This window comes from Pocillopora damicornis, chromosome 2 (genome assembly GCF_964200805.1).
Source record: "Pocillopora damicornis chromosome 2, jaPocDami1.2, whole genome shotgun sequence".
NCBI classification, from domain to species: Eukaryota; Metazoa; Cnidaria; class Anthozoa; order Scleractinia; family Pocilloporidae; genus Pocillopora; species Pocillopora damicornis.
The window spans coordinates 26,187,457-26,717,456 of record NC_142671.1 but is presented as its reverse complement, the minus strand read 5'-3'; the positions used below and the strand labels follow the sequence as shown (position 1 = coordinate 26,717,456).

Here is a 530,000-nt window from a genome sequence, read left to right as displayed (position 1 = left end):
TAAGTGGTGTTTTTCTTTATCCTCATCACTTGTCTGCTTGATTTTGTATTAATGTTGTAAGGAGAAATTCTGTCTTGGTCACTCATGGGAGTTAAAGGGTTAAGTATAACCACCTTTTACGGGCACTTTGTCTCTTTCCCTTGATTCTTTTCAGCACTTTTGCCAGTTTTCTGGAACAAAATAATTAATACTACATTAATAACTCAATCATAAACCACCAAACAACAAATAATGATAACAAAGGTGGAATGAATTACCTTTTGCTTTCTTGTGAGATGCGCAGAGACTTGATATCATTATCTGATAAATTCTGAAAGTTTAAGGTTAGTAACAAAATCAATGTCCACAACTTACATAAATTTACATAAGACACTTTTAGCATGAGCTTGAAATATATATTGTACAGTAGAACCCTGGAGTGCTACCTTGAAATCAGTAAACTAAAAAAAAAATGCCATTTCCCCTGGAATTGACCCCATGTTTTCTGCCATTTGCTACCAGCTGACTCAAATTCCATTAATTTGAATCATTCATTGACTCAAACTAATTTTACTTTCCTTTGCCTCAAATTTCTCCTATAAAGGCTCAAGTGTCTGAACATAGCTGATTGACAAATTACGATGGTTAACCCCAATTGATACAAACATGCCAACAGTTATGAAAGCTTGTTACATTCAGCTAAACTTCCTAAACTACACTTTCCTATCAATAAGCTCTTATGAAACTAACTAAATGTAAAAAAAAAATTGACAGCGATTGTGCAAGAATGGTAAAAACCTGATTTCTTGAAAACCAATCCCGATAACTAGAACTCCCACTGACTGGAACCATTCTTCATTTCCCTTCAAAACCTAAGTTACCATGGCTTTGCAGCATGTTACAAGTTACCCTCTTTTCCTATAGCACATTTTATGATTTGTAATTATCGGTTACATTTATTTGTTATCTTTCCTTATATATTATTTTTACAGGTTTGTTAGTCAAGAAGCAGGAAAATCAACCCTACCATAAATTGTATTCCATTTATCTTTTTGAAAGAGAAAGGCTGAACACAGTCATGAAGATTCTCCTGTAAGGGTAGTAAGTAAAAGCTATAAGTATACCAGTTGTAATGTTTACTAAGTATGATTCATTCCATAATCCAAGAAACATAATTATTATTTTTCTGGTCCATAAAATAACAAGGTGAGTAAACCATTGTCAGCATGTCCCAAGAAATATCCCTTCACAAACTGCTCTAACAGATGTGGTAGGGTAATTTGGGAATTGTCAAGTTTGATAGAAGTAAAAAGTCATCGAAATATTACAGTCCAGTGCATTTACAACTGCAGTTACATGTATTGTCAAATAGCCTGCAAGGAATTATGTTCTAACAAAAAGAAACATGATAGCAATTATTTACAAGAAGGTTGTCACGGTAAGTTAATAATTCATTAAAATTTTTAAGAGCGCTTTTAATCTCAAAGGTGGAAAAGAATTAACTTAATTAATCTCCTCTGACAAAATTTTCCAATTATGGTGACAAGAATAATTAGAATAATAATCATTATACATGACTTGTACAATATCGTTATTGTGAAACAGCTCTATCTTAAGGATTCCAACCGTCTCACACATTCACAGTTTCTCTACATGTAAAATGCGTTATTCCACCATATGATCACAATCACTTGTAAGTCATCTTTGGTCAAATGAATTCCATGCTTACATCACACAAAGAATGCTACAACAGAATCTTTAATGTCAACAAAACATGTTGATGACCATTGAAAATATTATTTTTACAATCATTTAAGTCATTAAAAGCATATAAGACAAAGGTTTCAAGAAAGGCCAGTAGTAACGTAATTAAAATATATAAAATAATTTTACAAGAAAGTAATTTTCAGTATTAATATCATGCCGCTTCTTAAATTCTTTAAATTAAGTATTGATTTTGCTGTGTAGTACGAAAAACTTCTGAAATTCCCACAACAGTATTTTTAGAAAATTTTGGTATATTAAACAGCGATATTCAGTGGTTATTCTAAAACTCTCAAATGTGCTGAAGCTGGTTTTTTTGGTGCATGTAAGTGAAAGATGAAATGGGTTTTGTACATAAATTTGTGTTGCAAATCAAGCACAGTCTTGATTTCCACATTAGTCATTTCGAATCAAATACTCTTAGAGCCGTAATAAATATTTCAAAACGTAACATATCCTTTCGTTAATGTAGGCATTTAAAAACAAGTCGAACCAGTTGTCTACAAAAAATTCAAATCAAAGGTTCGGCTAAATGCCTTCTTTTTTTTCCTTCAGAACTAATGCTATTAAAAATATTACTAGTAAATGCCTGAAGGGCTGATAATTAGATCGGTCATCAAATAGTAAAGTTGCTACGAAAACACAGCTGTATTGCATGGCCTATTAATGTTAAAATTGAGTATTCTAACAAAAACCTTGCGTGAGCTCCATCTGTGAGCAGACAAGAATCCTCAACCATGTAAAAAATACCTCCGTTGTCATCCCTTCCCGTGCCATAGTCTAAATTCAGTGTAGGTAGGCTGTCCGTAACATTCGTAATGCAGTTACGTGGTAGTATTGATCCGAGACTTCAGCTACGCGAAAAGCATTTGTGCCCTTTCGAAATGACCTGCGCTTTAATTCTATGTGTTCTGAATTACCCCTGAGGAAAAGTTAATTTAAAGTACGATGGATGTCTTATTACGTTCCGGATCTCATCTGATTTCGTAAGACACGACTCGATTTTCATTTGATTTCGTAAGATAGTTACGTACCAGGCAAGTTGAAAACCAAGTACGTGCTCTCGCACGGAACATTATTCACACAGATGTGGTTAAACGACAACTATCTTTGGAGGTCGTCAAAGCGGACCAGCAGACATTAGCGGACCATTATCCTTGGTATTCGTGCAGTGAATCCGCAACACAAGCGAATGATTTCACCGTGGTTTACCCGACTGATGAGTGGCTAAACGATTTCAGCGGACTTAACCTCCAATATAGCAGCCATTTTCGATGGAAATAATTCATTCAAAGATCGATATTGGAGACCACAATAGCTAGAACAAGCTTGTAGGCCAACATCATGCTTATAACTAGTCGTTTATGATACCAAACCGTATGCACTTGAAATTATAGGCAGGCTAAATTAATACACACCTCTCTCAGCCACATGAGCATTCGCTCCAAATCCCAGTCGTAGATGCAGGCTTCCGATAAGCTCGACATCTTTCTGTCGGCGTTTAACCATGCGAGAAGGTTATATTTCGTTCGCAACGAACTACAACAAGGCAAAGACACTTCTCACGGCTTCCGGGTGCACACTTGATCACGTGTCGAGAATTAGATCGTGACGTATAAATTATTCTATTGTTCCAAAAATTCTTTAAATTTCCGTTTCCTCTTCAAACTTCATTTTCTCTGTAGGTGTTTCAGCGAGTATTTCCTCATAAAATTTCAAGAGAAAGTTTCCTTTGGTTTCTTAAAGATTTCGAAAAATATTCAAGGGATGTAATTTGTGTGATTTCCTACAGAATGGACTAAATTGGATTAGGCATTTGCCCATGCAATATACTTGACTACTAACAATTTCATTTAATTTACCTCCCTTGTAGTTTTTGAAAGAACACTTTTTCAGAGTATAAACTGATTGCGCTTTAAGTTATCATCACCAGTTATCTTTTATGGCTATATTTTTAAAAATGACTCACCATTCTTAAATTGTCCTGATCCTGCTCGGTCGACGTACAAGTGAGAGATGAAGAGGCGAAAGTTATATTCGAACACGTCTCAAGGTCTCGATTAATTCGTCCAAAAGAAATTGAAAACCCCTTCAATCCCGTCCCCTTTTTTGCATCGACATCGCAAACGAAACACTCCACTCTAACTTAAGCGCGAAAAAGGACGATAAAAATATTGATCCTCGCTGTCATTCTGGAATTGCCTTACGATAGACAGTGGCTAGGAAATGGCGTAGATAAATGTCTTTGAAAAAAAAAGACGCATACCACCATTCAAAATGATCGCCGCAGGGAAATGGCTCTTTAAGTGCAGATTCATTTATTGCTGATTTTCATTGACGTTTCTTTTTAACGGTTATGAACAGGAAAACAAACATTCATAATTAAAAAAAAAAGTTTGACAACATTTGCAACTTTGAAAGGTCTTGTAGCGGTGTGTACAGGAGTGTACTTGGTCAAATTAATGAAGGTCGCCTAATTTCTGAGAGGAAACTATCCCATGGCAACTACTGATAGCAGAAAAATCAAAACAGAGAGTTTTGCGTGATTTCGATAAAACAATTTACGTAACCAAATAATCAATATTGAAAACGATTACAGTAGTGACCCACTCGACGGTCTATTTTAGAAGACCTGTTACGTTTTTTACTAATAATTATTTTGTTTAAGCGGAAAAGTTAATTCTCAGAATATTCTTTCAGTAGAGTGCTCTTAACTCATCAGGAGTTGAATTTTGCCCGAAAAAGGACATCTCTATTTTCAAAACATATCTAGAATAGCCAATTTAGTGACCTGGCGCCGTTTAACATCAGTTAACTGTGTGTCACCTAAACAGGTCGATTAACTCAATCATCCCGATGCATGCATATTTTCGAGGTTCGTCTAAGCTTAATCGTCACAGCACTACCACAAAGCGATTTGGTCAATGATATTGTGGGGTTTTCTGATCTTTTGCTGGATTTTTCGAGCTTCCTCAGACTTGTTTCACTGAAAATGGATAGAATTATACATTATCTCTTGACAGTCTTCTTAAAGTCCTTTACAACTTTACAAATTGTCCTAAATTTTACCACCTACAAAATTAAATTCTTTCAAAGCCGGTATTCATAAAAAAAGAATACAGTTGACTGTATAACTAAATTATTTTGCTAAAGCGTATGAGAGTTTGAACGGAATACAACAGAATGCTGTCTCTGAATGAAGAAGACTATTTTCTTAGGCACCACAATCTTAGTGTTTTGACCCAGACTCCTACGATTGAGGTGATAGTTTCCATGGCAATACGGAATGTCGACACTTATTACCTGTAGCTAGGCTTTTAGGTTACTCACAATCTGAAGTAAAGATACTTTGCTCATCTTTTGCGGGAACTGATTTGAACAAGGGGTTGATTTATTGAATTAGACAAGGTAATCCCTAAGGTCAGCGGAATAAAACGAAACTTCTGGATTAATGATTAAAGGGGGTAAGTTTCTAAAGAAACTATACCGCTGCGTCGGTGGGAGAGTAACAGGTAATTTAGTGTTAACAACTGAGTTTAAAACGTAAATTGCCCACCGTAAAGAGTTTAAATGATAAAGTTTCGAGCGTTAGTCCTTCGTCAATCGCTCTGACGAAGGGCTAACGCTCGAAATGTCGGCCTTTACACTCTTTCCGGTGGCCAATAAACGTTTTCAACTCAGTTGTTGACACTAAATTACCTGTGAAACTTCTAGATTGTCCGGTAATATTCTTCATAACTGTAGTTATTTTGGAAGAAATAAATCGCCTATGCGCCTGTGGCCCATAAAAGGAAACGAAAAAACGCCCCTAGAAAATATATTGAAGCGAACCGGGCAGATACCGAAAATGAAAATTGCAACATCATAGTATGATGTAATGCAAGCTTGGGAGTCACTGAAGTCAAAACAAATTAATACAAAATATTTTGTATTGTCACAAAGAAACAAGAAGCCAAAGCTGACAATATCTTCTACATTCTTTGAACAGTTCCTGAGAGTCAGCAGATTCACTGAATCGAATAGTAGAGACAATCTCTCTCTACATTCATCGGCGCGAAGTGGATCGACAGACCTGTTCTCGAAGGCAGCGATGAGATCTTCCGGTAAATGTTCGGCTGGTTCCCACGTATTTTCACTAGGGGAGTAATTCTGCTAATGGATGAAATATTCTATATTTCTTCCTTTAACTCGTTTTGCAACAACACGCTCTACTTCGGAAACGCCCATTACAGTTGGCTTTACCTTCGGACGATATTTTGAATTAGAGGCACGATCGCAAACATTATTCAGTAACGTTGCGTAAAAGCCTGGTTGATGTCTCGCACGCTTCGACATGTTAACTCGAAGGTATTAATTGTCAACTGTCCTTTTCATATGTTTTTATTTATCAAAACGGATCCAAGTGTGAATAATTAACCAACTATTCCCTCAGGCGCGAAGCTGTTTCAGGTGGTCGCTTATTTGTTTGTTTTTCTCTCGATGTTTTTGTAACCCTTAGTTCTTCTTTTCTTTTCAGGAAAAAGAAAGACTAATTTCTGGAGTAAAAGTGTGCGTTTCAAGTTAAAACAAATGACTTATGCATCGCACTGCTAAGTTCACGTTAAACAATTCACTTAGTCATGGGTAAATCGCTGATTGAGCACCGCTATTTCTATTCCCTTGCCGCAGCCTTTCAAACTCGAAAAGAATGGCAGGTTCTAAACAACCGGGTCGACATGAAACAATTTCGATAATTCAGATGAAGTTTTGACCAACGGGAGTTTGTTAGTCGTCTATTGAGTCAAATAAAAATATAGTCGAATCTGCAAACGTTTTGTGAACAGTGCGGCCGGCCTTTAATTAGTGTGCTATTGTTAATTCTATCGCACCTTGGGACTGACATCACGCACCAAACCGTTTGATTGACAGCAGCTGAAATCTGCAGTGCGACTCAATAATTCCCAAAGCTAAATTTGTTGACCAATCACAGCTGATAAGTTCTAGACATGCAAATTGATATTCCGCTCGTTGATAAACTGGGCACTGTAAGTACATGTCGCAAAAGACAATAGCATTCTGCGCGATGGAAATTTTAGCGCTACAATTAAATTACGCATAATTTGGAAGTGTTCTTAACAAATTCAAGAGCAAGTGTTTGCAATGTAGTTAGATCAATCCGACCATCAAATTTGAAGTATGGTATGTGTGTTTAACTATGTTTTAGTATGACATGAGAGTAGAAGACTGCCTAAAGGCTCTTAGCCGTAATGTTGGTCAAATGCTTCAGGGAAGGAAGATTAATACCGTCACTCTCTAACGCCAACATCCTCGAAGAAATTTAGAACATCACTTTGGAGAAGGAAGATAAGAACGACAAGAGTTTTACCTGATCATTTGATCATCTCATTTGGCTGAAATGTGCAAGGAAGGGGATTGTTTGGGTCTTACAATTCAGTCTTCTTGCGGTTGTAAGGGTCAAACAATTTAGAAATAATCAAATCTTTAGCTATCCTCTTAGCTAAATTGCAATCAAATGTCATCGATAGAGGAGTAGTGATTTCAGTTTAAATGGGAAATAACTCACGACAGATATCAAAGTCTATACGCGCATAAAATCAAGAATTGATTTGCCAATATATAGCTGTTCTCTTAAGCAGTGTTCTCTGGAAGTTAAGAAAATGTGCATTATGCTAAAATCGGGTGCTTTATTTACCTTCGCTTTTATCGTCGTTTTCCGTGGGTAATCGTTCAAATCTTTTCCTCTTACGAGAGATCCTCCAAGAAAGAAAGCAGCAAAGTATTATTTTCCATCCACCCATTCCTATCGCTAAGATGAGAGGATTAGGCAATAGCTTTCCTGTGGCCTTTATGTGTGTGGGGACCATTATGCGGAAATCTGGTACGAGATTTAGACAAAGATAACACACAATGGTTTGATTGTTCGCACCCCAAAGACAAATTTTCAGCCGCATTTTGATTACAAACGTTCATTGAAGTTAATCTAAAAATGCTTCTTGTAATCTACATGTAGTTCAGGGAGTGGAATAGATTAAAATATAGTTGTCAGTTGTCGTCTGACTATCATATAATACAGTAATCGTTTATACTCACCAGAGCAAAAGTTTCTGAACACCTACCCAAAAGTATGTGAATATCTCTGCAAAACGCCACAGCAGAAATGAAATTGAAAACGGAAATAAGTCCCAAGCTCCTCTACCAGGTCTACGCGCCCATCTTCCTTGCGAGAGTGTGCCAAATATGCGTACAGCCTTCCGTGCAGATGATTCCACCAAAGACCGCGCTTCTGATCTTTTCTCCAGTGGCATTCACTTCTTATTGCAGATTCCTTCTATCCAGACCGCCACAGCAGAAATGAAATTGAAAACGGAACTAAACCCCAAACTCTTCTACTAGGTCTAAGCGGCCATCTGCCCTGTGAGAGTGTGCCAAATATGTGTACAGCCTCCCATGCAGATGATTCCACCCAAGATGCTTCTGATCTTTTTTTCAATGACATTCTCATCGCAGATTCCTTCTTTCCAGACCGTATTTCCTATTTCTTATTTTCCACTTACAACATAATCAGCATTTTTTTTTTCCAAAGGAACTTTACCAGAGTCATAACTTGCTTGATCGCTAAGATTGATCATATTCAAGGTCGGTCTACTGTTGCAGCAATACTACGTTGGTCGTCGTCTAGAGGACTGGGCACACCCCAGAAGTAAAGATTGGATCGCTCCTTGCTCCCACTCCCACAGGCAACAAAATGTCAGAACATATTAAATATGCAGTTGTGTTTTATCGGAGCAAAAAAATTATAGTTTTGACATGTTTTGTGTTTCATACTTGAAAAGCATACTTTACAAAATCTAGCATAATTTTCAAAACCGAGCATGATTTTAAGCATGATTTGGAAAAAATCAGGCAATACTAGTACCATAATACACTACTTTTACTACCACAATCTATTAGGGCCTGGTTATGCGTAGCCTGATGATTGGATCCAGTCAAAAGGTTTCGTTTTTAAGTACAACAAAACTTTTATCTCTTGTAATTTTTACCTGTGGGTGGTAGGGAGGAAGGGGAGGGGGGAGGGGTGGAAGGGTTCTGAAACACTCTTAAACCGAGCCACTAAATGCAGCATAATGCAAAATCAGGAGCATAATTTTAAGTACAATCAGGGGGGAGGAGCTGACTCCATTGTTTCCTGGTATAAGCCACCATCGAAACATTACAACCAGTGTAACGTCACGTAGCACGTAGGAGAAGCCAGTAGTAGCGAACAAAAACAGCTTAAACTCTATTTCAATTTAGACTAGCATTTGCACTTTATTGAGAGATAACTGAGAAGCCATGTACACAATAACATTACGATAACGTTAGTGTGTATGAACTTTAGCTGCTGCAGTAAGTCTGTGTTCTGTATTTCCTTGGTGGACTGGGACAGAACCTTGGTGGGATATGCCTTGGAAATGGCTCCACGGAGGTGCGTCCACCCTAAGCATTTGTGGAGGGTCGCATGATCGCATTCGCCGCCATTCCTCCCTTGTGCTGGTGGCGCGTCGTACCTCTTTTAAGAAACGAAGAAACCCTTTTAGTCGCCCTTTTATGTTTGGTGAAATATTCTTTAGGTATATTATGCCACAAGAAGCTCCTTGGGATGATATCCCTCCTCAATCACTTCTACAATTCAAATTCCTAAATGGGATCGTGAAGCTCATTTTATGAATACCGCTACAATACCGTTCACAATGTCTCTTCAATGCCATCACTAACATGAAAAATTGTAAGCTGTACACAGAGATGATAAATGATGAGGAATTCGTTTTATTTTATTAGATAAAGGACAGAACTTTTCCAGGAAAAACAAAGTTCATTTGAAAATATTCACAAAATCTACTGAAGCTAAAATTGCAGACCTGATATGGCGACGAAATTCCCTTGCTAGAGGATTCAACTTTCTCCCTTTAACGCGACAGTGAAAGTACACAAAACGTACAAAACACATTAATTGCTTATTAACCTTTGCGAAGCAAAGATCATACTCATCATTGGAAGAACTATCCACCGTGCAAACTGATGCCGTCTCGGTGGATCGATCTTCCTATGACGGCAATATGTCCATTACCTGAGAACAAAATGGAAGCTTACTTTACCTTTCTTGAAAAAAGGCAGATTTTGATCTTAGGGTGACAGTGGGTGATACACAAATTCGTTTCTTTCATTAAATGAAGCGATTACCGGCTACAAGAAGAGTAAAGTTCACTAAAAAAAAATTAACATGATCTAAAGAAAGTGAAATTCCAGACCTGAGATGGCGGACGTAATTCTCCTGCTAGAGGATTTACCTCGCTCCCTTGGACATCACTGTAAACGAGAAGAAGACGAAGAGCATGTTTCAATGAAATATGACTTTCTAATTAATAATTTTGAAATATGGAATTATTCTTGACACCACTCTCAGCTACATTTTTACCTTTCACCCTAAAGCTCAACCACCGTCTCTTTCAGAAAATTATCGGAATAACACTTATTTCCCACCAAGCATTCGCAAGTTCAGCTTTAGTTTTAACTACTCAACATTATATTATCCAGTTATCCAACATAATCAATGAAGAGACAAAACATTTACCTTGTGGACATAAAATCTCTCACCTTTTATCGCTGGTATGCGCAGTGTGAGTCTGGGTCGGACAGTCATACTAGTTCTCCCATGTAAGGCAGTGTTCACACTTGGTGCCCGGGCACCGTGCCCGGGTTCTATTCTACGCCGGGCACCAATGTGAACACGCCTTTTTTTCTGGTACCCACGCCAGAATTCGGGCACGGTGCCGGTGCCCGAGTACAAGGTCTCGACCTTGTACTCGGGCACTAAACTGAGCACTGAGTCCTTGTGTGAACACATTTTTCGTTGGTGCCCTGGTACTTTACCCACAAACCACTTGTTTTCGTACCCACAATTCCTTGTCCCACTCGAGATTTCAAAATGGCTGTTCATTGAATGTGAACATATCTTCAGACTGGGTACCGTGTGTCTGAACACAGCACCATTTCGTGCCGGTGCCCGGGTACTAGTGCCCGGGCACCAAGTGTGAACACTGCCTAAGAAAAAAAGCCTTTTTAGTGGCTATCGCACCGCTAAGGTCGATGGTGATTTGATTTGGTTTTTCCCTTTTCGAAAACCCTGATAGCGCTGAATTTAGATTTATATTTTTAATTTCGTTGCTTACATAGTCATTTTCGATTACATCTTTCCGAAAAACGGTTTATGATTTCGTTAACAGCAAAAAAACACTGCCACACTATGACGAAAGGCATTGTCGCAGATTGCGAGAAAGGTTTGAATGTGTCTGTTGTTTGACGTCACAGGGACTAATCAATAAAACGTAAATAATGTTACGCGCGCGGTTTCTACTCGCCAAGAAGGAATAACGATGATCGGTGAAATTAGATGACTTTTCCTTCCTAAAACTCATCGTTGTTCCTTCTTGGAACAAGAAACTCTTTTCGTTTCCAATTACAGATAATTTTGACTACAACGGCAAAAAACTCGAAATTTTACATTAGCGCCAAAATAATGTTTAGGACCAACATTGAGAACTGTGCAATTGCGTGTGGTTCTGACCAAAAATAAAATCGCGCTTTGAATTTTGCTAAACGTATACTGTAAATAGAGAGACTTTTAAGGTTTCACGATTACTGTCGCTGATCACGACTTTCGCAAGAAGTACTGTCTCCTAAAGGAGCCGTTAATCAGTTCTTTAAGGTTTCTGTGATTCCATCCGCCAAAGCCGTAAAGGGTATGGCCTTGGCGTTGCATGGCGTAGGTCACATGTACATGGTGGATGTACCTGTCAAAACAATGGATAGTGAAATACCCTTCTCAAATAAGCGTATACGACGATGTTGAAACCTCTAGGTCTTTGATTTCGATCAATTCTCTTCTCCTAACATGATAATTTGAAACAAAATTATGACGACGAAGAAAAAATTAATATACAACAGGAATTTTATCAGATAGGTTGACATCATATTACATCTTCAGCCGCTCAAACTCCACCAACCCCCTCCCCTCCCCTCCCCCAATCTCTGACCCAGAGACATTTCAAGAAGAACAACTAAAAGCCATAGATATCTTTTTCGAAGTTAACGATGTCTCCGTTTCGTCGCCAACTGCCTATGGAAAATCTTTTATATAACAAGCAGCGCCAGTGATTAATCGCCTCTCTTCTCTAGAAGAAACAGGTCACTTTATTTATTGTGCAGCCCGTTAAAGCTCTCACAGGAGACCAGGTGCAATATCTTAATGTATTTGTCCACCTTCAATTTTCGGTCTCTTTGCGAACGGTGCTGCGAAGCTAAATTAAAGCTTGTTGTTTCTTACAGCGAGTCTTGCGACTGAGAAAAGAGTCGCCCTTTCTCCACGCTTGAATAAGCGTAAATATCTCTTAAAGAAATCTGTAGAAACCTTGAGATTCTGCGGAAAATGATTCAACTTTTTTCGACGACCGTGACACTGTTTACAAATGCAAGCAGAAACCGAGTGGACGTTGAAATCTAGTTTCGTAAGCGCGATGCTCTTGGAAAATTGTCTTCTTCTTACTCTATACCAAAAATCGCTCATAATCTTTTGCTATATCCTTAAAGCAAAGTATACATTTGAACTCGGACGCTGAATTGCAAATTTACCCGAAATTCACTTCAATGTTGTTGTTTATCTCGATAACCTTCACGCTATCACGTACCATTTCACCAAAAAAAATACTATCAAGTGACGTCACGGAACACGATTAGTGTCAGGTTTGCGTAGACGTTTCCTTGCTTCCGCTTCACCTTAGGGGGAGGGTACGGTTGCACGTCGGCTATGTGACTGGCAGCTGGGGTGGAAGATCCTTTCCGGATCAATATTTGTTTCTGGGCAACCGAGCTCGATGTCGATTTGTCGGATCACTCACGGTTTCTGGGAAACCACTCGATAAACGATTTTCAACGAGACTCGTTAGATCAATGAAGCGAGCAAATGAAGCTACCAAAATGCAACGCAATCGGAGTGCGCACACCGCCTTCTATTTGATATGCATTTGGACCTTACAAGGAAGTCTCGTTGATTTATCTATTTATATTTTCGAATTTGTCAGATGTTCTAAAAAAAATGAGAGGTCGGGGAAACATGTGCAGCATCTCGAGGTATTTTTAATTTTCAATTTAGTTCATTGTTCCATACATGTTATTGTAACGCTTCAGCCATTTTTAAATACTCCGTTCCCAAGCAGCAAACCACCACCGCCGCCATTTTGTCCGTCATTTCTGGCAATGAATCCAATTAGTGAGAAGGAGTCAAAAATACCTTCTGAAAATAGAAATGCGCAACCAATGGCAAGGAAAGGAACAAAGGAACAATGAGGATGGGACACAGTCCGTTGCTAAGGTCTCCGATAATTCCATTACTGTTGTCTCCAAAAATTCGATTGATTACAAATTCGTACTCTTTCTTTGTCACAGTTCGTTCATGCCTTTTGTTCTGTGCGCATAACTTTCATCAATATTCTGTTACTCTTTCCTGCATAATTGCCTTTTGTTTATGTCCCTTGTATTAGTCTTTTCCGCGGATTTTATTCATTCGGATCAACCGTTTAACTATTCGAACCGTCTAACTGTTTCTACCGTCTCTCTCGATCGCTTTACGCCGCTTTACGTTGCTTTACGTCGCTTTGCATCGTCTTTAATTTGGCAGTTGACCCAGATCTCGTGCGACGTTTGTAAGTGTCTTTTGTTTTCCTTTATTTTTGTTTTCTCGTTTGTTAATTTCTTTACCTTGCAATTGAATTGTGACAACTATAACGTGTAATCCATTTCTTGCAACCGGTTACGTATTTATTACTGAACTTCGTTTCGTTTAGCCATTTTGGAGGTGAAGTTGGACGTGTAACGAGCATTTGTGGCTACAACACTGATGTACAACCCTATCAATTGGAGCTTCCTTAACAAAGACAAATATATGTTGTAAAAAGCTAGAAAAAGCCGTTGGCCATCGAGCAGTGGTCAAGTTATTCTGTAGGACCACCTCAAAAGCTATGAAGGCCAACCTCAAAGCTAGCCTGAAGCATTCGCCGGACCAAGTCGTTCTCTATGTCGGCTCCAATAACCTTAAATATAAAAGGTGTTGCAAGATGCTGAATCGATCATAGACAAATCGAAAATTCATCCGACGCCACCTCCGCTATATCGAGGCTTACTTCCACAAGGTATGAATTCAATAGAGCGGTGAAAGATGCCAATAAACATCTAAAGAGCTAGTGCCGTCAGAAAGGATGGAAACTTATCCAGCATCTAAAGATCACAGAGAATGGCCTTATCAAGGGAGGACTGCATCTTAGTTATAAAGGTAATCAAAACATTTTTAACAACTTTAACGCGCTCTCCGCAGATTTCCTGCGTGCTCAGTGTATTAAATCCAAAAGTGAATCCCGTATACTGAATGAAAGTGGTAGAGAGGGTCCAACATAGGTTTGGCAGGATGCAGGATGAGGCTTAAAATCGAGGTGGGATGTGGAATACGAGATACTTTAAAGGCGAGATGCAGGATAAAGATAGGAAGGCGAGACCGGGACATACTCCGATTCGAATGCGGGATAGGGGTTACGACCGGTATAGGCGAGCTCATAAAAAGTATTTCTTTGATTTAGAAACGGGCTTTATTAATGCTCCCGTATAAATCGAGGTTGACATGCCTAAATGATTCAGTAGTACGTCCAGTTTTCTCTGTATTAGCTACAAACGTTTACACGAAACACCATGGTATATTCAGTTTTCTCGCCCTCGCAATTTTCTCTCACGAATACGTCTGAGTGATCATTTGTTTCTGTACGATATTATCGGTTTTTTGAGGATTTCTCCTGGCAATGGTCGTTGCTGTACTAAATGCCACTTGCTCATAAGGATTTTTTGTAAGGTTTGGAGATTTGGAACTGTTGGATAGTATTGTCGGTCAGCGCAGGAAAGGGCTTGAACTTTATTACAAATGAAATATTTCTATTATCAAAATACGATGGAACTACAATTGATAGGATTTTCCTACGATAAGAAAAGCGCAAATGTAGTCATGTGGAAAGACAAGGAGTATGAGTACATCTCAAGCGCGTGAAATAAACAACAATAAGGAGCTCACCATTCTTTGCTTGCGAAATGTCAGCTGAAAGGATTGTTGAACAATCGTGTTCGGTGTGGGAACAGGCCCTCTAATCAGCATTATTTATAAATGAATTCATTAAAATAATAATAATAATAATATTAATAACAACAACAAAATTTATTTAGCGCCATTTCCATGTAGCCCAATGGCGCTCAACAATCAAAAAGAGAAATAGAAAAGTAAATCTAACCTGCTTATGATGAACAAATATGTAAATACATGGTATCCAGTCGTTTCTTACCCATGGATCTTTCGTACCCAGACGATTTTGCACCCAGGCTTAGACGTTTCGTACGTACTTTCGATTAGTTCGTGCCCAACTCTCTGGTCGATTTGTACCCAACAAATTATGACACAAAATGTTTAAAACAAACAAATAAATTTATTTCATTTATCCTAGTAATTGCTAAAAAGCTAATTTCTATTTACAAAAACATTGAAAAGTTATCTTTTAGTTAATACTCTAGAAAAATCGTAAACTAGTTGACCCATCCTAATATATTGCCTACTACCACGCAGCGCCTACGACTAAACGTACTTATTCTACATAGGAAGTAGAACGTGGGAACAGGCCCTCTAACCAGCATTATTTATAACTGAAATAATAATAATAACAATAATAATAATAATAATGACAATAATAATAATTGCAAAATTTATGTAGTGCCATTTTCATTTAGCCCAATGGCGCTTTACAATAAGTAAAGAAATAGAAAACCAAATCTAACCTGCTTATGATGAACAAGTATGTGAATACATGATTTAAGAATATCTCATGAAGCACTATTAAAAACATATGAACCTCTTGCGAGGGCCATATCTATTGCTCAGAAAAATAAAATAACATAAAATAATGCACAAAAAATGGTCTATTCAGGAAAACTCGCTAGGCACTAGGGTGAATAATTTCTAATTTTAAATACAGCGATTATCTATACCTTTTAGCAAGTTAAAAGTGGGGGCATATAAATCTCCAACGAAACAGAGTTACGCTTAGTCTTTCGAGTCCCAATGAAGCCCAAAATCCTTGAAATTACAAGGTTTCAATGATGCGAGAGGTCTGAGAACTAATTTCACCTACTGGCTTAGCCTCTTGATTGAAATTTACATTGACGTGTCGGGTTGGACAGCTGTTTTGTGGTAATGGGGTTAGCATCGTAGCAATCGTAATGTAGGCAGAATCTTTTTGTTAAGTCTCTTGGGTTTTTACGAAAGAAAAGTTGAAGCTCTTAACTCGGAGAATGGGCTATTTTTGGTAGAAAAATCAGCATCTTTCCAAAGTGCCGGAGGGTTGTTCACGTCTCTGATCTTGGAAATCTTGTACTGCGCCGGTTGACTCTTGACTTGGGAAGCATTTTCAAGTAAAGATTTCATGCCGTTAGGGGTTTAGCTGGTGATGGGAAGGGTCTTAATGAAGCGGGGACGGCATTACGAGGATGAAGACCTCGAAGAAAAAAGAATATCGAGTGAGTTCCCTCCAGTTTGCAGTGTTTGTGGCCGAAGGCGAAGTCTGGGAACATATACGGACACTTCGTGAGCCAAACGAGGCGAGTCATCTAATATTTGATAGATCTTAAATTTATTCGTACAAACATTCTAATTCTTATGATAAAGCACAAGAGCTTATGTGTTGTTTCAAACTGCCCCCCTCCTACCTGGTACGACTCATGTGCATTTGACTGTCGTTCGTGCCAAGGGAGTAAGGAATAAAAAAACCTTACCCTCCCAGGGTGGTTAATTTAAAGCGGAGGTGTCAAGCAAGTGTTTCTATAGGGAGTACAAGTGTCTTATTTTTAAGGTCAAGGAGTTGAATGGTATTGAGTTCGCTCTTGTGAAAGAATGAAACATTCTTAAAGATGGGTAAGGAACATGTTGCCATGATCTTAATAGTTATCACTGGCTTTACAGAAGTTTAAAGACGACATTTAATAGCGGTGATACAAGTAGATTTGCTTTCACACTGCAGTGATGCACTCTGTATAAGAGTCATCTGTATTGCTATGAAAGGTGACCATTTTTGATGTAAAGCCATACACTGTACCTTCTTTTTTCGTCACCAATTAAACAATTTTTAAAGTTTTTTTAAATAGTCAAATCAATTGCTTCTTAATGAGTAGAAAGTAATTGTCGGAAACAAAATAATAGCATAGATATCAAATAGCGATTGTGAAATGTTTGTCTGGAAATTTTGTTATTCTTATGTCTGGAAGATTCGTATCTAGCCAATCAGCGTTCTTTTTAACTAAGGTGTCCCGCAAAGATAAGGAACAATTGTCTGTGATTTATTTAGCTTTCAGTCGAAGTAATCTTTCATATCAGTCGAGTCGAGGAGTTGTGACAGTTGTGAAAACCTAGCGAGAATAGAAGAGGAGAAGAATAAAAATCTAGTGAAGACGAGACAGTGTGGGCTATCCTTACTAATTCCCCACATAATATATGTTCCCTGATCTTACCTTCTACAAAACAAATAGGTCCACACTGCTTTCGTGTGTCTTGAACAATAATAATAATAATAATAATAGTTAACATTTCTAGAGCACCAAAATTATGAAAATATTCTAAAGCACCTTACAAAATATTCTATAGAAATATTAAAAGAATTAAATGATAAAATATGAAAAATATGAAAGATATTAAAATGTTAAAACTATTAAAAATATTAAAACAACTGAAAAATGGCTACACTGACTGTTTTGAATTTCAAGCAGCAGTTTGTTCCACAGAAGTGGCCTGGAACGGGCAAAGATGCAATCAACAAAGGTCTTGAAATTAGTTCTTGGGATCTTAAGAAGGCCAGGAACGTAGGTGATGACCAGAAATGGAGTGTGGCTGCAGATGTTCTTCTCAGTGAAGATGTGATAAGGCGAACGAAATGTGATCAAACTTTGGAATCCTAAATATTAATTGAGCAGCATTGTTAACCACCTTCTGGATACGATCTGTCTGGTACTTGGGATGCCAAAGAGAAGAGACTTACAGTAGTCCAAATGTGAAGTCACAAATGCATCAATAAGAGTCTTTGTGGACTCAGGACTAAGGAATTTCCTAATTTAGCATATAAGATGAAATTGTGACAAGATGAAACTGCATGGTTACAGTTATTCTGTGCCATAGGTCTGCTTTGAAGGTATGCTGAATGGATGTTGATGGTTGCATCAGCATGCTTAAGTTGACTGGTTTTCAAAGAAGTTGTTTGATAGCCTGTTTAACAATTAGACATTGTGTTCTGAGTTTTGTAAGTAATTAAACCTTTTTAGCCATGTGGTCACATGGTTTGAAAAGGGTAAACGAGAATCAAAAATGACTGCTCAAGTATGTGCTTCAGATGACATCTTATAGATGAAACTGCCTCTTCTATTGCTGAAACTTTCATTGTCACAGGTACATCAGGGCTTTAAAGACTGTGGTATAAGAAATCAGCAACAAAGGAAATATAGTTTGTAATAAAGATTACAAACACCTCAAGCTGGAAAGACAAACTTTTGAGTGAATGATCTTTCAAGGTCACAACATGCAATATTCCAAAGACAACAAATGCTCTGTGAACATAGAGTCATAACATCCCTGGAGAGCCTACCTCAAATTTTACTTGAATCCATGTCTGGAATTTTTATTTTCAAGACAAACTTACAGCATTTTCCCTCTCTTTCTTCACCCTTTTGGAAGACTTAAACAGGCTTTTTTGCCCAGCCTTTCAGCATTTTCTGTTGTGGCCAGAACCACAGCTACTTAATACCACCTTGAATTTGGCACTTTGATCTTGAAAATTCCAGTGGAATTATTCAATTATTGATTTCAAGGCTGAGGCATGTGTGTTGCTGATGGCGTCTGTGATTGGTTTAGGTATAAAGCTACTTCCGGTCTGAGGGGGGCAAAAGTGTGGACTTATCTTTGTTGTTGGATTAACTTTGGCAGAATTCTTAGCTGGATAAATTTTTGATAAATTTAGTGGATTTATCAGGCACAAAATATGCACACAATATCACATTGCAGCTAGTAAGCTGAATTGCAGAAAATTTAAAGTAATTTTGGAAAAAATTTAACATTATGCATGGTCCTTAAAAACTACTATACATGGTAAAATTTGCATTATAAAATCTATGTTTATTAGTATCAAATTTACTACTTAAGACTTAGTTTATGTAAAACTGATATTTACTCATTGAAAATCGTTTATGACTAGTTAAAACTAGGAATTGTCTTTTCCATACACAGATGGTATAAAAGAACATTAATTTTATATCTGTCAATTCTTGTGAGCAGTCTTTGGAAGGTTTGAGTTTTCTATGTTCTGTACTTTAGTTGGGGCTTGAGTGGTAGCTTTAACCCTGGCATTTAAAGCAGACACATGAAGGCTCTCCCAAAGGGGAATGTAAAGAATAAAAAGGATCACTAGGCAAAGATATGTATGAACTTGTAAGAGTGGCAGAAGGGATTGCCACTTTCAGATGAGTTCATGGTATTAACTAAATGTCTTCATGATCTACCATTTGCTCCTTAATAGCCTCAAGTCTCCAAGTAGGGAGATTGGTTGGGTGCATTAATTTCTCATCTGCATGTTTGGCCTGAATTAGAATTGCTTTGCTTGCTGGTTAACTTGAACCTTCTTTGCCTTTGTGTCTTTCCAGTCTCCCAGAGTAACCATGCTGTAGTTTATTTCCTCTCCTAGAAGTCTATTCTGAATAAACCTGCAATTAATGATTATAAAAGCTAATTATAATAGTTATTAGGAGAGTACAGACTAAATTACGAATAAAATTATTTAGAATTACAACATGCTTTAAAATCTACAAGTGTACAAACTAGTGAAAATTGAAATGTTTGAGTGAAAATATGGTGGTCTTTGATGATATCTTGGGCAGCTAACAGTTCCATGATAAAATTGTAACACTGCAGAAACCACAGCACAGGGAATCACTTTCACATCAGGACATTTATGCTTTGGGCACTGAACCCAAACCAGAGAATTGATGCATTTATTTCAGTTCTGTGTAACTTAACATTACGAGGGTGGGGTGCAACAATTGGGGCAATTGACCTGGGGCAAGCAGTTATCCCTTTATCAGTCAACATTCTTGTTGCCAGTCAAACCAGGAGTTCTTGTCAGGGGGACAAAATCTGTGTTTCTTTGCTGAATCTCCAGCTTGGATAGTGTGGTGTAAGATGGCTATCAAGTTCTTTTTAATGGTGTAAACAGCTACATTTATCTCACTATCGGATGGATTTGAGGTTGACAGAAAGTTGTGTAATGGTTAGACCATGGTATCTCTGAATCTTCTTTACTTTTTTGTCTGAGGTGGCCACACCCTCCAACTGGCTTTTTCATGTGAAAAACACTTGCCTCAAGGAAATTGTAGGGCATTAAATATACAGAACAAGCAGAAAGCAACAAAATTATTGAATTGAATTACTAACTAATTTATTGTAGAGCAAACATTGCCAAACAATAAATCAACAACTATGTACCTACTGTCTTATACACATAGTCAAACAGAAATTGTACAACAAAATTGAAATATTTTTCAGAGAACTGTTCAGAACAATTGAAGTTGTCCACATGTTAAATAATAGAGATAGTTGAGGAAAATGGGCTTAGATATACTAGCTTATATCCTTTTCTTTAAAAATCCCTTTCTTCATCTGAGCTTTATGATCAATAGTCTGATAAAGCCAGGTTGAATCTAGACTCAGAGACTGGTCGATCAATGTCAGATTCAAAGAAAGATGACCTTATTGATGTATCGGATGTTGTATAATCATAGTAATAATGATAATAATAGTAATGATAATTGTTATTTGTACTAATTGACCAAAAGCACCTATCAAAGTTGCTAATGCACATGTAAATTACATTATAAGTTTAATATTTGTTAATTCAGGAACAAATCTGAGGTGTTTGAAAGCTAAAAGGAATGACTAAATGAAAATGTCTTAACTTTACTCTTAAGGAAACTTAAGCATGCTACAGTTCTTATTTGGTCTGGTAAGTTGTTCCAGGGTGAGGGAGCAATGACTGAAAAAGTGCAATTTTCATAGGAGTCAAGATTATCCTCAGAGACCTAACAATTCCTTGTTGGTAGGGTGGAGTGGAGTGTCCAAGGCATATTATTAATTAAGGAGTCTGCATCAACAACTTTATTCACAGGGGGTGTTTCTCTAGTTTGCCTTTCTTTTCTTTCTATAATGGTTTAGGACTTTTTACTGGTCATCTCAGAGGACAATCAATACCTCAAGAGGAAAGTCTCGGCAAGTTAGTTGTCAGGTTGATTGTAACTTGCTAGAAATCTATCTCATGAGCTCCCTTTCAAGACATGTGCCTCAGGTAAAACTATACATAGATATACATATAGGAAGTCTGTGATCTGATTTTGCTGTTGTACAGTGCTTGATACGTAGAAGTAGAGTGCAATATGTATGAGATAGGGGAAAAAACAGAGACTATACTTTCGTCCCTACTAGCCTGTTTTGTGATTACTCACTCATCAGGGGATTTTATTGTGAAGAATATTCATAACCATCATTTATATAATTTACAAACTTGCATAAAGGCATGGCGGGAAATTTCAATGCTTTATTCAATTGTTACACAGTAATTTTTTGTTTCTGTGGTGGTTAATGAGGACACGTGTTGATTACGTTTATTGAGTGATGATAAATCAGGTTGGCTTCCGTTGTTGTAGGGTGATCTTGATGAAAGGATGTGCCATAAAATAAAGTGGTCAATGTTATTTTCTTTAAGGGTCCAGATATGTTTGCTGAGTTCAGTAGAGTTTCTGTGTTTTGTGTGTTGGAATGATGTGGTGTGGTTTCTGTATCTAGTCTTGAAGTCGTTTTCTGTAAGTCGGATGTATGTTTCAGTGGTGCTGTTGTCCTTATGTGTGATGGTGGCTCGGTAGATTAGTTATGACTGGAGGCAGTTTCTGTTAAGTGGGCATGTGTTCTTCTGTTGGCAGCTGCAAGTTTTGGTGTCTTTTGTGTTGGTGTTATTTGCGGTGTCATTGAGGGGTTTGGATGAATTTAAAATGTGTTTGATGTGGTTGTTGATGGTCTGCTTAGTGTTATTCATGCAGTTGTAGCAGATTTTGATTGTGTTACTATTGAAGATTCTTTTAAGTTTGTGGTCTTTCGGGAAGTGCTTGTCTTCTATGGCAAGGAATCTGTGTCTGATATTGGTGCTGACATTTTTGCTGAATTGGGGTTTGTACCAGAGTATGTTGTTCCGTTGACTGTCTTTTCGTTTGTTAGTTATGGGTGGTTCATAATTTAGAGTGGACTGGTATCTGCATTTGTCAAGTGCTTTTTTATATGGAGCCGCTCCTCCATATCATAAAGCACTTGATGAATGCTTTTTGATATGGAGGGGCGGCTCCATATTAATAAGCACTCGAAGAATGCAGATACTGGTACACTCTACACTACAAACCACCCACAACTAACAACCAAAAAGCAGACAACAGAACAACATACTCTGGTACGACCCCCATTCAGCAAAATTTTCAGCACCAATATTGGACACCAATTCTTTGCGTAGACAAGCATTTCCTGAAAGACCACAAACTTCAAAGAATCTTTAATCGTAACACAATCAAAATCAGTTACAGCTGCATGAATAACACTTAACAGATCATCGACAACCACAAAAAATGCATTGTAAATTCATCCAAACACATCAATGACACCATAGATAGCACCAACACAAAAGACAGCTAAACTTGCAGCTGCCAACAGAAGATCACATGTCCACTTAATGGAAACTGCCTCCATTCATCACCAATCTCCCAAGCCACTGTCGCACGTGAGGACAACACCACCACTGAGACATACATCAGACTTACAGAAAACGACTTCAAGACTAGATACAGAAACCACACCGCATTGTTCCAACACACAAAACACAGAAACTCTACCGAACTCATTAAACATATCTGGACCCTTCAAGGAAATAACATTGACCACTTTATTTCATGGCACATCCTTTCACGAAGATCACCCTACAACAGTGCAAGTAAAAGATGCAACCTCTGCTTCAAAGAAATATTACTTATCTTCCACCAACCTGAATTATCACCACTCAAGAAACGTAATGAAGTTGTCTACTGTGTAACAAATTTACCATGACGCCTATTTGCAGATTTGAATAATAGGCATGGATATGCATATTATATATATGTTCCTTGTAGTTTACTTTTGCATTTATGGAAATAACAGAAATTTAGGGGATGAAAAGATGGCAAAAAAAGGAGATTATACACTATAACATCTGGGCTTCATAACACATTTTAGAGGTGACCTAAATAGTTGAAGCAAAGTATGCCTCCTTAAAGAAAATGTTTGAATTTGGAAGCAAAATGTTTATTACATGAGGGCTTAAGGCTGTTCATAGCATTACACAACTGTGTGGCATTGCATACTAGCAGCCGTTTCTTAAAATAGGAGAAACCTTGTCCCTGCAGGGCTGGGGAGATGTGTTGAACTTCTTAGTGTTTGTCAGCATGAGAGTGGCAAATTTTTGCGAATGGTGCTACTCATGTCATCCATGTACAATTATATCATTGCCCATTACAAATAAGAAAGAAAAAAATTGATAAAGCTAAAATTACAGTAGAAAAAAATCAAAATACAGTCTGGAATATCTATACAAAGACAAGTCTAACCCCTTGGTATGACTTTATCTTCATTGCAAACATGTAAATATCAAGATATCAAGACCACTAAAAAGAATTCTTTGGTCGAATAAAAAAAGTTCAAAGTTCGATTTAAAATCTATTTACATAGCCCTGACAGTGTTTTTCTCTAGGCATACGTGTCTAATTTTCATTGAATTTGTTTATCATTACTACAACTGTGTCATTCTATTAAATCTCAAATGGGCATATGCATTACTGACAATGTATGGCACACAGCATCTAGTTCTCTTTGTTCACTTTTACACAGTTTTTTTCACTTGTTTACTTTGATTTACTGACCTTCATAGATTGCTGTCTAAATTGCATATGAAGCGAATTTTTGTTTCCTTTTTCTGGCTGATAGTTGTATTTAAAGTTTGAATTTATTGGTCTCAGTTCCTGGTGACTCAGTGACCATTTTTTACGCATAAAATGTGGTACTTTATACACTGTGGTACATACAAATTTAAAATACAAAATACTTAGAACACTAAAGAATTGTTCAAATGAAGAGCCAGGAGGCTAAATAGCCACTAAGTTTGGATTGGGATTTTGTGACTGGGCAATATGTATTGGTCAGCATACGGGGTAAAATGCTCAGAAAAGCAGGCTTTGTTTTTGATTAAAACTTTTTCATTTCTGTTTGGGTGGGTGTTGGCACTTCTGGTTTCAGAGTGGGACTTTCAGTGATGACTTCGATGTTCCCTTATCGAGATTCTCTATTGTTTTGTCAAGGTCAGTTTTTATTTTCTTTGCAATTGTCTGTTCTCCAGAGTTATTGCACACTCATGGTTTACATAAATTTTTTGGGAGCATATCTGGTGTTGTATCCATGAATACTGCTTGCATATTGAAATTGATTTTGGAGTAGATCCACTTAAGCAGGCTTTTCTGTCATAGATGCAAAAACTTTAAAGCATTGTGTTGATACAAATTATTTACTGCACAACTCTTGCATCTCCAGCGTCTGAACAAGTTATGTGAAATACCATCTTTCTTTTGTTGTATTGTGAACCACTAATTACCTGGGGAATAACTGAGTTGATAAAGGATTATGTCAAGTGGGAAGACAGTGTTTAAAGGAAAAAAATGCAATTTGCAGATCCTGAAAGGTTTCTCTCAAAAACTAACAGAACTATCTATGAAGGTCTTTTATAAGTGAATAGTAATTAAAATAAAATATTCTGATAGATGTGGTCTTTTGGCTGAGTTGACTGAATTTGTGAGGAAGCTGAATCGGTGATTTACCACATTGGTTTACATCAGTAGCATTCTTATGAACCTTCAATAAAATTTCCCCTAAAAGAAGCTTGGAAAATTTGACTTCAGATGATTTGAGGTCATTGAAGCTATGTTTCTATGCATCATGACTGCCTAACTGCTGGAAAAATTGCCACCTCCCATGAGGGGTATATTCAGTGCCTAATTAAGAAGCATCCATTGGCACATGTAGATTTATTGAATTTTGGACCAAAAACCATTATTGAAATTTGAAGTTTTTCCGATAGGAGCTGGCAAAGAAGTACACATTGCTTGCACAAAATGCTTTCAAGTTGGAGTCCAATGTTTTATTAACAGTTACAAATGTAAAAACAATGATAAAAATGCCTTTAATTTGTTCATTCATTAATCTTCTCTAAGTTTGGACCATAACACTTGATGACAATTCTTTTGTTAAATTTTCCCTACATTGTGATTTTGAAGATATCTCTTCCTTGCCCATTTTTTGATGTATGGAGCCATGACTATGCATGATTGTATTAGTATATCAATAGAATCACCTTCATAAAATTGTGAAGATCCTCATCACTATTCAAAGCTGATGTAATGCTTGCCAATCAAGCAAAATATTTTCAACTATAAGGGGTTATTTGAAATGTGCAGTAGTACATCATCATAGAATAATGTACTTTTGTTCTATGTCACTATCCAGTTTTTGTTTGACTGTGGACAGTTTCTGCTGATGGGGGTCCAAAATTGGACTTTACTTGAGTTTGCTCTTGGCTTTAATCTTGATTAAAGTTACAGCGCGTCACAATGCTTGTGTGATCAGACTGTTGTTAGGATACTGATATTTGCACAATAACCAACAACCAAATTCTCAAGTATCTGTGAGTGCATGGGAAAACATTTTCTGCTTTCCCCAAAGTTCATTAACATAGTGTGAAACATTTATTTAGACCATTTAGGTACTTTGTATGGCTGGGCTATTTGTGCTATTCATGCTGGTTGGAATATTTGAGCCAAATAGGTCATTTGTTACTTCAAATAGGTCATTTGTTACTTCTGAATTACTGGATGCTAATTTACATCACTTGACTCCCTTTTACCTGTTTGATCATTTGTGCAAATAGCTCCATTATGTTGATTGGGTCATTTGCTCCAGTTTATCTCTTAAGCAAATGTATCATTTACGTCTGCCAGAGTTTGAGGCATTTTAGAAGTGGGTATAATTAAACTGTTTGAGAATATCCACGATTGCATGGCTATTGATAGTTAGGTATGTTTATGATTGCCTCATTTGTCTGATCACATGTACCAGGAGACAAAAATTAGTAAATACCTTGCAATAACCAAAAAAATGTATTATTGTCCTTAATACCTGGACATGCGTCTAACAATAAACAACCAATGACAATGAGTTAATACAAATTGTTGGGATATGACCAAAGCATGCAGTATGATAAGGTAATTTTAGGACGAGAAAGTCAGATGTATTCATACTTCTTTCATTAAACAACCTCAATGGACCCCTTAAATTTAAGGACCTGTAATCTGAAATGTGCAATTAAACATTGGACGATAGAAGGGGTATCCTACACTCGCTGACTTGTCAGACCCACAAAGTGAAAACTTAAGATTTCAACCCTTTGAGCCCAATAGTGTACACCTACTGATAATGGACTGATATTTTGAAGAGAAAGTCGAAGCTAATCACTCATTGGGCTTAAATTATACTGAAACAGTCAATCATCGAGGAGCAAGGTCTTACCCTATATCTATGTGCAAAGTTTAAGACCAGGGTACCAAATGAGAAGTTCCCAAAAGTAGAAAAGAATATCTTTAAAAAATGCAATTTAACATCAAATGGAACAGCTACAATGACTTTCTCGTTACCATTTGGAGTTTTAAGATCATAGTACAGATCAGCCACAACACAAATGCTTTCAATCCTTGACACTGGCATAAATGCTCCGACACATTCAACTTTGAATGATGGCAAACATACTTGAATGAGCAAAACCACAATAAAACCCTGAGTGTGGGTGGACTTTATGTCAATGAACACAAGCCAGCAGGTACGGGAAGTCTATAGTTTCACCACTTGGGGATCAAATGGTAACAGTGTGCTGAAAGAAATACTGTATGATTCCTGTGTATAAAGAAGGAAACATTTTATTCTACATTCTAAATAAGATTGTTCTCACTGGTTACACTCCAAAAAAAGTTCATAGAGATGATTACTTAGGAAAACAGCAGAGTATTACTCTCCATCCAGCCATTTCCTAGCTATAAGTTTACGTGATGAAATGAGGCTTTTTTTGGGTGTGGCAGACCATTATGCGGAAATCTAGTACGAGATTTAGACAGAGATAACACACAATGGTTTGATTGTCCTCTCTCAGACGACAATGGCCAATGATTAAACTTTGCAGACGCATTTTGATTTCAAACTTTCAATGAAGTTAATTTAAAAAATACTTATTATAATATACATGTAGCTCAGGGAGTGGAATAGATTAGAATATAATTCTAAGTTATCGTCTGATAATCATATAATGCAAGAATTGTTTGTGCTCCCCAGAGCAAAAGTTTCTGAGCACCTACCCAAAAGTTTGTGAACATCAAAGCAAAGTTTTGAAAAGGCCACAGCAGAAATGAAATTAAAAACGGAAATAAGCCCCAAGCTCTTCTATGTGTCTAGCCTCCCGTGCAGATAATTCCACGCAAGATGCTTCTGATCTTTTCTCCAGTACCGTTCACTTCTTATTGCATATTTCCCGTATTTCTTATTTTTCATTTTTCCACTTTTTACAGTATAATCAGCATGTAATTTTTTTTGAAGGGAAGTTTACCAGAGTTATAACTTGCCTGAGCTCTAAGACTGATCATTTTCAAGGTCGGTCTATTGGTCAGTCTATTTTCAATTTTTCAATGTCACGGAGGAAGAAAATTACCTCAATACTGCGTCGTTAGTCAACTAAAGGACTGGGCATACCCCGGAAGTTGGATTGGATCGGTCCTAGATCCCGTTTTCATAGGCATAATTTCAAAACCAGGCACAATTTTAAGCATAATTTGCAGTGCTGGTACCATAATATGCTACTTTTACTGACACAATCTATTAGGGCCTGAATATGCGTAGCCAGAAGAATGGGCTCCTGGCATAGCCTGATAATGGGGTCCGACGGCTTATACCAGGATAACCAGAGTGGTTCTTTCCTTTTAACAGCAAGCCTTTTATCTCTTGTAAATTTTATATGTCATTGGTAGGGAGCCACTAAATGGAGCATAATGCAAAATCCTGAGCATAATTGTGAGCACAATCAGGAGGAAGGGATTGACTCCATTGTTTCCTGATGTAAGCCGCCGTCAAAACATTACTTACAGTGTGACGTCACGTAGCATCATAACAAGAGCTTCGCCTGGCTTGCTCAGTTTAGCAAGAGGACGCCATTAGTAGCGAATAAAGACAACTTAGACAGTACTTACATTTAGACTGGCATTTGCACTGTACTGAGAGATAAGAAGCCATGTATACAATAATATTCACTAGACCGTTATTGTGTATGACCTTTAGCTGCTGCGATAAGTCTGCGTTCTGTACTTACTTGGTGGAATGGGATAGAACCTTGGTGGGATATGCCTTGGCTAGAAATGACTCCACGGAGGTGCGTCCACCCTAAGCAATTGTGGAGGAACGTATGATCGTATTCGCTACCTCCCTTGTGCTGATAGCTTGTCGTATCTCTTATTACACAAGAAACTAACTAAGATATGATCCCTTCCTAAAAATTCCTAAATGGGATCGTGTAGCTCATTTCATGAAGACCCCTCGATACCATTCACAAGAGCGGTTCTTAAATAAGGTGGTTGATAGAAGAACTCGATTTCTTTCATTATTTGATTAGGACCTCGCCAATCTCATCTCAAATATTGAAAATTGTAATCTGTAGGCAGAGATGATAAATAATGTGGGAATTCGTTTTCTTTTATTAAATAAAGGACAGAACTTCTTAAGTAAAACAAAGTTCCCTTTAAAATATACACACGATCTACTAAAACTGAAATTGCAGACCTGAGATGGCGACGAAATTCTCTTGCCAGAGGATTCAACTTGCTTCATTTGACGCCAAAGTGAAAGTACACAAAAAGTACACAACAGAGTTGCAAAGCAAAGATCATAGTCGACATTGGAAGAACCATCCACCGAGCAAGCTCATGCCTTCTCGGTGGATTGTTCCTCCTATGACGGCAATATGTCCATTACCTGAGAACAAAATGGAACCTTACTCAAACCTTTCTAGAAAAGAAGGCAAATTTTAATCTCAGGGTGACAGTGGTTGATAAACGAATTCCTTTCTTTCATAACGTTAAGCGATCGCCGGCTACAAGAAAAACGACGTTCATTTAAAAAAAATGATCTACTGGAAGTGAAATTCCAGAACTGAGATGGCGGACAAAATTCTCTTGCTGGAGGGTTTACCTTGGGAAGAAGACGAAGAGTATGTTTCAATGAAATATGACTTTCTGATCAAGAATTTTGAAATAAGGGATTATTCTTGAGACCACTCTTCACTGTGTTCTTACTTTTCACCCTAAAGCTTAATCACTGTCTGGCATCCAGATTTAATTTTCAGAAAATTATCAGAATAACACTTATTTCCCACCAAGCATTCGTCACAAGTTCTGCTTCAGTTTTAACTACTCAACATTACAATCTCCAGCTATCCAACATAATAAACGTGATTTACTTACTCTTTACTTGTAACTCGGGATAAGAGATAATGTTTGTTTCCCTTCTCACTTGGTGTGCATAGTCAGTTTATTGTACTCTTTCAGCCGTCCTTCTGCTACACTTCGCATTTCCTCATTCCTGAATCATCTACGTGGAACGTGAAAACAAACGTATAGGGTTTTGTCTGATGCCAAACATAGTCTCCCAATGTAGAGAATGGATCCCGACCAGTACTTCAGAAAGAACCGGAGGTTTGAAAAAACCAAAATGTTGAGAATGAATAACCCCAACAACCGGGATGATAAAGATTCTGACAGTCTTGCTCATTCAAGGTGTCGAGGGTCATACACATGGACAATTTGTGTGAAAATAGTCACCTGTGAAAAGTTCGAAACAAGAATTTTCTTCCAATGTCAGTAAAAGATCCAGTGCGCGAGAAAAAATGAGCCAACCACGTCAAAGAACTTTAACTGACCTTCACATTGAAAATCGACGTGGAGATTTCCTCGTAATTTTGTTTTTTGATTTACGGAGCTGTTTTTAGTTGTTTTAAACTTTCTTTCGTGCAAATTTGTTACCACTTTGTTAAGAATTTTTTAAAAAATCTGAGTTTTTATTTTATTCAAATGTTGTGGTTATTTTAACAAGTTCAATATATATATTTTTTACGGAGTTTGGAATCTGGCCTCTTTTTTGTTGACGAATTTTTAAAAATGATCCCTTCAATCTTTTTCGGGAAGCGATGCGAAATACGGTACGACGACACGAAATACAAGCTGACCTTTAGATAGCTTACCCGCTGGCCTATTCCGAGAATCCGAACAAGGCAGTGCGATTTGCGAAAATTTCAGTTCAGCGTCGAACGCAATGCCGTATTACCCTGGCGTTACTACACTATGTGTTTGTTCCGGAAAACGATGCGCCACTTTTTCAACCGCGAAAAGGTCACACTAGCCTTCTCATGTAAGGAAAAAAAGCGTTTTTAGTGGCTATCACATTGCAAGGGTTGATAGTGAGTTTGATGTGCTTTTTCGCTTTTCTAAAACCCTGATAACGCTAAACTAAGATTTACCTTTGAAACTCCGTTACTTAAAAGATCATTTTCCATTACATCTTTCCCATAGACGGTTTATGATTTCATTAACATGCAGCAAAAAAGACTGCCACACTGTGACGGAAGGCATAAACGCAAATTGTGAGAAAGGTTTGAATGTGTCTGTTAATTGACGTCACAGAGACTAATCAATTAAACGTAATTGATGTTGCGCGCGCGGTTTTCTACTCGTCAATCGGTGAAATTAGATGACTTGTCCTTACTAAAGCTGCTTCTGAGGTCACTCAAAAAAACTTAACACATCATAGGACAATGAACAATGACTCCTGAGCGGTCAACGATCAAATGACTACGCTGATGAAACGTTTGGTGATCAAAATAACAATGCTTTTTATCAAAATGTTTTTAATTATCAGTAAAGTAGCTTAAATTTCTCTTTTCCGTTAATGAATGGTAAAGGCGTTAGGTCATAAAGCAATTACAACTGTTCGTATTCTTCAGTTATGGCTGGCTTGTCTAAAAACCCAAAAGAAAATTTACCTGAAGGTGCGAGAACTCGTCAAAACCCTCTAAAACTGAGCGAATGATAAAAGAAGGCTTTGCGATTCACTGATTAGAGGTTTTTCAGAAATCCTCTTATTCAATATCATCAGGCCTCTTTTCATGGTTGTATTTGTCGACCTCTCAGAATCACTAAAATCAGTAACTAAATATCAATGTACCCATTTCTACTTCGTCGTCTTTAAGGATGTTAATTCTTGATGCCATAGTGTTTGACGCAAGCCATTCGCACAAGACGAAAAGTATGTAAGGTAATGCTCAATTAAACTTGTCTCCTCTTAAAAAACTGTAAAAAACTGCAAAAAACTGCAAAGGGATTTACCACATATTAATCCGTATACAAGGTATTTCATGATTTCTCCAAACGTTCATATCTCACCTATTTTTCTTCGAGGTGTTTATTTCCGTTACTTTCATTTCTGTTGCTTTCGTCTGATATATGTCTTGTTCCCATGGTGTTTGCGTGTTCGAAAATTTCATCATGGGATTACATGACTCACTTTTAATGTGTCCACAGCTGTCACTTATCGTTTGCGACGACAGCGAATTTAAGCTCGTTAGTCGTCTTAGTGTGTTGCCGAACGGTTGTTTCTGGACCTGTACACAATTCAATTGATCAGTTAATAATAATGATAACAATGATAATAGAGATGATGATGACGATAATGCTGATGACAATAATGTTTATGAGAGACATAATGGCCATTACAATGTTAGCTTACCAGTGCTTTTATCGAAAAGGGATCTGGTAAAAATGATTACAAAGGACCCTACAAAACGTTCTTAAAAATGTTACAACAGAGTTGCACTTATTCAAAGGTCCGAGCAGACTGTGAACAGCTTTCGATCCGTGAAAGTAAGACACTCTTTTCTTAGTCTCGCGCAGCCTTAATCATTACCAGCGCGTATAAGATTGCGTGAGTGAGGCTATTTAAATAATGAATTTGGTACCGATCAAGAGTGCAGACTTTTTTCTTAGATGTCTATATCGATACTATGGCGTCATTTAGCAAACTTGTTCGTCACCTGACCTATTTGACCAAATACAGGGTTGCCTCACCCTGTATAGATAGGAGTTCCCAGGCAGATGAGCACATACAGGACAATCTTCAGACAAAGGAAACTGGATTATGGACTATAGAATCGAAAATGGCTGTAATTCATTTGCCTCGAACAAGACTCACAAACATGATAAAGGACTCCTATGAAAACCATGATAAGGCTCTAATAAGACTGAACTTATGCACTTAATGCAACAGAAGAACCAGTCATACAGGTCTTTAACTCAGTGAGAGTCCCCGTTCTCTTGTCAGCTGGAAAAAGCCCAGCCCATTTAGAATCAACAGTTTTCGCGTAGGCTCTCGGGATGCAATTACTCTTTGAATCACGGTTATTTTCTAAGTGATGCTCGCTCCCACCACCTTTTACGTAACTTGGTGGAAGTCCACAATGAATTCAAAACTTGTTATGGAAATATGGTAAATTGCGTCTGTGTTTACATTCAATGAAAAGAAATTGAAGCTGATTTACATAAACATTCGGACAGACTCAGTTATGTCACGTTTTTCTATAAAAGGCAATTATGCTTGCAACATAAACAAAATATTTGAAGTTTATCCCTTTAAACGGCAGAATCGCCTATTCATTGAATTCACCTACTGAGTAAATGTTCGCAAAACGAAACATTACGCAGTTTATTTCCTCATCAGACCTTGAGATGAAGTGTTATGCCAAATTTTAATCGAATCGGTGGGCGAAATTTACCGCAACTCTTAAGAGGTCAAAAATTCAAGCTGTCTCAGAGGATTTCTTTCACTTGCCTATTAGCCAAAACACTAGATAGATAAACACCTCTCCACCTGACTCAGGTAATGGCTCCCGCTCATTTTTGTCGCAACATCAGTTTCCGTCACTTGCATGTTTTCAGGATTACCCTTATCACCGGGACCAATAATTCCGCGAATAGTTTATTTGAAATGCAACTTTGCTCAGCCAATAAATCATATAGTGACTTAAGGAGTTTCTTTCGATTAAAAAAATATTAATAATTTTCTGACACCTAAAAGGCCGTTCTGCAGTTTCAGACGATAAAACACCGGCTAGTAATTAAAAGCAAAAAAATGAGCCAACCTTCACTCCTAAAAACTAAACGTTGAAGTGTTCCTCGCAGGTTCAGAGCAGTCCTTGTCAAACATATGTCAATTGAAGGAAATCCGTTTTTTTTTCTTTTAATCTGAAGTTCATTGTTAAGGAGGATGTTCTATTTTATTTGTTCTACACCATGACACGTTAGCAATTTGGCACCGTGCACGGAATACATTTTTCAGTTCTTTCGCTTTGTGGGAGTAAAATTTGAATGCCTCTCACCAACAAACTTTGTAGCTATTCATTCAATAAGCTAGTTAAAACGCCTCTACGAAGGTTCAATTTTAAAAAACGGCCTTGACGAGGACAAAGGGAGTGCATAATGGCTCTCATAACAACAAAATATATAGAAACGTAATTAGCTCTTCAGACGCGAACGTGGAATGAATTTTAATCCTCACTAAAAATATTGCTTTCATAACTAAATGATTAGAAATTCAAACTAAGTTTCGTTTTTAAGAAGAACTTCGAACCCGAAAAGACTTTAACATCCTCTGCGGTTCAAGACTCCTTCCGGGCTCTAAGGTAAGTAAATTTTGTTCTGTTGGAGTACAATTCAATGCTGAAGTTGGAGAGACGGTAGATTTCTCTGGACGATTATTAACCAACCAGTCTATGTTCATTCATGACTTCTGTGAGAGATCTTCATCAAAGATGCTGTTTTCACAGGTACTCTTTTGTTTTCGTTATATTTCAATGCTAATGTGTTTTTGGGAAAGATTTAGGGAATTATTATTATCCGACTTATCGTAAAAAAAGGTAAAATCGTTGACAAGGGAAATTAAGAGGTACATGTATACTCCATTTATGATTCCAAAACTATTTGTAGATCTTGTGTTAATTTTTGCATGAGAAGTCATTACCCACGGCGTCCGCAATAAAAACATCGAGTGGATTAACAACTGTTAGAGACAGCTTTCCTTTTTCAATTTAAAAGTGGAACGTCTGCAACACGTTAAACATCTTCCGTTCTTAGTTTTCTTTCAATTTCCTCGTGTTTCAGTGTAGCTTTGCGGTTCTAGCGGTGAAGTGATCGATTGCACCGAATACACATGATCGCAGTAACTCACGCTATATTCTGCTAGTAACAGTCAAGAGCTGGATGTGCCTATATCATTCGGGCATTATTTCATAGCTTCTGTAGTAAACTTTTACGTGGTTTCGTCAATTGTTCTCCGGTTCCCCTTTGACAAGTGATAGAGGGTTATAGTACACTCTTCTCGTCCCGCTTCACCCATAGTATAATCTGTATGGCCAAAATTCAATCGAGGGTTCCTCGTTCCGGTACTTTTGCATACTACTCTAGTTGAGAATCTTTTGCCTTAAAAATGAAAGATTTCTGACACACGTCAACGGTAAATAAACATTACCAACATGATCAAATTGATATTTAATATGCACCAATGACCAAGCTCTTTCGGATAAAAGGACTGGATATTGTTCTCGTTAGTTATTTGCAGTTAAAACGTGCGAAACCGAAAAAAAGAATGCAAAAAGGTGAAGGCTAATACCCAGTTTCCTTTGTTTTAATGCACAAATTAATTATCCAACAGATAAGAATCGAGTGATTGAGCGAGGGAGTGAATGTTAGGTCCATACATAAACTTCATAGTAAGTCATACCATGAGATTATCAAAAGCTCCTTGAGGCTACTTTGTGTTATGTCTTTAATATTCAATTAACAGATGAGTACGTGAACCGTTTGCCATCCCCTCCCATGACGCATGACGAACCTTGAATGACCATTTGATTGTCATCTTTAAAAGCATGCAATCTGTGCCCAAGAAAGTAAGAAAGAAAAGAACTCCAAAGTCTTAAAATTTACCTTGATAACAGTCCCAACAGCTGAGATGGAGATTTTTGTGGCACCGCGTAAATGATTTCAACCAGTCTTGTCTTCAAGATGATTTTCGCGAAGTGTTTGACTCCCATTTGGCTCTATATTGCACGTTTTGCGGCTGATTTACCATCTTCTGAGTCTTTACAATATTCATTAAGCCTATCAGATTTAACCTGTTTTGAGGTGTTACGTATCTCGTTGGATTTTACCTTTCTTTGTTACGCTATTACCTTGTGAGCTATTTCGCTCCTGGTCTGGATGGCTGCGTGAATCTTATTAGCAAAATATTAAATTTTATTACTTTCGTGGGCACAAACTGGATTTTCAGCAACAATTTTGTGTCTCTAGTTGATTTTAAGACTTGAGGCCCTTTACTTTCCTGTTTAGTATTCTTTTTGCATGTTTAAAGAAGGAAAAACCAACTATTTCGATTTTCATTTCAGCGTTCGGCTGCGACGGATGCAATTTTGATTTATGTCGATAACTTCATGTACTCACGCAAACATTCCCAACTTTGTCCCACCTGCCTCCAGATATATGATCAGAAGACGGTAGCACAACTTTGGTAACAGAAACAAACCTAGTGGGGGAGGCAGGGGATAACGGGTTTAATCAAAGTTGTTATGCATAAATTAATTGTCTGACAGATAAAACTGAAATCGGGTGAGTGAGTAGGTAAGCAAGAGAGTGAGCAAATTTTAGGTTCATACGTTAACCTCACAGTATGACTACGTCACACCATGAGGTTAAGTGATAATTGTATAAGTTACGAAGCATTGAGCATAGCTTGAATTTATCAATGTCACCTACGACTGAGACTGTGGCAATTAACATGTAATAAAGAAAAACAGTATGTTATAATTTCTCACATTGACTCCACGAAATTTTTGCTACACTGAGTAAAGAACCAAAAATCGGCAACCGGATCGAGCCAGTTGGTGGCGAGTGCGGTTTCATGACTAACAGGATTAAACAAAGGAATCTACCAAGTCTAAATCAAAATTTAAAGGACCGTACGTATAAAAGATGTGTAAAAACAAAGGGGGAGAACAGAGCTTAATCATTATCGTAAGGAACCTTAATAGTATGATTAAAACGACAATAAAGTCAAACAGTGACAGTTAATTATATTATAATACAGATCAACTTGGGTTCTCTATGGCTGAGAGATCTGCTCAATTTGATCACCTCAGAGGATCCGGATTTGCGGAGATACACAGCACGCTTCTTTTCCCAACAAAGTGTTTGTTTTAGATCAGTTCCAATTCCATTTCTCCCTCGCTATCCTCATTCCTCCTAGGAAAAATAGACTGCAACGGCGAGTAGAGGTGTCTTTAAAAAGGTCTTTTTTTGTTACACAAGGTAACCTTCGGGGTGGAAGAGTAGAAGACCACAGAATGATGTTTACTTGGCATTTGTACTTAATGCAATCATATATTCAAGCAGTACTCTACATATATATAACTTATTACATGACATCTTTAACACTTTACATGAGTTATAAGTAAGAGAAGTCAGGGAGCTTTTTGCATTTTATGAAACGATTCCGCAGCAGATCCCGCGAGAAAATTGTTTGAGACAAGATATGAGCTTGGGTGAACCCTCTCTCTTAAAATTATAAATTTCTATGAGCTAAGGTGGTTGTTAATGGTAGTATAGTGCAGTTTAGATTCTGTTTCAAGTGGGCGATTCATTCCATGGATTCCGTATATTTTTATTTAAAACCATTTTAGGATAATTTGGTGTGTCGTCTTGTACCTTTAATCACAACTTTGTATTTGAAGGGTACCTTGAACTCAAAAATCGCGAGGAATTATTACCCAAGTGGAAACTCGATTGAAATGCTTCTTGGTAGGCCACAAACGAGAGCTGTTCTTGATATACAGCTGTAAATATCACCTGATTTTTACCCAACCTCTTGAAAGGTGCTTATAACATTGATCTACTTCAGCTTTATGTGTTTCTCTGGGGAACTTGAATGATGAAAGAATTACTGATATAGATAAGAAGTGGGGGCATCAAGAACACGAAAAATTACAAATATTTATTGATTTTTCCTAGTGCATCCATTTTGAAGTGTGTTACGTCATTATTCGTACCCAACCTCGTTCTCAGGGTTCTCTCTCTTCCTCCCTCAAGAAAGTCGACGACAGAGGAAGAGAGAGGACCCTGGGAGCGAGGTTGTTTTGAAATATTTCATCAGGTGCTGTGTTTTTCACTTTGTTAACTTTTGTCTGTGTTTCAAATTGATTTTGATTCTTAAATTCACACGATATGTCCGAATGTTTAGCTGCGACTTGTAACAGTTACAGATGTTTCCTCAACGTAAATGTCAAATTATGTTAGTCGACAGTCCAGTCCAGTGGAACTTGAGTATTCAAAACCACCCGGTGTTAATTCACAGAGCCGTAATGAGGGATATGATAATTAATCGCAACAAGTGATGCTCTTGTGAAAATGGCAGAAAACGTCTCGGACATTCAATCCTAAAGAGTGCAGGGCGTCTAACCAAGGGGCGCAGCCGTTTCGATGTGAGCCAACTGAAACACCCAAATGTGCGAAAATCTTTTATCCTGGAGGTGCGCAACAGATTCGAGGCTCTTGTGGAACTAGACGGAAGGGAGGATATTAACGATGAAGGGGTGAACAAGAACTGGGAGAAAGTTGTTACTGCCTACAATGATAGCAGCAAGACATGTCTAGGCTGTAGGCAGCAGAGGCCAAAAGAATGGATGTCGTCTGATACCTGGAAAGCAATTGAAAGTAGACGGATATTAAAGAAGAAAGTTATGGACTCGAAATCCCAACGGCTTAAAGAAAGACATCAAGAGATGTATTGGGCAGCGAACAAAGAGGTGAAATGCCGAAAAAGAGCAGATAAACGGAAGTACATAGAGAACCTTGCATCCCAGGCGGAGGAGGCAGCTGCGCGCAATGAGCAAGGAACAGTATATAAGGTCACCAAGATCATAACAGGTAAATGCCATACAACCAACGAGCTTGTAAAGGACAAGAACGGTATCTTATTAACATCAAAGGGAGAGCAGTAACGGCGCTGGACGGAGCACTTTAGAGAGCTTTTAAACATACCACCACCAACAGTAGTGCCAAACATCCAGGAAGCCGCAACCGACCTTGACATCAGCACAGACATTCCAACTAGAAGGGAAATCATCCAAGCCATTAATTCCCTGAAGAATGGAAAAGCTCCTGGCCATGATAATCTAAATGCCGAGCTGTTTAAAGCAGATCCTGAGCTTGCTGCAACCATTCTGACCCCCTTGTTTACAAAGATCTGGGAGCTGGAAGAAATTCCGACAGATTGGAGCAGAGGAGTGATAATCAAGATACCAAAGAAAGGGTCTCTAAGTGATTGTAACAACTGGCGAGGAATTACCTTTTTGTCTGTGCCGAGTAAAATCTTTTGCAAGATCATTATACAGCGCATCATCCAAGCTGTTGATGACCTCCTGCGGAACGAGCAATCTAGATTTCGCAAGGGGCGTGGATGTACGGATAATATTCTCACACTGCGGAACATACTTGAGCAATGTACTGAGTGGAACAAGGAGTTGTATATAAATTTCATCGACTATGAGAAAGCGTTTGACAGCATTCACAGGGACAGTCTTTGGCAGATTCTGAGAGCATATGGCATTCCACAACGCATTATTAATATCATCAAATGCTTCTACTCAAATTTCACATATTGCATCGGTCAGGGAGATCTAAGTTTTGAAGTTAAAACCGGTGTACGGCAGGGATGTGTCATGTCGTCCATGCTATTCAATATTGCTATCGACTGGGTCCTTTGTCGAACAATGGAAGATCAGCGAAGAGGCATAAGATGGACCCCTTTTACTATACTCGAAGACCTCGACTTCGCAGATGATTTAGCCTTATTGTCCCACACACGACAGCACATTCAGGAAAAGACAGACCGGCTCAGCATGTTCAGCAACCAGGTCGGCTTGAGAATTAGCTTGAAGAAGACGGAGGCCATGTGCATTAATGTCCCTTCCCCAACAAAGATTAGGGTAAGAGGACAGGACATTCCCTACACCAACAAATTCACATACCTCGGAAGTGTGCTCTGCCAAGATGAGGGTACTAGTGTAGATATACAAAGCAGATTAAACAAAGTAAGAAATGCCTTTATGAGCTTAAGATCAGTGTGGAGGTCAGCAAGCTACAGCACAAAGGCGAAGCTTAGAATCTATCAGAGCTGCGTATTGTCAACTCTCCTTTACGGCTCGGAATGCTGGCGAATGACAACAACAACAACAACTTTATTTTTTCACCCCAAAATATACAAGAAAGAAAAATTTATAATAATAGTACAGACAATGATAGGGACGCTGGCTGCCCGAAATAACCTAAGAGTTAAAAATGCCAGGCAGTCAGTCAGACAGAACAAGACCTCTCAAAACTAGCATCCTTTCACACAGCTAACCTCAGGAAGATTCTGAGAATCTTCTGGCCTCAGAAAATATCAAACGACCAGCTACTGAGGCAAACCAAGCAGGAGGATATTCGTACACTTGTCAACAGGAGAAGATGGAGGTGGATCAGTCATGTGATGCCGAAGGCCAGTAACAACATAGCAAGGATTGCAATGCACTGGACACCTGAAGGCAAACGAAGCAGAGGGCGCCCGAAAACAACTTGGCGCAGGACAGTAGAGAAGAGACTAAGGGGGCTCAATTACAGCTGGAGCACCATTGAAAAACTGGCTAAAGATACACAGGGTTGGAAGGATTTCGTTGCTGCCCTATGTGCCACACAGGCATGATGGGTAGTAAGTAAGTAAGTAAGTAAGTCAACAACCCTCCACTCCACATAATAAACAGAAATCTTGCGATTTATCTCTGATGAGTTGCTTGACATGCTTAAAAGTCCGCCCTTTCTAACCAGGCAACATTGCAAGAAACTTATCGACCATTTTGTTAGCACCTGGAAAGATTGAAATGGGGGAGAAAATGACAATAAAAGAAAAAATTAAAAAAGTAGTGGAGCTTACTAAGACGAATGCCACTCACTGAAGATTTTAATGAAATTTGTTCCTTATTTTTCACACAGGGAAGGGGAAGCATAGGAAGATACAGGAGTCTATCTAAACACCGAAGTCAACCTTTAAGGACGCCTTAGGTTTTTCCTGAAGGCACCGAAATAGGAGCATTCGTCCTGTGAATAACGTCACGCCTATGGCGAATAACACCACATGCACATTTTATGCAATAAATATCCACGTATTTTTTTGTTTACCGCATCTTGAAAATCTTGTCGACCTTTTTCGTCGGAAATTAGATGTTTTCATTTGCAGAATCACCATAGCTGCGATTTTTAATTACAGTTTAAACGCATATTGCGAGATACCCGGACCAAGTTACAAAAAACAGAAATGATTGGTTCACAAAATATTGCTCAACGACCACCGCCAAAAATGTCTCTCTAAATTAAATGTTAGCTCTACAAGTTTTCGCACAAACCAATTTCTAACTGCATTCGTGGTCGCCTTTGCTGTAAAACGGATTTACTAAGACTTCTTATGCGTGATTCAATGCGAACCCTGTGTTTGAGTCCGCAGTCCCCTTTGAGATCGTGTTTACCCTTTTTGGAAACTGGCCTTAAGGAGTCACCCACGAGACAGGCAAGAACAAACCGAGAAAGCACTGGCGACAGAAAAAGCCTTCCGCTCTCCCTAGTTTCCGCTCTGTCATACCTACGTTCATACAAAAGTTAATATCTTCTTCAAAAAACATTCCTGCCTTTTTGGGGTTGACTGGGTCAGTAGTTCACCATGAAACTCACATTGGAGTTTTTATTCCCATCCTTTAACACATGTAAGACGATTTTAATCTCCATGGCACCGACTTCAGCGGATTTTTAGGCTTATGAACATGACCAAAACCTAAGCTAAATAGGTATGCAAACTTTTCTTTGGTAAAATTTACAGCCAAGAAAACTTCTTCACCTAAGATATATCACACCTTAAGTAAGCTTGAATGTTTACACATATTTAAGTCACTTTATCTGATCAGAACAACACTGAGATTTTAATGACCTCCATAAATCGTTATACCATCTCGTCCAAGCTGGTATGCATGATAGCGTCTCGGGATGATTATTTATGATCATGTGTTAAAGGCATGTGCTTAGACTGGAATTATATCATCGACCAAATAATTATGGAATCACGTTTTCAAACTTAACCAATACTCGAATATAAATTAGCGACTGCGGGCAGAATGAATTGTTTATGTCCGTTGCATTGGTAACGCAAAACAACATGACCATATAAGGTGTTTTTGCACTTTTGTTTGCCCATATTTCTCACATAACCCTAAATGAAAACGGTTTTAGCAAAAATTATTTCTAGTTTGTGTGTAAATTTTTTATTGATAAGGTACTTAATTGGAGGATTTTAAGGAGAAAACTCAGGCTGGTATTAAAAACATAACCTGCAAGGTTATACCCATGAACCGATTTGCACCAGGTTCAAGATAAACAAACAACTACCGAGGTGGACAGACAAAATCCTCTTCGTAAAGTTAAAAAAAAAAACTCGGGAGGGGTAGTGCACCACCCCCCACCCCCCCTTGTACGTCCAAGTGTTAAGTCACAACCAATGGCCCATGCTCATCCCCATGGCTACTCGTTTACCCGAACCGTCGCTCGTATCTCGATCCGACGAAAAGGAAACGAGGATTCTACAAACGACATATCACCCAGGCATGCTTCTTGAGGTTAGAGACCAAGAGTTCAACTGGGTTCGATGACCAGGTGCAATAACGTTCCCAGAGGTCACGGGTTGAAAGAGTGTAGCAAAGCAAGGGCCCTACCCCCCGTTTCACGCACGTACTAGTTTTATTAAAATTCACGGGTCACGTATTTAGAAGGGAATACTTCAAATCTCTCTTCTTGTGTTTAAGGTTTTAGGGAAATCTTGATGCCGTTTACGAAATGATATACGGGTCAAGTATATTTCAGGTCACGTATATTTCGTGCACCTCTCTGGTTCATAAATTCACGAATCACGCTCACCCTTCTGTAAGATTTACGCTTCACTTAGTAATATTGGCTCTAAATCATCACTCGTCAAATATTTTTTTTAACGGAGACTGGTAGTTTTCATTATTAACAAAGCCTATCGTAATTCATTCAATTTAAGGGGGCAATACTGGAATACCTGCGGTTTTGTTCTTTCAGTGATAATATTAGCGGCAAGTTTTTAAACATAGCGCTGTGAAAACCTCACAAACTGCTAAGAAAAAATTCCTAAAAAATCTATTTAACAGGTGCTCAAAAATTGAAAACATTAACCGATCAAGATTTGCGCATAGATGCACACAGCGTTAACAGAAAAAAAAACGAACGTTATGATTCATCGTTCGTGTCATAATGCCAGTGAAGTCACAACCCATTGTCTATCATAGTGTAATTCTTGTTAGAATATTAATTGTCAATATTTGTCATGATCGAGATCATGAGTCACGAACAAAAACGGCACGCGCTGCTAAGTGTAACACGTTGTTAGGGTGTGGTGATTATTCATTTGTCGGCAAAACTACGATAATCCGCTAACAAATCTTAACGAAATATCACGAGAAGGTGTTGAAAAAATTTGTATTGTGTAATCTTATCGGGTTCTTTCAGGAAGATTTTAAAACTGTGACGATGGTCTTTTACAAGGACCCGGACCACAAAAAACCTTAAATATTCTAAAAAGACCTAAGAAAGACTTATTAAGTTTCAGGACTTTCGGACGGGACACAACAGAGACGGGAGCTAATTATAAAACTGTTGACGGCCAAAATGCGGTTCACCAGGGTTAACGAATATAGTGTATAGTATGCCGGTTTTTAGACAACATGGTCAAGAACCAGAAATAATATAGAGTATGAGAACGGACACGCTTTCAACTGCATGGATATTTTGCACTGGAACGCAACCTATCCAAAATAAAGAGCAATACTATTATTTTCCATGCACTTTTGTCCTGGAGGGAGGGGAGGAAGGAGCTTATTATGAACCTGAAGGTTTTAGACGGTAGGGTTTTTGAGGGGTAAACAAGGTAGAAGCCCACTCAGTCGGAGCTTATCCCGATTTCCATGTTGCATGAAGCGACTAAGAGTATAACCACTCCCCCCGGGATGGGATGCTAGTCCATTGCAAGCTTACCCCTCAGGATTTCATCACACCTCCGTGACAATTCGCTGTTATCCGTTTATAGTCTTGGGTGGAGATAGACACACTGAGAGAGTAAAGTGTCTCCCAAAAACACGACTGACAGAGTGACCCGGCGCGGCTAAGTCTTGAACTTGGATCCTTTCGAACTTGGTGTCCAGTGCACTGATCTTCAGGCCATTGCTTCTTCTACGGTTTAAAGGGTGGGGGTAGGGGGTAATTTAGGCGTGTACGTTAATTTTAGGAAATGGCCTTCCAAAGATCCTGTAGTTTTACCTTACAAAGATTTTAAGAAGACAATTTTGTTAAAAATTTCCTCGGAATATGAAAGTCCTGAAATATTGCCCAGTTGCTGGTTAAAATGTAAAAAAGTCTTCAAAGCTGACGAAAGTGCTTCAAAACTCCAACGCAGCTAGCAAAGACTGGGCATGAAGAGAGCAGTTGCATTTTATTTCTTTTTGAAAAAATCTCTATCATTTAAACTATTTAATGAATAAATTTCCTCATAAGAACAAAATAAAATATTCATCAGATTTCACACAATGCCAAACACATAAGTCTGCTAAAAATAATTTTGAAATATATTGACTGAAAAACATTGTCATGTTAGTTTTCGGCTATGATACACTTCTAAGTCTCAGTTTTGTCGACAGCACTTATCTCGCCCACACAAAGGCACTTGAGTTTAGCAAAGTCATTGAAAAATCTTCCTATCGTGCCCAACCAATCGTGCTTCATATCGGGCCAACCCAGATGAAGGGTATTGGAATGGCAGTTGACGCACAGGCGATGTTGTGACCAGAGTTCATTCAAGGAAAGAAGGAATTAAGCATTCCTTCCTTCCTTTTTTTCTAGTAGCACAATTAACTTCTTACCATTTCAAGTCCTTAGCCGTGAGAGACGCAGCGAGTTATTTGGTTATTGAAAACATCACGTTCGAAGTGTGACTGTTTCCATGTTAACAAAGATGTTAGCGGAAGAAACCGCCCACGTTGGTACTTCAATGAAATCAGCGTCCTATATTTATTCCGTGGATCACTCGAGAAATTCAATTTACTGCATCAATGCACAGATTTCGCAAACTCATGAGAAAATCATTGTTGCATTACATTCAAAGTTTTCTAAAGTCTATCACATGTAATGGAAAAAAGCAACAATTATAGGTACTTACAAGAAGCGTTGATCATCTTGGGATCAAAGGCGCGTTAATAGCTATATTTTCTTCTCCATAACTAAAGTTTTCTTTTTTAATGATGACCATTGAGTAATTACTATGATCAATATAAATTAAAAAAATCAAAGACTTCACAGCGGCATAGAAAGACCAGAAAACATGCCAATCAACAGCTGAAAAGATGAAACATAAAAACATTTATTTACGCGGCACATTTATCTCCTAAAAAAATAACTTCGGTGAAATGTTAGACTGATATCATCCATTTCGGGTCGAGCCCGGGATTAATGCGTTAAGAATGTGTTCAAGTGACTAAGTGACAGTGTTAATACATGATTTTAATGAGTCACAAGTTGAGATCAATTATCTTCTTAATGAGATAGTTTTAAAAGTTAACTTTGGGAATGAATCTTGACAAAAGCTTGATTTACACTGTTCTGATTGAACCGATTTCTTCGGAATCCTGATTTTCAAAGGCCCATCAATTTTGATAGCAATCCGCTCTATTACAACTGTAGCATGGACATGCTTTATATTGACTAAAGAGACAGATCCAGAAGCTACGCATTAAAGAAATAATGCAACCTTCAAAGGGCAATGAATCCTCCAATGCTTTATAATTGTGGCTGCGTATTAAGTTTAGTTAATTCACTCAGGAATAGGTTGTTATTATCAAAAAAAAAGCAATTAATTTTCAATCTAGAAAAAGTGTGCGCTGTTTCAGTTTCGTATTTAATTAGTTTCCATGGTGTTTATCCCAAACATAGCCACAAAGAAGGAAAAAATAGCTACACCCTACTTGAATTCAAGTTCTAAAGCCAACATGTTCGCCGGTAATTGTTTGTTATGTAGATATGATTGGCATTTTCCAGACCCTGAAGAACCTCACGATTAACGCAAACCGCAGCCCTGTTGCACAGTAAATAATAGAAAAACGCTATATTGATGAATCATGACACGTGATCCTAAATTGCTATAAAAGAACACACTGAAATTGTTTCAATCATTGGATAACAGCAGAGGTGACTATTGCAGAGGAAATTGGAAAGCAGTTCCTTTTTTTTATAAACACTAGCCATAAAGTTCCTTAACCATGAATACATGCAGGCTTTTAATTTTGGTAGGTACATCCAACAGTTTATAATCTCTTGATATTGACACCTTAAAGCAAAATTTCAGCGAAGTAGTTTGTTTGAACAGGAAACCACGATGATATCCTAAGCTTACAAATTGTCAGTTTTATGCTCTGTCTGTAACCCTGATTTTGCAGTGAATGAATCAAATCAAATCACCTGCGATGTACCAGGCCCCCCCTATCTTGTGCTAAAATCTCATTTTTTGCGTTACCTTTAAATTCGTTTCGCTTCCAAAGAGATGGGGCTGGCGTCAAACTTATACAAAATACTTTGAATCATAACAATAACCTTTATAAGGAAAGGAAATAAATGACCGAAGTGATTTGACGTCATCTTTCAATTTCCTCTTTCTTGTGTTCGAATAGAAATCGCACCTGACTAGTGTTAAAATCAGCTTTCGTCTGCCACGTACTTGTGTTCAAGAAAAACGCGTTAGAATTTTTTTACGTTTAAATAAATCGAACGAAATTTGAATGGACTTACAAATATATATGCAGTGGCTGTTAGGTAATTAGCTTCCTCTGAATCTTCTAAGCCCATAGATAGAAGTTTATATATGATCTTTGATCGCTTAACCTTCTTGTTCACAGGCAGCAATCTGTGTTATATTCCTGGTGTTATTTGTTCAAGGAAAGAATGAAAACGAAGTCAGTGAGTCAGATGTGGAATTGCAAGGTGTGTAGTAATTACATTGTAGGTGTGTAGTAATTACATTGTAGGTGTGTAGTAATTACATTAATAAAAATGTCTGTGGTAATCACATATAAACTTTAACGGCCGAACTGAAGGCTTTTTTTTTTGTTCAAAATAAAAAAAAGATAAAAACCAAAGCAAAACAATGACGGAACTAGAAACAAAATTAAAACAAACAAACAAATAAGGGCCCTTTTAGACTCTGCTGCTTTAAAATGAAATAAGGCCCAGCGTGGTAATTTTGTGTAGAGTTGCTTCTCACCGACAAACATTGTTCGAGTTATCGAGGGTAAAATTATGTGGAAAATCACCTGACAGGAAGCGCAATTTCAAAGATTTGAGTCGCGTTGAGGGGTTGAATTGTCGGTCGACAGTACACAACTGCACGCAGTTGAACGTTGAATAAAACAACGCGACAATAAGACTTGCCTTCAATAAATATCTCTACATATCGACTCCATACCCTAGAAATGTCTTTGAAAACAATGCACGCTGCTAAAACTGGGAGTACATCAAGTCCGTCAAGGCTTACTGGTAAACTTCTCGGGAAAAATAAGTTAACAAACGCGTAATATAGTTTTTTTTTTCTCTGATACTTCAGCTTAATTTTGTTCTAGCGATCCTGTTCTCTTTCTAAGTTGCTAAGGACCTCTTCTTCTTAAAGTTAAGTTTGGACCGCTTTCGTAAAAAACGCTCTAAAATTACGAGATATGTCGTTTTCATTTACTTCTGAAACCTTAACCTCTGTTTCGACTTCATTTGTTGACCAAATATATCGAAGCAGCTCAGCAAAAATGAGTTGAGAAGTAAAAAGTGTTCAAATTATAATTCGAAAAAAAGTGGTCTAATCGTTGTACTTTAAGATGTTCACAGGATTGATATCGCCAGGATATAAAAATAATTAGAACCTGTTCTGTCCTGCTTGCTATACCTGTACTATTGTTTTTTCATATCATCGATGTGATAAAAGGGAACCCTTCATTTAAACAGATTCAAAGCAAGTTGAAAGCGAACCTTAGGCCCTTTTATCCCTGACTGAACCTATGTATTTATAGAATTGCTTGTATTTTCCAGGCCATAATCTCCGAGAAAAGAGGAGCTATAGGTTTTACTCAAGACTCTGTCTACGCACTTATTGTAAGTAATCGCTCTGACAAAGGGCTAACGCTCGAAACGTCAGCTTTTTTACTCTTTACGGTGGCCAATTTACGTTTTCAACTCAGTTGTTAACACTGAATTACTCACTTACTGTAAGCAGCTTATTCTGTTTTTATCAGAAAGATTTTGCCAAAAATTACGATCAAACTTAGTAGCACTCTGTGCACTGTGATTGGTAGTTGTCGTTGATCAATCATGGAGAAATCGTTTTCTTTGCTTTGTTCAGCGTGACGCGCAGTCCTAAAAATGTTTAGAAGATTTATCCGAATATAAGAGGTGAAAGATCTGTTAACGAGGAATAGAAGGAGGACCGGTTCCTTGCGAAGAGAAAAAATACGTCAATAGGGACATAAAATTCAGAGAGTCAAGCGAACGAGGGAATTTTTATTTGCCTTTCTGGTATTAAATGAAATATGTATTTCCCGTGTGTCTTAAATCAGATCACAGTCGAAAAATCGTGGTAACAACATCAATGACACACAAGTTGCTAGGTGTACCACCTTCTTTTCTCTTACCATGTTTTGATGGAAAAAAAAAAAAAAACGCCAAAGTTGCATCAAACGGCTCAACATCTGACCAAGGGAGGCTTAAGACATAGGTTACTCATTGAACATTATCTAAAGCAATTGTCTGTGTTATTTTTTTCATCAGTGAAGAAGAAGAAGTGGCTACTCAAACGTGTACTAAAAGAAGTTGATTGCTTGGATAATAAAAAATGCCGATTTTATCAAAAGAAGCTTTTTGGTAAGTATCATGTTTAGTTACTAACCCTTATCAATTCCAGACCTACAACAAAATGCTGTCAAAGTAAATAGTATAGATAGGGACAGCACTTTTCCATATAAAATCTCCTCCCCTCCCCCCCCCCTCCTCAGTGTGATAAAAAATGACTGGTTTCTAATGATTCTCTCGTTAACTACACTGAGACATTTCTACACCGATTACTCTGCCCTTGTTAGGGGAGCGTTTAGTAATGTTTTTTTTTGTTTACCCTCTCAATAATACAAGTATAACGGTTAGTACTTTGTTCAAAACAAGGACGCACTGTTAACAGAGTTGTACCATTTGTCATATCTATAACAGGAGAGATATTCAAGCCACCCACTCCTGCTCCACCTATGAGTCCCACCCCGTCGCCTTCCTCCAGTCCTGTGATGTCCGTAACCCCTTCAAGTTCACAAGTTGTATCCTCGATGCCGGTCGTATCGCCCACACCATCCTCCAGCAGTGTAATGGTTTCACAGACTGTTTAGCCAATCAGCCCTTAGTCTCCGCGGCAGCCTTTCTACAGGATGTCACGTAACTCTACAAGAAGTCACGCAACGTATCTTACCCCCTTCCCCCTTAGCGTAGGAAAGAGTTGTGTAACATCCTGAAATATTGCTACGAAGAAGAATCGTCAATATCGAGTGTCCGTAACGTAGTTCTGGATCAATTTCCATGGCATTTTTTTATAACAAACACACCAAGTGGATAAAGAAGTGTCAGTTCCCGTAGCAAATCTTGTCTATTTTACGTTTGTGCAAAGGTATTTGTCCTGAACTATGCCACTGAGGGAAAGGCGTTATGTGGGGCTTCTTGTGAAATATCTGTTAAGAGATATTTAGGCTTTATCAAAATAAAAACAATATAGAAAATCCACACCATCCAAAACAATACCATATTTGTAATATTACAGGTATTAAACTTTATATTACATATGAAATTTTCAGTTAACTTTGAGACAGAAATGCATGTATATACAACATGGTTGCTACAGCCATGCATGTAGGTTTATGAAATTCCCTGACAAATGTAAAATTCCCCGGACAATATAGAAAAATTATTTCTTTGGTGGAAACCTAACACCTGCATCTCGGTAATTTTCATGAAACAATATTTCAACAATCCAGCACATTTGTTGTTTCCTTTTTCTAAATTACAATTCAATCTGGAATTTGATTGATAAAGGAAGAACCATTAAGTGGATGTACTACAGTATGTACCACTAGAACCAAACTATGTTATTGTTTATTGAAACCCACTTTAGTTTATTTATATTTCATGTCCATAAAAACCTACTAAAGTACTTGAATTGACAAAAAAATCCAATTTTTGCTTATTTCTCTTAAAAACAAATTTTCCTTGACTTAGAGTGAAATTTCCTGACTTTTCCCTGACCCGGAATCTTTTTTTCTGACCATTTCCTGACTTGTGGAAAGATAAAGTAAAATCCGTGCATGAGCCAAGTTGCTCATCCAGCCGGAGCTTCTCCTTAACATGAAGCGACCAGAAGAAAAACCAAGGTCAACCCTCAAACGGAGCACAACATTCGATGACAGCGGGCTCTCGTTTGACAATAACTGATTTAGTTTGTTTAATAATGTTTTCTTCGGGCAACAACAGCGCAATGAAACGAAACATCATTTTTTTAAATACTACAAACTAAGTATGGTGCGGTGATAAGAAATCGGAAATTCGACAACAATGTTCGCATGATAAACAGAGAGACTGAAAGCATCGTCAAAAATACAAAATGGCGGTTGGCGACTGATTAAGCGGTAAATCAAGACTACCCTATGCACTTTTTACCTGCGGTTCGCATCACGATAAATAGCAGTTGCATCGAAAATAAAAGATAGATTTAAGAACAGCCTATGATTTTTTGACCCCGGAAAAATTCATTCACTGACTTAAACTTTAAGGCAAAGTTGAAAAACATAACTCAATCAAATGTGTCATTTCAACTGTCCTGTTACTTCCGTGCCCAAAATTTCGCCTCTAGCACTCCGTGATGACCACCATCTTGAGTACATGCGAAAACCAGTACCTATTCACTAATTTCCAATGGAATTATTTGTACATACGGCGTGTAATAACGACTAAACAGCGAACATTTCGAGTTGGGTATAAAAATCTTCGATACCCGAAATGGTCGCCATGTTGTGACGTCAAGTAGATAATTATTAACTCTGATATCCCGGACTGACTGAGATGGACAGTTGACCGGACAAAATCCTCTTCTTAGAATTAAAAATTTTTTTAAAGATTTGCGCAATGTTACCTCGACGGTTTCTTACGGGTTAAAGCTGAGGGTCGAACTTATTTTATACGACTTGTTGACAGATTTACATCTGAAACAAACAAATTTAGCTCTCGTGCAACCCGACCCTTATCAACAACTAATTGAGGGCTAAAGTTTTCACTATACAGTGCACAGTAAGCATTTCCTATCCGAGAGCCTGAGACATTCAATACAGAGTATTAATGCCGCCGGACAAGCCTTCATCTGCATGAATATTTTGCACTGAAACACAGTTGCTCCCAAATAACATAATGAGCAATGGCATGAGGAACTTAAGGGTTTTTAGACGGGAGGCGGTTGAAAAGAAGGGAGGAATGCAGGTAATTAAGGCGTCTGCGTTAGTTAGGAAAAGGCCTTGCAAACTGTAATTTTAGCCTAAAAAGCATACCGGAAGACAGTTTTCTTGGAAATGCGCTCGAATTGTGAAATATTGCCCCGTCATGGAAAAATGCGAAACATCTCCGTGGTCGAAAATAATGCTTCAAACTTCAGCGCAGTCCGGGAATGCCTGGCCGCAGACCACGCAAATTGACACCGCTCCCGATCGGTAACTGTTACCTTGAAAACAATAAAAGAAAACTTGCTGACTGACAAAGATACCGTTCATCTCCTTTCAAACTAAATCGATCAGCTAGAAATGAAGTAACATACTTACGACTGTGGGTATCATGATAGGTGTGATTTTCAATGAAGAGCAAAACTGCGCTAAATTTCTTTTAGAAAAAGTCTTCACCTTTTAAACTATTTGACGAACAAATTTGCCATCTAAGAATTAAGTATGATATTCATCAGATGTTTTGATGCAACCACACAATACTAAGCAAATAACTGGGACTAAAATAATGTTGTAAATATTTTGACCTAATCACATTGCAAAATAGTTTTTGGTAAAACTTATCAAGAAGTGCAATAATACACCTTTAAGTCAAATTTTTGTTGACGACGCTTATCTCACTCACGCGAAATTACGTGAGTTGTGTAAAATCCCTAAAAACCTACTTATCACGCATGCCTCGTTAGCTTTCAGGCCAACCTAAATGAAGGATATTGGAGATATTGGAATGGCAGTTGACGAACGGACGATGTTTTGAACGGCTTTGACTTGGGAGTTGATATTCTAGTGGCAAAACAAAACAGAGAAAACCATTCTTTCCTTTCTCTCTCTTGTAACATGGTTCAATTTTTACCGTTTCAAGGTCTTAACTTTGAGAAGTGCAAAGAATTATTTTGTTATGAAAACGTCACGTTCAAAGTTTAGAGTTCAAGGATCTTAGGCGGAAGAAACCGCCTACGTAAGTGCCTCAATGAAATCAGCGTCTTATATTTACTCTGTGGGTTTATCAAGAAATTCACTACTACTGCATCAGTGCACAGCCTTCGCAAACTCATAGGAAAATCATTATTGTAGAATATTCAAAATTTTCTCTATCACAAGAAATAAACTAGTGCAAAAATTCAAGGATCCTTACAAGTAACGTTGATCATCTTGGGACCAAGGGCACGCTAATAGCTATGTTTTCTTCTCAATAACAAAAGTTTTTAACGGCACAACGACATTAACTCGACTAATTTCTGTGATCAATACAAATAAAACGATTTTTCTCTACAGCGGCATAAAAAAATATTCCAGACAACAGGTAAAAAAGGCAAAAAGAAAATATTTCTTTGAGCATCACATTTATCTCCTTAAAACTTTAAAATTTAATAAGATCGCTATAAAACTTCACTTTGCGAATGGCTCTCCACAAAAGTTTGATTTACACTGTTTTGATTTACTTACTTCCGCAGAATCTCGATATTCAAAGGCACATTCCGCTCTATTACAACAGCTTGGACATGCGTTATATTGGCTAAAGAGACAGATCGAGAAGTTACGCGTCAAAGAAATTATGCAACATTAAAACGTCAACGAATCCTCCAAAAAGTAAATGTAATTGTCGTGGTTAATGTTTCTTAAATGAGGCTTTAGAAGTTTATCTTTTTCGCTTAATGATTAGCCTTAACGGTTTCCTTCGTGGACTGTCATACCCTTGCGAAGTTCCTGATGAAATCAGTTTCCATGGTGTTTTTCCCAAAACAGTTGCAAAGAAGGGAAAACATTCTACACCCTACTTGAATTCAAGTTCTAAAGCCAACATGTTCGCCGGTAATTATTTGTTTTGTAGATATGATTGGCATTTTCCAGACCCTGAAGAACTTCACGATTAACGCAAACCGCAGCCCTGTTGTACAGTAAATAATAGAAAAACGCTATATTGATGAATCATGACACGTGATCCTAAATCGCTATAAAAGAACACACTGGAATTTTTTCAATCATTGGATAACAGCAGAGGTGGCCATTGTTGAAATTGGAAAGCAGATCCTTTTTCTATATACACCAGCCATAAAGCTCTTTAACCATGAATACCCTCAGGCTTCTTATTTTGGTAAGTACATTTTAATCAGTTAATTAAGTTCCAGTGGAGTATTTTGTACGTCGTAAGGACATTTGTCTATATTTCCAAGTTATCAATACTGCAAATTGCAAAACCCAATTTTAAAGATAAAAAACTTTAAGGAAAACATTTTTATTTTGATCGTAAATTATTTGCACAGGAAACTACAATAATATTAAGAGCTATTTTTGTGCAATATCCTTACATATGATGGTTTTTTACCGATTCTGGCAGAATGTCTGTCAAATGTGAATCTTTTCAATTGTCTAATTCGCTCACAAGCTCTGTTTAGCTTATTTTACAAAGCATCGCTTATTGGACGGAAAAATGAGAGGACTGAGGCTGCAATTCTTTTAATTGGATTGCCGTCCTACGCTTGTGAAAAATTTTCCACATCCTTCGGCGTAGTTGTCATTGATTTCGGAGTGAAGGAATACGATTACCTGCGATGCATTGAACCAGTATGAGGACTCTTGCGCCAGTATTGCGCTCAAATATCACGTTTTTTTATTTACAAGTTCTTGCCTTCAGAAAGCTGGGAATGGCAACAAACTTCAACAAAATACTTTGATCAACTTCAATTAACTCTGATTAATTAAGCAATAAAGGAGATAAAGAAAGTGACTGAATGACAAAAGTGGTTTTACGTTCTTATTCAAGATCCGCTTTCTAGTGTGTGAATAGATATTGCACTTGGCTATGGTTAAAGTCGTCTTTCATTTCGCGCTAATGTTAATGATGTCCAAGAAAAACACATCTAAATTCATTTACTAGAATACCCCACTTTACGGCCTTACTCATAGATGTGATAGCTGGTAGCTGACAGGTTATCCGCACTTGTGTCCATAATTAGAAGTTTATGGCCTTAATTCTTCTTGTTTACAGGCAGCATTCTGTGTCATATTCCTGATATTACTTGTTCAAGGAGAAAGTGAAAACGAAGTCAGTGAAATAGACATGGAATTGCAAGGTGCTTGATAATTATTTCTCTCTCACACATATTTCAAAGTGACTTTAAAAAGAACCTTTATTACAGACCGTATCTGTGTGTTCGTCTATAAATTCTTTTTATTTTCCAGGCCATAATCTTAGAGAGAAGAGGAGCGTCGGGTGGTGGGGAAGGAGGAGCCGCCGCCATTACCGCCCCTCTTACCGCCGCAGTTACCATTACCGTTATGGTTACTGCGCACGCTATTGGGGTAAGTAGCTTATTCTGTTTATATTAAAATAAATCAGCTAAAAAAATTTCTTTTACAGTGAACGCGTTATGCACTCTGGTGGTAAATTGCGATGTAACCTCGTGCCCAGATCCTGCCGTTTAAGTAACCGAAATGCCTTTTCAGACTTTGGGGCATATTTTCGCCAAACCTAAGGATCCTGTCACGAAAGAACAACGAACCGACGCCATTTCTTCTATTCCTTGCAATGACTGTGACAACGAATACATTGGACAGACCAAACATCACTTTGGTACACGTTTAAAAGAGCACCAAAAAGCGGTTTTCCTTTGCAAAAAAGAAAATTCAGCTTTATCGGAGCTACATGCCTAACTAACCATACAATTGGGTGGGATAATTCTAAAATTATCACCACTAATCGGCGTTGCCACTCGCGCCTTTGTTTGGAGGCTTGGCATATTAACTCCGCCCACGCTCCTTTAAATCGTGACGATGGCGGATGCTTCCTGACGCCTATTTACACCTCGTCAGAAAAAATTAGTGATCATATAAAAGAACCTCTTGTTGCAGCGTTTAGATCACCCCTGATGAAGGCACTAGACAGGAGTGTCGAAACATTGGGTCTATGAATTGTAACTTCTTCGGTTACATTCATTAAATCTGCAAACCAGAGTAGCATCAAACTATGTCTGCAACTAACTGTGTTTTTCTTAAACAGGAAAAAGGAAGTATTCCATACTCAAATCTGTACTGAAAGAAGTAGACTGCTTGAATAATACAAATTGCCAAGAAAGTCAAGTCAAAATCTTTGGTAAGTATCACGTGAAGTTACTAACCCTGATTAGAGCTAGACCAACAACAAAATGCTGACAAAGTAAGTAATCCATGCCAGAAACGGAGGTGAGACACTATTTCCAAAGAAATGCCTGATAGAGAAAGCATTTCTACATAAACAAATGACGCAATTGCCAAGTAAACCGAAGCATAATCAGATCTTGAGTTTAGGTTGCTACTGATTAAACCTTTCACTCCCAAGATATCATTATTTATTCTCCCTACTGTTTGCCATGTCATTCTCATTATGTTTGTTTAGAGAATTTGGTAGTTGATGAACTAATCATGCCCTCATTGATATGTTTTTCTTTATTGTCATCACTTTTCTGTTGAATATTGTATTAATATTATAAGGAGAAATTCAGTTTCGGTCACACTGGATAGTAAGAAGTTGGGGGGAAGAGGTTGAAGGAATTTGTTTGTGTCACAATAAAATTTACCTGATTTCCCCCCCCCCCCCCCCATTTCATACCAATTATTCTGATCTTGTTTGGAGGAAGTCCACAGTTCTCTAGATCGAAGTTGTTCGTACCACCCTCTTTATTGTATAAGTAAAACGGTTAGTTCTTTGTTTAAAGCAAGGACGCGCTATAAACAGAGTTGTACCATTTATCATATCACTTACAGGAGAGATTTTCAAGCCACCCACTCCAGCCCCACCCATGAGTCCTATTCCGTCGCCTTCCTCCAGTCCGGTGATGACCGTATCACCTTCAAGTTCACAAGTTGTATCGTCGATGCCGGCCGTATCACCTTCAAGTTCACAAGTTGTATCTTCGATGCCGGCCGTATCACCCACACCATCCTCCAGCAGTGTAATGGTTTCACAGACTGTTTAGCTAGTCAGCGCTTAGTCTCCGCAGCAACCATTCTAAAGGATGTCACGTAACCCTACGGGAAGTCACCCAACGTATCTTACCCCCCTCCCCCTCAGCGTAGTAAAAGAGTTGTGTAACATCCTGAAATATTGCTACGAAGAAGAATCGTTATTATCGAGTGTCCGTAATGTAGTTCCGCATTAGTTTCCATGGTATTTTTTTTCATAACAAACACACCAAGTGGATAAAGAGCCGGTGTTTTCCAAAGAGCAAAGACTTGACATAATTGAATTATGAATGTTTTTTTAATTTTTAATTTTTTCACAAATTTGGATTATATCGGACCAATTAACGCTCAGACTCACATGTAAACTTAAACCTCCACCATGGTACAAGGGAGGTGGTTGGAACTTCCAAACACTTAGCGTTCCGTTTTGTTGCAACATTTTGAAAAGTTGCGATGTTAATATTATGGAATACATACGCAAATGGCGCTGCTGGGACCAGTGACGTCATTCAACAGAGCGGATTTTTCAAGATTTTTCACTTTTCCACTGTAATTTTTGGAAGAGTAGCTTTCGAACTTGACAGAAAAATGTAAAATAAGACAAAAAAATAAATAACAGTTTTACTGTACTTTTCATATTAACTTTAAAGCTTTAAATTCTTTCGTAGCTTATATCCACCAATAAACCACACATCACTTGTCATTTAATATCTCTTACTCCTTTTCGTCAATTTATTTGAACTTCAGCTCTTGGCTTTTATACTTCTACGAAGTGTTCCAGTAGCAAACCTTGTCTATTTTTGGTTAGTGCAAGGGTATTTGTCCTGAACTATGCCACTGAGGGAAAGACGTTATGCGGGGCTTCCTGTGAAATATCTGTTAAGAGATATTTAGGCTATATTAAAATAAAACAATATAAAAAATCCACACCATCCAAAACAATAACATATTTATAATATTGTAATACTACACTTTATATTACATATGACATGTTCAGTTAACTATGAGACAGAAATGCATGTATATACAACATGGTTGCTACAGCCGTGATGTAGGTTTATGAAATTCCTGACCATTTTACAATTTCCCAAATTGGCTCAATGATGACCTCGAACCAACCCCACAGCCATCCTCTCCACCCATTTATTTATGCTTTCAGTAAGTAAGTTACATGCAGGGCAGATGAATTGATAGTTCCTTGACACAATATAGAAAAATGATTTTTTTGGTGGAAACCAAACAAATATATCTTGTTAATTTTCATGAAACAATATTTCAACAATCCAGCACATTTGTTGTTTCCTTTTTCTAAATTACAATTCAATCTGGAATTTGATTGATAAAGGAAGAGCCATTAAGTGGATATACTACAATATGTACTACTAGAACCAAACTATATTATTGTTTATTGAAACCCATTTAGTTTATTTACATTTCATGTCCATAAAAACTTACTAAAGTACTTGAATTGGTAAAAAATCCAATTTTTGCTTATTTCTCTTAAAAACAAATTTTCCTTGACGTAGAGTGGAATTCCCTGACTTTTCCCTGACCTTGAAAAACTCTTTTTTCTGACCATTTCCTGACTTGTGGAAAGATAAAGTAAAATCCGTGCATGAGCCAAGTTGCCCATCCAGCCGGAGCTTATCCTTGACATGAAGCGACCAGACGCAAAACCAAGTTCAACCCTCAAACGGAGCATAATATTCGACGACGGCGGGCTCTCGTTTAACAAATAACTAGTTTGGTTTGTTTGATAATGTTTTCTTCGGGCAATAACAGCACAATGAAACGAAACATCATTGTTTTAAATACTACAAACTAAGTATGGTACGGTGATAAGAAATCGGAAATTAGACAAAAATGTTCGGATGATAAACAGAGAGATTGAAAGCATCGTCAAAAACCCAAAATGGCGGTTGGCGACTGATTAAGCTGTAAATCAAGACCACCCTATGCACTTTTTTCTTGCGGTTCGCATCACGATAATTAGCACGTGCTTCGAAAAAAAAAATAGATTGAAGTACAGGTCCATTATTTTTTTGATTCAGGAAAAATTTTATTCACTGACTAAAACTTTAGGACAAAGTTGAAAAACATAACTCAATCAAATGGGTCATTTCAACTGTCCTGTTACTTCTGTGCCCAAAATTTCGCCTCTATCACCATCGACCACCATCTTGAGTACACGCGAAGATCAGTATTCATTCATTAATTTCCGGTGGAATTTTTTGTACAAACGGCATGTAATAACAAATTAACAGCGAACATTTCGGATTGGGTATAAAAATCAAACCAAAAATCGATACCCGAAATGGTCGCTATGTTGTGAAGTCATACAGTTATTAAATCTGATAACTATCTTGGATTGACTGAGGTGGACAGTTGACCAGACAAAATTCTCTTACCAGAATTAAAAAACTTTTAAAAGATTTGCGCAATGATACCTCAACGGTTTCTTACGGGTTAAAACTGAGTGTCGAACTTATTTTATACGACTTGTTGACAGATTTACATCTGAAACAAGCAAATTTAGCTCTCGTGCAACCCGACCCTTATCAACAACTAATTGAGGGCTAAAGTTTTCACTATACAGTGCACAGTAAGCATTTCCTATCCGAGAGCCTGAGACATTCAATACAGAGTATTAATGCCGCCGGACAAGCCTTCATCTGCATGAATATTTTGCACTGAAACACAGTTGCTCCCAAATAACATAATGAGCAATGGCATGAGGAACTTAAGGGTTTTTAGACGGGAGGCGGTTGAAAAGAAGGGAGGAATGCAGGTAATTAAGGCGTCTGCGTTAGTTAGGAAAAGGCCTTGCAAACTGTAATTTTAGCCTACAAAGCATACCGGAAGACGGTTTTCTTGGAAATGCGCTCGAATTGTGAAATATTGCCCCGTCATGGAAAAATGCGAAACATCTCCGTGGTCGAAAATAATGCTTCAAACTTCAGCGCAGTCCGGGAATGCCTGGCCGCAGACCACGCAAATTGACACCGCTCCCGATCGGTAACTGTTACCTTGAAAACAATAAAAGAAAACTTGCTGACTGACAAAGATACCGTTCATCTCCTTTCAAACTAAATCGATCAGCTAGAAATGAAGTAACATACTTACGACTGTGGGTATCACGATAGGTGTGATTTTCAATGAAGAGCAAAACTGCGCTAAATTTCTTTTAGAAAAAGTCTTCACCTTTTAAACTATTTGACGAACAAATTTGCCATCTAAGAATTAAGTATGATATTCATCAGATGTTTTGATGCAACCACACAATACTAAGCAAATAACTGGGACTAAAATAATGTTGTAAATATTTTGACCTAATCACATTGCAAAATAGTTTTTGGTAAAACTTATCAAGAAGTGCAATAATACACCTTTAAGTCAAATTTTTGTTGACGACGCTTATCTCACTCACGCGAAATTACGTGAGTTGTGTAAAATCCCTAAAAACCTACTTATCACGCATGCCTCGTTAGCTTTCAGGCCAACCTAAATGAAGGATATTGGAGATATTGGAATGGCAGTTGACGAACGGACGATGTTTTGAACGGCTTTGACTTGGGAGTTGATATTCTAGTGGCAAAACAAAACAGAGAAAACCATTCTTTCCTTTCTCTCTCTTGTAACATGGTTCAATTTTTACCGTTTCAAGGTCTTAACTTTGAGAAGTGCAAAGAATTATTTTGTTATGAAAACGTCACGTTCAAAGTTTAGAGTTCAAGGATCTTAGGCGGAAGAAACCGCCTACGTAAGTGCCTCAATGAAATCAGCGTCTTATATTTACTCTGTGGGTTTATCAAGAAATTCACTACTACTGCATCAGTGCACAGCCTTCGCAAACTCATAGGAAAATCATTATTGTAGAATATTCAAAATTTTCTCTATCACAAGAAATAAACTAGTGCAAAAATTCAAGGATCCTTACAAGTAATGTTGATCATCTTGGGATCAAGGGCACGCTAATAGCTATGTTTTCTTCTCAATAACAAAAGTTTTTAACGGCACAACGACATTAACTCGAATAATTTCTGTGATCAATACAAATAAAACGATTTTTACTCTACAGCGGCATAAAAAAATATTCCAGACAACAGGTAAAAAAGGCAAAAAGAAAATATTTCTTTGAGCATCACATTTATCTCCTTAAAACTTTAAAATTTAATAAGATCGCTATAAAATTTCACTTTGCGAATGGCTCTCCACAAAAGTTTGATTTACACTGTTTTGATTAACTTACTTCCGCAGAATCTCGATATTCAAAGGCACATTCCGCTCTATTACACCAGCTTGGACATGCGTTATATTGGCTAAAGAGACAGATCGAGAAGTTACGCGTCAAAGAAATTATGCAACATTAAAACGTCAACGAATCCTCCAAAAAGTAAATGTAATTGTCGTGGTTAATGTTTCTTAAATGAGGCTTTAGAAGTTTATCTTTTTCGCTTAATGATTAGCCTTAACGGTTTCCTTCGTGGACTGTCATACCCTTGCGAAGTTCCTGATGAAATCAGTTTCCATGGTGTTTTTCCCAAAACAGTTTCAAAGAAGGGAAAACATTCTACACCCTACTTGAATTCAAGTTCTAAAGCCAACATGTTCGCCGGTAATTATTTGTTTTGTAGATATGATTGGCATTTTCCAGACCCTGAAGAACTTCACGATTAACGCAAACCGCAGCCCTGTTGCACAGTAAATAAAAGAAAAACGCTATATTGATGAATCATGACACGTGATCCTAAATCGCTATAAAAGAACACACTGGAATTTTTTCAATCATTGGATAACAGCAGAGGTGGCCATTGTTGAAATTGAAAAGCAGATCCTTTTTCTATATACACCAGCCATAAAGCTCTTTAACCATGAATACCCTCAGGCTTCTTATTTTGGTAAGTACATTTTAATCAGTTAATTAAGTTCCAGTGGAGTATTTTGTACGTCGTAAGGATATTTGTCTATATTTCCAAGTTATCATTACTGCAAATTGCAAAACCCAATTTTAAAGATAAAAAACTTTAAGGAAAACATTTTTATTTTGATCGTAAATTATTTGCACAGGAAACTACAATAATATTAAGAGCTATTTTTGTGCAATTAACCTTACATATGATGGTTTTTTACCGATTCTGGCAGAATGTCTGTCAAATGTGAATCTTTTCAATTGTCTAATTCGCTCACAAGCTCTGTTTAGCTTATTTTACAAAGCATCGCTTATTGGACGGAAAAATGAGAGGACTGAGGCTACAATTCTTTTAATTGGATTGCCGTCCTACGCTTGTGGAAAATTTTCCACATCCTTCGGCGTAGTTGTCATTGATTTCAGAGTGAAGGAATACGATTACCTGCGATGCATTGAACCAGTATGAGGACTCTTACGCCAGTATTGCGCTCAAATATCACGTTTTTTTATTTACAAGTTCTTGCCTTCAGAAAGCTGGGAATGGCAACAAACTTCAACAAAATACTTTGATCAACTTCAATTAACTCTGATTAATTAAGCAATAAAGGCGATAAAGAAAGTGACTGAATGACAAAAGTGGTTTTAAGTTCTTATTCAAGATCCGCTTTCTAGTGTGTGAATAGATATTGCACTTGGCTATGGTTAAAGTCGTCTTTCATTTCGCGCTAATGTTAATGATGTCCAAGAAAAACACATCTAAATTCATTTACTAGAATACCCCACTTTACGGCCTTACTCATAGATGTGATAGCTGGTAGCTGACAGGTTATCCGCACTTGTGTCCATAATTAGAAGTTTATGGCCTTTGTTCTTCTTGTTTACAGGCAGCATTCTGTGTCATATTCCTGATATTACTTGTTCAAGGAGAAAGTGAAAACGAAGTCAGTGAGATAGACATGGAATTGCAAGGTGCTTGATAATTATTTCTCTCTCACACATATTTCAAAGTGACTTTAAAAAGAACCTTTATTACAGACCGTATCTGTGTGTTCGTCTATAAATTCTTTTTATTTTCCAGGCCATAATCTTAGAGAGAAGAGGAGCGTCGGGTGGTGGGGAAGGAGGAGCCGCCGCCATTACCGCCCCTCTTACCGCCGTCGTTACCATTACCGTTATGGTTACTGCGCACGCTATTGGGGTAAGTAGCTTATTCTGTTTATATTAAAATAAATCAGCTAAAAAAATTTCTTTTACAGTGAACGTGTTATGCACTCTGGTGGTAAATTGCGATGTAACCTCGTGCCCAGATCCTGCCGTTTAAGTAACCGAAATGCCTTTTCAGACTTTGGGGCATATTTTCGCCAAACCTAAGGATCCTGTCACGAAAGAACAACGAACCGACGCCATTTCTTCTATTCCTTGCAATGACTGTGACAACGAATACATTGGACAGACCAAACATCACTTTGGTACACGTTTAAAAGAGCACCAAAAAGCGGTTTTCCTTTGCAAAAAGGAAAATTCAGCTTTATCGGAGCTACATGCCTAACTAACCATACAATTGGGTGGGATAATTCTAAAATTATCACCACTAATCGGCGTTATCACTAGCGCCTTTGTTTGGAGGCTTGGCATATTAACTCCGCCCACGCTCCTTTAAATCGTGACGATGGCGGTTTGCTTCCTGACGCCTATTTACACCTCGTCAGAAAAAATTAGTGATCATATAAAAGGACCTCTTGTTGCAGCGTTTAGATCACCCCTGATGAAAGCACTAGACAGGAGTGTCGAAACATAGGGTCTATGAATTGTAACTTCTTCGGTTACATTCATTAAGTCTGCAAACCAGAGTAGCATCAAACTATGTCTGCAACTAACTGTGTTTTTCTTAAACAGGAAAAAGGAAGTATTCCATACTCAAATCTGTACTGAAAGAAGTAGACTGCTTGAATAATACAAATTGCCAAGAAAGTCAAGTGAAAATCTTTGGTAAGTATCATGTGAAGTTTCTAACCCTGATTAGAGCTAGACCAACAACAAAATGCTGACAAAGTAAGTAATCCATGCCAGAAACGGAGGGAAGACACTATTTCCAAAGAAATGCCTGATAGAGAAAGCATTTCTACATAAACAAATGACGCAATTGCCAAGTAAGCCGAAGTATAATCAGATCTTGAGTTTAGGTTGCTACTGATTAAACCTTTCACTCCCAAGATATCATTGTTTATTCTCCTTAATGTCTGCCATGTCATTCTCATTATGTTTGTTTAGAGAATTTGGTAGTTGATGAACTAATCATGCCCTCATTGATATGTTTTTCTTTATTGTCATCACTTTTCTGCTGAATATTGTATTAATATTATAAGGAGAAATTTAGTTTCGATCACACTGGATGGTAAGAAGTTGGGGGGGGGGGGGGAGAGGTTGAAGGAATTTGTTTGTGTCACAATAAAATTTACCTGATTCCCCCCCCCCATTTCATACCAATTATTCTGATCTTGTTTGGAGGAAGTCCACAGTTCTCTAGATCGAAGTTGTTCGTACCACCCTCTTTATTGTATAAGTAAAACGGTTAGTTCTTTTTTTAAAGCAAGGACGCACTATAAACAGAGTTGTACCATTTATCATATCACTTACAGGAGAGATTTTCAAGCCACCCACTCCAGCCCCACCCATGAGTCCTATTCCGTCGCCTTCCTCCAGTCCGGTGATGACCGTATTGCCTTCAAGTTCACAAGTTGTATCGTCGATGCCGGCCGTATCACCTTCAAGTTCACAAGTTGTATCTTCTATGCCGGCCGTATCACCCACACCATCCTCCAGCAGTGTAATGGTTTCACAGACTGTTTAGCCAGTCAGCGCTTAGTCTCCGCAGCAACCATTCTACAGGATGTCACGTAACTCTACGGGAAGTCACCCAGCGTATCTTACCCCCGTCCCCCTCAGCGTAGTAAAAGAGTTGTGTAACATCCTGAAATATTGCTACGAAGAAGAATCGTTATTATCGAGTGTCCGTAACGTAGTTCCGCATTAGTTTCCATGGCATTTTTTTTCATAACAAACACACCAAGTGGATAAAGAGCCGGTGTTTTCCAAAGAGCAAAGACTTGACATAATTGAATTATGAATGTTTTTTTAATTTTTAATTTTTTCACAAATTTGGATTATATCGGACCAATTAACGCTCAGACTCACATGTAAACTTAAACCTCCACCATGGTACAAGGGAGGTGGTTGGAACTTCCAAACACTTAGCGTTCCGTTTTGTTGCAACATTTTGAAAAGTTGCGATGTTAATATTATGGAATACATACGCAAATGGCGCTGCTGGGGACCAGTGACGTCATTCAACAGAGCGGATTTTTCAAGATTTTTCACTTTTCCACTGTAATTTTTGGAAGAGTAGCTTTCGAACTTGACAGAAAAATGTAAAATAAGACAAAAAAATAAATAACAGTTTTACTGTACTTTTCATATTAACTTTAAAGCTTTAAATTCTTTCGTAGCTTATATCCACCAATAAACCACACATCACTTGTCATTTAATATCTCTTACTCCTTTTCGTCAATTTATTTGAACTTCAGCTCTTGGCTTTTATACTTCTACGAAGTGTTCCAGTAGCAAACCTTGTCTATTTTTGGTTAGTGCAAGGGTATTTGTCCTGAACTATGCCACTGAGGGAAAGACGTTATGCGGGGCTTCCTGTGAAATATCTGTTAAGAGATATTTAGGCTATATTAAAATAAAACAATATAAAAAATCCACACCATCCAAAACAATAACATATTTATAATATTGTAATACTACACTTTATATTACATATGACATGTTCAGTTAACTATGAGACAGAAATGCATGTATATACAACATGGTTGCTACAGCCGTGATGTAGGTTTATGAAATTCCTGACCATTTTACAATTTCCCAAATTGGCTCAATGATGACCTCGAACCAACCCCACAGCCATCCTCTCCACCCATTTATTTATGCTTTCAGTAAGTAAGTTACATGCAGGGCAGATGAATTGATAGTTCCTTGACACAATATAGAAAAATGATTTTTTTGGTGGAAACCAAACAAATATATCTTGTTAATTTTCATGAAACAATATTTCAACAATCCAGCACATTTGTTGTTTCCTTTTTCTAAATTACAATTCAATCTGGAATTTGATTGATAAAGGAAGAGCCATTAAGTGGATATACTACAATATGTACTACTAGAACCAAACTATATTATTGTTTATTGAAACCCATTTAGTTTATTTACATTTCATGTCCATAAAAACTTACTAAAGTACTTGAATTGGTAAAAAATCCAATTTTTGCTTATTTCTCTTAAAAACAAATTTTCCTTGACGTAGAGTGGAATTCCCTGACTTTTCCCTGACCTTGAAAAACTCTTTTTTCTGACCATTTCCTGACTTGTGGAAAGATAAAGTAAAATCCGTGCATGAGCCAAGTTGCCCATCCAGCCGGAGCTTATCCTTGACATGAAGCGACCAGACGCAAAACCAAGTTCAACCCTCAAACGGAGCATAATATTCGACGACAGCGGGCTCTCGTTTAACAAATAACTAGTTTGGTTTGTTTGATAATGTTTTCTTCGGGCAATAACAGCACAATGAAACGAAACATCATTGTTTTAAATACTACAAACTAAGTATGGTACGGTGATAAGAAATCGGAAATTAGACAAAAATGTTCGGATGATAAACAGAGAGATTGAAAGCATCGTCAAAAACCCAAAATGGCGGTTGGCGACTGATTAAGCTGTAAATCAAGACCACCCTATGCACTTTTTTCTTGCGGTTCGCATCACGATAATTAGCACGTGCTTCGAAAAAAAAAATAGATTGAAGTACAGGTCCATTATTTTTTTGATTCAGGAAAAATTTTATTCACTGACTAAAACTTTAGGACAAAGTTGAAAAACATAACTCAATCAAATGGGTCATTTCAACTGTCCTGTTACTTCTGTGCCCAAAATTTCGCCTCTATCACCATCGACCACCATCTTGAGTACACGCGAAGATCAGTATTCATTCATTAATTTCCGGTGGAATTTTTTGTACAAACGGCATGTAATAACAAATTAACAGCGAACATTTCGGATTGGGTATAAAAATCTTCGATACCCGAAATGGTCGCTATGTTGTGAAGTCATACAGTTATTAAATCTGATAACTATCTTGGATTGACTGAGGTGGACAGTTGACCAGACAAAATTCTCTTACCAGAATTAAAAAACTTTTAAAAGATTTGCGCAATGATACCTCAACGGTTTCTTACGGGTTAAAACTGAGTGTCGAACTTATTTTATACGACTTGTTGACAGATTTACATCTGAAACAAACAAATTTAGCTCTCGTGCAACCCGACCCTTATCAACAACTAATTGAGGGCTAAAGTTTTCACTATACAGTGCACAGTAAGCATTTCCTATCCGAGAGCCTGAGACATTCAATACAGAGTATTAATGCCGCCGGACAAGCCTTCATCTGCATGAATATTTTGCACTGAAACACAGTTGCTCCCAAATAACATAATGAGCAATGGCATGAGGAACTTAAGGGTTTTTAGACGGGAGGCGGTTGAAAAGAAGGGAGGAATGCAGGTAATTAAGGCGTCTGCGTTAGTTAGGAAAAGGCCTTGCAAACTGTAATTTTAGCCTAAAAAGCATACCGGAAGACAGTTTTCTTGGAAATGCGCTCGAATTGTGAAATATTGCCCTGTCATGGAAAAATGCGAAACATCTCCGTGGTCGAAAATAATGCTTCAAACTTCAGCGCAGTCCGGGAATGCCTGGCCGCAGACCACGCAAATTGACACCGCTCCCGATCGGTAACTGTTACCTTGAAAACAATAAAAGAAAACTTGCTGACTGACAAAGATACCGTTCATCTCCTTTCAAACTAAATCGATCAGCTAGAAATGAAGTAACATACTTACGACTGTGGGTATCATGAAAGGTGTGATTTTCAATGAAGAGCAAAACTGCGCTAAATTTCTCTTAGAAAAAGTCTTCACCTTTTAAACTATTTGACGAACAAATTTGCCATCTAAGAATTAAGTATGATATTCATCAGATGTTTTGATGCAACCACACAATACTAAGCAAATAACTGGGACTAAAATAATGTTGTAAATATTTTGACCTAATCACATTGCAAAATAGTTTTTGGTAAAACTTATCAAGAAGTGCAATAATACACCTTTAAGTCAAATTTTTGTTGACGACGCTTATCTCACCCACGCGAAATTACGTGAGTTGTGTAAAATCCCTAAAAACCTACTTATCACGCATGCCTCGTTAGCTTTCAGGCCAACCTAAATGAAGGATATTGGAGATATTGGAATGGCAGTTGACGAACGGACGATGTTTTGAACGGCTTTGACTTGGGAGTTGATATTCTAGTGGCAAAACAAAACAGAGAAAACCATTCTTTCCTTTCTCTCTCTTGTAACATGGTTCAATTTTTACCGTTTCAAGGTCTTAACTTTGAGAAGTGCAAAGAATTATTTTGTTATGAAAACGTCACGTTCAAAGTTTCGTGTTCAAGGATCTTAGGCGGAAGAAACCGCCTACGTAAGTGCCTCAATGAAATCAGCGTCTTATATTTACCCTGTGGGTTTATCAAGAAATTCACTACTACTGCATCAGTGCACAGCCTTCGCAAACTTATAGGAAAATCATTATTGTAGAATATTCAAAATTTTCTCTATCACAAGAAATAAACTAGTGCAAAAATTCAAGGATCCTTACAAGTAACGTTGATCATCTTGGGACCAAGGGCACGCTAATACCTATGTTTTCTTCTCAATAACAAAAGTTTTTAACGGCACAACGACATTAACTCGAATAATTTCTGTGATCAATACAAATAAAACGATTTTTACTCTACAGCGGCATAAAAAAATATTCCAGACAACAGGTAAAAAAGGCAAAAAGAAAATATTTCTTTGAGCATCACATTTATCTCCTTAAAACTTTAAAATTTAATAAGATCGCTATAAAATTTCACTTTGCGAATGGCTCTCGACAAAAGTTTGATTTACACTGTTTTGATTAACTTACTTCCGCAGAATCTCGATATTCAAAGGCACATTCCGCTCTATTACACCAGCTTGGACATGCGTTATAATGGCTAAAGAGACAGATCGAGAAGTTACGCGTCAAAGAAACTATGCAACATTAAAACGTCAACGAATCCTCCAAAAAGTAACTGTAATTGTCGTGGTTAATGTTTCTTAAATGAGGCTTTAGAAGTTTATCTTTTTCGCTTAATGATTAGCCTTAACGGTTTCCTTCGTGGACTGTCATACCTTTGCGAAGTTCCTGATGAAATCAGTTTCCATGGTGTTTTTCCCAAAACAATTGCAAAGAAGGGAAAACATTCTACACCCTACTTGAATTCAAGTTCTAAAGCCAACATGTTCGCCGGTAATTATTTGTTTTGTAGATATGATTGGCATTTTCCAGACCCTGAAGAACTTCACGATTAACGCAAACCGCAGCCCTGTTGTACAGTAAATAATAGAAAAACGCTATATTGATGAATCATGACCTGAATCGCCTATAAAAGAACACACTGAAATTGTTTCAATCATTGGATAACAGCAGAGGTGGCCATTGTTGAAATTGGAAAGCAGATCCTTTTTCTATATACACCAGCCATAAAGCTCTTTAACCATGAATACCCTCAGGCTTCTTATTTTGGTAAGTACATTTTAATCAGTTAATTAAGTTCCAGTGGAGTATTTTGTACGTCAGTAAAGACATTTGTCTATGTTTCCAAGTTATGATCACTGGAAATTGCAAAACCCAATTTTAAAGATAAAAAACTTTAAAGAAAACATTTTTATTTTGATCGTAAATTATTTGCACAGGAAACTACAATAATATTAAGAGCTATTTTTCTGCAACATCCTTATATATGATGGTTTTTTACTGATTCTGGCAGAATGTCCGTCAAATATGAACCTTTTCAATTGTCTAATTCGCTCACAAGCTCTGTTTAGCTTATTTTACAAAGCATCGCTTATTGGACGGAAAAATGAGAGGATTGAGGCTACAATTCTTTTAACTAGATTATAGTCCTACGCTTGTGAAAAATTTTCCACATCCTTCGGCGTAGTTGTCATTGATTTCGGAGTGAAGGAATACGATTACCTGCGATGCATTGAACCAGTATGAGGACTCTTGCGCCAGTATTGCGCTCAAATATCACGTTTTTTTATTTACAAGTTCTTGCCTTCAGAAAGCTGGGAATGGCAACAAACTTCAACAAAATACTTTGATCAACTTCAATTAACTCTGATTAATTAAGCAATAAAGGAGATAAAGAAAGTGACCGAATGACAAAAGTGATTTTACGTTCTTATTCAAGATCCGCTTTCTAGTGTGTGAGTAGATATTGCACTTGGCTACGGTTAAAGTCGTCTTTCATTTCGCGTCAATATTAATGTTGTCCAAGAAAAACACATCTGAATTCATTTACTAGAATAACCCACTTTGCGGCCATACTCATAGATGTGATAGCTGGTCGCTGACAGGTTATCCGCACTTGTGTCCATAATTAGAAGTTTATGGCCTTTATTCTTCTTGTTTACAGGCAGCATTCTGTGTCATATTCCTGATATTACTTGTTCAAGGAGAAAGTGAAAACGAAGTCAGTGAGATAGACATGGAATTGCAAGGTGCTTGATAATTATTTCTCTCTCACACAAATTCAAATTGAGTTGAAAACGAACCTATATCACTGACTGTATCTATGTGTTCGTCTATCAATTCTTTTTATTTTCCAGGCCATAATCTTAGAGAGAAGAGGAGCGTCGGGTGGTGGGGAAGGAGGAGCCGCCGCCATTACCGCCCCTCTTACCGCCGCAGTTACCATTACCGTTATGGTTACTGTGCACGCTATTGGGGTAAGTAGCGTATTCTGTTTGTATTAAAATAAATCAGCTAAAAAATTTCTTTTACAGTGAACGCGTTATGCACTCTGGTGGTAAATTGCGATGTAACCTCGTGCCCAGATCCCGCCGTTTAAGTAACCGAAATGCCTTTTCAGACTTTGGGGCATATTTTCGCCAAACCTAAGGATCCTGTCACGAAAGAACAACGAACCGACGCCATTTCTTCTATTCCTTGCAATGACTGTGACAACGAATACATTGGACAGACCAAACATCACTTTGGTACACGTTTAAAAGAGCACCAAAAAGCGGTTTTCCTTTGCAAAAAGGAAAATTCAGCTTTATCGGAGCTACATGCCTAACTAACCATACAATTGGGTGGGATAATTCTAAAATTATCACCACTAATCGGCGTTACCACTAGCGCCTTTGTTTGGAGGCTTGGCATATTAACTCCGCCCACGCTCCTTTAAATCGTGACGATGGCGGTTTGCTTCCTGACGCCTATTTACACCTCGTCAGAAAAAAGGCGGCTAATTAGTGATCATATAAAAGGACCTCTTCACCCCTGATGAAGACACTAGACAGGAGTGTCGAAACGTTGGGTCTATGAATTGTAACTTCTTCGGTTATTTTCATTAAATTTGCAAACCAGAGTAGCATCAAACTATATCTGCAACTAACTGTGTTTTTCTTAAACAGGAAAAAGGAAGTATTACATACTCAAATCTGTACTGAAAGAAGTAGACTGCTTGAATAATACAAATTGCCAAGAAAGTCAAGTCAAAATCTTTGGTAAGTATCATGTGAAGTTACTAACCCTGATTAGAGCTAGACCAACAACAAAATGCTGAAAAAGTAAGTAATCCATGCCAGAAACGGAGGGGAGACACTATTTCCAGAGAAATGCCTGATAGAGAAAGCATTTCTACATTCTAAACAAATGACGCCATTGCCAAGTAAGCCGAAGTATAATCAGATCTTGAGTTTAGGTTGCTACTGATTAAACCTTTCACTCCCAAGATATCATTGTTTATTCTCCTTAATGTCTGCCATGTCATTCTCATTATGTTTGTTTAGAGAATTTGGTAGTTGATGAACTAATCATGCCTTCCATGATATGTTTTTCTTTATTCTCATCACTTGTCTGCTGAATATTGTATTAATATTACAAGGAGAAATTCAGTTTCGGTCACACTGGATGGTAAGAAATTTTTTGGGGGGGGGGGGGAGAGGTTGAAGGAATTTGTTTGTGTCACAATAAAATTTACCTGATTCCCCCCCCCCCTCCCCATAAGGCTCTGTAGTATTCTAATGATTGCCCCTTCATTAGCCGTCAATTTTCTATAGTCCTTCCTTTAATCTCTGATGGAGGCGACTGATCCTTCTCTCAGTTCCCCCTAAAAACCATACGATCCCCCCTTCGAAAAAAAAACAAACAAACGATCCTACAGGCGATAAATGATGGTTTTTGTCCCTGATTATTCGATCCTATACTAAACTGATACATTTTCATACCAATTATTCTAATCTTGTTCGGAGGAAGTCTGCAGATCTCTAGGTCGAAGTTGTTCTTATCACCCTCTTTATTGTATAAGTAAAACGGTTGGTTCTTTGTTTAAGCAAGGACGCGCTATAAACAGAGGTGTACCATTTATCATATCACTTACAGGAGAGATTTTCAAGCCACCCACTCCAGCCCCACCCATGAGTCCAATTCCGTCGCCTTCCTCCAGTCAGGTGATGACCGTATCGCCTTCAAGTTCACAAGTTGTATCGTCGATGCCGGCCGTATCACCCACACCATCCTCCAGCAGTGTAATGGTTTCACAGACTGTTTAGCCAGTCAGCGCTTAGTCTCCGCAGCAGCCTTTCTACAGGATGTCACGTAACTCTACAAGAAGTCACCCAACGTATCTTACCCCCTTCCCCCTTAGCGTAGAAAAGAGTTGTGTAACATCCTGAAATATTGCTACGAAGAAGAATCGTTATTATCGAGTGTCCGTAACGTAGTTCCGCATGAGTTTCCATAGCATTTTTTTATAACAAACACACCAAGTGGATAAAGAGCCGGTATTTTCCAAAGAGCAAAGACTTGACATAATTGAATAATGAATATTTTTTAATTTTTAATTTTTTCACAAATTTGGATTATATTGGACCAATTAACGCTCAGACTCACATGTAAACTTATACCTCCACCATGGTACAAGGGAGGTGGTTGGAACTTCCAAACACTTAGCGTTCCGTTTTGTTGCAACATTTTGAAAAGTTACGATGTAATATTATGGAATACATACGCAAATGGCGCTGCTGGGAGCCAGTGACGTCATTCAACATAGCGGATTTTTCAAGATTTTTCACTTTTCCACTGTAATCTTTGGAAGAGTAGCTTTCGAACTTGACAGGAAAATGTAAAATAAGACAAAAAAAATAAATAACAGTTTTACTGTACTTTTCTTATCAACTTTAAAGCTTTGAATTCTTTCGTAACTCATATCCACCAATAAGCCACACATCATTTGTCATTTTATTATCTCTTATTCCTTTTCGCCAATTATTTGAACTTCAGCTCTTGGCTTTCATACTCCCACAAAGTGTTCCAGAAGCAAACCTTGTCTATTTTACGTTAGTGCAAAGGTATTTGTCCCGAACTATGCCATTGAAGGAGAGGTGTTATGTGGGGCTTCCTGTGAAATATCTGTTAAGAGATATTTAAGCTATATTAAAATGAAACAATATAAAAAATCCACACCATCCAAAATAATAACAAATTTATAATATTGTAATATTACACTAACTACGAGACAGAAATGCATGTAGATACAACATGGTTGCTACAGCCGTGATGTAGGTTTTTGAAATTCCCTGACAAATGTAAAATTTTCCTAACCAATTTTGCAATTTCCCAAATTGGCTCAATGATGACCCCAAACCAACCCCACAGCCATCTTCGTAAGTCACATGCAGGGCAGATGAATTGATAGTTCCTTGACACAATATAGAAAAATGATTTTTTGGTGGAAACCAAACAAATTTATCTTGTTAATTTTCATGAAACAATATTTCAACAATCCAGCATATTTGTTGTTTCCTTTTTCTAAATTACAATTCAATCTGGAATTTGATTGATAAGGGAAGGACCATTAAGTGGATATACTACAGTATGTACCACTAGAACCAAATTATATTATTGTTTATTGAAACCCACTTTAGTTTATTTACATTTCATGTCCATAAAAACCTACTAAAGTACTTGAATTGGTAAAAAAAAATCCAATTTTTGCTTAGTTCTCTTAAAAAGAAATTTTCCTTGACTTAGAGAAAAAATTCCCTGACTTTTCCCCGACCTTGGAGAACCCTTTTTTCTGACCATTTCCTGACTTGTAGAAAGATAAAGTAAAATCCGTGTATGAGCCAAGTTGCCCATCCAGCCGGAGCTTATCCTTGACATGAAGCGACCAGACGCAAAACCAAGGTCAACCCTCAAACGGAGCATAATATTCGATGACAGCGGGCTCTCATTTGACAAATAACTAGTTTGGTTTGTTTAATAATGTTTTCTTCGGGCAATAACAGCACAATGAAACGAAACATCATTTTTTTAAATACTTACAAACAAAGTATGGTGCGGTGATAAGAAATCGGAAATTAGACAACAATGTTCGAATGCTAAACAGAGACATTGAAAGCATCGTCAAAAACCCAAAATGGCGGTTGGCGACTGATTAAGCAGTAAATCAAGACCACCCTATGCACTTTTTACCTTCGGTTCGCATCACGATAAATAGCAGTTGCATCGAAAAAAAAAAAGATAGATTTAGGAACAGCTCCATGATTTTTTTGATTCCGGAAAAATTCATTCACTGACTTAAACTTTAAGGCAAAGTTGAAAAACATAACTCAATCAAATGGGTCATTTCAACTGTCCTGTTACTTCCGTGCCCAAAATTTCGCCTCTATCACCATCGATCACCATCTTGAGTACGCGCAAAGATCAGTATCCATTCACTAATTTCCGATGGAATTATTTGTACATACGACGTGTAACAACTAATAAACAGTGAACATTTCGAGTTGGATACAAAAATCTTCGATACCCGTAATGGTCGCCATGTTGTGAAGTCATACAGTTATTAAATCTGATAACTATCTTGAATTGACTGAGATGGACAGTTGACCAGACAAAATTCTCTTACCAGAATTAAAAAACTTTTAAAAGATTTGCGTAATAATACCTCAACAGTTTCTTACGGGTTAAAACTGAGTGTCGAAGTTATTTTATACTTGTTGACAGATTTACATCTGAAACAAACAAAATTAGCTCTCGTGCAACCCGACCCTTATCAACAACTAATCGAGGGCCAAAATTTTCACTACACAGCGCACAGTAAGCATATCCTATCCGAGAGCCTGAGACATTCAATACAGAGTATTAATGCCGGCGGACAGGATTTCATCTGCATGAATATTTTGCACTGAAACACAGTTGCTCCCAAATAACATAATGAGCAATGGCATGAGGAACTTGAAGGTTTTTAGACGGGAGGCGGTTTAAAGGGAGGGAGGAATGCAGGTAATTAAGGCGTCTGCGTTAGTTAGGAAAAGGCCTTGCAAACATCCTGTAATTTTAGCCTAAAAAGCATACCGGAAGATGATTTTCTTGGAAGTGTACTCGAATTGTGAAATATTGCCCCGTCATGGAAAATGCGAAATATCTCCAAGGTCGAAAATAATACTTCAAACTTCAGGGCAGTCCGGGAATGCCTGGCCGCAGACCACGCAAATTGACACCGCTCCCGATCGGCGACTGCTACCATGAAAACAACAATAGAAAACTTACTGACCAACAAAGATACCGTTCATCTCCTTTCAAAATAAATCGATCAGCTGGAAATGAAGTAACATACTTACGACTGTGGGTATCATGATAGGTGTGATTTTCAATGAAGAGCAAAACTGCGCTAAATTTCTTTTAGGAAAAGTATTCACCTCTTATACTATTTGACGAACAAATTTCCCAAGTAAGAATTAAGTATGATATTCATCAGATGTTTTGATGCAACCACACAATACTAAGCAAATAACTGGGACTAAAATGATGTTGTAAATATTTTGACAGAATCACATTGCCAAATAGTTTTTGGCAAAACTTGTCAAGAAGTGTAATAATACACCTTTAAGTCAAATTTTTGTTGACAGCGCTTATCTCGCCCGCGCGAAATTACGTGAGTTGTGTAAAATGCCTAAAAACCTACTTATCATGTATGCCTCGTTAGCTTTCAGGCCAACCTAAATGAAGGGTATTGGAATAGCAGTTGACGAACAGACGATGTTTTGACCGGCTTTGACTTGGGAGTTGATATTCTCGTGGCAAAACAAAAAAGATAAAACCATTCTTTCCTTTCTCTCTCTTGTAACATGGTTCAATTTTTACCGTTTCAAGGTCTTGCAAAGAGTTATTTTGTTATTGAAAACGTCACGTTCAAAGTTTGGTGTTCAAGGATCTTGGGCGGAGGAAACCGCCTACGTAAGAGCCTCAATGAAATCAGCGTCTCATATTTGCTCTATAGGTTTATCAAGAAATTCATGTTACTACATCAGTGCACAGACTTCGCAAACTTATAAGAAAATCATTATTGCATAATATTCAAAATTTTCTCCGTCACAAGAAATAAACTAATGCAAAAATTCAAGGATCCTTACAATTAACGTTGATCATCTTGGGATCAAGGGCACGCTAATAGCTATGTTTTCTTCTCCATAACAAAAGTTTTTATGGCACTACGACATTAACTCGAATAATTTCTGTGATCAATACAAATAAAAACGATTTTATTTTCACAGCGGCATAAAAAACATGCCAGACAACAAGTGAAAAAGACTAATAGAAAAACATTTCTTTAAGCAGCACATTTATCTCCTTAAAACTTTAAAATTTAATAAGATGGCTTTAAAAATTTCACTTTGGGAATGGCTCTCTACAAAAGTTTGATTTAAACTGTTTCGATTGACTTACTTCCGCAGAATCTTGATATTCAAAGGCACATCAATTTTAAGAGCAATCCGCTCTATTACACCAGATTGGACAAGCGTTACATATGCTAAAAAGACAGATCGAGAAGTTACGCGTTAAAGAAATTATGCAACATTATAACGTCAATGAATCCTCCAAAAAATTAAATGCAATTGTCGTGGTTGATATTTTATAAATGAAGTTTCATAAGATTATCTTTTTCCCTTAATGATTAGCCTTAACGGTTTCCTTCGTGGGGTGTCATAGCTTTGCAAAGTTCCTAATGAAATTAGTTTCCATGGTGTTTTTCCCAAAACAGTCACAAAGAAGGAAAAAATAGCTACACCCTACTTGAATTCAAGTTGTGAAGCCAACATGTTCGCCGGTAACTATTTGTTTCCTAAATATGATTGGCATTTTCCAGACCCTGAAGAACTTCACGATTAACGCAAACCGCAGCCCTGTTGCACAGTAAATAAAAGAAAAACGCTATATTGATGAATCATGACACGTGATCCTAAATCGCCTATAAAAGAACACACTGAAATTGTTTCAATCATTGGATAACAGCAGAGGTGACCATTGTTGAAGAAATTGGAAAGCAGATCTATTTCCATATACACCAGCCATAAAGCTCTTTAACCATGAATACCCTCAGGCTTCTTATTTTGGTAAGTACGTTTTAATCAGTTAAGTTCCAGTAGAGTATTTTGTACGTCGGTAAGGACATTTGTCTATATTTCCAAGTTATCATCACTGGAAAACCCAAACCCAAATTTAAGATAAAGAACTTTAAAGACATCATTTATATTTTGATCGTTAATTATTTGCACAGGAAACTAGAATAATATTAGGAGCTAAGAAATTGTCATTTTTGTGCAATATCCTTACATATGATGGTTTTTTACCGATTCTGGCAAAATGTCTGTCAAATATGAATCTATTCAATTGTCTAATTCGCTCACAAGCTCTGTTTAGCTTATTTTACAAAGCATCGCTTATTGGACGGAAAAATGAGAGGACTGAGGCTACAATTCTTTTAATTAGATTATCGTCCCACGCTTGTGAAGAATTTTCCACATCCTTCGGCGTAGTTGTCATTGATTTCGGAGTGAAGGAATACGATTACCTGCGATGCATTGAACCAGTATGAGGACTCTTGCGCCAGTATTGCGCTCAAATATCACGCTTTTTTATTTACAAGTTCTTGCCTTCAGAAAGCTGGGAATGGCAACAAACTTCAACAAAATACTTTGATCAACTTCAATTAACTCTGATTAATTAAGCAATAAAGGAGATAAAGAAAGTGATTGAATGCCATAGTGATTTTACGTTCTTATTCAAGATCCGCTTTCTAGTGTGTGAATAGATATTGCACTTGGCTATGGTTAAAGTCGTCTTTCATTTCGCGCTAATATTAATGATGTCCAAGAAACACACATCTGAATTCATTTACTAGAATACCCCACTTTGTGGCCATATTCATTGATGTGATAGCTGGTAGCTGACAGGTTATCCGCACTTGTGTCCATAATTAGAAGTTTATGGCCTTTTTTCTTCCTGTTTACAGGCAGCATTCTGTGTCATATTCCTGATATTACTTGTTCAAGGAGAGAATGAAAACGAAGTCAGTGAGGCAGACATGGAATTGCAAGGTGCTTGATAATTTAGTTCAAGTCTTAAAACAGAGTAAGCATCATCTCTCGCATGCATGCGTTGGAGCCAGTTTTCATGGCCAAACGTAGCGACGCAAACCATCGAAAATAAATTTGGAAGGCAAAAAAATTCATTCCATAATTCAGAAAACGAAACTAATTACTTCTTAAACTGAAATTTTTATCGGATTAATATCGGATATAAGAATGATGAGAACCTGTTTTTTCCCGCTTCACCAACCCACAGTACAAATCTTTGTGGAAGAAAAAACAGTTCTTATGACACCAAGACAGCATTATTTATTTCTCTCTCACACAAATTCAAAGTGACTTTAAAAAAAACCTTTATTACAGACCGTATCTGTGTGTTCGTCTATAAATTCTTTTTATTTTCCAGGCCATAATCTTAGAGAAAAGAGGAGCTTCAGGTCGTGGGGAAGGAGGAGCCGCCGCCATTACCGCCCTTCTTACCGCCGCCGTTACCATTACCGTTATGGTTACTGCGCACGCTATTGGGGTAAGTAGCTTATTCTGTTTTTATCAAAATAAATTAGCTAAAAAATTTCTTTTAAAGTTAATGCATTATACGTTATGCACTCTGATGGTAATTGGCGATGTAACCTCGTGCCCAGCGTTTAAGTAACTGAAATGCTGGGACCGGCCCTCCCAACGCTTGGCCGTAGAAGGTCTGGTTATGAGACTATTGCCGGTGATCAATCAGAGAACAGACGCAAGGAGAGGTCATGAAAAAGCTCGTCTTTTTTATTATTTCGTTCAGCGTTACGCACAGTGTTGAAAATATTTGCAATAGTTTTATAAATGTAAGAGCTGAAGGATCTGTTTCCGAAGGAAGAAAAAATGGGCGAGTTCCTAGCTACAAGAAAAGTACGTTGCAAGGCACATAAAAAATCTCAGAGAGTCAAGCGACCGAGGGGAATTTCCTTTTCTTGTTTAATATCAAGTATAAATTGGCCGTGTGTCTTAAATTTTTAACATAAAAGTCGCCAAATCGTGGTACATGTAATAAAACAATAGATATTATGTTCGAGCTGCTGGGCAAGGCTTAAAATGACTCTGAGAAGAGCCAAAAACATATTTAAGCCCACGAACGTATACTGTACTATTACTAATATCATCAGTAAAATAGCAATAGAAAAAAATGAAGAATCACGAGAGTGTGCGAGCTTTCAGCTCAGCAAAACTTTCATTTTAGCCCACAAAATTCGCCATAATGCACGACAAAGGGATAATAATAACATCACTGACATACAAACCGCAAGCAAGTGCGCTAATTTTTTTTATTCCTATCACGTCTTGCGGAAAATAATGAAATAATGAGAAAAAATGTAGCAACTGACCAAAAAAAGGGTACTTTTTTAAAGCAACTAACTGTGTTTTTCTTAAACAGGAAATAGGAAGTATTCCATACTCAAATCTGTACTGAAAGAAGTAGACTGCTTGAATAATACAAATTGCCAAAAAAGTCAAGTAAAAATCTTTGGTAAGTATCATGTGAAGTTACTAACCCTGATTAGAGCTAGACCAACAACAAAATGCTGACAAAGTAAGTAATCCATGCCAGAAACGTAGTAGAGACTCTGTTTCCAGAGAAATGCCTGATAGAGAAAGCATTTCTACATAAACAAATGACGCAATTGCCAAGTAAGCCGAAGCATAATCAGATCTTGAGTTTAGGTTGCTACTGATTAAACCTTTCACTCCCAAGATATCATTGTTTATTCTCCTTAATGTCTGCCATGTCATTCTCATTATGTTTGTTTAGCGAATTTGGTAGTTGATGAACTAATCATGCCTTCCATGATATGTTTTTCTTTATTCTCATCACTTGTCTGCTGAATATTGTATTAATATTATAAGGAGAAATTCAGTTTTGGTCACACTGGATGGTAAGAAGTAAGGGGCGGGGGGGAGAGGGGTTCTGTCGAAGGATTTTGTTTGTGTCACTAATGATTTGTTTGTGTCACTAATGATTTGTTTGTGTCACTAATGATTTGTTTGTGTCACTAATGATTTGTTTGTGTCACTAATGATTTGTTTGTGTCACTAATGATTTGTTTGTGTCACTAATGATTTGTTTGTGTCACTAATGATTTGTTTGTGTCACTAATTGATTATTAGACGTCAATTTTCTATAGTCCTTCCTTTAATCTCTGATGGAGACGACTGATCCTTCTCTCAGTTCCCCCTAAAAACCATACGATCCCCCCTTCGAAAAAAAACAAACAAACGGTCCTACAGGCGATAAATGATGGTTTTTGTCCCTGATTATTCGATAAACCGATACATTTTCATACCAATTATTCTGATCTTGTTCGGAGGAAGTCTGCAGATCTCTAGGTCGAAGTTGTTCTTATCACCCTCTTTATTGTATAAGTAAAACGGTTAGTACTTTGTTCAAAGCAAGGACGCGCTATAAACAGAGGTGTACCATTTATCATATCTATAACAGGAGAGATTTTCAAGCCACCCACTCCTGCCCCACCCATGAGTCCAATTCCGTCGCCTTCCTCCAGTCCGGTGATGACCGTATCACCTTCAAGTTCACAAGTTGTATCTTCGATGCCGGCCGTATCGCCTTCAAGTTCACAAGTTGTATCTTCGATGCCGGCCGTATCACCCACACCATCCTCCAGTAGTGTAATAGCTTCACAGTCTATTTGGACAATCAACATTTAGTCTCCGCAGCAGCCGCTCTACGGGATGCCACGTAACTCTACGGGTTGTCACGCAACGTCCTCCCTCAGCCCAGCAAGAGAGTTGCGTGACATCCTGAATCGAGTGTCTTCAGTTATTTTGCTTTTTTTGGAATTTCGCTAGTGGTCAGCTCAATTTTTATTACTCGAAAAAAAAAATTGACTTACACATAGGAGACAGAACTTAAAATTAAACTTTGAACCTTAGGAAAGTCGACTTTTTACTCTAATTTAAATGTGATAAATTCACTTTTAATTTAATGTGACTAGTTCGTTTGATGGTATGGGTGAGTTGATATATTGAACATTTAATAAATCAATTTTGTCTACAAAAACCCTATCTCTATTATCATGAACTATTGTCCCATTTTCGTCCCATTGCAGTCGTTTTTGTTCTTACTCATTACTAGGAGGTTCTCGCATTTACAAAGTTTGTCAAATGACAGATGAAGAAAGTACAAATGACATAAGCGAGACATCTTCTCAGGGGCTTCTCGGACGCCGTCATTTAAATAATTTCCTAATGGCAAAAGGTAGCGAGGTCTCAAGCTGTATTATACTAAGGTAAAACCTGTTATATTCAAATTACTTTTAGCCAAATTTTTCTTTCCTTGTGGGCGTTATGGTTTTGTGATGACACAGTGCAATTAGCTACCAAAAAGAAACGATTTGTCTTTTCACGATACCTTTGACGGATATTTCCGGTATAACCCTCACCTTCGTGTGCTCAACCCAGTCTCCCAGCTCACGAACAAATATTTCCAGCCGAAACCGAAGCTAATTTTGAGAAAACTTCGTGAGAGAACTTTTTGATCTGCTAGTCTCGGAAGGTTATAGAATAATCGCAACGCATTTTAAGTTTGGACATTTATACATAGCTCCTCTCTTGAATCAATCTAAACTTACTGCGACCCAAATTTCGTAAAGCAGGAAAACCGACGTCAAAACTCACTAGCGACTACCTATTTGAAAGAAAAATAATAATGAACAAAGATCACTGACCTCTGAGAAAAACCCAGCTACATCAAACAGCGACGCATAACTCAACTCCATCGCCCAAAGCCAGCAATAAAGAGGTTTTTAGTTGACTGTCGAAAGTAAACCAGGAATGCTTTAGTTTTTCTTGACTTTGCTTTGAATTGGTCCAGAAAATTTGCGCTTCTTTCTCAACCAAATGGATTCAAAACCAAACGCTAAGTGGACGCCCGCGTTTTCCCGCGCTTTATGCGGTTTCATTGTTTGTACTTTGAGTTTCAAATGGCTTCTTGTAATATTTTCCTTTGTCCTGATTGGTTGGTGTTATTACCATGGGTTTTTTTTTTTGCGTTTTTGTTTGCGACACTCAATCGACATCCTCGTGCTCTCCAAAATGTTCGAAGCATAACTGATGGTGACATTTTAAATGATAGGGGACTTAACTGTAGAGCTGTGTCGGTGAGGGGTATAACGAGATAATTTGGTTTTCATCGAGTGAGTTGATAATGTAAATTGGCCACCGTAAAAACTTTCTAAAACTGACAATTCGAACGTCAGCTCTTCGTCAGACCGAATGCTATCATTAGTGACTGTACATTTTCAGACAGACGATTCATTTATCTTTATGACCACGATGAAAAATAATCACACGTTTGTAGCAAGTCTGCGTTGGTTTTACGTCACTTTGCTCTGTGATTGGTCCAGAAAACTCGAGCCATCCTCTCAACCAATAAGTTATAAGATGTAGAGAAAAGCCAATCAGATGCAAAACTAAACTAGTCATGACTAATGAATATAGGGGTAAGTTTCTAAAGAAACTGTGGTGCTGCGTCAGTGGGGGAGTAGAACAGGTAATTTAGCGTTAACAACTGAGTTAAAAACGTAAATTGGCCACCGTAAAGAGTAAAAAGGCTGACGTTTCGAGCGTTAGCTCTTCGTCAGCCCTGACGAAGGGCTAACACTCGAAACGTCAGCTTTTTTACTCTTTACGGTGGCCAATTTACGTTTTCAACTCAGTTGTTAACTCTAAATTACCAGTCATGAGTAGGTCGCCCGCGTTTTCCCGCGCTTCAAGCAGTTTGCTTGTTTTCAACGGAGTTCTCACTGCTAATGATAATGTGAACCTTAAGTTTTAGTCTGATTAGTCACTGTGATTACTTTGAATTAAGTTTCTTCGACACTGAATTGAAAACCACTCTACAAATCAACACAACGCGAGACATGATAATACAACACGTTTCAACCGCTTTCGTGTTGATAGGAGGTACAAGGATTTAACGTCCACACTTTTGATTGTTTCTTTGCTATTTATCTACAAATCCACCAAAATACATCTTTTGACATATCAGCCTAAAAATGTGGATTGCTAGCAACCCTTTTTTGAAGCGAACATGGTTTTGACAATAATAAATCGCACTATTTTTATCAGCACCCCAACACAAGAACTGCGTAGCACATTTCCTTTTCTACCTAAAAACTTATTTACAACGTCAATGAATGAATAAATAAATAAATAAATAAATAAATAGATTACTTAAAATAAAAACCTCATTCCAAAAAATACCGCTTAAAATATTCCTTTTCTTGATATTCTCAAACCAATTCAGTTTTTTTTGTAAAATAAATTAATTCTTTCTTTGTGAACTTGAATCGGAACCAACCAGTCTTGTAAAGTTCAAATGCCCGGGGTGGTTGCCCGGGAGAGATATGAAAACATCGAATGATCGACGCATCTATCTTGTCGTTGGTAACGATCCACAGTTACTGCATTTCTCCATTTCTTTCATTTTTGCCGCCAACATTTTTGTGGCAAGTCTTTGGTGCGCAAGCGCTTCACTGTTGTCATGGAGCTGTCAATCAAAACAAGAATGGAACACGGGTCCTGTTATTACGTAAACTCGACTGAATACCTTGCTTGTACTATACAGCAAAGAAGAATTATGCAATTTTACAATTTAACAGTGAGGCGTTATTTACAAGAACTTCACACTCGCACACAATTTTTTGAAAGGTTAATTTACTTTCTGGAATCTCAAAATACGGTTTAAGTCATGATTTCACATCTACTTTTTATTTAAAAAATATAATTTCTGAAGCATACTTCAGCAAGTTAGCCTGCACTTTTGCAGATTTTTTTATCAAGTTTTATTTACTGGGAAAAAAACCAACAACTGTTCCCTGACAAAATGAACTCCCATCTGGCGTAAACAAGGTTTTCAACATACATACCATGCTCAAAAGCGTTTCTACAATTTCATCTTTGTACGTGTTGACCTGACAGATAATCTCCTCCTGGTCATATTTGACCCCTTCTTCCTGTTTCGTCAATGTCCTTGTTTTCCCGCCGAGGCCAGTCTTCTTTCTCCAACTAGATCTCTTCATTAATTCATAGATAAGTGAAGAATTCTTGGCAAGTTGTTGTTCAAATGCAACACGATACGCATCAGCAGCGAGGAGGGCTTCTTCCTCCCTTCGCTGCACAAGTTCAAGCTAGGGAAGACAAAACAAAAAGAAAATTACCACCATTACAGTTCTGTTTTTTCAGTAATGTTACAACGTATTGAACTTTGACGGTAGAACAATTCAATCATGAGACACCCGGTTACACTTCTTTACATCTTCTCGTTTGATACTGATGTACCGCTAGCACGAAAAATACTCATCTCTTGAGAAGTGCATACTCAGTCACACCAGTAGAGGAAGTACAAATTACTCAGAACTTGATTACCTCATGTTTGAGTTTCGCTATGTCCCTTTTAGCGTCCACTGCAGCCCTGGCACATGCACACGGCTCTTGCTTTTTTCCTCTACACTGACATGCACCCAGAGTTGCAAGCTGAAAAGAAAACAAACAAAAAAAAGAAAATCTACACTTGGAAGAAGCTGTGTTACTAGCCCTCTTAGGTCACATGGCCTTTACTGGTAAGGTAAAATCCATGAGAAAATAGCTTCAAATTGAAGTGACATTGGTGTACTCTTGGATACACTGTGCAGAATATAATAACAATACACATTGACTGTACTAAAAACCAATGATTCTGTGTGTTACGATAACAGCACCAATCAATACACACAAAGAATTTCCTACTAACAAACCATTATCGTGAAATATGTTAAGGAGTCGTTAAGAATAATTATCGTGTGTGCACGAAAGGTAAGCGTTATCAATTCGCAGTTGAGTGTAACTGAGAGTAAGTTTTGTTTTGTTTCTTAAATAACGTTTGATCGTATAAATGAGCACCATGAGGAAACACTGTGATTCTAGGATGGCCAGGTGTTAAAAAAAGCGATTGGTTTGGAAATGATCCATTATTATCCTCAAAATCTGTCTTACAAAACATTACCTCAACAATCAGATCTCCAGTGGACAAGATTTCTTCCCTCTCGGGAGTACTCAAGTCATATTTGATCCTGTCTCTGACTTCCAAGGCCGCTGCTAGCTCATCACGATCCCGCATAAGTGCTGAGAAAAAAAAAACATCTACTACAAACCAAAAACTAGACATAGAAGTTTTTCTTTTCACTCATCCCCTGGAAAAAATTTTCACATTCAAAATATTCCAGTCAGTCTATTCAACTTCCTGACATCAATCCCCATACCACATCCAATAAGCAAACTAAAGGCCAGTTCTAAATGCTACCGGCAACACTAGGATTTGGTGACCAACCAATAAAATACCCATTGTGCACAATGCTAGAACAAAAATTTTTTTTTCCATTCATAGAGGTTAACTCAAAGTGTAATCACTATGTTACAATAAGTCATATTTTCTAATACCATTGAAGTAGTCTAATGACAATTAATTAATAAAGAAATGCAATATTTTAACTTCCAGTTATTAACAGCAGCTCCCCAGCTTAATTACATACTAGGTAGCCTGAAAACAGGCCCTCATAAATAATGCTGCAGGATGTGCATGTCTCTACCCACAGAAAGATTTCAGGCAAAGTTTGCCAGGGGTCTGACGTAAATTGTTAGTGAAGTCCTCTGGCCACCTCTCATTGTTCAAGGTCTCAGACTTTCCAGCAGGTCTAGATATAATAATGAGGGCAAATTGGCAGGCTACAACATAATGCTCCGGAGAAATTACTGTCAACCATAAAATTTACATTCATTGCCTATTTCAAGGAAACTCATGGCCAGAAGAATTTGCCCTCAACATCAACACTCAAGGCACCATCATTGCAAATGACATTTCCCTCCACTTACTCATTTTCTCAATGGCAACCTTCCTCAATTCTTCTGACCTTGTCTGAAGGGCAACCATCAGAGCAGCATTTTCTGTAGCAACCCTATCAAACCTCTCAGCCCATGTTTGTTCATTATCAAGCAAGTAACTCTGTTTCAGCTCAAGCTCCCACTGAAGAAAATTCACCTCCTAGATCACATTTTCAAAAAATAAATATGTTGGAAAAAAATAGAGACTGAAATGATACACCAAGCAACCTTAAATGATTATGCCTTCTGTGCATTGACTTAGACACTGGTGAATAGTATGCACAAATGATTTCGGATAAACTGATGTATATGCATCAAATTATTCTGTTATTTCTTCTGAAAGTTGGGGAGAATATGACCTGTGCCTTAGAATAAAAGACCTGGAATAAAACCTTCATATTTTTTCCATTACTAGTCAGAGTATCCTTTTATCTATTATTTGTCAAAACTCAGATGATAGTAATACACAATTTTGATCATGAAATTATCTCCCCCTTGAAAAATTCTCTTGAAGTTGGAAAAATGGTCTTTCAGAGCTTTCATTACCATACCAAGTCTCAATAATTCATAATTTAACACTAATTTCTTTCTGGCTGCAGGATGCACATAATGTTACATAAATAGTTTCAAATTTCTGGCCCCTATAACATAGTGCCACCAGTAAAAGCAATGTTCCCTTAACCTTTTAACTCCCAGAAGTGATTGACATGTAACTTCTCCCTGCCTGTAATATCTATACATTACCCAGCAAACAGGTAATGAGAAATTGTCACCTTGATCTTACACCAAATTTCCGGAACTATTTTACAAGGAAATATATAGCAGCTGGAGTGTAGAATTAACAATTAGATTTTGGAAGTTGAGTGTTAACAGATTTCCTTAAGCCTCTAAATCTTCAGTCAAATACTCAAATCCAGTTGACTTACGAGAAAGTTACACACTGAAGAACCACCAATTCTAATCAAGAAATGCAATTAACATTATGCAGTGGTTGACAAAGTTACAGAAGATTACTATTGAAATCTCACCCAAAAATTTAATTAATCACCCTATTTCTGCAAATTTACCTGCTCAAGTTTCTTACTTGCTTCCAATGCCTTCCTTGAACACTGTTTTTGATGTGCTTGTTCCAGACGTGACAGACTTTGGATAATTTTAACAGCCCCGTATTTGCTTTGTAGCTGCTGCTGACATACTTCTAAATCCAAAGTCAAATTTTCAATTTCCTGGAAATTCAAAGCAACAAGTTTTTGTTCACTACAATTGAAGTAAGGTAAGCTGAGGGCTTGAGACTCCAACAAATTCCTCACCTACCATGGATGAAGATATGTTGGATGTGGGCAATGCCATATGTTTGATCCCTAAAATATTTTTGGTCAGCCCTTCAATCCCCTGAAGTGACTAGCATCTAATTTCTCCTCACAATATCATCCCTGAATCAAGTATCAAGGTCACAAGAATAAAAGGAAATCATCACCAACTAAAGCAGGTCCTGATTGTTTCACAAATTCTCCTTGTCAGTACCTTAAAAATGTATGGGGAACAGTATGGAGAATATGCTTATTGATTTTAGGATGTAAAGGTTTAAAAGACCAATGGTCTTAATGCACCATGTGGCGGAATATGTCCCAGCTAACTGAGGTATAACTGCTGATATTATATATGTCCCAGCTAACTGAGGTATAACTGCTGATATTATCTAATTCCCAAACCTCTTGTTTGAGCATAGTTAATCAAGGGGACTCGATTAAGTATGGTTTGAGATGATGAAAGGGTCCATTTAAAATTATCTTAATTAAAGATGGATTTAGCAGTGCAATTGGTTATTGTTACAAAAGAAAAGTCAAACCCAATTGTTTATAAAAGTTTGACAGGGCTCTGAAAAGTCAAACTCCCATAAACTGAAAGTTTCTGATGGTACGCTGTTTACAAACTCTTCTTCCCTTATTGTATTTGATGGATAATAAACATAATAGTCACCATTCGGCTAAAAACATTTGCCAGCATACATGTATATGTCCTTAGACATTATCTCTTCCTTGAAGCCCAGAGATTTTGCTGCATAAGATTCGCTCACACAAAACTGTTCACTTCATAGGACAGATCATACCCACGGACAGATATCTGAGCATATTTTTGCTCCAAATTGAGGCTATTGTTTATCTTAAATTATCCAATACCCACTCACTTGTTTGGCTTTCAAAAGTTTGCACTGAAGGGCACGATACTCATCATCTTCAACAACTGATCTCCTTTCTGTTTCAAACCATACAAAAAAATTATGTCAGAAATCAAATTAATAGTAAAAATATGTGTACTTTACTTGGTAGTTAATAATGGAAGAAGTATATTGAAGAAATGTAAAATGGTTTCCATGTTTACATAGCCTGGAGGGGAGGTTGGGAGAACATGAGATAAGCTGGAAACCACGACACGAAGCGGAGTGGTTTCCAGCTTATCAAGTGTTCTCCCAACCTCCCGCGTGTTCACATCAGGCTATGTAAACATGGAAACCATTTTACATTTCTTTTATAAAATAACTAATGAAAGAGGAACGAAAACCATGTTTACATACACTCATGTAAAATGGTTTTATAGCCAATCAGAGTGCGCGTACTATTTGAATTATTTTATAAGTTGTGGTTCAACTTTATCCTAGGTTCAAATTTTCTTTTCTTTTGCTTTTGGGTATTGTAATGTATAATAATGAGTTTGAAACAAAGGAAAATAAAATTTGAACCAAGGATAAAATTGAACCACAACATATACATCTTGTAGTATGTTTCCCAACTAAACAGATGGTTGCAGACCTAAAGGCATTTTTGAATCAGCTGCAGACATGTCATTTACCTTTTGCACCAGTAAATTATTAACAAGTAGCCACATGATTTCTTGTGTAATTTAGTGTAGATTAGCACTTGTAAATTTTTCAAAGACTACAAATTCCACTCACCCAACAGGCTTGTGCAATTCTGCTGTCTTTGTAAAATTTACTCATGTTTATTAACATCAAATTGCACCTGAATTCAAGTTGTTACCTATACAAAAACCCAGGATACTACAGATGAGAGCTGTCTAGATGACTCTTTAAGATATTAATTTAAGACTGCAGTGACCCTGACCAGCAAACTGTCCCTTGACCCTTTCATTCCCAAGATCTCATTAGTAATTCTCCCTACTGTCTGCCATACAATTCATATAATTTCACAAGGGGGTTGGAGAATTTTGATATTGGGTCACTAATTTTTTACAATCCCCAGACATTCCAACCCCTTTTGAGGGAAAATAGGGAGTATATTTTAGCACCAAAGCCTCTAGAGGGGTCTGGGGGCAATTACCTCCCCAGGAACTCTTTCAAATTTAGTTTCTCTCCAGTGGCATTTCCTGCATTTTGACATCATTTTTGTGGTATTCTATATGGTCTTTATTCTTATCACAGATATATTTGAACTTTTCTTTGCTGTTGTTAATCCATCTTTTCAGAATCAAAAAGGGAATTTTTTTTTACAATGGCCTCTGTGAAAGATCATGAATAATTGTAAACTTGCTTTCCACAAGGAATAAACACATTCAGTGGGAAGCTACAAAAAGATCCCAAAAAATACATATAATATAAGCAATTTTTTCTTTGTCGTCAGGATTTTATGATAAATCAGGGAAACCTGATAAAAAAATAAGGAGAGCGGGAGGCAACGCATCAAATTGGGAGGGTTGGAATGTCTAAATCCCCTAATTAACATTTTTCTTATTCTCATCACTTTTGTGATTGATATTGTATTGACAATTGCGAGGAGAAATTCTGTCTTGGTCGCTCTTGAGAGTTAAAGAGTTAAAACGGAATCTGTTACCCTCAACTAACCAGCCGGAACATTTACCTGTTACAAATACAATTACGCACTGATTCATTTTTAGAAAGTTTTTGCTCTGAAGATTTTACCATTTGAATGGTATCATACACACGTAAGATTGATCGACCACATCGATTACCTTCCACAATTGTTCACTCTTTGAAACACCAACAGAAACAATCACACACCCAAAACAAAATGTACTGTAAACAATGACCGGTACACGTGTGAAAAAAACATTCTTTCGAAGTGAACCCTACATTTTGAAACTGACAATATTCTGAAATCCAGGTTAATAAAAATTTTAATTTCAGAGGGCGATTTAACTTTACGGGACAACGTTCTATACGCAAATGAGCGCCAATGTAATTATAGATTTCTCTTCAACAATAATATCAATTTAAGAGTACGTATTATTGTAAACATCATAATAAACAACAAACCTCTTGCCGAATTTATCCGCCTCAGTCCACAAGCCTTTCCTTTACAACCCTTATCAACGTCATTAGGTGCACTTTCGCTGTTTGTTCTGTTCCTTAGCTTGAGAGAAAAACTTCTTTTCGGCAAGTTTTTCAAACTCCATTTAGAGATCCGGCTTAACCCACCCTTAATTTCTTTTAACTGCTCTACACTCTCCTGTAAACTGGTTCTCCATGTAAACGGCTTGGATCGGTGCTGGTATTTTTCTAGAGTTTCTTCGGACTGTGTCGTATCTTCTGTATCAGCCTGAAACAAGTCAAGTACCTCTAATTCGTTGCTAATTGAATCGTTCTCGCATCGTGGCAACCCGCCCGGTTTCAAGCCGAATCCTAGTCCCAAATCAACGGAGCAAAGAGACGAAGAATCATCAGATGAGAATGATCTTCGGCTTTCATTAAACTCACTTTCATGAGTTAGCACCGAAGACATGAAGACGACGAAGAAATGGATAATTCCTACCCCGAATGAACAGGAATTAAATACCTAATGACTTGTCATAAAGTTCACTGTTTTTTTGCTCAAGTGTTTTCATGTGCTTTGAAACCACGCCGTTTTACTTAGCAACCACGCCTAACCACGCCAGGTAAGATAATTTTACGATGGAATGGACTACCGGCACGGTGGAGGAACTGTGGGTTGTGTGTGGGTTTATATGCAGTAAAAGGAGCTACGCTAATAAAATATATTAAAGTTCACACGGCAACCAGGTGGACAATCAGACATAGTTTGAAGCTACACTGGTTTGCAGATTTAATGAATGTAACCGAAGAAGCTACGCTATTGGCGGGAATATGGTGACGAGAAAACAAGAATAAATTAGTTGAATGAAAAGCCCTCGTTGATACCGTCGGGATTAAGAGTGAATTTATTGAAAGATAAATTTTTGTTCAAGTGATTTGTGGCTTTCCGAACTGCCTAGATGTAGGGAAAGGCCGCAAACTGCCATATGCTGTTTAGAATGATTAGGGACTTTGATCTCCCAACTAGTTTATTCTTGTTTTCTCGTCACCATATTCCCACCAATAGCGAAGCTCCACTTTCTGCATATATAGACCCACACACAACCCACAATTCCTCCAATCACTCTGACGAAGGGCTAACACTCGAAACGTCAGCCTTTAAACTCTTTACGGTGGCTAATTTGCGTTTTCAATTCTCTTGTTAACACTAAATTTCCTGTGATACTCTCCCACCGACGTAGCACCACAGTTTCTTCAGAAACTCTCCCCCTTTACGAGGGGGCATTGGGGCCTATTAGAAGCCGCAAAACCGTAGAAAAAGATAACCCAAAACCGAAAAAAAATTCGATCAAAACCGAAAATCGCATGCAAAACTGTCTAAACCGATACATTTCATATCCCATCGATCCGATACAGTGGTGACAAGTGGAGCATACAGAGTAAATTACACTAATTTCATTACACGATTAATGGATGCCATGGACTTGGCATTGGTATCTTCTAGTATCTGCTTAAATTAACAGCTGCTCTCTCTAGGACCTCGAGCGTGGTCTCTGCGGACTCAGCAGCTGGTAATGGAGCCTAGTTAACTTAAGGGAATTCGCGCAAAAGTCCTCTGTAGGATTGCAATTTTGCAGTCGCAAAAAGCTGTAGCTCTAGAAAGTTTCATCGAAAATCCCAAATCTAACATTTCCATTTGCGAACTAAGACCTGAAAGTTTGGAAATTCTATTGGAATGTTGAATCAATCAGTCACCTGTGGCCTGTAACTTGGTCATCAACTTCGAGGTGGCGTTGATAAAGAAACTCTGGCAATTTTCCGTGCTCAGCCGTACCCTCCCCCCCACCTTGGGGGAGGAGGTGGGTAAGGCTTTCACCTAGGGATCTCTGCGATTTTTTAATCGGTTTGTCACACATTCCTCACGATAACATTTGCGTTTAGCGGCTATTCCAGATCTGTGGAGGCGCGTAATTGCCGCTCAGATCGAAGAGAAACTGGAACTCAAATAGGTCAAATAGGAAAAACCGAAAACCCGTTAGTATTTTTCGCGAAAACCGAAAACCAAATGCTAATAAGAAGCGGAAAATCCGCAAACTGTAATGAACTCCAAAACCGAAAAACCGGAGTTTTTTTGGCACAAAAACCGAAAAACCGATCTAAAACATGGCCAAAACCGCAAAATCGAAAATCCCCATGCCCCCCTCCTTTACCGGCTCGATGGTTTCCGAATTTCCTTGATCGGTGACGTAACTCCCAGCGACGGAAGTTCCAATTTTTTTCTGATATCACAAACAATTAGCTTATTTTTAGGCGTACGTACGCGTGATGATTTTATTAATATAATTAAAACTGCAGTATGTGTTTCTTCTATCTATATTCAAATGACACCAATTTGCATATGGATGAAGATCACATTTATAACCCAGAGATGAATTTTGTGAGCTACGATTCAATTGAAGGGGGTTGTCATGCGACCTTATTCATATTCCCGAGCCTCGAGTAGAAAAGTTATTCGGGGATGAATTTTCTGAGAAACGATTATAGACATTGCATTGTTCCTATCATATCTGTCACGTCTGATGAAAATTATATTATGCTGACTCTGTCAAAAAGTAAGCAACGTCATTCAAGCTTAAATTTTCTTCGTTTCCGTTCAGTATTCTAGTGACCAATCATGGGTCATCCTGTATGACAGTTCCACGTGACTATTCACTCTTGGGATATTTAAACCGGATAGCTTTTCACCAAACGATTCTGTCAACTGATAGAAGCAGCATATGCGGTGTATATACCGGCCGCTAAAACAAATCGATCTGAGGGTCAACGGACAGTAAAACTGGCAAATACTGCAACAAAAGTCCTGATGAATTCCTTGAACTCTATAAAACAGTATTACAGACGTGTACGAGGAACGACGATCTTGTTCTACTCTTTTCTCGTCTTAGCAGGTTGGTATAATTTCCGTTTAAACAAATAAAATGGCGATGGACTATCTTCATCGTCTCCCCGAGGAATTTATTGACTCTTAACTCCTTTACGGCACTGTCACTTTTATATATCTCCCAATTTACAATTTTAGACCAGCAGGCGAGCATATACGCACAATGAGCCTCCGAAAAATTTGTATTGTATGTTTACAGTGCACAATATAGGTGAAATATAAGGATATTTATGGAAATAACTTAAAAAGCTGAGCTAGGTTTTAATGAAAACTAAGTTACCTCGCTAATATGTTTGTCTGTTTGAATCCTGTGAATTTTGGGTTAGGCTGATTAGCGGCCATCTGAACTTCTGAATGAAACCCCAAACGGTCACGAGCATGTTCGTTATGTCATCTATAGTTTAGTTTCAGTTTCAAGTATTTCTGATTATATCCCGCTCTGTTATATATAACACACTTTTGATTTTGATAATGGACTTGTAAAGTTTTTTTCCGCTGAATAGTTAATTTAGTTTCCGATAGCGTATCAGCTTAGATAATATCCTATAATACCTTGTCTAATTCTTCACAATGATATTCAATTGACACTGACATAAAGCCGTTTTTCTTTACTTCATTCATTCAATCATTGTCCATGTTCTTTCATTATAATACAGTTAATTTTTTCCCGTTGAAGAGCGCACGGCCCGAAAAAGTAAACTCTATCAAGGCAATGATCAGATTTCCCTGAGAAATGAGATAAACACGACGTGATGATTTAAAATGCAAATCTACTAAGCAATCAGGCCACTTAACCGAGTCAGGAACGACACATCGTACTGCAACAGCACATTTTTTGAGGAAGAAATAATCAACTGAACCCGAGCTAAAAATTGCCTCCTACTAAGCAAAATAATATTTCATAGTGATGTATTAAATACTCTAACTCTTAAGGCAGCTGTAGAAAGGCAGAGTCTATTTATTTACAGCGCAAACATGATAATTGGATCTTTGATTTGACAATTGTCTTAAGCACTTTTATTGTTATTCTTTCACCTGTGAGACATTAATTACATTGTAGTTCATAAATGAATGTAATTTTCATTAATGCAAAGAAATAATTTCGAGATATCAGGTAGTGAAATTTGATAGAAAAAGCATTGATATCTCTGTTGTTCGATAAGCAATAATTGCTAAGAACAAACACGGAGTGCATCGATTCACGTTAAAGCTGTCTTCCGATAAATGTATGCAAAGCACTTTCTAGACCAAACAAAAGATATTGTCAAAAATGAACAACGGGTGACATCGGTATTGATGACACAACACCTCTACATAGCATCAGAAATACGCAATTTTGCGTACTTTCTCCGACAGCAAATCATGGTCGAAGGGAAAAACCCTTAAAATCAAATTATGAGTGTGGCAAACAGACCATGGATAAAACCACGCATTTTACAATTATAAGTTAGAGCACGTATTGATCAATGACAGATATGGCGAATATAATTTGAAGAGCATGTCAGAGTTTATTCCTTCTTGGCGCACTGCTGAGCGTTTTCAGTGGTATTTGTTTTGATGCGCTTGTGTTAGAGTGTGACCGTCCTTTTTATTGTTAAGTCATTGTGACGGAGTAATTTGTGGTTACACCTTGCTGAAACGGCTGTTGACAGGGTTACCTTGCTTAATTTTGAAAATATTCGAGGTTTGCTTCTATTCGACTGTTGCAGAAAAACTTGTTATTCGTTATCCGTGAATTTCTGAACCCCGCGATCAGTGAAGATCTCAGATCTTCACTGATTTCACTGAAAATTTTTACAGTCATCAAAGCTTTCAAAGACTTGTTTGTTTATATGGATGCATATCTTAAATTAAGAGTTTAACCTATAAGTTGGCAATGAAAAAGAGGTCATGTTTATCTGTCGCTTAACCGTATGGCGTCTGTTGTGTATAATGACCTCAGTGCCGTTAACTAATTTTTCGCAGTGTTTGGAAATCTATTTCTAGCGTTACTTAAATCAAGAAGAAATTTCATTAGACGATGAGAGCGCTTCCACTAGCGTTATACACCAAAGGATATAAACTCCCTGGAGATGAGAATGCTGAAACCGAAAAAGGACGTAAATTTTTGAAGGAAGAATATTATTACACGAGCTGGAAATAAAATTTAAAAAAGGAAAATTTCTCAAGATATGCGAATTGCGTGACGAAGAATCCATTCAAACGTTTGGTCTATTTATTCTCAACAACTGTCTTCTTGATATTGTTTTGATATTGTTTTGATATTGTTTTGATATTGTAAGATGTAATTCTAGTTGTCTTGGTCACTCATGGGAGTTAAAAGGGTTGATTCCACTCTCATTGGCCATGGTGCTTCGGCAAATCACAATTTCTCATCTCGACTTTTCAATGTGTTTATCTTAGCAGGCAGCACTACTCTGGAGGGAAAGAAATTTACCTGTCCCAAAAAAACCGAAACATTTGAGTGTGACGCTGCAAAAAGGGTTCCAGTAGAATTTAACAGAGGAACATCATACAAGATAAACGACCTGAAGAGTCCAAGCGATGAAAAAGAATCAGAAATTTATTGCAGAAAAAATATATGTTCTGTGAAGAAAAATAAACTCTATGGAAGAGTTCAAATTTTGGAGAAAAATGCCACGAGAATGACCTTTCAGATGATGAACTTGAATGATTCTTTGCGTTTTTCATGCGATGTACACACCGCACCTGAATATCAGGTCACTGAGTTTCATACCAAGGACTTCACAACTGTCGAATGTAAGTTTAATGATCAAACGATGATCTAATCTAGAAGCAAAGAATTTGAAGAGGCCGCCAAACCTTTTTTTTTTTACTTTCTGCCCTCCCCTCCCTTAAGACTTCCCATATTTTTTCGAAACTATATCTTCCATTGCTGACGTCGATCCTTTCTTCTAAGAGTGTGCGTTGTGTGAATGTGTGGAAAGAAGGGGGAGATGGGGGGGGGGGAGGGGGGGAGTTGCACAAAGAATCTCTTTATCGGTTCTATGAGGCGCCAACGGATAAACTGCGAGAATAGGAAGAAATGTAACACCAAGAAGATATTTGCTATTTCGGGAAGTTTATGATATCCTTAAAATAAGAAACTTAACTACAATATAACTTTATTCAGTTTACACGCTAATTAATAACTGACGTCATCTACATCATTTTACTAAATATTTATGTATTTTTATTGATGTTCAGGCGTTCGCAGTTGCATTGGCCACAGAGTTGACTTATCTTGTTCGAGCTTTCAACAATTTCTTCAAACTCCACATGGCTTGGGAGCGTTCTTGAAAAAAGCTGATGGATCTGAAGATATCACTTTCTGCAATGAAAAAGGGAACTGCACCTGTATGGACGGGTGTAGAGAGTACAAGGGCAGATTGGAACCGGGATATAAATCAGTAAACATGCGAACCGTCAAGATGGAAGACGCTGAGCTAGATTTTATGTTCTATTTTGAACGCGACGATCCACGAAAACAAAAGCTCAGAGAATGTGTTTTCAAAATCGATCCTGTGGTTTGTCCAGGTAAGACAGCTTCTTGATTTCGTTCATTTGCGATAATGTTGACTTGTCACGACTTTGCAAAAACTTTCTATAACATAGGTTGTAATATTTTGTAAAAAAATCCAACAGCAAGGGCTTGATTTTAATTTTCGTGTCTTTCCTTTATTTCGCTATAGATATTTATGCTCCAGTATTAAACTTGATAGGAAATGCGTTCTGTTGCTCGTAATTAAACGCTGTAATGATAAAGGCTGGGCGATATTGAGGTAGTTCCGTTTTTCCACACTTCGCGACGGATATTACCCCTGTGACTTGATATGAAATGTGATGTGTTGTTTGGTTGTGCTGTGATGATGAAACTGAGCGATGATTGAATACTTTCCTCAATTCCAATAAATGTTAAACACTGAAATATCGAAAAATAGCAAATATGCTGCAAATGAGAAGATTGATTTTGTTATTGAAACATTTTTCTGTCACAGGTAAACCAACCAGAACCCTAGAAGTAATCACAGGAAGGCCTTTACAAGAAAACGAAAGCAACAGGACAAAGCACCCGTCTACCATCTCGCATAATGTCACGCCAGGAACGTTAGAAGTGAAAAGAGGGCTTTTATTTCTGTGCTTGATATTGGCAATTTTTACTTTTCCTGGATAGTAGGTTAGGAGAATGAATGAACCAGATTGATTTCGACTCAGTCTACCGTTGTATATATCCTATCTAAGGTTCCATTGAACTGAGACACAGGATGTGGTTAACGAATACTCACAACAGATCAAAGGGTCCACGAAGGAGCCCCTACGTCATTAGGACAATGGGGTTCTTGTGTTGACCAAGATGCTCTAATAAGATGGAACTACTGTCCTAATGAGTATTTCATGTTGTTTCGTGTCATTATCTTGTGCAGTTTCTTCGCTCTTGAACCATTACTGACTTGTAGCAAGCCAACTTGGGAATATATATAACGGCGGCGTAATTTCTTCCAGTCGGTATATTATATACAGTAAGATTTTACGCCAGTAACTAACGGCGTAATTTCTTCCAGTCGGTAAATTATATACTGTAAGATTTTACTCCGTTAGTTAACTGCTTAAAATCTTACATATATATACACCGACGCACATAGTGGCGTAAAATCTTACAGTTTATAGACTGTGTTAGTCACATATTAAGCCGTTATCTAACTACCGAAGCCAAGTTAATAAATTTTGTGTTTTTTGTTATTTTCTGTTCAAAGCATGAGCTTCCCTGTATAGATTTTAGTTTAGTATATTTAGCAGTAAACTGTTCTTGTCTACCACTAATCAATTGTTGTGATATTTTTCTTTACTTTAAGCGATCAACATCAAAGTCAACGTAATGTAATAGCATATCCTTGTCAGCACCATATTATAGCAGCTTTGGGACATTCAAGCTTAAGTAAGACACATTCATTTATGCAGAGAAGCCCCGTGAACTGTTTGCGACTTAATTAGGTTCCGTCGGCTACATGTACCAGTAACCGTTTGCGTTGCCGTTACAACTTTAAATGCGTTCAACTGAGATCAGTTTTTAAAAACATCTAGCACAATTTGTTGGATGGTTGAGTTATCTAAGACGCACTAACAAAACCAGTTCTGCGTTTGCACGGCTAATATATCCTTTTTAATTTTGTCCAGATATACGTGACATTTTGCGGCTCTTACTTGATTTAGTTGATGTAAAACAATAGAGAACAAAAAGACAAAAGAACGAGGAAACAATGGAAAAATTGGTTACGGAGACTGATGTTCTGTGTCTTCTACGCAGAAGACACCTCCAAATAAATATAGGGGGCCCATTTCCACATAATAACCAGCGTAAAATTTATTCGAAATGAGTCATTTCTGAGTGAGTTTATTGGGGTTTTCATTACAGAACGAAAGACTCATTCTGGACGACCTTTTCTACCTGTACAATGTAAACGCGGCACGGCTCTCATGTTTGTGTGAATCCTCTGTAGGAGCGAGGGAAGCATTGAAAAAGACAGAAAAGGACATAAAGACTTGTTTTTACAGGCTAATTGTTGCCACTCTCACACGGATAAGACTTAAGCACCTTTTATACTTTTATAGCGATCGTTTTCGAAATTCCAGGCGCGCACCTTCGCCCTCCTATGTAAAGGGGTTCCCTGGGGGTGCTAATACGTGCAGCACACTTGACATTTAGTAAGGACAAATTCTGATGTGATTTTGGCGTGTGCATAATTACGCGTCCCCCATACGGCGGAAAGCCAACAAAGTGTTCAGACATTACTTCAGAAAACTCCGCCTCTGTCTGAATTTTTGGTAGCCTATTGACCAATTCCCAATCGAGACTTAACTCTGACGTCAAGCGTAATTTTGCTCACGGTGGTAAGGGCTTCTTCATATGAGCCCGGTTGACCGGGCTAGCCCGGTTACCGAGATCTCGCCTCACTCCTATTTCCTTTGTAAAAATTTCGATGTGTTCATATGAGAAGGCGGGCCAGCCCGGTTACCGAGATCTCGGTTGTAGAAACCGAGATCTCGGTAACCGGGATGAAATATTTTCCCATATGAACACTCCAGCCCGGTTACCGGGATGAAAATTTTTCAACTACGCATGCCTTGTTAGGACGCTGACTAAACGGAACGCAGCTCACGCGACCTACAACGCGTGCAAACATGGCGGATGGCGAAGTGTCTTCCACCTTGACTTCGAAGAGATTCCGTTGGGAAACAGACACGGTAAGGCAGTTGATCGACTGTTTACTTGAATACAAATCAAAAATGGCCTATAGAAACCTTGATTTCGACGCCGATAAACAAATTCAGTACCAAGAACTGCGAGTGGACATGGCGAAGCTTCATGAGGACGATGAATCTATATTTGGTCCTGTGGCTGCTTTCAAGTTACCGGATGATTTCAAAACCCGTTCAAAGGAAGAGCAGGCCAAAGCAAAGCATCGTGTAAAAGAGTCAAAAGATATGATAACGAAAGGACAGAAGAGAGTGATGGAAAAGGTGAAGGAAATCAGACAGAGTTTCTCTAAAGCTGTAGTTTCTGGAAGTAGGAGTGGCAGTGGAAAACTTGTTTACGAATTTTACGACAAACTGATAACATTGTGGGGTGGTTCTGCCGGAACAGAGCCCCTTTTTTATGGTGTAGGAGGAGATGATTTTCTGGAAGACAATGAAGTTGTCCAATGTCACAATCCAGAAGATGACAGCTTAAGTTTGGATTTGGAAACTGCAGGTACTTCAGCTGGTTCAAGTGATGTAGGCCCTGGAGATGATGGGGGTAGTGCAAGTGGCAATGTGGCACCTGGTAACAAACGCAAAGCTAACTGTGTACCAAAGCTAATCGACAACAAAAGAAAGCATTTGGAAAAAAAGCTTTCTGCTGCCCAGAGGGATGGGTTGCTTATTAAAGAAGCTAAGGAAGATGCCCAATTTCGAAAGGACCTTGCTGAGGCAATGCGGGAGTCTACAGCAAGTTTTTCTCATAGTATTGAAAGTGTTAGTAAAGCTATGACTGATCTAGGTGCAGGAGTTTGTCGATCAATCGAGATGCTATCACAAGCATTGCAACAGCCTTATGCAGTACGTGCACCTGTAAATCAGAATTTGTTCTATCAAAACCCAATGCAAGTTGCACCTCAGGCTGCTGAGGGTGTTTATGCCCAGCTGTTTAGCCAACATGGTAGCCAGCAAGATCCAGGAAGCAGTGGAAGCTTTTATTATCGACCATAGAGTTATGACATTATGACATTGTCTAATAGATCTATATTGTATATAGATATACAAACACAACTTGATGCTATGGAAATAACTGACAGAGTTTTCTATTCTATGGGCAAATAAGTTGACCTGCCAATTTCCATTTTTCTGCCAACATTTGCATTTTGTTGATATTTAATTCAATTTTAATACTCAGAGAAGGCCCTGCCTTGTTTTGATTTAATCTGTTATCAGTGGGGAATTTTTGATAATTATTTTTAAAAGTATTTTTTATTCATTGTTTTTCAAATGTAAACAGCCTTGTTTGGCATAATTTGGCCCACAGAAAATGTTTCAAACAGCATTCTAGTGTATCCAACAAAATTTCAGACTTCCTCAGTACGTGTTGTTGTTAAAGTTTTCATACTGAGTTTGACAAATTCAGGCCATAATCCACAGTTGGATTGCTCACTATAGTATTCATAGTTGCCTGATTGCACAAATCTGAGGATGTTTCAGAAAAGGATTTCTTATTACATCTCTACTTGGTTATTTTCCCAACTATATTTTTTCTACTGGTACTGAGTGCTGTTTAAGACAAACATTTTAAGTTAAAATTTTTCTTTGTAATTAACTGAAACCAATACACTAGTTCAAAAAATGGAAATTTATCATTACAATTAAATTTGAAAAGTGCCACCTACAGTACCTACACTGTAATATGAATCGGTTTTGGCCGATCATATAGGGGCTGGTCAATGAACACTACCAACATTCAAGTGGCCTTAGTTTGTGTTCAAGAATATCAGGTTGTTGTTATATGCTAGGATCTTTCATGTCTTGACAATGTTCAGCTAGCAAATTAAGGGGGAGACCTTTAACTACAAAATGGTAGCTATGGATGACTTCTAACCATCATATCTTGGGCTCCCTTAGTATCCTTGCTTCAGTTTTTGGCCATATTTGTTCTGTTAGAGGTTGCCTTCAGTTTTGGTAGTCATGACCATATTTGGCAAGTCATGTGACCAGAACACAAAAACCGTATAAACTCACACAGCTTACATCCTTCTCCAATGGAACAAAAGCCAACAGGTAGAGTGCATTCAAATGCAAAATTTGTAGAATGGATTTGCTAAAATTCGCATTACTGAAAAAGCTATGACGTCATGAAGTTTTTGTGATGTCATAGCTTCTTCAATAACATACATTTTAACAAATCCATTCTACAAATTTTGCACCTGAATGCACTCTACCCGTTGGCTTTTGTTTCATTGGGGAAAGATGTAAGCTGTGTGAGTTTATACGGTTTTTGTGTTATTGTTACATGACTTACCAAATATGATCATGACTACCGAAAGTGAAGGCGACCTCCAATAGAACAAATATGGCCAAAAACTAAATCAAGGATACTAAGGGAGCTCAAGATATGACAGTTAGAAGTCATCCATAGCATGCATTTTGTATTTAAGGGTCTCCCCCCTTAAGTTAATTAAACTAAGTACAGCAATACATGTAAATAGGGTAAAGTTTAAGTACTACGTTAAAGATTCTTCAGTACTAATTGTGAGTGTTGTCCTCACAACACTCCCTTCTCCCACATCACAAGAGTAAATTGGATCAGGAGTGTTTTTAAACTGATCTTCATTTTCCTTCATAAGTTGAATTTGCGAGTCAACCAAGTCCTGATCAACATACATGTTATGCTTCTCACAATAATTATGTAATACAAAACATGCATAAATAATTGTTGGTATTGCCTCAAGTTTGAAGTCCACTTTTGTAGTGAGTATGGACCATCTTGCTTTAAGCCGGCCAAAAGCACATTCAATTTGGTTCCTGGCAGAACGCAGCATGTTGTTGAAAACAACTTGTTCATTACTGGTACATGAATCATACTCTTTCATGCAGAAAGGAAGCAATGGATAAGCTGGATCACCAATGAGGTAATTAGGTATTTTGACACCACCTGGAATTGGAGTCTGAAATGTACAGGGCAATTTATTACTTCTTAATTTGGCACTGATGGAAGAATTGGCAAAAACCTTTGCATCGTGGACACTTCCAGGCCACTTACATTCAACATCCATGAAGGAGCCTTTATAGTCACACACAGCCTGCACACTTAATGAAAAAAACTGCTTATAGCAGGAAAAATCTTGTGAGTTCTCTGATGGGCACTGAATTGGAATGTGTGTCCCATCAATGCAACCAAAAGCTTGTGTCATGCCAAATTTGGCTTCAAATTCTGCTACCTTCTCCCTCATGCTTTCTTCATCTTCAGGAAGATGGAGATATTTCGGGCCAAGATAGTTTGAAATAGCTTGACAAACCTCATTTACAACAGCTGATGCAGTGTTGAGTGCTATTCCAAAACTATTGGCTGTCATTCTCAGGGAACCAGTGTCTTTTAAAAAATACAATGCAACTGCAACCTTTTTTTCTGCACTCAATGCCCTGTGGTTAGGTGACTTTGGGTTTGGTGAAATGTATGGCCTTAGCTCCGATACCAGGTTCACAAAAGCAGCCCTTGACATCCGAAAGTTCTCTTTCCAACATTCTTCAGGTGCTACTCCCGTCCAGATGTTTTTCCACCACAAGTCAGTTCGACCGGGTTTATGCCAACAACTTCGTTTTTTTCTGTACAAATCTCTCTGCTTCAGCTGCTTTACATTTCGGAAGAAATAACTTTTCTTCCGCAACAAGCCGATCCGGATTGCATCAATCTGCCTGGTTTGATGTATTTTCCATAGCAAAAGGACCCTGTGAAGTTGTAGCACTAGAGCTACGAGCGTTGATAACGCTACGATGGGAGCGAACGATATAACTGTTGAACGTGGCGCCATCTTTGTTTACTTTCTTGAATTTCGCGCTCAAACTCGTTCCCAGGGCCTCAGTCCACGTTTCGCGCCCTTTTCGACTCTTTTTCATCCCGGTAACCGGGCTGAAATTTCCCATATGAACAGACGACAAAATTCGTCCCGGTAACCTAAAGTAGCCTACTTACCGAAGCCAGATTGTATGAATTTTCCAGACATCTTGAGCACTATCCGTGATACACGCTTGCTAATTCCCCTATCAGCTTTTGGAATCGACTAAACCCTACCTTTACCATGGCCGGACATTTCTTTTGGCACCCAACATCTGCTATTGGAACTACGATTCCACCCAACGCCGAGATTTGATCTGTGAGTGGGGAGTCGTAAAATCATCGATATCTTTTGGCGTCTCGAAGATGCCGGCACGCGACAAAACAAGATCAACTTCATTTTCTGGATCTGAAAACTTGCAACTCCACAAGTGACATGAAATGTCTTTTTAACAATCACGCAAGGGAACGACTTGGTCTTCTCGATAACTAAACCCACAAGTTCCACCAGCGAACGATATAACTAAATAGCAAATCTCCATGTTAGCATGTAAGATGAGACGCTTATAAAACAGATCAGTTAGCTAAATCAGTATGTAGCTTGTCAATCAAATTGACCACTGTAACCATACTTTGATTTCAGCCGGCAAAGGAATCATTGATGGATCCGGACATTTTAGTTTTCTGAATGCAGTAATTCCTGAAATGTTTTTCTAGATGTCATGCAAAGAGGAAAAAAACCCATCTTGGTATTTCGGAGGTTGATTTATCTTCGAATTTCTGTGTCACGCTTGTCACGCAACTGATATAATAAGTTAGAGAAGATATATAAACTGGAACTCAAATCTGGCTAGAATGTGGTAGAGTATAATTAACGTGATCATCGAAACAGCTAATAAAATCATAAATAAACAAGATAAGAGTGTTTTGTTATATTTTTGAACAAGTTGTAGTGATTTATGCCAGTTAACGGTGGCGACAAGTAGGCGCATCATGTACATTTCATAGTCGCTATCAAGTAAATTTTGCCGGACCTTGAGTTCGTCTCAAAATAGAACAACAAAAATACACAAGGAAATTTTTACAGTAACTTTATAACCATCCTTTGGTCTTTTGGAAGCTTGAAGCTCAGTAGATTGTGTCATATCGGTCATTGTTAAAACTGTCTTTGTTTTGATGCTACTTTTCGACATAGGAAAAGTATGTCGGACAAAAATATTCACCAAAAAATAAATATTTCCTTGGCAGCTTCAATAACGACAAGGGATTAAGTTTAGATGATAAAACAAAGGATCATGTTCACAGAAATACCGTAGGTCAAGTACATTCGATACATGAGGTCACACAACTCGGGTAATATTCACGGTGATAATTTGCATATTGGAGCGGTCGATCGAAAAAAATTATTTCTTGAAAACTAAAATATGTTTTACAAAAAAACTACAGCACAGTTATTAGAACATATTGGGCTACAAAATATAAAAGTAGGAGGGAAAACAAATTTGGGTGACTTGCCGCTGTTTGTTTGATGCATGCTGACATTAGCTCTTAAGATATTCCTTGTTCGGATTTGAATGCATGCTTGAATGACTGAAAATATGAAAGAGATCGATGGAACGCAAACAAGGGTCGTTTCGCTCTGTTTGCCATAATATGACCGTGAGATCGGCTACGTGATAATATTCAAGAGCTGATGCAATATTGTAATATCAAAATACATCGCAATTTTTTGCGGTAACCCATTTTTTGCGGAAAATCCCTTTAACTAGATAGTAAACTTCACTGACGTTCTAGCCATTGCGATCTTTAGCTAGGACCGGGCATCTTCGAGACGATGAAATTATTATGAAACAAAATCTGTACCCTCTATTGACAAAGGTCGAAAGGCCCTTTTCGGCGAAGAAAAAATGGAAGAATCCATGTCCCTCTTCTCTTAAATTCAAATGTATTCTAGCTATTGATTTTCAGTTTGGCCTCAATTTGCTGAGGTCAAAAAGAAAAACTGTTTACTTTAAGTCGACTAGAATGTTACGGAATACATGTAGTTCGAAATCACGCCGTCAAAGTGAAAGAGAATTAATTAGGGAAAAAGCCCTTTTAAAGTCCCAAGCTTTTTCCTGTTTCGATTGTATTCAAGCTACAATCGAATTATTCCTAGCGTTGAAAGGAGTACCACAAGTAGAAGATGCACAGATTCCGCCTTATACTATCACAGAGGGCATTCGTACTTCAAGCATTCTTCGTCTTTTCTTGTGGTAGGTTTTGAGATTTTCTTTGTCACTTTGGAATTCATTTGATCACCAAGAAGTTAAGCCAAAATCAGCTGACTTAGCCTGTGTCGTCACTGTGTATAAAGGGAACCGCTTCTGGATAGAAGTCTGCTGAAACACCCCTCTAAATAACGTGACCATCAGCGATCGTTGCTCGTTTTAAACTTAAGCCGAAAGGACATGTCATGATAAGAGTGAACCTTGTCATCCGAATATAAGTGAGGAAGGGTATAAAGTTAGACGCGCTTGCCCTTGGCTAATTAATTAATTAATACGCAACAAACTTGTTTAGTCTGACCTAAACGACCTACAAATATCTCATAGGAATACCAACCTCGTGACATTGTTCGTCTACATTATCTTTCTCTACGGGAAGGTTCCTTTAGAGAATGGAAAAGTGAATAGATTTTTTTTCCAGAACTCAGTTGCTATCTTCCCTGCATTGAAAAGTTTGTAAGGAAAGTTAGTTTGCAGTTACTATACGAGGTATGAAATGCAACTAATGATCGAAAGTCACGGGTATTAAAGAAAAAGGTGATCAACAAACAAATTATAGCAGTCTTGAAATATTTGTTAAAATGTATGCGTCGAAACTATCCAAACGTTAATTCTTTTTTAAAAACTGCTGGTTTTATTGTGGAATTAGTCTAATAGAGAAGAAGGTAGAAATTTGAGCTTGATAGTTTTGGGGATACTTATTGCCAACGAGACAAGCGAGCGAAAACGCGAGCCTGTCAAGGCGGCAGGATATGGAGCCGCGCGTAGTTTAATTTTTCCTGTTGAAGAGCGCACGGCCCAAAAAAGTAAATATATCAAGGCAATGATCAGATTTCCTTGAGAAATGAGATAAACACGACGTGATGATTTAAAATGCAAATCTATAAAGCAATCAGTCCACTTAATCGAGTCAGGAACGACACGACGTTCTGCAACAGCACATTTTTTGAGGAAGAAGGAATCAACTTAACCTGAACTAAAAATTGCCTCAGACTAAACAAAAGAATACTTCCTAGTGATTTATTAAATACTTTACCTCTAAAGGTAACTGCAGAAAGGCGGAGTCTATTTATTAATTTGCAGTGCAAACACGATAACTGGATCTTTGATTTGATAATTATCTTAAGCACTTTTATTGTTATTCTTTCACCTGTGAGACGTTAATTACATTGTAGTTCGTAAATAAATGTAATTTTCTGGGGCATAATGAGAATTAGAGGGAGCGTGCAAAGAAATCATTTCAAAATATTTTTTCGTGAAATTTGATAGAAAAAGCATTTTTTTTTCTTTAAAGTGCCTACGACACGAATTTTTTTTTGTACTGGTTGATAGCGGTATTTAAAATTAGAAATAATCGACCTTAGCGCCCGGCGAGTTCTCCTTTTCCACTTTTTTTGTGCATTGAAAGTACGATTTGGCGGCCAAAAAGTGTCCCCATAAAGCGCGCGTGATTGTTCAACATTCTTTTCGGCTGGTATTTCGCAAGCGAAGAATGGTGAGCTCCCTATTGTTGTTTCTTTCACGCACTAGAGATGTACTTATATTCCTTGTCTTTCCACATGACTACATTTGCGCTTGTCTAATCGTATGAAAATCGAACCAGTTGTAGTTTTCATCGTATTTTAATAACAGAACTACATCATTTGTAATAAAGTTCAAGCCCTTTCCTGAGCTGACCGATATCCTGTTGCGTGAACAGTGCGAAACCTCTGGCGGATGCTGGCATAAACACAAGCTTGAAGCGGCCGTGTATTCTCCTAACCTAGGTTTCCGAAAATCCATCTCACGAGCCATCAATTCTCCCAACTCTTAAGAAAGTAAAAGTAGCAACAGTAACAATGTCATTGTGCTAACGGCACCGCAATGAAAAAAATAAAGAAACACAAGTTTTATTGAATTAGATGATAGCGAATTCATGTGCCGTGTGAAAGTCGATGCATTTGAAATATTCATTTACCCATTGGGCGAAATGGGTCATATGGCAACGCTGCACTTAAACTGAAGAATTTTTTCTCTATTAAAATCCCTCTTTGAGATTAACTCGAATCAGATTACTATGAATTCACTCGTTTTCCGTTTGACCGGCTCGACAACGATAGCCTCTGCCTTTGCACTCTCCGGGGAAAAGAGCAACTTGCAGTGAAACTGCTCGATGACTTCTCGGCGAAAAATCATCGTGCCTCGTGATACAACTGATTCTTTCGTCAAAAGTTCGCTTTTGGTTTACTATGGGAATTACTCGACAGCAACGAAACTCTAGAGCACCGTGCAAGGGGAACCTTCGCCGCACTTAGTGCGAAAGAATGAAATGGTATGGCAACGGAAACGAACACACTACCCATTCTTAAAATAGATTTCGCCATAGAAACAAAACACAAACGCAACAAACTAAATATTCAGTAAAGGGATTTTTTTATCCTTTTCTTGACCTGAAAACCACAGGCAAGAAACCGCCTTTGTCAGTCTTCGTCGAAATCTTCGTTTGATGCACGCGGTTCTCCTTCGTAGGGCTGAACCGTGCTCGCAACTTCCAATTTATTCTTTGCTACCTGAGTTCGATATATCAAAACTCTCGGTAAAACTTGCTGAAGGTAGCCATACATCGCTATCGGTCATAATTTCAAGAGTATTTCAACGCTGATTGATACAAAATTAAAAGAATGTGAGAGATTTGTAAGTTTTCACAGTTTTCTACGTCATCACCCACCAATTCGTTACCAGTCCACGAGACACTTTTAAGACAAAATGAAAGCACTTGAGGAATCGGTGTAATAAGTGAATTCGAATTCCGTTTCCTTCCCGGCGGGAAAAAAAGAGAAACGAAAATGGAAGTCCAATTCTGTTTTCTTACTGCAAAGAGAAACGAAAATGAAATTTGAGTTTCATTTTCCTATACAATTGCAGGAGCCCATTACTTGGAGCGTTCAACTCCCACAATGCAATGGGCCTATGTCACGGCGTTTTCACAGAACGATTTATTTTAGACTATCTTTTCGCGGAAAATAGGCTACTCGAGCTCACTTGGGTAATACGATCCATGAAACGCGAAGAAAAAGAAATGGCGGCCTTATCCGGGGACGTCTTCATATCTAAACTACGCAAATTCCGTCTTTCTTTTGCTGCATTCCAGTATTCCAATCCTTCCTTTCCTTATATATCCCAGTATCCTTTGCAAATTTTTCTCACTTGCGAACTGAATTCGCAGGAGTGCGGATCATCGTTGTATTTTTATTTGTATTTATTTATTTTTATTTTCGCGTGTATCAAAGGTCATCCGTCTTCTGATTCTGGCCCCTCTAAAGAAAATTTCATGAAAAGAGTCCAAATTCAAGACGATGAAGAGGCGAAATGTCAGCGATGATGGAGAGCGCGGAAACAAGAAATTGCGTCAGTAAGCTGTGTGCGAGTTGCTTCATCTCAAGAATCTTTATCCACACAGTCCGTAAAGGAAATTTTGCGACGCAGGATTGAACAGAAGTGGGTGCAACAAAATGAAGAGCGTTTTTCTAGATCGCAAGATAATGCTAGTCTTTCGAATTGGGCTTCGATCTTGTTAAATCTTGGTTATTTTTGTGAAGTGCGGTCGATAATTGCCGCATGCGGCAAAATTCACAGTGCCTATTGTCGCTTTGATCATTGAACGGTCAAGAGTCAGGTTCATCTTCACTAGAACTTTCCTCGGAACTGCTGCTTCCCGAGGTTTTTTCAAAATATTTACACCGCAAGCGTCTCAAGCTCACTGTTATTCCTAATATAAGACGAAGTCAATGCTGCGCACCTCTATTTTGACCGATGTTTAACCGGAATAACAGTGACGGCAAAGCAACCTTAAAACGGCAGAGAACGCCGGAAACCACAATGGACACAAAAGATGTGACTAGATTCTATTGATTTAAGGTGTAAAATGTTCATATTTCGAAATATTTATCGTTTTAAATCGACCATATTTCGTTCGCCATGCTATTCCTTATAACATGTTCAAATTCTCAACGGTTCCTCCCGTAAGTTAACACCGAGTCACACAACATGTGACGCTTTCATGAACTAATCGTTTGCTTTTTATCGAGACGTGAGTTTGGGACGCCTTTGTTCACACGACCTCTCTCTGCTGTTTTTCATTCATCGGATCACTGATCTGCGTGATCTAAAGACGAATCATTGGATCACCGATCCAAAGCGTTCCTTTGGGCGAAGGATCAGAAATTAATCATTTTGCCCAGCGGTGTTCAATTACAAATTAGTAACAATCTTTGTAATGTTAAATCGACCGGCCACTGATCGCAGGCATTCAGGGTTCCCAAGTATCCATATCATAATCAATACTTACTTCTGTCCATCGTTTGAGTTTACTATGAAAAAATTTGCTGCTAATGATTATTGCTAATTAGAAAAATTGTGCGCGCTAAAAGACCGTGCAGTTAGACGAGCCATTCAGGGAAGAGCTCAATAACCCACGTGCATACATAAGTCTTAAAATAGCGCGCTTTTTGGAATTCTCTGAGAGCTCGTCTAAAATTCCGTTCCTTTCCTGCACCGTGATCTGTGTGATCTTGGATCACAAATCCTAATCCGGATCCTCCCAAAGGAACGCACCCCTAGTTCGCGGTAAATTCAAGCTAAAAACAGACTTGTCTGTGAAAACGCCCTGACAAAAATACAGGGCAGTTGAAGGCTCCAAGTGATGGGCTCCTGACAATTGAAAATTGGTTGGCACCAAGGTATACGGACTGTACACGGATTGTGAGTGTCAGTTTTACTGCCATTGGCCGAAAACGAAAAACGATTTGTAATCCGAAAAAATACAAAACGGAAATGGAAGTCCAATTTCGTTGTTTTGCAGCAAAGAAAAGCGAAAATAAAATTTGTGTTTCATTTTCATATGCAATTGAAAATCGGTTGGCACTAAGGTAAACGGATTACTAAGGTACACGGATTCTAAATATTTACCCAAAACAGACTTTCGTGTCATAGGCACTTTAAATAAGGACCAAAAATTGAATGATTGTTCGGTAAGCAATAATTGCTCAGAACAAACACAGAGTGCATCAATTTACATTACAGCTGTCTTCTGATAAATGAGTGGAAAGCACTCTCTATACCAAACAAAAGATATTGTCATAAATGAACAAAGGGTGACATCGCTATTGACGACATAACACTTTTATATAGCACCAGAAATAGTAGTTTACGTAATTTCCCCGAAAGCAAATCATGATCGAAGGGAAAACTACCCAAAATCAAAATATATCGGTAAGTGTAGCAGTACAGACCAGGGATACAGGAGTTAAAACTGGAAGTTAGAGCACTTATTGATCGATGATAGATATGGCGAATGGAATTTGTAGAACATTTCAAAGTTTATTCCTTCTCGTCGCACTGCTGAGCGTTTTTAGTGGTATGTGTTTTGATACGCTTGTGTTAGAGTGTGACCGTCCTTTCTATTGTAAAGTCAAAGTAGCCAGCCAAACCGCTCTTTGCGACGGAGTAAACGGCGGTTGACAGGGTTGCCTTGCTTGATTTTGGGAATATTCAAGGTTTGCTTCTATTCGACTGTTGCAGAAAAACTTGTTCTTCGTGATTCGTGAATTTCTGAGCCCCGCGATCAGTGAAGATCTTGAATGAAACGTTAGGAATATCTTGAGGTTAATTTCGACGGAAGAGCCGATGAGTCGAGAAATTTTTAGTCATCAAGCCTTTCAAAGACTTGAAAAAGCCTCCAACATTTGTTTGTTCATATGGATGAATACCTTAAATTAAGAGATTAATTTGATAGGTGCGTGACGTCTCATGAAAACCAATAATACGCTGGCAATGACAAAGAGGTTATGTTTATCTGTCGATCGCTTAACCATATGGCGTCTGTTGTGTGTGAGGGCCTCAGTGCCTGTTCACTGATTTTTCACAGCGCAGTGTTTTGATGTCAATTTCTAGCGTTACTTAAATTAAGAAGAAGTTTCATTAGGCGATGAGAACGCTTCTACAAGCGTTATATACTGAAGGATATAAACTCCCTGGAGATGAGAATGCTGAAACCAAAAAGGCACGTAAACTGTTGAGGGGAAAAATGATTACACGAGCTGGAAATAAAATTGGCAAAAGCAAAATTCTTAATACATGCGAAATGCGTGACGAAGAATCCATTTTTCAAACGTTTGGTCGATTCATTCTCAACAACTGTCTGCTTGGTATTGTTTTGATATTGTAAGGAGAAATTCTGCCTTAATCACTCATGGAGTTCGTCATGGTGCTTCGTTAAATCACACAAATAATTTCTCATCGCGATTGTCAATCTGTTTATCTTAGCAGGCAGCAGCACTACTCTAGAGGGAAAGAAATATACCTGTCCCGAAAAAACCGAAACGTTTGAGTGTGACGCTGCAAAAAGGGTTCCAGAAGAATTTAACAGAGGAACATCATACAAGATAAACGACCTGAAGAATCCAAGCGATGAAAAAGCATCAGAAATTTATTGCCGCAAAGAAAGATGTATTGTGCAGAAAAATAAACTGTATGGAAGAGTTCAAGTCTTAGAGAAAAACGCCACGAGAATGACCTTTCGGATGCTGAACTTAGATGATTCTTTGCGTTTTTCATGCGATGTACACACCGCACCTGAATATCAGGTCACTGAGTTTCATACCAAGGACTTCACAGCTGTCGAATGTAAGTTGAATTATCCTCAGTCGAGAAACGATGATGTAATCTTGAAGCAGGTAATTTGAAGAGGCCGCCAACCCTTTTATTTTTACTTTCTGCCCTCCCATCCCTTAAGACTTCCCCTATTTTCTTGGAACTATATCTTCCATTGCTGACGCCCACCCTTTCTTCTTCGAGTGTGTGTTGTGTGGATGGAAGGGGGAAGGGGAGGGGGAGGGGGGAGGGGAGTTGTAAAGAATCTCTTTATCGGTTCTATGAGGCGCCAATGGATATACTGCGAGAACAGGTAGAACTGTAACACCAAGAAGATATTTTCTATTTCGGGAAGTTTATGATATCCTTAAAATAAGAAACTTAGCTACAATATAACTTTATTCAGTTTACACGCTAATTAATAACTGACATCATCTGCATCATTTTACTAAATATTTACGTATTTTTATTGATGTTCAGGCGTTCGCAGTTGCATTGGTCACAGGGCTAACTTATCTTGTTCGAGTTTTCAACAATTTCTTCAAACTCCACATGGCTTGGGAGCGTTCTTGAAAAAAGCTGATGGATCTAAAGATATCACTTTCTGCAATGAAAAAGGGAACTGCACCTGTATGGACGGGTGTAGAGAGTACAAGGGCAGATTGGAACCGGGATATAAAACAGTAAACATGCGAACCGTCAAGATGGAAGACGCTGAGATAGATTTTATGTTCTATTTTGAACACAACGATCCCCGAAAACAAACGCCCGAAAAATGTATTTTCAAAATCGATCCTGTGGTTTGTCCTGGTAAGACAGCTTCTTGATTTCGTTCATTTGTGATAATGTTGACTTGTCACGACTGTGCAAAAAAGTTCTATAACATAGGTTGTAATTTCTTGTAAACAAATCCAACAGCAAGGGCTTGATTTTAATTTTCGTGTCTTCCCTTTATTTCGCTATAGACTCCACTTTGATAGGAAATGCGTTCTGTTGCTCGTAATTAAACGCTGTAATGATAAAGGCTGGGCGATATTGAGGTAGTTTTAGGAATTCCAATAACTGAAAAAAAAAACTGAAATATTGAATAACGGGAAAGTATACGACCATTGTGTCATATATGGCGACACATTGCTGATGAAGAGCTTGATGAATCTAATTTAACATTTTTCTGCCACAGGCACACCAACCGGAACTCCAGAAAAGTCTTCAGGAGAAACTGAAAGCAAAGAAAATGCACATAACGTCAGGCCAGGTATCATAAAGGGGACAACAAATTTTTCATTTCTGGGATTGATCTTGGCAGTTTTAATTTTGGATAATACATTTGAAAGGTGAATTTACCGCACTGTTTCGACTCATCTGACTCTCGGACGGAGGCCACACTTCGCAAGGGAAATTACCCTAGTAACTTGATAGGAAATGTGATATGTTGTTTGGTTGCGCTGTGATGATGAAACTGGGCGATGATTGAATACTTTCCTCAATTCAAATAACTGTTAGACCCTGAAATATCGAATAATAGCAAAATATGCTGCAAATGAGAAGATTTATTTTGTAACGAAACATTTTTCTGCCACAGGTAAACCAACCAGAAGCCCAGACGAAATCACAGGAAGGCCTTTACAAGAAAATGAAAGCAAAAGAACAAAACAGCCATCTACCATCTCGAATAACGTCACGCCAAAAACCATAGAAGTGAAAAGAGGGCTCTTATTTCTGTGCTTTATAATGGCAACTTTTATTTTTCCTAGATAGCAGATTGTTTAAGACTCAGTCGACCTTTGGACATATCTGATCTAAGGTTCTGCTCAACTGAGACACAGGATGTGGTTAACGAATACCCACAACATATCAAAGGGTCCATGAAGGAGCCTCTCCATCATCAGGACAACGGGGTTCTTGTGTTGATCAAGATGCTCTAATAAGATGGACCTACTGTCCTAATGAGTATTTCATGTTGTTTCGTGTCACAATCTTGTGCAGCTTCTTCGCTCACGAGCCATTTCTGACTTGTGGCAAGCCAAGTAAATAAATTTTGTTGAGCATTATTATTTTCTGTTAAAAGCATGAGCCTCTCTGTATAGATTTTAGTAGAGTATATTTAGCAGTAAAGTGTTCTTGTTTATCAATAGTCAAGTATTGTGATATATTTCTTTACTTCAAGCGACCAACATCAAAGTCAACGTAAGGTAACAAAACTTAGAATAAAGTCATCATTTTTTAGCATAGCATATCCTAGTCAAGTAATCGTTTGCGTGGCTGCAAGTTTAAATGCGTTCAACTGAGATCAGTTTTTAAAAATATCCAGCACAATCTATTCGATACTTGAGTTATCTAAGACGCGCTAGCAAAACCAGTTTGCATGGCCAATATGTCAGGGTCGTAACAAGGTATTTTTTTTCTTAACTGATCCTGTATTTTTGCCCCAAATTTTGATCCCTGATCACAAAAACGTTGAGAATTTTAATCCCTGATCACAAAAACATTGGGAATTTTGATCCCTGATCCCAAAAACGTTCACAATTTTGATCCCTGATTCCACAAAAACACTGCTGATCCCGATCCCAAGTGTTGTGATCCCAGATCCTGGGGCTGTGATCCCTGATCTCATATACCTTGTTACGGCCCTGAATATGTCCTTTTCAATCTTGTCCAAATATTCGTAACATTTTGCAGCTCTTACTTGATGTAGAAAACATCATTGACGTAAAACAATAGAGAACAAAGAGACAAAAGACCGAGGAAAACAAATGGAAACAATAGGTTACTGAGGCTGATGTTGTGTGTCTTCTACACCAAGAAGGGGCCCATTTTCCGAAGATGCTATTTTTAGACAGACCAAAATTTGAGACAGAGATTCCAAACAATTCGCTCAAGATATTCCTTGTTCAGCTATGAAATGCCTCAATGACTGAAAATATATAAGAGATAGATGGAACACAAACAAGGGTCGTTTTGTTCTGATCGGCACAGTATGACCGTGAGATAACTACGTGATAAAATTCTAGGGCTGATGCAATATTGTAATACCAAAATACATCGCGATTTGGTATGGTCTCGTCTTTTGAGGTAAACCATTTCCTGCGGAAAACTCCTTCAATTGGATAGGAATAATCCTGTTCTGCGCAGAAGTAATGTTGGCAAACAAGTTAAGTGGTGCTTATTGTTTCCAAATAGTTACAGCCATTATCAAGCAATGATAATTAATTCAAACAACAAAGCATGTTTATCATGACTCGTAAAACCAAGAGATACCGAAAGCCTGCAGTTCAAGCGCTATTTGAAAAAAAATTATCGTCTCTCACTATTGGTTTATTCGAACAACAAACCATAAGTATTGTAACTAATGAAACTGAAAGAGAAGCAGAAAAGGCTGCAATGAAAGCTTTAATTGAGAGACGTTCAATTTCGCTTTTAGAGTAAACATTTTACCCATTGCGATCATTAGTTATTTTGCTTTTACTTAGGGAAGTAGATTTACGACACGAATGAGTAATAGGAAGTTTCCTTACAGTATTAACGGTATGTAACGCAATACACCACATACAACCAAGGGTCGTTTCGCTCTGTTCACCACAGTATGATCGTGAGATAACTACGTGATAATATTCTAGGGCTGATGCAATATTGCCATCAAAATACATCGTGATTTGATATGGTCCTGTTTTCGGCGGTAAATAATTTCCTGCGGAAAATCCCTTCAATTAGATGGGAAGAATCCTGTTCTGCGCAGAAGTAATGTTGGCAAACAAGTTAAGTGGTGCTTATTACTTCCAAATAGTTATAGCTATTATCAAGCAATTATAGTTTATTCAAACAACAAAGCATGTTTATCATGACTCGTAAAACCAAGAGATACCGAAAGCCTGCAATCCAAGCGCTATTTGAAAACATTCATTTTGTCTCGGTATTAGTTTATTCGAACAACAAAGCATAAGTATTGTGACTAATGAAACTGAAAGAGAAGCAGAAAAGGCTGCAATGAAAGCTCTAATTAAGAAACGTTCAATTTCGCTTTTCGAGTAAACATTTTAGCCCGTGCGATTTTTACTGAGGACGGAGCATCTTCGAGACAATGAAATTATTATGAAACAAAATCAGTGGTCCCAATTTACGAAAAAAAGCCCCTATTCGACGAACAAAGAATGACAGAATCCATGGCCCTCTTACCCAAGGTCCAAATGTATTCTAGCTATTGATTTTCACTGAGTGTGGCCGCAATTTTCTGAGGTCAGTTGACACTGAAGAAAATAAAGTTACTCATAGTCGACTAGAGTGTCATGGAAAAGTTAAAAATCCCGCAGTCGAAAGTGAAAGACTTAGATTAGGGAAAAAACCCTCACATTTCTAAGTCCAAAGGTTTTTTTCATGAATAACTGTTTCACGCCATTTGAAGCTTACAATCGACTTATTCCTAGCGTTGAAAGGAGTACCACAAATCTCAGTAGAAGATGCACAGATTCCGCCAAATGCTATCACAGAAAGCATTCATACTTCAAGCATTCTTTGTCTTTTGTTGTGGTAGGTTTTGAGATTTTCTTTGTCATTTCGGAATTCATTTGATCAGTAAGAAGTTAAGCCGAACTCAGCTGACTTAGCCAGTGTCGTAACTGTAGATAAGGGGAACTGCTTCTGGAAAGAAGTTTGGTGAAACGTTCCTCTAAATAACGTGACCATTAACGATCGTTGCTCGTTTTAAACTGGAGCCAAAAGGACATTTTATGATAATAGTGAACCTTGTGATCCTAATGCAAGTGGGGGATGGTATATATATGGTTAGAAGCGCTCGCACATGGCTAATTGATGATTTCATACGCAACAAGCTTGTCAGTATAGTCCGACCTAAATGTCTTATCTTTTTCTGCGTTATCAGAATTCTGAAAAGGTTCTTTTGGAGAATGGAAGGTAAACAGATTTTTTTCCCCAGATTCAGGTGCTACCTTCCCTGTGTTGAAAAGTTTGCAAAGAAAGCTAGTTTGCAATTGCTATATGAGGTGTGAATGCAACTAGTGATCGAAAGTCATGCACGGGCATTCGAATATCAGTGATTAACAAACAAATTATAGCGGCAAATATTTGTTAAAATTTAAGCGTCGAAACCATCCAAACATCAACTCTTTTTTTAAAACTGCTGGTTTAATTTTGGGATTGAATTAGTCTAGATAGAGAAGAATGGAGAAATTTGAGCTCGAGTCTTAAATGAACTTAAAGGCCATTTTCCTATTTTGAGTCACCTGAGAGCGAAATATTTCCTCATGCTGATGACAGGCCATTATCTTATCAGCCATAACCTTTACTTTACCCGACCAAAAATTAGTTATTATCATTCACAGAGGAATCCTTTCTGTCAGTATATTCAGAGTGTCTTGAATTCTTTGGCTTAAGTTTCCCGTTTCTAATTCACCTTAGTGACCGAGCTACGTATTTGCAAAGTGCTCTTAAGATTTTGGATTGGAAATGTTTTTATTTATTATCAGAAGGGGACCTTATCCTTCTCTCACCTGATTTCCGAGTGTTACTAATTGCGCATGTATGTAAATTTCAGAAAAAGAACCTGTTTTGGCAAAAGATTTCGTTTTATCCACCGCTGAATTTTTATTGACAACGTATTCTTACCATGTATTGGCGACCAAAAAAAGATGCAGCGAGGCGCAACGATTTCACTTCGCTTCGGACCATTTTAATTAACTTGAAAACAGATTATAAAGAGTCCACGTCCATGTTGCCCAGTGTCTGAAATATGAAGTAACGGTTCGTATCGTGGGTGTATAAAAATAAACTGTATGATTACTGAAAATGGGAGAAAGTTAGGCGCAAAATTACTCGAATGTGTTAAACCCCATCAAAGAAATTTCAAAAAACGTCTTAGCGTTTAAGCTTAATGAGAGAAGAAGCCTTTTTCAAACGGACAGTTCGGGGCGTAATAATTGACACGTGCGCTTCCCGTTAGAATTTCGTTGCGCTAGTGATGTAATCTAGAAGACTGTTGTAATAAGTCATTACAATGTGGTGCCTCAAATATCATAAAGCGCTCATGAGGCAATGTGTTATAAGCTGCTCGTGTATCAAAACTATTTAGGCAATAAGAAAGAAAGCAGTAAGAGAAATGATATTGTTAAAGTTTTTTTGTGTCGTTGGCCTATAGGATGTTTACAATGCCAACAGCACGAGGAGCTATGCAAAGATCGAACAGTCACCTAAACTGTACATTGGAAATCAGTTGATAACAGTTGATCGTTTCAAAAACCTTCCTAACGCGAGCGCAATAGGGTGATTCCCTCATTGCTTATTTACAAACGGGACCACAGTATGATGAAACGGTCTCAAAATAAACATGATGTAATGAAGTCTATAAGTCTGCTCTGCTAACGCAAGTAAAACCTCATTGCCGAGTTTACACAACCGATTAACAGAGTTAAGACCATGGCTGTTCGAAGGCTACGATCTTCCGACCATATTTGCAAGTTGTTTTCCCTTTTTGGAGTATGCAGCATGTTTGTGTCATATCCTTCGTTAGGAGGTATGTCAATAAGTAATCTGTTACATTTTTAACGTGATCTCTACCGCGACGTTGATATACTAGAATGCTGGATTACCGCGATTGCAGATATTTACGTTCCTCGAGAGTTTAAACATTTTTCATGCTCTTCTTAGCAGAGAGGCGTAAGTGTATTGATGTATTCATTTTTCTCATAGTGAAATTTCAAACCATCAGATTCACCTCAGTAGGACTGTACAAACTATTGAGAGTTAGCCCTATACCATAGGATATCGATCTCGTTTCCGACTCAAAACTTAAAGTATTTGCCCACAATATTTGCTCCCTAAGAGTTTACCATATGGAAACTTGATTGTGGGTCGACGCGAAGTGTATTCGCTTTGTGAGAGTGATATCCTGGAAATAATCTCGCGAAACTGATGGAACTAAACGCAAAAAAACTCTCTTGTGGACGGCCTTTGATTTTCAATTACGTGTTAGATACGTCTTAAAAATCAAAATATTGATAGCCATTTGTCATTTGTCATCTTTTGTTTTGGTATTCAAAGGGGAAAAACCTCTTGATAAAGAGTTGATAACACCAACCACCTGGGTTCACAAGGGCAAAGACATCTGATCAGTATTGTTCTGAGCAATGATGACATCTATATCGAGTCTCTTTCTTTTACAAGTGGACGCATTTATCGAATACTTTTAGTAATCTAGAGATCGGAATTTAAATTTAAAAAGTTATGTACGTTCATAGCTATTTTTCCATAAACCATGGGGATGCGAAATCAAAAGCTTATAACGCACCAATAAGCTCCCCTAGCTTCTCTTATTAAGACTTGATCTGTAACTTCCAGATCCTCAAGTCTGTGATATTTGTAATAAGCTCCTTAGTCTAACATCCTTCCCCCTTCTCTTGCTTCCACCTCCCCCGATCAAAATCGGTCAAGTTTGAGTTTCTTTTGGCTCGATAACGTCACATTACAAAATATCGACATTTCGTAAAGGCCGCGTTCATTTTCATTTTCAATATCGTGGGAATTTAACCATAAAGATGTATATTGCTACGTCATTCATAACCTTTGGGTGACTGTGCTAAAGGAAAATAATAACTAGAATTTTTGCCTTCATGAACTTTCTTTAATGAGGCCTTTCCTCTCTAAAAAGCCTTTGTCTTCCCTATGCCTCCGGTCTCTCGAAACTCTGATGATCAATAAGTCTTCTCCTTTTGAGTGTAGGCATAATAAAATGCTAATGATTTGTGTTAATTCTTTTCTATCAAACGAAGTCGAGTTGAAATTTGTTTGGGGGACCAAGACATAATTTAGCATCTGGAGGGGAGGGGAGGGGAGGGGAGGGGGGGTCGGAGGATTATGGGGGGATCACGTGGTTTTCAGGGGGAACTGATCGAGAATCAGTCGTCGCTAACCGAGAGGATAAATGGGAGGCCATAGAAAATTGACTGTCAATGACTGGGAATCATAAGATTACTACAGAACCTTGAAGCGATCAGGTAAATTTAATTGTGACACAGCCAAATTCTCCGACCTCCTCCCCTCCCCCCCCCCCCCCCCCCGATGAAATTTTAAAAAAATGGTGGGGCCTTAATCGTGGAACTACACCCGCCACTCAAGATAAACGTTGCTTTTTTTTGTTCCTTTTTTTAGGTGCCGTGGGTACCGAAATTCGAACAGAATGCATAAACGACGAGATCCGGCTTAGCAACCCTCAACTTGCTAGTCTTATCCAGGAAAACTCTTACAAAGAGCTGATCTGGACTGTTGACGATCCAGAAGAGCAAGGGCAGGACAAACAAAAGCTCGTTTATTGTAACGAATATCCTAAATGCCACAAGTATAACATCACTGGGAGATATAAGAACAGAATTGAGACAACCGCTGCCGTGCGGGGTGTGCTTTACATCAAACAGAAGAAGTTCAACGATAAACTCACGTACACATGCCGCGTGATACAGAAAGGAAACAAGCCTCCGTGTGATTACACGATCACAGTCAGATCTTCAGCAAATTGTGAGTAAATCAACGAATCATGTGAACCATCCATTTTTAAAATCTTAAAAAACATAGTTAGACATGAGCCATGCATGCATAATCTGAAAGTAGGCAATTTAACTCGGTTTTTAAGCACTTTTTTTTCATATTGCTCTCACGAGGCCACTGCCGCGGGAAAAGGCCCCATTTCCGACGTGTAAGAGAAGCGTTAACAAAATCAGCCTTAGCTTAGGGCGCAGCTGAGATGTTCAATGGGTAGAGGGTGATGTGGGGGTCACAGTTACGAATTCCTCCGCCGCTGGGCACTTAACGGGAAATGGCTTGTATCTGAATGGGCGGGCTTGTGTTCTGGCAAAGGGGGTACTGTAACATAGTTGTGCCATGTAGGAAATTGGGCGTTTTCTTGAACCGTAATCATAAGACTCAAGAGATAATAAAGGGATTTTCTTGTAAGATTCGTAAGTTATTGTGTACTCTTGGCTTAACCGAAAAAATAACTCAGAAAGGGTATGGGGAAGTCATGAGCTCGCTAGGACACCCCTGCCACACCGCGTCTTTGATAAGTTTCCTTTGGGGTGAATCATTTATTCAAGTTAGTTTGGAGGATTGCCTTAACTGCAAAGTTGATTTGCTTTTCTTTCAAAATTTCTCCGCCAAATGTAGACGGGGAAGTTACCTTCAGGTTCACGTTAAGGATTTATAGTATTATAAGCTAATCTTTCTTTGGTTTTTCCCTCTCAAGGCTTGTCCACGACTGTTGGGAAAAGAATCGACCTGAGCCGTGCGATTCATGAAAAATGTTCAGGGAAAGACGTGGAAGACATAACATGGTACAGGATCCTTCAGGGTGGTGGAAAGGAAAAAATTGCGCACTGCAGTCCATCCAGGGTTTCGTGCTTGCTCATCAATTGCACAAGATCGTGCCCGGAGTATCTAAGAAGGCTGAAGACAAATGGATTATCAGTCATCTTGACAAATGTTACGCCTAATGACCGTGGTTTGAAATTCCAGTGCGAATTACATCCAGGAATCCACGGGACACGTCAAGCTTATACCATTAAGATCAAAGAGGTCGCTGTACCCCGAGAAGGTTAGTGCGTGAGACTTACGCGATTTCGAGGGTGAGTTGTAGGGGTTTTGAGGGTGGGAGAGGCGCCATGTAAGGTTGGTATGTATGCTCGCGCATGCTCAATGTCATTAGGGGCCTTGCTCACAATAAATGTTGTCGGCCTACAGGTGGTGACATGTTCCAACTATCTCCTTCTTTTCCTTTGCGAGTGTTGTATTAATGAAAGCTTGGAGATGATTAAATTGTTCCATGAACACTAATAACAGCAAGAAACTAAAATATAAAATAGCAAGAGAATATACGACCATTGTGATAGATCACCACACATTGTAAATGAGGAGCTTGATATTTTCTGTTTAAACACTTTTTTGCTACAGGTACACCAACCAGAACCCCAGAAGTAATCACAGGAGGGTCTTTACAAGAAGATGAAAGCAACAGGACAAAACACCGACCCACCATCCCGCCTAACGTCACGCCAGTAACCTTAAAATTGACAAAAACACTTTTATTTCTGTGCTTAATGTCGGAAATTTTTACTTTCCCTGGATAGTATATGTATGGAAGGTGAATATACCGCAACATTTTCGACTTGAAACTGTTGGATAGATCTGATCAAAGGTTCCGTCTTATCAAGGCACCAGGTGTGGTTAAGGAATACTCGCTACAGATTGAAGGGTCCACAAACGAACCTTTCAACCTGGGAAGTGGAGTTCTTTTGATCACCAAGATGTTATTATATGATGGAACTGTTGTCCAACAAGTATTTCATTTTGTTTCGTGTCGCAATTCTACGAATACAAATCTTATGCAGCTTCTTCGCTCACGAACAATTATTCACGAACAATTACTTGCCTGTCGCCAGCCATATAAAGAAGAATTTTGGATATTCAATCCGAAATAATTCTTGCCAGAAGAGCGCTATATTCTTCTTTTTGAGTATTAAGACAAAATCGACTGAGGTTTCGAGTAATGAAGGGACAAAAAGAGGCCCCGTAGGCAGTCTTTATCAGTTTCTTTTGACTAGAACATACCGTCAACTTTTGCGTGACCTGCAGGTTTTTAATAATAAAAATATAAACATTTCTTTATGAATTGAAGTGTTTTCCGCCTTTCAAGGCAAGTATTTGTATCAGACTGACACTTTCCGCAGACCAGCCTATCGTCTCGGCTATTTAAATAAGATCAATCAGTCTATGTCTGATGTAATGATGAATAGGGACAGAGTTACGTTTAACAGAATAATCAAGGACACTGGCGGCTCTCAGAGATAGGGGCCATGACCTCATACTCCTCAGAGTTAAAACCGAACGGTTTAAACGGGGTTTTTTAACTATACGACTTTTCAGTTTTATTTCTCAACCTATTTTTCTTTCGTTGGTCTTAAATGGATTTAACTACGCAGTTGGCTCTTAGTTTTTAGTCTCATGATTATTAATAAAGATGTAAAGTCACACGTATGTTGTGTCTCATTCTTCAATAAAAACATTGTTATCACCATTATCAATTTTTTCAATGTCTAAAGCTCGCTGGAATAACCAGTTTGCATTTGCATTGCAAATCAATTTACTTCTTTTAGTTTTGTTAAACTCCGCGAAGCTTTTTTGCAAGACACGCTCTCAAACGGCAAACTAGAATTAAAAACAAAGTGATTCACATCAATTCTCTCAAGATAATTATTGTTCAGAAATCAATGCTTTAACAACTAACAGAATAGAAAGGATACATGGATCACAAACGAGTATCATATCATCTTAGCTTTTTTTTTTCGCGATGTTAACGTCTTTATCCGCAGTTCATATATATAACTTTCATATATTGACATTCGTTTATTCCCCACCTCACGGGTTTATTTGGTAAAGCGCTGCACTGGCATCGCAGAGGTCATGGGTTCAAACCCCGTACAGGCCCAAATTTTTCTTCAGGCCTTATTTTCACTACTGTTCAAATAGTGTTCATTACTGCGATGTTCGCTTTTATAGTTACGTCTTTATCCGCAATTCAAATATATGACTTTCATATATTCACAACATGATTTCTCGTGCAATTTGGTGTGAATGAGCAAGAGTGCAATTTGTAGTCTTTGAAAACCTTACAAGGGCTTGTTTACACTGCATTGCACGAGAAATCATGTTGTTACTTGCTGATAATTTACATGAAAAACGCATCACAAAAAGTCAAGACGGACGAAATATTAGCAAAGCGCACGCGTAATCTGTAATTTGCACTCGTCTTAAATGAAAAATGCACTCCTTTTTAGCCAATCAGACGCGCGTAATTTTTTTCATGTATGCTATTACTAATAGAGTTGTTATCAAGCTGTGACGTATAGTTTATTCAAACCTCAAAGCACGTTTATTGTGATTCGTGCAACTAAAAGATACCGAAAGCCTGAGCTGCAATCCAAGCGCTATCTTAAAACATTTATTCACGCTCAATATCAGTTTATTCAAACAACAAAGCATGTTTATTATGACTCATGAAACTGAAAGAGAAGCAGAGAGGCTGCAATCAAAGTTTTATTTGAAAAACTCCCAATGTCGCTTTTAGAGTTAACATTATAGCCATTGCGATCTTTAGGACCTGGCATCTTCGAGCTAGCTAGCTCGAGCACGCCGCTCTAGCGCGCGCTGTGAAGCGGAACTTTGCCGCCCGCTGTTGTTTGAAATTGAACAGCAGAAATACGAATAAAGGTACAAACAGTTTTCAAAATGGCGTCTGAAAATGCCATTTTGAACGCCACTGAGGCTCTGCGTCCACTACGTAATGAAGTCGGTAATTTCTTTTTGTTTGAAGATGAAGTGAAAACAGCTCTCACTTCAATTTTTGAAAAACACTGTGTGGGCCAAAGCTCTTTGAAACGAGCTAAGATGTCACGAATTCCAGCCTAAGCACTCCTCGAAGGAGAAGTAAAGATGTGGCTAAACATGCTCCATAGGGGCCTCAGTCCAAAAAATGAAGGCCCGAAGCGCTTGGACCGTAGAGTTCAAACGGGCGATGGCCTCGGAAATTTTTTCCTTAATTTTTCAGAATGTAAAAAAAGCCCGTTCCGCTTATGGTGTTTCGTACAAAGAAGAAAAACACACAGATGTAATCTACTATCACCGAGAGAACAGACTTATTCGAGATTTGCCAAGTTATCTGAGCTAAGCAGTGATTCAGTCCGAGAATTCCTAATGAAGAAGAGTAAAGGAACAAGTAAAGGAACTTCAAAAGTTTCCATAAGTTCTGAAATGCCTTTCGCCATCACATCTATCAAGAGGACACAACAAGTAGTGGTGAAAGCCCACTACAAATTCACTAATGAATTTGGCTACACCTTTTCGTAAGCATATAAGTAATGAGAGCGAGACTGAATGGAGTATATTTCAGGCTGTTTGTAATTATAAGTTGTCCTAACATTATGCACTCGGCTGATTTGAAGTTTCTTGCCTTGCCTTAATTGTACTCCATTCCGCGCAGTTATCAATGAATCCTATTAAATACCATAGACATACTTTATCAATATTGGAAACAATGTTGGGATGCCTTTCAGTTTGATTTGTTTTGTTGGGACAAATTTTAATCAAAACCACACAACAGAGGGGAGATCAAAGTGTAATTTATTCTAACACTATCTTAAAGGTCCTACCTACTGCTAATACAATATCATAATATAATCTCAAGTCAACAGTGGTTTTGAGTCAGACTATATACAAATTTAGCATTAATTACAAAAGCTGTGGAGCAATCTTTCCATCCTTAACACTATGCTCAATAAGTTTTATGATTGGGTCTTCACAAAAACAGCACTTAGCATCCTCAGGACATGCTTTTAACAGACCACAATAGTAATAAGATGGATCACTGAATACCCTCTCTGGGATGTAGGCTACATTTTTGCATGCAGCTTCTGGCTGCTGAAAACCTTGCTGAGGCAGCCAAATCAGCATCACATATTCATGTCTAAATATTTCAACCCATCTGTTTTGATATGTTGTATTTTCACTTAATTTTTCAGAAAAATATGCTTTGCTTCTCGCCCTTCCATTGTTACTATTCCCAACCCCTGCCCATACTTTTCAAGCATTTGACGACAATGAGTGGGGACAATGTGACCCAATGTCCAGACAGTAGGATTTACAGAACTTGGCAAGAACAATGAATTTACTTTAAAATACTTATAGCAAGCAATAGAAAGCTGATCAATCTGGTCTAATGTTTTCTCAAATCTATTAAAGAGAGAAACACAGTCTCTCAGCCTCACACCTAAATAAGCTAAAGCAAGAACTGTTTGATGTTCTTTCCCGAAGTCACTTTCACAGCTTAGCCACTTGATTAATCTCATGACAAGTTATGACAAAAACAACAGGAATCTGTTCCAGTAAATCTATAATGAAAATCAGCTCCAGACCCTTGAGTTTCATTGAACCATTGTTTTGTCCTGTTTGCAAGGCATCTGGTCTTTACTTCTGTTTGTAAAGCTGTAATTACTCGTGCAAAAGGGGCTATCAGGTGGTACCTCAGAAAACTCTTTACAATCAGCTGGTAGCTTAGATTTTCTTATAGCTTTTGTCAAAACTGCCTTAAAAAAGTACTGCCAAGCATTGTTCTTCAGATGAAGGGGTTCCACATGAGTTTTATCAATATAAGAACCTAATAGAGGCAAAAATTCCTGTCTACTATTTTGTTTGGCAATGAAATCATTGATTTTAGATCTCTTTATCTTCTCAGAAATTTTTTCAAGTGCTACTCTCTTTTTAAATGCTCAACCTTGTTGACAACATTTACTCTTTGCCAGTAATTCTATGGCTTCCACTTGTTTGACCTGTCAGTTCCAAATGTACCCTTCACATCCCTAGGGTGAGAAATACTTAGCACTAATAGTCAATTCACCTGCCAACATGGCAAGCATCTTCATGTCATTTGGCAATTCCTCCAGCTTAAACCTAAATTTAATGCCTTCAAATTCATACTCGGCTCTTTCTAACTCTGCAATTTTCAGTAATAATGACCTCACATATTTCTTTGTAACAGGAGAGCTTTCATCACAGTTGGCACTAAAAATTAGAAAGTTATCATAACTTAATGCCACCCTTCTTCCAACATTGAGGAAACTGACCAAAAAAGAACATATGCTCTCATTCTTGCCAAATGGGCATCAGTCACCACCAAAAGCAATTTGAAAAGTGCCTGTTGATTCTGTAAAGCCTTTCAAGCTTTCTTTTATATTCTTAGATAGACAAAATTTGGCAAGCATTGGAAGGTATTGTCTTAAGTCTCTATATGCACCATTCACTGAGTTTTCAGTTTTTAAGCCCTCTAGATAGTCTGGGTCAATTTCATGAACAGTTCCAATATCAATCTTTTTTAACTGTTCCACAAGGTTACTATAAGCGAAAAGCTTTGGTACCTTACAGCCTTTACAAATTGAAATGCTTGTTCTTTTCCCTGGTTTACTTTCATTTGATTTCATTGAAAGCACCAGTCTAACACTTTTGTACTTTCTTTTACCCTTTACACCACTTGCATAATATGTTGCAATACTTCGTACAATGTTGTCATCTGACTTTTCAAATTTTAAAACATTTTTCTTATACTCTTTAGAAACTACTCTATTAGTCAACTGCTTGTTCCCTGTCACATAATTTGTGAGAGTATCCAATTTGCATCTTTTCTGCAAAGTGTAGAACAATCCCTCTAAAGTGGCTGGAGAATGTTCATTTGTGCTTCCATGAATTCTGGCGGCAGTTTCAATGGTCTCGTGCCTCCTTTTTCTTGCAATTCTTGGACCCAGTGTTGATCGTCCATCAACAAGTGCAGTAGGGCTTCTTGTTTGTGCCTGAGATACCTGTCCCTGTGTCTAAAAATATAATTCAATTAAATTAGACACTGGGTAGTAACACATTTATTAAAATAAGAAGTGGTTGGGTGAGACCAAAATTGTAAACAAAATAGATCTGAACACAACAATTTTATCTCACCATATCTTACATTTGATATTTTGATGTTTATTTTGACAATTTAGAGACACCGTCATTTAAGACAGTCTTCTGACTGACCAGATGAACATAGGCACATACTCAGGTTTCTTGCCCTGGCACTGGCTGTCATTCTGGTACTGGCTCTGTGTTGAGTGGCCAGTCCACCAAAATTTAACTTGCAAAAATATTTTTTCTTTTTGCAATCTATCCACATCTCCCTGAAGCCTAGCAATATATGGAATTTGACATTCGCAGCCTGTGCCAGGCATTGAGATTCCACTTACTGAAAAACTCGCCATTCTTAAAACTCTTACTACTGGTATGTATGTAGATAGAGTCTCAAACAAAAAATGACAGTAAAAGAGAGAGAGAGTCTTTGCTCTTGAACGAGTTGAAATGTCTTTACCAACTTATATCTTGCATTTGATATTTTAATGTTTACAATTTAGAGACACTGTCATTTATGACAGTCCTCTGACTAACCAGATGAACACAGGCACACACTCAGGTTTCTTGTTCAGGCACTGGCATAGAAGCCTGGCACTGGCTGTCATGCTGGTACTGGCTCTGTGTTAAGTGGCCAGTCCACCAAAATTGAACTTGTAGAAATATTTTTTCTTCTCACAAAATTGAGTATTTTTCATTAATGCTTTTATCAAAAATTGGCATAAAATTTCATTCATCTACTAACTAATGAAAACCTACAGTCAGAAGTTGTGCACAGCAGTTTTTTGCTGCACACTTGCCAGTGCTGGTAAAACAACCACAATAAGGAATCAAGAGTATACTCACAGGAATATTTTCCAACTCATGTGTTATGTCCTTGCATCATTCCCTTACTGTGGCCAACTGAAAGCATTAATTAAACATGTGATTTCTTATGCACTGATTGGTTAATTTTTAAAGTTCATTTAAAGTTCAGACAGATAAAAAGCTGGTGGGGGGGGGGGGAATTAACGAATGTTTGTGTAGGGAGGTACAGCAGGGATGCACAAACCATTACCCTGTTTATAATTAAAATCATTATTATTATTATTTTGAATTTCCTACCTTGTCAAAATTGAAATACAAGCCTCCCTGTACTCACACTTCCACCACTCGCCTAAAATACTCTGATACAAAATTCTCTAATATTCAAAATATAAGACATTTTCAAAGCACTAATACTAATTTACGTTAAAATAACAAATTAAATATGTTATCTCACCTTTTCCTGGGCTCGTTGGACCTTTTTGATGAGTAGCACAATCACCATGTCCATAGGGGGTTGACTGCAAACTTTCAATGATTTCTTCTGTTTTACATTTTCATTGAAGTCAAATCTTTGCTTACAGGTAAAGTTGTTCTTATTGATTATTGTAAAAGCAAAAAATCAGAAAACCACATTACTGTCTTCGAGAAAATACCCGTGAAAGATGAAAAATCGAGCCAATTTTGGTTGTAACGCGTAACACAATCTCAGTGATAAAATTTTTGAAATACATTTTTTAGTGAAAAGAAAGCTCGTTTGAGCAAACAAATTACACCTAATGATAACACACAATAAACACTACATTTGAGCAAAACTTTGACATTTCAAGTTTATTAAAACGCATAGAAAAGATTCATCATTCTTACGTATCCTTTGTGTAACGCTGGGTTTCAGAATTTGGAAGTACACCAAGTTGTTGTCCGTAGATTGACTGAACTGGAATCCTGTGGGAACAAAAACACATTAACCAAATGCTCATACTTGGTGTTCTAAAATAGCGAAAAATCAGTCTAAAGGATTGGCTATAAACGGAGAAATATTAGTGTAAAACAGTCGCTACGGTTCTCTAAAACCTGATTACGCAATAATATTTTTCATCAACTTACCTTCTCCTTCGCCACTATAGTTCAAACACGGCAAAGTCGGGTTTCGAAATCGATTACACTTTAATGCTCATAAGTTTCTCTTGTCATTTCCAAGTTTTCGGGTCCATATCTTCAGAAACGGCCAAAATATTCACTTTTGACCAAGTCGCTACGCTTTTTACCATGTTGACGCCATATTGAGAACGGAGTCTCTCCACAAATGCCACCAAAAGCGCTGTGAAATCTGCTGTTTGCTCTGCCATTTTCGCCTTCATCTTTTCATCTCCGTGTCGAAAAGAGCTTGGTAACCTTTCCTTGTTTTGGGGGTTTCTGCGACGTTATCAAGGGTAGCGGGGTCTTCAAGCTCAATAATTTTTCTGAGATTTAGCAATCTGTAAAATATCGCTTCAGGTGCGTTTGACAAGAGGTATGGTTAACGAAAGGAAGAAAAGCTTGCGAGGATCAAAGAGTGGAGGACGAAAAGTAGGAAAAGAATAGGCTAAGGAATCTAAAATATAATGGAAAGAATCGCAAAAAGAGAGCTGAATTTCCAAGAGAAAATCGCTTATGTGATCTTCAAGTTGTAAAAAGAGGCAGAAAGTCACTTTTTAGAGTGCCAGTTGATCTCACTCAGGAGATACTAGCCTCCATGTAATACAAAATGTTATTATTTCTACTTTTTACTGTGTCAGTGAACTCGAAATTGATCATTTGTGAAAAAGACCACACCCACAAGGGATTATGGGTAAATACAAATTTGAATCAAATGTGACAAAAATAAAATAGTTTGAAATAAATCAGTTGTAATAGTAGATGTAAGTTTAAAACAAACCTAAAGAAGTGATTTTGTCCCAAACTAGCAATTTTCACATTTTCCATACATGTTACAGAAGTGGGTATGGTGATTGTGCTACTCATCTTTGTACTCTGCCAATGGCTTGCGATTTTCATTAACAGCTTTCTCTCTTGCAACCTTCCGATCTTTCATGTATTGAGCCACGTTAAAGCGCGCGTTCTTTTTCGGCGGCATCCTAAATATTTACTCATTAAAAACTAAGAAAAGAATGCAAAATTAGGAAAACAAAAATCATAGAGTTCTAGTCAAGGCTTTGAAGTTTCTCTTCGTAACAAAATTGCTCGGATAAGAAGAAATATTTAAGACTATCCGGGCCAAAAATACTATAGAACGACAAACGAACCTTGCCTTCCCTTTTACTATTTCCTCCTCTGTCTCTTTTTAAGCGAACATTGAAGAAAGTATTGCATGTTTGGTATCAAAATGACGGGAAAACGTTTTACTTTCAGAACATTTGAGTTTTGGCGCCTTTGGACTAACCCAAGGACCGCTCGGAGGCATTTTTCGACAGGCATTTAACTTAGTTCCAGTCTTCTCTAAGAAACACACGGTCACAGACGCCATATTTGTGGACAATGATTGTTCCGCTTTATAGTGCGCGCCAGCCCGGCTCTAGATGATGGGATTTCATATCAAACTCATCCCATAGAAAACTGAACATTTGCTTAAATTGGTCCCAAGCCACCGTATTACTCACCTGACATGCGCAGAGCAATTAAATAAGCAAAGAGCGCCAATGTTAAAAATGGCGGCTAACAGAGTGAAGCGGGGGCATAAGACTCCGAAGAGATTTATTGACGAATTCGCAGAAGCTAAGACCAAGCAATGCAAGAAAATAAAAACTACGGATAAGAATATTTATCCTGTTGAGATAATATAGGTCGACAAAGCGAGAAAACATGGCAAAATTCATTTCAAAGGGTACTGCGAGAAATTTGACGAATGGAGGCCTTGCGATGAACATAATTTGCCCGTGATGCGATTGGAACCGATGTCAAAACCAATCGATGATTCCTTCAGCGATCGCCAGCAAACTTTTTATGAACGCGTTTACAGGGAGATCAAGCGAAAGTTGTACTCCGGGCGCAGAGAGGATTCAAAAGTTCGTATTGAAATTCAAGTCGATGACGATGTTTTCTATAAAAGTCTTGGGAGGATTTCATCCAAAAAATATCAGAGGAATAAACTCATATATGAAATTCTTTCAAATGAAACTCTGGATTGTTATATCGGCACAAAGTGGAATGAGCGGATCATGAATGAAAACGGCGATTTTGCTTATGTTGTACCAGGGACTGTGAGATTTTGGTTGACAAAAAGAAACCCCATAGTGGAATTTAAATTAATTGGCGATAAATACGTGAGATCTGAAATCGAAGACGGGCATCGAGTCGTTTTTACATTTGTCCGTGGAGATGGCAACAGATGTGGATACAAAAATATGGTCCATCATTAATATATTTGATTTAGCACGTGTTTGTTGATTTTGATAGTTGATGTCAAAGAATTATTTTACTTGCATGTGAATTACCTTCATAAAATGTAAACATGTGGTTATAAATGACCCATATATTTCAGTCTGTGATTCTGTTGTAATCAATGCAGTAACATTTTTGAAAAAGACTCCTTGAATACTGTATACAAGAAACATTTCACAGGCATAGCAAATTATTCTACACAACTTCTACTAACAGTTTTTGGGTAATACACTCCTTTAATACATTGATATATTATATTATTACTGATTGATTAAATCACATCTTGGCTTCCATTTACCATCTATTTTAACAAGATGTGCACAGAAAGTGGGAGCATCGCATTTGCTGCATTTTGCAGTACATGTTTTGATGGTATGGCCAGAAGTTGAACAGTTTCCACAGTTGTAGCTTTCCTTCACCCTTTCCAAACCAGCAGCTTCCAAAAGCTGTATTCTGTGTTTTTTCAAGAAAAGTTGCTTTAGAGCAGAAACCCCTCTATGATTAGATGATCGAAAGTAGTCCTTTGATACAGTGTTGTTGTACTTCTCCATACCTTGCTGAGTGTAATAAGCTAAATTTTGGTATAGCTTTAAAAATTCAGGTACATGAACATACAAAGAATGCATATATGGTGTTACATCTTTTGCTTGGTAAAGGTCTAGGAATTTTTGAAACCATTTTTTGATTTTGTCCTTGAGGCTAGAGATAGCATCATCTGTAGTGTAATTAAGTTTAAGATCACCTATAATATCTATGAAATTACCCCAAAGGGCTTGCAGCTTGTCCACATTATGAAACTCTGGTAATAGTAAGTGAAAATTAATATGTTGGAAAAGCAAGAGTTTTTCAGGTCTAGTAAGGTCTCTGTACTCCAACTTCTTGCTGTCCCTATTAATTTTCCATTCAAAATTAATTCCAAGTTCTTTTACAAATTTCTCATACCCAGCCATATGTCTATACTTATTTCGACAAAACCCATTTGAAAAAGTAGATACCTTGTCAATGGCATCTTTCCTGCGAAGTTCCCTGATCAGAAGTTCAATTAAATTATCAGATATTCTCAAAAATAAATGTAGTGTATCAATTATTACATGGTCAATAGGAATAAAATCAAATAATGGATTGGTTTTACAATTATATTGCTTAGATTTTGCATACTTACCTATTTCTTGTAAATCTCTTACCCCAAGAGATTTGTCAGTTATAGACCACTTTTAACTGATGTCAAACCTTTCATTTCCTGGGCACTTACACCAAACACAAGAGAAATTTTGATTAGCAGCCCCTGAACCACAAACACAGGCTAGAAACTTCCAGTCTCCTCCCAAAAAATACTCAATGCTATACTTATGACTATTTACAGTAATTTCTTTTAAATTTGACATTTCATTATTTAGATCAGCAAGGCTTTCTTTAAGATTGTCATAGTTCTCTGTTGTCTTAATTATTGCTAGAACATAGTTCCCTTTTTCATTCATTGCTGCATCCTTTTCATTCAAAATTGTGTATGTGACATTTTCAAGTTTAAAGCCTTTTCCCAATGTTGGTACCATCACCACTGAGCTTTACTTTAATAGTAGTAACCTTGTCCAATACTCCATTTTTCTGCAGCCTTTTTATCTGTTCCTCAAGACTCCCCCTGAAAGAAATCTGTACTCCCTCTGCCTCCTCTGGTGTACTTCTCAGATTCCAATTGGCATTTAGTTTATCTAGGTGTTTGCATATTTATATTTTGTGGGCATGTCTTTACACTTCATGGCCAACTCATGCCAAGCTTCATTAGATATATTCAATTTTTCCTTCAAGTAAACCCACATATTGATGTCATCAATATCATTGTCAGTCAGTTCTCTTGGCTCTGTTTCCAATAGTTGTAACTCTCCCTCTTCTACGTACCAATGAAATAGTTTCATATTGTTGAGTGTCATTATTAAATACCTCAACCTTGGTGGCAATAAAATTGTAGAGGCCTAAAAATGACAGTGCTGAGTGGCAGTCTTCTTTAAATCCTCGCCTTAATCTTGCCTGATGTTGTTTGGTATAATCAGTGAAACGTTTGCTTTTGTTTGGACCCCTTTGTCCCTTTTTTTGCATTCTTGCTGCTTTTTTCGCTAATCTTTTGAATTTTTGTTTGTATTGTTCTTTTCTGTTTTCCGAATCCCTAATAACATCTTCAAACTCCTGCTCAATTTTTAATCTCTTTGCCTGCTCTGCGGCTAAATCCAGTTCAGCTTTCCTTTTCTGCCCACGAAGCTGTTGGTTTTCCTCAATCAATGAGTTGTTTTCAAGCTCATGATAGAAAATTTTGAAGGAGTGGTTTTTTGCCTTCCACGCATCAATAAGCTTCTTTATACTTTTCCCCCCACTTTTTGACGCTTTCTTGAACGCTGAATGGAGGAGAGAAATCTTTTTCCTGAAGACGTTGAGAATTCTGGAATTTATAACAACTCCGCGAATCTCAGATTCCCTCAATATTTTTTCCACGATTCCCACAATCACAGAATCAGCACTTTCGTCGTTAGGCTCTTGATCAGACTTCTTCGACAGGGAATATATGAGATAGCTGATAAAAAAAAAATCAGTTCGGTGAAAAAAAAATGAAAAAAATTAAAAAGAAAAAAGAAACAGGTTGGAATACACTTCGATAAACGCAATTTTTACTTACTTGTTTATTTCGTAAGTAAACCAAGGCAGTTTTTCCCCTTTTGGACCATTTGTTTCTTCGCCGAAATCGTTTTGTGCATCTACCGCCACCGCGAGAAGAGCCAGCGAAGAAAAAATCACCAGTGCGTAAACTTCGAGTCCCATTTCCCGAACCCAAACAATATCCAAACCTCATGTATTATACATCAAATTGCGCCAAATTTATTGTTTTTTTCGTATTTCGCGGTAATGACCAGTTTTAGGCATGCGCTTTAGATTTATAGTCCCAGACTCCATGGCCACTGCTTGCATGTGGCGTGAACCCCTCTTCGACATATCTGAATCGCTAACCATAAGTCTCAAAAACCCGAACGAAATATTTTAATGATTTCCTTCAAATACAGTGGTATAGAAAGCTTATGTACGTTAGTTTTAGAAACTGAAGGTAAGAAAGATAGCAATTCAAATGAAATACACGAAAAAGAGGAAAATGTTCGAAAAGTAGCGTGTTTTTGACTGACCTCAGACTGCGTGACATGTCACGAAAATCTACAGAGGCAGATGTTAAACGTAAGTTTGATATGCGGCATGAAACAAAATCTGCAATCCCAATTTACGAAAAAGTAAAGGCTCCATTCAGCGGACAAAGACTGACAGAATCCATGGCTCCTTTCCCTAAACGAGTCCAGATGTATTCCAGCTATGGATTTTCAGTTTGGCCGAAATCTGCTGAGGTCAGCTAACACTAAAGAAAAACAGGAATAGTTCCAGATCCTGCAATCGAAAATGAAGGGAGACTTACATTAGAAAACAGCCTCCTCCGGTCCTTAATCCAAAGTTTTGTTGATAAATATACAGAGATTCCAACCCCATGTGATGGAAAATAGGGAGTAATTATTAGTGCCAAAGGCGCGAGCTTCTAGGGGGGTCAGGGGGCATGCCCCCGGGAAATTTTGCAAATTTAGGTTCTCTCAAGTGCCATTTCCTGAATTTTGACATCATTCCGGCCTGAGTTATAACATACCATAATGCTCTTCACGAAGAAAGTAAGTATAATATGAGTGTTTCACAGTGACAGATCGCCAAAAATTCTAAAGATTAGCAATTTTCCCCTAGTTTTCAGAATTTTATGATAAATCGGGAGAATTTGGTAAAAATCGGGAGAGCGGGAGGCAAGACATCAAATCGGGAGACTCCTGATCAAATCGGGAGGGTTGGAATCTCTGAATATATCTTGTATATAATTCACGCCGTTTGAAGCTTACGATGGGTTTATTTTTAATGTTGAAAGGAGAGATGCACCGATTCCGCCATCCGCTATCACAGAAAGCATTCATACTCCAAGTACTTTTGGTCTTTTCTCATGGTAGGTTCCGTATTTTCGTTATTTTGGAACACAGCTGGCGCAGTGTCGTATCTGCACACAGAAGGGATGGCTTCTGAAGAGAAGTTTTGGGCAACACACTTCTAAAAAACATCACCATGCACTAACGAACGGTAATCGTTTTAAAATGTAGTGAAAAATTATGAACGCAAATTTCACGATAAGAGTGAGCCATGTTTACCTCAAACAAGTTGGGAAGGTATAAATTTAGTCGCGTTCGTACTTTGCCAGTTGATGATTTCATACGTAACTAGCTTGCTTTGCCGGCTGTGACTCTGTTTAATTGAATTCTGCGGGAAACGAAAATTCAAAAATTCAAAACATTTTAAAGCGCCCGTGAATCAAAACTAGTCAGGCGAAAAGAATTAAATCAGTCAGAGAATGACCTAAATGTTCTATCTCATTAGCCCATTGGATGTTTATAGTGCCAACTGGACGACGAGCTATGCAAAGATTAACAGTCACTAGTTAAAAGCCGCGATGAAAATCAGTTGATTACCACCGATAGTAATTGTCGATCGTTTAAAAAGTCTGTTTGAATCTCTCATGGGTGATTCCCCGTTTGTTTACAGATATTACTTCATCATAATTAAAGAGTCTCGATGACGTAATGATGTCTATAAATATGCTCTCACCTCCATACTAACGTGAACAAAACCATTGCGAAGCGATCAAGATTATTGAACACACCTTTGGCCATGGCTGTTGCCGCTCTTAGGTTACAATCTTTCAATCTTGTTTGCAAGTGTTTATATCTTTTTGGAGTATGTACCATGTTTGCTTCATTTCCTTTGGTTGGGGGTAAGTGAATTAGTGATTTGTTACATTTTTAATATGATCTTGACCGCAGACACACTGGCCGTCATGAATTTATTACGATTAAATCAGCAATTCACAAGTACAAAATGTTTCAGAGTTAGGAAAGGGTCGTTTACACTGTTATATTGCCAGATTATAGCAATTGCAGATGTTTACGGTCTCCAAAGAGTTTAAACATTTTTCGTATTTGTCTTACTAAAGATACGTAACTGTGTTCATTCTTTTATCACTTTGTGATATTCCAAACCACCAGATTTTCCTCAATAGAATTGTACCAAACACGTAAAATCCTGAAATTAAGTTAGTCCTGTGCAATAGGGTAATGATTTTATTTCCAACGTGAAACTTTCTCATACTATGGGAGTCCGAGCGTAGAGTCATGCAAACCGTATATCTTGCCAGAGAACCGTTATCCCGGGTAAGAAATGAACATGTGAAATTAACTGATGGCGCTAAACAAAACCTGTATATTGCCTTATTTTTTGAAATACGTATTTGATACCACTCAATCAGTGATATCCACTTATCATCATTTTTCATGTTTTGTTTAGTATTGAAACTGAAGGGAAAAAACCCTTTTGATGATTAGGCACTGATAACATCAACTTTTACCAGAGGGGTAGTGACATTTGATCAGCATAACAGGAACATGAAAGCTTCCATTTTGGGTCTCTCTCTTCCAAATGGATGCTTGTCTCAAATGCTTTTGATATCTAAATATTAGAAGTAAAAAATTGAAGAGTATTTGATATTCTCAGCTACAATCCAAAGACACACGTCTAGTCTACAAACCATGGATTAATTATTCAGTGAACTATACGAAAGCGCTCCAGGGGAAAGTTTAGAGCCTCTTGTGTTTGATGACCCTACCCCTGTCTGGAAGCTTTGGTAAGTAACCAGCCTCTCTTAGCGGGGAGAGCATGACAAAATGGAACTTATTATCTCTAAAATGTTTAATTTCGTTCAACCGAAGTCGGGCTTAAGTTTAAGTCGTATGAACTACTATAACTGTCACTCATGATTAACATTGCCTTTCATGTTTTTTCTCTCCAGGTGCTGTGGGTACCGACATTCGAACAGAATGCACGAACGACAAGATCCGGCTTAGCCACCCTCAACTTGCTGATCCTATCCAGGAAAAGTCTTACAAAGAGCTGATCTGGACTGTTGACGATCCAGAAAAGCAAGGCCAGGACAAACAAAAGCTCGTGTATTGTAACGAGTATTTTAAATGCCACAAGTATAACATCACTGGGAGATATCAGCAGAGAATTGAGACAACAGCTGCCGTGCGGGGTGTGCTTTACATCAAACAGAAGAAGTTCAACGATAAACTCACGTACACATGCCGCGTGATACAGAAAGGAAACAAGCCTCCGTGTGATTACACGATCACAGTCAGTTCTTCAGCAAATTGTGAGTGAATAAAGCTTAACACGTGAATTGGCTCTGTTTTCCCTTTCTCAAGGCTTGCAGTTGCTTTAGCGAGTTGGGGGGAGGGGGGTGGGGTGGTTTGTGCACCTTACGGAAAGTGGCTTGTACCTCTGCTCCTCATTTGTAAATCAGCAGGCACGTGTTCCGGCAAAAGGAGTGTATATTATTGTTTAAAGCTCATGCCATGTAGATTCTACGAATGTGCGCTTTTCGGCACATCTGAATTGAAGGACATGTTATTTTGCACTGTTGACTTACCGAAAAAAAGTGGGGGAAGTCGCAGGCTCACCAGGACCGCCTGCCACACCCCTATTGACATAACGTCTTCGAAAAGCTTTATTATTTTTTCGTGAATAAATTAACTACAATAGTTTAAAACATGGCTTAACTGCAGAGATTGATTTACTTTGAAATCTCTATTCAAATTTTTTCGACACAGTGCTTACGGGAAGCTACCCTAGTCCCTACATTATTCCTTGAACTCCCAAGATCTGACAGTCAATTCTCCCCTCCAGCTGCTTCATATTTCCCTTTAAATTAGTTTGCCTGGATAATGTATGGATGTGGCAGGGAGAAGTTAGATGTTAATCACTGGGAGTTAAAGGGTTTACAGGCAAGATTTACAGTGCTATAGTCTAATCTGTCTGCCTTTTCCCTCCCAAGGCTTGTCCACGACTGTTGGTAAAAGCATCGACCTGAGCCGTCCGATTCATGGAAAATTTTCAAAGAATGACATGGAAGACATATCATGGTACAGGATTCTTCAGGATGGCGGAAAGGAAAAAATTGCGCACTGCAGTCCATCCAGGGTTTTGTGCACATTGATCAATTGCACAAGATCTTGCCCAGAATATTTAACAAGGTTAAAGACAGACGGACTGTCAGTCATCCTGACAAAAGTCACGCCCAATGACCGCGGATTAAGATTTCAATGTGAGTTACATCCCATCGGAATCCAACGGGCACCTCGAGTTTACATCATTCGGGTGAGAGATGTCGCCTTACCCCGACCAGGTTAGTTCATAGACTCTTAATTTCAAGATAAGGGCAGAGGGGCGTCACACGAATGTCAGCCTGGTATTTGGAGCATACCAGGTTGTTTTCTGATTACGATTTATCATTTTTTTTCACCCCGAGACCCCCCTCCTTCTAAACTGCTCCCCTTCATTGTGTTAACGGTGTGTTAAATTGTCAGGGTGACCTATTAGGCCACTTTAAAGGAAGTGATTAGAATTTTTTGAGTCTAAATGAAATGCAGCTGTCCCTTTTCCCCTCTAATGTAATTCACAAACGCGCAGATAGTTGAGGTTAGCCTAGAAGAAACATCTGTTTTTTGCTCCATCGCACAAATTTTCCGGCACTCATCGAGCTTTAACATTTCCCTTTGTTTAGCTGTCGACGGATCAACTTCACCCTCCATTAAGACAGCACAGCCCACCCGAGCCAACGCTCGATCTTACACTATGAACAACAGTTGGCAAGCACCTGTATTAAACGTCTCTGTTATTTGGGTGATCATACAGTTCATGATCTCAGTTTGCTCCATACCATAGAAACAGCAGGAGAAACCACAAGCTTGTTCAGTGGAAACTTTACTACAGATCCTTGACTGCGAATAATAGCATCCAAATATCTTGGGCTATCATTGCATAAGACAAAAGATTGTCATTAAATCTCTTGCCTGAGAAAGGAACATTCACCCACAAAGAGAAGATAAGACTGTGCAAAAACACAAAATGTATATTTATTAAGAGAAATTTGCTCAAAGTTTTAAATATAACGCTTCCACTTTTTAAAATATTGTGCGATAATATATAAAATAAGCCTCTAAAAATTCCAAAAATATTTTTAAAAATGTTCAATTGTTCGCTATTTAATTGGCGTAAGCCTTCTTAATTCAATGAAATACAAGCATTATGGCAAATTATTTACGTATCTGTAAAGCTTACTCAAGCTGACTAATCGTCAGCTTTGATAAACAGCAATTCGTATTTGTGACTGTTGAATTGTCTAAGTCTCTGTAAAAATCTCACCTGTAGAATCATGATCGAAATGGATAAATGATTCTTAGCTTACAGCACTGATCGAATCAGGACAAAGAAAGAGCAAACCAATTGTATAAAGTTCTGTCACCTTGATAATACGCTCCCAATCTACAAGAGGATGGTTCGTCATCTCTTTTTCATAACGGATATCTAAATGTGAAGTTTTAATCTTTACTTTAAACTCACTTTAGACAAACGTTTGTAAAAACAGCTGTTAATATAAGGTTGAATTGATACTGTGAGCTTACCTTACAAATAAAATGTCCAAGATTACATATAGCAGTGGCCAACTGTTTCTCAATGTTTGTTTGTTTGTTTGTCTTTTCGCCTTGTTTATGAATGCACCAACTTCATTAGGCCAAAACTGCCCAAAGAAAAATTTTTTGATCCCTTAGCTAAACATTGGCTCTGACAAGTTCGGACGACGTGTTTCGCCCCACCAGACTTTTTCAGAGATTACCAAGCTTCAAAAGGTTTATCGTCTTGTTTTTGTTAATCAAGTTTTTGGACACACAAACTTCCATTAACTACCAGCCGGAGAACTGATTACATTTCTTACAGATATTCCATTACGGCAATTTTATTAGAAATTATCTACACCTCTTACCAGAAATTTCAGTCAAAAGACAAAGTCCAATCTTTCTCGTTTTTCAGTTGCATTAAGGAGTTGGCAAATGTTTTCCTTACTGATTTTCAAGAGTAAATGGACATTTGGCGGTGTTAATATTCGACATGGTTTGTTTTCTGAGACAAAAAAAGGGTTTGTGATCTGACACCAAGCTACAATATAATCTCTTAGATCTTCCCAATTGTCCCAGTAATTCTCAAGCGATTGGGACGTTAGAGCGCTTTTCGAATGAGCGTCGTAAAACTAAAACCAAGGTTACCTACAGCGCGGGAAAACGCAGGTCACCAAGTGCTTTTAATCTTGCATTTGATTGGTTGAGAGAGGTGCGAGTTTTCTGGACCAATCACAGCGTAGTAAAGCAAAGCCAATTTGTTTTCGAATTACTTTGATATTCAAATGAAAACTGTTCGAATGTAGGAAGCACGGCCAAACGAGTTTATGTGTAAGACCGGTTTCCATTCCATAGCTCAGATCGTTCGTAATATCTCCTGAACTAACGTGATCGAGAGGATGATATCGAAACCAACTTTTGAGGAATTGGACTCTTTAGACGATAAAACAGAGAAGTAATGAAGCCACACAACTTTGATTTACCGTTGTGAAAGTTTAAAGCCGATGAAGTTAGTCTTGTGTTGTTATATCAAAGTTTAAAAATATATTAAAACTAAAAGTTATGAAATTAAACAACGAAATTAAAATATTCTCCATCTGGTTGTAAAAAACAAATGCCAGCCTAGCTTGGATCGTTCAATAATTTGTACCCTTTTGAATGTAGATATTCGTCATCTGGTATGGATCCCTCTGTTTTAGTTCAAATATTCCATTCTTGTGTAATGCTGTAAAGTGACGGAAACAAAGTCAACAAAGGAAAGTAACGAATCAGTCAGCTTGCTAGTTATGAAGTAACAGTGCTTCCCAGGCTAATGTCCAATATGCTTGCAGCCAAGCGCCGTTGCAACAGTTCAAAAATAGCCTCCATTTGGTGTGAATGTATGCTCAGATATTCGTCTTGGGACACTAATTGTTCTGAGAAGCGAACAACTTTTCAAGAATGAAGAGGAAAACTAGGAGTTTCGAGAAACAGACACCATCCAATGAAAAACACTTTACGATAATGAAGGCTAATGTATTAGAACAGCTTTTATATATTTTTTGCAAAGCGTGGAATAACACGTTTTCCAATTCACAAAGAGACTTTTATCGCATCAGACACAAGTGTAAATGTTAGGATATCTGGTGAAGAATATCACCATACGTACCCACTTTGAACTTAAACATATTCGGTCACGTGATGCGTTTACACCAATTGACCGTCAACTAGCGATTGAACTCTAGGGAGACCTCTTAAGAAAATAAAGCTGTAAGCTTAGATTCCGATGATTATTTACTAACCGAGTAGATGGTAGAAAACTTTAGCTGCACTTTTTCGCTCTGTTAATTGTGGAGGACATAAATTCCTGAACACAACTTGCCCGTCACTGAGTCGCATGGCTCCGTTTACCATCCTACAAGAAGGGAAAAAAAAATGATCATACAACGTACTAGAAAAAGACTAAATACATCTGCAACAGTGAACAATTTTTTCGAATAACAGGCAAAAAACTGGTCGATTTTGTTGAGTTTTGACTCTATTCTTTCCCCCTTCGAATGTAGGAAAATGGTAAAACTAAAAAGGTGTGACGAATCAAGTCTGTTAACATTTCACCGTCACTACCGACAGACCCGACGACTAACAATCGGGCAGCCGTCGGCATATCACGAGATCATTTCGGATGGTACCATTCTCAATGGCTTTTACCTTCACGAGGAAAGGGAGAAGCGAAGCATATAATCAATCTTGTGGAAAAGCAGTTTTCTCGACTCTTGCAGATTACAAAAAAAACATTTCCATGTGTTTTCGTAAATTTTGCATAACAACAGTTTTTCCTTAAAAGTTACCTTATACACTTTTTCGTGGGACACTGGCGCGCGGCTGACCAAAATTGATTGGAATGCGCATGCCTTTCGTTTGATCACTATGTTGAATAAGCATTGCTGCTCCATACTTTCAATATATTCAACATACCTCAAAGTATCACTCGTCTGCTCCTCGAGGGACTGCGTGACTTCAGATTGCTCCATAAGAGTTGGAAGATCTCCTGCTCGTTAATATCAATTGAAAGCACTACGATGAAATTATTTTCTAAATAATGAAAATAATTGAACAAAGCATGTTCTTGTTCTTACCGATATCTTCCATGTATTCATCGAAATCGGAAGGTTCGTGAATAGGGGACAACAGTCCAGTCATGGAAGAGCGAAGTAAAGAAGACGGCCTGAAAACACGGAAAGTGAATAAAAATGGCAATAGTAGTAGGTAATTTTCTTGCTGAAAAGTAACATTTTCCGTCATTTAAAGATGAAGCCTACTGGATTGTACCTTCGCAGTGGTGCAGTTGGTTCCATTTCTGGTGGCTCCATGTCTTGATCGGCACTAATTGGAAATTCCCCGACTTTTACTTTGCCATCTAAAGCATTTAAAAAAAAATTAAAAGTTAAACTTTCCGTCTATTTGAACGCGTCAGAAAGCGCGTAATCGACATGTCAGTTTATGCAAAGGAAAGGAAGATAACCATACGAATTCTCTGACAAAGTTTGTTTTGTGATATTTTACCTGTATCTGGGGTAAACCCAATGGTGCTAGCTTCAGAGCGCTCAAGCAATCCAGATTGTTCAGCATTGGGATCATCTCTGAGGATCTCTTTTTCAGCTGGGGTTTCCATGTCTCTTGGAACCTAACGCAGAAAAATCGATACACTTTGAGTGCAACGTGAAGTGGAACGCAAATACACAAACAAAACCTGTAGCTTCATGAAGAACTCTGTATTTGTCCAATAAAGCCTTACAATTCGTTGGAGGGATAATATTCTTAAATAACTGAATCGCTTGAAATTAAAACGCATAGTGAAGGAGGACAAAACGAAAAAAAAAACAAAACAAAACAAAACAAAACAAAACAGGAAAAAAAGAAAGAAGGACTGAAGATTTTTGCGTTCATAACAAACTCTGCTATTTCCTAAAAAGCCCTTCAACTCCACAAAGTGATAAAAATTGTTAAAAATTGCATTGGATCTTTTTATCAAACACCAAACGAGTAAGGGATGCGCTTTAGTTTTTGATATAAAACAATTAATAATTTTTGACGCTCGTTATCACCTTTATCAGTTCAGGCACCTACCTGAAAGCTTTCAGCAACGGAAGGCAGCAGGCTGTCCCACTCCGAGACATCAGACTCGCTTGAACGATACTCTTCAGGGTTAGTGGCAGCATTCCTTCTCCATAAGTCAATAAAGGGTTCACCCATCATGGCTGGAAGTTAAAACCGAAAAACAAGCACATTTCCCCGGCTTCTATTGCACTAAGCGAGTAAGGGCATTGCCACGCACCCACGCGGAATATTACTCCATCGAATTCGGACTTAACTATCCGTAATCAAGCGCGGACATTATCACGCCGCTGCGAGATAAATAAGCACGGCAAGAAGAATTGAAAACTTAACCAACGTTACTGTTACTGCTTATTCCAGTCTATGGTGTGAAGCGAAAAAGGTGTGAAGTGAAAAAAGGTTTGAGGAGACCAGGAGGGCACTGTGAACTCCCTCACCTAACATGGTGCCGTTTAATCACATATTGCTTAGGGTTAACCCCTTATTCTCCCTCCCTCCCCTCCCTCCTCTTCTTCCCCCCCTCCCCCCCAGGACTTCCTCCTTACTGGCAATGTGTCAAGTCACAAGGCCTGGCTCACAATTAAAACAAAATGTTCACTTTAAGAAACTATCAATCGTTGCCTTTCGTAGGATAAGTGTTTCTACGAATACACGTCAAACATTTCTCATGCCCTTAGCACAGTTAGAGAGAAAGGAGAAGAGAGATGTAGTTGTATTACGAATACAACTATCAGAGGGTCTCACTTGGTTATGACAGTGTGGCTAAGAGTTGAAATTTTGGCAATTTTACGGCAAACGGTGTAACCAAAATGACACACAAGATAGGAAATTTTTACATTTCATTTTTTTTTTATTACTCACAGATACAATTCGTCAATTTTCACGCCTAACACCTAAATTTTTTGTCCGTTTTACGGCTAAAGTTTAAGCCTATTGAAAACCTGTTGTCGCTATTCGAGTTTTAGCTCATCAACTGACCTTCTGTAGCCGGTGCCATGAATAGATCCTTTGCAGAAACCAATGGATGCTCCACAAGTTCCTGAAATAAGATAAGTGAATAGCTCAAATTATTAAAACTGTATATTCTGGAAGGTTGTAATACCCTGTCCCTCCCGGTGGGGCTGTTGGAACTATTCAGATCTTTAACACAACAGCAGTAACATGCTATGTCAATACCCTTAACTACGCCCCTGATTTATTGAGTCAGAAAGGACACAGGATTTAATTGCTGCAAGTGTTAAGCGAAATAAAAACGTTTGCATTACTCCGGCTGGCGGGCACAAAATTCACGTGAAGACGGCGAGGAGAGGAAGGCAAAGGGGCAAAGGACAAAGGAGGGAGGGGGGGGGGGAAAGGAGGCAATTTGAGCTCTTTAAAGTTTTAGCCTAAAATTTCAGGGGCTGAAAAAATTTCGAAAGCTCTGTCCCCCTTCAGGCTACTGGTATTAGGAACTAGACTATTGGTGATTGTAGAAAAATTGTAGTTATAATAAAAATAGTAAAGAGTTCTTGTTTAAAAAAGGGTATTAAGTAACCAAAACTTTGCCGATAGACAATGAACTAATTGTTCATTAAACCAATAAAGATTATTTCTCACTCGTGCACACACGGTTTCTCTTCCACCTGTTTCCACATTATGCCTGATCACATCTTGGTCAATCTGTGTGCTTCGGTCCACAACCAGTCGCCTTCTCTTCCTGGGTGGGGAGGGAGTTGCAGTCTCGATGGGGACCCCAGGGGTAACTAATCCCCTGGCAACAAGATCCTGATAAGAAATTCCTCGTGGTTAGAATTGTGACCTTGTTTCTCAGACATAGTCTAAGTTTCCATTAATAACACACATAATTTTTAAGGTTCTGTGTTACTGCAGTGTTTACACTGAGAACTTATTCAACAGAACCAGGTAGGTCGAGGTCATATATATTCGAAGCCCTCCGATTTTCCTGCTTCAACTAAAATTAACTAGTTCTGACAATCTAAGGAAAACAAGTAAGAACTCTTTCCAACAAAACTCATTGAAAGACTGTGACTGTCATGATCTCTCATGTCTGTCTAACAAGTTTGACGAAAAAAAATTACATTTTTCGCCATAAGTTTCCAACAAGTGAGTTAGCGAACCAGATTTTATGACAATGGGATCTTCAGTACATCGAAGATTTGATGTTTTTTTTTTCGTCCACAGTTGAGAGAAATGGGAAACCCATGATATTCCAGTAGAAAACTTCTACATCATTGCAATGACGCGTACCTTGTCATGCTCTGGTATAGTCGTGGGAGCCAGCTCCAGCCCAGCTTCAGATGCTGTTGAGAAAAAAGGAATTCTCATGAGGCTGTTGTCGTGAGGTGAGATAACTTTTGTAATGTGTTAATTACCTTGGTGTGATCAACAACACATAATCAGCTGCTTATAATTGAAACCATCACAGTCTCAACAAATGATGATCATTCCCTCCTTCACCCGTTTACTCCCAGAAGTGATTAACACTTAACTTCTCCCTAAAATACCCATACATTATCCAGCAAAAAGGTATGAAGAATACTCAAACTTATCTGCTAGGAATTTATCTTGATTTAACACCAATTTTTCGTAACTGATTTACAACGAAATGTGCAGCAGCTAGAGTGGAGAATTAACGATCAGCGCCCAGTTGTTCGAAGGCCGATTAGCGCTAACCCGGGGTTAAGTTTTAATCTGGGTTACTTTATTCCCTTCTTCAATTCTTTTTAGAACATCCAGGCATCAAATTGTAGGCAAAAATAAATATGCTGAATATGCCTTTAAAGCTCTCAAATCTGAGGTCAGATTTCACGCTAACCCTGGGTCATCTTAACCTAGCTTTGAACAACTTGGCACAGATCTTACGAGTTAAAGGATTAACAGCCTCTTCTGATGTTTTGCCGCAAACCAAGAAACCAAGTTCGTTTACTTGAACTTGAGACTCATTGGTAAACTTTCGAGGAAAACAAAAAGTAACACAAAGGAAAATTCTCTTCAAAGTTTTTTCAAAATTCCAAGGCACTTTTGAAAACCAATTTCGTAAGGTCTCAAAAAATAAACAGAAATGAAACGGAAAAACAAGTTAAGCACCAAAGAATATTTTTCCTGGTATTTACAGTCTACTTATAAGAACACTGTTCTTGGAAAATGACACTAAGAGCCTTCACTGCTGGAAAGGTCTAACATCGTTCTGGACGCTTTCCAAATCGATTAACTATGTCAATGAACACTACTAAAGCAGTTGTGAAAAAAAGACTGGAAAAAAAAATCAGGCCCGTACAGGAATTGAACCCATGACCTCTTCGATATCAGTACAGTGTTCTACCAACTAAGCTAATAAGCCAACAGGGAGCTAGTTTTTATATATGTTGGTTCGTAATAAACCCATGAAGTGATGAATCAATGACTGTGAATATATATGAAAACCATTATTGTGAACCCACACCGGCCTGAATTTTTTCAGGCCTATATTTTATTTTAAGTCGTGTTCATCGCTGTGAACATAGCTTTCCTATTCATTTCTTAAACCGCAGCTCACATATATGATTTTAATAATATATAGATTTAGGCAAGCCTAAAAGCAGAGCTCGCTTTTTTTTTCCCCGCACGTCTCTTCAAAACTAAAGCTCCTACTATGGATAAAGTGCGTGGTATTATTAATTCATTCGCAACTTCTCCGTGTCCATGTAGAGGACTGATTATAAGATAGTGCCCGTGGTACAGTTGGCCGCGCATGCTAAAAGTAGCACCTTGTACAGTCGGTCGTACGGTCGTACATCCAAATTTTTTCGGCTTGATGGTTACTACTATTTTGTATAATTATGGGGCTACGCTCTGCGAGCTCCGCTATGATCGCAGTCAGCAATGTCAATTTTGACTTAGTACCTCAATATTCACAATTGAGCCTCAGCTTCTTGTCTATTCCAGAAAACCATTTTGTTGATGAAAAGCACTATACTTACCTTCAAGTCTTGGTACTAATTTTCCTGTCTCTTGATTAACAATAAGCACCTCGGTTGCAGACGGTTCATCATCTAACAGATCCCCTGTAAGGGCAGGGGAGTGGGGAGGGGAGCGGGGAGGGGAGAGGGGAGGGGGTGTTGTAGATCTGATAGAAGAGAAACAAAGAGTAAAACACTTACCAGTAACAAGGTTAAATAATTAATGAATAATATTTTGTGGTCGCATATTGTTGTTCAAACTCTTCTCGAATGAAATCTAACTACTTGTTGTACTCATATGTTGATTATTAAGTCATGCAACGGCATTAAATTTGGAATGGACCTGCATCTCATCATTGTTTTGAAAAAACAAGGCACACCTCACGTGGTCATGCATTCTAAGGCCACTTGAAAACCTGAACTTTGCACGATCAGCGTGGAATGTTTCTTTAAATTTGTTCGTAAACTGACGTCAGAGTCACTAAAGCAAGAGAGTTTTCCGTATAAAGCTATACTGTCTCTCCCCTCAGCACTGGTAAGCTGCAATTTTTTACCCTGGAAAGTTCCCTGACAAGTCACCCATGCCCACGTCTATTTCTATATAGAAAAAAAGTACCGTACCACAGTCTTTTCAAAGGCTTAGGTGCAGCCTTTCGATTTGGAGTCTAGTGCAGTAACCATAAGAGTACCTGGTTCCCAGTGGGTACTATAAAAGACCTTCTTAGAAGGAGTCCGCCATTTAAACTCCATTATGATTAAAATGGTAAAAAAAGGAAGAAAATCAGATAAAAAAACCATGGCATAGGAAAAGATGCATGGAGAAACTACCCACTGTTGGTCACTTACTTCTCCCTTGGTTGCTGATCTTTCGACTGTTCATCTTTTGGCTGCAGGGAACGCTCTTTTCTTTCGCTCTTCTTTTCAAGTTCTTTGGGAGTTTGCCGCGACAGGGGTGCCTCCGAAGTGTAAATGTCTGGCAAAGATGCTTCTCCTGTTATGTCGATTTCGTCTGGAATCTGTTTCAATGAAATGTAGGAGAGCTTTGTGCCATGCACTGCAGATAGGGTAAAGTAGCGCGTATACTCGAGCTAGCTGGCGTTACTGGTGCATGGCCTACATGAGGGTGTCACACCCAGCGATCAAGTCTTGTTGTAAGCACTGTTCCACGTGCTCACAACGGGACGTTGAGTGTGTTTCCTTCTAATAAGCCGAGAGTTGTGAGTGGGAGTCAACCGAAGCGTAATAGCAAAATTGTTGAATCAAGCGAATAAATCGTGAGTTTATAAGGAAGCGTGGTACAGCTTTTTCACGTTTTCGACACTGTACTTGCGAAGGAAATTGACCTTTTTGTTACCAAAACCAAACACTGAAATTCTTCGCAAGTCCACTTGTTACAAAACCGTATCTCTGGAATTCTCTTGACAATCATACGCGCGCAATCTCAAGCAAAAGCTTATTTAAAAATTTTCTTGAACGCAGAACTTCATGCGAATAGATTAGCTAACAGATATGTTAAGTATTTTTTTAAAAAAAATAGGTTAGATCTTTTGGAATTTTAATTAGTTGTTAAGCTTTTTATTCACTCGTAAACTATGTTTTAACTTTTAAATACACGACCACATCAGCTCCGCTGTTTTTTTTAAATAAAAAAAGACCACAATTCATACAATTTTTGTCTTTGAAATGTAAGCAAAATAAAATAAATTATTCAAAAGCCTGAAGAATAATATACTTACTTTAATCGGTTCGTCTATCCGCATCCGAATATGGTCAACCTCCGCTATTTTAATGTTGCCTTCCCTGGCTTCAATCGGGCTTCGTTCATTATCTGATCCCGATGGAGGCCTCCACTCTGGGTGCCACACAGGGCTTCCGTATTGCATCGGAGTTCCGGGTATACTAGGAGGACTGAAGCGTCCCACTGGTAAGGGAGGTGATACTGAAGGCATTAGATGTCCGTCTCCATTTACAACAAAGTAACCTTCCTGTGAAAAGCACATTTACAATAGAACGTGGCACAAATGAATAGATTACACTTATAACCGCTTGGGTTTAAAAACGGATTTGTCCTCGAAAAAGGGGGAATTAATCGCGCAAGATTTTGTGTGCCACGTTGGGAATTAAATTTGTGATTTGCAATGTACAAATATAGACTCTGCAAGGAAGCTCAGTTTGCCTTTAATAAGAAACAAGTTTGAAGCAACTCTAGTAATCCTTTCCGATTTCTGTTATATTCAAGATGTTGGTTATAAACTAAGATCGGTATGCATATTCTCCAAAATGCTCTCTTTACAATCCCTGAGGCACTGACAAGAAGAATTTGTATAACAAACAACATGATCATGAGCTTCTTTAGCTGATCATCATTTCATTTAATCTCCTGACCTGAATGTTTGATTCAGGGGTGATGATTTAGGGAGGAATTACATGCCAGTCACTCTGAGGGCTTACAGAGTCAAGTAGTGCTTACCAATCCTATCAGTGCTACAGAATGTACGTCCAGATCCACGCGGAATGATTCACTTGTGAAATCCAAATCGTCTGTGATAACCTCCTCCCTGGTGATAGATCATACATACAGTATGTTTTTTTTTCCATTAATTTTGGAGAGGATTTTATAACATGTACTTCTGCTTCAACCCTAATCTAGTGTCACTTAATTGTTGCAAATGAGACCAGTTAAAATTGCAATAACAGTACGGGAAAGTCTGTTAGAACATATTTTAGAGAAATCAGCAATGAAGTTAGAGACAACAAGAAAACCAGGTGAGGAATTTGATGTTTAGTTTCATTTTTCACATTTTTCCTCTCCTAAAAAGCTCCACTTAATATTTATAGGGCACAATTGAGTATTTGGGGTGTAATGCAACATGTATAATTTTAACTGAAATAAATCTCATTTGACCTGCAAATGAAATTCCAATCAAGCAATAAGTTTAAAACAATTCAGGCTTTGACAGGATTCAAACCCTTTCCTTCCAGATACTAGCTGGGCACTACTACTGTCTGAGAAAGTAAGAGTACAAACAAGATAGAAGCTTTGTTATCGAGTTTTGTATGTCCTCGATTTGCATCAGCTTTCATTGAGAGCATTAAAGTCTCTTATTATAATGAGCAATTTATGCAAAAAAAAATTAGTTGTTACACAGGTCTTTTGAAGACTATCTTAAGTGGATTTATCATCTCTGTTTTTTTCCTGCTTAGAGTTTTAGAACTATACCAGAAGCTTTAAAAATCATCGTATTACCAGCACCTTCCTATAACCTGCACCAATGACTACTTGTGGTAAATTAACAGATTACCCATGGGTGATCAGCCAGAAAATACAGTAGTACCGTGAATAAATTTCAAATTTTGCTGAGTTTGCTAAGTAGTTCATCTGTTACCTTAACATTGGATTAATCATATCAATTTCACTGGTTCTCAAAACCAAGGCATTCCTTAACGTCTTCCACATCTGTGCCACTTCAGCTGAAAAAATAATAATCACACGAGAGTATCCTGAATCATGAAAAGTTCCCAAAAGTGTTCTAATGAAATTTATCCTTTATATACCCTCTAATTTGAGATGTTTGATGCACTTATAATTTAATTTTCTCTTGGAGCTATTAATTTTCTTTTATTAAGATTGTGTAGTATCAGAAAATATCTATATCAATCCTAAAGACCATGATCATAGCAACTCAGATGGCTGTGGGGTAAGGTGGGTGGGGTTTCAAGTGTTACTAGTTTAAAAGGAATATAAACTTAACATAAGGAGAATTTGGGAATCACCTAGCATTTCATATAGCACCTGAAATTTCATGATTGGTTGATCTTCCAGGGTATAACAGCTTCCTTGGGATATAAGCATGCTTTCCAAAGAAAATCAGTTGGTAGGGAAATGTGAAATGTTGAGTAAAAAAAGGTCAGTTGGAATAAACATTTTTGCATGAGGATAGTTTTCACAAAATTTCTCAAAGTTAATGATATAAAACACGAACAAAAATTCACACTGTTGGTAAGTTTTGAGCTTGGTAAAGAAATAGAAAAAAATGTCTTTTTTTGTCTTGTCCTATGCTTGTGACAAGACGAAAAAAGCATCTTTTCTAGTTTCTAGTCTTCTGATGTTGATCTCTATTTCATGGGAATCCTTTCCTTTGTTTAAATAAACTGTAATGGCTTTATATAGTAGTTACCAATCACATAAGCATAATCTTTGACTGTCATCAAGTTTTTTTGAGGTGGGGAGAATGGTGTAGGGTTGGAATTGAATGGTTGAGAGGTGAAAATGAATATGTGAAGTGTGAATTTTGCAGAAAGGTAAGCATGGTTCATGAATTCATGAACCAGCGTGAGGTGCAACTGGCCTCCTAAAGTACATTGACCTGTGAAATGCTTCCTCTCAATTTATTAAAACCTTGAGATTTCCCAGAAACCTAACATAGAAGAAAAATGATTTGAAGGAGTCCCTTTTAAATTTGTGATGCTTGAAATGCTGTTTAAGATATTTATACCTGAATCATGAATTTTCTAAAATTTGTACGTAAAACAGGATCAGGATTTAGTGTGTAAAAAAAATGTAAACACACATACTTACTCCAGACAACTTTGGTCTGTTCTCTATAGATCCGCACTACCCCTATCATCAAATGAGATGACAATCGAAGAGCAAATGGAACCACAGGACTCATAATATCATGACTAGAGAAAAAAATAAATAAGTGAATAACATTGAGCAAGAAGGGTTTGGACATCTACAAAATAATTTCAAATCATTACAAAACTTTTTTTTTTTTAATTTTCAGGTTGACCTTAGCAAGGAGATTAATTTTGGGGTGACATTAATGTAGATACAAATATAGCAAAGTACCAATCAACAGGCCAACACTGTTAGTGGTAAAAAAGGATGGTTTTACAATTCCTGGTAACTAGCATGTGCAGAAGTTCTTCTGTGGTAAATTTTGTCTGTAAGTGAAAGCCCTAGATTGCAAATTAACCCTTTAACCCCTAAGAGTGACTGGCATCTAACTTCTCCTTACAATATGACCCCAGTGTCACAAATTAAGGTTGTGAGAATAAAGGAAATGATCACCAACTAAACAAGCTCTTGATTAATAAACAAATTCTCCTTGTCTACACTTATGGAAATGTATTGAGAACAGTAAGGAGAATATAAATACTGATGATGGAGTGTAAGGGGTGAATTGTATATACCCATGTCTTAATGTACTACCCACTATGCTTTGATTAGTATGAAAATTACCCAAGACCTGATTTTTATGTTTCATTTGTCTTATGATTGGGAAAATTGTTGTTTAGCATTCATATATTAAAGAAAGAAGCTCATGGATATAATCAAATTAGTTTTTATTCCAAACAAACTAGTATGAATAACAAGTTTAACTGAACAAGCGGACACTGAGGACGTACCAAGCTCTTGTTATATTGACTCTTCGAAACTCTCGATTAGCCATTCCTTTTTTAGATTCGCCATAAGTAGCAGCCAACCTTTCATGAAAGAAAAGAAAAATTTCATTCTGGAACCAACTTAGTTTTAATTCAATATTGTTTATTCTTAAAAGCTGCAACTTTGAAACGTTTTCAATACTTCATCAAAGAACCATTTTCGTTTCAATGCAAAGACATCGTATTACAGTAAAAAAAAAATAACCTTACCAAATCAATCCAAGTTTTCCTTTACGCGTTAAAATATCAACTGAATAGAACATCGTTTGTCCTGAAGACAAAGTCAAGATAATCGAGAGCGTCAATTGTAGGGTTTAAAGTACTTTCCAAAAGATGTCTGTAAATATTGTTCATATAAAAAGACACGACATCTTTTTCGGGTCTACATAGGCTTAAATCACTTCAAGCTTTAGCGATGAGGGGTCATTGAAAGCAGTTCAAGTGAGTGTTATCTCAACAAAATGTTAAGCACTTACAGAACAGTTTTATGTGGTATACTTGGACGGCGAGTCAAAGGTAAAGCGGATCAACACAACTCCATTTACTTTGCTTTTGCGATTTTCCATCCCGTTTATACCAGACTATGGTTTAGTGCTATTCCCCCAAACAAAAAGTTAAAAAAATCTTGTTTCAGACACCTAAATACTAATAAAATAGACAAAATTTACATTGAAACGACGAGAATTTAAAATGGAACAAGCAATCGCAGAACATGGTTCAATCAGATCAGGAAATTATTTAGCATCTTCACCGATAATCGACGTAGAAGTCGGCACATCTTTGTTTTATTTGACACTGATGGATACTTACCTCTCTCATCTCAAGCTGTTTTGTGCTAAAACGATCTCCTGTTTTAACCAAACCCGATTGTTCACAAAGTTATCGTGTTTGATCGGTAATTGACGCCACGCACTACGAAACTGTGCCGTTCATTCATCTCTAATTCGACCAATCAGAACACTTGATATAATAGCAATCGCACGTACACTTCGCGAAGGAAGTGAATGAACTGTTGCTGCGGAAGAGAGGGAATTTGTCGAAGTAAGAACAAACCCAGCCACAAATATTTGATCTACCTCTCCGTTATCTTTATTTTGTCAGAAGTTAAACAAGTTTCTTCGTTACATTGCTTTTCAGGTCTGTGTCCCGTGTTTTAGTTCACGTTTAAAATTTATGTAGCTCATTTTAAAATAGTTGATATCTTCAGAAGCTTGACCTAAGCGATTGAAAATTCGAATGGAAACTCGAAAGCGACCGCAAGTACACCATTGACCAAACAGAGACATCTCATATGTTGAGCCTCGTTACCATGCATGTCGCGCGCAAGTTATTCTTTTACCTTACGTCACAAAGGAAAGTTTCCACAGAAAGCAGATTGCAGTGCTTCAGGAAATTGTCTTAGCCTTAAGATAGTTTAAATCAAAAAGGAATATAAGTTTCAACGGGAGGAAGAGCAGGAAGAGCAGGTGAGTAAATCCTCCGCAACGTAAATGTAACGTAATTGTCTTAGCCTTAAGATAGTTTAAATTAAAAAGGAATATAAGTTTCAGCGACAAAAAGAACAGGTGAGTACCTCCTCCGTAACGTAATTGTTTTTGTTTTGAGCCAGTTTAATATCTATAACACAATTTTAAACGCCAATTTTGAGAAAGCTTATTTACGCCACTTTTCCTACAGTTCGCTCAATCTCTCTTTCCAGTTTCGGTAGAGTGTCAGGGTTGTGTCTAACTCGCCTCTTTTTGGTTCCCATCATCTACAATGCGGTGTTTTGCAACACCGCGCGTGAAAAGGAAGTTAAGATATTTGAGAAGCAAAACTAAAACTCTGGATTCTTTTCTTACCTTTGTCAGATTTATGCTTAACGTTAATTAATTCAGCGCTTCGTCGTAATATTTATTTTTATCTCTGTATTTTTTCTTTCTATACTAATTGTCTCTAGATGTGATCCGGCTCATTTCGGTTCAAAAAATCGATTTCCTTCAAACTTTGCCCATGAATCTGTCTTAGTCTTAAAGTAGTCGAAACCACCTTAGTTTTTCAGAATTTTGCAAAATACATTTTTATCCGAGTGAAAATCGCTTCACCCTCATAGATCCATTTTTGACGGCCGCAATCATCAAAAATGGCACAAACTCTGGTTTGAGAAGTTCTTATTTTTGCATCTCATATTGAGATCAATCCTTTAGGAGAACAAAGAAAATAAGTTGGCTCTTTTAACGTTTGTTTACATTGAAAACGATTTTTCAGTTGGACACCTAATTTGTCGCTGCCGCATGTGACCGTTAAGACGCAACTTTTAATCTCGGCTCAGTTCAAAAGTCCAACTTCATTCAGACGAACTAAAATAAGGTAGAGGAGTACAGAAATATGAAAATTTGTTTTGGTTTCGACCAACTTCTGACACAGCCGGCGAACATATGCACATTTTCGAAAATTCCACTTAACACTGAACAAAAAAGCGGACTTATTCAGATGCATACTTTTCGTCGCCAATTTATGGTTGACCCTTGAATTGAGCTCTACAAAGGTATTATGATCGATGATAAGTAAGTCACTGAAGAAGAAAGGGGGTAAATTTTTAAAGAAACTGTGTTGCTGCTTCGGTGGTAGAGTGTAACAAGGTAATTAGGTATTATCAACGGAGTTGATAACGTGAATTTGAAGAGTTTCAAAGCTGACGTTTCTAGCGCTGGCCCTTCGCTGGAGCAAATGGAGAAATTGTAGATTGTGTAATTGTTTGTTTGCAGAAAATTGAGCCATGGTATTGGTTTGAACATGTTCACGAGAAAAATTAGAATAAATTAGAATAAATTTGATACCGTGGGGTGCCGATTTGAAAGATAAAGTTTTGTTCTAGAGTTTTGTGGCTTCCCGAAATGCCTAGACGTAGGAAAAGGCCGCAAAACTGCCATATGCTGCTAAAAATGACTAGGGGATTTAAAGTGTTTAGCGACTTGTTTGGATGCGTGCTTGTCGGACAGGCAAGGATTCTTCTCCCCATGTGCAAAGGAATGCACAAGCAATGATAGAACAACGTGAACAAATAAAATAGCGCGGAAACTATAAATCACCTTCACTTTTCCCTTCTTTTATTGTTATCAGTTTATTGTTAAATGCTACCCAGAGTTACAATGATTAACATGTTTCCATTTTTTTGGGAAGTGTGTGGCACGGTCGGTTTTGTTGCCAAGCTACCTTATCGCCTATCAAAAGAAAAAGAGAGAAAGGATATTAGCCGGAGCTCGCTTCTAGATATCTGTTAAGAAACACCATTTCACCATTTGCGGTAAATTTTAAAGAGATGTCGAAGGACAATCTCCTTTACAGCCATTCATGATTTGGTTCCGGCATGCTATGTCTTTGAGAAGTTTTCCCTTGGCATCCCTTTGATGGCGGAATAGGAGACAAAAGAACACTAATTATTCTTTAGGAAGGCTGCTTACCCTAAACAAAAGGAACTACTCATAAGTGAGTCCCTGATTAAGAAGGACTTTCACTGGGAAATTTGTGAAGAGTGCACCTCGCTAGTGCTGTATGGTGATGAGTTGAAAAAAGTGTTCACGATGACTCGGCAAGGACTCTAAGTATGGATTTAAGGAAAGTTCTACTTCAAAAGTTTTCCTTCAAGTGTCGTTGATAAGTTTCTTATACTGGAAGAAAGGGTAAACGAATTACTTCCCACTGAAATGTTACTGTAAATAAATACGGCCTATGCTTTTTCTCTTATACGTGTGTTCGCTTTCTCTTTCTCTTAAATGTCTTCATATAGTCCGTATATTTTGAGCGCTTTGTTTAGCCAGAGGCAAGAAGCATTTTTAATACGCATTTGTTGGAAAGTCTCTCATTATTTGACTTTTCCTCGCTTACAGAGTCCTTGAAGGCTTGAAGCAAAATGTGCTCGTTAGGAAGTCAGTAACTTTGATGCCATTAAATAAATTGCATATCATAATGATGGAAGCCTGCCTTACAGAAGCAAAGAGAGGCTGCTCTACAAAGTACTCGAAGCCAGGCAGTTGAAAGCTACCACGTTAGCATGAAAATTTGGTCAGTTTGAGGAGCAAACAAACCTTTAATTAACAAGCACCGCAGGAAACAGGGCACTCCCTGAACATCGCTTCGGGGTTTTTATGACATTCGTAATGGGCTGCCCACTGCGAACATTGAGTGGGGTTTCTATCCTGACAATAATGTACTAGAAAAGGAATATAGATAAATAATGAAATAAGTAAATAAAAAAAAGACAACAGAACATTATTTCGGTCAGTATTCTCTTTCAAATTACTTAGACTTGCCTCACTTGAAATTTAACTAGAGTCGAGGAATACATAAAAAAAAAAACAACGAAGAGAAGAGATCAGATAAAAAAAGAAAAATGGATAGGTAGCTAGGTAAAGAGATGAATTTTTAATAAATAAACAACTGGTGATGTAACGATTATCATAATTCCAGTGAACTGAATTTTCTCCCGTATTTGATTTTGACGGACAGGATACTTAAAAAATGAAAGCATTAAATTATATATTATGATAATAATAATAATAACAATAATAATAATATAATAATAATAATAATATCATAATAATAATATAATAATAATAATAATAATGTAATAATAATAATAATAAGTAAAATGAGTAATAACGGGGATGATGACAGCATAACGATGATTATAACAAGATGAGTTGACCGTCATTCTTACTGTCACAAATGAACCTGTGAGTTCTTCATTTTCCCACTAACAGTTAAAAGTTGAACGTAACTACAAGCTTCTCACCGCATAAAAGCAAGCATGCTAAATTATCGCCCGTTTCGTACTTACCGCATATGCCACAGGACTTGGGGCAATTCCTCAACGTTGAATATGGGTTAGTATGACAATCGCCAACCCGTTTCAAATCGTCACAATAATAAAGATTGTCTCTACATGGACGAGTAGGATTATGGTCGGACATTATTTTCCCTACAAACAAACATTATGAACCTTTATTATAAGCCTACCAAAGAACAGTGCACCGACTTACTCTCGACTACCTTGGGGGAAGTTGAACCACAAAATGAAATTAAAATCACCCACTTGCGGCAGAGGAACAGAGGAGGATGTAAATTATGGTCCAGGGCAGAAAAGGAACATATCGTTAAGGCTGTTTAGCTGAACGTCAATGTGTTTGCATAGGCAAGTACATGATTGAGCTCTGCAATATTACCACAAAATAAAAATAAGAGAGGGGACATATCGTTATGGCCGTTTAAGTGAACGTCAATTGAAAATGTAAAGTGGATAAAAATGAAAATCAATGATTGTTGCTGATCAATTTGTTTGCATTGGCAAGTATACGATTGAGCTCTGCAATATTAATACAAAATAAAAAAAGAGAGGGGACATATCGTCATGGTCGTTTACGTAAATGTCATTTAAAAACGTATAGTGGATAAAAATGAAAATCTATGATTGCTGATAGTCAATGTGTTTGCATTGGCAAGTACACGATTGAGCTCTGCAACTTTAAAGAATTTTGAAGGTAGAAGCCTGTTGCCATAAGAAAATTTATTTAACCAACAATAGCACCCTCGAAAATACGGTAGTAAAATGACCACAATAAATTGATTTCATCACAGATCTCTGCATGAGATTGATAAACAAAAGGACAAAAGCAAATACTACAATTTCAAACCCTCAAAAGGGCCTTCATCTGTTCATTAGGAAAGTAGTGTGTATTTTTCATTCCTCTGGGGAATCTTGTTTCAAGAGTTAGCAAGATTAAGAATCATACCTGCATCACCTGACAAGATAAAAGAGAAAATAAAATAAAACTAAATTATGAGGACTCACAGAAAAATGGAAAATACGTCAGTTCTAATGATTCTTTTATGTTTGTCCTTGTATTCATGTCTCTTCGTGTCTCTTCGTGTATCTTCGTGTATTCGTGTATCTACGAACAAGCGAGAGTGCAATGATGACCAAATCTTCTGCCTACATGAGGAACACTTCATACTCAAAATTTTTCGAAGTTCTAACACAAAAGACGCGGATGTTTTCTTCTGATGAGTTTCAAGTCATCTTGAATTAATTTTTCTTTCATTTCTTTTTCCTCAAGGGTTTGCGATAAAATAACAATAATACAGTGATGAAAGCTAAGGATATTCAGGAAACTTGATAAATTGTAGAAAAGAAAAAAAACATATGTACAAAAACAGGATTCCTCGGCATAAGCGTTGTGAACAAAGCGTATGTGCAAAACATCGTTTTCGTGTTTTTCTGCGTGCGTATCTCTCTACTTACAATATTGGATGCTGCAGATGTACATTAGCACAAAAAAGAGTACCCCAAACTTCACAGACATGGCTGGAAAATTACGCTGCATGAAAAGAAAAAAGAAATAAATATCCTTTACAATTCACAATCTTTCGTTGAAACATGCACTACAGGAGTGAGATGAAAAAAGATCCGTCTGAGATAAATATTACCTTGTAGGAGAAACCTTTGGGTTGTCTTCACAGGGGGCTCAAGATGCCTTTTTATCTTCGGTGAGAATATTGCTTTTATAGCGTTAAACATCCATTGCATATGCAACAGGGGCGGAAAAATGAAATAATCAGAGTGCATTCCACAACCTTTATGCTGATTATAGTCGAGTGTCTTATGCTGTTTATTGAGGCGTTTCACACGAGAGTCCAATATTTCTTACATTTCATTTTAGGGAGATTTCTACCGTGTGAGAAACAATTTCACATAGATAGCTATTAACTGAAGTAAACTGTAGCACTAAATTTCTTTCCATGTACGTAATACAGCTCTGGACATAAAGTTAAAAGAGAGTTTTTTTTAGGTGGAAGTTTAGACACGAAAAAATGTTGGTTGCACGGACGAGTGCTAATGTTTGGGTGGAAGGTTATGCTGAGTTTACTGAGTCGTTATCAAACAAGTTTGTAATTAGGCTAAATTGAGGTAGTGCGGCAAAGTAGCCTTTTGTTATTGCAAGGCGGGGAACTGATTGAGTTCTCAAAAGAGCCTTCTGATTCGCTAAGAGTTGTGAAAAAGCATAGCCTTCCTTGCTGTTGCTTGAGCATAAAATCAACCAGTCTGTAATTAAGAACTCCTTATTACAAAAGCAACATAAGAGCGTTGGAAAGCCATGCTTTATTTTGCAGAGTGATCTTACTCATATTAAAGCAGCGGAAAACTTACATTTGCTGAGATAATAACAGAAAGTTCACAACAGAACTTTCATAGCGTAAAACCGGAAACCTTTACAAGTTAGTAGTGGACACACCTGCATTTATTAGCGGTAACAACTAACTGCTCTCTTAGGCCGATAAAGTTATGGCGATAAGTGATGACCCGATAATTGTCAGTAGGCATAGCTTTCCAACCTAATGACCCGTGCATGTCACCAACCTTTCTTCCTATCTTTATTTCCATTCAAAAGACTCTCTCTTAATTTCATTTCTAAAACAAGTGACAAAAACATTCATTGCTACAGGTTATAGAAGTTTAGTTTCCTGCTGAAATCTTCAGTAACAATTCACCCCTCTCGATGCAGATAACACGTAAAGGGTCGGTATCTTTAGAAATAGGGACCTTCTTGTTTGAGACATTTTAACAAACATCATGAAGTACTCTGTAAGATATAATGGCCTCTTGAGCAACCTAAATGGGTCGCGGAATGCTGAATATCTTAAAATTGACAAATGGAAAATTACTATGGCACTCAGCCGTTGAACACATGATGATTACAATGATGTGTTTTTGTAGTTAGTAGTGCACACATTTGTATTTATAAGTTTATTATTAGGCTATTTTTAATTTCAGAAGTAACTATCTATCTTGCGGCAACAACTGACTGCTCTGTTAGGACAAAATTACGGCGATAAGTGATGACCCGATAATTGTTGGTAGGCATAGCTTTCCAACATAATCACCCGTGCATGTCATCAACCTCTCTCTCTTAATTTCATTTCTTCAACAAGAGACAAAAACGTTCATTGCTACAGTTTATATCAGTTGAATTAGTTTCTTACAGAAATCTTCAGTAACAATTCACCCTTCTTGATGTAAATAGCGTAAAGGGCCGGTATCTTTAGAAATAGGGACCATCTTGTTTGTGACACTTGAACAAACATCATGAAGCGCTCTTTAAGATATAATGACCTCTTGAGCAACCTGAATGGGTCACGGAATGCCGAATATCTTAAATTGACAAGGCGACCCTTTGACTTGCGGATTTGCATGACTCGAACCAAGGGTATGGATCACGCTGAGGAATTTGTTCAAGGTCATGGTCTTGGCAACTATCGGAAGGAAACATCGATGTTTTATGCATACGACTTCACGACGATTTTGAACATCGATTGCTGTTTTTACAAGTAGAAGATTCATACTTTGACGCTTGGATTCGCTCATTAATGTATACAATTTTGGACAAGCAAAAAGCGTTTTTTCTCGATCGGCACAACCGAGACATTATGCAAAATTAATTCAAGTATTTCTATTTTCCCTTGTCTGCTGGTTCTTCTTATCTTTTGTTAATTTACTTCTAATTTTCTTTCTTGTAAGTGGAGCAGGCGTTAGGTTTTCTAAATTTGCTGAATTCACAGAGAAGATTACCAAGATGAACTTCAAACAGATAGTTTTCAAGTTGATGGATGATACCCCCCTCTAAGCATAGAACTATAGCTTTTATCCTTTAGCACTGCTATGTAGGAATCAATTCAAAATTTCTCTTATGTCGGAATTTCATAACCTCACTAACAAGGATGTATTTCATAGTTTACTCTAGATGGCAACAAGCTCTTCACTAAAACTGGCAGAGTTTGATTCTATCCTTGCTTTGGCCCTCGATATCACAGAGCTAACAACGTCATAGATGTACACCTGAATTTGCTTAAGTGGACCCAGAAACAGTTCATAATATGTTCTCCTTCACGGACCTTTCGTGTTCATCAAGTCTTCTTGTGGTGATGTTTCCCCCCAAAGTACTTTCAAGTGCCTCAAGCCACTGATTGTTAGTAATTTTCGACGAATAAAGACTAACGCAGGATTAACAATTTTTCTTCCCAAAATACTTTGAAAAACATGGTTGTCATGGGATGCAACGTGACCGTTTCTATGGAAACTATGACACATTGATCAATTGTCCCAGAAACTGTGGCGTACGTGGTAAGTATGTAAACTGCTTCAATTAACAACACGTGCTGATATGCAATTTTTATCGTTTTATTAGTAGTATTATTTATCTATCGTGTGAAATTTCTGATTTTAAATGAGCGGTTATTCAGCATAAATATCGCAAAGAGGGTGTTGCAGTTGTAGTAATCGTGGTTAATTGTGATCATTTAGAGCGCTCGTCGATTGAGTGTCTTAAAACCAAAACCGAAGTAGTTACAACAGCCAATTTGAAGGAAGAAAATTACCTTAAGGGGCCAATGAGAACTCAAAGTAAAACCAACCGAAAGCGCGGGAAAACGCGAATTACTAAGTCGTAATTGGTTCTAGTTTTGCATCTGATTGGTCGAGAGAATTGCGTGAGTTTTCTGGACCAATCACGCAGTCAAGTAAAGCCGAAACAAACAATCCTGGATTTTTATCGACCCTCTGCTCAACTGAAAACTGCTCCAACAGACTACTTGAAAGTTACTAACTGAACAACGATCGTTAGTTAACGCTAGTTGAATGAAGAACGTTCGTTGATACCGTGGGGACAAAGAGTGCCGATTTGAAAGATAAAGTTCTGTTCTAGAGTTTTGTGGCTTCCCAAAATGCCTAGACGTAGGAAAAGGCCGCAAACTGCCATATGCTGCTAAAAATGATTAGGGAAATTAAAGTGTTTAGCGACTTGTTTGGATGCGTGCTTGTCGAACATGGATTCTTCTCCTTATGTGCAAATGAATGAACAAGCAATGATAGAACAACGGGAACTATAAATCACCTTCAGTTTTCCCTTCTTTTATTGTTACCAGTTTATTGTTAAATGCTACCCAGGGTTACAATGATTAACATGTTTCCATTTTTTTTTGGGAAGTCTGTGGCACGGTCGGTTGTGCTGCCAAGCTACCTTATCGCCTATCAAAAGAAAAAGAGAGAAAGGATATTAGCCGGAGCTCGCTTTTAGATATCTGTTAAGAAACACCATTTCACCATTTGCGGTAAATTTTAAAGAGATGTCGAACGACAATCTCCTTCACAGCCATTCATTATTTGGTTCCGTCATGCTATGTCCTTTAAAAGTTTCCTTAAGCAACCCTTTGATGGCGGAATAGGAGGCAAAAGAATAATTGTTATTCCTTAGGAAGGCCGCTTATCCAAAACATTAGGAACTACGTATACTCATAAGTGAGTCCTTGATTAAGAAGGACTTTCACAGGGAAATTTGTGAAGAGTGCACCTCGCTAAAACAGTATGGTGTTGAGTTGAAAAAGGTGTTCACGATGACTTGGCAAGGACTCTAAGTATGGATTTCAGGAAAGTTGTACTTCAAAAGTTTTCCTTCAAGTGTCGTTGATAAGTTTCTTATACAAGAAGAAAGGGTGGACGAATAACTTGCTACTGAAATGTTCCTGCGAAACAGTTTTATTGTAAACACAGCCTATGCTTTTTCCTTAATACGCGTGTTCTCTTTCTCTTGAATGTCTTCATATAATCCATATCTTTTGAGCGCTTTGTTTAGCCAGAGGCAAGAAGCATTTTTAATACGCATTTGTTGGAAAGTCTCTCATTATTTGACTTCTCCTTGCCTTGAAGGCTTGAAGCAAAATGCGCTCGTTAGAAAGTCAGTAATTTTGATGCCATTAAATAAATTGCATATCATAATGAAAGAAGCCTGCCTTACAGAAGCAAAGAGAGGCTGCTCTACAAAGTACTCGAAGCCAGGCAATTGAAAGCTACCACGTTAGCATGAAAATTTGGTCAGTTTGAGGAGCAAACAAACCTTTAATTAACAAGCACCGCAGGAAACAGGGCACTCCCTGAACATCGCTTCGGGGTTTTTATGACATTCGTAATGGGCTGCCCACTGTGAACATTGAGTGGGGTTTCTATCCAGACAATAATGTACTAGAAAAGGAATATAGATGAATAATGAAATAAGTAAATAAAAAAAAGACAACAGAACATTATTTCGGTCAGTATTCTCTTTCAAATTACTTAGACTTGCCTCACTTGAAATTTAACTAGAGTCAAGGAATACATAAAAAAAAAACAACGAAGAGAAGAGATCAGATAAAAAAAGAAAAATGGACAGGTAGCTAGGTAAAGAGATGAATTTTTAATAAATAAACAACTGGTGATGTAACGATTATCATTTTCTCCCGTATTTGATTTTGACGGACAGGATACTTAAAAAATGAAAGCATTAAATTATATATTATGATAATAATAATAATAATAATAATATAATAATAATAATAATGTAATAATAATACTAATAATAAGTAAAATGAGTAATAACGAGGATGATGACAGCATAACGATGATTATAACAAGATGAGTTGACCGTCATCCTTACTGTCACAAATGAACCTGTGAGTTCTTCTCTTTCCCGCTAACAGTTAAGGTTGAACGTAACTACAAGCTGCTCACCGCATAAAAGCAAGCATGCTAAATTATCGCCCGTTTCGTACTTACCGCATATGCCACAGGACTTGGGGCAATTCTTCAAAGTTGAATATGGGTTAGTACGACAATCGCCTCGCCGTTTCAAATCGTCACAATAATTGAGATAGTCTCTACATGGACGAGTAGGATTATGGTCGGACATTATTTTCCCTACAAACAAACATTATGAACCTTTATTATAAGCCTACCAAAGAACAGTGCACCGAGTTACTCTCAACTACCTTGGGGGAAGTTGAACCACAAAATGAAAATAAAATCACCCACTAGCGGCAGAGGAACAGAGGAGGATGTAAATTATGGTCCAGGGCAGAAAAGGAACATATCGTTAAGGCCGTTTAAGTGAACGTCAATGTGTTTGCATAGGCAAGTACATGATTGAGCTCTGCAATATTACCACAAAATAAAAATAAGAGAGGGGACATATCGTTATGGCCGTTTAAGTGAACGTCAATTGAAAATGTAAAGTGGATAAAAATGAAAATCAATGATTGTTGCTGATCAATTTGTTTGCATTGGCAAGTATACGATTGAGCTCTGCAATATTAATACAAAATAAAAAAAGAGAGGGGACATATCGTCATGGTCGTTTACGTAAATGTCATTTAAAAACGTATAGTGGATAAAAATGAAAATCTATGATTGCTGATAGTCAATGTGTTTGCATTGGCAAGTACACGATTGAGCTCTGCAACTTTAAAGAATTTTGAAGGTAGAAGCCTGTTGCCATAAGAAAATTTATTTAACCAACAATAGCACCCTCGAAAATACGGTAGTAAAATGACCACAATAAATTGATTTCATCACAGATCTCTGCATGAGATTGATAAATAAAAAGACAAAAGCAAATACTACAATTTCAAACCCTCAAAAGGGCCTTCATCTGTTCATTAGGAAAGTAGGAGTGTCTTTTTCATTCCTCTGGGGAATCTAGTTTCAAGAGTTAGCAAGATTAAGAATCATACCTGCATCACCTGACAAGATAAAAGAGAAAATAAAATAAAACTAAATTAAAATTATAAGGACTCACAGAAAAATGGAAAATACGTCAGTTCTAATGATTCTTTTATGTTTATCCTTGTATTCATGTCTCTTCGTGTATCTTCGTGTATGCGTGCATTCGTGTATTCGTGTATCTACGAACGAACGAGAGTGCAATGATGACCAAATCTTCTGCCTACATGAGGAACACTTCATACTCAAAATTTTTCGAAGTTCTAACACAAAAGACGCGGATGTTTTCTTCTGATGAGTTTCAAGTCATCTTGAATTAATTTTTCTTTCATTTTTTTTTCATCAAGGGTTTGCGATTAAATAGCAGTAATGCAATGATGAAAGCTAAGGATATTCAGGAAACTTGATAAATTGTAGAAAAGAAAAAAAACATATGTACAAAAACAGGATTCCTCGGCATAAACGTTGTGAACAAATCGTATGTGCAAAACTTCGTTTTCGTGTTTTTCTGCGTGCGTATCTCTCTACTTACAATATTGGATGCTGCAGATGTACATTAGCACAAAAAAGAGTACCCCAAACTTCACAGACATGGCTGGAAAATTACGCTGCATGAAAAGAAAAAAGAAATAAATATCCTTTACAATTCACAATCTTTCGTTGAAACATGTACTACAGGAGTGAGATGAAAAAAGACCCGTCTGAGACAAATATTACCTTGTAGGAGAAACCTTTGGGTTGTCTTCACAGGGGGCTCAAGATGCCTTTTTATCTTCGGTGAGAATATTGCTTTTATAGCGTTAAACATCCATTGCATATGCAACAGGGGCGGAAAAATGAAATAATCAGAGTGCATTCCACAACCTTTATGCTCATTATAGTCGAGTGCCTTATACTGTTTATTGAGGCGTTTCACACGAGAGTCCAATATTTCTTACATTTCATTTTAGGGAGATTTCTACCGTGTGAGAAACAATTTCACATAGATAGCTATTAACTGAAGTAAACTGTAGCACTAAATTTCTTTCCATGTACGTAATACAGCTCTGGACATAAAGTTAAAAGAGAGTTTTTTTTAGGTGGAAGTTTAGACACGAAAAAATGTTGGTTGCACGGACGAGTGCTAATGTTTGGGTGGAAGGTTATGCTGAGTTTACTGAGTCGTTATCAAACAAGTTTGTAATTAGGCTAAATTGAGGTAGTGCGGCAAAGTAGCCTTTTGTTATTGCAAGGCGGGTAACTGATTGAGTTCTCAAAAGAGCCTTCTGATTCGCTAAGAGTTGTGAAAAAGCATAGCCTTCCTTGCTGTTGCTTGAGCATAAAATCAGCCTGTCTGTAATTAAGAACTCTTTATTACAAAAGCAACATAAGAGCGTTGGAAAGCCATGCTTTATTTTGCAGAGTGATCTTACTCATATTAAAGCAGCGGAAAACTTACATTTGCTGAGATAATAACAGAAAGTTCACAACAGAACTTTCATAGCGTAAAACCGGAAACCTTTACAAGTTAGTAGTGGACACACCTGCATTTATTAGCGGTAACAACTAACTGCTCTCTTAGGCCGATAAAGTTATGGCGATAAGTGATGACCCGATAATTGTCAGGAGGCATAGCTTTTCAACCTAATGACCCGTGCATGTCACCAACCTTTCTTCCTATCTTTATTTCCATTCAAAAGACTCTCTCTTAATTTCATTTCTAAAACAAGTGACAAAAACGTTCATTGCTACAGTTTATAGAAGTTTAGTTTCCTGCTGAAATCTTCAGTAACAATTCACCCTTCTCGATGCAGATAACACGTTAAGGGTCGGTATCTTTAGAAATAGGGACCTTCTTGTTTGAGACATTTTAACAAACATCATGAAGTACTCTGTAAGATATAATGGCCTCTTGAGCAACCTAAATGGGTCGCGGAATGCTGAATATCTTAAAATTGACAAATGGAAAATTACTATGGCACTCAGCCGTTGAACACATGATGATTACAATGATGTGTTTTTGTAGTTAGTAGTACACACATTTGTATTTATTAGTTTATTATTAGGCTATTTTTAATTTCACAAGTAACTATCTACCTTGCGGTAACAACTGACTGCTCTGTTAGGACAAAATTACGGCGATAAGTGATGACCCGATAATTGTTGGTAGGCATAGCTTTCCAACATAATCACCCGTGCATGTCAACAACCTCTCTCTCTTAATTTCATTTCTTCAACAAGAGACAAAAACGTTCATTGCTACAGTTTATATCAGTTGAATTAGTTTCTTACAGAAATCTTCAGTAACAATTCACCCTTCTTGATGTAAATAGCGTAAAGGGCCGGTATCTTTAGAAATAGGGACCATCTTGTTTGTGACACTTGAACAAACATCATGAAGCGCTCTTTAAGATATAATGACCTCTTGAGCAACCTGAATGGGTCACGGAATGCCGAATATCTTAAATTGACAAGGCGACCCTTTGACTTGCGGATTTGCATGACTCGAACCAAGGGAATGGATCACGCTGAGGAATTTGTTCAAGGTCATGGTCTTGGCAACTATCGGAAGGAAACATCGATGTTTTATGCATAAGACTTCACGACGATTTTGAACATCGATTGCTGTTTTTACAAGTAGAAGATTCATACTTTGACGCTTGGATTCGCTTATTAGTGTATACAATTTTGGACAAGCAAAAAGCGTTTTTTCTCGATCGGCACAACCGAGACATTATGCAAAATTAATTCAAGTATTTCTATTTTCCCTTGTCTGCTGGTTCTTCTTATCTTTTGTTAATTTACTTCTAATTTTCTTTCTTGTAAGTGGAGCAGGCGTTAGGTTTTCTAAATTTGCTGAATTCACAGAGAAGATTACCACGATGAACTTCAAACTGAGATAGTTTCCAAGTTGATGGATGATACCCCCCCTCTTAGCATAGAACTATAGCTTTTATCCTTTAGCACTGCTATGTAGGAATCAATTCAAAATTTCTCTTATGTCGGAATTTCATAACCTCACTTACAAGGATGTATTTCATAGTTTACTGTAGATGGCAACAAGCCCATCACCAAAACTGGCAGAGTTTGATTCTATCCTTGCTTTGGCCCTCGATATCACAGAGCTAACAACGTCATAGATGTACACCTGAATTTGCTTAAGTGAACCCAAAAACAATTTCTAATATGTTCTCCTTTACGGACCTTTCGTGTTCATCAAGTCTTCTTATTGTGATATTTCCCCCCAAAAGTACTTTCAAGTGCCTCAACCCACTGATTGTTAGTAATTTTCGACAAATAAAGACTAACGTAGAATTACCAATTTTTCTTCCCCAAATACTTTGAAAAACATGGTTGTCATGGCATACAACGTGACCGTTGCTATGGAAACTATGACACATTGATCAATTGTCCCAGAAACTGTGGCGTACGTGGTAAGTATGTAAACTGCTTCAATTAACAATACGTGCTGATATGCACTGAGAGAGTAACCTTAAGTTTATTTGAACTTAAGAATCCCTGTTGGCAGCTGAGGAAAGCCAACAAAGTAGATTCTGGCCGTGGGAATGATGCAAAATTGTCCCACCCAAGTCATTCCTCAGGGAGCAGTCCTTCTTTATCACCTGTGGTGGGAATGGAGGATCTATCTCCTTCACCGCAAACATGTTTTATATCATTACATAACACGTTCCTTCACTGGGAGAGAGAGCAGGTCGAGATGCGAATGCAAACAACTGCTACAAAGGGGACGGTCATTCTTGCATTCCTCAAGTTAGGCAATCAGAAAATATTATAGGTAGCGTGAGAGGGCGCTCTGATTGGCTTATGCTAGATGCGAGCTTCGTTTAAGGCCAACATACTTTTTCTTCTTCTTCATACAATTTTTATCATTATTATTAGTAATATTATTTATCTATCGTGTGAAATTTCTGATTTTCAATGAGCGGTTACTCAGCATAAATATCGCAAAGAGGGTGTTGCAGTTGTAGTAATCGTGGTTAATTGTGATCATGTAGAGCGCTCGTCGGTTGAGTGTCGTAAAACCAAAACCGAAGTAATTACAACAGCCAATCAAAAGAAAGAAAATTACTAAGGGGCCAATGAGAACTCAAAGTAAAACCAACCAAACGCGCGGGAACACGCGAATTACCAAGTCATCATCGGTTTTAGTTTTGAATCTGATTGGTCGAGAGAGTTGCGTGAGTTTTCTGGACCAATTACGCAGTCAAGTAAAGCCGAAACAAACCAATCCTGGATTTTTATCGACCCTCTGCTCAACTGAAAATTGCTCTAACAGATTATTTGACAGTTACTAACTGAATAACGATCGTTCGCTCAACCTCGTGCAATTATAGTGATTTTTTAGTATTTTGCATATCATATTGATCATCACTATTAGAATTCATAGGGGTACCAAGATAGGAAAAAGAAAAAAAGAAAAAAATTTATTTTACCCTCCCCCCCCCAAAAAAAAGGCAATTTGTATTTAACTTCTATCCCGATTTCATGGTAAGCGGTTATAAAAAGTATCTTTGAACTTGAACTGCTTACGAACACTGCCAACAGCCAAAAACTCAACTAAATCTTCCTTAAGGTGATTTAGTTCCTCAGAAAAAAAAAGTCATTGGTTTGTGTTCCGTTGAAATACAAGGGCGGGAAAAAGCCTCTTCGTTTTTGCCTTAGCTGATGCGAGCATCACAACTGAACAAATTTGGTAGACTTTACAATTAGCAACAATAATAAAAGTACATCTGTCTTCTCTTTGGAAAATAGCTATATTTATTCAACTGGAGAGTTCCGTCTGAAGCTTATGTAGATGAAATTGAATAATAAATGAACTGTATATGTGTTTATGAGGGTAAAGTGTTGTAACTCATTGGTGATATGCAGGTTTTCTGCAATACTTGTCCCTCAAGTAGAGCAGTTGCTTCTGACACATTATAGGAGACATTTTCGGATGCATTAACGGGATGAAAATTAATATTATAGCTACAGAGAAATCATTTTTACAGGAGCGAAATGATGACCCCTTTCATGACCCAAATTGAGTGTATTTACATGAGCAGTGTTAACTAGAAGAAAATTTTTACTGATGCTTCGTCAGGACCCGACAATTCGACAATTCTCTGAAAACTCATCCTTTCTTTATTCTATATTTTTGAATGGAATCGATCAAAAATAATTAAAAATAGCGTTGATGTAGGTAGTCGATTCCTGAATATATTTTACTTTCTTTTCTTATCATCAAAACAATCACATTTATAAATTTGATGACAAGGAGACTTTACATCCGTTAGATTATATTCTGCCCGTCAATTCACGAAGGGTGAATGTTTCCTATTTGTATCCCAAGAAAAATCTTCAGGGATTTAAAAGGGATAAGTTTTTTCCGGCCCGAGAAACGGAACACCGATTTAAACAGTTTGGTTGTAAGACATGTAACAAGTTATTGGTCTGTATTTATCCCATTATGCAAATCAACAAAATCAACCTTAAGTCCGGCGATTATTGAACTTAATTTTAGACGCCTAGACTGCTTTTATTTATTCCGGACTTGAAAATGTAATTCGCCAATATTCAATATCCTGTAGAGAGATTAGAGTTATGCTTCAAAAACGTATATTCTGAAATCTATCTTTGCAGAAACTGGGAATACTAGGTTGACCTAAGGAACTCTCACTGAAAAACTGGCTCATGCACTCAAGTGTCTGCCTCTCATTTCCTCTGTAATAGAATTTACCTGGCGAATGGAGGAAGAAAATTGCGTAGAGGCATATGAAAAATTGATGAAATTGTTGACGATACTACCATACACCTGTTGTAAGGAAGTCTGTGGAAAGTTTTTCCTCCACCAATCAGATTCCTGTCACGGTAACCAGCCAATAAGATTGTGTTGTCATGTTACGGTTGAACGCACCCAGTCGCGCCAATTAACAACAAAAATGGCCGTCGGATCTTGTGCACAGCCGTGAAACAGTCTCTCTTCTTTCTCTATTTTCGAAAGCTGGTTTTCCTCAGCGCCTTGAAAAATCAGTCCGATGGATAGTTAGAAATACGTTATGTCTGGTGGTGGCTCAAAAAACCCTTCCACTCGTCTTTTACCTCCGATAAAAAATCCTCTTTTTAATCCGAATGAAGATCCAGAAGAAGTTAGGGTTACATCCGTGGTGAGTTGTTTGTGTCATTTTCGGTGTATTTCTATGTTCACGGCCTGCTGACCATAAGTGTATCTGTCTTGCAGAATAGTCATCCAGAGCGATCTCGTCCCGGGAGAAGGTTGGGTGGTTTGGGGAATCTTTTCAGTTCACGACATCGAAACTCTGGCTCTCCGAGCAAGGCGCGCGAAGAGATCGAAGGATGTCGCGAGGATGCTAACGAAAACTTGAAAACGCTTTCTCCAAGTAGCAGTAGGCCTGTCTCGAAGGAGTCAGAAAGATTAAATAAGGGAAAGACTATAGCAGTAGAGGCAACAAAATCGGACACGGGGTCAGGGAATGTGAAAACGGTGAACTCAAGGGTGCCTAATTCATCACGCTTCGCCCGTAACCTCAGCAACCCAACGGAAGCTGTTAATGACACTAACTCCGATTCTAATTTGCCACTTGATAACGAAAAACATATACCTGTTTCATCTTCAAAGCAGAATTCAAAGTCTGAGATTACCGAAAAGAGGAGACCTGCACTTCTGCATAGAGACAAAGAAAAGCGATTACTGGTGAATCAACATTGCAATGATGACTGCAAGATTAAGTCAGCGAATTCTCGTCATGAAAGACTTCATGCAACTTCCTCTTCGGACACTGAAGTGGTCTCTCGTCGTGAGATCCGTTCACGAAGAGAGGAGAAAAAGCCTGAAAGGATAAAATATCATGATGCCTTGTCGCTAAGGTAAATGAAATTATGTTTTGGTTGTGTTGTATATGATATGATGTCATGCGTGCATCGCGATATTACACGCATTAGAGCACCATGAACAGTAAATTTCACCAGCTTCATTAGTCACAGAGTAGCAGGTCTGAAATATTCGTTTGACGCGTGTTATAAACCCGAAAAACCGAATCTTTCGACACTTTCTATCTCGAACATCTTGTTTTTGTGATCATGTGGGTGGTCTGGAAAACAATACGAGAAATTAAAAAAGTTTTGAGTGACATAACAATTTCCCCACTTCCATTGCATGCAAAGCTGTTGGTAATTGGGATTTTCCAATTTCCCATTTTTTTCTCCAGTATGAAGTGCATTGTAGTTGTACAGTTTATGGCTGTAAAGTTTAGGTAAACTATGTTTCTAAGCTTCACTATTTTGTGCTCCTGACTGAAACATGAATCTGACCCGTTGTGAGTGGTATAATAAGAAAGAAAACTGTGGTCTTACATTACTACTTTTGTTATGTAGTTACTGGCAGTGTGGCGTATATTATTGATATAAGTATTAATTTAAAATCTTCTGTGGAAACTAAATATGCTAAACTTGCTGAATTCAATTGAATTCTGTCAAACAAATGACACAGAAGAATCATCAGGAATACCCAAATTTAGGTTACTTGATTTAGAATGCTTAGTAACTATTTATTTCTTAAGTTTTGTGACATTTAAGAACACCAAATGTAGGTGGTGAAGTTGTACCATTAGCTACACAGTCGGTTTCTCTCTTCAGAGAACTATTTTTCATGGGTCAGGATATATTACTGACCCCTTGATAAGATTACCAGGTCCCTCTAAAGGAAAAGAAGAGTTGTCTAACTTGAAAAATACATGTGTGAGGAGAGTGGGCAATAAATTATTAATCAATTTCTTTTATCTAGAATGTTTTAACCTCTTTACTTCAAAAATGTCACTCTGGTAAGGCCTGAGATGGAGGTGTTCAATCCAATGGTTTAATTTCATACTGTATATTTATCTTTATTTTACCTGTCTGCTTGATCATAGCAGTTTCCCAATATTGTCTGAATAACTTACTTGTTTGTCAATGTAGGGATGAAGGGTTAAAATTTGAGTATAATTGTATCAATTCCAAAACAAGCACTTTCTCTGAATAGGAATAGTAAAATTCTGAGGCTGTTGACAGACGATGGCGATAATTTCAAATTTCTTTCCTCTGGCTGTACTCCAAAAACACTGCCTTAAATCATGTTTCTTAAACCATAGATTTTTTTAAAATTACAACTACTTGATCACAAACTATTAACAAGATATTGTCCATTAATGATGTACTTTATAGAGGGAACTATTCAAGATGTGAGGTAATTTTCTGTGTGCATAATTGGGAGATACTTCCAAGACTTAGATCAAAACAGGATGTACTTAAGTGATGATTTGTTTTTTTTTTTTCTTTTTTTTTTTTTTCTTCTTTCAGGAATGACATGAGGACAGCCTTGGCAACTGGAGACTATCAAACTCTTCTAGAATTTTTGACAACAACGTTTGATTCTTTCTCTGAGATGAATGAAGTCTTCAAGGTGCGATTTAATGAAGCTAGTGAACTTTGATGTTATGTCCGCTTCAAAGTGGTTACACATTGTGCAATTATAATATCTAAACATATCCTGTTTTGTTTATTTTTCATTGAAGCGAAAAGATGAGTATAACTCTGAAGAATTCTCTGAAAGTGGTATTGATCACGACTTTGTCAGGATAGCATATGAAATTGTTCTTACCCTGGTAATTTATGAATATTTATTTGATCTAAATAATTATATTTTTGCGTGAATTTCATTCTTTTTAATTTTTTTAGAAGTAGGTACAATTTCAGACAAGAAAATGTGGTGGATTTTGTTCAAAACACAACTGTACTTGTACTGTGTACTTTTTAAAATCACATATATTTTTACATTTTAGCCTCAAGAGGTGCACAAGAATGTTCTCAAGTCTGTGGTGAACAGCCTGTTACAAGAAATCAAAAGGTAACACATGCATAGTTTTTTGTTATAATGGAGTAGTGTTAAGGATTTTGGGGTAGCCAATTTGGAGAGAGGTTTAGTGTAGTGGGATCCACACTCCCAGACATGATCAGCTGGAACACCTCTCCAAACAACTTTTGTAATGTTCTTCACCTGCCTTCCCTTCCAATGTTGTTAATTGCCAATGTGTTCATGCCATCTTGCAGATCAACATTGAGTGGGGTGGGGTGGGGTGGGGGAGGGAGGCAGGAATCGAGAATCCCAATATATGTGTCAGGGAATGTGGGTTTACATGTAATTATACCCAGCCTTGCCTTAGAAAATGTTAGAAGTTTAGACTATGGGTATTGTGCCCAGTGACAAACCAGTTACTTTTAGTTTGAGGAGGGGATGAAAATTTATAAGAAACAAACCCTTTTAGGTTGTTTGGCTGCTAATTGATTCTGCTACAAGGTGCAAAGAAAGTCTGTTTTACAGCTTGCCCTTTGGATGAGCTGTACCTTACATCTACTAGCCTGAAAGTAATTTGTACTGGCCTGAAAAAATTTTTTCACAAGCAGAAAAAAAAGAGCTGTTTTGCTCTCGGTGCTGCCACAGTATAATTTTTTCTAAGTCCACCATTTGCAACATGTGAATGATTAATATGCATTTTAGACATTTTAGAATTTAGAAACACATTTTTTTTGGCAGAAAAAACAGGGTTGAAACTTTGAAACCAAAGTTCTCAAGGGACACACTAAACGACAATGTGGACTATATGAAAAGCTGCTTGCGAGAGCACTTCATTCTCCAATTTGCTGCCCAAAAAATTTTCCTGCCAGAGAGTATCTCTTAGCAGCTGACAGGAGAGATATTTAAACTATTAAAGGGAATGAAAATGTGATAGCTTTCATCAGTTTGCTTCTCATTCAAAAGTAGTGCATTCAGAAGATCATTTTTCTGAAGAAGGTTTGTTTGAGAGTCAGTTTTCCAAGTCAAGTTTCAGTGAACAAATTATGCAAACAAAAATTATGCAAATTTGTGGTTCATCATGTTACAAGTAACCAAAGGTTTTTTACGTTTCAAAAGCACGAAAATGTTAATTTCATTTCTAGCAACTTTTTGTCTAAAAGATTAACAGGTAAAAACAATATGATGTGGTCTATACATTTTAATCAAAAAACACCTGAGGTATTGCTGTTTAGAATTTACCATATTGAATTGCACGTGACCAATATTTGCTAAAACCATAATAAATTTCTCACTGGAGTTCAGGATCAAAACCTTTTGTTTACGTTCCTCACAAATGATTATGAAGCAAAATTTAGACAAATAGCTTTCTCTGGATTAGTAAGAATTATTAACATTTACCTCCCAATTTTTTTTCAATATCTGCTTTTACTTTATGAATGGGATCTCAATATGTCTCGTCTGACATGTAATGCTATACTTTGTCTTGTTATGCAGATTTCACCTTGTCGGAGCGACTTTCGGTCTGCATGAATTTATTAGAATTTAAAATATTTTTCTATCAGTACCGTATTTACCCGTGTATAATGCGCGCCTGTGTATAATACGCACCCTTATTTTTGACCTCTTTTTTCCGAAAAAAAAGATTTCATGACAAATACCAAGAATAAAAACTTCCATTTTTTCACTTAATTAACAAGAGCTGGGAATTCATCAATAATATGTTTACAACAATTTCTAACTAGTTGCTACTACAAACATCGAACGCACCGAGCACCTATTTACAAGCTTTTCTATTCAGTAACAGTCAAACGTTTTATAAATGTTGTAACTTGAAGTCCTTACTAATATACCTAAATTCACAACTTGAATTATTATCATAACAGCCGTTCATAAACATTATTTCTACTCACAGTACTGCTGGTAGCTTGAATATAATTACTGCATTGCAATTGCGTGATTTAAGTAAAATGTTCAGTGTCTTTAAACCGACTCACAGTCCGATTCGAATAGGTTTTCGATGACTGAATCCTCAAGTTCATCAGTGATCTCAGTTGAATTGTAAACCAATTCATCTTGTGATCCATTCGAATTGTTTGTGATCCCACACTTCAGAGAGAGGCAGCGATCATTTCTGATGGAATGCCTTCCTACGCTTGTGAAATATACGAACAGATCAGTTCCTCCGAAGCCTTTTTTTGTCGTCCAGTAAGTTCGTGAATTCCATCAGCCATCCACTCCTTTTGGACTCCATCTCTAAATGGTTTGTTCAAAGATACATCGAGCGACTGGAGAAGGGAAGTTCGCGTTTGAAGGAAGTGTTCACAGTATCTGTCATGTGAGCTTCAAATGAGTCGTAAACAAGCAAGCTCTTTCTCCTCCCCAGGCCACCGATCCGTGCACTTTTACTTTCTTTGTTGCGTTTTTAACGTATGCAAATTAGGACGTGCTTGACAAACAATCGAATCCGTGTATAATACGCACCGCGATTTTGATGCTTGTTTTTATGGAAAAAAAAGTGCGCATTATACACGGGTAAATACGGTACTTCAGATCTGTAATTTTAATCCTCCAAAAAATGTTCACTTGCCTTTTGGGCAAGTTAAGCACAGAATTCACTAGCCTGATTGCAAAATCCACTAGCCCTGGGCTATCGGACACAACTTTCTTTGCATGCTGTGCTGATACATGTATTTATTAACTTGAATGTACATGCAATATTTTCTTTTTTGTTCTTGTAAACATTCCCTGGTGAAAAACCTCACAGGATCTTTGAGGATCTTCAAGGATTGACAAAGACCTGCCAAAGATCCTTAAGGACAAGGATCTTTAAAAGATCTTTAAAGGATCTGTAAAAGATCCTCAAAGATCTTTGTAAGCAAAAATGTTTGTTAAGATCCTCAAGGATTTGATAAAGATCCTCAAAGGATATTACAAAGATCCTCATAAGGATCCTCGCAAAGTTCTTTTCAAGGATCCTTCAAGATCCTCAAGGATTTAGCAAGGATCTTTCAAAGACCCTCAAAAGATCCTTTCAAGGATCCTTCAAGATCTTTATAAGGATCCTTAAGGATTTAATCAGGATCTTGCAAGGATCCTAGTCAAGATCTTTGCAGGATCTTTTTGAGGATCTTTCAAGATCCTCAAGGATTTAATGAGGATCTTTTAAAGACCTTCCAAAGATCCTTTCAAGGATCCTATTAAGATCTTTGCAAGGATCCTTAAGGATTTGATCAGGATCTTACAAGGATCCTACTCAAGATCTTTGCAAGATCTTTTCAAGGATCCTTCAAGATCCTCAAGGATTTAATGAGGATCTTTTAAAGACCTACAAAAGATCCTTTCAAGGATCCTGTAACGATCTTTGCCAGGATCCTTAGGAATTTGATCAGGATCTTACAAGGATCCTTAAGTCAAGATCTTTGCAGGATCTTTTCAAGGATCCTTCAGGATCCTCAAGGATTTAATGAGGATCTTTTAAAGACCTTCAAAAGAACCTTTTAGGGATCCTGCTAAGATCTTTGCTAAGATCCTTAAGAATTTGATTAGGAGTTACAAGGATCCTAGTCAAGATCTTAGCATGATCTGTTCTACAATCCTTCAAGATCCTCAAGGAATTGAAAAGGATCTTCCAAATATCTTTAAAAGATTCATTTCATGATTTTGTACAGCTCTTTGTAAGGATCCTTTTTGAATTTGATGTGGATCTCAAAGGCAACTTTGTCAAGATCTCTACCACATCTCTGCATTATGAATTAGGTTCCTTTGAAATCCTCAAGTAATTTCAAACATAACAAAATTGTAAATTGAGGGCTCACTGTTTTATAATTTAAACACAACAAGGAATTTTCGCAGAAAATTATTGTGCAATGAGTGTAATGAAGGTTACCGCATAGGAACGCCTTGCTCGAGGCTTTCGGGAAACTTTGTGACTACTTACATGACACAAAATAGGGTTTTGCATTATGGGATAGGAATTTATACGCGCCGAGATTTTTAACGGTCGCATAAAAACATAAGAAGCTCGTTGTTACGGCAAATATCATCGACAATGGTCGGAACTAAAGGGAAAATGTACACAGAAATAAAAGTAAAGGAAAGGCGTTTTCTGGAGTTCAGAAACAAGCGAAAAGAGAGACAGAAACAACCGAAATCGTCAATCGAACTCCAAGCAGGTCTCGCGATTGCTCTGACTCTGGGGCTGAATGAAAAGAATTCATTGGTACTTCTGGAAAGAAAATGAAGATGCCATCCTCGCCTAATGATTCTTACTCTGAGCTCTTGGAGAGTGAGGATGCAAATGATGTGTTATAGGGACAAGGATACAGGCTTATCGATCTAGAGAGATTATCCTCGACGCTCACTGAAGGACATGTTTCTGAAGAAGGTGTGAATTTACTTGGTTCTGTGTAACCAACTTAAAAAGCTCTTTTAGAGGTTGTCATATGAATTCCCGAAAACACTTATTTTGTACCTCAGGATGTATTAGTTCAATTAATCTGAAGTTTTCAGGGCTGTATCCTCTTACTGAGTTGAGTTGGATAAGCTGACAGTTTCTCTTTAAGCTGAATTTTAAGTAAGATATTGTGGAATAACTCACCTAATAATCTCGGTGAACTTTGAACGGGCACTGTGCCCATAATATAAACGACTCCAAAAGTTCCTCAGCTCATCCAAAAGAACGACCCTAGTACTTTGTTTTGACACTAAAAACACTCGATTTCATGCAATCTTTGTGCAGTTATCTTTTCTCAAGTATACCTAGGTTTTTCACACCATGTGGTGGACAAATTGATCTGATGTCAAATAACAAATTAGTTTAGGGCAACATATTAGTTATATTCAGTATGTGTGATTCCTAAGCTTTCCTTTGGTTTATAGGTTAATATGGTTCAGAAATATAGTCATTGAAGTACTCTTGTTTGCCTTTTTTTCATGTTTACCCCCTCTGTAAGAGTAGTCTGAGTCTGGTCATAGTCTAGTCCTAGACAAGTTTAACACATATATTTTGGTCTTCTTATCTTTGAGCTGGACTGTTGCTAGATTTTTTGGAAAATGAAAATCTTAGTACTAACCTAAAGTCTGAACAGAAATAGTGTAGAAGTAGTCCTACTAGAAGAGGATGGGTAATTCTCGTTTAGCAATAAAAAAAAGTTTTATCTTCATTTTTTTATGTTTGGTTCAATTTTTCTTTTTAACTTAGTATGAGGATTTAAGTATGCTTATTTTCTTGTCAAAATTTCGAAGGTTCTATAACATTCTTGCTAAGATCTTCAAAAGATCTTTCAATTTATTGCCAAGATCTTTAAGGGTCTTTTATTTTCTTTCCAAGATCTTTAAGGATCTTCAAAATTTTCAAAAAGATCCTTGAAGATCTTGGCAAGAAAATGAGAGATCCTCAAAGATCTTAACAAGAATTTGGAAGATCCTCAAAGAATTTTCAAAGATCTTTAAAGGATCTTCAAAGTTCATGTAAAGATCTTTGAAGATCCAGACAAGATCTTCAAGGATCTTGACAGGAAAATGAAAGATCCTTAAAGATCTTGTCAAGAAAGTCAAAGATCCTCAAAGATCTTGGCAAGAAAATGAAAGATCCTTGAGGATCTTGGCAAGAAAATGAAAGATCCTTGAAGATCTTGGCAAGAAAATGAAAGATCCTTGAAGATCTTGGCAAGAAAATGAAAGATCCTTGAGGATCTTGGCAAGAAAATGAAAGATCCTTGAGGATCTTGGCAAGAAAATGAAAGATCCTTGAAGATCTTGGCAAGAAAATGAAAGATCCTTGAAGATCTTGGCAAGAAAATGAAAGATCCTTGAGGATCTTGGCAAGAAAATGAAAGATCCTTGAAGATCTTGGCAAGAAAATGAAAGATCCTTGAAGATCTTGGCAAGAAAATGAAAGATCCTTGAAGATCTTGGCAAGAAAATGAAGGATCCTTGAAGATCTTCACAAGAATTTTGAAGATCCTCATGAAGATCCTCAAGAGGATCCTCAAAGGTCCTCATGAAGATCTTGTAAGATCCTTAAAGATCCTTGAAAGATTTTCACCAGGGTTGGGCATTTCCAAAATTTTTCATTCTCCCTCTAAGAATGTTATGTTGAGTCACTAGCTGCACTCTTTGCAATTTGTTGAATAACAAAACACCATGTTGTCTGGATCATTTTGTGTTACTCTTGTCGTAGTGAACATTATTCTTATAAGGGTGCAGTAACTGCAGCTGCCATGGTTGGCTCAATATAATGTAAAACCTTTTAATTTGCTTTTGATAGGCAAAAAACAAAGGATGATCTTAGGGCATTCACAATCCTTCTGCAGGTAATTCATGAACTGTTTTTGCAATACACACAAGAGTACATTTTTTTCATTTTCAGAAATATGAAAGTAAACACAAGTCGAGGTTACAAGCATTTTTTTTTTATTATTGGCTGCCTAAAAAATATTACACTAGAATGCCTTGTGATAATACAATAAATTGAACTTGGACTGTAGACTGGGTTCAATGTAATACCCCCTACCCATGTAGCCTCACAGTTTCTTAAAAAAGGTAACCCCTTAATGAATAATTCACTCTCAGGTTTTCATGTTACCATGTTCCCAACAATAGCACTGTCACAGTGTGGTTCTATTTCTTTGTAAGTAAACCATACTCAACCCACAATTCCTCTAATAATTCTGGAAAAGGGCTTACACTTGAAATGCCACACTTTCTTTAGAAACTTACCCCCCTAATATTAACTGTCTCTAGTAACTGTCTGCTTAATTTCAGAATCCTCAGTTTGACAAGTCATCAACATATGTAATCTTTGCTTATCTTCTGCGGCAAGTGTCATCTCTCACAGATGGAGAGCATCAGTACCTTGTTCACTGGTTCAGAAGGTGATTAAATTTATGTCATGAGAATAATGCATAGATTGTGTCAGTCTTTGATCCTAAGGGAGGGTGGGAAAGTGTTGTGGGTTCTGTGATATGCAAAATTTTTAAAGAATACCACAAAGAAATGAAAGCATTGTCATGGGAGTGAGGAAGTGACAGGCTCTAAGATGTTACTCTCTTGCAGAGGATTGTAAAATAAAAAAAAAAAAAACAGCAACAGAAACAAAAACAAAAAACCAATAACCAAAAAAATGAAACAACACTTGCATGCTGTCCTCAGTATTAAGACAATTACATGTATTTTGATTTGCTCTCTGTTATGAAAAGCTAGGAATACAGGACATTTCACACAAAAGACTTTTTGCACAAGTCTTTTAGCACAAGTTTGGAACGTTTGCACAATTCTTAGTGGTCATTTCGCGCAACAATTATAAGTGAGAAACATCAATATAAAAGGTATACTAATTGATACTGATAAGACATCTCACCTTCACATGTCACTTTCAATAAGATCCAACGGCGAGAACGTAGACATTTATTTACGTAATAACTTCAACCAGATTGAAACGCTTGTGAACACGATTACTTGAAGAAAGGAACAAATTTTTCTCTCTATGAAAATGTAAAGAACTCCCTATTTGAACGATTACTTCTTTTACTTTTCCTTTGTTAAACGAAAAACCTTTTAGTTTTGAAAGTACATCATCCACTACAAACAAACGAACATGACGACCCAACGCTAAGGACGCCATGTTGATTTCGAAAGTAATTGTCACCAATCCTCCCTCCTCTGAAGTCAAAGTAAAAACCTGCAAACTGTATCACTTTTTATTTAAAAGGAGAAAAGACCTATTTACAAAATTTCTGTGTAAATATATAAAATTCAAGTTCACGGCCATGTTACCCGACGAATCATGCAAATTTTAACTCGCTACTTGGTCAAGACTCATAGAAATTTAGCCCTTTCCTGCATTCATTTAAGTTATAGTACATCTAAATTTCTTTGTTTGTTTTGATCTTAAGCTTGTATGATTACTTATCGAACGGCTAGCGTATAATCTTTGAATTACTTTGAATTCTTAAAACTTTCGTGAAATCATTTGTTTACATCACGGTCGCTATGACGCTTATCAATCAATACTGAACTCTCCATCGCCTAGGTAATTGTTATTAGAATAATTTGAAAGGTTAGTATTTGATAGATGTATTAAACTTCTCGATCTTTAAAATGATTACAGATCGAACTTGTCTTTCTACAAGATCACTAGTCACTACCTACACTGACACGTTCAAGTTGTCAAATCACAACACTTGCACGTGCCGACATTCGATGTGAATCACTCTCTGACTATCAAGTTATTAACTGTTTTTGCTGTACGTATTACCAGTATGCCTAATTTTCATTATATAACGAAGATATAAGAAGCAAGTTTTCAATAGCTTTATTTGAAACTCTTACAGATCGATATAACATGCTATTTGAAGGCGATCGAACAAGGAGGGAAGACTGGTGACAATACTTTCGAAATCAATATGGTGTCCTTAGTGTGGGTCGTCATGTTTGCATGTTAACTTTGTAGTGGACGATACTGTCAAAACTAAAAGGTTTTTCGTTCGACAAAGAAAACGTTACAGAAGTAGTCGTTCGAATAGGGAATTCTTTACATTTTCATGGAGAGAGAGATTTGTACCTTTCCTTTCTTCAAGAAAGAATAGTGATCGTGTTGATCTAGTTGAAGTTATTATGTAAATAAATGTCTACGTTCTCGTCGTTGGATCATGTGAAGGTGACATGTCTCATCAGTATCAATCGGTATACCTTTTATATTGATGTTTCTCACTTATGATTATTGTGCGAAATGACCACTAAGAATTGTGCGAATGGTCCAAAACTTGTGCAAAAAGACTTGTGCGAAAAGTCTTTTGTGCGAAATGACCGGTTACCAAAGCTAGCTATTTTTTCTTCTTCTTAGAGTACATGTATATATGCAATGTACTTACTGTTAGTTAACAGAAGTGTATTCTCTTTGACCTTTTCTAGATTACCTGTTAATTCCTTTAAGGCCATTGTAACAAGAGTAGAGCAGGTAATTTCTATTTGTATACAGGTAACATCTGAAAAGGTTTTGGTGTATATTCTTAAAATGAATTACAGTTCATGTTTTACAAAACTTGAGTACAGAAAGGATAAAGATACTTTTAAGCTCTAAGTGAATAAGCTCATTTACTTGCTACAGTAAAAACAGGAAAATAGAGCAGTCTTTGTGTTGTGGTCTCTCAAAGTAAAGTGGTTTTAACAAGTGCACCTCATAAATTTTTATAAACGCTGTGTGATGGACTATGGGCTTATCCATTTAAACATTAATGTTCAGTAGTTGCTTCATTGTACATGCCCTGGTCAAGGTTTCTATGGTGTTTACATAATATGGCTGTTTGGCCTGTTCTTAACATCTTCCTGCCATAAAAAGCATTACAATCCATACAAAGATATTTTCTAGGTGATAAATTAAATTTATTAAAATGTTACATTTTAATTAAAACTTTGTATCTACTTACAATTTAGTTTCACTATCGACAGGAGTAAACCAAATCAATATCTACTGTAAATGCTTTTTTTTAAACTGGTTTTAGGGAAACATTCTGTAACCAAGTAATAAGTTCTTAGAAGCCAGCAGTCACTTATTTCAACTTGTTCATTCAAGTTCTCTCAACAAGTTTTGTCTCTCTGTAAAGTTTATCAGTGTTCGTCTCATTCCAACCAAAACCAATGAGCTACCGCCTGATGAAAAATGCACCTGGTGGATTCCTTCTGCTGTTAAAGTTCTAGCACTTTTGAGTATGGTTGAGTTCATTTTCTTGATGAATAATTTTATGTTAATCTCCTTATGAATAATTTAAAGTTAATTTTCCTCATGAATAATTTTGAGCATTAAATATTCATCGCCTACTCTAAGTACCATAACATAACATGGTAGAGAATTTGGAATTAAAAAAAAAAAAAATTAAGTTTCATGATCTAAATAGCCTTTTGTGAATTTCTGTGGAAAGCTATACTATAGATGCTATATTTAAACTGACCTTTTTATTCCTGACCATTGTAATGTGTTATTGTTTAGTATTTAGTTATATCAGGCTGGCATAAACTTGAGTCTTGTTATTTATAGCTGATAAAGTTCTCACTCAGTAATGTCATAAATTCTGAACTGAGCAAGATTGATACAACATATATTTGAACATGGGTTTATTTTCAAGTATTAAGTAAGCTTCATTATGGCACAGCTGTGAGAATAAAAGATAGAGTGAAATTCCAATGAAGGATGCAAGATTTGCCTCCTCAAAACTCAAACACATACTCAGAACTCAAATATTTAAATATATGATAGAACATTTGAAAACAATAACATTGGGTTTAAAAAAAAAAAAAAACAGTGACTGAGTACATCACAATAAACTATTCTTCACCTTCTGTCCATTGAGGCATTGTGCATTGAACCTTTGATTTTAATCTCTTTGTGGATTATGTAATTTTTAAATTTTGTTGTTGTTATTGCTGTTATCAGATGCCTCTAACTGGCTGTTCACTCCTCCTGTTGTCAACCACAGTTTTTTCTACAATCACTCACTAGATCATATTGATCTGATGGCTGAGTATTATTCGTGGCAGAATCCCACAGCTAATCCTGGGTTAGTATAAGTTCAATATTGATTTCAGTTCAAGTTCAAATTTGTTACTTGTAAGTAACTTATAGACTGCACTATTCCCTACCCACAAAATAGCGTTGTAGCTAATTGAGGCAAGAGGGAAAAGGGAATTTTAAAGTCTTACAATTACAAGCTATCAGGCTGAAGCTACTTAAGAGTACATATGCATGGAATATTACTATTACATGCATGTGCAATGTTAAAGTTTTAATAGAGAAATTACATACAAATACCAAATGGTAAAATTTGAAAAAAAAATTGGAAATAAGTTAATTAGACATTTCAGTTTACAAATTTCGTAAATAGAGAAAAAAATTAAGCAATTTTGGGTCAAAGTTGGTGGTGATCAGGAAAGTTTGTAATAACTACTGAACTTATATATGGTATATGATGTGGAGATCTTTGTAGCTCAGTTGATATCGGAGTGAATCATAAAATCAGAACCACTTATAACTAGTTCCTCTTCCCAAGTGGCTACTCAGATTTTCTCTGTTCTATACTTGTCACAAATGATGGTAATACTGACTTCATTTTCCTTTTTGGTTTTAGAAAATTCTCCTTCTGCCAGTACCCTTTCATTCTTAGCCTGGCAGCCAAACGTTATATTATGCAGAAGGACTCAGAGTCACAAATGCTTGTCATGGCAAGGGTAAGAACAACCTTTTGACATGCAGATGAATCTGTGATCATTTAAATAAACAAATATATGTTTCATTGTTGCATTTATTTTTCGCTTGCAAATGAAACTGTTCAAAAACGGTGTACAAATCGTATGTAGCCAAAGTTTACATATTTGTCTTGATGGGTTGGAGATATGAACTCCTCACCTTCTTCTTAGGGATACACACAGGGGTTGTGAGTCTCTCTTAGGGTGTTCTATATTAGGGTTTGAAGGCCTTTTTTCATCTAAATAGGTTCAGGAGGTTTTTAGGGACATTCTTGATCAAGTTTGACTATGAATATACAACTTGAATTAAATTTTTTAGCAAAATACTTACTTAAGAGGTGCCTATCTTCCCAGTATTTCTCTACGGGTGCCAGGGTTTGTACAGTTATTGTTTTCAGGTCTGATACAGACCTTTTGTGACTGTTAAACTATGAAACTGCCGATTTTTCTGTATTTTTTAGTTTGCCAACGCACCTTCTTCTGAAAGATTCTTCCTACAATGAATAATACTGACGAATGTTGCACTTTTCCATCTTAAAAAAAACATATTTTCCCACGCTTCAAGAGCTCTCATATGACTTTGACCATCTAGACTGTGATGTGTAAGGGTATGTAGAAGTCTTTCTCATGTGATTTATTACTTGTCTTCTTTTACTTACCAACAGAAAAGTCTTGTGGCCAAAGTTCAGAGAAGAGAAATGCCAGACATGGGAATGCTGTTCCTCAACATCAAAGTTCGTCGCTCGAACTTGATTTCTGATTCGCTGAATGAGGTAGAATTTTCCAACACAACAAGTAAATCTAGGGAATTAATTTAATTCAGCTAACAACTATTTTTTTGTACTAAGTGATTGCACATGTAGATAGAAACATGTACTTTTATTTGTTGACTGTTCTGCGTATAGAATTGTTTCTGCGTTAACACTTACCAATCATTACAATGTTTTTCCCAATGTCTTAGATTTCCAGAAAGCAAAGAGACTTGAAAAAGAAGCTAAAAGTCACATTTGCAGGAGAGCCAGGGCTGGATATGGGTGGGCTAACAAAAGAGTGGTTCCTTCTGCTCATTAGAAGGATCTTCAGACCAGAATATGGTAACGATATCTGCGTTTCTCTTCTTCTTTCGTCTCTCGATTTGTTCATTCCCAGTTCTCTATAGTTTGAATTCTCTCGCTTGTGATTCCCCGCCACTTGTTTTTTTCGCACCCAAATCTCTGACACTTAGAAGTTCCACAGCTAACTATTCCTTTCCATGTTATTTTAATCATTAAAGAACCAATCAGACTGCTCCAATCCAGTCCTTTCTTGCTTGCAATTTTTGTGTTCATTCTCTTGTGTCTTATTTTACGGTGCCTCTATTAAAATACGAACTCTGGGGTTCGAGCTAAGCTTGTAATTCTTTTTTATGCTTCCTTAAATAACCATCGCAACGGACACATAATACTAGATACAAAAGAAATGAATCGAAAGACTGTACTGCAATCTCTACTCAGGACATGCCCTTTCAAGCCCTCTGTGATGACATACTTATTTCCCGAGAGGTTCGCAACTTGTTTGATCCACCTCCAACTTTATTCAGTAGCTCGTTCATTTACGTTACAGAGAAGCGTACCAAAGAATGTATGGAATTAAATATAAAAAGCAACAGTGAGCGACACTGAACAGACCAGTACCTATCAGTGAAGTGCCCCTTTGTTGCAATTCTTTCTGCCTTCAATCACTCTATTATCTATTTCATTGCTATAGGTATGTTTACTTATAATGAAAAGTCAAGAACCTACTGGTTTAGTAAAACATGTGTGGACAATGATTCTGAATTCAACTTGGTCGGTGTTGTATCCTTTTTAAGACTAATTCCTGTAAGGTTTAATAATGAACTGGTATTTTCTTAATATATTTGGTGAAGTTTACATGCATGTGTTTCAGTAAAGAACCAGACTGTTTTTGTGGTTTGCATTCTTGACATTAATTGTTGCAATAGCTGATGGGATTAGCGGTGTATAACAGCATTATTCTGGACATAAGATTTCCTCCTTGTTGTTACAAGAAGCTGCTGAGTCCAGCTGTAGTTCCGTTTCACAATCCTAACGCCACAGTTGGTATCGCTTCATTAGGACTTCAGGATCTTATGGAAACAATGCCAGTAAGTTATAAAATAAAAACGTTGCATCGTGTAAACTTTATTTAGTAACTGGAAGTTTGCTCTCTTTAGTTAAGGGCTTTTGCAAGTGCGATGTCCAGGATTTTCGGTTGATTTTTGCGTCGCGAAAATTTCTGTTTAACATGTACGGAACTAGTATTTGACGACACTCAATCGAAGTTGCCATATCGTCTTTATTTTGTAGGATCTTGGTCGAGGCTTGAAGGAACTTCTGGAATATGAAGGTGACGTGGAAGAAGATCTTTGTCAAACATTCCAGGTTAGTTGAGACACTATCGATCAGGATAACAGGTTCTGGAGTTACATAGAGAGAACAAAGCGGTGATACACAATTGCGATAGGCACATAAAGGGGGAGAGATGCTTTAAGAAAAGAAACTGTTTGCTTAAAGACGATGAGGCAAAATCGTCTAAGGGGATAGCAAATCAAGGGAATTCATTCTAAAGCTTGTAAATGATGAAATGCCAATGCAAAAGTTAATAAATAATGATATGGACAATTAAACGAGATCTACGAGAAACACCTACATGTAAGAAATGAGTAGAAAGTCGAATAAAATGTTAAAAAGAAAATCACTTTGAGGATCAATAGACGTGACAGATTCTCTTCTTACTTGTCTCCTTCAACATACTTATGAGCCCTTGGTTGTAATCGTCTTCAGCTTTCTTTGGTTAGACTTTTGACGATGGCTGCTTCATTTGCAGATTTCTTACACTATATTTGGTGAAGTTATCACCCATAACCTCAAGCCAAAAGGTGACAAAATCCCCGTTACTAAAGAAAACAGACAAGGTACATGTATAAACCGTACGTAGTATGTTAACTGTAATTCTTATTTCATCGACCAACCAGGGGCCTCTCTTGCCTCAGCACAGAGGGGTTTCTTCAACAATGTCAAATTACCTTGTGTCGCATAGCAGTAATTAAAATTGTATTCCTCATTGATGACCAAAAGTACTATGCGTTTGATCAATCAAAGTCGCGCGCAAGTTGGTGTGTTCGAAAGTGTATCTGAGCAAGGTTTCAGAATTCCAATATATTGGGCATTTCGTGTGTATAAAAATGGAACATTTTTTGCACGGAGGTCATGCTGTAGGTTGAAGTAAAAGGCTATTGACGTCCGCGCAGTGTGTTAATACAGTCGAAAAGCTGATATCAGTGTACGTTCATCCCAACTCGAATAGGGTGTAGTGCATGTTAAAGCTTACAGTGAAAACGTCTTTCTTTTTTTCAGAATACGTGAATCTTTACGTGGATTATCTGTTAAACAAGTCCATCTACCAACAGTTTGCCTCCTTCTATCATGGTTTCCACAGTGTCTGTGCTTCAAACGCCCTCATTGTTAGTATATCAATTGTTCGTTTCCTCTTACATTTGTTCCACTGTGCAGCTTTTTAGTCAGATGAAGTACTCAAATGTGTAAACTGTCTGCGCTCTGTGACCAAAAAAAACCAAAAAAAACAGGCAAACCAGGTCCAATGGTTTGATCTCGCCTTATTCAGAATATTAAACATGGTGACGATTTCGGTAAGCAGGTTTTCAAGCCTGAAGGTTAAGTTATGAAGTTTCGTTAACTCAAAATCACTTTTAGTTGATAACATGGTAGTTTTCTTTGAAACTAACTTGTTCCAATGGAGATTCAACATAAACTGACGCGCATGTATTTTGCGGCTGTGATCTTAGATGTTACGTTCAGAGGAAGTGGAGATGTTAGTCTGTGGAAACCCTGAACTTGACATGGATGCTCTAAGAAAAGTAACTGTCTATGATGGCTACACCAAGAATGATTCCGTCGTTAGGTATGTAAAGGACAACTGACACAATTCATTCGTCAGCTGACGTTTCGAGCGTTAGCCCTTCGCCAATCGCAGTGACGAAGGGCTAACGTACGAAACGTCACCTTTTAAACTCTTAACGGTGGCTAATTTACGTTATCAACGCATTTGATAAAAGTAAATTACCCTGTTATACTCTCCCATCGACGCAGCACCACAGTTTTTTAAGAGACTTACCCCCTTATTTATTTGTAGTAGAGATGATGTCTGGCAGGCAGACAGATAGACAGCTTAAATACAGACAGAGTAACAAATTTAGACCAAGGCAGTCATCAGGCAAAAGGATGGTTAACTCTTAGATCTAGAGGTTGCCAAATCTTCTGCGACAGTCTGTCTCATTCCCTTCAATCTTTAGGTATTTCTGGGACGTAGTTCTGTCCTTTTCTTTGGAGCTGAAGAAAAAACTGCTGCTATTTGCAACCGGAAGTGACCGTGTACCGATCGGTGGGATGGGCGAAATGGAATTCAAGATAATCCGTATGGAAGTAGCCCACAGCACCAGCATGTGAGTCAATCTACACTGAAACATCAGTTGCGAACTAAGTTCGAAAGAGCGCATTCGACTTTTGTTGAAAAACCGGAATAAACGCAACGGTTTCTCAGAGTAGAGGAAATATCAGAATGAGCCGATGACAACTCAATTTAATACTTGTGTGGGAACTCCCTGAAGCGAAAGAAAAACGGAAATGAAATAGCTTTAATCTTGCATCCAGTTGGCTTAGAGCATAGAACGTGTTTTAAAGACCAATCGTGAGCGTATAAAGCAACCCGATGCATTCCAGGATCACAGGCAAATAAGAACTACATGAAAATTTCGTCTGCAGTACTAGACTTCAAGCGTCGCATATCTTTCAAAGAAAAAACAAATAGTGACTGATTTACGCGTATCTAACGATTACATTTGATTCTTTCTTTTTAGGTTGCCAATGTCTCACACCTGCTTCAACCAGCTTATTCTTCCTCCATATAAGAACCGAAAGATCCTGAAGCAAAAACTCACTATTGCTATTTCTAATGCAGAGGGCTTCGGAATCGAGTAGTGATCACAATGGAAGGACTTTGTGAACGTCTCATTCTTCACTTACCATCAGTAGTTATCCAATCCCGCAAAGCCGGACTTGGGCGGGAACAGCTCACGAGACACACAGCGATCTTGTCACCCTTATAGGAATGCATGGACATTTTAACAGTGTAAAACGTGTCAGAAGAATATTCTTTTTCTAATTCCAACTTCAATCAGCGGGACTAATCTTAATGTAACACACTAAGAGTTATGTATTGATTTGTTTACTTTAGTTCAAAATTTCCGATTGCTCTGATATTTCCCTTCTTAAAAAAGGAGGACCCAACCGTTTGGTTTGACTGACAATTTCATGCTTTTGCTGTGATCGGTAAGGAAGGAAACGTTTTCAATGAATTGGTTTTAGTGGATCATCGCGCAACATCAGAGTCGATTAAAACATCAGTATTTGACGATTCTATAATCGAAAATCGCCGGTTCAAGTGTACAGTCTCGGCCAAAATAGTGATCTGACCTCATTTGCAGAGTTGTGGCGTCTTCCAAAGGTTGTGATATTTGGTAATTGTTTTGCATTGACTTCTTCAAACGCGTTAATGATTAATTTTTCCTAAGACTTAATTGTTAAGTAATTTGTTTTTAAAAGTGTACAGGTATGACAGTTGTAAACAGTGTATATACCTAGTCTTCATATTGAGATAACGTTTTATCAAAAGGACGATTTGTTTCAATGAGTGAATAGATGTTTTGAATAGTACTTTCTGTTGACAAGGGCTCTTGGTATTCTGGTCACTTTCTTTTAGGAAGTGAAGTAAAACATTTCAAGCGTATTTGATCCTAAATCATTTCCCGAAAATTCATTTGGAAAGGAAACAATAAAGAGTGCTTGCTTGTTAAATTGTGACCGTGGTGAGTAAAAAGCAGAATGTCTCAGTTACGAATGCTATCTGCTTTCGAAGATGACGTGACTCTTGAAACATGCCTATGAGCAATTCTCACTCTCCCGCAATAATGTTGTTAATATCTGCAAAAGATTGGTGTGTAGCTCAGGGAGAAGTTACAGTTAGTCACTTCTTGGAATTAAAAGTTAATTCTTTACAAACCATTAGCGACCATGCTCTTTGCGTCGCGCCTTTCATGGCTGTTGACGATCAAGCCTTTCCTTGCAAGTGGGTTTACCTTATTAACAGTACGTAAAGTTTGCGTTTTGCACATTTCGAATAGCTGAGGCGTTCTTGGGCTTGAATATGGGTACATGTTGTTCATTGATCGGCAGGAGGTCGTGGTTTCAGCGCTGTTTGCATATTGAACGAGGAATTCGAATATTGCCAGGATAGGAGCCGACTAATTCTGCCAAACAAACTTCAAGTCGTCGCCAGTAAGTGCGCATGTGTTCCAGTTCTTCCGTTCATCGCTCAATGCTGTGCACCGAATGTGAGAGCAGTATTGGCAACAAATTAGCTTTAATCGTCTTCATTGTGGAAGATAACACGATTTTCCATCAATGCTACGCGAAAATTACAACTGAATTGCTAGGAAAGTCGAGGAGGGAAGTGCGTGTTCTGCGTGATTTAGTACATTTTCGCAAAGAATTTTCAGAATTTTGTACAGCGCACAAAGTTCACACACGGTTTCAAGGAGCCAATGCGATCAGACCTCTGAAGATGGGAACTTCCCACCAACAGCATACGTTTATGAATTTGCCATTGGGTGGAACAACATCAGCAACTTAGCCAGACGCGGACTATATCATAAAGGGCGGTCACTGTCGTACAAGTCCACACGTAAAGCAATTTAATCATTTCAAACGATTCCATTTTTTAAAATATATTTTGCGTGAAATCGACCGTAATTAATTTGTTCTACACATTTACTCAAGTGAACTAAGTAACTATTTACATGAAACCTTGAAACCTTCATCACTAAAACAAGAAAAAGCTACAAAGGTTTTCTTCTCTTGCTGAATTAAAGCAAAAAAAGGGCAAGAATGTACGAACTAGCGGGCGGTAAACAAGATATGAGGTCACTTTCTACGATTTCCTACACTGTTAGTAGAAGGAACCCTTCCAGCGAACCATATGCTCTGAATTATTGGTTTTGACTTAACCAATAGAATCACCCAGCCCACGGCTCTGGAATCTAGTTCTCAGTCGTCTTGTCACAAGCGTGGGACAAAAAAAAAAATTTTGAGTCCCCATGAGGATCGAACCTCAGACCTTCGGATTCCGCACTCCGATGCTAGTCAGAAATGTCTTGCTTTCACAGAAATCTGAAAAAGGAATCTGGAAAGGCATTCTGTAAAGGAATTCTCCGATAAGAGCTTATTTGCTACCGTAGGGAGAAAAATCAACTTCATTTATTACCCTTACTCGCTTACTTTGTACTCCAGTTTTCACTGCTACCTTAGCAAATGCAACTTACTGCTCCATAGTGCTCTACGGATTTAAATCTTAACTTTTTCACTGCTACGAAGCGAAAAGCTCGTCGCCTTTCTTGTTCTTAAAAAAAATAAATGTAACTAGTTTAACTTAAAACCTGGTTAGCTATTTTGTGCCATTCAGTTGCAATGTGTCCGAGACTTCTCTTTAATGGAGTAGAGCTTAGATAGAGAGAAGGAGAAGAAAAGGCAAGATAATGCTAAAAAAACGTACAAAAAATCTGAGATGCTAGTTTTTCTAGTTATTTCAACCCAGCTCCAGGGTTTACATAGAATCTCTTGTGCAGTTATTTAACTTCGTAAAGCCTCCAGTCGAGCCTTCATGTCCTCCATTTCACCTTCATCATCTGATGGAACCATCGCTGCTGCCCCTTCCTGTTCTCCCTAACAGAATGGGAAAGAATTTTAAAAATAATCATGTCATTCTAATCATGTTGTTGTCTTCAAGAAGGAAAAAACAATTTCGCTACCACATGCAGTGTGTGCCCTGACTGTCAGTTATATTCTATTTATTCAAATGAGAACAAAAAAACTGTTAGCAGTCATAATAAGCCATGTAGTTAAAAAAAACAAGTCAAACTGAGGCTACACATGCATGATTACATGTTGTAATTAAAAGGAAACTTGATCAAAGAAAGAAAAGAAAACATAAAGCAGTTTCATCACAGTACAACACCATGTGGAAAGAATTGGATAAATACCAGCTAATCCTTGAAAGAGGAAATAAACCAGTTTGTTTGGCATTCCCATAAGTTATGTAATGGTACAAATATGATAGGATTGACTTTAATCAGTGATGCCCAAAGGAACTTTTCATATCACAATACTTACTGGTAGTGTATCTGAGACATGCCCAGCTTGGCCAAGGGTACCTAAACAACAAAACAATAACTGATTAAAATACTTCACACTTGTGCTGTTTGAAAGAAAGAAAAACCCTTACTACAGTAATACACACTCACAATTACATGTATGTTGAATTGATCACTAAAATTGGCTTGTTAGTAACCAACAGAGATTAAGTGATTCAATAACAGAACTGGCAATTACTTTGTAACAAATGAAACGACAACCTAACCATAATCAACTCAACGATTAAAAAAAGAGCAATCACAGTGTAGTAGAATTCAGGGTTCATGAATGATAATCCTCCTGGTTCTAAGTGAATCAATCAGCATTGACCATATTTCTTCCACTCAAATTCAGCAGCTCAGTGAATCTTTCTTTTTTTATTTTTTTCATGCTCTAAGTTCTCCACAGTACATGTCCTTTTTGCATTATAAAACTATAAATTAAAATACAAAAGCAAAATATATGACCTTTTGTTACTTCAAAGAGAATTTTATCAACTTCTTCCTGAGCAGCCTCCTCCAGATCATCATCTTCTAATACTTCAAATGTGTCTTCTAACATCTCTTCAATTATACCAGCCTGCATGGAAATAGGTTTAATGTAATTGAAAACACATGTTAACCCTTTAAGTCCTACTAGTGACCTAGACAGAATTTCTCCTTACAATATCAATACAATATCTACCAGATAAGTGATGAGAAAAAAAATATCAATTTGGGGATAATTAATTGATCCAATACTAAATTCTCTGAACTAACATTATGAGAATTGTATGGTTGACAGTGAGGAGAATTACAAATTTGATCTAGGCCTAAAAGGGTTAACAGTTACCACACTGTCAACTCTAAGTTTATAATATAGCATAATGTAAATCTAGAAGAAATGCAATGGTATGAACAGCATCTAGAGCAATGCATACCTGAAACCACATACTTTAGAATGTGATTGGGAACTGACAAATTCTAGTCAAATTAAAATCATAAATCTAATGAAAGAAACTATTCTGTTACAGTACCGTTCGAAGATAAGCGAACCACCTAACGCGTTGTCAACGCGTGGGCTCGAAGAAGTCAACGCGTTAGTGCTCTTTCGCTAACGCTTTAGCTAACGCGTTGATCATCGACCCGTATCGCCTTTGTTATTCACTTTGCCACCTCCAACCTTCTTTCTTTTGCATCCACTGTTGACCAACTCAAAGGACGGCCTTCATCCGCAACTGAAAACCATTTTGAATTTACGGAACTTTGGCGCGTGTTGACAAAATTGTCGGCGCGTGCTGACAAAAGAAAAATATTTGTATGCGTGAAGGGGCATCTGTGATACTTCGTAGAGGTGTAAAATAAATAAGGCTAGGGTCTGAAGTATTTCGAAGCAGTGCACTGATTTATGGCAACCAAAACTACGACAATGATTTCATCACGCGAAGCAGGGACAGGCACTGCGGTGACACGAATTCCGAATAAGCGGCGGTACGTAAACAAAGGATTGATCGATAGGAATAAATTTGGATCTGAATATTTCGAAGTTGTTCGCAAATTTCGCAAGCCATTTTTAACACGGCTAGAATTTCACGGCTAAAATAGCAAATAGATGAATCGATCAGAATGAAACTGTATACAACTATTTTTGAAGTTGATTGCCAAAGTACCGACAAGTACCGGGATGAAGATTTAGATATATGAAAATTCACATATTTGCACTGCGGTGGAAAGATGAAATTAGAAGATCCTCGCAGCTAAGAACACTACTGAAACTAGTAGTTGTAAGTAGGACCTGAAAACAATTTCAGGCCCGCACGGGATTTGAACCCATGACCTCTGCGATACCGGTGCAGCGCTCTACCAATTGAGCTAACAAGCCAACTGGGAGCTGGTCAATGAATTGGGTACAAATAAACATCCTAGTGAATGAAGATTTAGATATATGAAAATTCACATATTTGCACTGCGGTGGAAAGATGAAATTAGAAGACCAGCTCCCAGTTGGCTTGTTAGCTCAATTGGTAGAGCGCTGCACCGGTATCGCAGAGGTCATGGGTTCAAATCCCGTACGGGCCTGAAATTGTTTTCAGGTCCTACTTACAACTACTAGTTTCAGTAGTGTTCTTAGCTGCGAGGATCTTCTAAGTACCGGGCTGTTTAACGAATTTCGAGACAAGCGGTGACACGTAAACACAAGTAATAATTCATGGGATGCGAGTATTTCGAGGTTGTTCGCTAATTTACCTGGCTAGAATTTCATCGCTAGCGACAGCTGTCGATATGTTTGTCAAATTGAAAAGTCATGCGGCACATAAACACAGGATCAATCGAAAAGGATAAATTTGGATCCGAGAATTCGAAGTTGTTCGCAAACTTAATACGGCTAGAATTTCATTTATTTGGTAGCACAAGCGCCGCGACTTGTGATGAATATCGAGACATGCGGCACGTAAACATAAAATCGATCGACCAAAAAAAAAAAAAAAAAAAAAAAACAGTTTGGGATACAGGTGAAAGAGAATTTCGAAAGTATTCACAAATTACAGGTTGTAAAATGAAATCGTTTGACTCTTAGTTCGGTTTTTTTTTTTTTTCATCAGGAACAGATCTTTGGATAACGCTTGTTATCGGGAATACACAGACACCGTGGAGATGCTAAGGCGAATGTGACAAAAAAGTCGGCTTTGTTTGGGCCTCTTGTTATGCAAAATGGTTTTAAAGTGTGATCTACTAATGAGCTTCACTAAACGCGTTTGCGTTTGCGTGGACACGCAAACGCAAACGCGTTAAGTTCAAAACGCCAACGCGTTGGCTCTGCGTGGGGAACGCGTTGAGTGGTTCGCTTATCTTCGAACGGTACTGTATGTCTCTATAAATAAAAACCTTCCCTCAAGTTCAAAACAGCTTGAAGTTTGTAAGCATGCACCAATAAATGATATACTGTTAATGTGCATTGCTCTCAGTTTGCTTGCACAGCTTCTTTGTCTTCTTCTGCGCATACCTTCATCATTTCTTTAGACATTTCATTCATTGTGGCCTGTATCTCTGGCACTTTCACCAGTTGCTGCATATGTTTCATCACCTCACTACTCTTTTCTAGGGAACCAGCCATTCGCAATGTAGCTGAGAAAAATGAGTACAAGTAGTGAAATTATTTTTTAATATATGATAAGTATTCTGTAAGTCACTAATCATAATATATTCTCTTGTTATTCAAAAAAGCTCGTGATAAGGGACCAGCCATTCAAAGTGTAGCTGAGAAAAATGAGAAGTATGGTGTCTTCCATTATAGAACCAAATACAACAGAGCTGAAATTTTACCAGTATATAAAATTCTACCACAATGATTGAAATTAATACTTGGTGCAAATTTCAAGTCAGTTTGGGATATAAGTTTGGTAATTTAATTTTTTCACATACTAATAAATACAAGATTACATTCATGGAACTTGTTTTTGTACAAAAGCAAAAGAATGTCAATTCTTGCAAGAATGACACAGAAAAAGATCATCACTCATTTTTCAGTGATGCTTCCCTCTGAAATCTGAAATACAATTCATGTACATGTACATCTGGAACTGTTTTATTTTAGTTACCTTCCTCATACTCACAAAAAAAATTCACAAATACAACCACCCTTGCAAAAAAGAAAAACTAATTCAATCTACAGAGGAGATGAAATTTAGTCAATGTTGATACACCTTTTTCTTTGTACTAGAAATAAAAAACTCAATTTACTTCCTTACAGAAAATTTATAGTCTCAGTACCCTGGAGAACTGCTACATATAGCTAACCCTGGAAAGTTGACAAAGGTTTTGCTCACACTCAGGGTATTAAAATGACTCACCCAACTGGTTCTTCATGCTCATCTCTACAGAGTTCAACTGTGCTTTAGAGGAATATATTTTGTTGACAGCTTTTCTAGATCTTATAATTTCTTTGGCCAATATTGTACAAACATCCTTGTGCCCTTTCTTTGCAGCGTCATTGAGAGACCTTTTAGCTTTTTCTTCCTCTCTTTGAATGGCTGCAAAAACAATAATGCATCATGTTTTCAAAAACAATTTCCAATGGTTAAATTTAGTGGTGAATTGCTAGGAATACCTCATTGACATTTTTTGCATATCAAATTTAAAAAAAGATCAAGCTTGCACTAACCTCTGATTTGTCTGTCAAGAGCACGACCTTCTTTCCTCAAGCCTCTGCACCATTCTTGTACCTGTACATTGTAAAAAGACTAAGTTACACTGTGTATTGACACTGATTTTTGAGCCAGTCACTTCAAGGTTTATTCAATTTTTTTCTGCCTTGTTTTGGTAGCTGATAACAAATGTTAAATTTTAAAAATTATTAATACCAAATGTTGTTCTGCTCCAAGTCTCCAAGGTTAGCAGATATGCAAAGAACTCTGCATTTCAGGATGAGTATCTGCAAGATGTGTGTGGTGTTTGAAGGACTCCTGCCCCAACCTTATTAACTTACCAACAATTTTGCAAGATAAGAATTGATTTTGATTTTTCACTGTTGCTGAATTGTTGAACAGACACAACTGCCTAAAGTACACATTCATCATATTGTCATATGTCTGTAATGGCCATTTAGAGGGTTAGAGGGTTAAGGATTTCAGTCTTCTTTTGCAAAGACTTCTCATGAATTTGGATTACTTTAAAGCTTGTTACTGAGATATGTAAATCATTCTGTCCAATTAATGAAAATTATAAAAGTTGAGAGTTGATAGTTTGGTCATTCTGACCTCAAAGTATCTTCCCTCCTGTTCTTGAATGCAACCATGGAAGCTACATGTACGAATAGAATTAGACATGCATTCAGCTATATTTACTTTATTTACAGGATTACACCAGTTTAGAGGATTTTCATAAACCCTAACAAGTACAGGGCTTGTCAGGTAGGAAGCCATCACTGTTGTTTCAGGCAAAAGCATGGACCTCATGTTAGAAAATATTTACTACTCGCTTTAAATGCTTCAATTTGCTTTGCATCCTATTTTCTTTGCATAGTATTCATTATCTTTGTCTGAATCAAAAGAAAATAAAAATCACACTTGATTAAAAAATTTCAAAATTCAAAGTAGATAACAATTTGCATGAACTACTGCCTAAACACTGCATACCTTCTGAGTACTACATGTCAAGTGAGAGATCACTAATAAAAGATAACAGTGATGTGTAATTGGATGTAGTGTACATGTACTGTAGGTTAATATTAGTGAATACACCTGTAAGTGTAAAGATCATTTTTCAATCAGTAGCAAGTGAATATGTAATATTTTGATACAAATTATCCTGGATCAATTGCAGAACTACCAATCACTTAAATCCTTTCATTCCCAGGAGTGACCTGGAACTAATCTCTCTGTCCAATGGTTTTATCAATACACTATCTAGCAGGCAGGTAATGAGAATAAGGGTAAATGTCAACAAGGGAATTCATTTGATCCAACACCAAGTTCTTAGAAGCAACAATTTATGGGAATTCTATTATAGACAGTAAGGAGAATTACTCTTGAGATCTTGAGAGTGAAAGGGTTAACACTCTAACCCCTAAGAGTAACTAGCATCTAATTTCTTGTTACAATATCACCTATAACTTACAGGTCATGAACATAAAGGAATTGATCACCATTTAAAGAAGCTCTTGATTGTTAAACAAATTCTCCTTGTGAGCACCAAGTCATGGTTGGCAGAGAGATGTATAAAGAACAGTAAGGAGAATATGCATAATGAAGTTAAACTGTAAAGGCCTGAGAAACTTCAATGTATCAGTGCTAGAAACTACCACAAACAGGTGTATGTATATGTATCATTTCTTGTATGAAGGATCTTGGTATCAAAAAAGACATTAATAAGAAAATTCAATACCTCTGGTATAAATATTGTTGACAAAGTAAGAAGTCCTATCTGTTCTCAATCATAATTAGTAATCTACAACACTTGAGCTACATTGAGGGCCGTCATCATAGAGTGGTCACAGTCAGTTACTTATAATTATCTCGTAGTTTAGTTTGCAAATCACATATCTTCAAAAGCCTCGTATAAATTAACATTGGAGTTTGAATTATGTCCCATAAGTAACGTTCCGTAAAGTTGACGATCGCAAAGAAGCTCCGTTGCTTTCACTGGTGTAAAAATCGAAGTTGTCAGTTTCATTTTGAAAACTCAACATGCACTGTACTGCATGCATTATAAGCGAGTATCTTATCGTCTGCAACGGGCTTGGAGCGTGGCGATACAAGTGTTCATTCAGATATTTCATCTCCCTCTAATACTTTGTGATCGAAAAGAAAAAGCACATATGGATTTTACTTGCCAATATTAAGCTGAAGTAAATAACAAGTAGCATATCACATTTAATGTGATGTTCCTCAGTAGCTCTAGCATAAAAGGATCGTAAACGTACGTAAAACTCCATATAAGCTAACAAACCTGTTCTTTTGGTGCTTTCTGCGGGGTTTGTCCAAACAATCCCATCGTAGTTTTCAGCAAAATAAGAAGAAATGTTTAGAAATGGAACGAGTATCGTTCATTTCCCCGTAGTTTCCTAAAATAGCAATTTTTGGACTCGTGACGTCACGGCTGTAGTCGATTGCGGTTCGGAAGGAAACGAAGCGTGCAGCGAGCAATTATCGACAGAATTAGTGGCATTGCCAAGTGGCACGACATGGCGGCTGCTTCGATCTTCAAAGATGTTCCTGGAGTTCCTACAGATCATGTTTTCTGTGTCAATCAGATGTACAAAGATGACCAGAATCCCAATAAAGTCAACATGGGAATTGGAGGTAAAATCTTACTTTAAAAATTAGACGAGGCATATGAGCAGATCCTGTTCAAAGTTATTAATATTCATTAACGGTCTGCTAATTGTAAGTTAGTTCGATATGGTGTCTTGGGTTTATTAATTTTGCTTCTCTGCTGATTTATTAAGCTTATCGCGACAAAGATGGAAATCCAATGGTACTACCAGTGGTTTTGAATGTTGAGAAGCGACTCGCTGAGGAAATCGCATCGAAAATTCTAAATCATGAGTACTTATCAATCGATGGTCTAAAGTCCTTTTGTGATGCGGCTAGCAGACTGCTTTTGGGAAATGACAGCCCTGCGCTGGCAGAGAATAGGGTAGGTTTGATACACTTAGCATAAATTATCTCCTCTCTTTATGCCATGGGAACTAGGGCTTATAAAATGATGAAGATCAGCTCTATTACGTAATTGGCGGCCATCGCCTCGTCTGTCTGTTTGTTTGTTTGTTTTTTTATAGCGGGCGCGGGGGGCCTAAGCAAAATTTGTCAGTAGGGAGGTCCAATATCAGCATTGCGGGCATGTAAGATCTTTTGGGTTGTTTTAGTGCTACCAACTGAAAGTTTTTTTGTTCACACAAAGTGTAGGTTTAGAGGAGTACTAAAATTATCAAACCCTTGAGACAGGACAACACTTTAATATAGTTAACCCTTTCACCCCCAAGATCTCATTTGTAATTCTCATTACTGTCTGTTATATAATTCTTGTGATGTTAGTTTGGAGAATTTGGTATTGGATCAACTAATAATCCCCTAATTAATATTTTTCTTTATTCTCATCACTTGTCTGCTTGATATTGTAAGGAGAAATTCTGTCTTGATCACTCATGGGACTTGAAGGGTTAAGACAGCTTATGCCTGGGAAACTATTGTTGTCACAAAACTTTCCATGAAATATGGATTATCTTTCTGTGAGTTAAGCACTGATCATGAGGTATGGATGATCATTTTTAAATATTGTCGATAGAAGGTGTGGCAGTGTCTTTGGAGTGGGTGGTAGGGTGAGAAAGAAATGAAAAGTTGGGGTGCTGGCAGTGAATACCATGTCGTGATTTTGTACGATGTCATTGTGAAATAAGAGAATGTGTTATTAAGATTGACATCTTTGAAGGTGTGTTGCCTAGATATGTTTCTCATTAAGCACTACTGACAACAAAAGTAGGTTTATATTACAAGAAAAAAGAAATCAATTGAGACAAAAGATAAAAGTGAACTGGTCTTCAGTCAGAATAATTGTGAAAATGAGAGAGGGTTTGTTGTTCTAATGAAATCAGTTAACAACAATCAAGTGTTTCATAATGTTTCAACAAGCCAGATTGGTCAACTGAAAAGCTCAGGCTGGTGATTGAGACATGCCTGATATGACAACATGAATGATGTATAAACCCTGCAAAGCATCTTAATGAATTACACCACTAAAGCTTAGTAAATGCAATTTAATATCAATCGTAAGCAAAATTTTAGAAAGGTTTATGCATCAAATCTTGACATGTAACAAGAACAAGTGCTAGTCTACCCTGAAAAAATTGAATTTAACATATACTACTTCTCTTCAGCCATACAATTCAGTCATGCCTTCTTTTCCCTCTAGTTAGTTGCCAATTACATTTTTTTTGGAGCCACTAGAGACTATTAATAATAATAATAATAATAATAATAATAATAAAGGCTTTATTACAGTGTATCCATAGAATGGCTCTTCACCCGAATAAACTAAGTTAATCTACACTAAAACACTAACTAATTCATGATGATAATATACAATTAATAATTATAATACAAAGCATTTGGAATTAAGACTGAAGCAAATTATGATAGAAAAGATTTCAAAAAAGGAAAGGCGTGTTTTGAAAATGATTTGCTGTCCACACACAATTTTGTCCCTGAAGGCAGCGTATTGAAGATCCAGGCAGCAGTGTCCTAAAAAGTATTACTACTAAGTCCTTATGCTCTCAGTTAATCCAGTTCAGCTGGGGTGTTGACCTTGGGATTTTAGAGAAATCTGAGAAAACAGTACTGTAAGGAATAGGCATAACAGGTTTGATGAATTTATTTTGTTGGCAATACTAAGTTTTATTTAATATAAACTTCATGAAAAACAAAGAAAAGAATGAACTGACCTCAATAAACTCAACTTATTGATCACCAGATGCCCAGGTTGCCTTTCAAGATTGTTGCATGCACTTTTTCTTTTTTCCCCAATAACCTTTTTGCCAACATCTGTATACGTGTAATATCTCACACCAATGCTTCAGTGCTAGCACTATTCTCTCTTGTTTGTATCCTTGTGCTGGAAGAACTTTTTTGTCTTGAAATGTTATATTCATCTCTTTGGACAGGTTTGTTCAGCTCAGGCGATCTCTGGCACAGGAAGTCTTCGTCTTGGGATGGAGTTCTTGAAGAAATTCTACCATTCAGAAGTTATCTTTGTCTCCAATCCTACATGGGGTGAGACTTTCTTTTTATTAATAATTTTTAAATGTGATTTTTATGTTTGTGCTGATGATGTTTCGTGTTGGCAACAGTAGTGTAGAGGTGACCACTAAATGGAGTTGAAAATTATAGTGATTAAGGAAAACAAGTTCAGGACATTGACAAACGACCACTTAATACAGGGTAACTGCTTAATAAGATGCTGCTTAATACAGGTTCAACTGTAATGTACTTTTTCCATGGGAACAGTATTGCAAAGGCTTCACTAATAAACACCCACCTACTTTGTTATGGAGAGTAACTTTTACTGCTGGAAATTATAGGAACATTGATAGACAAAAGTACTTAACAACAATCACCTGCTCTACGTTGGAGGGGATGTTTAACTCCTGGAAAGTAAAAACGTATGCAGTGTGTATCAACCAGATTGAGAATCTTTATTCAATCTAGGAAGATAACAATTGGCCATGATAGAAAGTAAATTTCTCCTTTTAAAGGGTTCAAGTGAAAATTAATGTATGAAAAAACAAAACAAAACAAAACATGATACATTTTTTGTTATATTTTCCAAAAAGGCCTCTTCTAGTGTTTCTGCGTAACCACTGATTATCAGGCTGGGACAATCTGAAAAATTGCATGGCTTCTGGGAACAAGAATAAGCCATTTACAGCCCTCTAAAGCAAACAAAGCACACTCTTATGTCCTTCCTTGATAGTGGAGACCTTTATGGAAAGACTTTTAAAGAGAAGGTCTACTTGGCCACAGATATTGCAAAAAGTGTCATGGCTATTACGCTGGAAGCACATCCAAACATTCATGATCATCACTCCATCTCCATATTGGAAGCCCAAGTGAAGCCCTTTTATCTCTAATTTAAGTTACACTGTAGGTTTTTCTTTGATAAGAAATATCACTTTTAGTGCAGTGAAATTCTGATGTCTACTACAATTGTGTTTGTCTTTCACATGTTTGTAGGAAACCACAAGAAGATGCTTTTAGCCACTGGTTACAAGGCTGAAAACATCAAGGATTATCGTTACTTTGATAAAGCAACTAAAGGTTTGGATTTCCAGGGCATGTGGGAAGATTTAGAGGTGAAAATGCAACATAATAATTTTTGTGCTATAGAAACTAAAGTTATTGATAGAGCATTTTTTTTTTATCTTAAGAGGGAAGAGGTTGGGGTCCTAGATGATAAAATGCTTTGAGAAAAGTAAAGAGCAAAGAGCAGACTAGTGTGAACAAAGTTGAAAGTTAAGTATTAGGGACAGAGTTGCATGGAAAGGTCTGTTCAGACCTATCTGGCAATTCTCTGGGTTACTGAAACGACTTTGAACAAAAATTATGTTTAATGATTATGGGTTTTCAATGCCTTACATCTTTGAACCCTTCCATGTGAATAGAAATCGCTAATCAGTGCATTTTTAGCTACAGTGCAAATGTAAAGTATGTATTAGGAACTGTGCAAAACTACTTGCGCATCTGAACATCAATTCTGTCGGAAAGAAAGACGTACTCTACTATAAATGAACTTAGATGGAAGAAGATGGCTAAGAATTAAGTACAATGAACTTCAAAAACTTATCCTCTATTTTGCTACCATTGTTTTTTCCAGAATGCTCCAGATAATTCAATAATCCTGCTTCATGCCTGTGCACACAATCCAACTGGAGTAGATCCCGACCAGGAACAGTGGCAAAGGATTGCTGAGATAATGAAGGTATTCTAAACTACTTATTCACATATTAATCAGGTGTCCCAAATAGTTTAAAACTAGTCATTACACATTCATATCAAATACATGCCTATGTAATTGATATGAATATTTGATGCTTAAGCTGTTCGGTGTGTTGTGCTTCTGTCAGGGAATGTGGATGGTACAGCTGGTCAAGAGAGCTTGTGCCTTGTTATCCTATCAGTTAGCTCCCCTTGGGTACTTGGTACAACCCACCCCCCCCCCCCCCCCTTAAAAAGAGTATTTCAAAATTTTGAATCAATGCTTTGAAGATGCTTATTCTTATGTTACTTCATAATTTAATAGTTACTTAATGGTGCATTTGGTTTTTTTTTTTAACTTTTTTCCAGAGAAAAAAGCTGTTTCCCTTGTTTGACATAGCTTACCAAGGATTTGTGTCAGGTGACCCAGATGAGGATGCTTGGGCTGTACGCTACTTTGTTAGTCAAGGATTTGAAATGGTCATAGGACAATCATTTGCCAAGAACTTTGGATTATACAGTAAGTACTTGTGGCAGGTGGTCGACTGTGTTTTAGAAAAAGGACTGATAGTGTACTGAAGCTGGGCATGTATTTGTGAAAACAAAAAGATACAAAGTTAATCGATACCTCCTCCTTTCCGTTGCTTTGTAATTTCACAGTGCCAGGTATCAATGCAGGGATACTCTGATGTGTGGCTTTTAGGCAATAGCCTGGTTTACCCCATCTTGGGCAACACGGTTGTGGAATGAATTTTAAAGCTATCTTTGCAATAATGAGTACCACTTTAGCAGTAGTGAAAACAAGACCTGAAAAAAATTCAGGCCTGTATGGGATTTGAACCTATGACCTCTGGGATACTGGTGCAGTGCTCCACCAACTGAACTAACAAGCCAACTGGGAGCTGGTCATTATGTTGGTTGGTAAGAAACCCATGACGAATAGTGACTGTAAATATATGAAATCATGTATGTGAACTGTTGTTCACAGCAGCAGCCAGCTGAAAATTGTTCATTGGCATATGCTTCCCTATGAAATGTGAATAGGGGAAAACATGAATAATGAAATGGCCTTACATGTATGACCCAGGGCTTAAAGGGGTTTTTTGAAGATAGACATAGGTTTATGTAATTACCTTAGAAACAGCTTTTGATGGAAGCTAAAAGAAAGATTACTATTTAAACACTGAAAATATAAATTTTAACTAAAGTATTTGTTCAAAGCTGCTAATTTTTCTTTGCAGATGAGAGGGCAGGTCATACATGTGTGGTGACAACAGATAATGAAACAGCTGAACGTATCCGTAGCCAGCTCAAGGCAATCATCCGCCCAATGTGGTCAAATCCACCCAATCATGGTGCACGTATTGTAGCAACCATACTGAACAACCCAGCCCACGCTGCCGAATGGTAAGAACGATCTGTTAGCTGAGAGCCAAAATTTCATCACTGTGAGTGTTAATTCATTTTTTCTCACGTGGATCAATTTTCTCGTTACTTACATTGACCAGGAGGAAGGGGAAGATTTTCCGAAGGTCTGGCACTAATTAGCAGTGCCAGATTCCTTCCAGTTTTGCCAGAAATCTCTGGTGATTTACTAAAAGGACATTTCTTATTTCAGATATGTTAGTTAATTTGATATTTTGTAACTTTTAGGCGTGAAACTTTAAGGACGATGGCTGGGCGTATTTTAGAGTGCCGAAAACTCCTTTACAACAAGCTGAAAGAACGTGGAACACCAGGAACGTGGAACCATATTGTGGACCAGAAGGGAATGTTTGGATTTACAGGATTGAATGGTGAGTGGTTTTATTATATGATTGCATGGTTTGCATAAATGGAGACTTCTGCAAACCTTTGGTTAAGGTTATGAGTTAAGTGTCCCATTACTATTGGAACCTGTCCCACTTTTTCTTGTTTTTTTTCTTTTGTTGTTGTTGTTGTTGTTGTTTTTTTCCGCATGAAAGGAGTAGGGTGCTCTAACTGGAAGTCTGTAGTTCTAAAAGTCTAAAAGTCTACCTAAGCCGTGGCGCATACAGTCTGGAACACCGTGACCAGTCCATCGCAAGGTTACTCCTCAGCTTTCTCTCAGGCTTCCCAGACAATCCACTGGTCCCATTTGTATTCCTGGGTGGAAAAAGGCACTGTGAGAGGAAATTGTATTGCCCAAGAACACAACACGGTGGCCAATTTACATTAACAACTACATGTAGTTGATAAAACCAAATTATATATTGAAAGAACTTAAAGGGAGAACTTCCTTAGTTAAGACAATTTGATAAGTACAATTTATCAAGGGGGTTGTCAGGGGCTATATTCTGGGAAGTCTTTTTTTTTTGGCAGTTTTGTTTACAGGTTTTCTTTGCTGGTGTCTTCAGCGAACAGTTTTTCGTAGCTCTTCTTTAGGTTTGCTATCTAAGTCAATCAAGAAATGGTGTACTCGAACCTTCATGAACATCATCGCAATTTAAAATGTCATTGAAAAGAGTTTTCAAAAATTTTTATTATTGTTCCTGTGAAGGTACAAGAATTTCCTTTGTTATTCGTGATTGCATTCTTCATGATGCAGCAATTCACCATTTTGACATCAAGGAAGATGTCTGGCAACGTTTAAGGGGAGTTAAAAAGGTTTCATGGCACACCAGGAAGTCCTTGCAAATCTAGTTTATCTACTGCGAGACAATTTTCAGGGGGGTTTAACTGAAGTACCAGTAGAAACAAGCGTGATTTCAAATGATCATGTTGTGTTTCTCTGCAGTAAAACAAGTGGAATTCTTAGCCAAGTCTTACCACATCTACCTGCTGAACAGCGGACGGGTAAACATTTGTGGGATCACTCACCATAATGTCGACTACATCGCTGAGGCGATTCATGAAGCTGTCACCACAGTTACCGACTGATCAAGTCTATAGCTTTTGGTTGCTGGTTATTTTTGTTGTTGTGAAAGCTAATCTGTGTGAAATCTGCGTGCGTGCTGACACATCATTCACGTCAGTGTGAAATCGCCCAAGAGGTATTCGTGTGAATGGATAAAGCTGACAGTCATCTCATAATTTAACGATTTGTATTTACAAGGGACAACGTTTGTCAATCAGACAAACTGAAATGCGGTGTGATCACTTATATTTTAATCGTCAGGTCAATTGTGGCTGATTTTATTTACAAAGGAGGGTCTCATTTGTATTAAAATTTCCCTACTGGGTGAAATATCAATAAACCTTTCACCTTCAATACAAAGTTGTCATAGCCATTGTCAGGGCGGAGCCTGTAAGCCGTTCAGTGATGTGATGCAGGATAAGTGTTGTGATAATTCTTGACTTCAAAAAACCCACTTATTTTAAGGGTGCAAAAAAGACAGGGTGAATGACATGGGAAGGGAAAGTGCGTTGCCTCCATGAGAGCTCTTCTTGTGCAAATACAAATGTTTTGAGTAATATGAATTTTCCAATTTGTTCAGGCAATTTCTTGCGCGACACTTCGTTAATTACCATTACTCTTGCTCGCTCAATTTTAATTTTACCAGCTCATGGGCATAAATGTTACCTATTAGTTCAATAGAAGTAATATTCAATAATTATCTTATCCTCACTTCGTGTTTGCTACAATAAAAACATATCGCGTTTAACTGAAAAATGCTCATGAAATAACATTGCTGTGAGCACATTGCTCTCATAAGAATCTTTTTACGCCCTGGAATATGGGTCCTCATGTTGAAATAAAAAGACGTACATATCAGTAGATTTGCAGGTTCCTCGTGAATCCTTTCGTAGTGCTTTGTTCTCTGTCAACAACATCTCTTTACACATTTTAGGGCACTCCCAGTCTCTTGTTGGCGAGACATGCCTTTAAGTTGGCTCATGAATAATACCGTAAAAAAAAGTCCAACGCAGCCAGCTAGACAATCAAATTGGTGAAACCGGCATTTTACCCTCATCATATAAACAAATTTTAAAATGTAGTAGTTGTAATTACCATAGTTGGCCTAGATTGGTTGTGAGCGCTCCAATCAAGCATGTTAAACGTACCCGAACAAAGATAAAATCACAGAAATTACAACGAAAACCTTAGTTGATGTTAGCAAGGCAGTAGCGTTACATAAATCGTAGTCGCAGCAAGTGATATCACAGTTTTCGGCTTGGCCAATGTACTTGCAAGCCACTGTGTTACAAAAATCTGCTACAAAACATCCTCGCTCATAAACATCAAACCTTTTTCCACGGATGTCGAATGTTGACCTTGTCTTGGCGCAAACATCTAACCATGGCTCACAAACGTATTTTGTTCGACTTGCATCACATTGAGTCCAGTTCGAGGAAGAATAACATGTATAACATGTCAAAGATAAACCTAAAATAATAATTTTAAAAAACTCAGTGAGCAATTTGATCCTCAAAATATGAAAACGTCGAGACCTAGAAAATATTTCCAAGACAAAAAACAGAAAAGGAAAAGCCTATGAAGAGAATTCCGACATGGATTCTTCAAATATCATAGTATATATCTCCTCTCGAACGTAGGGTTAGATTCTCATTACCTGATCAAGGTAAATCTATACTGACCAGTAAGGTGAATACACATATCTCGCTCATTTAGTGAAGTTATGAAAACGGCCACCTGCCTTCGTTGTGACAGTTTTTAGAGTATTCAGGTTAATATGGAAAGTTTAAAACTAACATGCAAATTTGGCTGAAGCGTTAACAAATTTTTATTCCATCGCATCTATGGATCAATATACGAAAAGTGGAATTGACTTTAATATCCCTATGTTATCTTGAATTTTTGAAAGATGAGATCCTGTAGGAGACAGTGAGTAAGGTGATATCTGGTGCTGGTGTGAAAATAACGGTCGTGAGCCTGGATAATCTGCATCAGTATCACCCTCAGTTTTGCATCCGAGATATAAACTTGTTCCGTCATTATGATTAAAGAGTATCGACCTCAGCAAAGGTCTTCCACATGGGCATCATTACTATTTAGCTGTTGAAATCATACCTTAAGCCATATCGATTAACTGACCAAGACGTATTATAAAAGGACAGTTATTAAGTTCCTTTCAAGCTATTGTTTCGACAACATGCTGTTAATCTCTGTGGTAGACTCTTCAATCCCCACGGTATCTTCATTAAACATGTATTTATGGGTTTTAACAAGCCTTGACTCCAGTGTTAAGTGGCATGAGAAACACAAAGTGAAGCTATCATTTAACTGTTCCGTCAAGTCGGTAGAGATTGTTCTAGGCCGATGAAGAAAAAAAACAGTCCTTCGATGTAGATTAATTAAGTGACGAAGGCTTACACTTTACCTTGTGCATTTGGAGAATTAAAAAAAGGTAATATGGTGCAACCTTCATGGTCGCGACCATCTAGGTTTTTGTATTGAAATGCGGAGCTGTTATAACCTTGAAATTCTATTCACAGTGCGAGAGTTACATGTCCGTCCTTTACATATTTATAGGGTAAGTCTTTCATTCTCGATCTTTATTCTATTACTTACCAACTTGTACTGTCGCCGAAAAGAAAACATATTTAACCAGGTCATGCATGTTAACTTGTGAGTAGAAATTTCTTCTTCTTTCTTTCACGGTGAATGTTGAAACCGTTTTGACAACGCCTAACACTGCGAGGTCTCCTGACCCATCAATCCTTGCGCAGTATTTTCGGAAGAAAGTCGTCGTTGCTCGTAGCAGATAATCGTACCCGGAGAATTTCCGACGAATGCTATTGGATAAGCAGACTCTTGAACATGTTTGTCGGAGGAGTTTATTATACTCTAACGCAATTAGCCACCAATTGCATAGACAAGAAACAAGGAGTGGGAAATCACCACAAGCACTTTAAAAACATAATGAAAACATTAAATAAAAAGGGAAGAAATATTCTTCGCATTATGGGATTAAATAGCTCAGTGCAGTAACATGAATGATGAAACTAATCCCGAGTTCTAATTGGCCACCTAAGCGAGCAAGATGAACTATCTTGGAACACAAGTAACACAACACCAAATAAAATTTAAGTTGACCAGAATATTCGTTATAGAGTGCTGTGTTATGTGTCAGACTAGTAAATAAACAAGGAGGAATTCGACTTTTAAATTTTTAATGTGACTTAAACAGAAGAGTATTGTTACCTAACAATCATCAATAACCCCTTACTGACGTTTTATACAAATGAGTTTATCTGTTGTTTTGTTAAACTTAATTATTCGCCCACGGGGAAACTTTTAATAGAAGCGGCAGATGATAAGTTTCTTCCCATGCAACAGCCATCTTCATTTGCCATCAAGCCTTTTTTATGAATGAATTTCGAATGCATTATGGATAAATTTTAGAAAAAATTTTTTAAAATTTATTGTAACATTATTTTTCGTTCTTGTCAACTAAACTCCAAACGGTCGTTAATGCAAATAATAATCAAGGTGGGTGCATAGTTATTGTATTTGTGTTGTTAGATCAAAACAAATTTAACACTTTTATATTTGACATCCCTCTTCAACCGTTAGTATAAAGCTATGGTCCGTAACAGCGCAAGTTAACAGTACATCGGTAAGTAACCGTAGAAAATCAACTTTTTCTTGCGACGTCATGATTTGTAAGTTTTTGCATTAAACATTAAACAAAAGTAGGAACCTAAATTAAAATTATAACTTACTCACAGTATTAACTTACATTTCAAAATCAGCAAAAGAATTCGATCGTAACTGAACGAACTTATGTATGGTGACATAACACTTAACTCTTTCCAAACTACTTTGCCTTCGTTTACAAGAGTTAACGTCTTTTTTTATTATTATTCCCGTCTCTTGGGTCTTTTGTAAGAATGCAGACTGAAAGTTCATTCTAAAACTCGTCATTTAATCAGAATTATCCTTGATGTTTTCCAAAAATACTCGCCCTCCTCTAGAACGTCTTTGAATGGCAGTAGCGTACAGGCGCTATATTACTATTAGTTTGCGATGTTATCTTATGTATATATATATTTGAAAATTTTAATCAAGGATTTATTTAGTTTATGGTTTCGTTTCTCTTAGTTCTAACAGAAGAAATTGGCCATCAGCTTAAAACTGCCATGTCCTCAAAGTATCGGAATTATTTATGGAACGAGAATGCTTATGTGCTTCTTACACTTTTGTACATGGTAAGATTTAGTTATATCTATTTTCGTGAGGAATTAAGCGATGGCCTTACCTCATTATACAAAATGAAATTCAATTTGGATTCTCTGAATCCAAAACTGTTAAGTCACCGGCAGCTTTCTCTGCCCTAAATAAAAGTTTAAGTCAATTATATCCCGAATTTGACTAGATTACTCGAGTATTAGAGGGGTTTCGGCGCAAAAGTTTATCAGACTATGCTTATGTTATATGTTATAAATATTTTATTATCATCGACAAGGTCAAATCACCCTCGTTGCTCTGAAGTCAGCATGTGACCTCTGTAGTTTAGTGTTAACAGTAAGTACTTATTTTCATGATGCTTGCCGTCAACAATCTGGGAATGTTAAGGGTTATATCTTGATAGGAGGTATTTTGGAAAGTCTCTAGAACGGTATGTTTCACAGTATGTGGAAATGACCCGTCAGGGCTTTAAGCATTGCCTTCTTCAAAACGGCAGGTATATAATTCTAATGTTACGCAAGGTTAGAAGGTATCTCAACGATAGAATGTCTTTTATGGTCTTTTGCAGTTCATCGAAAGTGGAAGTGCTTTTCAATTTACTGGTAACTTTCTAACTGTATACAAAATATTAAATATCCATAATGAGTAATCTTTCATGGGAGAGGAAACGGCATTTAAGGCAAAAGCTTAAGGCGAAGGAAAAAGATGAGAGGAATTCATGGTCTCTAAATAAAGGGCGTTATGTCATCTTTAAACAATAAACTGAACTTGCAACAGGTGCTCAATGACTGATTTTTGCCAATCATCTTTAAGAGCACTGAAACAAGGCTGACGTCAAGGAAAAACGTTTTCTTTGTCTCGTTCAAAGGGGTTTATATTTTATAAAATAATTGCGAGACTTTTGAAATTAAATCAAGAGTAGATCTCCATTAAGTTTAGGAGGAGCTGTTAACAACCCCCAAAAATGGAACAAACCTTTAACCACTTAAGCGCCACGAGGCTGTTGATCATATCAGCCAAATCAATTTCCAATGGAGAGTATCTCGATGCCATTATGGGTCAAAGAAGATCGCACGAATAATTGCGATGAGATTATCAGTAACAAACTCGCTTGCAGCTGATCTGCCGGCCCTTGTTTATTTAGCGGGGAGCCCACAAAAACTGGTTGAGAGTTTGAACATTTCAGTCCAAGAAATGGTTGGAAATTTCGAAAGACTTCTCAACACAGTGTTAAATTGCGATCAATATTCTTGGGTGTTATCGAAAAAAAGGTTGGTATTACCATGGAATTCTAGTTTGCTGCCGAATCCTTGAAGTGACAAAAATTCGTCGTCCTCAACACAGAAGCATAGAGCATTCCAAGTGAAATCAATTTTATTATGATAAAAATAGAAAATACTCTTATCGATCTAATCTGGTGATATAAAGGCTTTGAAACATATTAATACAGCTCTGTTTATTCTCCGTTTGTCTGAGTTTCCTGAGGTTTGTTCCTAAGGTATAACTTATGTGTTAAATCTCATTCAAAGATTTTGACATTATTTATCGTCAAACTGAACATGCGCAGCCAGGAATGTCTGATTGTTTCATCCATTTTAATGAAATTTGTTTTCAGAAAACTGTAACTCTGCATTGGGAATGGAAAACTTTGAAATCCCTTCAGAATCTCTTCAAGCCTCCAGATCAACGGCGCACTGGGAATACTATAACGCCAGAATCAACGATTCAGTAACTGGCTGGTGTGTCGGTAAAGTTAGCGATCAGGAATGGCTTCAGATTCAGTTTAATGGCAATCATTACATCACTGCTGTGGCGAATCAAGGCACCCACAGAGGCTTTGTGATTGAATTCACTTTGGCTTTCAGCAGAGGACTGGATTGGTTCGACTACCACGAGAACGGCACTATCAAGGTCAGAGTCAAATCCTACTGTTAACGATCCGGTAATTAACAAAGCCTTTGTTAGCTCATTTAAAAGCAAAGGCAACAGCTTAAAGGTCATCAGGAGCCACAAGAGATCAACAGTCCAATCGGATATATGTTTTGGGTATCATTCTTTAGTGGGATTCTACGTGAGGTCCTTTTAAGTTACTTTTAGGACAGAAGCCGTACCGTTATCTCTTTCATGTTGTAAAATGAATGACTTCATTTTGCTTTGCAATTCTGTATTCTCGACAGAAATTTATCCGCAATAATACAGCTGACAGAAGGGAAATTGTGATGAATAATCTCTCCTCTCCAGTTATTGCAAATATGATTCGAATTTACCCCAAGCGGTCTATTGATGACACTTGTTTACGCCTCGAAATATATGGATGCCAAGGTAAGTAAGAAAAGCCAACCATGAAGAAATGATTAGAAGAAAGCGACATCAAACGAGCTAAAAAAAATTATCTATGAGAGGGAAAAAGCATTCCGATTAAGTTGTTCTTTTCGTGTTATAGGTTCTTTGTAATGTAAGTTTTTCTGTATCATTTTGAGATTAAGAAGAAAACTTAATCGTGTTTTGGGGGAAAACAATGTAGGATAGGTAAAAAAAAAAGTTTTAAGAATATTAGATGACGAGGAGTCCCTATTTAGCGGCACAGTCCGTCGCACCAGTAAATAAATTGGCGGAAAAAAAAAAAAAAGAAGTTAGCGCACCGTGCAGAATCCTGGTAGCGAGATGCACGAAATGTGTGTACTCCCAGAGCTTCTCACTTATTTTTTTTTCCTCCCACTACAAAAGTTCGCCGAAAAAGAGGGACTACCCGTAGTCCAACATTTTTTAAACTTATGTCTTACGTCTATCAAGGAACTTACGACACGTCTATCAAGTGATGTCACAAAAATACATCGAACAGTGCTCACACCACAACACAATAGCTAGTCATTGAAAGGTCGTTAAAGAATAATGTGGGTGGTTAGAAATCTTGCTTGGATACGATGAAGTCCGTTTCGTTGCAGCTTGTTTTAACCCATTTGGCATCGCGGATGACGCAATTCCTGATAAATCTATGACGTCATCGTCAAACCTTGGAGCTGGTTTTGAGGCATTTCATGGCCGACTGAACCGCGCGTCAGGTAATGGTTCCTGGTGTAAGGGAAAGCTTGATATATCGTCATATCTCCAGATTGATCTCGGAAACAGGTTTCAGGTCAGCATGATAGCCGTGCAAGGAAATCGTCTTTACGAGTGGGTAACTGTTTTGAAGAAAAAAATAAACTGCAGGTAAGTGAGTTTATTCTTTATTGCTTTTCTGTCAGTTAAACCGCTCTACCTCATGATTTTTGATGGTTCGCGCATTTAACATACCTACTTCTTTGGTACGGCGACATTTAAGGAGCGTTTGGTCCAGTCATGTTCCGTAATTTGGCGAGATGCAGTCAAGCCAAATTAAACATGGATACATCAAACAAGCCTGATATACCGCCAAAGCATACAAACTTGGACCCGTATCTGGTGATGTTCTTAGCGCGGCAGTTACGTTTAAAAAATCTGTCAGGTATTCTAGAGGGTGGCCCGCGGGGAGAATAGGACTAGTCAATAAATGGTGCCGTGACACGAATGCGTGACACTACGAGTTTCCTTCCTGTACAGCGAGCAACGCGATGAATCGTGTATATACAAAAATTATCTGCAACACTACCGAGGGCATTTTAAAAACTAGAAAAATTCGGCAAATTTTACTGCAAGTCTTATCTCTAGGGAACCAGCACATAAATAGTGTAGTTGTCTTCAACTGCATGCGTTCAGCCGTTTAAAGCCAGTTGAAGGAACTCTCGAAAACAGAGGTGAAGTTTACATTTATGTTGACATTTTCAACCGTTCCTGTATAAAAAGACCACTCGGAGTTTCATTACTCTTCAATGAATTCAATGAAATGGTGGCGTTGAGCACATTGCGATGAGTTAGTTAGATGGGTGTAGTGCTTTCTCTAGTAATGTGAAGTATCTTTCTCTACACTAAAGCAGTTCTGAAGAAATGAAAGGGGAGCAAAATCTCACCGCCGCCAACGGAACGTCAGCTAGCGTAGCTTTAGTGAATAACACAAGTGAAAACAGTTCAACTACTATTGCACCAAACGTTACCACGATCAACAGCTCTTCATCGAACCTCACAAGTGGAAATATGTCATCTGTTAAAACAGAAAATGTTACATCCGTTAACAGTCAAGGAAATGTTACTCTCAACTCTTCTGGACATGTATGTTTTAAAAAAAGGATAATTCGTTCTAAAGCCTTTGTAAAATCGTTTACTCTTCAGTACAGTGACAATGGTGAACTTTGGAAGACTTACCACGAAGGAGGGAATGTCAAGGTATGTGTGCTAATAACATGTCGAGTCCTTGGAACTCACCCAATCACACTGCAGCTTTGTGAGAAGCTGCTTGTATAAATCAAGCTCCTGAAACCTTTGTGGTCGATTAGAATCTGTTAAATGGGAGCATAAAGCAGATTATCTCAAATTAACTAGTGGTATTTTTGGTTGAAAAAAAGTTTGTCGTCGAACACTTTCGCCCAAACAAGCATTCAAATGAATTTTATTTTCATCCATTTTGTAGATATTTGAAGCCAATAATGATGCCAATACAACGGTAACACTTAAAATAACAAGTCTCTTAATCACTCGCTACATTCGAATAGAGCCTACAAGTTGGAAGAAAGAGGCCTGTATGCGTGTGGAGGTCTACGGTTGCAAAGGTATAGTAAACTAACTCCACTCTCCCTTTGGGAGTGACCAGAAGCTCTGAGAGTTAAATTTTTCATCCCCGATGAGTAGTTCCAAATGGTAGCCCTGGTTTCCATGAAAAATCACGTGGGAGTGCTGTATGTGCTGTACATTTCATGTCTTTCAAAAGGCGAGATTGCATCTCTGAGATTTTTACGATTTCTACTCACGATTTTGCCTCCTCGCTTTTTGTATTAATACCGTTCTTACAATTAGAATATTATATCAGACGTCTGTGACACACAAACGTAATATTTTGTCCGTGTTACTGCACGGATAATGATGGAGTCAAACTTAGCAGCATGAATTTTCCACAAATCATGAGCAAAATCAATCCTTTGATTTTTGTCCTTGATATCATTGCGTCCAACCTTGAGGAAGTCAGCCTAAGCTTTGTGCAACTGGCTCAAATATCTCTGCTTTTTGTTTTCTCTCTATATAGAATGCACAGGCGACCTGGGTGCCGGTTCAGGCGTAATCCCTAACAAGGCTATGACCGCCTCCACCAACTTGGGTCCAGGCTATCAAGCCTGGCTGGCACGGTTGTATAATCCACACGGAGCCTGGTGCTCAGCAACGAATGATGGAGATCAGTATCTTCAGATCCAGTTTCCACAGGTTCGCATGGTTCGTCAACTGGGAACGCAGGGTTCTGTTGTTAAGAGAGGTTGGGTGGCAAGATACTCGGTTAATTACAGCCAAAATGGAGAGGAATGGAAAGAGTATACGAATCTCAAAACAGTCGAGGTAAGCCATGATGTCATAAAACTATGGTTTGGAAAATAAAAATGAAAGACGCATGTAAGTATGAACACATCAACAACGGTTATAAACACATCAACAGCCTTTGAGCCCATAAAGAGTGATTCCCTTTTATCAGTAGTGAAATTTAAGGTCGCAAAAACTGATTGAATTCCCTCTCTGAGGAGCTCCAACCAAAGTATAGAACTTTGCTTCCTCTTCTCAAAGGCTCTTTTTTTCATAGATATTTGATGGAAACGTGAATGAACACGAAGTTGTGATAAAAAACTTTGTACATCCTTTTGTTGCCAAGTTTGTCCGCATCCGACCTGTAGCGTGGCATAATGCTATCTGCCTGAGGATAGAACTCTACGGCTGCCCAGGTAACGTTTCTTACATAAAATCATGGCTAGGGGAATCATAATCCCTTTGGAGGAGGCTGGCTGTCCATTTTATCTCAATTTTGTATTTTCTGAAGTAACTAGGAGCCTGGTTACCACCTCTCTAAGATGGAATGCAAGTATTTGAAAGGTTACCCAGCATTTTGCCAGGTTTCCTTAGCCATTCTGTGGTGCCAGCGCGTGTTTCTGAATAGGGTTTTGTTCTGTTGATCTTGTCCAAGAGCTCAACATCATGATCTTGGCTGGGCCTCGAACTTCGTTTTTTTGATCTTTTTGATCTGTTGTCCATCGCTAAGTGTTTGCCCCTGCAACTCTCATAACCACAGCACTATAACAGACTAAATTGGCCCGGATTTAGTCTTAAGCACAAATACGGGCGCAAACCAACATACACAGTTTCATAGAGCTTTTATTAAGTGTATAGTGATAGAGCTTGTCCAATTGTGATTATGTCTTCTTGAAGATTAAAAATAAAGGCGAAACATGTAACAGAAAGCACGGTGAAACAGAATAGTTACCTTTATTTACACAGAGGAGGGGGAAGTGATCGAAAAAACACCCGCAAAAGCTTTTTGAAAGGGATTTGTGTTGATAGAGGGTAATTTGAAAGTACATTCATTCTACCGGCTCTATCTTGTCTTAATCATCATAAGACTTAGGATCTTTCGATGACTTTCCCTCGTAGCTTGTGACAATCCTTTAGGTATGGAAGCACATGAAATTTGGGACGGAGACGTAACAGCAAATAGCTACAAAAGTCTTTATGAACCATACCGAGCTCGGCTTAATGGCGCCAGCGGATGGCAGGTCCAAAGCGATCGTTCTAACTCTCCTTTCATTCAAGTAAAGTTCGGGAGTGGTGACTTCACGCTTACAGGGGTGGCGACACAAGCCGTGCACAGCAATCTAGTCAAGTCCTATACCCTCTCGTACAGTTACGACGGCATAGATTGGGTGGATTATCGAGAAGATGGAAGAGTTAAGGTATTTTAACGTCCCACTTTCATAAAATTAAAATTTGGCGAGTTCAGAAGGGAAGGAGGGGATAATGGTCAATTGATGCATGTACATGCCGTTACTGTCTTTCAGTCAAGTATTACATCGTTCAGAATCATTGATATTTTTGCTGGCATATAGATGAAAAATATTTTTGGAAAATACAAGTTTACATTTGTAGAATATCAAATACTTTCGCCCTTAGAATATATTTTTTTGAACAGATCTTTGAGGGAAACAACCCCTCCACCAAGACTGTAAAGCACGAATTACTTAGGGACGTCATCCCTCTGTACATCAGATTGAATGTGAAGGATTCAACGTCTGCATACGCTGGACTTAGATTAGAACTTTATGGCTGCAAACGTAAGTACATAATTATTCCTGTAATTTGTTCTGCAGTGGCTCTCAGCCCTGGAATTCGAAGTACGAGACAGCAGATCAACTGATTGATCCACACTTGAACTATTCCAAAGACTGGTGGTGATCGCGGTTATTTCTAAGAGCAAGTCATCTTTCCTCGGTCTTTTTAGTTTAATTGGCATAGATGAACGGTATCTTGTAACAGTTTGAGAACTGAACTCCAGCATGGGTGTTCACCTTTCTTTAGTGGGCTCTCAAATTCATTAGGAATAAAACTATCACCTTAAGACTCTCTCGAGTTTTATTAAGGAGCGCCCGCCAGCGTTATAATGTAGCCACAGTTTACCAAGCACTTCTCTTTGATTTAGTTGGAAATGAATGAGTAGAGGGTAGTGAGAGAAAGGCAAGAACTTTATTATTTCTACCCTTCTTCCTTTCGCCCATAAAATCTACTTTTCTTCCCAATATCCGTCATGTAGGGATTCCAATATAAAGACCAGGTATGTTGCGATTAGGTCGTCGCGTTCCGAGCGGCGCTCGCCAAAAAAATTGCTTAGGGAAGCAGTCGGTTTCAATCATGTCGAGCGAGCATGGGAATCAACTCCGGGATTTGGTTGCGCATTATATAATTACAGTGTGAAACTGTTGTAAATACTTGTGAGAAATTTTTATTGTTTTCGTTCTGTGTAAAGCACCTATATGTATTTTAACAGGTTGACAGGAAGAATGGGTTTTATAGATATCAAGAAACAATTGCTGGAAAATGATAGGGACGTATTGTGGAGGCGTTCAATTATGTTCATTTAAGAAAAAGTTGAGTTAATTCGTTTTACAGGTTACGTTGTTGTCAATAACAACGATGCTATTGGTCGTCCAACATCTCAATCTGGAAATCTGACAGACACCTCTGCGCTTGCAATCGATGGCAACAGAACTAATTACGCGGCCAGTTCCTGTTCATTTACCGGCGAAACCGAGATACCCTGGTGGCAAGTCGATCTGCGGTCAACGAAGACCGTAACAGGAGTATATATAGTAAACCCTGGCGACAAAAACTACCGAGAGGTCACAGAACTATCAATTAGAGTCGGCTTTATACAGAACAGAGGAGGAATTGGAAACCCGACGTGTGGTGGACAGTCCCATTTTTTCTCAAGAGGCGAATCCAGATTGGTTTCCTGTGTGCCGGAAGTGGAGGGCAGATTTGTAACCATATTTGCCCTGCAAGTCAATTCATCGCTTAGCCTATGTGAGGTGGAAGTTGAAATAAGCGATATAGGTTTGATTGTCAGTTCTTTATCTGGATTAATTACATCGTAATTGATAAAATTTAACCATATCAATGCTGAAGGAAACCGATCGTCTGCTGGTGACAGCAGACGCTGCTCGAGGGCAAAGGTTGCTATGTTGTTACTCGTGAAAAATTCCTTGAGTAATTCACCTCAGACTGTCTTAGTGTTAGTCAGTGTAGGAACGAGATTAAACACAGATAACGTAACAAAACCGTTGCATGATACCTACGTGAATTGCTACGACCTTAGAAAGAGTTGTCATTTCCCATTAATTTCAGATTCAAATAACTTTTACTCCGTTCCTATTCAATGTGGAAGATCAAGTGATTGCAAAGCAAAAGCTCAAGGAAGGATGCATTTGTATTATTTAAACGATTTTTTGATAAACATTGACAACCAACAATATTAGACAAAACAGCTTTGACTTTATCCACGCCTCCTCTTTCTTCGTATACTTTGTATAACTAAAAAGCACAAATCGGCATTATTGTGGCTGTCATAGTTTGCAAACTCTTGTCTTTTCCAAACACTGTGTCCCCGTAAAATGCCAATGATAGTTTATTTCCTTCTTTTGTGCATTAGTCAGTCAAGAAGGTCTGGGAATGTTCTCGGATCGTATCCCGGATGATCGCATCACTGCCTCGTCTTGGCTCAGCGCCAAACATCTACCACATTATGGGAGACTGGACAGGAACATAGGCCACGGAGCGTGGTGTAGTGCACGGAGCGACGCTCAGCCTTATTTGGAAATTGACGTGGAAATCGAACACATAATCACTGGTATTATTATCCAGGGTAAACATCGGCTGTCCTCCGATAAGCTCGGATTTGCTTGGGTTACCGAGTTCTTTCTGTCTTTTACCGCCAACCGGGAAAACTGGACTTTTGTTACCGATGTGAAAACCAGCCAACCTATTGTGAGTAAAATCAGCCGAACGGAAATGTCTTATTTAAAGCTAATTTTGTTTCAGGATTTACAGCCTGGCAAGGCTTAGACAGCGCGTCTGCTTTTCCTTAATAACAGAAAAAATATGCCGCAATCAGCTCATAGCCCGCGAGCAGGCCCTCATCATCAACCCTGCAAGACACTCGTTTCTCCTTCCTCGGGAAGATTTGAGTCGAATCAGTGAGTGCTTCGACGGGGGTCTGGCACTAATATCAGTGCTGGACTTCAAGACCTCATACTTTCCACGGCCGAGGAAACGCTGGTGCCGAATGCGTAATAAAAGGGGCCTGTTCATATGCTTGTAATGTTCAAAAAGCAATCGTTACTTCGCAGTCATCACTTAATATAAAGAGGTTACTACCTAACTCTTATCACAGTCTTTTAAGTCTCTCAGTTGTTGGTCTTAATGTTGAGGTCTCTTCGTATAGTCACTGATTTCATTTCTCAAATACAGGAACTTAAACAAGAGAGGATTGTTGAAACCACCTTTTCGTAATTTTCCTTTAAGGCGTAGCATCTATTGAACAAAATTGGTTTTTATCATAAAGAATAATACTTTCTTCTTTTGCTAACAGTAATAATAATAATTGGACTAAGCGCACTCTGAACGATTGACGAAGATTTTAATGGTCGCTTACTATTCGCTGTTGATTTCTTGTTTCAGAGATTTCTCGGAAATGATGAAGTTAATTGGAGAAAAAAAATCAGACTGCTCGGGTTTACCGGCCGCTTTATTCGCTTTCACCCTGAGAAGTGGATTAACTTGCCTTGTCTTCGGGTGGAGCTCTTGGGAACTAAAGGTGTGTGCTTCTACTGGGATATACAGTCAAGTACACTGTTGAATCCAGCGGCCCGAAATACAAACTTATTAAGCTGACTATGTGTTTCGATCATTAGATCAGATTACTGTAAATTTGTTTGCTGAGATCATGAACCCATCTACTTCACCTTAATCATTTGCTCATTATAATTGTGGTTTGTCCTTCAGATATAGCTAATGTTCAGATAGTGGGGCAAAAAGTCGACATAAAATGAATTTAAGCAAAACTTCTCCAAATCAATACACATGTCACTGTTAATCATGTTTTTTTTTAATCATAGTTTGTTCCGCTCCCTTGGGAATGGAATCAAGACTAATACGAAACTCGGCCATTCGTCATTCCAGTTATTATTCATATTACTATGGCTATCAAGCAAGGCTCAGAAATAGTTATTATTGGTTACCACAAAATGCGGATGAATTCGCCTTCCTTAAGATTGATTTTGGGGCTTACAAACAGCGTTTTACCGCATTGGCCATACAATCTGGGGGTGGTGGCTTTGTGACCAAATTCAAATTATCCTACAGTGTGGAGGGCTGGTCGTGGAGGAACTGGATTGAAGACGCTCGCGAACAAGTGAGTAACCTGACATAAACGTTCTCATCTTCTTTGTTTCTAAAAAGGAAGTTTTTTTTGTTGATGAATCTCATTTTGGTTCCCTTTTCCCATAAGCCACTTTTTGGAAGCCATGGAAGCAGATGTGCCTCCATGACCTCGATCCAAATATTTTCCCGTTAGGCCGCCCACTTAGTCTGTAAGTGCATGTTATTCTTGATAGAAGTTATATTGGATATTGCTCGCCATCCCAAAATCGCAATGCGAAAAGGCTCCTTGATCTGTTAGTAATTAAGGTTCTCCTTGAGATTATTGATATTTGTCATCCTTCTCTTTTCATTGCCTTCTCAGATTTTTTATGGAACTAAAAACAGAAGAAGCATCAGGAGATTTTTTTTGCCGTATTCTGTAGAAGCACGCTACTTACTAATTAGCCTTCTAGCTTATGTCGGAAGTAGGGATACTCGTATTGAGGTCTATGGATGTAAAGGTTTGTGAAAGACAATCTATCTGTCATGATATGAAGGCCAGGGATGATCTGAAGGATATAGCGACCAAAAACCTTGTTATTTTGGTATTTCTACTGTTGCGTTACATTCCATTGAGAATTTCGTGGTATAAAGTTATTGAGACCATAAATTCAGTTAAAAAAGGAGACGGATTTTGAAAACTATTAAAAATGAAACAATTTAATATTTGAAATTGGAATCGTAAATGGGCCAAGTTCATATCACTTACACTACGTCTTGGTCTTACTAAGTCCCTTAGAGAAAAACTTTTCTAACAATCCTCATCAGTCGTATGTCCCCAGGTTTAGTTCCTAAAATTACCGCTGAATATATAGTGAAACTCTGATACGGGGTTGATCTTGAACTAACTTGAATAAATACTGGCAGAAAGATGCTTGATGTGTGACCATGAGATGATATAATGTGAGCGCTAAAGAGGCTACCTAGATCAGACTTGTGAATGAATGCACACTTGTGAATGAATGCACAGCGCATAAAACCATATCCGACAAAAATAAGTTCAAGACCGGATTTATCGATACTTAGAATTTCAAACTGCAACAGTAGACATCACTCAGTGTCTCTCTGGAATAATACTCACATATGGTTAATTTTAAAATATCAAGTTGCCTTCATCTGCAAGCACTCGTCCCCTGTTTCTGTAACATACAGCGACCAGGAGTATGTTTACTCTTCTCGGTCAGGTGTCTCTTACCGTTGTTTGTTACCCATTTCCACTCCTGAGTGGAGAGGGAGGTTGAAATAGGAAATTTCCGCGCCTCAGAACAAATCCCACACTCTAAAAAGTTATTTTATCGGTGACTTGTGCAAAGTTGTATGATTATGTCGTCTCTTGCCAGGGGATTATTCTGCCCTTACGGTGGGAGTTAAGCGCATCGACAAAATTGCCAATTCTTCTATGACCGCCTCAAGCTGGAAACCTGGTTACTACCCTTATGCAGCGAGGTTGTACGGGTCGATTGGAAGTGGTTCTTGGTGTGCGGCTGCTGCCAAAAAAGATGAATATCTGCAGGTGGATCTAGGAACACAATACAACTTGGTCAAAATAGGGCTGCAAGGTGACGCTGCATCGGGCTCAGGAGTAAAACGGTTCTACATTGCTTACTCCGGAAATGGAGGAAAGTGGACTGATTACATGATACATGGAGTGGCAAAGGTAGGAAGAGGGGGAGGGGGGGCTGGGGGAGGAGGAGGTGTAGTCAAGTAAAAAGTAAACTTCACTCGAGAAATTTCAATTTTATTCATGTTGTTTTTTTGCGTCTGAACTTGTTGAAGACCAACACTAGATCTATCAATGTCTTCTAAGTATGAATACATTGGAATCAGTTTGCAAATAGTATATGCTGGACAAATCACAAATTTTCTTGAGATAAAAGCATGGTCTTCCTGATCCTATTGTAAAACAACTCAATAGACAAAAGAAGACAAAAAAATATGATCATATGAAAAACGAATGAAGTTGGTGCCGTCTTGCAATCAGCACTTAATGAATGCCTTGCAAACCTTTGATTGCTTCTATTATAGTGACTTTTAAATTCGTAAACTTATCTCTGGTTCGATTTGTTTAATTGTTAGTAATAGAAGGCCTTCCCGATCATTTTCTTGACTTTCAGCAATTTGAAAGTGTCAGTGGTGACTCATTACTCCGAACCGTTTTTGAACGAACTTTTATCGCGAAGATGATCAGGATTATCGTAAACAGCTGGAACAATTGGCCGTGTTTGAGAATGGAGCTGTATCACACGGGTAAAACAATGAGATCTTCTTTTGTTCAAAAGGCGTCACTATATTGATAACCTAGTAACAATCAAAACATACACTTTTGGTTTTTTTCTGTGTAGGTTGTAAAAACGACTTGAGCTTCAGTCTTAAAGAAGCTAAAAATGGAGGATACACAGCATCAAGTTTTCTTGGACCTGGGTTTGAGCCATGGCGTGCAAGCATTCTCATTTCAAGCAAACAACATGGCTGGTGCGCAGAAAACAGTTCAGCCTCAGAGTATTTGCAAATTGATCTGGGAATTCTTCATCAAGTCACTGGAGTTTTGACCAGAGGAATCGTTGCAGGGGTTTTAGAGAAGGAAGCCTGGGTGGAACAATACACGATTCAATACAGCATACTAGGAGATCACTGGATTGATCACAAGGAGGAAGACGTCGTCAAGGTGAAGTTTTCAAAGCAATAATTCAAATTTGGTTCGTTTTTCGTATGTACTTCTCTCAAAAATCTTAGGTGCAAGTGCTATGGCATACAACAACATATGAAGTCTCGGAGTGATCATAGTAGATGATACCTTTGAATAAAAACAATGGAAAGCTGAACGCTTTATCACTTAGCATCAGTAGGCATATTCTCCATACTTTTCTCTATGCATTTCCTAAGGTGCTGACAAGGAGAATTTGATTATTGATCCAGAGCTTCTTCAGGGGGTGATCATTTCCTTTATTTTTGTGATTTTAATGTTTAATTTAGGGGGGGATATTATAAAGATAAATCAGATCGTAGTAATTCTTAGAAGTTAATCATAAAATGTTAATGGTTTAAAGATAGATGGAAAAAAGTTTTAGGAGGACCTTACAATATTTTTTTGATATCTTATGAGGATTTAGGCGAATTTTAAAAATATTTATTAGAAGTATCATATCGAAGGACAATGAAATTAGCCCAGAACCAACGGAAGAGGATCTCAATGGTGCAGAATCTCTGACGGTTGACCGTTGAATCTACATGTGTTAAGTGCTGGTCACCGATTTCAGTTTTGACTTATGAATAGATACTGCTCAGTGACCCATTTATTAGAAACGCTGCTTAGTTTATCAAATACAGCCACTCTTAAATACACCTTTACAATATCATTTTCCAAAACGAGAAGTGTTAAAGAGGAAAATCATCCCTAATCTTTAGCAGTAAATCTGAACAGAAGAACCTCCAACGGAATATTGACTATTGCATCATTCATTTCTCTTTTTTCTCTTGGTCATTAAACTATGGACGCTAAATTTTATTTAGTGCCTAATGAAAAGACGATGATCTTTTTTTTCGTGTAGTTGCTGAGCATGGTCCTACTCTGTAAGCGACATGGGGTTTTTTTTAACATTTTTTTTTTTTGCTTGCACAACAGACATATGATGCAAATGCAGATGCAGTTTTTCCAAAGAGCCAGGTCACCAGTTTCCACGCCCGTTTTGTTCGAGTGATTCCTGAACAGTGGCATTTTAGACCATGCATGAAGTTGGAACTCAAAGGCTGCGAAGGTGATTTTTTTTACATTTTCTATTGATCCTTTTGTGTGACGCGGACTGTGGAACACATCGTCAGAGTCAATCGAGGAGTTGATTATCAGTCTATTTCGTTTGAACGGATTGGTCAGTTTTTTTTCTTGATGGTATTGGCTGTGAGACTTGGCTGTGATTGTTAGTTAAATCGTTCTTATCATTGCGTAGTTTATGTTAAGTATGTTGACAATATTTGTCGACCTTTTTTGAGAAGTTTAGCTTCCTTAGCGCCTGCCTTGAAAGCAGGTCATGCCGTAGGTTTGACACACCCAGTCCCATCCAATAGTAAGTTGATGTTTCTAACTTCACGTTTTCTCGTCTCGAGTTTGTATTCTGTTAGTCTTACGTTGAGGTTTCCAGTCAGGGTGATTCAGGTTGTTTATCAGTGGATCCTTTCATCACTTTCCTTTAAATATTAACCACGCTGTATTTGTCTTACAACGTCATTGGATCTTTTGCAAATACGAATTCCTCCTCGCCTTTTGATAAACTTTTTTCATTTAGAGTGTTCATCCCCATTGGGAATGGAGCATGGTGAGATCAACAGCAACCGAATAAAAACATCAACTCCTATCTCAAGATCTACTAATTCTCGACTACGCCACGGATATGAGTTTTTGGCTAGTTTCTCCTGGGACCCATTTATTCAAGTTGACTTAGGGCTGGAAAATAAACGACTGACGGCCTTTGCTATGCAAGGAAGGGATAACACTTACAATACTTGGGCCGTCTACGTGAAATATGCAATCGGGGATGGGTCAGAATGGCTTAATTATACAGAAAATGGAGAGAAAAAGGTACGATTTACTTAACGTTGTATTATATCATGAATTCATTGCGGCCAAAAAGTTTTTTCCTTCTGCACATTTGCTCAAGTGTTATAGTATTGCAGCATCAATAGATGTCCATGGGTGAGACTTGCTGCTACAATGACTAATGTTTTATTAGTACACCGTACCAAGAAACTTTACACTGCTTTGTACGTTAACAATTTCCAGAAAAAAAAAGCTTTAAAAAGGACAGTTGCACTCTGTTGGTTCTATTGTTAGTATCAAAAAGACTAGAATAAATGATAAGACGTGGGAAGACCACCTTGAGTCCACGATTAGCGACCAAGACTGTATGCGAAGTCTCCTTAATGTTTCGACTTAGCTTTTATATGTTAATTCTTTCCCAGTTTTATTTTTTAGCACTGAAGTTCTTCTAACACTTCTGATTCTACTCCACTTATCGTTTAGCGCCTTACTAACGCAAATGCTTGACAGGTCAGCTGACATCGGTCAATTTGAAGAGGAATTGAAAAAAGGGTAAAGTTTAGGAAGAGACTCTTGCTACAGGATAATCCTTGCAATTAGTGACAAGAGCTTTTCATGATTAAATATATATATATATATATATATATATATATATATATATATATATATATCTGGCATGGCTTAGATGATACCACACGTGTGGGATCACTTGGGGTGGCTATATAGCCTTACCTCCATCCTAGCATCAGCACTGCACTGATGAGGCCCAGAAGGCCGAAACAGTACTGTCTGCAGTTAGTTATATATATATATATATATATGTAAATGAATTTGGGGGTAGAGTCTACCTTGGCATAAAGTGCTCAATGCTGTGGTAGCAGAGCTAAGTATACATAAGTTAAAGAATTAAAGAGGACGCATCGATTCTATGTGACTCTGAGTTTCGCGCCTAAGCGCTCGTCAGACCGAACTTGCTTGAAAAGGTGACATGATTTGAAGAAGAAGAATGAAGAAGAAGTATGCGGTCTGAATGTCACTCTCCACATCAGAAGTCACTACATCGTGAGAGAAATAGTTAACACTTTGTTATTTGAAGGCAGGGAGGTTCCCTATTGATGGAATGGGTAAATTGATTATGGGGGAGATTTACGTTAGAGCTTCTGTTAACCCAGGATAAATTGCACGTCAATGAGTGGATTTTTTTATTTGACAGATATTTGAAAGAGACCAACACATGGACATGATAAGCAAACATTTCTTCAAACGTGCCTTTACGACTCGTTTCATTCGTGTTATGTTACTTACATGGTCTTTTGATGCGGGCGTTAGAATTGAACTGTACGGCTGTCCAGGTATGTACAGCTCAAAATACTGAGGGAGGGAGGGGGCGAATAAACACATGCATAGAGTCTAACAATGAAGGGGAGGGGGGTGGTTTACAGATCACCAACGTGCTCATTGAGTGGTTCCTTCAATTCTTAACGTCTTTTTACATTTATTATTTTTATTTCTCATTTTCATTCTTACGGTTGCTAAAGAGCTCTAATATACATAAAAATCATATAACGAAGACCAGTTCATATATGCAAATCAATAGTAAATGAAACGATACCATTTCTACCATAATTTGTAGGAGTGAGTACCATTGTCTGTTTTTTTAACACAAATTGTAATTGTTACAAGAGCTGATTTTGTTCGAAAGAAAGAAATAAAAGAAATAATACAGTTTACTTTGGAGAGGAGACTGATAAGTCAGAGTCTTAGTTTTACACCAGGAGGACTGTCAGAAAGTATTACTCATCTTGATCACGACTTCCACTCTTCTTCTCAATAGCGTGTTTCCTTTTCTTTTCTCGAGTATCTCAAAAAAGTAGAGGGAAAATACTCTTCTCTTGCGTTTATCAATGCGAAAATTGAATTTCTTAAGTAAAACTTTACGGCTTTGGTCTCTCTGAGCACCTGGAATATTTTTCGAGAAAACTACCGAGCCAATAACGTAATGGTATGCTTTCCTTCAGTGTGCGAAAATCCCCTTGGCATTGAAGGTGGTCTTCACAACATTACTGTATCCTCCGTCCGTGGAGTTGGGTACGAACCTTGGCGGGGACGACTTAACTCTGCAGGGATCTGGCGCCCTTACACCAATCAAATATACGAATTCCTTCAAGTGCGCTTTGATCAAGTGATGACCGTAATAGGTATTGCCACTCAGGGTGATAGTGGCCCGTGTGGAAGAGTTAGGAGATTCTGGTTGTACCATAGTTTGGACGGAATGCGATTTGAATTATACAACGATCCTATAATGGGCAATGTAAGTAGAACAGGTCTGTTTGTTCAATAACAATTTTAATCTTCACCATCCTTTCCCTTTTCCAGAAAAAAGAGAAACTGGGTATGGTATCAGGAGGTTTTGCCCAATTGCGAATTTGTTATCGTACTACCTTTGCGAGTTCCATGACAGGACGGATAATGCGTGCACTGTAAGTACCTCCCGTTGTCCCATACGAAGCCTTAGAAAAGTTTTCTAAGGCTTTGTATGGGACGACGGGAGGTACTTACAGTTGCACGCGTTTTCCGTCCTGTCATGAACCCTGAAGTTAACAAGCACAAATTATATTTTTTCGATTAACATGCAACTGTTTGTTCTTTAAAGTAATTCTTAAAATTTGCTTCGAGCATAGGAATAAAACATTGTCTAACCAGTTCGTTTAAGACCGGAGTAATTTAGTGGCCTTACATTACTCGTGTAGGAGTCTTGCGTCAGTTAACACGCTTAGGAATTTCTATGTCAGCCAAACTTTTGTTCATCGAAATAAGTTTGGGCTTAAGGTGGAGGCGAACTCGCAAAGGTGTAGGGGCGAGCTTGCATTGGGGTGAAGCCCCATTCAACTTTTAACGTTACCTCTCTTCCCCGTAGACTTCGTTCCCAGTCTCACTGGGTTTTCAAGCCCGGCAAATGTTTATGGGAGGAATGACTTAATCTCCGGTTCAGTGTAAATGGAACTCTTTATTCACATCAGTGTGGATAGTAAGCACTTTCAGATCGTGATCCGAAAAGTTATACATGTAGTTCTGAAACCTTGGGCTGGCAAGAGAAGCGTCCTCTTCAAATTTCTATAGAAGATGAGTAGGTCACCAGGATTAATTGTCGAGGTCGGCTCCTGCTCCAAAATTTGGTTAAAAAAGCATTGTTAAATTATGTTATGCATAAGTTTTAAGTCACCGGAAAGTTATAATTCCATTGGCTAAACTTTTATGGACGGGATTTCTTCCTTGCTGAAAATCTGTACTTTAAGGACCTTACTAGGTTTTCGCGGGTTTATCTTTTTTAAAAGTGATAGAGAATATTTTCAAAATCTTTGAGCGGGGCTCATTTCATGTTTTATTTTTGTAGAAATGCCTCTACGGAGCAGATTCCAGATTTAATAATAGCCAGAAAAGATAGATACTTTCGGGAAATTTCCTTTTTCTCGATGTTGTTTTTAAAAGGCGGCAATAATTTTTTTTCAAGAAAAAGAAACAGAAAAGTCTTGCACTCACACGATAGAAGCAAAACGCTCTTTCAACACTTCTTACCAAAAATTCATAAATGGCAAGATGAGAAAAACAAATTTCCTGAAACAGAAAAATGGCACTCCAGGAAAGTGGTTAAGAGAGAAAAAATAAATTTCATGCCGTCAACATTGGGATGTGAATTAATAAGGTATTTGTATAGTGTGAGAGAAATCCTGCAAAAAACCTTTTGTTAGTCAGTTTGACATTTATTTTTGTCGAAAATTCTTTCATAAAACAGAACAAAAGAAAATCAGTCCCGGTGCGCTGGCATGCAAATCCAAAGTATTTCTCTCAGTTTCCATGATTTTGAAATTCATTCGTCTTGAAGGCATAGCTGGGATTTTATTTTATATTTTTATTTCTATATTTTGATTTTAGTTACTGACCCAAATTTTATGAATTATATAATTCTCGTCAATGTTTGTTTAAATCTTCCTCTACGTGTTTATCAGCGATGAACCATAATGGTTGAGCTTTCTAAAGGATCGCTCAATGAGTAACCTGATTCAATAGTGTTCTCTTTAGTATTTAGTTAATGGTAACGAACGGAACACCCATTTATTCTTGCTAATAAAAACAGCAAAATTAAGCCAAACACACCTGCTAAGCTCTATCGATTTCACGTTGTTTTGTAGCAAGGAGTGCTCTAAACGTGATTTCCTTGCAGTGAAATAATGCGGTATACGTTTCTTGGTTTGCTAAAAGTAGGATAATTTCAGAAATACAAATTCTTATTCAAATTATGAATACGGCTTCGCCACGGAAACGGAAATAGAGCTATGTGGCTCAAAGCAAATAAAAATCAATTTCCTACTTTGTTGTTTTAGAAACCCATGATAAATATAACGTGAGAACGCTAATTTAAACTTTTGACTTTAACTTTATGAACAAATTACATTGTTTGTCCAACGTGATTGCCTTACTTCCTGACAGTTTTCTTCTTGGGAGTACCTCTCGCGCGTTACAAAGATATATATTCACAAGTGTTCATAAGAAAGCTTTTTCAAAAATGACCCCTATGTTTTCTTTGTTCATCAATAATGAAACAAACGAGATCAACTTGTCAACTGAAAAGCCAAATTTAGGAAATTTGGCCAATGAGACAAAAATGGCAAAGGCTTTAAAAACGCTAACTTTGTCCACATTGATCGCTGTCTCAGTTTTTGGCAACTGTCTCGTTGTTGCATCCGTATACAAGAACGTTAACAAACGAATGCGCGTTGTTGGTAACTACCTGGTGGTGAACCTAAGCATTGCAGACATGTTGCTGGCAATTTTCAGCTTGTCGCGTATGTTAACTCTCGTTCATGTTGGCTACGAGTGGCTAGTCGGCGGATTATTGGGTTTGTTCCTCTGCAAAGCGCAACACTTTTTTATCATCCAGTTACTGTTTGTTTCTACGATGAACTTCATGGCAATTGCTGTCGATCGATTTGTTGCTGTTTTCTTCCCGTTCTCGCTGATTTTGAAAGGGAAATTGTTTTATTTTATCGTCGGGGCCACGTGGATCATTCCTAGCACTCTGTTCGCGTTTTACTGGAAAATGATGGACATGGAAGTGCGTGGTGGTACGACAGTTTGCTTTGCGAATGTGCTGAAAATCTTTCCAACTGTAAAACACTTTTATGAGTTTAAGGTCGCAGAAAGTGTGATTGTTACTGGTGTTACTCTTACAATAACAGTCAGTCTGTACATCGCCATTGGAGCGAAGTTATTACTCAGACGGCTTCCAGGAAATGAGCAAGAAGCAGACACGCGTCGTAGGGAAGCAGTTGCACGAAAAGTTTTCCGAATGATGTTCATCGTGGTATTGGTGTATTGCCTGTGTTGGAGTCCGCAGTGGATTATATCAATCATTTGTAATTTGGTCGAACGCCAGAGGCCGATCTGTAATAATCCGAATGCAAATTTTGTGAAACTTGTTGTCGCTTATTCAAACAGTGCAATCACGCCGTTTATCTATCCCATATTCTCTGGAAACTTTCGCACAAGCTTCCGACAAATCTTGACGGGCGGTTTTTGCTGGAAACGTGGAAGGGTTGCCCCTGAGGATCAGAAACGCAATTCCTCACGCAAAAAGCACTATAAAGCAGAGCCAGATGATGAAGTACAAAGCCACAGACCAGAAGTGTTTCTTTTGCAAGACCAGGCTCAGTGTAAACTTGTGCAAAAGAAAATTATTTCTTCAGAGACAGGAACAATGTGAACGAGGTGTCTTTTTTTAATCAAATCATTATTGCGATAGCCTCTCGCTCACGCTTTTATATTTCCGACCAAAATATTTTCTTTTGATTTTGTGATCACGCATTGTAACCCAGTAAGCATTGAGAAGCAATAGGATATTTCTATTGATCCCTAAGTTAAGACTGACTGGTTTGCTATTAAAACTTGTAGAGAGTCAGGTCCAAGAACTCAACATAAAAAAATTTCTGTTTTCTTCATCAGTCACTTTTTAGTTTTGTAAAACAAATTTGCTAGCATACGATTCCTTATGCTGTCAAGTTTGACTGAAGTTTCTACTAAGATGTCCCTTTCTTGAGACTTTTTTATTATGAAAGCATATGAGTTATTAATTTACTTTGTTGCAAAAAGGGGAAACTATTGTAAATGCTTATAAGAAGAAGGTGAAAAACTAAAATAGTCTTCATTAAATATCAACACCACGCGCGTGTTAACGAGAAATGTACTTGAAGGAAAAATAACATCATTCCTAAACGGTGCTTGTAAGAAGGAAATTTGTCACAATATGCAGTCCATTGCTTTACCCTTCTTTTGACGAGAGGATTCTATCGTCATTACATCGCAGCCCCGGCTACAAACACTGACAATTATCAAAGGCTTAGTTCAATATGTAAACTTTGTCTCTACAGGCCACTAGAATTCGCCCATCTGGCGTCGTTGCTATTCCTGTTGGATATGCTAAGCAAGAGGCACTTTTACCTGTGAAGCGACCGTCTATAGAAAATTGCTGAACTCGATTATTGTTACAGTCACATACGAAGAGATTTTCGGAATGGTCCAGATGAATTCCTAAAGGCCAGTTGAATTGTCCGTCTTGGTCTCCTTGTTTCCCAATCTTGCTTAAGAATGTTCCTGACTGATCGAAAACTTTGATGCAATTATTTCCTCCATCACACACCAGAAACCTGTCTTTATAAGAAATGCAGCTGGTTGGTTTGTCTAGTTTTTCTGGGCCCTCGTTTCCAAATATTTTCATAGTCTCACCTTCGAGTGACATTATCTGTACCCTGTGATTAGATTCCTCGGTTACAACAACCCGGAGTTCTTCATCCAAGTAAACATCAGACGTCTTAGCAAACTCTCCTTTCGCTCTTCCATATTTTCCAAAGCTTTTTACACATTTTCCTGTGCAAACATCTGTTTGCTGAATCCTATGATTTGATGAATCTGCAACCAAAATGTCGTTATCACTTACGAATGCCAAACCATGCGGGTGGTGAAATTTTCCAGCAATTTCGCCTTGGCCTCCAATTTTTCTTAAAAATTTTCCCTTTTTATCAAATAAGAAAATGCAGTGTCCGCTGATGTCCGTAATGGCCATCTCTTCTTTCGTGTTCACTGCAATTCTGAAGGGTCTTTGCAGCTCTTCTCCGTTAGAAAGCTTCAGGTCCAACTCGCCAACCACAACAATCTCACGTGGTACTGCCAAAACAGTGAAAGGAGAAGTCTGAAGTTTATTGCCACTAATTTTCACTTCAATGTTGTAGGCACCAGGTACTTTGGGCGTAAAAATCAATACTAGTTTGCCACTCTCTCCGTCGCAAACCATCACGTCAGTGACATCTTCCGTGGGTTCTACGGTTATTTCGATTTCTTCCTTAGGATCCATGCGGGTGCCATAACCTCCAACCTTGGGGGACAATAAGAATTCTGCTTTAACACCAGCTTGGAGAGTTTGATCCAGTCCCTCCAAGTTAAACTGATCAGGATCCATTCCCTCCAAAAAAACTATACCTAGTTTTAGATCCTCCATAGACGACGGGACAAATTTGATGAAGGAGGTATCGTGATGAATTGGAAATTCAATTTCACGAAGTTCAATAAATTTTTGTCGTAAGTTATCTTTATTCTCCATGACATCTGAGCTCGAGCTTCTTTGTGACAAATTATCTGCAAATTCAACAGCTTGATCCATTTGTTTCACCAGAGACTCGGTTGCAGCCTTTGACGAGTTAATGCTCTCGAGTCTCGTCACGCGTGTGGTCTCGAGAGAGGCGATAGCCTCTTTCTCGCGTTCTCGAATTTGTGCGATCATATGTTCGGCTGCTTGATTAACTTTCGCTTTCGCGCTTGCGACGTTTCTTTCCAGGTTTAACTCTGTTTCTTCAATTTGTCGAAGAACTTTCTTCAAATCGGTTCTCCTTTCTCTGACGAGTGCTGCGTTAGCCGTGATGTTTCCTTTCTCGTTTTCAGCCACGTTGTCGATTAAATCAACTTTGTGGTTTTGGTGATCCGTGAGGATGCAAATATGGCAGACGCTCGATTGACACTGAAGGCAGAAAAATATTTTGATCTGTTTCTCGTGGAATTTTTTTGAGCAAAAGTGCTGTTGCTTCAACAATGCCTCGTAATCTTGATCTTGAAAGTCCTTAACTGGCATGACTTTGTGTCCACCGAAGTCGGTGCTCATCACTTCATGAGCGTTCAAACAGTCCAAGCACATGAATCGAATACAGTCAAAGCAGTAATGGACGTTAGACTGGCTGGTCTTCTTACAGTTACCACAAGTAATACTTGTGCCACTCTCTCGAACAGCGAGGAGACTTAGTAAGCTGTTGTGAAAGAAACTTGCAGGTAAATTGTGGAAGCGATTTCCTTCTGGCAGTTCGATTTCTGCCTGACACTCAGGACATCGAAATTTTCCATTTCTTTGGCTCTTTGTGGCATGTTTTTGTAAACAATCACAGCAAAATGTGTGAAAACAGGATATGATTTTCGGTGTCTTGTAGGTTTCGAGACAAATGGAGCAAGTAACTTGTTCAGTAAGGTTTCTAAAGAACGACTCCATTGTAAGACGCGTACGTTTGGAAACGCTCTCTCAAAGAAATATTGTCAGAGATTCCGCGAAAAACAGGAAGTTTCCCATCTCTCGGCGTGATTGGCTGGTGGCGAATCGCGTGACGCGAGCAAGCTATTCTTCTACCAATAATCGGTGGCGTTTTGACGTCATGACTGCTTTTATTTTTTTAGTAGAAAATCTGTCTCTTTTGTGCTTTGTCAGAAATTAGAATATTCTTTCATGTCAGCCACGTGGTGTAGTTACCACGTGGTGTAGTCAGGGGTCGGTGATGATTGAATCTGTCTGGCACTTATGTCACTTCCTTAGACTAAACAAAGTCTATTAAGAGCGGTCCAAGGCGTTTCACATCGGAAAAAATGTTTTGCCTCAAACTCTGCCCATTAACCTGTCTTTTGTAGTAAGGAAATAAAACCACATTAGTTTCTGGAAAAACGTTAAAGAAAAAATTTGAGAGCTCTCAATAATCAAAGCTCCTAAAGACCCTTTTGTGACCCCAAAAGTCAACAAACTCGCTTCTCATAACACACGACATGCAACAAGAAATCGTTTATGTTCCTAAATTGTGCGATATATAAGGGGTTTTTCAATTTTGACATGTGCTTATTGTGAGGTTCGCCACAATTTATTTTAAAAATACCCGTCAGACAGATTTCTGAAATTGGTCAGAAGTACTCTTTCTTGGGTGATATTTCTCAAGTCCAGACCTGACCGTTGAAAACTCCGGTTGATTTCTTCTAAAAAGACTTTCGAAAGAATAGAAATATAAAAACATCGTGCACTTAATTTCCCTCGCCTTATGTTTGCTTCATTTGTCGCGGCGTAACATGCCAGCCACGTGGTGTAGTCAGGGGTCGGCTGACGATTGAATCAAGCATTAAGGCATGATTATCAATTTACTTCTATTAAATATTTTATTGATTATTTGAAGCATTCTTTGCACCACTGACATGAATCCACTCAACCTTTTTTTAGCAACCGTTGGCAGTGGCAATTAAGAAAGTGCTCACAGAATTCACTTCCTAATGTCTCTTGCAACTTTGACCACTTCTGTATCTCCGCTTTCATAGAAGCTTTCCGCAGTAAATATAACAGCAGCAAGTTATTACCCGCATAATGCAAGGACTTGATCCGTTTCCAAGCACGCACACAGATCCGACATACTGCAACCACTTTCAGCTTCATTGACTGATTCTTTATTTTCCTGGATTAAACGCAAAATTATCGTATCATAAGCATGTGCATCATAATTCTAGCAACAAGTACGATTTACTCCAGATGTAATGCGAAGGGAAAGCAGGGCCATGTTTTCTGAAAAGCTAACTAAGCGAAGAACGACATGTGCTAAAATAATTTTGACCACTGCGTTTTGCTATTATCGGTCTCATAAAAAAGGCGATAATACCCGATCTGTAGCCCCTAACCACGATAAAATAAATGAGAAAAAAATTATATCTGAGGGCTTAAGCGTGGTAGGAAACTCAGGTAAGAACTTGACTTAACTCCTTTTGAAGTTTTATTTTTCTTTGTTGCTGTTTCTATTTAGTCTATTTTCTCGGGCTGTTTGCCTTTCCATCTCTCGCTGCTCTTCGCTAGAATTTGGCCTTATTACCTTCGCCCTTTCTTGTTCGGTTTCATGTTCCGGTGCCTCTGCCTATTTTGTTCAAGTTGTTTGTTGCTCTCTTTCGCGTTGCTCGTGACTCGTGCTCTATTACTTCTTTTTCTCTGTGTCTTTACCACCTATGTTCACGTTCACTCAATCACACTTTTCAAAAACTTGAATAAAGAATAATTTCTTCCCCTTGAAATAGCTTTTCTACCAACGTTGTTGCTTTGCAACATCATAAGAGATCGCAAATTGCTGAGAAATAATGTTTTCAACGACAACTCAATAAGAGTGATTTCTCGCCAAAAATGCGGGTTGCAAATCCTCTGATAGCACGCGTGATGCCCTCGTGTTGTGCCTATGACTGCAATGGGACACTACATTCGAGTATGCGCGCTATAACAGTTTTCTCACGTGTGTAATAGCGCAAGCGCATACGATTGCATTCCTTTATCCTTCTCCCTTATGGGTTTCCTTTCTACACATGTTATGTCAAGATTTGTGCTCTCATTTCAGCTGTTCCCGCATGCCAAAATTAACACCTTTGTATGGACGATCGGTTATACGTTCAGTCGATAAACGAAATTTTCTCGGCTCGATTGGTTATCAATACAAGCTACACATGGATTTATAATTTAAAAAGCTGATCTATTTTGCAGGGTATTTAAAGTTTTTATTTACTATATTTATTTATTACACAGACACAGTTGGGTGAATAAGCCGCATGGCCTTTGGCCGTGCGTCAGCTAAAAGTACCATCAACCAAATTCAACTCGAACCCAGAATCTCGTCGGCTTTTTGCAAGTGTTGCACCCGCGTTGTGCTGAAGAATAGCAATGCTTTGGTGGCGCGCCAGAAATTCGATTGGCTGTGAATGATAAAGTAGCACCTTGTACTTACGGTCACACACCAAACTAAATTTTCTGGCTTGATGGCTTACTATTTATTCTTATAAGCATGAGGCTACGCTGCATGCACTTCGGGCACTGCGAGCTCTGCTATTTAGATATTAAAAGCGTATTATTGCAATGGAAAGGCAGTATTCAAACGCTATCTTTACTAACTTCCAACAGGAATTACGTGGTAATGAGAATAACGACGAAACTAAATTTGTGAAGTTACGCTACGTTGTAAAGGCCCAACACGTTCGCGTCAGACCGACATCTTTTTATAAACACAAATGCTTGAGGATTGAGTTATACGGATGCTCTGCTAACGGTGAGTGGGTTATTTATTTTGAAGTTATTTACTTTTCAAGACACACATAAATTCAAGTAAATCAAACGTCCTGGCTAATCCGCCAGAAATTCTGGTTTCATGACAAGCGGACTCTTCGCTCGTTAATCTCGAAGATTAATATGCCGCGAAATAGAAGCAAATTGTATATTTACTTCGAAGCGAGATTAAAGCTTACTGCCGTTTAAGTTTCTGTTCCACTTTGCATCTCGCCAAGTTGCTTTGAAATTTCTCTGGCACCATTTGTATTTCTGGATGCAGAGAAGCACTACGGGAATAGAGTGTCTGACTCATGGTAAACGCAATGATTCTGACCAGCTCTTCAAATCCGCTTTCCATCATGCTGACCAGTGAGGAACTACGTCTCCTGAAAGTCTGTAAAAAGGGCCTCACATTTCGTTGAAATGTCGTTTACAACAAGAATTGCATTTGCCGAGAAACCTGACATATGCAGTTTTAGTCAGTCTCCCAGGACCATGGTTTTCCAATTCCAACTGGCATTACCTCCTAGGAATTATAAGGGTTCCGATCGGGCGTTATGTATGCTCTCTAGTCTGTTTTTGATTTTTCTTTTCTATTGGTTTCAAGTCCTATTGTCGGTCTCTTTACGATTTTTTCAATGCGATTCTTAATCCGTGTTTTATCAGAACTAGACGGTGATAAGTCCATTGGGGTCGAGGCTGGAAAGGTAGCAGATCAATCCTTGACCGCATCAAGCACTCTAAACAAGTATTACCGACCTGAATTTGGCAGATTGAACACTTTAATTCAAGGAGGTTCCTGGTGCGCTAGAGAAACAAATACGAGCGAATATTTGCAGGTGGACCTAAAGGAGATACATAAGATCAGTAATATCATACTGCAGGGAAAGTACACAGGCTCTGCGCAAGGAAATGGATGGGTTACCAAGTTTTCAGTCACGTACAGTAACGATGGCATTGTGTGGAGCCGACACAGCGAGGGTGGAGTACAAGTAGGCGTCTTTTCTTAAGATGCGAACTTCCTCAGCTGCTCTTTTCAATTATATTTTAATTTATGATAAACTTTTAACGTACTTAATTCTCAGTAATTAATAGGCGAATCACTAATTATTTGATGTGGGAAGGCACTGCACAAAGGTCTCCTTTACCTAAACAGATGAAGCCTGTGTGCATCGGCTAGTTTTGAAAGCAAAGCATGATATATACATGATCATTATTTTACATATTAAACACACGAAAATTTCGCGCGTTAAGCATTAATCTCCAAGCCCCGTTGGGCGAGAAGCCCCAAGAAATACGGAGGATGAGCAAAACTTCGCATAATAATTATTATTTCTCGAACCATCGAATAAGGGATTTATTCCTCCATTATTATTTTATTTTTGAGCATTTTGCCTTCTAGTTTTCGAAACAAATCCTGACGACCTTATCTGAACATTGAATCGATTTAATAAACCGTGCGTGGAAGACGAAAACAACACGAACGAAACCATTTAAGTGTCCTTTGCGATCAGCCAAACAAATTTGATGCATGCGTTAAAAGAAATCGTTGCTTTAAAAATCAAACCTGTAAAACGGAAATAGATAAAATTTGTATTGTTCAGTGCTGTCATATTGTGTTCCTCCACTCTCCGTTCGTAGTTTTTCCTTGTTCTACAGAGTAATATCATCACATATCATGCGCGTTCCTTGCTTTAACATGCGTATAACTATGGAATAAGACAGCCATTAACAAAGTAATTAAGATTGTCTTAAAGGAGGGTCAGATTGGTCAAAATAGCAAACTTTATCAAAGAGCAAATTTTTTCTCCCTTGTTTTGCTATCACGAACTCAGCCCATTATTAAATCTTCCTCATTCGTTGAATATTGATTTTAAGCTTTTGATAACAGGTATTTTTGGGAAATAACCTGAATAACATGACGAGGAATCATGAAATAGTGCCATCGCTGTACGCTCGTTTTGTCCGGCTGCATGCAGTGGAATGGCATCAGCTGATTTGTATGCGAGTTGAGTTCATAGGATGCAAAGGTACGTTTTCAACTACTTTTCGTAACCATTGAATTGCGAAAAAGTTCATGTCAACACTAAGAGCACGAAGAATAGAGGCACAAGTTCAAGTGATATTAAATGTGGTTTGAAAATCTTACTATCAGTTTTTTTTGAGTGCGTCACGTCACCTCGAGGGCATAATTTGGTTAACCCTAAGTGCTGATCGTGGATTTTCGGTGTTTATGTAGTATATAAATGAGGAATTTTGGCTGTCTGTCGAGGACGCCTGCCAAGTGGGCGATTGAACATTTTGGCTGATCAAGTAGCTATAATAATTGATAATGTATATTTCTCGAAGATTTTTGTGGCGTAAGCTTTGCCTAAACTTGGCAACGCAGATGACGAAAGCAATGAGAAAAATAAAGACTACCCGGTAGCCTTGTGATTTGAGTGCCAGGAATGTAGGTCAAGAGGTTCCGGCTCGGGCCGTTGTCAGGTCACTGTGTTGAGATTTTTGAACAGGTTAGGTGACTTTCACAGTGCCTCTCTACATCCACGTACATTGAAAATTTTAATTGGTTGTTTATTTTCTTTCTTGTACGAAAAGAGTCATCTCTGACCTTTTATTACCGTAGCTTGAGCGCAGAAAGAATTAATAAACAAATAAACTGATAATTTTCAACGGATGCCTTATAAAATCGTTTTGATCGTCATAATTGAAGTTGATACATGACTTTACGCAGTCTAAGGAATCATGTCATCGTTAATTTTAACAGCGTGTGCAAAGCCTCTTGGTATGGAAAATCGCCAGTTGACGCAGATATCCGGGTCCTCCAACCCAAAGCGTTGGCATTATATCAGACTCAATAATGATCTACCGTGGTATCCCCTTACCAGCGACAATCGAATATTTATCCAAGTTGTTGTAAGTCCCTATGGCAAAACTGTTACGGCTTTGGCCATCCAGGGACACAGCTACTGGGTCACTTCCTTTACACTGGGAACAAGTGAGGATGGCTCAGAGTGGCACGATTATTATGTCGATGGAAACGTTGTGGTAAGAGTTTAAAAGGGTCGGAGACTGATCGTAACGATTCATTGGCAAACGTCGTCTAATCATTTAGCATTCAATTTGACTGCTTTTCATGGATAATACAAACATTACTTAATTTTAATTCATACCATTTATATTTCAAAAACTGTTGGGACGAGAAAAGAGAAATTATTGACGCAAGAAAAGCTTACGGAGTTTAAAGCACTAGTTTTACATGTAATAGTGTAGTTTGATCGTCCGGGTGAGTGTAGTCCTGAGAAGGACTGTTGTCGGTAGTGGTGACTGACGTTACGATAACCTGAGCGGAAGTCATCATCAGAGTCAAGTGTTAATTTGTTGTCTTTCGAATGTTCTCGACTGACAACAATTCACTTGACTCTGATGATGACTTCCGCCCAGGTTGTTGAAACGTTAGTCACCACTACCCGGACAATCAAACTACACTATTACATGTTACCCCCGGGTTCAAACCATTCACTGTAATAGTTTTACAGTTTGCAGCGATAAGTTTCTGCAGATTATCAACCAATACTGATACTTAGTCGAACTTACGGTATTTGCGTATGAAGTAGCTCTGAATCTCAACTCAATAGTTTTTGTTTAAGACGAACAGACCAAATGGCTGTGTTAGCCGAGTTATGAGTTTGAGTTTAACATCATTCTTCAAAAGTTGCCTTGGTCGAACATGCGATAACGACCTTTCTTTGTTATTTGACTCATTTACTCTGGAGTTATGATATGTCGACTAAGATTAGAACGCATGCAATAATGAAATGAATGCAAACCAACACTCGTGAGAAAAATATAGTTGGGAGCTTAAGCACAAAGGTTTCTGAGACGCCATCAGTTTGTGGAAGTTAAAAGTTCTCATTGCCAGAACGGTCCTCAGCTACGTTTATTGTTGCCTGTTTACAAACTCGCTGTTTGGTCCTAACAATTTTTGAATTTGCGGGGCAGCCAACTATATATCCTCCGAAACTAATATTCCGTTGAGTATTCAAGTTAATGGATCCCACTGAACAAAATTTTTTTTATATCACATAATCTCTAAATGTTTCTTCTTTCCTTTACCGTGGCAGGTTTTTCTAGGTTGCACAACTCGTTTTCAAACTTTGCGCCGGCCACTGCCTAAGAAAATTACATCACGCTATATCAGGCTCTACCCTCAAACTTGGGATCATACACCACATATCAGTGTGGAGTTCTATGGATGTAATGGTAAAATAAGAATTTATTTACAAACGCGCACAAAAAACTGTCTTATTTTTAGTTGCTGCAAACAAATAACTCTTACGCAAACCATTTTGGTTGCCGTTTAATTGTGAAACAATAATTCGCTGTGCAGAGAGTGGTTAAACGCTCTCCTTATCGTCAAAGAAGCTCGATATTGCAATATTCACTAATTAGCTGCAAACTTCTAGAGTGTGCCGAACCACTGGGAATGGCCAGCGGTCTCATACCAGACTCCGACATTCAAGCTTCGTCATTCAAAGTGGGCGGAGAACCCTGGCGCGCTCGTTTAGGGTCTGGTTCGGGTTGGATTCCATCATCTGTGGCATCTTCAGAATACATTGTGGTAGATCTTGGAGAGTCAAAAGCCATAACATACATCGAGATGGAAGGAGATTCTCTCAAGAACCATTGGCTGAAATATTTTTTCTTGGACTACAGGATGAGCACTCGAGACCCGTGGACAATTTATGAACCTCGTGGAATAAGTGGGGTAAATATCTCGCCTTGATAGTAGGAGGTTTTTGATATCATGTTTCTAGGATCTGTTATGTTAAAGCCAGCTGATAAACAAACATCTTTTTGTTCGTTTGTATTTTTTTTAATATCCAATATCTGTTCGGTGTCATTTGTCGTTTCAAGTCGTTGTTGTCGTTGTTGTTTTTTAAACTTGTTCACTTTGTAACATAAGTACCTCCATTTCAAACACTATGGTTCCACCATATCATGCTATTTGTCATCTGTGCTGCATTCATTTGACCACCAAATTTCATAATTACAATGCACATTTAGAGATGAAGATCACCTGATTATCAGTCCGTTATAATTGGTGGTAGGGTATCGCAATATTTTCTATTTTCACAATTTTGCCTCAATTATTACATATCATTGGTCAACGTGCTTCCAGGTCCGCAGCACAACCTCAAAATGAAATGGCTATTAATTTCGTGTCACCGGTTTTTTAAAACTTAATCTTTTCGTATTGTGCAACGGCTGCTACATGTTATCTTAAAGGGTAAACAAATTAAACCTATCAAGGTCTTTGCTTTACTTGTAAATTAGCTTGAAAGATCGTCTTCTGCGCTGTCAGATTTAGGAAGCACGTTCGGCATCTTGGCTCAATTAATGCTTGTCTTTCATGCAGAAAATATTGGGTGTAGAGATGAAAAACATGGTGGTGACTATTAAAACAGAACAGAAACTAGAAGCAAGATTTATAAAGATCCGCGTTGAGAATTGGCATTTAGGGGCCAATTTAAAACTTGAATTTTATGGCTGCGACAAAGGTAATACTTATCTAGTAGACTATACATCACAATCGGGTAACTTAGTGTTAATAACTGAGTTGAAAACGTAAATTAGCCACTGTAAAGGGTAAAAAAGCTGACGTTTCGAGCGTTAGCCCTTCGTTAGAGCGATTGGCGAAGGGCTAACGCTCGAAACGTCAGCTTTTTTATCCTTTACGGTGGCTAATTTACGTTTTCAACTCAGTTGTTAACACTAAATTACCTGCCATACTCTCCCACCGACGCAGCACCACAGTTTCTTTAGAAACTTATCCCTTTATACATCACAATCGATAGCCACTATGACAAAGTGCGCAACGTGCGATAAACTGTTGATATTTGCTCTGAAATTCACTCCTCACAAGATTACTGAAAACTGATGTTCACTCCAATCACTTTGCTCTTTAGTCTTTTTGTTTTAGGAGATTTCCTTTACGAGATGCATGAATTTGCAATTCCAAAAGGTGGTGATGGGCCTTAAGTATTACATAAAAAATGTATGAGTTGATATATGATCTGTGCACAGCAATAAGAGATGGTGGCCAACCAATTTCAAATACACAACTTTTTTGACGTAGCTTTTCATCACTATTTAGCAAAGACAATAATTTTCTTTCAGTATGTTCCGACGAAATCGGAATCGGAACTTGGGCAATAAAGGACCCTGCTTTCACCGCCTCTAGTTACCTGTCCTCACGCAGATACCCATGGATGGCACGCCTCGATGGTAAAGGGGCCTGGTGCCCAAGTGAAAACGACACTCAGCCTTTCTTACAAGTTAGTCAATTATCTTACTGCTAGTGCAGAATGGGTCAAAACTTTTGTTGCGTCAAATAAGTGTATATTTACTGTATATACATGTACTATATTAAAAGCAGAAGTTTTGGACGAATAAAAGTCTGGCAAATATTATAAAATGCGTAAAGTAAAAGAACCGTAGAGGTTTATCGGAAAACGATTTTGAAGTTAGTTGGAACTATCAATAGTTTTTTCTGTATTCTGACCTAAGCGAATGAGCTTTGAAAGAGGAAATTATATGTACGACACCTCTCTTTCTTTGAATTGTGCATTTGAATGGTGGAAGTAGTGGAATGACAATCCACAAGAGCTTGTAAACAGTTTATGATCTCATGTGATCCATTTGGTTTCACGAAGTGTTTTTAATGTCACACAAGATATGATCTAGATCTATGATCTGTTATTTCTAACTTTTTTATCTACCGTTATTTTGCTAGCCATATGTGCTGTGAATGTAAAAATAATGATAACTTCTTTCCAGCCTAAACATAATAAACATGGAAAAGACAAAGATACTTATTTTATAACTCAATGTGCAACTCACCCATCGCAAAGTTTTTAAAATAATTTTTACCTGAACTTCTACTTATATCTATCAGGTGGACCTTGCGAAACCATACAAATTACGATTTATTGCCACCCAAGGATTCCACAGCTCGAACAACAGCGCTTGGGTACAGCAGTACACTTTGCACTTTCGCAAAGAACTTTTATCTTGGATTCCATACTCCGAGAATAGCACAGAAAAAGTGAGTTATTAAGATGCCTCTTTCGCTGCAAATCAGAAAATAATAACTGCTTTCAGCAAGGCTAATATAATTGATTTGTACAGTTAGCTAAACTTACTGACTGCCTCCGGACACAAGCAAAGCCTGAATAATTGCTTCAAGCAGGTTATCACGACCGCAGCAAAATAATTTTGTCCATGCACATATGCAAGTTTAAATTTATCGGCGAAATACTTAGGAAAGTTTTTCAAACGTCACTTGTGATTGTGCAGATAGAAAAAAAAGATGATAACAGTTTGATATTGAAATGTACTTTTCACTATTTTATTCCAGCTAATTAACTATGAGCCTCATATCCGCCAGGAAAATGAGAATTTATTTGTTGTTATGATTTAGATGTTTCCAGGCAACTCAGATGGAACGTCGATAGTCAAAAACAAGCTCAATAATGTTTCCAATGTGCGATACATTCGTCTTCATCCTAAGAAATGGCACACATTTGCATGTATAAGAGTCGAGTTATACGGATGCAAAGGTAAGACTAATCCGGGTTATGAATGATTTCCTAATTGAGGTCCTTTATAAAACTGCCATCTGATTCCTCTATCGGCGGAGTAAAAGTGTTCTCCTATGTCCAAACGAATCCTCACCACTAAAAAGTTAACACTCATAAAAGCGACTTGTCTAAAAAGCAGAGGTTTCTCCCCATATCCAGACGGTGCCGTTATATTTCCTTGCATTTTCGCACGAATCAATGGGCATAGATTCTTACGCAAACCAAAGACGATAGCACAATACTTGGGACTGAAGTGACTTTGGGTTTTTCACCTTATTGTTAATATTCTGTTGTGACATTTTTGAACTTTTGAATTATTTTTGCCATTTTAGATTTCGATGAAGAAAGCTTGAAGCCGTTAGGAATGAGCGACTATCGAATTCCTAACAATAGCATTTTAGCTTCAGACATTTACTTGGATACTGAGGTGCACGGACCATGGATGGCTAGGTTACATAGTACTGCGGGATGTTGGGTATTTCCAAGAGGTGAAAACTTTCTTCTTGTCGACCTGGGTGAAGGTTTAGTGTCCGTAAGTGGAGTCGCTACGCAGGGATGTAATAACAAGGTTATCGAAAAATACGGACACGTGCTGGAGTATAAATTGTCCTTCAGCGATGATGGTGCAGACTGGTATTATTATCGAGAGGGAGGGGGCCCTAAGGTATGATTATGTCTCATTTACTTCCTATCTTACAGAGTTTTTTTGAAAAGCAATACACGTAGCTGCCATCCATAAACGAAAAGTTAAAGATGCACTGTAGTTTAAGTTTCCCAAATTTTGTAATAGTTTGAACGGTAGTAAAAAGCCAAATAGGTCATCTTTAACTCATCTAAATTCTTCTCATACAATGTTAAGTTATAATCAATACTTTTTCATGTCATCCAATAATTGACAATTTGCTTTAGTAAAGTAAGGAAAGCTACTCTGATTCCTTCCTGCACATTCAAAATGTCAAAGGAAATCGCCTCTGGCAGTCTAGAAGATTTTTTTCTTTCTTTCTCGAATGATTTGAAGGCCATATCATTTCTTTAAGCAGGTTTTCAGCGGTAATACCCCTGACGAAACAGACCTCCCTGTACGTCACGTGTTTACCCGGTCATTTTACACTCGTTACGTCAAGTTCCTCTTGACTCGCTGGGTGTTAGATACCACTTCTCCTGCGCTGAGGGTGGAAATTTACGGCATCAGAAAAGGTGAGACAATGTTTCACCTCTAAGAAAAAAAGGAGAAATAGTATTATAAGGTTTGTACATATAATTATTTCCTGATCAAAGACATTAGCTCCAAAATCGATGTTATCGCGAAATTCTAACTGCTGGCCTTTCGGGAGAGATATGGAGGGAATGAGGAGGTGAATGGAATGAACAGACTAGAATGCCAAAAGAGATGAGAGAAGGGGCTGACCATAGCCTTTTCCATGCATATAGTCTTAATTTATAGCAGCAAGTGTCATAACAGCTCTCTTGTACTTTATCTTATGTTATGTCCTGATCTTCCATTGCTTTCTTTTCTAAAGGAGGGGAATTGCTCGTGGAAGCTAATATTTCCATCAGCGCATCAAGCTCCCGATATCCGCTGACACCGCAAGACTGCTTACTCAGTATTAGGCGAACGTGGTGCGCTGAGTTCGATGACGAGATGCAATACCTCCAGATTGATCTGAAGCGAAATAGTTACATTGAGGCGATCATAACCCAGGGGGCAGTTGTTGAAGAGTCCTGGGTTGAGAATTATACGATTTCGTATGGTCATTCCCATGATTTGTGGAAAAAATATGAAGAGAATGGCTCTAGCAAGGTAAATGCTGTGAAGGCAAAATCCTATAGATATAATTATGTTTGGAGATCGGTCGGCCACGGAAACAACTCGCTAATCCATTCACTCAAAAAACTGTTGTATTTTTGACAAATGATTATTTCATTTGCATTTACCAGGTCTTTCAGGGAAATAACGATAGCTCATCCATTGTCACTCGGAAATTTATGAAACAAGTCAGGGCGCGATTTATCAGGATTCATCCTGTCAGCTGGATTGGACATATCTGCATGCGATTTGACATACGAACCGTTGGTCAGTATTTTTTGCATTTACCAAAAGTGCATGGTCATAAGATAATGATTACAATATGGCTTCACCTTACAGTTTTTCTTCTTTTCAAATGATTGAAATAGAATTGCGTATTCCCTAAACTAATTATTAGTAACGTTTCCTGACTATTGAATTTTTTATAACACAGCAAGCTCGTGTATTTTTAACTTAATTCCTCTTTATTCATTCCATCATGTAATTTTATTTAATGCCATTTTTATCGATTTCTTGTTAAAATCGAAAGATCGAAGTATACCTCTTGGAATACAAAAACACGAGATTGCCAATTCAGCCATAACTGCATCCAGTCATGCTGGAAGTGGCAACGAACCATGGCGGGCCCGCTTGGATGTAGGCTTCTTGAGCGAAGCGTGGCGCGCAGGAGAAGACAGCCACGATCAGTATTTACAGATTGACTTGGGTACTACTCATAACATCACTCACGTGGCCACTCAAGGAAGTCATCGGACAGATAAAAGCTGCTGGGTGACTCAGTTTAATTTGTCCCACAGCTTGGATGGGTCTGAATGGAACAAGTACGAGGAAAATGACTCAGTGAAGGTATTATCGAGGTTTTAACTTTGGTTTTGATAGGTCATCAAGTTGTCTATTTCCTCGTGCTTTTTAAATTAAATTTTGCACCTGTTTGCGTCGGAATTATCAGGAATAGAATAAGAGGAAAGTGAAAGGGTGATAGGAAAATAATTAGTGGAGTTTAATATCAAATCACTTGTACGCCTCGTTATTTTAGTTCTTACCTCATAATAATGTCATTGGGGCATATTATGTACACAAAAATGGAAACTAACCATCATTTGCTACCTCTCAGGATGAAAATTCATTAAACTTTGTTTTAGATATTTTGAAATTATATATCGTGTCACAGTATTGTAATGTATAGGTTTTTTGTTGTTCACTTCAGCTCTTCCAGGGGAACACCAATGATTATGGCATTGTTCAGCAACGGATAAATAAAGAAATTGAAGCTCGCTACATCCGGTTTCTGCCTGTCACGTGGTTCAATCACGTGTGCATGAAGGTCGAGCTATATGGTTACCAAGGTATGATTGATAACTGATTGTTTGATTGAAAGACGGTCTCGCTCAGTCTGACTGAGTAATTATCTGAGTCATTTAGTAACTGAATACTTGATTGAGACCCAACTGCATGAATTATTTGACATGAAGCTGCTTATGCTCTGATTGGCTCCCAGTGTGGGAAAGATGGACTGGTTATTTACGTGCAAGTGCAGGGGGAGGGGGGAGGAGAAGGGGAAAAAGGGGAAGGAGGGGGGACAGGGAGGGGGGTTGCTTTGTACCCGCTCACATAAAAACGCCCGAAGCCAGCTTTTGGCCATCAAAATATATTACGTATATCCCAAGCGCCTTCGATGAAGATGGCTGATTATTTCTCTTGTTCTTTTTTTGCGTTTTTATGGATCAAAAAGGGGAAGAAAGAATTATATGAAAGAAAACACATGACAAGGCCAGCTGTCTTAACCTTATTCATATATTCATTTGTTTAACCATAGTTTGCGGCTTCCCTCTTGGTGTAAACAATGGAGAATTGTTGAGCGATTCGTTCACAGCGAGTAGTTACGGTATGAGCAACGAGCCTTGGAATGCGAGACTGAATCGCTTGATTGGCAATGGAAGCTGGTGCGCTGAGAAAAATATCACAGGAGAGTATCTGCAGATTGACCTGAAACATAGTAAAATGCTTACCGGAATATCCACTCAGGGAAAACATGATAAAGATGGAAAATGGGTCACGGAATATTCGTTGTATTATTGGGAAAAGGAAGGACTTACTCCTCAGCCTTATACTGTTAATGGATCTACCAAGGTATCAAGTCAAATGAGCTAACTCATATTTTTCGTGTTCTTAGACATTTTGCATACTTTATCGCATGGTGTCGTAAAAAACTCTCGCATGGCTTATTTCATGGTTTGCGTCTGACTCGTCATGCGTCACTTGGGTGGATGTAGTTCTTCATTTCTCTCTTAAAATCTGCCATATTCAGTATTCTAGCACTATTTTTGTCTCCATGAAGTGTTTTTTTTTCTTCACGTCTCTTAGACATTTCTTTTACGACAGTGAATTCTGTTCCAAGATTTATTACCTTTCTGTTTAACACTTTCTTTTCTGTCTGCGAAGACCTCACTCAAACATCCTGGATTAAGTAACACGTATTTCTACCTCTGTCAAAATTTATCCTGAATCCCATCGCGAGCCAGTGACGAATAATGTGAAATATAGCTTGTCCCTGACAGTGGTTGAACCCAACTTTTTTCGAAACTGACTCTGACCCCCATAATACCAAGGCGTGTTGCTTTGACCTTCTCAACCGTACTATGATAGACTGGTAAAATCGAAGCGACGGAGGGAGTTCATTGTTATGGCTTCTGCTGCAGCGAGTTGAAGCTGCGTTTCATTTGTTATTATTTATTTATTTATTTTAGTCGGTCTAGAGTAACCTGAATATCTAATATTTGTCTTGCATTTAATGGATTAACAGATTTTCTCTGGGAATATTGACCAGTTTACTACGGTTACACACAGTCTTGATGGCGTTAAAAATGCACAGTTTGTCAGGCTTGAGGTGAAGTCATGGCATCAAGACATATGCATGAGAGTGGAACTTTTCGGATGTGATGGCAAGTTACAATTATTGTTATCATTTCTTTACGTCCCTATTTTTGCCCCCTCTACTATTATGGTGATGCGAGTTTAATTCAGTCTTTGTATATTCAATAGATTAAGGTATGATCTGTAATCAAAATGAAATTACAAAAACAATTATACTTTTCCTATAATGAAATCATATTTAATGCTTCAATTTTGGAGAACAGAGATTTACTTACTCATTAAGAATCCTTCAGCTGTTAACGAAAGAGTACATTCCTTTAATAACTTTGGGACCAGCATTACAATCAATGTAAGATGTTACTCTGAGTTGGAACGTACTTGGGTATTCTTTTACTTTTTAAACTGGGAGTAAAAACTACGAATTTTTTATTCGTAGCTGCGCCATTCATTCTCATTTTCAATGCTTCTCCAATTATATGACGAATGTATCTTTGGTGGACAAGACACGCAAAAAATACATAGAAAGTATAATTTTGTCTTTTTTTCGTTTTGATTCGAAACTAGCTAATCTCGTGGATGGTGGGTACAGCGAATGGTCGGCTTGGTCGGCGTGCAGTGCTACCTGTGCAGGAGGTTTTCAGTACCGACAGCGAACCTGCGACAATCCGGAGCCCGAGAATGGGGGTAAAGACTGCTCATCACTGGGAGCTGATAAAGAGGAAGCGATTTGTAATACACACATTTGCCCAGGTGGGACTATGACTACACTTCAAGTGAATAAAGATAAATTTTATACCTGTATGAAGGTACATACCGAGAAAATATTAACTGCCTCGGACGATACTCAAGACCGCAGTTATCCTAATACGAGCTGACCTACATGTAGAGCGGCCATCAGCTTGTTTACTTTGCTGCCATTTATTGGACTATAACTGTAGAGATCGAATGGGGCTTTGTGTCCACTTCAAACCACTTGGAAGTTTGAAAATTGAGTTTGCAACAAGAATTTTAACAACTCGCTAAGAATTAATCAAATTGCATGCCGTCCCTGAAAAGAAAAGTAATGTTTATTTCCTTTTCGAAAATTATTCATTTTATTTCATTTTTTATAAACAGATTTTAGTTTAATGAATTTGAGTCATATTATTTCTCCCAAGTGCAGCGTATCATCTCAAATGACACGAAGACAGTTGAACACAAAAATAATTAACAGTAATTTTACTTCAATTGTAAAGCAAGGAGATTCAACGCTGATAACTGAATTTCCATACTTTAAAGTAAAAATGTTTAAATCTTCAGCTTGGAATGTGAATGCTATAGAAGAATTTTTTTTCCAATTTATTCGAGTTGTTAGTGATCATGACCCAAATTTATATTGAAAAAAATTGACTACTGACAATAATTTACCTACTGTGAAATTTCAGCACTCGACGTAACAGTTCCTTCCGTTGTAGTAAAAGAAGTTCCGGTTGTTATCAGGATCAAAAACTGCGGTCGGGAGGTTGTGAGTTTGGATTTTGGGGATTGCAACGTAACCAACACATCGCTCTGCGAAATTGAACATATTTACAACAAAACTGGCTTTGTGGAACTAGTTTTACAAGCTAAAAATCACACCATAACGAGACGCCTTATCCTGGTGCAGGATGCTATTACAGGTTTTGTGGTGAACAAAAAAGTTAACGCAATTTCATTTAGGGATACTTTTTTAATTAATTGGAAAATCGATACGGGTTCAATGGTTCGTTTTTCGATCGATTATGGAGACAACTCGACAGAAACTTATTCATTTTCTTCTGTTCAAAAAGTCCTACAGAGAAATAATTCTCATATCTACACTGGCCTGGGAGTATTCTACGTCATCATAATGGCCATGAATGAGTTGAACAGCATCACAATATCTGAACATGTTATAGTTGAAATTCCAGTCAATGTTTCGTGTTTGCTTATCAAGAATCTTGGGCCCTTTGATAACATATACCAGAATGACAGTATTGAAATAAAATTGAATGTATCTGATGGTTCTAACCCGGAATTTTTGTTTATTTTGGGCGATGGAATAAATCTTACACAAAGATCAACAGAATTGGTGTACAATTATCCGCAAAGTGGACTGAAAAATATTAGCGTAATTGTTTACAACAATATAAGTGCGTATCAGTTACGAACTGTTATAAATGTCCGAAAAGTCTTTTCACTTGGTAATGCAACTCTAGAGGTTTCTTCAGCCAACGTTACAGAGCCGGCATTGATGATCCTAAATGTCAGTGAAGGGTTTCCGTATCTATGCTTTTGGTATTTTGGAGATGGGAGTTTCATTCAAACATCTTCTTTTCAAAACAGTTCATTCATCTACCATGTTTACAAAACAATAAATGTTTTCAACGTAAACATTAACTGCTCAAACAACTTTGGCTTTATAGTCCAAAAAGCAACTGTTACGGTACAGCAAGCAATTAAAAGCCTAACTTTCACCAACAACTGCCCGAGGCAAATCGATGAAATGGTAGTTTTTAACATATCAACAGAAGAAAGAGGAACGAATTCCTGCTTTGTTGTTAATCTTGGTGATGGAACATTTTTTGGGTTTGGTCACGAAGACTGCAGCCATGAAAACGTATCGGTACGATTCTTAGGCTTCGCTGGAAATTATTTTTCTATCAACTACAACTACTCTTCGTTGGGAAGTTATGATGTAAGCGTGACAGCGTGGAATCGTGTTTCTCGTTCCTTCCTACAGGACAAAGCCCTTGTGGTAAAAATACCTTGCAATTTTCCCACCATAACAGTACCAGAGTTTAAAAAAGATATAAATTCTCGAACAGTGTTCACTCCATTACAGGTGGTTCGTTTTCGTGTTTTTATTACGAAAATCGATTGCAAGGCAACTGATCAAAAAGATATCATTTGGACTGTTTCTGAGGTGTCACCTTTGCCAAAGGATGAATCTGGAACCCATACCGTTCTTAACCCAGACAACAAGAAACTCGAGGAGCTAACTATACAGAAAAAGACTTTGGCATATGGTGTATATATGATTAGGTGTAATGTCAGTATGAGAGAACAATACGATGTGTACAGCATTGAAGAAGGCTTCATTGAAATACAAGGCAATGCTTTGATAGCAATAATCGAAGGAGGGAGTCTCATTCAAAAAGCCTTTGGTAAGCCCTACGTAATGGACGGTTCGGATTCCCGTGACCCTGATGACGCTGAACCCAATTTACAGTACTACTGGCTTTGTCAAAATGCTTCCTGGGAAATACAGGAAGATTTAATGTCCATGACAAGCGAAACTTACCTTCTTAATGTCTCTGATTACAATGCATCCACTTTCTGCCATAGATCAAGAAACGGAACTTTAATGAAGGGCGGATCGTCCATTGAAATTCACACAGGCACACTTGGGTTGCATTCTTCCTATGCAGTGGCCCTTTTTGTCTCCAAGACAGTGAATAATCACTTTCGAATCTCAAGCTTTACTCAGGTGGTAAAGATTGTCGATGGAGATCCACCAGTTATCAAAATCAGGTAAGAAGATACCTTCAAAGCACTATCATATTTCGAGTTTATAAGCAAGTTTTTTTGTGATACGTCCTGTCAATAAACCAAAGCTTAGTTAAGTTTCTATTTTAAATTCCATACGATCATAATTTACTATATAATTTTTCCTAAGGCTACTCATAATTGGGCTAGTTATTGAATTTGAATTAAAAAAAAAAAAAACTAGAGGTGGAGATACTGTGGTAAAGATTGATTGTATCTAATGTAAAATTCACTCTTAAGAGTTCACCATCTGTAGAGTGTACCTTTTTAGCTGAACAGTTAATTCCTTAAAAATGTCACTATAACAGACGACCACATGTTTCATGTGACTTTGAAATAAATGCATTCACTAGGTGCAAACGGAACTGTGGTGCAACTGTTAACGCTGCGGAGAGATTTCTCCTAGAAGCTCAAATTGACCCCTTGGAATCACTTAACACTTTACAAGAAAGATACCAATGGAATGTCTACGAGAAAATTGAAGAAGGAGAAACATTTGTCTGGACGAAATTCAAAGATACCGATGCATCAAATGTTAATCATATATATTTCCTTGAGAACACTCTTAAGCCTGGGAGGTCTTACAAGGTGTCTGTTATTGGAATGATACATGGTCGAGCGGACGGATACAGTGAGTTGGACTTCTATGTCAATATCCCACCTCGTGGTGGAAGTTGCTTTGTTGACAAATCTGAAGGCTATTCAGACAAGACTTCGTTTTTGTTCGAGTGCAAGGAATGGGCTGACGAAGATCTTCCATTGTCGTACGAGTTTATGTATTACACGCGTTACGGGGTCGTGTTTCTCTTGTATGATGATATTTCACCTGTTTTTGTTACGAAGTTACCACTCGGCGATGTGGAAAAGAACTTTACCTTGAACTTGCAAGTGAAAGTAATCGATACTCACGGCACATACAACACCACAAAAATCGACGTCCAGGTATGTAAACAGGAAATTGATCGTCCGAAAAAAAAAAGGCTTTGCCATTAAGTCGTGATTATTCCTTGTATTGGATGTACTAGTAAGGAAATAATTTCGTTGGACCACCATCTTGTACTTCCAATGTTTGCTTTTTATAGTTTTAGATTTATCTGTTTTCATAATGCGGTTCGAATACATAGCCGGCAAGTAGTACCAGAAGAACCAACAAAAGTTTGTAAACGTACCAAGCGCCGTAATTGACACTATAATAACGTGAACAGAGACGAAAATTCCTCAACGAGAAAACAAAATGGACATTCTTTGTAGGACATACATATATATCATTTGTGTTTATCTGAACCTGGCTAAAAAACAAGGTTTCAGCCTCTGTATATTTGCCATTACAAACATAATGCTATTTGGGAAAGACCCACGGGTCTTAATACTGCTCCACAAAACACTTTGTATTTTCTTATTTTATCAAATTTGGTGGCTATTTAAAATCAGTTAGATTTTGCCGTCTGATATTCGCTTGGTTAACGTTAATTCTATATTAAGAGGAGATGTTATTGTGCGACTTCTTGGTCTAGATTGAGTTAACCTGTTAAATAACTACTGTATGTATAACAGGGTAATTTAGTATTATTAACTAAGTTGATAATACGAAAATAGCCTAGATGGACCCATCGTGAATGATTGCAACGCGGATTATCGTCCATTTGATGAGAAATTCATTTTCAAATTAGGACATAAAGTGTCGCTTGTCCACTTATTTTATGGAAAAGTGATCACAGTAGCAAATAGCTTTTACTCCTTAAGTATAAGAAATTGAAAGAACTCGCTGGGGAAGGCACTTCACCCCACTTCATTTGCATGAGCGGGCGAACAATTTACCACTTCAGACTGTACACAGCATCGCTCTAAAAGTGTCATGTCGAATCCGAATGAGATGGTCAAATGTACAAATATTTTCCACAGTATATCATCTAACTATTTGTTTGTTTCACAAATATCATTTTCCATAATGAATTGATGTTGTTTTTTTTCTATTAGTTCAAGGAAGTACTACTAGTTTCATCTGTTATCCGCTTAATTCCAGGTACTTCTCGGTACAAACAAACAAAATGAGACTTTATCAAAGTTCCAGAACTTGGCAATTAAGTCGTTGTCTTCACTAATGGAAGAGGGAAAGATACAGGAAGCCACTCGTGAGATGAATGCGATCGCCTCCGTTCTAAATGCCTTTGCATTGCAAAATGGAACCACAGAGAAAGAGGAACGCAAACAAGTGAGGCCTTTAGTTTCTCTATACCGTTTTAATGTCCTTTTGAGTTATTAAACATTAGCACCGACTAGGTAGTAGCAAGCTTGAGTTGTTCTTTAATCTTTCATCATTTCTGTTAAATACTATTTTAATGCATTTTTAGGAGTCTAGATGAAATTATTTTCTTCGTCTTTTGCTGTCGTACTAGAGGAGCCTGAAATTTTGAATTTTAAACTACCATACTTAGGTTTCGTCCAATTGCTCTGAATCCCGTTGCATGTCTATGGTCTGGGAAAATTAGATAATGATGATCAGTTAATTTATTTCGTCTCCCAACGTAGACTCAGAAACGTTGAAATCTGCATCACAGCTTGATATACCTCGTGAACGTGACAAGTGATTAAAAATTCCATCCTTTTAACGACAATATGTGACTGATCAGCTCAAGGTTTTGTATTTCTTAGTTAAGAGCGACGATGGCAACTGTTCTTGCAAATAAAACAGCATCGTCTCTCTCTGATGTGAAGCAGTTGGGATCAGCCTTAAATCAAGTGACCCTAATTAGAGACGAGGTTCCTGTTGATATTCAGGTAAGAAACAGCAAACGAAAGGCACGTTGTTTTGTGGGTTTACAAGTATTGAAACATGAAACAACTGGAGGAAATCGGGATGATTGCGTTATTGTCCATTGCTTTCCCATTTAGGATCTCACATTCACGTGGTTTTTTTTTTACTGTCTATGCTTCGCTACTTGTATGAATGATTTGATTGAAGCATTGAAGTCCTCAAACAAAGTGCATACCATTCGTGATACTGTTCTGAAATTTCAGGAAATTAGTCTCAAATCTTTTAAAGACATGGCGGATTTGATCAATAAAAAGTCGCATGACAAGGCAACTTCCACAAGTCTCATCAACGACACAGCCATCATAGTAGGAGCGGGCCTAGTCAATGTCATCATGGCGTCCAGCGATTCGGCTCGACTTTACGGGGAATATCCTTCTCAGGACTCGCAACCGTATTCTAATGATACTGTAGAAAAGGTATGTTGAGTAGATGACGTTCTTCATAAATCAGACATTTTGAATCAAAGAACAACTCACCACAACGCATAGCGAAGCTAATCCCGTTACAGTGCAATAGAATTTTATGGAATTCAAAGTTCTCTCCTTCGTTTCGTTTAATCGTGAAATAATCTTGATTCTAAGAGGGAATGGGAATGACCTTAACACCTTCCCTTAACAATGGTTTCGTTCACTAAGCAACAAATGGGAACAATCTTTCACTTACATTACATCCAATACAAATACTCCTATTCTAACTCATTGAAAACCTTTAAGTGAGCTGTCTGCCAGTTTTTGAACTTTCGAATTTTCTCTAATTGTTTCTAGGCAAGGGTAATTGCGCTTGATTCCATGGCAACTTTGGGTAATGTTACTGATGTGTTGAGTTCTTTAACGATTCTTGGAGAAGAACCTCTGATTATGTCTGTACCTCGAATGTCAATGGTTCTACAAAAGATGAGATCGGACATAGTTGGCGAACACACCGTTGGGAATGGCCAAGTGTCTGTACACTTGCCTAACCTTACAGAGGTATTCGGTGGAATTTCGGCCAGTGGATACGTGGATTTACAGGTATCCATTATGATTTTCATATCACTTACATCGATTGTTTAAGTTTGTCATTGAACCGAGGGCAGGCAAAACGTTGAATTGAGTAAAGTGGTCATATGTCAGGGAATAGAGGAAACGTGAATGAAAAAGGTGAGTAGGAGTAGGGAAATCATAAACCATTTACCTTCATTCTTCTCCTTACACTCTTTTTTTTAATACCACCCTTCATTGTTTATTTTTGTTTTTAAAAAAAAAATATGTAATTGGCATTTTCCCAATTGTAAAGCTAATAGCCAGATACATTTACTGACTCTTTACATTTTATTTATAGGTACTTGTTTTTCCTACCAACCCATTTACGTGGGACAGCACAGCTTCGACCATTTCTTCCCACATTCTCACGGTTATGCTCAAAGATGAAAAAAAAACTGAATTAAACGTATCTTCTCTTAAAAATGAAATCAGCCTGATTATACCCCAAAACATAAAGTTGCTTCCGGAACCATCACCAGCATTCATGAACGGAGGCAACGGCAGTATTCGTTATCATAAATTTGACATCACAAACGTGGAACACCCAATGAGTTTTCGGATTAAACCTAGCAAAAACGATGTATTTTTTGCGATCTATTGGGGCTATCAGGAGCGTCCCGAGGTGGGAGACCATAACTTAGTCACTGTTTTGCCAGACTTTTCGTCATGCAGCGTTCTTGATGGCAGCCGTGAGACCTGCGAGTATGATCCTTACACGGTATTCATAAGCGGATCATCTATACCAAGATCTGGCGAATATTACCTGGGTATCAGAAGTTATTGGGCATCAAATGGTACACGGTCTCGCGTGCGGAGGTCTTGTTTCGATGGCGCTCGAATCAAACGCTCCTGTATAACTTATAAAGATCCTCCACCTCGACCAACGACTGATCCTCGGGGGGAATACAAACTTCAAGTACCCATCTACGATGCTGATAAAGACGTCAATTATACAGTTAACAGTTTTACATCACCATGTAAATTCTGGGACGTCAAGAACGAGACATGGTCTTCAAAGGGATGTAAGGTAAGTACTATTGTTTTACACGTCGTCATGATCGATTAACTCGTGGTACAGCCGCAGATCTAAAATTTTGTAGCCGATTCAAGGGATCCGCTAGAGTTATAATTTTTGAAGCTCGAGGCTGAGTTACCTTCAAAATGAGGAACATTTCTTTCGAAAGAATTTCAAAGGCGCATTAACATGTGTCCTTGCCGAACTTGGTATTTGGTATTTATCAATAACCACAACGTTATCGCCTGACATGATACGTGATGTTATGATTAACGAAAAAAGAGGCCACTAGTGTGCTCGGTTCTGTTGTGAAGCGCCTACGAGGCAAGAGCATGATAGAAATTTACGGGGAAGCATGAGACATGGATGAGTGTTTCCGATTCCCTTTTCTTGAGGGCTTTATTGCTGCCAAGGTGTCCTACTACTTACTAGAGGGACCTAAGAGCTGAGTACAGTCGAAGCTTTTTCATTTCTTTGTTATAAAGAACCCATCAAGACTTGTAAGTTAAGTGTAGTTAAAACTGCCTAACATATATCTGACTCGACTGATTATTAATTTGTGTTTGGCTGAGTGAACGTTTCATTTGGGTCAAATTCGTTAAAATCCCGAAGCAATATATGAAAAAGTCACCTTATCATGGCTTATCGCCACTTACCGTTCACTCTCATAAAGCACACCTTTTTAACAAATCAGTGGGTGCGTTATATTGAAACTTATTATAAATTTCAATAAAAGAATTGGTCTATGTTTAGTGTGCGTATTTCGAGTTATGGATGCACGCAGGAAGTTTGGAGAGCACGAGAGAAACGAAAGAATTGCTCGAGGCGCAGTCGCTTTTTGAATGCTCTCCAAACTTCCCAAGTGCATCCGTAACTCAATAGACGCATAGCTAAAGCACGAACCGATTTTATTAAGACATAGCATGCAGACACAAGTTGTACTCGAAAAAAATTTGTATCACAACAGTATCTAGCTTATTAGGTGACCATGTTCTACCTGAAAACTACAAATAAGAGACAAGGCAAAAATAACCAAGAAAAGTTTCGAGACAAAATCTCTATTCAAAGAATAATATTGTAAATATTCTGTTCAGGAGCGAAAAACGAGCGAACATCTTGCATGCACGAGACTGCGTAGAAGACTCAGCATGCTTGAATTGCTTACCATAATTCATGGTCAGTAAAGTGTACGAACATTTTCGAGACCCGCGTGGTAGATTTAGCCTGCTTAAATTTTTTTCTTTTTTTTGTAGTAGAATTTACGACCAGAAAACTGCCTAGCTTTGTATTGAAAATTATGAAAATTTTACGATTTCAAAATAAAATTATTCATTGAACAACACTTTTGGGACAAAGCAACACTTCAAAATAATATTTACCGTTCCAATGAAGAGTCCCCAACTTCGCAAAGCCTCGGTTGAAGTCAGAAAGCTAAGTTTTGTTTTTAGCCATGATTCGCATCGCGTTTGGGAATGAAGCATCGTCAACTCCAAAACTTATTTGGTCGCCTTTCGTTTCGAGCTTTCGTTTCGAGCTTCCTCGAGCTCCAAAAGGTCTATCTCAATTAGGAAAGAATGGTTTCTATACTTTTCGATACCCACATGTAATGGTATGAGATGTCACATGATATAATGCAATACACAGGTGTAAGTGACGTGAGGCAGAGTCCCAATAGGATAAAAAATGTTTTTGCTTCTGAAGTTATAACTTGGTCGATGGTAATTACTGGAATAAAATTGAAGATATTCAGACAATACATGAATAATTTTTACTCATAGGTTGGAAACAAGACCCGAATTGACCAAGTCCATTGTCTATGTACTCATCTGACTTCTTTTGGAGGAGGGTTCATCCAAGCTCCAAATCCTATAGACTTTGATAAAGTTTTCGAGGGCTTCAAAAATTTGTCCGACAATGTTGCTGTGCTGGCAACAATTGTGACAGCATTCGCCATCTATATTTTGATGGTACTGTGGCTGAGAAGAATGGACAAGCGGGATGAACTTATTGTAAGTTGGTCCTTAACCTTTTGGATATGGCTATGTTATTAGTAAGAGAAACGATGCAAAATTGAGCAAAGTTGAATTTGAAAGCTTTCAGTACTTCTAAATCGACGATGAAACCAGTAAATATTCTAGAATCAAACTTTTTATTAGGATTCTCCCAAAATCCTTTGTTTTCTCAGAGGCTTTAATTTTTAGAGGTGACATTGAAAGTAACTCCCAAGAAGTGCAACTTTTCAACAGAACGTCCTACCGAAGCGAAAAACATTTCCAGTTGTCTTAATTTCTTAAGTGGTACGTGACGGTCGCTTAGAAATAGTGAGTACCTCATCGACTCATGTATGGTCTTAAAATGTAGTGAACAAGGTTATAGTAATAAATCATCATGTGAGAATTTTTTAGAATGGAGCAGCGCAAAATGTAATCGTGGATATTTATAAGAATGTGACGCACTTCAATTGATATAATCATTAATAATTGTCTTGCCATTATAGGGCATTCCTACGACAATTCAAACCCACGAAGGTGTACCCCTAAACAGCTATGAGATTATAATCCAAACTGGCTCATGGCGAGGCTCTGGTACAACAGCCAATGTCTTCATGGTCCTGGTGGGCGAGAATGGCGAAAGCAACCCCATCGCACTAAGGGATGAAAACAAATCTCTTTTCACCAGAGGATCGACGAATGAATTCCTCATTTCAATTCCTGAGAATCTTGGAAAATTGCTCTACCTTACGGTATGGCATGATTTGTCAGGCATAAATTCTTCTTGGTATCTCAGTTATGTTATCATTCGCGAGAATAAAACAAGGGAACAGTACATTTTTGCGTGTGACCATTGGCTCGCCCTAGAAAGAGGAGACGGTTCAGTAAGGAGAGATATACCAGTAAGCGACAAAAAGGAACTAACAAGCTTTGGGATCCTTTTCCGTACCAAGACATCTAAAGACATATTTGATGGCCACCTTTGGATCTCTGTTGTAGGTAAACCCTCTAAGAGTAACTTCACTCGTGTCCAGAGATTGACCTGTTGTATGTCACTTCTATTTAGTGCAATGATAACAAACGCAATGTTTTACAACATTGGAAACAAGTCAGACGATTCCACTGTTTCCATTGGACCATTTTCATTGAGTCTCAGGCAGATCATAATTGGAATTCAGAGCAGTCTCATTGCGCTCCCAATCAACATCATAGTCTTGCAGATATTTCGAAATCTAAAGCAAAAGAAAACAGCCAGTTCAAAATATAAAAGGCCATGTCCCTTCCGAAGAAACGCAGTGTTTGTCAGCGATGAATGGTCAGACAAAGATGCTCCGATGGAACCAATTCAGGAAACTTCAGGTGGACGCTTGCCTCACTGGTTGATCTACATAGCGTATCCTCTGTGTTTTCTGATAGTGATGACTGCAGCATTATTTACTTTGTTTTACAGTATGCAGTGGGGAAAGGAAATATCCAACAAGTGGCTCTCATCCATGCTTGTATCATTTTTCCAGGACGCATTTATAACGCAGCCCTTAAAAATCTTCCTTGCCGCTCTTGTTATCTCATCAATTTTGAAGAAACTACCCAGCGACTTTACAGAAGGGCCATTTGCGGGTAGGAAAACAAGCATTGTAGACCCCAAACCAACCGCATTTGACAGAGAAGAGGCAATTAAAAGACCACTCTTTATGTCTAAACCTCCAGACGAGACCCTAGTGGAGAAGGCCAGGAAGTACAAATTGAACGAGTTGAAAGCTTTCAGGATACTGAGGGAAAATATCTTGCATCTGCTATTTCTATCGTCGTTGCTGGTGATAAGTTATTCCACGAGAGACCCAGATGCTTTCACTCAGAGCAGATATCTGAGATACGTGTTCGGTGAACAGGTACGGTGTACCAACGCTTAACTATTAGTTAGGATAAGAACGATGAAAAAAGGATTTAAAAAAGCTGCCTACAACGAAATTGCTCGTTTATGTCCAGCATGACGTTTTCCGCCTTAAATGCCATTTCAATTTTTATAGGCTAACCTTATCCTGTAAGTTCTCGTACGAGAAAGTGCCGCTTGACGGCAATCAGAGAGACTCAATTATTTTGGTGGTTGCTTACGGGATGTTGGCTTGTACGTTAGATGTTGCTGTTCATTAATGTATCATGGTAAATGGTTTAAACTTGGGGTAGCATGTGATAGGGGAAATTGATATTATCAACTGAGTTGATAACGTAAATTGGCCACCGCAAAGAGTTTCAAAGCTGACGTTTCGGGCGTCCGCCTTTCGTCAGAGCGAGGGGCTAACGAGGAGCTAAAGCTCGAAACGTCAGCTTTAAACTCTTTACGGTGGCCAATCAACGTTATCAATAAGTTGATAATACTAGATTATTCAGTTATACTCTCCCAACGACTCAGCGCCACAGTTTCTTTAGAAAATTACCCCCTTTCATCGGTGACATAAGAGAGTATAGTCTGAGTGTAAGACTAGAAGGACTGCTGTCGGTAATAGAGACTGACGTTATGATAACAGACTTTCTCAGTACTACACTCACTCGAACGATCAGATCACTCTATCAATAACTTATGTATCTGGCCCCTAAATGGCCTGCCAAAGCTTTATTTCCCTTGTTGGCTGTAGCACCACACCATTTCATCTGTGAGAAAACAGATGAAAAAAGAGAAAAAATTCTAAGTTTTGTTTACCATGTGATTACAAGCAGTGGTTTTTTTTCTTTTTTTCGAATATGTATTTTTAATTTACCTAGGCTAACGATATCCGGAGTCTTTGGTCTTTCTTGGAAACTGGTTTGCTACCTTTTGTCTTCGACAAAAAGTGGTATAACGGTGATGAGGACAAATTAGATGGGTTCACTGAAGACAAGTACTTGTATATTATTGGTATGCCACGCCTTAGACAACTCAGGTCCAAGAAAGGTACGCTTTTGAAATGCTTTTCTGAGATTAATATACTGTTTTCAACTATTTTTTTGTTTAAAAGAACGTTGTGCTGGGAGAAGTTGACAAGATTTAATTGAATTTGAATTCGTTTGGAATATATCTAGCACAAACTAGTTGCTGTTACATTAATTTGCTCAAGAGGATGAAGCTTTCTTTTTTTTTCCATTTGAAGTAAACTGTGAAAGTGAATACTCCCAAGACCTAAACATGAGTTGCAGTGGTTCTTACTCCGTTATTGACGAGGAAAAAGATTTCTATTTACCTGGATGGATAAAAAAAGGCGACTTGAGCTATTCGGCATGTCCGGCTTCATGGCGATACCAAACAGCTCTAAAACTGGACGGACTGCCTTTTTGGGGTAGTAAAACGATTTACAGTGGCGGAGGATATACTGCTGACCTGGGTTACTTCATGGAGCAGGCTAGAGAAGTGATAAGTGACTTGCAGACCTACAAATGGGTTGATCAGTTCACACGTGCAATCTTTGTCGAGCTTAGTGTGTTCAATGCTCCAGCCAATCTTTTTAGCAGTGTTACTTACTTGGTGGAGTTTACAGGTACCGGGGGCTCTTCAACGTATTTGAAAGTGGACACTTTCCGCCTTTATCAGCATATCGGCCCCTGGACTGCAGCGGTTGCATTTAGTGAGTTTGTGGCCGTTGTGACTGTTGCAATAGCTCTCTACGTGGCTTGCAAGAAGATTTCTAGGGAGAGAAAAGGATTTTTCAAGAAGGCTTGGAATGTTGTCGATGCTGCGCAGATTGGGCTATCCATCTCTGCTATAGCACTGTTCTTCATCCGACTGATGAACGCAAACTGGACTATCGCAAAAGTTCAGGAGAACCCATTTGTATTCGTAAGCTTTCATTATGCAATGAAGTGGGACGAAGTTAGCACTTACGTCATGGGTGCCATAGTATTCATCGCCACGTTAAAGTTTCTCCAACTGCTGAGCTTTAACCGGCACATTGCTGTCCTTTCGCATACAATTTCTCGTGCCGGAGTAGAGCTGCTACCGCTGGGAATGGAAGTCTTATTCACGATTTTTGCTTTTAATATCTTTGCTTACGTTGTTTTCGGAAGCCGGGTCGAAGGTTTTAACAACTTCATAACGACCTGTGAAACTACACTGGCTATGACGCTTGGGAAGGCATACTTTATGGAGCTGAGCGATTCGGAGGCTGTCCTCGGTCCTTTGTTTTTCGCTATGTTTGTGATAACTATGCAATTTTTCCTTATCAACATGATTCTGGCTGTTATTATGGACACCTACAATGAAGTTAATGCTGAAATCGATGAGAACTCCCCAGAGTACGAAATGGCTGGTTTTCTTCTATGTTATTTAAAGTCTTTCTTCGGTGATCACTCTGAGTTTAAGGCCGGAGACGAGGTCTGGAGGAAATCTAAAGAGAAGGGAAACAAAACTGTTAAAACTGAGAGTGTCAAAGAAAACCTCCTTGTTTTAAAGGAACAGCGTAATTTGCTGAAGGAAAGGCTAAAATCGTTGCAAACTTTGGACAAAGATGTCGCCGATTCGGAGCTCTCTTTTGTAGAGCGGTGGCACGCCATCTGTATCTCTGCTGATTATGAGACTGATGCAAAGTTGTTAGAAGTGATGACGTTCTACCTTGGCCACGAAACCGATTGCTCCATCGAACTTAGTGTTTCAGATAACGAGGCCGATGCATTTGCATAATCGGGGACAATCAGGAACATGATCATGCTTTCTGATTGGAATGACAAGAGAACTCAAAACTCGAAATTATTACATTTTGTCGAAAATTGCAATATTTACGCGCTTGTTGATAGTACTTTACATTTATATTTTACATTTATTTTACGTTTACATTTCATTTATATTACGGAATCGAAAAGACCTTGATAACTGTCGGACTTCAAGAGTCAAGCTTAGGATATTTTTGTCAAAAATTGCGATTTTTTGGGCTCGTGTTTGATAGGAAGGTATTAATTTTTATGTCTTTTAAAACTACATTATTTGAATGTAATGGAATCTCAAATCTTAAATTTGTTTCCAAGCAGATAAGGAGTGTGTTAAAATATTTTTATACATTGCAATAATAGATGAATTCCACCGGCATCTATTAATCAATTGAAATCAATTAATTCATATATTAAAGTTCACAAGGTAACCGGGTGGACAATCAGATATGGTTTGATGCTAATCTGGTATAAAGATATAATGAACGTAACCTAGAAGTTACAATTCATAGACCCAACGTTTCGACACTACTGTCTAGTACCTTCATCAGGGGTGATCTAATCGCTGCAAAAAGAGGACGTTTTATATACTCACTAATTAGCTGCCCTTTGTTCTGACGAGGTGTAAATGGGCGTCAGGTAGTAAGCTGCCATCATCACGATTTAAAGGAGCGTGGGCGGAGTTGATAGGCCAGGCTTTCAAACAAAGACGCTGGTTGTAACGTCGATTATTGGTGATAATTTTAGACTTATCCCACCCAATTTTATGGTTGTTAGGTTGTTATGTGTGCTCCGACAAAGCTGAATTTTCTTTTTCGCATTTTGATGCTCTTTCAAACGTGTACCAAACTGACGTTTGGTGTGTCCGATATACTCGTCATCACAGTCATTGCACGGAATAGAATAAATAGCGTTGGTTCGTTGTTCTTTCATGACAGGATCCTTAGGTTTGACAAAAATATGCCCTGAAGTCTGAAAAGGATTTTGAGCAACTTTAACGTTGTGGTTACTCAAAATTCTCTTGACGGGTTCCGTAACATCCTGAATGTAAGGAATTACAGCAAAACCAGTCGCTGCTTCCTTCTCGTTAGGAATGTTATTAGATGTAACTGGTTTCTAGCAGTATGGTTATTATAGCCATTTACCTTTAGGACGTCAGAAACATTTTCTCTCCTCAGCCTTCGGAACAAGTGAAGATGGTAGACAGTCCGCTCTCCTGAGTAGCTTCTCGGTTACATTTATTAAATTTCAAACCAGAGTAGCATCAAACTATGTCAAATTTATCCTATGCAGTTGGTACACAAATAAAACCATTCTTTATAGCGAGTCGTTAGTTGTCTTTATTAATTGCCTCATTAAGTACTTAATGTAAAAAGTTTTATTTGCAGTTAAGGTTTCACTTGAGAGATGCCTGCCTAAATTGTCGTTATTTTATCTATCAGAACGCTGCAGCAGAACAAGCCTGCGGACGAGCGCAGTAGGCACAAGATTCTGGGGGGGGGGGGGGGCATGAGCGGACTTTTGCGGCCCGTGCGGGGGGAAATGTGTATTTACCAGTCGTAAACCCCCCTCCTACGGGCTAGAACGATAAATCCATGTCGAGCTCGATTTCCCAGGAACAAACATTGATCTGATATTCTATTGTTACGGGTCTGTCATTTTTGCTTATTTTAGCCAACAACTCCCAAGATCTGATTGTTTATTCTCCCTCTAGCTGCTACACATTTCCTTGAAAATCAGTTGTGAGAATTTGTTGTTAGATCGAGGTGTCAATTTTACAGGAAGAAGTTAAATGTTGATCACTGCTGGAAGTTAAAGGGTTAATACCGTGAAAATCGGAATTTCGGGTTTTAAGCCTACTTGTGTCAACTTGAGCAATTCTCTTTCCAGTTTTGGTCAGCACCTGCCTTGTTCGAAGTCCTGGTTACCAGTTTACAAAAACAGTTTTCGATCGACCTATCGCTGAACATCTGAGAAATTGTATTGTTGTGATCTTCTGCATTATTGATAGAATCAGCTTAAAAGGTTTCGCGTTTTGTTAATAAAGCACATCTTCAATCAATGTCAGCGCAAACCTGATGAGGGATTTGCCAAATCTAATCTGAGTTTCATAGATCTCTTTGCTCCAAGCTTTAATCACCAGCGTTTTAGCGAGCGAGTTTCTTATCCTATGAAGATTAGTAGGATATCTTTCTATTTGTTTTTTTCCTATTAATAATTCTGAAGAATAAACATAAACTGATTAAGCCAGCCCGTAATTTTTAACAGTAGGATAGTTCAGTTTCCAGTGGAGTCCTGAATCTTATGGCACAACAGCGCGTTCTCCTCTGAACAACATCCAATTTCAACATTGAATTCCCACTTTGTATAGATGATATCAAGGCGATATCCTCACCTTCTCGTTGTATGGGTAAGCATTCTAGTATCTTAATTTACGATGTTATGCTAACGTAAGAAACCTTCAAATATATTCGTTTTTAGAAGATGAAAATATTGACTGTTTGGGATTTACGTTTATTAGTCAATTAAATTTGACCATTTTTTAAACCGTTTTACTCAATTTACTCAGTAGCCTTCGATATGCTTTAATAGATAAAAATTATTCATTTGACCTGTTAGCGAGTAGTCTTCGAAGCTGACTTAATTAGAAATGATGTTTTATTCTTTACCCCTATCAACAACTTTATTGCAGTATTTAACATTTTTATTCTAGGATCAGTCAATACTATCCATATATCCGCCCTTTTTGTATTGACTGAAATTTCGGATCTTTAATCAAATCCCCTCTGCCTTTGAGCAAAATTAACAACAGGAATCACTTGCTTTATCAGCTAAAAGGGTACCGAAACAAATTAAGCAAAGGTTAAAAGATATACGCCATTGACTTCTTTACTGCTTCTATATAAGTAAGTCGACAGATTCAAAATATACGCCCTTAAACTGAGGTAATCTTCAAACATCCTTACTATTCACGACGGACAAGGCGTCAGCAATGTTAGCCACAGACGCATTTGTCAAATTCAGTTAAAAGATTAATGCACTGGTCAATGCTGTATTATGGACCTAGATAATAAATTAGCTAGCTAAAAAGATCCTCTCTGTATAGATAGTCTAGATAATTAAACTGTCAAGTTTTCTTTTTGTTTCAGATCAGCATGATACCCTTGATTATTCAAGGTAAACCTTTCACTACATGAACACCTTTCATCAGATCAGCTTGACATATATCAACTGACCATGATCAGGAAAGTGCTGTTTCAAAACACAGCGTCACACAAGTTCTCGAACAAAGTCATATGGATAATCATGCTGACGTGACTCATCCCGTCCAGTAAAATTGGGCCAAACCTTGTCCTTTAAGCATGCATTTGCGTTAAAAAAGAGGCTCCACGTACTCCGGTTTTTTTTTTAAATGACCCGGAAAGGTCTAACCTTCTAACGAGAAGTCCTTAAACCATACTGCCTTTTCTTAACTGCAACTAAATTTCTAAACAAGCCTCGAGCTTGGCTGAGTGCTGATATTTCCCCGTAGTCTCGTAAAGGAGAGGTGATAGAAAAGAGTAAAGAAAAGAAAAAAAGCCCCGTTCAAACAGTCATGATAGTTGATGATAGTTTCAACTATCACAGTCATTTGAACACGAACCATTATGCACTATCATTTAGTTTGAAAGTTTTTTCTAACCCCTGTGATAGTTTTACGGTAAGCGCTTTTGTCAAAAACGGCTCAAACCTGATTGGCAAGTGGTAAAATGACTAAGGTAGGCTTCAGAATCTTCAACTCGCAACTTCTAGACTAAAATTTCAAATGCCAGCAAAATTGCTAAACCCAGCGCGCGTCATATTTGTTTACAAATTAATTAATTTCTCGTTGCTTTATTTTGTCAACTAGCATCAGCTGTCATGAACCGTTTGAACCCAAACATGATAGTCAGTGATAGTGAATGAAAGTTGAAACTATCGTCGACTATCAAAATCGTTTGAACGGGGCTTAAGCGTTTTCCTTATGTGGTCTGCCGATACACTATTTGCAATCTTAGTAAATTTTTTTACCTGCCTTTTTTTTTCTATTTTTTTTCTTGCTCTTGGTAATCTTTCATTTGTGGAACAGGGAATGTTATGGACTGCTCAGATGCGTTAGGCCTCTCAACCAATCAAATCGAAGATGACTCGTTATCTGCCACCACCTGGCAGCCTGGCAGAAGTGATCCTTGGTATGGCCGGTTAAACAACCAATCACGACGCAGCTGGTGTGCAACTGTCGTTGATGATATTCAGTATCTTCAGGTTATTGCAACATTAAATAAATGTTTCTTAGTACGTGATACAGGATTTCAATACTAATAAAACTTGACGTATAATGACTACGTGAATAAAATTGCAATAGGATGAATTTTGAAACCATCACAGACATGGAGGCAAAAGCATCAGCTTGGCAATTTAGTTTTAAATTTCTCATTTGCATTTAGATTGATTTGGGTCCCAAACTGAGATTAATAACTGCGGTGGCCAGCCAAGGAAGTCACAACTATGACGAATGGGTGACTAGTTATAAACTCTCCTACAGCACAGATGGCGGGAAATGGAAAGTCTTTGGAAAAGGCGACATACCGGAGGTGAGAACGGTTATAACCGCGTTACAGTGTGAATTCACTTCTTTCCCGTGCGGGAAACGGCACATTCCAAGGGCCTGCCTCTTCCTCCCTTGAGATAGTAACCTGGTCGCAGTTCATCTTGTGCTTACGCAGAATCTCTCAGAGTTTGGGAGATTTCAAAAAAAATAAATCGAGGGTAGGATTCATGCATGGATTTTTTGTCAATACTAACTTGACAGGGAAGGCGTTTATTCGTGATTTTCGTTTTCCAGTTGGCAGTACTGCCACTAAACTTTTATCTAGATATAAAACCACTAAACGTATTACTTGTTTAACTTTCAACTCAATGTTTGTATAACCAACCGAAAGCCGAGCAACTTGAAGTCTACTCAGGAACGTAACCGCTATTTTGAAAATGCACTCGGGATTTGTCGATTGGTCGTTTATTTTGCATAGGCACGTGACCAGCCGCAACCAGGGCACACGTAGGACAGAAAATGATTTAAACGCTCACTTCTAACCTGTGAAGAAAAAAAACAATCAAAATAAATCATAATTAAAATGATAGGAATGTTCTCAATCGTTCATTCATTTTTTTACTCTTTCGTTACGTAATCCATCGATTTATTCAAATAACAAAGCAACCACACCCGGAAAAGTTTATGACGCTTACACGACGGATAGGAAACGATTCCAACTCTCACGTTCAATAGCTAAAAAATAATCAACCGTTGTCGTAACAAGGATTATATAAATGTTCCCATTCATTCATTCATTCATTCAATCATTCCTACGTTGGTTTATATTTCTATTTATTACTTGCTATTTACTCAATCACCTGCTCTCATATTACCTCTTTTCTTTCGAAGATATTCGATGCAAATAAAAATCGCGGAACTGAAGTAAAGCACCAAATAGATCCGCCCATCACAGCTGTGGCCTTACGCTTCCACCCAGTGACATGGGAGGGTGATATGTGCATGAGGGTAGAAGCATTTGGATGCGATGGTGAGCTTACCACATCTATATCACTTCTTCTTCAAAGTATCAAACGATAAAAAAGTTTAGTTTAATGATAATCAGAGGATTATCTCTCGTTTCACAAAAGACGTAATCATCATTTTAAATCCTACGAAAGCATTTGATAGGGTAACGGCTGTCGATAAGTAGCAATGAGTAAAGTGTAAAATTAATGAATGATAAAAGACAATGACGTAGATTGATCATGAAAACACAAGTCTGAAAATCTGTGCATTGGATCAGTCCCATTTGGTGATCATAGGATTATCCTTTTAAACTATAAGCTTTGCAAATCACCATAAAAAATTCATTGTTCCAGGCCAACGAAAATACTGCTGTGATGATGGTCAAAGACACCTGTACATGTCTAAACAAAATACGTTCTTTAACGTATTTCGAATTAAAACGAAATGAACTGAGGAATCGAAGCCAAGTGCACAACTGAAGCAAAAGGAACAATGCTGAAATAAAATAAAAAATAATAAGTTACCAGAATTTTGTGTCAAGAAACTGGAAAACAGGAAAACAAAATAAAGGACATCAAAAGACACTTACAAAGATTATAAAACGGCTGGCTTAAGACAATATGAACAAAACGTTTTAAAACAATTAAGAAAATTGATTCAGCACAGTTAAACGATAAAGCCGAATGAATACGATTTATGGTAAAGCGAATGATACAAACAAAGGAAAATTACGCAAAAAAAGTAACAGAATATCGATAAAAAGTACTGCAAATGAAAACAAAAGAACTTAATGAAAATGCGACGGAAAAAATAAGAATTTATTATAAGTATCGTCAATATAGTTTTTGGCGACAACAGAAGTCATAAGCCATTTATGTTTAGACATGGTGACACCGGATCTTGTTTACGCAACACCTTCGGGGACTGGGGACAATCACCAGAATGTCGTTTCAAATTATGTTTCTACAGCTTATTCAGAAGCGTTAGGGGTGGAAAATGGTAGCATCATTCAGGATAAATATCTGACAGCGTCTCATCATAAGTACTCTTTCGAAGCACGAAAAGGAAGACTTCATAACTTAGAGAACGCATGGTCAGCTTATCCAAGAGTGGGAACGTTCTTGGAAATCTCCGTTGGAAGACATCTGAGCATTATTACTGCTGTAGCCACACAGGGTGTAAAGAATGAATATCACGAATCCTGGGTACTAAGCTACAAATTGAGTTACAGCTTATGGGGAGACGAGTGGATGGAATACATTGACGACGGCGAAGTCAAGGTCAGCCAGTCTATCCAAAATTCAAAACAAAAAACAAAAGCATTTGTCACCGATCATTGATCACTCTCATCTTTAAACTTGAAACGCCTCAAAAAGGTGATTACAATCAGATCCCGATCCAACAAATCGTTTTTTTATTAAATCAATAAGTAACGGTAATAGGACTGAGTGGAGTCCAATTCGTACCCAATTGAACGGCACGAAGTCTTTTTTCCATTTAATCATAAAAATTACAATTTTTGAGTAAAGAAGAATTGCCAAGTTATGAAAGATTTTTGAGTATATGCTGCCCAGATTGCCAAGACTTCGTGCATAAGGTCTCAAACAAGGTTTAAACTTTGTAAACAAACACAGAAACTGTTCAACTATAAGTCAATCGCTGCCAATTTTTAACCTTTAAACGCGGGAAATGTTAGTTGAAAATTCAGAATCAAAGTTTACGTCTCCTTTCTTGTTTCAGGTATTTCGTGGTAACAACGATCACCGCACAGTAGTAAAGAATTACCTCCGACACAATATAACAGCCTTACGTATTCGTTTTTGGCCAGAAACATATTATATTCGTCCTGCATTAAGAGTCGAGTTGTACGGCAGTAAGGGTGAGTAAATTCGTATTAGAAAAACAAATTTAGTTTAGTTTGGTCGGTTTCCAATTCTCTTATATGTTTTTGAGACTGTTGTGATGAAAGCGTTGTTTCCAGGATGCCATAAAAAAGATGAGGCCGTTATTCTCACCACTGCATACAGTTCGTACTCGTTACATTCTAGATATATTGATGGAAAAAGTCATCTGTGTGTAAAACTTTAATCTGATAATTAAAGCCAATTGTAAAATGAGAGTAATGTACTATGTTCATCCTACCACGATCATAAGTTTACTTGTAAAATTTTCATAATGCATTCGTAAAATGTGCAGATGTTTGCCAAAACCCTCTTGGCGTGGAGAGCGGCGACATATCCAATGTACAGTTTACTGCATCAAGTCGTGCACCAGTTGAGAGCGATGCATGGAATGGTCGCTTAAACAACGGGAAGGCCTGGCGCGCGGGAAATAATGACGATAAACAGTATCTTCAAGTAGATTTAGGAAGAATTCTTACGGTAGCGCGAGTCGCCACGCAGGGTCATCCTGACAATCTACAGTGGGTGACTCGTTATAAAGTGGCTTACAGTATGGATGGAATATTTTGGAGGAATGCTCTTGACGAAAGCAAGTCAAAGGTTAGAATTGTAACTCATATCAAGTTCAATGATCTGGCACAGGCGTAGAGTAGGGACTTACATACCCCGGCAAAACATCTTGTTGGCAAAGATAAGTATCTCCTGAGAGTAGGTCCACGTGGGATTGCACGGAGTCCAAAGCTTAGTGGTTTCCACCTTCTTTATTAGCTATGGGAAAAATGTCACGTCTAGTCTTCCTCAGTATCTCCTTCTGTAACATTCTCATCACTAGGAAATTAGATATTATTTAACCAAAAGAACTGTTTTCAATTGCATCAGTTAAGATCCATGATTCCATTCCTTTCTTGAAAAGGAGGTTTTTGTACTATTAATTGCGAATGGTGATGAAGGAGTAACCTAGTGATTGACTAGTGTATTATGCATCGCCTAATGTCTACATCTTTTAAAGACCCTGAGTGGTAATACAGATCACAGCACGGTGAAGGAAGTCCCCTTCTACAAACATGTAACAGGCAGATTCGTGAGGTTCCTTCCTGTGGAGTGGAACAATGCAATCTGCATGAGAGTAGAGGTTTACGGATGTGAAGGTTGGTAATTCGTAAACTCGTGGTAGTTTCAGTATACTATGCAAATTTCTGTTAAAATTTTAGATATGGCTTTTCTCGAGTGTTTTACATGTCGCCCGGGTTGGACAGTGCTTGTGTTTGAATTTTCATACAATTTGATGTGAAATACGAGTCGGGAGTGCAGGATATAAGGGCCCTTGATCACAATGCAATTCCATTGTGAGCAGATTACGCATATTGCTTACAGTGCATTATGCCATAATCAATAGCTGGCAAAGCGGTACCCCAAATTATGAATAGTAAACAATTATAAAAATAATGATATTTAACGAGGGAACCGAACTGGTAGATGCGGTTTTCAGTGGGGCCCTTCAAATTTGCCGTTTTATCTGTTATGAATCATTTATGATGTTGTCGGACTGTTGGTGTAAACTAGCTCGAACACCACGCGCAAACGCGAGATATCAAGAGTCTGAGCAAGAACTTTTATCGGAGGCGACAGCCAGTCTTTTCTTAATGACCCACTCAGCCCTGAGTACGTGCTCTTAAACATCCTATCAGTCGGCGTGTGTGGGCTTACGGGACTACTAACCATAGCAGATTAAATAAAAAAGACCTCCTGTTGATGATCTAAGCAAGGTCAGTAAGCAAACCTAGACATGATTAGCGATGGTGATTATTGTCCGAGACGAATCACTCTAAAGCAAAACTATACGTGGTCTTGCATCACATAACAAAACTAGGCCCAGAAGACTCACAGAAAACTTCTAATATTAGTATACTTCGTGACCATGTGTTCACATTCCGCCCAATGACTTATTTACCGCACGTATTTCCAGAATGCGCCTATCCAGTTGGTATTGAGCGTGGAGTAGTACCAAATGAAGCCTTTTCAGCCTCATCATGGTACGACGTGGACCATGAGCCTTGGCTGGCAAGGCTTTATAGTAGAGAAGGCGAGGGAGCCTGGTGTGCACTGAAAAATGATGGGACCCAGTACTTACAAATCGATCTAGCTCAAATACATATCATAACAGGCGTAGCTACTCAAGGAAAGTACGAAATATCAGAATGGGCGATTCGTTTCAGAGCTTGGGTAACAAACTTCAGCTTATCTTTCACCGACGATCATATGCTTTGGGTTAACTACACTGAGGATGGAGTCTCTCCGAAGGTGAGCTTTGCTAAAAAATTAAGTCTAGATTCAAAATTGCATACGAAAACCATATTGGTCAAATTATCAGCTGTAGTTTGTCACAAAACTTTGAGTCTTTGATTCTTCAATCCTATTTTCCCGCATCAAAAATTGCCATTCCTGTCTGATGTTTGCGTAAAAAGAGAGGCCTGGCTCTTTGTGCTGACAGATGCTTCGCTGTAGTGATTTCCCTCCTGGAAAAACGAGTGTAAGAGAAATGTGTTGTATTTTCTAAAACAACATTTGCGAAATAAATTTTGACTCAACTTTTTAGGTCTTTGATGGGAATTCACAAAGGAATCAAGTTATCCGACATACGCTTTTAAAAAGAATAACTTCTCGACATCTAAGGTTTCTTCCAGTCACATGGTTTGGATGGACATGCATGCGGGTCGAAGTTTTTGGATGCAGAGGTTAGTAAGATGTTCTTGAAGAAATTTAATAAGAATGCTGGAGAGGATTATTACTCCACCCGAGAGACTCCGTGGGAAGCCAGATGCCTTTAAATGTATCAAGGGACAAACAGTAGTGATAACTACTAAAATGCCATTCAATTTTTTCTACAAGGAATCGAAACTTTTTGTTTCTTGACAGGTTCTATGCAAATTACTGTGCCTTGGTTTAAAATAAAAACTGACAACAACTTCACTGGCGATATAATTTGTTTAGTTACACCTAATTTCAATGGAGTTTTTCGTTGAAAAAATAGTGAAAATACAAAGGAAAAATTATAAAAGAATTAGCAGCGTTTAAAATTACGCTCTGGCTTTATGCCTGATGGCCGAGCAATTTTCATATAATTTCCGCTGAATTTTTTTTTTCAAATCTCATGAGAGTATCAGATAGTTGCTGGAAAAAGTTTTATATTTTTTTTTCTGTCGGTCTTGATTTGACAACTCAGCTTGCTCTTCTGCTCTTGGAATGGAGGATTTTCACCTGCCGTATGAATCGATTCTCGTTTCATCAGTTCAGTATGGACTTTACGCTGCAAGAGCCAGAATTTTTAATTCATACACATGGCTTCGAGGCTATAATGATAAGAACTCTTTTCTCCAAATTGGAAACGGCATAGATGAATACCTCTTTACTGCAATTGCAACTCAAGGCCATTTGATTATGAGATCAGCCGTGGTCAAGTTCCAATTGTCTTTTTCCAGAGATGGTTTACACTGGTTTTACTACAGAGAGAATGGCGACATCAAGGTAAAAACGTTTTTATTCATTTATGAATTTTAGTTCTCCATTCCATCGATATGTAAGTCGTGAGGCATGAAAAACGTTTGTGGTAGGTTACAAAAGCCAGTCATTTTTATTGTCTTTCCTAATAATGATGAAAAGGTATGGTTAAGTTAAGATCTCAGTGCTTTGTGATAACATTTCACAACCGATATCTAGAGAACATAGGATATCTCTAAATTTTCACAATTCTAGTTGATTTTACCTTACTGACGTTTTTTGTTGTTGGTGTTTTAATTTTTTTCGATGAGGTCAAAGCTTTTGATTCATTTCACTTTATTTCAGATGTTTATTAGCACATCTCTCGTCAACACTGTAGCAAAGCATTACCTTGAGCGGGCTGTCACGGCAAGATTCGTGCGCTTTTGGCCCAAAGAATGGGCTGGGAGACCCTATCTCCGCGTTGAATTATACGGATGCCATGGTTAGCTTCCTTTTTGTTCAGTTTATCAACAATTTAAGTCTGGCTTCAGAGGCTTATTTGCTTAATTTTCTTTCGTATTATCTTCAAAAAAGGCAAACTTCTTGCCTCGACCGTCCTGGCGAATCGTGAATGCAAAATATTCATGTCTTTCCAACATTGCTAAATTTCCATTTTTTCAGTTTACTCGAGATCTGTTGATTTCTCAAACCTGACAAGTATGGCAAACCGCTATCCTAATTTCTATACATACGACGGATCTGTTTTAAAGTCCTGGCACGGACGTTTGTCGATAGATGACGACTCCCATAATGCCCCCAGATCAGCATGGTGTGCAAAAAACAATGATACAAACAACAACCAGTTCCTTCAACTAGATTTGAAAGTAACAAAAGTTATTCAGGCCATCGCGGTTCAATCCCATTCATCAGAGGATAAATGGGTGAAAAGTTTTACCATTAGTTCAAGTCTTGATGGGCTGTTTTGGAAGCAATACACAGATGCAGGAAACTTGAAGGTGAGCTTAATGAGCGTAATATTAATAATGGTAGCTTAAAGCTTATAATGCGTTATTCTAACATGTTAATTTGATCAAATGCGCATACGCAAAGAACATTCAATGTCGCGACGAATACAGATGTACTCGCCTAAACTTTCCTAAATAAATTTCATATCGCAGGTAACACGAACCAAGCTGTTGTTTTTATAGCAATAAGATCAACTCTAAAAACTTTTTGGATACACTCAGCTCTTTCATGCAACTCATTTCACTTTACCAGTATTGTTGGTTTTCCACACTAAGGAAGAATTGCTCGCAAATAACTTTATCTGATCCTCTGTAGGTATTTGATGGGAACACACATCGACATAGTTTAGTCAAAGTGGATATTAAATATAATCTCCGTGCAAGATATCTGCGAATTCACCCAAAAACCTGGTACAATCACCCTTGTTTAAGGCTGGAGGTGTTCGCCAAAGAAGGTGAGACAGCATGATCCATCGAGAACACTCTTTCATTTTTTATTTTTTTTATATACCAAAGCCTTAAATACTCATTTATCAGGGGAAAGTGCGCAAAAATATGCCATATAACTAGTTGATTTACGACCATTCACAACTTTTCAAATATACTTCGTTCTTTCCATATTGGTGCATGGTGCCTAGTTGTCAAATCAGTCGAAGTTCGTAGTACCCTTTGCCCTGGGAAATGGAGAAATTGACTACAAGTTGAAACTGGTGTACGTTTAACACAAATGTGACTTTTTTGTCACTTTTTGAGGTCATTTTGTTGAGGTAATTGTTCTTTAACTCTATCCATGTAAGCAGATATAAAGCAAAAATCGGAATAAATTTATACTACTACAACTAGAGTGGAAATGAACACAATATCGTAGCCTTAATGCATTGAATTGACCATGGTATTGTCTGACAGATATCTTGCCCGTTGGGGTTTTTTTTTTCCAGACTGCATTGATCCTCTAGGAATGCAGAGTGGTCAAATTTCTGACAAAGATATTACAGCGTCTAGCGCTCTGAGGGTGAATTACGAACCCTGGCTTGCCAGGTTACACAGTCGGCTGGGAGAAGGAGGATGGTGTGCAGGGGTTTGTTAACATTTTAAGCTTTCCTCATAAATCAAAATTGGGTATAACAGTCACGAGAAAATCGTAAACTCTCGGAATAATCGCTCTGGTAATTACAGAGACATGCACACTTTCGATTTTAGAGAATACGTCGATTCTTGCCGCCATTACTTCACGCGTGGTTATCATGATACAGAGATATTTTCTAGTGAACCGCAGCTGAAAAGAACGAGTAATGAAACGAAAGATGTAAAATATCAATTTTTACCGAACATGGGACAGAAGCAAATGCTAGTCCCCCTTGAAATTTCGAACCAGCCAGCTGGTTCCACTATCTCAGTTGAACACTTTATTTATAGGCCATAAAAAAGGCGTTCACGAGCTAAGCCATGAACGACAAATTTGTCGAGTATTGCCAACTCCATCGTCCCCTTTTCTCTTTTAGAGAAATGATGAGAATCAATATTTGGAGATTGATTTGAAACACCCTTACCACGTGAGACGAGTAGCATCGCAAGGAAAGTCCTCAGTACCCGGATGCATTATCCCGGACGCTTGGGTCACAAGCTACATGATGCAGTTCAGACGTGATACACTAGACTGGTGGAACTACACTGAGAACAACACCATCAGGGTGAGGATCCTTTTATTGTAATAGTTATATCGCTTGAGAGGCTATATTAAGAAGGACTGAATATGTTGTTGTGCTGTTAGTTTATTTGTTTTCTTAGTCATCGAAGTCTTATTACAAGTCTTATTAGAATTCTCTATATTTATGTTGCCCGTGATGTTGTCTCCCGGGAGCAATAAGGGGCGGCGACGCTGTGGGAAACGTCGTGTAACTAATATTTTAGTTATAATTTCGCGTGCGACTGGATGTGTTTACCAACTCTTACGGCCCCACACCTCAAATTCAGCATAACGTACGTGAGCAACGGTGACTTCCAAAATTGAAACTAGAATGATTTTGCCGTTGGGGTTTCCATTTTTAGACGCAACTTTTGGTGATTTCACGTTGTTGCTTTGCAGAGGACTGCCAACAAATGTGCAGAATTTTAAAATGCACGTGTAGAGCTATTCTTCTGCTCATTAGATCTTTTGTTTTGCAAAATCCTCGTTACCGTCGCCGTCGTGGTTTAGTTATGGTCCCAAATACCCAGCAAAGACGTAGGAATCATGTTTATGAGCTCGAGTTTAAAACAGGTTTAAAAATCCACAAACTTAAGTCACTCACCGTTTTTTACAGCCCTGAGTTGTCTTTCCCTTGAGTTCTAACTTAAATGTCTGCGGGTAACTGCTCACCCTTTAAGTTGTAACCCTGGTAAAATATATGACATAAACAAAACAAATGTCTCAGTTCAGTGATCTAAATTGCTACATAACCAAATTTTTATGCATAGGAGTTCTCTGGAAATATCAATACCACCCATGTGGTCACTCATCACTTAAAGAACCCCGTCATTGCTCGCTATGTGAGATTTCGTCCCACGAATTGGTTCCAAAGAATTTGCATGAGAGTAGAAATATATGGATGCAAAGGTATTTCTTTATATATTTATTCATATAAACTAGTCAGATTTCTTCATTTCCTATTCCTCACGCGTCGATAGAGAAAGAGAAACTTCTGCGTAATACTAATAAACTGTGCGCTTTTATTTTGTCACCACGAAACAGCGCTTGCGAACAAAATCTCTGATTTGTCTTCAATTAGTTGATTTCTGGGAAATACTTCATAGGTTATCAGCGGAATAGTATCCTGTTGTTCTCATTCGTGGCAAAATAGCTCAGGAAACTTCGAATCGGGTTTGTTTTACAGGTTTTTGAAGATTTACTTCGTTGTCTTTGCTAAAGCACGCGAGACGCGAAGGAATTAATGAGCTAAGTACAGCCAGTTTTTATTCATAAACAAGGCTCATATTAACTAAGCCTACCGGAACCGCGCTGGGTGAGATGATACATATCGGCCCTCGATCTACTTGGTGCGGACTAAGCTCAGCGAGAACCGTACTTTTAACTGGTGACATTCTCACAGTGCGGCAACACTTGGATCATGAGATATGTTTGAAAATTTGTGATGTTATGGAACTTTTCAAGCGCACTCTAAAGTCAAAATTACCATAGCCTTTGAAATGAGAAACAATGTATTTATTCCTTCACGAAAGCCTCAAAGATTTTGCAATATTTTTGTTGATCGTTTATTGTCTTCCACTGTAGCTTGCTTCCAACCTTTAGGAATGGAAGACTTCTCAATACCGAGTAAAAACGTTGACTCATCTGTAGCTTCAAACATCTTCAATGCAAGACTAAACTATGCAGGAACAAACCAGTTCGTTGGAGGTGTGTTTTAATTCATAAGTTACGAATCAGTGACGTATCAAAGACTGTTCCTTGTGTGTCATTTTCTTTTTATTGCTGAGCAGACGCACGGAAACATCGAATCTAGTTTACACATGGATTTATTCATTTTTTTTTTTCGTTTTACACATGTGTATACTCCCTTTTTTTCGTTGGGGAACTTAAGTTTACAAACCCTGAAGGTTTTAGTTGGACTTCTCACTCATTCATCTTACTTATTTATCATTAATCATATCGAGAATAGTACGTGGACGTGCGCAGATATGGAATTTATCTTCGGGTGTTTGTTACAAATCGATGAATGGAAAAAAGGTACCACAATCCACGCAAAAAAGTCGTTAAGTGCGTGGGCGATAAGGCTCAAGATTAAAAAAAAAAAAGTTTTAAAGAAAACTGTCTCTTCGTTTCAGGGCGAGACAAATTCATCTTACAAATCGACTTAGGGCATTTTAAGACTGTCGCTGCAGTCGCTACACAAGGCAGATATCGTGGAACGCATTTTGTTAGAATCTATCGATTGGCGTTTAGCAGACTGGAGGGTGAATGGTTTTATTACAAAGAAAATGGAGAAGTCAAGGTATTTCACTGATGCTTCAGTTTTAAATAATGCTCATCAAAGTTGCTTCTGATAGGGCCAATTGTCCGTGTTAGAACTTAAAATTGTTTCGATTACTTGTATCGAGATAAGCAGCTAGTTTCCACAAAAATTTAACAGGTTTATTAAATTCAATCGGCAAAAACTTCATGTCTTTCTTTTGAAAAGTGTTACGCCAAACTTAATAGAATCTTTTGTGCTCTTCGGAATTAAATTGCCCTCTAACGCGTTTATCTCTTCTTCGGTAACATTGGCAAAACGCAAGACAGCCATTTGGAAATTTAGCGCCCTTACTCCAATCAAGTTGAGCGAGGTGATTATAGCGGGAAATACCTCAATCTTCGACAAATCAGAATATATGCATCTCTTAATCTCCGCAACAATCATACTACCATACTAATATACTGTATATTCAGATCACCTTTCAATCAATTGTTTTTTTTCATCAAGGAAATACATGGCAACACAAACGCCGACGGAGTAGCTCTAAAAATCCTACATTACCAAGTTGTCGCCCGCTATGTCCGTTTTGTGGTAGTAGAGTGGGTCGAAAATGTTTGTTTGAGAGTGGAAATTTACGGCTGCGAAGGTAAATTCATCCAGAAGAATTATTTTTGTTTTATTATATTTTATTTTTTGTTTTCTTTCATCATTAAAAAATGAACTTGTATACTAAATCATAATCCATAATATTTATATAATTTAGTGCAGGAAAGCGCTACTAATACAATTCTGTCCTGAGAATTGATCATGAACGTCGAAACAATCGAAACAATGTCTCACCTGGTAAAAAGTACCGAGAAGTCAACCTCGCCAACTGAGGGGAGAAACCTCAGTTGTCGAAAAAAAGAAAACAAGAAACAGTGAGAGATAGAGGGAGAGTGCGTGCGAGAAAGATAGGGGGTTGGGATGGGAGGAAAAACCTTTTTGTAGAGTGATAATCTTAACATCTCTATTCTACGATCTTAGCCTGGTCAGATCCTCTTGGAATAGGATCAGGATTAATAAGCAAGAGCAAAATGACCTCATCCAGTAACTCGGGACCTGGGCATGAGCCATGGTTGGCAAAATTAAATACAGTATTCGATAAGATGGGCTGGTGTGCCGCTCCTTCTGATTCATCGCCGTACCTTCAGATAGACATGGGACGAGTTGTCACTCTAACTCATATAGCAGTTGCAGGAAAGAGTGGTGCAGGCATGGTGTCTGAATTTAAGTTTTCTTCAAGCGTTGATGGTGGCTTCTGGCGCATTTATACGACAGTCTCTGGAGAAAAGGTGAATAATTTTGTTTGTTACTTACTGTCTTTATTCAGAGCAAAAGAGATCGATTGTTTCTCTTTTTCCGCCTTTGCCTCTAGACGTTTACAGCAGCTACCGATTACTCACAGGCATTAAAGTTCCCGATAGATTTGGAAATGCAAGCGCAATTTTTCAGGTTCCTCCCTAAGCAATGGACTGATTTGCCGTGCATGAACGTGGAATTGTATGGTTTTGATGGTAAGTTATTTTTCAAGCAAAATTTAATTTTGAAGTTGCGATTATCCCATTAGAGTGGTTTAGCAAGAGGACGGGAAAGTCATTTCAGAACGGCGCGTGCAGCAAAAATGTCGATAAGAAACTGGGTCGAGAACGCCGTCGTGTTGTGTTGAAAAGTGATTTAGCAGTCGTTGCAACGAGAATCCTCACCTCGGCTTTTTAAACATCACCATAACCTTGGAATTTTCGGTTTCATAAACCACTCTAAGGACAACGAAATTATCTTCTTTGAGAGTTATGTAACAAGCGCAACAGAGGATAGTTATAACCTACGGCAAGTAAGTTGTCAATATGAATCCACATGGGCGATTGAACTTTGAAACTATTCCATTCCAGTTTAGTTTCGAGTCTGCTGATTCATCTATCAAATTTTGAAGCCCACTAAATAATTTTTTTTTCTATGATTTGTGTCGCTGTCATTTCGTTTCGTGCTACTAGATTTCAGCACTACTCGTTTTTCGTCATAATTTTGTAAAGGATAATTTGGAAATCGTCCTCGTTTTTTCCCCTTGTTTACTGAATACTCTTCTCAATTATGACAGTACATCTCTTTTGAGCACTATCTTCTTAGAGTTGAAATGCATTTTGAACAGAATTTAGAGGAGTTATGGCGAAGCCATGCAGAAACCAAGCGACCCAACGATGGAATTGTTTACGATGAGTTCCTATTTATCCGTGAAAGAATGAAATTAACTCAAACTAGTTACCAACGAAACGGTTAGACTTAGGAATAAGACTTCGTTCCTATTTTATTTTATTTTGGTTTTTTTTAAATTAATTTTTTTTAAACGAATGAAGTCGTTCAAGACTGAACTAAATTAATAGATTTAGAAAGCCGTGCTGAAATCAAGTTGATTGTCATTCTATTTCGAAGCGAGAGCATGACTTTCTTGTCTTAGTTTTCATCGGCACTGGTCAAAAATTTCAAACATAAAAAAGTGAATACCTGAGCTATTCTCAATTTTTTTTTATCTCTGACTTTAATTCGCAGAAAAGTTTTCAATCACGGTAAAAACGACAATAACGACAAATAACACTGGCTAATACAGTAAGTAAGCGTCGTGATGTTTCATTTTGATAAACTTCAACATGAAGCAAGTTTAATTTCTTGATGAATTGATTCATGATAAGATTAACAGCGTCCCATTCTGAGAGTTTTCATACAGCATTAAAGAAATGTATCAAAGAACAGTCCTTTCGCTGTTTAAAGCCTTGTTCAATTACAAGTGTACTGAGCCCTAAAATCTTGGATCCGGCGCTTGCCAACGATTGTGTTTCCTTTCGGGAATTCAGCATAAACGAAGCTGTAAATTTTCCCAAAATACACCGAATAAACCAAAGGAAGGGACCAGGAAATGAGTTCTGAAATAATTTCAAACAGCATTATCTCGTTTATAAGCGCAAAATTTACGCAAATCCCAGGCGTTTTGATCGCGACGGGAAAACCAGCATAATGACCTCCTGAACTTGTTGGGGAGAACGGTAACGCTAACATTGGAAGTCGAAATAGAGTCGTGTCCAGACTATCCTCGCGCTTTCCCGTTCTGAAATGACGTTCCCGTCCTCTTGCTAAATTACTCTATCGTCGCGGCGTAAGGCGCTTATCTCAGTGATTTCCGTGGAGATTTTAATCCAAATAACTGGATTTAGGAGGGTTGGGAGGGGGGTTTCGTCCACTTGTTATAAAAACTCGCATTACAAAAAAACTCTAGAAGACAAAATTAGTTTATTATACTCCTCGTTTCGTTGCTTAAACGTTTGAAAATGGATAACCGTCATTTCAGCTAAAAATCTTCTAGATCATCGTCTTAGTATGACGATGAACTGACAGTGTTGTAAAAAAATTGGAAGGAGAAAGGTCGGAATGCCTATTTGCGAAACTTTTTCTCGATATCAAAGTGTTACAGATAGTAATGATCGTGTGGGCCAGGTTGCCTTTTTTGGGGAAATAATTCCTGTGTGATCATCTTCACGCGGATGTGAAAAATTTGCGACAGAAATAGTTGGCAGTGTTGAGTAGTTATACTCAGAAGATACTAAAGTGACTTAAAATAGGCCAAAATTGAATTTGGTGTCTAGAATGCACGAGGCCTTTAGGACTGACGGAGTGGATTATACCAAAAGATGCTATGACAGCATCCAGCTCGCTTGGAACAAACTATGCACCTTGGATGGGAAGACTGGGTTCCAGAGAAGGTGGTGGAGCATGGTGCGCTAAAAGTAACGATAACATGCAGTATCTGCAGATTGATCTGGGTCACGTGAGTGAAGTACGCAGCTTGCAGATTCAAGGAAAAGAAGGAGTTAGTAGACATCCTACTTTGGAGAGCGCTTGGGTGAAAAACTTCACTGTATCTCATAGTGTAGATGGAATAACTTGGACAGATCATAAAGACTTTGGTATTTTGAAGGTTTGTCTGTCTTAGTTTTCGTTTGTCGTTTACTGAATATTCTTGTGTGCTGCTCAATTCTGTGGGAAAATTTATCATTGAACTAGCCAACTAACTACTTACTAATCATTAATCAAGCCTTTTTTCACCTCTAGTTTTGAATTCTTTTCTGTGATTGGTGAAATATCGATTTGAAAGTTCAACTTTATTTGAAACGTGGGTGGCGAGCAAGCTGGTTTGAGATAGCGAATTGTTTTTGTTATTAATAAGGGATGGACACATCCCTCTGGTCGAAGTGAGAGGCGACAAGGAGCAACGAAGGGTTTAATTGGTAGTTGGCCCCGACGGCGCCAAGAAGAGGTGTAACCAGGAAGGAAACGAAAACAAAGTTCTTGGCGACGTAGGCTAAATACATTCGGAATAAATTGGAGCTCCACCCGAAGATGCGGGGTGGGGATGGGCGGGTCTTGATTTGCCTTCTCTCGGTCAAACTTGGAAGAGACGATTTAATGATGTCAAAAAATATTTAACTTCTCAGGAAGCAATACAAAAGTGCGTCAACTCTAGGGTGTTACGTCGGTAACAATGAATTTATTTGAAATATTAAATACTTCGAATTCCAACAGAATATGAATATTCAAATGACTTTGAAGAACATTATCACTAAGATTTTATGAAAACACTCCGCTATTTGACACTGTTTGAGAACCCTTTTCGGGTGAAGATAAGTTGTTTGAACTTATAAAAAACTTTGAACATAATAACGATTTCAGTCCAACCATTTGTTTTTCAAATTCAAGGTGTTTCGTGGTAATTCAAATCCCCACGAGTCTAGAACTGTGTCTTTGGAAGTCTCGATAATTGGACGCTATTTCAGAATTTTTCCCAAAAGTTATCATCGTCACATGTGCATGCGAATGGAGCTATACGGATGCCAAGGTGGGTAGAATACCGTCATCATTTGCACTGAGACGAAAAACTGCCCGACATGATTATAATATAAGAGTAACCTTGGCTTGGTAGCATGATTTTCGTAAAGGATATTGAGTATTTGATGCTTTTAGGAATGCTGATAACGTTAAGGTTACAATACTGTAACTTTTAAACTCCTTTTTTTTCAAATTGAAATAACAAGAACATAAAATGCACGTTGGCGCATTGACTTCTGTATGGAGCAATTTAACCTTTGCTGCGTATGTAGGATGTTTTTCAGGCCTGATGGCTGTATTAAATATTAATATTTCATATAACTAATCCTTAGTCAGGTAGCATCGTTTAAATATTGAACAGCCACGCTCTCTTTCAATGCACACGCTGATAAAGTCTGCAAAAAACTGGCTTCGCGTATTGCCATTTTGCGAAAAATTCGCATGTATTTACCGCTTCCTCAACGCATTCAGTATTACAACTCTATTATTAGTCCGGTTATGAGTTATGTCAGCGCCATCTGGTCTAATTGTGATAAAGAATTGTTATATAGAGTTTTTAAGCTGCAGAAACGCGCTGCTAGAGTCATCCTTTACGCAGAGCGGATGGCTCCATCCGTAGAACTCTTTAATAGACTGAAATGGATTCCTTTTTACGAGAAGTGTAAGATTGACAAAGCGTCGACAATGTTTAAACGAATCCACGGTGCACTACCTAGCTATTTAAACGAGCATATTCCGATCAACAACTCAAGACATTCAAGAACTACGCGCTATTCAAACTTTAATGTATTGTGCCCCAGATATAACAGGGAAACTGAAGGTGGGCGCACTTTTCTCGTCACCGGAACCAAAATTTGGAACGAGATACCACTACGCATACGGATGGCGGACAGCATAAGGTGCTTTAAGCACAATATGTGGACTAATATTTTTTCGCAGCAACAATTTTTAAGTCATTTTTGTGTATAGTTTCCTTTTTAGTTTCTTTACTTATCTTGTAATTATATTATATTATATTAGTTTCTATTTTTATATTGTATTATACTAGTTTTTATATTGTAATTATTTCTGAGTGAGGGCCCCAAGTTTATTAGCTATGCTATTATGTGTTACCCTCGTAAAATAAAGTCTTTATTTATTATTATTTATTTATTTGATAGAAAAAAATGGCTAATATTCTGATTTGCATTTTTCTTTTAGCTTGTGAAAATCCCCTTGGAATGGAAAACTATGACATTCCAGACCATGCACTGGTCACAAGTGGTACATATTATGACGCAATCGACGCTCGATTAAACAAACTAGACAAATTCCTTTTACCTACTGAAGTGGACGAGTACATTCAGGTTGACCTTGGGCCCGGAGGCAAATCAGTTACTGCTATAACAGTACGAGGAAATTTTGCTTCCTCCCATATTGACTGGATTAGCAAATTTGTTCTAAATTACAGTAGGAACGGGTGTGAATTTTTCTCTTACATGGAGGACGGCACCGTGAAGGTAACGTGAAGAGTTTATGTGTCGGTCGATTAGATCACTTAACAGTTGCAATTTGGCTGTTCACCAGCTTTCACTCGAGTGCCATCGCACAAACTTGTCCCTTTTAACTGCGGGTGAATGAAAGATCAAATTAAATAATATTTTGCGACCAACTTGTGTCATTGCTTACTGTAGATGGACTACCTTTAATTCTCAATGACAATGGACGCCACTTCAAAAGACGGAAGCAAAGCTCCCTGCTAAAAAAACCGCAGAATTTCACTTTTACGGGCATGAAAATATGAAATTTAACAAACGAAGATCTAGAACAAAAAAAGGAAGAAAGCAAAGTCAAAGAAAAAATACACAATACAAAGTATTGCCTTTTATTTGACGCCAAGTGGACAGTTTTCGTATCAGATGTTGTTTGCTGTACGTAATTCACTCTAGTCGAACTTTGGACCTTGGAATAGGACGTCACACTGAGGGTTTAACTTTGAAATACACAGCCTTAGAGTTCGGCAGCCATCTGTTTACTCTCTGTTTAGTACATCCGGGTGTCTTTCTCAGCGCTTAACCTGACTTGAAGTCTGCCCGGATTGTTATTCAAAATCTCGATGAGTGTCAGTAAGATACCGCTTGCCTTCTCCGTCGACGAAGGTCACGTTACAGGCCCGCTTAGGCACTCAGTGTCAATAAGCAATCATATTTTTCCTTCTCCAACTCTCTTAAGCCTAGGTAGCTTTCTGAGTTTTCAAGAAGATTAGTTAGATGTCAAAGCGTTTCTAGTTGAGGCTTCCATTAGAATAAAGATCAGGCATTGTTTTGTAATTTGTTTGCAATTTTGGTACAAAGCTGACCGCAGGAGAAATAGTGAATTACTATTTCCTCTTAAAATTATTGCAGATTTTCCAAACTCCTCCAGATAATAGATTCTTTGCTACAAGGCACAGATTACAGCACAACATCACAGCCAGGTACTTTCGGGTTGTTTTAAAAGACTGGATTAATCGTCCATTTATTCAGTTGGAGCTCTACGGCTGTAAAGGTATGCTAACGGTTAGATAATTTGGTTCGATCAACTGAGTTGATAATATAAATAGGTTACTGTAAAAAGTTTCCTAAAGGTGACTTTCCGAGCGTTAGCCCTTCGTCAGGGCGCATAGAGGAATGATGGGTCGTGAGTGTGTTGGAGCTTCGCTATTGGTGGGAACATGGTAACGACAAAAATAAGAGTAAACAAGTTGAATCGAAAAGAGTCTGTTTAAGAGTGCCGGTTTGAAAGATAAAATTTTGGTCTAGAGTTTTGTACCTTTCTTAAAAAGAGATCGAAGTGTCTGGTCTTAGTCATTCCTTTCTACGTCACAAAGGAGTTCTCGAAATCGGTTGCCCAGTCGTGATCCTCTTTCGCCAATATATACCTTTTTGCAATAAGTGCAAGGTATGCAATAAGTGACATTGGCGGAAGTGCCTTGGCAGTTTCCTTACTTGCTTCATCATTTAAACGCCAAAATAACAACCTCTATCTTTTTGCACGAAAACAAAAAACAAGAAGTTGTTGCACACCTCGAGCTTTACTTTTTTAGTCCCTTCTAATAAATAGCTTCTTCACTTTCCAGCATGTTTAGAGTCGTATGGTATCGGAAATGACCCCTTACTAGTTTCATCTTCGTCAGCTTCTAGTAGTAGGCTTGGACACGAACCGGAAAATGCACAGAATTTCACCGACACAGGTTCCTGGTGTGCTGAACAGGAAAACGAAAATGAAAACCTCCAACTTGACTTTGGAAAGACGGTCGTATTAACTGGTATTGCAACGCGAGGTCACCATAGCAACGACGAATATGTGTCACAATACGAGCTTGAATACAGTGTTGATGGAGCTCACTGGTTTACTTACACTAGTGCGTTTAGACATGAAGACATAAGAACCCAACTTGCCGCTAATGTAGACAACGCAGGTGTTAGGAGGATTGCCTTCTTGTACGAAATCAAAGCTCGTTATTTTAGAGTTGTTGCTAAAGTCTGGCATAATGGAATCTGCCTCAGGCTGCAAGTATTTGGTTACAAAGGTGACTGTAGTCTTAACTTTTGTTTTTAAGGACACTATTTTCGAGAAATCCCAAAATTTTCAGTCCTCTTCATCAGCCTATCAAAAAGTGTCAGCTAATCTTTTGTCTTCGCATTCAGTTGATCTTTTTGAACGTTGAAACTCCAATACAAAAACACACTGTCTCTAAGGCACCAAACAGACATCAAGGAGTTTTTTAAAAGTAGAGCTCTTTTCCTCAGAGGTTGGAAAACTTAGATAATTGAAACCTGGAAGAGAACAACTAAATTGAGATTTAGTCTAAAATAAAGCAATTCAGCATATTACGCCCATCTATTTATCCTGAATTCGCATCTCGGAAGACAATAAACAATCAGTCAACATTAAAAAGAATAGAATAAGATGGGACGAGTTAACTAGTAATTTTAATTGTTTGTTAATCAATAATTTGAATTGTTACCATACCAGATAAGTTGCTTGTGTGGTCTGAGCTCCAGAGTGACAAATCCTTTGAAAGTATTTTTGTTCGACAACCTGAGCGGAAGCGGTCATCGGACTCTTTCTACTTTAAAGATGACTTCCGCACAAGTTGTCGGTAAGAATCATATTTCAGGACTACTGCTACTCAGACAGTTAGACCACACGATCAAGTGTTCCCGGTCTTGAGTTCAGACCATAAACTTAATTTACCAATTAAGTGAGCACAGAAGAATTTTAAAGCCACAAAATACGATACTATATACAAGAAAAACGGATAAAACTAAGAGATTAACAAATATATGAATAATACCTATAATTATCGTTGGACTTACTCAGGTTGTGACGAAGACTTAGGCATGGAATCTTCAATAGTTAGCAATTCTTCTATAAACGCCTCCAGTCACCTTGGTGAAGGTTATGAACCATGGAATGCACGTCATAACCGCCATCATGGAAAGGGTGCGTGGTGTGCTGGTCAAAAGGCTAAGGATGAGTTCATACAAGTACAATTCACCCGGATTCACGTCATTGCACGAGTTTCTTTACAGAGAAAGGAGAAAACATCTCCTGGAGATACAGTTGGTAAGGCCTGGGTGACCAAATTCGTACTTGCGTACAGCGAGGATGGTGTCAGTTGGTCAGAGTACTCTGATGGTAATGGCGTCACGGTTAGTATTGTTTACGTTGATAGTTATAAATTTTGACGCGGGAGGTTTTTTCCGATGCCAAAATGGTAGAAATTGTCAATCGAACAACTTAAGACACTGATATCAAAAATTAGAATGATCCAGCCTGTCGTAAACTATACTTCCGCAAGTCTTCCTTTATTTGTGAACATTAATCTCAATTATGTGTAATACAATTATTCTATTGGTAATCTGGTCATGAGTTGGGAGATTATAGAACTGTACCATTTTGTAAAGGAGGTTCTCTCTTTTAACTACAAGTGATGGAAAACTGTCATAACTCATTTATTATATTATGACAGTTGTAAGTCCTATTACATCATAACATTATAACATAATTTTGCAATCCGTGAACCCAGTTAATTTGATTCTGTGTGTAGCAAGAGATTTTTAAGCCTTTTGGAGAGAACAGGGAAAGGACTTTTCATCTTTGTGGCAATTTAAACAGTTTGTTTTCAAGTAAACTTTCTACTTATCCAGGCTTTTTTTGTTCTTTCAATTCAGGAGCTCACTGGTAACAAAGTACACGTCCTTGCCAACACGGTGCGTGCTCAGTTTGTGCGGATTGTTGTTAAGGAATGGTACCACCACATCTGCCTAAGGGTGGAATTTTATGGTTGCCAAGGTAAAAACGTCAAGATAAGCTACGCCGTGATTCATATCATTTTTTTCGGGGGGGGGAGGGTGGGGAGAGGCCAGCATTCTTGCTTTCTCTTACGTAAATTGCACAGTTACACCCCTAATTGTATATTTTAATGGCTTATGGGCATTATAGGATTCACAACCTGGAAATGTAATCGAAATAAGTCGATAAGCGATATGATGGACAGATGACCTGAAAATGTTCTTTCTCACAACCTGAAAAGTGATGTAATTTCTCATGATGTACAGTTTATGAAAGAGCTCAATTATGAAAGAGCTCAATCATGAAATGCATCAACAACACATTTAAAAGGCTTTAATTTCACTGATTCATTCATATGTAAACTATTTATTTTCGTTGCAGCTTGTTTGGAGCCTCTTGGACTAGAAAATTTCCAAATTCCGGATTCGTCCTTTTCCAGCTCTTCCTATTATCAGCGACCGACACGGGGTCGCCTAGGATATTACAAAATGGAAATGTGGGTTGCGAGACATAAAAATCTCGACCAGTTCTTACAGGTAACAATCTTCAGCGACATCTACGTAGTTTTATTATAAAGTACGGATATAACGCGCACTGTCATTGGTTGAAACAGCGTGCTCTATCAGAGTATAGAACATAGTGCAAGAGAGCTAAAGCTGTCACGCTATATGCCAAATTGTAACTATATCCGAACATTTCCCAGACTTCGCTCTAGCTTTTTTCGTTGATTGAATGAAATTTCGGAACAAGTGAGTCGGGTTTTAAACATGTCAAGCGACGTAATTTCTGTCATTATAACGTGAGCAGAGACGAAAATCCTCAAAGAGAAAACGAAATAAAAGCTCTGAGTTTTGAAGGTTTCACACTTAGTTAGATTGCAAGCTTAAGGGGAAAAAATCAAACACAGCTAACACTCGCGTGGGATATATAGTTTCGTGTTAAAAAAAAAAAAAACAGAACGAAACAGGAACGATGAAAAGTAAAGCCAAACTGGGATGACTGTTGAAATTCATGCTAATCATGACGGTGTCAGAGCGACTGCGATCATGCTGAGTGCCATCGCGGCCAGCTCATCATGGCGATCTCCGGTCATCGCAGTGAAGCAAACCTCAGAATTTACATCGGCCGCCCTTCGAGTGTACAACTCAAAGCTTGCTCTAACATCCTTTCCGATGCGTTAAGTGGAAGGCCACATCAGTCACAGCAGCCGAGTTTTACGGCGCTGTCATCCCGAGAAATCTCATATCCTTGTGAACAGAGCTCAGTCAAGGCTTCTCTATTTGTTAAATGAAAAAATACCGTGTGTTTTGATGAGCTGGAATTCGGCCGGATTTCACTGAACATTTCACTTTCATATTCTGCATTGGTGACTAAAAACTTCAGGCAAAAGTGTTAAATTCGACCTTCCGAACTATTTCAGCTTGTAAACTATATTGCAGATTGTGATAGTTTGATAGTTTGACATTCTGACAGCTTTAGTCCTTTTCAACAAATCGCATTATTTGAAAAATTCTTAAAAGGATTCTGATTGGCTTATTGAAGCGTGCTTTATGAGATTATAGAGCATGCTGACGACACTGTTGTTTGCTTTGAAAAAAAAGTTTGTTTTGAAAATTGAAAACAATACGCAGGGAATTTTACGGGTTCTTTATTATAAAACAAGCAAAGAATCTTTGACTGTGCTCTATTCTGATGTAAAGCACTTAGAAAGCGGCTAGAGCACTCAAGAAATAGGGAGAAACGCTCGACTGCATCTCGTGTTTGTCCCTAGACTTCTTTCGTGCTCTATAGCCGCTTCCTGCGTGCTTTACAACAGAACAGAGCACAGTCAAGGCTTCTCTATTTGTTCAGCAGGTGGTAATCAGAAATATGAAAAGAAACTCAATTGCCTAGTATTTCAGTGCTTTAATAAAGATGTAAAATAAGGTCGGTGACGGATACAGACCGCAAATCATGACTCAATGGTGCCTGTTCAGGCGATTCTTTGAACATCAAAGTTTCGTAAATCAACAATTGCCAGTTTTCTCGTTATTAACGCTTGGAATTTGGGTTATACAATACGAAAATAACCGCAAAATGTACGAACAAAGCGAATGTTCTCCTAAAACTAACCGAGTTCTGAACAAGTGTATTGTTTTGACGTCGTGATGTTATCAAACTTGACTGCTTAAAGGAAACTACACCTGCAAACTTTGCACTACGATCAGTTGAACTCTTTTATCGGATGTCAATCGATTTCTTCGTAGCAGCTGTTTTCAAGGGAAAAATGAACGAAGTAATAGTTAAAGATTTTTGGTAAAAACATCATGGTTTGCCAGTTTCCCACTCAATTAACACCAATTCTACCATACTCTGTTTACCTAAGAAGGCCCGCGATCTCTCGGCGAGGGTCGACAGGAGGTATGTAAAAGCTCTCTTTCTTCTCTAGGTTGATTTAGGCAAAAGAAAAACTATTGCAGCTATTTCAACTCAAGGAAATCCTAACATGGAGAAGGACTCTCGTTTAAGAGAGTATTATCTACAGTACAGTGACGATAGCTCCAACTGGATGGACTACACATTTGAAGGCCAACGGAAAGTGAGTTACTGTATTGCTAGAACAAAAAGGGGAAATAACAATCAATTAAAGTACAGACCGAGCAAAGTAGTAATATATATTTTAACTGAGCCCGTATCGAGGATTTATAGGTCATATCAATCGGTAATATGCGCCGTTTACATAGTAGTATCCCTCAAAGAGTATGCCAGTGTCAATAAATGACACCGGCATACCTAAAGAACAAACAACTTGAAGTGCTCCTTCCAGGATTCGAACCTACGACCTTCACGGGGATTAGCATTCCGGATGTTCTATCACGGAGCTATAGGAAACTACTGGCCATCTAGGCCGCAAAACATGGTCCATCGTGACAAACTTCCAGGATACGGCGAGGATAGGACTTTCAATAAGTAATACTTTTGTGAATGGAGATGGTATATCTTTAAACCTGGTGATTTTAACTAAAGAAGATGTTATTCAGTGAATTATACAATCGGAATTAAAACAAAAAAAGGAAAAAAAAGGAAAAACCTCCGAGAGCCTCCATTAGGATTCGAACCTACAACCGTCCAATCAGTACTTCAAACGTTCTATCACCATCCCATCAGTACTTCAGACGCTTTATCACCGTCCAATCAGAAGTTCAGACGCTCTATCACCGTCCAATTGGTAATTCAAACAATCTTTCACCTTTCAATTAGTACTTCAGACGCTCTATCACTGTCCAATCAGTACTTCAGACGCAGTATCATGGTTCAACCAGTACCTCAGACACTCTATCACCGTTCAATCAGTACTTTAGACGATCTATCACCGTTCAATCAGTACTTCAGACGCTGAATCACCGTTCAACCAGTACCTCAGACGCTCTAGCTATCACCGTTCAATCAGTACTTCAGACGCTGAGTATCATCGTTCAATCAGTACTTCGGACGCTCTATCACCGTCTAATCAGTACTTCAGACGATCTGTCACCGTTCAATCAGTACTTCAGACCCTTTATCACCGTGGTGCTTATATGCAATGATGATGCGAATGAAATTGGTAAAATAAGTCTGGTGATTTAAGAGAAGGAAGATATTATTTAGTGAACGACACAGTCATACTCGGAGATAAAAATAAAATAAAATAAAAAATCCAAAATTCCTTTAGGGATTCGGACCTTCGACCTTTCGACCTTTCGATTAGTGCTTCTAACGCTCTATCACTAAGCTGTAAGAGGCTGTGGTAACCTTTACCGTTTTTAAATGGTACGGCTTACCACAGCCTCCCATAGGTTATTAAAATAACGTACATAGTGAAAAACTCCCTGCATACTGCGAGGTGAGATGTGTTATGCTTATGCACAATGATGATAACAGAGATGGTAAATTTTTAAGCCAGGTGAACTATAAGAGATTAGCGTAAGAGCTACTCGTTTGACTAAGTTCGTGGTGGCAAAGTTCCGGCGTACTGCGAAGATGAGAATGTCGAAATTTGATGCGCTTTTGCCTGATGATGATGGAAATGAAGATAGTCACAGCAGTTAATATCAAGCCTGGTTATTGAAGTGGAAGAAGATGTTATTCAGTGAATGACACAGGCACATTCGGAGGAAAAAAAAATCCGATTGCCCTTATTGGGAATCGAACCGATAACCTTTCTAAAAACACTTTGGAAGCTCTACCACTGAGCTACAGGAGACTTGAGGCAAGCTACACCGTCTGGCTAAGTCTATTGTGACAAACTTCCTGCTCACTAAGAAGCTAGGAGAGTTGATACGTGATACTTATGCATTTTACCTGTTACTCTTTTGGCCGGCTTTTAGGTAAATTTCAAACTCTTAGTACAAGTAATGCACACATATTCTGCAGTTTGTCATTTTTTGAGAACATCTAAAAGATGCCGTTGCAGAGTCACCTCTGAGAAGCTGTTATTGTTGTTGCTCTATCATGGGTTTCAGTTTGTTTCAGTTTGTTTCAGTCTATTCCCCAGCTACTCTTTCTTCAGATTAGCTCCGTAGGTTGAGGTCGTGTCCCTGTACATTTCCTTTATTAAGCGGTAATAACGGGGAATGTGGAGGTGACCGCTGCTACAGGTTCCATAGAATGGGGGTATTATGAAGAAACGATAAGAAACGTCATTTTATGCCGTTGTTGACCACTTAACGTGCAAAACCTCCCTCAAAAATACTACCAACGTTGATTTCGGGAGTTAAACATAAATTAAACTTGAAAGACTGTTCTTAGTTTTTTGTTTTGTTTGTTTGTTTTTTTAATTGGTCCCGCTTTAAGTGACCGTTCAGTACAGGTGGAGGACAATAACAAATAAGCCGTCGGGAACCCAGTCAAGGGTAACCTCGACCGCTTAATAGAGGAGACCGCTTGAAAAAGGTGGAGTAGTGTTTAGAGGGTAAAAATTTTGGGAGTTTGAAAACCGACCGCTTAATACGGTGCCGTTTGAGTAGGTTCTTCTGCAGTTTTCCACCAGTACAGGTGAGCGCTTGAAAAGGGTGAACAGTGATTATGGGTAGACATTTCGGGGGTCAAGAAAACTGACTGCTTGATACGGTGCCGTTTATGTAGGTTCGTCTGCAGTTTTCCACCCGATCGCCCTCTCAAAGAGGTGACTGAAGTGATATTAAATGTAAAAAGATGGTATCCTGCAACCAGAGAACGCAAGTATTACATGATATGCAAAGTGCAGTTTTTGAATTCCATTTCATCTTTCAGGTGTTTGATGGTTACAAAACCCAGGGGGCAGAAATAAGCAGGAAGTTTTTGCCTCAGGCCATCGAGGCTAGGTACATCAGACTACGAGCCATTCAATGGTACCATTCTATTGGCGCAAAATTAGAAATTTACGGCTGTGAAGGTAGGAACAATAAGCTTTAAAATAATGCAGCAAAACAACATGGCCATTTTAACTGAGCAGTGCTAACCTAACTCAGTTTAAAGGACATCAGCGCTTTGTTTTTTTTTGGTAAAGCTGTACTTTACGCCTTATCCCCACTCGACGTTTTGATTAATATACTTAGATAAAGGGCAGAATTACTTAATGCTGATTGGCTGAGGCAGAAGCATTTTTCATAATTTTGTAATTGCCCATGGTCAATTACCATAATTTAGAAGACATTAAAAACAACTTAACTTTGCCTAAAAAATATACACTTTCATTTGCTTTGATGTTGTTGCACAAAAATAGAATTTTTTCAGCTGATCCGGGCGTTTTACAGTTCATTGATGCTTACTGAACGCTGGAATGACTTCCTACGAACGTGTGCAACAGCGTGCATAGTTGATCTTCTTTATAAATTAAATAACATTTTGCTCTTTTTATCATGAAAAAGTAATCGCATGTTTCCCTGTAAAATTAGAGATGGCATCACTTGTGTTTTCAGAAGTTGCATAAATTGCCCTTGTTCCTGCGTGACTCGTGCAATTTCTTCAACTTCTGAAAACACCGGTGAATTAAATTCTTAATTTTACTCGGTCCCATGCGATTACCTCCTCTAAGGTCGTTTAGCAGTGATCAATGCACTAGGGTAAAACGTTGTTTTCAAGTCAGTAAAAGCCGACCAAAAATACCTCATTATGTTGGTTTGTACTTGTTAATTCGCTTACGAGAAAAAAGAGCTCAGGAACTCTAATTTTTCTTGTTTTGAGTTTGTAGTGGAAAATATCTGAGTAAAAGTCGGTGCAACTAAACATTGGCGCCGCAGAGATAAATCGCTTGTTAGAGTACTGAAAAATGACGGCCAACAAAGTGAATTCAAAGTCAAGTCAGTTCTCAAACTGAAAACTTAGTTAATCCGTACCTCCATGAAAAGATGGGTTGCAGTCTACTTTTATGATGTTGGAACTGTTTTGTTTTTGTCTCCTAGTTTAACCATGTGAAGTTAGAGGCAGAAAAGAAAATCGTCATGGATCGTAATGAGACTAAAACATTGTTATATTTGTCACTATGCAACAACTGTGCATCCCTGTTTTCATTGACACAGAGTACTCGATGAAGTTAATGCCTTTTGTTAGTGCACATAAATTACACTAATCACGTGAATCATTTCTTTCTAAGTAGAGATTCCACTGCATGCGTGTCTCAGTGACATTTTTTATGTATAACCAGTGTGATTAGGTTCAATAGGTGTATTTGCAGATCCTGAACATATTTTTCTCGTGTTCAAGATCAACTTTAAGAATAAAATTTGGTAAAATAACGACACAATTCAACTAAGAAGGAAGTACACTCAGAATGTGGTTGATTGATGTAGATGAGGTTTTAATTACTACACCCAAGCAAGTTTCTTTCCACTGCCAATCAATATGAGAAGACCTGGTACCCAGTGCTATGCGAGATGAAAAGATAAACTCATCCATCATGACATTAAAAATAAATTCCCAATAATATCCACCCTTTCTCCATTCAGTTTTCTTTATTTTATAATTTGGATACTAACTTAGTCTAGAAAAATTTATAGTTTCTTTAAACAAAAGAGTAGACTTTCTGTCGGTTTACCGGCGTAACAACCGACACGGGATTCTCCGGCAGGTAATTTACAAACTTTCCTTGTCGTCGCCTAAAATCTCAAGTGGGTTATTATGCCGGTAAACCTACAGAAAGCACAGTCTACTGTATTTCTTTTATAGAATGAACTTTAGATGTCTGCATTTTCTTCGGGTGTTTCGGTGCAATCAACGATAGGCTCTCGACCAATCAGGGCACTTTTAGTATCTTACTTATTTTATTTAGAAGAAAACTCTTTACGGTGGCCAATTAACGTTATCAACTCAGTTGATAATACTAAATTACACTGTGTCCGATCTAGCTCATGTCCACATATTCTCCTATGGCATCCAAAGGCTGAGGCGAGTCAACCCGCGGGAACTCGGTTCGCCGGCGGGATTCAAAGCTCTCGCATCAAATCGAGACCAATCAGCTAGTCCAATATGGCGCCAAAACCCTGAAATCGCACAGCATCCAGATAGAAGCGATACAAATAGTATGCATTCTCCTGATGTCGAGTAAATTTAGATTCGCTTGAGCAGAGACATACTAATATCAAATACAATCTCAGTACCGAAAAAAGCAATTTTAGTTGTCATCATACCGCTATTATCACGAGAATGATGAATTGTCTAAGATCAAAGAAAGAAGACCCAAAAAAGTTAAGCAATTTAATTAACATACTTCATCAAATAAAGACTTTGCGGTACAGATAGTGTTGGTTCGTGTGAATAACTTCGGACAATCTTTGTTATCCTGTTTAATGCAAGTATCAGCTGTCATTGATTGCAAAAAATAAAGAGCTTTCATTTCAATCGCACCTTTACCAGGCTCCTGGTTGGTGGACTCGAGTGAAATAGCGGGTGCAAAAAAAATCAGGCGGGTGCATCAAACGATGGGAGTCAGACGGCCTTTTCCCCCGAAACTGGTATTGCCGTCAGTCACTTGTGTGTTCTGAGCTGTCGGCTGAGTAAAGCAGTTTGTCAATATCTAAACGCCAACTAGCGTAGAAGATACTCGGCCTTCCAGCCGGTTGTGGTATAAGCGGCAGTCGTTGCCACCGCAATTCTGTGGCATACTCAGAACTTTCAGTTTAATACCACAGATTGATACTGCCTGTTGAGAACAGCTCGAATTCATTTCCCGAGTATTGATATGCAGGTGTTGCAACTCACACTCGCGGCAAGTGAAAAACATTGCTTTCCAAATGTCACTGAGTTTTCCAAATTGTTGTAGCCCTAGGCGGACTGCAAATCCGTCAGACAGCCTCTACGATTTGCGGCCAATCGACAATCTTGAATATCATCCATTCAACTACTTAGTGATAGACAAGTCTGTAGGGCGATAAGAAAAATTCATTTTTTTCCGTGCGGTTCCTCCCGGTGTGAGTTGTTTGCTTCTTAATTTCTTAGACGAAAAAAACAAATCTTACTTTCGTACCCGCTGCCAGCATGTGGTATTTTCAGCCTTATTATCCCCGTCATTATGACCTCATTGACACCTTTCTTGTCACCACGCTCTCACTACTTGAAAGTTCGTACGTGACCATCGCGCACGTGGCATTCTCGTCTCGCGTGGTTTCACTGGAAGATAACAATGAGTTCTTTATTAGTTTCCAGCGCTTCGAGATAAATTCGAGTCGACCTGTTATTCAACCGAAAAAAACCGATTTCCGCCACAAAAATTTCGGAAACTTTCCACCGAAAAGCTGCCACAGCTGTCACGCCTATCGACAACTAAATAACGTCATCCAACACGCCCAAAGTGTTAATCACGCACACTGGTCACTCCATCCATTTTCAACTAATTGTCACGGAGCAACCACAAGAAAAAGCGATTGATAGTAACCGCATCAAAACACCTGGATGAATAAAAACTTTCACATATCTTGCGCATTCGGTTTAAGTTAAACACAAGTCAGAAGTGTGCGGGCCTGCTCCCTCAAACTAAACCGTCAGTGTTCTTATATTATTGACATTTATGTTAATTGTTGAATGACAACTCATCCCTTGGGAAATATCATTAATTTACAATATAACCTGCTGCACTCGTGATTTATGTTGTTTGCATATTTCAAGTAGGATAACAGAATGGCGAACATAAGCTGGTAAGAAGTCCACTGAAGGCCGGTTAACGTGACATTTTGATCAGTTGAGCTGTAGTGACAAGACAGGAAGTCTATTTACGTACATTATGAAATTTAGGAACTTGATATCTATGTGTGAAATATCGAAAGACTTCGGACTGAAGGAAGGAACAGCAAATGCAGCCGGTCAGTGATTACAGAAGTTTTAAGTAAATGGAAACTGACAGATCCTCAGGATCATTTGCAGCTACATTTGAATAATGCGTTTCTGGTTTTTACATTTATTACAATTTGATGATTGTCAACTATGAATGCTATATCGAGGGAAAGAAAACTAATATTGGAATGCCGCTCCTCAAAGGCAGAACCAGAACAATAAAAGTGGAACCTACGATTCATCACAAGTCAGGGAATACTCCGCCAGAGGGAGACGTGAACTCTAAAGACTTAGATAGCGACGACAGGACAACAATGCCACCGTATTTATCAACTCTGAAATTTCAGCTGAAGCAGTTCGACGCCGACTTGGTTCGTCAATCGGACTATCTTGAGGAAGGAATTGAATACACATCTCTTCCAGCGCATAAAACTAAAGGAACACAAACCATCACTCTACCATTGAACATGCCTGTTGTGGTGAGCGAGAAACTATGCTTTCGTCGAAAAGGCAACGGTTCACCTAATTTTAAGCACCGGTTGAATAATTCAGTTAAAGACGATTGTTCTAAGGTTTCACTTGCTAGGTCACACACGAATGGACAAGAAAACGACGTGAGAAAAATCCTAGATGGCTCAGACGATACGAGTGCAACTGCAGGAAAATGGTTCAATGACATCGATAAACTAACGAGCTTCAAAGCCAAACACAAAATTGAATTCTTCTCCAGAGAAAAGAAGGAAATAGAAAGAGAATGGACGTCAACTCCTAAGAAATTTTATAAGTGTATTTTGAATTGTAGACAAAAGCAATTATCTCTGTGTAATGGTTTCCGAACCAGTAAACGCGATGTTGATCGGGGATCGAAAAAAGTTTCCTTTCCCGCTGATGTTCTTTTGTTTTCTGCTATCGAGGAAAATGCGTCGAAGGAATTAATTGAAATAATAAGGATCTACAAGACTGATGTCAATTTAAGTAGAAATGCACGCGGACTTCCCCCGCTTCATCGAGCAGTACAGCGCGGAGCTGTTGAATGTGTTCGAGTCCTACTGAGTCATTCGGCTGATGTGAATTTGAGAGACTCCTCAAATCGCCCAGCTATAAATCTGGCGATTTCAATGCGCCAGTTTGAGTGTATTGTGCTTTTAATCGAGTCAGGAGCTAGCGTAGCAGAGTACACAAACCAACGAGTACAGGATTATGAAAACGTTCAGACTTTGTCGAAGAGCTGTTATCGATCTTTCGAGGCCAATGTTTAACAAGAACGATATTCGCACTCCTGGGGTAGCTCAAAATTGCCGCTCGGTTTTTTGATTTACAATAGCGTCAAAGCCGTTTTATTGGTTGATAAAAAAAGAAACTACTAATGCATGTTTTCGGGTTTTCGACTGTATTTTATTGTTATTTTCTTCCTGAAAATAAAGATGTATTATACGAAAACAATATATTATAATGACAAATTTTGGCAAAGTAAACGATTGTTCCTTTAACGTGCCTATTGTTTACACTCCTGAGCATGAATATATTCTGCATTCTAATTTTCTTTCGAAAGAAACAATTGATCTTAAAATCAACACGTGTGCCTTTTTTTAGATATTAACATATATATTTTTTATTATTGTTTTTGACATTATCATTTTTTCTCAATATTTGATCAGTTGCCGGTGAATTAATTTTATAAAAGAAATTTTCAACAATTACCTTTAACTTTCAATTTTGATGAACGTGTACCACGACTGAATGGCAAGGGTACAGTTTCTCAATCCATACCTAACCATTTTAATAACTGTGTCAGCTCCGACGAGCCAGTGTCAATAAGACTAGGCTTGCAAAATTGATTTTAATTAATAACGGGAAACAAACTTTCTCTGCATGAAAGCGGTTTCAAAGATAGAAAATTTAAATGTGTTTTGGTATTAAAATGAATATTGGAACACTTAATATAGGTACAAGAAATACTGATTTAATTTCCAGTTGAAATGAATCTATAATCATATAGCAATTGGCAACTAAGTAGCAAGCGTTTGTCGTCTCTTAATTTGAGACTGAAAATATAACAGACGAAAGACCATGCAGCAAAGTCGAGTAATTTCATTTTTTTTTTTGGCGGATAAGCTCTTGGTTTATCGTCAAAAATAGGATATTTATTCATACAAGACGAAAACAAAGGAGTATATTGGATTATTCGAATGATATTCGCGATATTTTGAGAATTTTTAGCAATGTGCTAATGATTGTCTCAGTGGACGGTTTAAGATTAAAGTATGTACATTGCTTTTGATTATCCGGTGTCATCTTGCATATTTTGAATTTCCATTCCCTATTGGATTAGATACACGGCTAAGTTACCTACAATGGCCTTCGACCTAATCATGGTCTTTCGTTTGGCTGATAATTAGGTGATGTCTGTAAGGAAATAGTACAAACTCCTTAATTAACGCACAACTAGCCGTGCATAACCTTGCATGAAGTGTAATTAATTCATTATTGACCGTCAGTCCAGCTCTTATTTATAAGTATCTAAGCGGCGAAAACAAAGTGACTGAATTCGCAAGCTATCAAAAGTCGAAGTGAAATTTGATAAACCAGTTCTGAATATTTGAATATTTGGCGCATACATTTGAATCATCTGATATGACAACAACGATATGAGTTAATGAATAAGTTGTCATAATGGTAAACATTCTCCTCTGGTAGGTCGAGAAACTGGCGGTGAAATGTCGTCACCCTAGTTTTTCTTTCCTTCCAAATAGAACAAATGTTGAGGATTGTAGTCAAGGTGCTAACTGTGAAATACACGAGATTATATTGAGATGGTTTCCGGGCAGTCCTTGTTCTGAAGTGCCGTACATTTTACCTACTGAGATAAGCTCCAACGAACCGTAAAGTAGAGAGCTTTCGATTCTTTGACGAGTTTGATTACCAGAACTTGAGATTTGAGCTCATTTTGTTGGTGGAATGCGCACTGAGAAACTTGTTTCCTTGTGAGGCTTCATAGTGCTCATTCTCTTTGCGGTTATGCATCATTAGACAGTAGACTCCAACTTGAAAGAAAGAATAACATATACCATAATTATATAATTATGGTATAATTAAGATGAAAGGTAAAAATTTAAAATAGACATTAGGTAGCAGGACCTTGTTTCTGCCGCTGCTCCATTTTTGCAAACTCATTCTTTCTGTTAGGCTGAGAGCAAATTGCCACGATTGTCGCCTGGACAGAGCAGGCTCGCGCAGGCTAATTCTTCGGTGAGCTTGTTGGCTAGTCTGTTACACTCTTGATCGGGCTCGTTTTAGATCTTAAGGGTCTCAAGCTATAAGCAAGTGGATGGATAGATTAAAAAAAAACGACTTTGACCCAATTAAAAGCTCGTTATAAATGCAAACTGCAAATGAAAGGCCTAAATTTCAGTACGGGGAGTATCATTTAGAAAGTGTGTCATTAGCAAAGAGTCACCATAGGAGACAGTGGCCTTTGCATTAAACGTGAACGGTCAAGCAAACGAGGGGTTGTACCAGGCTAAAAAGATATCTTAGGACTTAAAATGTTCTTACGGCTTCTAAATGAGATATTTGCATCACACACGTTTTTTCGTGACCTCATTATCATTCCCTAATGTTAATCTTACCAGATGCTCTTTTCGTGTTTTTAGCAGTTAATCTGCGGTTTACAGTGTGGTGTAAGATAACGACATTCCGGAACTGTCTTCAATGAATTTTGTCTTCCTTTTCCTTAAGTCAGCTAACTAAAAATAATGCGTGGCAAAAAGTAGATTTGATCACAGATGTTATAGTTATTACGAGATTCGTGGTTTTAAACACTTGGTATTATTCGGCTCAAAGGACTGTTCGTACGTTGTTTCGATGAGTGATAACTAGCAGAGCTACATTAATGCAGACGTCACCGAATACAGTCAAAGATTCCACAAGCAGTGCCGTTAGTCAACCATTCAGATAACCTTGTGTAACGGTCTACTGAGTCACACCTTACTATTACATACCTCGTAAATCTGAGCTCATAGTATCTTGTGCGATTCGTCGATTCAGGAGTTATCTTTTTGGACTATCCCAGGTTACGATATCGACGCCTGATTACAGTCAAATTTTATCTTTTCAATTTTGGAATATTTTGCTTTAATTCGATTTACGGACATCTAACGTTCGACCACACATGGTGCGCGACCGCGGTATTTAGCAGCTTTTAACCTTTTTAAAAGAAGCGCAATGAGAGGAGTAGGAGATATCTTTGAGCTACTAATAACAATAAATTCTATCTAGACTATCGATTTTTTCCGGGCGGGAGTGAAGGTTGTTTCATGCAAGTTTTAAATCAATTTCCTGTCACTCGGTCTCTCGCTACGGATAAATGGTGAATAACTGAACAACTTCTTGAAACTTCATTTCCCTAATAATCCATTAACTACTGTTTTGTCTATTTTACAGAACAGTGTTTTGAAGCAGTCACGTTGGTTTCGTAGCCGGTTTATACTTCACAAGTAGGTGACGATGGACGAGGATTATTTTAAACCTTTGAATGTCGACAATCGATAGCAACATGAAGCCACTCTAAAGGAAAATACAGCTTTCCGATAATACATCTCATATTAAAACATGCTAGAATTGACAAAAGGAACTCTAGACGAGAGGGAAAGACCAGCTTAACACCACAATCGGGTATGTGTAAATGCCTTTTGTAGTTCAATTTACGCGTTCCTTTCTTTCAGCGCTAATCTATTTCACATCACCGCGCATGACTGTGGTCGTCACAATGAGAGGGCTGTATGTGTCCCATGAGGATCAAAGCCAGCGTCCACTATGGTCTTTCTGACTTCAGCAATCGCAGTCATAGATGTGGACTGGAAATAATGCCACACTACCTTGAGAAATGCGCATCTGGTACAGCGAAAAAGATCGTTTACCTTTAGAGTTTAGGTTATCGAAAGACGATCACTTTATGTGAAGATGAATATCTATAGGCTGGTTTGAGTATTTGTGGATTGCAGAGTTATCTCATTCCCACGCGAAAGATGGCCAGTGACGAAAAGATTCTCGACGAGTTGCACTTCCTTTCCTGGAAAATCGACACGTTAGAGAGGAAGCTTGAATCAAGTATGTCTATACAAAGAGACTTAGCTGCAAGCTTACTACAGGAAGACAGCTCATTCGCCGGTTCAGTGTCAGCGTCTAAGAAATTTGAGCGGAGAAATTTGTCCGGTTCAAGTTGTTCCGAAGCGGTGTCCAGCGACGATGAACATAACAGTTCTCACCTAGATGGTACATACTGTGTGGTTTCAGAAAATGAACCCGAACGCAGCACTTCGTATCTTATTATACCCGTCGGCAGCTACAAAGACAATGACTCTTGTTCAATTTCAACGGAAAAACAAACTTTCAGATGGTCAGAAATGGATGACAATGCTAGTAAATATACCACCTCTGACGATGCGCTGAACGGTGACAAAGACGGCGCCTCAAAGGAAAAGCTAGATGTAAATGCGAAGGATTTGAATGTTTGTGATACCCCAAAATCGTTTGCAAATCAGGTAACAACGCCACCAAGTCAAAGCAGATTTGATAAAAGCGAAAAACAAATGTGTACTCAGTGGAATGTACGTGTTTCAGAGATAATTCCTTCAGGAAATTGTTTACTTAGCTCAAGAGGATCACATTGCATTGCCGACGATCAATTTGAAGACAAAAGTAATGTAGGGGGCGCTTTTGACACTGACCACGATGAGGAGGAAAACTTAACCTTATCAAATGGCAACTTCAGTACACGGAATTCAAGCTGTAAATATGGCCTTACGATTGGCATAGCAACGGCCCAAGGGTTACCTCAAGTTGTTAGCTCTAATCATAGGGACTCAAAACAAAATGTTGACGAACAGAATACTCTACAATTTCACAATTCAGCGAAATTTAAGAGCAATTTTTCAGCTGACGAAATCGAGGAGAAGAGGGCTGAAGTGGAGCTATTGAGGCCTTTGTTCAAAGAATCAACAACTCAATCAAGTTATTCTTTCAATGAGATAACATTTGATCAGATTTACAATCACCCTTCAGAGTCAACTGACTGTTACAAAGCGAATTACAAACAAAGCTCAATTGATTTTACAACTGAAATCGATGCTCGCAACTCGGAAAAGGAAAATAAACCTTCTTATAACGTGATTTACATTGATCCAGAGTCATCTGAGGTTGACCATAAAAATTGCGATTTTGTTGACGTTGTAGGACGAGCTTCTTTGTTTTCTCAAAACAATCTTGACACATCAAATGCAAATTACGTCGAAGGATTTGGACAGTCATCATCGGAGAACGTTGATCCGGACAGGAAGCAAGCAATGGCAGTTTATTCTCTGCCTGCGAAGAACAAAAAGTTCGAAATGGATGTTTATTTACCTCGACAAGTGGAGCCATTTCCGTTCGGAAACCGCCGACTTCAACAGAACGAATTTAATTGCGACGCTACTGCGAGTAATAAGTTGATTGAAATGCAAATAGGTGGCCCTCAAGATGAACAAAGACACGAGCATTCTTATTGTGCTCGAAAACAATTTGACGCTGAGACTCATTCAACAAACAATGGAGCCGATAAACAAAACGAAAGCACAAGAAGTAATACACACATCCAAGACATTCCGAGAAGTGTCAACAACTACGGCGACACTTCAAGGGAGGCGCTGAATCGAGTAAACAGAACAAAGCCCTTACAGCAAGAGGTTGATGGCCATATTTCACAGTTTGATGATCAAGCTTATTGCATTGTCGGATATAGCAATGATTACAATTCAATTAACACTGATAACATTAATAGGACCGCTGAGCACGAAGCAAAGACTAACATGTACCCATTACCCCCTAGTTATGAACAAGTTGTTAAAGAACGTATTCGTAATCTAGCGCCAGGACCACGCGCGCATTTAGGACACATGTTTCCCCAGAACCACTTCGAGACAGACGGAAAGTCATATGTTGATGGAACACAATCAAAAGATCGTTTTGATACAGAAAGCAGATTTTCTGAGCCGCTAATGTCAGTTTTAAGTGACGACGTGTTTTTTGACTCAGCACTAGATCCAATTTCGGTTAACCAAACGTCATCCAAAAACCACACCGCAATCAACGATGTGTCAGAATCAGACAGCTGTTTCTCTTCTATTACAAGTGTCAGTTCCACCAACGAAGGAGTCTACCCCTGGAAAATCCGCAATAACTCGGCCTCTCGTGAACGTGAATATGATAAAATGAAAATAATTGCTCGAAAGCCTCAACATTCCTTGAGCACCATAAAACAGTTATCTTCCACCAGATCATACCAAAGAGATAGTGACTCTTCATCAGACAGTGAGCCCTGTGTGCGCGGTTTCAGGCTCTCTCCGTTACCACGCTCTGTTCGTGCTCCATCTCTCCATGAACAACTCGTACAGGATATTTCTCCATCAAAAGAATTCACACTTGGCCAAGTTAGAGTTTCATCACCAACCTCAAGTTTGGACACAAGCGAGCTCTCTATGAATGACAGTGTCTGTGGATGTTTGTATCGGTGCGAGTGTCAAACAGGAATACCTTCGGCTGAAGACTTCAGGGAGGAATTGAAAGCTATTTCTATTTGTGTCTTGAAGGCGCGCAGAGAGTCTGCAGCTCTGTACAAAAAGCCTCAGGTGAAATACTTTCTAGATGAAGAGCAAGGAGAGATGGACATTTTCCATGGTCGTCTTCAAAAGAAAGAAAACAGAAACGTGCCAATGTTGGTGAGAGTTATCTTAAGGCTTCGAAAACACTTTTTTGGCACATTGGAATCAAAGTCTTCCCACGATAACAAAACTCGAAGCGATGCTAATAACAATCGATTCCACCCAGTAGGAAAAATCGGAGATCAAACCTCTGAAAGTAAGCAGCGAGACCGAAAAATCAGCTTTTCCCCTTTAGCCATGCTCCTTAGCGCGATTGGTGAGAATTCAGCCGCTGAAGTGAAAGAAGTCATCGAAAGGGAGAGAATAGATGTCAATCAGCTGAGTCCAAGTGGTCGCTCGTTATTGCACAAGGCAGCAGTCGCCGGAGATCTTGAAAGCATTCATACACTCATCCAATATGGCGCCATGGTGAATATCTTAGACCAAGATGGCTTTCCACCCATTCATTCGGCACTCAAAAAAGCTCATTTCAAATGTGCCATTCTACTTATTGAATGCGGCACCGACGTAACACGGTACACAACAGAACGCATTCGGGAATTCCTTGAAATTAAAGAAATGTCAAAAGGACACATGCCAGTACTCCTCAAAACAACTTTGTGACTTCTTCAATCAAGGCCATAAATTTACAAATTCAAAATTTAGTGGTCTGATCGTTACATGCAGATTAATTGTACAGGTTAACAAAGTCTGAAGAATTTGTGACTAATTTTCAAGGGTCGACTAATTAACGAAAGTTTTGGTGTAACCATTGTTTGCTAGTTTTCAATCCATATTATGACAGTTGGCTTTGCTTAAGCGATTGAGTGTTTGTGCTTTTTCGAAAGAAGTCGTTTTATTGAATAGATGATAATCTTCGCCAACATCATTATCTGGAAGAACAAAATTAAAAATTATCCTCTGCTCTAAGGTCTGTGTTCTGCAAATCAAAAAATTCAAATCGATAGTCGATTTTTTTTCGTTGTCGTTTAAGTAATGTTGCTGAAGCAACGTAATGCATATACATCTTTCAAAAGGGAAGGGAAGAGCCAAACTTGATTCCCCCATATGATTTCCCCCATATAATTTCACACCTGGCGATAAGTTTTGAATATGATCACCATGTAATGAAAACATCCAGACCTCTTTAATCTTCCACCAAACCAGAAAACTTAATAGGGGTTTTTCAGCTTACTCATAAGTGTGTGCATAGCTATTAGCAATCATAGACTAATTGCGTTCGACTATGGCGCTCTGATGTTCAAGATGTTCAAGAAATTTCAAAAAAATTTTGTATGGACCTCGGACCGTTTCATTTATGCAAATTGAGCACTCACTACTGTACGTGAAAAATACTCAAGTACTTTTTCGTTTCAGTTACCACTCGGCCGACCAGTGACTTGTTTAAAAAAATGTCAATATCTGAAAACAGCGCACGTAAGGATTTTTCCTGTGGTATTTAAATTATCATCATATGTATGAAACCCATATCGTCTTCGGAAATTTGTTCCATCCATGTTGATACCCTTAATGATTGCAGGCCAAATTGGACCCCACTCGTTTCCATAACCATTAAGAACATCGAACCATTCGGCAATTGCTGCACTTGTGGTAATAGTTATTAGAAACTTGATTGACGGAGTTCTTTCTTTTTCAAATTTATATTGCTTTGGTAACTGTTTTATCGAATTTTGTGTATCAGAAACCTTGGGTCAGTATCTGAGGTATTGTTCACCTACCCCTCCCCTAACCAAGCATTAACTCTAAACAAATCTCTTCAAAAGCGCGAGCCATCTAGAATTAATGTTAAAAAAGCAAACGGTATCAGTTCAGTTGGCTTGGCTCTAGCCCCTATTTGAATCGAAAAGCTGCTAAAGCTAGTCGTGGCTTATTAAAAGACATAATTGTGCTCAATCCGGCCCCGAGAAGACGGAGAAGAAGTGGTTTCCACGGCGATTTAGATTTGTAATAAATGTATTAAATCCTTCGTATTCCATGGGATATCTGGGCTTTGTGATAAATTCTCTGAAAATGAATCTATCATTGACAGTCTCACAAAGATCTGCATCAGAAAAGACAACCTGGGTGACAAACCAAGCCAAAATCACTGGAAAACTGACTTCATCAGTTCAGGGAATTCTCCCAACACCCCTGGGCTCCTGACACTAAAAAATGTTAAAGGTGAAAGAAAGACTAGTAAGGATGAGGTTGAAGGATCGTTGATGCCAATTTGAGAAACAAAACTCCATTGCTATGGGGCTAGAGGAGCTTCTGACTTCCCTTGACTTTCACCTTTACATTTACCTTCTTCAATATGTCATGTGTCAACACGCCCCTTAGTGATAATTTTACCCAAACTTATTCAATAAGAACACAGGATAAAATTATACCCATTTTTAAGCCTTAAAAGGGCTTTTAGGAATCAATGAGAGGTTTCACTAACTTGTAGTGCAGGTTTCTTATCTGAGCCGTGTTCGTTTATTCGACATCGCCCAGAATGCTGCGACACATCGGAACCTTTTGCGTCGGCAATAGCACTAAATTTGAATTCTCGTAATTGAAAACACGCGAAACAATAAAGAAAATGGCCGAAAACGGCCCAATGCCTAATATGAACTGATTAGTATTCAGGTTGATTTTTTTCTCCACAAAAGTACTTTGTGACTTAAGTACCCTTTGGTAAGTAAGTTTGATATATCAACTAAGATTTGGCGGAATTTCGCGTTAATACGATGGCCACAAGTGTCATGAAAAGGACCATCTCCGAAAGCTACACCGAAATGTCCTAAAAGCCCTTGAAAGTTGTTCTCTTTAGACTCCCAAGAGAGTTTTTTTCCCGCCTCTGTAGACAATATGACGCACTTTCGCCTAATGAAGCATTATCAAGAAGCTGTGTGACATGAGTGCGCCAAATTTAAATTGAAAAGAGTTATAAACATCTCTGTTGACACACCGTATCATTAGAACACAATTGTGCTTCATACCGTCCAGATATCGAAATGTTTTCCGTGCAAGAAATGCAGCGCGTTCATCGGGAGCTCTCTTTAGAGCTCACAGAATCCCCGATCAACCCTGCCTTCATTCACATGTCTACACCTTTAGTAAATGGCTACGATCCTCTATTCTATCTACATATTAACGGCGAGGCTCTTTGGAAACGGCGGGAATTTAAAATGGACTTGACTCGAATCTTCCATGCCCTTCAAGATGGTTTAGCCTCCATCGGTTATAAACTGAACTCGTTGAGCGAAGTGCGTGTTGGGACTGCGGTGGAAGGAAGAGTTTACCACGTAATGAAGAGAGCCACCTCGGAAACAAATGGCGCTTAGCGCAAAAACTTCCGAAGCCAGTATTGGGCTAAGATTGCTCTTCACCCGGACGAGATTTTCTAAAGTCCCCAGGGCATCATCGAGGAGCTAAAGAAAGGAAAAGAGGAGCTGGCAGAAGAATGTAAGAAGCTGAGAATTGAAGTTGAAGGTGATGAAATTTTAATTATTCCAAAAGGGTTCAACAAAGTTAATATCTCCTTTTTCGATTCTCCATGATGAATGGTTAATCCGTGGTGGCCACTTTACCTAAAATTTATCAACTTCAAATCAGTCCACTTCCCCACCGACGCAGCACCACAGTTTCTTCAGAATTAACCCCTTTTCTCCTTTTTAAGTATTTAATTTTGTGGTTTCGACTTCAAAGAGCTGAATTATACATTTACTTCACTCTTCCCTAGGCTACAAAAAAAACATTACATTGTTTTTAAAACTCGGAAAACTCTGGATCTGAACTGCGTTTACCTGTCGCAGTGTATAAGAGCGAAATTGTGAAGTGCGAGTGAGTGACCCGCGCAACAGGCTTGCTCTTGCAATGTTTTTAAAGTACCTCAGGGGAATAAAAATATTTCGGACTATTCGAAATCCATCGAGTCAACTAAAACATCAGGAAAGTATGTGAAAAACGAGCGATTAACGTCCGCATCGCGCTCGTTATCAGAGCAACACATTTAGAACTCCGTATTCTATATAGAAAACTATTTCAGCTCACGCAGATAACGTTTTGATGACGGTCCATAGTGTAAAATTAAAATATATCGCTGCACACGAATTTCAGTGACCATTTAAGTGATTTGTAAAGAGCGCAGCCCGCCTTTAATTAGATGCTATTGTTAACATTATCGCATCTTGGGATTTCAGTTGACACATCCAACAGTTTGATTGACAGGAGTCAAAATCTCCAAAGAGACTCGAGTATTCCCAAAGTAAAATCTGTTGACCAATCATAGCTGACTAGTTCTGGATATGCAAATTATTATGCCGCGTATTAAAAAATTTGGACACTGTAAGTACATGTGGCGAAAGACAATAGCATTCTGGGCGATGCCGGCTATGTTTGAGTTAAAGTTAGAGTGTACAGTAGGGGGAGGGGGCAAGGAAAGCGGGAAGACTTTTTCTTTTCAATTATCCCACCTCCACCCGTCTCCTTCCTTTTGAATTTCGCTCACCCTCATGGTAAAAATTTCTCCCCAGGCTTCCGCTGCTGTAAAAATAAAAAATGGCAGCTGTTGCATAACATTCCAATGATCAGCTGCGGGAGAGACTACAGAGGATACCTGATAGAATATGCTCTTTATCAAAATATTGTCGCGTCTTTAGCTTAGCAATTGGTTTCTTAAGATGAGTGATTGATTTGTCACTTCAAATGACCAAATCAATATCTACAGAGATGCCGCGCTCAATCACTCTGAGAGAAGTGTAATGAGGTTTAAACACAGTTCAGTGATGAACGATGAATTGATTCAAATTAATGCAGATCAGTATAAGGGCAGTAAGGCAATCAAAAGGAAAATAGATAAACGAACCTTCACGAATATTCTCTCAAAGCAAAGGAGACCTTACAATAGACTCAATTATGGGTTGCGTACGCATTCCAACTAGGATAATGTTTATTTGAAACCACATTTAGAATATGGCCATGCCCTCTATGCGAGTGGATTAAATACACATTTTACGGCCACGTTTGATATTAAAACTCAATTTGCCAAGAGTTGTACTGGAAGTTAGGGTTTTCATTATACTGCTAAAATATCAAAACATGAGAAAAAGCAATGAACCTTGTAGAGCCCCATTCGAAAACGTGATCTAATTTACATGATATCTAGACGACGGCGTGACAAGTAGGATTGTAGGATATAGGACTGCCTTTTATTTAAAATGAAGGGACCATTTTCTACCGTTGGAAGTAGCTCCAAAATTTTGCCGAGAGAGATCAATGTCTGCACCTAATGAACAATATATCCATTATATAAGAAAATTTTACGAATTTCCTTTTATTCTAGTCAAAATAAGTATTTTCAAAGTATTTTACGAATCGTTGAGTCAGATTTAGAAGCTTGTCCCTGACGTGTTAAGTCAAAGCGACCTGTGAACTTTGACATTATAATTACTTGTTATATTTCCCGACGTTTGTTTTGTGAAAGTAAATAAGAGGGGTAGACTCTTGTAAATATGTCGAGAGATAGCGAGAAATCTTTAAAAAAACACCCTCAATCCGCTATTTTGGCAGGTGATATGTCACGCTTTCTCGATTTTTACAAAGCAAAAATAGCTGGAAATTTTATTGAGTATTTATTTCCTGGTCTGGATCCTTAACGATGACTTCGTGCAAAAATTTCAGTTGAATCGGTGTGAAGTGGCCGAGAATTTGAAAAAGCTCAAAAGTTACAGACTATTTTACTTAAATGAGACATAACAAGGTTAAAAAAATTACAATTGGAAGGAGACAAATTGGTCTAGTGGCTGACCTGGCGGATGGCAATTAGTTGAACTCATGCACCACTCCTGGCTAATTCGATTCATTTGGCCCCAGGACAAAAGCCAACGTCGCAAGCCAAACGAGCACAGCAGCTAGTTTTTCCGACTCAAGTGTTTGGGCCTTTTCCCAACTCTTATCTCTTACTCTCTACCTAACTCCGAATGGTCTCTCTGAGATTCCACTGCGATAGAATTGTTCCAGCCAATGTGTTTGTTCATTGTGGTGAAAACAACTAATTTGTTTTCATACGTGTAAATGGAGTCATTTAAGTGCTCACGTGATCTTACCTTATGCAGACAGTGAGGATAGCATTTCTGAAAGCAAAGAAACAAAACAGCAGGAAACCTGTTGAACAGCAAATTAACAAATCATTATACAAACAAAAAGTCTTAAAGCAGCACATTATGTTGGATTCATTTCGTGCGCTTGTGGCGAGAGACGCACTATTTCATTGTCTGTTTTTTGTCATGTAAAGTACAGTAGACCAATGATATGAAGTAAAGGTCAACATTTCATACCATAGTCAAACTAATCTTCCCTATTGTCATAAATTCAGATAAAAAATATTGGTAATTTTTGTTTCTCAGGCAGGGCGGACTGTCGGGCAAGAAAAGTTTGGATTATTAAATCCTTAACCAAGGTAAGCGACCTACACTGTGAGTAATGTACATCAGTATGGCAGTTCAAAAACAACGTGTAAAAACAAAAAAAAAAACAGGGCAATTTGATGCAGAAGCTACCATCATTTTCGAGAATCATCTTAATTTTTAGTTGGAATTGTAAAAGTCATGATCAGAAATATACATTGGTTTAATTGCTGCAATCTTTGATTCCACTTTCGTGCGTGTAATGGGCTCATTTACTTGAACGAAAACTTTCACGCAGGCTGAGTACACAACATCTAATGGGAAAAGAATTCAACGTGGCAATGCCTTGAGGTTTCTGATAATTGATGATGATTTGTTTAATCAGAGGGAGACCATACTATGGGTGTATCATCAAATGATGCATACGATAGAAATGTACAAAAATAAAAAAAAAGTAAGCGGCGATTTCGAATAAAGCTCAAACTGGATAAGATTTTCAACGCATCGTGGTCTAGAAACCTTCATTACGCGAAACCAAATGTCAATTAATGAAGGTTTTCTGCCTCTCCGACAAGTTTAAATGGCGTTTTTTTCTAATGACTTCGGACTTTTGGCTCAATGCGTAATAGAGTGTGAATAGGCTCCATCCGGTGCTACAGAGCACGTGAGATTCGAGGCGGTAAGCAAGCGAGCGTGCGAGGGGCCTATGAGGGGTCAAGAAGCTTTATTTTAAGTTGGAGCTCTAAATTCTTAGTCCATGCACAATTATATATATCCGGAGAAAACAAGACAATTCGATATCAAAGCTCTTATCATCATGATCGATAGTCATTATCGTTTTATCACCATGAATTTCTGTTACTTGAAGGAATTTTCTCTTCTGCAATCTAAAATTTTTGACGAAAATTTCCAGTAGAATTTTTACTCCTCCTTTCAACTATATAAAAATTCTTGAATAGTGAATAGGGTAAGTTTTTTTTCCTAACTGTGTTTTGTGGTCAGTCCATAGAGTTAAAACCACTCAAGTAGACCTGAGGATAATCTTTCGAGTAAAATTTAATCCATTCATGTTCCCAAAATCAATGGTAGTGGTTTTTTTGAGGGATGTTTTTTGTACTTTCATTGGCCAATAATGGATAAAAATGGTGATTTTTATACTTATTTAAAATACCCCTCTTAAAAGATTAACCTGCATGTTTTAGGTGGCTACGACACCATTTCTCTTTGATGACCGTTTACTGCAGGTTCGACTAAATGCAGCCCCTATTCTATTCTTAAAGCTGCTAAAACCAGTCGTGGCTTGTTAGGATATATGATTGTGCTCAATCCGACCTCAAGAAGACAGGGACACAACCCTGTGGTTTCCACAGTGTTGGGATGTGCGATAAATTTGGTTAAATATCAGTTTTACATTTGTCACATTGCACGGAATATCTCAGCTTTTTAATAGATTCTCTGGAAATTAATTTATCTTTGCCTGGCCTGCAGAAACCTACATCAGGAAAAGATTCCCTCCATGAAAAACCTAGCCAAAATTCATTGTAGAACTGACTTCACAAATTCAGAAAATTCTCCAAACACCCTTGCACCACTGATACTAAAAAGTTTTACAAGTGAAAGATCGATTAGCAGGGATGAGGTTTAAACACCATTGATGTTTATTTGAGAAACACAATTCGACCATCACGGTCGATAGGAAGTACTAGCACAAATAGTGAGCTTATTTCTTGAATTCTAAAACTCTCACCGTTACATTTACTTTCGTACAGTATGTCAGGTTTCAAGACGCCCCTTGGTGATAACTTAACCCATATAACCACTGACTTATTCGAGAGATTTTGAAAAAACTCAAAATTTACAGACTACTTCTCTAAAATGAGACATAATAAGGTTAAAAAATTACAATCGGAAGGAGACAAATTGGTCTAATGGCTGACCTGGCGGATGGCAATTAATTGAATTCATGCACCATTCCTCGCTAATTCGATTCATTTGGCCCTAGGAAAAAAATCAAGGTCGCAAGGTCGCCAAACAAGTACAGCAGCTAGTTTCGACTCAAGTATTTAGGCTTTTTCCCACTCTTACATCTTCCTTATACTTAACAGCAGTTAAACAGGCTGTTTAAAAATCATGATTATAAACAAAAAAACTTAAAGTAGTATTGAGTAAGATTTATTTCATGTGCTTTGGGGCGAGAGACAGTACCATTTGTATTGTTTGTTATTTGTTAAGTACTCTAGAGTCGACAAATAATATGAAGCAAAGGTCAAGATTACTTATCATAGCCAGAACAATCTACTCTATCTGTCATAAGATCTGATTATAATAGTTGGCATTACTTAACAAAAATTATTGTCCTGCTTTGTTTCGTTTTTTTCAGGTATCACAAAAAGTCACGCTAATTCGCCCCAATTGGAGTGAATTCATATAAAAGTATTGGTTGATTTATAAAGTCTCAAACACTTGCAGTTTATCGTCTGTGCCGCTCAGTCAGGTCAGATGCCTGATTAAAAGAGTCTGGATCATCGAATCTTTAACCAAGGTAAGCGACCTACATTATGAAACTTGAAGTTCGTTTAATAACGTATTTCACTGGTCCTTTTCGCAGTTAAAAGAGTATAGTGTAAAACCAAAAAATGAGGGTAAAAAATATTGATTGGCTTGATTGCTAAATCTTTGATTCCGCCTTGGTGCTTACAAAGGGTTCATTTACTTGAATGAAAGCGTTCACGCAGGCTGAGTACATATCTCGTGGGAAAAGTAGTCAACATGAGAATGCCTGGAGGTTTAATTTCTGAACCAGATGGTTTGTGTAATCACAGGCAGACCACCCTATAAGGGGGGCCTAATGTGATGCAGCTATAGAAATGTAAAAAACAAAGTGAGTGGCGATGGGGAATTATAGCGCTGAGTGATACAATTTTCAACGCATCGAAGTTGGGAAACTTTTATTAAGCGAAACAAAAGGTTATCGAATAGAGGTTTTCTGCCTCTCTGAGCAGTTTAAATGATGTTTTTTTCTGGTCACCCCCGACGTTTGACTTGATGCGTAATGGGCTACGAGTAGGCTCATTAGCGCTGCGGCAAGAGATACAGTGCACGTAAGATTCGAGGCGGTTAGCGAAGCGAGCGTGCGAAAGGCCTATGAGGGGTCAAGAAGCTTCATTTTAAGTTGGAGTTCTAAATTCATAGTTAAAAAAAAATTTATAAAACCAAAAACTCAGGGCGATTCCATATAAAAACTACCACCTTTATCGTGAATCATTACCACCTTAAGTTGGAGTTGTAAGGAATCTTTGATTCCACCTTCGCACGCGTACTTGAGTAAAAGCTTTCGCACAGGACAGTAGCTAGTCATTTCGAGTTGAGTATTGAAGCCTTTTTCCACTTTTTTACCCCCTACCCTCTTTCTGACTCTACCTCTGAGATTCCACTTCCATAGCATTTTTCCTGGCGAACATCGATGAGACAAAAAAGAGGTCTCACCGGCAGACTTAACGCAAACAAAATAAAATTCGTATTTATCAATAAGGATGTGTTTGTTTATCGTAGTGGAAATGACTAATTTGTTTTCATGCGTAAAAATTGTGTCTTTCGAGTGTCACGTAATATTACGTCATGCATGCAACATGTGATAGCATTACTGGAAGCATGAATCCCTTGGTTCAATAAACAAAACAGCAAGAATCCTGTTCAACTGCAAATTAACATATCGTGCTACAAACAAAAACTCTTTTTTTAAGTATTATGTTTAATTAATTTCATGTGCACTTGTGGTGAGAGAAGGCGCCAATTATATCGTCTGTCTTTTGTTGTGTACACTAGATTTAACTAATGAAGTTTAAGGTCAAGATTGCCTTTCATAAGCAACCTTATTTGCGCTACCTACCATAGATAGATAACCTATATTTTACCCACGGAGAATTCATCAGCCATAAAAACATTCAAATATATAAACGTGCATTGAATGGATGAGATACTATGAAAAATATACTTTAAGTACAAACCTAACTAAAGCTGCTTTCCACGAATGCCGTTCTTGAACGTAGTTCTTCAATTAAACGCTTAAATACCCCAACGGACTCTGCTTGTCTTATGTCACGAGGAGGTCTGTTCCAAAGAATGGCGCCACTATAGATATTTTTGTAACAGTTTGTGCGCGGCAAAGGAACATTAAGCTTACTCTCAGAGTCTCTTCGGTTATACGCAGTTTCTCGCCTTTCAAATTTAGAACATAAATAATCTAGGGCTAAACCGTGCAGAGACTCGTAGACCATTATGGCTCTTTGTATCTGCTGCTTGGAGGCTAGGTTTTCCATCTCAGGAGCTCAAACAAGTGACCAGCATCGGCGTTATAATTTGAATAAGTCAAAACACGGGTGCTCTGTTTTGTGGTTTCTGTACCCTGTTCGGCAAAGTTATCCCTCAGTTTCCCCAAACAACATGATTACAATAGTCAAAATGTGGCTGAATCAGAGCTTGATATATTAGAAGCAAAGTCGCTTGAGGGGCAAGGTGCCTTATTCGTTTTATAGCCCAAATGCCAGAAGCGACTTTCTTCATTAGTTTATGATGTGACTGCTCCAATCGAGTTTGTTATCGATGGCCACTCCAAGTGATTTTGCGATGGTTTTGCGGTGGTTTTGCAGATAAAATATAATAGTGAGCAGAAGGGGACAATGAAGTATAAAAGCTATTATCATTAGCGAGAATCAGTACCATTTTAAGCTGGAAATGTAATCAATCCTTGATTTCACCTTCGTGCGCGCAGAGGGCTTATTTACTTCGATAAAAGCTCTCACCACTGCTGAGTAACTTTACACAAACGTTTTTTCGTGCGAAAAAATCATCACACTCTCAGTACCAAATAGTTGCTGGATACTGATGGTTCGTCTGATTCGAAATGTGTCCCATGCAATTGTCAATTGATGACAAGGGTCACCGTGTTCGGTATGTGTTGGGATTAAAGTCAGTGTCCATCAATAGATTTATTTCAGAGGGCCTTACGATCGTAATGAAGTGCCCTTTCCTGAAAGATACACTATAGAGAGTTTGTTCTCTGTATGGCCGTCAATACGAGAGAGTCTTATAGATTTGCCTGCAAGTTGCAGCTCACAGATTTGCTGTTATCAAAGTAAACTTCCATTTTTTTATCGTTTTATAAAAAATAGTAGGAACCATTTTGAAGTTTCTAACAAAAAAAAAAGCGTCAATAAGAAATCGAGCAAAAAGCTGATAACCATGTAACTCGGTTGACGAAATGTGACGAGGAGCCATGTAGCATCTGAATTTGAAGAATAATCTCAGATGAGCTGTTAATACTTAAGCTTACATAACCTGGAAGTATTATAAAGATCGATGTGTATATATCTAATCATCTTATAATTTGTTGACAGTGTTTTATCTCTTTTTAAAGCACTAAGCCTACTCAGGGGAAGGTCAAATCTCTCTAATAGTTAATATGGTTCCTTACAGCTTATGTGTTTTTCGCAGCTTGCTCAGTAAGAACAGATAGTATAAGAGCTACAATACTGATGGGGTACATACCAATCAGTGCAGTATAGCAAATGTGTCAAGTGCAAGCGGATGCATTGTCAGATTGAAACTCGCGCAGAGTTTTCGGTCACATTTCGGTTCGTTCAAACTTAAACTAACATCTGGTGAATTCCAGTGAGGCCTTTCTGTTCGCAGATTAAGTAATTGACGTTTTATTTTTTTATTTTGTTCGGTGGGGAAGCAAAAAAAAGCTATCCTTATCTTCATGTTCGCTTCTAAACTATTGGACAAAGTAGATAAAATATCGTAAAATCTGAAAGGTGGAAAGATATCTTTTTCATTATGAACTGTGCAGTCAAACTATTATTTTCGAAGAAATTGGATGATAAGTAATAATATCTCGATCGATTCAATTAGGTATGCGTGGAGTTTAGAATAAAAAAAGAAAAAAGGTAAGGTTATTCATTTGTTTTAAAACGTCTTATTTCGAAAAAACAACAAAAACAAAAAAAATTAAAACAGGAAAGAAGGAAAAGGAGAAAACAGTTCAAAGGTATCAATAATTTGCAGTTTGCTTATTGTACCTGCAATCAATAATCTCCCCACCGGCATCAACATTCATTTCTATTGATCCATAAGGACATTTTTAAAAGAGCTAGATAGTACTCTACTCATTAGTAGCGCTTACGTCAGCAGTAACCCGTCGGTAACTTTTTTACGGCCTCGATATTTTGTCACTATACATCACTGACTGGGGAAAACGAAGTATGAAAGCATCCGTAGTATGCAGATCAAAATTTCAATCCGGACTTAAAATCCTGATATGCTGCTAAGACCTCTCCTGACTGAGTACAACGTCGAAATTTTACAGAAGCCTTTTAAAGTTTTCAAGAGGTAAAGAGTGCTGACCACAGCCTTCGGAAGGGTAATGCAGCTCCCTCTCCTGTTTAGCTCCAGTGACTTTCATTTCTGTTGGTCGTGATCAGGGCAATGCAGCGGATTGAGACTAGCGAGTGGCAATTAGTTGACAAGACAAGTTTCGAAGGGAGAATTAGGTAGTCACGTTCGGCGCGCTAACCTAACATTTCGATGAAATTCCTCAGAGCACAGACTCAGTTCAGGGGAGCGTTGTTGTTTGGAAAGCCACGCCAAAGTGCTCTTTATCTCAACAACAATCGTAAGTTGATAGAAACTTTTACCTTTTTTACTGCATTGTTTGAATCCTTCTCTTGAACAATTTTTTTTTTTCGCGATACATTTGATGGTGCGTTTCCAACATTTGTCTTATTTCTGTGTACGATCAATAATTCGTCTCGAGTTCCGTTTTACCGATAAAAGTTCAAAGAAGAGGTTAATGTTTTCTTCATTTAACGAAATGTGAAAAGTCGCACAATAAATAACAGGTTTTGAGTTAGGCATAACTCAAATACATGACGCTTACATAGGAACAGACGAAACGATCTAGGCCACAAGTGCACCTCCCACGAATGATCTAAAAAAACGACTACAACTCAGGCTTCGATAAAATCCATCGATCTTGTCGAAGATCAACTTTTATTTAATCCTAGTTACCTTTCGAGGGTTATAATTTTGAATGCTACCAAAACTGGGCTAGGACAACGCTGTTTGAAAAAAATTGGCTTAAATCTCGCAAGTTTTATATTTGCTGCAAGAATCAATCCACTAAACCTTGACCCAATCTTTGGGAATATTCTCTAAAAAATTATCAGCATAAAATTCAGATATTTCCTAAACTTCTCTGCTATGCGATTGTAAATTTTTGAAGAAAATTTCCGGCAAAATAGCTGCCTCTCTTTTAAACCTTATAAAAATTCTTGAATAGTAGGTAGGGTGGGTTCTATTGCTTGATTTTGTTTTTCTCTCGAACCCTCCAGGTGTTATTGCTAAAATAGTATTAGTTACTTGGTTTGAAAAAGTGAATCAATATAATTATAACTATTACAACTTCCTTTTTTGTTGCAGTTCCGTATATCATGATTTTCTTTATTTCTTGTTAGGCTGTTAGGGTTTGCGGATGTGAACATGGAGTTCGAGAAAAATCGTCAAAGAGGCTTATCACACCTGCAGCAATTTTCCTTTGGAGTGGGGCACGTGATTAATGACAACACTCGCCGCATGTTGCATTCATTCCGAATGATTTTTCTCATGAGAGTTGTTGGCATTTCTGCAACCAATGCCGGCTTAATTTCCTCTTACAATTATTTTGCCGGTGGAATCCTTTTTGCTCCAGTTGCAGGGTTTTTATGTGATAAGATTAAAATTCCGGTTCTGTCACGCAGGCATGGAAAGAGAAAATCGTGGCATTTGATTGGAACTATAGCAGCAGCTATTGGTATTCCACTCTTTTTCAGCAAATGTTTTGTTTGTGACAAAGGAACCAGCGAGTGGCCGGTGTTGTTGTATTACTTTTTGATTGCCACAATGATCTCATTTTCCATCAACTTCGTTGACATATCGCACTTGTCGGTCATTCCGGTTTTGGCAAAGGATCAGAGAGAGGCCGCTAAGCTTTCTTCTTTAAGGTTTGGAAAAATTTTTTGATAACTAAAATTATTTGCATGTTAAGACAAGCTGAAAAGTTTTTTTTTTTAGCCTAAGAGTCAGGTTAGGTCGAAACGGTGGTGTTCATAGCGCGGACTTCACGGGAGCGCGAAGTGTGACGAGTAGATACACTCTCCCTGCCGCACAAATTGTGACGGAGAAATCAGTCAAAAGCCGAATTATCGGGCTGGACATTAATGTTTTTTGTGGCCTAGCTTGAGATATGATGTCAAGGAATTTGCGTCATTGTAATTTTTTTAACTGCCCCATTGCGCACTCTGATTTCCCGGGTTCTTCACTGTCCGTATATCAGCATAGCAGTGTAATCTTCATTTTGCTTCGAGAACTCTTTATTATCTAGTTCCATCTTCCTTGAAGTTTCGGAGAAGTTGGTTTCGTTCCAGAAAAAGTTGCACCTAATCACTTATCAGTAGATATTTAGGGTGCTCTCACCTCTTCAAAGCTAACTTGCACTTGACCTTTTACTCACAGAACTGCTTTCATGTATTTAACTGGCGTCATTTGTTACCTTGTGGCATGGCTGATTCTTGGACAAGATGGCCGTGATCAGTTATCAAAAGAAAGCTCAATGGATTTTATGGTAATTAGTAACTCCTTACTTCTATTGTTGCTATTTCCCCATCTGCTTCCTTCCTGTGTTTCTTCCTCATCTTTTCATTTCTTTCTCTCTAACTTCCTTTTTTCATGACTATTCTCCCTGAAAGTTCCTTCAGCTGAGACGCTGAGCATCGCGGATGATCAAGCCGATATGCTTCTGATAGATGGGTTCATTTCCAAAATTTTGCTTGAAACAAATAGATATTTCAAACAAAATCCCAAATTCCTTATAGATGAGACTAGCAATAAGTAATTGTTTAACTTTGCAACTTCACGAACTCGTTTTTCGTTCAAGGGATCCTTCTATGATCAATGTCATGGCATCATAGAATTTTGAGGATAATTAGTACAACTTCTAGCATGAAAAAATATTTTTAAAACCTTTCTAAAACTCTTTAACGCAACTCTTTTCCTTCTTACCTAACTGAAAAAATCATATCAACCTATAAAAGCAAATTTGCTTCACAACAACCTCGAGCTTGATGTGATCCTTCTATGCAGAGCCGTGTGGTTAATAACACTAAGTTGCAGACTTCCTATAGGTGACTTTTCTAGCATCGCACGTAACAAATTAACATGGCTATCAAAAACATTTTGCAAAGACCTTAACATAAGGATTGTCTTCACTTCATTAAAACTTGAGAGTTGTTTTAGCTTTAAAGATCTAATTTCGGATCCCTGGCTATTTATCAATTTACTTCAGCGGAATGTAACTAATTGTAAGCACAAGTGTTCAACATAGTGTTGTGAGACTTTAGACTCAGCTAGGACAGTTTATTGGCTAAAACGTTAGGGAGGCGAAGCACATTGGCCACTTGCAAACCGAGCTGAATGATCAGATGTAACATATTGACTGTCATTTTTCTTTTTCGCTTAGATTCCAAGTGTTACATTGGCGCACGCTATTGTTTAATTCACCATTGTAATGTTTCTAATTTCAAATATTGTATTCTCTTTAAAATTACAAATAGAAATCACTAATGTCCATCACTGAACAGACTTGATTGCAGCTGTGATGTCTGTTCATCTTCAGGTGATAGCTCTCATCCTAACAGGAGTAGGACTGGTGTGCTCTGGTATTTTCCATGTTGGAACTAAAGAACCTCCAGACGATTCACCAGCAGAGAGGAAGCTGTCTCATTCGATTGCAGATTATGTGGTAAATTTTGGTTACACAAGAGCAACAGCTAAAAGAAACCTTGTTTTCCCCATCAGTTCAGCTTACAGTTCTTTGCGATTAATCACATGATCAAATATCAATTCAATCATTAATCATCAATGTCAATGGAGGCAGGCAGCCAATTCAATGCTCTTACTAATACCATTGGTCGATACGTTCACTATCATTTATGGAAACTGGGTTGACGTGAACACTTAAGCTGACGCTCGATTTTAGATTTGAATTTCGCAAAAAGTTTCCCTGGTTTTCATTTCAACTTTTAGGCTTTTTTGTTGCAAAGTGTTGTATCAATGCAATTTAATAAGTTTATTATATCCCTTTTGAAAGAGTTGGATTTAGACCGGTTATTACGACTACTCGTCGTCTTCAAGCCTCACTCCCTGAGCGTCTCGTTGCCTAGTTCGGGTGAGATACCAACAAACACCAAGTGGGCATGAATGAATATTCAAATATTGAGTGAAATGTGCGCATCATTGCTGGTGATCTCATTCAAAATGATATTGTGTATTGATGTACTGCTTCGTATCTCTCGTAGAGAAAAACCTCCTTCATGCCATCAGCTGGTCTCTTACAGTCAGTCCTGTATTTTGAAGGATGTGAGTTGTCATTCATCGTTTACTAACTTCACTTGTTTTGCTTTCAGCAAAGTTTCCTTTGATTTTCTTCCTCGATATCTTCATCTCAATTTTACAGCTTTTCAGTGGCTAATCGATAGTTTCGAAGTCTTCCTGTTTATGAAGAGCCTCGTTTTCATTTTTTATTTTCTCACAGATCAGCAGCGAAAGGAAAATATCCTAGATAAATTCATTCACAGTCTGCGATCATTGGAAAACAATAATCCAACCAACCAGCAATTATGTGAAGAACAAACCAGCCCTGTCAGAAAAAGCAGTTTCTTTGACCAATTTTTTGAAGCCATATTAGCAGGAAATGACAGTAACGAAGCTGCGGAAAGTAAGACCATAGAAAAAGAGGCTCATGATCCGACACCGAACTTGACTGTTACCCCAGTGGCAGTCACAAGTGAGGATGACTTCACGTTCGTAAAGACGTTGCCAAAAGAGCGAAAAATAAGCCTTATGATGAGCATCTTTAATAGGCTGACGACAAAACAAGAAGATTCTCCACGAGAGAGCGATTTAAAGAAAGACGATTACAGAACTTTGGATGATATAGGCGAAGGGGATGGCCGAGGAATGATGGAAAAGATACAACAAAACTCAGAAATAGTTAACCAAGGGCACAAACTGACCCCTGCTGTTGACCTTGAAGAATTTGAAACAGAATCCAGCCAACATTCTCCGGATGTTAGCAAAGATGATAGAAAAGCTCTGCCATCTGTTGCTTCTGATATTGAATCCACTCCTCTACCAAAAGCAAAGACAGCGAGAGCCTGGTTCAAGGATCCTCATTTGTATAAGGTAACTTAAATTAAAGAAAGGGAATGTTTCGACAAAAAATGAGGACTTTTCTACTGCCATTGCCACTGGCATTGATATTGGCATTGGCATTAGTATTAGCATTGCCATTGCCATTGCCATTGCCATTGCCATTGCCATTGCCATTGCCATTGCCATTGCCATTGCCGTTGCCATTGCTATTGCCATTACCAATGCCATTGCTGGGAGTACAATTGCAATATCTAGAGTTTTTTTTTAAACCGCTTGTTGTAATACTGCCGATAAATGATTCGGGTTCTATTCGCGTATTGGGAAACTGTGCCTTCTACTTCAAGAACCACCCGAGGTAGCAGGCTGAGAGCATTATCCACGACCTTTAGTACATTTTTGCCCATAAGGACGCTATTGGACAGTGAATAAAATATGTTCACCGATGCAAGAAATTTTTAAAATTTCCTGAATGGATTGGTGTGAGCTTCTAAAAATGTGGTTTATTATTTTCTTTTCAGGTTGCCATTATTTACTCGTGCACGAAGAGTTTACAGAGTGTGCTCTTTTCTTATTTGCCCCTGCTACTCACCGACGAACTGAAGTTTGGAAAAGTATGAAAACATTTTTGAGCAAATTTAATTGATCATTTTCTAGGTTTAAAAAATACTGAAAGTCATACTTGATCTTCTATAAAGGTTAACCAAATATCTTGTGACTCATCTACCCTAGTTTCCTTGCTTTCTCCTTTCTCAGTCAGCGCATCAGCTTCATAACAAGTCTGTTGAAGAGATAAACAGACAGACAGACAGAACAACCATTTTGAAAAACATAGTACCCAGTTGAAACTGTTTAGGCTTGCCCGTAAATTAAACTTCCCGAATCGTTTTCCAAACAAAGCTCCTGGAAAAATTTACTTTATCAATGCTCCACACCTGGTAAGAGTGGAAAAAGTTAAATGCCAAGAAAGCTCCTTGATGTTTTCAAATATTGTCAGGTTCTACTTTTAAAAAACTTGTATCTCGCCTATCCGAGAAAATCACGACTCGCGGATCCCATTGCACATAAATTGCCAGTTGGTGCTCCCGGAAGAGGTATGGACTCAATAAATTGCTTCTCATGACTGAAAGAAAATCTAGTTAAGAAGTTTCCATGGGGTTTTTGACCGCACAGATCTGGGTGCCAACATAGCACGAGCTTTAAAAGTCTCAACATGCAAAACAAGCATGGCGGCTCGATACGATCGCACGATTTTTATTGGAAAACGTGTGTTTAAAAAAGTTTATCACCATTCAATTTTTATGCGATGGAATATAGGGTTTCCAGCTACTGCACTCGTAATATTCAAAGGCCTTCTTCGCCTGGAAAAAAATTCCACCGAAAAGAAAACGCCGTGGGAAAGATTGCCAAAAGGCGACAGATTCGAAAGTCTACGCATGCTCAGATACGGATCTTGGCGAGGTCTCATTCTATTACGTAATGTTTTGCGACAAAGAAAATAAGGAAATTTCGAGTAAGATTTATTGCGTTTCCTTCGTTTGAATTTCCTAAGATTTCATTGTGATCGATCGTTAAAAATATTTGTGCCCTTCGTAGTGCCTGTTAATAGAAAAAAAATTATTGTCGGCTTTTAAATGATCGGCAGGGAAATTTTCACAAATTGTGAAAAATTTGGAGATATTCCACCAAAGCAAATTGAAGAAAATCAAAGGCAAAGTCAAATTATTGATGGTAAGCGCCTTCCTTCATGAAGCCTTAGCTTAGTAACAAAAATCAATCTGATAATATCTACTACAGCAAACATATGCGATAGTCCGAACCTTGCTCATTGCCTTACCGTTAGCTTTCAGTGACCTTGAAAAGCGAAAACATAAAAATTTCCTAAAAAAACATGACGCGTGCCAACATTGAGCAAAAACCTTATGGAACCTCCATAAAACATGTATAAGATTGACATTTTTCATAACCCCAGAGTTCTGTGCTTTTTCATAGGAAGCGATTGCCAATATACCATTAATAGCGTTAGTAAGTGCCACGTTGTCTACTGAAATTTCAAGGAGACTCTCGAGAAAAGTGGGAAACAAGGTAATTGATACCAAGATGATTAATGACAAGATTATGTCGGATATTGTACAATAACAATAATCTTTTCCTTTAAATTCTATTTCTGTGCATAATGAGGGCTACACCCGGTAAAGAAAATCGTTGATCCTAAGCGATATTGAAAGTATATCACCACATAAGAATGTCATGCACCTTTTTGAGTATGTTTCTCCACGAATATTGTTTCATGTCAGTCCTCTTCTAAAGCTCTTCATCTTGTTTCAGTGGACATTCACTGCGGCTGCTGCAACTGTGATTGGATCGTGTGCATGGTTTTTAAATATTACCCAGTCGACGAGAGTTTCTACTTACCCAGCCGTTATTCTACTGGGGTTTGGTTCCTCCGCCATGTTTGTGAATGCTCTTGGCTTTGCAACAGAACTTATTGGAGACAATAAAGTAGGTTGAAGTGCTAATTATTTTGTTTATGACATTCAGTGAAAGTTTCATTACCCTTTTCATCACTATTCGTTCGAAGAACACACTACACATTGTCATAGTTAGTTTATTACAGATTTTTTCCCATTTAAAATGACTATGAAGCAAGAACATCCTTTATTTCCCTGCAGGGTAGTTCTGGTTTGGTATTTTCTGTCATAGGAACCCTCGCCAACCTGACATTAGGCACTCTGTATATCGTCATACAAGCTTTGTTTCCTAAAGAAAGGTAACCCTAGATTTTTTATAATAATAAGCAATATCACATCGCTCTTTGTTTGTTAATTTTGCTGTTGTCGTAGTCGTTCTTCTCTTCAGCTATTTTTTTCAGTTTCATCTTGCTGTTCATTGGTGTTGTTGTCGGTTTTTTATCATTCATTCTCTTCTAATCCTAGGCCCGTGAATATCTCGGGTCCTAACTCCGTCGCGTTCAAACTATTAATTCCACCAGCATCCAGATAACACCGTCATAACTAAATCATTGAAATTAGCTTGATCAGGTACCCTTTTTATCAGGGAGTCCCCGTATCTCTTTGTAATCGGCTACAAACATGGTAACTTTGAACTCCTGCTTGATCCACTTTTCAAGTCTCGTTTTAATGGTGCATAATTTCGAAATTGTAGGAGAAAGTGTTCCAAAAATTTGTAAATCAAAGTTATGTTCTCATGAAACAACAAGAAAGTAACAGAGGCTCGTGAATAATACAGTATTAATGAAGACTGATGGAGGATTTTCGATGCCTGACATGGTCAGCAATTCGTTTAAGCAAATGAAATGACCATTAAACGTAAATGTTACTTCTCAGTGATAGATTTCTTTTTAGATAACTCAGTCATCGGCATCAAGGTATTCGTGCTTATACTCATTTTGAAAAGGGTGATTCTCATCATATTGATTTTTCTCAGCGTAAAAATTGAATTGAAATATTTTATGTTTTAGTGCGTCTACCGATTGCCAAGAGTGTGGAAATTACGTGCGACGTGTGTTCGCATTCGTTCCCAGCTCACTCGCTGCTTTTAGTTTGCTGCTAGTGATTATTTTTCAAGTTCTTCAAATAGTCTGCGGGAAAAAAGGTGAGATGCAGTTTGTTAGCTGACATAAATATAGAGCAGCTACATTCATCACTGAAATACCGCTGTCTTGCAATATAAAACACTAAAACTTGGTTGGGTGTCAGCACTGTTAATATTTCCGTTCAAAAAACTTTGATTGATGCATTGAAGTCAATTTGCCAATATATGTAATGGAGGCTCATCATAACGAGTCTAGATTTTGGCTCGCATAATGCTGAAGCTTTTCAAATAAATCATCTTTCATTTTTAACTTCATATTCTGGCTTTTGACATATGGTGTCAGTAATGTCTTTGAGACGGGAAATACACGCTCTTGAAGCTTATTATAATCATGAAATATTCAGTGTTCTTGTCATTTCCTTCACAAAACAGAAACCGAGAAGGAGACTGAGTCAGACTCAGGTCATACAACCTAGCTGTGATGAACCGTTGTAAGGAAATAAGATATCTGTGCATACTGGGCTGTAAAACTTGATGGCAATTATTGTTACATCTTCAATGTTGTTTTTTCACTGAAAGCAGATTCAATATTGTGTCATTATTATATATCTTTCATTGCTTTTGATGATAACGATTTTAATACAGGGTATAACCCAAAATATTGATAGTACTTGATTCTTGTACGTAGCTAATGTAGCGTGCCAGTTTCAAAGAGGACTTGAGTGACAGTATCAGTTTCAGATTAGTGGTAATTGTATGACCCCTAAAATATAACAACACGCAATAACATATGTATTGAGGCGTTTCTTGTAACGTCCGTTTACAGCATGCTTCAATTGACGTTCACTACATGGGAAGTTAAACTTGGGCACACGAACGTGTACATATGTTAGTCACCGTTAAAAAAAGAAGTGTGGGATTTTATCGAATACCAAAGCATTCATTTCGTTTTAGTTACTTATTCTCTTTCCTTTCGACTCTACATTTCTGTTAACTTTACATCTATCATTTCGTAATCGATTTAATCAGTAGTAGATACAACAACCTCTTTGATTCTTGTGTAGGAGTTCTTTCTCTGGCAATTTTCCTTCCGATTTTCTTTGATTATTCCGAATGGCGACTAAAAAATAACATGTAGGCCGCAATGAGCTGTTTATCTTAGTTAATAAAGCTTGATTTAAGTACGAATTAGCAATAAAATGTAATTCCTTTGGCAGACACAAAGACACCGGCTGTATTATTGTTTGTTAACTTGGTTTTGTCAACTGAGTTGATAATGTAAATTGACCGCCCTAAAGAGTTTCTAATGCTGATGTTTGGAACGTTAGCCCTCTATCAGAGCGATAACGAAGGGATAACGCTAGTCAGATTTAGAAACTTTTTACAGAGACCAATTTGCTTTATCATCTAGTGAATATCGAAGCGACCTTCGCCGTAATAAACACTTATTTATTCATCACTTCACGGGTTTATTTGCAACCATAGTAATGACCAGCTCTCAGTTGGCTTGTTAGCTCAGATGGCAGAGCTTTCAAATCCCGTACAAGCCTGAATTTTTTTAGGCCTTATTTTCACTGCTGCGTAACTAGTGTTCATTACTGCGAAGATTGCTTCGGTTTTCATTTTTCTATCCGCAATTCACATGTATGTTTCTTCATATATTCACAATTAATTATTATCAACTAGGTTGATATAACCAACTTATCTCGTTAGACACCCTATCAACGCAGCAATTATATATTTGTTTTAGAAACTTACTTCTTTTATATCAATGTTTACCAACATAATATGGGTAATAATATGACTGCACATAATTTTCTTGACTCTTTGTTTTGAACAGTCCAGTACATTCCAACATATGCGTCTGATGTACTCGTGACCTATTTGGGCACGAGTGATTCAAACATTCTTAACTGCAAATTGCACTTGCCCGACGGAACTCGTGCAATTTTGTTGCTATTGAAAAATTTACTCCTGCTCATTAACACCTAATTGCACTCGAAATTATGTCAACACCGATACTTATGAGAGCTTATATTTCAGAAACTCTTCAACTGTCAAATGTAAGCCTTAATGTCTTTGAACGGGCTTTGTAATTTTTTTTTCTTTAAATGAACTATCTTAAAAGCACGTTCGAATTCAGTATTTCAGGCGTCTTGACAGCGTTGAAAGCATGGGTCTAAATAAAAGCGTTATCGAGTCGGCGACGGTCTTTTGGAGTCAGTTGAATGTGACAAACCTCTGTTATCCAGACCTCGATTATCCGGATCTTCGATTGTCCCGGCGAACTTAATTCTCTGGTTGCACAATCTAAGAACGCGTCATGTTACAGTCAAAATTCTATTATTCTCCATTATCCGGACTTGCGATTACCAAGACTCTAAATTATCCGGACTTTTGATTATCCGGACTATTAAGCCCAGCTCCAACTAGTCCGTATAATGGACTATAATGTTTATTTCGGTGATTATAAGATTAAACGAAATTTGCTGTTGACTCACGAAATTCACCTCTAGTTTGCAAAGATTAACTTTCGAGCGCCTAGCCTTGTATCAAATCCAATACTATTCAATGTCATGGTAATCTATGTAATCACTTTATATTTAAAATACTTAATTTCTTTACACTTAAAAGATTAAATTATTTTAGCTAGTTAAACGGCGGTCCACGGAATTATTAATTAATCGAAGGAATTATTATAACATGAGGTGTGCTGAGATCGTTTATAAATTATGTTTTTCAAAATAAAAAGTCTGCGCTATGTTTTAATAACGTTAGATTTCTGATATCAGTGAATACTTAAGGGGAACGTTGTTCGGTAGGCCTGTAGCTGTCCGAGTGTACGTGCAAGGTAATTGCATACGTATAAAAGGAAATACGTAACTTGCTGTTAAAGGTCGACTGATTAACTAAGATTTTTTTTTTGTCACTCTAGGTCAATTATGAATCTAATCCATCGCAACCGGTTTTAGTTCACTCGAGCATGGAAGACAATGAAGAGTATTTAGCTCTTTTTCAAAAGAAGACGTCTTACTTAACATCGTCATTTTCATCATCAGAAGAAACAATTTTGAGAAATTATACTATTCTGTAAGGTCTGTTTTCTGCAACATTTTTCGTCGTAGTTGTACCTACAAGGGCCATGAAATGTTCAGCCTTTGTTGTAGCAACGCGATGCACAGATTACTTCAAATGAAAAATGATCCTCCTTCCTGACCTATTTGACGCAATTCAGTTTTGAACAATTCATAATTACCATCAAGAAAGTATAAATATCTTCTCTTGTCACCATGTAATGATAAAATTTAAACATTTTCCCTTTCACTCCACTTTAGAACTTTCACAAGGATCATTAGCCTTCTCGTAAGTATGGTGATTGTTACTTGAAATTAAATATTAGTTAAAAGCGTTCGATTAATGTTTTCTAACGTGCATTTCGAGGCAGGAATCGTCTTGTGTTCTGTAATTGCAAATTAAGCATGCTATATCGCGTTATATCACGCTTTTGATATCGGCAAGTATTTCCCTTTGACCAGACATGCTATTGAATGTGGATAAAGATTTTAGAACTTTTTATTCTCGCTTTCTTCTCAGCCGAGCAGCGACTTACAAAAAGATGATATGCTTTGAAAACCAAAAATTCTGTGGCTAAACTATCATGATAAAACTGTGAGGTCGAAAATTGGTTTCATCCCAGCTGATTGCCGAAATGATCATAGGCAAAGTTGAACATCACCCGGTCCCTCAACATCATAAATAGAGGACCTAACCATTTTGTAATTATTATACCTACAATCATAGATATCAGAATAATGTATTACGTTACATTTGATGCTCCGAGGTAGCGAAAATGAGAAAATAAAGGAAAGGTTAATTATCTGCTCAAAATAAAATGGGTTTGGAGCGCGAGGCTCATTACAAAAAGTAGGTAAATTAGAGCAAATTAATCAATCAAATAATTGAGTAAGACAAAATAGGGTTAAATGATTGGAACTGGATTGAATCAATTTGGTTTTGTGGCGGAGCCAGTCCGACTCGCGTATTAAGGCCTATTCATATTTCTCATCTGTTACCTTTAACAACCCTATAAAATTCCTGGAAATGTAGGCAAGGTTTAAGGGAATATCAAGTTTAGATTTTGTTTTCTTTCAGTCCTCTTGGGCCCTTAGTTGTGCTTTGTAATTTCTGGATTTAATGAAATAATCTGGAGAAATGATCTCAAGCTGTCATAGCTGAAATAGTACAGGTTACCCGGTTTGAAAAGTTGACCCAAAATTTAGTGTTACTACTCCTGCTATCAGTACATCCTTCTTTGCTTTTATTTTTCTCACCCTTGATTCCTTTTTAGGCTGTTGGTGTTTGCGGATATGAACGTGGAGATCGAGAAAAATCCTGTGAGAGGCATATCTCATCTGCAGCAATTTTCCTGTGGAGTGGGGCATGTGATTAATGATGTCACTCGCCGCTTGTTGCAGTCATTCCGAATGATTTTTCTCATGAGAGTTGTTGGCATTTCTGCAACCAATGCCGGCTTGATTACTCTCTACAGTCTTTTTGCCGGTGCATTAATATTTGCTCCAATAGCAGGTTTTTTATGTGATAAGGTTAAGATTCCGGTTCTGTCACGCAGGCTTGGAAAGAAAAAATCGTGGCATTTGTTTGGAACTATCGCAGCTACAATCGGTGTTCCGCTATTTTTCAGCCAATGTTTAGTTTGTGGCAGTGGAACCAGCGAGTGGGTGGTGTTGTTGTATTACTTTTCCATCGCCACCGTAATCTCATTTTCCATCAACTTCGTTGACATATCGCACCTGTCGATTATTCCGGTTTTGGCAAAGGATCAAAGTGAGGCCGCCAAACTTACTGCTTTGAGGTTGGTGAAACTCTTTCGATCGCTACACCTATATGCTCATATCCATGTTAATACAAGTTGACTATACTCTAGCTGAAAGTCTTAATTAGCCTCAGTGTCAGATTGGGTCAAAACCAATTTTGGTCTTTTTGGTCTGGCTGTCAGTCAAATAAATTCGGGCGAAGTGCACAGCCCTCGTCACGATTGTACATGGTTTGGGTAAAACAATTATGGTAATGATAATAATGATAATAGTAATAAAAATAATAACAAATAATAATAATAATAATTTGTGCCATAGTCAATAAATTATTATTATTATTAAATTATATAAGCATAACGATGATGGTTATATAAATCATGCATGACTTCCCGGTTTAGTTAGTATGTCTGCATTTCGGTCTAAAGCTTTCCCAAGATCTTACTTCGGACAAATCGTTAGTAGATTTATATATTTGTCGAAGTTGATTTCCTTTCCGAAACAGCTACACGTAATAACTTATAAGTAAATCCTGAGGCTGTTCTTGTCTCTACAGAGTGTTAACATTTTTCAAAACTCACTTGTAGTTGACCTCTTCTCAACAGAACTGGTTTCATGTACCTAACTGGCATCGTTTCCTACCTTGTGGCATGGCTAATTCTTGGACAAGATAGCCGTGATCAGTTAACAAAAGAAAGCTCAATGGATTTTATGGTAATTAGTAACCCCACATGATTCTAGTGCTGCCACTGGCTATTATTATTCCACTGTTATTTCTTTGTCTACTTACTTTCTTCCTGTATAGCTTCCTGTTCCTTCAGCTGAGACACAGAGTACCAAGGGGTATCCGAGCTTTCAGCTTGTGGTTGATGGGCTTATGTCCATTTAGGGTTATCGCTTGAGACAACTTTATCTTTCTTGAGTCTATCACTGAACTTACTTAACTGCAGTTCTGATTTCTGTTCATCTATAGGTGATAACCCTGATCTTGACAGGATTAGGACTGATTTGCTCTGCCATTTTCCATTTTGGAACCAAAGAACCTTCAGACGATTCAGGGAAAAAGAGGCGGTCTAGGTTAATTGCAGATTATATGGTAAATTTTGGAAGACTAGCCGTCGAAACGTTGCGATTAATGCAATTGATTAGCCTGACTCTACATAATAATAATAATAATAATAATAATAATAACTTTATTTAAGTGTCAGCGTATTTAGCACTGCTGTGCTAATTGGGGACACTGTAAATGAGGAAACAAATATCGTAAATGAACAGAAACTCGTTAAAAACCCCAACTGGTAGGAGGCAGACCAGTTGGCTATTTACAAAGCGTGCAGGAGTTGAATTCGGGGCCACCGAAGACAAATCAACATAGTGGCAGGGAGGAGGACTTGAACCCGGGACCTCCGGCTTACAAGTGCAGCGCCCTAACCACTAGGCCACGCTCGCCTCACATCATGAGAAAAACGATTAAACTTTCATTTGTCTACTTTAAAAAAGGAGACAGAGAAGGAAATACCTTTCTTGAATAAACACAGATAAAATGGACATGTGTTCATCGCTTCCCTTTGAATAATATGCAACCAAATTGAAATTAAATTGATTGACTGGTAAGTCGCGATAGCACATGAAAACAAAATGGCAGACAGGTCGAGAGAAAGTTGAAGGTTTTAATTTAGGATTTAAAGGAGAGTTCTAAGAATGAAACACCCAACATAGCACAAACAATTGGCTAAACGTATGGAAGTCTTGGGCACCAAAAACGGTCGTAACGAAAGTATTGAAGGCCATAAGGAAAATTCGCGTGGAGTTTACGCCACAGTTCGTAAAAAGAAAGACGGGGAATATTACGAGCGTGATGGCCTTTATGTACTGATTACTGCCATTAAAGCTGTTTTCTGATTACTGCTATTAAAACGATACCTAACTGAGAAGTCAAACAAATGCTCGATAAAAGTAAGTTTAAAAGCTCGAAGCAGGTTCTTTCTAGAAAACCCCGACTTTTCTGGCAACAACGTAAAGGCAAGCGGCCGAACCATTCAGCCATGACACAAAATAAACACGACTAAAAAGGAAACAGAGTTAACTTTTTGCCTTTGAAAAACGAGTGCTGGTTTATCTAAATTTCACTCAAAATCATGTGGCTACCTATACTTTTCGAGGTCTTTTATTGCACGTAAATGTTAAAGTTGGGTATAATCATATTTGAAAAAAATTATTCGATCCGTACTGACCGAATTTCGAATCTTGACTGCATCGGAGAAGGGATCTTTTCACCACAGAAATGACCCCCACTGTCACTGTTAACCACCTTACTGGAGTAGGGACTGCACGTTATCATGAATACGTCTACTGAATTTTGGGGGAAAATATGCGCTATATTTAACTAACTATTAAACGTTTTTAATCTCTGTTTTCATCTCTGGTGATCTTTTTTCAATTAATGTACCGCTTACATTTGTTGCAGAGAAAAACCCCCTTCATACCATTACCTGTTGTCTTACAGTCATTGGTGTATTTTGACAGGCGTAAGTTCTTATTCATCATTTTTAATACCGTGTAACAACTCACTTGCTTTGTTTACAGCAAAGTTTCCTTTCATTCTACTCCCTAAAACATTTTCTTAATTCAACAGCTTTTCAGCTGCTATGAGATTTCTTTTTTTGTAATCATCTTTTAAAATTGATATATGACGCCGTCTCTGTTTTTTACTGCCCATAGATCAGCAGCGAGAGGAAAATATTCGAGATAGAGTCATTCACAGTCGACGATTATTTGAAGAACAAACCGGTCCTGTTGGAGAAAAGAGTTTTTCCCAAAATTTTTTGGAAGCCATATTTGCAGGAAATGATACCAGGGAAGCTACTGAAAATAAGACCTTAGAAAAACAAATTTACGATCCTGCACCGAATATGGCTGTTGTGCCGATGGCAGTCACAAGTGAGAACGACTTGACGTTCGTTAAGACATTGCCTAAAGAGCGAAAAGTAAGCTTTAGGATGAGCATCTTTGATAGACTCATGACAAAACAAGAAGATTTTACAAAAGAAAACGATGCGAAGCCAAGCAATGGCAGACCCGTAAATGACGTAAGCGAAGAGGATGGTCAGGGAGTAACGGAAAATGGACAACAAAAGTCAGAAGAATACAACCAAGGTCACAAACTGAACTTTGGTCTTGACAATCAAGGATTCGATACAAAAGAAACACAGTTTAACCAACATTCTCAAGATGTTAGCCAGGATGAGGGAAAAGCTGTGCCATCTGTTGCTTCTGATATTGAATCCGCTCAACCACCAACGTCCGTTAAGACATTGTCTAAAGAGCAAAAAGTAAGCTTCAGGATGAGCATCTTTGATAGACTCATGACAAAACAAGAAGATTCTACAAAGGAAAATGATGCGAAGCCAAGCAATGGCAGACCCGTATATGACATAAGCGAAGAGGATGGCCAGGGAGTATTGGAAAATGGACAACAAAAGTCAGAAGTGTACAACCAAGTTCACAAACTGAACTCTGGTCTTGACAATCAAGGATTCGACACAAAAGAAACACAGCTTAACCAAAATTCTCAGGATGTTTGCCGAGATGAGGGAAAAGCTGTACCATCTGTTACTTCTGATATTGAATCCGCTCAACCACCAAAACCAAAGGCAGCGAGAACCTGGCTCAAAGATCCTCATTTGTACAAGGTAACTTAATTTCGGGTATAATTGAAAGGTCTCTAAAACTCTCTCGTTCTTTCCTGGCTAATTTTGATTTTTGCTCGTATGTAATTCGAATCCTCATGTGTACATGCAATGTAATCTTCAGCTTTCACACTAAAAAATGAAGGAATATAATTTGTAGTTTGTTGTAAGAAATTCAAGCGAGCCTATTGCAAATGATCCTGGGAGAAACACACACCAGGAACCACATTAATTTTTCTCTCCACCATTACAATGTTTTGGACAGATTATGACACCGACCATGAGATTTCAAAAGGTAACCTAACTTCTCGAAAATTGTCTGTAAAGGTGCTGAAAATCTGACTCCCGTCCCGCATCGTTTGGCCTCTTACCTGTGACGTGAATAAGTCTCAGACTTCATGTTTTCCTCTCCATGACGATTTCTATGCATAGTTAAGAGTTCTGAAAAAAAGTAAATTTTTAAATAACAAAAACTTTGGTGTTTTTGCAATAATCAATGTAGCCACTATTTGTGAGCCGCGCGTTACATTTTCGCGTAAGCGGCCGGGTTACTGAGCTGCTTTCAAAACGGTGGAACCATAGTCTCCCACCTCTGAAGGCAAAGTTTGAACAGTTAGGATACTCTTTGGAATCTAAAACCGTGGTGAGTAAAACATTTCTACATACACCGGATTTTCATAATTACGTTATATAAGAAACTTAAGTGCAGGTAATACATTGTAAATTAGTTTACTGTAATGAGTAGATTTCTGGAACGGTTGGATGCGATTTTTCACGAATGCAGATTACTTCTCTTATTTTACAGGTCGCAATTATTTACGCGTGTACAAAGGGTTCACAGGATGTGTTTTACGCTTACCTGCCCTTACTCCTGACTGACAAACTGAAATTTGAAAAAGTATGTACCAGCAAACTTTTGAGGAATTTCTTTCGTGGATTTATTTTATGGGATTGAAAGATACTAAAAGTTATACTCGATCTTCTGTAATGGTTAACTAATTACCTGGTTACTCGTCCATTCTCGTTTCCTACCTTCCTCCTTCACCGTCAATTAGCCAACTTTACAGTAAGACGGAAGAAGAGATAGATAGGCACAAAGACAGACCGGCACACAATCAGCTAGACAGACGGACAGACAGGCAGACACACACGACAGACAGACAGGTAGACAGTGCGACTGGTAGACAGACAGACAGGTAGGCACACACGGCAGACAGGTAGACAGATTGTAAGACAGACAGACAGATAGATAAACAGACGGGCAGACAGACAGACAGACAGACAGACAGACATCGGCAGATAGACATATAGACGGAAAGAAAGACGGGCAGGTATGCAGACAGACTAAAAGACCACCACTTAATTAATTAAACATATGAAAGAATTGAAAAATGGAGTAGTTGTAGCAAATAAATATTTAGGGTGGACTACGAGTTAAAAATCGCGAATCGCTTTCCTGTTAGCGTTTATACTCTATACTTTATAGCCAAGAAACTTACCCTGCCAATGCCTTACTTATACTAGGAACGGAAAATTACAAAGTAAGGACGAGTTGATGCTGGTTTAGGCATTACCAAAGAGTGAAAAATAATCCTCATGATGACTACAAACCTCCTTCAGGTTTCAGGTCGAAGTTCTACCAAAGGAAGACTGGTTCCTCTTGTGGGGGAATTAAGTTGCACGTATCCGATTGGTATATATAGGAGAATCAGTGACTCGACAGATTGCTTTTCATGACAGCAAAACAATCAATCCGACCCCCTGAGAAAGCTTTTAATTTCTAAAACCTCAGACGTTTGTGCTTTTTTTGAAGGAAGCGATTGCCAATCTGCCATTGATATTGTTAGTGAGCGCCACATTGTCCACTCAAATATCAAGGAAGCTCTCTGGAAAAGTAGGAAAAAAGGTAATGAAAAGAAAGAAAACTATTTTCAGGTAATTTTCTTATGTAAGCTATGATCGTGGACAAGATTAGAAGTTGATAGCCGAATAGCAATTTAATTACCCTTTTTGCATCTGGTCTCAAGCGCCAACAAGCCGGAGGTGAATGAAATCAAAATGCTAAGAAGTTGGATCTGACTACCTACTCAAAATAAATTAATTTAAAATCAGAAAAACGTTCTCGCCGAGGCACGTGTGATAATTCATCCGAGACAAGCATTAGACAGTGTTTGTCGGTTCCAGCTAGTCAAAAAGCGTTAAAGTTGTGCGCAGTTAGTCCAATTGTTGTTTTTCAGTCACGGAACCGAAAATGAGGCGAGCGAGGAAACTCTCGTTTAGATTTGCTGAACCCGATATTTCTTGCTCCGAATGTACAAACTATAGTTACAAACGTATTGAGACGATCGTTTGGTTCAAGGTTTAATCTCTAAATCTTAATTCAAGCTTATCAAGAAGCTTTTTGCATACTCTCAAATGTTTTGCTGTGTGGTAGCGGACGAGAGAAACTAATATCATGGCTACTCATAAGCAACTGAGCTTTTGTAACTAAAGGTTTAGACAGAGGGGGGAAAATTTGTGAGTCATCCTGACTTGAAATTTTCAAGGTAACAAGCTGTTTTTTCCTGCCGTGGCTATACTTTTTCTATACCATAAATCCATGAATTCAGCTGCAATTTTTTCAAAAACGTTAACGTTACGTACTAATAGTGTCATGTCGTAGTTTTATTTGAGCTTTTTTTATCGTTACCGAGATCACATTGACTAGTATTTCTTTTTAATTAATTTCTATTGCTCCGGAGAATCGTTCTCTTGCAGCCAAAAGCAACTAAATCCAGCTCAGCAAAGCTTAGGTGATTATTTTCCAATTAAGGTTATTCGGTATATAAGCTGATGTCCAGAACTGAGTTAAGCAATCAAAAAACTGGAAGTGTAATGATTTAATGATACAGATATTAGCCATATTCTGAAACTCCTCGTCCTGTTTTAGTGGTCCTTCATTGTGGCTGCTCTGACGGTGACTGGATCGTGTATGTGGTTTCTGCGTATTACCCAGTCAACAAAAGTGTTCACTTACCCGGCCGTCGTTCTACTAGGGTTTGGGTCCTCTGCCATGTTTGTTAATGCGCTTGGCTTTGCAACAGAACTTATCGGAGACAACAAAGTAAGTTGGAAAACTCTTTATTTCGTTTAACATCTTCATTTTCATTATGACAACTGTACAAATCCAGTTTTGCTTTAATGACGTTTAAAACTAATCCTTTTTGTTAAATCAATTTTCCTGCAGGGCAGCTCTGGTTTGGTGATTTCTGTCGTAGGTACCATCTCCAATCTGACCTCAGGAACTCTTTATATCGTCATACAGGTTTTATTTCCTAAAGGAAGGTAAATTTGGACTTTTTGTTTTGAGATAAGAATTATTTTCATCATTGTAAAATATGAAGTGATTTCTTTGACAAAATATGACTTCCCAGCCTGTTTATTTTTCTTTTCTTCGTTGTTCTTTGGTCTTCCTTAGTTTCTTTCTTCTTCCATTTTCTTTCGCATTTTAATTTTTTCCGGTTTTATATATGTTCTTCTTCTTGACTCTTTGTACTTCTTGTTATTCAACGCCTTTTTATTCTGTTCATCCTTCATCCCTACCAGGCTCCTTCTTTCATCCTGTTCAACAATAAATTCTACCAGCATTTTACGGGGCTTAAAATGCGTTCCAGGAGCGTTGAAATCAATGGGATATTTTCGCGAAATGGAAGAAGGCGACAAAACTTCACGATAAATTTTGAGTGGAATTTTCATTAGAAAGGTGGAATTTTCTTCAGAAAAAGTAATTACGCCCATGAGCTATTTAGAAGAATTACGAAAGCGAAAAAAAATGTTCAAAATGATAAAATAGCTTTTTTATAACTCAGGTATCGACGTCAATACGGGTATTAAAAGAGAGTTATTCTCTCTAGAAAGACTTTCCAAAGGGTAAACATTTGGAATGGTTCGTTTTTTTTTTCCTAGTACATCTGCCGATTGCCAAGAGTGTGGGAGTTACGTACAAAATGTGTTCTCATTGGTACCTAGCTCACTCGCTACTTTTAGCTTGCTGCTTGTAATAGTTTTTCAAGTTAACCAAACCGTCCGCGGGAAAAAAGGTGAGATACAGTTTTTTAGGTGACTTAAGGTGTATTCGTGCGTGTAGTTGTAGATGGGCGAACTCCAATGAAGAAATGTAAAATGGTTTCCATGTTTACATCAGGCTATGTAAACACGTAAACCATTTTAAATTTCTTTTATAAAATAACTAATGAAAGAGGAACGAAAACTGTGTTTACATACGCTCATGTAAAATGGTTTTATGGCCAATCAGAGCGCGCGTACTATTTGAATTATTTTATAAAGAATCATGTAATAAAGGCTCACCTCCCTAGGAGAGGGAAGTAGAATTAAACAAAAAATTGCAATTTGGTAAAAAAATATTACGTACTCCCTCAACGAAATATTGCAGTCTTGTGATTCACCGTTCACATAGTTAGAGTGTCAGCAACTGAGAAGCAGAACAAGTCCAGACTTTCCCCTTTTTCCCTTGATTATGGGAATCCGCTTTATACCCAAGTTCCTTTTCTTTTCTCAAAAATGAAGATCTTATTTCACATTTCAATTGCATTACTACCTCTCTCTCCCTCTTCAAAATTAGCGTCACGGTCTAAGCTCGAAAAGGCGGTTTCTTAAATCCCAAAGACCTCCTCTTCCACAAAACATTCCCGTCTAACTATGCAACTAACACATTTGCGTTACACTCTAGCATGGTTTATTACTCGGGCTACGCAGGTAGGCCGAGTCTAGGTTTCAGTTTCCTATCTCTCTATCTATCTATCTATCTATCTATCGACGATGTCGAAAGTGTGTAAGTCTGCATTGCTTGACGGTCTGTGGTATTCCTCCACAATCATGAAAGCGAGGCAACTGTGAAGATATTCTTTCTGTGTCACACATAAGTAGCCCGGGTAAACGACTGTAGGCGTCTAGTCTTCAAGATAATATGACGATGGAACCTTTAAAGAGTGTATTACACAAATGTTTGAGGCAGAGCCAGAATTGTTAATTATCAATATCATTAATGATTAAAGAATACAATTTTCTATTTTTACCCGACACTAAACAGGAACCAGAAAGGAGACTGGAACAGAGTCCGGCTTTACAACCCAACTGTAATGTATCATTAGAAGAAAATAATACGTCGAGATGCTGGCTGGCTGAACTTGGTGGCATTTAATTACGTTTACTTCATTTGTATTCTCTATAATACTGACTTAAATTTCAAGCTTGTATCCTTGTTCTCTTTTATTTCCTCACTTATGAATTTGGCGCTTATGAACGGAGTGTCAGTATCGCAGACCGATTATCTTCTGATAAATTGTTTTCCTCAAAATGGACAAATTTGAGCCTTTTTTCTTAAATGTTTTGTCTCGTGAAAAAAAAAAGCAGTTATGCTATTTTTTTGCACTGATACTCTCTGTTCTATTAGATATTTTTCTAATATTGAAATACAACAAAATGCATTGTGTTATTCACATTTTATATAATAAAGATTTTCAATAACATGTTTGGCTGTCAAATGATTCTGCTTATAACATATCACAATTTTACTTTTGTGGAGGAACGGTTCCTAACTAGATTGCACTTGATGTACACAGACCAGCAGACATGAGTTATTTCAAATTGCTGATAGATCAACCACGTAACTGGTCAATACTTCTCGTAATATCACCAGTGGCAAAACCTTTACAAAAAGGAGGGAATTGTTCCTAAACAAGGAGAAATTTTCAAGTCAACGGAGAATACAAATCATGTCTTCACCAGCTTCAAGAGCGATTTAAGATGAAGTTGGCCACAGGTACGCAAAATCCACTTTTCAATTGCAAAGTTTTGTTTTTGTGGCCTTAATTGAACCCGATATCAATGACGTCTCGATAATCTATTATATATCTTCAACCCCAATTCAAATTTTGCATGCAGGTAGGTACTCAGGGGGATGCATAAAAATGCCCTTTTAAAGGTTGCAGCACTCTTGTTGCCATGGTAACAACGGCTGCTTGTTCGAGGCTTATGTCCTCATTTTCAGAAAAAAACGTCGCAAAAAAAAAAAAAAAGAGAGAAATATTTATTTTTCTATCTCAAGTTAAATACAACATTACAAATTGGCCCTCCTACCATACATAGTGACATCATTCGTCTTCACTTTGATAAATTTAATTTTCCCTGGAAGTGAATGTGAACACACCAATAGATTATTTATCTCGGTACAGTTTCGGTCATTTTTGTTGTCGGGTAAAACAGGGAGAACGTTTATCTAAATTTCTCCAAAATTATACTGATTCGGGAACTGAAACTACCCACTTAGCTGGTTATAATATTCTAGTTTTTAAATATGCAAAAATCTCTGCGGGCCTGCCTCTACTTTCCATAGGGGCAATTCGCAAACGAAGCTCAAAATTAGATATTGTCTAATTTGGCGATGTTTACATCTAATGTTCTAAACAACAAACGTTTCAGACAAATGAAACGTGCGAGGCTTTGAAAGAATGTTATCTTATGAGCAATATCCCGAAGAGAAATCTTGCCTCTGGTTGTCATCTTTAGAAAAAAATTGATCAACCTTTATGGAGGACTACTCCACGTAACTACAAACATATACCTCAAATCGTGAGCATATCATCCAGATACCGAGTGCTGCACCTTCTTTCATGGGAATTTGAGCAAACCAAAATCCTCTGAAGAGACACTGTTATACTTGTATGTCATTTGAAACATGTTAAAGTCGGCTGATCTACATAAAACTGTCCTCACACCGGTCATTTGTCATAAACATGTACTGTGTCGCGATGGCGTGACGCTGTATCTCTCCATGAGGTTTCCATAGGTCGCCCTAAAGAAGACGGGAAAAGGACAGTTTTCGATATATCAGCAGATTTCCGCGCATTCTAAGTAAAAACAACCAAAACACTTTTCTGTTGCCAATGCGTCCATGGATAGCGTGGTAAGTGTCTCTTTAAACCTTACAACCCTGGGGTGCTGGGGTGAGGTTCCTTGAGGTTGTTGCGCTTGCAATTAAGTAATGTAGTTAAGGCGTCCCAAAAAAGTTCACATCTAGAAAAAGACGAAAGATTAATTCTCGGACACATATGTATTTATTCATGAAAGCGTCACGCGTTGTGTTACGCGGTGTTTGGCTTCGCAAGGAACCGTTGACTTAATACGTCATACGGAATAGGTCGAGGTCAGCCCTTTGCTGGATAACCTCGTATTCTTTCAGGTTTGCAAAAAACAATTTTTAGATGTGTAGTTACATCATCTCGACATTCACACAGAAACACTGTCTCCGTGCGACCACGTGAGGATCCGCAGTCCAGGATATCCTCTTTTGACGAAGCACAGGCATCCGCCATGATTACCTGGTTGTTTCTATTTTTACGTCCGCTGACCCCTGTAAGTACTGACCCGTAACGTCCGTTGGAATGTAACGAAATACATGCAGCCCACCAAAGTACTAAATGGACACTATCTGAGGCTAACTGTCACCTGGAATCATCATCATTCATGGCAATAATATAAAACTGTTTCACTTCAGGATTTCTGGCGCGGAAGAGTTGTTTTTTTTAACTTATGTTCTAAGCAGTTGCTTGGATTCCACCGTAGTTTGGAGAAATGAGTGCTGCCAAGCGATAACATTTCCAAGATTCAACTCACTTCAGCAGATGGTAAATGTAAATTATTTTCTTTTTCTACCTATTTTTCATCTTTCTTTCTCTGTTTATACCATATCATTCTATTTAGGATGATATTTGAGCGCCTAGAAATATCTAAAGTGACATTTACCAAGCTATCCATGAACGTATTGGCAACAGAGAAGTGTTTCGCTGAAGTAGCAACATAACGGTAAACACTGCAACTTTAAACGCTTCGTACAAGGTCAATATATTTTGGCCGAAAAAATTTTTTCCAGAAACGTAATGCATATCCTTCTAGTGTCTGATTCACCACTGTGATTGCTTTCAACAGCCATGGTTGGATTTTGTAGAAATATTTATTTTAAAATCATCTCCAATGCTCCATCTAAATTGATATGCAATATTTGAAAATTTATTTTTCATTCGCTTCTGTAGTTTTTCGATGTTTATCGAATGCTATTGCATTAAAAGCCCTTTTTCTTCATAACTGCGTAGTTTTTTCATCATTTTGTGATGCGATAGTGATTTTTGAACCGGTTTTTGAAAGGGCATATTTTGGGACAGATTTTGCTGCTATCAGACGTAACAAGTTCGCGGCTCGATATTTTTGGTTTAAAGCGAAACTGAAGCAAAAGAAATTCATTTTTAAATAGTATTAGGTAACCTCTACTTGGAAAATAAAAATCGGCCGATTTTAATTTTTAGCCAGAAATCATCGGTCGTTTCTTAGGCGCAGGGCCTCTTAAGAGTCTGAGCCAGTGATACATGAAGACGTATTGGTCAGCGTTCTCATTGTTTTGCCGGCTGTAATTTGTTGCCAATTGTTCATAAGAGTAACGGTTTGCAGCCAATACTTATCGACTTCAGTCTAGCAAATTAAAAAAAGACGCTGATTAATATCAGCGAGTCCGCAATGTGACATGAATATCGGTCGGAGGATTTTTTGGTGCAACAGCTGTCACTTTAACATCTCAATGTGGATGTCTGCTATAACAACAATGCACTGGCGGAGTTAAATGATTGTATTGGAGGCCTATTACATTTAGGACCAAGTGTTATCACATTTAGGAATTTACTATACATTTAGGACAGTTATTACATTTAGGTCAGTTATTACATTTAGGACAGTTATTACATTTAGGACAGTTATTACATTTAGGACAGTTATTACATTTAGGACAGTTATTACATTTAGGTCAGTTATTACATTTAGGACAGTTATTACATTTAGGCCTTCAACAAGCTCTCCGTCAGAGCAATAATGAAAGGGTAACACTCGAAACGCCAGGTTTAAAAAACTTTTAAGAGACCAACTTACATATCGACAAGTGAATAACGAAGTGATCTTCGCAGTAATGAACATGTAGTTATTCGTCACTCCACGGGTTTACTACTCAGGCTTTCCAAAGGAAACGCCCGAGTTAAAATTCCGGCTCGCGATCAAGCCCTTGGCACGCACGCGCGAAGTTTTAACTGATAAGCACGTGGCATGGTGTAAAGGCGGAAGAAGAGAAATTTTAGCGGTCCAAAATCAGCACAGATACTGTGTATAATACGCTTAAAACGCACACAAAATATGCACACAGCGTTCGCGGTGGACCCTCTCTAAAAGATGTCTAGCGTTTTCGGAACGGGTCGGTCCGCGAACTTTATGAGAGATCTCTTTGTGAGCGAACATTTATGAGTGAACCTTTCATGGAGAAACATGCCATATCAGCTGAGCTATATCTAATGTTAATCAAATGAAGTTTAAACGCAAATCTCATCGTATATGTAGACGTGCTCGTGACCCAAGCAGAATACCAATACGAAGTTTAAAAGTTTAAGGAACAAGAGCAGAAAGGTTGGAGAATTTGTCTACGCACATATTCTTTCATGGGGTGTCTCGAAAACTTAGGCCTCGAAAACTAAGACCTCAGACTCCCGAAAAACTCAGACTCTCGGGTTTCTCGAAAACTCAGACCTCCGGAAAAACTCAGAATTGTGTACGATGTTGTAACGATCGCTTTGCCTTGAAGCCGGCATCTTGAGTATAGATCAGTTTTATTCAAGTTGCACAATTAACCAGACAGGCGTTTTAAATGCAGCCAGAATGACCAACAGCATTAAATGTGTTTGATACTGATTACCATCTGGAATACAGTAAAGATTACTCCGGTACTGTCCACCAAGAAACTGCTAAAGAGGGATATCAGCACTGTACTTCTTTGCGAAGAGCCTTAGTGTCGCTCATACCTGAAAACTACACCAATTTCATTTTAACAGTAAGGTGTATTGCTGTTGCAACCAATTGTAATAATAATAAGGGGTTCAAAATATTTGATTGTCATGCTAAAGATTTGTATGGCAGAGGGTAACCTCAACATATCAAACCCATTTCCCATAAGCGTAAACATTTGCTCTAATTTGCGTCCAGGCTGGCGCGAACAACGCTTTCCTTACTGCGCTTGCGCATCAGAGTATCAATCGCATTAGTGACAATTTACATTTGTAAACATGGCGGCTGCAAGGGAAAGGAGAGTCCCAAAACGATACTCCGACGAGGTCTTTTCAACGAAGCTTTTATTCAGAAAAGAAGACAAGATCGAAAACCAACGACCGTAAACTTTCATCCTGTCGTTGTGACAGCCGTAGACAAAGTCGCAAGGCGAGTGAAATTCATCACGTTCGAATCTATGGAATCTTTTTCAGTTTGTGATACTTGCAGCTTCTCTCTGTGTCCTCGAGCCCTTCCTCAAGTTTCCGTCGCTTAGTCACGTTCTGCAAAGATTCTTCCAGCGCTCGTTTTCAATAAAGTAATTATCTAACTCGTGATAAAATAACTTGACAGAATAAGTTTGGTCGCGCCACTTGTCATTGAGCCTCTTGACACTGAAACCTCCACTTTTCCTCTCGCTCGCTTTTTGCACACACGGTCCCAATCTTTTTCCTTAAGACATTTGTTAACGATTGTTGACGACGATGCATCTAACGCCCGTTTGTTACATGATTTTCTTCACAACTGCAGCGAAGGTAGATTCGCCACTTCCCTCTCCATTCTCTTTGGCAATTCTGTAGAGAAGATAGCTGAAAAATTGTCAAACACTATATACCGGTATCAGACATATTCGAGACTTACAGGCAACAAATTCCGTATCTCTGAGAACAAAAGGAAAAAACCAAATCGTTTAATTCATTTATGAGACCACTTACTTGTTAATATTGCATGTAAATGAAGGTAACGAATGGCCGGAAAATCATCCTGTGTTTGGACCCTCTGATCTTTTTTCCATGCTTTTACGGATCCGTTGAAGACCAGAAGTAAAACCAGTGACAGTGCTCCTACTTGAGTGGCTATTTGACCCATCTAAATCGGTCGCAAACAAGACGAATTGTATAACAAAATATAGGAAATTTCTCGCTCCATTCGAATGTGGCGGTACAATTGAGATTTCAACATGCGCGAAAGAGCTAAGACCCATTCTTACGCGTTAACTGTGGTATGACACTTCAAACGCCTTCGAAAATTGCCGAATCGTAATTTTAAAAAATGAATTTTGATCCATTAAATCTTGAAGCTTTGGTATTTCAAAATAACTTATAAAGTAGCTTTAATATTCGTCTTTTAAATCTTGTTGATAAAATTAATCACTATCAAAACGTCTCCTGGTAATCAAGCCAAAGGTTCCAAATTTTGTGTGTTCTTCAGTGAGGCAGTGGTTGGGGGTATGGTCGCCGAGACTTGATGGAGGCTTTTGTTAACAGTGAGTTTAATATGGTACATGTGTTCTTCTCGAAGTATCGTCCCTTGATAGTTTAAAGCATTATTTTCGGAGTTCACGTAACAATGATATATTTGAAGTGCGAGAAGTACAGATTGAGAATATTCAAAATAGTATGTTTCTCAAAACAGTGTGAATGAAACCACAAACTTTAATCTAAGTTGTGCTGTAGCTCTATACTCTCTTTGCTAGGTCGGAATGGAAACAAAGAAATTGGAGGGTAATGGTACAAAATATTCTAAAGTGTATTTCACTAGTTCATGAGAACCACTCTAACAACCCGATAAAATTAATAGTTCATCTGCTAATTGGCTTTAGTAGTGACTTTTTGTTTTCTTTTGGTGATAAGAAAAATAAGCAATGGGTTTTCTTGCGTGTTTTAAGTGTCATCACCTTAGCACTTGGGGCTTTTTATTATTAAAATCTATCTCAGGCTTGGATCTTTTGTTAACCAAGGAAAAGAAAACATAAGAAGAAAGCCTGTTTGGCAGATGATTCACCTTGGAACAACCCCCTAACCCGCAAAACAAAATTTAATCAAGTCAAAACACACACAAAAAAAATGGAAATAGTGTCTAGTAATGTGTTTTGAAATAATAGCCTATAATATATGGTACTATCTCCCCCCACCCCACCCCAGAAAATGGTCTTCACATTACATAACAAATGCTGTTTTCAGCTCTCTGTATACATATATGAGAAACCTACATCTCTGGCATATTAAGACAGAAAACAGTTACAGGATAAACGAGTAATGGCATAAAAAAAACTTAGGCAAATGCGGACACAAAAAACACGTGGAGACCTAAAATGATCATCACATGTGTGAGATGCTAGTCAGTCCAGAACAATGGCAATTCAAATTGGACACCATATTTCGATTCGATGTCCCGCCAAGTTATGATTATAAACGGTGCAACGCACATTTAGAACAGACTTTCGATAAATACACGTGACTTGAGCGTGTTCGCTTTAGATATACGATCCTGGATGATTGGAGGTTGGAGCCTTTTTTCTTTACTCAAGTGATAGTATTGCAACTTTGCTGTATAATTCACGAATATCTCGACATAGTAAGTATAATGCATATCATTGATTCACGTTATATCACTGAAATAACATTTCACGGTTGTCTGCACATCTTTTGCAAACTTTACGGCATTGATGAAGACTCAATCATTGCATGTTGCATGTCGATGTTCTGTTACTTCACTCGATGTTCCTCAGAAATCGAAAGAAGAAGCTTTAAGTGAATTCTTAGTCACTTTCCATCGATTAGCGTTGCCCAAAGTTTGTACTTTGCAGAAGGTAACAAATGTGCTTTAGTGGCTGCTATCGTTGCGAAAAATTCGTTAGTCGATCAAAGGTCCAGAACAATGGAAATTCAAATTGGACACCATATTTCGATTCGATGTCCCGCTAAGTTATAATTATAAACGGTTCAACGCACATTTAGAACAGGCCTTTGATAAATACACGTGACTCGACCATGTTCGCTTTAGATATAGAGTTCTAAAGCCGTTACGTCACGTTACCATGGGAGCAGAATTTTCTGTTCTAAACAAACGTGCTCAGAGCCAAAATGGCGTCGCTTTCAATCGCTGCACTGATATCTTTCTTCGCTGAAGAAAAGAAGTCAATCGAACGAGGAGAAAATCATTACAGATCTGAACACATTGAGTCATTTTCTTACCATCAGGGTATTTTACGCGGTGAGGTTCAAGCAAGTATGAAGAAAAAGGTCTATCGAGTCACGGTGAGTTTAGAGCCACCAATCGCATTAAGAAGCCTAAGGAATATTTTTAAATATCTTTTAAGTACCTTCTTGTTATCTACTCCCCCAATTTAGAAATATATATTTTCGATCTTGTCGATTTCCCTCATCAAAAAAGCCAGGCTGAGGCTTAAATCGTACAGATTATGATTCATATGAAATAGTGTTACCAAGACATTTATGAGTTCACCTTGTTTGAACTTTTATCTTAATTACCACTTAGATTTACCTGGATGACCACTTCAACATAAAATCCACGGAGTGTGAATGTCCAAAGGGAAAATTCAAATGCAGTCACGCGGCGGCTCTTTTTATAAATGGGATTCACAACTTAAGCCGCACAGATATTGAATGTCAGTGGAGGAAAAAGAAGTCTAATACCTCCCTGTCTTTACAGGCAGTCGAAGAACTGTTCCCTCTGCCAAAGAATTATGTGGCGATTACTCGATCTCCCAACACAGAAGATCGTCAGGCACTATATGGAAGCTTAAAGGCATATGGGAGGTTCACTGGTCTTTGCTGGCTCATGTGCCCAGAGCCTGCTCCCCAAGCCAAATTGCCTGTGCCAACAATTGAGGAAATCATCTACTCAGAGGAGTTTATCCAAACAAGAGGTACACAGCAACAATTGGACTGTTTGGTTCGGAAAGCCAAACTCACAGAAGCAGATATCCTGTTAGTCAGTCAGATAACTGTAGGCCAACGAGACAACCCAACCTGGCATCTTGCAAGGAGGGGACGGCTTACAGCAAGCAATTTTGGATCCGTTCTGCATGCCAAAAGAGTGACCCCTTCACTTCTCAAACGGCTCCTTGGAGAGTATGACATATCAAGAGTTAAGGCAGTACAATGGGGGGTAAACAACGAGGCAGAAGCGATTAAGGCATTTACCAATTTAACTGCAAAAACTGTACAGGAAACTGGGTTATGGCTGGATGGCTCTGGGATTCTTGGTGCTTCCCCAGATGGAATTGTGGATGAAGACTCTGTTTTGGAGGTCAAGTGTCCCTACACCGAAAGGAATATGACAATGGAAGAGGCAGTGAATATCTCCCCCAATTTCTGCTTGAAAAAAACTGAAAGTGGTCAGTATGCTTTAAAGGAAGAACATGTCTACTGGCATCAGGTCCAAGGGGAGATACATTTTGCTCAAAGGAAGCTTTGCTATTTTGTTGTGTGGACATCTAAAGATGTAGTTGTTTTGAAAATAGCAAAGGATGAAGGCTGGAGTGGAAACATTTCTAAGCTTACTCAGTTTTATTTTGAACACCTCTTCCCAAAGGTTGTAGAGGGACAATTATAGGTTTCCAGATCTATTACTGCATGTAATTATTTTTTAAGAAATAATAATTTTCAGGAATCATTAGGAGCCCTTTGGTGTTTAGTCTTCACTGATGGCATGTTGTTGTGGAATTTCTTGAGATAGGGAGGCTTTTCAGATGGAGGGTATTGGGAGCTCAGGTGTACTTTTAAGTTCACTCTAGTAACTTTAGGAACACAGATCTTCAAATCCCAACAGGGCTCTCCTGGTTTACTCAAACTAACTTTAGAAACAGTTACAGTTTTTGCACTTCATTGTTTCACAGTTGAGCTGTACTGCTCTGTTGTAGTGAACTGTTGTTGGGCTGAAATTATACATGCATCCATAAATTCAACAATGATAGCAGATTTACTTTTTGAATAAAACAAACAGATCAACATGTATTTTACAAAGTATTCAATTTTCCTTATATGAAAAATAATTAGTTCATTAATGAAATTCATATCCTTCACAGCCCTCTTTGATCAGTGGAAACTGCAGATTAACAAGTGAAGCACAGAGTTGAAATATTATATCTGCATGACAACGTAAATATGAGGGAATAAAAGATAAAATCTTGAAATCTTTGAGCCTAGCATTTGCCCTCTCAACATGAATTCTGCATTTTGCTATAACTTTTGTTGCCCTTGCTTCACTCTCAGTGAATGTACCATTGTTTAAAAAAGGTGGTATATTTACTGAAACACCATTTGGTACAAGATCCTGTATAACAAAACCTTTGTCAGCTACGACCATATCTCCAGCAGTAAGGTGATTTAAAAATCCTGATTTCTGCACAATTGCTTTGTCAGATATTGACCCTGGATAAAGTTTGCTGACATAAGTAATAACACCATTTGGCGCTACACCCACAATAACCTTGAAGGAATGCATTCCCCTATAATTTGAATACGTAGTATTCTGCTGGCTCATAAGCCCAGGTGTGGCAATCTCTATGTCTGTACAATCTATCACTACTCTACATGAACCAAACTGACTAAAAGATGATGGGGCACACAGCTTGTTCTTATCCCTAGATGGGATGGATGCCATGAGGTCAATAAATAGAATTGAGTGTAAGACATGAATGAAAGTTGTTACAATATTTGCTATTGTAGATACACTGCAATTGAATAACTGTGCAAGGTGAAGATTTGTGTAATTCTGTCTGACTTTCATTAATGTTATAAATATTTGTTCTTCAAAACTGATTGATTGCACTCTCCAGCCAGCAAAGTAATTGATGGATTGTTTAAACCTAGCTGCATAGTTGACAACAATTTGAAAAACTTCCTTTGTTGGCAGCCCAGTTTCCATCTTCAAAACCTCCTCACTCATTTTCGAAACTGTGTAATGTTTTTGCACATAGTAATTTTTTTCTCTTTGATCAATCATTTCCCTTTTTGCCTGCTCCAACTCTGCTTCCAGTATAACTTCTTTTCTTGTTGATTCAAGTCTCTCCACGCTGCCAGAGGTGCCTTGTTCAAGTTCTTCTTTCTTCCTTGCAGCTTCTATCATTTCTTGTAGGGTCTGTTGTGATTCGATTTTTTTCTTTTTTGGCTTTGCTTCTTCTGCTGGGAAAAGTTTGTCTTGGTTCCTCTTGAAAATCTCAGGACCATTACTTTTTTTTCCTTCTCTGAAATGGCAACTACAGACTCTGGAATGTTTTCCTGGCTCTCTGTCTTCTCTCCTATAGCAAAAAGGATAATTTCAGCTTTATAATTCTTTCTGATTACTGTGCTATTAGCGGAGGATTTTTATCTTGCAGCTTCTATCTTATAAAAATTTCTAATTAAGAAGACAGTTCTCTATCTGCCTGTTTTAACACTGCAGGGTGACCATTAAGTATCAACAACCACACCAAAAGCTCTCACAACTGATTTCCGTCATTGAGTCAAATGTTGGCTCGTGGCTTCTAGGGAACCGATTTTGAAGTTGGAGTACAAGAAAAAGGAGTCTAAAAATCAGTAAGATTTATATAAGCTTAATCAGTTTCATAACAAAGATGGCGACTCCACAACCGCAATAAATTGCGTAAGCATACTTTTCTCCTGGACAGAAAAAGTATTGAAATAAAACTCTTACTAACCTCAGTAGGTGAATCCATCTTCTATATTCCTTCAGCTTTTTTTCCTTGCTAGGGAATCCGAAGAAGCTACACGTGTGACTTTCCGAGTGATGGTTGCAATCAGGCGCAAAGCAGTGCACCATTTTAATCGTTTCGATCGCCTTCGTTTCTCAGTTTTAGATTTCTATGACCTACAGCGTTAATAACAATGTAACTGAACCTTATTCTAAGCTTCTTTGAACCGTTCCAAGCGATGATTACACACTTGACCTCAGCAACGCATAGGTTATCAGTAGGACGCGCTCGATTGTTTAGAACAGAAATTTTAGCCCCATGGCAACGTGACGTCACACTTTAGGACTCTATACGATCCTGGATGAATGGAGGTAGGAGCATTTTTTTTACTCAAGTGATAGTATTGCAACTTTGCTGTATAATTCACGAATATCTCGACATAGTAAGTATAATGCATATCATTGATTCACGTTATATCACTGAAATAACATTTCACGGTTGTCTGCACATGTTTTTCAAACTCTACGGGATTGACGAAGACTCAATCATTGTATGTTGCATGTCGATGTTCTGTTACTTCACTCGATGTTCCTCAGAGTTTGAAAGAAGTAGCTTTAAGTGAATTCCTAGTCACTTTCCATCGATTAGCGTTGCCCAAAGTTAGTACTTGGCAGAAGGTAACAAATGTACTTTAGTAGCTGCTATAGTTGCGAAAAGTACGTTAGTCGATCAAAGGTCTTATGTAATACGGAGGCATTGCGCGCCATGCTGCCTTGCGATTTCTTTCAGTTTCCTCCTTTCCGATTTACCTCACGCAAAGCGTAAGATCGCTTAAGCAAAGATTTAACCATGAGTCGAGGTGGAGAACAGAGAACTTCAAAGAGTTTTTCTCCCGGCGACTGCTCTAATTTCTCGTTAGACATTGTCATCATTGTTCTATTTATAGCAAACAGTTGAGGTCTGAATTTAGTCACTTTCTGTTGTCGAATGTGTTTCCTGTTGAAGAAAGACTCGAAAAAGCGAGATTCATAGATAGATATGGGAAGCCTACATTGCCTAGTTGAATTTTGAATCAAAGGGTATGAGTCATAAGCTTAATAGCATTATTGAACACAGAATCCATCATAGGGCGTATACTATTATATAACATTGAGTAATTTTTTTTCATTCATTCATGATATTCGGTCTACGCTATATTTTTTTTAACTATCCTCGTTGAAGCGAAGTAAAATCCTCCATCAACCATTACAAAGAAAATCAAAATGAACAATCTCTTTTATTCCAAACAATTGTTTTCTTGCAAAGTCTTTATCTTTCGAATTCAGCCTTGTTCGTGCATATTCACTTATTAAAGCAAGGCTGTAAATTATCATCAGTTATGATATCTGTTATGAGCGCTTAACTGCGGACACTTGCTGTACTTGTGGTAACCACTACAAAACATAACATGGAACAGTAGAGGCAGACTTGAATTTCTTTCATTTATGCCTTATGATTAATACCGTAACTGATAACAAAGCTAGAACAGATTTATATGTGACCCTCCACTGGTTTTCAGGGAATAAGGTGAACGCACGCACATGACACGTTGTAACACGCTTGCACGCTAATGGCATGACACGCTTACCGTGCAGATATGCACATAGAAACAATTGAATTTGGATAGCGTGCTCGTTCATATCTGGCTAACACAGTAGAGCTTTGTTTCTATAACACGCTAGATTTTTGTTGTTTCGTAACACGCAAACTTATCTTGTACAACCCAGCTTACCTTGTTACTTGTGTTTGTCAGCTTCTCAATCGCGAGAATGGTGTTTATAAAGCATATTACTTACAAAACATTAGCGGAAATGAAGAAGATCTTCTGTTCTATCCGAATGTTGTAATAAAAAAAGAAACATTCATGGCAAATCACGGCTCTTACCCCCGGGATTTTCACAAGGAATTCAATTAGCACGACGTGTCTCACAAGGTCCAGAGGAGCTCAGTTTGAATACATGAATTCCTTTTTTAAAACTCAATTGTCACCTTGTAAAATATAAATCCTTATCGCTTCACGCAGTCAACACTTTAACTCCCAAAATCTGATTGTTTATTCTCCCCTCTCTAACTGCTATACATTTCATTGTAAATTAGTTATGTGAACGTGATGCTTGATCAAGATAGCAGCCTCTACCTAAGTTCGAATATTCTCATCACCTGTTTGCTGAATAATGTATGGTATTATGAGGAGAAGTTTCAAGTTAATCATTTCTGTGAGTTAAAGGGTTAATAAGCTCAATACCAAATCCTTTAGCAAGAGATTTCTGGCTTCATGTACAAAAAAGCAACTTTAACTTTAAGAGGCGTGTTTTTTTTATACTGTGTTGTATCGTGCAAAGTTGCGAGCAGGATCTTAACTGTGTTGTATCGTGCAAAGTTGCGAGCAGGATCTTAACTGTGTTGTATCGTGCAAAGTTGCGAGCAGGATCTTAACTGTGTTGTATCGTGCAAAGTTGCGAGCAGGATCTTAACTGTGTTGTATCGTGCAAAGTTGCGAGCAGGATCTTAACGCTTTCCTCTGTTTCTACCGTGCGAAGCAAGACAATGGCTGCGAAGTTAATGATGCAAGTAACTAACACGCAGCTAACGTGTTAAAAGCTATTTCTTTGGTTTTAGCGAGCGAGCGTTTTGGCGATAAGAAAATCCCTCACCGCCATAGTTACTGCGCAACCAACCGGACTTCTAATTATCCTCACTATTAATCCCAGCCCCAATCTGTCCGTTTAATGGAGGTTCGAACGTATAAAAGCACAGTCGAGCGAGTATTTTCGATTTCATATTCCTGTTCATTAATAGATCGCGTCAAAATGTCGCGAGATTGAGAACAAAAAAGTGGCAAACGAGGCGCAGCCAAGTGTGTCAATAACGGAATGTAATAAGGAGGCGTTTTAAAAACTGTCAATGATGACGTCATCTATGTGTCTGTCCTCCAACATGTCACAACTAAGAACCAACTCAGCTTATTGTATTAGGAGGTATACACCACAGTGGCTAAGCATAAACATGGCTTTCGGCGTAGTTCTATTGTTGAAGAACAAAGACCGTTAATATTGTGGTGTTGGTTATTTCAGTGATAGTAAGATTAAACGAAATTTGCTGTTGACTCACGAAATTCACCTCTAGTTTGCAAAGGTTAGCTTTCGAGCCTTGTATCAAATCCAATACTATTCAATGTCATAGTGATCTATGTAATCACTTTATATTGAAAAAGTTTGATTTCGTTACATTTAAAAAATTCAAATGTTTTAGCTGGTTAAACGGCGATCCAAGAAATTATTAATTAATCACAGGAATTATTATAACATGAGGTGTAGTGAGATCGTTTGTAAATTATGTTTTTTTAAATAAAAAACCTGCGCTTTGTTTTAATAACGTTAGAGTTCTGATATCAGTGAATACTTAGGGGGAACGTTGTTCAGTAGGCCTTTAGCTGTCCAATGTGTACGTGCAAAGTAATTGCATATGTATAAGAGGAAATACGTAACTTGCTTTTGAAGGTCAACTGATTAACTAATGCCCCATTCACACCAAAGCTTAAACATGTTTAAAAGTTGTTTTGTTAAACACAGTTTAATTTTTTTTTTCTTCATAGAAACTATTTAACCGAATATTTTTGACTTGAATGTAGCACATTGGAAATGCAAGTTAGCAAGTACTTGAATCCAATGGAAAATCAAGTTTTTCAGTTCTCTGTTTATAATTTTCATTCAATGAAAACCAGTTTAACAAAACATGTTTTGCTGGTGTGAATGGGGTATAAGATTTTGTCATCATCACTCTAAGTCGATTATGAATCTGATCTATCGCAACCGGTTTTAGGTCACTCGAGCATGGAAGACAATAAAGAGTATTTAACACTTTTTCAAAAGAAGACGTCTTACTTAACATGGTCACTATCATCATCTGAAGAAACAGTTTTGAGAAATTACACTTTCCTGTAAGGTCTGTGTTCTGAAATATTTTTCGTCGCGGTTACACCTACACGGACCGTAAAATGCTCAGCCGTTGTTGTAGCAACGCGATGCACGGATTACTTTAAATGGAAAATGATCCTCCTTCCTGACCTATTTGACGCAATTCAGTTTTGAACAATTCATAATCACCATCAAGAAAGTATAAATATCTTCTCTTGTCACCGTGCAATGATAACATTTTGACATTTTTCCTTTCACCACTCTAGAGAACCTTCTCAAGGATCATTAGCCTACTCGTAAGTATGGAATGAAATCAAATATCATTTAAAAGCGTTCGATTATCGTATAATTGCAAATTAAGCATGCATTCGATATATCACGCTTTTGATATCGGTAAGTATTCCCCTTTGGCCAGACATGCCACTGAATGTGGATAAAGATTTTAGAACTTTTTATTTTCGCTTTCTTCTCAGCCGAGCAGCGACTATCATGATAAAACTGTGATGTCTTAGAAAATTTTTTCATTCCGGCTAATTGCCGAAAAAATCATAGACAAAGTTGGACATCACCCTGTCCCTCAAAATCACAAACAAAGGACCTAGCCATTTGGTGGCAAATACACCTACACTCATAGATATCAGAATAATGTATTGCGTTACATTCTAACGCTCAGAGGTAGCGAAAATGAGGAAAAAAGGAAAGGTTAATTATCTGATGGAAATAAAGATGGCTTCGGATCGCGAGGCTCATTATAAAAAGTGGGTAAAATCGACCAAATTAATTAATGAAATAATGAAATGAGACGAAAGAGGGTTAAATGATTGGAACTCAGGATGGAATCAGATTGGTTTTGTGGCGGAGTCAGTCCGACTCGCGTATTTAGGCCTATTCATATCTCTTATCTGTTTGCGTTAACAACCCTAAAAATTCTCGAAAAGTAGGCAAGGTTTAAGGGAATATCATGTTTAGATTTTTTTTCTTTCTGTCATCTTGGGCCCCTGAGTTTTGCTTTGTAATTTCTGGATTTGATTAAATAATCTGGAGAAATGATCTCAAGATGTTATGGCTGAAATTGTATAGGTTACCGGGTTTGAAAAGTTTACTCAAAATTAAATGTTACTATTTTTAGTTTGTTTTATTTTCCTCACACTTAATTATTTTTAGGCTGTTGGTGTTTGCAGATGTGAACATGGAGGTTGACGAAAATCCTGAGAGAGGCATATCTTACCTGCAGCAATTTTCCTGCGGAGTGGGGCATGTGATTAATGATGTCACTCGCCGCTTGTTGCAGTCATTCCGAATGATTTTTTTCATGAGAGTTGTTGGCATTTCTGCAACCAATGCCGGCTTGATTACTCTCTACAGTCTTTTTGCCGGTGCATTAATATTTGCTCCAGTGGCAGGTTTTTTATGTGATAAGGTTAAGATTCCGGTTCTGTCACGTAGGCTTAGAAAGAAAAAATCGTGGCATTTGTTTGGAACTATTGCAGCTACAATCGGTGTTCCGCTATTTTTCAGCCAATGTTTAGTTTGTGGCAGTGGAACCAGCGAGTGGGTGGTGTTGTTGTATTACTTTTCCATCGCCACCGTAATCTCATTTTCCATCAACTTCGTTGACATATCGCACCTGTCGATTATTCCGGTTTTGGCAAAGGATCAAAGTGAGGCCGCCAAACTTACTGCTTTGAGGTTCGTGAAACCCTTTCTATTGCTACACTTATATACTCGTATCCATGTTGGGACAAGTTGACTATACTTTAGCTTAATTAGCCTCAGAGTCAGATTTTGTCAAAACAGGGGTGTTCCCTGCCCCACGTATAGGAACTGGGGACCGATCAGTTTAGCCACCAAAGAACTAAGTAACCAGGCCTGACATCCGTGTACTTTTGTGACGTAGCAACATATACAGTGTCAAGGCATTTGCGCTATTACGATTTTTTATACAGTGTGAAGGCATTTGCGCTATTACGATTTTTTTACAACCTGGCTCTTAGCCGAATAAATTTAGGTGAGTTGCAGAGCCCTCGTCACGATTGTACTTGTTACTTAAAATGGTTTGGGTAAATTAACCGATAGAGAAGCCTTGACTGTGCTCTGTTCTTTTGTAAAGCACGCAGGAAGCGGCTAGAGCACGAAAGAAGTGAGAAACACAAGACATAGCTCAAACTGCTTCCTGAGCGCTATAAAACAAAATAGAGCACAGTCAAGGCTTCTCTATTTGTTTATAATAAAGAGTCCGTTAAATTCCCAAAGCAAACTCCCAAGCATTACTTTCAATTTTCAAAACAAACTTTATTTTCAAAGCGAACAATAGTGTTGTCAGCATGCTCTATACTCTCATAAAGCACGCTACAATAAGCCAATCAGAATCCCTGTTAGAATGGCTTAAATAATCTGATTAGCTGTGCAAGACTAAAGCTGTCAAAAGTGTCAAACCATCAAAGTTAAAACACCATCAAAGTTCACATTCTGCAATAGTTTACAAACTTAAATAGTTCGGCAGGTCTAATTTAACACTTTTGCCTGAAGTTTTTTAGTCTCTAATACAGAATCTGAAAGCGAAATGTTCACTGAAACTCGGCCGAATCGTGGCTCATGAAAACACACGAGTTTTTTCACATGACAGGTAGAAAACAAACAGTTCAAGGCGAGTGTTTTATGAATGAACGACAGCCGAATTCACCGGAACGTAGAGATCGCTCGGGATGAAAGCGCATCGGAAAGGATATCAGAGCAAGCTCTTATTTTTTCACTCGAAGAGCAGCCGATGTAGTTCCTGAGGCTTGCTTCCCCTTGATGACCGAAGATCGCCATGATGAGCTAGCCGCGATGGACCTCAGCGTGATCGCAGTCGCTCTGACACCGGCATGATTAGTATGACTTTTAACAGTTATGCCAGTTTGGTTATATTTTTCATTCTGTTGCTACTTACCAGCTCGCTTGTTCCGAAAAGTTAACAAAAGAAAGCTCAATGAATATTATGGTAATTGATAACATCCACATGATTCCAGTGCTGCCACTGACTATTACTATTCCACTGTTGTTTCTTTCTCTACTTACTTTCTTCCTGTATATCGGACACAGAGCATCAAGGGGTATCCGAGCTTTCAGCTTGTGGTTGATGGGCTCATGTCCATTTGGAGTTATCGCTTAAGCCTGTTTACATGAAGGTGGGGGACCTCAGGTGAGGTAACCCGCCTGTCCATATGATTTCTTATTTCATTTTGATCACGTTTACATGATAGGTGGGGTGACCCGCCTAGGCGGGTTGCCCTGTCTGCCAGGTAGGGTAGCCCTGTCAGCCGGGGTGACAATTTGCCATGTAAACGTGTCAAGGTGGGGTAACCCGCCTAGCCGGGGTCGCGTTCATGGCAAAAAGCTCAAAAGAATGTGTTAAAACTTTGTACATTTCTTAGCCGTTTCATGGCAGAAATCACCAGAAACCGCAACGGACATACAAGGAGTTTGAAATGATCACATTTCGGAATATTTAGAGTTGGTTTCCCAAACTATTCCGTATAACGTATCAAGTCAAATAAGAAACGATATGGACAGGTGGGTTACCCCTCCTAGGTGGGTTACCTCACCTACCTGGTGTCCCCCACCTCCATGTAAACAGGCCCTAAGACAACTTTATCCTTTTTGTGTCCATCACTGAATTCACTTAACTGCAGTTCTGATGTCTGCTCATCTACAGGTGATAACCCTGATCTTGACAGGAGTAGGACTGATTTGCTCTGCCATTTTCCATTTTGGAACCAAAGAACCTTCAGACGATTCGGGGGAAAACAGGCGGTCTAGGTCAATTGCAGATTATATGGTAAATTTTGGGAACGTCGCGATCAATGCAATTGTTTAGTCTGACTCTAAATTATGAGAAAAACGATTAAACGTTCATTTGCCCACCTTAAAAAAAAGGAGACAGAGAAGGAGCTACCTGAGTAACCACACATTTAATGGACATTTGTCTATCGTTTCCCTTTTAATAACATGCAAGCAAAAATTTCGACCCGCTCATTCGCTGAGAACACGACAATTTATCTCGAACAGTGTAGAAAATTGAAATTAAATTGATTTACTGGTAAGTCGCGATAGCACATGAAAACAAAATGATAGACAGGTCGAAAGAAAGTTGAATGTTTTAATTTAGGGTTTGAAGGAGAGTTCTAAGAATGAAACACCCAACGAAGCGCAAACAATTGGCTAAGAGTGGGGAAGTCTTGGGCACCAAAAACGGTCGTAACAAAAGTATTGAAGGCCATAAGAAAATTCGCGTGGAGTTTACGCGACAGTTCGTGAAAAAGAATGACGGGGAATGTTACAAGTGTGATAGCCTTTGCGTACTGATTACTGCTGTTAAAGCTATTTTCTGATTACTGCTATTAAAGCGATACCTTACTGAGAAAGCCAGCAAATGTTCGATTTTCTTAAAAATAAGTTTAAAAGAAAACAGAGTTAAATTTTTGTCTTTGAAAAATGTACGCACCACAGAACTGACCCCCATTGTTACTGTTAACCACCTTACTGAAAACATGATTTTACTTTATCATGACTACGTCTACAGAATTTTTTAGAGAAAATTGCGCCGTATTTCACTAACTATTATTATCATTTCTGATGATCTTTTTCAACTGATGTACCGCATTTGTTGCAGGGAGAAACCTCCTTTATACCATCACCCGTTGTGTTACAGTCATTCGTGTATTTTGACAGATGTAAGTTCTTATTCATTATTTATAAGACCGTGTAACAACTCACTTGTTTTGTTTTTTTTTAAACAAAGTTTCCTTTCATTTTACTCCCTAAAACATTTTCTTAATTCCATAGCTTTTCTGATCTCAATGTTTTTATAAATTGATATATGACGCCGTTTTTGTTTTTTCATCAACCATAGATCAGCAGCGAAAGGAAAACGGTCGGGGAGTAATGGAAAATGGACAACAAAAGTCAGAATTGTACAACCAAGGTCACAAACTGACCTCTGGTCTTGACAATCAAGGATTTGATTCAAAAGAAACGCAGCTTAACCAACATTCTCAGGATGTTAGCCAAGATGAGGGAAGAGCTATGCCATCTGTTGTTTCTGATACTGAATCCGCCCAACCACCAAAACGAAAGGCAGTGAGCACCTGGCTCAAAGATCCTCATTTGTACAAGGTAACTTAATTTCTGGTACAATGAAAATTTCTTTAACACTGACTCGTTCTTTCCTGGATAATTTTAACTTTTGCGTGCATGTAATCATAGTGCACTTGAGTACCTGCAATGTAATCTTCAGCTTTCACACTAAAAAATGCCTATTGCGGATGATCCAGGGAGAAACACAAACCAGGAAACACATGATTTTTCTCTCCACCATTAAATTGCGTTTGAGAGATTATGACACCAGCCGTGAGAATTCAAAAGGTAGCCTAACTTCTCGAAAATTGTCTATAAAGGTGCTAAAAATCCGATTCGAGTCCCGCTATGTTTGGCCTCTTACCTGTGACGTGAAAAAGTCTCAGTTTCCATGTCTTCCTTTTCATGGCGATTTCTTTGCATAGTTAAAAGTTCTGAAAAAAGTAAATTTTTAAGTAAAAGAAAGTTTGTTTTTTTTTGCAATAACCAATGTAACCGCTACTTGTGAGCCGCGCGTTACATATTTGCGCAAGCGGCCAGGTTACTGAGCTATTTTCAAAATGGCGGCATCCATAGTCTCCCACCTCGGAGGACAAAATTTGAACAGTTAGGATACTCTTTGGAATCCAAAAAACGCGGTGAGTAAAACATTTCTATACACATCGGATTTTCATTATTATGTAGTGAAGGACAAAGTGGTTTCCGGAACATACTTCTTCGTTATTATATTGTAAAAAACTTTAGTGCAGGTAATACATCGTAAATTAGGATATTGTCATAAGTGAATTTCTGGAACGGTTGGACGTGGTTATCTACAAATGTAGTTCACTTCTCTTATTTTACAGGTCCCAATTATTTACGCTTGTACAAAGGGTTCACAGGATGTGTTTTACGCTTACCTGCCCCTACTCCTCACTGACAAACTGAAATTTGAAAAGGTATGTACCAGCAAACTTTTAAGAATTTCCCTCGTTGATTTATTTTTCTGGGCTTGAAAGATACTAAACGTTATACTCGATTTTTCTGCAATGGTTAATCAACTACCTGCTTACTCGTCCATTCTCATTTCCTTTCTTCCTCCTTCACCGTCCATCAGCCAACTTTACATTAAGACGGAAGAAGAGACAGACAGGCAGATACACACGACATGCAGACAGACAGGCAGACAGAGAGACCGGTAGACAGACAGATAGACAGACAGACAGGCAGACACACGACGGACAGGCAGACAGACAGATAGATAGACAGAGAGACAGAAGGACCATCACTTAATTTTTTAAACATTTGAAAGAATTGAGTAAAAAATGGAGTAGTTGTAGCAAATTACTATTCAGAGTGGACCACGAGTTAAACATCCCGAATCGCTTTCCTGTTAGCGTTCATACCCTACTATTTATAGCCAAGAAACTTACTCTGTCAATGCCCCACTTACTAAGAATAAAAAATCACAAGGTAAGGACGACTTGATGCTGGTTTAGGCATTACCAAAAGAGCGAAAGATAACCGTCATGATGACTACAAACCTCCTTCAGGTTTCAGGTAGAAGTTCTACCTACGGAAAACTAGTTCCTCTTGTGAGGGAATTAAGTTGCACGTACCCGATTGGTATATATGGGAGAATCAAGGATTCGACAAAATGCAAATTTGATGAAAGCAAGACAATCAATTCGAACCCCCGAGAAAGCTTGTAATTTCTATAACCTCAGACGTTTGTCCTTTTTTCGAAGGAAGCGATTGCCAATCTGCCATTGATATTGTTAGTGAGTGCCACACTGTCCTCTCAAATATCAAGGAAGCTCTCTGGAAAAGTAGGGAAAAAGGTAATGAAAAGAAAGAAAAATATTATTAGGTAATTTTCAAATGGAAGCGATGTTCGTGGACAAAATTTAAAGGTGATAACCGAATAGCAATTTAATTACCCTTAAATATCTGGTCTCAAACGCCAACAAGCCGGAGCTAAGCAGTTTGCGCAGCTGGATCTGACTACGACACAGAGTGAATCGATTTAAAATCCAAAAAACGTTCTCTCTCTGAATTCAGCTGCAATTTTTTCAAAAACGTTAACGTTACGCACTAATAGTGTCACATCGTAGTTTCATTTGAGCTTTTTTTATTGTTACCGAGATGATATTGACTAGTATTTCTTTTTACTTAATTTCTATTGCTCCGGAGAAGTGTTCTCTTGCAGCCAAAAGCAACTAAACCCAGCTCAGCAAAGCTTGGATGGTTATTTTCCATATAAGGTTATTCGGTATATAAGCTGGTGACCAGCACCGAGTTAAGCAGTCAGAAAACTGGAAATATAATATTCAAAAGCGACAATTTAATGAAATATGTATTAGCTATCTGTTGAAGCTCCTCATCCTGTTTCAGTGGTCCTTTATTGTGGCTGCTCTGACCGTGACTGGATCGTGTTTGTGGTTTCTGTGTATTAATTAACCAGTCATCGAGAGTGTTCACTTACCCAGCCGTCGTTCTACTGGGGTTTGGGTCCTCCGCCATGTTTGTTAATGCACTTGGCTTTGCAACAGAACTCATTAGAGACAACAAAGTAAGTTGAAGAACTCTTTATTTTGGCTTTGGTCTAAATTTTCATAAAACTAATGATAACTATACAAATCCAATTGTGCTTTAATACTAGGATTGTAAGATTACGCTACGAATAGTATAGTTATTAAAGATTTTTTACCTTTCTTCTTGTTTCGTATCAAACCCTTTCCCCAGTGCGACGAACATTGCGAGTAAAAACAGAGTACGCAACCACTAACCCCACGTAATGCGCATGCTCTCCGTTACGAATTTTCAAAATGGCGGACAGGTCAAAGAGGGAAATCAAAAAAACAAAGCGATTTTGCAATGAATTCTCAACATACACCCTCGTTAGAAAGGCTAATCCATGGAAGAAAGATATAAAACTGTATGATATTGAGATCGATATGATATTAAATCGATACCGAGGGCCCGTTTAATTGCCTTCCACCATGATTATTAGCTTTCTTGACAGCTTTCTGAAGAAAGAATACTTTCTTTCTGAAGACTTCTGATAGGCGGCTATTGATTATTACACCTCGTATACCTGATTGCTCAAACACTTTGTTTACGATTGTTGAAAGGACCGACTCATGGTTCTCCGTCTTCGTCTTGATATTGCTTTGAAATAGTATAGACTAGTAAGCGGAAACGAAAAATTAATCTGGGAAGTTTACGAAAAATCCAGCAAACAAGCTTTAAAAAGGCATTTATTTAGACTTCATACTTCAACGAACTTCACAAATCTTACTTGTTTATCTTGTAAGTAAACGATGGCAGATGAATTCCCGAAGCGCTTTCTGAGTTTCCCGATCCCTCTCCTACTGCTTTCACACTTACAAAACAGGAAAAATCAAAAGGAGGAAGATACAGCTGCTTTGAAACGTCATTTGACGAAGGTAAATCTGTTTTTTGTTCGACACTTTACATATCAAAACAAAGGAAATTTGTTCCTCTTTTTTATTTTGGCGGTACATTTTTAATTTGCGCCTGCGTAAAAGAGATATCGCCCGAGACCCTTCGCTCGGTCGTGTTTTGATCTAAAACGCCTTGTTAATTTCACGCAACCGCTCGGAGAAAAGGTAAAAATGACGAGGGAAAAACTTTACCTTCAAGTTAGAAAATTAGCGAAATAGAAAGCCACAATATTATAGTTTAATATTTCAGAGGTAAATTGAGCGCTTTTTCAGTAGAGAATCCGCACGATGGTAAAACATTCGAAAATTACACTCGATTTGAGTGGGGTGTTGAAGTGGGCGTGGTTCCTACATTCATGTTAAGACTATTTGTACCCCATGAGTTTGATATGAAACTAGTCCTTTTTATTGAATCAATTTTTCTGCAGGGCAGCTCTGGTTTTGTGATTTCTGTCGTAGGGTTCCATCTCCAATCTGACCTCAGGGACTCTTTATATTGTCATACAAGATTTATTTCCTAGAGGAAGGTAAATTTGGATTTTTTTGCTTTGAGATAAGAATTATTTTTATCCCTGTAAAATATGAAGGGATTTTTAAAACAAAATGTGACTTCCCAGCCTGTTTATTTTTCTTTTCTTCGTTGTTCTTTGTCCTTCCTTAGTTTCTTTCTTCGTCCATTTTCTATCGCGTTTCTAATTTTTTTTCGGTGTTATACATGTTCTTCTTGACTCTTTGTTCTTCTTGTTATTCAACGCTGCTGCTATTGGTCTTTTCTTCTGTTCATCCTTCGTCCCTACCAGGCTCCTTCCTCCATCCTGTTCAACAATAAATTCCACCAGCATCTTATGGTGCATAGGATGCGTTCCAGGAGCATTAAAATCAATGGGATTTTCTCGCGAAACGAAAGGAGACGACAAAGCCTCAAGATAAATTTTGAGTAAACGAGGATGGAATTTTCATTAGAAAAAATAATTACACCCAAGGGCTATTTAGGAGAATTACTAAAGCAAAATAGATATTCAAGATGATAAAATAGCTTTTATAAAACTCAGGTATCGATGTCAATACAGTTATTAAAAAAGAGTTATTCTCTTTAGAAATATTATCCAAAGCGTACACATTTCGAGTGCTTCGTTCTTTTTACTAGTGCATCTGCCGATTGCCAAGAGTGTGGGAGTTACGTACAAAATGTGTTCTCATTCGTGCCCGGCTCACTCGCTACTTTTAGCTTGACTGCTTGTAGTGATTTTTCAAGTTCACCTGACAGTCTGCGGGAAAAAAGGTAAGATGCAGCTTTTTGGGTGACTTAAAGCCGTGTTTTTGCGTGTAGTTGAAGATGGATGAACTCCAAGCAATCATAAAACAAAGGCTCACTTCCTGAAGAGAAAGAAGAATTAAAAAAATTGTAAAGGGGGTAAATTTCTAATAGAAAAACCGCGGTGCTGCGTCGGTGCGAGAGTATAACAAGGTAATTTCGTATCAACAACTTAGTTGATAACGTAAATTGGCCACCGTAAAGAGTTTAAAGGCTGGTGTTTCGAACGTTACCCCTTCGTCAGAGCGAAGGGCTAATGCTCGGTTTATGGTTTATCTCTAAGATAAGATAATAGAAGGAGTTACATAAATGCTCCAGGCATAGCCAGAATTGTTAATTATCAATATCATTAATGATTAAAGATTCAATTTCAGATCTATTTCTTATTTTTTACCCAACACTAAACAGGAACCGAAAAGGAGACTGGAACAGACTTAGGCTTTACAACTCATCTGTAATGTATTGTTAGAAGAAATAACATGTTGAGATGCTGGCTGGCTGAACTTGGTGGTATTTAATTACGTTTACCTCATTTATATTCTCTATAATAATGACAGTAATTTCAAGCTTGTGTTGTATTTCTCTTTTATTTTCTCACTAATCAACTTGGCGCTTGTGAGCGGACTGTCAGTATCGCAGACCGATTATCTTCTGATAATTTTTTTTTGATAAAAATGGACAGATTTGAGCATTTTTCATTGAAAATTCTGTCTCGTGAAAAAAAGTAGTCATGGTATTTTTTTTTTTTTTTTAGTACTGATACTCTCTGTCCTCTTAGATATTTTTCTGATACTGAAATACAACGAAATGCATTTTTAAACACATTTTACATAATAAAGAGTTTCAATAACATGTTTGGTTGTCAAATTGTTGTGTTTACAACACGTCAAAACGTTGCTTTGGTGGGAGAACGGTTCAGTACTGCAGTGCACCCGATCTAAACAAACCAGCAGACACGAGGTATTTTAAATTTCTGACAGAACAAGCATAAATATCACAACCATGTAACTGCGTTCTCGAGCAACCGAGATCTTAAAGTTTACGATATTGGATATTTTCTAAAACTAAGAGTAACTGTTATGGACCTATCCTTCAGAAAGAAATATGAGGCTTACCGGTCAATACTTCTTTACTTCTTGTAATTGCACGAGTGGCAAAATCTTTACAAAAGGAGGATATTGTTCCTAAACAAGGAGAGAATTTTAAGTCAAAGGAGAATACACTTCGTGTCTTCACCAGCTTCGAGGGCAGTTTACGATGAAGTTTGTCGCAGGTACGCGAAATCCACTTTTCAGTCGCAACTTTTGTTTTCGTGGCCTAAATTGAATCTGATATCAATAACGTCTTGATAATCTATTAAATCTCTTTTGTATTAACAGTCTCAATGCCTTACATGGAAAGGGATTTGAATATTCTGGCTAGTTGACGTGCAAATAAATGTGTCGTGGGAACAATTTTAAACTGAATGGTTGACTGAAAACCATTTTAAACGTTTATAAATACCTTCATATATAATTCTAACAAAAAAAAATAATCTGCATTCTGTTTTAGAAACGTTGATTTTTTGATACACTTGACACGTACGCCTGTGAGATTTTATCAAAGAAGAAAGTGAGTCTTTAACTGAGTTCCAATTGCCTGGTCTATCGGAGTTTCCTTCTCTCGGCTTTCAAATGCGTTATTTAATCAAACATTTTCTATTTTTAGCAAGCTACAGTATGAGGTGTTACTTCATTATATTAACTGATATGCGCACAACAGAATTGCGGGAACCTAATAATAATGCAAAACTGACCTGAAAATAATAGTAATGATGAAAAACAAGACACATTTAATTGCGATCAGCCACCTTTTGTGTCTTGGCTGGCAAACTGAGGTGATTTTTCAGCAGTACTGTTATAATATTATTTTGTTTTAATGCCATGCACCGGTATGAAACAGAATTCATTTTCATCATAAGTGAATGATATTCTTTTCAGAATGTCCGTCGAGAGACGATTAGGTCCTTTATTGAAATAAACCTGTAAAGCAATAGTGTAACAATAAAGGTTCCTAGAAATACAAAATTGACAAGTTGTTAATCATATTCAGCAGTACATTATTTTGGTTAGTTTATCTTAATATGTTGGGCACTGAGATAAAGGCGCCATACCATACCACGTACTACTTAAACGTAGACAAACTTAGAATGGTGAACCAGAAAAAAGATTCTTAAATGAGAGTCCTTACTCCGTCGCGTTCAAACTATTAATTCCACCAGCATTCAGAGAACACCGTCATAACTAAATCATTGAAATTAGCTTGATCAGGTGCCCTTTTTATCGGGAAGTCCCCATATCTTTTTATTATTGACCACAAACATGGTAACTTTGAATTCCTGCTTGATCCACCGATACAGACAAGGCATCTCTGAATAGATCTTCGTCTTAAATCTGCCGTGTTTATGTTTCGTAGGAAACATTGAAATGGCATTGAAAACTGGTGTAAAAGGCTGATATCAGATCTTGGTAGACTTGGTGCTTCAAAGACTATCAAATCTGATTTTGCAAAAAAGAAGATAAGAGAAATTGCTGATAAATACGTATCAAAAAAATTAGATCCTCTTCATCAAAGTGGTCAGATTGATTATTCAAAATGGTGTTCAATGAGTATGTACTCACCTCAAGGTGTAAATGATCCAAAAGATCCATTATATAAAGGTGGCAGTCTTGATATCCACAAAGCAATTGGTAAATAACCAAAACCAAAATCAGGTTTCACACTTTCTGGACATAAACACACAGGACCATACAACCCACTTGACAAACAACTGAAATATGACAAAAACATTGGTCAAATACTTGACAGATCCCATTCCAAAGCAGCATAATGTTGACTATTCTGTATGCAAAGATAACAAAAAGTGCGAAAATGAAGCAGATCGAAAATGGTCAAAGCTCTTGATGCAGTTCCATATAATGAAAGACAGTGGGGAAATTTCTTGGCGCGAAACATGATAAACACAAAACATAAAGTTGGTCTTAGTGTTTCAAAAAACAAAAAAAGCCGTCGAGTAAAGAAATACGATGGCAACAAGAGAGGAATTACACAAACCTATGATGAGGGATTTTACTCGACGACATGTTATTGTAAATCAGATTGATGAAATATGGAGTGCAGACCTTGTTGATATGCAAAATTATCTGCTTATGGTTACTGATGTGTTCAAATATGCTTGGACAAAACCTTTAAAAGACAAGAAAGGTAAAACTGAAACTAAAGCATTTAAGACCATCTTCAAAGAAGGGAGACAACCACAATGCGTGTGGATTGATAAGGGTAAGGAGTTCTATAATAAACATCTTAAAGAATTTTTAGATAAACATGATATAATAATATACTCAACAGAAAATGAAGAAAACTCAAGCATTGTTGAAAGATGGAACCGAACGATAAAACAGAGAATGTGGAAACAGTTCAAAGTTCGAGGCAACACAAAATGAGAAGAACAAAAGCAAACTTTATGTCTAAAAAGAATGGTATTGTGATATTTGTAATAACAGTCATGATTATAAACTTGGTGAACACATAAAAAATTAAGAAGCATCAAAAAATACACAAAAATAATCTTATTTTAAAACGTTTTATTCAATTTTTAAAGCGGATTAAATAAGACATATATAAATTATTTATTATAATATAGTACGATGAAAATTAACGAATCGAATAATATGTTGAATAAAAAAATATTTGAAGAATTGTCCTAGTCTCAATTAATAAAATTATTGTTGGAAAAAAAAGTGAAACCAGATAGACCCTAGGACCAATTCCAGCACCACAAAAAAGTGTCAAACAGATGGTGCAAGAATATAAAGATAATATTATTCCTCAATGCACCACTTGAATTTAGAGATGGATGGAAACCAACACCCAAACCAAGAACAATAAAACAAGAACAAAAATAAAAGAAAAAAGTAAAGCTCTCAAAGGATATACCAAATCATTTAAAATAACAATCAGAAATGATACAGATCCATTAGGCAAAACATGGAAACGGAAGCAGGAAAAGCAATTAAATACAGTCTGACACAAGAAATGAAAGAAACGGAAGGTTTGAAACTTGTTGAGACCATCCGCATCACATTTGAAAAGATGTCACAAGATGGTATATCAAATGAAACAGCCTATTTCAACAATGCACCCAAAACTGTAATGAATGTTTTTGATTTGGAAGACGATCTTATAATTTTCACCGAGAGATTCAAACAAGATTACAACATGAATATCTCAGTGCTCAGGATGGACAATCAAATCTGTCAATGGACATTGGATAAATATTGTGCAATACAATGCTGTAAAAAGATCTTTATACATCAAACTTCCATCTGAATTGATAAATTGCGCAAAAGGATCTATCAACATTAAAACCAAAGACAATGAATGTTTGCGATAGTGTCACATGTTAAACCGCAAGATAAGGATCCTCAAAAAATTTGAAAAAACTACAAGTATCATATATATTAATAAATTCTTCTACTTGTACTATATAAGTGTGTGTGTGTGTTGTTTTCCCTTTTTTTCTTTCTTAATTTCTATTTTGTATGTAAACGTAAGAAATTATTCAATAAAAAGAATAATAATAAAAAAATATATAAATATATATATTAATAAATTAGATTATTCAAATATTGAATTTCCAGTATCTGTGAAGCAATACAACAAAATTGAAAAGCAGAACAACATCAAGTTTTATGTTGTTTATAAGTTACGCTTATGGACATTTCAAATCATTAGATCGCACTAAAATAGTCTCACCATCTTCGATAAACTTTTGTAGCAAACTTTATTTTAAAATCTTACATAAAAAATGAACGACTTCCTTTTTATTCATTGAGGTAAATGCATAGGATATAGGAAGTTGGACGTGACTTCAGACAACCTACTATTTTCAAAATCAGAAGCAAGAACCATCAACTTGGTAGTTACGAACTAAATTAAGTTTCCTTTTCATGCTTTGATGATAAGTGATATTTACATGATGATGGAATAATGAGGTACGCTTATGGACATTTCAAATGTTAGATCACTCTAAAGTAATTACACCATGTTCGATAAACTTTTGGAGTAAACTTTACTTTAAAATCTTATATAAATCAAAGTCGTGAACTGACAGATGACTTACATGATTTTTTTGGATTATGTTTAATGTTATCTGGTCAGGGAATTTTGTGGTTGATTGTCATATTTAGAGTACGAGCAGTAATTCATTGTTCGCTAATAATGTAGCAAAGAAACGTTGGGATAAGAAGGCATTACAATTGAAATGATCATGCTATTACATTTGACAGGGGTGGATGAATTCATGTGTTTTAAACATATATCATTTTTGTATATGCTTCAAAAGAAAAAGTTGGTAGTAAATGCGGGTGAAAGTGAAGTTTACTGTCTCTCATTGTAAATATTGGAAAATCAAGGCAATACTTTATTAACTGGACGCATAGCTGCGTGTACTCAGGCTTTCGATATCGCACACCTGAAGTTATCTTTAGGGGACTGCCATATTGCCATTATTATTTTCGTCACGCAATAACGTCATTGCCGGTCATGAATAAGTCTACTTGTGTTTATTTTTTGTGCTGGAGTGTAATGAATGTTGTTATGGTATTAGACAACAATCAAAATAATATATTACCATATAGGAGAAGGTTCCTACAGATGCCAAAGGTTGAAATTCAAGGACTTTTCAATGACTTGGAAGGCCAAGTTTTAGAAAATTGAAGGACCACTTTTGGAAAGGTTTGCATGAGCAATTTTAAAATTATTTAACATTATTTCTCAGCTTTTCCATGAAAGTACTGTAATTTTCAACTTGGAAATTGCTAAAGAAAAAACATTGCAAAATCAAGCCCTAGTCTTCAAATTCAAGTCCTTTCAAGGCCTTGAATTTTTATTTTTAAATAAAGGATTTTCAAGGATTTTCAAGGCTTTTACGAACCCTGAATAGCTAATTTATTTGCCTTTAACTGCAAGGAGAAGGGAATTTTTAATCTATTATTGGTACCGAGTCGTAGTTTGTTGCCAAATGTTCACCCAAGGAGAGTTGTCAGAAATCAGTAGATTGTTCAATAGTTCATATTGTTTTTAATAGAAAAATCTCTGAAACCACTGCAACATTATATAGCTAGATTGAGTGTTCTTGGTAGAGCATCAATTTTTGGAATTACGTATAACAAAACTGTAACAAAATGATAGAGATGTTTCAATATTTGGTATCAATGCTGTGTTCTTTTCCTGTGTATTGATCGGAAACAACGTCAAATGGGTCTAACCGAGGAATTATTCATAAGTTATTACATGAGGTTCAATGTTCTCTCTACAGTTTCTTGGATGATCAGTTCTTGTTAATATTTTGAATGAAATTTCAACAGAATCTGACTCACGTAAAACAAAGGTTGACATATATATGTTATCGTTGTCGCCAAGGGAAATATTCATGTTGGCGGTGATTTCGTCTCTTCATTCGATCTTCTTCTTTTGTAGGATAACAGAGAGAACTGTGGAATTGTCGTCATATTCCACCGTAAAGTTAACTGAGACAAACTTGAATACATCTGATTTCCAATATTCATTATTGACACGAGATCATTAGCAGAATTGATTCCTTGTTGTTATTGTAAATCAAAGCGCATAAAGTCATTGCAACACATTGTTGTCCTGAATTTTGTCTAAATACCAACTCATTAGCTTGGCTGAATGGTGCAGGGGTTTTTCTCTATATCTGAACTCAGTTGAAATTTACAATAGTTTGATACGTGTATCTGACTCTTATAAAGACACATGGGTCTATTACAAGAAACATTGATAAATACCAACTTGCTCCAATATTCATTATTGACACGAGATCATTAGCAGAATTGATTCCTTGTTTGTTACTGTAAATCAAAGAGCATAAAGTCATTGCAACACATTGTTGTCCTGAATTTTGTCTAAATACCAACTCATTAGCTTGGCTGTATGGTGCAGGGGTTTTTCTCTATATCTGAACTCAGTTAAAATTTACAATAGTTTGATACGTGTGTCTGACTCTTGTAAAGACACATGGGTCTATTATAAGAAACATTGATAAATACCGACTTGCTCTATGCTTCAACTTAATTATCCTTTGATATACCCTCACAGAACAATTCAACAAATACTACTTCTCATGTCGTGAAACTTCATTTAATATTACCCTCTTCGTATGAAGCCTACAAACATTCTTTGTAACTCTTCTAACCTTCACATAACGACGTAGCCAAGAGGACTTCGGTATACTTGGACGAAAACACTCATAAACAAATTCCCTCGGTTTTCTGCGCTTTCTTCTGAGACGTTTCAGAGTAGCTTCTGGTACTCTACTGGGTTCTCGATCACGTCTAAATACACGATTGTGTTTACATGTAAACATAATATGAGATAGCTCATTGATATAGCAGGTTTCGCTTGATATTTCCCGATAGAAGGTTCACTCGTAAAGGATCGCTCGTAAATTGATCTCTCGTAAAGTTCGCGGACCGAACCGTTCCCAAAACGCTCCACAAGTTTTAGTGTGGGTCTACCGCGAACGGTGTGTGACTTTGTATGTATATTGAGCGTAGTAGCCATCGAATTTCTTCCGCGTACATCAAGCAAGGAATTGTCCACGAAGGCAGCCATTGCTTTAAACCATGTGCTCTAGGGTTCATTCTACGCATGCGCTTACACTTCACGCAACCGAAGTGGAACCACGTTTTGTGACTGAACGCAAAAAAAACAATAGAATAATACGAATTTATAACTCTGGCGTTTCCTTCGGAGAGCCCGAGTAATGAAAACATTGATGACTCTCCGCCCGCGTAAGTTTTGGTCATGTGCTAGGCAACATATAATCGAGAACAAGTAACATTTCATCCCAGGCTCATTTAACAATTTTGTGGTGTACAACTATCGCATTTGATTTGGTAAACTATTGCATTTGAGTTGGTTTGGCGAAAATATGCCCTAAAGGTTTTTGAGCAACTTTAACGTTGTGGCTATTCAAAATTCTCTTGATGGGTTTCGTAACACCCTGAATGTAGGGAAAAACAGCAAAACCAGTCGCTGCTTCCCTTTCATCAAGAGATTTACTCGATTCGAAGGCTGAGGAGAGGAAATATTTTTCCAATGTCCTGAAGGCAAATGGCTATACAAAAACCTGCCAAAAACCAGTTACAACCTATGGATCCTGTTACGAAAGAACAACGAACCGACGCCATCTATTCTATTCCTTGCAATGACTGTGACAACGAATACATCGCACAGACCAAACGTCAGTTTGGTACACGTTTAAAAGAGCACCAAAAGGCGGTTTTCCTTTGCAAAAAGGAAAATTCAGCTTTATCGGAGCACACATGCCTAACTAACCATACAATTGGGTGGGATAATTCTAAAATTATCTCCACTAATTGGCGTTACCACCAGCGCCTTTGTTTGGAGACTTGGCATATTAACTCCGCCCACGCTCCTTTAAATCGTAACGATGGCGGTTTGCTTCTGACGCCTATTTACACCTCGTCAGAAAAAAAGGCCGCTAATTAGTGATCATATAAAAGTACCTCTTGTTACAGCGTTTAAATCACCCCTGATGAAGGCACTAGACAGGAGTGTCGAAACGTTGGGTCTATGAATTGTAACTTCTTCGGTTACATTCATTAAATCTGTAAACCAGAGTAGCATCAAACCATGTCTGAATATCGCTGTCATTACACACACGTAATAAAAATTCCAGCTGAACGACTGCGTGCAATTTTGCACAGAAAATCTGTGAATAGCTGAGCTTTCAAAATTTTCTGTACGGTCTTACGTATTCAAGGAGCTGTAAAAAACATGCACAGCAATTTATAGGTAAGCAAATAGCAAACGTGCTTAATTTGCATAATGTTTACAACCCAACGAGCGATCGAGCGACCGCATTTTCCCATTACCCTCAATAACTCGTGTTACGCATCCGCAATTCACGAGTTTAAAATAAACAACTTCCTGTTCATTCATTGAGATAAATGCGTGGGATATAGGGAGTTGCGCGTGACTTCACACAACCTACTATATTCAAAATTAGAAGCAAGAACCATCAACTTGGTAGTTACGAACTAAATTAAGTGTTATTGTCACGCTTCGATGATAAGAGATAAATACATGAAGGTGGAATGATGAGTTACGCTTGACTATGCTATTACCACGAAACTATTGGATATTATATGGGGCCAGTAGAATAGTAGTTGGGTGGTTCTACCCAACTACAGTACTACCATTATGAATCTGATCTGATTTTAGTTCACTCGAGCATGGAAGAAAATAAAGAGTTGTTTGGAACATAAAATGAAGAAGACCAGCAGTATGCGGTCGAAACGTCGCAATCTACATCACACGTGACAACATCGTGAGTCAAACGAAAAACTTAGCTTTTATTGTTATTCACCACGATGAATAACCACAACTTGTCTTTACGAAAGTATTTGGCACTTTTTCAAAAGAACACGTCTTACTTAACATCATCATTATCATTATCTAAAGAAACAATTTTGAGAAATTAAACTATCCTGTAAGGCCTGCGTTCTGCAATACTTCTCGTCGCAGTTATACCAACACGGGTCATGAAATGTCCAGCCTTCGTTGTAGCAGTGCGATGCACAGATTACTTCAAATGAAAAATAAGGGATCAAATTTCATCCCGCTTCCTGACCTCTTTGACGCAATTCATTCTTTTGAACAATTCATAATCACCATTAAGAAAGTATAAATATCTTCTCTTGTCACCGTGCAATAACAACATTTTAACGTTTTTTTTTCACCACACCAGAGAACTTTCTGAATGTCTTAATGAGTTATCATCGTCATTATCATCATCTGAAGAAACAATTTTGAGAAATTATACTATCCTCAGTGTTAGGTTTGCGTTCTGCAATACTTTTCGTCGCAGTAATAACAACACGGGCCATGAAATGTTCGGCCTTGGTTGTAAGCAGTGCGATGCACAGATTACTTCAAATGAAAAATGAAGGGTCAAATTTCATCCTGCTTCCTGACCTCTTTGACGTAATTCATTCTTTTTAACAATGCATTATCACCATTAAGAAAGTATAAATATCTTCTCTTGTCACCGTGCAATGACAACATTTTAACGTTTTTTTTTTTCACCACACCAGGGAACTTTCTGAATGTTTTAATGACTTACCATCGTCATTATCATCATCTGAAGAAACAATTTTGAGAAATTATACTATCCTGTTAGGTCTGCGTTCTGCAATACTTTTCGTCGCAGTAATACCAACACGGGCCAGGAAATGTTCAGCCTCTGTTGTAGCAGTGCGATGAACAGATTACTTCAAATGAAAAATGAAGTGTCAAATTTCCTCCCGGTTCCTGACCTCTTTGACGTAATTCAATCTTTTGAACAATTCATAATCACCATCAAGAAATTATAAATATCTTCCCTTGTCACCGTGCAATGATAACATTTTAATATTCTCCCTTTCACCACACCAGAGAACTTTCTCAAGGATCATTAGCCTATTCGTAAGTATGGTGATTGTTACTTGAAATTAAATATTAGTTAAAGCGTTCGATTATTGTTTTCTAGTGTGCATTTCGAGGCTGGGATCGTCTTGTAATTGCAAATTAAGCATGCATTCGTTACATCCAGCTTTTGGTATCGGTTAATCGGTTAATTAACTGATGGAAATACCGATGGCTTTGGAGCGGGAGGCTCATAACAAAAAGTAAGCAAAATCGAGCGAATGAATTAATCAAATAATTGAATCAATTTGTTTTGCGTATTTAGGCTTATTCATATCTCTTATCTGTTACCTTTAACAACCCTATAAAAATTCTCGAAAAGTACGCAAGGTTTAAGGGTAGATTATTTCGTTAGATTTTGTTTTCTTTCAGTCCCCTTGGTCCTCTAAGTTTTTCTTTGTAATCTCTGGATTTAATGAAATAATCTGGAGAAATGATGTAAAGATGTTATACCTGAAATGGTAGAGGTTACCCAGTTTGAAAAGTTGACTAAAAACTAAGAGTTACCATTTTTTGTTTGTTTTATTTTCCTCACCCTTAATTCCGTTTTAGGCCGTTGGTGTTTGCGGATGTGAACATGGAGATCGAGAAAAATCCTGAGAAAGGCCTATCTTACCTGCAGCAATTTTCCTGCGGAGTGGGGCATGTGATTAATGATGTCACTCGCCGCTTGTTGCAGTCATTCCGAATGATTTTTCTCATGAGAGTTGTTGGCATTTCTGCAACCAATGCCGGCTTGATTACTCTCTACAGTCTTTTTGTCGGTGCATTAATATTTGCTCCAGTGGCAGGTTTTTTATGTGATAAGGTTAAGATTCCGGTTCTGTCACGCAGGCTTGGAAAGAAAAAATCGTGGCATTTGTTTGGAACTATTGCATCTACAATCGGTGTTCCGCTATTTTTCAGCCAATGTTTAGTTTGTGGCAGTGGAACCAGCGAGTGGGTGGTGTTGTTGTATTACTTTTCCATCGCCACCGTAATCTCATTTTCCATCAACTTCGTTGACATATCGCACCTGTCGATTATTCCGGTTTTGGCAAAGGATCAAAGTGAGGCCGCCAAACTTACTGCTTTGAGGTTCGTGAAACTCTTTCGATCGCTACACTTATATACTCATATCCATGTTAGGACTTGTTGATTATACTCGAACTGAGTAAAACAATGATAGTAATAATGATAATAGTATTAAAAATGATTAAAAATGATAGTAATCATAATGACAAGTATAAATATAGCGATAATGGTTTTATGAATCATGTGTGACTACCCGGTTTCGTCGGTATATCTGTATTCGGGTCTAAAGTTTTCCCAAGATCTTACTTCGGACAAATCTTGTGTAGTTTTGTCTTTGTCGAAGTTCATTTCCTTTCCGAAACAGTTACACTTAATAACTTACTAGTAAATCCTCAGGCCGTTCTTGTTTCTACAAAGTATTAACATTTTTCAAAGCTCACTCGCAGTTGACTTCTTATCAACAGAACGGGTTTCATGTACTTAACTGGCATCGTTTCCTACCTTGTGGCATGGCTAATTCTTGGAAAAGATAGCCGTGATCAATTAACAAAAGAAAGCTCAATGGATTTCATGGTAATTAATAACATCCACATGATTCTAGTGCTGCTACTGACTATTACTATTCCACTGTTATTTCTTTGTCTATTTACTTTCTTCCTGTATAGCTTCCTATTCCTTCAGCTGAGACACAGAGTACCAAGGGGTATCCGAGGTTTCAGCTTGTGGTTGATGGGCTTATGTCCATTTAGGATTATCGCGTGAGACAACTTTATCTTTCTTGTGTCTATCACTGAACTCACTTAACTGCAGTTCTGATGTCTGTTCATCTACAGGTGATAACCCTGATCATGACAGGAGTCGGACTGGTTTGCTCTGCCATTTTCTATATTGGAACCAAAGAACCTTCAGACGATTCAGGGAAAAACAGGCGGTCTAGGGTAATTGGAGATTATATGGTAAATTTTAGAAGACTAGCATTCGAAACGTTCCGATCAGTAAAATTGTTTATTCTGACTCTACATCATGAGAAAAAACGATGAAACGTTCATTTGTCTTCTATAAGAAAAGAGACAGAGAAGGAACTACCTTTCTTGAATAACCACACATTAAATGGACATTTGCCCATCGTTTCCCTTTTAATAATATGAAAGAAAAAATTTGAGCACGCTCATTGGCTGAGAACACGACAATTTATCCCGAACAGTGCAAAAAGCTGAAATTAAATTGATTAACTGGTAAGTTGCGATAGCACATGAAAACAAAATGGCAGACAGGTCGAGAGAAAGTCGAACGTTTTAATTTAGGGTTTGAAGGAGAAATCTAAAAACGAAACACCTAAGAAAGGACAAAGAATTGGCCAGAGATGTGGAAATCTTGGCCACCAAAAACGGTCGTAAAGAAAGTATTGAGGAGGACAAACCGGAGGCATTATGAGGAGAATTCGCCTGGAGTTCTCGTGACGGTTCGTAAAAAGAAAGACAGGGAACATTACGAGCGTGATAGCCTTCGTGTACAGATTACTGCTATTCAAGCCGTTTACTGATTACTGCTATTAAAGCAGCTTTGAAAAATTTGCGAGTGCTGATTTATTCCAAATTTCGCTCAAAAAATTACCGGAATTATGATTCCCCGTTATCATGACTATCTGTATGTCTACTGAATTTTTGAGAGAAGTGCGCGCTTTATTTAACAAACTATTAAACGATTGTAAACTCTGTTTTCATCTTTGATGATCTCATTTAATTGATGTACCGCTTACATTTGTTGCAGAGAAAAACCTCCTTCATACAATCACCCGTTGACTTACATTCATTGGTGTATTTTGACAGATGTGAGTTCTTATTCATCATTTTTAATACCGTGTAACAACTCGCTTGCTTTGTTTACAGCGATGTTTCCTTTCATTTTACTCCCTAAAACATTTCTTTATTCCATAGCTTTTCACCTGTTATGTGATTTCTTTTTGTATTAATGTTTTTAAATTGATATATGACGCCCTTTCTGATTTCTTATTTCCCATAGATCAGCAGCGAAAGGAAAATGTTCGAGATAGAGTCATTCACAGTCGACGATTATTTGAAGAACAAACCGGTCCTGTTAGGGAAAGGAGTTTTTTCCAAAATTTTTTTGAGGCCATATTTGCAGGAAGTGAAACTAGGGAAGCTGCTGAAAATAAGACCTTAGATAAAGAAATTCATGATCCTGCACCGAATATGGCTGTTGTGCCAATGGCAGTCACAAGTGAAGACGACTTGGCGTTCGTTAAGACGTTGCCTAAAGAGCAAAAACTAAGCCTCATGATGAGCATCTTTGATAAACTCATGACAAAACAAGAAGATTCTACAAAAGAAGACGATGCAAAGCCAAGCAATGGCAGACTCGTAAATGATATAAGCGAAGAGGATGGCCAGGGAGTAATGGAAAATGGACAACAAAAGTCAGAAGTGTACAACCAAGTTCACATACTGAACTCTGGTGTTGACAATCAAGGATTCGATACAAAAGAAACACAGCTTAACCAACATTCTCAAGATGTTAGCCAGGATGAGGGAAAAGCTGCGCCATCTGTTGCTTCTGATATTGAATCCGCTCAACCACCAAAACGAAAGGCAGTGAGAACCTGGCTCAAAGATCCTCATTTGTACAAGGTAACTTAATTTTGGGTACAGTGAAAAGGTTTTTGCCTAATTTCAAGTTTTGTGTGCATGCAATTTGAACGCTCGTTTGTACTTGCAATGTAATCTTGAGCTTTCACACTAGAAAAAAATGAACATAATTGAGTAGTTTATTTTAAGAAATTCAAGCGAGCCTATTGCAAATGATCCAGGGAGAAATACACACCAGGAACCACATGATTTTTCTCTCCACCATTAAAATATGTTTGACAGATTATGACACCGACCATGAGATTTCAAAAGGTAACCTAACTTCTCGAAAATGGTCTATAAAGGTGCTGAAAAACCGATTGCAGTCCCGCTATGTTTGGCCTCTTACCTGTGACAAAAAAAAGTCTCAGTCTTCATGTTTTCCTTTTCATGGTGATTTCTTTGCACAATTAAAAGTTCAGAAAAATGCATATTTTAAATAAAAAAACAAAGTTCTTTTTTCTTGCAATAACCAATGTGGCAGCTATTTGTGAGCCTCGCGTTGCAATTTGCGCAAGCGGCCAGGTTACTGAGTTGCTTTCAATTGACGGCATCCACAGTCTCCCGCCTCTTCGGAAGATAAAATTTGAACATTAAGGATACTTTTTGGAATCTAAAAACGCCGTAAGTAAAACATTTCTACACACACAGGATTTCATAATGACGTAGTTAAAGAAAAAGAGGTTTCCGGAACATAATTCTCCGTCTTTATATTGTAGGAAAAACTTTAGTGCAGGTAATACGTCGTAAATTAGTATATTTTTATAAGTAAATTTATGGCACGGTTGGATGTGACCTTTGTACGAATGCAGATCACTTCTCTTATCTTACAGGTCGCAATTATTTACGCGTGCACAAAGGGTTCACAGGATGTGTTTTACGCCTACCTGCCTCTTCTCCTGACTGACAAACTGCAATTTGAAAAAGTATGTACCAGCAAACTTTTAAGGAATTGATTTCGTTGATTTATTTTTCTGGGCTTGAAAGATACTAAAAGTTGTACACGATCTTCTGCAATGGTTAAACAATTACCTGGTTACTCGTTCATTCTCGTTTCCTTTCTTCCTTCTCCACCGTCAACTAGCCAACTTTACAGTAAGGCGGAAGGAGAGACAGACAGGCAGGCAGACAGACCGGTAGACAGATGGAAAGACAGACAGACAGACAGACAAATAGACAGGCAGGCAGGCGGACAGGTAGAAACACACAACAGACAGACAGAGAGGCAGAGAGGCAGAAAGATCATCATTTAATTTATTAAACATTTGAAAGAATTGAAATATGGAGTAGTTGTGCCAAATTACTGCTCAGGTTAGACTACGAGTAAAACACCCGGCCCCGAATCGCTTTCCTGTTAGCGTTCATACTCTACTGTTTATTGCCAAGAAACTTACTCTGTCAATGCCCCACTTTTACTAAGAGCAAAAAGTTACAAGGTAAGAACGACTTGATGCTGGTTTAGGCATTACCAAAGAGCGAAAAATAATCCTCATGATGACTACAAACCTCCTTCAGGTTTTAGGTTGTAATTTCTATAACCTCAGACGTTTGTGCTTTTTTTGAAGGAAGCGATTGCCAATCTGCCTTTGATATTGTTAATAAACGCCACATTGTCCTCTCAAATATCAAGGAAGCTCTCTGGAAAAGTAGGAAAGAAGGTAATGAAAAGAAATAAAACTATTTTCAGGTAATTTTCTAATGTAAGCGATGATCGTGAACAAGATTGAAAGCTGATAACCGAATAGCAATTTAATTACCCTCTTTGTGTCTGGTCTGAAACGCCAACAAGCCGGAGCTGAATGAAATTCAAACGCTGACCACGACACAAAATAAATTGTTTTAAAATCCAAAAAACGTTCTTGCAAGGGCACGCGCAAGAATTCATCTGAGACAAGCATGCATTAGACAGTGTTTTTCGGTTCCAGCTAGTTAACAAGCGTTTAAGTTCTGTACAGTTTGTCCAATTGTTGTTTGTTTTGTTTTTTTTCCACGAAATCGAAAATGAGGCGATCGAGACAACCCTCACTTAGATATACTGAACTCAATATTTCCTGCTCCACATGTTTGATTCAAGGATTAATTTCTAAAACTTCCAGCTTATCAAGAAGCTATTTGCATATTAACAAATGTTTTGCTGGTAGCAAACGGAGTGAGACGAGTGAATAAGCTTTGTAACTAAAGTCTAGCCAGAGGGGACAATTTTAGGGAAAATTTGTGAGTCATCCTGAAATTTTTTGAGGTAACCAGCTGTTTTTGCCTGATGTGGCTATATTTTTTCTATACCATAAATCCCTGAATTTAGCTGTAATTTTTTCAAAAACCTTAACGTTACGTACCTATAGTGTCATATCGTAGTTTTACTTAAGCTTTTTTTTTATTATTACCGAGATCACATTGACTAGTATTTCTTAACCCAGCTCAGGAAAGCTCAGATGGTTATTTTCCATATAAAGTTATTTGGTATATAGGCTGGTGACCAGCACTGAGATCAGAAAACTGGAATTCGAAAACGAGAATTTAATGATATATGTATTAGCTATCTGTTGAAGCTCCTCATCCTGTTTCAGTGGTCCTTCATTGTGGCTGCTCTGACCGTGACTGGGTCGTGTATGTGGTTTCTGCGTATTAACCAGTCATCGAGAGTGTTCACTTACCCGGCCGTCATTCTACTGGGGTTTGGGTCCTCCGCCATGCTTGTTAATGCCCTTGGTTTTGCAACAGAACTTATTGGAGACAACAACGTAAGTTGGAGAACTCTTTATTTTGGCTATCATTTAAATTTTAATAGAACTTATGACAACTATACAAATCTAATTGTCCTATAGTACTAAGATTGTAAGACCACGCTACGAAAAGTATATTTATTAATTAATATTTTTTTCACCTTTCTTCTGCTTTAAAACTAATCCTTTTTGTTGAATCAATTTTCCTGCAGGGCAGCTCTGGCTTTGTGATTTCTGTCGTAGGTGCCATCTCCAATCTGACCTCAGGAACTCTTTATATCGTCATACAAGTTTTATTTCCCGAAGGAAGGTAAATTTGGATTTTTTGTTTTCAGATAAGAATTATTTTCATCCCTGAAAAATATGAAGTGATTTTGAAACAAAATATGACTTCCCAGCCTGTTTATTCTTCTCTTCTTCGTTGTTCTTTGTTCTTCCGTAGTTTTTTCGGTGTTATACATGTTCTTCTTCTTGACTCTTTGTTCTTCTTGTTATTCAACGCTGCTGCTATTAGTCTTTTCTTCTGTTCATCCTTCGTCCTTACCATCCTGTTCAACAGTAACTTCCACCAGCATTTTATGGCGCATAAAATGCGTTCCAGGAGTATTAAAATCAGTGGGATATTCTCATGAAACAAAAGGAGGCAACAAAGGCTCAAGATAAATTTTGAGTAAACGAAGGGGAATTTTCATTCGAAAAAATAATTACGCCCGAGGGCTATTCAGAAGAATTACTAAAGCAAAATAGATACTCAAGATGATAAATAGCTTTCATATAACTCGGGTATCGATGTCAATACCGTTATCAAAAAAGAGTTATTCTCTTTAGAAATATTTTCCAGAACGTAAACATTTGGAATGCTTCGTTCTTTTTCCTAGTGCATCTGCCGATTGCGAGGAGTGTAGGAGTTACGTACAAAATGTGTTCTCATTGGTGCCTAGCTCACTCGCTACTTTTAGCTTGCTGATTGTAATAATATTTCAAGTTAACGAGACAATCCGCGGGAAAAAAGGTGAGATGAAGCTTTTAGGTGACTTAGAGGCGTGTTTGTACGTGTAGTTGTATATGGGTGAACTCCAAAGAATCGCGTAATAAAGGTTCACTTCCTGAAGAGAAGGAAGAAGAATTAAACAAAACATGCATAGTTAGAGTGTCAGCAACTGAGAAGCAGAACAATTCCAGACTCTTCCCTTTTTCCCTAGATTATGGGGATCGCTTTGTGCTCAAGTTTCTTTTCTTTTCTCAAAAGTGAAGATCTTATTTCAAGGGACTTCAATTACAATACTCTCCCTCTCTCCCTCTTCAAAATTAGAGTCACTTTCTAAGCTCGAAAGGCGGTTTCTTAAATCCTAGAGACCCCCACCCCCCCTCCCTTTCCACATTCCCGCCAAACTGTGCAATTAACACATTTGCGTTACACTCAAGTATGGTTTATCTTCAAGATAAGATAATGATAAAACCTTTAAAAAATCTAATTACACAAATGCTCGAGGCATAGCCAGAATCGTTAGCTATTAATATTATTAATGATTAAAGGTTCAATTTTTTATTTCCTATTTTTTTACGCGTTACTAAACAGGAACCGAAAAGGAGACTGTAACAGACTCAGGCTTTTCAACCCATCTGTGATGTATTGTTAGAAGGAAATGACATGTCGAGAGCTGACTGGCTGAACTTGCTGGCATTAAATTACGTTTACCTCAGTTGTATTCCCTACAATACTGACAGTAACTTCAAGCTTGTGTTGTCGTTCTCTTCTATTGCCTTAGTTACGAGTTTGGCGCTTGTAAAAGGATTGTCGGTATCGCAGACCGATTACCATATGATAAATTGTTTTATTAAAATTAGACAGATTTGAGCATTTTTCATTTAAAATTTTGTCTCGTGAAAAAGTTGTTATGCTATTTTTCACGGATAATCTCTGTTCTTTTAGATCTTTTTCTAGTATTGAAATATAACGAAATGCATTTTCTTGGTCACATTTTACATAATAAAGAGTGTCAGTCACATGTTTGGTTGCCAAATGATTGTGTTTATAACATATCAAAATGTTGCTTATTCGAGGAACGGTTCCTTACTGCATTGTACCCGATCTAAACAAACCAGCAGACATGAGGTATTTTAAATTGCTGATAGATCAAGCATAAACATCACAACCATGTAACTGCGTTCTCGAGCAACCGAGATCTCAAAGTTTATGATATCGGATATTTTCTAAAAATAAGAGTAACTGTCATGAATCTATTCTTCAGAAAGAAATATGAGACTTACCGGTCAATACTTCTTGTAATATCACATAATATTCACAAAAAGGAGGGAATTTTTCCTAAGCAAGGAGAAATTTTTAAGTCAACGGATAATGAAAATCACGTCTTCACCAGCTTCAAGGGCGGTTTAAGATGAAGTTTGCCACAGGTACGCGAAATCCACTTTTCAATTGCAAAGTTTTGTTTTCGTGGCCTTAATTGAATCCAATATCAATAACGTCTCGATAATCTATTATATCTCTTTTGTACTGATAGTCTCAATGCCTTACATGGAAAGGGACTCGAATATTCTGGCCGGTTGACGTGTGAATGAAAGTGTCGTGGGAACTATTTATAAACTGAATGATTAACTGAAAACTAATTTAATCGTTTATAAATACCTTCAATTATAATTCTAACGTAAAAAATATTTTCTGATAAATTTGACACGTAGGCCTGTGAGATTTTATCACAGAAAGAAATGAGTCTTCAACTTTGTTCCAATCCTCCAGTCTTTTGGAGTTTCCTTCTTTCGGCGTTCAAATGCGTTATTTAATCAAACATTGTCCATTGTTAACAAGATATGATATGATGATGAGAAAAAAGACGCATTTAATTGCGATCGGCCGCCTTTTGTGTCTTGGCTGGTAAACTGAGGTGATTTTTCGGCAGAACTGTTATAATAACATTTTGTTTTAATGCCATGTACCGGTATGAAACAGAATTCATTTTCATCATAAGTGAACGATATTCTTATCAGAATGTCCGTCGAGAGACGATTAGGTCCTTCATTAAAATAAACCTGTTAAGCAACAGTGTAACAATAAATGTTCTGTGAAATACAAAATTGACAAATTTTTAGTCATGTTCAGCATCAACTAGTAAGTTTTCAATGCAGAAAAGTACATTATTTTGGTTAGTTTATCTTAATATTTTGGTCACCGAGATAAAGGCGCACTACCATACCAAGTACTACTTAAGCCCGGTCCTCACTAGCGACACAAGCATAAGCATAAGATGCTTATGCGCTAGTGAGGACAACCGCGACATAAGCATAAGCATAAGAATATCAAAACCTTGCGTTCTTCTTATGCTTAGGCTTATGCTTATGTCGTTGTTATTTCCAGTGAGGACACGGTTAGCATAAGCATAAGCGTAACATGTTACATGGGAAAACATGTTATTGTAACTCAATAGATGAGTATCGGGTATTAACAGTTATAGACGCAGTTGTATATACAGTCGTTCTACCAAAAAAGGAATTTGATGTAGAAGTATCTGTACAAATTAGGTTTATATTATTATATAACCACAACATAAATTAAATCTAGCCGACTGTGAATGTAATGTAACGCAGTATTTCGTAATTAATGTTAGTGAGTAGCGTAAGCGTTAGTGTAATTAACTTTGTATTTGTTTGTATTACTCTACTATTTGTGCTTTAAGTGAAAATTAAAAAAAATGTTAAAAAAAATAAATAAATAAAAATAAGCATAAGCGTAAGCACAAGACTACTAACCGATCACTAAACACGGGGTCCCAGACCGCTCCCTAGGGAAACAAGATGGCGGGCAATGCAACAGTTACTGGCGACTAAATACAGGAATTGCTCCGATCTGTGATTGGATGATAAAAATAGTGAAAGTTAATAAGTTATATCTTAACTCCTTGTTCGTGAGTATTGATAACCGCGTGTCTCGAGGCGGAACAATGAAATATCAATGTGAAAACACCGATGTGTCAAACAAGAATATGTATATGTAAGCTACTTATATAACAGAGAGAAGGCAGAGTCTATCTTGTTCAGCGAGTTCGTTCAGCGATATTCCGGTGATGAAAAAGTTATCCGCTGCCAAGCTCCGCTGACAAAACTCATTTAGTCAGTTTAGGCGGACGATCAGAGACTTGAGCCATTCCTGTATTTCACCGCTGACAGGAATGGCTCCAACTCGTGCGTATATTAATTTTTTCTCGTTGTGGCTAAATAATTTATGCAATGAGATAAAAAGTGAAAGAGCGATTTATTAGGTTCTTCTTATGTTGAAGTGAACGGTGCTTGCTAACGAAACCTTCTTTTATTAATACAGGGCCATGTAGTTTCTAAGTTTCAAAATAATGCAGCAACTGAATGTCACGTTTCGAAAATCACGCAATGTTGCGTGACACTGCGACCGATGTTTTTAATTTATGGTATACCCTAGTGGAGAAATATGGCTTGGCCGAAATCGAGGGACTTTTTTCGTGGAGAACTGATTTTCTAGGTAATTTTTCACATGAAGCATTCAATGCCTGGCATATTTTTATTCCGAAAAGGACCTGAGAACTAATTTATTTCCCTACAAGAACATAAACAAATATGGCCGACGATTCGAAGATCAGCGTTGCTCGTGTTTAACTATTTCAGTCATAGTTTTCAACATTGTGTCTCGTCACTTATTCAACATGGAAAATAAGGGATATTCTGGCGCGTTGGGAAGTTTTTTGATGGGAGGAAATGGCAATTTTACAGGATATTTGGAAGCTTCGAACTCTGTAGCAGTCAATTCGATCGAGAGCAATTGACTTTATTGATGCACTTTCCTGTAATAGGCGAGTGTTTGGGATGGAGAACGACGGATTTTGAAGAACTGTATGGCGATCTAGGTCAACGATCAATGACAAAAGAACTGGCTGTGAGGTTTCATGAATAGCAGAATCAGTACTGAATATGTCTCGATCGAGAGCAGACGGGACCATGAGCTCCTGCTCCTGATTGTTATATTTTAGAAATTTCACAAATTTCCATACAGTTTCTTATATTATTTGGACGCCATTATGGACGAAATACGCACGCGCGGCCGCCATCTTGTTCAATATTTCTGCCGATGTGTTTCGTAGGAATATCTAGTTTCCTTTCAAGTCTCGTTTTAATGGTGCATAATCTCGAAATTGTATGAGAAAGTGTTCCAGAAACATGCAAATCAAAGTAATGTTCTAATGAAACAACAAGAAAGTAACAAAGGCTCGAGAATTGATGAAGACTGACACTGACATGGTCAGCAATTTATTAAAACAAATTGAATGTCCATTTAACGTAAGTGTTACTTCTCAGTGATAGATTTCTATTTGGATAACTCAGTCATCGATATTAAGATACTCGTGCTCATACTTACTGGAAAGGGTGATTCTCATCATATTTATTTTTCTCAGCGTAAAAATTGAATTGAAATATTTTGCTCTCGTGCGTCTTCTGATTGCCAAGGATGGGGGAATTACGTGCGACGTGCGTTCGCAGTTGTTCCCTGCTCAGTTGCTGCTAGAGATCATTTTTCAAGTTCATCAAACAGTCGGCGGGAAAAAATGTGAAATGCAGTTTTTTAGCAGACATTAGACGAGTTCGTGCACGTGGTGGTAAATGGGAATTGTAACAAGAAGGCTCAAATATCAAGAGTGTGGCCAGCTTTTTAGCGCTTCTAGCAACTAAAACTAATTAGAACCGTGGCATCGCTTTAGGCGTGTCCTTAACCAAGAGACCTTTGCGCAAAAGGTTGCGAATTGATCGAAATTTAGCAAAAGATCGAGACCGTGCGAAATCCCAGGAAACTCTAATAATAAAAAAAGACGTTAAAAGCACCTTTTATAGGTGTGTAACATTGTAATCTACATCCTAACTAAGATGAATACCGTTCTCAGAACGGTCATTTTCTTGATAGTGAGCTCAGATATGCAAAAAATTCCAACCCAAATGTAATCAACATTAATGAAAAAAGAATGCAAATCTTGCTGTTTTTGAAAAATGTAAAAAGAATGCAAATCCTGTTTTTGAGCAAAGAGCATAAAAGCAAAATGAAAAAAGAATGCAAATCTTGCTCCTAGGTCAAAAAACAATCGTAATTTGATTGGAAAAGAAAACATGGTCGATCCGAAAGTATTCGAAAGATTGGGACCATATGAATTCCTGTTTTTGAACAAAGAGAATAAAAACAAAATGAAAAAAGAATGCAAATCTTGCTACATGAAGAGATTGCAGTAGAAATGAACTAGTTCGAGCATTCTCTAAAATATAGAGTAGATACATTCATCACCGAAATACTGCTGTTTGTGATATAACTTCTACTGAAACTTGGCTGAGTATCAGCAGTGTCAATATTTCCGTTCAAAAATTTCGTTTGATGCATTGAAGTCAATTTGCCAATATATATTATGGAGGTTCATCAAAGCGAGTCCAGATTTTCGCTCGCATAACGCTGATGCTTTTCAAATTAATCTTCTTCCTTTTTAACTTCATATTCTGGCATTGTTTACTTTTGACATAAGGTGTTAGTGACGAGACGGGAAATACACAAGTACTCGAAGTAAAGCTCTTGAAACTTATTACAATCATGAAATATTCAGTGTTCTTGTTATTTTCTTTACAGAACAGGAACCAAGAAGGAAGGAGAATACAACCTAACTGTGATGAACTGCTGTAAGAAAATAACATATCTGTATATACGGGGTGGTTAAACTTGATGGCAATTATTGTTACATCTTTAATGTTTGTTTTTCATCGAAAGCAAATTCAATATTGTATCATTATCACATATCTTGCATTGCTTGTGATTATAACGATTATAACACAGGGTATAAACCAAAACATTGATATTATTTTATTCTTTCAAGTAGCTATCGTAGCGTGCCGGTTTCATTGAGAACTTGAGCGACAGTATCAGTTTCAGATTAGCAGCAATCAGTCGCATGACCCCTTAAATTTAACAACACGCAGTAACATATGTATTAAGGCGTTTCTTGTAACGTCCGTTTACAACAGGTTTCAGTTGTCGTTCACTCCCATGGGAAGTTAAACTTGGGCACACGAATGTGTACATACGCTGTTTAATGTTAGCTGTAACGTTGTCAATGCTTAGGGTTAAAATCCAATCAAAGATAGCCAATCATTCTACAGATGGAATACATCACGATATTTCACCAATCTTTCCCAGTCAATCCTGTTATGATGTACCTCAAACAAAACCTGACATTTAATTCTTCCCATACGATACTCAATCCTCCTGAGTCAAAAATACCATCGCAATTTGATTGGAAAAGAAAACATGGTCGATCCGAAATTATTCGAAAGATTAGGACCAAATGAATTCCTGTTTTTGAACAAAGAGAATAAAAGCAAAATGAAGAATTTTGATGAAATATGTAATCATATTCTATCATGGAAAAATCATCTTGTGTGAGGGGGAAAAAAAAGCAAACTGGTAGTGAAAGGTATGAAACTAGGTAGTGAAAGGTATGAAAAGACCAAAAAACAACAGATTGATGTTAAAATGCACCTGTGCTTCTTGTGGTGCCATTAAAACCAAGTATGTCAAACAGGGAAACTAGAAGAGCCCTCACAAGCTGGGGGGGCAGATATTTTGATTCTGTAAAAAGCCATAGTGTAATGGTGTAGTTTGATCGTCCGGGTGAGTGTAGTCCTGAGAAGGACTGTTGTCGGTAGTGGTGACTGACGTTTCGACAACCTGAGCGGAAGTCATCAAGTGATGATATTGATACTTGACTCTGATGATGACTTCCGCTCAGGTTGTCGAAACGTCAGTCACCACTACCGACAACAGTCCTTCTCAGGACTCCACTCACCCGGACGATCAAACTACACCATTACATGTTACCCCCGGGTTCAAACCATTTACTGTATTAAAAGCCATAGTCTTGGTGAAATAGCACTGAAAGCTGGTGTTAAAGCTTTGTATGATCTTGGTCGACTCGGTGCTTTGGATCAATATCAGTATCTGGGCAACTGCCCACCTACCCCTCCCCTAACCCAACATTAACCCTAACTTGTTATCAATTGACTGTTATTGAGTTAGGGGAGGTGTCAGAGTTTATATTATACATCAAGTTTGTATTGTTTATAAGTTATGCTTATGGACATAACAAATCATTAGATCACTCTTAAGTAATCTCACCATCTTCGATAAACTTTTGTAGCAAACTTTACTCTAATATCTTATATAAAAAATGAAAGACTTCCTGTTCATTCATTGAGGTAAATTTGTGGGATTTAGGAAGTTGGACGTGACTTCACTCAACCTAATTATTCAAAATCAGAACCAAGAACCATCAACTTGGTAGTTACGAACTAAATTAAGTTTCGTTGTGATGCTTCGCTGATAACAGATAGACATGAAGATGGAATAATGATTTATGCTTATAGACATTTCACATGTTAGATCACTCTAAAGTAATCTCACTATCTTAGATAAACTTTTGGACTAAACTTTACTTTAAAATCTTATATTCAAAATCAAAAGCAAGAACCATTAATTTGTTAGTTTTAAAAGAACTAAAGTAAGTGTCACTGTCATGCTTCGATGATAAGAGAAGTTGGACGTGACTTCACACAACATACTATATTAAAAAATGTGACTTCACAAAATGTGACTTCATCTAATATCTCATATCAAAACTTGACTATGCTATTACCAAAAAACTGTTAAATATTATATGGGGCCGGCAGAATAGTAGTTGGGTGGTTCAACGATAAGAGATATATACTTGAAGATGAAATAATGAGTTACACTTATGGACATTTCAAATGTTAGATCACTCTAAAGTAATCTCACCATCTTCGATAAACTTTTGGAGTAAACTTTACTTTAAAATCTTATATAAGAAATGAACGACTTCCTGTTCATGCATTGGGGTAAATGCGTGGAATATAGGAAATTGGACGTGACTTCAAACAACCTACTTATTCAAAATCAAAAGCAAGAACCATCTATTGGTAGTTACGAACTAATTTAAGTTTCATTGTCATGCTTCGATGACAAGGGATAAGCATGAAGATGGAATAATAAGTTATGCTTATGGACATTTCAAATTTTAGGTTACTCTAAAGTAATCAGTCTCACCATCTTCGATAAACTTGTAGAGTAAACTTTAATTTAAAACCTTATATAAAAAATGAACGACTTCCTGTTCATTCATTGAGGTAAATGCGTTGGATATAGGAAGTTGGACGTGACCTCACACGACCTGCTTATTCAAAATCAAAAGCAAGAACCATTAACTTAGTAGTTACGAACTAAATTACGTGTCATTATCATGCTTCGATGATAAGAGCTAAACATGAAGATGGAATAATGAGTAACACTTATGGACATTTCAAATGTTAGATCACTCTAAAGTAATCTCACCATCTTCGATAAACTTTTGGAGTAAACTTTACTTCAAAATCTTATATAAGAAATGAACGACTTCCTGTTCATTCATTGGGGTAAGTGAGTGGGATATTGGAAGTTGGACGTGACTTCACACAACCTACTTATTCAAAATCAAAAGCAAGAACCATCTATTGGTAGTTATGAACTAAATTAAGTTTCATTGGCATGCTTCGATGACAAGAGATAAACATGAAGATGGAATAATGAGTTATGCTTATAGACATTTCAGATGTTAGGTCACTCTAAAGTAATCTGTCTCACCATCTTCGATAAACTTGTGGAGTAAACTTTAATTTATAATCTTATATAAAAAATGAACGACTTCCTGTTCATTCATTGAGGTAAATGCGTTGGATATAGGAAGTTGGACGTGACCTCACACGACCTGCTTATTCAAAATCAGAAGCAAGAACCATCAGCTTAGTAGTTACGAACTAAATTACGTGTCATTGCCATGCTTCGATGATAAGAGATAAACATGAAGATGGAATAACGAGTTATGCTTATGGACATTTCAAATATTAGATCACTCTAAAGTAATCTCACCATCTTCGATAAACTTTTGGAGTAAACTTTGATTTAAAATCTTATATAAAAAATGAACGACTTCCTGTTCATTCATTGAGGTAAATGCGTTGGATATAGGAAGTCTGACGAGACTTCACACAACCTACTTATTCAAAATCAAAAGCAAGAACCATCAACTTGGTAGTTAAGAACTAAAGTAAGTGTCACTGTCATGCTTCGATGATAAGAGAAGTTGGACGTGGCTTCACACAACATACTATATCCAAAATTGTGACTTCACAAAATGTGACTTCATCCAATATCTCATATCAAAACTTGACTATGCTATTACCAAAAAACATTTTTGATTATTATATGGGGCCAGTAGAATAGTAGTTGGGTGGTTCTACCCCAACTAAAATACTACTCACTACTATTATGAATCTGATCTATCGCAACTGATTTTAGTGCACTCGAGCGTGGAAGAAAATAAAGAGCACTTGGCACTTTTTCAAAGAAGACGTCTTACCTAACATCGTCATCATCATCATCTGAAGAAACAATTTTGAGAAATTATACTATCATGTAAGGTCTGCGTTCTGCAATACTTTTCGTCGCAGTTATACCAACACGGGCCATGAAATTTTCAGCCTTTGTTGTAACGGTGCGATGCACAGATTATTTCAAATGAAAAATGAAGTGTCAAATTTCATCCTGCTTCTTGACCTGTTTGACGCAATTCAGTCGTTTGAACAATTCATAATCACCATTAAGAAAGCATAGATATAGAGATTGTCACCGTGCAGTGATAACATTTTAACATTTTCCCTTTCACCACACCAGAGAACTTTCTCAAGGATCATTAGCCTATTCGTAAGTATGGTGATTGTTACTTGAAATTAAATATCAGTTAAAAGCGTTCGATTATTGTTTTCCAGTGTGCATTTTGAGGCTGGGATCATTTTGCGCGTCGTGTAATTGTAAAGTAAGCATACACTCGTTACATCAAGCTTTTGATATCGGTAAGTATTCTCCTATGACCAGACATGCTACTGAACGTGGATAAAGATTTTAGAACTTTTTATTTTCGCTATCTTCTCAGCCAAGCAGCGACTTACAAAAAATATTATGCTTTGAAAACCAAAAATTCTGTGGCTTAACTGTCATGATAAAACTATGAGGTCTTCGAAAATTTGTTTCATCCCCGCTGATTGCCGAAATGATCAAAACTAAGAGTTTATTTTTTTTGTTTGTTATATTCCTTTATAGGCTGTTGGTGTTTGCGGATCTGAACATGGAGATCGAGAAAAATCCTGAGAGAGGCATATCTTACCTGCAGCAATTTTCCTGTGGAGTGGGGCATGTGATTAATGATGTCACTCGCCGCTTGTTGCAGTCATTCCGAATGATTTTTCTCATGAGAGTTGTTGGCATGTCTGCAACCAATGCCGGCTTGATTACTCTCTACAGTTTCTTTGCCGGTGCATTATTATTTGCTCCAACAGCAGGTTTTTTATGTGATAAGGTTAAGATTCCGGTTCTATCACGCAGGCTTGGAAAGAAAAAATCGTGGCATTTGTTTGGAACTATTGCAGCTACAATCGGTGTTCCGCTACTTTTCAGCCAATGTTTAGTTTGTGGTAGTGGAACCAGCGAGTGGGTGGTGTTGTTGTATTACTTTTCCATCGCCACCGTAATCTCATTTTCCAAAAACTTCGTTGACATATCGCACCTGTCTATTATTCCGGTTTTGGCAAAGGATCAAAGTGAGGCCGCTAAGCTTACTGCTTTGAGGTTCGTGAAACTCTTTCGATCGCTACACTTATATACTCATATTCATGTTAGAACTAGTTGATTATACTCGAGCTGAAAGTCTTAATAAGCCTAAAAGTTAGATTAGGTCAAAACGGGGGTGTTCCCCACGGACTGTGACTGGGGACTGGGACAAGTAACCAGACGTGACATACGTGTACTTTTATGACGTAGCATAAGGTACAATATCAAGGCATTTGCATCCTTACGATTATTTTTTTACAACTTGGCTGTGAGCCAAATAAATTCAGGTGAGTTGCACAGCCCTCGTCACGATTGTTCTTGGTACTTTAAATGGTTTGGGTAAAACAGTTATAGTAATAATGATAATGATAACAGTAAGAATAATGATTAAATATGATAGTAATCATAATGACAAATATAAATATAACGATAATGATTATATGTATCATGCGTGACTTCCCGGTTTCGTCGGTATCTCTGTATTCGGGTCTAAAGTTTTCCCAAGATCTTACTTCGGGCAAATCTTGTGTAGTTTTCTCTTAGTCGAAGTTGATTTCCTTTCCGAAACAGTTACATTTAATAACTTATAAGTAAATCCTTAGGGCCGTTCTTGTCTCTACAAAGTGTTAACATTTTTCAAAGTTCACTTGCAGTTGACTTCTTATCAACAGAACGGGTTTCATGTACTTAACTGGCATCGTTTCCTACCTTGTGGCATGGCTAGTTCTTGGACAAGATAGCCGCGATCAGTTGACAAAAGAAAGCTCAATGGATTTTACGGTAATTTATAACATCTAAATGATTCTAGTGCTGCCACTGACTATTACTATTCCACTGTTATTTCTTTCTCTACGTACTTTCTTCCTGTATAGCTTCCTATTCCTTCAGCTGAGACAGAGTACCAAGGGGTATTGGAGCTTTCAGCTTTTGGTTGATGGGCTGATGTCCATTTAGGGTTATCGCTTGAGACATACAGAATGATACATGGGCGCGCGTAGATATGGAAACACAATAGCCCTTTACTGAAGAGAAAAGCCGACTTCATTAATGAATGAAAATAAATGAATCGACGATCCCCAAATAACAATCGTAAAGTGCGTTGGCGCTCACTCTTAAGATGGAAAAATGCGTTGAATCATGATTACAAAATTCACCTCGACAACAACTCGACAAAACTCAACTCGACAACTCACTCGTTCGCTGCGCTAACTCGTGAGCTATCGAGTTGAACACTCGGAGAGAAATTCCATATTTACGCGCGCCCATGTATTATTCGCTATATCTTTCTTGTGTCTATCACTGAACTCACGTAACTGCATTTCTGATGTCTGTTCATCTACAGGTGATAACCCTGATCATGACAGGAGTGGGACTGATTTGCTCTGCCATTTTCTATTTTGGAACCAAAGAACCTTCAGACGATTCAGAGAAAAACAGGCGGTCTCGGGTAATTTCAGATTTATATGGTAAATTTTGGAAGACTAGCAGTCGAAACGTCGCGATCAGTAAAATTTTCTAGTCTGACTCTACATGATGAGAAAAACGATGAAACGTTCATTTGTCTACTTTAAAAAAGGAGACAGATAAGGGACTACCTTTCTTGAATAACCACACATTAAATGGACATGTGTCCATCTTTTCCCTTTCCGCTCATCGGCTGAGAACACGACAATTTATTCCTAACAGTGCAGAAAGTTGAAATTAAATTTATTTACTGGTAAGTCGCGATAGTACATGAAAACAAAATGGCAGACTGGTCGAGAGAAAGTTTTAAAAAGTTTTAATTTAGGGTTTGAAGGAGAGCTCTAAGAATGAAACACCCAAGAAAGGACAAACAATTGGGCACCAAAAACGATCGTAAGGAAAGTATTGAAGAGGACAAACCGGAGGCCATAGGGAAAATTCGCCTGGAGTTCACGCGACAGTTCGTAAAGAGAAAGACGGGGAATATGACGAGCATGATAGCCTTCGTGTACTGATTACTGCTATTCAAGCCGTTTACTAATTACTGCTATTAAAGCGATACCTAACTGAGAAAGCAAGCAAATGCTCGATTTTCATGACTTTAATTTTAAAAGCTCCAAGTAAACTCTTTCTGGAAAACCCCGACTTCTCTGGCAACAACGTAAAGACAAGCGGCCGAACCAGTCAGCCATGACACAAAATAAACACGACTAAAAAGAAAATAGAATTAAATTTTTACCTTTGAAAAATTTGCGAGTGTTGATTTATTCAAAATTTCACTAAAAATCATGAGCCAAACCATACTTTTCGAAGTCTTTATTTGCACGTAAATGTTAACGTTGGCCCAACGGGTATAATTTGAAAGAAATATTTGATCCTTACAAACGGAATTTGGAATCTTGCCATTGCATCGGAGAAGGGATTTTCCCACACCACAGAACTGACCCCCACTGTCACTATTACCCAGCTAACTGGAGTTATGATATCACATTATCATGACTGTGTCTACTGAATTTTTGAGAGAAGTGCACGCTTTATTTAACGAACTATTAAATATTTGTAAACTCTGTTTTCATCTCTAGTGATCTCATTCAATTGATGTACCGCTTACATTTGTTGCAGAGAAAAACCTTCTTCATACCAGCACCCGTTGACTTACAGTCAGTGGTGTATTTTGAAAGATGTGAGTTCTTATTCGTTATTTATAAGACCGTGTAACAACTCACTTGTTTCGTTTTCAGCAAAGTTTCCTTTCATTTTACTCCCAAAAACATTTTCTTAATTCCATAGCTTTTCGTCTGTTATGTGGTTTCTCTTTGTCTTAATGTTTTTAAATTGATATATGACGCCGTTTCTGATTTTTTATTTCCCATAGATCAGCAGCGAAAGGAAAATGTTCGAGATAGAGTCATTCACAGTCGACGATTATTTGAAGAACAAACCGGTCCTGTTAGGGAAAGGAGTTTTTTCCAAAATTTTTTTGAGGCCATATTTGCAGGGAGTGAAACTAGGGAAGCTACTGAAAATAAGACCTTAGAAAAACAAATTCATGATCCTACGCCGAATATGGCTGTTTTACCGATGGCAGTCACAAGTGAGAACGACTTGGCGTTCGTTAAGACATTGCCTAAAGAGCGAAAAGTAAGCCTCATGATGAGCATCTTTGATAGACTCGTGACAAAACAAGAAGATTCTACAGAAGAAAACAACGCGAAGCCAAGCAATGGCAGACTCGTAAATGATATAAGCGAAGAGGATGGCCAGGTAGTAATGGAAAATGGACAACAAAAGTCAGAAGTGTACAACCAAGGTCACAAACTTAACTCTGGTGTTGACAATCAAGGATTCGATACTAACGATATTAGCCAGGATGAGGGAAAAGCTGTACCACCTGTTGCTTCTGATATTGAATCCGCTCAACTACCAAAACAAAAGGCAGCGAGAACCTGGCTTAAAGATCCTCATTTGTACAAGGTAACTTAATTTAGGGTACAGTGAAAAGGTCTTTGCCTAATTTCAATTTTCGCGTGCATATAAGTCGAACGCTCTTATGTACCTACAATGTAATCTTCAGCTTTCACACTAAAAGATGAACATAATAAATAGTTTATTTTACGAAATTCAAGCGAGCCTATTGCAAATGATCTAGGGAGAAACACATAACCAGGAACCACATGGCTTTTCTCTCCTCCATTAAAATGTGTTTGACAGATTATGACACCGACCATGAGATTTCAAAAGGTAACCTAACTTTTCAAAAATTGTCTATAAAGGTGCTGAAAATCCGATTCGAGTCCCGCTATGTTTGGCCTCTTACCTGTGACGTGAAAAAGTCTCAGTCTTCATGTTTTCCTTTTCATGGCGATTTTTTTGCATAGTTAAGAGTTCTGAAAAAGTGAATTTTTAAATAAAAAAAAAGTTTTTTTTTCTTGCAATAACCAATGTAGCAGCTATTCGAGAGCGTTACAGTTTTGCGCAAGCGGCCAGGTTACTGAGTTTTTTTCAAACTGGCGGTATCCGTAGTCTCCCACCTCGGAAGATAAAAATTGAACAGTTAGGATACTCTTTGGAATCTAAAACCGCGGTGAGTAAAACATTACTATACTCACTGGATTTTCATAATTACTTAGTTTGTTTTATTTAAGGAAAAAATGGTTCACGGAACATACTTCTCGGTCATCATATTGTAAGAAACTTTAGTGTAAGTAATACATCGTAAATTATTATATTGTCATAAGTAAATGGAACGGTTGGATGTGATTTTTGCACGAATGCAGATCACTTCTCTTATTTTACAGGTCGCAATTATTTACGCGTGCACAAAGGGTTCAGAGGATGTGTTTTACGCTTACCTGCCCTTACTCCTGACTGACAAACTGAAATTTGAAAAAGTATGTATCAGCAAACTTTTCAGGAATTTCTTTCGTTGATTTATTTTTCTGGGCTTGAAAGATACTAAAAGTTATACTCGATCTTCTGTAAGGGTTAACCAATTACCTGGTTACTCGTCTATTCTCGTTTCCTTTCTTCCTCCTTCGCCGTCATTCAGCCAACTTTACAGTAAGAGGGAAGGAGAGACAGAAAGGCAGGCCGACAGACCGGCGGACTGGCAGGCAGACAGACAGACAGACAAACAGACAGGCAGGCAGGCAGGCAGGCAGGCAGACAGGCAGGCAGACTGACAGACAGGCAGGCGGACAGGTAGACACACACGACAGACAGATAGGTAGACAGGCAGAGAGACCATTATTTAATTTATTAAACATCCATTTTTAAGGAATTGAAATATGGAGTAGATGTACCAAATTACTGTTTAGGGTAGACTAAGAGTTAAAAATTCCGAATCGCTTTCCTGTCAGCTTTCATACACTACTGTTTATGGCCAAGAAACTTACTCTGTCAATGCCCTACTTTTACTAAGAGCGGAAATTTACAAGGTAAGTACGACTTGATGCTGGTTTAGACGTTACTAAAAGAGCGAAAAATAACCCTCATGATGACTACCAAAGTTCTACCATAGGAAGACTGGTTCCTTTTATGGGGGAATTAAGTTACACGTATCCAATTGACAGAATGCTTCTTGATGACAACAAAACCAACAATTCGACCCCCGAGAAAGCTTGTGATTTCTATAACCTCAGACGTTTGTGCTTTTTCTGAAGGAAGCGATTGCCAATCTGCCATTGATATTGTTAGCGAGTGCCACATTGTCCACTCAAATATCGAGGAAGCTCTCTGGAAAAATAGGAGAAAAGGTAATGAAAAGAAAGAAAACTATTTTCAGGTAATTTTCAAATGTAAGCGATGATCGTGGACAAGATTGTAAGCTGATAACCGAATAGCACCCTCTTTGTGTCTGGTCTCAAACGCCAACAAGCCGGAGCTGAATGAAATTCAAACGCTAAGCAGTTTGCGCAGCTAGATCTGACTACGACACAAAATAAATTGATTTGAAATCCAAAAAAAATTCTCCCAAGGGCACGCACAAGAATTCATCTAAGACAAGCATTGGAAAGTGTTTGTCGGTTCCAACTAGTCAAAGCTTAGTCAACAAGCGTTAAAGTTGTGCACAGTTTGTTCAACTGATTTTTTGTTTTTTTTCACGTAACCAAAAATGAGGCGATCGAGACAACCCTTGCTTAGATTTACTGAACTCAATATTTCCAGCTCCAAATGTACAAACTATAGCCACAAACGCATTGAGACAATCGTTTGGTTCAAGGTTTAATTTCTAAAACTTCCAGCTTATCAAGAAGCTTTTTGCATATTCACAAATGTTTTGCTGTGTGGTCGCGAACGGAGTGGAACGAGTGAATGAGCTTTTGCAACTACAGGTCTAGGCAGAGGGGACAATTTCTAGGAAAAATTTGTTAGTCATCCTGAAATTTTCAAGGTAACCAGCTGTTTTATCCTGTTGTGGCTATACTTTTTCTGTACCATAAATCCCTGAATTCAGCTGCAATTTTTTCAACAACGTTAACGTTACGTACTAATAGTGTCACATTGTAGTTTCATTTGAGCTTTTTTTATTGTTACCGAGATCACATTGACTAGTATTTCTTTTTACTTAATTTCTATTGCTCCGGAGAAGTGTTCTCTTGCAGCTAAAAGCAACTAAACCCAGCTCAGCAAAGCTTAGGTGATTATTTTCCATATAAGGTTATTCGGTATATAAACTGGTGACCAGCACCGAGTTAAGCAATCAGAAAACTGGAAATATAATATTCGAAAGCGACAATTTAATGTTATATATCAGCTATCTGCTGAAGCTCCTCATCCTGTTTCAGTGGTCCTTCATTGTGGCTGCTCTGACCGTGACTGGATCGTGTTTGTGGTTTCTGTGTATTAACCAGTCATCGAGAGTGTTCACTTACCCGGCCGTCGTTCTACTGGGGTTTGGGTCCTCCGCCATGTTTGTTAACGCGCTTGGCTTTGCAACAGAACTCATTGGAGACAACAAAGTAAGTTGAAGAACTCTTTATTTTGGCTTTTATCTAAATTTTAATAAAACTTATGATAACTATACAAATCCAATTGTGCTTTAATACTAGGATTGTAAGATCACGCTAGGAAAAGTATATTAATTAATTAAGATTTTTTCACCTCTCTTCTGGTTTAAAACTAATCTATTTTCCTGATTCAATTTTTCTGCAGGGCAGCTCCGGTTTTGTGATTTCTGTCGTTGGTACCATCTCCAATCTGACCACAGGAACTCTTTATATCGTCATACAAGTTTTATTTCCTGAAGGAAGGTAAATTTGGATTTTTTTGTTTTGAGATAAGAATTATTTTTATCCCTGTAAAATATGAAGTGATTTTTAAAACAAAATGTGACTTCCCAGCCTGTTTATTTTTCTTTTCTTCGTTGTTCTTTGTCCTTCCTTAATTTCTTTCTTCGTCCATTTTCTTTCGCGTTTCTAATTTTCTTTTCGGTGTTATACATGTTCTTCTTCTTGACTCTTTGTTCTTCTTGTTATTCAACGCTGCTGCTATTAGTCTTTTCTTCTGTTCATCCTTCGTCCCTACCAGGCTCCTTCCTCCATCCTGTTCAACGATAATTTCTACCAGCATCTTATGGTGCATAAAATGCGTTCCAGGAGCATTAAAATCAATGGGATTTTCTCGCGAAACGAAAGGAGGCGACAAAGCCTCAAGATAAATTTTGAGTAAACGAAGATGGAATTTTCATTAAAAATAAGTAATTACGCCCAAGGGCTATTCAGGAGAATTACTAAAGCAAAATAAATATTCAAGATGATAAAATAACTTTTATAAAACTTAGGTATCGATGTCAATACAGTTATTAAAGATAGTTATTTTTTTTAGAAATATTTTCCAAAGCGTAAACATTTCGAGTGCTTCGTTCTTTTTCCTAGTGCATCTGCCGATTGCCAAGAGTGTGGGAGTTACGTACAAAATGTGTTCTCATTCGTGCCAAGCTCACTCGCTACTTTTAGCTTGCTGCTTCTAATAATTTTTCAAGTTCACCCAACAGTCTGCGGGAAAAAAGGTAAGATGCAGCTTTTTGGGTGACTTAAAGCCGTATTTTTGCGTGTAGTTGAAGATGGATGAACTCCAAGCAATCATAAAACAAAGGCTCACTTCCTGAAGAAAAGGAAGAATTAAAAAAAATGTAACGGGGGTAAGTTTTTAATAGAAAAACCGCGGTACTGTGTCGGTGGGAGAGTATAACAAGGTAATTTAGTATTAGCAACTGAGTTGATAACGTAAATTGGCCATCGTAAAGAGTTTAAAGGCTGACGTTTCGAGCCTTACCCTTTCGTCAGAGCGAAGGGCTGATGCTCGGTTTATGGTTTATCTTTAAGATAAGATAATAGAAGGAGTTACATAAATGCTCCAGGCATAGCCAGAATTGTTAATTATCAATATCATTAATGATTAAAGATCCAATTTCAGATCTATTTCTTATTTTTTACCCAACACTAAAAAGGAACCGAAAAGGAGACTGGAACAGACTTAGGCTTTACAACTCATCTGTAATGTATTGTTCGAAGGAAATAACATGTTGAGATGCTGGCTGGCTGAACTTGGTGGCATTTAATTACGTTTACCTCATTTATATTCTCTATAATAATGACAGTAATTTCAAGCTTGTGTTGTATTTCTCTTTTATTTTCTCACTAATGAACTTGGCGCTTGTGAGCGGACTGTCAGTATCGCAGACCGATTATCTTCTGATAAATTTTTTTACTGAAAATGGACAGATTTGAGCATTTTTCATTGAAAACTTTGTCTCGTGAAAAAAGGTAGTCATGCTATTTTTTTCTTTTTAGCACTGATACTCTCTGTTCTTTTAGACATTTTTCTGATACTGAAATACAACGAAATGTATTTTTTAGTCACATTTTACATAATAAAGAGTTTCAATAACATGTTTGGTTGTCAAATTGTTTTGTTTACAACACGTCAAGACGTTGCTTTTGTAGGAGAACGGTTCAGTATTGCAGTGCACCCGATCTAAACAAACCAGCGCGCAGACACGAGGTATTTTAAATTGCTGACACAACAAGCATAAATATCGCAACCATGTAACTTCGTTCTCGAGCAACCGAGATCTTAAAGATTATGATATTGAATATTTTCTAAAAATAAGAGTAACTGTTATGGACCTATCCTTCAGATAGAAATATGAGGCTTACCGGTCAATTCTTCTTTACTTCTTGTGATTGCACGAGTAGCAAAATCTTTACAAAAGGAGGGAATTGTTCCTAAACAAGGAGAAAATTTTAAGTCAAAGGAGGATACACTTCGTGTCTTCACCAGCTTCGAGGGCAGTTTACGATGAAGTTTGTCGCAGGTACGCGAAATCCACTTTTCCGTCACAAAGTTTTGTTTTCGTGGCCTAAATTGAATCTGATATCAATAACGTCTTGATAATCTATTAAATCTCTTTTGTATTAACAGTCTCAATGTTTTACATGGAAAGGGATTCGAAAATTCTGGCTAGTTGACGCGCAAATGAAAGTGTTGTGGGAACAATTTTAAACTAAATGATTAACTTAAAACCATTTTAAACGTTTATAAATACCTTTATATCTAATTCTAACAAAAAAAGAATCCACATTCCGTTTTAGAAACGTTGATTTTGTGATACACTTGACAAGTAGGTCTGTGAGATTTTATCAAAGAAAAAAGTGAGTCATTAACTGAGTTCCATTTGACCGGTCTTTCGGAGTTTCCTTCTCTCGGCTTTCAAATGCGTTATTTAATCAAACATTGTCTATTTTTAGCAAGCTATGAGGTGTTACTTCATAATATTAACTGATATGCGCGCATCTGAACTGCGGGAACCTAATAATAATGCAAAACTGACCTGAAAATAATAGTAATGATGAAAAACAACACAAATTTAATTGCGATCGGCCACCTTTTGTGACTTAGCTGGCAAACTGAGGTGATTTTTCAGCAGTACTGTTATAATATTATTTTGTTTTAATGCCATGCACCGGTATGAAACAGAATTCCTTTTCATCATAAGTGAACGATATTCTTTTTAGAATGTCCGTCGAGAGACGACTAGGTCCTTCATTAAAATGAACCTGTTAAGCAATAGCGTAACCATGATGTTCTGTGAAGTACAAAATTGACAAGTTGTTAGTCATATTCAACATCAACTAGGAAGTTTTCCCTGCAGAAAAGTACATTATTCTGGTTAATTTATCTTAATATTTTGGGCACTGAGATAAAGGCGCCATACCATACCACGTACTACTTAATCGTAAACAAACTTAGAGTGGTGAACCGGAAAAAATATTCTCAGATGAGAGTCCTTACTCCGTCGCGTTCAAACTATTAATTCCACCAGCATTCAGAGAACACCGTCATAACTAAATCATTGAAATTAGCTTGACCCTTTTTATCGGGGAGTCCCCGTATCTTTTCATTATCGGCCACAAACATGGTAACTTTGAATTCCTACTTGATCCAACGATACATACCAGGCATCTTTGAATAGATCTTTGTCTTAAATCTGCCGTGTTCAACACATAAGTTATGTTTCGTAGGAAACATTGAAATGGCATTGAAAGCTGGCGTAAAAGGTTAGTATGATCTTGGTCGACTTGGTGCTTCAAAGGCTATCAAATCTGATTTTTCAAAAAAGACGATAAGAGAAATTGCTGATAAATACGTATCAAAAAAATTAGATCCTCTTCATCATGGTGGTCAGATTGATTATTCAAAATGGTGTCCAATGAGTATGTACTCCCCTCAAGGTGTAAATGATCCAAAAGATCCATTATATAAAGGTGGCAGTCTTGATATCCACAAAGCAATTGGTAAATTACCAAAACTAAAATCAGGTTTCACACTTCCTGGACATAAACACACAGGATCATACAACCCATTTGACAAACAACTGAAATATGACAAAAACATTGGTCAAATACTTGACAGATGCCATTGCAATGCAGCATAATGTTGACTATTCTGTATGCAAAGATAACAAAAAGTGCGAAAATGAAGTAGATCGAAAATTGTCCAAGCTCTTGATGCAGTTCCTTATAATGAAAGACAGTAGGGACATTTCTTGGCGCGAAACATGATAAACACAAAACAGAAAGTTTATCTTAGTGTTTCAAAAAACGAAAAAAGCCTTCGAGTAAAGAAATACGTTGGCAACAACAATTATCAGAGGAATTACACAAACCTATGTCGAGGGATTTTACTCGACGACGTGTTATTGTAAATCAAATTGATGAAATATGGAGTGCAGACCTTGTTAAAATGCAAAATTATCTGCTTACGGTTATTGATGTGTTCAGTAAATATGGTTGGATAAAAAAGAAAGGTGAAACTGAAACTAAAGCATTTAAGACCATTTTCAAAGAAGAGAGACAACCCCAATGCGTGTGAATTGATAAGGGTAAGGAGTTCTATAATAAACATCTTAAAGAGTTTTTAGATAAACATGATATAACAATATACTCAACAGAAAATGAAGAAAACTCGAATGTTGTCGAAAGATGGAACCGAACAATAAAACAGAGAATGTGGAAACAAAGCAAAGTTCGAGGCAACACAAAATAAGAAGAACAAAAGAAAACTATTTGTCTAGAAAAGAATGGTAGAATGGTATTGTGACATTTGAAATAACAATCATGATTATAAACTTGGTGGACACATCAAAAAAGTAAGAAGCATCAAAAAACGCACGAAAATAATCTTATTTTAAAATGTTTTATTCAATTTTTAAAGCGGATTAAATAAGACATATAAAAATTATTTATTATAATATAGTATGATGAAAATTAAAGAATCGAATATGTTGAATAAAAAATATTTGAAGAATTGTCCTAATCTCAATTAATAAAATTATTGTTGAAACAAAATATGAAACCGGAAAGACCCTAGGACCAATTCCAGCACCACGAAAAAGTGTCAAACAGATGGTGCAAGAATATAAAGATAATATTATTCCTCCATGCACCACTTGAATTTAGAGATGGATGGAAACCAACACCCAAACCAAGAGCAATAAAAAATGTTGTACCAGTTGCAGCATCAAGAACAAAAATTGAAGAAAAAAGTAAAGCTCTCAAAGGATATACTAAATCATTTGAAATAACAATCAGAAATGATACGGATCCATTAGACAAAACACAGAAACGGAAACAAGAAAAGCAATTCAATAAAGACTGACACAAGAAATGAAAGAAACGAAACGTTTGTTGAGACCATCCGCATCACATTTGAAAAGATGTCACGAGATGGTGTATCAAATGAAACAGCCTATTTCAACAGTGCACCCAAAACTGAAATGAATGTTTATGTTTTGGAAGACGATCTTATAACTTCCACCAAGAGATTCAAAACAAGAACACAACATGGATATCTCAGGGCTCTGGATGGACAATCAAATCTGTCAATGGACATTGGATAAATAGATTAGAAGTGTTTCAAATAGATCTAAGGTATAAAATTAAATGTAAGGTGGTATTCTCAGAATGTTGCCTTGATTCCCTCAGCACATGAAGTTCACATAATTATATTTTCTTCAAACCTTGACACTCATTTTTGCAAAATGTTTATAGTTTGTATATATAGACCCACACATAATTTTTTAGACAGTCATCCTTCCAATTTTATAAAATCAGTTATACTATACGGGTTAAGTTTTGCCTCTTTTGGCTTTAGAGAGAAAAAAATGTGTAAAGTGAAATAAGGATGACAAACATGATTGTTATCAGGCTCCGTTTTGGACTCTGAATAAATTGTACCGCTAACATCATTGTGCATTAATAAACTTGATAAGAATCATTAAAGGAGTGCTGATCCTGTCTGGGAGAGGGAAATAGGACAAAATGCTTTGAGAACCTGCAGTAGAGCTGAGTCCAGGAAGTGAAATTTGACGAACAGCAATTAACCGTGCGGCGGTAAACGCGGGAAAATGCATCCCTTGCACGAATTCACCGTTACAGAAAATACTAGAAAATGCATGCTTTCGACTGGTTAATACCAGTGAATATAACGTTGGAATGCGCAAAATGGATGTAAATGGCAGAATACATGATGTTTTCCATAGATTAACCGAGCAACAATTAAAGGTAAAACGCCTGAAAATGCGTTTTCACGAAATTTCTCGAATTCACCATTGCGGAAAAAAGTTGGAAAATGGCATGGCATTTTCTATGCGTTATACGAACTGCAAACTCTGGAAAATATTATGTATATTATGTTTTCCCGTATTTACACACATTAACCTTCCCGGAAAATGTGTGTTTTCAGCTGTTAACTCCGGTGAATACGTTGTTGTTCACTCGGAAAATGCCAATGAACGAAAGGAAAACACGCTATTTGCCATGTGTTAACCGAGCGGTTAATGCCGGAAAATGAATTGTTTACCTGCATTCCTACACAGCCGATTGCTCTTCTTTCTCCTAAGTCAGCATCCCTATTAGGCACGTGGAATGTGAGAACTATGTTCCAACCAGGCCGTGCTACCATCATAACGCATGAGATGAAGAGGTACAAGTTATCAATCCTCGGTCTGAGCGAGACACGTTGGACCTCATCAGGAGAGATGAAACTGGCAGATGGCACAACTATCATATATTCAGGCCATCAGGACGACGGAGCACCACACACTGAGGGTGTCGCATTCATTTTAACATCAGAATCTCGTAGAGCCATGATCTCATGGGAACCTATAAATTCTAGAATTATCACTGCCAGGTTCAGGAAGAAACATAAGAAGATAACCGCACATATTATCCAGTGCTATGCTCCCACAAATGATTCAACTGAGGAGGACAAGGATGATTTCTATGGTGTGCTTACTGAAATAGTTGACAAAGCGAAGGAAAGAGATCTTGTAATGATAATGGGTGACTTTAACGCAAAGATAGGAGAGAATAACAGAGGATACGAGCAGATTATGGGTAAACATGGTCTGGGGACAATAAATGAAAATGGTGAACGTTTCGCAGACTTCTGCGCAGACTGCAACCTTGTCATCGGAGGAAGCTTGTTTCCGCACAAAACAGCACACAAGGCAACATGGGTATCGCCTGACCACGTAACTGAAAATTAAATAGACCATATATGCATCTCACAGAAGTTCAGGCGATCTTTATTGGATACACGCGTCAAGAGAGGTGCAGACGCTGCATCAGACCATCACCTCCTAGTTGCCAGAGTCAGATTAAAGCTGAAGCGTAACTATCAACCACGAAATCCAAGGATAAAGTACAATGTGCACTACCTCATGGATAGTGATACAGTACAGAGCTTCCGGTTGTCGTTGTCTAACAGATTTCAGCCCCTACAAGATCTGAATATAGAGGATGAATGGAGTGACATCAAAGAGAGTATTAACAGAACATGTGTAGAAGTATTAGGGACCAAGACAGCTGAGCACAAGGAATGGATTACACCAGGAACCATGGGGTCTATCAGCAAAAGAAAACATCTGAAGGAAGAGTACAACAGAAGCAGGACAAGGAGAGAAAAGGCAGAGGCACACAAGAGGTATGAGGCAGCAAACAGTGAAGTAAAGCGTAAGATCAAACAAGATAAAAGGGAATATTATGATACCCTAGCGACGAAGGCAGAAGAGGCTGCAGCACATGGCAATATGAAGGACCTTTATGATACCACCAGGAAGTTGGCGGGTAAATTTCAACAGACTAGCAGCCAAGTAAAGGACAAAGAAGGTAATATCTTGACTAGGGAAGATGAGCAGCTTAAGCGGTGGGCACAATACTTCAATGATCTCCTCAATCGTCCTCCCCCGCCAGAACTTCCAATAATACCGGAGGCTTCAGCTGAGCTGAATGTGAACTGCGGGAAGCCATCCAAAATAGAGATTGTGCGCTCTATCAAGATGCTTAAGTCAGGGAAAGCAGCTGGCCCAGATAACATACCTCCAGAGTCCCTGAAAGCTGACCCCGACCTATCAGCAGATATCCTCTATGGCTTGCTTGGAAAGATATGGGAAGAGGAGGAGATGCCCCAGGACTGGAACGAGAGCTACATTGTAAAACTGCCAAAGAAAGGTGACCGCCGGGAGTGCAAGAATTACAGAGGTATATCCTTGATGTCAGCGGCAGGGAAGGTGCTGAACAGAATTATCTTGCTTCGTCTTCAGGGGGCTGTGGATGCTACACTGAGAGATCAGCAGGCTGGCTTCAGGAAGGACCACTCCTGTATCGACCAAATAGCCACACTTAGGATAATCATTGAGCAGTCAATTGAATGGAACACTTCTCTTTACGTTAATTTCATCGACTTTGAAAAGGCTTTTGATAGCCTCGATAGAAGTGTTCTTTGGTGCCTTATGAGACACTATGGCATACCGGGGAAATTCATTCGAATCATCAAAAAATCCTATGATAAGATGACTTGCAGAGTCCTTCATGCTAGTGGATTGTCAGATAGCTTCACGGTCAACACTGGGGTCAAGCAAGGTTGTTTGATGGCACCGTTTTTGTTTCTACTTGCTATGGACTGGATCATGAAGGAAACAACTAGAGAACAGCGAAATGGGATCCAGTGGAACTTATTGGAGCAACTTGAAGATCTAGAGTTTGCTGATGATATTGCCCTGGTGTCAAGTAACAACCAACAAATGCAGGACAAAACAGCACGGCTAACAGCTAATTCCATCAAGTTAGGCCTGCATCCGAATGTGAATAAGACCAAGGTTATGAAGGTCAACTGCACCAACAACAGACCAGTTAAAGTGAGGGATACCATCTTGGAGGAAGTAACATCTTTTGTCTACCTGGGCAGTGTAGTCAGCATTGACGGAGGTTCCGATGAAGATTTCAAGGTCAGGATAAACAAAGCCAGAGTAGCTTTCAATACGCTGAGGAAAGTGTGGTCCTCCCATGTCATCTCACGGAGAACCAAATTTAGAATTTTTAACACCAATGTCAAAGCAGTCCTCCTCTATGGCTCAGAAACGTGGAGAACAACTAAGCAAACGTCCCAGAAATTGCAGACCTTCGTCAATAAGTGCCTTAGGCGAATTTTAAAAATCAGTTGGACTGACAGGGTAACGAACGAGATGCTGTGGGAATTAGCAGGCGGGGAACCAATCATAACTCAGATCTCAAAGAGAAAGTGGAGATGGATAGGTCACATCCTAAGGAAACCGGCTAACAACCTCACCCGGCAGGCACTACGTTGGAACCCCCAGGGCAAGAGAAAGAGGGGTCGTCCCAGGAACTCCTGGAGAAGAGGTGTAGAGTCCCAAATGAGAAACTGGGGCCACACTTGGGCCACTTTAGGAAGATTTGCCCAGGACAGAACCCGATGGAGGACGGAAGTGGTTAATGGCCTATGCTCCAACCGGAGCTAAGGGAATATATATTTACCGCGAAGGAAACTACCGAATAATGGAACGAATACTGGGATTCACCGATGCGAAAACGCGCAGAAAACGTCGGATTTTCCGTAGGCAAAACACAGGTAAACGTTAGTAAATTGCCACGTTTTCTGTGAATTCAACCTTCGTTTTTCGTACGGTGAACGCTTGTTTTTTTGCCGTGTTTGATATAGCAGGTTTCGCTTGATATTTCTCGACAGAAGGTTCACTCGTAAAGGATCGCTCGTAAATTGATCTCTCGTAAAGTTTCGCGGACCGAACCGTTCCCAAAACGCTCCACAAGTATTAGTGTGGGTCTACCGCGAACGGTGTGTGACTTTGTATGTATATTGAGCGTAATAGGCATCGAATTTCTTTCGCGTACATCAAGAAAGGAATTGTCCACGAAGGCAGCCATTGCTTTAAACCATGTGCTCTAGGGTTCATTCTACGCATGCGCTTACACTTCACGCATACGCTGTAGTGGAACCGCGTTTTGTGACTGAAGGCAAAAAAACAATAGAAAAAAACGAATTTATAACACTGCCGTTTCCTTCGGAGAGCCCGAGTAATGAAAACATTGATGACTCTCCGCCTGGGTAGATTTTGGTCATGTGCTAGGCAACGTATAATCAAGAACAAGTAACATTTTATCCCAGGCCCATTTATCAATTTTGGGGTGTACAACTATCGCATTTGAGTTGGTAATATTTAGTTTGAATTTTCAATTGTCTTGAAACTTAAAAAGAAAATTGAATTACAAAAAGAATTACAGACTAAACTACATCGCGGTGCAGTTCCGGTACGGTAAACGTTTTCTTTTCATTACATGCGTTGTTAATATCGCTGTCAAAAAAATGTATTAAAATTCACACGGCAACCAGGTGGACAATCAGACATGGTTTGATGCTACTCTGGTTTACAGATTTAATGAATGTAACCGAAGAAGTTACAATTCATAGACCCAACGTTTCGACACTCCTGTCTAGTGCCTTCATCAGGGGTGATTTAAACGCTGCAACAAGAGGTCCTTTTATATGATCACTAATTAGCGGCCTTTTTTTCTGACGAGGTGTAAATAGGCGTCAGGAAGCAAATCGCCATCGTCACGATTTAAAGGAGCGTGGGCTGAGTTAAAATGCCAAGCCTCCAAACAAAGGCGCTGGTGGTAACGCCGATTAGTGGTGATAATTTTAGAATTATCCCACCCAATTGTATGGTTGGTTAGGCATGCGTGCTCCGATAAAGCTGAATTTTCCTTTTTGCAAAGGAAAACCGCTTTTCAGTGCTCTTTTAAACGTGTACCAAACTGACGTTTGGTCTGTCCGATGTATTCGTTGTCGCAGTCATTGCAAGGAATAGAATAAATGGCGTCAGTTCATTGTTCTTTCGTGACAGGATCCCTTGGTTTGGCGAAAATATGCCCCAAAGTCTCAAAAGCTTTTTGAGCAACTTTAACGTTGTGGCTATTCAAATGTAAGGAATAACAGCAAAACCAGTCGCTGTTCGAAGGCTGAGGGGAGGAAATATGTTTCCAATGTCCTAAAGGCAATTGGCCATACAAAAACCTGCCAAAAACCAGTTACAACCCAAGGATCCTGAAACGTTGGGTCTATGAATTGTAACTTCTTCGGTTACATTCATTAAATCTGTAAACCAGAGAAGCATCAAACCTATTCTGAATATCGCTGTCATTACACACACGTAATAAAAATTCCAGCTGAACGACTGCGTGCAATTTTGCACAGAAAATCTGTGAATAGCTGAGCTTTCAAAATTTTCTGTACGGTCTTACGAATTCAAGGAGCTTTAAAAAACATGGACAGCAATTTATAGGTAAGTAGCGCACGTGCCTTATTTGCAGCCCAATGAGTGATCGAGCGACCGCATTTTCCCGTTACCCTCAATAACTCGTGTTATGCATGCGCGATTCAAATGCGTGGGATATAGGGAGTTGCGCGTGACTTCACACAACCTACTATGTTTAAAATTAGAAGCAAGAACCATCAACTTGGTAGTTACGAACTAAATTAAGTGTCTTTGTCACGCTTCGATGATAAGAGATATATACATGAAGATGGAATGATGAGTTACGCTTATGGACATTTCAAATGTTAGATCACCTTAAAGTAATCTCACCATCTTCGATAAACTTTTGGAGTAAACTTTGCTTTAAAAAGTTATATAACATATGAACGACTTCCTGTTCATTCATCGTCGTAAATGCGTGGGATATAGGAAGTTGGACGTGAATTCACACAACATCTTATATCCAAAAATGGGACTTCACAAAATGTGACTTCATCCAATATCTCATATCAAAACTTGACTATGCTATTACCACAAAATTATTGGCTATTATATGGGGCCAGTAGAATAGTAGTTGGGTGGTTCTACCCAACTACAGTACTACCATTATGAATCTGATCTATCGCAACCGATTTTAGTTCACTCGAGCATGGAAGAAAATAAAGAGTGTTTGGCACATAAAATGAAGAAGACCAGCAGTATGCAGTCGAAACATCGCGATCTACATCACACGTGACAACATCGTGAGACAACGAAAAACTTAGCTTTTATTGTTATTCACCACGACTTAATAACCACAACTTGTTTTTACGAAAGTATTTGGCACTTTTTCAAAAGAAGACGTCTTACTTAACATCGTCATTATCATTATCTAAAGAAACAATTTTGAGAAATTATACTATCCTGTAAGGTCTGCGTTCTGCAATACTTCTCGTCGCAGTTATACCAACACAGGCCATGAAATGTCCAACCTTCGTTTTAACAGTGCGATGCACAGATTACTTCAAATGAAAAATGAAGTGTCAAATCTCATCCCGCTTCTTGACCTCTTTGACGCAATTCATTCTTTTGAACAATTCATAATCACCATTAAGAAAGTATAAATATCGTCTCTTGTCATCGTGCAATGATACATTTTAACATTTTTTATGTCTTTATGTCTTTATGTCTTTATGTCTTTATGACTTAACATCGTCATTATCATCATCTGAAGAAACGATTTTGAGAAATTATATTATTCTTAGTGTTAGGTCTGCGTTCTGCAATACTTTTCGTCGCAGTTATACCAACACGGGCCATGAAATATTCAGCCTTTGTTGTAGCAGTGCGATGCACAGATTACTTCAAATGAAAAATGATGTGTCAAATTTCTTCCCGCTTCCTGACCTCTTTGACGTAATTCAATCTTTTGAACAATTCATAATCACCATTAAGAAAGTATAACTATCTTCTCTTGTCACCTTGCGATGATAACACTTTAACATTCTCCCTTTCACCACACCAGAGAACTTTCTCAAGGATCATTAGCCTATTCGTAAGTATGGTGATTGTTACTTGAAGTTAAATATTAGTTAAAGCGTTCGATTATTGTTTTCTAGTGTGCATTTCGAGGCTGGGATCGTCGTGTAATTTGAAAATTAAGCATGCATTCGTTACATTTAGCTTTTGGCATCGGTTAATCGGAAAGGTTAATTAGCTGATGGAAATACCGATGGCTTTGGAGCGGGAGGCTCATAACAAAAAGTAGGCAAAATCGAGCAAGTGAATTAATCAAATAATTGAATCAATTTCTTTCGCGTATTTAGGCTTATTCATATCTCTTATCTGTTATCTTTAACAACCCATAAAAATTCTCAAAAAGGTAGGCAAGGTTTAAGAGTAGATTATTTCGTGAGATTTTGTTTTCTTTCAGTCCCCTTGGCCCCCCTAAGTTTTACTTTGTGATTTCTGGGTTTAATGAAATAATCTGGAGAAATGATGTCAAGATGTTATATCTGAAATGGTATAGGTTACCCAGTTTGAAAAGTTGACTAAAAACTAAGAGTTACTATTTTTTGTTTGTTTGTTTGTTTTTTTTTTTCACCCTTGTTTCCGTTTTAGGTTGTTGGTGTTTGCGGATGTGAACATGGAGATCGAGAAAAATCCTGAGAGAGGCATGTCTTACCTGCAGCAATTTTCCTGCGGAGTGGGGCATGTGATTAACGATGTCACTCGCCGCTTGTCGCAGTCATTCCGAATGATTTTTCTCATGAGAGTCGTTGGCATCTCTGCAACCTATGCCGGCCTATTTACACTCTACGGTTTCTTTGCTGGTGCATTATTATTTGCTCCAATGGCAGGTTTTTTATGTGATAAGGTTAAGATTCCGGTTCTGTCACGCAGGCTTGGAAAGAAAAAATCGTGGCATTTGTTTGGAACTATTGCAGCTACAATCGGTGTTCCGCTACTTTTCAGCCAATGTTTAGTTTGTGGCAGTGGAACCAGCGAGTGGGTGGTGTTGTTGTATTACTTTTCCATCGCCACCGTAATCTCATTTTCCATTAACTTCGTTGACATATCGCACCTGTCGATTATTTTGGTTCTGGCAAAGGATCAAAGTGAGGCCGCCAAACTTACTGCTTTGAGGTTCGTGAAACTCTTTCGATCTCTACACTTATATATTCATATCCATGTTGGGACTTGTTGATTATACTCGAACTGAAAGTCTCAATAAGCCTAAAAGTCAGATTAGGTCAAAACGGGGGTGTTCCCCGCGGACTGTGACTGGGGACTGGGACAAGTAACCAGGCCATACATTCGTGTACTTTTGTGACGTAGCATAAGGTATAATGTCAAGGTATTTGCATCATTACGATTATTTTTTTACAACTTGGCTGTGAGCCAAATAAATCAGGTGAGTTGCACAGCCCTCGTCACGATTGTACTTAGTACTTAAAATGGTGTGGGTAAAACAGTGATAGTAATAATGATAATAGTATTAATAATGATTAAAAATGATAGTAATCATAATGACAAATATAGATATAGCGATAATGGTTATATGAATCATGTGTGACTTCCCGGTTTCGTCGGTATGTCTGTATTCGGGTCTAAAGTTTTCCCAAGATCTTACTTCGGACAAATCTTCTATAGATTTATCTTAGTCGAAGTTCATTTCCTTTCCGAAACAGTTACACTTAATAACTTACAAGTAAATTCTCAGGCCGTTCTTGTCTCTACAAAGTGTTAACATTTTTCAAAGCTCACTCACAGTTGACTTCTTATCAATAGAACGAGTTTCATGTACTTAACTGGCATCGTTTCCTACCTTGTGGCATGGCTAATTCTTGGACAAGATAGCCGTGATCAATTAACAAAAGAAAGCTCAATGGATTTTATGGTAATTAATAACATCCACATGATTCTAGTGCTGCCGCTGACTATTACTATTCCACTGTTATTTCTCTCTCTACTCACTTTCTTCCTGTATAGCTTCCTGTTCCTTCAGCTGAGACACAGAGTACCAAGGGGTATCCGAGGTTTCAGCTTGTGGTTGATGGGCTTATGTCCATTTAGGGTTATCGCGTGAGATAACTTTATCTTTCTTGTGTCTATCAATGAACTCACTTAACTGCAGTTCTGATGTCTGTTCATCTACAGGTGATAACCCTGATCATGACAGGAGTTGGACTGATTTGCTCTGCCATTTTCTATTTTGGAACCAACGAACCTTCAGACGATTCAGGGAAAAACAGGCGGTCCAGGGTAATTGGAGATTATATGGTAAATTTTAGAAGACTAGCATTCGAAACGTTGCGATCAGTAAAATTGTTTAGTCTGACTCTACATTATGAGAAAAACGATGAAACGTTCATTTGTCTACTTTAAGAAAAGAGACAGAGAAGGAACTACCTTTCTTGAATAACCACACATTAAATGGACATTTGTCAATCGTTTCCCTTTTAATAAAATGCAAGCAAAAATTTTAGCACGCTCATTGGCTGAGAACACGACAATTTATCCCAATCAATGCAGAAAGTTGACATTGAACTGATTTACTGGTAAGTCGCGATACCATATGTGAACAAAATGGCAGACAGGTCGAGAGAAAGTTGAACGTTTTAATTTATGATTTGAAGGAGAGCTCTAAGAATGAAACACCCAAGAAAGGACAAACAATTGGCTAGAGATGCGGAAATCTTGGGCGCCAAAAACGGTCGTAACGAAAGTATTGAGGAGGACAAACCGGAGGCATTATGGGGAGAATTCGTCTTGAGTTCTCGCGACGGTTCGTAAAAAGAAAGACGGGGAACATTACGAGCGTGATAGCCTTCGTGTACAGATTACTGCTATTCAAGCCGTTTACTGATTACTGCTATTAAAGCGATACCCAAATCCTCGATTTTCGTGACTTTAAGTTTAAAAGCTCGAAGCAGGCTCTTTCTGGAAAACCTCGACTTCTCTAGCGACAACGTCAAGGCAAGTGGCCAAACCAGTCAGCCATGACACAAAATAAACACAACTAAAAGGAAAACAGAGTTAAATTTTTATCTTTGAAAAATTTGCGAGTGCTGATTTATTCCAAATTTCCCTCTAAATCATGTGCCTACCGAAGTCTTTATTTGCACGTAAATGTTAACGTTGGCCCAACGGGTACAATTTGAAACAAATATTTGATTTGGAGTCTTGCCACTGCATCGGAGAAGGGATTTTTCCTCAGTACAGAACTAACCCCCACTAACACTATTACCCATCTTACCGGAATTATGATTCCCCGTTATCATGACTATGTCTACTGATTTTTTGAGAGAAGTGCGCGCTTTATTTAACTAACTATTAAATGATTGTAAACTCTGTTTTCATCTTTAATGATCTCATTTAATTAATGTACCGCTTACATTTGTTGCAGAGAAAAACCTCCTTCATACAATCACCCGTTGACTTACATTCATTGGTGTATTTTGACAGATGTGAGTTCTTATTCATCACTTATAAGACCGTGTAACAACTCGCTTGCTTTGTTTACAGCAATGTTTCCTTTCATTTTACTCCCTAAAACATTTCTTAATTCCATAGCTTTTCGTCTGTTATGTGATTTCTTTTTATCTTAATGTTTTTAAATTGACATATGACGCCGTTTCTGATTTTTTATTTCCCATAGATCAGCAGCGAAAGGAAAATGTTCGAGATAGAGTCATTCACAGTCGACGATTATTTGAAGAACAAACCGGTCCTGTTAGGGAAAGGAGTTTTTTCCAAAATTTTTTCGAGGCCATATTTGCAGGAAGTGAAACTAGGGAAGCTGCTGAAAATAAGACCTTAGAAAAGGAAATTCATGATCCTGCACCGAATATGGCTGTTGTGCCAATGGCAGTCACAAGTGAAGACGACTTGGCGTTCGTTAAGACGTTGCCTAAAGAGCGAAAACTAAGCCTCATGATGAGCATCTTTGATAAACTCATGACAAAACAAGAAGATTCTACAAAAGAAAACGATGCGAAGCCAAGCAATGGCAGAATTGTAAATGATATAAGCAAAGAGGATGGCCGGGGAGTAATGGAAAATGGAAAACAAAAGTCAGAAGTGTACAACCAAGTTCACAAACTGAACTCTGGTGTTGACAATCAAGGATTCGATACAAAAGAAACACAGCTTAACCAACATTCTCAAGATGTTAGCCAGGATGAGGGAAAAGCCGTGCCATCTGTTGCTTCTGATATTGAATCCGCTCAACCACCAAAACCAAAGGCAGCGAGAACCTGGCTCAAAGATCCTCATTTGTACAAGGTAACTTAATTTCGAGTACAATGAAAAAGTCTTTGCCTAATTTCAATTTTTGTGTGCATGTAATTTGAACTCTCGTATGTACTTGCAATGTAATCTTCAGCTTTCACACTAAAAAAATGAACATAATTAAGTAGTTTATTTTAAGAAATTCAAGCGAGCCTACTGCAAATGATCCAGGGAGAAATACACACCATGAACCACATGATTTTTCTCTCCACCATTAAAATGTGTTTTACAGATTAAGACACCGACCATGAGATTTCAAAAGGTAACCTAACTTCTCGAAAATTGTCCGTAAAGGTGCTGAAAAACCGATTCCAGTCCCGCTGTTTGGCCTCTTACCTGTGACGTGAAAAAGTCTCAGTCTTCATGTTTTCCTTTTCATGGCGATTTCTCTGTACAATTAAGAGTTCTGAAAAAATTATATTTTTAAATAAAAAAACAAAGTTTTTTTTTCTTGCAATAACCAATGTAGCAGCTATTTGTGAGCCGCGTGTTGAAATTTTGCGCAAGCGGCCAGCTTACTGAGTTGCTTTCAATTGACGGCATCCATAGTCTCCCGCCTCCTCGGAAGATAAAATTTGAACAGTTAGGGTACTTTTTGGAATCTAAAAACGCCGTGAGTAAAACATTTCTATACACACTGGATTTCATAATGGCGTAATTAAAGACAAAGTGGTTTCCGGGACATACTTCTCCGTCTTTATATTGTAGGAAACTTTAGTGCAGGTAATACATCGTAAATTAGTATATTGTTATTAGTAAATTTATGGCACGGTTGGATGTGACCTTTGTACGAATGCAGATCACTTCTCTTATCTTACAGGTCGCAATTATTTACGCGTGTACAAAGGGTTCAGAGGATGTGTTTTACGCTTACCTGCCACTTCTCCTGACTGACAAACTGCAATTTGAAAAAGTATGTACCAGCAAACTTTTAAGGAATTGATTTCGTTGATTAATTTTTCTGTGCTTTAAAGATAGTAAAAGTTATACACGATCTTCTGCAATGGTTAACCAATTACCTGGTTACTCGTCCATTCTCGTTTCCTTTCTTCCTTCTTTACCGTCAATTAGCCAACTTTACAATAAGACGGAAGGAGAGACAGACAGATAGAAAGACAGACAGACAGACAGACAAACAGATAAGCAGGCAGGCGGACAGGTAGACACACACGACAGACAGATAGATAGGCAGACAGGTAGAAAGATCATGATTTAATTTATTAAATATTTGAAAGAATTGAAATATGGAGTAATTTTGCCAAATTACTGCTTAGGTTAGACTACGAGTAAAACATCCCGAATCACTTTCCTGTTAGCGTTCATACTCTACTGTTTATAGCCAAGAAACTTACTCTGTCAATGCCCCACTTTTACTAAGAGCGGAAAGTTACAAGGTAAGAACGACTTGATGCTGGTTTATGTATTACCAAAGAGCGAAAAATAATCCTAATGATAACTTCAAACCTCCTTCAGGTTTTAGGTTGTAAATTTCTACAACCTCAGACGTTTGTGCTTTTTTTGAAGGAGGCGATTGCCAATCTGCCATTGATATTGTTAGTAAGCGCCACATTGTCCACTCAGATATCAAGGAAGCTCTCTGGAAAAGTAGGAAAAAAGGTAATGAAAAGAAAGAAAACTATTTTCAGGTAATTTTCTAATGTAAGCGATGATCGTGGACAAGATTGGAAACTGATAACCGAATAGCAATTTAATTACCCTCTTTGTGTCTGGTCTGAAACACCAACAAGCCGGAGCTGAATGAAATTCGAACGCTAAGCAGTTTGCGCAGCTGGATCTGACCACGACACAAAATAAATTGATTTAAAATCCAAAAAACGTTCTTGCGAGGGCACGCGCAAGAATTTATCCGAGACAGCATTGGACAGTGTTTTTTTAAAGTTCTGTACAGTTTGTCCAATTGTTGTTTGCTTGTTTTTTTTTTTCACGAAACCAAAAATGAGGCGATCGAGACGACCCTCACTTAGACATACTGAACTCAATATTTCCTGCTCCAAATGTACAAACTATATTTACAAACGCATTGAGACAATCGTTTGGTTCAAGGATTAATTTCTAAAACTTCCAGCTTATCAAGAAGCTTTTTGCATATTCACAAATGTTTTGCTCTGTGGTAGCAAACGGAGTGAGCCGAGTGAATAAGCTTTTGTAACTAAAGGTCTAGCCAGAGGGGACAATTTTAGGGAAAATTAGTGAGTCATCCTGAAATTTTTTAAGGTAACCAGCTGTTTTTGCCTGATGTGGCTATACTTTTTCTATACCATAAATCCCTGAATTTAGCTGTAATTTTTTCGAAAAACCTTAACGTTACGTACCTATAGTGTCATATCGTAGTTTTACTTAAGCTTTTTTATTATTACCGAGATCATATTGACTAGTATTTCTTGACCCAGCTCAGCAAAGCTTGGATGGTTATTTTCCATGTAAGGTTATTCGGTATATAAGTTGGTGACCAGCACCGAGATCAGAAAACTGGAATTCGAAAACGAGAATTTAATGATTCATGTATTAGCTATCTGTTGAAGCTCCTCATCCTGTTTCAGTGGTCCTTCATTGTGGCTGCTCTGACCGTGACTGGATCGTGTATGTGGTTTCTGCGTATTAACCAGTCATCGAGAGTGTTCACTTACCCGGCCGTCATTCTACTGGGGTTAGGGTCCTCCGCCATGCTTGTTAATGCGCTTGGTTTTGCAACAGAACTTATTGGAGACAACAAAGTAAGTTGGAGAACTCTTTATTTTGGCTTTGATCTAAATTTTCATAGAACTTATGACAACTATACAAATCCAATTGTGCTATAATACTAAGATTGTAAGATCACGCTACTAAAAGTATATTTATTAGTTAAGATTTTTTTCACCTTTCTTCTGGTTTAAAACTAATCCTTTTTTTTAAATCAATTTTCCTGCAGGGCAGCTCTGGTTTTGTGATTTCTGTCGTAGGTACGATCTCCAGTCTGACCTCAGGAACTCTTTATATCGTCATACAAGTTTTATTTCCTGAAGGAAGGTAAATTTGGATTTTTTGTTGTAAAATAAGAATTATTTTCATCCCTGAAAAATATGAAGTGATTTTGAAACAAAATATTCTCAGACTGTTTATTCTTCTTTTCTTCGTTGTTCTTTGTTCTTCCTTAGTTTCTTTCTTCTTCCATTTTCTTTAGCATTTTTTTTTCGGTGTTATACATGTTCTTCTTCTTGACTCTTTGTTCCTCTTGTTATTCAACGCTGCTGCTATTAGTCTTTTCTTCTGTTCATCCTTCGTCCTTACCGGGCTCCTTCCTCCATCCTGTTCAACAGTAACTTCCACCAACATTTTATGGTGCATAAAATGCGTTCCAGGAGTATTAAAATCAGTGGGATATTCTCGTGAAACAAAAGGAGGCTACAAAGGCTTAAGATAAATTTTGAGTAAACGAAGGGGAATTTTCATTCGAAAAAGTAATTACGCCCGAGGGCTATTCAGAAGAATTACTAAAGCAAAATAGATACTCAAGATGATAAATAGCTTTCATATAACTCAGATATCGATGTCAATACAGTTATTAAAAAAGATTTATTCTCTTTAGAAATATTTTCCAAAACGTAAACATTTGGAATGCTTCGTTCTTTTTCCTAGTGCATCTGCCGATTGCGAGGAGTGTAGGAGTTACGTACAAAATGTGTTCTCATTGGTGCCTAGCTCACTCGCTATTTTTAGCTTGCTGGTTGTAATAATATTTCAAGTTAACGAGACAATCCGCGGGAAAAACGGTGAGATGAAGCTTTTAGGTGACTTAGAGGCGTGTTTGTACGTGTAGTTGTATATGGGTGAACTCTAAAGAATCGTGTAATAAAGGCTCACTTCCTGAAGAGAAGGAAGAAGAGTGAAACAAAACATGCATAGCTAGAGTGTCAGCAACTGAGAAGCAGAACAATTCCAGACTTCTCCCTCTTCCCCTAGACTGCTAGATTATGTGGATCCGCTTTTTACTCAAGTTCCTTTTCTTTTCTCAAACGTGAAGATCTTACTCCAAGGGATTTCAATTGCTATACTCTCCCTCTCTCCCTCTTCAAAATTAGAGTCGCGGTTTCTTAAATCCTAGAGACCCCCACCCCCCCCCCCCCCATCCCTTTCCACATTCCCGCCAAACTGTGCAATTAACACATTTGCGTTACACTCAAGTATGGTTTATCTTCAAGATAAGATAATGATAAAACCTTTAAAAAAGGAATTACACAAATGCTCGAGGCATAGCCAGAATCGTTAACTATTAATATCATTGATGATTAAAGGTTCAATTTTTTATTTCCTATTTTTTTACGCTTTACTAAACAGGAACCGAAAAGGAGACTGTAACAGACTCAGGCTTTTCAACCCATCTGTAATGTATTGTTAGAAGGAAATAATATGTCGAGAGGCTGGCTGGCTGAACTTGGTGGCATTTAATTACTTTTACCTCATTTGTATTCCCTACAGTAGTGACAGTAACTTTAAGCTTGTGTTATAGTTCTCTTCTATTGCCTTAGTTATGGATTTGGCGCTTGTAAAAGGATTGTCGGTATCGGAGACCGATTACCTTATGATAAATTGTTTTGCTCAAAATAGACAGATTTGAGCATTTTTCATTTAAAATTTCGCGCCGTGAAAAAAAGTAGTTATGCTATTTTTCATACTGATACTCTCTGTTCTTTTGGATATTTTTCTAATATTGAAATACGACGAAATGCATTTTTTTAGTCACATTTTACATAATAAAGAGTTTCAGTAACATGTTTGGTTGCTGCATGATTGTGTTAATAACATATCAAAATGTTGCTTTTGTGGAAGAACGGTTCCTTACTGAGTTGCATACGGTCTAAACAAACCAGCAGACATGAGGCATTTTAAATTGCTGATAGGTCAAGCATAAATATTACAACCATGTAACTGCGTTCTCGAGCAACCGAGATCTCAAAGTTTATGATATTGTATATTTTCTAAAAAAAGGAGTAACTGTTATGAATATATTCTTCAAAAAGAAATATGAGGCTTACCGGTCAATACTTCTTGTAATATCACGAGTAGCAAAATATTCACAAAAGGAGGGAATTGTCGCTAAACAAGGAGAAAATTCTCAAGTCAAAGGAAAATAAAATTCGTGTCTTCGCCAGCTTCATGGGCAGTTTACGATAAAGTTTGCCACAGGTACGCAAAACCACTTTTCATTTGCAAAGCTTTGTTTTCGTGGCCTAAATTGAATCCGATATCAGTAACTTCTTGATAATCTATTAAATCTCTTTTGTATTAATGGTCACAATGATTTACATGGAAAGGGACTCGAATATTCTGGCCAGTTGACGTGCAAATGAAAGTGCCATGGGAACTATTTATAAACTGAATGATTACTGCAAAACTATTTTAAACGTTCATAAATACAATTATATATAATTCTAACATATAAAATATCCGCATTCCGTTTTAGAAACGCTCATTTTGTGATACACTTGCCACGTAGGCCTGTGAGATTTTATCAAAGAAAAAAGTAAGTAATCAACTGAGTTCCAATTGCCCGATCTTTCGGAGTTTCCTTCTTTCAGCTCGCAAATGCATTAGTTAATCAAACGTTGTCTATTTTTAACAACCTATGATGTGTTATTTCATAATATCAACTGATATGCACGCATCTGAACCGCGGGAACTTAATAATAATGCACAACTGACCTGAAAATGATAGTAATGACGAAAAACAAGATACATTTAATTGCGATCGGCCACCTTTTGTGTCTTGGCCGGTAAACTAAGGTGATTTTTCAGCAGAACTGTTATAATAATATTTTGTTTTAATGCCATGCACCGGTACGAAACAGAATTATAATTTACAGAATTCATTATAAGTGAACGATATTCTTTTCAGAATGTCCGTCGAGAGACGATTAGGTCCTTCATTAAAATAAACCTGTTAAGCAACAGTGGAACAATAAATGTTCAGTGAAATACAAAACTGACAAATTGTTAGTCATATTCAGCATCAACTAGTAAGTTTTTATTGCAAAAAATGCATTCTTTTTGGCTAATTTATCTTAATATTTTGGGCACTGAGACAAAGGCGCAATACCGTACCACGAAGTACTTACTCGTAGACAAACTTAGATTGGTAAACCAGAAAAAAATTATTGGATGAGAGTACAGCGAAAACGATCCCTGAGGGAGAAATGCCATCCTGTTTAGGCATTGCAGAAATTTAAGCGACATAGCTTCAGCAACACCAAACAAATGAAAAATAGGGTGAATGAATAAATTTTTGATATAAATGATAAGTACGGGGCGATGTCGTAAAAACAAGAGCCAAACTGATTTAACAAAGCAAGACCCAACTTGTTTTGTAGCTTTCTTTAGAAAAGTGTTAATCCTCTTTACTAGATCGAATTGAAGCTCGGCATACCAAACTAATTGACGAATAAAGTAGTCAGCTACTAAGACTTAATCGTTTCCGTTCTTTTTATCCTTGTTTCCTGAGTATTGTTACTTAAAGTTACACAGGGAACAGAAGATGGGATCTAAACAACAAAAAATTTTCGCCTTAATTAAATAAATCCTTCAAACATAGGTATTAGTAGACTATTATTGGTTTATCATCGAATTAATTTTATTACTTTATCCATTTAACTCTGAATAAACAATCTGAGTAACTTTATTCTATACGCATATTATTCGCATTATATATCATCCTAGTAAATTATATACGATACTGCCTTTTCTTGTACAATTCTTCTTACTATTAACATTTCATTTAACAGTGGCAACTACATAAGTATGTTTATATGAAACTCACTAAGCCATGATTAATTTGAGGGATCTTTTCATGCACAATCATATTATCATAGTTCAGAGTTTTTGAATAGCAAAGCCATCTCTAAAGAGATTAAAATATTCTTACAGTTAAAAAAATTCAATTATAATGTGCGCGAACGGAGAAAACACTGAAACAACACAAGGGCAACTTGCTCTTCAATAATGTGGCACTTTGTCACAATAGTATTCAGCATTTAAATGTTACCGTAGATTTAACGCGTACACTTTTTAAACCTGTGAAAATTAGCACTATTACTACTAAGTTATTCAATATTAAATGTTTGCTTCAAACTGGCGTTATACGCGAGAAAAAGACAGAGAGACAGAAAGTATCTACAATATACTCAGGTCCTGTCTCACAGCTAGATGATGGTAACTTCGAGATCCGGCGACAAGTCTTGATCAACTGTTTGCGTATTGTCCATTCTGACTCGCCCAATGTTCACAATTTCCATGGACATGGAAAATTCTTGAATTCGTTTGTCTGTGTAGCGATGAATGTTTGCTCCAGAGGTCATGAGCAGAGCTGCACACTTGAGATCCTTTCTCTTCAACGCATAATGTAAAGCAGGCCATCCTTTGTCGTCCTCCAAATTCAAATCCGCTCCATTTTTCACCAGCAGCTGAACTGCTTTGTAGTCTCCTTCTTGAGCCATTTGATGCAAAATCGTCTTACCACCTTTCATGACGAAATTGATGTTTGCCCCAAGTCTGAGTAATAGTTCGGCGCAATCATAGTTTCCGATTTCGAAGGCTAAGCAAAGAGCAGTTCTTCCCTGCAAGTCCACCATCTCGGTTGATACACCGCTGTTCACGAGGAACTTAGCGAGATTGGCAAATCCATTTTGAACGGCTCGATGAAGAATAGTCATTCCTTCTTCGTCAGGAATAACTGCTGATGCTTGTAGAGTTTCCTTATCGAGACGTTTGTTCAGTTCGATGTACTCGAGCTCGTGATTGTTCTGATCCGAAATGAGTAGAACGGAAGATTTGGCATGTTTTGATAGTGGTCGCGTTAAATCAAGACATTTACGCACATCATTGCCATATTGACCTTCCTCGTCATCTTCTTCCAAACAGCCGATACTAAAAGTTCCCGAGTCCCGGATATTACGGCTAGTAATCCTATTAGCACCCCCGACTACAGTGTCGGGCAATGAAGACCCTCGTTGACGATTTAAACGCTCTTTTAAGTTCGATCTCAATACCGGTATCGCACTTACAGCCTGTAAACCATACTCAAAATTTTGTCTTGTCGGAGACGTAGCTGGTGAACTAAATCTACGTGGTTTTTGAAAAGTTAAGTTTTGTGGTTTTTTCGAACCCTTATTTAAGGGAGTTTCTTGTCCATTTTCTCCTGAGGTCTCCAAACTAAACTTTTCTAGTTCATTTGTTGTTGTATGAAAATCAGAGAGAGACCCTTCACCGCTATCACTTGAAATGCTCCCATTCCTTGATTTCATCGTGGTCATGCCTGATTTAGCGAATCCTTTCCTTTTAAAAGTCTCTGAGAACTTCCTTAATGGCGAAGGAACTCGCCCGTTCTTAGACAAAGTTTGTGCAAATAAAGTTTGACCTCGTAAATCATTCGAAGATGAAGTTTTCAAAAGACGGTTTTGCAAAGCTGTGTACGATAGCGGTTGAGTAGTTTTACTGAGCTCAGGACCCTTATAGTCGTCCACAAAATCCGGCTTCATGATGGACACGCTAAATCTTATCCTTCATAAACCAGAGGGATGATCAAAAAATTGCCTTCAGTTATGCCGTTGCACAGTTTTTGTCGCATGGATTACGCTGAGTAATTGCTGTAGGACAATGCTGTTGGAATCTTGCTCCAAAAGCTTCAAAGCTGAAAGGATTAACACAGAACAGTTAGTTTTTTTCTCAAAGGCCTCTTGGGGACTAATTACTGGTGGAGTGTACATACACAAACCTACATCACAGCCAGATGTTCCACTGACTTTTCAAGAAACACTTTAAGGTCACCACCGGCTGCAAATGCAGAGTCATTGAATCTTGTTCACAATGTAACTGTGTCTGAGTTTATTGTCTGCTGAGCATTTGGTATGAAGAGTAAGCGATGATTAATTAACTCTTGATACTTTGTCATGTGGAGTGATGAGCAATCAAGCGGTCAGCTTATTAAACACCTACTGTTTCTAATTGTTGGGATCGCACAACAGAGTGCCGCTAACTGAATTTTACGCGACATTCCAGGAGCATTTAGCTATGACTAGCAGCCCGCGCATAAAGCAATTCGAAAAAAGGAAGTGAAGAGATTTCAGCCAATTCTAGAGACCTGAAACCAAAGAATTCCAGAGACAGGTGAAAGAAGGACTAATTTCTTTACGGAACGATGTTTGATTAGTTATGTAAGTCTAGACTCAGTCTTTTACCTGAGGCATTGAAATTAATAAATAAACATCAAATTGGAAAAAATAAACAAAGAATTGAATTGTACTCAACATCAATCAACTCGAATATTCCTTAATAGCATGGCATGCAGCCAATGATGACGCACGAGTTATCATGTAGGTGTTAAATTCAACCAAACCGCTAAAATTGTATGCTTGCTTGGTTTAGTACTTTTTTAATGGTAGAGGAACTCATAAACAGTCTAAACTCAGAAATGCTTAACTGTCCCCGTCTGTTCTTTGTTAAATAAAATTGTTGCAAGTTTTGCGAGTAAATCTTTTTGATAACTGCTCGAAACAGCAGCAATCCGATTGCCGTTGTTTCGAGCAGTTATTGATCACAATATCTGTAAAACTACTAAAGCCTTTGAATATGTCGCGGATGTCCCTTTACATTTTTTTATTAATATAAAGATTTCCGGTTGCGTTTTCTTGTATAGTTTTCGAGTATTTAAGAAGGGAGCGATCTGCGTCAAACTGGTCTCGACTTTACACGAAACCATGGCAAAACATAATCACAGTTAATGCTGCATAACACAAGTTATCCACTCAAGTTGAGGGAAATAAGTACAAAAATAGCAAAACACGACTAATTATCCGAATGGATACAAATTTAAACCTACACTGTTGTCGTTATCCATCAGTTTAACAATGTCATAGTCTACTAATCTTAATTTATACCTTCTTGGGCATTATCGAGCCCTCCTTTTTTATTATTCTACAAGGGATAATGATTTGCCGGTAAAGTTTTAGAGTCGCACTAGACAGGCGTCTTATTCCTTTGAACCTGATTCATCGGATGGCTCTCTTCATCAGAATGCACAATTTAAAAATTATAAAATGTCTGAAAGCATGCATCAGTTCATTTTGGGACTTCATAACTGTCTTAGTAACAGGTGTGTTACTTGTTGACTCATAATTACCCGTGAGGGTGTCTAATAGTGACACCGATACAGAAACTGCACCAACAAGAGAGACTATAAACTCTTGCGCTGATGCAATGCGTCATGATCTTGTAGCACTAGAAAGTGATGTTTTAAAACTAATTATTGTTCAAGAGATGAGACTCAACAAGACCCCGTAACATAGCTACGGGTAAACACATAGTTTGAAACATTTTAATCTTTTGGACCTTTGCTTTATTTAAGGCTATTAACCAAATTAGGTAAAACTAATTTCAGGCCATTAACGACCCTTTTCCTTTATTTCCTCACGTTTTCATAATGATTTATGAATCACCACGGGCTGATAGCCACAATCAGTTTCAGTAGGAATCAGGCTCTTTCAACGCGGGCGTTTTAGGCCAACGGAATGAGATCAAATCAGTCTGAACAGCAAAAAGAATTTCAATAATAATCGTGCTAAAACAAAGAAAAACTGTGAAATTTGTAGCCGAAAGACCATTGTTTAGTAATGACAATGGCACTGAGGTCTTCTATCCTAACAAAACAATCTGTAACTCTTGGTTTCCAAAATGATATTGCCACCTCATGGTGTTATGTGTTCTTGATGAATGAACCAGAAAACATAGAGCATTTAAATTGTATTGATGCACTGAATTTTCAGTCCAATATAAAGACAAATTAATGTTATCAATGGGGGATACCGCCGCCACATGCAAATATTCAAATGAGCAGTGCTGACTACAGCAGCACCATAAGGTGAGAGAAACACCAATTGTGCAAAACTCAAAATAACGGTACAAATGGCCAACATTCAAACCAATGAAAACGTTTGTAATAATCGTTCCACTGACAAAGGAGGTTTTTACTAATAACTGAATATCGATTAGTAAGCTCTTATTCAAGTGGCCTATATCTACTACCTACTTGTTGCTATGTGAAAATGCTAGTTCATGATAAATTTTGGTTTATATCAGCCATCTTAACATGTATCGCCGTTTGTGGTTATTTTTTCCGTTATTGACAATGCAATAAGTAACGAAACTGTTATCTAATATTCATATACTAGCATATACAAAAGCAAAACTAAACTCGAAACACCTTTTGCGTGGCTCAGTTTTATCAACGGCACCACTATTCTCAAAATGGTCCTAGTTACATATCAAGAGCTTTCTTATTTCTCAAATCTTACTGAAAACTAAGGCAACTGGCTTCAGATGAAACGAACGACTCCAATTTCCCCACAGTAAACATTGAATATTTCCGTGTAACAACATTTTAACCTAAGTTTTATCACGTTACTTTTATTGAGTCAATTTTTGTTTTAACTACTTTGAATAACACAGTGGCACTGGTGAAAAAAAAAATTGAAGGAGTTAAAACTTTTAAGCCAACTCTCATGCGGTAGTGATAAAATCAGCGAAATCTGCAGAATCCCTGGGTAATCATATGCTAGAGCGTGCTCTTGGGAACTTACGCAATTTTCTTCGCTGTAGACATCAGGGTGTGATGAATTGAGGTGCAAACAGCACATAAAAAGTGTTAAAGAAAAAATATAATATAAAACTTCTAAATCAAGTGAGTCACAACTGGAAACAAGAGTCCTGGTGCGGATTCCACAAAAGCACGCCATTTTCGTACCAGTTTGTACCAAGAGATTATAATATCCTATTTGTGCTCATAATTTTCGTAGAGCCTTTCGACAACTCCATCCAAAAGACGGCGGGTAAGAGGCAAAGACCGCCCTTTCGTCTGCTCTCTCGTCTGCCTAACCCTAACCCAGTAGTGAACTGGTTGTAGTTAGTTGAAACAGTAAATAACTTCAGCGAGCAAACGCGCATAAAGCGATATTTTCATCATACTGTCTTTGTTTGTGTGATCCTTTGGATCGTTCGCTAATCTTGTGATACAAGCTCCGATCTAATACTCAAGAGAGTGTTTTTACCCACCTTACAAAGTTATGATTTCGAGATTTATCCCAAGGAGAGAACACGTCAAGCAAATTTGAATCAAGTGACTTTGTGATCGTCAAAGCAGAACTTTAACCAAGTAACCCAATCAAGCAATGCTTCGTTTCTGATGGATATAGCTAATGCATTAAGCTTAAATAAAAGCTTTCTGAGCCAATCCACTAAGTACTCACGGTTGGTCGTTTTCCTTATGACGATATTGTTCCCCTGGCGTTTTCAAACGCTTTCAGCAAAGACTTTTGACGCAAACCTTGAGAGCACCTCCTTTATCGAGTTCACACTTTACTTACATACTTTTGTGAAGTATTAACTCGTTTAATGGTTTGTGTTTAGCATCTTATGCATTTTTATAGTTTCTCAGAGTCGTAGGTCCAAGGTTCTCTCTATGTCAAGGTTCGAGAACCATCTTGGGCAACCGCTTTACGAAATTAAATGTAAAAGTTTAGTTGGTTGAGCGTTTGTATTTGAGGGTAAGATAAAAGTTAGATGAAAGCTTTACCGGAACACTTGACCTTGCCCTGAGCATCCAGAAACTTTAAATCATAGTTTCTCGTTGTAATAGTTTTAGTTCTGAAAATTTTGTCACAAGTAGATGTGGTGAAAACAAGAGACAAAAAGCAAAAAAGTTTTGGACAAAGTTTGAAAAAGCGCCATTCAATTAAGATAACATTCGTTAGGTTTACAACTATAGAGTGGATTAGTTTTTTATCAAAATTAGCCTGACCTCTCAATCAGTTTGGCGACAGAAGAAGCGTTTGTTGACGTCATTTCCTGGTTGAGATGTGACTTGCAAGTATTCAATTCTTGAACTTCAACACTCCTAATGATGATCTCTTTCATTACCGAACATTTCGAAACCTTCCGAAACAATATCGAGTTCCAAAGTAACGGATATTCAAATTTCTTGAATTTCTGCTTATTTCTGTTTCTTGCTTATTTCTATTTCTTGCTGAGGGCTTATACCTTCTTTCGCTGCCTTTTAAGAGCTGGACACAAACGGCATTCTTTACTCAAACAAAAAGTGCTTTGCTTCATCCTTAGAAGCAACCTTCAGTAAACCATGCATTGCGACCCACCATGTTAGTAGCTTGCAAACAAGCCCTTACTAGAAACGATTTAAAACCAGCACTTCTTAGCCCGCGAGAAAGTTTGAGGTCTTAAGCAACGCTGGCCGGTGAGAGGTCTGAAAATGGTCTGGCGCTGATAAATGGTTAGTGCCAGATCCCTTGCAGAACTTTCGCCAGCTAGCCTGGCTCAAGGTCAAGGTAGCTTTGCTCGTGCTTCAGTGCTAATAACGATGAAGCAGCCAGGTTACTAAGTTTTTCTCAACATGGCGGTGTCCATAATCACCTTTTTTATCCATATGCTGACAGTTTTCGTGCAGAGAGATTTTTCTTTGAAACATCGAAACGCGATTAGCAAAAAGATCTTGTACATACTTTCTGTAGAGATAGGAATCATGTGGTCCTCGGAGCATACCTCTTTTTAAAATACAACTTTGATTTGCGCCTGAGAAGTAGCCTGTTTCTGGCCTCATATGATTCTAATCTTATTGCAAAGCAATTGAAAAGATGAAAACGAAACCAATATTACAATTTAACATGGAAAAAGCTCCTTTGAAAAAGGCTTTCTTTCCAAGAATTTGAATTGCAGAAAAAAATTAGCGATGTATATGAAATGGAGGGAAGTTCCTTTAACGATTAAGCCCAGTACAATAACGAACTGACAAAAACGTTGACGGCCGAATTATCACTGGTGGGCATATGTGTTGGCGGGTCATCATAGAATTATATCTCTTGTTAAGAGGTCAATGTAATTAGACAGTGAAAAACTTGTGCTTTCCTTTCCCCAAGTTTGTATTTTATTGGTATGTTGTGCTGATTTGTATCATTCCTCAAGGGTAACCGTACTCGGCTTACAACATGATAGATATGGGGGCCCCTTTTTCTTGGGACACTGATAAACAAAGCAAATAGGTGAGTGACAGAGAGACACTGTCAAATTAAAAGTACTTTTCCTAAAAAATGCATCATCTTTATAATTTGCTACACGGGTCAGTCGTGCTTTCTTGGAAACAAATTACGGTACTAACTTTTGAAAAAATTTCCTGAAAAGCGAAAAATTCAGTTCAGAAGCTGGTAAATACTGTGGTAGAAACAATTTACTTATATGAGGAAGTAAGGAAGCTTTCATATTTATTTTTCTTGGTTTCATTTCCTTTCAACCACAAGATTCTGTCATTGTTACAGTGTAATGGCATGCAGTGATATTGGTTCTGGGTTATGTCAATCGTTATGGATTTTTTCCCGTGTAATAGCTCTGTTCTAACATACCACCTTTTAGCAACAATATCCGTGAGTCTTCACGGCAGCGGTGTTAACATATTGTTGAGTCATCATTATTGTTTGCTGAAATTAACCACAACTTTAAAAGACGCCGTAAGAAATCATCTACTTATCTACTATAGGCATTTTGCAATCAGGATTTCGATTGAAATCGAAAGTCAACTTGAGCAATCAACTTGAGCAATCAACAGGCTACAAAGTAGGGTAATACGCAACATCCTGCTTTTATCTCAAATTTTATTTTAAAATATCTGTCTGTGTTCATACAAATATTGTTTTACACACTGAAACCTTTCATAGTGATTAAAGACAAATTTTAACGGAACAATGAATGATAGTTCCATAAGCTCTGACTTGTTTCGCAACAAAACGGGATAGAAAAAAAAGAGATAACCTCGCAATTTGATGATCACAGTGGCATGAAGTCACGCAGTCGTGTAAATTTATCGCGTTTGACACTACATAACTAGCAAATTACGTTCACGTTATTTAACTTTTTTGCTCAAACTGCGTTGAATTATGCACATTAAAATGCCATTTTGACTGTGGAGCATCGAAGTTCATGTACAAAATGCATTTTACACCGGTAATTATAGTTACTCGTGTAAGACCTGTGGTTTTATAAAGAATACGCTGTGTTACTAAATTGTCGCAAGCTTCGGCGAAGGATTATAAGATCGGTAAAGGACGATCAGCTGATTATATCAATGTTTATCAGTTCGCCCACTCCCAGCATTGCAATGAACCAATCAGTGTCACAAATTAACAAATTATCTGCTCATTTATAGGAATTCATTATAGAGATCACTTCCAGAAAGTTCATTATTATTAATCAACCCCTCCAACATCTAACATGTCTATTAGATTGCTTTTAAAATCTTAGTCATCGACCAAAGATTTTTGTGCGCTGAACAACAGGGAAATTGGGAGACAACTTTCAGGAGCTTTACGATTTAGATCATCCTCCCTGAATTCTTTCACTAACATGTTATTAATTAAACAGACTGTTTTTAATGTACTGTTGCTATGAATAAGATGATTTGTAAACCAATGCACACTGCTCTAAGGTAACGCCGCATCCGCAAAAGATAATTTTTGTATTACGAAAGACGATTAAATCGATCAGCAAACTGGAACCAATAACAGCACGTGCAAACGTCTGTGGAGTCATTGTCTTAAGAACTGAGATTACTGATTTGGCATTTTTTTTTTATTTTTTCTACTTTTTTTATCCGCAGTTGCCTAGTTAGTAATGTGTTTACAACATTGCACTTGAGATTGACGCGCTTACTCTCTTCAACTGATCTTAAAGCGCAGTTTAGCCTGCGATCAAGCTGTCCAGAGGCAGCTAAGGATTCCCACGTGCACCCCTCGAGAGAGTTTGCTCGCAAATGCGCATGCTGTATGGAGAATCTGAGAATCGAGCCTTAGAGAGATATTTTTGGTTCGTCATAAAAACTTTTTATACAACAGCTTTAAATAGACCGGCCATTCATTTTTGTCTCAATCGATACATGTCTAAAAACACTTTCAAAACCTTGCATCTTACATAGCTTTGCTAGATATTTGGAAATTGATTATTCATAATACAGAGTCGTCGAAATTTTGCATTTTCAATGCTAGATTTTCAGTTTTGGCTCGCATAAAAAAAAATTCAGCTGGGAAGCAATTCCAATTTTCTTCGAAATGTTAAGATAGAGTTGTTAAGTGCTGACATTGAAACAGTAAGACCAGTTTTGAAACAAAGCTCAGAATGAACGTCAACTATGGCGTCTACTTGCCGGCTTTGACTAGCTACGCCATCGGAAATAAGTTAATAAAATGAGCCGCCGCTCCTCTATGCATACTATATTAGGTAATCACATGATTTCGAGTGCAATTTGGAATAAATAAGCACGAGCAAATTTTTTCAAAGACTAACAAAACTGCACGACCCCGTGGGGCGAGCGCAATTTGTGGTCTTTGAAAAAATTTACAAGTGCTCATTTATCCCAAATTGCACGAGAAAAATCATGTGAAGCAAAGCGCGCACATCAAGTGCAAAAATAATTAATTCAAACCCTGTGAATATTGTGCGTTCGGTAAAAAACAATCGCATACGATCAAAACAACAATATACAATGATATTTTCACGTCTTTAAGGCGCAAAAAAGTTCAAAGTCCGGCTAAACAGTTCAAGGAATTATTCATTCTGTGTTCGAATCACTTTCGATGAAATGGAATTTTCGTTTCCGAGGTTTAACCATGTTTGTTTCTAATTTGGGGGTAGAGTCGCTCGAGCAAAGTGTTAAGCGGGGTCGGCTCGTAATTTTCGATTTCCTCGGCAATTCCCTCGAGCTTCTCTAAACACCACTTTTTCACATCGGTGACACACTCGGCTGCGCCTCGTGTGCCACTTTTTTGTTCTTACCACATTTTGACGTCATCTGTGATCTATTACTGAACACACGCACGGCAACTTGGAATCTATTTGTTAAATACGAAATGACCAAAACATGCCAAATGTTTCGCCCCTTTACTTGTTCATACTTATTAGTGTGGACCTGAAACAGTTGTCTTGCATCAAGCAATTATGTTGTCTTATTTGGACCGAATAAACAATTATGTTGTTATATGTGTTCCCACTCTGCTATCCTTCTGTAATAGTTTTCAAACCAAATACCATTATATCTAATTAACTACTTACTTCGAGCTCGTATACGGCTAAAGGCGGTATCCGTTTCTCAAACCGTTGCAATCAACAACATTGTCAGACCGCTGTTACTTTAATTGCTCTGTTTCACCTTCTTGTAAACAATTTCATGGATCGATCTCTTTCACATTGCTTCATTGTGATCTTCGAAACTGATCTGTATGCATCTTAACCACATACTGTTTAACGCTTGACGTGTCTTTTTCATTTCCCAGAACAAGCAGCTCTGTAATTTAGGTACAGGTACAATAACGATCCTTAAGATATATCCTGACAGGGCTAGCTTGAGATGCATGGATTCAATGCTTTGGGTCAACATAGTAAACGTTATTCTTATACCCTCGGGTAATTAAAACAGTAGCTTGGCGCGGTCTTTTTGGTGCCTTTTGTGCATGTAATCTTAGAGGTCAATTCAAAAGAACCAGTGGTGAAAATAATTCCCTTACTTCTTCTTATATCACTGTTATTCTTGGCCATCATTTCTACTCACACTGCATAGTGGCAGTGTGGAACGAAGCCACTCTATATTTGTCATAAACATTTCTGTGCACCGGTGTGAATTTGTAAATAGGTAATTAGGGACCTTAAGCAAACCACGACGGGGACGGCACTGAGGACATAGAAAAAGATCTAATTGGCAGAACAATAGCTCAGCACATGCGTTCTAAAACTTTGTATATTTCTTAGCCGTCCTATGCAAAACAACAACGTGAAATCACCACAATTTGAGTTGTCTGCGAACCGAAACCGCGGCGGCAAATAATTTTAATTTCCATTTGGAACTCAACGCTTCTTTTATACGTTATGCTGAAGTTGAGGTGTGGCGCCGTATGAGATGGTATGATTGGTTCCTTGGGGTTGCCGTCCTGACTGCTTAAGGTTCCCATTTAAGAAACGACGGCGACGCCGTGGACAACGTCAGTTAAAAAAATTAACTTATCAGTTCACTTACGAATCTCGCAATACTCTAAAGTCATTAAGTTTGTTTCTCACTGCTAAAACTATCTCGAAACTCAATATGCAACACAGTGTTAAATTAGATATAGAAATTTAAAAAAAATTAGCCGTCGTCGTTCACGTTCTCCAGACAATACAAAGTTTGGTCCTTTCACGTTGTTGTTTTTGCATAAGATGCTGAGAAATTTTAAAAGATTTATAATGCACTGCCAGTGTTCTTCTCATTAAACCTTTTGTTTAGTGAAGTTCCCGTTGCCATTGCCGTCGTGGTTTTCTTAAACTCCCGAATAACTGTCAGCCAAGCTTTTTTTTCTGACGTGGATGAAAAAATGCTTTTCAGACCAAAATGGCTGAAGAAGCGTACCCTTCAGGACCATACATATCTATGTAACTTGTATCGGAAAGTACTCCCCACCTGATTTTACCTTCAACAACTTGTACTAGATCTCTCAGCATAGGACAAGTTATTGCAATATTGGACTAGAACTAACAGCTCGCTCTGAAATAGTTTTAGTCTGTGAAAAGTCACCCCACCTTCAAGTTCTTTCACTTTAACTGCGCCGCGAAAAACAAAGGCTTAAAACGGAACAGCCAGTTAGTTCAACTTCAATTTAAGCACGAATTTTGATAATGTAGCAATGAAAAAAAAGCTTCGCCGTTGTTTTTTAGCGTTTTCTCCAAGCCAAAGACCTTTAACAAATTTTAAAAAACCTGGGAATTCGCCCCGTTTGGCGCCATTAGGTGTTTCAGTTTCCGACGGGCATACAGGCAAGTATACGTAGATTTTTAACCAATCATAGCGTGAGTTGTGTCTATGTTATGTCATAAAGCGCCACCATACATTACCACGGATTATCTAGAGGAAAGAAAAAAGAAGAAGAAGAACAGGAGGTCGCACCGTACAATTCAAAATATCTTACTATATTAACAAATCTTAAAGAGATGATTTATTTTTTTCCTGGGTACCAGCCAATAAATTCATTCTTCTCGCGTACATTACCTGCTCTTATCAATCGAGAAAACGGCTCGTTTATAATTCTGTTCGGGTGGGTTAGTCAATATGTGGTACAGCTATTGTTACGAAGGCAGCAAGCGCGTGAAAATTAGCTTCTTTATGACGTAACAATACCCAGGTCTCACGTAATTTGTAATCACAATTCTTTGGATGTGACTTGACAGCAGTATTTTGGATTTTTATCGAGAGCAAATTTAAGCCAATGCGCACATGAATGCTTCCTATCCGCCATCAACACCCGGTAGGGTTTCTCTTTACACGTGATCAACGAACGCGCATTGGTGGAAATTTGATGAACTTTGGCCGCGAAACCAGACACATCGCTGGATCACATGTAAACATGGCGGCAATGTTTAGGAGATATCGTTTGATTTTCACAATCTTTTGAATTCTTTACTGGGAACGATCCTTACAATTTAGCTGAGAAAAGGAATGGCAGCAACAGGGCCGTATATAATCTACAAATCTTCCCAGTTCTGCGCCGCAGTTCGTTGCAATGTTGGCTTCGATCATCCACTTCGCAAGCGAATTCGTGAAGTCGAGTTCCCTTTTCCGAAAGGTACAGACACGCTGCCTCTTCGGCTTAATTTGGAAAGTTTGACTACCGCAGTCAGTGAAATCTGCCAGCAAATGAGAGAAAGAAGAGAAAAATACTTGCTGCAGAGACAGAGTATAAGGCAACGAAGAAAAGGTTTTTGCGAAGATTTTCATCCAGACGAGACGGAAGGAAATCTGAGTTACGAAAATCAGTTGGTAAACCGGGACATTCGCCTTCTTGGTGCAGGTGGATTTTTGTGGGATAAGGAGCGAGTTACAGACTATGAACTGTTCAGGTTAGATATGTCTGTAATCAGTAATTCCTAAATCGATCAAATTAGTTTTCATGTAGTGAAAATATATATTCAAAATGTTTCACAAGCAATCGTCGACTAGGTTTCCATCAGATTCTGGTTTTCGTAGAGGATCTGTTGCGCTACAAGTCTCATCTCCTTCAACTTCCATTTTCATCCAAACCCATGAATTTACACCAGATCTGTTGTACTGAGTTTGATGTCTGAAACACGAGAGTCAGTAAATTGTAAGAGCTGTACAGGAAAGTGAAATGTTGAACGTTGAAGACTTAGGTTTTTTTCTGGTATTACATAAGTTGTTATCATTTCTTTGGGGTGCTCATTCCGTTCAAGGTGATTTCTTTTGTATATCTGCCTGGTACATTTTTGAGATTTGGTTCATGCTCAACTGTTTTGTTCGTGGTATTCTAGACTTTAGGGGGCATAAAACAGCATTAAAGAGTTGCTTGGGCACAGCAGAGAACAACCTCTACGAGCGAAGATTATGATTGAATTTAGACAAGGAACTGAAACAATGGATGATACATTACTATATAAAACCATAATAAATAAGCTTAAAGTTAAAAATACTCGACTGATAGAGCCATACATAATGTTACTTGACACTTAATATTATCTGCTAAGTTTTCAGGCTGCTGTCTATCCAAATGCCCATTACCTCCCCCCATCCCCTTTCTTTCCAGTAGTCATCAGCTAAGCTTTCTTCCCTGAAACCCTTAAAGTCTACCAAACTGTTTTCTTTTTCCCTTGTATCATGCTTGTTTACTATTAAGATTTATTTAAAACTATAACTCCCTTGAGTGACCAAGACAGAATTTCCCCTTGCAATATCCATATGATATCAAGCAGACAAGTGATGAGAATAAAATAAAATATCAATTAGGAACTTATAATCCAATACCAAATTATTTGAACTAACCTTATAAGAATTGTATAGCATACAAGAAGGATAATTACTAATGAGATCCTGGGAGTGAAGAGGATAATGTACTTAAAACCTAGTTGAAAGCATATTGTGCTACTGGTTTTTTGTTAATATATATTTCAACATACATGTACAATACATAGGATTTTTCCAAGTTCCGAGGGATTACATAAAATAAGAGCAAAAATTAAGAGAAAAGAGAGCTAAGTGCCCATGTGCAATTTATTCTAATCCATCAAATTGGGGATTACTAATTCTGCTACTAAAATAAATGTTGATTGTTGTGTTTTTTCCTTTTTGTTGAGTGTTGTGATATCAGATCTGTTGTAAACTGTCACACTTCTTGTAGGTCACTGGTATATACCACTCTCACTTTTCATGTATTCTATATTGAGGATATACATTGTACATATAGGATAAAGGTGTGAATATGATTGTGGAACAGTAATTGAATATTTATCTGTAGATTATGAAACAAGCATATTCCAGAGAGTGGCTAAATTTATGTATGACTAAGATTTTATTTTGGCTTTGCTTGTTCTTTAGGTGCAAAAAAGAAAACTCTAGGAAAAGGAAAAGTGACAAAATAAACAGTGACAAAGAGGAATGGGAACACTTTATCAACCAACATCAGTTAGAAGTGTGGAGAAGGCCTATTGATACTACTGGGCTTTATGAATACAAAGGTAAGAACTGTAACCAGACATATAAATGTAAACTACTTACTATTCCTCTTGTCTGAATTAAGGAACTATTTTCACCAAGAAATTGGTGACAATCAATACAAATGTACATGAAGGTTCTAAGGGAAGTTTATGAAATACCTTTGTACTGGCTGTGCTGCTTGTATGGGGTACACAAAAATTTTATAATTAGTTCTTTTGTGGGCTTGGGTACTTCAGGTGATCCTATGAATCTTTACATGTATCTCATGGGTATCAAAGGTGCACATTTCAATTTCAAACACAAAAATGTGTTTACTTAATGCACTGTATATACTATAAAGTCAGTTTTTTGCAAGTTTGGGTTTTACCTGTTCGTGGTTTGAGTATGCTCTTCAAGAGCTGGAAGGGTTTTTGTCAAATGTTATGTGGAAATGAAAATTTTAGTTCTGCAGCTGTATTACTTCTACATTGTACATTTTGTGAAACTTCTGACCTACTGTATACCTCTTCTTTTTGTAGTTTTTGGTACTTTCTTTGATATAAATGCAACATCCTTCTATAGGACTCAGGTGAGGATAGCTTCCTTAACTTAATTCTATTTAACCTGTTAATGATAATGGGGGCATCACAAGCAACTTGTGACTTGATAATGTGGCAATACTCTTGAATTCTGTGTGGTTTCAAAGAAAAAGAGGAATAAAATAAACTTGATGGAGATTACACAATTATATATGATTAATAATTTTTTATAAGCCTAGGTTTAAACTTTATCAAAACATTTCATTTTTATTGTCTTCTGACTTGTCTTCATAATCATACTATAAGGAAAAGGAAATTTTGGCTGAACAGGTTCCCTTAGAATTTTACGGAAGGATCAGCCAATTGTTCAGTTTTGTAGACTTGCTTTGGTGTAACACTTTTGAAAATGTGACACTTGGAACTATATATTCTGCACTAAGTATTAGAACAGTTTTGTTGACAAATTACACTGTTAAAAAAACAACAACAACAAAGTATAATGACAGCTTCAGTCTGATTGGGCATTTGTGTTCAACTACAGTCTGATTGTGCATGTGTGTTCAATTCACTGTTTATCACATGCGGTACCTGATGTATAACTGATTCTTAGTGATATGAGAAATAATTCTAAAAGAGGTGTATTTGGTGTGCTTCTGGTAGGTGTAACTTTTCTGGAGAGGTCACTACATTACATGTTATTAACTCAGTCAAATGGCCAGAATCTCTGAAACAATGTTAATAGTGAGGTATTTATTTTCAGGTTGATAATGAATACCGCCTATGCTGGGACCAGTTTGTTTTAAAACTTGATGTTGTTGACTCTGATCCTGTGACTGGAACTGAAGTACTACACTGGGTTACAAAATTTCCTGTAAGTATCTCATTTTATACATCTATTCTTTTTTTGGGTTTTGCATTGTTTGTTTCTTTTTAACTTGTTATTTATATGATAGGGCTAACAATGTTCTGGCCCAGTTGTCCAAAGGGTGGATAACCTTATCCTTCAGATAAGGGTTGACAAAATGTACTAAGCTATCCACCAGATCAAGATTTATCCAGTAGACAGTGTCATCCACTCTCTTCGAACAACTGGGTCCAGACCCTTAGTTTACCAATACAAATAGAGGTGTGCATGTTTAGTGTTCATGAAGTTGATTTTAAAATGTTTATCTGCAGAGTGTACAAAAATTATTCACAGTACCTTATCAGTAAAGTATTTAAGTAATTAAACTAATTTATCCAAACTGCAGAGAAGATTTTTCGGGAATAGTGTACTCAATGTTTTACCTTCTTGTTTTTTTTCTTTTGTCATCTATAGTACCCATTGAGAAATAGAGACTATGTGTTTGTAAGAAGAGGGAAGGTAAGTAAATGGAGATTGTTTTTACAATGGGTTTTAGTCAGGCAGAACTGCCAACCTCTTCCTATTATGTATTTTTTTCTCCTTTTCTTCCCTCTCCACCCTAAAATCAGTATGTATATTCTCTATACTGTTCTCCATTTATGTCCTGAGATGCTGACAAAGAGAATTTGTTTAACAATCAAGAGCTTCTTTAGTTGGTGATCATGTCCTTGATTCAGGTTGATATTGTAACACAAAAACTAGGAGCAGATGCTATTTACACTTAGGCTTCAAAGGGTAAAGTGAAGAATGTGCTGGTGTGTCAGCATTTTCCTTTGAATTCTACAGTTGCAGCAATGTTTAGTTTTCTGGGATTTCTATAAAACACTGCACATTCAATTAATTAACCAGCATGAAAAAATAATTGATATGCTCAAGGAGATCTTTGAAAAGCTTAGAAACATTTATACCAAGAAGGCAAGGTTACCAGTGCACTATTTATTTATTAAAATTTGACATTTTAATGTCCATATTTCAGATTGATCATAATTCAAGGACGATGGTTCTGTTATCAAGGTGAGCAACAGAGTAATGTTGCATAGAATATGGTTTGTATCAGCACGATTTCAGTGCACAGTGTAAACTTAAATTTCTATAGAGGTGACCCACCATTAGTATGGCAAGTGTTACTTACTGATTTCCCATGAACCCCATTTAACCATCATTGCATGCATAGACAGGTGTTTTAAGGGGTTTGTGGTTACAAAAATGTGACATCCAGAAAATTATGCAATTGTTTGCCTTGAATTTCCCTTTACCTTTGTGTGAGCAACATAGTGGAAAAGCTGAATATACTGTTTGTTACAGTAATTAACTGTTCATGATTACCTACCCAGGGCAACTCATCATCCACTCTGTCCAGAGAATAATGAACATGTGCGAGTGCCAAGCTACCACTCCAGCATGGTGATTGTACCACATAAAACATTTGATGAGGTGAGACAAGCTTTTGATCTTAAGAGCTGAAGGTTCAAATTATTTTTTCTTAAAACTTTTGAAAAATGTGAGACTAGAAATTTCAGTTCAGTTAGTAATTGGAGATAATGTAAGAGGGCAACATAATTTTTTCTCTTCTGCAAACCTTTCAAGTTCTTTTTTTTTTTTTTTGGCAATGTTCACTTTACAGGATGGATTTGACTTTGTTTTGTCTTACTCTGATGATCCCAAGACAAACTTTCCATCTTACTGCATGAATATTTTGACAAGCACAAGTAAGTGAATGCAATATCTTTTGTGGATACAGTGACTGGAATGTACTTTTAAATGTGGTTCCTTTGGGTTTGAGTCTGGTGCAATACAGCTTAAAGAAAAGGGCGTCTTGCTGTTGGGCATATATGTATGTTGCTTCATTGTAGAATTAATCAAAGAGTTTGGTGGGTGAAACAAAACATGATGTGTCGTTTTTTATTTGAAGAGTTTTCCTGCCACTGCCAGGCTGCCATTTTATTGAGAAGTGGGGGTTGGCACTGTATAAGTTTTATGGACGTTTTAATGGAATTTTTACAGTGATTCATTCAGACTAGGAGCAAAAGCTCTTCCTTGGCTTAGTTAAGACTGCGTGTTGAAAGAAATGGTCAGAAATATCTTGAAAATAAGCAAACCACAGGAAAACTTTTGGAGAAGAAATTTGTGGTACAGATCTATGTTTTGGCGATATTTTTTTCTTGGGTATGAGACTAGGCTGGGAGAAAGAGGCCGACTCGCCTATACCTTTCATACTTACACGTGTCTCAAGGATAACCTGTTTGTCTTGAATGATACCATTCATCTCAAAAATGGCTGTTTTCAGTTATTTTTCAGTCTTATCTATGTGCTTGCACAATTATCTATAAGCTTATTTAATGATTTGGAGTTATTCGCTTTTTTCTTTTTCAGATCTCCCAACTTTTATTGAAACACTTCATAATGCAGCTGCTGGTTTAAATCAACACCAAGAAAAAGTTTTACAAGCGGGTTCAAATACCACTATCACAACTTTATGACAAAATGAACATTAAAATTATGAAAACATCGTGGAAATTTTAAATTTCAGCAAAGCCAGTTAACTGTTTTTGCAAGACGTAAATTGATATACCTTTCTGCAGTACTCCGAGGCAAGTACATGTGAACCTTTGAGGATGCACCAAGTGCAAAGTTGCGACGATTCAATAAGAGTTGTAAACCTATTGTAGTTTCACATCACGCAAACGGTGTGTGGGGTGAATGAAGCCGAAAACAAAGAATATTTTAGAGAAATTAAGAGAGAATTAATTGAGCAAACACTGTCCACTCAAAAACGAAGTTGTGTAGAAAAACGTAAACTCTATTTTTGGTATGATGTTGATTAAATACAACTGCAATACTTTGCACGTGTAGTGTTCTATGATCAGATTGTACCACGACAATTAAAAACTAGAGTAGGTGTTCGTGATTTTGAGTACATCCAACATTATATGATATATATATTCGAACAATGTACGATGTTGCGCAGATTTTAAATTTTATTTATTTATCTTTATTTCACATTTTCAGTACTGTGTCCGTGAAAAATATCCCAAGAACTTACACCCTTAAAGAGTTAAATATCTTAACCTTTGGAGCGCTCTGAGCGTTAAAAATTTACTTTCAAAAGTTTGGTTGCATAAAGACAAAACACACGGGAAAAGAGAGAGAGCTGCTAAACAACGTCGTGAAAAGATTATCTCGGACCACAAGTAACTTCATTGGAAGATGCCTTTCGACCTAAAGATTATTTTCTTGGTCTACTGAAGCCACATTTTTTTATCACGCCAAATTCTTTACATCGGCACTGAAACAAAAATCAACACCTCAAGACGGAATAACACGAGGTCACACGTAAATAAGTAGCGCTGTATGTCTTTTTTTCTTTCGTGGAACTTTTACACACTAGAGACCTGTTCGTTTTCACAAGTGATCTTGTGCCGGTGCCAGTCCTTCGCTTGACAGTCTCGGCTACAGTAACCACGCTTGTGACACGCAGAGCACTGGAAATGAGCTGCGGCGCCGCATGGGCAAAATAAAAGTGCTGCTTCTGAAAATTAGAAAAGAAAAACAAATTCAACCTAAACAAAGTTGGAAGCGAGAGATTACTTTGACTTCAATTCAACCTGCTCCCACACTGCTATCCCTAGCGCGTTTTACTTTTCCTTACCTTGTTTGTTGGCAAATCTGATGATTACCGACAAGTTATACATGCTCTTGGTTGTCGCCTCGCTGGATGGTTCCACATCAGCCATCATGGCATCTTGGAATAGGAAAACTCGCTCAAGAAGGGTTTCAAAGAATTCCCTCTTTAATATTTCCCGAATGTCACCAAGGGTAGCATCGCTAGGAAACTCGACGAAGCCGATTTTCGTGAAAGGCTTTCTTCCTTCTCCTTCAGCGACTGTGTTGAGGACATTCACGGGAAGTCTGACAGTGTATGACTCCTCTGTTGTTAAAAAGAATTGACACAGTTCAAAAAGAATTATCAACAAAAGGGCTCCTAGAACAGGCACCATCTAACATTAATTTCCCCGGAGACCTCACCGTTTGACATGATCATGAATGACACGATTCAAACATGATACGCGGGCTGAGTTTTTTAGTATAAATTCGACAAAAATTCTCAATAGACTGCATGGAACAGTCCTTAATATACCCTTTAATTCACAGGAGTGTTTAACTTGTAATACTTCGTACAGAAAACAGACAATGAGAACACTTAAACTCATCAGGTTGAAGTTGTTGTCTTGATCTCCCACCAATTTCTCGCAATTACTTTACAAAGGAATGTGTGGCTGCCAGTGGGGAAATTAACAATAAGATCTTGGGAATTGAAAAGTTAACTGTCGAAGGTAATATTGGGTTGCATTGGCACTCTGATTGTTCTTAAGAATTTGTACACTGCGTGAGCCAACTGCAAGCGAAACTACATGCAAAAGTAGTCGTTACGTTGTAAGCCGCTTTTTCTTGCGCTTCAGACTGTTTAAATCATTGAGTATGAGTTTTCTCAAGAGTTGATTTGCATGATTTTGATTATTGCTGCAGTTGTGGTTTTGCACTACGTTCAAACGAAAAGCGTGGTCGTCTGTTGACCCTTCCACCACTAATACTGACTAGCATCTAATTTCTCCTTATCACCCCTGAATCAAACATTAAGGTCGTAGGAAGCAGAGGAAGTGATCACCAACTTAAGAAGCACTTGATTGTTCAACAAATTCTCCTTCTCAACACTAAACGAAATAATGCCGAGAAGGAAAGAATAGTATGGAGAAAATGCGTACTGATAACAGGGTGAAGGAACTTAAACTAGAAATGATTAAGAAAATTTCAAGTGAACTAAATGACTCACCCTCTACTGTGATGTCATTCCCGTCGTTATTGTTTCCCATGTATCCAGGAGGAAGCGAGGTGACGTTCATTCTGGGTGTACTGTGACCGGAAGATGGGCGACTAGAATCCCGCGATCCTGTTTGAGCTGCAAGGAATAAGACGGCTCTATGACATTGACTTAAGCGTCTCATACAAAGAGATAACTCAGTTTCCCCGTCTATACTTGATCATGAAAGGGAGATCAAGTATCCTATTTTTTCTTGACATTTTTCACATCCGTGAAAACCTTTTTAATAAGTCAGAGATCTGCGCAAGGAAAGGAAGTTCGAAGATGTAACATACTGCGGCGAAAATATGTTATCTATCGAACATACAACTGCGCATTTTCAGAGAAATAGTAAAGTTGATTGTCACCTTGCAGTACATGAATGGTAATTTCTTTTTTTTTTTAATTCAAAAAATACTTTTTCCAGACTCAAAATCCTGATACTAATTGTTTTTTTAGATAGTTTTTATTCAAATTCAGATATCATAGCTCTTGTTCATGATCTTCGTCGAGTGCCTAAATGAAGAAATTGCTTAATTACCTTTTTTACCTCTCAAAAACATTTCTTTTATGTAACATAGCTGGAATCAAAATGTTTTACTACGAATATCAGCTCATTTTGGCACCTATTTGAGCAGGCTACATAAACTTACGTGATTCTTGAGCCATCAGTCTCTTGTACAAAACAGCTTTCTCAAAAATAAAATGCCGACGGCTCTGGTCTTTCAAAGATTTGCTTGTGGGAGTACCCGAGTCAGCCGAAGATGGCGTCCCATTCCTTGTCAACTCTTCGTCTGATAAATCACTGCCAAAAGACGCACCATTTTGGGCTCGCATTCGTAGCTTTTGTGGTGATTGTCTTCGTTTTGGCGTTTGCGGGCTTAAATTTATCGGTGAGCCTTCAGTTGAGGAGTTCTCTTGCATCAAAATTTGGCTGTCACTCTTATGTTTCACCGTCTGTCTACTAAGAATCGATGCATCCCTGAAGTTGGCGTCAATCGTGGGAGATGACAGTGCAAGCTGTGGAGTGCGCCTAACAAGTGCAGGAGAGGTATTCTCTGACCAAGCCTCAATAGACGCCTGAGAAGATGCAGAATTCACTTTGCGTACCTTCCGCTTGAAAAAGTTACCCTTTTGCGCTGAAGTATTTCTTGAAGAGGGCCTCGACGATGGAGGTGTTTCATTGTCCGAAGACTCGAAACAGTCATTGGTTAATTCGCTGAACAGAATCATCTCAGTACCTCCCATTTTGTCACTCATCTGCGTGGCTGAGTGCGAATCGATGATATTGATTTTTGATGCGCTTTTCCACGACAATTTACCTTTTGCTTGACGAACGCGTTTCCTACATAAGAAGAACGCCACTCCTATGATAACACCAAGAGCGACGACCCCGCATACCGCGGTCACTGCAGCCGTTGGAAATTTTGATCGGTCTTCCTCTGTTTGAGACACCTTATCATTACGGTGATAATCTTGTCCATCTACGCGCATAACCATTTGAGCTTGATATTCTGTGTTGTTCACACGCAAGGTGTACTCTGACTTGATCATGTCCCATAATGCAACTAGAGCGTTATCCATCTGAGATATCTGGGCCGTAATGTCAAAATAGACCAGGATGCTACCTCGTGCGAGTCTCACATTATCAATTTTTGCATGTGGGAATTTTGAAGTTAAGTCTTCTATGAACGTTTTCATAAAAGTGTCTTCGTTTCCTTCGACCTCTGAGAAATCGTTTCGGAAAACAAACATAACGTTTTTCATGACAGGTGGATCAAGACAAGTTGTAAATGATTCTGAAACGTTGACAGTTATCTGAGGCGAGTGTCCACTGGTGACCACAAGGGCAGCGTTTGGCGCCAATTGAACTGTTATTGGTGCAGGGAACGTTGGATCACGCGAAAACGTAAAAAGGGGTGTAACCACTGGCTCCCGCCATTTAGCACCCTTCGTTACCTGAATCATGGACACGCCTAAGTTTTCAGTTTCTATTTGGGACTGTCTAGTCATTATTATAAAGCGTTCGCCTCGATGTCCAGCCTTCACGATACCTCCGAACAACTCGTGCTCTTGATCGTAAGTCGCTATCAGTTCTCCTGTGTCGAATGAGGTGCTTTCAAGTTGTGCATTCAAGATGTCCGATCCACTAGCAAACTCAAAGTATAGTTGGGTGTCAGTATTTGTCTCCTTGGTTCCATCTCGAGCGCTCAACTCAGCTGTTATTTCCAACTCGCAGTTTGTAGAATTATTTCGGTGATCAGGTACGCTCGTATGAAAGAATTTTAAGAATCGCACCATATCCATATTTGCACGTGCTAACAGGTAGGCATCGTCCCGTTCTGGAACTCCATTTAGGTTGAAATCCATGACTTGAAGCTATAAAGAGAAAGTACAGGGTCCTAAAAGTAGGGGTCTTAATAAGTTCCACTAGGGTTAGAATACGCAGAAAGGAAAGAGATATAGCGGAAATCTTAAAATATATTTTACGGTTGAAGGTGTGGCAAGTAATGGTCTCTTCCGTCTCATGTCTTAGCTATTTTTCACAATAAGCGTTATCGTTCATCCACTTTGTGTCCCGTCAAGAATATCTACGCTATGTTCTTACTAGTTTGAAGGCAGTTTGCCTGCTTCACAAGAAATTATTCTTATATCGCGACATCCTGCCCAACTTAAAAGTTTCTAAAGGATTAAAACAAGATCTCAGGAATTATTCACGCCAATGGCAATAGCAAAGTCACGAGCTATCCAAAATCCAAAATGTAGGGATCAGATAAAAGTAATGAACGTATTTTCAATTTATGCGCTTACCATTTTATTGGTTGTTCGCCTCAGCATCATTTTCCCGAACTCACTGTTGAAGTTATCTTCCACTGCCAAGCTGTGCGCTAAAGTGAAAGCTGCGTCCTTGATGTTAAACACACAGTCTTCGTTGACATCTCCCAGCATTGAGTTCTGGCATATCGTCAGAGTTGGTGAATAGTCTCCCGCTATGAAACCCAAGTTTTGATCCATTAAAATGTTCACTGTTGCTTGTACTGTAGGCACACCATTATCCAAGGAGTCGAAAACTAGATCGGCAACATGTGAAGAAGCATTTTCAGGGTTTGTCAGGTCTGCTAAATGCAACTGACCGTAATTGTAAGAGTATGCAAAACTTCTCTTCAATTCAACAAAATGGACTTGACTTTCGTCGAACGAAATCTTTACGTCAAACGCAAGAAGTTTTGCTTTTCCTGGATTCACGCGGACAGGGATGGTAATTCGCTGGTTAGCTTTCAAAGCTGGTATTGCGGGGCCGTACTCTTGTCCAATATCAACACCACCCACTGGTGGTACTGTATTGCAATAAAACTGAGATCTCTGTGGCTCAGCTTGGCCCTGAAGCGGAGTCACTGTCACAGTTACCAAGTCATAGTAATCTGATAACAACGTGACAACACCAGTCATGTTATCAACCAAAGCCACCTCTTTCTGGCTGCTTTTGAATGTAACAAGTCCAGGAAATTGAGAGAAATTCTGCACCCTAAACGTGGAGCTGTCGTTCATAGCAAAGTCCACTTGTACCTGACCTTGCGTCGCAAACGCAGGACCAACAAGAGTTTGATTCCTAAGTCCAGTTATTTCTACAGCAACTATTTCATTGACAGTTATTACCTCAGCTGAAATTTCAAGCCTAAGAGTACTAGACGCTCTCCCGGAGAACATACCAATAAGACTTATGTTCCCGCTGGTGCTTACACTCTCTACAAACAACACATTTCTCGGACTGGGTCCCACCAAGGCTTTAACACCCACGTCATTGCTTATGACATTGAAGGAGGCTGATATCATCTTGGTAACGTCATAAGTGGAGTTATCCGTCAAAATGAGGTACAGAATAAGAGCAGCTGACTGGACGTTGCCATGACGATTACTTACGCGCTTTAGCGATTTCAAGGTCACTTCTGAGTTTTTTGTGGTTGGATAAGGTACAGCTGATAGCTGTAGAGAGGAAAACCCAACTACGTTGACTTGGACACGAACATTGTAAATGTTATGAACCCGAACAATAAGAACGCCATGACCCAGTAATCCCTGGCGGTTTGCTGCAATTATTTTCTTGCCATCAGCCGACACAACTGAGAACAGACCACGTGATTCTGACTTGTCGTCAAATGTCAATCTTTTGTCATCGTCAGATAGCTTTTCTCGGTTACCTGTTGACAGGAAATACTCGTCAGCGTTCTTGAAACCTTTCAATACACAATGATTGGTTACATTCACACGGCGTCATGAAATAAAGAAGTATAATGCCTCGTTTCATAATTGAAGAGTAAAGTATTTTCCCTTTGAATAACAAAAGGATTTAAGCCGAATCATTTCCAAATTCTTGGATAGCAATGAAAAGAGAGAATGTTGGTTAATGAGTGAAGACTTTTATCCCTGTACATGAAAATTTTGATTTAAAAACTATGACAACTTGGATTAAAAGATCAACAGTTACAAGAAAACGTTTCTCTGATTGTGGTCTCTCTCCGATCTAGTGTCGTCATATCTCACCGTTTTCATACAGCAACAGTACTGATATCGGACTACTGATTGCAACGCCAACTGCAACAGCAGGGTCCCTTGGAGGACTTATCCTGCTGATCACATCTTCAATAAGCACATCCACGCCTCCACTGTCATTCACATTGGTGAGTCGAACTGTCACCTTAGCAACCGTGGAAAGCCGCTGAGCTGATGGAGCGTTGTCGCTTACACGTACAACAAGGGTGTATCTCACGATTGTTTCATAGTCCAGATCCTTTTTGACCATGATCACACCAGTTTTGGAATTGATATCAAAATTGATGTCTTCGTTACCACCTATAATAGAATAACTAAGTTGTCCGTCCATTCCGAAGTCTCTGTCTGTGCCATTGATGTCCGCAACAATGGAACCAACAGCAGTGTCTTCAGGTATTTTTACGTAGATACTTGCGGAATGTTGTAACTGTGGTGCAAACTCGTTCACGCTGACTATTTCTATGGTAACCAGCACCTCACTGGTCAGTGGCACCTGACCCTTGTCCAATGCCTCGACAGTGAGGGTATAAAGAAGATCGTCCACGTGTTGCTGTGTCTCCAGATCAAGGCTTTTTCTTATTGTTATTATTCCAGTGTTGGAGTTCATTTCGAAGAAGCCATGGTTGTTACCTGACTTGATTTTGTACTCAACTTGGCCATTTGAACCTAAAACAGAGTCAACATAATTAGTAAATTAAATACAAATGAGTTGTTTATTTTTCCGACTGATTTCACTCTTCAACCGTTTTTTTTTTTAGAAAAATCAACTCCTCTAGAAAGAAGAAAGAGCAAAGAAGCCCTACATTTAAAGATATGATTTTCAATTTTGCGTCACAGAGTTTCATATCACGATCATTCACATGAACAACATTTAAGTAGAGTTGTAGAGTGCGAAACCAGCAAGCCTAACTCCCGTACTTACGAAAATATGCAAACCATTAAAGTCGGAATGATCTGGTTGTTGCGCCGAACAGATTTATGTGTCAAATGCTAAATAGTAAAATCGTAATATTCTTTTTGCGAAGAATGAAAGCAGCTCCCGAAGTGGTGCACGCACTGAAATGAACACTTTGATTTTCACAATATTGGGACAGTCAGAAGCGGTTATTTAGGGTCACAAACTAGTACTTTATTACGGAAATAATTGGTTTTAATTTGAATTCCCTCCGAATTCTTCTCCCTGGCTAGTTAAATTTATGAAGGCGAGAAAAAAAATCAGCTGGCTTAAGCTCCACTTTCAGGCTTAAATATTACATACCTGCGTCAGTATCACTCGCTCGCACTGTGAAGACGTCACTGCCTACTTTCACAGTTTCCTTGACAGCGACGTAGTAAGAACCTTTGCTGAAAACTGGTTTGTTATCATTGATATCCGTTAGACTTAAATTCACAAACGTGATAGACGAACGTTGATTGACTATTTTAACAGGCCAGTCAGAAGCCTCTATTTCCAGTTGGTACCTTGAAGTTGTCTCTCGATCCAATGGAGCGTGAATGAATATTTTTCCAGACGAAGACTCGATCCGAAAACGCCTATCCTCGTTTCCTTTCAGTATGTGATATCTGAATTTGCAAATAGAAAGTATTATTCAAAAAACGTTTACACAGAGAGGTCCAGTTGTCTCCTCAGTCCTGAAGATCACCAAAAAGATCAAGATAAGGGATACCGTTAATTAAGTTCCGGAACATGCTCTGTAAATCACACTAATTACCACACTGCTTAAACTCACAAATTCTTAGCACGCAAACGTTGACTCAGTTGTTTCCCTTCACTTAAATACAGTGGTAGCGCTGATTAGCTGAAGTCGACAACCACTAAAAAAATTCCATCCGTCCTTGGGTCCCACTTCGCGACGCAAAGTATCTGTGGTTAACCTTTCAACTATGAGGCAGGTGCACACTCAACCAGCCCAAGTTCAAGATATCTGGGTTGGGTTTAACAAGACCCCACTGTATCATCATCTCATGAACCTGAGGCCTTAACCCCCTGATGCGATACAATCCTTAAGTTGTTGTCCTTCTTCTGATAACTATGAATAATAAGTTGGTATTAAATTCACACCAAGTTACTACGGTTTTTTTTATATTTACTAAAATCGAGCCGGACAAACAACAAATCGAATAGAGTTTATCTGGTAATGACTGTCCTCGGAATTGTTACGAAGTGGTACAATTTATACAATGTGATCGAGCAGAAATTCATGCGTAGGATATCAAACCTTTCATTATGTCTATATGAATTAAAGTGAGCTCTGAAACAAACTTGTTCTACTAAATACAACTGCAAAACTCACGTTATGAATCCATCAGGTCCAAAGTCCTTGTCTTTGGCTGTGACTTGGCATAAAAGCGTTCCAACAGCGGTATCTTCTGGAATTTGCAAGGAACGACCAGGGCGAATGAACTCAGGAGTAAATTCATTCACACTTTTGACTTTCAACACAAATGTAACATTGTTAGACAACTGAGGATTCCCATGATCCTTTGCCTCGACCACAAGTGTGAAGTTTGGGTAAGGTGCTTGCGAAGACTCCAGATCAAGGCTCTTTTGTAACGTCAGGTCTCCAGTGTCAGCAGTTAAACCGAAGTAGCCCTCCAAGTTCCCAGCGGTGATGACGTAACTCACACGCCCATTTTCACCTGAGTCGAGATCGGTTGCCAGGAAAGTTGTAGCCTTTTCACCTGAAATGAGAGACATGGAACGATAGATTAACGTTTAAGAACCAATGAAAGAGAGGTTTTAAAGAGGTGTTGGTTCCTTTATGTTTAACGTGGACATAGACGAGGAAGTTAATTTGAGGTCACGGGGGACATAAAACATATCTAAGACCCTGTGAAAGAGACAGTCATGACTTTCAGCGAACACCAGTCTGATATTTGAGCTCTATATGGAGGTTGATTAGAAAATCACGGAATAAGTTGAGAAAGATCAAATAGAAACTATATTTATATTTTGCACACAAACGGCGGCAATTTGGAAAAAAGTTATATATTTTTCTCTAATTCTTATAAAAAAAAAGTTTTCGCCGTGCGCTTCGCCTCACCTGTGGAAAGAGTCTCGGGCACTTGAATTGTAGTTAAATTGTTTGAAAACAATGGATTATTGTCATTTACATCCTCCACATGGACCTGCAGGTCAAAGTCAGTGTATCGCGCACCACCAGTGGGGTCACTGTCTGATGCACGAATTATTAGCCTGTGTAGGGGTGATGTCTCGTGATCCAGAGATGAAGTCAATGTCACAACTCCAGAAGAACTATTAATCACAAACGTTCCGTCGCTGTCACCACTGTAGATGAAATAATGAACAATACCTGCGGAGTGATGTAAACAACCATGCATAAGTAAGAAATACTGCTCGAATCATAGCGGATAATTTAAGCAACGTTCTCAATAACCTCACAAAGTATGAATAGTTTTAAACATCTTCTGCGCAGGTAATTCAAGGTTCACATAAAGTAGGGGTAGATCTCAAGTAAAAGCCTTATTCTAGCCGTTTATTTTGTAGTTTACGAAGAACTAAATGAGTGTCTACCTTTTCAGGCTAAGGAAATCTTGACAGACACACAGGCTTCCCTTTGAAGTTTTGTGATTGCAACAATTAAATCCGAAATGAACTCCCTCAGAGTTTCGTTTTGCCAAGATATCTTTGAGCGATCTACGTTCCTTTTCTTTTCAGATATCATAAACGGCTTTTTGCGTTCTATGCCCCAAGGAAAGCGAAGAGATGTCCAATAAAGGAATAAACAAATAATGTAAGAATTTCGTGTTGAAACAACCCCATTAGCCAGTCCCTTGATACTTAGTTATTCTGGTTCTGTATTACCAATCTGTAAAATGTTTTTGTGTAAACCTTTCCATTTTACCTTGCACTCCGAAATCGTTATCAGTAGCATTCACATCCATCAACACAAGTCCATTTCCAGGATCGTAGTTTTCCTTTACGGTAACAACAGCTGATTGGTCGTGAGTGAGCTGAGGCGAAAACTCATTTACTGGTGCGATGTTTATTACCACAATGGTGGAGTTACTTAGTGGAGGTGATCCTAGGTCGGTCACATAAACACCTGAAATGCACCAAAACAGAGTGAATTCTTCAGTAAATAGAGAATAAGTACCTCTTGCCTATGGCGCCTCCCAATTCAGATACGTTACTGTTTCAAATTGATGATCTATTAGAAAACGCTCTTTCTCAAATTTGGTTGCTTCAGTAAAACTTTGCAAATGTTCTCTAAACTGGTTCAAGGATTGTAAAGGGGCACTAATGGAGACTGTTTTCATTACGAAGGTGAATAAAATATTGCTTTACCTAGGCTGTAATTCAGTGATGGTGGAGCTGGTCCCTCTAAATCAAGTGAACGTTTAACAATAATGTCCCCTGTGTCAGCTTTGATGTCAAAATAACCGTCACTGTTTCCTGATGTGATAGAAAACCTTAACTTGGCATTTGCTCCTGCGTCGCGGTCCATTGCGTCCACATGAAGAATTACGTCATCAAGGTTTTCGTTTTCGTTTACCCGAGATGCAAATTCATTTTTGGTAAACCGCGGGGCGTTATCGTTAAGGTCGCCAATATGAACCACAATAAGTTCGAAGGAGAAACGAACTTTCTCCTCAACAGCTCCGTCGTAAGCCTTCACTTTCAGGTTATAAACAGCAGTTGTTTCGCGGTCTAATCTCTGCGCAGTAGCTATAACACCAGAGGTCCTGTTAATAAGGAAGCTTTCGTCGATGTTTCCTGCGTCGAGGGCATAATAGACATCACCTTGACTTCCGATATCATTGTCTGTCGCATGGATCGCGATGACAAATGACCCAATGGCTGTTCCTTCGTCAACATGAACTGTACGGTTCCCTGGAGTGAACACTGGAGAATAATCATTGACGTAATGGACCTAAGAGAGAGGAAATAAATGGTAGTTGTATGATGAGGCAGGTTTGCAGTAAGTTGAAAGGGGAAAGGGGAAGGTAAATAGGTAGGCAGCCCAATGGATAGGTAGGTAGGTAAGTAAGTTAGTAGGTACGTAGGATGGAGGAAGATGTTTGATTAGGTAAATAGATACCATTGCGGATCATAGGAAGTAGGGGGTTTAGTATGTAAGTAGAGGGGTAGTTGTATACACAAGTGAAAAAACTTGAGAAAATGTTAAGGACAGAACAACGCCTTCAATCATAATTCATTGATAACTGCATTGCACTAGTGGCTTACCTCGAACGCCGCTGATAGAACGACATGTCCGTAGCTAGATTCAAACCTCAATACATAACCAAGCCCGTACAAGGATACAAGAAGATTAGAAAACACAGCTCGCTCATTTTCTACTGAAACATTAAACGTTCCATTCAAGAAAGAATCTCTAGGCTTGGGGTTGGCATGCAGTGACGCAGTAACCCACCATGGAGTCTTCAAGGGTGCGGCCCTTCTACTCGTTCCCATATCTCGAACTTCCACCACTGGCTGGGTACCAAATGGTACAGATTGATTCGCATTGGCTATATGTGTGACGACCTCCAGATAAAACTGCCTTGGTTTTACGTCAAATGAATTCGATATGGCCAATATTCCGGAGTATGCTTGTGAGTGAGGACTGACCGACACGTTGAATTTCATCCGATAATTGGTTGCCACATCATAAAAACTAAAGTTTGAGAACTCCACGCGCCCTGAAACTGGTATTTGGAATTTCCTTTGGCCAAGAAGCACCTGGTTTCCAGCTCCCTCTTCCATTGAAGCTAGAATTGTCCACGTTCGACGGCGCCAGCCTAGATTTCCAACCAATACGTTCGTGGCAGTGTCTCGGATCTCGAGCACAGGTTGGTGGCCGCATGGAACGGTATCATTGCAGTCTCCTAGAACAAGAAAATACTGGTAGCTTTGGTTTTAGGTTATAGAGATTGGGTTATAAATCCATCAATTACAAGAGTAAGACATTTAACCATTCCTTATACGATCGAAGCAAAAGTGCGCATATTCTTCAAAGTTGAAAATTTTTCTTTTATTGACACCATAAGGTAAATGTAAACTTTGAAAATGTATAAAAGTTTGGGTTTCATACTTTGAGGGGACCAGCCTTCGACTTTAATAGAAATTTGTTTGTAATTGAAATGAATTTGAATCATGGATCCTACACTTACCTGGCTGCTGAGTAATAACCAGTTCCAAGATCCTCTCTTTCACGTCAAAAGGAGTGGTGTTAGTTGAGAATTGGTAACGAGATGATGGAATAGTGAAAGCTTTGATAATGAGAATGTAGTTATTTCCCTCATGGTCAATGGCGAGATCAAGAAATGACGCGATACCACCAGAAAATTCTACACTGGATGATCCACTCAGGCTTCCTGGAAGTGGAATTAAGGAACATCGACAAATATTGGTCAATCGAATTAAAAGTATACGTTTTGTTCTTGCATCTTTGACCATAATATTTTTCGTAGTCGAGATTGAGAACGGTATCTTTGCTCCTTAAAGAAATGCCAATTAAAAACCATACATATTTAAGACAGGAAATTTGATGCCTAAAAGATCGATTAAATTGCAGACAACACAGTGCATGATGTGAGCTAACGGTCTGAGGCATTTTTGTCAAATAAACTTCTGGGCCCAGTTGTAAAAAGGGCGGATAACGCTATCCAACGGATAAATCGCTATCCAGCGGATAAGTGATAGCTTAACGTATAGCTTTGTCCATCGGATAGAGTTCTATTCAGTGGATAGCGTTATCCAACCTTCGAACAACCGGGGCAGGGGCCGGGGCCGGGGCCGGCTCAAATTTTCTTTAGATAAAGAGCCTTCCATTAATAACCACATAACTACCTTTATAGTCTTTTGAATCAAGTAGCGACGCCCTACAAATCCACTTCCTCCCCTTCCACCCCGTGTTCGTCACTAGTTCGCCATTAGCAGCGTCACGGACCTCAACCAAAGGCTGCTGGCCAAAAAGAACGGTCTCGTTGGCATCACTTGGGTGTCTTACGACCGCAAAATACAAGATTCTTTCTTTGACTTCAAAAGGCTTCGACAAAGATGTAAAGCTTGCTTCAGCAGGAAGGGATACTCTGTATTCTAGAAAATAGTTTGTGCCGTTGTGGCTAATGTTAAGATTAGTAAAGTTTGCCCAGCCATCATAGAACGGTACAGTCGTGTTTCCACCCAAAAAGGCACCAGGGTCCCCGGTGCCATTCTTGATTGACGCAGTTACATACCTGAAAATGTTCATGGCAGAAATGAATTGATGCTATCTAACTACAGTATCTTAAGCAGTTGTACACCTCCCAATTCTTCACCATGGCATCATCGTGCATCAAGCTTTAAGACATGAAAGAGTGAGTGTGCAATGTTCTTCTCAGAAAAGTTACTTTGATCATTAGAGTAATCCCGTTCCTCACCAACTGCTGGAGTACACAGCTTCAGTTTCCAAGGGAGAAGGGGATGCTATTTATAATTGGGTGAAACAATATCAGGACAATTCTTTGAAATTAGTATGGTAAATCACTAGCTATATCCTTTGATTATGCGTCGAAAGTGAGTTGCTTGGAATTACCACAAAGCGCTTTGAGAATCTTACCATTGTTCACGGTCACTATGTCCTAGCATGTTTACGGTGCGGTTGAGTTTATCAACCATCAGCAATTTGGGTTGAATTTGAAAAGGAACAGTTTCATTGGCTCCACCAGGTTGTTGTACTACAACAAGTCGAGCAGGAATCAGGTAATCATACACCGGACTGGACTTGTTGCCTTCTTTCATCATTTCGACTTGATCAAACCGCCATGTTCCATTCTTTGGTCCGGCTGATAAAGCAGGTATAAATTAGATAATCAAAATCTTTTTTGTTGGTGGTAGTGTTGTTTTATTTTACGGAGAGCCTCTTGTTTCTAAAGAAGCTATCTTGTGTCGTTGCATTTGCAGCTTTGGGTCCAGCTCCCCCTAAAAGCTCATAAAGTATTACATACCTTCTTCGGGTGTCGCTCGTTTCCATCCTTCCGGGAGTTTTCGTGGAGGCTCGGGATCCGTAACCTCAATCGATAAAATGTCCAAATTAAGAGAGGAAGCCATGCGCCCTGTTTGTGCTGCCTCTACAGTTTTGGAAGCTAAGGACTGGAGACCTATGTACTGTTCAGTGGGGCTCATGGTAGGAGAGGCCGTTGTTGTGGCGGTAACAAAAGGAGGACTAGTGGAACTGTGAAAAAAAACGACAGGGTAATGCGTGATATGATGGTTGCATGTTGTTTAAACAATACAAAGGTTGGCGTACGAGCTACTTACGAGGAATTTCCAGGGGCAAATGTATTCTCAGGTGTGTAAGATATGTGACGTTCCGGCGGGTCGCCTATTTCGATCGTGACTGTCATCACCTCATCATTCGAAGTTCTTCGTCGTCTTCGGTTTTTCCCGGCGGCATTTACGATTTCGACTACGCGAATGCGAGACTCGTCGATATTAAGGAGCGAGGCCATATTTTGAACTAAATTCTTTTCGAAGAAGTCGTTGAAATGGACAGGCTTGCTTCCTAGAAGATACAAAAATAAATAAATAAATAAAAGTTAAGGGATCCAAACATTTTATTCCCTAAAGTGTCGATAAGTACAGTCTCAGCCCTAGATTTGTTGCGGAAAATTGAAGTAATAGGATTCACACAAACGCAATTTCATCTTTTGTGATAAGAAATCCACATTGCCTAGAATAACTGAGATACTCACCGAGCTTAACTTGTACGACTGGAGCAGTTCTTATGTCCACAGGAACATTTCCTTTGACTACCACATAAAGTAGATGGCTTTCTCGATCGTAATAGTTGGCTCCGCTGATGCTATTCAAGGTCGGCTCAAACTGGTTATCCGGGAGCTTAGGATCTTTCTTTTTGTAGCTGAAGTTTTCCTCGTTGAAATTTGCATTGGTTGGGAATATGAAAGCGCCTGTGCGATATACGTCCAACCGCTGAGGTGTGGTGTATCTGATAGCAACTCGAAGAGCTTGGGAGCCGTTGGCGTTCAGCAACGTTAGGCGAAGGCTTTGAGGATTAGTGCCTGAGAAATGTAGAAAAGCCAAGAAACGTAAGATATCTTTTTGTATCCAATTAAAAAGCTGCATTTACGGAAAGCAAAAAGTAGATTACGAAAATTATAGCAAAACACGATATCAGACTATGACGAAACAAACGTTGATGATAAACAGATGAAAATTATCCTTCGGCAATTCGAAAACAAACTAATTTCTCCAATTCTCCCTTATTTCTCCCCCCCTAAGAATGGATCTTACGAAAATCAGTTCATATAAATCAAAACGAAAACGATAAGGACAAAATGTTTACGCTCATCGAGGGAGTTTCTCACCCGTGAAATAGATAGTATAGTTCTGTTGTGTTGCCACGATAGAGAAGAATGTCGATATTCTCTCCATGCATGCGTATCCAAAGCAGCAGCCATGATCCATTGGTCCGTTAAGCAAATCTGTGTATCCATTGGACGATAGAGCAACTGGAGAAAGCCGACGAAGCTCTGTGTCAGCGTCCAAGCTCTCTATTATGAACATGTGGTAGTCTACGTAGACGGTAGAAATAAAAAATAGCGTTTAGTTTTACATTTTCTCCTTTGCTGCAATTTTCCGATAAACAAAACGTTTAGTGTCTTCCTTTCTTACCTAGCTTGCTGCATTTGTATCCATTCCATGCTGCATTCCATGAGCAAAAATTCTGTGCATGCGTCCCTCGCACAATTCCATGACGCGGTGCCACGACAGATGCGTTCAACCGCGAACCGTCTGGTGACCTGAGTAAGGCTCGAGGCATGCGGTAATCCCCTGAAGTAGTACGGAAGACTAACATTTAAATGGTAATGTGCAATTGAAAGCCTTTTTGTTTCTCAAGTAAAAATAGTTCTAACTTCAAACTAGACTTTACATGATACCAAGTACAGATCAAGTAACTGGAATCAGGTTTTCTCAGTCGATTTGCCAAATTCAACTTTGTCTCAGGAGGGTTACGAACAAGTCTCTGACGGGAAATTCTATAATCCCATAACACAACCTATAGTGTCCGAAACAGCTACAAAAATCAAAACAATTGTCTACACTTTGTTTTCTAAAGGACATATTTACGACATGACGTATAAATGGCTCAATTCAGGCTAAAACTTACCTAAAATACCAGATTATTTCAGGCAACAATAACCTGGCGCAAAAATATTTTAATCCCCCTTTTGTTGCTTATCGGAAGGACAGATCTCTAAAAAATTCTCTCGTTAGAGCGCAACTTCCTTCATCTTAACTACACAACAGCATTTTAGGAGTTATACACGGTAAGGTTCTATTGACAATACTACAACACAAAAATCGTAACCGGTAAAACTTTGTTGCACAATGATGAATTACCCAGTCCTCTCCGCGGATCTCCGTTCCACTCATAATCAGCCTTGGAAATGACACTTCCGCCGGATGTACCAGTTAGGGTTCCGTCAAAATCTTTAATCAAAACATGCTTAGCTCCATCGCAGTCCATATCGATACAGTCAGAGGGGTTTATCCAGGCGATATTTGAGGGTGGTATATAAATCAACTTATCGTTATCAACATTTTGTAAGGAAATGCCGCGTGCTTCGACGGGATGGAATGCATCTGGGGACTTTGGATTGGTGGTGAATACGACACTGTCACTACCACACTGGGTTCCAAAATAAGAAAATCCAACGTTATTTAGTCTTACAACTCCCCTTATTGCTGGATAAGCGTTAATGCCGTGCCAGGCTTTCTCAGGAGCCAGACCGGGTCCTGATGTAAATGTTGAGAGCATAAAACCAGTGTTACCGCCTCCTCTGTAGCGCGGCGCGCGAACTTGCTTGGTGATATGAGAGTTTCGAGGCGCTATCGAGTCACTAGCACAGTCAAAACTTGGACTGGTGCCGACTATTAGAACTCGATCAAGATGAACAAACTTGTCAGCGGTCACGTGGGAGAGTGCAGGTGGTCTCCAAACATTTATGAGGATTCCTGGTAATGGAAAATATCAATACTGAACGAACATAATGGAATTTCAACAAAAATGCAAATGTTACATAGAATTTACTGACTGCGTCGTATTATGAGTGGTACGATTTGTTTTGGGCTAAAACATATGAAAAAAAATCAGTCATTTCTTTAAAACTGTCTTTTCTTAATAAAACTTGTTTCAGATCAGCTTTCATTTCACAGGTATTGATCCTTAAGTCCTGCCAGAATTACTCCAAAAAAGAAGTTTCAGGCTAGCATGTTTAAAAGTTACACTTAAAAAAAGAGGTATGAGATAAATGCAGTAACATCTAGCCTGCTAAACAAACGAATGTTGATAAGTTCGTTACCTATATTATTATCCACCACAACAGTATCCTGTAAAATAACTCGTGACGTTGGGAAACCAAACACGCCAAAATCCCAGCTTTTCCAAACGACAAAATTAGCAATCTTTAAACATTCAGGCAGACCGTCAGAGTAGCCAATATGTATCCCGTGTAGAGTTGTGTGAACAGTGTTACTCTCCCAGCTTCCACCAGGGCTGTCACTGTAGCAGGTCTCTCCCCTGATGTGGAACCCAATCCTTTCACTGCCCGCTGCAGCGTTATCTCGGAGGACGATTGAAGAGGCCTTACTGATGTCAAATGACGCGTGCCAGAGTTTATTGTTAACTTCATGTCTCCCTTTGTAAGTTGCTGCAATATAGAGGAAGTTCATGTCACACTAAGTTTTCTACAAGTTGAGGTGTCTTATTAATCAAATCTAACGAAATTTCATGCTCGAAAACTTAACCAAAATTTATAGTCAGTTGCTGTTAATTCGAGAACCTTTCAAGAAAAATTTTGAGATTACTTTACAAAGGCACTTGAAGCAGCTATATCTTTACAACTACCGCAGGTACTTTCAAATTTTTGAGTGAATGGATATTGTGGTAAAGCCAACTTCACCGGATCTTCGAATGTGAGTCTGATAAAAAAAGGAAAGGTATGAATGTAAGGAAATAACAGCTTTTCTCACGCGGTAATATCAAATGGACTAACCACCTTGCGATAATATCAAACCACTCAATTTAAGTTTCACCTTTGCTCACTGTAAACAGGTTAATCGGTTACTCGATATACCTGGTGAAACGCTCAACACGGCCAAGTTACGAAGAACCTTGTTATTTGTTCCCCAGACTCTCACGGATGAGCCTACTGTGTGATGAATTACGTTATCGACGACAGTTAACTCGTGTGTTCCAAATACACCAATGGCGGTGTTAAACCCATCATGGAATGAATTACCCCTGATGTAGGATGACTTAAGATTGCCAACATCGAGGAGTGCCAGACAATATCTACAAAAGGAAGTAAAATGTACTTATCCTGTCTTAGGTAATAAATTAATTGCACAAGCAGGCGTTTAACGCATATTGTTATTATATGTTCTGCTGGATGGCAAAGGCATGTTACGCACAACCATGTTTCCGGTTTTTGAATCGCTCTTAAAGTCCTGCTACACGTTGAGGCAAAATTGGCTCGTGAACCATCACCTTTATATTATCTCCATTCTTTTACCTGGGATCAAAATAGTCATTCCATCCTTCCTGACCACAATGATGAAACTCCACATTCTCCATGCGAACTCTCCTGTTAGATGAAACCATGTCATGAAACGAACTAATCAACACGCGACTACCGAACGACTGTTTATCAAGCACATAGCCAGCGTCATCAGCGCCCTTGATCACAATGTTTCTGGTCAGCAGACCCACTTCAGCGACAAGAGAATAGTTCCAAGTTCCTGTGCTATACGACTCCGCGAGGTGTTTATATTTAAGGGTGTTGTTCAGCTGAAGGGTCTTCCGATCAGGATAGACATAAACTGGAAAGGGAAAAGAAACCGTAATTATTTCCCGGAATTAAAATTTCAGGGTCATTCCATAATTGCACGAGATATTTCAAAATCAAGGCTTCATTCTAAATTTTTTCGCAGATGCAATGAAGACCGCCTATTCTCCATCATAAAACGTGAAAACGGAGTGAAACTAAGTTTGTTACAAAAATTGAGGTAAAGCTAAGAGTCAAATTTTTATTCGTGCCTCTTCCACTCTTTAAGAGTCCTTAAAAGAAAGATAAGAAAAAGTCGGAAGCAATAACAACAGTTCCCTTACCTATGGTATGGATTTCTGTGTCGTAAGGTTCATAGGAGGTTGGCGCAATCACAATCTTTTCCCCTGGTTTCCAGTCCACCTCCTTTTTTACATAAATTATGCTGTTTCCTGGGTCAGCAGTTTTGCTCAGACATGTCCAGTACACTGTTCTGTTTAGACCGTGCATTTCCAGATTCCCAAAAATAGCTTAATAAGAGGAGTTATAAGAAAATTTAGTTAAAAAGTAGGATTTAAATAAGAATTTACTCATTTGATTTATGATATACCGGCAGGATTTCATGGAATAGGAAGACAAACGAATAAAAAAATTGATGGACAGAAGTTGTTTTTTTCGCTCTGAGGCACGCCCTATAAGGCAATATCCTCCGTTGTATTTGGTTGAATTTTAATAAACAGTGCACCAATAAAAACTAATAACTACATTGGAGTATTAAGGTCTCATGAAGCAACGTGCAGCCTGCCGACTTCATCTTCTGAAGAAGACTAGCAATATGCAGTTGAAAACTTCACGATCCATAGTGAAAGTGAATAAAATGGTGAGACAAACGGCGATACTCTATCATTAATCAAATAGAGAATGGCTTGTTCATTAACACTTACCAAGAGCTTTGGAGCCGATGTTAGGACCGCCTTGAACTGGAATGTCTGGAGTATCCCAATTTCCGTTTAGGTTTATAAGAACATTGCCTATCATTGGTTGATCTTCCCAACCAATAATAAGGTTTCCTCCTTCACCAATCACAATGTAAGTTGCATTAAGAACAAAGTCCATATAAGGCTCCAACTCTAAGGTACCGTATACGAAAAGTTTTCTCATATAGGGAAGTTCGGTATCCGCTACCATCCACCAGTCTAAATCAGACAGAAATCAACAACCAAGAAAATATATTTATTTTCTCATTTTGATGATGAGGTCATTTCAATGAGACTTTCAAGTTTTATGTCACTTACGTTGTTGGATAATGACATTATCACCATCGTGTGGCAGCTGTTTGTTGTAGCCTCCATATCCAGGATCTGTTCCGTACCAGGCCTCCGGGTCTAACCATCGCAGATATTCAAGGGGACGTTTCTCAGGGGGTGGAGGTGGAATGGGTTTGATACAGTCCTTAAAAAAGCAGCGGTAAACCTGTGAAAGTAAAGCGTTGCTTTGAAGCTTTTGTATCGAAGGAACACTCCCCTTTGCAGAGAAGAAATAATATTTAAATTTAGCCGAGCTTTAAACCAGAGTTCTCATTGTAACTCAAGTTATTTTAAGTTGAATTCGCGAGTGCTCAAATTACAAAAATTATTATTAGCTTAAAGATCCCAAGTAAGTTTAAACGAATAACATTCTAGTAAGGGGTGGTGGCTTACCTGCACCAGTCTCATACGTAAAAAATTGTCTGATTTCAAATTAACATAATTCAGGAGGGAGGATTTTTTCCCTCCCTCGTTATTTCTTAGCGTATTTCATTTTCAAAGATAAAATTGGCACTTAAGTCCCCCTGAAACGCTTTTTAATTGATGTTTGAACAGGTAAGGATAAGTTGAATCTTAATCAGAGAAGCGGTGTAAAGATCTGTTTGTTTTGTGAATTGTTGGCTTAAATCTCTCAACGAGATTGACGATCCGTTTCCATCTTCTTCAGTATTAATCATTTTCGGTCTTCATTGGTCAGCCCTTATTTCTTTGATGTTCTTTACTTAAGCAGACAATCAGTTTAAGTTTTCCTCATTTCTAAAGATAATTCTTTGACGCAAAATGTCACCAAATTTATTTGTGATAAAACATTGAAAATAAACAATAACTAATGAACTCACGTGCATTCCTATATCTATGTTTGTGGCTCCAACTCCCAACCCTCCCTTCCCTGACACAATATATGTCAGTGTCTTGGTTTCATTGTTGTAGAACCAGTCACCATTTGACGCATTCGGAGACGGTAAACTGCTGGACATGTTGATATACCTTCCAGTTGTTGAAATCATATCTGGAAGCTGCTTCATGGGGTGAGTCATCCAGACGTAGTCTTGGGCACCAAATTCGTAGAATGCAGCGCTAAGGGTTCAAAATTGGTAAAACATTTTCAGAAAATGAAATTATTTTAAAAAAAAAAATTTTGACTTACCTCTCTCTTACGCTAGCGTTGGTTTATTGACAGGAGTCGTCAAAGGGAATTTAAAACATTTTTATGGGACAAGGATGGAAACATCGTCACTGGCTATTAATCGCGCAAAAATAAAACATTTTACAATACTTGACAATTATAAGTTTGATGAAGTACAACAGAAAAGCAACTATTTCGAATTACCGGGGAGAGGTGGGCGAGTGGGTTTATAAGTCAAAACTAACATAATTTTTCCCCTCTCATAATTATTTTTCTCTCACTGCTCTAACACACGTGGACCTCATCATAGAATAATCAGTTTCATCGAAGTCTGTTATCTAAAATATGTGTTCATTTACCTGTACGAAATGTTGGTGAGTTGAGGAGCGTTGTCAAAACTAAAATTATAGTTTTGGCCGAGAATAATAGTCGACATCCAACCTTGATCGTGAGTGAGCCTCATGAACCTCCAGGGGACATAACTGGTTCCGTGTTCATTGGATAGGAGAGCGTCACGATAGAGCAGGGAACTAGGAAGCGGATTATTCCATGCCATCCGGCGGAAACGTATGGTCGAGTCACATATACTTCCGGAAACGCGGCTTACACTCGCGGCGGGAGACTGGGAACAGTGCTTCGGGGGAAGATTGGGATTTGATGGAAGAATGCTTCCGCCACCAGATAAGCCTGTTGTAAACAAGAAATGGTGATATGTTACACCCGATGATTCACCATGAGTTGCACTCCATAAGGCAATAGGGAATGAATTTTGTTTGTTAAAATAAGAAAAGATAAACATTTTACAGTGTCAACAAAACCTCGACAAACCTTATTCGCGTCGATCATATTGTTATTGCCTTCGACGATCATACAAAATAATCGAGAAAATGATCCTTTCTCATCATTCAAGCAAATGTAATGAAAAATTCGTAACAAACACGATCCCCTAAGTACTATCACAGTACCTTTCATGGAAAAGCAAACGACAAGACGGGTAAGGTCTGTTAAAAGTCAAGCGAGTTGCTCCAAGAGAAAATAACTGGACATCAATCTCTTTTGGTTGCACCTAATAGCGTCCCTGGAGAACAACATAAACGCTTCTTTACTCTGTTATAATTAAAGGTGGGAGTAGGTGGCTGAGCAATCTGTTTTTAAAATTAACCTTTTCAAACAGACACAAAGATCTGTATTACGTTCACGTCCTTACCTGTTAATGTACCATCCAGATCTTCAAATACAGCTTCGTGCTCCCATTTGAAGGCTGCCTTATTAGGTGCACTAACAAAGCGAATTTTCTCAAATCGCGTGGTAAAACCTCCCTGCCTAGCTTCACAAAATGAGCATGCGCGCAGAGCAGCGCAAGAGGGCGAATCAAAATTTACAAACGTGGTTCCAGAAACAGTGAGGTGCGAAGACTGTGGAGTCACGATCCCTCCCAGAGTGCAGGCACTAGGACCTTCGCTTACAGCACTGTGACCCACCACAAGGGAGTCTTTCACTAAGGGTCCATTGTCACCCCAAGGAGCATTCAGATCGGTAAACTCCAGTCCAGCCTCAGAGTTGTCTATCACTGTGAAGTTGATTGTCTGAATGGCTCCTCCACTTGTGACCTCGAAACCTTTAAGGTTGTTGTATGCCAGCAACGTGAAGAACTTGGCTGGTTCTGGTATTGAAGAATCGCAACTGCCTCCACGCATCGGAAAGTATTCTTTGAAGATCCACAAACCATATCTGAAAGAATGAGGTATGATAGACAGATATTTAGATAGGCCCAGTTTCGCTATTTTTTTGTCTTCTAACGAGCGTGGTACAAAAAAAATTGTAAGTCTGCTTAGAAATCTATCCTCAGATCTTCGGCTTTTAGTGCTCCTTTGTGAAAAAGGATCGGAATGTGAGTGCGGAGGTTTAAGGATCAATTCCTCACGGAATTCAGAATTTTTTTTCTCTGTCCCGCCCCCGTGACAAGACAAAAAAAACAACAACCTTTGTCAGAAGAGCGTGTGTGAAAGAGCCCCTAGCCCGCGAGCGATTCCAAAGTTCAATGTCTCAAAATTCTAATGAGTATGCGTGTCACGCGTCACGCCTAACATCCTAACGTGAGAACCCTCTTAATGTGTTATTTCTCATTTACTGACCAAATTACATCCTTGATTCATCATCTCCAGATTCTTTTTCCTATGAATTTACACAATCACCGAGTTTTTTTCAAAGACACGCTAGTAGGAAGAGGCGTAAAAGGTCCTCGAGCTCATGATTTGAGGACAGTTGCAATTTTCGGTGAGTATTAGTATTCACCATTGCTGGTAAAATTGAAAAATAAGAAAAAATTTAATGATCACCTTCAATTTGATTGAATGATCCACTACGTTACTTGAAGTGAATGTGAGCATGTCTACCATCCAGCCTTATAAAAAGAATATAGCAAAAATTACCTTCCGAACGAATGAGCAGTGTTATTCTGGAACTCCCCCAGAGGTGATTTCTTTGGACAGACTGAGGTGGTGAATGAAGGTCCCCCAGGGAAGTTGGGCAAGTTGTACCAAAAGCCATGGTGGCTTCCACTAGCCGCGGCATTGTGACGAACTGGAAACAAGAAAAACGTAAATTCAACAAATTCACAGGCAAGAACATTTTCTCAAGGATTCTTTTAAACTTACCGGTATTATTCGGGTTTGTAACCCAGAATGTAGCTGGTGTGACATCAGTTATGAGAAGTGTGCTAGAGGTCTGGACAAAGACTCCAAGGTTATACTGTATCGTGTTTCCAGTTTCTATTCCATCCTCAATGAAGAATGCGTGACCCATAACATGGTAAGCAACATTATGTTCGACAAGTAATCCAGTCACGCCATGAATTGTCACTGCTCGGTTGAAGGTGTGATGTATTGAACAGCCACGGACGTAAGAGCCGGAGACGTTACCACTAAGGTGGAAATGAATAGGGTAGCGACCTGGAAGGTAAAAACAAGCCATGTTACAAGTGATACTTTACATCACCTGATTACGTCATTAAAGCAATAACTATGAAAGCTACTCGGAAATTAGTCTGCCTTACCAATTCAAAGATAATTCATAAGTAGGGACAAGGAGGCTTTATATCCCTTGCTTTTAGATTAAATTTGCATTTAAATAGTTAATTCCCAGTGAACTGTGGAGAAGGAGACCCCGAAGAACACAAGAAATCAATCACCTTGCGAGCACAACCCAATCCATTTGAGATCTGGTTGTTCTCTTACCTGAACCTAAGCCAGAGACTTTTGAGACTGAGGCTCTATTCATTGCACCAAATCAGATGAACTAAGAACAGCATAGGATATAACTTTACGCGGAGACACATCTGATCGACAGAAGCTTGTAAAGTGCTTCTTACCGAATGATAATTAGACTTGACTCGTTTCCCGTCATCAACATTCGTTAAATATTTTAAGGTGGTCTTACATTACGAACGTCGGTTCACACAAACGCTCTGTACTTAATTTCAGAAACGACATTCACCAACTATACCATCGAAAGATAGACTAACTCATACCCAGTCCAAAGGCCTGTCCAGCTTTACGGACCTCCACGTAAGATATTCTACCAGTTACTAATCCCTCACTTTGCATCCTTGCGTTAATCATAATTTGCGACCCAAACTGCTCGCTTCCCATTGACTTTCCATAGCGTCCCTGGTAACAAGTTTGTACAGCAAAGAGGCCTGGATCGAATCCTTCGGGACATTCCGGAATTATCTCAGTCCATTCGTCGTTTTCTGAGCCTTCAACGACGACGTTTCGAGTTAAAAGTCCCACCTCAGCACGAGTTTCTATTGTTCTTCCAGCGATGGTTTGAACAATAGATATGTGCTTATGTTTTACAGGTGGGGCAATGCCAATAGTACGTCCATCAGCTGACAAGTTCGTAATGTTAAACTCTTCGTTTTCACGCTGAGTACGACTTGTAGAGGCAAGAACTATTTGGTCACCGATCTTCCATGTCACAGAGTGCTTTAGAATCAGCTGAGTATCACCTACAGTAAGACGAAATGAGTTTATGACAAGGGCGCAATCGCATCGATTGGTCGTAACTCACTTTTAATTGCCAAGAGTAAATTACCTAGGACCTCTGGGCATTTGGTCTCGAAAAAACACTGAAAGCAGGCTAGAATCGAAAGCTTACTGAGAATTAAAAGAACTCATTTAATGAGAGAAGTAACATATTCATGCTTGTATAACTTATAAACCCATAAAATCTTAATGGAAGTGTATGATTGAAAGTCGTAGCAAGAATACTTTCAAATAAAATTGAATAATCTAAAATTTAATTCATTTGGCTTCTGAAAAACACCATGTTATCTACTTATGTGATGTGCTTTATGGCAGTTTCAGTTTGAAAAGGAGTTTTTGAGGCATTTAATTGTTATGTTTGACTGAGTTTGCATAAAGGTAAAGTTTTCTTCGGGTTCTTCGTACAAACCTGGAAGAGCAGTCTTAGCTAAATTTGTCCACGTAATGGGCACGACTTTCCCATGTAGATCCAAAGTCCCTTCTCTCACTGCCAAGACTTTAGTTCCAAATATGGGCAACCTCTTATTGTGCAAATGACCATGCAGTATAATCTTGGCTTTATGTTCAAATGGTTTGGTCTCAGTTCCAACTTGCAATTTTCCACCGTCAACAACCAAAATCTTTTCAGAATTTAATGCAATGTTCTTCTCATCAAAAATCAGCTCTCCTCTTATTACTAAAAAAGAGAAAACTGGAGTGTCCACATCGAGAAGAATCGTCTGTCCTGCGGGAATAACAACACCATCTCCTTTGCCTGGCGGGTTTTTGTATCCCCACGTATAAGGCGACGACCAGACATCGATGTACTGAAAATCTGCTTGGTCCTGAGTTGCCATTCCTTTTCCGTCCACCTCCACTCGTACTTTTGTTTCTATTGTTCCTTTCCGTGGTCCTGTTGTACAGCGGATTTCAGTTTTAGTGAAGTAGGTCATTTTGCAGGGAATTCCCGCAATGAAGACTTTATTTTCGTCTTTATTTGGACTAAATCCTATCGGGAAGAGAAAAAATAGTGAGTTATACGCAGCTAGGTTTTCATATCGTGTGTTGAGTTGATGTTTCTGTCCAGCTCTGCAAACGATTTTTTTTCGATTCTTGGACAAAGAGAATCAGGACGATTGGTTGGGATATCTGCATAACGGACCTCAATAACAAATAGAAAATCAAGAAAATGTACGGAGACGATTTCCAAATCACTAACAAGATCAAGTTTCAGATCAGAACGAATTATCGAAGATAGTTTCATAAGCAAACTTATTAAAGGAATACACCTATTCAAAAAAATCTGCAATTAGCCATGCTTGACCTGGATGAGTCGAGCGAGGATTTTTCTCAACCTCTCCTTATTTAGGTTGATATATCTTTTTTGGGGGATATCATTGTGTTAGCAGTATAAAATAACCCACTCGTGTAGCGTTTCCACTTACCATTTCCCAGTATGGTTAACTGGACTCCACCACCTGTCCCACCACGAGACGGACTCACTGACGTAATACGTGAGGTGAGAGTTTCTCGATATGCAAAAAAACCTGACTTTGATGACGAAACCTCATTTTTTCCTACGACACTTACTGAACAGTTGATATTAGGGCTGCCTGTTTGTCCTGTATACGATGGAACTTCGCAATAAATCTCGTTCAGCGAGCTGTTAACAATCACACAAACATTGTCGCAGATTCTCACCACTGTGGATGAGTCAAACCCATGTCCTTTGATGGACACAATCCTGCCACCTCCAAGTCCGGAGTCATTAGGCGAAATACTGTCCAAGGATATTTCATAAATAAACGTCACTGGTTTTAAATTAGGATAAGCAGCAAGTCCTTTGCCTTTAACATGAAGTTTAACACTGTAGATCCCTGCAGGACTGTTACCCAGTACGCATGTCACATGTGTTTCACTGGTGCTCACAACATTGCAGGAGACGTTTGCAATTGTCAAGTGCATGTAAGCTGTATTTGAAGAGAAGCCAGCCCCATAGATGCTGACCGTCTGTCCTCCATTTCCAAGAGCTGGTGATACTGACTTGACATAGGGAGTGATAAATGTTCGGAATGCATAACGGAGACTTGGAAAAGTAATGGAGTTTGCTGTTACTATGACCTGTGGCGTAACATTGAAAGATTTTGCATGATGCATCTCTTATTTTCAGTACTTTTTATCTATTAAGGTTAAAAATACTGTGCACGGACATATTCTTTCGCTTGAAGAAAAATAGCATACCTCGTAAGATCCTGGGTCGTGATTAGAGGTCCTACAGACGACTTCCGATGACGTCACTCGTTCAACACTGCAGTAGTTAGTCCCAATCTTCACAATTGTGCGACCAGCGGTAGGATCAAACCCGCTCCCTTTGATTGACAATTCTGTACCGCCCATGATACTTCCCTCTGTCGGTGTTATACTCGACACTACAGCAAGGCTGTCAATCAAATTTGGAGCTCCGGCCTCAAACATAGCAAAGCCTTGTGTTCCGTGGCGAATTTTCAAATCATGCTTCCCTGCCACAACAGGGCCAACTCGACAAGATGCCGCGAACTGCGACGAGGACGTCACGATACACGGGGTTTTCCCGATCTTTATTTCCAAATCTGAAGCTCCGCTTGGAAGACCAGAACCATATATACGAATAATATTTTCGTCTCCGACTATAAACGAAGGGATCACTGAATCTATTCGTGCGGTTTTTGCATCTGAGTAAGTGAAGGTACAGCTAGAACCACAATTGCTTTCCATTCCATTGACTTTAACCACGACGGGTAGCACCTGTGAAGCTTTTCCGGCAGCTGTTTGACATTTGAGCTGGGTGTAGCTTGATGTTAAAATCTGGCATGGTACTCCGCCCACTTGCACCTCAGGGACGGGAGAGAAACCATCTCCGGTGATGGTCAGAATGGAGCCACCCATCATGGAACCTACCTGTGGAAATACAGTCTGTATTCTTGGCTGAAGAGTAAATGAAGCGTTTTTTCCGTTCTCTACTTTAATGACGGCAATTCCTCTGTTATTTACATGCAGATAAACACTATGCGGTGAACCTGGGAAAAGATACGAGTGATTAGTGGTTGCCAATAAAGAGTTTTCAGTTTGATCGAATAATACTAAACCACAAAATCGTGTTAATTACCTGTCAAAAAATAAATTCCCCACACAATAGATGGTTTAGAACCATTATTTGAGAGTTATTCGAGCTTTAGAAAAAAAATTCTCGTTGGTGTCAGTGGTTCACGTTTCGCCAACATAACCTGAAGTAATCATCAGAATCAAGCAAGGAGTTTCTAAACAACCCAACTGACTAATACTTCTATAAACGTATAACTTCCTACTCAGTTCTGCAGTTGACATTCGTTTCTAATTAAGAACAACGGTCCCATCTAACCTGAACTCAACTGATTTCCAGATGTCACCAGGCAGGTTATTTTATCTTCAGCAGAACTTTGAATCGTACAATAACTAGAACCAATTTTGACCTCATTCTGGCAACTAATGAGTCCAAATCCTTTGCCTATCAAGGTAAGAAGTGTCGAGCTGGTTCCGCTGTTCGGGCTTATTGAAGTCACTTCCGGTGTACTACACTTCCAGAATTTGAAACTAAACGAAGACTGGTTGCTTGGTAACGGGTCTGTAGGGGTGCAATGTGGTATGGCATTTATCACACCTGACTGACAATCAGAGGAACCAGCGACCGGGAAATTAAAAACCGACGAGTTATATGGAGCCAAAACTCCTCCAACTTGCACCTTGACTTCCATAGACTTACTCTTGAAATCATTGACAACAATTTTTCCTTTCATGGCAATAGCTCCATATGGGTCTACTGCTCCACTTGAATAAAAGTACGTTCCAGGTAAGTTAAACTTTTGAGTGAAGTGGCCGCTTCCACTGCGGGAGCTCTTAAACCCTTTCCCGTCATACACAGCGCTAGAAGCGTCACTAGTTTGTTGTACACCATAACTCAATCCTGACAGCTCGGGACTAGTCCACTGCCACTGAGGGTTGAATCAGAGTTGTATCAATATCTCAAAATCAATTTTTATGCTTTTCAAAATTCGCTCGGCAGTATTGGCTATGAGTCGTGATCACTATAGTTGCACTGGAGGTGTTTTAGTTCATAATTTCTTAAATACTACAATTAACAATTTACCCTTCCTCTCTTGATATAAATTTAGAAATTCTACCTTGCAGCTGTTATAAATTATGTTCTACCCTTGGGCTGATCAGGTTTTCTCGATTTTGTAATCTCTTGCATCCTCTGACTGTTGGTCAACTCCGTTTGAAGCTGTAGAATTTCCCTAAGTTTAGACGTTTCATTATCAGCAGAAACATTATTTAGTGGAATATCTGAACGACTTTTCGTGACCTTAACAAAGTCACCAGCGTTGATCGTAATCGTCTGTGGATTCCAGGCGTATCCAATTCCGTACTCTGCCAAACAAGAATAAATTAAATTAAATTCAAAGGTTGACCGTTGTCAGATTAACACCAACTTCCGTAACAACTGATTCACAGTTCTCTTTCACGGCATATCTCTCAAAATGCTTAACGCACACTTAATAAGACGATAAATCTGCAATCATCAGGGCTACATGGATCTAACGAGTAGATGTAAAAAGATCTCCCACTGATATAAAATGCACCCATCGTCAAGTTATTAGGCAAATCCATTAAAAGCAAACAGCAGAGTTCGCTTACCAGGATGAAGTCCTATGTTGTCTACATAGTGAGTAACAGATGAAGCGTCAGTCTTACAGAGTATTTCCGTATTTCTGCTCGACAAAACTTTACAAGGAACGTCGCCAATATTTACTGAAATAACTGAAGCATTGTCACTGAAGCCACGGCCAACCACAGTTAGGACAGTTCCTCCAAAGATCGAGCCATGCGAAGGAGATACACCAGTCACTTCTAATACGTATTTAAACTTGGGAGGCCTGAAACCCATAGTTGCATCAACCGCACAGCCCTTTCCGTCTACACAAATGAGAACGTCATATGTCCCTGGAGCATTTGCGGGAGTGGTGCATTTTATCAGAAAGTTTGAATACAAACTCACGTCACATGGACGAGAACCTATTGTAATGGTCCCTTTTTGAACCCCAAATCCACTACCCTGAATAAAAATTTCTGCACCGCCACTGACACCACCCTCTACAATACTCATCGATGAAATTAGAGGGGTGACTCCTGAGTCGTACCAGAAAGCATTTGACAATGTTCCAATTTTTCCATCGATAGCGACAGTGATGCTGGCGTTACTTACATCGTGGGGTGTCGTGACACAGGATATTTCGGTCAGGTTAACGCTGAGTATGCTACAAACAGAACCACCGATTGTCACACTACCATTTTCTAGCATCAAACCAAATCCATCACCTGCTATAACAACATATGTTCCTCCTCCAATACTTCCTTTGTTTGGCTTTATCCCGCTCACATGAACTTCGAAAGTAAAGCGGATCTGTCCACTTAAGTGCTTGGCAAAACCCTGATTTCCAATTTTAACAAAAACATCGTGCGATCCACCGGACGACTGGCCTGCGGTGCACTTAATGGTGGTTTCACTGATACTTGTCACGTGACAGGGAGCTTCACCAATAGTGACATTGACTTCCTGTGCATTGGTAGTGAAACCATTTCCGGTTAATGTTACTAGCGTTCCTCTAGTTCCGCGTTGTGGAGAAATTGAAGAAAGAGATGGAGTAATCGAAGAAGAAAATGTGAAAGAACAATTTCTATTGAAACAGCTTGACGGAATGTTGTTAAACGTAACTGTCACCTAGAAATAAAACAAGCTCACTGTCAGTCATGAAATGGCATCTGGCTACCTCTTCTTACAATGTCAGTAGTGCGTGTTTCTAAACTTATGCCGAGTTCAATAAAATCAGTCATATGCTTTACATTTTGCCCTTCATCTCCTGAGAAACCAATATGGTTTGCTGTTTGTTGATTAACTTTCACACTTACAGAAATTTTGCTCAAAGCCTTTTTATCAAAGTTTGATAAAAAATGTCACCTGATCCACTCAAAAACTAGCCTGACTGGCTTTTTCCTCACTAAATGCTCGTGGCAAGCTTTTTGGGCTTCTGGTTTCTTTCCTGTTTAGAACTAGTGCTTACCTGAGGCTTTCTTTCAGCTACACGCAGCATATCACCGGGGATCGGCCTTAAAAACAATCCTCCGTCATCTATTGTAACAGCTTTGATTGACACATTGTTTCCTGTCAGGCCGTTTCCATCGACTACTAAAACAGGCTGATCTCCTCCTGTGGTCGCCCATTCTATCGTCCAAGAATACGACGCACATGTCCCAAAACCACTGACGCTGACCTTACCGATATTAAAATTGCTTTCCAGAGTGGACTTGAGTTGCTCTGCCGATATGTTAGCAGGAATGCCTGACGAAAGAGACGGATAAGACAGAGGGCAAACGGAATACTTTCAACGCAAGAAAAAGTTACCGCAGGAAACAGAATGTTTATCACACATCATAAAAAAACGGAGATACTATGAGTGCCCTGATTTGGTCAAAAGCCTATCCTTTATTGCACAAGTAAATCGCTCGTAATTTACAAATTTTGTTCGCGTTCTTCCAACGCACGCTTAGGTTGTTACGCCGGTTAACTGATAGATGGATTTTGCAATCAGTTTCATTAGAATTATGAAGTGATTAATAGACCAAATCAGACTACAAAACTGCCGCACAGTAGGCAAAAATCGATCGTAAAGCTAACACGTAAGACAACAAACATCGAATTAATTATCAACTAGTCCTTAAAACTAATTATAGGATAGACAACAAGTACACAATTACCTGTTACTCGATAATTTTCAAAGAAGATGTCGAAAGTCCCTCCCACTGGAGGAGTAGCAGCTTGACCACGTGACACAGACATGCTTGTGTCCCCAGTGGAGTTAGTCGGTCTGAATACCGCCTGGTTAGATGTGGTGTTACCACTGACCAAAATTGCATCTGCAATCTGCAGTAGCTCAATACCAGTTCCGCATGATGAAGGAGTCATCGAGACAGACCAAGCACTCGGTCCAAGACTCCGCACATCCACGGATTCTATGATGTTTCCCCCTGGTTCGGCAGGGTGAAGAAGTCTTTGTACTAAAGTAAAAAATGAAGAAAGCATACTTCATAGTCTTTCTTACCATTCCTTAAAATAAAAACGTCGCTAAAGTAATTGATAAACCACCCAAACTTACCTAATGCTGGCTCACTCCATATGAAAACGTCGTCGATTGAAATATCCGCTTCCAATTCACGAGACACCTTGACAACCTCAATGTATATCTTATAACGTAAATCAGCCTTTACATTTGTATCAAGTAAAACCCTATCATGAACATTCATACACAGTTGATGCCATTTTCCATCCGAGATAGTCATAATGCTGTACTTCCTCCAGGACTGTCGATCAGCGCCAAAATTGTCCGTGTATGATATCCGGAAACTGATAAAGTCTGTCATCTTTCCTTTATATGAAAAACAGAGCTGCCGAAAGATAAGTCAGATTTATACACTTGTGGAGAACTCAGACTACAAAATGACATCAAAGGCTGGTTCACACTATGTCACAAGCAAAAGCATGGACTTAAGGCAAGAAAATTTTATGTGCGAACCGACAGACGTGGAAAGAAAGCCTTTTGGTTCCTTTGCTCAAAGATCCTACAGATAAAACTATAGCAACCATGTAGGATTTGGTTTTAACCAGCCATGTTTACCATTTTACCTATTTTTCGTCGCAGCCACATCCAAGAAGAGTGTTTCTTAAATTTCAAGTTTAGTGGTAAAAAAAAGCCAGATACGTACTTGTTTATACCAAGCAACTTCGTAGCCCTGTAAGACTCTCCCGAATTTGTCCTTAGTCTGGCCACCTAAAAAAATATACTTGGGATTCTTCAAAGAAAACCGACCGCAATTTGCTGTTGGTTTTAACACTCGTTCACCGTATTCAGGGCCCAAGGACGGAATTTCAAAACCGTTATAATAATAGGCACGATCTGGAGGTGTCTGATAGCTACAGTGCCAGCCAATCATATCTAGGAGCTGTTGTTTGACGTCATTTTCTGTTGCATTCACATGGATGTTTTTTGATATTCTTCCAGCGAAAGTAAGCTTCCAGAAGTAGTTACCCGGGACACCTGAGAGAAATGGAAATGGACTCACTAATTAACAGTATCATATTGTAGTAGACTCGTAGGTAGAGAAGACTGGATACGAGGATGGATCGAGGCGGGGTGTCATGGAAAGGCGAAATAAAAAATTCGGCTTTTGTTTACCCTAATCATATCTCCTTTAAAATCTCAATCAAACGTAGGTAAAAAAGTTTCGAAATTTCTGCAAATAAAAACAAACAAGAAAGAAGAATTGAAAGAATAAAACAGGGCTCATTGAGTCCAATTTACTTGGATACTTACGAATGTTTTTGCAGTCTTAGATGACAGCCTTAAAATTTGTTGACAGTAAGGTCTTCAACTTGATGCCATAGTTATGAGACGTTCCGGTGCTTACCTTTCTGTAATCGTGTGATATTAACCCATGTCACATTGGATCGCAACATCTTTGTGTTTTCGGGATCCTTGAAGAGAAAAGTAACTCGGTAGAAAGTGGACTTGTTGCTGGCAACTAGTTCAGTTACATTAACTTTTCCTTGTTTCCTGATAGTTGTGAGATTGTTAATTGCGCGCTGAAACGTTTCAGCGGTCATAATGTTCAGCGGCAATGGAGCAGTATTGTCTCCATCGTAACTTAGAAAAAATACTTCCTCACGAAGTGTGTTATTTCCTGAAAGAAAAGAAATAATTATCAGGAATATTCATAATATAACTAAGCAAAGCTGATTCCTTGTATCAACTAAATACGTCCATCAAGCGCGTTTTTAGCCAGCTTACCTTTGGTTTGGTTACAAGACATGATGATATTCACGACCTGCACCTCAAACAACTTCCCGTCATCCCAGCTGTTAATGTTAATCACCTGGAAAGGAACAAAGTATAGAAGTCAGAAATTAAAAGCACTGTGCCATTGCAGTAAGCCAAGTTCAGATTTAGAGCAATTATGTCTTACTTGTTTCTCCGGTCGTTTCACTGACTTCAAGAGAATTTGCTGCTTCTCGTTTACTGCCAAGCCAGTTTGTGAGTTCACGTGACGCGTGTTCTGGATTTTGACTCCGATCATTACATGTGACTTTCCGCTACCCTGCACATGAACAGCTTCCAAGTAATAATGCTGACCTTTTCTCAGAGAGATTACCGCCGACTTCTGCTCTGGAAATTCAGACCAACTGGCTGACGGCTTGAAACAGGACGCAATTTTCGTCTAAAGAAAAGATACGAAATCATGGTGTACAATCATGAAACGTTGAAATAATTTTAACCCTTTCCAAGGACTTCCGGTACTGCATGAGTCTAAATCAAGTTGATCTTAAGACACAAACTTTAAGGTTGTCTGATTTTGATCACAAAAAATGGGATGGAAATGGCACATAAATAAAACTCAATCAATAAGCTTCTAGCTTTTGTATTTTACAAGCGTCTCCATATAACTTTCGTGAAATAACTAGAATAATTAATTTTGTGGCAATTAACTGGCATCTAAACTCCAGTACAGTATGCTGAAGGTATTTTTATCAAGCAACAAGAGAAAATAGATCACCGGGCAGTAGACCTCGAGAGATTTCCAGAACATCCATCTTCGTAGCTTTAGAGGATACAGCCTTCTTTACTTACTTATTTACATAATTTTTATCAATTTTATTCAATTATTTATTTATTTACCTTAGCCTTGGCAGATTCGTTAATACTGAGGTACAACTCGGCCCTATGATTAGTTTGGATAAAAAAAGTGTAGTTATTGTCCGATGGTGGCACAAAGAAGCCTCGCAGTCGGTCACTGAATGATGTTGAACTTGCTTCGGGTAACACTTCAGAAACCATTTTTCTCAGTCCTCCTCCGTATCCTGATACGGAAAACGAACTAGTATGGTTCCACACTTCTTCACGTAATAGGCCACGATTCCCTGTGAAGTTAGGTCAAAATGATGTTTGTAAACGCTCTTGGGTGGCTATTGAGACTGGGATACCTTTCATATATTATTGCACCCTCAGTGTGGATACAAAAAAGGCTTCATTGTGACGTGCGGATCACAATTTAGGTAAAATTTCTCACCTGCGTAAAACTCAACGTTATCTGCCGTAGATTGAAGGGCCTCATTTGTCTGACATTTGATGATGTCTTTTTCTATTGATTGTATTTCACAAGGTACCCCTGATGAACACAACAAAATGAGGAGGTGAACGGATATAACACAAAATCCAATTCGCGTCGCATGCTGGAAGGAAAAAATCTTTCTGGCTGCTGAAAGGAGTTACGTCAGAGTTTGTGCATCTTCACGAAGTTAGCCTTAGTTAGCCAAATTTTCTATACGACATATATTTCATGAGAATTGACAAACTAGGACGGAATTGGTTTTCCTTTTTTTGAGTTTACTGAACGAACGAGTGGAACGCGGCACGAGCGTTGATGAAAACAGGGTCGCAAGGGTTGACACCACTGCCTTTGAAACCTACTCATGCCATTAGTGTGTTCTTCGCTGTTGAGATCGCATCGAGCTAGAGGGTAATCCAAGAGTGTATAGAGTGTATAGTACTCACTCCAAGCCCCTCCCCTCCCCTTCCATTTTCAGAGCGACTTTAGCGACATTCAATTTCCCAAGGCCAATCAGACGACCCAACAACCTTCGACTCATAAATGCATATGAATACACACGTCAAGAGTACCTGCTACTTCAACTGAAACCTTATTCGCGGTCTCATCAAAACCTTTGCCTTTTATTGTAAGAACTGTTCCTCCCGCTGTGCTGCCAACAGCCGGGCTGACATGAATAACATCTGAAAATGGAAATTTAAAGTCATCTTGATATTAGTTTCACTATCAATTTTGTTAGCATTCTTTCCCATATGAAGTCAGAATCTTTTTCATTAGGTCATTTATCGTACCTGCATGAGTTTGGAAAAGGTAAAGTTTGTCCTGGGAGTCAACTAAAATAGCATCTTTAGACATCCGGGATCGGCCATAACCGGACACCAAGAAGGAAGCTCTTTCCGATCCTGCAAGAAAGGGAAATAACCTTTAATTATATTTTTTCTTTAAACTGATCATATTTCTTTCTACAAGACAACGGCGGTAAAATTTAAGTGACAAACCATTATTATTTGGATGTGGGCATGCCTTCCATATCATTGTCTATGAAGCCCATTCTTCCGGTTTTCGCGTTCCTGAGAGTATTGGTAAAAATAATTCTTACCTATCATTGGTGAAACAGGTTTACATTTTATGTAACCCGTCTTGGCGTTTTGGTCTTCTATTTTCATTCCATACCTAAACGTTCAAGAAAGAAAAAAAACAAACACCTTTTGAAACTTGTATTCAGTACTTCACAACTCAGTATGAGACATCTATGTGAAATCATACACATCCTGATTTAAAGCTTGGACGTGCACGGTTAACTTACAGTTGGTCTGTTTCTGGATCTTTCGCCTCACACAAATCCGCACCTGCAAAAATCCTGCAAGGAAAAATAAAAACACGGTTAAAAAGTTAAGGATCGGATGTGCCTGACAGATAAAAAATTAAATACTCAAAGTAGAGAGCATGGATACATCTAAATCACTTCGAATTTTCATTGATAACAAGAAATCCTGCCTTAAACACTCAACCATTTTTAGTGAGTGTTATGAAATCATTTAAATGACCCGTTTAAATTTAGTCCATTGAGAGGAACCTTGGCATACTGCGCAATGTCTTTTTCTGTCATTTTTCGATTCTGGAACAAAGTAGCTCGGTACCTTTTTGCTAGCGTCTAAATTAACATAATTTTATATAGTTAAAATAATGCAGATGCACTTCACCGCGGTACGGAGTCTAGTAGCAGAAGCCTACTTTGAGCTCCGTCTGTACCTTTCAATTGAGGGTAACTCTGGGTCAAAGCTCTCTGTTTCAATAACTTGATCTGTAAACATCCTTCCACGAATTTCCAAAAGTGATCCTGTCGTGAAACAGTAAATTTCGAATATTCCTGTGAGTTGTAATGAAAATACCTTTACAGTAAATTAGAACACGATTTGATCGGTATAGGAACAGAAATTTCGAATACAAGTATTTACTTATCAAATCGCCAATAAATATCATTTACAATATACCAATTGTTTATTTCATTAAAAGAAACAGCTTAAAAATATCGGACTTTCATTGGTTCTGGGAAAAAAATACTTAACTTTAACAGAAACATTGTCCCAAACGGAAATTTCATTTATACTCTTATCAGTGTAAAGTCTAAGACATCACTTCTTCCAGGGGCGGTTCTTGTTAAACAAAGAGGACTTGATTCTTTCGGATTAATACCGACATTTTTTACTTAGTAACCCTCTTCAACAGAATTCAGTGGCACACCGTTAAAAACGGCTTTCGTTGTTGTTTAGTAGGAGCATCGTAAAGTTATAATCTTCCAGCCTAACAGAAAGAAACTGTTTTTCGTGTAAGCGTTTTTTTTGAAGGACTTGAATGGGTTTATTGAAAAATTTTAATTGTTCCAATTATTAGGAAAAGTACATGCGACCACATGCAAAGCAGGATATTACAATTAGTTCAGTCATAACTCCTAAATACAATGAAAGCCATCTTGCAAACTGATAATTTAATCTCCTGTAGAGAATTTCGGTAGCATACATTCACTTGTTTATCTAGTTTTGTAAACAATTATGGCCACACGGGTAGGGGAAAGAAATTGGAGGAAAAATTAGTCTCAACGAGTTTTGACGTTCACCGAATATTGTGCAAAGGAAAATTTCTCGAATCCAGGGCAATTATAACATATAATTCTACAATTAAAGTTTGAATCTCATTTCTCTTTTTTTATTAGGAGGGTTCTATGGTTTTCACTCCTTTTACGATTAAATACTTGCTACTTGCCATTATATTACTATGGGAGCTGTAAACATTGTTTTTTGTGGACAGTTTCGGTTGGCACGTTACAGAAATAATAAATTGGTGGAAAGTTCTACGTATTCAGGGGCCGGCTTTCCAGTAGAGCACTGGTGTTTCTATTAAGAAGAACAGAAGAGAATATAAGGAGTTCAAAAGTCACACAGGTAACTCCCCGAAACATCGTCGTTGTTAACAGGGACTTAAAATGGATATATTACTATAAAGTAAAAATTGAACGCTCACCAAAAATGTCTAGAGCTAAAATAGGTTATGAAAGGGGAGAGCGCAAATTGTAATGGGACAAATTTAATAATATGGCAAAAAAAAATTGAATTTTAACGATGAAGCTTGATTGGAACGCTTTTTTCCCCACCTTTCCACACTAAAATCGGATTTTAAAGGCATCGTTGATATTTTAACTGTTCTAGGGAGTATGTCGACAACGATTCGTATCTCTACGTTCTTAGCAGTCTTTGCCATTTTCTTTGGCCAATCGATGTCTTGCGACTCTGCTCTGCCATCGGGTAAGGACTGGGCTAACGATTGGGACTTGCCGATGAATTTCGAGTGCGAAAACGGTGAGCAGAAACTTTTTCTTCGTATTTTAGCCATTTCTCGTCCGTGTTTATTGGCATATAACTTCCTCCAGAATGGGGATGTGAGGTTGAAGCCAGTGTTCGGTCTTTTTATTCATCTTGTTTTATTTCAAACCGAAGAACTTAAGTTCATTCTAATGTCACTTCACACGTATGCAGGCAACGCAATCACTTCGCTGTACAGTTTCTGGCTGGGCTGTAAAAATGATCGCGTCTGGAGCTTGGAATGTGGTGCTGTTGGGAAATTCAACAACGAGAAAAAGTGCTCGCTGACCGCGGAAGTAAATGAGTGGGATGGGCCACTGTTCAAAATGTGCGATGGCAACGGCTATGTGGGCGGATTGTCCAGCGTACATGACAACGGCAAGGAGGACCGAAGGTAAGTATAAACGCCAAGATTTTATCACAAAGGCCAAATGACCTCATGGGATCTCACCACTACCCACCCCTTTTTGGAAAGAAAGGGGGAGACCTTGGTTTAGGCTGGTAAAGTGTCTAACGAATTTCAGCAGACTACGAATCAACAAGATGGGACAAAGGTTAAGGGAGGTAAGAGCCTGGAAACGAGGAATTACGTCACACGACGGTGACACACTAGCGGATAGAAATCAGAACCTAAATGTTTTTGATGAATAATTGATAAGAGGAATTGTAGCATACCCCAGTGGGTTTTATATTGGTCAGCTTCAGCTGGTTGAAGTATTCAACGCGGAGTTTTATCGCGTGCTGGCATAGTTTAGACTGTTTAAAAACTTCTCAATTATTTCACTGCAATCGTACAGGTTCAAGGTTCTATGTTGTAAGTCACCCAATCACCGAACAACTGATTGCTACACCCAGATCTTGAATGACTTCCGAGCTGTTATAGATTACACGGTGCCAGAAGACCATGTGATAGTTGGGTTCTACAGCTATCACCGTAACGATAAAGAGTATGTATAATTTTCAGAGCCAATTCCTCATTTAGTTTATGCTTATGGTGCTATTGATTGTTAAGTGCGATCAATTTCGACTCTACTTCATGGTATTCAACATTTTTAAAGGTAAAAAAGCACAGTTCTAACCAAGCTCTCACGTCAGCAGCAGTTTGAAAAGTTCATAAAAAAGAGTCTAAATAGGTTTAACCGTTAGCCGTGAAACAGCATATTATTTAGCCGTTAGGCGTAAAAGTTGGCAGTTTTTAGCCGTTAGTTGTAAAAAGGGTTAACTGTTAAAATTCTTCTTTTATTTGCAATGAAAAGAAGTTAAACAATCTTTAACCGTAGATTTACCAAAATCAGTTTTAACCGTTAGCCGTAAAAGCAATCGCCACATTAAGACCCTCAAGCCAGAACGTATTTTTTCTTGACGATAAAAGAATTGTTTAATTATGTTTTCTTTACAAAGTACGAACTCAGTGGTTACCACTGGCCATAAACTTTTCATTTTTATGAATTTCAGGGACCGTGCTTGGCAGGCCCGTGTTTGCCGTGTGCGAAAGATACGCTGAGCATGTTAATCGACGATCAAGGCAATTGACACGACGTCATGAATTATAAGACATTGGTGCAGGGATCAAGGATGAATAAAGTGTAGGGTTTTCTCGAAACAGAAAAATAAAAGTATTGTAAAGGAACCAGTTTCACGTTCTCGTTCTCCTTTCTTTTAAATAGTAATTCGCTTGATAATCATAGTAATCCAATTTACAAAGATACTCTTTCGGAACCGAACTACCTTTCTCGTAGTCTAGTGAAATGCCTACTTACGGTTGTTTAATGGGGTGGGCTTTCAACCATCAAGTGAGCAAAAATTTATCGATCGTACAACCGTGAAAAATTCTCGATTTTTTGTATCTAAACGTAAATAAACCCAGTCACTGGCTAGCAGGCAATTTGGAGACTAAGATTTTTTTCTGTCTCGAAGTTGAAATATGAGTAAACTTATGGCAAACTTGTAGTTGTAAAGGTATTTTAAAAAAAAGACGTGTTTTGCGTGACGTACCAACACGGCCTTCATTATAGATACAAATCTTTGTGCATTTCTTTCCTCCTCTGCAAAACAACAACGTGAATTGACCAAACTTTGTGTTATCTGGAAAACGTCAACGAGGACGGCTAATTTTTTAAATTTCTATATCCAATTTAACGCTGTATTCCACATTCAATTTCGAGATAGTTTTGGCAGCGAAAAACAAACTAAATTGCTATAGAGTATCACGAGATTCATTGGTAAAATACAATTTCATTTTTTAACCGACGTTGTCCACGGCGTCACCGTCGTCGTTTCTGAAACTCCGTATTACCAGCTGAAGCAAGCATGTAATTCTTTGTGGTTCTTTTGGGGAATATCCAAGTTGAATTTGCCATCGTAAAAGCTCTCGATAAACTTTCATTCCAAAAAATTTTCCATCAAATGGCCCTTACTTTAATAATCGAAACGTTCTATTCTTAACCACCAACTGTCAAATAACCTGTCTCTTTAAAATACTCCGGAATTGCTGAAGTAGCACAGGTTAGAGATGCTGTGTTTAGTACGAGCTTCACTGACTGTGAGTCACCAACAACGTTTTCACGGACTTACTATAAAGCCTGTACCATTAGGAGTCCTTCGTGCATGTAAATGTTTGGTACGATAACTGGTCACCAGGCTAAACTCAACGGGAAAGAAAATTATCCAGTAAATAAACTGAAAAGTGTTTCAATAGAAAGCGAAAAGAAAAATGTAATGCTTGGTCATTGAATCATATGTAGTATTTGTTCGAGTTCAGTCCCTCACACCACTGCAGCAAAATCTTCAAGTTGTCCTATTTTATGAAATAACTTGATATTTGGGTCAAATAAACGACCCTCTTTGCTAAATAACCTGAAATTTAGGTCAAATGTACGACCTTCTTTTCAGCCGACATCTGGCTGCAGAAGCGAATCTTTTTACACTCAGGAATGTCAAGCGCTACGGTCGAAGTTATCAGCTGATTCACTCAGAGACGTCATATCTGATGGTAATTTGAAACACCTAACCATTGATGCCAAATTAACAGATTAAAGTCTCAAAACGCTGAGTTAAGACATTTAACCTTTAAATGAAATACCAGCATATGACATGGTGTTGTTTTCTTTATGAGGAAAATACAAAAATTAACTTAACTCTTCTGTACAGGCGAGTTCCCTTTAGTCTAAATCATTGCACCTGTGCCTAAATTCTCGTCCCCACGTGAGGTTTTAAGAATAAGAGCTATATTTGAAATTTTTTTTCCAGTAATTTGCACTGTTTCTAAGCTTGCATAAATTGATAGTTAAATAAAGTGACATGTCTATAGTGACGTAATCAGTGATTATGTCTGAGTGGACATGATATTCCAACGCATACCTGAAATTAATTAGACGCCACTCGGATCATCTCATAGTACACTCACCTGGTAATCCATATTTCGGTGTTATTGAGGTAATTGTTGGTGTCTTCGTCTCGCTGTACTATAACAACAGATGTTTAACGATTTGTTAGCCAAAGGCATCATACGTTCATAGGGCGATTGGCATTAATCAATAAAGTCAAGGCGTGACAATGGAAAATGCTTTTTCTACTTTATTTAAAAATAACTACCTTATATCTAAAACTGATTACTATCTTGTCTACTTGATTTAGAATTATGTCTGCTGCGTAAAGTACAAGTCATCTTGAATTAAAATATTAATACCTTCGCATATCTCTTACCTTAAACAAACATTCTCCTCCGCAATACACATTCTCATCAGTGTTATGTAACCACTTTCCATCCACCGACACTCGTACGTTATAACTATCTTCTCCTGATGGGGAGGGTCTTAAAGTAAGACAACGTATAAGAAACATACCATTGAGAGAAAAGAAAGTTTGTTCTGTCTTGAGACATAATGGAATTAATTGAAATGTTTCCGAAATTACTGATTATGAGAAAACCAAGATAACTGAGCATTTTGAAGTTTACTTAAGGGTGTTAGCTCCACTTCGGGCTTGACTTCAATGCAAAGTGTGCTGAGGCACCTAAATCGGTTATCCCCCTGCATGGTACAGCTATAGTAGGCACTGTGAAAGGGGAAGTTAAGTTTAAATTGCCAATCTGTAATCATGGATATTATGATAAAAACTGATTAAGATAACTAACCTGTCGTCCTCATCTTCATTTACGAAGACGCTGCCCTTTGGTTATTTTGTTTGTTTGTTTGTTTGTTTACAAGTTTGTTTTTGATTGATTTTAGAGCAGCATAACCGAAGGCTCACTTGCCTAAATCTAAAAGTTGCGAAATAGCCTTTTTTCAGAATGAACCATAGAGAAGCAATAAAAGTGAAATACTGACCGTGTTTGACAAACTATTCGATACGGGGTCGTATAGTACAAGATAACGTCACAAGGTACGACATGGGCGCGAGACAGTGATACAAGGGTGACGTTATTACCCAACTCCTTCTCAAACTCGTTGAACTGGTTCTGTGCAAATCCTGAAATAAGCAAGATGGGTATTCAAGAAACGAAGAAAAGATCAACGGTACTTAAACCTTCTTAAATACCAGAAATAAATGAGGTCTGTCCCTAAAATTTAAAGGTTTTCGTTAGCTATAGTCCATAAAAGTTTTCCTTTGATGACAGATGTTTGTTTTCCAAGACCACGAATACACCATACCTCTAAAACGTTAGGTTTTACAGTAAGGAATTATGAGAACTTTTTAGGGCAAGGCAGTGAGAAAAGGTTTTACCTGCTGGTATTAAAACTGCAATATTAGTAAATGGTAAATAAAGTTACTTTAATAGGTGATAGCGAAAACTTCACAAAATATTTGGTCATCTTATTATTCCAGGAACCTACATATACGAGATAAAGAAAGCTTCATCGCAAGGCAGTATGCGTTTTAAATACAAATTCAATATGAGGGTGAAGTGCAACAAAATTTGTACCAATAAGTTATACAACTGAGGAAATGTCACTTATTTCATCTCATTATACGAACGTTGTAGATGAAAATATTGAAAATTAAGATGCATGAATTTACAAGGAAAGAAAACGTTACAAATGTCACTTTTTACTTCAACAGTACTTATGCAGCGAAAAGTGTTACGCGTTGATTCAATTTTGCTTTATTAATGGGTTGATTGAACCGTTCAAACTCACTTCGTTTGAAGCGAAGCAACAAAATGGCTAAATCGTAGCTTTCATAGTATACTATCAGATAACGTAAAACCGGGTGGCGTTAAAAATCAATATTTCCTGTAGCCTCTTTTGCCGGGGGCTGATTTCCTCTTCCATTTCTTTTTTCTCGCAAAGATTTGGATCCATGCCTTGTTGCATGACTCCCTGTTAACTAATTGATTACGCTGACAAGCGTGGAACAAAGCGGGGGCGTTTTCAAAACAGTAGGGTCAGTTTTATTCAAAGAACGTGACCATTCTTCGAGAAGTAGGCATAACATTTTGTTATACCTTTTTATTGGTAAACTTCTTCGCCTCGTAATGAGCTTTTCAAAAAGTAGCTCTTCCTTCTCTTACGTCTGATATAGGCGCAATTTGGAAAAAAACAATTTATTATGCAAAACTGGCTGCATGAGCGATTTCTATTTAGTTTGGCACTAATCTTACAGAACGTTTGCATTCAGTTCACTTTCTTGACATTCTTGAGACTCTTACAGACTCTGAAAAATTCCCGTTTGGCCTACTCCTTGCCTACTCCTTTAATTTATTATTTGTAACATTCCTAAAGAAGAAAATGCACAGGCGAATTAATTGGGCTCCAGTAATGAAATTTGAACACCTCTAATAGCAGCTTATCCCACGCCGGTCTAGTGCCGCGAAATGAATCCTGCTTAGCGAGTTGGCGAGTTTCTCCAAACATGTAATCACTGACTTGGCGAAATTTTATGAGCACGAGTTATCTAATAGATTGCTCTCAAAGTATCTGGCAATTTCTGTGTTCGTGAGAGATAGATGCCTTAAAAATCTCAAAATCAAAACAATTAGTTGTAAGGTCATTTATCTGTCTCATGGCCCCGACATTTATAATCATTCAACTTATGTTTCAATAGTTCAAAGGTAGTTAAGAGGACTGAACAAAGATTTTCAAGCTGATCGTCAAAGAAGTTATTTTCCGCGAGTACTTAGCCTTTGCTTGGATATCGCCATAATTAAGACGCGAACTCTGCGCTGATGTCTAAAGGTCTATGAAACCGGTCAAGTCAATAATAAGAACCGTTAATGCACACACGGCTAAAATTTCTATTATTATCCCTCTTTAGATTAAAGTGATATAGCGGTTACCAATACATATTCTAGTCAAACTATTGAGATTTGATGAGAGAGGTTGGATTTTAACCGTTCCAAATTGTGCTTATTTACAGCAGTTATTTCCTAATGTGACATAACAGCATTAAGCCGAAATAACTAATGGAAAATGTCTCACAGTAGGTGTGGACTTCCATAAATTTCCCGAGTAGCTTACCTTCTCCATGTATCGTTAATGTTGTTGCTCCGAGCAAACTTCCAGTTGTTGGGGTTATTTGAGTTACACGGCCACCTGAAAATAAGAAAAATAGATTAGCTCCATGTTATGCATTTCTTCGCATCCAAATCATCTGAGCGGAAAAAACTGGAGTCTGTCGAGAATTATAGAAAGTGTTCCTTCGTACCTTGAGCTACAGATAGAGAGAATAAAAGAACTACTACAGACTGAAATACGTCCTTTTTTCGGTTCTTCATCTCCTGGTATTAGCTTTGTCAGCAAAATCGACGAGATGCTTCCTTGAACAAAGCTGTGTGATGTCTCCTTCGGGTATCGCTTCTGCTGTTCAGTTAATCGTTTTAAAAACGTGATTCAAAGATTGACAAGTCGGTTGCAGCTTAATGAGCAATTAACACGCTGTGGCGTAAAAGGTCAGATCCAACTGTGCATTGCACTTTGATTGTCAGACTTCTCTCTGCAGGTCTTGTCCCAATTACTCAACTATTGAGATACGAGTTAGATACCCCTGAGATATTTTTGAAGGATGTTTACATAACGTGTTGGGTCAAATATGATATTGTTTACATAGTGACTAAGGCCGGCCAAGAAACACGAGTTCGTATTTTCATTGGAGTTATGCAAACCATTGGAGTGATTAGAGGACAGATGAGTTTGTAGTGATGTAATTGTGTCAAACTCATTGATATGCTCAAGACGTTAAGTGCACCTAAGTACCCCATTAGCTTAAAAAAACAGAAAGAACGTGGTGTAGCGATAGACTAACGACGTCTTGGTTTGCAGGTGTGCCCTGGCGCACGTAAAATAAACGATCGCAAAAAGGACGCGCAAATTTAGAACCATACAAAGAGAAAATGTACACACTGAATTAGTTGAAAAATTGTTTTGAGTGTCATCACAAATTGGTTAAGATCAGTGTAGTTTGACGTCCTCAAAGTGGAGAACAGAAGAACTGTATAAGGTATGAAGTCTGACAGCATCACAATGATGACGTCACCACCATAGAATTCGAATTTATTGAACGCAGTTTCGTGATCTCTGTGTCACTTCTGCGGCTTTGTAAAAAAACGTAAAAACCATCTTTATCGCGTCTTAACAACAAGGTTATTTAATGAATATGAAAGCGATCTTCGCAGTAATGAACACTACTTAAGCAACTCACACATATGACTTTCATATATTCACAGTCATTAATTCATCACTTCAGGAGTTTATTACGAACCAACATAAAAACCAGCTCCCAGTTGGCCTTTTAGCTGAGTTGGTAGAGCACTGAACAAAGGAGGTAAGTTTCTAAAGACGTTTCGAGCGTTAACCCATCGTCATTCGCTCTAACGAATGGCTAACGCTCGAAAAGTCAGCTTTAAAACTCTTTACGGTGGCCAATTTACATTATCAACTCAGTTGATAATACTAAATTACCCTGCTAGAGCACTGCACCGGTGTCGTAGAGGTCATGGGTTCAAATCCCGTACAGGCCTAACTTTTGTCTCAGGTCTTATTTTCACTACTGCCTAAGTAGTGTTCATTACTCTGAAGATCGCTTTCATATTCCTTTCTTAAACCGCAGTTCACATATATGACTTTCGTGTATTCACAGTCAAGGTTATTTAAATCTGCGTATGGAATTTTATCTCTTAATCGTGTTTAAGCCGAGAAATAAGATTTCCAGAATACGAGAGCCTCCAAAGTGGGGCTTTTGCTAATTATCAAGTCATAAAGGGATTATTTTTCCCCAAATCTTGTTTGAAATAAAACGCATTTACCTACAACCGCAATCACACGGAAATTTTGACTTCTGTCTAAGACTAGAAAGAATGCGAAAGGCAGTAGCTGATGCTTTGAAAACTTTTTCAGTTGTAATTACGTCATGCATGCTTTACGAGTTAGCAGAATGATATTTTACTATCTATGAAGAACTTCCATCACTGAACCAGACACTGGCGAGTGTGGGTAAAAACATAACCTTTTACTCTATAATCATTTAAAAAATTATTTTATAAAATAAAAGAATACCTGTGAAACGACCTCAAGTACGTCAGCTCATGTCGATCGAAAACTCTCTTGTGACGGAAGTCACCCGTAATTGTGTTCATCATCATCCACAAGCTTACGGTACTAAACATGAATAGGAAAATACATATTAGAGAGCGAAAACTTACAAAGAAACTCACAGTAAAGAAAAATTTTTACCTTAACGGTGCATAGCTTCACAAGCCAAAAATGAAAACGACGGCGCTGCTTCATAAAAAGTGGACATAAACATTGATCCACAGGACTAAATTCATTCACAAAACCTGACAAATTATTCCACATAATTACGAAACATTACGCGACAGTACGAACAACAACCACAAGAACACAGTACAACTATGAAACTTACAAAATGGATTGTCCCCAAGAGTCAGCGAGGATGCTAACTGTAATTCCAACATTATGAGGTTGTGGGACTGTCTTTTTAGTTTGATCCCACAAAAGTCTGGGTCCGAATACTCCACGAACTTATTAAGTATGAAATGTTGAAGGTTAAGGAATCTCCATCATCAAAGACGAAACGCTTCGAAGCACTAGCCCTGAGATCAGCCACCAGTAGACTTCTATTAAGACAATATAAAGTTATTATTAATATCTGATATTATTTCTAATAAGTTAGTCTGGGAGGTTGTTGGGTAAGAATGCTCTATAATTATACAGTTTTTATATTTTATTACAGAGTTTTGAATCCCAACTTTTAAATTTACTTCTCGAGTCTGTGAAGAAAATTTGTCAACGAACTGAATCATACCTCTTTGGTTCGGGCCTGAGAAATGAGTATGTATAACTGCTCGGTTACTAAGCATTTCAAGATGGCGGATGGTACAGCAAGTCTACTTCTATGATTCATAGTCATGCCTGAAAATGTGGTTCCAAACTTTGAAGACGAGGCATTCCGTTCGTTCATTTTCTACGGAAAATAGTCAAGGGTTAGTGCTAGGACTGGAATACACAGACCGGAAAACAGAAATACATGCTTTGAAGGTAACACAACTAAGCTTTCAATTCAAAATTTTCGTTTGATCGATATGTGGATCTGTGTTACTGTAGCTCGCCAATGCAAACTTTAAGATCAGAAACGATCATAGAAAAACTCATTACTACGACTAGATCAGAGTTCAGTGTTTGGTATTTAAAATCTTGGATACGTTGTAAGAGAGCTCGAGGAGGCTTAATACCTCTTAGTACACGCAGTCTCAAAGAAACCAGATAACATACAGCTGTAAACAGTATCTACATGCGCAGTTTCATATCCTGTCACTTCATGCCATGTATTTACAGAAAGAAACACCACCTTTATTACTGGAGGAAGGAGTAAGTACAGTATTTGCAACGCATGAAAATGGAGGAATGTCATTGTTAGGGATTTCTCATTCCGGGAAAGGAAAGTCGTGTATAGAGATCAGAGCTTGGGATGTCATGAGCTCACTTGGATTTACTGCAAAGGAGATCCTGGTTCAAGACCTTCAGAGGAATACAATCAATGATGGCAAATTTAAGTATGTAGACATACTGATCAAGATTAATTCTGCAAGAGATTATGAGGGTGGATGTTGATGACAGGGCAAAGCCTGAATCAACATTTACCATTAAAAAAAAAACACAACACTATATATGGCTTTAGTCATTTTTCCACACAATACTGGCTTTCTGTATCTCTCTACAACAAAGAATTAAAAAAAAAAAAAAAAACTTTGCAATTTATATCTGTTAAGTAAGTTGGGAACATAATTGGCAAGACCAGTTAATCACAGTACAGTAAATGTTCATTAAAAAAAGGCCTTGAAAGTAACAACAACACTCCTCTTTTAAAATGGTTATAAAATACTGAAAATGGCTTTAGAGTGTGACCTAATGATCAAAACTTTCTGGAGAGGATGCCCTCTCAGACCCCCTCCCCCCCCTTCTTCTCCATCCAATGCCCAGCCTCTCAGGGTTGAGCCTGTAGTCCACTACAATTCATATATGCCTCAATCTGTACAACCTCTAGGCCACATCACTTCAAAAATTAGCTAAATTTGTTTGTGTGGCCTGCATTTACATTTACATAATGTTTCCCTTTCTTACCTCATCAAAGTGACTGGAAGCATACAAGTATTATCCAGATAGCTGGGTAAAGCCACCAAAAAAAAGGCTCTTTTTGATCTTAAAACATTATAAAATTTTAATAATGTCTTGGCACCATTGACTGTCTTTCACAATACACAAACATTGGGTTGTATACAATATAACATCTAGAATATTAGTAAAGTTGCGTTCTATCTCTTTTTATTATCTTTAGAGCTATTATCAGTCTTCCAGAGAGCTTAGGAACACACCTTTTTCTTAAGATGGCAGTTCTGAACAACTTTGTATCACTAGCTGTATCATCAGGATTGATAATTTTATGGCGATGTAGAAAGGTACATGTATAGTTTTATATCATATGTTATTATGTGCAGACCTTACTGGTGTATAGGTTATGTTAAACTAAGTGTATATTCTTTCTTTATATTGTTTCACGCAAAATGATTTTAGGAAAACAGAATTAACATGTAGGATATACATAAATGCGTTATTTCAAATTTTACTCATCAAGAAAATTATGTGTCAAAGTTTTTACTTATAATAAATCAGAGATTCTTTAAGAGCTAATTATGCCATGCCAAAAAAATGTGTTCAATTGTGGTAAGAATGTAGAGATTGCATGGCATCACTAGGTTGTGTTTTATCACTACATACCTATTATAAATGAACTAAACTTGTAATTCTGTTATGATAAAGCATCTGTCTCAAGAACTGTTGACAGAGCCACTAATGTCGTACATCCATCAATTTTTAACTTTCCCCCCATGGGCCATCCTCTAGGCATCTGAACTTTTGAAGATTGGTTTGTTGAAATTCCCCTCCCCCATCCCTTTGGGCATGGACCATGGTTGAATGCCAGTGGGTTACCCAGGAGGGGGAGTGTTTAACTTTCAAACTGAATAGCACACAAGATGAAAACATTTTTTTCCCTGTAATTCTGTACAGGTGGAGAATCAAGCAATTAGCCTTGAGCTAGTTTCTATGATGACATCAGCTACAAACATCCATGATGTAGCACTGGTTTTTGATGAAAATAGCACAGAAAAAGGTACTTTTGGCAGGTTTTTTTATCATTCAAAAAGCAAAGTGGTTTTAATAATTAAAACTTAACTATTGGTTATTAGTTAAGTTACTTAAATCTCAGGTTTTTTTAACACTCAAAAGCAAAGTGGTTTTGATCATTAGAAGGTAACCAGAGGTTAAGTTAAGTTACTTAAATCTCAAGGGACCTGTTCAAAGGGATATCTTAAGATGGCCTGCACCTACAGTAAAGATTAAAAAACTTTTAGAAAACATAACTCTCTATTATGTTATGCTTATTAAAATTCAATGGTAAATAATGGAGGTCATCAACTGCATTATTGAATTACAGGAAATTAGAGCTAAAAGTAAGGGAATTACTAGATGTATCAGTAACTTGAATATAGGGAAAATCAAACCTAGTTGCAATAATGTGGTATTATTTTGAATCATGTCAAAAGAAACAAAGGTCAAAGTGTGGTGGTATAATTTGTTTCAAAATTTACCAAAACCAGTTTTAGATACCCTCAACAGGATTTTCCATGTGTTTGCTTTGGACCCAGTCCATTCCTATTTTTTTAACTGCAGAAGTTCCTTTGCAGTTCTTATTTGCTCTATCTTACATTGTAGCTACATGTTGTTGATTGAGTTTTCCTGCATTTTTATATTGGGCATTGTGTGTAAGAACTGTTTAATGAAATATCTCCTCAGGTCCTCCATTGTTAGTAGTTGGTGAGTCAGGAGGCATCAGGCTTTATTCAGTCATCCAACACACAGGTATGTATGATGCATTTTTTTCCCTAAGAAACAGGTTAACATGTAATTAGATCAAGGGTTACAGAAACTGACAATGGTGCAAAAATGGGTAAAATGTACAGGTGTGGGCTCACAATTGTATTATCATCTTTTATCTAACTGATATAGATGTGCCAGCTTGTACTTGCTTTTGCTCAATCAGTATTTTTTTGTTTTTCAGATGCAACGTCTGAGGATAGTGACATGAAATTTTCAAGCACACATATTCCTTTCCCATCATCGGATGTTGGTAACACTGTGCAAGGTTTGAATAAGTATACGAGTTTAGTAAAACTACTATCAGACTGAGTGTTTAAATGATGAATGGCAAAGTAACCTAAGTATTATAGAACATCCAGGAATTGAAACACAAACAACGAGATACGATAGCATTCCTGTAGGTTATGAAATATTCTGAGTTGTTTCATTTACCAGTTATACAGCTCTCCAGAACTGTAACATTTCTTATTTATACTGTGCCTCTAGAAATCCAGAGTGTATTGCCATACAGTTGTGTATTGTCTGACAGCTCTGGTCGACTATGGTACCTTCATCCTCCCAATCTGCAAGAGATTCTGTTACCAAGCAGTCAAGGTGGCCATGGTGTTTTTGCTGTTCAAATGAAAGAAGGCCAAGCAGAAGGTAAGGTGATTTTTTTGAATGAGGTACATGTAGCTTGCTATATTTACACCAGGCTTGGCATCACCAAAGGTGAAAGGATCTTGCCAGGAGTAGCACTTAAATGCACATAAGCATCATGTACCTCAGAAATAAATAAATTTTCAGAGGGACCTGATGAAATTGCTGGGAAAATCACTACCATGCAGTAGTGTCAACTCTAAAATGAAACCTGATTCCATGAACATGTGCTTTGAGTTTGTGTTGGCTCCCTTCCTTGCTTTTAAGACTTTCTCCAAGTTATATGGTTTTCCTTTTATGACAATATCCAACGCACCAAAAACCAACTATGTGACTGTTTGTGTGTGGTCAGTCAAGTTTGAGGTGCCAGGCTCTTGTGGCTAGGCAAATCACTAATTAACATTTTGAGAGTGAGTGAGTTTTGATTTTGATATCTCAACCACCAAACAGGTCTTAAATTTGAACCCCTTAAACGTTTTGAACTCTCTTCTCCAGGATGGCTTGCAACCGTTGATCAAGGCCAAACTGTTAACCTGTATAAGATGAGCGATGTTATAAAGAAAACAGATGCAGGAGTAATTACACAGCCTTGGCATGTAGTTTTATCACAGCACTCCATTAGCACAATTTCATTCATTGAAGACAATGTACTTGCTGGTGGCTCAAATTCTCTGAAATCCATGTCACTGTGGGTGGGAGTCGACCGGATTGGGTCAACCAAAAAAACCGAAAGTGGCTATACTTAATCTACTGATCCATTAAATTTGTAGGATATTTAGTTTTCTTGTACCAGCAGATTTACTTCATCACGCTTCATTCAAGGTTGTTTATCGTTTTACCATGTCGTCAAGTGAAACATTACGCACTGTTTTTCTTACATAATCCATACATACACCTTGTTTAAATGTGGACATATTTACATTTAGCTACAAGCTAAGTAGAGACATTTCATCAAAATTGCTTTATATGTATCAAAAAATATTATTAAACATCTACATATATTCACATGCTCCTGTAAATCAATTTACAGGTACAATTGCTCATAGCTGCGTAAAACATTTACTCTTAAAAAACAAATTCATGGTTTTTACTGCTACCCAATTTAGTCGTGCAAGCGTAAGTAACTATACTGTACAAGAAAAACCTCAGGTGGAGTACAATTTATTCCCTTTATGCTTCTGGTATCAGACGGTTCCTTCATGTTCAGTTTCAAATGCTCCTCTGTGTTTGAAGTAAGATACAGATGAGAAACCAAATATTACCAAATATAGATTTAATTCCAACGAGTTTTAAAAATGCAGACAATGAGCTCAGACATTAAAGACCATTTAAAGCTGTTCAAGCTTTTAACCGTCACCAAATAATCGTGCTAGGATGATTGTACTTTTTATAGCTCGAAGTATGACCGTCTTATTTTGTAAAGGTTACTTTTGGAATTTGTCTCTAAGATTTCCGCTAAATATTTACATTGGCTTTTTCATGTCGATTATACGCTGGGCACATCATCTATCACTTTTCGAACACATTTTTTTTAACGATTCATTAGAAGTCAATATCCCGGCTAGACATGTACCTTTTCAAAACCGAGGCCTCCCAATCAGCTTCTGCTTTTTTTTAGCTTCCACCAAAACACATTTTATCTACGACCAAACATTTTAAACAAATAAGATACAAATGCAAAAAGGAAGAAGCCATAATTTTTCTCTCTCGAGCACGTCTGAGTGAACCCCTCTTTCTGTATGGTATTATCGGTTTTTTGAGGATTCTTCTTAGCAATGGTTGTTGCTGTACTAAATGCGACTTGCTCATAAGGATTTTTTTATAAGGTTTGGGGATTTGGATCTGTTAAATAGTATTGTCGGTCAGCTCAGGAAAGGGCTTGAACTTTATTACAAATGATGTAATAAAGTATAAAGTAAAGTAGTATTTAATATTTCTGTTATTAAAATACGATGGAAACTACAATTGATAGGATTTGCATACGATAAGAAAAGCGCAAATGTAGTCATGTGGAAAGACAAGGAGTATGAGTACATCTCAAGCGCGTGAAATAAACGACAATAAGGAGCTCATCATTCTTTGCTTGCGAAATGTCAGCTGAAAGGAATGTTGAACAATCGTGTTCGGTGTGGGAACAGGCCCTTTATTCAGCATTATTTATAACTGAATTCATAATAATAATAATAATAATAATAATAATAATAATAATAGCAACATTTATATAGCGCCATTTCCATTTAGCCCAATGGCGCTTTATAATAAAAAAAGAAATAGAAAAGTAAATCTAACCTACTAATGATGATAATGATGAACAAATATATAAATACATGATTTGAAAATATCTGATTAAGCACTATTAAAAGCAAAGAATCTCTTGCGAGGTCCATATCTAATGCTAAGAAAAATAAAATGATACTAATATTTATAAAAATAAGTTTAAAATGATATAAAATAAATAGAATTATGTATATAAATTTGCTATATGTGAGTTCTAATTAACTCTGTGAAATCAAAATATTCCAATAGATAGATAAAGTATAATAAATAATGATAAAGATCCTATTCTATCACATATACATATATATATATATGTATATTTGATGTCTTTAATTAAATGCTTTGTTAAAAAGAAAGGTCTTAATGACGGTTTTAAAATTATCTATACTGTCACATTGTCGTGCTTTGTCTGGAAGTGAATTTCAATGATAATTTTGGGGCGGCACGTATAATGGATGCAATAGCGGATGCAAGTGTTCCCTTACTCAACGAATGTCTCGAAATCGGCCTGCCACAACAGAACCAGATTTGAAACGTGCTGATACGAAATAGCTCTATCCCGTGGCAATAGCTGATGATTTAAAAGAAGCATTTGCGCAAATTTGCGTCCGTAGAGAAGACCGAGATGCCTTACGCTTTCATTGGTTAAAAGATCTGGCAAGCAAACAAATAAAAACCTTACGATTCACTCGAGTACTCTTTGGTTTAGCACCGTCTCCATTCCTCTTGGCCGCAGTTATCAAACAACATCTACAGCGATACAAAATAATGAACCCGGAACTAGTAGTTACTAGTTCCGGGTTCACCATTGCTTGTTCACCATTCCACGTACATACTGCGCTCTATCTATAGAGGAGATAGAGCGCAGTATATACGTGGATGATTTAATTAGTGGCGGGGAGACAACAAAACAAGCGTTAGAAATCATGATCACAGCCACAACAAAGGACTTTCAACTTTCGACTTTCAAGCTGCACAAATGGAATTCCAACAATCGGGAGTTAGAAGTTGAAACTGCGACTTCAGATGAAGAAAGTCAGAGTTACGCCAAACAGCAACAGGGAACCAGAAAGTGTGAATAAAGTCAGCTTTCCGACTTCAACTGCTGAGCCGACAAAAAGGGGCATCCTGGGAAAAGTCGCAAAAATCTGCGATCCACTCGGTCTAGCTTCACCCGTGACCCTCTCTGGAAAAATGCTCTTTAGAGATACCTGTGATACCAAGATCTCGTGGGATAGCCCTCTACCAAGTGACTTACAAGCCAAATGAAAGAAATGGGAACAAGGGCTTTCAGAACACGTAAACGCGCCAAGAAACGTCATGAAGCATTAAGATCTTATCAATCGACTTACACACATTCGGAGACGCAAGCGGGAAAGGAGTTTCAGCCGCGGTTCATGCAGTAGTGGAGTAACCATCAGGCACGAATCAAGGTCTTGTGACAACAAAGTCGCGGCTCGCGAAGAAAGGGCTCACAATTCCCCGTTCAGAACTAGTGGACATATGGCTGCAAACCTAGTACAAAACGTCAAAGAAGTCCTGAAGGGTTTTCCCCGTAAGAAATATTTATGGTTGGCTGGACAGCACAATAGCACTGCACTGGATCCGTAGAAACGGCGAATACAAGCAGTTCGTGGGAAATCAAGTGAGGAAGATCTAGGAAAAACGAATCAACTGGAGGCATGTACCAACAGAAGAGAATCCAGCGGACGTGGGGAGTCGGGGAGGAGATGTTAGCAGATTGACAGCTCTTTGGTGGCAAGGACCAAGCCGGTTAGCAGAACCACAGGACTGACCGCCGGACCTTGTAACGACATCCACTCAAGAATCAAAAGCAGAAGAAGTAAAACAAACGCACGAGTTGTTTGCTCTAGCGGTAGAGAAAACAGGGAACAACGACGCCTTCGACGAGCTGCTTGAGAAGCACGAGCTGTGGCGTGTGTTGCGAGTTGGTGGCTGGATCGGGAGATTCCTCCACAACATAAGAACCGCCAAGAAACAGAGAGTCGTTAATTGGTCCACTTACAACTGAAGAAATAAAAAATAATACAACGTTCTGGATCAAGTGAGCTCAACAGCAAGCAAATTCGAGCGGGAAATTTGAAGACCGTTTACAGTTGAATGTGCAAGGAAATCAAGAGGGATTGTTAGAGTGTAGAGGAAGAATTCAAGGCCATTACCCCATCATTCTACCAGACTCCTCGCCCTTCACTCGCATGTTAGTTCACCGATCACGTATCGACATACAGCACAGAGGAGTGGCCCTTACAATGATCAAAGTATAAGAGCTATACTGGGTACCGTGTTTAGGGGCACTCGTAAAACAAGTTCTCAGAGCGTGTTCAGGCTGCAAGCGTTTTCAGGGTATGGCACTGGCAACACCGCCTCCTGGATCCCTACCAACTGATCGTACAGAGGGGAGCACCCCATTTGAGTTCGCAACTCAACCGCAAAGCCCCGACATTCAGGCCCAGGAGGGATGTAGCGGTAGCCGCTCGCTATCACATTCAAGACGCGAACATCGATGCTGATTAGAGATATTTAGGAACACTGAACTGATATACTGGACTAACTTTCCGTTTCGTTCATTGAATTTCAAATTTTATCGAGCGTGCCATTCTTGTGTTTTTTCTCCGTTAGAAAAAAACAGGAGAGTGTGAGAGATTATCCAGCGTTAATTGATTTCCGGTTGAATTTTGCGATAAGTGACAGATGATTGAACAATAGGATCATATTTTACATTTCAATTGAGAGAGACCAGAGCGTGAGACGAGAACAGTGTGAGAGAGAGGGAGATCAAGTTGATTTTCTGAAATAAAACGTAAAGTTTCGCAATATAGTAGACTATTTAGTATCTTCACTTTTTTCCACGTCACAGCTATGCAACATGATTGTTTTTCCGACACTTGGCCGCCAAATCGTACTTTCAATGCGCAAAAAAATGGTCTATTCAGATGAACTTGCTAGGCGCTAAGATCGATTATTTCAAATCTTAAATACAGCTATTAACCAGAAAATGCGAAAAAAAATCGTGTCGTAGGCACCTTGAAACAGTAGCAAGTTAAAAGTGGGGACATATAAATCTCCAACAAAACAGAGTTACGCTTAGTCTTGAGTCCCAATCAAACCCGTAACCCTTGAAATCACAACACCCGATCCGCTTGTACTTTGCACCCGATTCGCTTGCAATCAACCGCTTACATGCGGATTTAATTAGTACCAAATTAACCCATACAAGCGGTCAAAGTAGGGCCTATTTACCTATCGAAACCCCGAAAGGACTCAAGGCCTGGTGCCATAGCCTACGAACCCCTTTGGAAAGGGAGTTACTACATCACGGGCGACGAGCGGGGATAGAAAAAACGACCCAAATACGAGTGGTCAGCGGTGAAACAACTTTCATACTTCATATATAAACAGTCATATATAGACAGATCATTTGTAGTATCAGGAAACAATCGTGTTGTAGAGCTGAAGTGTAAACAGTTTACTTCGCTAAATAAAATGTTAAGCAATTCAAAAGTGTTGATTGTACATATATCTTTTACTGCTTTAATAAACAATGAAGGCATCGGTGGCATCCGAAAGGTACCAAGAAGAATTAAATGTACGTTTTGTAGTTGCAGAAAACAATCGTGTTGTAAAGCCGAAATGTTACCAAGTTACACTTCGCTACTTAAAAAGTTAAGCAATTTTCCTCTAGCTTTAAGTGGAACAATACTTTTAATGCTCTATTAACCAACGGAGGCATCGGGAAAGGCATTGGTGACACCGGGAAAGGCATCAAGAAGAATGATATTCACGTTATGTAACTTGTTGTGTGACGAAAAAAACGTATCTTGACTTGTTCAAAGCATTAATCACAGTTGGTTTCCTTTTCACTTGAATTTTGTATCCACAGCCTAAGATGAGAAATTTAAAATTTCTATCAGCTGAAGTTCTTTTACTGCATGTTATATCTATTCAATCGCCCCCAATTCACGTGGAAAAAAGGCAAGTAGGAAAACACTGAGCTTCGAGAAACAGCCATGTTAAGGCTAATGTATTTACCATTCCTTAAATATTTACAATCAAGACCACTCGTTTAGGAGACCTTTTCTCAAAAGATCCACACGCGCAAATAATGCTGTTTTCCGTTCGAAATGTTTTTCTTCCTATTCAATTGAACAACTGACTTAGCGTTTAAGCCGAGAAAAAAAATCACAAAGTTTGAATTCTGGGATGTTGTTCACTATTGGCTCCATCAAGTTATGATTCTGCACCATTGACGCTCGTGAAAATCTATCTTTCCCTCGAAATATCCAAAACAATAATTGCCTTCAACAGAAAAGCCATTGAGATGTTCTTTCAAAAAGTCGATCTCTAAATCTCTTAACATTGTTGGCTTTTGGTCTTCATCCATGGCAAAATCTTCCAGGAAAAGCAAACTACAGTGCGAAAACCAAGTTCTTGCCAAATTTGATTGACATTTTTGACAACCGGAAATCATGATACTTTTTTTTCGTCACGCAGCTAGCTACAAACCATACATATAATTATTCTTGGTGCCTTTCCAAATGCCTCTGACTCCCTCTCCGAAGCCTCCATTGTTTATTAAAGCAGTAAAAGATATGAGTTCAATCAACACTTTTGAAAAATTGCTTAAACTGTGAAGTAAACTGTTAACGTTTCGGCTTTACAACACGATTGTCTCTGGAACAACAAATTATATGTCTCTATATGAAGTATACAAGGTGTTTCACCGCTGACCGCTCATATTTGGGTCGTTTTTTCTATCCCCGCTCGTCGCCCGTGATGTAGTAACTCCCCTTTGGAAAGGCTTTGGCTACCATTATGCCTCCTAGAAGCGATTTTAGGTCGAAAAAGAGTTTGAATGTAATTACTTTTAAAGGAGGAATAGCTACAAGAAAGTCGAAGTTTGGTGTTCCAGTTCGATATGCCGCCCAGCAATTAATTGATACAACGCCTGAAGCCGCCAGATCTTCTCTAATCACGTGCGGTGGTTTTTCTCCAGACCAAGAAGACCTTCCCTCATTAACGAATATCATGCTTCGGAACCAACGAAAGATCTAAAAGTAAAAAGGTACGACTGAAGCGCAAGTTAAAAGCTTACCATTAAAGGAAAACCAGTGAGTTTTTAAAGGGATTAGAAATCCCAAAACATTCAGAGAGTTTTCCTCATGATTTTATAATTTAATGTGAGACAATATTATGACTTTTTTGGGAAACAACAACAAGAATGAAACTTAACTTCCTTGGGCTATGTCAGATTCATTACAAAAGGCTGAGCCATCTGTATTCAACTATTGACTCATGGTAGAGTTTACCAGTTCTTCACAACTAAACAGAGAAAGAGAGTAATTTTTTTGATTGGGAACCATGTCATACTTGCATATTTATAACCTTAAGGACAGTAATATTCAACTTATGGGAAAAACATTAACCAAGAACACCATGTGAATAATGAACAATGCCATAGGATAACAATGTATGTTAGATTGGGGAGGGGAAATTACCTGTCCATAGGTATTATTTTAGTATTTTAGCAGTGAGCATCTGAGGGCATACATTAAGATGGATGTTTCAGCATCAGTATCCAAAGTCATCGCATGAATAAAACTTGAAAATAACTTCAGAGCTTATATCTCTCTTAATTAATTAAAGGTTCCTTAGTCATCAGGAAAAGAGTACTTGTTCATGAATGCCAAAACTTAGGATTAAAGAAAGAGAACTACCTTGGCTGGAAGAAAGATGCACTTCTCAAGAAAAAAGAAAATGTGAGTATTTATAATCAAAGCCGATTTAGCTATTTTAAGTTGTGTCATATGCAGTGACACAACTTAAAAAAAGAGTGGTAAAGATATTTAGTTGGTTGGAATCTTGCCATTTTTTCTGATGTGTCAATACTTGGTTTGTTTCACCATGACTGTAAAAGACCATCACAATTTTGGTAACTTGTAAGCAAACTGGGGACTCGGCAGATAAAAAGTTATTTGGAGACTCAAAGGATTTCAGATGTCTTCAGACCAAGAATCAAAATTGAAAAAGTTTTTCAATCTTAATGCTTTTGATTGATGTAAGAGATTTTTATTTACTATAGAGACTTCCTCTACCTGTAAATTTCATACTGGCTCAACAAGCTTGGATTAATATTCTCTCCCCTTGTTCTGAAACCAAACAAAAGAATTCCCCTAACTCCTTGCTCTTGTTGCTACACAAAATGTACTTCAACAACAACAACATTAAGGGAAATCACTCATCATGCAATATTACAAAGACAAAAAATGCTCTGTGAACACAGTCATAGCATCCCTGGATAGCCTGCCTCAAATTTTACTCGAATCCAGGTCTGGACATTTTCATCTTCAAGATAAATTTATGGCATTTTTCCTCTCTTCTTTTGCCCTTTTGGAAGACTTAAACAAGCTTTTTCACCCAGCCGTTGAGCATTCTCTGCTGTGGCCAGAACCACAGCTACTTAATGCTTTCTTGAATTTGGCACTTTGATCTTGAAAATTCTGGTGGAATAATTCAGTTATTGATTTCAAGGCTAAGGCGTGTGTGTCACTGTGATTGTGTCACTGATGGTGTCCCTGTGATTGGCCTGGGTATAAAGCTATTTGTGGTCTGAGGGGGGCAAAAGTAGTGGGTTTATCTTGATTGTTGGATTAACTTTGGCAGAATTCTTAGCTGGATAAATATTTGATAAATTTAGAGGATTTATCAGGCACAAATTATACACACAATATCACATTGCAGCTAGTAAGCTGAATTGCACAATATCTAAAGTAATTTTGGAAAAAATTTAATAATAGCATGGTCCTTAAAAACCATTATACATGATAAAGTTTGCGTTATAGAATCTATGTTAATTAGTGTCTAATTTACTTATTAAGACTTAGTTTATGTAAAACTGATATTTACTCATTGAAAATCGTTTAAACTAGGAATTGTCTTTTCCATACACAGATGGTATAAAAAAACATTAATTTTGTTTCTGTCAATTCTTGTGACCAGTCTTTGGAAGGTTTGAATTTTCCTTGTTGTGTACTTTGGTTGGTGCTTGAGTGGTAGCATTAACCTTGGCATTTAAAGCAGGCACATGAAGGCTCTCCCAAAGGGGAATGTAGGGAATAGAAAGGAGCATTAGGCAAATATATTTATGAACTTGTAAGTGTGGCTGAAGGAATTGCCACTTTCAGATGAGTTAATGGTATGAACTAAATGTCTCCATGATCTACCATTTGCTCCTTAATAGCCTCAAGTCTCCAAGTAGGGAGATTGGGTGGGTCTATTAATATCTCATCTGCATGTTTGGCCTGAATTAGAAATGCTTTGCTTGTTGGTTAACTTGAACCTTCTTTGCCTTTGTGTCTTTCAAGTCTCCCCGAGTAACAATGCAGTAGTTTATTTCCTCTCCTAGAAATCTATTCTAAGTTAATTTGCAATTAATGATGATAAAAGCTAATTATAATAGTTATCAGGAAAGTATAGACTAAATTATGAATTAAAATTATATTGAATTACAGCATGCTTTAAAAATCTACATGTACAAGTGTACAAACTAGTGAAAATTTAAATGTTTGAGTAAAAATATGGTGGTCTGTGATGATTTCTTTGGCAGCCAACAGTTCCATGATAAAATTGTAACAAAGTTCTTTTTCATGGTTTGAACAGCTACATTTATCCCTCAATCTAATGGATTTGAGGTTGACAGAACATTCTGTGTAATGGCTAGACCATGGTATCTCTGAATCTGCTTTATTTGTTTGTACGAGGTGGCCATGCCCTCTGACTGGCTTTTTCATGTGAAAAACACTTGCCTCAAGGAAATCATTGTGCATTAAATATACAGGAAAAGCGGAAAGCAAAAAATAAATGATTGAATTACTAAAGTAACTTAGAGTAGGGCAAACATTGCCAAATAATAAATCAACAACTATGTACTTACTGTCTTACACACATAGTCAAACGGAAACTGTACCACGAAGTTGAAACATTTTTCAGAGAACCATTCAGAACAATTGAAGTTGACCACATGTTAAATAATAGAGATGGTTGAGGAAAACTGGTTTTGATCTATCAGCTCATATTCTTGTCCTTTAAAATCCCTTTCTTCATCTGAGCTTTCTGATAGTCTGACATAGCCAGTTTGGATCTAGACTCAGTGATTGGTTGATCAGTGTCAGATTCAAAGAAAGATGACCTTATCGATATATCAGGTGTTGCATAATCATAGTAATAATGATAATAATAGCAATGATAATTGTTATTCGTACTAATTAACCAAAAGCACCTATCAAAGTTGCCAATACATATGTAAATTACATCTTAAGTTCAATATTTGTTAATGTAGGAACAAATCTGCTAAAATGAAAAGGTCTTAACTTAACTCTTAAAGGAACTTAGACATGCTACAGTTCTTATTTGGTCTGGTAAATTGTTCCGGAGTGAGGGAGCAATGACTGAAAAAGTGCAATTTCCATATGAGTCAAGATTATCCTCAGAGACCACTTACGATTCCTTGTTGGTGGAGTGGAGTGTCCAAGGTGCATTATTAATTAAGAAGTCAGCATTAAAACAAAGTTGTTTATTTCACCATGGTTGTAAAAAAAAAGAAAAAGAAAAAGGAAAAAAAAAGGTTATACACCAACAACTGGGCTTTACAACCCATTTGAGAGGTGACCTAAATAGCTATGGTAAAGTATGCCTCCTTAAAGAAAATGTTTGAATTTGAGAGCAAAATGTTTGTCATATGAGGGCTCAAGGCTGTTCATAGCATTATACAACTGTGTGGCATTGCATAGTAGCAGCTGTTTCTTAAAATAGGATGAATGTAGTCCCTGCAGGGCAGTATTTGTCAGCATGGGAGAGGCAAATTTTTTCACAAGGTGCTACTTATGTATGTCATCCATGTACGATTATATCATTACCCATTACAAATAAGAAAGTAAGTAACTGATAAAAGCTAATTTAAAATTACAGTAGAAAAAAATCAACATACAGTCTGGAATATCAATACAAAGACAAGACTTTCAGAAATTCTAGCTTTCTTTTGCATTTTGTCTCTTTTCTTCATGGCCTCTTTAATCTCTGTAGTGAACCAATTTGGCTGGGCTATGTTGTTCTCTCTTCTCTTTCACAGGTATCTGAAAATCAAGAACGTCAGTAAAAATTTTGTACCAGCTGTCAATAATATTATCAGTGTCCTAAAACAAAAGCACTGTCCCATGGGGCATCACTCAACTCATACAAAAATTTTTGGGCACCAAGGCATTTTATGTCTTGGCAGAAAAAGGTGTTAATCAGACTCTTTTCTTTGCGAAGTCTGACCTTTGCAGCGTCGAACCGCTATTGTTGGAAGGTGATCCAACTTATTAATATTCTTTGTTTGTATACAAGTCATTCTTTCTGGGTGACTTGTCCAGGTAAGATCTAGACACGTTCCTGAAGCGGGCCTTTTGACTTCTTTGACAAATTGGGTTAGGTGCAAATTAGTTAGTGTTTTAATAAGCATAATGGTGTTTGGTAACCTGATTTGCATTTTGGAAGTCGACATTAAAATCTCCTAGCAAAACCATTTCTTTGTTTAACAAATAGGAATATTCCTTCCGGAATAGATCATATCCATGTACCTGATAAAAGGAGTTGGGTCTTTAACTGTTACAAAAGGTCTCTGCTAAGATGAGCACGTCAACTTTATTTGCTGAATTGTGGGCATTCAGCGAAAATAGCCAACTGGTCTGCCTCCTACCAGTTGGGGTTTTTAACAAGTTTCTGTTCATTTACGATATTTGTTTCCTTATTTACAGTGTCCCCAATTAGCACAGCAGTGCTAAAAAAATACACAGACACTTAAATAAAGTTATTATTATTATTATTATTATTATTATTATTATTATTATTATTATTATTATTATTCATCTGCCTTGACTTGAAACTGGCAAATTAATGGGCCTAGGATTCAGAGCAACATCATTCGAAAGAAAAATCAAATTGGTGGCCAACATTATTTTGTTTTATTATATGCACAACCCATATCAGATTTAGACCACGTGCCATCTTTAAGGACTCCTTTGAGATTGAAGTCCAACTGTTTGCATTAGAATTTATCATCACCGCTTGGTTCAAATCCTTAGAAACCACCAAAGTCTCCAAATTTCCGTTAATCAGCAGTTTCAGACGGCTGCTTGACAACTGTGCAGCAATTAGATAAGCTAGAAGGTATATTGTCAGAGCGACATGAAGACACGACCACTTCATCGTTAGCAACCTTTGTGTGATTTGTTGCTTTAGGGCCACCAATAAAACCACCTATGGTTCCCTTTTCTGTTTGATTAACATTGAAAGATGAAAATCGGTTGCATAATTTTTTAGTTCTCCTGATTGGGATGACATTCATTTCATGTCAGAAGGTATCAGTTCAAATTTGAACACGACCTACTTTCCTCTCTTAGTAGTCAATGTCTTCCCTTCAATCTGTTCCATTTTTTCCTTGATGATTTGAGTAAGATTTCATTAGTGGATGATCTTCACAGTTGGCACCAAGGAGTAAATGATTATCATTACAACTTTGTACTCTGTTCCACAGGTTAAGAAAGCTAACCAAATATGCAGTGGCTGTGTCATCCTTGCCAAAATGGCGCACCATCTGCCCCCACTGCCACATACAGTACTCTTTCCTCTTTATTAAACTTCTTAAGGCAGAGGCTTTTTTTTCGTGAATACAAAGGTACATATCTGCAAGTCTCAAAAGGAAAGGCTTAAGGGACCTGTATACTCCTGGAACTGATTCTGCAAAAAGCTTGGCCAGTGACCAATGACCCCAAAGTTAAAACTTCACCAACGTCACTGTTTCTTATGTAACTCCTTAGGGTTTTGTATACAAGAATTTTAGGAATCTCACAACCTTTCATAAAGTGTTTTGTCATTTCTACATGGTTTATTTGGAGCTTGTTTTGTCACATCACAGCTGTTTCTAATGTTTGTGTAGTTCCTTTTGCTTAACAACCCCCCTTCCTACAACACATGGATGCTCCTAAGTTGGTTTTGACTACTTTTTTCATATTTTTCAACTTCCATCTTTACAATTTTTGGTATAATACCATTCATGCACACTCCTAAATTGGTGATATAAGCTGTCATGACTTGTTGTGAAGTTGTACCAATAAGGTTGTCCAGAAACCATCTACTCAGATCGGTCATCAGATGTTGATTTTTTGTTGCCTCCACAATGAATTGGCTAAAGTGCAGCAATAGTCTTTTTTTTCCTTCGCAATAGCTGAAACCTTGAAAGATTCTCAAGCTTTTCACTGAAATCTTCTGTACTTTACTCCTAACATGGTTTTCAAGGCCTTTTTGGTTTGGACTGAACTCTTGTTGTCCTTCACAATAATAGCTTTGAGTTCAGTGATCTAGTTATTAAAAATATATATTTTAAAAAGATCATTATTTGTTGATTACAAATATTGGACCCAACAACAACTGGTCTGAATATTTACAGAGACTTTAGACTACAGACGACAATGATTAGTAATAATGATAATAATAATAATGACGATGATGATGATGTCAATAATAATGATAATTATATTCCACATGGAATCACGGGCCAAAGTAGTAACTAAATTTGGTGTCAATGTATTTGCTTGATATAGTTTATTATTGGCACTCTAAATTAAAATAACAGAAAATGAAATCAAGTAAAGAATGCAAATCTGCTTAATCTAAAATTAAGTACAGATTAGAATCTAATTGAAATCAAATGTATCATTTAATTCACAAATCCTGTATCAGAAAGCACATCATGAGCTAGAGCCGGGCTGCAGCAGTTTCAGTTATTTTCCAGCAGGCCTGTTAAATCTACTTTTCCAATGTTATACTTGAATTAATTTAGGTTGGAAGCTGTTCTGAGACCTATGCTTAGCAAAAGTCTGCCTAAAGCTTTTAAACCACCTCAGCCAAGCTGTTCAAAGAACAACTCTGCTGTACATGTAGTCTGCATCCTCCAGTTAGCACGCATACAGACACAGAAGTGAGAACAAACCTTTCATTTTTGCCTTCTTTAGCAGCCAGTTGCCTTTTGAGTTCCAAAATTTGCTTGTCTACTCTAAGTTTCAACCAAAAATCTTTGTTTTGTAATTGATAGTGGGTTGAAAATGCCATGGTTTATTTTTGCGAAGAGAAGACAAAAGTAGCAAATAAATGTATATTTAATGAAAACAGACTTTGAACTGACATCGCATCATTTCAGATTTTTATTGAAGTTCATCACATTCCAAAAAGTTCATAGAAGATGATTACCTAAAGCCCTTACCACCTTTACTTGTCTCTGCATTTTTGTCTCCTATCATGCCATTTTTTTTCCAGTTATGCAAACTTCAATAGCCTTTATCCTATACCAGCAAAAAGCTAATATTTTCAACTTTCTTGAAATGGCTGCCAAATTTGCATGGCTCAGACCAGTTCCCTACCAATTATCAACTGAGAGTTGGCTGCTTTGGGACTAAATCCTAATAAGGTGGAACCCAGAAGCCCTTGCAGACTTTTTTGGCACCATTTCGAAAGAAACTACCGAGTCTTGTCACACAACATAGAAGGGGTGGTCTTGCCCCATCGTCTTGAATTGTGATTTCGTGAATGGGCAATACATAATGGTCAGCATACAGGGGTACCATACTCAGCTAACCTTGCTTTGTTTTGCATTTGCTGAGGTAAAATAAAACTTTTCCATTTCCGCTTGTGTGGGCGCTAAGCTAGGAACTGAGACCAATAATTTCAAACCTTAAATACAACTACCAGCCAGAAAAAGGAAACAAAATTTTGTTTTGTATGCAATTTAGGCAGCTATCTATGAGAGTTAGAAAATTAAAATAGCTAAGTGGAATAAAACTTTTGTAAAAGTGAACAAAGAGAACTAGATGCTGCGTGCCATACATCATCATTCATGTATATGGCCTTTGTAGATTTAAGACACGGATATGGTTGTAGTACTGATAAACAAATTTGACAAAAAAGTTTTTGCACAAAGGCCTGCTTAAGTAGATCCCTTCCAAAATCAAGTAGTATTCAAGGATACAACACAGAATGTTTGCCAACAAAATTTATGTAAACCTTAAGTGTGCAATAACTCTGGAAAACAAATAATTGCCAAGAAAATGACAGTAAGCCTTGATGAAATGAGAGAGAATCCTGACGAGGGAGTTACTGGGTTGATAGATTATGTTACGTGGGAAGACAGCAAATCCTTCCTGTTGAAAGGTTTTCCTCAAGAATTAACAAAACGTCTTTTAAAGGTCTTTTATAAATAAATAGTGATTGAAATAAAATATTGTGATGGATGTGATCTTTTGGCTGGGTTGAGTGAATTTGTGAGGAAACTGAATCCTTGATTTACCGCATTGGTTTGCACCAGTAGCATTCTTATCAACCTTTAATAAAATCTCCCCTAAAGAAGCTTACAAAATTTGACTTTCATTTGATTTGAGATAATCTAAGTTTCTATACGCCATGACTGCCCAACTGCTGAAAAAATTGCCACCACCCATGAGGGGTATATTCAGTGCCTAAAAAGCATTCTTTGGCACATGCAAATTTATTGATTTTTGGAATAAAAGACCATCATTAAAATTTGAAGTTCATCTGATAGGAGTTGTCAAAGAGTAATAATAATTTATTAATAAAATCTCTATTGGACAAATATCAATATAAAATTTTCATTTGCGCATTACAATATCATTATATATCTATATACAAGTTAAAAATACTATATAAAAAACCAAAACTAAGATAAAAAATGAGAAATCACAACTTTCGTACTAAAAACGCCAATTTAAATAAGAGAGTCTTTATTCTTTTTTTTATTTTTTTTTAATTGATGAATGTCATTGGTATTTCTTGAATTCCCCGCACCCAAAAAACTGACAACCAGAAATGCGGTGCGGGATAAGCAGACAATTCTTAGCCCATTTATTGAACTAACCAACTAATCACAAGACAAAAACAACTGTTTACACTGTTTAGACACCAAAAAATTAAACAAACTCTATACGTTCGACGCGGCCAAAGTAAATTGAATAAACAAAACCACTTATGATGACTGTCAATCATCAGGAAAGCACAACTAAAAATCGTTACGAGGAAATGGATTACAGGATTCCAACCAAAAAATAAATCAAAGTGCTCTGTGAGCAAACTCGTGAATTGACACATGATTTTTCAGATTATGTTTAATGTTATCTGGTTTAGGGAATTTTGTGGTTGATTGTCATATCTAGAGTACGAGCAGTAGTTCAGTGTTAGCTAATGTAGCAAAGAAACAAAGTAACGTTGGGATAAGAAGGCATTACAATTGAAATGATCATGCTATTACATTTGACAAGGTGGATGATGTCATGTGTTTTAAACGTCTATCATTTTTGTTTCTGGTTCAAAAGAAAAGGTTGGAAGTAAATGTGGGTGAAAAGTGAAATTTACTGTCTTTCGTTGTAAATATTAGAAAATCAAGGCAATACTGTCTTAATGAAAACATTAACGATTCCCTCTTTATCAAATGAGACAAAAGGGAACGAGTTTTGAGTGATATAACTAAGCCAAGCCTGCCACCGTCATTTTGGATCTCCGCCTGGGTAGATTTAGGTCACGTGCTAGGCAACGTATGATCAATAACAAGATAGAATTTCATTTCAGGCCTATTTATCAATTTTGTGGTGTGTAACTTTCGCATTTTAGTACGTTGTTTGTATGTTGAATCTTCAAATTGTCTTGAAACTTAAAAGAAAATTGTTCTTTAAAAATTCACTGAAAATCGGTAGCTAAAATTGTTTGTTTAGGTGTTATCTGATTTTCGTGTTAACTTGTTATTTCGTCAGTCGCCGGCATCTTTTGTTGCTTCTCACAGGAAAAACACACGCGACGAAACGTAATGATCAATTTTGTCCTCAATCTCACGCTATAACAGAAAAAGCTTTTGAACATCTGTAAACTCCGAGCGCTTCGCAGTAAGTGATATTTTCAATGAATCTTCGGATTGTTTTCAAGTTCAAGGACTGTAAATTACAATTTTATGAAAAACGAAGGTTGTTCTGTTATTTCAGTGTGAATCCTTGCATGCCTGCCAGTCGCTGGCGCCGCTTGTTGAAACTAAAACGAAAAAAAAAACTCTTTTAAGATTATCATTGGCTTCTTTTTCACCCCACCACTATTCATAGCAACAAAGGTCGCCATTTCGTCTGTTTATTGCTCGCCAAAAACTATAAAATGCACTCAAAAGCCTAAAATCTAAAAAAAGTTTACAGGAATCGACCAATCGAGCGAGCGAGCGAATGCTATTCCCCACATCGTATCTATAACTCGCTCTTACGCATGCGCGCAATTCACGAGTTAAAAAGAACAAAATTTAACTGTCCGCTTGTAAAAATCCACAATGAAACTTGTTTACTGTTCAGCGAATATATACTTGCTAGTTTACATATCACACTTCTTTCCCATAATCTCACGCCGGCACTTAAAACACACTGCCGACAAATGCACTCGTGCTCGGGAATTCAAGAAACCATTTATCTTTTGTTTCATTACGCTTCGCTACATTCAGGCAAAGATAAATGAACAATTCTTGAATTCCCCGCACCCAAAAAACTGACAACCAGAAATGCGGTGCGGGATAAGCAGACAATTCACAATCAGTGGCAAAAGCATTTAAGGATACAATATAAGGCAATGTTCATTAAGCAAACATATTTACAGTATAATAGACAGCTAATCGCTTGGATACCATAAGGGTACTGTCCAAAAATTGTTAAGCATATCCACCTGCGGCAAGGATTCTGTGTCATCGAGCAACGTTAGGCCATCAGAATTAATTGGGCAAATGTAAATCCCTCCATACTGCAACAAACAACACAACTCGCGCAATGTTTATCAAGCAAATCACGTACTGAAAATTAAAGAGCCAAATTTCTAGACAGCACAAGGGTATTTTCCAAAGATTCATCGACATAACCATCTGCGGCTTGGATACTGCGCCAACCACCATGTCTACGCCATACTCTCCCAGAAACTCCGCTGCGTGCTGCTTGCGAAGCACCACCTGAACGAAGGCTATGTAAACCAAATTCGTTCGAGTCCAAACCAAGTTCGGAAATCATTTGACGAAACTGTTCCCGTGCCCGAGAATATGACAGAGCAGCTTGTCGCAGCTTGTACCTGGCACCCAATTTCTGGCAGAGACAAAATAAAGACTGAGATGGTTGATGCTCTCCGCGCTCAAGGAATAACTCTAACAGTTTCACTGGACAAGAGCTGGAAGGTAAACGAGCAACTTTAACCACAGATCCCTGACGGAATTGATCGTTCTTACGCCTGCCCAGGAAAATAGACATGTGGGTGGCGCAAAACCTTAAGTCACAGGCACGTAAGTCACGCAGCTCTGACCAACGTAGGAAAGCACAAAAACCAAGCGCAACCAGCGACACCATTTGTAGATTCGGTAGAGAAGCACGAGGGTGACCATAGGAACGAATCAGCGCCCTGACGTGATGAGATTCAATAGGCTGCTTTTTCCTAGATGGACCAGCCAGGAGGCGTTTAAAGCCAGCCAAGGTCTGAGAAACGAGCGGATCGTCAACAGGATTAGGACATCCAAGTTTCTTATGTAGCCATGCAATGCCATAAGCTGCTCCAAGGATTGACGAGCGAGATAAGCCTCGGTCTGAAAGACTTGTTAAGTAGAGAGCAACTGCGGTTGGGTTAGACTGTAAAGGAGGAAACGAGTAACACTTGCACCAGTCAATCCATCGATTGGCTGCCCCTGCATACGAAGACACGGTTGAAACGGCACAGTCATTAAGTATGACAGTCTTTAACAGTTCTACAAGCCTCTGAATCTCCGCGTTGCTCCGTTGGTAAGGCGACAAGCCTAAAGTGAAAATCAACAATGTCCAAAACATGGCATTTTAAAGACAGGAACAACATCCAATCGCTACAGAACACTAAACGCGCAAGAAACACATCGTCTGCAACAAGAAACACATCGTCTGCAACAAGAAACTGCCCACATGGCAAGTAAACACAGCACCAGCACACACTCCAGCACAAGGAGGCTTGGCCCACTCGGCGTCAACTGGTAAGCAAATCCACACAAAGGATAGAGGAGTCCACTTGACTCTAAAAACGAACACACTACTGTGTCGGCAGTGCCCTCTCGGCTTGCTTCAGCTGCACAACTCGTGCGTACTAGTACAGTTCCAAGGCCACTGACTTGCAAAGAGCAAAGGCCCACACCTAGGCCAAAGAGGCTCAGATAGAACAAAAACAAATAATTAGGATGAACAACTCGTTCAAGGTACTCATCTAATACCCGAAAAAACGTTCTACAGCAAAGCTAAGGAAACACAATTCTCAAAGCAAATACTCTACACGAGGGAATACCATGCCCGAAAAGATCCGCGGCTGCGGAACCAGGGAGAAAAGTAGATTCATGTAAAGGAATCTCCTGCCAGTCAAGAACAAAAGGGTGGAAAACTCCGGGGCTTGGAGACACCAACGGCCACCTATGAGCAGACTGCCAAAAGGGGATAATGAGAGTGCCCTGCTCTCTACCCAGCTTCATGTGATTGATAACCCTGGGAATAAGGAACACTGGGGGGACCAACCAATTGTTTTCCCCTCCCCAGCTGACGGTAAAAGCATCAACAGTTTCGGTCCCAGGACACCACCACCGAGAACAAAACCTGGGCAACTGGAAAGAATTATGACTCGCAAAACGATCTACAGTGTGGGGTCCCCACAGAATATCCAACTGGCGAAAATGGACAGGGTTGAGCATCCAATCATCGGTGTCGACAACTTTCGACCAATAATCAGCTTTGAAATTAAAGTAGCGAGGTATCCACTCCGCAGAAAAGCAAATACCGGCTTCATGGCACAAACTGTAAATGGCAACGGCTTCTTTTTGCAAATGAGGCTTACTACTGCCGACGGACAAAATACTGCAGACGCTCTGATTGTCAGATCTATGCTTGCACTCCTTACCCGCCAAAAGACCGGAAAACGACTGAAGAACAAATCTAATTGCACGAATCTCGCGGAAAGAAGAGCTGCATAGGGCCTCGGAACCCAACCAGTTCCCTCTAGCGATGTGCGTACCGAATTGAACAATAAATCCCGCCCAACCCACATTGCTGGCATCCGAATAAGACAAAAGCTCTATCTTCGGGGAGGGCCTCCAGATTGGTTTGCCGCACAAACGAAAGAAATTATCTCTCCAAAAATAAAGTTCCTCTACAGCTTCACGCGTTAAAGCCACCTTGCAGCTAAGGCAATGAACGCTATTAAGGACTGTGTACAAGGCTCGGGTGCGCAAACGCACAATTGGACCTAAAGCGAGCTCCATGGAAATAAGGGTACCCGTAATACGAGACACATCCCTAGCCGTGGGTGAAACATCGTCAAGAAGCAGTGAAATCAGATTAAACAGGTGATCAATCTTGCCTGGTGGGATACTAAATTCTCCTTTGGTAAGGTCCAAAATAAAGCCTAAGTGCTCCCCTTTTTGGCGCGGTTCAAAATTGCTCTTCTCCTCATTCACTAGCAGGCCAAGGCGATAAAGATCGCCTCGCACAAGTTGCGCTTCCTGAGAACACGAATCTTTACTTGAATCGGTGCCGATACCGTCGTCCAAATAGACAGAAATCCTAATGCCTTGTGACCGCCAGTGTGAAACAACTGGTCTTAACAATTTGGTGAAAACGTAAGGAGACGTACTTAAACCAAAAGGAAGCGAACAAAACAAAAAATATCGTGGCTTACCATCGAAAGTAAACGAAAAAGCCAAATACTTCCAATGCTCTTGAAAAATGTCAACATGTTGGTAGCCATTACGAAGATCGAAAGTAAAAAACCAATCACCTGGCTGAAGAATTTCCGCCACGACTCGAAGGTCTTCGAACTTAAACTTACGCTTGGCTAGGTGCTTGTTAAGAAAGCGAAGGTCGAGAATCAATCGACGTTTGCCATTCTTTTTAGGAACTACACCTAAGGGACTGCAAACATGAACTTGGTCACGCTTGACTTCCACCGCACTACCCGCCAACAACAATAGCTCGATAGCTTCACAAACAAAAGCTCTATTATCAACAGCGCTTTTATGATTACTAAAGAAATACCTCAATGGAATTGAAACAAATGGTAACTTATAACCGCTTTCAATAACACTAAGAATAAAAGAAGAGGCCCCAATAGAGCGCCAAACATGCAAAAACTTGCGCAAGCGGCCTCGAATCCAAAACACTGAGGAAACGCCCGTGTCAAGTTCAGCCTCGCCGCGATCCGAAAATTCGTCAAAATCAGAGTCAGGTAGTCACTTAGCGGAAGAGGACACTTTACAATCCTTGATAAAATGGCCCGCTTTGCCACAACCAAAGCAGCGATAAACAGAAGCTTTTCTCTCCGGTAGAGGATTAACCAAAAGCTGACCGACATCTGGGCGGAAATCCACGATTCTATGTGATGGGCCAAAGTTAGCACCGGGGCCGCTTTTGGAAGACGTAGACTGAGACTTAAAACGAGTTCCCATTTTGCTTCTCAGACTATTTTTTCGGTTTCGTTTCTCCCGAGACCTCTCTGCTTCCTTGCGCGCGACACGAAGTTTCTTTTCCTCTTCGTCATTTTTAGTGAGGGGGTCCGCCTCAAAATATTCTACCAGCCATCCCGGTCAGCAATAGAAATAAGCTTATTTCTGTTATCAAGGAGTGACATACCTTCGTTGGCAATCTTAGTGATGGCGTCATCCGCCCCAGCCCTCTCTAAAATCTGGTTGAACTTATCCTTGACGTCAGAGTTGAACTTGAACTGTTTCTTGTTACTCTTATATTTGAACTCGGGCTCCTCCTCCACAGACTTGCGTTTTAATGAGTCGAGCTGTTCTCTGACAACCTTGACCTCTTGCGTTTTCGTCTCCAAGGCCTTTAAGATTTCCTTCGCCCACGTTGGGGGCTCAGGGCTGCGAGAAGCCGAGCGACTACTACGGTGCGAACGCTCGCGGACACTCCTTCGCGAAGGCGAAGCACTACGACCAGAACCGCTTGAAGCTGCAACATGTGAGCGAGAACTACGACGGCCTGAACTTCGAAGTTCTCTTGACCTGGACGGCCGGACAACAGGGACTTCAATGTCCGGGTTGCCTCGAAGCATGAGAACGAACTGAAGCAGGGCGACCACGACGGCCCCGCGCCATATGAACAAAATTTAACTGTCCGCTTGTAAAAATCCACAATGAAACTTGTTTACTGTTCAGCGAATATATACTTGCTAGTTTACATATCACACTTCTTTCCCATAATCTCACGCCGGCACTTAAATCACACTGCCGACAAATGCACTCGTGCTCGGGAATTCAAGAAACCATTTATCTTTTGTTTCATTACGCTTCGCTACATTCAGGCAAAGATAAATGAACAATTCTTGAATTCCCCGCACCCAAAAAACTGACAACCAGAAATGCGGTGCGGGATAAGCAGACAATTCACAATCAGTGGCAAAAGCATATAAGGATACAATATGTCTCCAAAGTAGTGGCTACCTCGACGTGTACTGCTCTAGAAGCCATACAGGTGAATAGCACTCCGTAACGTTTAAGATCCTTGCGACCCTCCCTGATCACGAAGGGGCCAAAATAATCAACTACGCAATTGGTGAATGGAGGCACTGTTTCCAATCGATCATGCGGTAATTCAGCCAAACGTTGCTCCTGTAATTTACCTCGTAATGTACAGCACGTAACACATGTAGATATTGCCAACGATACGGCTGAAGTAGCTCCGACGATCGACCACTTGCTTTGATTTCATTAGTCGCGATCCCTCTGCCTTCATGTCGGTATTTGTGATGATAGTGCCTGATAATGATTTCAGTCACGTGACCGGTTTTCGGCAGAATTGCCGGGTGAATACACTGCCCGGGGACGTCAGATAGATTGAGTCGTCCACCAACTCTAATAACGCCGTTTGAATCCTTGTATGGATCTAATTTACTAAGAGGGCTTGATGGTGTGGTGTTGGGGTTGAATTCTTGTTGTACAGCCTGTTCCAAGGGAAAATGGTTCTCGGACGAATGATTGGATACGGAATCGTATAATCTTTATATTGTTTTATTTGATCTATAAGAAAGATACAAAATTGTTGAGAAACCTAATCTAATGCGAGCGATTCATGAAATTGCACGGGAACTAACAATTCTCAATTCAATCGGTTACAAAACAAATTACTTACTTCTGTGGCGATATCAAATCAAACGTATTTCAATAACAGGTCAGCAAAACGGGTCAGCAGATCGAACAGTAATACACTACAGGTTAGCGACGTTCAACTTAAAGTCCGTAAGGTACTAAACGTTTATGACCTTTGTTTCTGATTTCGCGTTAATTAAAACGTGTCCTAACTGAATGATCAAGTTACTTAGCTATTACTCTATCGACTGTTAATCACGCGGCCAATCAAACAATCAAATGTCAATAAACGGATTAAATATCAATCAAAGAAACACAGCCTTCAGGATAACGACTTCTGCTTCATACAGTTCTTTAATTGATATAGGCTGAATTCTCCTTCCACTTCGCAACTTCCTAGTGATCTCGTCTTCATTTCCTTTCTGGATTTTACTTTGTAATAGGCGCAGATATTGGCAGCATATGGCAATTGCCTTCTAAGCGCGTTGCCAATCCGAAAAGTATGTCAATCGGTCTACCATGGTTGGCCAGGATGGTGTGACAGTAGTAGCGAGAGACACAATTTTCTTGACCTCTGGATCATCGCTTTAAAAACGTGGAAACATCTGACGCTGTTAGCGATGTAACCGAGGACCACTTTGCTGTCTGTCTTCGTCTGTTATCTCGATGTCCAGCTCCCCCTTTAACTTTTTGCGGACTCCTGCCGATGGGACCACTGCTGTGAGCTCTAGCCACGAGATGGTTACTGCTTTCAAGGGAAATTTTCAATTTTCCTAGTACGAAAGAGTAGCAGATTTTGCCATTCTCGTTTACCATTCTCAAGTAACTCCACTGCCTGTAACCCTTGAAACACGCATCCGAGAAGTGGGGGATCTCTGCCCTGACGACCCTTCCGAAATTTATTGGCTTGTAACAGCGTGGAATTGCGAAGCTTTGCAAGTCTTCTAATTCGGACTTCCATTTGAACCATTTGGACTGTATATCATTGGGAACCGGATCGTCCCATCCAGTGTTATTACGGCAAAGTTCCTGTAAAATGGTCTTGCCTTCTAGGAGGACCGGAGCGACGAAACCGAGCAGGTCGTAAATCGAACTGATAGTAGAAAGAATTCCGCGTCTTGTGCAAGGTCTGTCTTTAAGAGAGAGAGTGAAATTGAAGGTATCTGACTCTATACACCACTGCACGCCTAAGGCGCGTTCCATGGGTACGGGTTCGCGACTAAAATCCAGTTCTTTGATGCCCTCTGTTCTATCGGAGACTGGAATTTGCTGGATAACTTCTGTCCCGAAGTTGTACGGCACACAAAAGCACTCATGATGTACTGACAATTCCCGTGTTTAATAACGAAAATGAAACGAAAAATTACAAAATAACTGGCCTCACGATCCTCGTTTTGTTTGCGTTGTTTGTCCTCAAAAACCTCATTCTTTCACAATACTCTTCTGTCTCCTATCACAATTTCACTTGTCAATCATATGAATACAAAATGTGATATCCGGTTGTAACGCTAGACAGTCACGCTAGTTCCAGTCAACTTCCTTTCTGATGGACGTAAACTTGTGTAGGTTAAAGCCACCTCGTTTACACATTTCTTGGATGTCGTTCGCTAGTTCGACTGCCTCTTCCACTGATGCTACAGACTTCAATCCATCGTCCACGTCGCGTCGCGAGGAAATCTGCGGCTTAGGAACTGACAGCTGCTTCATTGTCATCAGCTGTAGCCTTGAGGGCAAAGTTGGAGCAACCTGGCGATGATGCAGCTCCAAAAAGATGGACGGTCATTCGATACTCTTAAGACTCTTTCTATGTATCACCATTTTCCCACCAGAGAAAACGCAGAAGGTCTCTGTCTTCTGGCAGTACTCTAACTTGATAAAACATCGCTTCTATGCCGCACATGAGTGCAATCGGCTCTCGACGGAATCTGCAGAGAATGCCAGCCAAATTATTCACGAGGTTGGGTCCTTGCAAGAGATGGCTGTTGAGGGATTGTCCTTGATACTGCACTGAGCAGTCGAAACTACCCTGATTTCGTTGGGCTCTTTCGGATGGTACACGCCATGGTGAGGAATGTACCAGATGGACTTGCGGTCTATGGCTGTCACCTTGTTCTGGCACCTTTTCAGCATAACCGCTGTCTATGACCTTGTTCATGAACTCCACGTAGTGCTGGCGATATGTTTCGCTGGATTCAAGTCGTTTCTTGAGGGTCTTGAGTCGGTTCCAAGCCATTGGTCGGTTGTCTGGTAACAGGAGATTTCTGTCCTTCACGGGTAGTGGCACCTCGTAATGACCGTCTTGAAGGCTGATGCCGCGCTTAACGATTTCTAGGAACTTCCGGTGTTCCTAAGAAAACTCTTCAACATACTGATGCTGTTCAGAAAAGTCCATCTCAAACAATCTCCGGACTTCAAAGGGGTTGATGACTTCCTTCGTTTGGCTATCGACTACAGATATTCCGTCACGTCTCGTATTACCAACTTCACAGGTGACGATCCTATGGCAGAAAGAAGCGTCGTCTTAGTTATCTGGAAACTGGAGAGGAGGGACTCACTGGGCCAATGATTCCCCATCCAAGTTTAGTTTTTACTGTGTAGGGGTCGTTGTCGTTTCCAAGGATAACTTCTTGGGGCTTGAGGGCCTTTAGATAGTTACAACCCATCAGAAGGCTGACTTCGACGTCGCGCTGTATAGAAGGTATCTCATCCCTTATCTTCGTTAGGTGTTGCCACTTACTTGCAATTTCAGGGGTTGGTATTTGGTTTCTCCTGGCTGGGATTGATTCTCTCGAGTACACCTTCGGAAGTTCTACCATTTGTTTGTTTGTCAAGCCTTTGGACAACCAAACCCTCGACTTTCTGCACAGGTATGCTCTCCTTACCATGCATGGTGTTAAGCTTTGGGGACACTTCAGTTCCTTCTAGTCCAAGCTCCTTGAGGGTGGAATTTGTCACGAATGTGGAGTCGCTTTCGTCGTCGAGTAGCGCGTAGACACTCACATCAACGTGTGGGCGATCCATATGGTGAACCACAACCAGCACAATCATAGAGGTGGTGGTCCCAACTTCAGGTAAACTTGTTGAGCCACACACACTATCGTCCGTGCTCGTTGACTCGTTGCTTGAAGTAATGGAAGCATATGTGGCGGTGATCGGGAGGTTCTTGGCTTGAGAGTCAGAATTCCTTTGTTTACTATTTCTTTGGGGACGCTTAGCGGTTTGAACGGAGTTGTGAAAGAGAGTTGGGTGAGGTTTGCCACACTCTTCACAGGTAAGCCGGAATCGACAGCTGCTGGACAGGTGACCTGATTTCAGGCAGCCAAAACAAAGGTCCTTGGTCTTTACAAACTCTCTTCTCTCTTCCACCCTTTTCTTCTTGAACTCCCGACATTTAGTGAGGGGGTGTGTTCCCTTGCATAGCGGGAACTGTTCCTGGATGGTGCTAATGGCAAAGCTGTCTGCCTTGTTTTGTCCTTTGCCTCTATAATCCTTTGTAGTTTCAAGGCCCTTTCTTTCCCTTTTCAAGACGTCCGGTGATAAGACTGGATCATTTGCCAAATCGAATTCTTCCTTGACGAATTGAACGAATTCGGCGAAAGACACGTTTGATCCGGATTTCTTCCGAGTATCGTATGCGTAACGACACCACTCAACGTCAACTTTGGTGTAGAGTCAAGCTCGCCACTGGATCCTACGATCCTTACAGCCTCGTGACAACGAAAGAGAAAGTCAGAAGGGGCTTGTAAACCGGCACTGTCTCCGTCCTTAATCTGTGGCCAATTAAATAGGCGTGATTTGTAGGCCTCCGCCACGTGCACTGGGTTGCCAAATCGCTGATCCTAGAGTTTTCGCGCTTCGGTGTATGCGCTTTCAGAATTTACGGGTAGAAATCCCCTTACGATCTCATTTGCCCTACCCACGGTGTACTTTTCGAGGGAATAGAGATGATTTTTATTCGATGAGACGTTTTCCGAAATGATGGAGTCGAACACCATCATAAATGCCGGGTAGTCGAAAGCATTTCCTGAGAAAACAGGTGGTTCTCTAGCTGGTAGAATGTTTCGTTTTTGCTGTTCTACTAGCAGGGAACTAAGCTCTGCTTGTTTGGTCTGCAAGTTTATTAGTTGCCTTAATGGTTCTTGAAAGGGTGTTTCGTAATTAATTGGCTGAGAATTAGCTGGATTAATTTCTTGTTTAATCGCGAAGTTTTCTCGTTGCTGTGTTTGCACTGGTGCCATAGTGAAAAAAATGTCAGGATTATCTTGAGCGTGGGTTGGCGTGACTTTTGGTTTTGTTTCTGTGGTTTCCGTGCGTGATGGAACGTAGAGATTGGGATAAATGATGACACAGATGGGTTTAGTGGCTCTTGGTTTATCGCAATTTCCTTTCGTTCATCGATCAGAGCCTCATTAATTGCCCTTTCTTTGGCTTCGGCGATGGCGATTTCCGTCGTTAATTGTATTCTTCTCATTTCACTGTCACGTTCTAAGAACATCATTTCCATTTTCAGTCTTGCGGTCTTGGCGACGGCCTCTAATTTGAGCGAGCGACCCGAACTTGCTCTCGAATTTACTGACGTTTTGCTGATAGAGGTCTTCATTCGCCTGGAACTTCCTGATTTTATCGAACCGGCTTGTGATTGACTCGATTTCGGTGCTCCCGATTGCTGTAGCGAGTGAATTTGTTCTACAAGCTTTAGTCTCATTTCGGAATAATTTCTGCCACCGATGTAGTACCAGAGATAAGAGGCCCTTCTATTTCCTTCGTTATCGATAACCTCGTCATATGCTCAGTGAGCTTCGTTAAAGGCATCCTTTAGTTTGTCAGAGCGATCTCTTTCTTCTTCGAGAACTTTCAAATTCTTGTTTTCGTTTAGCAACTTACGGACCTTTTCCATATGCGTTGAAAGGGCCAAGTAAGCATATTGGCGTGCTTTACCTCGAATTTCCGTCCAATACGACCTCCCTTTTTCTGTTAATTTCTTTTCGCGCCCTTGCGGCTTACCGCCTTCTGTATCCAAGTCTGGGACGTGCTCAACGCCGGGTGAATCATCCCATTGTTGAGAATTGATTTCTGTTTCTTCGATTTGGTTTTGTTGTTTCGCGTTTTCTAGGGATGAGTTCGACATTTGAAGACGTTTGGTCTAGCAGTTTCGTAACGGTGTTATTTTACTGTAGCGGCCGACACAAGCGAAGCGAATTTCAACGACAACTATGAGTTTCGCTAATGAAGACACACTATGAAGCAAGGATATATCTTACGGAAAAGACTTGAATCGTTGTATTAGCGTACTCGAGGTATCCAAGTACCGTAATGATTCGATTTAGCGCCCGGGGCGCTTATTTACTTTTGGTACCTCAAGGGAGGGCGCTTATTCGAGACAGGGCGCTTATTTAAGTTTTTGAGAAACAACCAAATGGTTAAAGCATAACTTTAATAAATATTAAAATAACTAACAATAACAGAAACTGTAACAGTAACAAATTGTTGAAAGTTCAGTTACTTTCAAAAGAATTCTTCATTTTATATACCGTAGCTGTAACAAGTATACGTGTACGGTACGTTGAATGTTCGTGAGTTTATCTACCGTATTCGATGTCGATGACTTCAGTGTCACTTGCGTCAATTATCAAGCTATCTGGTGCCGCATCCTCGACGTTGGATTCTGTGATCCCGTCGAAAGGATCCTTGTCGCGTGAATTGCTCATGGCTAGTTGAAAAACCTTGAGCCGTTGTAGACCTGCACGGCAGGGCTGATTTTCCTTGAAGCAGTTAATGTGTCCGTCCTCTAATCCATCCACTGCAACGGTTAGCGCGCAGCTCTTGAATGAATTGATAATCATTGTCTTGTCCAAGCCATCCCACGCCGCAAGGATCCACTTAACTATCTCTCTCCGGGCTGGAGCACGCATGTTTCACGCTGAAGTGAAAGAGTGGGCTTCACCAGCCATCCATTCATCATATTTCTCCGTGACATTTGCTTTAGAAGGCTTATTCCAAACCACGTCGGGCGCTTCGTGAATGTATTTCGTACAACTCCCTGGGACGATTAATGATCTATCTTTGACGTGTGTAGTTCTTGTTTGACTGTTTCCATCACGTGGCACTTGAATGAATCCCACGCCAAGATTCGTCGAGTAAATGAACACTTCTTACCCAGTCAAGGGTCAGTTCTTCGTTCATCCACCCATTAGAAGATGATGCTACAACACATTTAGCCTTAAATTCTTCATTGAGTAATTTGGTTTCTCTCTTAGCACCGGGAAAGACGATAAAAGGCTTCAATTTCGTTCCATCTGCTTTCGCTGTTAAGCAAACTGAAACCTTTGTCTTCTCGTGACCAGTTGTTTTCATGGCTATGGTGTTGAGGCCGATGGAATCAACAGTTGTATTGGAAAGCATGTCTTGCCAAACGGCTGTTTCGTCCATTGCTATAATGTCACTGTCACTGTAGGAGAACTTTACACGTAGCCGTCTTGCTTGTAACACATATGCGATCAGTTTGTCAATTAGTTTTTCGGGATCCTTTTGGGATTCCGTTGTCTTGCGCCGTATGCATAACCCATGTCTTGTCATGAACTTCTGCACCCACCCAATGCTTGCCGTGAATGTTGAGAAACCTTGCTTTGCTTCTGATCATTTTCTTTGATACACGAAAACTATTAGAGCGTCGTTCGTGGACCCATTCCAACAACACTTCTTCAATATCCAGATCAAAAGGCTTTCTTCCCGCCCCGGCGAGCCGCTTTCGCTTGCAACTAGCAGATTCTAATTTACTCTGGTTTGCTCGCCACTCTCGTATTCTCTATACTACTGCATTCCACGGCAAACCGTATGGCTTTTAGTTTAAATTCTGTTGAATAAGAATTGACCTTTTTGCCGGCATGAGACTGAGAAGCATCAGCCTCCATGTTTTTACACAAAGTGATCACTGTGCGCAGCTGGATACGCGTAAGAATGGGTTTAGGATTGCAAGTGAACGTGACTGCTTGAAGCTGTTAATGATTCACCGAATGTAAGAACAATGCAAATGATATAAATTATGAAGAAGAAGCGGGAAAGCAGCTACGCGCCGAAATTACCAGTGGTAAATATCTACGATTAGGG

At 38.2% G+C, this 530,000-nt stretch overlaps 41 protein-coding genes, 12 long non-coding RNA genes and 3 pseudogenes across 84 annotated transcripts in view; 38 read left to right on the top strand and 18 right to left on the bottom strand.

Moving 5' to 3' along the window:
- Positions 1–3,331, bottom strand: part of LOC113673862 (uncharacterized) — a 19,701-nt gene extending 16,370 nt beyond the window's left edge. For 2 of the 6 annotated variants that reach the window (XM_027190312.2, XM_089198102.1), the window contains exons 1-4: positions 2,778–3,190; positions 1,007–1,069; positions 258–310; positions 114–170 (exon numbers count right to left, since the gene is read on the bottom strand). In XM_027190312.2, coding sequence (XP_027046113.2) covers positions 114–170; positions 258–310; positions 1,007–1,069; positions 2,778–2,819 — 215 coding nt within the window. In that variant the 5' untranslated portion in view covers positions 2,820–3,190. Of the gene's footprint in view, positions 1–113; positions 171–257; positions 311–1,006; positions 1,070–2,438; positions 2,691–2,777 lie in introns of those variants that run through there. The other 4 variants (XM_027190313.2, XM_089198103.1, XM_027190310.2 and 1 more) reach the window with 3 other exon arrangements.
- Positions 3,332–5,583: 2,252 nt separating this feature from the next.
- LOC113673854 (uncharacterized) lies at positions 5,584–6,552 on the top strand. Its single transcript, XR_003446458.2, has 2 exons — positions 5,584–6,090; positions 6,260–6,552. It is a non-coding gene; the product is annotated as an uncharacterized LOC113673854 (long non-coding RNA).
- Positions 6,553–13,109: 6,557 nt separating this feature from the next.
- LOC149050540 (uncharacterized) lies at positions 13,110–16,778 on the top strand. 2 transcript variants are annotated; one of them, XR_016184191.1, is made up of 3 exons: positions 13,110–13,150; positions 13,320–13,481; positions 13,623–16,778. It is a non-coding gene; the product is annotated as an uncharacterized LOC149050540 (long non-coding RNA). The 2 variants fall into 2 exon arrangements; XR_016184190.1 differs by lacking the exon at positions 13,110–13,150 and having other exon boundaries at positions 13,196–13,481.
- An 11,900-nt stretch (positions 16,779–28,678) lies between these two features.
- On the bottom strand, positions 28,679–33,450 carry LOC149050539 (uncharacterized). Its single transcript, XR_016184192.1, has 3 exons — positions 33,285–33,450; positions 31,534–31,751; positions 28,679–29,686 (listed from the first exon to the last, which is right to left on the bottom strand). It is a non-coding gene; the product is annotated as an uncharacterized LOC149050539 (long non-coding RNA).
- A 4,018-nt stretch (positions 33,451–37,468) lies between these two features.
- Positions 37,469–38,203, top strand: LOC149050538 (uncharacterized). Its single transcript, XM_089192941.1, has 2 exons — positions 37,469–37,512; positions 37,604–38,203. Exons 1-2 carry the CDS (start codon positions 37,469–37,471, stop codon positions 38,187–38,189), a joined length of 630 nt encoding a protein of 209 aa, XP_089049067.1. The 3' UTR covers positions 38,190–38,203.
- Positions 38,204–38,909: 706 nt separating this feature from the next.
- LOC149050537 (uncharacterized) lies at positions 38,910–39,931 on the top strand. Its single transcript, XM_089192940.1, has 2 exons — positions 38,910–39,246; positions 39,588–39,931. The coding sequence occupies exons 1-2, from the start codon at positions 38,910–38,912 to the stop codon at positions 39,929–39,931; spliced, it is 681 nt and encodes a 226-aa protein (XP_089049066.1).
- A 5,432-nt stretch (positions 39,932–45,363) lies between these two features.
- On the top strand, positions 45,364–49,192 carry LOC113682207 (uncharacterized). The gene is made up of 5 exons (XM_089198100.1): positions 45,364–45,620; positions 46,227–46,311; positions 47,404–47,466; positions 48,139–48,231; positions 48,571–49,192. Exons 1-5 carry the CDS (start codon positions 45,594–45,596, stop codon positions 48,738–48,740), a joined length of 438 nt encoding a protein of 145 aa, XP_089054226.1. The 5' UTR covers positions 45,364–45,593; the 3' UTR covers positions 48,741–49,192.
- Positions 49,193–52,830: 3,638 nt separating this feature from the next.
- LOC149050536 (uncharacterized) lies at positions 52,831–56,468 on the top strand. The gene is made up of 5 exons (XM_089198099.1): positions 52,831–52,980; positions 53,875–53,959; positions 54,069–54,188; positions 54,886–54,978; positions 55,629–56,468. The coding sequence occupies exons 1-5, from the start codon at positions 52,954–52,956 to the stop codon at positions 55,838–55,840; spliced, it is 537 nt and encodes a 178-aa protein (XP_089054225.1). The 5' UTR covers positions 52,831–52,953; the 3' UTR covers positions 55,841–56,468.
- A 4,100-nt stretch (positions 56,469–60,568) lies between these two features.
- On the top strand, positions 60,569–64,215 carry LOC149050535 (uncharacterized). Its single transcript, XM_089198097.1, has 5 exons — positions 60,569–60,724; positions 61,620–61,704; positions 61,814–61,933; positions 62,632–62,724; positions 63,375–64,215. Exons 1-5 carry the CDS (start codon positions 60,698–60,700, stop codon positions 63,584–63,586), a joined length of 537 nt encoding a protein of 178 aa, XP_089054223.1. The 5' UTR covers positions 60,569–60,697; the 3' UTR covers positions 63,587–64,215.
- Positions 64,216–68,308: 4,093 nt separating this feature from the next.
- On the top strand, positions 68,309–72,105 carry LOC113670032 (uncharacterized). The gene is made up of 5 exons (XM_089198098.1): positions 68,309–68,455; positions 69,351–69,435; positions 69,544–69,663; positions 70,354–70,446; positions 71,324–72,105. Exons 1-5 carry the CDS (start codon positions 68,429–68,431, stop codon positions 71,491–71,493), a joined length of 495 nt encoding a protein of 164 aa, XP_089054224.1. The 5' UTR covers positions 68,309–68,428; the 3' UTR covers positions 71,494–72,105.
- Positions 72,106–76,181: 4,076 nt separating this feature from the next.
- Positions 76,182–80,371, top strand: LOC149050534 (uncharacterized). The gene is made up of 5 exons (XM_089198096.1): positions 76,182–76,338; positions 77,238–77,322; positions 77,720–77,839; positions 78,731–78,823; positions 79,793–80,371. The coding sequence occupies exons 1-5, from the start codon at positions 76,312–76,314 to the stop codon at positions 80,017–80,019; spliced, it is 552 nt and encodes a 183-aa protein (XP_089054222.1). The 5' UTR covers positions 76,182–76,311; the 3' UTR covers positions 80,020–80,371.
- A 1,927-nt stretch (positions 80,372–82,298) lies between these two features.
- On the bottom strand, positions 82,299–90,103 carry LOC113670123 (coiled-coil domain-containing protein 125). Its single transcript, XM_027186217.2, has 8 exons — positions 89,522–90,103; positions 87,419–87,486; positions 86,298–86,456; positions 85,222–85,390; positions 84,356–84,474; positions 83,740–83,847; positions 83,241–83,501; positions 82,299–82,861 (listed from the first exon to the last, which is right to left on the bottom strand). Exons 1-8 carry the CDS (start codon positions 89,985–89,987, stop codon positions 82,745–82,747), a joined length of 1,467 nt encoding a protein of 488 aa, XP_027042018.2. The 5' UTR covers positions 89,988–90,103; the 3' UTR covers positions 82,299–82,744.
- Positions 90,104–92,257: 2,154 nt separating this feature from the next.
- Positions 92,258–97,280, top strand: LOC113670079 (uncharacterized). Of its 2 annotated transcripts, none has more exons than XM_089198095.1 (4): positions 92,258–92,466; positions 94,866–95,219; positions 95,667–95,996; positions 96,458–97,280. In XM_089198095.1, the coding sequence occupies exons 1-4, from the start codon at positions 92,382–92,384 to the stop codon at positions 96,631–96,633; spliced, it is 945 nt and encodes a 314-aa protein (XP_089054221.1). In that variant the 5' UTR covers positions 92,258–92,381; the 3' UTR covers positions 96,634–97,280. The 2 variants fall into 2 exon arrangements, with proteins under 2 accessions (XP_089054221.1, XP_089054220.1); XM_089198094.1 differs by having other exon boundaries at positions 92,260–92,466; positions 94,863–95,219.
- A 1,307-nt stretch (positions 97,281–98,587) lies between these two features.
- Positions 98,588–100,373, top strand: LOC149050533 (uncharacterized). The gene has a single exon (XM_089198090.1). The coding sequence runs from the start codon at positions 98,640–98,642 to the stop codon at positions 99,705–99,707; it is 1,068 nt and encodes a 355-aa protein (XP_089054216.1). The 5' UTR covers positions 98,588–98,639; the 3' UTR covers positions 99,708–100,373.
- Positions 100,374–104,652: 4,279 nt separating this feature from the next.
- Positions 104,653–113,671, top strand: LOC113670062 (uncharacterized). Of its 4 annotated transcripts, none has more exons than XM_089198092.1 (5): positions 104,653–104,795; positions 111,111–111,470; positions 111,918–112,247; positions 112,618–112,692; positions 113,020–113,671. In XM_089198092.1, the coding sequence occupies exons 1-5, from the start codon at positions 104,726–104,728 to the stop codon at positions 113,193–113,195; spliced, it is 1,011 nt and encodes a 336-aa protein (XP_089054218.1). In that variant the 5' UTR covers positions 104,653–104,725; the 3' UTR covers positions 113,196–113,671. The 4 variants fall into 4 exon arrangements, with proteins under 4 accessions (XP_089054218.1, XP_089054219.1, XP_089054217.1 ...); XM_089198093.1 differs by having other exon boundaries at positions 104,670–104,795; positions 111,114–111,470; XM_089198091.1 differs by lacking the exon at positions 104,653–104,795 and adding an exon at positions 110,041–110,202.
- LOC149050532 (uncharacterized) lies at positions 112,363–114,411 on the bottom strand. Its single transcript, XR_016184189.1, has 3 exons — positions 114,209–114,411; positions 112,782–112,943; positions 112,363–112,656 (listed from the first exon to the last, which is right to left on the bottom strand). It is a non-coding gene; the product is annotated as an uncharacterized LOC149050532 (long non-coding RNA).
- A 681-nt stretch (positions 114,412–115,092) lies between these two features.
- LOC113670021 (uncharacterized) lies at positions 115,093–122,468 on the top strand. Of its 2 annotated transcripts, none has more exons than XM_089198088.1 (4): positions 115,093–115,961; positions 119,595–119,957; positions 120,682–121,029; positions 121,386–122,468. In XM_089198088.1, the coding sequence occupies exons 1-4, from the start codon at positions 115,892–115,894 to the stop codon at positions 121,559–121,561; spliced, it is 957 nt and encodes a 318-aa protein (XP_089054214.1). In that variant the 5' UTR covers positions 115,093–115,891; the 3' UTR covers positions 121,562–122,468. The 2 variants fall into 2 exon arrangements, with proteins under 2 accessions (XP_089054214.1, XP_089054213.1); XM_089198087.1 differs by lacking the exon at positions 115,093–115,961 and adding an exon at positions 117,791–117,960.
- Positions 122,469–123,638: 1,170 nt separating this feature from the next.
- Positions 123,639–124,522, top strand: LOC113669774 (uncharacterized; annotated as a pseudogene).
- A 71-nt stretch (positions 124,523–124,593) lies between these two features.
- Positions 124,594–129,123, bottom strand: LOC113669216 (uncharacterized; annotated as a pseudogene). The gene is made up of 4 exons (XR_016184188.1): positions 128,829–129,123; positions 128,022–128,666; positions 127,764–127,820; positions 124,594–126,850 (listed from the first exon to the last, which is right to left on the bottom strand). The product of XR_016184188.1 is annotated as an uncharacterized LOC113669216 (transcript).
- Positions 126,688–134,073, bottom strand: LOC149050531 (uncharacterized). The gene is made up of 5 exons (XM_089192939.1): positions 133,807–134,073; positions 133,038–133,704; positions 128,829–128,842; positions 128,589–128,666; positions 126,688–126,850 (listed from the first exon to the last, which is right to left on the bottom strand). The coding sequence occupies exons 1-5, from the start codon at positions 133,947–133,949 to the stop codon at positions 126,688–126,690; spliced, it is 1,065 nt and encodes a 354-aa protein (XP_089049065.1). The 5' UTR covers positions 133,950–134,073.
- Positions 134,074–134,368: 295 nt separating this feature from the next.
- LOC113669638 (uncharacterized) lies at positions 134,369–139,739 on the top strand. 4 transcript variants are annotated; one of them, XM_089198086.1, is made up of 5 exons: positions 134,369–134,518; positions 135,155–135,281; positions 137,041–137,403; positions 138,085–138,435; positions 138,814–139,739. In XM_089198086.1, exons 1-5 carry the CDS (start codon positions 134,447–134,449, stop codon positions 138,972–138,974), a joined length of 1,074 nt encoding a protein of 357 aa, XP_089054212.1. In that variant the 5' UTR covers positions 134,369–134,446; the 3' UTR covers positions 138,975–139,739. The 4 variants fall into 4 exon arrangements, with proteins under 4 accessions (XP_089054212.1, XP_089054211.1, XP_089054210.1 ...); XM_089198085.1 differs by lacking the exon at positions 135,155–135,281 and adding an exon at positions 135,076–135,150 and having other exon boundaries at positions 134,417–134,518; XM_089198084.1 differs by lacking the exons at positions 134,369–134,518; positions 135,155–135,281 and adding an exon at positions 135,017–135,150.
- Positions 139,148–153,606, bottom strand: LOC113670012 (meiotic recombination protein REC8 homolog). Its single transcript, XM_027186094.2, has 19 exons — positions 153,496–153,606; positions 152,896–152,956; positions 152,650–152,727; positions 151,817–151,920; positions 150,624–150,708; positions 149,708–149,795; positions 148,974–149,222; positions 148,084–148,253; positions 147,259–147,404; positions 145,547–145,599; positions 144,896–145,063; positions 144,278–144,338; positions 143,312–143,442; positions 142,748–142,868; positions 142,514–142,601; positions 142,321–142,409; positions 142,160–142,232; positions 141,487–141,599; positions 139,148–140,930 (listed from the first exon to the last, which is right to left on the bottom strand). The coding sequence occupies exons 2-19, from the start codon at positions 152,946–152,948 to the stop codon at positions 140,842–140,844; spliced, it is 1,959 nt and encodes a 652-aa protein (XP_027041895.2). The 5' UTR covers positions 152,949–152,956; positions 153,496–153,606; the 3' UTR covers positions 139,148–140,841.
- Positions 153,607–155,752: 2,146 nt separating this feature from the next.
- On the bottom strand, positions 155,753–157,659 carry LOC113669854 (uncharacterized). Its single transcript, XR_016183642.1, has 3 exons — positions 157,505–157,659; positions 156,753–156,877; positions 155,753–155,888 (listed from the first exon to the last, which is right to left on the bottom strand). It is a non-coding gene; the product is annotated as an uncharacterized LOC113669854 (long non-coding RNA).
- Positions 157,660–157,764: 105 nt separating this feature from the next.
- Positions 157,765–159,273, bottom strand: LOC149050530 (uncharacterized). The gene is made up of 3 exons (XR_016183722.1): positions 159,151–159,273; positions 158,966–159,041; positions 157,765–158,465 (listed from the first exon to the last, which is right to left on the bottom strand). It is a non-coding gene; the product is annotated as an uncharacterized LOC149050530 (long non-coding RNA).
- A 3,334-nt stretch (positions 159,274–162,607) lies between these two features.
- LOC149050529 (uncharacterized) lies at positions 162,608–166,150 on the bottom strand. The gene is made up of 5 exons (XR_016183473.1): positions 165,965–166,150; positions 165,780–165,855; positions 164,306–165,267; positions 163,611–163,735; positions 162,608–162,745 (listed from the first exon to the last, which is right to left on the bottom strand). It is a non-coding gene; the product is annotated as an uncharacterized LOC149050529 (long non-coding RNA).
- Positions 166,151–171,139: 4,989 nt separating this feature from the next.
- LOC113669713 (putative E3 ubiquitin-protein ligase HECTD2) lies at positions 171,140–191,230 on the top strand. The gene is made up of 21 exons (XM_027185791.2): positions 171,140–171,393; positions 171,468–172,114; positions 173,582–173,684; positions 173,797–173,886; positions 174,064–174,128; positions 180,346–180,391; positions 180,843–180,952; positions 182,991–183,036; positions 183,683–183,785; positions 184,510–184,633; positions 185,201–185,300; positions 185,984–186,091; positions 186,280–186,412; positions 187,065–187,153; positions 187,300–187,461; positions 187,664–187,738; positions 188,184–188,271; positions 188,714–188,820; positions 189,163–189,278; positions 189,670–189,819; positions 190,234–191,230. The coding sequence occupies exons 1-21, from the start codon at positions 171,286–171,288 to the stop codon at positions 190,352–190,354; spliced, it is 2,691 nt and encodes an 896-aa protein (XP_027041592.2). The 5' UTR covers positions 171,140–171,285; the 3' UTR covers positions 190,355–191,230.
- A 913-nt stretch (positions 191,231–192,143) lies between these two features.
- On the bottom strand, positions 192,144–200,201 carry LOC113669692 (charged multivesicular body protein 3). The gene is made up of 7 exons (XM_027185773.2): positions 200,047–200,201; positions 197,762–197,822; positions 197,451–197,630; positions 196,604–196,725; positions 194,089–194,200; positions 193,601–193,641; positions 192,144–193,153 (listed from the first exon to the last, which is right to left on the bottom strand). The coding sequence occupies exons 1-7, from the start codon at positions 200,089–200,091 to the stop codon at positions 193,061–193,063; spliced, it is 654 nt and encodes a 217-aa protein (XP_027041574.2). The 5' UTR covers positions 200,092–200,201; the 3' UTR covers positions 192,144–193,060.
- On the top strand, positions 195,912–196,466 carry LOC149050528 (uncharacterized). Its single transcript, XR_016184187.1, has 2 exons — positions 195,912–196,112; positions 196,203–196,466. It is a non-coding gene; the product is annotated as an uncharacterized LOC149050528 (long non-coding RNA).
- Positions 196,848–199,091, top strand: LOC149050527 (uncharacterized). Its single transcript, XR_016184186.1, has 3 exons — positions 196,848–196,925; positions 198,455–198,509; positions 198,955–199,091. It is a non-coding gene; the product is annotated as an uncharacterized LOC149050527 (long non-coding RNA).
- On the top strand, positions 200,192–208,302 carry LOC113669683 (aspartate aminotransferase, cytoplasmic). Its single transcript, XM_027185761.2, has 9 exons — positions 200,192–200,399; positions 200,546–200,736; positions 202,757–202,865; positions 203,826–203,944; positions 204,466–204,570; positions 204,936–205,086; positions 205,808–205,973; positions 206,220–206,362; positions 207,322–208,302. The coding sequence occupies exons 1-9, from the start codon at positions 200,282–200,284 to the stop codon at positions 207,462–207,464; spliced, it is 1,245 nt and encodes a 414-aa protein (XP_027041562.2). The 5' UTR covers positions 200,192–200,281; the 3' UTR covers positions 207,465–208,302.
- On the bottom strand, positions 208,062–210,199 carry LOC149050526 (uncharacterized). The gene is made up of 2 exons (XM_089198083.1): positions 210,058–210,199; positions 208,062–208,911 (listed from the first exon to the last, which is right to left on the bottom strand). The coding sequence occupies exons 1-2, from the start codon at positions 210,104–210,106 to the stop codon at positions 208,580–208,582; spliced, it is 381 nt and encodes a 126-aa protein (XP_089054209.1). The 5' UTR covers positions 210,107–210,199; the 3' UTR covers positions 208,062–208,579.
- Positions 210,200–212,708: 2,509 nt separating this feature from the next.
- Positions 212,709–266,371, top strand: LOC113669956 (uncharacterized). The gene is made up of 52 exons (XM_089192937.1): positions 212,709–212,775; positions 213,293–213,588; positions 213,855–213,999; positions 214,623–214,887; positions 215,631–215,976; positions 216,221–216,359; positions 216,830–217,134; positions 217,373–217,511; positions 218,215–218,513; positions 218,750–218,891; positions 219,724–220,167; positions 220,763–221,097; positions 221,791–221,926; positions 222,228–222,523; positions 222,854–222,992; positions 223,872–224,188; positions 224,646–224,778; positions 224,874–225,196; positions 226,154–226,286; positions 226,812–227,104; positions 228,276–228,414; positions 229,081–229,373; positions 238,335–238,479; positions 239,145–239,470; positions 240,370–240,508; positions 241,246–241,526; positions 242,603–242,741; positions 242,945–243,246; positions 243,898–244,039; positions 244,659–244,816; positions 245,437–245,586; positions 245,962–246,100; positions 246,454–246,785; positions 247,162–247,318; positions 247,642–247,922; positions 248,060–248,195; positions 248,458–248,774; positions 249,136–249,274; positions 249,745–250,058; positions 250,732–250,870; positions 251,367–251,552; positions 252,227–254,333; positions 254,702–255,290; positions 256,372–256,560; positions 257,001–257,126; positions 257,367–257,579; positions 257,928–258,173; positions 258,484–259,212; positions 260,979–261,209; positions 261,698–263,080; positions 263,952–264,120; positions 264,317–266,371. Exons 1-52 carry the CDS (start codon positions 212,709–212,711, stop codon positions 265,837–265,839), a joined length of 16,551 nt encoding a protein of 5,516 aa, XP_089049063.1. The 3' UTR covers positions 265,840–266,371.
- On the top strand, positions 231,501–235,674 carry LOC113669967 (galanin receptor 2a-like). The gene has a single exon (XM_089198081.1). The coding sequence runs from the start codon at positions 231,501–231,503 to the stop codon at positions 232,821–232,823; it is 1,323 nt and encodes a 440-aa protein (XP_089054207.1). The 3' UTR covers positions 232,824–235,674.
- Positions 233,148–235,646, bottom strand: LOC113669647 (E3 ubiquitin-protein ligase TRIM45). The gene has a single exon (XM_027185721.2). The coding sequence runs from the start codon at positions 235,644–235,646 to the stop codon at positions 233,457–233,459; it is 2,190 nt and encodes a 729-aa protein (XP_027041522.2). The 3' UTR covers positions 233,148–233,456.
- Positions 266,372–269,016: 2,645 nt separating the features above from the next.
- LOC113669916 (uncharacterized) lies at positions 269,017–299,615 on the top strand. The gene is made up of 33 exons (XM_089198080.1): positions 269,017–269,039; positions 269,971–270,146; positions 270,329–270,475; positions 271,324–271,462; positions 272,410–272,720; positions 273,181–273,319; positions 273,637–273,941; positions 274,351–274,489; positions 275,308–275,642; positions 275,938–276,076; positions 276,565–276,866; positions 277,185–277,323; positions 277,503–277,837; positions 278,163–278,301; positions 278,785–278,924; positions 279,349–279,537; positions 280,304–280,442; positions 281,118–281,240; positions 281,669–281,835; positions 282,304–282,442; positions 282,823–283,130; positions 283,214–283,352; positions 285,471–285,802; positions 286,582–286,720; positions 287,911–288,209; positions 289,095–289,236; positions 289,808–290,260; positions 291,055–291,386; positions 291,909–292,029; positions 292,411–292,565; positions 294,458–294,607; positions 297,280–297,421; positions 298,431–299,615. The coding sequence occupies exons 1-33, from the start codon at positions 269,018–269,020 to the stop codon at positions 298,433–298,435; spliced, it is 6,381 nt and encodes a 2,126-aa protein (XP_089054206.1). The 5' UTR covers position 269,017; the 3' UTR covers positions 298,436–299,615.
- LOC149050525 (uncharacterized) lies at positions 286,806–287,888 on the top strand. Its single transcript, XM_089197519.1, has 2 exons — positions 286,806–286,875; positions 287,072–287,888. The coding sequence occupies exons 1-2, from the start codon at positions 286,806–286,808 to the stop codon at positions 287,677–287,679; spliced, it is 678 nt and encodes a 225-aa protein (XP_089053645.1). The 3' UTR covers positions 287,680–287,888.
- A 1,032-nt stretch (positions 299,616–300,647) lies between the features above and the next one.
- On the top strand, positions 300,648–302,733 carry LOC113670112 (uncharacterized). The gene has a single exon (XM_027186208.2). The coding sequence runs from the start codon at positions 301,431–301,433 to the stop codon at positions 302,550–302,552; it is 1,122 nt and encodes a 373-aa protein (XP_027042009.2). The 5' UTR covers positions 300,648–301,430; the 3' UTR covers positions 302,553–302,733.
- A 2,223-nt stretch (positions 302,734–304,956) lies between these two features.
- Positions 304,957–309,894, top strand: LOC113670134 (uncharacterized). The gene has a single exon (XM_027186226.2). It carries the CDS (start codon positions 306,321–306,323, stop codon positions 309,591–309,593), a length of 3,273 nt encoding a protein of 1,090 aa, XP_027042027.2. The 5' UTR covers positions 304,957–306,320; the 3' UTR covers positions 309,594–309,894.
- Positions 309,895–315,277: 5,383 nt separating this feature from the next.
- LOC113669904 (uncharacterized) lies at positions 315,278–331,384 on the top strand. 4 transcript variants are annotated; one of them, XM_089198078.1, is made up of 13 exons: positions 315,278–315,414; positions 317,742–317,903; positions 322,876–323,400; positions 323,912–324,020; positions 325,071–325,196; positions 325,753–325,813; positions 325,989–326,638; positions 327,127–327,219; positions 328,598–328,690; positions 328,934–329,107; positions 329,278–329,375; positions 330,087–330,220; positions 330,593–331,384. In XM_089198078.1, the coding sequence occupies exons 3-13, from the start codon at positions 322,901–322,903 to the stop codon at positions 330,634–330,636; spliced, it is 2,082 nt and encodes a 693-aa protein (XP_089054204.1). In that variant the 5' UTR covers positions 315,278–315,414; positions 317,742–317,903; positions 322,876–322,900; the 3' UTR covers positions 330,637–331,384. The 4 variants fall into 4 exon arrangements, 3 of the variants coding, with proteins under 3 accessions (XP_089054204.1, XP_089054205.1, XP_089054203.1); XR_016184185.1 differs by lacking the exon at positions 329,278–329,375; XM_089198079.1 differs by lacking the exon at positions 317,742–317,903 and having other exon boundaries at positions 315,357–315,414.
- Positions 331,385–333,429: 2,045 nt separating this feature from the next.
- Positions 333,430–344,209, top strand: LOC149050524 (uncharacterized). The gene is made up of 12 exons (XM_089198076.1): positions 333,430–333,523; positions 334,509–335,033; positions 335,598–335,706; positions 335,966–336,088; positions 337,460–337,520; positions 337,714–338,684; positions 339,487–339,579; positions 340,495–340,587; positions 341,611–341,784; positions 341,908–342,005; positions 342,627–342,760; positions 343,771–344,209. The coding sequence occupies exons 1-12, from the start codon at positions 333,456–333,458 to the stop codon at positions 343,818–343,820; spliced, it is 2,499 nt and encodes an 832-aa protein (XP_089054202.1). The 5' UTR covers positions 333,430–333,455; the 3' UTR covers positions 343,821–344,209.
- A 7,387-nt stretch (positions 344,210–351,596) lies between these two features.
- Positions 351,597–353,573, top strand: LOC149050523 (uncharacterized). 2 transcript variants are annotated; one of them, XM_089198075.1, is made up of 2 exons: positions 351,597–351,853; positions 352,269–353,573. In XM_089198075.1, the coding sequence occupies exons 1-2, from the start codon at positions 351,680–351,682 to the stop codon at positions 353,172–353,174; spliced, it is 1,080 nt and encodes a 359-aa protein (XP_089054201.1). In that variant the 5' UTR covers positions 351,597–351,679; the 3' UTR covers positions 353,175–353,573. The 2 variants fall into 2 exon arrangements, with proteins under 2 accessions (XP_089054201.1, XP_089054200.1); XM_089198074.1 differs by having other exon boundaries at positions 351,598–351,853; positions 352,095–353,573.
- Positions 353,574–353,606: 33 nt separating this feature from the next.
- Positions 353,607–355,557, bottom strand: LOC149050522 (uncharacterized). Its single transcript, XM_089198073.1, has 2 exons — positions 355,261–355,557; positions 353,607–354,861 (listed from the first exon to the last, which is right to left on the bottom strand). The coding sequence occupies exons 1-2, from the start codon at positions 355,380–355,382 to the stop codon at positions 353,622–353,624; spliced, it is 1,362 nt and encodes a 453-aa protein (XP_089054199.1). The 5' UTR covers positions 355,383–355,557; the 3' UTR covers positions 353,607–353,621.
- A 7,102-nt stretch (positions 355,558–362,659) lies between these two features.
- On the top strand, positions 362,660–367,209 carry LOC149050521 (uncharacterized). Its single transcript, XM_089198071.1, has 6 exons — positions 362,660–363,030; positions 363,865–363,925; positions 364,105–364,367; positions 365,174–365,266; positions 366,056–366,148; positions 366,702–367,209. Exons 1-6 carry the CDS (start codon positions 362,890–362,892, stop codon positions 366,765–366,767), a joined length of 717 nt encoding a protein of 238 aa, XP_089054197.1. The 5' UTR covers positions 362,660–362,889; the 3' UTR covers positions 366,768–367,209.
- Positions 367,210–367,909: 700 nt separating this feature from the next.
- LOC149050520 (uncharacterized) lies at positions 367,910–369,939 on the top strand. The gene is made up of 2 exons (XR_016184184.1): positions 367,910–368,301; positions 368,922–369,939. It is a non-coding gene; the product is annotated as an uncharacterized LOC149050520 (long non-coding RNA).
- On the bottom strand, positions 369,018–377,892 carry LOC113687032 (uncharacterized). 4 transcript variants are annotated; one of them, XR_016184181.1, is made up of 5 exons: positions 372,251–377,892; positions 371,750–371,898; positions 370,939–371,626; positions 370,205–370,273; positions 369,018–369,151 (listed from the first exon to the last, which is right to left on the bottom strand). It is a non-coding gene; the product is annotated as an uncharacterized LOC113687032 (long non-coding RNA). The 4 variants fall into 4 exon arrangements; XR_016184182.1 differs by lacking the exon at positions 369,018–369,151 and adding an exon at positions 369,833–370,026; XR_016184180.1 differs by lacking the exon at positions 369,018–369,151 and having other exon boundaries at positions 370,073–370,273; positions 372,251–377,890.
- A 1,661-nt stretch (positions 377,893–379,553) lies between these two features.
- LOC113687035 (major facilitator superfamily domain-containing protein 12) lies at positions 379,554–388,029 on the top strand. 2 transcript variants are annotated; one of them, XM_089198069.1, is made up of 12 exons: positions 379,554–379,640; positions 380,193–380,717; positions 381,119–381,227; positions 381,488–381,592; positions 382,425–382,485; positions 382,677–383,302; positions 384,133–384,225; positions 384,865–384,957; positions 385,867–386,040; positions 386,235–386,332; positions 386,901–387,034; positions 387,602–388,029. In XM_089198069.1, the coding sequence occupies exons 2-12, from the start codon at positions 380,218–380,220 to the stop codon at positions 387,649–387,651; spliced, it is 2,043 nt and encodes a 680-aa protein (XP_089054195.1). In that variant the 5' UTR covers positions 379,554–379,640; positions 380,193–380,217; the 3' UTR covers positions 387,652–388,029. The 2 variants fall into 2 exon arrangements, with proteins under 2 accessions (XP_089054195.1, XP_089054194.1); XM_089198068.1 differs by having other exon boundaries at positions 381,488–381,610.
- An 8,180-nt stretch (positions 388,030–396,209) lies between these two features.
- On the top strand, positions 396,210–406,104 carry LOC113687031 (major facilitator superfamily domain-containing protein 12). Its single transcript, XM_089198070.1, has 12 exons — positions 396,210–396,844; positions 397,241–397,765; positions 398,419–398,527; positions 399,090–399,194; positions 400,334–400,394; positions 400,587–401,185; positions 402,010–402,102; positions 402,874–402,966; positions 403,999–404,172; positions 404,366–404,463; positions 405,088–405,221; positions 405,663–406,104. Exons 2-12 carry the CDS (start codon positions 397,266–397,268, stop codon positions 405,710–405,712), a joined length of 2,016 nt encoding a protein of 671 aa, XP_089054196.1. The 5' UTR covers positions 396,210–396,844; positions 397,241–397,265; the 3' UTR covers positions 405,713–406,104.
- Positions 406,105–410,552: 4,448 nt separating this feature from the next.
- LOC149050519 (protein CFDP2-like) lies at positions 410,553–411,263 on the top strand. Its single transcript, XM_089192936.1, has one exon. The coding sequence runs from the start codon at positions 410,553–410,555 to the stop codon at positions 411,261–411,263; it is 711 nt and encodes a 236-aa protein (XP_089049062.1).
- Positions 411,264–416,790: 5,527 nt separating this feature from the next.
- On the top strand, positions 416,791–425,057 carry LOC149050518 (uncharacterized). Of its 3 annotated transcripts, XM_089198063.1 has the most exons (11): positions 416,791–416,883; positions 417,450–417,974; positions 418,620–418,728; positions 418,989–419,111; positions 420,238–420,298; positions 420,490–421,115; positions 421,942–422,034; positions 422,646–422,738; positions 423,683–423,856; positions 424,051–424,148; positions 424,758–425,057. In XM_089198063.1, the coding sequence occupies exons 2-11, from the start codon at positions 417,475–417,477 to the stop codon at positions 424,936–424,938; spliced, it is 2,058 nt and encodes a 685-aa protein (XP_089054189.1). In that variant the 5' UTR covers positions 416,791–416,883; positions 417,450–417,474; the 3' UTR covers positions 424,939–425,057. The 3 variants fall into 3 exon arrangements, with proteins under 3 accessions (XP_089054189.1, XP_089054191.1, XP_089054190.1); XM_089198065.1 differs by lacking the exon at positions 416,791–416,883 and having other exon boundaries at positions 417,334–417,974; positions 418,989–419,093; XM_089198064.1 differs by lacking the exon at positions 416,791–416,883 and having other exon boundaries at positions 417,334–417,974.
- A 2,530-nt stretch (positions 425,058–427,587) lies between these two features.
- Positions 427,588–433,558, bottom strand: LOC113687033 (uncharacterized). Of its 4 annotated transcripts, none has more exons than XM_089198067.1 (2): positions 433,412–433,558; positions 427,588–429,801 (listed from the first exon to the last, which is right to left on the bottom strand). In XM_089198067.1, the coding sequence occupies exon 2, from the start codon at positions 429,647–429,649 to the stop codon at positions 428,315–428,317; it is 1,335 nt and encodes a 444-aa protein (XP_089054193.1). In that variant the 5' UTR covers positions 429,650–429,801; positions 433,412–433,558; the 3' UTR covers positions 427,588–428,314. The 4 variants fall into 4 exon arrangements, with proteins under 4 accessions (XP_089054193.1, XP_027060533.2, XP_089054192.1 ...); XM_027204732.2 differs by having other exon boundaries at positions 433,218–433,430; XM_089198066.1 differs by lacking the exon at positions 433,412–433,558 and adding an exon at positions 429,886–429,991.
- A 6,812-nt stretch (positions 433,559–440,370) lies between these two features.
- LOC113687029 (stAR-related lipid transfer protein 7, mitochondrial) lies at positions 440,371–446,953 on the top strand. The gene is made up of 9 exons (XM_027204728.2): positions 440,371–441,080; positions 442,570–442,709; positions 443,208–443,257; positions 443,968–444,078; positions 444,526–444,570; positions 445,088–445,125; positions 445,446–445,545; positions 445,736–445,820; positions 446,485–446,953. The coding sequence occupies exons 1-9, from the start codon at positions 440,680–440,682 to the stop codon at positions 446,589–446,591; spliced, it is 1,077 nt and encodes a 358-aa protein (XP_027060529.2). The 5' UTR covers positions 440,371–440,679; the 3' UTR covers positions 446,592–446,953.
- Positions 446,954–447,076: 123 nt separating this feature from the next.
- Positions 447,077–493,488, bottom strand: LOC113687028 (fibrocystin-L). Its single transcript, XM_089198061.1, has 58 exons — positions 493,008–493,488; positions 492,821–492,895; positions 490,691–490,832; positions 490,068–490,176; positions 489,769–489,826; positions 484,756–484,843; positions 484,310–484,363; positions 484,103–484,176; positions 483,795–483,905; positions 483,576–483,686; positions 482,965–483,063; positions 482,574–482,815; positions 481,864–482,115; positions 481,689–481,773; positions 481,309–481,581; positions 480,607–480,938; positions 480,000–480,288; positions 479,602–479,901; positions 478,908–479,185; positions 477,484–478,567; positions 477,152–477,216; positions 476,171–476,780; positions 475,015–475,829; positions 474,219–474,894; positions 473,204–473,782; positions 472,278–472,757; positions 471,406–471,699; positions 471,181–471,331; positions 469,956–470,479; positions 469,108–469,435; positions 468,462–468,699; positions 467,611–467,788; positions 467,260–467,511; positions 466,660–466,845; positions 466,064–466,370; positions 465,626–465,843; positions 464,852–465,199; positions 463,890–464,504; positions 463,161–463,319; positions 462,854–463,060; positions 462,221–462,547; positions 461,787–462,030; positions 461,474–461,700; positions 461,086–461,311; positions 460,335–460,723; positions 459,656–459,859; positions 458,730–459,370; positions 457,830–458,415; positions 457,387–457,587; positions 456,565–456,834; positions 455,815–456,202; positions 454,779–455,083; positions 453,512–454,186; positions 451,781–453,168; positions 449,623–451,348; positions 448,943–449,068; positions 447,761–448,039; positions 447,077–447,640 (listed from the first exon to the last, which is right to left on the bottom strand). Exons 1-58 carry the CDS (start codon positions 493,075–493,077, stop codon positions 447,489–447,491), a joined length of 19,710 nt encoding a protein of 6,569 aa, XP_089054187.1. The 5' UTR covers positions 493,078–493,488; the 3' UTR covers positions 447,077–447,488.
- Positions 485,804–487,992, top strand: LOC113687027 (hemagglutinin/amebocyte aggregation factor). The gene is made up of 5 exons (XM_027204726.2): positions 485,804–485,945; positions 486,210–486,359; positions 486,537–486,756; positions 487,160–487,309; positions 487,818–487,992. Exons 2-5 carry the CDS (start codon positions 486,215–486,217, stop codon positions 487,864–487,866), a joined length of 564 nt encoding a protein of 187 aa, XP_027060527.1. The 5' UTR covers positions 485,804–485,945; positions 486,210–486,214; the 3' UTR covers positions 487,867–487,992.
- LOC113687034 (uncharacterized) lies at positions 493,383–500,398 on the top strand. The gene is made up of 9 exons (XM_089198062.1): positions 493,383–494,123; positions 495,552–495,856; positions 496,154–496,371; positions 497,154–497,274; positions 497,885–497,987; positions 498,671–498,736; positions 498,936–499,019; positions 499,241–499,396; positions 499,889–500,398. The coding sequence occupies exons 2-9, from the start codon at positions 495,737–495,739 to the stop codon at positions 500,137–500,139; spliced, it is 1,119 nt and encodes a 372-aa protein (XP_089054188.1). The 5' UTR covers positions 493,383–494,123; positions 495,552–495,736; the 3' UTR covers positions 500,140–500,398.
- Positions 500,399–506,474: 6,076 nt separating this feature from the next.
- The window catches only part of LOC149050516 (uncharacterized), a 28,662-nt gene continuing 5,136 nt past the window's right edge, over positions 506,475–530,000 (top strand). Inside the window, exons 1-2 of one of the 4 annotated variants that reach the window (XR_016184177.1) lie at positions 506,475–506,799; positions 507,344–507,447. This is a non-coding gene — a long non-coding RNA (uncharacterized LOC149050516). Of the gene's footprint in view, positions 506,800–507,334; positions 507,448–530,000 lie in introns of all 4 variants that reach the window. The other 3 variants (XR_016184179.1, XR_016184176.1, XR_016184178.1) reach the window with 3 other exon arrangements.
- On the bottom strand, positions 512,020–512,782 carry LOC149050517 (uncharacterized; annotated as a pseudogene).

Coding starts and splice junctions, on each gene's coding strand:
- LOC149050538 (XM_089192941.1), top strand. CDS start 37,469: ATGTCAAATTATGTTAGTCGACAGTCCAGTCCAGTGGAACTTGA. Junction 37,513..37,603: donor TCCAGTCCAGTGGAACTTGA/GTATTCAAAACC, acceptor TGAAAATGGCAG/AAAACGTCTCGGACATTCAA.
- LOC149050537 (XM_089192940.1), top strand. CDS start 38,910: ATGTCGTCCATGCTATTCAATATTGCTATCGACTGGGTCCTTTGTCGA. Junction 39,247..39,587: donor TGTGCTCTGCCAAGATGAGG/GTACTAGTGTAG, acceptor CCTTTCACACAG/CTAACCTCAGGAAGATTCTG.
- LOC113682207 (XM_089198100.1), top strand. CDS start 45,594: ATGAATACATGCAGGCTTTTAATTTTG. Junction 45,621..46,226: donor CATGCAGGCTTTTAATTTTG/GTAGGTACATCC, acceptor TCTTGTTCACAG/GCAGCAATCTGTGTTATATT. Junction 47,467..48,138: donor ACTCTGTCTACGCACTTATT/GTAAGTAATCGC, acceptor TTTTTTCATCAG/TGAAGAAGAAGAAGTGGCTA.
- LOC149050536 (XM_089198099.1), top strand. CDS start 52,954: ATGAATACCCTCAGGCTTCTTATTTTG. Junction 52,981..53,874: donor CCCTCAGGCTTCTTATTTTG/GTAAGTACATTT, acceptor TCTTGTTTACAG/GCAGCATTCTGTGTCATATT. Junction 53,960..54,068: donor AATAGACATGGAATTGCAAG/GTGCTTGATAAT, acceptor TTTATTTTCCAG/GCCATAATCTTAGAGAGAAG.
- LOC149050535 (XM_089198097.1), top strand. CDS start 60,698: ATGAATACCCTCAGGCTTCTTATTTTG. Junction 61,705..61,813: donor GATAGACATGGAATTGCAAG/GTGCTTGATAAT, acceptor TTTATTTTCCAG/GCCATAATCTTAGAGAGAAG. Junction 61,934..62,631: donor TTACTGCGCACGCTATTGGG/GTAAGTAGCTTA, acceptor TTTCTTAAACAG/GAAAAAGGAAGTATTCCATA.
- LOC113670032 (XM_089198098.1), top strand. CDS start 68,429: ATGAATACCCTCAGGCTTCTTATTTTG. Junction 68,456..69,350: donor CCCTCAGGCTTCTTATTTTG/GTAAGTACATTT, acceptor TCTTGTTTACAG/GCAGCATTCTGTGTCATATT. Junction 69,664..70,353: donor TTACTGTGCACGCTATTGGG/GTAAGTAGCGTA, acceptor TTTCTTAAACAG/GAAAAAGGAAGTATTACATA.
- LOC149050534 (XM_089198096.1), top strand. CDS start 76,312: ATGAATACCCTCAGGCTTCTTATTTTG. Junction 76,339..77,237: donor CCCTCAGGCTTCTTATTTTG/GTAAGTACGTTT, acceptor TCCTGTTTACAG/GCAGCATTCTGTGTCATATT. Junction 78,824..79,792: donor AAGTCAAGTAAAAATCTTTG/GTAAGTATCATG, acceptor TATCTATAACAG/GAGAGATTTTCAAGCCACCC.
- LOC113670123 (XM_027186217.2), bottom strand. CDS start 89,987: ATGTCTTCGGTGCTAACTCATGAAAGTGAGTTTAATGAAAGCCGAAGA. Junction 86,457..87,418: donor AACTTTTGAAAGCCAAACAA/GTGAGTGGGTAT, acceptor TTGAATTTCCAG/GAAATTGAAAATTTGACTTT. Junction 83,502..83,739: donor TAGCGAAACTCAAACATGAG/GTAATCAAGTTC, acceptor TGTCTTCCCTAG/CTTGAACTTGTGCAGCGAAG.
- LOC113670079 (XM_089198094.1), top strand. CDS start 92,382: ATGAATTCCTTGAACTCTATAAAACAGTATTACAGACGTGTACGAGGA. Junction 92,467..94,862: donor CTCTTTTCTCGTCTTAGCAG/GTTGGTATAATT, acceptor TGTTTATCTTAG/CAGGCAGCACTACTCTGGAG. Junction 95,220..95,666: donor GGACTTCACAACTGTCGAAT/GTAAGTTTAATG, acceptor ATTGATGTTCAG/GCGTTCGCAGTTGCATTGGC.
- LOC149050533 (XM_089198090.1), top strand. CDS start 98,640: ATGGCGGATGGCGAAGTGTCTTCCACCTTGACTTCGAAGAGATTCCGT.
- LOC113670062 (XM_089198091.1), top strand. CDS start 110,124: ATGATAGATATGGCGAATGGAATTTGTAGAACATTTCAAAGTTTATTC. Junction 110,203..111,110: donor ACTGCTGAGCGTTTTTAGTG/GTATGTGTTTTG, acceptor TGTTTATCTTAG/CAGGCAGCAGCACTACTCTA. Junction 112,693..113,019: donor TGCACATAACGTCAGGCCAG/GTATCATAAAGG, acceptor TTTCTGCCACAG/GTAAACCAACCAGAAGCCCA.
- LOC113670021 (XM_089198087.1), top strand. CDS start 117,864: ATGGCTGTTCGAAGGCTACGATCTTCCGACCATATTTGCAAGTTGTTT. Junction 117,961..119,594: donor GTCATATCCTTCGTTAGGAG/GTATGTCAATAA, acceptor TCCTTTTTTTAG/GTGCCGTGGGTACCGAAATT. Junction 121,030..121,385: donor GGTCGCTGTACCCCGAGAAG/GTTAGTGCGTGA, acceptor TTTTTGCTACAG/GTACACCAACCAGAACCCCA.
- LOC149050531 (XM_089192939.1), bottom strand. CDS start 133,949: ATGGGACTCGAAGTTTACGCACTGGTGATTTTTTCTTCGCTGGCTCTT. Junction 133,705..133,806: donor TTTACTTACGAAATAAACAA/GTAAGTAAAAAT, acceptor TTTTTTTATCAG/CTATCTCATATATTCCCTGT. Junction 126,851..128,588: donor CAGCGTTACACAAAGGATAC/GTAAGAATGATG, acceptor TTATATTTTTAG/ACACAGGGACAGGTATCTCA.
- LOC113669638 (XM_089198086.1), top strand. CDS start 134,447: ATGGCTCCTTTCCCTAAACGAGTCCAGATGTATTCCAGCTATGGATTT. Junction 134,519..135,154: donor TTTGGCCGAAATCTGCTGAG/GTCAGCTAACAC, acceptor TTCTCATGGTAG/GTTCCGTATTTTCGTTATTT. Junction 137,404..138,084: donor AGTCAGTTCTTCAGCAAATT/GTGAGTGAATAA, acceptor TTCCCTCCCAAG/GCTTGTCCACGACTGTTGGT.
- LOC113670012 (XM_027186094.2), bottom strand. CDS start 152,948: ATGTTCTATTCAGTTGATATTTTAACGCGTAAAGGAAAACTTGGATTG. Junction 152,728..152,895: donor GGAAAACTTGGATTGATTTG/GTAAGGTTATTT, acceptor CTTTCATGAAAG/GTTGGCTGCTACTTATGGCG. Junction 147,405..148,083: donor GATCAGCAACCAAGGGAGAA/GTAAGTGACCAA, acceptor CTCTTCTATCAG/ATCTACAACACCCCCTCCCC.
- LOC113669713 (XM_027185791.2), top strand. CDS start 171,286: ATGTCTGGTGGTGGCTCAAAAAACCCTTCCACTCGTCTTTTACCTCCG. Junction 180,392..180,842: donor CATTCACAATCCTTCTGCAG/GTAATTCATGAA, acceptor GCTTAATTTCAG/AATCCTCAGTTTGACAAGTC. Junction 185,301..185,983: donor AAATGCTTGTCATGGCAAGG/GTAAGAACAACC, acceptor ACTTACCAACAG/AAAAGTCTTGTGGCCAAAGT.
- LOC113669692 (XM_027185773.2), bottom strand. CDS start 200,091: ATGGGATTGTTTGGACAAACCCCGCAGAAAGCACCAAAAGAACAG. Junction 196,726..197,450: donor GAGCATGAAGAACCAGTTGG/GTGAGTCATTTT, acceptor CATTTTTCTCAG/CTACATTGCGAATGGCTGGT. Junction 193,642..194,088: donor TCTCTTTGAAGTAACAAAAG/GTCATATATTTT, acceptor TTTGTTGTTTAG/GTACCCTTGGCCAAGCTGGG.
- LOC113669683 (XM_027185761.2), top strand. CDS start 200,282: ATGGCGGCTGCTTCGATCTTCAAAGATGTTCCTGGAGTTCCTACAGAT. Junction 202,866..203,825: donor TGTCTCCAATCCTACATGGG/GTGAGACTTTCT, acceptor ACATGTTTGTAG/GAAACCACAAGAAGATGCTT. Junction 205,974..206,219: donor CCAGCCCACGCTGCCGAATG/GTAAGAACGATC, acceptor TGTAACTTTTAG/GCGTGAAACTTTAAGGACGA.
- LOC149050526 (XM_089198083.1), bottom strand. CDS start 210,106: ATGCATGACCTGGTTAAATATGTTTTCTTTTCGGCGACAGTACAAGTT. Junction 208,912..210,057: donor TTCGGCGACAGTACAAGTTG/GTAAGTAATAGA, acceptor TTATTATTTTAG/GTTTATCTTTGACATGTTAT.
- LOC113669956 (XM_089192937.1), top strand. CDS start 212,709: ATGGAGAGTATCTCGATGCCATTATGGGTCAAAGAAGATCGCACGAAT. Junction 238,480..239,144: donor ATACGGATGCTCTGCTAACG/GTGAGTGGGTTA, acceptor GTGTTTTATCAG/AACTAGACGGTGATAAGTCC. Junction 246,101..246,453: donor CGAGTTATACGGATGCAAAG/GTAAGACTAATC, acceptor TTGCCATTTTAG/ATTTCGATGAAGAAAGCTTG.
- LOC113669967 (XM_089198081.1), top strand. CDS start 231,501: ATGAACAAATTACATTGTTTGTCCAACGTGATTGCCTTACTTCCTGAC.
- LOC113669647 (XM_027185721.2), bottom strand. CDS start 235,646: ATGGAGTCGTTCTTTAGAAACCTTACTGAACAAGTTACTTGCTCCATT.
- LOC113669916 (XM_089198080.1), top strand. CDS start 269,018: ATGATACCCTTGATTATTCAAG. Junction 276,077..276,564: donor CGAAGTTTTTGGATGCAGAG/GTTAGTAAGATG, acceptor TTGACAACTCAG/CTTGCTCTTCTGCTCTTGGA. Junction 286,721..287,910: donor GGAGCTATACGGATGCCAAG/GTGGGTAGAATA, acceptor TTTTTCTTTTAG/CTTGTGAAAATCCCCTTGGA.
- LOC149050525 (XM_089197519.1), top strand. CDS start 286,806: ATGATTTTCGTAAAGGATATTGAGTATTTGATGCTTTTAGGAATGCTG. Junction 286,876..287,071: donor AACGTTAAGGTTACAATACT/GTAACTTTTAAA, acceptor AATATTGAACAG/CCACGCTCTCTTTCAATGCA.
- LOC113670112 (XM_027186208.2), top strand. CDS start 301,431: ATGATTGTCAACTATGAATGCTATATCGAGGGAAAGAAAACTAATATT.
- LOC113670134 (XM_027186226.2), top strand. CDS start 306,321: ATGGCCAGTGACGAAAAGATTCTCGACGAGTTGCACTTCCTTTCCTGG.
- LOC113669904 (XM_089198078.1), top strand. CDS start 322,901: ATGGAGTTCGAGAAAAATCGTCAAAGAGGCTTATCACACCTGCAGCAA. Junction 324,021..325,070: donor AAAGCTCAATGGATTTTATG/GTAATTAGTAAC, acceptor GTTCATCTTCAG/GTGATAGCTCTCATCCTAAC. Junction 329,376..330,086: donor GCTTTGTTTCCTAAAGAAAG/GTAACCCTAGAT, acceptor TTTATGTTTTAG/TGCGTCTACCGATTGCCAAG.
- LOC149050524 (XM_089198076.1), top strand. CDS start 333,456: ATGATAAAATTTAAACATTTTCCCTTTCACTCCACTTTAGAACTTTCA. Junction 337,521..337,713: donor ATTGGTGTATTTTGACAGGC/GTAAGTTCTTAT, acceptor TACTGCCCATAG/ATCAGCAGCGAGAGGAAAAT. Junction 340,588..341,610: donor CTGGAAAAGTAGGAAAAAAG/GTAATGAAAAGA, acceptor GTCCTGTTTTAG/TGGTCCTTCATTGTGGCTGC.
- LOC149050523 (XM_089198074.1), top strand. CDS start 351,680: ATGGCGTCGCTTTCAATCGCTGCACTGATATCTTTCTTCGCTGAAGAA. Junction 351,854..352,094: donor AAAAGGTCTATCGAGTCACG/GTGAGTTTAGAG, acceptor ATTACCACTTAG/ATTTACCTGGATGACCACTT.
- LOC149050522 (XM_089198073.1), bottom strand. CDS start 355,382: ATGGTGCACTGCTTTGCGCCTGATTGCAACCATCACTCGGAAAGTCAC. Junction 354,862..355,260: donor AGATGGATTCACCTACTGAG/GTTAGTAAGAGT, acceptor TTTTTGCTATAG/GAGAGAAGACAGAGAGCCAG.
- LOC149050521 (XM_089198071.1), top strand. CDS start 362,890: ATGTCTGCTCATCTACAGGTGATAACCCTGATCTTGACAGGAGTAGGA. Junction 365,267..366,055: donor ACAAACTGAAATTTGAAAAG/GTATGTACCAGC, acceptor CTTTTTTCGAAG/GAAGCGATTGCCAATCTGCC. Junction 366,149..366,701: donor CTGGAAAAGTAGGGAAAAAG/GTAATGAAAAGA, acceptor ATCCTGTTTCAG/TGGTCCTTTATTGTGGCTGC.
- LOC113687035 (XM_089198068.1), top strand. CDS start 380,218: ATGGAGATCGAGAAAAATCCTGAGAAAGGCCTATCTTACCTGCAGCAA. Junction 382,486..382,676: donor ATTGGTGTATTTTGACAGAT/GTGAGTTCTTAT, acceptor TATTTCCCATAG/ATCAGCAGCGAAAGGAAAAT. Junction 386,333..386,900: donor GTTTTATTTCCCGAAGGAAG/GTAAATTTGGAT, acceptor TCTTTTTCCTAG/TGCATCTGCCGATTGCGAGG.
- LOC113687031 (XM_089198070.1), top strand. CDS start 397,266: ATGGAGATCGAGAAAAATCCTGAGAGAGGCATATCTTACCTGCAGCAA. Junction 401,186..402,009: donor AAGATCCTCATTTGTACAAG/GTAACTTAATTT, acceptor CTTATTTTACAG/GTCGCAATTATTTACGCGTG. Junction 405,222..405,662: donor AACAGTCTGCGGGAAAAAAG/GTAAGATGCAGC, acceptor AACACTAAAAAG/GAACCGAAAAGGAGACTGGA.
- LOC149050519 (XM_089192936.1), top strand. CDS start 410,553: ATGCCGGAAAATGAATTGTTTACCTGCATTCCTACACAGCCGATTGCT.
- LOC149050518 (XM_089198063.1), top strand. CDS start 417,475: ATGGAGATCGAGAAAAATCCTGAGAGAGGCATGTCTTACCTGCAGCAA. Junction 418,729..418,988: donor AAAGCTCAATGGATTTTATG/GTAATTAATAAC, acceptor GTTCATCTACAG/GTGATAACCCTGATCATGAC. Junction 420,299..420,489: donor ATTGGTGTATTTTGACAGAT/GTGAGTTCTTAT, acceptor TATTTCCCATAG/ATCAGCAGCGAAAGGAAAAT.
- LOC113687033 (XM_089198067.1), bottom strand. CDS start 429,649: ATGAAGCCGGATTTTGTGGACGACTATAAGGGTCCTGAGCTCAGTAAA.
- LOC113687029 (XM_027204728.2), top strand. CDS start 440,680: ATGGCAGCAACAGGGCCGTATATAATCTACAAATCTTCCCAGTTCTGC. Junction 445,546..445,735: donor CACATAAAACATTTGATGAG/GTGAGACAAGCT, acceptor TTCACTTTACAG/GATGGATTTGACTTTGTTTT. Junction 445,821..446,484: donor GAATATTTTGACAAGCACAA/GTAAGTGAATGC, acceptor TTTCTTTTTCAG/ATCTCCCAACTTTTATTGAA.
- LOC113687027 (XM_027204726.2), top strand. CDS start 486,215: ATGTCGACAACGATTCGTATCTCTACGTTCTTAGCAGTCTTTGCCATT. Junction 486,757..487,159: donor AACGGCAAGGAGGACCGAAG/GTAAGTATAAAC, acceptor GCAATCGTACAG/GTTCAAGGTTCTATGTTGTA. Junction 487,310..487,817: donor TATCACCGTAACGATAAAGA/GTATGTATAATT, acceptor TATGAATTTCAG/GGACCGTGCTTGGCAGGCCC.
- LOC113687028 (XM_089198061.1), bottom strand. CDS start 493,077: ATGAAGAACCGAAAAAAGGACGTATTTCAGTCTGTAGTAGTTCTTTTA. Junction 475,830..476,170: donor TGGAAATCAGTTGAGTTCAG/GTTAGATGGGAC, acceptor ATCTTTTCCCAG/GTTCACCGCATAGTGTTTAT. Junction 465,844..466,063: donor AATGACTATTTTGATCCCAG/GTAAAAGAATGG, acceptor TTCCTTTTGTAG/ATATTGTCTGGCACTCCTCG.
- LOC113687034 (XM_089198062.1), top strand. CDS start 495,737: ATGTGGTTCCAAACTTTGAAGACGAGGCATTCCGTTCGTTCATTTTCT. Junction 496,372..497,153: donor ATCAATGATGGCAAATTTAA/GTATGTAGACAT, acceptor TATTATCTTTAG/AGCTATTATCAGTCTTCCAG. Junction 497,988..498,670: donor TGAAAATAGCACAGAAAAAG/GTACTTTTGGCA, acceptor ATATCTCCTCAG/GTCCTCCATTGTTAGTAGTT.